At 51.8% G+C, this 574,901-nt stretch overlaps 5 protein-coding genes across 9 annotated transcripts in view; 1 reads left to right on the plus strand and 4 right to left on the minus strand.

Annotated features, from left to right (window-relative positions):
• Positions 1–53,336: 53,336 nt before the first annotated feature.
• EVC2 (EvC ciliary complex subunit 2) lies at positions 53,337–181,802 on the minus strand. The gene is made up of 22 exons (XM_069495558.1): positions 181,584–181,802; positions 170,726–170,780; positions 169,475–169,641; positions 166,907–166,975; positions 164,868–165,054; positions 161,592–161,701; positions 157,086–157,139; positions 142,259–142,393; positions 139,769–139,908; positions 116,985–117,309; positions 110,014–110,253; positions 107,122–107,297; positions 97,462–97,621; positions 94,967–95,421; positions 90,272–90,476; positions 89,987–90,103; positions 79,552–79,779; positions 71,595–71,809; positions 63,140–63,227; positions 58,654–58,850; positions 55,687–55,788; positions 53,337–53,857 (listed from the first exon to the last, which is right to left on the minus strand). Exons 1-22 carry the CDS (start codon positions 181,800–181,802, stop codon positions 53,590–53,592), a joined length of 3,912 nt encoding a protein of 1,303 aa, XP_069351659.1. The 3' UTR covers positions 53,337–53,589.
• A 3,677-nt stretch (positions 181,803–185,479) lies between these two features.
• EVC (EvC ciliary complex subunit 1) lies at positions 185,480–269,562 on the plus strand. 4 transcript variants are annotated; one of them, XM_069496570.1, is made up of 21 exons: positions 185,480–185,843; positions 191,584–191,709; positions 204,857–204,940; positions 206,262–206,494; positions 207,805–207,889; positions 212,379–212,477; positions 215,451–215,588; positions 217,944–218,102; positions 222,034–222,247; positions 222,925–223,073; positions 224,995–225,093; positions 241,761–241,973; positions 248,688–248,797; positions 250,630–250,840; positions 251,885–252,091; positions 254,765–254,909; positions 256,753–256,864; positions 265,071–265,197; positions 266,612–266,705; positions 267,413–267,524; positions 268,089–269,562. In XM_069496570.1, the coding sequence occupies exons 1-21, from the start codon at positions 185,670–185,672 to the stop codon at positions 268,171–268,173; spliced, it is 2,976 nt and encodes a 991-aa protein (XP_069352671.1). In that variant the 5' UTR covers positions 185,480–185,669; the 3' UTR covers positions 268,174–269,562. The 4 variants fall into 4 exon arrangements, with proteins under 4 accessions (XP_069352671.1, XP_069352673.1, XP_069352674.1 ...); XM_069496572.1 differs by lacking the exons at positions 266,612–266,705; positions 267,413–267,524; positions 268,089–269,562 and having other exon boundaries at positions 185,634–185,843; positions 264,339–265,136; XM_069496573.1 differs by lacking the exons at positions 256,753–256,864; positions 265,071–265,197; positions 266,612–266,705; positions 267,413–267,524; positions 268,089–269,562 and adding an exon at positions 255,058–256,096 and having other exon boundaries at positions 185,634–185,843.
• Positions 269,563–277,030: 7,468 nt separating this feature from the next.
• Positions 277,031–346,507, minus strand: CRMP1 (collapsin response mediator protein 1). Its single transcript, XM_069495937.1, has 14 exons — positions 346,127–346,507; positions 321,831–321,919; positions 317,208–317,392; positions 313,568–313,732; positions 304,336–304,397; positions 302,368–302,448; positions 296,932–297,000; positions 295,838–295,958; positions 293,002–293,158; positions 289,632–289,773; positions 289,127–289,297; positions 282,546–282,725; positions 279,835–280,000; positions 277,031–277,122 (listed from the first exon to the last, which is right to left on the minus strand). The coding sequence occupies exons 1-14, from the start codon at positions 346,505–346,507 to the stop codon at positions 277,031–277,033; spliced, it is 2,061 nt and encodes a 686-aa protein (XP_069352038.1).
• Positions 346,508–394,970: 48,463 nt separating this feature from the next.
• Positions 394,971–445,887, minus strand: C20H4orf50 (chromosome 20 C4orf50 homolog). The gene is made up of 12 exons (XM_069496330.1): positions 445,601–445,887; positions 440,515–440,653; positions 436,779–437,288; positions 426,370–426,499; positions 425,467–425,594; positions 421,240–423,648; positions 414,844–415,011; positions 411,097–411,153; positions 409,566–409,748; positions 402,969–403,017; positions 401,375–401,496; positions 394,971–395,216 (listed from the first exon to the last, which is right to left on the minus strand). The coding sequence occupies exons 1-12, from the start codon at positions 445,885–445,887 to the stop codon at positions 394,971–394,973; spliced, it is 4,428 nt and encodes a 1,475-aa protein (XP_069352431.1).
• A 7,372-nt stretch (positions 445,888–453,259) lies between these two features.
• Positions 453,260–574,901, minus strand: part of JAKMIP1 (janus kinase and microtubule interacting protein 1) — a 147,277-nt gene continuing 25,635 nt past the window's right edge. Inside the window, exons 2-21 of one of the 2 annotated variants that reach the window (XM_069495869.1) lie at positions 532,041–532,316; positions 525,081–525,575; positions 508,870–509,079; positions 504,562–504,681; positions 501,293–501,439; positions 500,299–500,439; positions 498,597–498,659; positions 486,276–486,404; positions 484,216–484,344; positions 482,410–482,493; positions 479,262–479,324; positions 477,450–477,548; positions 474,736–474,837; positions 473,924–473,977; positions 473,348–473,413; positions 467,248–467,316; positions 465,702–465,779; positions 462,691–462,894; positions 456,512–456,577; positions 453,260–453,339 (exon numbers count right to left, since the gene is read on the minus strand). In XM_069495869.1, coding sequence (XP_069351970.1) covers positions 453,289–453,339; positions 456,512–456,577; positions 462,691–462,894; positions 465,702–465,779; positions 467,248–467,316; positions 473,348–473,413; positions 473,924–473,977; positions 474,736–474,837; positions 477,450–477,548; positions 479,262–479,324; positions 482,410–482,493; positions 484,216–484,344; positions 486,276–486,404; positions 498,597–498,659; positions 500,299–500,439; positions 501,293–501,439; positions 504,562–504,681; positions 508,870–509,079; positions 525,081–525,575; positions 532,041–532,169 — 2,499 coding nt within the window. In that variant the 5' untranslated portion in view covers positions 532,170–532,316 and the 3' untranslated portion in view covers positions 453,260–453,288. Of the gene's footprint in view, positions 453,340–456,511; positions 456,578–462,690; positions 462,895–465,701; positions 465,780–467,247; positions 467,317–473,347; positions 473,414–473,923; positions 473,978–474,735; positions 474,838–477,147; positions 477,549–479,261; positions 479,325–482,409; positions 482,494–484,215; positions 484,345–486,275; positions 486,405–498,596; positions 498,660–500,298; positions 500,440–501,292; positions 501,440–504,561; positions 504,682–508,869; positions 509,080–525,080; positions 525,576–532,040; positions 532,317–574,901 lie in introns of those variants that run through there. The other variant, XM_069495870.1, reaches the window with a different exon arrangement.

Genomic DNA, 574,901 nt, shown 5'->3' on the forward strand with positions numbered 1-574,901 from the left:
CTGGTTACTAATCAGAGGCCTCAGCAAGGCGCACGATCGCCCTGAGCGTCACTTTCCCCAGTTTTGTTTCCAGACAGGAATAATGAAACCAGCCTTGCAGGGCTGTCACAGGGTTAGATGACACCCTGTACTCGGCGCACCCAGTGCACGGGACGACGCCGTAAACGGCAGCCTTTCTGTCTGAGGCATCGTCGTCACCGGCGCTTGGAGACACTTCGTTATTTCAGTCACTTGGCAGGTCACTTTTCTGTGGAAACAAAACTCACGTTTAGGATTCTTTCACTTTTTCTTCCTGAAGTCTTTGATGTCTGTATACCCTGTTGAAGTTCAGTTGTGTTTGTATTTTTTCATCCAACTACCATTTTTCACTTTTTACTTGATAAATCATCAATCCCTGGGGCTGCCAATGTCATCTGTTATTTCTTAAGGGACATTTTAATGTATAATGAGGTGTTATATTTTTATTTAAAAAAGGAAATAGTCATTGTTTCCCTCCTTTAAACTGAGGCCATTTCTAGATCGTGTTGCCCACCTACGTCCACTTGTACTGCACACTCTTTAGTCTCCAGTTCCCCAGCAGCACCGTCCTGTCCCCACCTCCTGGAAATAACGGGGGCCAGCTCGAGGGCCAGCTCCTCACTGTGACCCTGGCAGCGCCTAAGATGTCTTGGGCTGAGTTCACGAATTAGGGACAGGAGCTGGAAGCAGCCCTAGAAACACTGGATTTGCTGGCTCTGTTCAAGTCAGCGTTCCTTGTTCAGAATAAACCGTTTCTTGGACATTAATTCTTACAACTTTTTCTTAATTCAGGGCCGGGTGGGATGGCCCACGTTCCTCCTAGAGTGAAGAGACTCAAGTGCCATTAGAAACACGGGGCTTGCCGTGGTGGTGTGGATACCATGACGTGTTCACCTTGCCCGCAGATAGACTCAAACTTAGCCAGCCCGATCACACTTTACATTGTTATCAGTATCAGAAACTTACAAGGGAACAATCCATTCCCTAGGGAAAAATACAGAAAAGTCTCTACGTAGAGAAAAACATTCTTTAAAATATACTCAAATTACTGCTTAAACACACACACCACACGCACATGAACCAGTGTTTTCTTTTTTATACAGACTTCTTGATTTTCCACTGCCCCGCCTTCATCCATCCTATTGGAAATGCTTTTCAATTCCCACCTAAACAGGTTAAAATACCCATTTCTCCAAGGCCAATTCCTCCTCTTCCATGATGTCTCCCGGGACTCATGGCAGCTCCATCCCGAGCCAAGTGTAATCTCCTCCACGGACTCTCACACACACTCGCTGTGACTCTGATTGCTGTCAAAGGCACCACAGTGTTTCTTTGGCCCGTGTGCCACCATCCTTGCCCCTGGGCTCCCACAGAGGCTGGGTCCTGCTCATATCTGTCCCCTCACCCCATCCTCCCGGGCCCAGCTCACAGGGGCAGTAAACAATATTCGATCGAATGAAACAAAGGTGAGCCAGACACAGAAAACTCTCTGCATAGGGACAGCTTCCTTCTGGAGCCCTCCTGTCTCCTTTCTGACTCTATCATCACCTCCCAGTGCAGGGAGTTAGCTATGCTCCCACCGAAAAATCGGGTCCCTTAGGCAGGGGTCATCACAAAGGACAAGGAAACAGCAGAATATAGAAATAAAAGAATACACAGAGACAAAAGTACAGTTTTATAGATAATAGATTTATGAAAGGGGGTGGGGGCTCGGGAAGCCCCCCAGCATTCCCGTGAGCTGTGAGGCTACGAGTGAAGTTTCACATCAGTATTTATGGGCACAGTGATCGGTTGCCAGGGGTAACAGATTTACATAATAACAGGAAGTTCGTTTTAGTTTAAAAGTCTCTCAAAAGGCTTCTATAAATCCCTTAATTAACTATCTACGTGAGCAAACGGTTACAAAATCTTTCTAGGACAAACTTCTAAGTTCTAAGATAAAGCTATCATTTTAGCAGAAAAGTTAAACAGAAATACAGTGGCTCCATATTTCTTTATCTAGTTATTGTGGATGGACACAGGCAGTCAGGAATGAAGCAGGAACTGTCCCTTAGGATAATTGCTTTTAGCCGCAGGTGTCTGTCTGTCGGGCACTCTTTGATCCGCTCTCATCCCGTGGCTCCATGCAAACCTGCTTTGTCATCGTTCAAAACAGGCAAAAACCACAGGTTTGAGATGCAGCGTCACCTCAGAAAGCAGCTGCCACTTACCTGTGAGACGCCCTGCTGAGGCCAGGCAGCTTTTGATACCTGAACTAACACGTACACATATTCCTTTAGGGCAAAGCCCTGCAAACTCCTGAGATCATTTCTGTCTCTGTATACCAATATTAATCTACGGAGCAATACCCCAGGGCTTTTTTCTCTCTGGGTCCCAGTGCTTTCCCAGGGGCTGTCCCCAGTGGGGTGCTCCATCCCCACCACCTGCTTCAGAGCGATGTCTCCGTGAATGTCAAGTTCCAAAGGAGTTCTCCCTTCCCACTCTCCCAAGCCCTCACTCCCAGTCCAGCCCTGGTGAAAAGATAATCTGATTAAAGCAATAGATGCCCAAGCAAGAATCGTGTTAGGATTTACCATAGGGCTTGAAATTCAGGCACCGCAGGACATGCTGACAATACGGGCCAGGGGCCACACTGTGAGTAGCAAGGATCTAGAACTTCAGCCTGTGGCCAAACCGGCCATATCTATTGGTTGCTGTATCGTCTACAATTGTTTTCTCACTACAAGTGCAGTGTTGAGACCCTGTGGCCCACAAAGCTGAAAATATTTCCCATCCGTCCCTTTAGAGAAAAGTTGCAGACCCCTGACCTAGAAGGCACACCTGGGACACTAGGGGGGCAGATTGCAAGTGCACGTTTGCCGTGCTAACCTGCAAAAGCCGGTGACTTTCAGAGGCTGGCGGTTCAACCTTGCGGGTTTTCATGGGAAGAATTTACAGAGGAACCTCGGGTCCATTGGCCCTCACCAGGTTCCTAAACTGTGGCGCCTTGTCAGTAACCTCTCCTGGGCATGTCACTGACACTCACTCTCTTCTCACCTTTCTCCACCCCGTGCCGGCAGGTCCCCCCAGCAGCCCTGCGCACGGTGTCTCTGCATCCTGCACGTTGATTTCCACAGTGTTGAGCCTAAGAATACTGAGTTACAGAAATGCCCCCTGTATTTGTGGAGACAAGATTTGATTTCAGAAGTCAAATAAGGCTTTGCCTTAAAGAAAAAATAAATGTGTTAGTTCAAAAGCTGCCTCCTCTCAGGAGGGCGTCTTGCTGGTCAGTAGAAGCTGCACTTCAAAGAGATAGTTGTAAACTGGGCCTTTGGTTCTCACCTGTTTTGAAAGACAAGGCAGGCCTTTGTCTTAGAACCAAAAGGTTTCCGGAGCTGACAGGTGGACCCCCAGAGATGAGAGCTAATCAGATAGATATGCTAATGCCCAAGCCGGGCCCAGATAGAACTGCGGGGAGTTAGCTACGCTCTGGCAAAGAGGTCCTTTTCTCTTTGTTCTGATCAGATCTCTAAGTTGACTACGCCAGTTTGCAGGGAGTTAGCTACGCTCCCAGCAAAGAGGTTTTTTCTTCGGATCAGGTCTCTCAGGCAGGGGTCATTGCAAAGGATGAAAAATATAGTAGGAAACAGAAATAAAAGATAAAGTAATGGCAATAATAATACACAGAGCCAAAGATATAGTTTGTAAAGTAAAAGTTTATGAAAATAGATAAAGGAGGGTATCCAGATGGAAATATTTTACCCGCATAAAATATCTCCCCGACTGAAACTCCACACAGGTATTATATAGGGTACATACAGGCTTCCCCGTTGCCAAGGGCAATGGGATTTGCATACTAACAGGCAGATTGCTTTAGGGTCAAAGTCTCCTAAAAGGCTACTACAGATCCTTTAACTAACTCTAACTAGGGGAACAATGGGTTATAAAATCGTCTTGGGGCAGACTTCTAAGTTTTATGATAAGGCTATTACTTTAGTAACAAACAGAGACATCTTGGCTCTGGTGATTGTGTTCTTGGAGACAGAGATGATCCCAGAAGTCAACATGGGCTGGGCTTTGTGTTAATTACTTTAACCTCATGATTCCATCTGGGCCCGGCTTGGGCATTAGCATATCTATCTGATTAGCTCTCATCTCCGGGGGTCCACCTGTCAGCAGCACCGGCAACCTTTGGTCCTAAGGGAGGCCTGCCTTGTCTTTCAAAACAGGTGAGAACCAAAGGCCCAGTTTACAGCTGTCTCCTTGAGATGCAGCTTCTACTGACCAGCAAGACGCCCTCCTGAGACGAGGCAGCTTTTGAACTAACACATTTATTTTTTCCTTAAGACAAAGCCTTATTTGACTTCTGAAATCAAATCTTGTCTCCAGAAATACAGGGGGCATTTCTATAATTCAGTATTCTTAGGCTCAACATAGAACCATGCAGTTAAAGTAATTAACACAAAGCACAGCCCATGTTGACTTCTGGGATCATCTCTGTCTCCAAGAACACAATCACCAGAGCCAAGATGTCTCTGTTTGTTGCTAAAGTAATAGCCTTATCATAAAACTTAGAAGTCTGCCCCAAGACGATTTTATAACTCATTGTTCCCCTAGTTAGAGTTAGTTAAAGGATCTGTAGTAGCCTTTTAGGAGACTTTGACCCTAAAGCAAGCTGCCTGTTAGTATGCAAATCCCATTGCCCTTGGCAACGGGGAGCCTGTATGTACCCTATAAAATACCTGTGTGGAGTTTCAGTCGGGGATATATTTTATGCAGGTAAAATATATCCATCCGGATACCCTCCTTTAACTATTTTCATAAACTTTTATTTTATAAACTATATCTTTGGCTCTGTGTATTATTATTGCCATTACTTTATCTTTTATTTCTGTTTCCTACTATATTTTTCATCTTTTGTGATGACCCCTGCCTGAGAGACCTGATCCGAAGAAAAAACCTCTTTGCAGGGAGTGTAGCTAACTCCCTGAAAACTGGCGTAGTCAACTTAGAGACCTGATCAGAACAAAGAGATAAAGACCTCTTCGCGGGAGGGTAGCTAACTCCCCACACCACAACACTTGCCACGTTGCGTGGTCCACAGCGCTGCCTGCAGGCAGGTTCTCAGTGGATGTAGAAGCTGCAGACACTCCCACCTCGGCCCCCAACAAGGGCCACATTTAGCGAACACCTACCACTTTGAGGATTCGTTCCATACACTGTACCTCTTCTGTGGCTCCATTTGCTACCTATCCCATTTCCTCTTCCAACCCCGAGCACAAAATCAGGATGCGGCCTCTCGCGTGTTTGATTACTAACTGTCACAAAGGACAAGTAGCTGCTTCTTCCTGGGTGCTCACAGACACAATTAATGGAATTTCCTCTAAATGTCTCTCCACTTCATGGTTACCCCCTCAGTACACGCACACTCTGATTCTTTCCACTCTGCAGGGGCAGTGACAAGTTGATATGTGAGCCTTTCCCAGGCACAGAAACCGCCATCCTTGCATCATCCTAATTCTAAAGATCTATTTGTACAACCACCTTCTGTGCTGACTTCAGTGGCATTTTTAAACAGGAATTCATTTCACACACTGCTATGGTCTGAATATTTGTGTCCCCCTAAAATTCATATATTGAAATTCTAACTCCCAGGATGGTACTGCTGGGAAACAGAGCCTCTGGGAGGTGACCGGGTCATAACGAATTTAATACTCTTATCAGAGACCCCAGAGAGCTCCCTTGTGCCTTTCACCACATGAGGATACGGCGAGAGGCACCATCTGTGAACCAGGACCAGGAAGCAAACTCAAGGGTGCAAACCCACTGATCGTAGCAGCCTGACCCACCGGTAAGAGTGAGCCCATCAGTGGCTCCAGTTCTGGCCAATCAGAAGAGAAATTCCTCTTTCACTGTGGGAGAAATGGGTAAGGGTTGATGCAGACATGCCTGGCAGAGGAAAATGTGCAGAAATTCTCTTTTCTGTCAATTACTAAGCTGTCAGGGAACCCTACTCTCTCAGAGAGACCAAAATCAAATAAGCCAGGATGTATTTACTCACCTTCTAGACATCTTTTCCATAGAATTTCCCACCCTCACCAAGTTATCACTCTTCGAGGTCATGACAGAAATGTAATGGTAGTGTACAGAGGTGTCTGAACCTCTGGAAGAATGAACCCCACCTGTATCTTGAAGGGCTCGGGGTGCTGCTCTGCTAAGGTCTTTGCACTGGCCCATCGGCCTACACAATAGCAGGGACACTTGGAGGGCGCCACCTCCGTCAAGACCAGCAGGTTGGGAAGGGCATCCTAGGCAAAGAAGACCAAATGGGCAGAGGCCCTGAGTTAGGAATCTCCCTGGGTCCTTCTGAGAACTGTCCCCATGGTGGCTGGAGCTTGATGGTGGAGTGACAAGTACAGATGAGGCTGCAGAGCCCAGCAGGACCATTTCACAGAAGTCCCAGGACATCGCAGGGAAGAGTTTAGATCTGTGCAATGAGATGCCCTTGAACTGCTGGGGCACATGGGTGGCTACTGTGCCAGTAATAGACAATGGGTGGACACGAGGACAGGGAGGAAGCTGGGAGAATACCAGCAGGACGGATCGGGGTTTGTCTCAGGGTGGTAACCCTGGTGGTGTAGAAAAGTAGATGAATTAGGATATTTCTGGAGGACTTGTAGGAGGATTGGACTGGAGGCAGGACGTTAGAGTCAGAGTGACCTGGCTGTGTTACCTTGGGCAAGTCACTTGAAATCTCCGAGCTCCAGTCATAATACCTTACAGAACCATCATGCAGATTAAATAAACCTTGTATTTCGAGCCCCTATCACCCGGCTGGCGATATACACCCAGTGAAAATATCTTCTCTCCTCCTCCCTCCCTCTTGTAAAAGCAGTAACATCTCCAGATGCTTTGGGTTGAGATTTTTCTCCCATCTGCTTCTCTTCCTAGTGACAGGATGTTCCCCCGCCCCACCCATATCCTGCCCCTACACACACACATACACACACACACACACATACACACACACGCACATACTTTAGCTCCCAGATAAAAGCATTAGCCATGTGGAGAAGAGATCTATCTTAGTAAGAGTCTGGTGGAGTATTCTGAAAATGTTGCTTGTTCGCAAGGAGATTTTTCTAAAGGCCCAGCGTACTTGTTAGCTTTCTGCTATAAGCAATGGGGAACCCAGCTCCAGCTGCCTTCCAGGAGAACACTGTTGTCCCTCTTAACAACGAGTCCAGGGGAGGGAAATTCCTGGCACAGAATGGTCTGCAGGGTGACATCCACGGGGTCCCACGTTTGTCCACCCTGCCGCAGTGGCATCCGTGGTGTGCTGGCATTGTCTGCAGGCTGACAGCCCATGTGGTTACTAGGTGGCTGCCACAGTCGTGCACAGGCACAAGAGCATTCTGGGCAGGCAGGAGGGCGCGGCCTTCCCACGGCTCTCTCAAAGAAGACGAGCTTTTGCCAGAAGGCCCCAGGTTCTCCCTCATGACGTGTTGGTCAGAGCTGGGTCACGCGCCTGTCCAGCACCAGCTGCTGGCCTGGGACTGGGACTGCTGTGGTTGGTTTAGGCCACCAGCAATCCACTCTCTGAAGCAGGCGGCGAGCTTGCCGTGTCTGTGGGATGTGGGAGTCAGAGATGCACTTGGCCAAAATTGAACTTCTGTTGGGAAGGGGGAGGGGAAACTGATTTTGGCCAAGCACGCAGCTGTTAACAAAGGGACACTGGGACTTCACTGGATTTGGGAGAAAACGTTAAGGTTCCGTAAACAATGGTCCCCACACAGACTCTCCTGGCTCTTACTGACCAAAGAAGAAACAGAAGACAGCAGAGACGGGAACTCCGTGTTTTCTCACTACGCGCCTTAAAATCCCACTCCGAGAAAACAATTAGCCCATAGTCATTTGTGCTGTGTGGTGACTGTCATTTGTAGGGTGACGTGAGCAGAGCTTAGGTAAAGGGGAACTGGCATTTACTAAGAGCCAACCCCGTGCCAGGCCCTGGGCCAAGTCCTCCTCTTGGTTTGTCTCATTTGGGCCTCAGATTTCTGCAAGGTCAGGATCATTAATCCATTTTCACACAGGAAGGAGCTGGAGCCCACAGAGGGGAACATTCTCTCCTCCCACAGGGTGGCTTTCTAGACGTGATGAGTTGCAAAAGTGCCCTCACTGGGTCTCTAATTCTGAAAACTAATCACCTGGAGAGGGAGACTGCCTGCTCCGCGTGCCCGGCGTCTCGCACCGGGACGCACTCACCAGCCCACCTGGGCCGAGGGCACAGCCCGTCCACCAGCGGGGAGCAGCCAGGGGGACGGACCGCGGCAAAGCGCGGCAGTTATCCCGGAACCGGAACCGTGCGGGCTGGCCTGGAGACTCACGTCCAGCAAACGGAGTACGGAAAAGGAAAGCAAGGAGCGTTGCGGGGGAGACCCAGCAGACACTGCCCACACCGAGTGATCAAAGGTAACACCGCCAGTGTACCCGCCCACACGATGTGACGGGAAGGCCACTTGGGCATGCTCATGTGCTTCCAAAACATCCGTAACCTCGGTCGAACCACGAGAAAACATCGGAGAAACCTCACCTGAGGAACATTCTGCAAAACACCTGGCCATCACTCGGCAAAAGTATCAAGATCATGAAAGATAAGGGAAAAAACAAGAAATTGCACAGATTACAAGAGACCAAGGAGATCTGACAAGTAAACGAGAGCCAAGCAACAGAGAAAGGGTATTAGTGGGAAAATGAGTGAAATCCAAGACTGACGTTGGAAAGTTACACCTGACAAAGACAAGCCTCCTAACTGTAGGTGTTGGTGGGGCTTACATGAGGGACAAGGGCTGCCACCGTGTCTGTCTGTCCCAGTCGGTGCAGACTGACATCAAGCCTAGTGGGGGACAGAACCCCTCCCCGGATGCAAATCCCACTGTCCCCTTTATGAGGGAGGCTGAGAGACCAAACGCAGTCCCACACGTGGCAGAAACCCACACAGCCACCTGCGTTCGTGAGTTGGTCCCTTAGTCCCTTGCTGATCCCCTGGAAGGACAAGCCAGCATCAGCAAGGCTTGTTTGTGCAGAATTCCTTTGGCCTCAACCTTCTCATCTTTGATGATAAGAATCTTGCTTTTTCTCCAGTGTGGGATGGCATCTTTCACACGGGAATTTCAACTTCTTTTTAAGAAACAGCACGAAGTTCAGAGTGATACTCTCGTACCTTCTGTTTTTCAAGTGCTTTGAACTTAAGTAGTCAATATGCCAGAATAGCATATTTTAGCCACTTCACAGGACTGTTGATTTTTTTTCACTTCATGCTTTGCTGTTATCATCATAAAAGCTCTCGCTCCTGGGCTCCAGCAGTCCTCCTGCCTCAGCCTCCAGAGTAGCTGGGACCACAGGTGTGTGCCACCACACCCAGCTAATTTAATTTTTTTTTTCTGTAGAGATGAGGTCTCGCTCTGTTGTTCAGACTGGTCTCAAACTCTTGGCCTCAAGCAATCCTCCCATCTCAGCCTCCCAAAAGCATGGGGATTACAGGCATGAGCCACCATGCCCGGCCTATAATTATAAAAGCTAATTGTGCCAGAGATCAGGGGACACTAGCCTGCTACCCTCCGCGCCACCTCCACACACAGGGACTGCACACCCTGGAAGTGAGGCAGAGCTGGACGGCTTCGTGGCCAGCTGGGGCTTTGAGCCCAAATCCCAGTGTGAGTCTCTGATGCTCACTCACCTAGAATGCACAATGAAGGTCACTTTCTACCCAGATCACAGAACTTACACGAACAGAATCAGCGCAAGCCTATACTTCTCACTGCTCTCTCACTCAAATGTTGGATTAATGAAAAACATAGCAGACCCCGTTGGTGCCAGCCCAGACCTGCTCTGGACCCTTCTACCAGCTCTGAGCAGCCCAGCCCCTGAGTGCCTGGCTGCTAAGGGCTCGCCCCTGCACTGGGGCCTTCCCTGGAGCACTGGAAGAGCCTAAGAACTCACCCCCGCCCCTCCCACCCTCCAGCTCACAGCCAGTACCTGACCAGTGCGGGAACACAAAAGCCCAGCACCTCTGCCTCGGGCAGCACAAACTCTGAGATGCCATCTCTGCTTCAGCACACCCCTCAGGACCAGGACGCAGCTGGGATGTCACCTGAGATCGCACACCCACCGGGCCTCTTCCCTTGCCTGGGCTTTGCCCCACCCCCTCACCGGTGCCTCTCGGAGCACTTCCTCGGTAACTCACGGGCACTGATGCTCAGCGCAGGCCAGTCTGCCCTGCAGAGGGAAGTAGTAACTGTGAATACAGCGTTGAAACAAACAATGCAGTCCTTGCCTTGGTGAAGCTAATGAGGAGGAAGAGCTATCGATCCACTGATTGAATTCCTGCCATGTGCCAGGCACTGAAGGAGGGGTGAGTACCTGCATTCATGGACAAATTCTGTCGGCCAAAGTAGGGGCGTTTCTGCAACAATCCTCTATAGATGCTCATGCCCTGTGGCCCATTCCCAGTGCCCCGTTTCTCAAAGGCACCGTATTGCCTTCAGACCCAGAGCCTAAAGAAAGAGTGTCCTTACTTAGTGGCAGGTGGACAGCCAGCCCCAGGCTGTGCCTTTGTGCCAGTTCTCTTGGGAATAAATGTGTGCTCCTAGGTGGCAAAGGTCCAGTTCTGTCTGTCTTCCCCTTAGAAGGTAGTCTCTTGAGACTCTGCCTTGAAGATATTTGTGAAGGGTGTGTGTGTGTGTGTGTATTTTCTTTTTGATCTTCCCTGGGAAAAAGAACTGAGCATCTGTGAAAAGCTGTGGATGACGAGCTTGGGAGACAAAAGGGTGTCTTTTCCCACCCTTCCGAGCTTTTCTGATGGTGAAAGATGAAGAGCACCAGAGAGGAGGGAGGGTGGGCGGAACAGGCGCTCATCCTCCAGCAGTTCCTGAGTTGGCTTGACAGGACGCCGTCCTGCCCAGGTGACCCCACGGGAACGTGCCAGTGCCCCGTGGCACTGCCTCGCTTTGTTCTCACAGCAAATCTAGGAGTCGCGTTATTTTTCCCATTTAGAGATTAAAGATTGAAATGCAGGAGGCTGAAGAACTTGCCTGAGGCTGCTCAGGTAATAAGGAACCAGGATTGGGACCCAGACCTGTCCACCTTGACAGCTGAGTTCTTCTTGCTGAGTCACAGACACCTCATGGATAATTTCTGAAAGGACGGCATTGTTAGTAAGCCAGCTAGCATTTCTAAAAAGGGAAAAAATCACTGCACACAATGCCCCTGTTTGCTTAACCACCTGTGGCTCAACCTACTGTCTTTAAGAGTTTGTTTTACTGCACTTGAAAAGTACTGAGCAGAGAGAAAGGGAGGGTAAGCCTCCGCCACATTCGCAGACCACATTCCGAGAAGTCTGATAAAGCCAGCCTGGCAGGAAAAAAGAAAAAATCCCGCTTCCCGTTACCATTCTGCAGCAATACAAGCCCAAGCCCCTCATCCTCGGGGCCAGCACGTCTTCCTTCTTTCGTGCCAAGCCCTTTCCTCTCTTGGAGAGCAAAATAAACTTCACGCTTCAAACCTATCCTAATCTTCAAGTCGAGAATCCTTTCTGGTATGAGCTCCCTCCCTAACAATTTCATCCACCGTCTCCGCATGCCACTATTTTAGACAGATCCTGTGAGGGTTAAATGAGATAACAGATGGTCACTGCTACACCTGAGTGTGAAGCACTGTGCAAATGCCACCGTATGTTGTCATTGCTGTCATGGTGTTGCACCTGCTTTTGTTACTGCTGCATTGCTGCCGCCGCTCTGGCTGTTGCTGTTGACGACAGTGTTGCTGCTGGTGGTGCTGGGATAGTGCTGCTCATACTGTTATTGTTGATGCTGTTCCTGCTGCTGTTGTTGATGTTGCTGTTGTTGCCATTTGTGTGGACACTGCTGAGATGTTGTCATTGCCATCATTGTCGTTGCTACTGTGAATGCTGTCGTGCTGCTGCTGTTGATGTGGCTGCTGTGGAGGGAGATGCCAGAGCCATCTGCAGCTGCCCTCTGCCTCCTCCCTGGGGGGTCCGCTCCCCTCGCCCCTCCCCCTAGAGACCTGCGCCTGTGACCGGCAGAGTCTGCCTGGATCAGCGCTAAGCTAGTGAAGCCCACGTGGCCATGCACCCCAGGCACAGGGACCAGCTCGGCCCTCACGGCTGGTGTTCTCGTCTCCATCTGTCTCACTGCTATGTCTGATCCAGCTCAAAACTGGAAGATGAAGAAAGAAGTACTGATTTTTCCTTCCAAGACACCAAGAAATTCTTCATGATATAATGCAATTCACGTTTCACCTTCCTAGAGAAGCCTTCCCTTATTTCTATAGCCCACAGTGATCTCAGCCACCTGTGAATTGCTGTAGCTCACTATTGATTCACATGCCAATATGCTGTGAAAGATGGAACCTGGCTAGCCTGTGAGCTCCTTCAGGCTGAAAAATATCTTAGACACCATCTTCACTTAACCCTGTGCTAGAAACGTAGTGTGTGCTCAATAAATGCTTGTAAAATGAAATAAGTTGGGAACTTAAAACTTAGTGATGTCCTCAGCTGGCTGAGTTTTTATGCAACCCTACCTCTTTGAATAAAAAAATACTGTTTTAATGATATAGAATTTTTAAAAAATATGCCCCAGAACTTATATATGATGCATGGATGCTCTTGATGGTATAAAAATGGGAAGAACTTATTAACCCTTCACAAAAATGGCCCTAAACCATTTTATTTAAAGTTATGTCACTTTTAAGGCCCATCGTTGGTAGCAACTTCTTACCATTTCATGCAATTGAATAAAAGTGTAAGTCCTGACCACGTGGAGGCACTGGCCAGACAGCAGGCTTCCAACACCAAACAGGAGGGGTTTAAACCCTGAGCGGTTTCCAGGTGGGCATTCACTGACGCTGCATTTCACAAAGGACATTGTGCCAGTGCCTCGAGGGGCCCCCAGAGCCAGGGAGGATTCCCGCATCTCCCCGGAGTCAGTGGCGAGGCCGTGCAGGGTGCTCGCCCCTCAGCTCTCCGGGGTGTTCATTTTTGCTTATTTATTCATTTAATTATTGTCTATATTTAAGATGTACAGCACGAGGTTTTGATACACATAGTGAAATGATTACTACAGCCAAGCAAAGTAACATATCCGTCTCGTCACAGTTATCTTTCGTGTGTGAGAAGAACACCTAAAACCGACGGTCTTAGCAAATTTGCAGCATACAATACAGTACGTTTAACTGCAGTCCTGCTGCACGTTGGATCTCCAGACTTACTCACCCCACATCACTGCAAGTCTGCACCCTTTGGCCTACGATTTTGGGGTTTGTCAATGCCTGGATGGCCCACAAATTCCAGATGATTGGGGTTCCTAGAGCATCTGACCACCTCATAAGTAAAATTCTTGTTTAAAAAAAGTATTTTAGGCTCCTCGTGGGTCTGGAAAAGGACACTCATCTAAGAAAGTTGCTGCGCGAGGCTGTGAGAGTGTGCGATGGGAATGTCAGCCCCGTGAAGGGCGGGAACTCGCAGCGGGTGTTCCCTGCGGGGTCCCTGATTCTAGAACGGCGCCTGGCCCTCAGTAGATGCTCCATTAACTACTGGTTGGGTGCGTGAGTGAATGAGTGAATGAATGAACATACTTTGAACACTGGGAAGCACCATGGAAAGGTGGAGTTTTTGCATCACCTTCAAAGTTTAAGCATTGTCCAGCACAACCTGCCTCATAGCAATGGGACAATTGCTAAAGGGTTAATATCACTTCTGGGGATTTTCTCCCAGAGTATTGTCACTCAGTGCTAACAAATTTCCTGTGATCTACGTGTGATCTTGTTGGGAGGGGGGTGGTGGATATTAACCTCCTGCTAATTTCATCAAATTAACATGTTTGGGCTTCTTGTTCAGTAACTTCGAACACCTCGGCGGTGTCTGCACAGGGTTATTTCAGATGCAGTTGCACCAAGTGGAGTCTGCCTGGCTTTGACATCCTCACGGGCTGAAGAGCTTGATACCCTGGTTTTCCTCCTGCATCTCGCAGTTATCTGTTGCTTAGCACAGCATCTGGCACAAGGACACCGCCGGCTTCCCATCCGAATGAGCAACGGAAATGGTTGGCGGCGGGAACACACCCGTTTTATTTTCTCTCATGTCTGTGCCCTAGGAAAACAAGCAGGATTGTTTCTTATTTATCATCTCCCTCTTCTTTTTGTCAGCTGCGCAGCTCCTTGTTCCAAATGTGTCTCCTTGCTGACAAGCCGTAAGTAACAGGCAGCAGTCAGAGGCGCCGTCAGCACCAGTTTAAAGATCCTCGGGTTAGATGCCCACAGAAGGCCCGGGGATCGCTTTGGTGGCCACAGCGTCCATGTCCCCCTGCTGGCCCCTCCCATGCAGACCCCGTTTCCCTCGAGCACAGACGTCTTGGCTCCCCGTGCGGCCCCGCACGCTGGACCAGAACCTTGGCCCGCAGCCCCCGCTGGAAGCAGCCTCCGCTGTAATTCTGACCAGAAACTGCGCTTCCCAGTGTGCTTGCCCCACCCCGTCCTCTCCTCCAAAGCAGAGCATCTCTAGAGTGTGTCTGATCAGGAAGCCCGAGTCACCAGCCTGTCCTGCATCCCAAGGGAGGCTGAGGAAGTGAGTCACTGGCTTCTCCTTTAGGGAGGCAGGTATGAGCTCGGTCAGCCTGGGCTGTGACAAATGACCGCAGGCTGGGTGGCTGAGACAACAGTTATTTCTCACAGTTCTGGAGGCCGGAAGGCTGAGATCAGGGTGCTGGCCTGGCTGGGTGAGGGTCTCTTTCCCGGCTAGGTTCTCAGACGGCCTTTCCTTGTTGTGCGCTCGCTGAGAGAGAGAGAGAGAGAGAGAGCACACGAGAGAGTGGGGAGAGATCACGTGTCTCCTGTAAGGGGTCTCATCCCACCATGGGGGCCCCACTCTTGGGACCTCATCTAAACCTAATTACCTCCCAAAGGCCCCACCTCCAAATGCCATTCCATTAGGGGCTAGGGCTTTAACCCAGGTATTTGGGGACGCACACATTCAGTCCACAGCAGGTATCACAAGGAGAGAAAGTTTTCAAATACAGGAAGGGTGTTCCAAAGACAAGGCAGCCACAGACATGCCAATATCCACTATAGCCTTTCCCTTACACACCTTTCTTCGGCAGTGTCACCACATAGTAAGTAGTTGCTCAATAAATGGTGGCACCTCTTTTCCCTGTCCACGCCTGTTTAGACTCTGCCACATCCACCTGCTGGTCTGTCTGCTTGGGTTCCTTGCTTGGAATGTCTTTCCTTGGACCCTTTCCCTACAACCAGAGCTTTGAAAGGATGAACAATTGAATTCAACATGCCAAGGTTCACCATATTCAACGTTAGCAATCAATTTCAAACACAGATATATGCATATATTCAATGCAAATATATTTCTAAGATATTATTCTCTTAAAAAATCGGTATTGACAGTGTACCCATCATATTAATATCAGAACCTTAGTGCCCCTTGCCCAGGGGATGCTTACAGAGTTTATCTGTATTGCTTGGTTTCTACCTAATGTACTTACTGATGTTGTTAGTTTTTTGAGAAGCACATTTAATAATTTAGAAGCAATAAGGAAAAATATTTTTGCATAAAAATTTAAAAACACTTTTGTGACCAAAAAACATAAAAATTAAAGTGACAAACAATACACTGGGGAAATATGTGGAATTTGAATCACAATACATAATACAAAATTATCCCTAATATATAAATGTGCATAGAGTTTCCCAAAAGCAAAGGAGTAAGAAAAACCCTGGAGAAAAATGAGCTAAGAAAGGAATAGACAATTCACAGAAAAGAAAAAGATTCTTAATTGAATGAAAAGATGCACAACCTTGTCATCTGAGAAAGGTAAATTAAAACTATTCTAAAACTTTCGACTAAGATGTATTAACAAGAACCAGATTTATCCTCCCCTTTGGAAGTTTTATTTAAGTGGACAAAAGATGCAAAACAATTAGTTTTCCAAAGACATTGGACATTAGGCAACAAAGGACAGTGAGCCTGGAAGATGGGGTGAGCCTACAATTGCCCCACTTTCTGCCTTGAGAGACCTTCCGGGCACTGCGGCAAGAAAGGGAACCCAGGAAGAGCCCAGGGGACTTGGGGGTGGCCAGAGATCACGGAGCACAGACATCTGCCCCCCTCGACTTTTCCACAGACTACCGTCAGCACGTGCACGTGAGACATTACTTAAGGCCAGGGAAAGAATCACCAAAAAGGATTCCGGGGGACAATATTCGGTGCTCCTATCAAGCTGGGAATAGTGCTGTTTTCCACCAGCTGAACTTGAAAACCTTGCAATTCAGAAGTCATTTGGTAGAAGATTCATAAAGATCTTGTCTCAATAAAAGACACCTGCACGAGAATGTTCATTGCAGCACAATTCACAACTGCAAAGATGTGGACTCACCCCAAGTGCCCATCAGTTCAATGAGTGGATTAACAAAATGCGGTATACCATGGAGGACTACTCAGCCATAAAAAAGATGAGTTAACACCTTTAGCAACAATCCGGATGGACCTGGAGACCATTCTCCTAAGTGAAGTATCACAAGAATGCAAAACCAAACAAGTACTTGCTATTAAACTGGAATTAGCCAATGAGCACATACGTGCATAGAGGGAGGTAAAACGCAGTGGAAATGAACCGGGTTGCGGGGGGAGGGGCAAAAACCTACCTACTGGGTACAATGAACACTGTTTGGGTGACAGGCTCATGTATAGCCAGGACTTAAGCATTACAAAAGCCATCCGTGTAACCAAAAACATTTCTACCCCCTCAATATTTTGAAATAAAAGAAATAGTGGAGGATAATTAGCTATAGACTAAACACTGCTCTGGTCCCATCTAATAAATTTTAAGAAACAGACTCAAATGGATCAAAGTATTTCCAAGTTCTTAACTTCATACTAGAACAAAGCTGAAGAATAGTTGGTTATAGGAATACAAAAATACCCAGCACCTGATGAGCTAAAATGACCTTCAGTCAAGGAACATCAGGTAAGCAAAGAAGTAGGAAATATGATGCAAAATGAAGAAGAAAAGAAATCAGCTGAACTCAACCCAGAACTGAAACTATCAAAATTGCTCCTGCTACTTGGTAGGCTGAGGCAGGAGGACTGTTTGAGGCCAGGAGTTCTAGGTTGCATAGTACTGTGATCATGCCTGTGAATAGCCACTTCACTCTAGCCTGGGCAACACAGCAAGACCCTGTCTCTAGAAATAAAAATGAAAATAAATTGGTGTCACTAACACATTCACTAGAAGGGAATTTATGGCACTAAATGCCAATATTAGAAAAAAAGAGAGGTCTCAGGTCTAAAACCTCAGATTCCACCTTAAAAAAACCAGAGAAAGGGGAACAAATTCAACCTGAAATAAGCTGAATAAAGGAAATAACAAATAGTAGAAATCAATGAAATTAAAAAAACAGGAAAACAGTAAAGAAAGTCAATGAAGCTATAAGCTAATTCTTTGAAAAGATCAATACAGTTGATGAACCTCTAGCCAGGCTGATCAAGAAAGAAAAAGAGAGAAGGAAAGAAGGGCAGAAAGAAGAAAGGAAGGAAGGGACACAGATTACCAATATCGGAAAGTAGAGCAGTGACGTCACCACAGGCGATGGTGATCCTAGGCGATTTGATCCTAAATCAAAAGGATAATAAGAAAATATCATCAGATAATGTCTTATTTATGCTGATAAATTAAACAACTTAGATCAAATGGACAAATTTCTTGAAGTACATAAACTACCAAAGATTATTCAAGAAGAAACAGATAAGATCCATACACTCAAAGAAACTGAACTTTCAGTTCAAGCCTTCCAAAAAAGAAAATGCCAGGTGCCAAAATTCACTGGTGAGTTTGAACAAATATTTAAGAAAGAAATAATACAATTCTTCTCACACTCTTCCAGAAAAGTGAAATGAGAATATTCTTTCCAACTCATTTATGAGGCCAGCAATATCCTGATTCCAAAACCAGACAAAGATATTACAAGAAGAGAAAACCGTGGATCAATATTCCTCATGAACTTAGATCCAAAAGTTCTTAACAAAATTTAAGGGAATAGAAACTTATAATGTATTGCAAAAAAGTGTAATATATCATGATCAAGTTGAGTTTATCTCAAGAATGCAAAGTTGATTTAATATCTTAAAATCAATCAATGAACTTCACCCTATAAAAGAATGAAAAAGAAAAACCATATGACCATCTCAATAGATGAGGGGTGGAGAGAAAAAGCATTTCCAGCAACCGTTTCTTTTTTTCTGGCAACATCCATTTCTGATTAAAACTATTAACAAAATAGGCATTGAAGGGAATTTCCTCCATATTATAAAGGGCATCCATGAAAAACCTAGAGCTAATCTCATACTTAATGATACTTAATGATCAACAACTGAATCAGGAATTAGGCAATTACATCTGCTCTCACCACTTCTACTGAACATTGTCTTGGAGGTTTTAGCCAGTGCAGTAAGGCAAGAAAAAGAAATAAAATGCATGCAGGTTGGAAAGGAAAATGTAAAATTGTCTTTATTCAAAGGCATCATGATTATCTAAATAGAAAACCTGGTGGAATCTACAAAAAAGCCACTAAAACTAATGAGTGAGTTTAGCAAGTTTGCAGGATCCATGCAAACATACAAAAGTCAATTGTATTTCTGTATATTAGCAATAAAAAAAAATTGAAATTTTTAAAAGCAGCATAGTTAATAATATTGAAAATATTTATGGATACATCTGAAAAAAGTACCCTGAAAACTAAAACACTTATGAGAGAAATTTTAAAAGACTTAAAAAAAAGGAGAGCTATCCTCTATTTGTGGGTTGGAAGACTCAATAGTGTTAAGATGTACATTCTTCCTAAACTGATCTATAGATTCAACATTATCTGAATCAAAATCACAGCAGGTCTTTTGTCAAAATTGACAAGTAATTCTAAAATGTGTATAGAGATGAAAAGGACCTATACTAACCAAAACAACTTACTTTGTAAGAGAAGAACAAATGTGTATATCTAACCTGAGTTAAGACATCATAAAGCTACAATAATCAAGAAACTGTGCTGTTGGTGTCAAAATTTTAACAACTAGATCAACTGAACAGAATAGAGAATACAGAAATAGACTCATTCATATGCATATAACTGATTTTCAACAAAACGATTCAATGGAAAAAGAAGTCTTTTTAAAAAACGCTGCAATAATTGCATATGCAAAGAAAGAACTTTGATGCATAGCTTGCACCATATACTACAAAAAAAACCAAACCTCAGAATGGATCATAGATGTAAATGTAAAGCCTAAAACTATAAATCTTCTAGAGGGAAACACAGGAAAAGCCCTTTGTGACCTTGAGTTGAATAAATATTTCTCAGGTACACAGAAAAGCAAACTCTATAAAGGACACAGTTAACAAATTGGACTTCATCAAAATTAAGAGTTTCTGTTCTTCAAAAGATACCATTGAAAGAATGAAAAGACTAGCTGCAGAATGGGAGAAAATATTCCCAAACTACATATTTGATAAAGAATTTGTATCCAGAATATATAATGAACTCTCAAAACTCAAAACTAATAAAACAGCCCCCAAAAATCTAACCAGATGCTTCACCAAAGAAGATGTATGGTTGACAAACAAACACATGAAATCCAAATTAAAACTGTAATGAGAAATCACTAATTGCCTGTCATAATGATTAAAATTTAAAGGGCTGAGCATGCTCATTGTTGGTGAGGATGCGGAGGAACCTAACGCTCATACGCCCCAAGCGGACTGTAAAATGGTGCAACTGCTTATAATGGTTACTACACACCTGTCACGTGATCTAGCAATCCTACTCACAGATATACATGCAGAGAGACGGACGCACATTTTCACACAAAGACAAACACAAGTGTCTGCCGCAGCTTGATTCGCCATGTCCACACCTGGAACAATCCAAGTTTCCATCAATAGGTGGGTGCATGAACAATTTACGGTACGTCTACACTGCTCTGCAATAAAAAGAATGAACTGCTGACACTTGCAACAACATAAATGAAACTCAAAATAATTAAACTCAGTGAAACAAGTCAAACAAAAAAGATTATATCCTGTTTGGTTCCATTTACATAAAATGCTTTAAAGTGCACACTGACCCGCAGTGACGGTGACGGAGCAGGCCCGCGGCTGCCGGGCACGAGGGAGGGGCCCCCAGGAGCCACAGAGAGACCTTCGTGGAGGACGGAGCTGTTCACTGTCTCAGCTGTGGAGATGGTCTCACAGCTGTGTCCACCTTTCTACGCACGCCAACGTGTACGTCTTAAATATGTGCAATTTATGATACATCAACTCTACCTCAATGCAGTTTTTTTTAAAAAAAGACTGTGTTAATATACTATTTCTCACCTCTCAGATCACCAAAATTCTAAAACGTGGACAACATTTGCTGCTGGCAGGCTTGTGGGGAGGCAGAGCTTTCTCTCAGAGAAGCCCTTTAAATTTTAGTCCCCCCAACCAGGGTCTGAGAGTTCCCCAGCACTGCACACTCATCCATGCTAATGAATCTTAAAATTTTAATTTTAGCTTTTCCAGCTGCTTCTGACCTTTCCAGACAGCAGAGTGTTAGTCTGACTGCAGTAATAAAACTGCTCTGTAAGAATGCAGATTGCTAAGGGACAAATCAGGATATGTAAAAAAGAAGGAAATTCATTTATTCACCCATTTTCTTTCATTCCACAACTATTTATTGAGCGCCTACTAGGTATCAGGGACTGTTCTAGGCACTTGGGATACAGCTGTGAACAAGCCCATCACCCCAGCGCCGGCTGCAGACAGTAAACCACCCACCCAGTCGATAGGTTGGACGGCGATGGACGTTTGGTGAAAAAGCAGAAGGGATGGGAAAGAGAGAAGCTGGAGGGAGTAGTTATTTCAAAGAAGGAGGTCAGGCTGGGCGCGGTGGCTCACGCCTGTAATCCTAGCACTCTGGGAGGCCGAGGGGGGCGGATCGTTTGAGGTCAGGAGTTCGAGACCAGCCTGAGCAAGAGCGACACCCTGTCTCTACTAAAAATAGCAAGAAATTATCAGGACAACTAAAAAATATATCTATAGAAAAAATTAGCCAGGCATGGTGACACATGCCTGTAGTCCCAGCTACTCGGGAGGCTGAGGCAGGAGGATCGCTAGAGCCCAGGGGTTTGAGGTTGCTGTGAGCGAGGCTGACGCCACGGCACTCTAGCCTGGGCAACAGAGTGAGACTCTGTCTCAAAAAAAAAAAAGAAGAGGGTCAGGCAGGTCTCTGTGGAGTGCTGGAGGAAGGTGATTTGGAAGGGTTGACAACAAGCTTCTGTAGAGTATGTGGCTTCCTTTCTCGCGGTACCTGTCTGGAATGCAGGAGTGACTTCCCGTCTTTCTTCTCAGGCTCTCAATCTCCCCATGGTGTTTTGAAACAAGTCTTTCTGTGGCGTGTGGCTGTCTTTGCCACTGTAAGCTCAGAGTCCCAGGTGGTGACTCTCTGAGCCTTGTTTTCCTTTTGTGTAAAAATAGATGGTTAGTAATTCACACATTTTTTCAATAAACATGCATCAAGCAGGTATCATAGTATGTGCCTTGCCCTGCGCCAGGTGCTGGGATGGAGTGAGAAGACAAAGCCCCTGCCCCACTGAGTTTACGCGCGGTGCAATGCACTCGATGTCTGTGTTCCCCCAAGTCTTACGGTGAAACCCTAATCCCAGTGTGATGGCATTAGGAGGTGGGGTTTTTGGTAGATGATTAGATCGTGAGGGTGAGACCCGCATGGTGGGATCGGTGCCCTGGTAAGAGGAGGTCAGAGTGTTAGCTAGCTCCTTCTGCCAGGCGAGGGTACAGGGAGAGGTCAGCGGTCTGCGACCTGGAAGACAGCCCTAGCCAGAACCCGACCACTCTGATTTCAGACCGTCAGCCTCCAAATGGTGAGAAATAAATACCTGTTGGTTATCAGGCACCCGGTCCGTGGGACTCGATTGCAGTAGTCCGAGTGGACTAGGACAGCCAGTGAGGCGCACTGACGTGTATGATTTACCACGGTGAGGAGTGTTTCAGACGAGACGTGGAGGGCCGTGCAAGCGTAAGCAGAGGGCTGAGCTGGTCTGGAGTCAGAGGATGCCTCCCCAAGGAAGGGACGTTTAAGTTAAGACCTAAACAAGTTAGCTGGGTGGAAGAACAAGGATGGCGTGTGCGCGTGCACACATGTTGCAGGGAGGAGAGGCATTCCGGGAAGCAGGAGCAGATCAGGTGCAAAGGCCTGGAAGCAGAGAGTACCCTGGTACTTTTCAAGCCACTGGGAAAAAGACCAGTACCAGGGGAGCTGACGCCGAATGTTTAGCTCACAAGGTCATGAGAGTTAAATATGATCCCCTGAGAGAGTGAAAGTCGTTCCTCTCTTAGATGCTCAGCACACGTGACTTCCTTTCTTCCCTGCTAGGGCTTTGGCCCACAACCGGTGTGTAGGGACACTCGCTACCCCCAGGAATCTCTCGGGCTTTGTTATTGCCTTTTTTTAATATATATTTTTTATTTCAGCTTATTATGGGGGTACAAAAGTTCGAGTTATATATATTGCCCATGCCCCCTGTATTATTGCCTTTAATTGATACACACATGCGCGTGTGCACACACACGCCCCCACACACAAGAGCAGAGATTCTTGTATTCAGTTTGTAGATGAGAAACTGAAGCCCTGGAAAAAGCAACATCAGTAACTCCTTGTTTTGAAGTCAATTCAACAAGCACTGACTCATTCCTGGAAAATGCCAGCTACTGGTTAGCATCTCAGCTTGCTGTAAAGGACCCTCATTTGCCAATGCCCACAGCTTTTCTTGGGACCTCTTAAAAGAACCAACACACTTAGCCCTCTGGGACCAACCATGCAACCTTGTCGTCTGGCAAGGATGCAGGCTCCTGGGGTAGGCTGCCCAGCCTGCCTCCATCACCTACAAGCAGGTATGCCTGCCTCCATCACCTACAAGCCCATGCGTCTGTCCAGTGTTTAACTATCATGCCTCAGTTTCCCCATCTATAAAATGGGGATGAATTATCCAAAGACTATTAGGAAATAGTCCTTCCTTTGTAGAGTTGTTGTGAGGCATAAATGGGTCATTACACATGATGCGCTGTTGGTCCCTGGCCACACAGTGAGTTGTCGGCTCTGCTTCCTTCTGGGCAAAGGGGCCACAGCATGGTGTAAGGGGCAGGGTATCCATAGCCTGGCTCCTGGGAACAAGCCACCCTCCCAGGGTCTTCCTTGGTGTTCCTGGGCCCACCGCCGGCCTCAGCACTACCAGCAACCAGTGATTTTCTCTGCCCCCAATGTAGACAATTCGTCCCACCCCTCTCCCCTTCCTCACGTTGCTTAAGTGAGGCAGGCAGGGCAGAATTCCTTATTTTACTGACTCAGAAAGGGGGAAACAGAGGCTCGGAGGATTGCAGTGCTCAATCTAAGCTAACTCAGCTATTTCTGGGACAAACTTGCAGGTAAGTTCTCATTTTTCAGACGTCCACTCACTTAACCAACACCTCTGGAGCCCCTACCAGGTACTGCGAGAAACACTCTTGGTGACCTGGACTGGAACAGGGTAAGAGCCTGAGCTAAGCAAGAGCTCTCCCAGCCACTCCTGTGTCCTGCAGCATCACCGCCCACCCCAGACAGGCAGCAGCACCCCACGTACCTGGCTTCCCACCTGAATGCCACAGCAGAGATCGGAGTTAGATTCTCAGCTGCTGACTTTCAAGACAATCCCTTGAAATCCACAGAGGATACGATTTTGAAGCCCAGGGCTTTAAATTGCAAGAGGTTAGCTTAGAGCATCCAAAGTGTTTCCCACATGTTGGATCTGGGGGGGGGTCTCAGTATAAAGATTATACCACAAACAGTGGAGTTGACAAAAACACATTATGAATAAAAACTCGCTTTCTAACTCAAGAGGAGGGGAAGATGCTGATGACAGCATGTTCTGGAGGGAGTTCCACACCAAACCCCTCTCCAGGCAAAACCACGGGGGTGGGTGTGGGTAACGGGGGACATATTAGAAGCCCAGGTGAGATTGATGGGGACCTGAGAGGGAACTTGCACCTGCTTCCTGTCTGGGGCTGCAGCTCTGTGGGGATGGTGCAGGGGCCGTGAGAGGGGGCTGGGCAGGTGGGCTGGGCAGGTGGGCCTGGGCAGGTGGGGCTGGGCAGGTGGGCTGGGCAGGTGGGGCTGGGCAGGTGGGCCTGGGCAGGTGGGCCTGGGCAGGTGGGGCTGGGCAGGTAGGGCTGGGCAGGTGGGCCTGGGCAGGTGGGCCTGGGCAGGTGGGGCTGGGCAGGTGGGGCTGGGCAGGTGGGGCTGGGCAGGTGGGCCTGGGCAGGTGGGCCACAAGTAGTGCCGCAGAGTCCACCCCCACCTGAAACCGAACTGCTGACTGTGGGAGAAAGGAAAAGGAGAAACCGTGAAATCACCTTATTTAAACCTAAATTGACTAAGAAATCACGGAATTTGATGGGGCTTACCTGGCCATGACTTGATGACGTTTTTGTAGAGGAAATGTTGGCTAGGAATGGAAATTAAGTTGTTATAGAAAAAGAGAGTATTATGGTTTTGCAACCTGGATCTGTAAGTTGCCAAGTGTTGGACCCACTACAAAAGGAATTAGATAAACCAGGGGTGGGGAAACTTTCATGCTGAAAGGCCACGTTAATTTATTTGTAATCAAATAAGGCTGCATTCAAGAAACTTCAAATAGATGTGCTTAAAATGTACATTATTTTGTAAAACTCTAACTGCTACATACTTAATAATTTTCAAAAATGAAAACTATTTGTTAATTTTAAAGTTAACTAACTTTTAATGACTTTGTTGTGTCGTCCGCTTTTTGTTGGAAAGCATTTGAATATTTGGTTGCAGCATGGAGGTCCGCAGTTTCAGATGGTCCTCTAGATGGGTATAGGTCATTTGGGCATCTTGATTTGGGTCAGGTAGGAGAATGTAGATTTGCAGCAATAAGTGGTTGAAAAGCAAGAAAGCATTTTTCGGGCATATTGCCAAAGGTGTGAGTATTCTACTGCATTTTTCTGTATTTTAATTGGATCTTTCTTGGCATCAAACAATGACTTTAAAATGTCATCTACTGAGAGCTCAATCAATTCCACCTGTAGGTGCCTTGGTGATATCAACTAGGTGAGGCTGAAATGCTAATTTGAGTGTGATGTCATGATTCTCAAAGTCAGCGAACCTTTCATTGTATTCTCCAATTAATAGGTCTGTAACAGCTGAGTATTCTTCACATCATTCACATATATCATTCTGATTATCAGTGACCTTTGCTAACTGGGGAAAATGCTCATCTAATATTTCCTTTTGGAGAAGTGTTTTGAAAAAGACAGTTTTTTTCAAAATTCATGGATTTTTCCCACATGTCACATGTAGACTTAGTTTTACTTTGCAAAGAAATATTCAAGTCATTTTGGTCTGACATATCACACAGAAATGCTGCATTCCTATAAAAATCTTTTTCGATAATTCACATTATTGATTCTGTTCTTCATAAAATTTAACTATCTGTTCTCACAGAGATAAAATGTTAGTTAACACCTGTCCCAGCGATAGCCAACACACTTTAGAATGATGCAGCAAATCCACACTGAGTACCTCATGGTTCAACTTTAGCACGTTATGAAACTGACAATGCCCTGTTGCATTTGCACCAATATAGTTAACAATACTTACAACTTGTTGTAAATTGTCATTTAAAATAGTAACTTTAGCACAGAGATTTTGCTGATATAAGATACAATGAAAAGAAACGAGAGCATCTGGATCAGTTAATACTTTTTTTATCTGTGCAAAAAACCCTTCATGTTTTCCTGTCATGGAAAGTGCACCATCTATACATACACTCACTAAATTTACCAAATTCAGTCCAACTTCACGACATTTATCTTGAAAGTTGTTGAGGATATCTGTTCTCCATGTTGTTTGCAAAAGTGCCCAAAGTGAGTAACTCTTTGTAGCAAAGAAAATCCCTGTTATGACCTGAATGAAGTATAAAACCTGCACCAAGTCAGTAGTATCAGTAGATTCATCCAAAGTGATTGAATGATATGTATTTTCCTTTTGAATTATTGTATGAAGTTGTTAAATTGAAGGCTAATTCATGCTGCTGCCAATCAGTTACGGTTCCCCTTGAAAGAGGCAATTTGTACTTTGAAATGTTATCAGGGTCTAAGCATCCTACAACTTCGACAATGCATGCTTTCACAATTTCTACATCACTGAATTGCTTCTTCCCCCTTTTTCCCGAGTATATAAGCTACTTTATAAGTCGCTTCAGTGGCATTATTTTCTGGTCTTATTGCTGCTTGAAATAATTGTCTTCGCTTTTGCTTTTCATCTTTTAATGTCTGCAATACAAGCTTCTGTGCCTCTCCTAATTTAAAATATTTGTGGTCCTTATGAGTGTTATAATGCTGATGAGCATTGAATTTCTTTAATGTTGATATTGCAGTATCACAAAGCAAGCAAATCATCTTCTCTTTAGCAGAAACAAGATAATATTGCAATTCCCAATCCTCATTAAAAAAAAATCTGTTTTCTTCCTTCAGCCTTCTCTTGGTCTTTTTTGACATCATGGGCTGTTAAGCAGACAGAATTAAGAAATACTGTCAAGCTGTGCAAATATTCACAATTTCCCTGCAAACAGAAACACAGTGCACCATTGTCAAGCCGACAACAGACTGGTGTACTTGACCCCCATAAACTCTCACCAACCAGCCTCATGTGGTAGTGGCGCTGGTCAGGCTGGGGAAGTTAGAACTAAATCCTGAGTGTAGCAGCCGTCAGTTTAGCCCCTATGGCTACTGATGTTCTAAGTGTGCCGGACAACCTGGGAGGATTATTTTGTTGAAACTTATTTTATTCTTCGGTATTTTAAATACATTCATTTTAAAAATAAAATGAAAATATAAAATATGAACCAAAATATATTAAGAAAAATAAAAGGATTTGTTCTATAAAATTTAGATTCAGTCAAAGGGCTGCTCTTGAGGACCTAGAAAGCCACACGTGGCCTTAAGGTCACAGGTTCCCACCCCTGACATAAACCCGTGATTTCATGGAGCCATTGGAGGTTTACATTTCTGTTTCTGGGAATAACTCAAGTTCATTATCAACTTCCAACTCTCCTTCACACGCACCCGCACACCCACAAGAGATGCAATTCTAAGGAACGCTTGGGGACCCCCTATTAATCAACCTTCAAAACAAGGGCAGCCCAGTCAGTCAGGCGAGCCGGGAGCCAAGGGTGACTCCGTGGGAAGCCCTTGGTAAGTCAGTTCTCCCAGATCCGCAACAGGGAAGAGGAAACTGGCGTAATTCAGGATGTCAGGATAAATCAGCAGAATTCTCTGCAATATCATGTTGGATGTTCACTTTGTAAAATCCAAAAACAGAGTCACAGAGAACTAAACAAGTGAGGGGGATGAGGGGTTGTAAATACTGTGGGGAATATGCGGAGTGGTCATCATCAGATGCCCAGGACCGGCTCCACGGACCAGAACTCACCCCCTCACCTTGCTCACCACAGGACAAGAGTCTCTGGGAGGGCCCAGCGCCCAGACTAGTCCTGCCCACACTGGCTCCTTCAGCTGTGGAGCCCCCTCGCCCCATCTCCCCAACCACACCAAAATCCCTACAGCCCTCCCACACGCCCCTGCCTGAGGCCACGCTGTTCCTTCTGCCTGCACGCCCTTCCTGGCCCAGGCTCAGACCTCCGGGCTTGGTGCAACGTCAGGTCCTTTGAGATGCCTTCCTGGGGCACTCCCTGAAAGAGAGGGGCTTTGTCTTTGGTGCTTCACCACACCTGTAGATGGCTCTGTGGGCCCTGATCAAGGTCCCCACATAGACAGTGAGCACCTCTCTAAGCGACATTCACTCATTCATTCATTAGACAAATATTTACTAAATATGCGCTAGATGCCCAGAAGCAAATGTTACATAGAAATGGTTGAGAGAATAAATGAACTAACAACTCAACTTTCAGACCAGCGATGTCAGGAGGATGTCTAAGAAAGAACATGGCTTCAGAGCCAGACACACCTGAGTAGACACCTGGCTCTGGGACTAGCTGAGCTGGGCAGCTCCAAGGGAGTGACTTATCTGAGCCTTCCTCAGATAAATCTTCCTCACATATAAAGGTTGGAATAGCATCGTCCGGTTCCGATATTACTCTGTGTTACTCACAAGACAGAGCCACGAGGAGGAAGTGAGGCTCTGTGCAGAAGTCGAGGTGCACAGAAGCTTCTCTCCCTGCAAGAAGAGCCGGCCCATTCCTCCCCACCCCACCGGCCACACGAGATTCCACAGAGATGTCAAGCTGCCCACCCAAACCCTTTCTCCCCTTCTGTCTTACTAGAGAACCCCAATTTGGGGGATGCCTGTTAAGAATGACTTTCCCATCCTCCCTTGCAGCTAGGGTGGTCGAGGGCTCAGTTCTGGTCACTGATCTGCAAGCAGACATCACCAAACTGGGCTTCCAGAAAAGCTCTTTAAAGGGAACAGCCATAGCTGGTATAGATTGCTCTTTTCCTTTCTCCTTCTCTTGCCCTAGAATGAGGATGTGATGATTTGAGTTGCAGCAGCCATCTGGGGACCACAAGTTAAGCTTGAGGTGGAAGCCAGGCACCTAGGACGGCCGAGCAGAAAGATGGCATTGATGACAATGTGGAACTCTTCTCCCAGCCCAGACTGCCCATGTCTGGGTTGTGTGTCATGTGAAAGAAAATTAAACACCTGTTTTATTTAAGTCACTACTATATTTTTCTTTTACATACAGTGGAACTCAATAGTTACCTGGTAAGGAGAGTGTCTGCGGATCATTCCAATGTTCTCAATCGCAGAAGAATGTAGTGAGTGGTAAGAAGAGTTGCTTTATGGTTTCTTATTGCTATGTGAAATGGGTTTTAGATGTCCCTAAACTAGGAAAATCATTACAAGATAAAATATGAAAAGTCATTCTCTCTATTCCAAACCTCTGATTTTAGATATAAGTTATTGTGCTCTTATCTGATTGCAAAGGCAATAGAGGTCCTGTTTAACAAATCTGAAACCTACTGAAAAGCCCAAAGGAGGAAGCAAAGAAAATCACTTGCAACAACCCCCCAGGGGCAATGTCAACATTTTGCTCTACTTTCCTCAGGTTCTTTGTTTTATTTATATGTACTCACTTAAAAAAAAAACAAACAAGGCTGCTTCCTTTTTTCCTTCCTTCCTTAATTCATTTATTGAATAGATATTGATTGAAGGCTAAGCACTGTTGTTTAATCCTGCTTTTTTTTAACCAATAATTACTAAAGTTTCTCACATCACTAAATTTTCATTAACATAATTTAAAAACTGAATAGCAACAATAAAACCAATATGTAATTTTTATATTATGTAATATTATTAAAATGTCAATATAATTCCTTCAATAATATGATACAACCAGCCATCATTGATTATGCACTTAGTATGTGCCAGACACGGGAGTGTGAACTAAAATAAAATTTTAAGGCTCACCTTCCCCCCCCCCCCACCCCAACAACTGACTAAATGGACCCGCTCATGGCCAAAGGAATATCCTGAAACTAAATTACCCGTCTGGAAGAAGGAGGTCAGACACGCCTTATCATGCCCCCCTCCCTCCTTGGGGACATCCTTTGTAACCCATTACCAGGCCTAAGGGTATGCAAGACAAACCCGCAGGCCCTCAGTTTACACAACAAATATAAGTCAGGTGGCTCATCTCTGATAAACAGCTCCTATGTTAAAACATTCCAAGCCTTTAGACAAAGCTTCATGTCTAACCAATTACAAGTCAACGAATCCTTAAACCCACCTATAACCTGTAAGCCACCCCCTACTTCGAGATGCCCACCTTTTCGGGCCAAACCAATGTATGCCTCCCGCGTATTGATTTGTGACTTTACCTGTAACCCCTGTCTCCCTGAAATGTATGAAACCAAACTGGAACCCAGCCACAGAGAGTCCACTTGCTCAAGGGCTCTTGGGCGTGGCTCCGGGTCGTGATCCTCAAATTTGGCTCAGAATAAATCTCTTTAAAATTGTTTTACAGAGTTTGGCTTTTTTTTTCCGTTGACAGGAGTTTGCTTTCTATTTTAATCCTCACAATAATCAGAGATGAGTGCTCTCTCATATCCTCATTCTGCAGGTAAATACAATCAGTAGTAGTAAAGAGGTCGAGGAACTCCTCCGGGACCCCACAGCTAGACCGAGGGGCCATGCAGAGCCTGACATCGGGGCTGCCCCTTGACAATGCCACGTGTGCACCTCCCATTCTGCTACACGGCTTCTCTTCATCCAGCCTTCCAGCACTTATAATTTTCCAGATGTGCTTAACGTTGGACATTTCATCTTTCTGATCTTCACAGCCAGCATGCACGGTCAATAACACAGTCTCCACTTTACAAATGGGGAACATGAAGCTGTGAGGGGTTACATTACATGCAAGGGGTCAAACACACAGGAAGTGACAGAACCCACAATGAACCCAGAACTACCTGATCCCAAATACAAAGGCCTTTGAGGTTTTTAATAAAAACGCATGAACAAAGCTTAAAGGTAAATTATTGAATGAATTTTATGACAACTTGCTGTTCCTTACCTCTAATTTCTTTTTCCCAGAAGCAACTACTTTCAATTGTTTAGCAGTTTCTCATGATATTGACATTTATGTTTCTAAAGGAACATATTGCAACTTCTCGGTATTTTATTATCCATTTTATATATTGACCTTCTACTATGGGAGATGACAGTTTAACTCTGTTACATACATACACAGACACACACACATGCTTCTTCTCTTTTCAGTTATCTGATGCAATTAAGGCATGATTTTAAGTAAATATTTGACATTTACAACATTATAACTAATAACTAATAAATTTTATTTAAAGTTGAGCCATATAGCGCATTTGAACCAAATTTTCCTTCTTTTGGTAACTTTTTGTTTTTCTTAGAGTTAATAATCGGCTTGGTTTGTGCTAAAAGAAAAAAAAGGATTCCTTATCTTTTGGAGATACATACTGAAATGTTTATGGATGAAATTATATGATGTTTGAGATTTGCTTCAAAATACTATGGAAGGGTTTCTGGTGATGATAGAGTACCAGAGGCTGAGTTTAATTCCCAATGGAAATAGCTAGAGAGCCGGCCAAATTATAGGAAACAACCCACGCAGAGGCCAGCAGTCTCCATGAGTCAAGGAGACAGAGAATGGAATTCCAGGAGACCGAGGCAGCTGGGATGTAGGAGACGGAATGCCGGGGAAGGAGAGAGAGAGAGAAAGGACGCCAGGTATCTGCAGAAGGTTCCCTTCAGTCTTTGTCTCACGGATGATATTTGCAAACATGAGAGGAAACTGTCAGGGAGGAAAAAGAACCACCAAGAAAGTAATTCCAAATAATTCCTGAAACTCACAATGGCCTGGGAATATTTCATGTTCCCTCCAGAGTGTGATACACCAGCTAGAGCCCTTTGATGTGGATGGGTGAACTCTAAGGTATAAAAATTATACCTCAAGCTGCAAAAAAGCCTGACCCCAACTGACTACCGACTTCACAGCATACCAGAACAAAGTCCAAAACTGTTTAAAAGAATCCAGCAGGGGAGAGAAGAAAGATGGCGGAGTGGTGGTGACGGCCTGGATCTGCGCTCCCGGGGAGGAAGGCATCGATCTGGACCTGCCACAACGCTAGAAGACCGCTCCCACACAGGAACAGTGGTGTGAATCCACGGAGAATCAGCGTGGGACAAACAGAGCGAGTGAGATCTGAGGTGAACGAAAATTGGGAACGCGGGACAGACACTAGCCAGCGGAGCGCGGGTCGGATACACCCGCCCCCAGCCGGGGTGGGTGCAGCCTCTCGGGAAAGCGGCTAGCCCTCCGCTCCCAATTGAATGGAGCCCTGACCCAGGCCAGCGCAGAATCACTGAGGGATACGTGGCGCATTGCAGACAGGAGGTTTTTTTGCGAAATTACCTTAGAACCTGGGGGATCTCAGCTGAGACAGCGCTTGGCGAGGAGGGACGGATCTGCATCAGGGCGGAAAAACACAAAAGATTCCCGGACAGCAAATAACGTCGTACCCCGTGCTGCCTTTTTCGGCGGTTCTCCAGCCGGTAACTCCCTGGTGCGCGTCCTTGCTCGCCAGCCCCTGGGCAGTGGCGGTCTCTGCCTGCCGGGGAGCCAGTCCCCTCCAGCCCCGGAGTTCGGCAGGCGCCATCTTGAAAGCGAGGGCGAAACCACTCGGGAGCCAAAAAGTGCCCAGTGGCTCTTTCTGCCCGCGCTGCCTTTTTCGGCGGTTCTCCAGCCGGTGACCCCCAGTGCGCGTCCTTGCTCGCCAGCCCCCGGGCAGTGGCGGTCTCTGCCTGCCGGGGAGCCGGTCTCCTCCAGCCCCGGAGCTCTGCAGGCGCCATCTTGAAAGCGAGGGCGAAACCGCTCGGGAGCCATAAAGTGCCGAGCGGCTCTCTCTGCCCGGCGCCCTCCGCTGGTCTCTGAACCAACGCCAGGAGTGCGGGATATGCCGGGGCCGCGCTCGGGGTGAAGGGGCAGAGCTGCGCTAAGGCAAAAAAAAAAAAAAAAAACAAGAAGGATAGGCTCACCGAACTGTATATTTTATTCTTGGTAAATTTCTTCTGGGTTTTGTTTGTTTGTATTTGTATTTGTTTTTGTTTTTTTTGGTCTTTTTTTTTTTTTTTCCTTTTCTTTTCTTTTTCTTTTTTTTTCCGGTGGCTCACGAGCCGGACAGCCTCGGCGGGCACCTTTGTCCTCTGGGCCTCTGGCTGCCGCGCCTTTTTGAGCGCGGAGGTTGGATCCCCACCACCCTCGGAGCTGTGCGGGCGCGCAGACGCCATCTTGAAATCCACTGCGAAACCGCCCGGGACCCAGCCGGGCGGGCGTGAAGGGGCGGAGCTGCGCTAAGGCATAAAAACAAAAACATCTAATGGCCGCTCCGGACCCAGCCGAGCGGAAGTGAAGGGGCGGAGCTGTGCTAAGGCGTAAAAGAAACAAACAAACAAAAAACATTGAGTCGCTGAACTATATACTTCAGATTTGTGTACCTTTCTGCTTTGCGGTGTGGTGAGATGCTATGTAGTTTGTTTTTGTTCATTTTTTTTGGCGTTTTTGGTGTTTTTTGGTTTGGCTTTTTGCGTTTCTTTTCTTTTTTTCTTTTTTTTTTCTTTTTCTTCTTTTTTTTTTTCTCTTTCGTTTTCTCCTCTTTCTTTTCTTTCTTTCCTTTTCTTTTTTCTTTTTTTTTTTTCTTTCTTCTCTCTTTTCGCCTTCTAACAGGGGACCCACAGTGAGCTTCGGAACGGGCCAGGTCCCTGGCTCTGGTACATACCGGATCCTGAGCAGTCATCCCCAGTGCCGGCAATCTGCGGGCGCGCAATCGCCATTCTAGGGCCCACAGCCAAGTCACTGTGGAGCAATAGGGTACCAAGAGGCTCCCTGGACGGCCCTCTCCCCTGGTCCACGGACCGTATATAGGGGCCCCGCCCATGTGTAAACACTGAATACTTCTCCAGAAGCGAGAGTGTGGAACCTGATCCCTGGGGACATTGGGCCAAGGCAAACTTTTGCCCGTGGGAGCTACAGCAACTGGGGCGCTGAGCAAGCGAGGTCACCGTCCTCTCCCCATAGCTAGTATCTTGCCTGCAGATAGAGACAGAAACCTCCCCTATAGAGGAAGAACCAAAGGGAAACAAACAAACAAACAAAGAGAATTTCGGTCTATTAGTGTGGACCCCGCCTGCCTTCTGAAAGACCACAACACAGTGTCCTAACTTGCCAAAGCGGTCTTGGATCACTCCAATCCTCTAGGATTGGACCCATCAGAAGCAGTCCCCCAACAGAAACAGAAAAATCTCTAAACAATACACAACAGTCTCCCCCTCTTGCCAAAAGAAGCAACATACCTAGACTGCCTCACAGCCTAAGAATAGAGCACAAAGAGTGCTGTTAACCAGACTAAATCTATAAGTAAAGATCCAACGATAAATCCAGATGGGAAGGGCCCAGCGAAAAAACACGGAGAGCACAAAGAATCAAATGGAAAGCTCATCCCCAAAGAGAAATACCAGCTCCCAACCATTTGACACAAACCAGACTCAAAACACCAACATGTCACAGGAAGAATTCCAATTATGGATCATAAACAAGCTGAATAATATACAAGAATCAATGGATAAACAACACAAGGAAAACACAAAAAAAAATACAGGATTTGGAGATTTGGAGGAAAAATTCACTAAAGAAATTGAAATATTGAAGAAAAACCAAACTGAACTCCTAGAAGTGAAGAATTCACTCAGAGAGCTACAAAACACTGTGGAAAGTCTCAAGAGCAGGGTAGATCAAACAGAGGAAAGAATCTCAGAAATTGAAGATAACTCCTTCCAACTAAATAAGTCAGTCACAGAGGTAGATCGAAAAAGTAAGAGAAATGATCTGAATCTTCAAGAAATGTGGGATTATGTGAAGAAACCTAACTTGAGAGTTATTGGCATTCCTGAGGGTGAAGAAGATAATAAGCAAGGGTTGGATAAGCTATTTGAAGACATAATCGAGGAAAATTTTCCAGGCCTTGCCAATACTCTAGACATACAGATTCAAGAAGCTCAAAGGACCCCTGGGAGATTCATAGCAAATAGGAAAACACCACGCCACGTAGTCATCAGGCTGACCAAAATATCCACTAAAGAGTCCCTTCTCCGAGCTGTAAGGAGAAAGAAACAAGTAACTTACAAAGGAAAACCCATCAGAATTACGCCAGATTTCTCAGCTGAAACCTTACAAGCAAGAAGAGGTTGGGGCCCCATTTTCACACTTCTGAAACAGAATAATGCCCAGTCTAGAATCTTGTACCCAGCTAAGCTAAGTTTTCTATACAAAGGAGAAATCAAGACATTCTCAGATAAACAAAGGTTGAGGGAATTCACCAAGACAAGACCAGCCCTCCAAGAAGTACTCAAAAGAGAACTACACACGGATCAGCACAAGAAAGATCCATGAATGTAAAACTACTCAAGAGCTAAAGATCAAATTCCAGATACCACAATGGCCCAGGAGAGAAAACATCACAATGAAGTTCTACCCAACAAGCTGAACAAAAAACTGTCTCACTTATCAGTTTTCTCAATAAATGTGAATGGCTTGAACTCCCTGCTCAAGAGACATAGACTGGCCCAATGGATAAAAAAACACAACCCAAGTATCTGCTGTCTTCAAGAAACTCACCTAACCTGCAAAGATGCATTTAGACTGAAAATAAAAGGATGGAAATCGATATTTCAAGCAAATGGTAACCAAAAGAAAGCTGGTGTGGCAATCTTAATTTCCAATAACTTAGCTTTCAAACCAACAAAAATAATAAAAGACAAAGATGGCTACTACATACTGATTAAAGGCACAATTCATCAAGAAGCCATGACTATGCTCAATATATATGCACCCAACCTAGGTGCACCTAGATTCATAAAGCAAACCCTACTAGATCTGAACCAAATGATAGATAACAATACTGTAATAGCTGGAGACTTTAACACCCCACTGACAGTACAGGACAGATCCTCTAAACAGAAAATAAACAAAGACATAAATAGAATGCTAGAACAAATGGGCATGGCTGACATCTATAGGACATTCTACCCAAAGTCCACAGAATATACATTCTTCTCATCAGCTCACGGGACATTTTCTAAGATTGACCATGTCCTAGGACATAAATCATGTCTTCAAAAATTCAAAAAATAGAAATTATACCATGCATCTTCTCAGATCACAGCGGAATAAAAGTAACAATGATCACAAACAGAAACCCTCACTCTTACTCAAAGTCATGGAAGCTAAATAACTTTCTCCTGAATAATTATTCTATAAAAGAAGAAATCAAGATGGAAATCAAAAATTTCTTTGAATTAAATGACAATGGAGATACAACTTATCAAAATCTATGGGATGCAGCTAAAGCAGTCCTAAGAGGAAAATTCATATCCATAAATGCCTATATCAAAAAGACAGAAAACATGCAAATAGACAACCTAACGAATAGACTCAAAGAGCTGGAGAAAGAAGAACAGAACGATCCCAAACTCAGCAGAAGGCGAGAAATTACTAAGATCAAATCAGAATTAAATGAAAAGGACAACAAAGAAACTATAAGGGAAATTAATAAAACAAAAAGTTGGTTCTTTGAAAAGATAAACAAAATAGACACACCTCTGGCTAGACTAACCAAGAGCACAAAACTAAAATCTCTAATAACCTCCATTAGGAACATGAAAGGAGAAATCACAACCGACGCTACAGAGATACAAGATATCATCTATGAATTCTACAAAAATCTTTATGCACACAAACTGGAGAATGTGGAGGAAATGGACAAATTTTTAGAAACACATAGTCTTCCCAGGCTCAACCAGGAAGAAATAGAGTACCTGAACAGACCAATATCAAGAACTGAAATCGAAACAGCAATAAAAAACCTTCCCAAAAAGAAAAGCCCTGGTCCAGATGGGTTCACACCTGAATTTTACCATACATACAAAGAAGAACTGGTGCCCATCCTACATAAACTATTCTCCAATATTGAGAAGGATGGAATTCTCCCCAACATGTTCTACCAAGCCAATATAACATTGATGCCAAAACCTGGAAAGGACGCAACAGAAATAGAGAACTACAGACCAATTTCCCTCATGAATATAGATGCAAAAATTTTCAATAAAATACTAGCAAATCGAAGCCAAGTACTTATCAAAAAAGTAATCCACCACGACCAAGTGGGCTTCATCCCAGAGATGCAGGGGTGGTTCAACACACGTAAATCTATAAATGTAATTCACCACATAAATAGAAGCAAAAACAAAAACCATATGATACTCTCATTAGATGCAGAAAAAGCATTTGACAAAATTCAACACCCTTTTATGATAAAAACACTTAACAAAATAGGCATTGATGGAACCTACCTAAAAATGATACGAGCCATATATGACAAACCCACAGCCAACATCATACTGAATGGGGAAAAACTGAAAGCACTCCCACTTAGAACTGGAACCAGACAGGGCTGCCCATTGTCTCCATTACTTTTCAACATAGTATTGGAAGTCCTTGCGAGAGCTATCAGGCAAGAGAGCAGAATCAAGGGAGTCCAAATAGGGAAGGAAGAGATCAAACTCTCACTTTTTGCTGATGATATGATGTTATATCTGGAAAACCCCCAGGATTCAACCATGAGACTCCTGGAATTGATTAACGAATATAGCAAAGTCTCAGGCTACAAAATTAACATACACAAATCAGAGGCATTTATATATGCCAATAACAGTCAATCGGAAAACCAAATTAAAGACTCAATACCCTTCAAAATAGCAACAAAGAAAATAAAATATCTAGGTATATATCTAACTAAAGAGGTAAAGGACCTCTATAAGGAAAACTATGAAACACTGAGAAAAGAAATAGCAGAACTTGCAAATAGATGGAAAAATATACCATGCTCGTGGATCGGAAGAATCAACATTGTTAAAATGTCTATACTACCCAAAGTGATCTACAGATTCAATGCAATCCCTATGAAATTACCAACATCATTCTTTACAGACGTAGAGAAAATAATTATACACTTTGTATGGAATCAAAGAAGACCCCGTATAGCAAAAGCAATTATAAGCAACAAAAACAAAGGAGGTATTAATTTGCCAGACCTCAAACTATACTACAAGGCCGTGGTTCTTAAAACAGCCTGGTATTGGCACAAGTGCAGGGACACAGACCAGTGGAACACAACAGAAAATCCAAATATAGAACCATTCTCATATAGTCACCTAATTTTTGACAAAGCGGAAAAGAATATACTCTGGGGACAAGAATCCCTATTCAATAAATGGTGCTGGGAGAATTGGTTAGCCACTTGTAGAAGACTGAAACAGGACCCACAGCTTTCACCTCACAAAAATCAAATCACGGTGGATAACAGACCTAAACCTTAGGCATGATACAATCAGAATTCTAGAAGAAAATGTAGGAAAGACTCTTACAGACATTGGCCTAGGCAAAGAATTTATGAAGAAGACCCCCAAGGCAATCACAGCAGCAACAAAAATAAATGAATGGGACATGATTAAATTAAAAAGCTTCTGCACAGCCAAAGAAACAGTCCAGAGAATAAACAGACCACCTACAGAATGGGAAAAAATTTTTGCATACTACACATCAGATAAAGGACTGATAACAAGAATCTATTTAGAACTCAGGAAAATCAGCAAGAAAAAATCAAGCAACCCTATCAAAAAGTGGGCAAAGGACATGAATAGAAACTTCTCGAAAGAAGATATAAGAATGGCTAACAAACATATGAAAAAATGCTCAACATCCCTAATCATCAGAGAAATGCAAATCAAAACTACAATGAGATATCACTTAACTCCAATGAGAATGGCCTTTATCAAAAAAACCCAAAACAACACATGTTGGCGTGGGTGTGGAGAGACAGGAACACTAATACACTGCTGGTGGGACTGCAAACTAGTGCAACCCCTGTGGAAAGCATTATGGAGGTATCTTAAACAGATTCAAGTAGACCTGCCATTTGACCCAGCAATCCCATTACTGGGCATATACCCAAAGGAAAAAAAGGTCATTCTGTAACAAAGACACATGTACCCGAATGTTTATAGCAGCACAATTCACAATAGCAAAGGTGTGGAAACAACCCAAGTTCCCATCAATACATGATTGGATTAGTAAGCTGTGGTATATGTATACCATGGAATATTACTCAGCTATAAGGAATAATGAAGATACGACATCTCTATAGTTCTCCTGGAGAGAGTTGGAACCCATTATATTAAGTTAAGTATCCCAAGAATGGAAAAATAAGCATCACATGTACTCACCAGAAAATTGGTTTCCCTGATCATCACCTAAATACAAATCTGGGAACGACACCAATCGATATCAGACTGAGGTGGGGGGTGGGGGAGGGGATGGGTGTATGCCTACACAATGAGTGCATTGCGCACCGTTTGGGGAGTGGTAACACTTGAAGGTGCTGACTCGGGAAGGGGGGGTGGGGAAGGGAGGGATAGATACCTACACGATGGGTGCAACGCGCACGACCTGGGGAACAGACATGCCTGGAGCTCTGACTTGGGGGGAAAGGCGGTACAGGAGCAACGTATGTAACCTGCAATTCTGTATCCCCCATAACAAGATGAATAAAAAAAAAAAAAAAGAATCCAGCAAAGCCCTAATGTATGGCCTCCAGTCAAAAATCATCTGGCATGAAAAGAAGTAGGAAAATACGGCCCGTACTCATGACAAAAGTTAATCAACAGCAACTGACCCAGAAGTGACATAAATGAAAGAATTCACAGATGAGGACATTACAACTATTCTGTACCACTATATGTCAAATTGAAGGAGAAAATAGAAACATGATGACAAGAGAAACGAATGAAAAAGGAGTCGGAGCAGTCCCAGCCTCAGCTCTGATGTGTAAAGGAGCTGGGAAGTTGTTGCTCCCGTTTGCATAATGAGGAAAAACTGAACAAAGCGAAAATCAATGGTTTTTCTTGGACCCGTCAGAGAACCGAGGTTGCGAGGCAAACTATGGCTCCAAATCTGGACAGCCAGGCCCTGCAGAGTCACGGCTGAGACGGGCTTACCTGGAAGGGGAGCTGCGGAGCCATAAGCTCTAACCCTAAATCAGCATTCTGATGAATCGCTGAGGGCTGACAGCGGACTCGTGTCACCTGTCCTGTGAGAAATGTTAAAGGAAGTCAGGGAGAAACTCCAGGGGGCTGCAGTCTCAGGGGGTCTCTCACACGTCCGTAGGCTTTTCCTGCAGGAAGTCCCCCGCCCCAGAGTCTCACAGTGACGAGCCACAGAGGTCCCCTTGTGGCTCTGGCAGGAAGAGTGGGAAGCAACCCCCGTGAAATAAGGCCAGCACATTCTGCACGTTCACAGACCTTGCCCACCTGGAGGGAAGGCATGTCCCTGGCGCCAGCCCCTGTGTCCTTCCTGTCTCACTTAAGGGAGGGGGAAGCTGAGAAACGCTCGTGAAGGTCACAGCCCGGAGACACAGGCCCACTGAAAGGCGGGATTAATGTTAACCTTGCAGAGCGCTGCTCTCCTACACCTTACCACACCGGCAGAGCTGCAGCAGGTCACCGTGGGCTCCAGCTGGCACGGAGTCCACCCAAGGAAGAGCTCTCAGGGAAGGCCAGGGACGGAAGGTGAGGCAGAAAACAAAGATACCTGAGCCATTTCAGTCCTCTGGCACCTACAGCTGCAGGAAACACTAAACACAGCCCAATCCCTAATCCGATTAATATAAAACTTCACACTAAAGGCCTGTTTACCTCAGTTCTTATTACCTGATACATCATATCTGGATTTCTACAAAAACAATCAAGGCACGATACTGCAAAGCAAGAAAAAACACACAATCTGAAGAGAAAGCGTCAGAACCTGACTCAGGTGTGGCGCAGATTTGGGAACTTTATTAAACAGAGGCTCTAAAATAATTATGATTAATGTGCTAAGGCCTATAATGGAAAAAGTGGGCAACATGCAAGCACAGATGGGTAATATAAGCAGAGAGATGGGAATTCTAAGTCAGGATCCAAGGGAGATGTCAGAAATCAAAAACAGCGTAAAAGAAATGAAGAGTGCCTTTCATGGGCTCATCAGTAGCCTGGTCACAGACGAGGGAAGTATCAGTGAGCTTGAAGATATGTAAATAGCAACTTCCCAGACTGAAATGTGAAGAGAAAAGAGAACGAAAAATAAAACAGAACATCCCAGAAATGTGGGCAATTACAAAAGGTATGATAGACACATAACTGGAATACCACACATGGAAGAATGGAGCAGCAGAAATGTTTGGAGTAATAATGGCTAAGAATTTCCAATATTAATGACAGATACCAAAGCACAGACTCGTGGTGCTCACAGAACACCAAGCAAGATAAATTTGCATAAAGGCATATCATATTCAAACTGAAGAAAATCAAAGTCAAAGAGAGACGCTTGAAAGAAGCCCAGGGAAAGGGGGGAGGATACCAACCTATAGATGAACAAGGACAAGAATTATGGTGGACTTCTCATCAGAAACCACGCCAGCATAAAATGAATGAAGTGAAATATTTGAAGTGTGAAAAGAAAGAACAAAACAAAACCCACTAACCTAGAATTCTATATCTAGTGAAATTCTCTTTCGACAGTGAAGGAGAAGTAAAGACTTTCTCAGATAAACAAACACCGGAGAAATTAATTTCCAAGCAGCTATGTCCAGCAAGAAATGTAGAAAGAAAGAAAGAAAGGAAAGGAAAGGAAGGCAGGCAGGAAAGGGAAGGGAAGGGAAGGGAGAAAGAAAGGAAGAAAGAAAAGAAAGAAAAGAAAAGAAAAGAAAAGAAGGAAGGGAGGGAGGAAGGAAGGAAGGAAGAAAGGAAGGAAGGAAGAGGGAGAGAGAAAAGTTCTTCAGGGAAAAGGAGAACAATATACCTCAGAAACTCAGATCTACGTAACGAAATGAAGAGCACTGGAGAAGGAAAAAATGAATGTAAAATAAAATGTTTTAATTTTATTTCTCTTAGTGATCTAAAAGAACAGTTCAAAGCACCAGTAGTGATCCACTGGGCCATTACAGCTTATGAACGAGTACAATGAATGACACCCATCTCACTCAAGATGGGCGGAAAGTGGGAATACTCCAAGTTACTTGGACGACATGTGAAGCAGTATAATGTCATCTGAAGGTGGATTTAGATTAGCTTAAAATGTATGCCTGAAACTCTAGTAGAGCCAACAAAATAATTTTAAGTGTAAGTGTATGTAAAGAGAGAAGATTAAATGAAATAAGAGAAACTGATGAAAACAAGAAGAGGCATAAAGAGGGAGGGGAAGGAGAGAAAGGAAAGATCCATGAAAGGAAAATAGTTGCAAACGTGGCAGATGTTAATACAGCTTTAGCAATAAGCACTTAAAAGGTGAATGAACGAAAAACATCAACGAGGACAGAGATTGTCAGAGAGGACTCAAAAAAAAAAAAAAAAGATCCAAATATATGTTGTCCACGAGAAACCTGCTTTCATTATAAAGACTGAGATGGGTTAAAAGTAAAGGGATGGAGAATGATATGCCACGCTAACACTAATGAACAGAGAACTGGGATAAGCTATATCACCTTCAGACAAAACAGACCTCAGAACAAGGAAATTTAACCAGGATAAAGCGGAGAGTACACATGGTAAAGGGATCAATTCATCACCACATACGAGGCAAAATATGATAGAATTGCAAGGAAAAATAGACAAAGTCACTACAATAGTTGGAGATCTCAACACCCCTCTTTCAGTAATTGATAGATCAAGCAGGCAGGAAATCAACAAGGCTATCGTTGACCTAACCAGCACTATCCACCAACTGGATCTAATAGACAGTTACAGAGACTCTATTCAACTGCAGAACACACATTCTTCTCAAGTTTGCTCGGAACATTCACCAAGATAGACCCCATTCTGGCTTATAGAATGTAACAACAAATTTAAAAGAATACAACTCATATAAAGTATGTTCTCAGGTCACCAGAGAATTAAACTAGAAATCAGTAACAGAAAAATAAGTAGACTATCCCGTAATATATGAAGATTAAACAACACACTTCTAAATAACACATGGAGCAAAGAAGAGGTCTCAAGAGGTGTGTAAAAATATTTTGAATCAAATGAAAATAAAAATAAAACATTACAATTTGTGGAATACAGTAAAAGTAATGCTTAAAGGAAAACTTATACTATTAAATGCATATAGCAGAAAAGAAGAAGGATCTAAAATCAATAATCTAAACTTCCACCTTAGGATATTAAAGAAAGAAATGCCATTTAAGGCTAAAGTAATCAGGAAAAAAATGATTAAAAAATTACAGCAAAAATCAATGATGATGAAAAAACAATAGAGAAAATTTTATGAAACTAAAACCTGGTTCTCTGAAAAGATTGATATAATTGACAAACATCTAGCCAGACTAACAAAGAAAAAAGAGAATATGCAAACTACCAATACCAGAAATGAAAGAGCAGGCATCACTACTGACCCCATGGATGTGTAAAGGGTCACAAAGGAATACTACGAACAACTCTAGGCCCAAAATTTTGATAACTTAGGTGAAATGGACAAATCCCGTAGAAGACACAAAATACAAAAATTCACAAAAAATGAAGGAGATAAACTAAATAGGCCTACATATATTAAAGAAATTTAATCAATAATTAGTAATCTTTCAAGAAAAGAAAGCACCAGACTGAGATCATTTTACTGGTGAATTTTACCAAACTTTTATGGAAGAAATGATACCAATTTTCCTTAATCTCTTCTAGAAAATAGAAGCAGAAAGAACATTTTCTAACTCATCTTATCAGGACCGTATTACTCTAATACCAAAAACAAGAGAGGAAAACTACAGACCTAGAACTCTCGTGAACATAAATGAAAAAATCCTGAACAATAGGTTAGCCGATCAAATCCAACAATCTATGAAAATAATTATACAGCACGGCCAAGTGGGATTTATTCCAGGTATGCAAGTCTCATTCCACATTCTGAAATCACTTAATACAGCAAATCAACAGGGTAAAGAAAAATCATACAATCATATCGATTGATACAAAAAAAGTATTTGATGAAATTCAATATACATTCATGATAAAATCTTTCAGCATATTATAAATAGAAAAGAACTCCCTCAACTTGATAAAGAATACTTACGCAAAAAACTTATAGTTCATCTCATACTTAAATAGAGAGAAATTCGATGCTTTCCCTTTCAGATCATGAATAAGGCAAAAATGTCCTCTCTTCCCACTTCTATTCAACATCATCATACAGGAAGTCCTAGTTAGTGTAATTAGATAAGAAGAGGAAGTAAAACATATACAGATTGGAAAGGACCAATAAAACTGTGTTTATTCCCAGATGACATAATTGTCTGTGTAGAACATTTCAAAGAATTGACTAAAAATGAACAAACAAACAAAAAACCCTAAAACTAATTAGTGAGTACATCCAGGTTGTAGGATATAAGGTTAATACAAAAGCCTATTGCTTTCCTATATACCAGCAATGAAATAACTGGAATTTGAAAATTTTTAAAAAACACAATTTACAATACTACCAAAATATTGAAATAATTAGGTATAAATCTAACAAAATATGTACAGATATAAATGCAGGAAACTATAAAACTGATGAATGGACTCCAAGTATATTGTCAACTGAAGAAAATGATGGGGTCCATAAGTTTGGAGAGGACTGCAACCTGTAGGGCAGCCATCTGACAGGCTGGGAAGCAGTAGCCTCCGGTAGAAGCCGAGAGAATGCACTGCAAGGGAGGCACAACAGGAGCAGGAGTTTATGCTGAGCAGGGCAGCGCAATATGCATACTGAACAAGCTATAGGAGGAGTCATGCATATTTGTGAAAGGAGAAACACGCACATGTGCAACTGAGAATCATGCAGTTTCATGGGGTCCATGTTCAGAAAATGGCAGCCTTAGCATGACCCGTGGGTGGAGTTCTTGGCCCCCTGATGTCAAAAGGTGAGGCAGAGGACATGCAAGCCCTCACTGCACATCCCAAGTAGACTGGTCAGAACCCCTCTGTGGCCGGTGTGGCCTCTTGTCAGGGAGAAATGCTGCTCAGTTATTGCGCCGAAACCACAAAAGGGAAGAGCAGCAAGAGGCGGGCGACTGAAATCAGTGGTGGGGCGAATCTCTCCAAAGGCTGGTTCTCTTTAACCCTTAGGGAAAAAAGCCTAATGGTGGTTGATGAGGGAGGGGGTGTAATGAGGCGTGTCTGACCTCCCATCCCATCATGGCCAGGAACTCAGTTTTAAGGTTTCTATGGGGTCCCCCTGGCCAAGAAGGGGGTCTGTTCAACTGGATGGGGGGCTTAGGATTTTATTTTTGGTCACAAGATCTAAACAAATGGAGTGTATTCATATATGTAAGGTTTCTTTGAAGTAGCCGGCGCCAGAGAAAGAAAGACGAGCAGAGTTGAAAGGGATAAGTAAAGAGGCTTTATTGGGGCGCTCCTGGGTGGGGGTAACGAGTCCCTGAGAGAGGGACCTGGGCGAGCCTCACGGGACCCACGGGACCCAGAGAAGCCGCCCCACCCAGAAGTCTGAGTGGGTTTATATAGGTTCTTAGGACTGGGGGATGGGAGCTTCTTCGGCCAGGAGGAGTGAGGAATTTCTTTGTTTCAGCTTTGGGGCGGGTATTGAGGGATAGGAGGGACTTCTTTTTTCATTAGGGAAGGGAGGGGTGCCTGCCACCAGCCTTACAATATACATGGATTGGAAAACTCCATATTGTGAAGATGTCGATTCTTCCCAATTTGATCTATAGAATCTATGTAGATTATCAGTCAAAATCCCTACAAGCTATTTTGTAGATATTGACAAATTGATACCAAAGTTTGTATTCATGGAATGGCAAAAGGCCTAGAATAGCCAACAAAACACCAAAGAACAAAACTGGAGAAGTCACACTACCTAATTTCAAGACTTACTATAAAGCTACACTACTCAAGACAGTGTGGTACAGGTGAAGGGACAGGCACCTAGACCACTGGAACAGCATGGCCAGCCCAGAAGTAGACCCACAACATACAGTCGACTGATCTTTGACAAAGGAGCAAAGGCAATTCAATGAAAAAGAGTAGTTCTTTCAACAAATGGTCCTGGGAACAATGGACAACCATATGCCAAAAAAGAAAAACAAAAACAAAAACAAATCCCCCAAACCTAGATACAGACTTTATGCCTTTCACAAAAATGAAATCACAACAGATTCGCAGACCTAAATGTAAAATGCAAAACTATAAAACTAGAAGCTAACAGAGGAGAAAATGCAGGTAACATGGGCTGTGCTGGTGAGTTTTAGATACAAAAACAAAATCAGAAACCATGAAAGAAAAAAATGATAAGTTGGATTTTACTCAAATTTAATAAGTCTGCTCTACAAAAGACACTGTAAAAAGAATGGAAGGAAAAGCCATGGACTGGGAAAAAATATTTTAAAAATACATATCTGATAAAGAGCTTGTATTCAAAATATGCCAAAACTTAAAAATCCATAAGAAATTGAACAATCCAGTGAAAATATGGGTAAAAGATCTGAACAAAAAAGATACGCAGATAGGAAATAACTACATGAAAAATACTCAACATCATTTGTCATCGCAGATCGCAAATCAAAAGGTGACTCCATCGCACACCTATCAGAGTGGCACAAATTCACACACAAGCAATGGAAAACTCATACAGTGTTGGCAGGAACACAAAACTGGCCACTTCACAGGACTGTCTGGCAGTTTCTTACAAAGTTAAACATAATCTTACCCTGCAATGTAGCCATTGTTTTGGGACCATACAAAAACCTGTTCATGCATGTTTATAGCAGATTTATTTATCATCGTCAAAAACTGGAAGTAACCAGGATGTTCTTCAATAGGTGACCAGATAAACTGTGAATATTGTACCACAATTGAAAAAAATGAATTTCCAGCCACAAAAAAGACATGGGTGAATGTTAAATGCATATTGCTGAGTGAAAAACGCCAGTCTAAAAAGGCTACATATTGTATGATTCCAATCATAAGACATTCTAGAAAAGGCAAAATTATAGAAAAAGTAGAATGCTCAGTGATTGCCAGGGGTCCAGAGAGCGGAGGCAAAGAGTGAATGGGTGGAACACAGGAAGTTTTTTAGCGTAGTGAAACTATGGTGTATGATACTGTAATTGTGGACACGTGGCACTATGTATTCATTAACACTATAGTATTTATAGCACAAAAATGGACCTTATCATATGCAAATTTTAAAAAATTTAAGAAATCCAGGAGATTCCAGGAAGAAATGCAGAATGTGACAAAACAATCTAACTGTATTTCAAATGTAAGAATCAACTTCATGCAAGGGGTTGGAGGAAAAAGATGCTGACCTAAGTCACTTTGGAAATGAGTGAAGTCTTCAGAACGAAATGCAAAGGAAACTGTGCCTAAGCTCCGTACGTTACTTGACAGAGCTGTTTCCCTCAGGGGTACGGGCTGTCCGTTCTGACCCCGCTGCCTGGGCACAATGGAATCGAACAATTGAGAAAATGAACAGCAGAAGTGGAGCCAGGTTTCTCCCTACTGGAGGGGAGGTTTTAGAGGAGCAAGGAGAGGAGGCCAGAATGATCTGGCTAGAGTTGGGAACACCAGGGTAAATTCATATTTAGCTCAATATAGACACAGATGGTTACCTATGGAACATCTATGGATATGTGCATGTGTACGGGTTAGTATGCACACAGATATTTTCTCGCTCTGTCAGCCAGGGGGGCCTAGAAGCCACGACACCCCAGTAGCCACAAGCACATCCAGTGCTCAGACCTTGGTTTCCGATACCACTCTCCAGGAAAACGAATCGCATTCCTTGGAGAAATGTCTGCTTTTGTTGCCGCAGTTGCTGTTGCTGTTGGCAAAGGAGACCAGAGTAGCAATGACACAGGGCAATAGCAGAATTGATCTCCTCACTCCCTTTCCTTGTTAATGGAAAGAAACCCAAACTCTGTATATAATTGAAAGAGTCAATGTGTGTGACCGGCCCGGAGCACGTGGCCTTGAGAGGTCCTGAGAAAATGTGCCTGTGTTGGCTGGGTCACAGTCCGGCTAGACATGGCTAGGGTGGCTGACTGGTTTCTGGCTTGGAGCTGCCCACTCAGGGAGGGCACAGCCATACTGGAATGGGCTTTATAGGAGAAGCTGATGCCATCAGCATGGGCCATGCTGAGGCTGAGGCAGCTATGAGGCATCCAGAGGTGTCTGGCAAGCTGCAGACGTAAGTGATAAGGGCCTCCGAAGAAGTCCAGGGTGAAGACTTAGGGGCCACAAACATAAAGCTGTCCCAAATATCCCCTGCCAAGTTTGATCTCATACCTGAATTGCCACAGCAGAATTTTCACACGTCTGTTTTATCGCTTGAACTTAACAATCATTTATTTTTGTGGCTGTCAACGCAACTACACCAAACTCTTGGAAGACAGAATGCATAGCTTCAGAGAGGCTTAGCAATTTTAACCTCCCCATCCTGTAAGTAATAGAGCCTAAACTTGAACTCAAATGCTTTCTATTCACGCTTCCCGGAGCTTCTCTCTCATGAGCAGGCCTCCATGTACTGCAGCAGATGCCGCCCTTCGAGAAAACCGCCTTCACCCAGAGTGGCAACAGGAATGGAAGGAACAGCATAGTTTGATTTTGTGAATACATTAAAATACAATAGAAACAGAAGCTACCTTTATTGCACACCAACATTTTGTCGCACCATAGACAAAATATCCAGTATCTTCACTCTTTGCTACATCCCTACTCTATAGAAGGTATTAGGACCCTTGTTTTACAGATGAAGAGGCTGAAGTTAAGAGTGGTAAAATGACTTGCTCAAAAGTTGTAGAGCCAGTATTTAGACCCAATCTATCTGATTCTAGAAAGACAGGCTTCCTGCAGCACATCTTGGTGTTTTGAGTTTATAAAAGGTAAATCAGTAGTTAGTCTTTCCCTGTCTATTAACACCGGGAGTTACCATTAGGTTAAAATGCTGGATTTTGAGCAGTGTGGGCACCTCCTGTTGTTGCAGATAGCCTCTTCAATCAGCCTTCAGCCTATAATTCTGAGCTTTTTTTGAAATCCTTATGTGCAATCTACTTTCACCCATGCATAATTCTAGCAGAGCCCTGTAGAAGCAGCAAATGATCAGAAGGGCAGACGGTCACCTTTGAGGGGCAGAGGGCACAGATATGGTGAGCCTACCCCACCAAGCATTTTACAGATCTGGTTGCATCTACTCCTTACAACAAAGGATTCTCATCATCATTTTATTGATGAAGAAAATGAGGCTCAGAACAAAAGCAAAACAAACTAAAAATCAGTAGAAAAAAATAATAAAGATCAGCGAAGAAATAGATGTCATTTAAATAAAAAAAATTACAAAAGATCAACGAAATGAAAAATTGGTTTTTTGAAAAGATAAACAAAATTTACATACCTTCAGCCAGACTAATTAAGGAAAAAAAGACAGAAGACCCAAATAAATAAAATCAGAGATGAACAAGGAGACATTACAACTGATACTGCTCATTAGAGACTACTATGGGCAACTATACACCAATAACTTGGAAAACCTTGAAGAAATGGATAAACTCCCAGACACATACAGCTACCAAGACTGAACCAGGGAGAAATCCAAAACCTGAAGAAATCAATAACAAATAACTAGAGAGAAGAAATGATAAAAAGTCTCCCATCAAAGAAAAGCCCAGGACCCGATGGCTTCACTGCTGAATTCTACTGAGCATTCAAAGAAGAATTAATACCAATCCTACTTACCCTATTCAGTCAGCCTTCCAATGAAGATGTACCTCAAAAGAAAACTATATGCCAATATCTCTAATGAATATAGATGCAAAACTCCTCAACAAAATACTAGCAAACCAAATTCACCAATACATTAAAAAGATTATTCATCATGATCAAGTGGGATTCATTGCAGGGATGCAAGGATGGTTCAACATTCACAAATCAAAGTGATACATCATATCAACAAAACGAAGGACAAAAACCATGTGATCATTTCAATTGATGCTGAAAATGTATTCAATAAAACTCAACATCCCTTCATGATAAAAACTCAAAAAACTGGGCATAGAAGGAACTTACCTCAACACGATGAAAGCCATGTATGACAGACCCACAGCTACTGAATGGAGAAGAGCTGAAAGCCTTTCCTCTAAGATCTGGAACAAGACAAGGATGCCCACTCTCAACACTGTTATTCAACATAGTATCAGAAGTAATAGCTAGCACAATCAGATAGGAGATGGAAATAAAGGGCATCCAAACTGGAAAGGAAGAAGTTCAATTATCCTTGTTTGCACACTAATATGGTCTTGTATCTAGAGAAAGCTAAAGACTACACAAAAAACAATTAGAACTAATCAACAAATTCAGTAAAGCTGCAGGATACAACATCAATATACAAAAATCAATAGCATTTCTACATGCCAACTGTAAACAATCTGAAAAAGAAACCAAGAAAGTGATCCCATTTACAATAGCTACAAATAAAATAAAATACCTAGGAATAAACTGAACCAAAGAAGTAAGAGACCTCTATAATGCAAACTATAAAACACTGATGAAAGAAAATGAAGAGGACACACAAAAATGGAAAGATATTCCATGCTGTGGATTGGAAGAATCAATATTGTTAAAATGCCCGTACTACTCAAAGTGATCTACAGATTCAGTGCCATCTCCATCAAAATACCAATGACATTCTTCACAGAAATAGAAAAAAGAGTCCTGAAATTTACATGGAACCACAAAAGACCCAGAATAGACAAAGCTATCCTGAGCAAACGAACAAAACTGGAGGAATCACATTATCTGACTTCAAATTATATCGCAGAGCTGTAGTAAACAAAACAGCATGGTACTGGCATAAAAACAGACACATAGACCCATGGGACAGGAGAGAGAACCCAGAAATAAATCCATACATCTACAGTGAACTTATCTTCTTGACAAAGGTGCCAAGAACATGCAGTGGGGAAAGGACAGTCTCTTCAACAAACCATGCTGGGAAAGCTGGATGTCCATATGAAGAAAAATGAAACTAGATCCTTATCACTTGCCATATATAAAAATCAAATAAAAATGTATTAAAGACTTGAATCTGAGACCTGAGACTACGAAACTGTAAAAGAAAACATTGGGGAAATGCCTCAGGACATTGATTTGGGCAAGGACTTCCTGGGTAATACCCCAAAGCACAGGCAACCAAGCAAAATTGGACAAAGGGGCCACATCAAGCTAAAAACCTTCTGCACAGCAAAGGAAACAATTAACAAAGGGAAGAGACAACCCACAGAATGGGAGAAAACACCTGCAAACTAGGGATTAATAATTAGAATATATAAGAAGCTCCAACAACTAATAGGAAAAAATCAAATAACCTGATTAAAAATGGGCAAAGGATGTGAATAGACATTTCTTAAAAGAAGACATACAAATGGCCAACATGATAACATGAAAAAATGTTCAATATCATTATTCATCAGAGAAATGCAAATCAAAACTACAATGAGATATCACCTCTCCCCAGTTAAAATGGCTTTTATCCAAAAGACAGGCGATAATGATTGCTGGTTAGGACGTGGAGAAAGAGGAAGCTTTCGTAAATTGTTGGTGGGAATGTAAATTAGTGTAACCACTACGGAGAACGCATGGAGTTTCCTCAGAAAACTGAAAATAGAGCTACCCTATGATCCAGTGATCTCACTGCTGGGTATAACATCCAAAGGAGGAGAAATCAGTGTATTGTAAAGATATCTGGACTCCCACGGTTATTGCAGCACTATTCACTATAGCCACGATTTGGAATCAACCTAAGTGTCCACCAACAGATGAATGGATAAAGAAATTGTGGTTCATATACACAACAGAATATTATATAGCCACAAAAAGAATGAAATCCTGCCATTTACATCAACACAGATGGAACTGGAGAACATTATGTGAAGTGAAATAAGCCAAGCACAGAAAGACAAATCTTGCACGTTCTCACTCATATGTGTGAGTTAAATATTAAAACAGTTAATCTCATGGAGACAGACAGTCTGACAGTTGACAGAATGACAGTTACCAGAGGCTGGGAAGGGTAGCGGGGAGCAGGGATAGAGTGGGGGTGGGTAATGTGTACAAAAATATATTTAGATATGTAGATAGAATGAACAATATTTGATAGCACAACAAAGTGACTGTATTCAACACCAAGTCAGGGTATACTTTAAAGTAACTAAAAGAGTGGAACTGGAATGTTCCTAACACAGAGAAATGATAAATGCCTGAGGTCATGGATACCCCCATCACTCTGATTTGATTAATTCACATTGTGTGCCTGTATCAAAACATCACTTGTGCCCTATAAAGGCAGTTGTACTGTTATGTACCCATAATACTAACAATAATTAAATTAACAACCAGAAGGGCCCACTGGGCTTTCTGATGGGAAAACTGGCCACATCGACTCTCCTCTGTGCTCCAGCTGCTGACTCCTGAGCACCCGCTAGTGCGCAGTGTGGCCGAGGGCCAGCTCATTGTGACGGTGCACAGCTGCCCCGAGGAAGCCATCGGCTCGCCGAGGTCCCAGCGTGATACTCGGTGCCTGCTGACGGGAACTGCAAAGGAGACGTGGTCTTCGGGTTGCCAGTGGAAATGGGCGTCCACGGCAGGTAAGCGTGTTAGAGTTAGAGACCAGGGTTCCCCGTGCAGGTGGTGTGATTGGTGTGACTGCAGGCAAATCCCTTAAGCTCTCCGAGTGTCAGCTTCACCGGCTGCAAGATGGGAGTAGGGACACCCACCTGGGTGGGGCGTGAGGGATCACTGAGAAGCGGGTTTAGCAGCAGCCCTCAGTCCCTTTTCTCCCCGTCCCTGGTGACAGGACTCCCTAACGATTTCCTCCCCTCCGGAAAGACCCATCGCAGCTGAACTCTGCCTGGCTCAGAAACGCCCACAGGGTGATGTGGCCCAGCCCAGTGAGACATCACTGGCCCGCCCGCTGCTGCAGGGGCGGAAAGGGCGGGGACATCCCGCAGTTGGCGAACCTGGGACTCGGTGCAGTGTGTCTGCCGGCCAAGGCGTGAGGGCGGCCACGTGTGCACTGGCCAGGGCCAGAAGGAGGGACAGGGCTGTGGTGCTGTCAGGTGTGAATCCTGATTTCACTGCTCATTATAACAGCTTCATGATCTTGCAAACATCACTTCGGCTTTTTAAACCACTGAACATCCTCATTGGCACAACGGGAAAAATCACCCCAGGGGCGGGAGCATTTCTTGGCAACTGGAGTGACAGAGGGCAAATCTCGCTGCTGAACGCCACATGTGTGTTGTGCCAAAACACAAGAAGTAACTAAAAACAAATGGTTCTTACTAAGTAAAACAAAAGTGGGTTCCAGCATGAAGAGCTTTGTGTAACATATATTTATTTTTAAGAGTCCCCTTAATAAAAATGGAATATGCAATAAATACAAAAAGTAAGAACGGAGAACCTGCCTTCGACACGTACAGCCCATGTACCATGCAGCCCGACCGCAAGATGGGAATCGAGGGCGGAGGGTCCCCTCCAGGGCCTCAGTAAGGTGGGAGTGGAAGGAATGAGTGTCCACGTCCCCGTGATGTGGAACAGAGTGGGCCACCCGGAAATTCACGAGACCAGATTCGGTGAGTCCCTGAAAGTCAGCTGTGTCGGGGTGGCTGCGCCTTCTGCATGTGCAGTTCGTATCTGCAACCTGTACACCACAAACACACAGACACTATGGGCCAGCGAAAATAAATCTTTCTGTCTTCAGATGCTCCCGCGGAACTTTCCCTGGGGCTAGTCCATGCCCGAGGCCCTAGTGGCCTTTTTGGCATTTAGAAAGTTCTTCTTTTTCCTGGGAGGAATGTGCAGTGAGATCTCCGGCTCCTTCCGATTTCTGAAGATAAAGAGCTTTTCGCCTGTGTTTAATACATGAGTCGTTTCTGCCCCTACAAGAGGTACAGGGGCCAGTTCGCCAAGGGGCTCCAGTGACAGCTGTGGCCAGCGTCCTTTTCCAGAGAATATCATCCTCTCTCTGAGGGGGAGACATGTCTTCTTTAATATGCTAAAGAAAGAACACAAGATCAAATTCAACATTTTTGGCAACTGACTCTCTTGAGTGTTCTGATGGTTTTCCAGGAAAATCCCTCTCTGGGCCTGAAGTCCCCAACCAAGCACCGTTTTAAAGAGAAGTTATTTCCCCTTTGGTCACCAGATTGCCGTGCAGTTGGCTAAGCCCGTGGCAGCAGCGTGCTGCAGTCTACTCCTGCCGGCTCGCGGCTGCTAAGTTTTCAGGAGCTTTGCAAGCCCGTTGTCATCAGGTTGTTAGAAATTAGCCACAGCAGGAGTATTTACACTGTAGAAATCGGCAAATGCTATAGATCAGAACTCCCGCCCCTCTCCCCACCAGCCAACTGGTAAACATTTATGAGTCTGCCCCGTGGGTCTTACACTAAAAGCAGGTTGGTGAAACCTGGTTAGAAATCAAGTTAGGTTGGGCGAAATGTGTTTGACATACGTAGCGAGCTTGGGAACGTCCCAGGAAAGGACTCCTGGGATGCTGGCCAGGGGTGGCTCCTCCCTGGAATCCCTGGCTGCTCTTGGTAATGGCTGTGACTACCACGGAGAGCCCCATCCAGCCGCGGGGCTCTCTCCCTGCCCAAGTAGCACAGGACAAGGCCACGTCACTGGGACTACCCGTTGGACGTCACTGGCAGGCTTGCTGGCCCTCCCTGAAGGGACGTGGCAGATTCAGCTCCACAGCTGTCACCACTAACTGCTGCCCTTGCAGCTGGTGGCTCTGAGCGAGGATTTGAGCCCAGCTCTCTCTGATCTAGTGTCTCCTCCTGCCACAGTAGGTGCCCGGTGCTTCCAGGCAGAGTGACAGCTAGCACAATGAGCCAGGACAACGGGACCACCGCGGCCCTAGATCCAGACCCATCCACTTCTACAGGCACAGCCTAGCAGTGCCCCTTGCAGGACACTCTGCAGTTACACAGCTGCGTTCGGTTTTCTTCACCTAAGCTTGAAGGTGCTTCCCTTAGTCAATACCCGATCTAACTTCCCCGGGACCACACTGCGACATCAGCCAAGTAAAAGGCTCCACGCCTTTCGTCGTGGGCAATCCATGAAGCTTGGTCTCAGCGCCTTCGGCTTGGCTCTGAGAAATGGTGGGAGGAGCAGGGCTCAGGCAGACACCTCCCGTGTCCCGTGGACAGCCACTATTTCCAGAGCACACCGTGGACATCACCTTTTAACTGCTTATGAATCTACCTCATGATGCTTCTTTTTCTAAATCTTCTCTCGTGGGAATCATAGGAGACACTTGGCCACGGTTTGTAGCCCTCAAAACCACTATGCCCCTTCCTTCCCTCTGTTCTCAGGTGTGCAATGACCACGGTCAAAAGACAGCAGAGTTGGGGAGTGCAAAGAGCACAAGCCCGGGAGTTTGGGGAAATACAGAGGGAATCAGAGGGACCTGAGCCCCACGGCCACTGTTTACGGCAGCAGGCCTGGGGCCTTGAGTCTGACCTCCCTCCGCTTCCGTTTGATCCTGTCTGCTTTCTGGAAGGCGCAGTGCAACAAGACATGGAAGGGTTTTGCGAACAGGAAAGTCTGAGCAGCCATAAGGAATTCTTCTTCTAATTATAACCATTCAAAATAGCCATTAGCCAAAATAAATACAGTAATTAAGATGCTAATCAATGTTTAGAGAACATCCTTCCACTGCTAGCTACAGGCTTATCTCAGCTTCTAAACCAAGCCCACTGGAGAAAGAGCGCAGCGCGCAGGGAAGAACTGCTGTCTGCGGGAAGCAACCCTCCCCTTCCCCGTGGCGGGCAGGCAGCGTGGCTCCCCCCCCCCCCCGCCGCCTGGGCAGGTGCCTGGCATTACCTCTCCTTCCTCTTGCGCGCCCAGAGCATCCTTTCTAATCCTCTGCTCACCAGATCTCCGCGCAGCTTGCTGTCCAAGGCTTGCCACCAGTCCTGGTGTTTCCTGAAGGCAAGAGGGAGAGCTCATGATTTCAGAAGGAACAGCATCGTCCAGGGATTAGCAATCCCTCCACGTGACCGAGAGTGCGAGAGGTGTTCACCGTTTGTTCTTTTACCCATTCTCTGCACAGACCACGCATCTTCTTGGGCCTGGGCAAGATGCAGCCTCTGCCCTCAAGGGGTCCACAGTCCAGGGCATCAGGGACGGGTGGCAAATGACATCAGTTGGACGGAGGAAGGCTGTCTACAGTGTAGTATTTTACGAATATACGAATAGAGAAGCTGAGAAAGCACAGAGGAAATCTGGAAGGTGGGCTAAGCCTTAGGCAGGGAGCGCTGAGGCCACATGAAGGGGCTTGGTCCTAAACTGAAGGAGAGGGTCCTTGGGAGTGCTGCAGGGAGATTAGAAGGGTGCAAGTCACAACAGTAAGGGACAGCCCAGAACTGAGAGTCCTGCCTTGGCAAGCTCCCTGCTCTGCCTGGGCAGTGCACACCCGCACAGCCGGTGGTGGAGACGGAACCGCCTTCACCCTGGGCGAGGCAGGCTGTCTCCCAGGAGTTACCTCCTGAGCAGAGAAGGATGGTCCTCTGATGGCAGCGCCCAGAGAGGACGGCCCTGCCGCCCTGGCCCCACCTTGCTGGGGCTCTTCCCCGGACTCGATGTGCCCCTTGGTACCCCCTGCCCGTGCAGAGGTTACTCAGTTTGCATTGCTTGAAACCCAGATGCTTAACTGACCTGATGACCAGGCACCAGGAGCTTGGCACACAGCCGTAGTGACTGCCCTGCCCTCAGAGACCAGGGCACGTGGCCTGGGACTCCAGAAGTCATCAGTCTGCTTGGCCATGAGGCTGGCAAAGGATGAGCATGGTCACGCCCATGGGGACAGCTACCCTGAGTCCTCTGGCCTTGTCCCAGCTCAGCCTGCCCACCCCTCAGACTCAACTGGCTGAAGTGGTAGCCCCCAAACAAGGTCCTCATGGGTGACCCTCAGGCAGAGGTGACCTCCCTGTGAGGCCACCCACTCCAGGGTCACCTTGAATACTTGCCATTGCATGTCCTCCCAGGCAGTAGGTGGACTGGAAAAAATCAGTCTGTGAAATGCAGGTCTCTGAGCTCACCCACGCCAGCACACCCAGCCTTCTGACCACGCCTATGCTCAACCCCCTGGCCACGCCCACACCCAGCCCTCCGACCACGCCCACCTTCTGACAGCTCACATCCCACTATCTGACTGGGCAGTTGAAGGCCCTTCCACCCCCCCACCCCCCACCTTCTGTCCCCCTACAGCTATTTCCTTTTTCCCTCCCCACCCCCAGCCCAGCCCTCCTCTGTTCACCCGTGACAATGCTGCTTGCTTTTTGAGTCAAGAGACCCCTCTACAGCTCCGACGAAGAGACACTGCCCCTTCCTGGGGAATGACAATGTCCACAGAATCGGGCTGTTCCAAGGCTCACTGCTCCCCGACGCCCATCTGGCCTCCTCCGGTCCCGGCTGGGGCCTGGCTGTGGCACCACGGCTTGGTGCTCAGCACTCAATCTGGCCATGGCTCCTCGCTGCCTTGTCCCCAGGCTGCCCCATTCTCGGTGGCACTGCCACCGTTCTCAAACCCGCCTCACTCCACACCCAGCTTCCTGCCTTTCCTGATGAAGAGCCTTTACCAACCCAACGCACACCTGAACATAATGAAAGCACCTATGCAGAGTTATCCATAATTGAGGGAAAAATGGCCCCCAACTGAATGTCCAGTACCTGCGTAACGGTTCTGGCCACTGTAGAATACATACACTAGAGTGTACCCCTCTGTGCAGTACTGGGAGCTGTTGCAAATAATATCTATTAAGGGTTCCCAGTAACAGTGGGAAGTATGAATTTTAAGTTAATAAAAAGAACAGGAAATACAGTCTAAGTAATGGGATAAGAATTATACAGGAAGATGTCTGCACATGGATGAGAGCTGAAACGTACTAGATAAGCAAACCTGCTTCTGCTATAAGGTTCCACAAAGTCGAGTGTCAGGCTACATACACTGCATGCTCACTACACACTCACACACAGAAATATGCCCGGCTACATACACAACACCCACACATTTGCACACCAACACACAAATACACGCATGCCCCCTGCACACACACCAACACCACACACACAATACACTCACAAAACTCAGCATAAAAACACACTCTGGGCCGGGCATGGAGGCTCACGCCTGTAATCCTAGCACTCTGGGAGGCCGAGGCGGGCAAATCGTTTGAGCTCAGGAGTTCAAGACCAGCCTGAGCAAGAGCAAGACCCCGTCTCGACTAAAAATAGAAAGAAATTAGCTGGACAACTAAAAATATATAGAAAAAATTAGCTGGGCATGTTGGCGCATGCCTGTATTCCCAGCTACTCGGGAGGCTGAGGCAGGAGGATCCCTTGAGCCCAGGAGTTTGAGGTTGCTGTGAGCTAGGCTGACGCCACGGCACTCTAGCCTGGGCAACAGAGCGAGACTGTCTCCACAAACAAACAAACAAAAAAACATTCTGGTGGAAGAAATGTAACAAAATGCTAACATTTTTCCCCAGGTGTAGAACCATGGATATTTTTTTCGTTTTATGCATTTTTACATTTTCTTTAATGGGTGCGTATGACCTATTTATGGCCCTGGGGAAACTTACTTTGTTAAGATTGTACTTGAAAAATAAATTGTGACAAAGTTAGAAAGTATGGACAAAAAACCTGGTCCTCTCATGACTTCAGGGATTCACAGCGACCCCCTGGACAGGGAGGCGGTGCTGGGGAGGCACGTGAGCCTGCTTCTTCCCCGGCGGGTTCCCTGCGGGTCAGGCCCCTTGTCCCCCACGGGCGGCCCCTCCACGCTCTCACCTCCTCCTGCCCGCGTCGGCCTGCTCCACGCTGCCCTCGTTCTCGGCAGCGTGGTCCGGAGGCTTCTCGCTGACCGACTCCAGCAGGGCCAGCAGCTGGGACTGCGAGGCCGTGGGCAGCACCACACTCAGGAGCCGGCGCAGCGTGGCCGCGGGCACCATCGTCATCCTCGAGAGGTAAGACGCCAGCCTCAGCTCCTACAGGAAACAGAGGAGGGAGCTCAGACCCTCGCTGCTCCTGAACTTGATGAACAACAATTTTTTAATTTATTACAGTCTTAGGACATTTTGTCCTGGGGTGATTAATATTTTAGTAGCTCCATCTGGAAAACATGTTCCTGAACTTGCAGAGCTGTCAGAAGCGTCCGTGTGGTCAGCAACCTCGGCTCCCCACGACATTTCCAAAGGCTCCATCCACCCCTTGCGCCGCCTCTGCAGTCCCTGGGCAGCGCCCAGATCACAGCAGCAAAGGCCGGCCCTGCAGCAGGGCCACTCGCGGTGCAACCTTTCTCCTTCTGCCCCCATTCCCGGAGGCCATGCGGCTTTGGGGGACAGTCAGGCTCTGGAAACAACTGAGGTGTCCCTAGACCAGGGGGCCATTAAAGACATTGCTGCAATCCTCGCGTGGAAAACCACTCGGCCACCAAAAGCAAACACAGGACGGACCTCGAGGGCCCTAGGCTAGGCGGAGGCAGCCACTCTCCAAAGGTCACGTGCCGGAGGATCCCATGCACGTAACAACCCAGACGTGACAAGAGTTAGAGCTGGAGAGGGGACGGCAGAGGCGAGTGTGACCAGAAGGGGCAGCACAGGGAGGGTTTGTGTGGTGGCCTAGCTCTGTGTCTTGGCAGTGGTGATGGTGCTGCTCACACCAATCCACGTGGGACAAAGTGACGTAGAACCACACACACGCTTCAGATTGACGCCAGCTGCCCGGTTTAGGGCTGCACGGCAGCAACCGCCGGGAACCCGGCTGACGCACGCGGGCGCTGCCACTCTGCACGCCAGCTTTGCAGCTCCCTGTGAGTCGAAAATGGTTTCAGAATAACAAGTTAAAGAAAGTATAGACTCTCCCCACGGCACAGACCGAGGCCCTGGGCCACGTCCTCACTTCTCTCCACGCTTCAGTTTCCTCATCTGCAAAGCGAGGGTCACAGTGACACCTGCGGCAAAGGGGGTTGTGAGGACAGAACGAGCCGGGCATGGAAATGTTCTGCGCTGAGAAGACACGAGTCACGACCACTGCTCCAGGGACAGGGTGGGCATGCCTGGCCGCCCGCCGAGCCCTCCCTGGGACTTCACGTAGCAAAGCTGGGAGAGGCAGAGACAGAAGCACTGGGCACAGCCACGCCTGGACTTGGATGCTGGAAGGCCGTAAACTCAGGCTGCAGCGGCATGTCGCCCTCTGCGAGCAGAAGGCGTGTTAGTGCGCAAAGACACAGGGGAGATGGTGAGGCAGAAAGGCCCAGAGCGTCCCTTGGCCATTTGAGTCCCTAAAGCTCAGCCTTGCTCTTCCAGGGCATGGTCAGGGGACCCATCCATACATCTGACTGTCTGTGTCCCTCCAAAATTCACGCTGAAACTTGACCCCACATGCAACAGCCCAGGGGCCTCCTGGGGATGATCAGGCCATGGGGCTCTGCCCTCAAGGATGGGATTAGTGTCTCACAAAAGGGCCTGGGGGAGCTAGCTAAGCCCTTTGCCCTTCCATCCCTCCTGCCACACGGGGACACAGTGTCCTCCCTCCCTAGGATGCAGCAACAAGGCACCACCTTGGAAGCAGAGCGCAGCCCTCACCAGACACTGGATCTGCAGGTGCTCGGTCTTGGACTGCCCAACCCCAGCACTGTGAGAAGAGGAATTTCTACTCTTCATAAATTACCCAGCCTTAGGTATTTTGCAGGGCAGCACAAACAGATGGAGACGCAGAGTTCATAGTTTAAATGAGCCCACGATCTAGAAACGAACTTGGGTGAAGTTACACACGTGACACTGGGTTTCTGGAAAGCCTCAAAGTAACAAAGAAGAAAGGGGGAAAAGTCAAAGTTGAGCCTGGGAGATGGCTCTGTGGCCCAGAGACACAGGTAGGGGCTGTCACCGGCTCTACACTCCGCCGGGACACCGAGCAGGACGAGCTGGGCCTGTGTAGCCGTCAAGCCCTGGCTGAATCCCGAGCCCCCCACGAGCAGCTGCGAGACCCCGTGCCCGCACCACCTCTCTGGGTGCCTTGGTCCCTTTATCCGAGAAACGGGGATAACATTCCCCATTTCCCAGCTTTCTGCAAGGACTAAATGGATAACAGCTATACGTGCCTAGGATACTCAGGGCACCGCAGGTGTTCAGAAAATACCAGCCCCCTCAGCCTGTTCGGAGCCCGTGTATTTCTGTGACAGGTGCAGAATAGGGAGAACTTGGGCCCCCATCCTAGCTCTGTCAAGCTCCTCAGTGTGAACCTGGGCAAGAATGTCGCCTCCCTGGGACCTGTCTCTAAAGGGGCGATGGCAGAACCCGCCCAGCAGCAAGAGTGTGAGCGGCAGGTGCTCTGCCCGCCCCCTCACGGGCCGGTGCTCACACCCTCACGGGCAGGTGCACCCTGCCTGCCCCTCCATGGACAGGTGCTCCCTGCCCCCCCCCACGGGCAGGTGCTCCCTGCCCCCTGCCACGGGCAGGTGCTCACACCCTCACGGGCAGGTGCACCCTGCCTGCCCCCCCATGGACAGGTGCTCCCTGCCCCCCTCCCCCCACGGGCAGGTGCTCCCTGCCCGCCCCCTCACGGGCCGGTGCTCACACCCTCACGGGCAGGTGCACCCTGCCTGCCCCCCCATGGACAGGTGCTCCCTGCCCCCCTCCCCCCACGGGCAGGTGCTCCCTGCCCGCCCCCTGACAGGCCGGTGCTCACACCCTCACGGGCAGGTGCACCCTGCCTGCCCCCCCATGGACAGGTGCTCCCTGCCCCCCGCCACGGGCAGGTGCTCTCTGCTGTAAATATCTATGAAGCTGCTTTAGAGATATTTCCTCACTGCCACTGACGCCTCCTGGGCTAACCTTTGCCCCCTACGAAGTGTCCATGCCCAGTCCCAGGCCCGGTGAATATGTCACCTTAAAGGGACTTTGCAGATGGGAGTCAGATTAGGGAACTTGAGATCGGGGGGTTATCCTAGCTTTTCCAGGTGGGTCCAACGTAACCATCATTTGGGTCCTGAAAATCAGAGACCCCTCCTGCTGTGGGAGGGCAGAGAGATAGAACCCGGGAGAACTTGGGCCACAGAGACGCAGAGTCGCAGCTGTTGCAGGTGAAGAAAACGAGCCACGAGCAGGGAATGCCGGCACCTCTGGAAGCCGGGAACGTCCCTTGGTTGACAGCCAGCAAGAAAATGGGGACCTCAGTCCTGCAACCGCAGTGAGGCAAATCCTGCCAATCACCTGAGTGAGCAGGAAATAGATTCTCCCCCTACAGCTCCCCGAAGGATGCAAACTGCCAACACCTTGATTTTAGCCTGTTGGATTTCTGACCTACGGAACTAGAAGACAGTGGTCTTCGGTTACAGCAGCAACAGGAAACCAACCCACTCGGGAAGCTGCGTGTGCCTGTGGCCAGCCATGGCCGACTCAGCCGCTGGACACCTTCAGTGTGTTCCTACCCCTCCCCCCGCCGACTCCCTTCCCAGGCTGGGGGCGAGTGCAGCTTCCCTCGCAGCCGGTGGGCTCCACGGGCCAGTTCTCCTGGGATGGAGTAGAGTCTGCTGCAGGGCTTGGGGGCATTTGCTTCCTTGACAAATGGACAGGCAAGTGGCTGTTGTTCTACCTGTCCCCTTCCCACTCTGACACAGTCCTGGCAGCTAGAACTGCGAGAAGGAACTGTGGAAAAACCCACAGAATGTGACGCTGATGTCACCGAGCCGGTGAGCACCTACTTCCAGAGGCTTGCAATTTGCATAATCCACCATGCTAAGTCACGTGTCAGGTACTTAGACACCCAGACGCACAGGAGGCCCACGGAGGATGCATAGGAAACACGACTAGCAGCCGCCAGGTCCACGCCTCTGCCCAGGGCTCTCGGCACACGGCCCAGGGCTGTCTCGGGAGTGGGGTGAGTGCTGCACCCGGGCTGGGGACTGGACAGGCCAGCCAGTGTCAGCTCAGGGGGTTGGCACATGGGGCGCAAACTTGTTGCTCTGGCAAACTCGTTGTTCTCGTACCAACTTTGCTCCTGGTGGAAGCTGCTCTTTGCATATGAAACTTGGAGACTGAGAAGAGGGAGAAGGGTGCCTGTCAAACCGCAGCAGGGACACCAGCTGCTGCAGTCGTGATGCTGCCGTGGCTGCCGCCGTCAGCCCCGACCGGGTGTCCTCTGCGTGCTGGGCCCTGTCTCGGGCTTTACATGAATCTGCCCCGCAGTGCCCGAGGTGGCTTCATCAGCCCACACTGTAGGCGAGGAAATGTGGGCTCTGAGGAGGAGGTGAAGTGACGTGCCGGTGTCTCCTCACCTGGCTGCACAGGGTCACGAAGGTGTCCGTCTCCGAGTTCTCCAGCACGTCCTCCAGCACGGCACTGCTCTGCCGCTCCGCTCTCACGCTGCAGCGAAAACAACATCTGCGTGAGCCCAGCTACTAGGAGATCACCTAGTTCTTTAAATAACAAAGAACCTCACATCTAAGCCGCATAATGTGAAACACAGACATCTGCACAGAGAGGTGGCAGAGAGCTTTGCTTTCCCCTCCCGGCCTAGACTCCACAGACAACGCCCCACAGAAGGCTCCCTGGGAAGGAGCGCTGCGGAGTGCGGACTCCGTGGGCGCTGGAGAAGACGTCCTGTGCCTTTGCAGGGTGGTCTCTGATCTTCCTGTGAAGACCCTGTGTCAGTCTTCACGGCCATGACCCAGAAGGCCAAGTGCTAAGGGCCACATCCGCCATACGCCCTGGGGGCAAAGCAGCCCCACACCCTTTTGCCAGAGTGGTCCTGGCTCCGACCACAAGACTGGGTGTCACCTTTTTGAAAACATGAGGCTTCCTGACTTCCACACAAGGGGGTCTTCTTGACCCACCCCTTAGCCAGTGAAAGTTGGCGTCATGGATCTGCCTCATGTTCTTGTGGGCTAACATAACCCAGCCTTCTGCAGGCATGACTCAAATCAAAAGCTTGACCGGGAGCGATCTCCTGCGGGGAGAGCGTGAACGCTGCGTGTCCTAAAGTCTCAGGATCTCCTGCGGGGAGAGCGTGAACGCTGTGTGTCCTACAGTCTCAGGATCTCCTGCGGGGAGAGCGTGAACGCTGCGTGTCCTACAGTCTCAGGATCTCCTTTGGGGAGAGCGTGAACGCTGCGTGTCCTAAAGTCTCAGGATCTCCTGCGGGGAGAGCGTGAACGCTGCGTGTCCTACAGTCTCAGGATCTCCTGCGGGGAGAGCGTGAACGCTGCGTGTCCTACAGTCTCAGGATCTCCTGCGGGGAGAGCGTGAACGCTGCGTGTCCTACAGTCTCAGGATCTCCTGCGGGGAGAGCGTGAACGCTGCGTGTCCTACAGTCTCAGGATCTCCTGCGGGGAGTGCGTGAACGCTGCGTGTCCTAAAGTCTCAGGATCTCCTGCGGGGAGAGCGTGAACGCTGCGTGTCCTAAAGTCTCAGGATCTCCTGCGGGGAGAGCGTGAACGCTGCGCGTCCTACAGTCTCAGGATCTCCTGCGGGGAGAGCGTGAACGCTGCGTGTCCTACAGTCTCAGGATCTCCTGCGGGGAGTGCGTGAACGCTGCGTGTCCTAAAGTCTCAGGATCTCCTGCGGGGAGAGCGTGAACGCTGCGTGTCCTACAGTCTCAGGATCTCCTGCGGGGAGTGCGTGAACGCTGCGTGTCCTAAAGTCTCAGGATCTCCTGCGGGGAGAGCGTGAACGCTGCGTGTCCTAAAGTCTCAGGATCTCCTGCGGGGAGTGCGTGAACGCTGCGCGTCCTACAGTCTCAGGATCTCCTGCGGGGAGTGCGTGAACGCTGCGTGTCCTAAAGTCTCAGGATCTCCTGCGGGGAGAGCGTGAACGCTGCGTGTCCTAAAGTCTCAGGATCTCCTGCGGGGAGAGCGTGAACGCTGCGCGTCCTACAGTCTCAGGATCTCCTGCGGGGAGAGCGTGAACGCTGCGTGTCCTACAGTCTCAGGATCTCCTGCGGGGAGTGCGTGAACGCTGCGTGTCCTAAAGTCTCAGGATCTCCTGCGGGGAGAGCGTGAACGCTGCGTGTCCTACAGTCTCAGGATCTCCTGCGGGGAGTGCGTGAACGCTGCGTGTCCTAAAGTCTCAGGATCTCCTGCGGGGAGAGCGTGAACGCTGCGTGTCCTAAAGTCTCAGGATCTCCTGCGGGGAGTGCGTGAACGCTGCGCGTCCTACAGTCTCAGGATCTCCTGCGGGGAGTGCGTGAACGCTGCGTGTCCTAAAGTCTCAGGATCTCCTGCGGGGAGAGCGTGAACGCTGCGTGTCCTAAAGTCTCAGGATCTCCTGCGGGGAGAGCGTGAACGCTGCGCGTCCTACAGTCTCAGGATCTCCTGCGGGGAGTGCGTGAACGCTGCGTGTCCTAAAGTCTCAGGATCTCCTGCGGGGAGTGCGTGAACGCTGCGTGTCCTAAAGTCTCAGGATCTCCTGCGGGGAGAGCGTGAACGCTGCGCGTCCTACAGTCTCAGGATCTCCTGCGGGGAGTGCGTGAACGCTGCGTGTCCTAAAGTCTCAGGATCTCCTGCGGGGAGAGCGTGAACGCTGCGTGTCCTACAGTCTCAGGATCTCCTGCGGGGAGTGCGTGAACGCTGCGTGTCCTAAAGTCTCAGGATCTCCTGCGGGGAGAGCGTGAACGCTGCGTGTCCTAAAGTCTCAGGATCTCCAGCGGGGAGAGCGTGAACGCTGCGTGTCCTACAGTCTCAGGATCTCCTGCGGGGAGAGCGTGAACGCTGCGTGTCCTACAGTCTCAGGATCTCCTGCGGGGAGTGCGTGAACGCTGCGCGTCCTACAGTCTCAGGATCTCCAGCAGGGAGAGCGTGAACGCTGCGTGTCCTACAGTCTCAGGATCTCCTGCGGGGAGTGCGTGAACGCTGCGTGTCCTAAAGTCTCAGGATCTCCTGCGGGGAGAGCGTGAACGCTGCGTGTCCTACAGTCTCAGGATCTCCTGCGGGGAGTGCGTGAACGCTGCGTGTCCTAAAGTCTCAGGATCTCCTGCGGGGAGAGCGTGAACGCTGCGTGTCCTAAAGTCTCAGGATCTCCTGCGGGGAGAGCGTGAACGCTGCGTGTCCTACAGTCTCAGGATCTCCTGCGGGGAGTGCGTGAACGCTGCGTGTCCTAAAGTCTCAGGATCTCCTGCGGGGAGAGCGTGAACGCTGCGTGTCCTAAAGTCTCAGGATCTCCTGCGGGGAGAGCGTGAACGCTGCGTGTCCTACAGTCTCAGGATCTCCTGCGGGGAGAGCGTGAACGCTGCGTGTCCTAAAGTCTCAGGATCTCCTGCGGGGAGAGAGTGAACGCTGCGTGTCCTAAAGTCTCAGGATCTCCTGCGGGGAGAGCGTGAACGCTGCGTGTCCTAAAGTCTCAGGATCTCCTGCGGGGAGAGCGTGAACGCTGCGTGTCCTACAGTCTCAGGATCTCCTGCGGGGAGAGCGTGAACGCTGCGTGTCCTACAGTCTCAGGATCTCCTGCGGGGAGAGCGTGAACGCTGCGTGTCCTAAAGTCTCAGGATCTCCTGCGGGGAGAGCGTGAACGCTGCGTGTCCTAAAGTCTCAGGATCTCCTGCGGGGAGGGTGTGAACGCTGCGCGTCCTAAAGTCTCAGGATCTCCTGCGGGGAGAGCGTGAACGCTGCGTGTCCTATAGTCTCAGGATCTCCTGCGGGGAGAGCGTGAACGCTGCGTGTCCTACAGTCTCAGGATCTCCTGCGGGGAGAGCGTGAACGCTGCGTGTCCTACAGTCTCAGGATCTCCTGCGGGGAGTGCGTGAACGCTGCGTGTCCTACAGTCTCAGGATCTCCTGCGGGGAGAGCGTGAACGCTGCGTGTCCTACAGTCTCAGGATCTCCTGCGGGGAGGGCGTGAACGCTGCGTGTCCTACAGTCTCAGGATCTCCTGCGGGGAGAGCGTGAACGCTGCGTGTCCTACAGTCTCAGGATCTCCTGCGGGGAGAGCGTGAACGCTGCGTGTCCTAAAGTCTCAGGATCTCCTGCGGGGAGAGCGTGAACGCTGCGTGTCCTAAAGTCTCAGGATCTCCTGCGGGGAGAGCGTGAACGCTGCGTGTCCTACAGTCTCAGGATCTCCTGCGGGGAGAGCGTGAACGCTGCGTGTCCTACAGTCTCAGGATCTCCTGCGGGGAGAGCGTGAACGCTGCGTGTCCTACAGTCTCAGGATCTCCTGCGGGGAGAGCGTGAACGCTGCGTGTCCTAAAGTCTCAGGATCTCCTGCGGGGAGGGTGTGAACGCTGCGCGTCCTAAAGTCTCAGGATCTCCTGCGGGGAGGGCGTGAACGCTGCGTGTCCTATAGTCTCAGGATCTCCTGCGGGGAGGGCGTGAACGCTGCGTGTCCTATAGTCTCAGGATCTCCAGCGGGGAGTGCGTGAACGCTGCGTGTCCTACAGTCTCAGGATCTCCTGCGGGGAGAGCGTGAACGCTGCGTGTCCTAAAGTCTCAGGATCTCCTGCGGGGAGGGCGTGAACGCTGCGTGTCCTACAGTCTCAGGATCTCCAGCGGGGAGTGCGTGAACGCTGCGTGTCCTACAGTCTCAGGATCTCCTGCGGGGAGAGCATGAACGCTGCGCGTCCTAAAGTCTCAGGATCTCCAGCGGGGAGAGCGTGAACGCTGCGTGTCCTACAGTCTCAGGATCTCCTGCGGGGAGTGCGTGAACGCTGCGTGTCCTACAGTCTCAGGATCTCCTGCGGGGAGAGCGTGAACGCTGTGTGTCCTACAGTCTCAGGATCTCCTGCGGGGAGGGCGTGAACGCTGCGTGTCCTACAGTCTCAGGATCTCCTGCGGGGAGAGCGTGAACGCTGCGTGTCCTACACTCTCAGGATCTCCTGCGGGGAGAGCGTGAACGCTGCGTGTCCTACAGTCTCAGGATCTCCAGCGGGGAGGGCGTGAACGCTGCGTGTCCTACAGTCTCAGGATCTCCTGCGGGGAGAGCGTGAACGCTGCGTGTCCTACAGTCTCAGGATCTCCAGCGGGGAGGGCGTGAACGCTGCGTGTCCTACAGTCTCAGGATCTCCTGCGGGGAGGGCGTGAACGCTGCGTGTCCTACAGTCTCAGGATCTCCTGCGGGGAGAGCGTGAACGCTGCGCGTCCTAAAGTCTCAGGATCTCCTGCGGGGAGGGCGTGAACGCTGCGTGTCCTACAGTCTCAGGATCTCCTGCGGGGAGGGCGTGAACGCTGCGTGTCCTACAGTCTCAGGATCTCCTGCGGGGAGGGCGTGAACGCTGCGTGTCCTACAGTCTCAGGATCTCCTGCGGGGAGAGCGTGAACGCTGCGTGTCCTACAGTCTCAGGATCTCCTGCGGGGAGAGCGTGAACGCTGCGTGTCCTACAGTCTCAGGATCTCCTGCGGGGAGAGCGTGAACGCTGCGTGTCCTACAGTCTCAGGATCTCCTGCGGGGAGAGTGTGAACGCTGCGTGTCCTACAGTCTCAGGATCTCCTGCGGGGAGAGCGTGAACGCTGCGCGTCCTACAGTCTCAGGATCTCCAGCAGGGAGAGCGTGAACGCTGCGTGTCCTACAGTCTCAGGATCTCCTGCGGGGAGTGCGTGAACGCTGCGTGTCCTAAAGTCTCAGGATCTCCTGCGGGGAGAGCGTGAACGCTGCGTGTCCTACAGTCTCAGGATCTCCTGCGGGGAGTGCGTGAACGCTGCGTGTCCTAAAGTCTCAGGATCTCCTGCGGGGAGAGCGTGAACGCTGCGTGTCCTAAAGTCTCAGGATCTCCTGCGGGGAGAGCGTGAACGCTGCGTGTCCTACAGTCTCAGGATCTCCTGCGGGGAGTGCGTGAACGCTGCGTGTCCTAAAGTCTCAGGATCTCCTGCGGGGAGAGCGTGAACGCTGCGTGTCCTACAGTCTCAGGATCTCCTGCGGGGAGAGCGTGAACGCTGCGTGTCCTAAAGTCTCAGGATCTCCTGCGGGGAGAGCGTGAACGCTGCGTGTCCTAAAGTCTCAGGATCTCCTGCGGGGAGAGCGTGAACGCTGCGTGTCCTAAAGTCTCAGGATCTCCTGCGGGGAGAGCGTGAACGCTGCACGTCTTAAAGTCTCAGGATCTCCTGCGGGGAGTGCGTGAACGCTGCGTGTCCTAAAGTCTCAGGATCTCCTGCGGGGAGGGTGTGAACGCTGCGCGTCCTACAGTCTCAGGATCTCCTGCGGGGAGTGCGTGAACGCTGCGTGTCCTAAAGTCTCAGGATCTCCTGCGGGGAGGGTGTGAACGCTGCGTGTCCTACAGTCTCAGGATCTCCTGCGGGGAGAGCGTGAACGCTGCGTGTCCTACAGTCTCAGGATCTCCTGCGGGGAGTGCGTGAACGCTGCGCGTCCTAAAGTCTCAGGATCTCCTGCGGGGAGGGCGTGAACGCTGCGTGTCCTATAGTCTCAGGATCTCCTGCGGGGAGGGCGTGAACGCTGCGTGTCCTATAGTCTCAGGATCTCCAGCGGGGAGTGCGTGAACGCTGCGCGTCCTACAGTCTCAGGATCTCCTTTGGGGAGTGCGTGAACGCTGCGCGTCCTACAGTCTCAGGATCTCCTTTGGGGAGAGCGTGAACGCTGCGCGTCCTACAGTCTCAGGATCTCCTGCGGGGAGAGCGTGAACGCTGCGTGTCCTACAGTCTCAGGATCTCCTGCGGGGAGAGCGTGAACGCTGCGTGTCCTACAGTCTCAGGATCTCCTGCGGGGAGGGCGTGAACGCTGCGTGTCCTAAAGTCTCAGGATCTCCTGCGGGGAGAGCGTGAACGCTGCGTGTCCTACAGTCTCAGGATCTCCTGCGGGGAGAGCGTGAACGCTGCGTGTCCTACAGTCTCAGGATCTCCTGCGGGGAGAGCGTGAACGCTGCGTGTCCTAAAGTCTCAGGATCTCCTGCGGGGAGAGCGTGAACGCTGCGTGTCCTACAGTCTCAGGATCTCCTGCGGGGAGAGCGTGAACGCTGCGTGTCCTAAAGTCTCAGGATCTCCTGCGGGGAGAGCGTGAACGCTGCGTGTCCTACAGTCTCAGGATCTCCTGCGGGGAGAGCGTGAACGCTGCGTGTCCTAAATTCTCAGGATCTCCAGCGGGGAGAGCGTGAACGCTGCGTGTCCTAAAGTCTCAGGATCTCCTGCGGGGAGAGCGTGAACGCTGCGTGTCCTAAAGTCTCAGGATCTCCTGCGGGGAGAGCGTGAACGCTGCGTGTCCTACAGTCTCAGGATCTCCTGCGGGGAGGGCGTGAACGCTGCACGTCTTAAAGTCTCAGGATCTCCTGCGGGGAGAGCGTGAACGCTGCGCGTCCTACAGTCTCAGGATCTCCTGCGGGGAGAGCGTGAACGCTGCGCGTCCTACAGTCTCAGGATCTCCTGCGGGGAGAGCGTGAACGCTGCGTGTCCTACAGTCTCAGGATCTCCTGCGGGGAGAGCGTGAACGCTGCGTGTCCTAAAGTCTCAGGATCTCCTGCGGGGAGAGCGTGAACTCTGCACGTCCTAAATTCTCAGGATCTCCTGCGGGGAGAGCGTGAACGCTGCACGTCTTAAAGTCTCAGGATCTCCTGTGGGGAGAGCGTGAACGCTGCGTGTCCTACAGTCTCAGGATCTCCTGCGGGGAGGGCGTGAACGCTGCGTGTCCTACAGTCTCAGGATCTCCTGTGGGGAGAGCGTGAACGCTGCACGTCTTAAAGTCTCAGGATCTCCAGCGGGGAGAGCGTGAACGCTGCGCGTCCTACAGTCTCAGGATCTCCTGCGGGGAGAGCGTGAACGCTGCGCGTCCTACAGTCTCAGGATCTCCAGCGGGGAGAGCGTGAACGCTGCGTGTCCTAAAGTCTCAGGATCTCCAGCGGGGAGAGCGTGAACGCTGCGTGTCCTAAAGTCTCAGGATCTCCAGCGGGGAGAGCGTGAACGCTGCGTGTCCTAAAGTCTCAGGATCTCCTGCGGGGAGCGCGTGAACGCTGCGCGTCCTAAAGTCTCAGGCTGACCTGAGCCAACGCCTCTGAGCAGCTCCCTCGACCACACAGATTCGGTGGAGCTGAATGGCGCTTTGATGTCGTGCTCACACAGAAAAGCATAATCAAATAAATTAAAATCTCCTATAATCCCCCCACCCAGAAATCACATCCATTACAATTTGCTCTATTTCCTTCTAATTAATTTGGGTGTGTTTTAAAAAATTAATCACACTGTGTATAGCATCTACATGCTCTCCCTTCCATATCAATATTATATTCATGGTGGAAAATTATGAAGTTACTAAAAATTATGTTTCTCTAAGAGTTCTTAATGCCACAGCCATGGCTAACTGCCTAAAGTTCAGTGGAAAAGAATGCAAAGAACAAACAGGAAGACTGGGGTTCTGTCCGTTTTACAATTTTATAAGGCAGGGTGCCAACACCCGTGTTCACGGTAGAGCTGGGAAAAGGCCTGCGGTCGAGCCCATTGTTTTGCACCAGTGTCGGCCCCTGGTTTGGATACGGGACCATGATTACGTACGATGGCACCAACTGGGGGACGCTGGTGCAGGGGACATGTGACCTTTCCTACTATCTTTGCAACTTCTTCTGAATCTATAATTATTCAGAAATGAAAAGTTTAAAAATATTGCTTAGTGAACTTCCATGATATTAAACTGAAAGAGACAATGCAGAAGGGTGGCAGGGCAGCAGCGGGACCCACAAAGCTAGCAGCTTGCGGCCGAGCACTTCAGTGACTGGCAGGCAGGAGGGTGGGGCGGGCGGGCGAGGTCGGGCTGACCTGGAGAGGCCCGCAGGGGACCGACGACGCGCAACGCCACAGGGCGCTCGGCCTACCTCTGCTGGTGCTGCTCCAGGAACTTCTGGGCCCTGCTCAGGGCCTGCCGCAGGACGCTGGCAACCTGCCCTTCGGAATCCACCTCCCCAGGCTCGTTCAGAAGCCCGGGCCCGTCGGCCACCCACTGCTGCCAGCTCGCCAGGGCCTGCTGCTGCTGGGCCGCCTCCTGCTGCGCCAGCTGGGCCTCCAGCTTCCTCTCCAGCTCCTGCAGCTCCTGCACAAGGAGGGGCAGGCGGTGAGTCCTGCTGCCAGGCCAGTGGGCTGCAGGACGGGCTCTGCAAGCCTGTCACGACCGGGTCTTACCAGGCTCCTCCATCCAGCTGTGCCACGTGGTGCCATGTGACTGCACCAGTCTCTCACACCTGCGTGTCTTTGCACATGCTGTTCCCTGCACCTGCAGAGTCTCTCCCTGTTTGCCTGACCAGTCCCGAGTCTTCTTTCACGCCCTGGCTTAAGGAGAATCTCCTTAGTGAAGGGCTCCCTAAGACCCTGGAAGATGCAGACACCCTGCCCTCACGTGCCCACCCACCACCCCCCGTACGTGCCCACTCCCCCAGTGGCCTGAAGTCGCGGCCCGCACCCTCCTGCTAGAGTGTGGGCTCCCTGAGGGCGGGGCTGCGCCTCCTCCTTCCTGTGTGCACCTGTGTGCGGTGTGCTTGGCAGCTGACAGCTGCCACCGCACACCGTGGAGGACCTGCACGCACCTGCCATGGTGAAGGCCACGCTAGTGCCATGGCGCCGTCCTGTGTGCTTACGTGTGTTAATCCGGCTCAATCCCTGTAACACCCTTCAGAACACATGCTCTCAGTTCCTTGTGTTGTAGATGAGGAAATCAGAGCAGAGAGAGTTAAAGTAATTTGCCAGGTGATACAACTTTTAAGTGGCAGAGTCAAAACATGAGGCCAGGCCAGCTGGCTCCAGGATCGTGTTCTTAACCACTAGGCTACACTGCCTCTTGCTGGCCAAAAAGAAGAAATTTGCATTCTTAGGCCATCAGAAGTAGATAATCTCAGCACAAGGGACTGTCCGCAGCCTGCTTAGGTGGGTGAGGGAGGTAGGCAGGAGGGCTCCAGGCCTTGGAGAATGCAGGCACATTTAACCCATTATTCACCAGACTGGCCAGTGCTGTAAGTAGGGGTGAAGGGTGGGGGTGGGGTTTAGTCCTAAGAGGCCTGGGAAGGATTTCATCAGGGGATAGTGGTCCTTGATCCTCCTAAAATATGTGGCAAATGGTCTGTCTTTCTGCAGAGGGGCCAAAGCTTACATCAAACTCCCAAAAGGGTCCCAAAGCCAAAGACTCAGAAACGCAACTTGAGAACAAGACAGAAATAACAGCTGCAGAGATAAACTGAGGCTGTGGCATGGAGAGCCTTATAGATAAGCTGAGCACTTGGTGTTGTCCCCAGGGCCGTGTGAAGTCTTTGAAAGCTCCTGAGCAGGGCTCCTGGCATGCTGAGCTTGGTAACTGTGACCATCCCTCTAGTCACGGCATCCCACACGGAAACATAACCCGACACAGTTTCCAACAGCATGTTCTGTCAAGATGCCAGCATGGCCAGGAGCCTGGGTTGGAGACCAGACTTCTGCCGACATGCCACCCCAGCCCACCATATGGAAAGGAAGGCTCTAACCCAGACCTGTCACTGTCACCAGAGAAGCAATGGGGCACAAAGAGTGGCTTTTCAAGTACCAGGTGAGCCCTACTTAGGAACAGAAAATAAAGTGGAGGGCCAGGCATGGTGGCTCACGCCTGTAATCCTAGCATTTTGGGAGCCCAAGGCAGGAGTTTCACTTGAGGCCAGGAGTTCAAATCTGGACAATATGGCAAGACCCCATCTCTACAAAAAATAATAAAAATTAGCTGGGCATGATGGTGCACACCTGTAGTCCCAGCTACTCGGGAGGCTGAGGTGGGAGGATCGCTTGAGCCCAGGAGTTCAAGGCTGCAGTGAGCTGTGATCGCACCACTGCACTCCAGCCTGGGTGACAGAGTGAGACCCTGTAGGGAAAGAAAAACAAAGAGAGAAAGAGAAGAAGAGAGGAACAAGGAAGGAAGGAAGGAAAGAGGGAAGGAAGGAAGGAAGGAAATAAGAAAGATACAAGATAAAGATATAAGATAAAATAAAGAAAGAGAGAGAGAGAGGAGGAAGGAACGAAGGAAGGAAAGATATAAGAAAGATATAAGATGAAATAAATAAATAAATAAATAAAAGAGAGAGAGGAAGGAGGGAAGGAAGGGAGGGAAAGGAATGAAGGCAAAGAAAAGAAAAGAAAAAAAACGAACATGGAAGTATGTTCCAGTTTATAATCTGCCGATGGCAAATTTGCCCAGAGCTTCGGTCCTGTCCCCGAAGCCCTGCAACACCCCGACATCTGCCTGCCATTTAGCACATCTGGAATTCAAAACTCAGTTCTGGAATTGTCTTCTTTAATGCTTGCTTTCCTCACTAGATTTTCAATGCTGAGGGCAGGGACTCATGCGGTAGCTGACTTGTTTCCTTTCTCCCCAGCAGTGAGCACAGGGCTTGGCTGACGGAGGAAGTGATGATGGTGGTGGTGGTGGCGGCAGCTAGCATTTACCAAATGCCTCTACTGTGCCAAATTTCATTCAGAGTATTTGTACATGAATTAGTTTATTTAATCTTCACAAAATAATGCAAGGTAGAATATATTATTTTCCCATTTTGTACATAAGGAAACAGGCACAGAGTCTGAAGTGCATCTGAAATCACAGAGCTGTGCGAGACGGTCAGGAGGGACCTCGGCTCTCCTGCGTCTAGGGAGCGCGGCACAGTGTGTGTGGGATGAACGAGCCGACAGATGATGACAGGTGAATGGATGGAAGGATGGATGCCAGAAAGACAGACAGATGGATGGATGGATGGATAGACAGACAGACAGAGTTCCAAGCCTTTTGGGGGGCACAAGGGATTCAGGGATGAATGAGACGTGGCCCCTGGACTCTGAGAACTCACAGTCTAGTGACGCAGACAGTTGTGTAAACACAGTCACAGTGACGGGAAAGGCCATCACCTGCTTCAGGATGGAGGGTAATGGGAACAGAGAGCTGGGAGAGAGCAACTCTGCTGGAGGGAATCATGGATGGCTTCAAAGAGGAGGCAACATTCAAGCCTGTCTTAGAATATGCACTGACATTTGCAAAGAGGTGTGGCAGAAGCGCTTTAGGCAGAGAACCTTCAAAGGAACAGATGCCTAAATGTGTCTCAAGCACTCGGGGGACAGCAAGCAGTCCAGGGACCAAAATGCAGGGTCCTAGGAAGGGAGTGGTGAATGGTGGGATTCTACAGTGCAGAGCTGGGGACGGGGCTTCGTAGCATCACTTTTACTTTTCAGAGACATCCCTTGGTGGCAGGGTGGAGAGGGGCTGGAGCAGGGAGAAGGGAGGTGGGCAGAGGGGATGTGAGGGCAGGAGAATGGGCTGTGGAGGGAAGGTTTAAAGTCTGCTTTCCAGCTGCGGGACCTTGGTGAAATGACTGAACCCGCCTAAGCCTCAGCTCCTTCATCTGTAGAATGGGTATACAAATGTCATGGGGTGGACATAAAGTTTAAACACTTAACCCTGTGCCTTGGACTTAATGAGAGCTCAATGGATGTTGCCAAATATTAATGTTATTTTTGTATTTCAGGCCTAGAAAGTCAGAGCAGTGAGGTTGGGCAGCAGAAGTTGGAAGTAGGAAAACTCCAGCAGAATCAACAGGTGATGCTGAGGGAAGAGCAGAGGGAGACGCCCAGGGCAGGTTCGGAAAGTGGGTACACAGCAATTTAAACTGACATGCAAACCCAGTGGGCACGCTGGTCTGGGGCCACGCTGCCTGCCGAGAGTAAGTCCACCCTGCTCCAGTTTCCCATCACTGCCACCGGCCCTCTGAGCCAGTTAAGGCTTGCATGTGTTCTAGTTTTACAAAATGAGTCTAAATCTTTCATCGAACGAGCTACACTTGATATAGTTTTCTTAGGAGTCATTTCTTCCAAAACATTTTATTTCATGCTTTTTTGATTTTCCTGAAGGTTTACCAGCTTACAAGCCCATTCACAATGGGAAATCGGTTTACACAGAATGAGCAAATTACAAAATGAAAGTCTAATATCTGGAGCAAAACAACAGGCTTGTCTTCCCTCCCAGTGCAAGCTGAAGGAAAAAAATGCACTATATCCATTGCCTTACCACCAATTTAGTAATACAATGTCATCTGATCTATTATCAGTCATTTCCAATTCAGAACACATTAACTCTTTTGTTCTAAACAAACTAGAGATAGGAAGAATTGATGGCACCCAAAAGAGCTTTAAGAGAAAATGGAAATGTAAGTGCTGTACCCCCCGATTACTAACAAAAATCAGGGTGGTCTCAAGGCAACAGCACCACACAGTGCTTTAGGGCTGAACTGACGGTGTTTCTCAAGCACTTGGGCTGAGCAGATGAATCGTGAACTGAAAGCCAGAGGCCCCTAGCACCTGTCTCCACCCCTGACTCAATAAATCTCTTCCCTTCCCTCCCACTGGAATGCGGGCCGCAGCCCACCTCCGTGCCGGCCACCTTCGTGCCGGCCACCTCCGAGCCGGCCACCTCCAAGTGTGATACTTGCTGTGCGTTGTGGGAAAGTGCTCTGTTGACGTTTCCTCCTATCATTAATTTGCTAGGGAGTTTTATCTTAAATGGGTGTCCAATAAAAGACTTATACTGTATATACTGAAAGTATCACATAAATCCCCCTCCCAACTTGATCTGTGAATCAGGTAAATTTTGTAAATGGGTGTTCTAATGTTAAACCAACCTATATTCCTGGGATAAACTCAACCTGGCCATAATGTCTTAAAAATTTTTATAGATGACTGGATTATATTAACAATATTTTGTTTACAAATTGTACATTTATGTTCACAAGTAAGACTGAACCATACTTGTTCTTTTTTGCACTATTCGTGTCTGGTTTTGGTGTCAAAGTTATCAGAGCATCATAAAATGAGGAATATTTCCTATTTTTCTGATACCATGAATAATTTACATATGAGATTGGCAAACTACCTTAAAGTTTGGTGAAGCTCACCTGTAAAACTATTGGGACTCAGTTTTCTTTGTATATATCTTTTTTATTGTATATATGTTGGAAGATTCTTAACTACTAAATCAAATTTTTTCATGGTAATAGAATGATACAGACTTTTTTTCTTACTTGAGTCAATTGTGGTGATTTATATTTTTCTTAAAAATTTCCATTTCATATCAGTTTTCAAATTCATCTATATAAAGTTGTTAATAGCATTCTCTCATTTTTAAAAAGTCTACTTCACCTATAGTTATGCTGCTCTTTATACTCTTGATATTATTTACTTGTCCTTTATTTTTTTTAATGGTTGGTCTTGCCAGGGATTTGTATATTTTGCTGTATCGATTCTCTCTATGGTAGTTTTGTTTCTTTATGCTGTGTTCTTTCCTTTACTTTCTACAGGTGCATTTATTGTTGTTTCCATCCTTTTAATATGATCTTAATAGTGAGCTTTTCTTCTTTTCTAGTATGTTTGAGGCATCAATTTCCCTCTAAAAACAGCTTCAGCTGAATTTCACACATTTTGATATGTTACAGTTACATTATTTTTCTGTTCTATGTGTCTTTAAATTTTCATTATGATTTCTTTCATGAATTATTCGGAAGTATGTTTTAAAATTTCCAAAGTCCAAAGTATGGACGTTTTGTAATTACCTTTTTTTAACTGAATTAAATTGATTTGCCCGTTGTCAAAAGGTGGTCACAATGACATGGCATAGTTATTTTTAACTGTTTCAACGAGTGCTGAAGAACAATATATGTTCATTAACAATCAGCAGGGACGTTCTGCATATGTACATTAAAACCAGTTTGTTAAATGGGTTACTCAGTTCATCTATATCCTTTCTTGGGTTTCATCTGATCAACCAATCAACCACTGAAAGAACTGTGCTGAAATTTCCCATTATTGTGATATATTTATCAATTTCTCCCTGTGCTATCAATTTTTCTTTTTGTTATTTTGAGTCTTTTATTAAGTATATGCAAGTTTAGAATCACTATATACTTTAGGTAAATGAAATTTTAAAATCACTTTTGTATTATCAATAATTTCAAAAATCATTATTTTATATTCTATGCTTATAATTCAGAAACCTAAATTCTTCAGGGATCTTAATGTGTGTTTTTTTGCTTGTTTGTTTCTCCTGTATATAGGTCATCTTGGCTTGCTTTTTTATGTGTTCAGTGACTTTTTTCTTCAATTGGGAGCTCAGATTTGGCTGACCTTAACCTGTGGAAATCCCGAGGGGCCCCCTGAGAATATTTTTCTCAGGAGAGGATGTGTCTTTGCTCCCGGACAGGTGGCCAACCTGGAACCATTTGAATTTAATTTATCACCGTGTAGGTTTCCTGACCGAACTGCCAAAATACATTGGACACATTCTCCATGTTAGTGGAAGGCTTTGATTAAAAACTCATAAGGATTCTTCCTCATCAGACTGCAAAAAGGATTTTAAAAAAACCCACCCAGGGAGACTTTCCTGCGCACCTGGAGCAGGTGTGGAGACAGGTTTTGCCAGCAGGGGGATTCTCGCCCGCCCCTCACTGGGAGTTCCACCTCAGGGCTCGTCTCCTGTTCGCCCAGAGCGAATCCCCACCTCCCTGCGTTGCAGCGTTTAGGCTCTGCTCCGTGAGGAAACTAGCTCCTCAGTTTGCTTTCCTCTACTTCTGAGTTCAGCTTATTCTGGGATATGTCTTAGAGATTTTCCACATTCTCTTGTGAATTCACAAAGCATTTAAAAGAAGGCTCATTTTTCTTTGTCCAATGTCTGCATGTTCTGTGTTGGAATATCTATAACGCCTCTACTTCCTTTCTATCCCCCAAATCGTTGTCACAATGCAGGATACATAGTGTTTGTCCAAAACACAGTTTTGGACTCTTCAGCATCTACTATTACTTGTTGCTTTTCAAAGAAAGTATGGGAACCCCCTTGGCACACCCCGCTGGTGCAGCCCACGAACATGACACAGCGGGTGGAAGTCAGAAATAGATTCAATGTCCTTGCACTGATCAGCTACGTGGTCTTCACAAAGAACTTGGCCTGCCACCTGCCCAAATCTGTTTCTTTACCCGAGAATTGAGCATAATAACAGCACCTACTTCACAGCAGGGCTCAGTAATTAATCAACATAATGAATGACAAAGAGCATAATTGTAAAGCAACATAAAATTGCAACTTATTATTAATCATGCTTAAATGATAATCTTGAGAAGTCTAATTAAAGAATTATTAATGCTCAAACGAGAGCATGTCCGTTCACCATACTAGGGACTCAGTGAAAGTGAGGTCCTTTTTCCTCACTGTAAGTAATTATGATAATAGCTGATGATAAATTAAATTCTAAAATCTACACATAAAGGACTAAACTAGGTACTCAAAATACTTGTTACCACATCTTTTGTTTTATGGATATACCTCTCACACCTTAAAAGAATGTAGCATGTAGGAATAATGGGAATAATTAGAATTATAAAAATAGTAACATATATGAAAGCAATAAATAATCCAACGTATGGTTGCATTCAGGATGCAGTGATTGAGAGAGACGCTGTTGGCGTGCACAGCACCAGGAAGGAAACGACGCTGCCCACGAAGCCAGGACACACGCCCTTGACTGGAAGCCGCGTCCCCGCTCCCGAGATGTTAAAATGCAAAGGGGATGCTTCTCAGAGGCAATGCAACAGAGCTGTCTAGGTTGAGAGTGCAAAAGTGCTCTCAGATAAGTCACCTCGCTTAATCCCCACCCAACCCCTGAAGCACAGGCAGGTCTGGGGACCGCAGCCCATTCCACGGTGGGAGACACAGAGGCCGTACCAGAAAGGACCAAGGGATGGCAGTGGCCAGCTCCGCCCCCCACGCCCCCCGCCCCCCACGCCAGCACTCACGGGGCTATGCGACTCCAGGATCTGGGCGCAGGCCGACTTGGTCAGCGTCTCCGACACACTCAGCTCCTCCAGGAGCAGGTCCTGGATGCTGAGCAGGGCGGTGTAGGCCGACAGTGTCTCAGTCACCCGGGCCGCCTTCTGGAACTGCAGAGCCACAAGCGCCTCGGCGAAGCGGCCTTCCTGGGCCTCCAGCCGCTGCACTCTCTCCCGCAGCAACTCGCCGCGAACCTGGGAGGAGACAAGCCCCAAACCAGAGAGCAGGGAGTGGGTGGAGCGGGACAGCGAGCAGCTTTTTTAGGGTTCACAGATTCAGGGTTCTGAGGAGCATCCCCGAGGTTCCGGTGAGGCAGCACTGGGAACCCGCAGGCAGCAACTGACGATAGGGCGTCCCTGCTTATGAAGCCTCCAAGGGGCTCTCAGAGTCGAGCTGTCCTCCAACCCACATCCATCAGCTCAAAGGTCAATCCAAGCCCGTCACCATCCTGCTTAAAACCCTTCAGAGGCTCCTCATGTCCCAGAGGATGGAAGCTCCAGCTTCTTAGCACGGGCTCCGAGGCCCTTCCCACCCCGAGCCCAGCGAGGTCCCTCTGGACAGGTCTGTCCTGCTCTCCTGCTCCCCCACCACACCACCCCTGGCACCCCGTCATTCCTGGTCTCACCTGTGCCCTGCACGCCATGCTCTGGGTCGTGGCTCACACCATTTGCAATGATGGAAACGCCCTCCCATCCTCGTCTTCCTGGAATCTGTCCACGGGGTCTCTAGTTCCCAACCAGGCCCCTCGGAAGCACCCTCTCCGCTCTGCGATTCTCTCACCCCCAGGCCAGCACTCACTAGGCCACTAGTGCCCTAGGGCAGGGCAGGGCCCAGCACCCAAGGGGCTTGGTAGGTTCTAGATGGGTGACCCATTCGCTCTGTTCATTCACTCAACGAAGCAGCTCGTTTCATTCCCTGTAAGCTTCTTCTCCGCTACCACTGCCTCTAACGCCTTCCACAGGAACACTGCCGCGGGCACCCTGCCGCCTACGCCCTCTCGACCTCACGACCTGACCCTGAGGGCAGGTCACTCCCCTGCCCCTGCAGCTAAAGCACAAGTCAAAAAGTAGCTGGCACAAACATGATATCTCTTTGAAGTCTTTTGTTGTATCTGCATCTTTAAAAGTTTCTAGAATTTTACTCAAAAGAGCCCACAGACGAAAGCTACCCAAGCGTCCATTAGGGATGCACGGCTGAACAAAATGTGGCATGTCCATCCCACCGAGTATTATCTGCCTTAAAAACAAGGGCAATTCTGGCACATGCTACGCGGATGAAGCTGGAGGACATTATACTATGGGAAATAAGCCAGTCACCAAAGGACAAATTCTGCAGGACTCCACTTCTGTGAGGGACTTGGAGCGATCAAAATCTTAGAGACAGAAAGTAGAATGGCGGGTGCCGGGGACTGGGCAGAAAGGGGACAGGAAGCTATAGTTAAAGGGCGACCGAGTCTCAGCTTCGCAAGACAGGGAAGTTCTGGAGATGGATGGTGGTGACAGTTTCGCAACAGTATGAATGTCCTTAACGCCACCGGACTGTACACTTAAAAATGGTTACAATGGAAAATTTTATGTGATGTATATTTTAATTTTACCGCAATAAAAAAAACTGAAAAAAAGTTTGTGGAATTTTATATTATGTTATATAACCTATTTTTAATATCCTTATGTTTGTATTTAGATGTTTCAAAGTAGTCGGCGTCAGGAAAGACGTTCACATGCAGCAGAAGCTGGCGGGGGGTGATGGGGCATGTCCTGTGTTACAGTGTGAGTTTCTCACCGAAAAATCATTAATCTGCCATTCTGCTTCTGTAAACCTGCTTGCTCCCGCTTACTCAAGATAGTACCCCCAACACAGAAATTCCTAAGTGACGACAACACCCATGTTCTACATAAAATGATTACAGCCCCCACGTTTTGCATGAACAAGATATGGCCCAGAGCCCAAACTGCCCAGATCCTGTTACACCAAAGATAAGACAATGATATCATGCTTACTCAAGGCTTTTTATACACGTGCTTGCTCTGTCTTAGTAATTGTCCACCCACAAACTTACAGTATAAAAACTTTCTGTTTCAAAGGCTCCCTGCTGCTCTCCGTGCCGCCTTTGGGCGGTGCAGAGGGGAGTCGCTGGCCAGCTAATACAGACTCCTGATTTGGCTCAATTCGGTCTTTAGGTGGTCATTTCTCACGTCTCAGACCATAACACCTGCCGTGGCTGTACAGCCTCTTGCACTTGTCCTGTGTCCCTCAGAAGAATCCAAGTCTTGGCTGGAAAAGCTCAGATTTCACCTCTGTGATTTGTGCTTCAGGAAACACTGAGGCAGTCAAGAGGCAGTCGGGGCTCTGAGGAGGGGGAGGCTGGGGGCTAGGGGATGGCCACACAAAGGCCACACAAAGGCTTCTTGGAGACGCGGTGCCTACAACAGGCCCTGGGGCACAGCGCAGGACGGCACAGGGAACACAGTTCGGCAGAGATGCAGGCTGTGGGCTCCTGCATATCTGCTTTGCAGAGAAGCCCGCACACGCCGGGGGCCAGAGGCAGCGCCCGGAGTCATGGCAGGGAGACGCAGCTCCCCTGGAAGACAGACAGGCTCGTTTTCACAGTCCAGGCTCAAAAGGGAACACATTTTGTTCTCACAAACTAGACCTCAACCTTTCCCTAATTTGGAGAACCAGGTGACAAGCCACCGGTCTATTGGTTGGTTTCCATGGTAACTGCAGATTACGGGCCGGGCCTTCTGCAAGGAGCACAGTCAAGTCAGCCCAGGAGTGTGCTCAGCTCCTGCAGCTGGCGCAGCGTCCTTCCCTGCTGGGCAATGCCCTGTCGCAGGGGGACCCCGAGATTGCTTCCACACAGGGACTCGCAGAGGCTGAGGCTCTAAAGTGCTTTATAGACCTGAACTGTCTCCCAGCAAACCCCCTTCTTCCCATAGTTACTTTTCCACTGTAAATTTACAAAGAGAAAATACATTTACACCTTTGTCCATTAATGCAAAAAATATTTAATGAGCACCAACTGCATATAAAATGAAGGAATGTGTGGCCTACCTAGGGGGTGAGGAAGGATAAAGAAGAGGCAGAGAGGGACTGGACATGGCCGTGACCTTGAAAGAACTCCTAAATTGGGGGTGGGGGCAGGTACAGTGACGCAGGGCATAGGTGCCACACCAGATGTCCAGGATGTGAATTCCAACTCTGACATTTGCAAACTGGCAGCCTCGGGCAAGTCAGTAAGCCCTCCATGCCTACAGTTCTTCACCTGTAAAGTGGCATCACAGTGCCGCCTCAACACGACAGCTTACTGGGGTGTAATCGCCGTACAAAACCTGTGCGCAGTGCAAGCGCACAGTGTGATGCTCTCTGGCGCGGCTCCACCCGGTCCCACCAGCACAGTCAGAACAGCAAACACCCGGCACCGCGAGATTCCTCACCCCTCCGCAACCACCGGTCTGCTCTCCGTCACCATCGGTTAGTCTGAATTTCCTAGAGATTTTTTAAAAACGGAACCACACAGTATGCACCGCTTTTACCTGGCTGTTTTCATGCAGCATAATTATTTTGAGATTCATCTTTTATCATCTTCTTCTGAGGTGAATATTTCTTATGCTTCCATTCTTCTTTGTGGGTTTATTAAACTGTTTTGTTATTTTAGTGGTGGCATTAGGTTTACAGTATAGATCTCTGACACAGGCTACCTTCAAGTTACACTGTGTCACTCCACGTGGAGTACAAGAACCTTGCCATGGTTCATTCCATTTCTCCCTTCCCGGTCTTTGTGTTATTTCTGTCACACGTTTTAATTTGATACACATTACAAACTTCATACTACTTTATTATTTTTGTTGAAACAAGTCAATCTTTAAAACTTTTTGTATTGACATGAAATACACATAAAATTAACTTTCAAGTCAACAATTAAGTGACATTTAGTGCTGAGGAGCCACCACCTCTCTTTAGTTCCAGAATATTCTCATCACCCCAAAAGAAAACCCCCCACCCATTAAGCAATTATTCCCCACTTCATGGCAACAGTCAATCTTCTTTCTGTCTCTGTGGTTTTACTTATTCCAAATATTTCATATAAATAGAATCACAGAATGTGTGAACACCTGTGTCTGGCCTAGTCGCATGTTTTCAAAATGTCATCCACTTGTTACATATGTCAGAACTTCATTCCTTTTTATGGATGAAAAATATTTCATTGGATGTATGATCAATCAATTTAAAAAAGACTTTTAAAAATAAAAATAGAATCTTACATATTTACTCACGTAGCTACCATTCCCAGTGCTCATTTCTTTGTGCAGTTCTAAACTTCCATCTGGTACGGAAACCCTTCCTCCTTTAACATTTCTTGCCATGTAAGTCTACTCACACTGCTGAAAGATTTCATCACCACATGTCTGAAAAAGTATATTTTGCCTTCATTCTTGAAAAACATTTTTTCTGGATATGCAACTCCAGGTAACAGTTTTCCACCCCAGAACTTCGAAGACATTGCTCCATCGTCCTCTTACATGCACTGTTTAAAATGAGCGGTCTGCTGTCAGCCTGGTCCTTGTTTTGTAATGTATATAACATACCTTTTTCCTTTGGTTGTTTTTAAAATTTTCTCTTATCACTGGTTTGGAGCAATTTGATTATGATGTACCTTGTAATAGTTTTCTCCAAGTTTCTTATGTTTGGGATTCCCTGAGCTTCTTCAATTTGCAAGTTTATAGTTGTCATCAAATTTGGCAAAATTTCAGCAATTAATTCTTCTAATGTTCTGTCCTCCTTCTGGAAATCAATCACCCATCTATTAGGCCACTTGAAGTTGTCCCATAGCTCACTGGTGCTCTGTTCATTTTTTTTTTTTTCTCATTTTAGATCATTTTTATTGCTATGTCTTCAAGTTAACTAATCTTTGTTTCTACAATATCTAATCTGCTATTAATTTCCACATATAGACACACACGCATATATACCCAAATCAAACTTCTAGAGAAGAAATTATGGCTGATACATATGTATGTGTATATATACACACATATATGTGTGTCTTTTTATATCTTCCATATCTCTATTTAAACTTTTTTGAATATATAGGGCACAGTTATAATGACTGTTTTAATGCCATTCTCTGCTAATTCTAACATCTTTGTCGTTTCTGGTTTGGTTTCAATTGATTGATATTTTCTCCTCAACAGGAACTATATTTTCCTGTTTGTTTCATGCCTGGTAATTTTTAACTGGACTACAGATATTGTAAATTTTACCTTGTTGGGTCCTGGATATTGCTGTATTTCTATAATGATTCTTGAGCTTCACTCTGGGATGCAGTGAAGTTTTAGAAACAGGTTGATCTTTTCTGGTCCAGTTTTTAAGTTCTTTTAGGTGAAACCAGAGCAGAGTTTAGCTTAGGGCTCATCATTCCTGCTACTGAGACAAAAACCTTTTTGAGAACTATATCTGACACCCTCTGAATTAGGAAGCTTTCCAGTCTGGCTGGAGGAACTGTCACTCTCCCCAGCCCTGTATGAGTACTAAGTACTCTTCCCTCTAAACCTTCTGGTCCTTCCGCGGGCTGTGGGTGACTTCATCACATGCGTGTGCTAAGCAGGTCTCACCTGAATACTTGGGGGGACCCAACAGGCATCTCTAGAGTTGTCTCTCTGCAGCCCTTTCTTTTCTGGTAATCTCTCCCATGGAATGTAGCTGACTTAGCTTCTCCAAACTCTTAGCTTTGTGTCCTCCACTCAGGGTGTCCAGCAGGCTCTGCCTGGTCCTTCTTGCTGCCCCTCAGCTTGGAAACTCTCTCAGGGCAGCAAGCTGGGGGGATCATGAGGCTCAACTCGTTTGTTTCCCATTTTGGGGGATCACTTCTTTTTCATTTTTCATTTTTTTTGTTTCAGCATATTATGGGGGAACAAAGGTTTAGGTTATGTATATTGCCCTTGCTCCACCCAAGTCAGAGCTTCAAGCATGTCCATCCCCCGACGGTGCGCACCGCACCCATTAGGTGTGTATATACCCATCCCCTCCTCCGCCGTCCCGTCTGCCTGACACCCAATGAATGTTATTACTATATGTGCACTTAGGGGATCACTTTTGACTGCTGTTCAGCGTCCAGAAAACCATTGTTCATGTATTTTGTTCTTTTGTCTTGTTTTGTTTTAGGTAATTCCAATCCTTTTTATTCTGTCCTGGTCAGAAGCAGAAGTCCCGCATAGGGTTACTCTCATTATTACATAATCTAATACTTCTAACTGCTTAGAACAGTACCTGACAAGCTGAAGTGTTTAATACATGTTGGCAGTTGTCGTTTCTGATGACCAGTCGTGACCCTGGAGTTACTTGACCTCCCTGTGCCTTAAATTCCTTCTAACATAGTGATGACAGTGGGTCTTCTCTGATAGGCTGTGCAAGGGACAGAGAAAGCACTCAGCATTCAATAAACAGCACTAGCACATATGTGGACGTATGTACAGGTACTCACACAGCTCACATATGGATGGCTCATATATATGCACACACACATATATATACCCACAGGATATGCACATACATATACACGCACACATAGATAATGTTTAGCAAGGTGTCTGAAATGCCACAGGCACTCAAAAGCAAACAAAGGAGGTAGGTACTATTTTTATTAAAATGCCACTACCTCTCATGAAGGGAAATCAGTTCTCAAATCAGTGCACAGGACAAAAGTGAAATCTAAATCACCCTTGAAAATGCCTTGGGGAGCAGCAACGCCGAGTTCTTCTGCCAGTGTTGGAGCAGGTGGCCACGTCTTCTGCCCAGGGCCAGGGGGAAGCTCCGGCTTGTGCATGGGGCCATGTTGCAGGATAAAGGTCTGCCCCAGTGCTGGGACTGGCCCGGGGAACCACAGACCCCCAGCTCCCTCGCACCGCCCTTACTTGGGGCCTCCGCTCACCACGTGGAGTGGCCGCTGGGCTCCCCTGCCAAGTTTAGCTGGTCTTTATTCTTGTACCTTGCTCATCTCGGTCACTGTGTTACGTCTCTCTCCTTCTCACTTTCTTTTCTTTTTTTTACCTTGTGCTTTTGCGGAAATTCCCTAGGTGTCTACGAATGTGTGGCAAGTAGACAGGATGGGTGGCCTGGGAGGATCCAGGATTTCCATCTAGATGGACATGGCTTTGAGGGTCACGACCTGTTGGCTGGATGGCCCTGGACACATTGCACAGCCCTCTGGTGACATTGCCCCTCATGTGTCAACCAGATGAGGTGACCCAGCACACAAGGATACCCAGGGAAGGCTGTCTTCACCTATTTCATCTGCCTCTTCTCCTTGTCTGCCTTGTCTGCCTACCGACAACCCATCGGTACCTCCAGCCAATTCCACGGGACAGGACACCAGTGTGAAGTGGGAGACATTGCTCAGGGGCCGAGGCAGCCTGGGCTGCATCCACGCTGGTGGTGACCCTGGGCTGGGAACTAACCTCCGGGAGCCTGCAGGGGACCTCGCCATGCCACGCTTGCAGCCCTGTGGCAGCCTGGAGACTAATGCTCAGGGAAAGCATCTTCAAGATGCCTGGTATCTGATTGGAATTAGATAAACGGTTTTGCTTTTAATGTTGCTATGTCATATTAATACTGATTATCTCATAAGCCTGGTTAATTATGAACAGAACCCTATTTTACACATCGTGACAAAGGCAGAGGCCTTGGGGTATAATCAGTTTCTAAAGGACCAGGGATAACAAACAAAGAGACAAGGTTGAGATATTTTTAGTAATAATACTCAGAGGATTGGAATTGGAAACTAAGCAATATTGAAAGAAACTAAGAAAAGATGAGTGGTCTGGGTGCGATGGCTCATGCCTGTAACCCCACCACTTAAGAGGCTGAGGCAGGAGGATCACTTGAGGCCAGGAGTTCAAGACCAGCCTGGGAAACATAGTGAGACCCTGTCTCTACAAAAAATTTAGAAAGGAATTAGCCACGTGTGGTGGTGCGCCTGTGGTCCTAGGTACTTGGGAGGCTGAGTTGGCAGGACCACTCAAGCTCAGGAGACAGGGGCTGCAGTGAGCTATGATTAGGCCACCACACTCCAGCCTACGTGACAGAGCAAGACCCTGTCTCAAAAAATAAAAGAGGTAATGAGAGATACAAAGCTTGATAATTTCTAAATAAAACAAAAATCCCAAATATTAATAGAACAAAAGGAAAGGAAAAAAAAGGGAAAAAATTGATATTTTATATTTGCCACTGAGAGAAACAACTGCCCATGCTTAAAAAAAAAAGAAAGAAAGAAAAGAAAGGGAAAAAAATTATAGGCAGTGATGTGCTTGGTTCCTTCTATTAAAATGTTTGGGCAAAGAAGGAGACGGGTCCCCGGCCAGGTGTCCGTAACAGGCTGGGTCTCGGCTGCGGGAAGAGGCCGCTCCCGGCCACACCGAGGACCGACTGGGTCGGAGCCAGGAGTCTGCTGAGTGTGCGTGCAAGACACGGGGCCAGGCACGGCCGGAGACATGAGGAGGAGACGGGTGGCCGGTCAGGAGACACAGCAGGGAGCCGCGGCGGGGGCCAGGGAGGGGTCCAGGAGGATGCCCGGGCCCAGCTGCGGCAGCTGGGTGGGAGCCGCGCCACCTGTGCCGCATTTCTCCTCGGTCGGCCACTTCTGCGTGACCGTCTCACGCACACACTCATCCCGTGACTCTCCTCCTGCGATGGTGCCGGTGAGACCACCCTCGTCTTCCTCAAACTGGCCCTTGAGAACCTCCCTCCACGGGCTGCCCGCCATCCCCTGGCTGTGGCCGGCACTCCAGGAAAGCAGCCTCTTCCCGGGCCTCCTGCATGGCACGGCCGGGACAGCCACCCTCTGGGCCAGAGCAGACCCGCTCTGGCGGGTTTTGCCTCATAGAGGATCACAGGCAACGTCCGCCCCACACGCCGCCCTCTCCCACAGGGCCAGGGCCAGGCCCCAGCCTCCCCGCCTCCCCGACTGGCCCGCCCTGCAGCTCGGCTTCTGCTCTGCCTCCAGGGCACACTCGCCCCCATGGCCCCCTGGAGATGCCTGGGACTGGGTGACAAGTCTGCTTAACCCCTAGGTGGTTTAGCAAGCCCACCGCACTCATGCTAATTTATGTCTTCTAGATTAGCCAAAAGGTGACATTTTGCCTCTATCTGCCTTGTCTTTGTTTTATCTTTCCATTCCATCGGAGCCCGGGGGAAACGGGGTGCGGCTTCCTGGGTTCCTGAAACAGCAGCAACAGGGATGAACCTGACAGGAGCCACCGACCTTGCCCGGAGCAGTCTCTGTGGCTCTTTGCCAGAGCACACGTCTGTGTTCTGAGACATACACTTGCACTAACATAAAAATAAAACGCACAGAAAAACTAGACAAAGGAGCTAGAAGGTAGGAACAAGAACAGCAGCTGTGCAGCATGGTTTGATAGACCCATCACGTGAGCGTGCTCCTCCTGGGAGCCTACCCTTTGCGGGGTGCTGGGGACACAGGTGGGCACCAGGCAGCGGTCACACGGTGTCCACTCTTAAATGTCACCTCCGCAGAGAGACCCCTCCTCCTCTCTTGCCACAGTCGACCCCACGGCCGCCTACCCCGCCTGGCGCCACACCGCCGCCTTGCTTTCCCCAACAGCGCAGAGCGCAGTCTAGCATTTAAGTTTACCGTCCACCTCCCCCAGCTAGAATGTGCGCTCCTGGGGACCAGGACAGTCTCAGTCACTGCTGCAACCCCAGAGCTCGTTAACATGGTGCCTGGGACATTGTTGCCTCCCCCAAATATTCATACTTAGGAAACGAATGAACCACGTGATAACTGTGCCATAAGCAAGGGAGCTGGGCATGGGTGGGACAAGTGGGAAGACCTAGGTGCTCAGGGACGGCTTCTTGGAAGAGGGGACACCCAAGGACGGAGGCAACACCTTAGGACAGCAAGGACAAAAGTTATGTACCCAGGCAAAGAAAGAGGAAAGGAAATTCCAGGAAGAGGGAAGAACACAGAGTAGAGCAGCCCAGGGGACTGCAGGGAGTGTGCCGGAGCACAGCAGATGACACGGGGCTGGAGGAGGGGCCCGTGCGCCCGTGGGAGCACAGGGGAGGGTGCGCAAGACAAGCAGGAGATGGGAGTGGAACAAAAGGTGCAGGAGCCCAGGAGAGCCAGGTGCAAACGTGGCGGCCGCCACAACCAGCAAAGGCAGCGCCTAACATGAGGCCCAAAGGATGCCGGGAGAGCCCAGGCGGGGAGGAGGATGGTGCCAGGGGGAAGGCCAGGTGGAAAGGCCCGGGGGAGGGCGGGGACCTCTTCCAGGACCACACGTTTGTGCCCGAGTGCCCGGGTGGAGACGGGGGACTCCGTGGGCCTGCAAATGTCAGCTCCCGCCCCGCGCAGGGACAAACGGATGAGGCTGACGTACTGACCTTCTCAACCAGGTCTTCAGGGGCCTGTTCCTCGCAGAGGTGGATTTTATCTTCAGTGGACTTCTTCCAAAGGTCTACCTTGCTTTTACTCTTGGACCGTGGCTTTCTCACCTTGGACTGTCGGAGAGAGGGGTCGGAGAAAACATGGGCAAGAGGGTGGTCACCGGCGAGTCCACGCAGCCTCCAGGGCTCCGCAGGCCGACAGAAGTTTCTGCAGCTCACAGAACTGCAAAATCTGCCTCAGGCCCGACGGGGCGGTGGGGGGCACCGAGACGTCCATCCTACCTGCAGCTCGGGGGCAGCCAGGGCCTGGTCCAGTTTCCGGCACTCCGCCTCTCGCCAAGCCGTCTGGAATCGCTGCAGCAGGACCCGGGCCCGGATTCTGGGGAGGGCCAGGCTCCTGTCCATCTGAGCGAAGCAGCCATGGACTTCCTGCTGCAACCTGAGCAGCTCCTCTTCGGACACGGACAGGGCCACGGAGCAGAGCTTCCTGGGAGGGAAGGACAGCAATGTGCTCTTACCCAGAGACAGTGCAGTGCGGGGCTGGGGTGGCGTGGCCGGGGGTTCAAAGGTCATCAGTCAAATCTACGTCCAGAGAACGCAGCGCCAGCGCCTCAGCCACGCATTCATCCCACAAGCATTTCTTGAGCACTGATGTGTGTTGTGTTGGACATGATGTCATACTGGAGCTGAAAGTTACAGTCGAATGAGGCGAACCTGGGAGGGTATCTCTTCCAACAATCGTGACCTTGAGGATAACCTGGTCTTGCTTTAGAGACAGACGTGAAAACAAAGCATTGTCCACTGGCCAGTGGCACACCATACATAGGGACCTGTGGCACAGAGGACAGATGCTCAGCTCAGATCAGGGGCTCAGGACGAAGGGGGTCTCCTGCACTTGGTTCTAAAAGATGATAATTGACACGATCACTTAGTGGAAACCTATTCCGTGCTGGAAACCACACTGAGTGGTTTACTGTGACTGGTTGAATTGTGTTCCCGAAAAGATATGTTCAAGTCCTAACCCATGGTACCTGCGAATGTCACTTTACTTGGACACAGGGTTTTTGCAAACGTAGTTAAGAAGTTAAGACGAGGTTACTTGGGAGTAGAGTGGGCCCTTAATCTAATCTGACTGGTGTCCTTATAAGAACAGGAGAAGAGAGACAAATACGCAGGCAGAAGGCCATCTGAGGACGGAGACAGAGATGGAGCGACACGTCTGTAGGCCAGTGAACACCAAGGACTGCCAGCAACACCAGAAACTAACAGAAGGCACGGGACAGATCCTGCCCTGGGACCTTCGGAGGGAGCGTGGCACTACCCACATCCCGATCTTGGAATTCCGGCCTCCAAAGCCGTGAGAGAACAAATGCCTTCTGTTTTAAGCCAGCCAGTCTGTGGTCCTCTGTTACGGAAACACTAAGCAGCAAATACGCTTCCCTGCCTCCCTGCCCATCCTTAGCCCAACCTGGCCCTCACATCACGGACGCAGGGAGGAGCTCTCCCTCTCGCTTTCTTGCAGGGCCCCTGCCCCCTCTAAAGGGAGAACGGCCACATGCTCACTCTCACGGCCGTGCAGGGCCAGTCCTGGCCATGAGAGGCCACACGGGGGTCCGCAGGGAGCTTCTGGACAGAATCCCCCTCTGGCCCGGGAAGGGACAGTTCAGGGACTGGTCTTTTCTCTTTCTTCCTGTTCTGGGCAGTGTGCGTCTGCTCACTCACTCATTCAACAAAGTCTCTGTGACAAACATGGGTGCATCTGGTTATTCTGGCCACGTTCTGCCAACAGTGGTGGCATAAAATGTGCTTTATGGCTGCTTTAAGTTTGGAAATATCTGCAGAACACCTATCAGGTTGGCCAGGGTCAGGCTTGGTGCACCCAAGTCTCAATGCGGGACAGGGGCTGCAGGCCAGCTGGAAAGTTCTCTCATGGAGGCACAATGGGACCTTCAGGGATGACATGGACCCTCCATCGAAAACAGTCTGAAATCATGTGACACCCCCGTCCTGGGTTCCTGGTTCTGTGGGTCCAGAAACCGCAGCCACTCGCTGGCACCTTCCCCGTTTGCGCGCAACCCAAGGCAAAGCCGCTCTGAAGTGCATCTAAGTGTTATCCGTGCCCTACCTTCTAACCAGATCAGTCCTCAGTAGTCTCAGCTCAATCCCCTGTTACACAAGCACCAAGAGAATACAGAAGTGCAGGAGGCAGAATCTTTGCCCTGAAGGAGTCTGAAATCAAGGCAGGATCTTAGGAAAGAAGTCTCCAAGACACACATTCCCTGGCAAAATATCCCTCATTAATTCCTACTTTAGCTGACCGGTTTTACAGCAACCCCATCTTGCTGGAAATTGGGAAGCTTATAAAAATGTTCCAAAATGTGCAATGCCATTTTACATAATGCCTCAGAAATAAAGGCTGCAACCTTTTAAATAGAATCTTAAATAAGCAAAGTATGTAAGCAGACTCACATCGTGTACAGAGCTGACCCTTTTAACCCTTAGAAAAATCATAGAGGCTTCTGATAGCCAAGTGAGAGGTCTTTTTCCTGTTAAATGGCTTAATCAGTGGCGACTTTATTAATACTCCCTGCAAAATGGATCCAAATGAAGTTGGAGAAAATGACCCATCTGGCAAAAGCAAAGCCAAATCTAATTCACACACTAAGAAGAATCCAAAGCCAGTTTGAACATATAAAGAGAATTTGAGCAGAATAAATACTGTTGAGAATAATTCATGGGAATAAAAAATAGCATTTAAAGATTTGATTTTTACAGGCTTAGAGAAGACAGCATCTTGTTTTCTCTGTCAAGAAAAGAAAAACTAACGAAGACTAAACAAATGAGGCCAGAATCACAATGGAGACAGAGGGGAAGGAGGCCGAGGTCACTCATGCAAACCAAGATAAGATCTCTCTCTCTGCAGACACCTGGGGACCCACTCTCCTGGCAACAAGTCCGTCCCCAGGGACAAAAAACCATGTGGGAAGGGGCATGAAGTCACTGAGGCCAGTAAGACCTGGGAGACAACTTCTCCCAAGGGAGGAGGGGACTGCAGACCAATGCTCCACCACCTGCTGTCCATCAAAGGGTCCGAGAAGGCCCAGACTCTTATACAAATATTGTCTTCACATTTAACCCACTTGCTAGTATCATACGCTGAAAAGATTTCATTATTGTGGTCCTCATTTTACAGGCAAGAGAGATGAGACCCAGGGAGGTTAAGTGACTTACCCACACTCAGCAGTAGGTGGTGGTCCTGGGATTTAAACCCAGGTCCCTTTGGTCTACACTGCCTGTGTCTCAACCCACGCTGCCTGTGTTTGAGGCTCCTCCAGTCTCCAATCTTATGTGCCAGCCCCAAACAGCTACGGACAGCTCTGTTGGTCTCTATGGCACCACTAAAGCTGGATGCTCGGGCCAAGCCAAATCTCAGCTGCACAAAAGAAAGGGCACATGGTGCAGGGAGGGAAAGGACTGCAGGACGCTGGCCTCTCTGGAATCCGACTCCAGCTTGTCCTCGTTGCCACAGCTCCCCATGTCCTGAAAATCTATTTGTGCAGTTTATCCATCATTTTCCAGTTACTGCAGGGGGAATGTTAGTTAGCTGCGGTCCACTTTCTCCTACTCAGAAGTAGAAGTCAGGCCCAGGGGCTGTCGCAGAAAAGGGGGCGTGTGAGATTGTACGGGCCGATCCAAGGGATGGAATTAGTTTAGATCCTCCAGATCAAGGAGGAGCACACAGAAGCCTAATGGAATACTAACTGAGATACTTTGCTTTTTCAGGCCTCATGCTGTAGATAGCCATCCCAATCATAAATTGTTTTTTCCTGCTTCCTATAGACTTAGAACTTCCTGAGTATAATTGTTCTCAGTTATGGGTTTGTATAAAAGGAGATGTAATGAGTAATTTATCAGCCACTTTAGTATAGATTACTAAAGAGACTAAAATATTACGACACAATAAAGGTCTCTAAATTCCCCTAGCTTACATGTTGGCAATGTTTATGTTTGCTACGAGTCTACCACTAGACCCAAGCACACAGTAGCTCAACACTTACAGATAAGTTAGTTTTGTAGCCTTGTCTTTGGCATTTTGGATTTTACTCTTACGTCACCTAGAAGGTTTTAAAGTGTTGATGAGCGCCTGTCCACCTCCAGTCCTGTTTGGCCTGAAATATTTAACTGGCTGTGAGCCCCCTTTCGGCTCTTCTGTCCTCTTGGCCACTAGAGTCCCACCGAGGGACTGCATAGACCCAGGGCAGGTGACCACACCACCCTGGCAACAGATGGGGCAAAATAAGGGTTTGGCCATAGATGCTGCCTCTGGCAGATCTTGGCCCAAAGGGGGAAATTGCAAACTAAAATAAAATCTTAAAGCTTCCTCCCACCAAAAAAAAAAAAAAAAAAAAAAAAAAAGAAGAAGTAGAAGTCATTACATGGTTTTTGAGTTAATAATAAAAACAAATAGCCCAATTAATGAACCAATGGATGAAAGGGCCAGGTGGAAAGACTGTGCCACGCGGTGGAAGAACCAAAACGAAGGTCCAATATCAGCAGTGGCCTTGGCATTTGGCGAAGCCAGGAGGGCCCGCCCGGCCTAACCGCAAGTTCCCTCCCCACACCGCTCCCGGGGAAGGTCCCCTCCCGGAACTGCACTGCTCATCAGGGAGACCCGCACAGCTCCGGCTCAGCCCCGAGGAGCAGGTCTGAGCTCCCTGGTGGCCTCCTGTTAGTACCAAGCCCGTCTCCCACAGCCCTGGTTCTGTGCTCTGCTCAACCCTCGTGTGGCCCTGCCTGGCACACAGGGTCCTCCTGCTGGAGTTTATGTGATCAAGAAATGCCATTGATCTCCTCGTCCAGGGCCGGGTGACCTGTGCTAGGCCGTCCCCGTCCCCCCCACCCCGCCCCCCCGGAAGCACAGGGCGGGAATCCCTCCCTCACGGGCGGGGGAGGGGATCGGACCGCAGCCTCACGCACGTAAAGACCGAGCGCTCCCAGCGTCGCACTTCCGCCTGCTCCTCCACCGAGGCCTCCAGAGCGTCGTCCTTCAGCCTCTGCCTCACGCTCTGGACGCCCTCCCGGTCCCTGTCCCGCTCCTCGCCCTCCAGCTGCTCGGCCCGGGCGGCCATCTCCCGGTTGTGCTCCTCCAGGATCTGCTGCAGGAAGAGCCAGGGCACGCTGCGCTTGAGCAGCTCCTGGGTCATCGCCGAGCTCTGCAGGCGCCGCAGCTCCTCGGTGGCCTTCTCGGACAGCGAGAGGGTCAGGGCCCTGAGGTCGTCCAGGGCAGCCTGGTCCAGACGCTCCTGCAGCTCCTCCAGGGCGGCGCTGTGCTCTGCCATCACGCTCCGCCACCGCTGCAGGTACCCGCCAACGTCCTCCGCCGCCCGGAAGGCGTCGCCGATGGACAGCTGCTCCTTGCGCTGCTCCTTGTGCTGGCGGGAATGTCAAAGGGGAAAATTCAGGGGGCTAGGGCGCGGTGGGTACAGCCCTTTGGGAAAACGCTTTGGAAATCCGTTGCAGAGGCACACAATGTTTGTGGCCTTTCCCCCAACCACCTCACATTTAGAAAATTAGTTTTAAGAAAATAAAAGACAGTGAAAACTTCATGTCTTCAGCATTCATTGAACACATATTTATTGAGCAGGCAAAGCCCAGGAGGCACACTACCCAGGTTCTAATCCTGGCTCCTCCATTCACAAGCTGAGTGACCCAAAGCAGTGCCTTACCTCTCTGTGCCTCCACTTCCTAATCTGTAAAATGGGGATAATAATTGTGAGTGTCGGGTGAGTTGCTTCATACATGTGTAGCTCTTAGAAAAGTACCTGGTGTAGAGTTCACACCAATACATATCTGCTATTAGTATTACTATGTGCCAGGCACACAGTATCTGCAAATTGTGATATTTTAAGGGGAAAAATACCCTGAGATCATTGAGAGACAACTTAAATGAGGAGGTCACCAAAGGACCTTTAAGGAAGAAATCGGGAAAGAACACTCCTGGGAGAAAGGACAGTGGGCATAAAGGCCCTACGGTGGGGAAGAACTGCCGTGCACAAAGATGTCCGTTACAGCGGTGTTTACAAGAGCAGGTCACAGAGTCTCAGTCCTACCTGAGAGAAGGTGACATGCTCTTCCTTTTGTTCACGGGTCCTGGTCACCAGAGTGTCAATTCATTCACTCTATAAATATACTTATTTAGCACCTACTGTGTGTCAGGTAGTGTCCTCAACACTGGGGATACATAAATTTTTCCCTTCATGGAGCTATATTCTAATCGTGGGCAACTCATGGTATTTAACAAAAGTAGCTACAAGAAATAATATTCACAGAAGCCTTCCACAATCTCTTGTAAGATCTGGAGTGCATCCATCCTTCTAGATACGAACGTTGGACTAGGCCAGACATCGGAGACATGTGGTTTTTGACTCCTTACCCAGTGGCTCAGAGGTGAATGGGGTGTTGCTCTGGATGTGATATATTTCAGTGGCCAAGGTCAGGGGCGTGGTTATCTGTTGGGCCCACACTTGGTAATATAATAGAAGGCAGAGTTTCCATTGATCACATTTAAAAGTTATTCTACATCCCCTCTGCTCCCCCCAAACAGTGCCAGCCCACCAGCCCACCACCCAGGTGTCACCTGGCACGTGCCATATACCCTCTCAGTCTGTCCTGACTACCTGTGCTCTGTGCTGCCGGTTTAGGCCCTCATCAGCTCTCACCTGGCCAAAGGCCACAGCCTCCCAGGGGCTTTGTGTTCCCAGGTTCCTCCAACTCCAACCAATGCGAGCTTCCAGAATCATGAATCTTGTCTCTCTCTCTCTCTCTGTCTCTCTCTGCCTGAAAACCCTTCAGTGTTCCCCACCATCTTTGGGTGAAGGGTAACCCCCTCAGCCTTGCACACCACACCCTCACTGGCTTGGCACCGACGCCTAGACAGGTCCACTGTGGCCCCCGCCCTCCCCTCTCGGCATGCCTCATTGTGCTCTGAGCGCTCCCACACACAGGCCATGTGTGCCCCTCACTCAGTATTTGGCCTTGACCACATTAATTAAACACTCTAAGTCTCAGTGTCTTCATTTAAAAGAAAATAGAAAAAACAGTATCTCCCTCATAGGGTTAATGTAGGGATTGAACAAGATCTCTTATATAACACACTTAGCGCAGTGCTAAGAAAACACTCAGTAAATGTTAGTATCTGTCATCAGCAGTCACTCAAACCAGCACTCTTGTTGCTTTGTCTGTGCAGACATGAGTAATCTACCACGACCTTCTGCTGTGCGCAGGCGGGATAGGACTTGGAAAATCCTACTTGACACAGCAGTCACTACCAATCAACTACAGATGGCACATCACGATGTCTGCACAGTAGCCCTTTTGAGCATGCTGCTGGCAACACCTGGCACAGTACCTGGCACTCAGTGGGTGCTCAGAAATGGTCATGCAAAGGACAAATGGCACAATGCCTCATGTACCTTTTGCAGCAACTCTCGTCTTCGCTTAATTATTAACTTTTGGTGGAGCTTTTTCTTTTCCTGCTTTAAGTCATTGTCCAACTTCTGTTTTATAGAAAAGACTTCTGTCTGAGCCCGCTCCAGTAGCATTTCCATTTGATCTTCATCCAGGTACCCCGCTCTAGATGGAAAAGATGGCAAGCTAGTTAATGAACCCTCCAAACTAGCTGTAGCTTGACTGCTGTTGTGGCTGAACATTTATCTCCACATTAGTTTGGTGTGAATCAGAAAAATCTTTACCCTCCAGAAGGATTAGGAGAATGGGCAGCTGAGATATTCATAAAATACCAGCAGAGTAAGGTCAGTGTCATTAGAGATGGGCAGAGAAAGCTCAACACGGGAGAGAGATCATCTGTTATGGCGGAAATTGGCAAGAGTTCTGGGAGAAACTAACATTCGCAGGAACACTGTGGTACAGATAGAATCTCCCAAGGGGAGATGGTGGATTAAAACTCCTGCTGTCAGGAGCAGCACAAACAAAGCCTAGGAGGTGACTGCAGGGAACACTCTGTGTCATGGCTAACTGTGTGCGTCAACCTGACTGGCCCAGGTGAAACGTTATTTCCAGGTACGTCTGTGATGGTGTTTCCAGGTGAGATCAGCAGAGCAGATGGTCCCCCCAGTGTGGGGGCGTCACCCAACACGCTGAGGTCTCGAAGAGACCAAACAGCCAGAGGAAGGAGGAGTCTGTCCCTTTTGTTCTGGCTCACAGCTTAAGGTGGGATATCTCATTTCATCTTCTCCTGGCCGGGACTGAGATGTACACTATCTGCTCTCCCGGTCCTCAGGCCTTCAGACTTGGACTGAGTTACAACTCCTGATTCCCTGGGGCTCTGTCTTGCAAACAGCAGACAGTGGGACTTCTCAGCCTCCATGATTGTGTGACCCAATTCCTATAATCAATCTCTCTCTCTCTATATATATATATATATGTATGTAAAATATATGTGTATATTTGAGGGCTATCCAGGAAGCATCCAGCCATTGTTAATGTAACATTCTATTAATAATGGTTGGATACCTTCCAGATAGTTCCGTTTCTTGGGAGAACCCTGACAAGTACACTCTGCTACCATCCTACTGTTCCTAGTCTGTGCGCATCCCTGGGCTGGGTCCCCAGCTTGGCACAGGGTCAGCTCTCAAGGGAGGCTTCTTGAAGGAATGAATAGTAGATACACGTTTTAGAAATATACATCTGTGCCAGTCTTTTCAAAGAGAATTAAAAAATAAGAGGTAAAATATTCTTCCCTGTATCTGCTTACAACCAGCTCTTAGGTACTTCAATTGAAGGCAGGAAACTATTTCTCTCACCTAAGCGGAAATTAATCAGGAAGCTCAAGTAAACAGCAGTGCTACATTTATTAGCATCTTTAGGTGGGAAGTGTTTGCATAATTTGCACCTTAGGGAATCCTTATTAAACAGGGCAGGAGAGGAACACAGCCCTGAAAAAATTACCTAAGTAGTAAAACCAATTCATAAAACCACGAATTGTTGCTGTAAGAGAGCCAAAAAGCCAACTTTATAGTCATGTCCCCATTCTTTTTAGAGCTTCTCATAATCCAACGAGAATACATTTCATCGTTTGCGATTAAGCCGCCTGAAAGCAGAGTTGCAGGGAATGCTATGGACCGCCGAGGGACTGCACGGATGAGAACTCTGCAATGCCACCATTTATCTGACCACATGGCACCCAGATGCTGCCGAGATAAACCATCCAGAACCCATGACAAGCATCTCTGGATTTATACCTAATGCCAAAGCTGAGTGCTAGAGCCAGCAGTATGCTCAAACTCAGAGAAGTGGGCTCTTCCATCACACGGTCCACGCACGCCCCATCATGGATTTCTCCAGAAAGTGTTGATGGGGATTTGCTTCACAGTTGTCCAGGATGGGCACTATAACATCAAGGTTGGCTGTGAGTTAACACCTGCTGACGCCGAAAGATGGGCACACAGCAGGGTTTATTATATGATTATCTTGACTGTTGTGTATGTGCCTAAAATTCTATAATGCAAAGGATTTTTACAACTAGAGAATTCTTCTTAAGAGATAAGTAAGGGAAAAGGGGGCAGAACAAGATGGCAGAATAGAAGCTTCCAGCAATCGTCCCTCCGCACGAACACCAAATTCAACAACTATCCATGCAACGAAGCACCTTCAGAAGAACCAAAAATCAGGTGAGGGATCACAGTACTGGTTTTGACACTATATGAAGGAAAGAGCACTGAGGAGGGCAGCAAAGACAGCCTTGCGCTGCCTATGCCGCCCTTCCCCATCCCCGCAGTGTCGCCAGACAGGGGGACACAGCACAGGCCACAGTTCTGCTGGCAACCACAGAGGGCATTTAGACCAGCCGGCCAGAGGGAAACCCAAGTTCCGGCTAGCCCCGCCACCGGCAGATGAAAAATGGCCCGGGGCCTGGACCAAATTCCAAGGCAGTCAGGCCACAAAGGCTGCAGTCCCTGGGCAATCCCTGTGGTTTGGAGCCAGTGGACTTGGGGTGCACGTGACCCAGGGAGACACCAGCAGCAGTGGCCAATCCAGTGCCTGTGTCACCCCTCCCCCAACTCTAGGCAGTGCAGCTCAGGGAGTCTTCTTCCATTTGGGGAAAGGAAAGGGAAGAGTTCAGAGAACTTTGCTTTGCATCTCGGTACCAGCTCAGCTACAGTAAAATAAAGTACCAAGCCGACTTCTGAGGCCTGAGTCCCAGCCTTAGTTCCTGGATGGCAGTTTTAGACCCACCCTGGGCCAGAAGGCAACACGCTGCCCTGAATGGAAGGAGCCAGTCCTGGCAGGATTCACCACCTGCTGACCATGGAGTCCTTGGGCTCTGAATAAACATCACAGGTAGCCAGGCAACAGTCACCACAGGCTTTGGGTGAGACTCGCTGGCTTCAGGTGTGACCTGGCACTGGTGGCCACGAGGGAGTGCCCACGTCACAGCAGCCCACCACAGACAGTGAGGGAAGACAGTGAGGGACTTTGCATGGTAAGCCAGGGAATTCTCCCTTATCTTACCCAAGTACACGAAGGTGTTACCACCAGGAGTCTGCAAGAATCACAGCATTACTGGGCTTGGGGCACCCCCAGTGCTGATATGGCCGCAGTGACCAAAGACCTAGACCACAATACTCAATTCTCTTTGATAGCTGGAAAGCCTTCTCAAGAAGGATAGATTCAAACAAGCCCAGACTGCAAAGACAGAAATAAATACCCACTCTTCAACACCCAGATATTGACGAACATCCATAAACATCAAGGATATCCAGGAATACAGACCTCACCAAATGAACTACATAAGGTACCAGTGACCAATCCCAGAGTGATGGAGACATGTGACCTTTCAGAAAAAGAATTCAAAATAGCTGTCCTGAAGAAGCTCACTGAACTTCAAGACAACACAGAGAAGGAATTCAGAAGCCTATCAGAGAAATTTAACAAAGACATTGAAAGAATAAGAACAAATGAAGCAGAAATTCTGGAGCTGAAAAAATGAACTGGCAAACTGAAGCATCAGTCTTTCAACAGCAGGACTGACCGAGCAGAAGAAAGAATTAGTGAGCTTGACGACAGGCTATTTCATAGCACACAGTCAGAAGAGAAAAAGAAAAAAAGAAGGAAGTATACCTACCAGACCTCAAAAATAGCCTCAAAAGGGCAAGTCTAAGAGGATAAAGAGACTGAGGTAGAAAGGTTATTCAAAGAAATAAGGGAGAAGTTTCCAAACCTAGAGAAAGATATCAATATTCTGGTACAAGTAGGTCATAAAACACCAAGCAGATATAACCCAAACAAGATTACCTCAAGGTATTTAATAATCAGGCTCATGGATAAAGAAAAGGTCCCAAGGGACCCAAGAAAAAAGAAAAAAAAAAAAACACATAAAGGAGCTCCAATACATCTGGCAGCAGACTTCTCAGTGACAACTTATAGGCCAGGATAGTGGCATGACATATTCAAAGTGCTAAAGGAAAAAAGCCTTAACCCTAGAATATTATTACACCCTGCAAAAATATTCTTCAGACATGGAGGAGAAATAAAGACTTTTCCAGACAAAGATATCTCATCAAAACCAGACCTGTCCTGTAAGAAATGCTAACAAGTTCTTCAATTTGAAAGAGATGGAAGTTCATGAACAATAAGAAATCATCTGAAGGTATAAAACTCACTGATAACAGCACACGAATACAGAATACTCTATTGTATTAATATAATTGCGCTGTATAAATCGCTTGTATCTTGAGTAGGAAGACTAAAAGGCAAACTTATCACAAACAACTACAACAACTTTCTGAGAGACAGCATAAAAAGATATGGATGGAAACAACGAAAAGTTAAAAAGCAATGGGGGGAAGGAGTTAAAGTGTAGAATTTCTTTTAGATTTCTTTTTGCTTATTTGTTTGTTTGTAAGAAGAGCTGTAATATGTTTAAAATAATTGGTTATAAAATGTTTATTACAAGCTTCGTGGTAGCCTCAAGTCAAAAAACCTACAATAGATACACAAAAAATAAAAATCAAGAAATTAAAACACACTACCAGAGAAAATCATTTTTAACAAAGAAAGACAAGAAGAAAGAAAGAAAGAGAGGACCATAAAACAACCAGAAATTAAATAACAACATGGCAGCAGCAAGTCTTACATATCAATAACAACATTTAATGTGAATGGACTAAACTCTCTAATCAAAAGACACAAAGTGGATGCATAGATTAAAAAAATACCAAACTATATGTTGTCTATAAGAAATCAACTTCACCTATAAATATACACATAGACTGAAAATAAAGGGAAAGAAAAAGATATTCCATGCAAATGGAAACCAAAAAAGAGCAGGAGTAGCGATACGTCTATCAGATAAAATAGATTTCAAGACAAAACTTGTAAAAAGAGACAAAGAAGGTCATAATATAATGATAAAAGGGCCAATTCAGCAAGAGGATATAACAATTCTAAATATATAAGCACCCAACACTGGAGCACCCAGATTATCTAAAGCAAGTATTATCAGAGCTAAAGATAGAGATAGACCCCATACAATAATCGTTGGAGACCTCAACACCCCACTTTCAGTACTGGACAGGTCATCTAGACAGAAAATCAACAAAGAAATATTAGATTTAATGTGCACTATAGGCCGGGCGCGGTGGCTCACGCCTGTAATCCTAGCACTCTGGGAGGCCGAGGTGGGTGGATCGTTTGAGCTCAGGAGTTCGAGACCAGCCTGAGCAAAAGCGAGACCCCATCTCTACTAAAAATAGAAAGAAATTATATAGACAGCTAAAAAAATATAGAAAAAATTAGCCGGGCATGGTGGCACATGCCTATAGTCCCAGCTACTCGGGAGGCTGAGACAGGAGGATCCCTTGAGCTCAGGAGTTTGAGGTTGCTGTGAGCTAGGCTGATGCCATGGCACTCACTCTAGCCTGGGCAACAGAGTGAGACTCTGTCTCAAAAAAAAAAAAAAAAAAAAAAATCTGCACTACAGACCAAGTGGACCTAATAGATATTAATAGAACGCTTCATTCAACAGCTGCAGAATGCACGTTCTTCTCCTCAGCCCATGGATAATTCTCAAGGATAGACCATATGTGAGGTCAAAAACCAAGTATCAAAAATTTTTTAAAAAATTGAAATCATATCAAGTATTTTCTCTGACCAAAATGGAATAAAACTAGAAATCAATAACAGGAAGAACATTAGGAACTACAGAAACACAGAAATTAAACAATATGGTCCTGAATGACCAGTGGGTCAATGAAGAGATTAAGAAGCAAACTGAAAAATTTCATGAAACAAATGAAAATGAAAACATAACATATCAAAACCTATGGAATATAGCAAAAGCCATAAGAAAAGAAAAGTTTATAGTAATAAAATGCCTACCTCAGGAAAGTAGAAAAGCTTCAAATAAACAACCTAATGATGCATCTCAAAGAACTAGAAAAACAAGAACAAATCAAACCCAAAATCAGAAGAAAAGAAATAATAAAGATTAGAGCAGAAATAAATGAAACTGAAACAACAATAACAAAAATCCAAAAGATCAATGAAACAAAAACTTGGTTTTTTGAAAAGATAAACAAACTTGACACATCTTTAGCCAGACTAAGAAAAAAAGAGAGAAGATCCAAATAAATAAAATCAGAGATGAAAAAGGAGACATTACAAACAGTACTACAGAAATTCAAAGGAACATTAGGGACTAGTATGAGCAACTATATGCCAACAAATTGGAAAACCTAGAAGAAAGGGATAAATATCTAGAAATCTATAACTTATCGAGATTGAACCAGGAAGAAAGCCAAAACCTGAATAAACCAATAACAATAAGATAGAAGCAAAAATAAAAGGTCTCCCTTCAAAGAAAATCCCAGAATCTGATGCCTTCACTGCAGAATTGTACCAAGCATTCAAAGAAGAATTAATATCAATCCTACTTAAACTATTCCAAAAAATTGAGGAGGAGGGAATATTCCCAAACTCATTCTGCAAGGCCTGTATTACCCTAATACCAAAACAAGACAAAGACACGACAACAAAAAAATAAAAAAAATAAAAAATAAAACTATAGACCAATATTTCTGATGAACACAGATGCAAAAATCCTCAAGAAAATACAAGCAAACCTAATCGAACAACTCATTAAAAAGGTTACTCATCATGATCAAGTGGGATTCATCCCAGAGATGCAAGTATGGTTTAACATACACAAATCAATCAATGTGATACATCGTATCAACAGAACAAAGAACAAAAACCATGTGATCATTTCAATTGATGCCGAAAAAGAATTTGATAAAATTCAACGTCTCTTCATGATAAAAACTCTCAAAAACCTGGGCATAGAAGGAAGTTACCTCAACATGATAAAAGTTATATGGACTCACACAGCAAGTATCATACTGAATGGGGAAAAACTGAAAGCCTTTCCTCTAAGATCTGGAACAAGACAAAGATACCCACTCTCACCACTGGTATTCAACATAGTACAGGAAGTTCTAGGTAGAGCAATCAGGAAAGAGACAGAAATAAAGGCATCCAAATTAGAAAGAAAGAAGTCAAATTATCCTTCTTTGCAGATGATACAATCTTCTATCTAGAGAAACCTAAAGATTTCACCACAAAACTATTAGAACTGATAAACAAATTCAATAAAGTAGGACACAAAATCAATATACAAAAATCAGTAGCATTTCTGTATGCCAACTATAAACAATCCAAAACAGAAAACAAGAAAGCAATCCCATTTACAATAGCTACAAATAAAATAAAATACCTAGGAATAAACTTCACCAAAGAAGTGAAAGACCTCTATAACGAAAACTATAAAACATTGATGAAATAAAATGAAGAGGACACACAAAAATGGAAAGATATTCCATGCTTATTGAATCAGTATTGTTAAAATGTCCATATCACCCAAAGCGATCTACAGATTCAGTGCAATCCCCATCAAAAGACCAATGACATTCTTCACAGAAATAGAAAAAAGAATCCTAAAATTTATATGGAACCACAAAAGACCCCAAATAGCCTAAAGCAAAAGGAACAAAACTGGAGGAATCACATCATCTGACTTCAAATTATACTTCAGAGCTATAGTATGCAAAACAGCATGGTACTGGCATAAAAACAGACACATAGACCAATGGAACAGAATAAAGAACTCAGAAATAAATCCACACAAAAAAGTGAACTTATTTTCAACAAAGTTGCCAAGAACATATAGGGGGGAAAGAACAATCTCTTCAATAAATGGTGCTGGGAAAACTGGATGTCCATATGCAGAAGAATGAAACTAGAACCTTATCTCTTTCCATATACAAAAATCAAATCAAAATGGGTTAAAGACTTAAAACTAAGACCTGAAACTATGAAACTACTAAAAGAAAACACTCAGGAAATGCTTTAGGACACTGGTCTAGGCAATGATTTCTTGGGTAGTAGCCCCAAAGCACAGGCAACCAAAGCAAAATTGGACAAATGGGATCATATTAAGCTAAAATGCTCCTGTACAGCAAAGGAAACAATCAACAAAGCGAAGAGATAACCCACAGAATGGGAGAAAATATTTTCACACTACCCATCTGACAAGGGATCAATGACTAGAATATATAAGGAGCTTCAACAACTCTACAGGAAAAAGTCAAATAATGTGATTAAAAATGGGCAAAGGATCTCAATAGACATTTCTCAAAAGAAGAAGACATACAAATGGTCAACACATACATCAAAAAATGCTCAACATCATTAGTCATCAGAGAAATGCAAATCAAAACTACAATAAGACATCATTTCACCCCGGTAAAATGGTTTTTATCCATGAGACAGGCAATAATGAATGCTGGTGAAGATGTGGAGAAAGGGAAACCCTTGTACATTGTTGGAGGGAATATAAATTAGTGCAACCACCATGGAGAACGGTATGGAGGTTCCTCGAAAAACTGAAAATAGAACCACCCTATGACCCAGCAATCCCACTGCCACGTATGATATCCAAATGATGGGAATTCGTTCTATAGAAGTGATCCCTGCACTCCCACGTTTACTGCAGCACTGTTCACAATAGCCAAGATTTGGAATCAACCCAAGTGTCCATCAGTCGATGAACGGATAAAGACATTGTGGTACATATGCACAATGGAATATTACAGAGCCACAAAGAGGAATGAAATCTTGCCATTTGCAACAACATGGATGGAACTGGAGAACATTATGTTAAGTGAAATAAGCCAAGCACAGAAAGACAAATCTTGCACATTCTCACTCACAGGTGGGAGCTAAATACTAAAAACAACTGAGCTCATGGAGACAGAGAAGGAGGGTTGCCAGAGACTGGGAAGGGTAGCGGGGAGGGAGGAGTAAAGTGGGGATGGTTAATGGGTACAGAAATATAGTAGATAGATTGAGCAATATTTGATAGCACAACAAAGTGACTATTATCAACAATAAGTTAGGGTACACTTTAAAATAACTAAAAGAGTGGACTTGGAATGTTCCTAACACAAAGAAACGATAAATGCCTGAGGTGATGGACACCCTAATTACCCTGATTTGATTAATCCGCATTGTCTGTCTATATCAAAACATCACATATATCCTATAAATACATACAAGTCTTATGTACCCATAATAATTAAAAATAAAGAATTTAAAAAAAACAAAAAGAAAGAAGTAAGAAATAACACATAGGATGAATGAGCAGAGTTACTTGGTCTTCAGTGAAGAACATTTGGGCAGTTTGTTTGTGTGATGCTTTGAACGTTCCCCCAAAACTCGCGTTGAAATTTAAGTGCCACTGGGAGGGCGTGAAGAGGTGGGACCTATAGCAGGTGATGGGGTCGTGAGGGCTGCACTCTCAAGCACGTTCTCATGGGAGTGGGTTTGTCGTTACAGGAGTCGGCCCCTTTCTGTCTCACACACTCGCTTCCTCCCACGCAGCACCCTCGGCCACGTCCTGACGCAGCAAGGAGGCCCTCACCCAACCTTGGACTTCCAGCCTGCAGAACTGTGAGCCAAATAAACCTCTTCTACTGATGAAGTGCCCAGCCTGTGGTATCCTGCTATAGCAGCAGAAGACAGAGACAGCGCGTCCGTGGAGCAGCCCCGGGTTTTACCTCTCGTGTTTCTGGATGAGGTGGGTCAGCTGAGCCGCAGCAGTGCTCAGGAGGCCTTGCACACGGGTCTCTGAGGACTGCAGGTTCTGCACCAGGTACTCTCTGTGGCCAAACCTTTTACTTAGATGATACCTCTTACTGGCCTGGAAAAAGTCCATTAACTCTTCTATATTATCCTGTTTGAAAAAAAATTGAGACAATATGCCTAGTTAAAGTTTAGAGAAAAATCTTTCTAGATACTTAAAATATTACTTTTCCTTTCAGAAGAATATACACAGGAAAAGAAACACTGGGCTTAACACCTTTAACCTCCCTGCCCATAACAAAGGTTTATGAGAAAGTTATATACAAATAAGAAATGAGGGCTTTGAGAAGTGTAGCCTACACCTAGACACTAAAAGGCTGTCAGAGCATCTTTACTGCCCTGGGAAATGGAACATAAATTTCACCCCGTCATCCTCCGGCCATGCACACACTCCCGCTGTGGAGCTCCTGCAAGTGCTGGGCACCAGGACAGGGTGAGCCGAAGCTCCGACGCAAGCCAGCCATCAGCCCCAAGCCCCAGGAGTTCTACACTCAGAGGAGACCACACAGGTGTATGCACAAATCCACAAAATGAACAAAACCCAACCAAACACAGGAGAGTAATAACAACTAGCTTACATCGGGAGTTTTCTCTGCACCTAGCACTGGGCCAGAAGTGTTTCATGCCTCATCTAACTGAACCTAAGGAGAGAATATTATTACTCCCATTTCACAGATGAAGAAACTGGGTCCACATCACACAACTGACAAATGGCTGAGCAGGGATTTGAACCCAGCAACCTAACTTAAGCACAGGGCCTGTGCTCTGACATCTTCATAGGCTGCCTTCAAAAATCCAGCTCTAACCAGTGGACAGCAGTGAGCCCAGCAGCAGCCGTAGCGTCATCCCAGGGATTGGCTTTGTTGCCTTTTTACCCGTTGGTGGAAATACCGTCCATATGATGGGTTACCAAGGGGACCAACGCTTTGTTCAACAAGAAACATATGGCACCAGGGACACCGTCCTTTCCACGTAAAAGCTGTAACACCTCCAGCTCTCAGCACTGAGAACTAGCGCCATCCAGACAGTGAAAGCTGGACGGTCAGTCAGACGCGGCCTAGCATTGCCCTGAGAATTACTGGTGACAGAATCCCTACAACACGGACGTGGCAGCTGTGTCCCTGTTCTCCACAGCACTGGGGCCGTGTGTGCCAGGTGATGTGAGTCTGTTAACACTAAGTCATGCCATGGAGTCTGAACGCCTAGGAACACAACAGAATTCCTACGTTATGTCCTTTCCTTACAGTCTTAGTGGAAAAAACCTAGATCGCAATGGAGAGGCTAGCTCGCTCTCTATGTCCCGGGGCCTTCTGAGAGTGGCTCTCTCTTCCCGAGAGGCTGGCGACAATTACTTGGTTTCCTTCTGGGTTGGCCCTGATAGTCTCAGCCCTCATGTACTGGGCCGGTGCTGGCCGCACGTCCCCAAAGGAGAGGCAGGGGCAGGCTTTGTCTCTGTCAGTGGTTAGGTGAATGCTGAGTCGCGTGGCCTCGACTCGGAGGGCCTGCTCACAGGCGCAGGGGGGCACCCAGGCTCACACCTCCTCCTCATCCCATGTCGTCTTGCACCCCTGCTTTGGCAGTGATGGTAACAGAGGCTGGCTGCAAGCCTCGATTCACCCTGGGTGGATGCAGCTCGTTCTGCTGTGTGTGGAACCTACACTAGTGCAAGTAGGGAATTTCAAAGAGGAAAATTTAACCATCAAGCCAACTTTCTGGAATGATTTTCACTTCTAAAGATAAAACTGAAATAGCAGAGTGACTGCTACATCAGAAAAACACACTGCTCAAGAACCACAGGTTTACATTCGTAAAATGAACACGACACTGCACCGAGGAGCAAACCAACCCCTACAGACTCGAGTGTGCCAGACGATGCCCCAAATCCTCCAGCACCATCCAAAGGTGCCTTGCTGCTGATAAACAGAGACTGGCTCATAGACCAGGAGAGACAGCCTGTCTAATGAATGACATCTGCACTTCTCAAATATTTTATTCACAGTCAAAACAGAAATTCCACAAAGTAAAGTAAGAGTTTGTTGAAATTACCCTTACCCTCAGCTGGGGCAAGCTGTCAGCACCCGTGATAACGCCGGAGACAAACAAAGAAGTGCATTCTTGCAAACCAGTGATGTCACTCTGCACATGTGTGCGTGTGTGCATGTCCCTGTGCTTGTAAAATACTAACACTTCGCGCAGGCCTCCTAAGAAATTCCACAGAAAAGCTGACAGTCTCAGATAAACTATTTTCACTATCACCTAAGAGATTATTCAATCTGGATTAATAACATTCACACTCAAGCTTACACGCAAAAACACACGAATTCATCCAGACATATCTAGACACAGATACTAAACCCTACATGCACATCAATACACACACATATGCATACATTTTTTTTACTGCTATATACATTAAACACGTTATATGTTATGCCAAGCACTAACTTTACATAAATCAGCTCATTAAATCTGCATCACGCCCCTGTGAGTGTGGGTACTCTTTTGTGCCCATCTTACAGGTGAGGAAACTAAGGCTCAGAGAAGTGAGGTAACTTGCTCAAGCTCGCACAGCAGGTGACTGGTAGAATGGGCCAGCCTGAGTTCACAGCCTGTTTGACAAGCCACCATCTGCTCTGCTTACTGGAAACTCACTCACACACCAGGAGGTACAAGGAAGAGAAAGTTAGCTAACAGGTACATGGCACAAAAGGAGAGACAGGACTTAACCCTGAGAGAGAGGAGAAATTTACTGAAACAATTTAGGAAAACTACTCTCCCATCACAGTAAGCCTAACTTGAGGTATTACCTGTATTTTAGAATAATTCTGCAGCAACATTTTAGCTGCCTCTGGCTTCAATTCCCCTTTGAAAATAGCACTTTTTATCTGGGTAAAAAAGATGCTATGCAGTTCGTTTCTCTGGAAAACAGCCAGCTGTCTATGAGCCTTGGCGAAGTCTTCCTCTTGTTGCAAAGCGAGAGACTTCCTCAGGTGCTCCTGCTCCAGGCCGTGGAGGGTCCGCAGAAGGTTGTTGCACTCTGTAGCGGACTGTGGAGAGAAGAGGCAGCATATGAGAGACTAACATGCTGAACACGTATGCACACATGCACGAAATGCAATGTATATGTGCACATGTGCACACACATAATGTGGACATGCACACATACATGTGCATGCACACACATGCACAATAATATGTACATGCACACGGTGTGCACACATATGCAATGTACACATGCAAATGCACACACGTGCAACATGTATGTGCGTGTTGGACACTGCACACACATGCAGTGTGTACACTCATGCATATACATGTGTGCACGCACAGGCAATGTGTGCATGCACACATGTACATTCATGCACAAACACCACATGCACATACACAAGGCACAAGTACATGTGCACCCACACAGTATATGCACATGCACGCAGCAACATACAGTGCACACGTGTGCACACAGATGCACACACCCACGTTCACATAGAACACATACACATATGCACGTGTGCATGCACACACACGCACACACACACAGTCCTAACCTGAGTATGAGAAGCTCCTGAGCCACAGCATATGCTGTTACAACCTGGCCTCCCTGTTATCTTAATGTTTCCCAGAACAATCCCAGAGCAGAAAATTCAGAGGGGTGGAAATATGCAAATCCAACTGCCTGAGAATGGCCTGAATGGAAATCTTAAACATCAGAGGCTCCTGCTGTTAGGCCCACAAGATAATTGCCATTATCTTTCATTCTCTCTTCATTGAAGAGAAAAATGCCAGCAATCAGGCCGAGTGGATATCCTCTGGGTAAAAGACAGGCAGAAGGAGAGTTAAGAAACGGCCACGTGGACGCCTGCGTATCACGTGGCCCTGTTTGAGGAAAGGACGGAAACTCGCCTCTACTGAGCTCCTGACTCAGCCACGCCCCATCCCACCCCGCTGCTCTAAACTCCGTGCGGGCAGCAGAATTCTAGAAGTGACCCCAAGATTCCCAGCCCCTGGTATACATGTCCTGTAAACTCCTGTCCTTTGAGTGTGAATGTAAATTTAATTGTGATGGGATAATCACTCCTGTGATGAGGTTTACGGCCAAGGTGAGGGTGTCTTGGTGTAACTAAGGTCCCTAATCAGTTGCCTTTGAGGTAAACAAACGGAGCCCATCCCGGTGGGCCTGACTTCATCAGTGAGTCCTTCAAAGAGGGACTGGGCTCTTCCTGAAGAGGCAGACCCACTCCTGCTGGCCTCAAAGAAACAAACGGCCATGTTTTTAACTGTCCGTGGAGAGAGGAAGCTTCTAGGAGCTGAGAGACTCAGACCTACACCCACAAGGACGTGAAAGCTGCAGACAGCCCGTGCAGCTTGGTCAGGACCCCCAGCGCCAGAGGAGGACAGGGCCCAGCTGAGACCTTCATTGCAAGCTGGTGACACCCAGAGCAGAGGTCCCAGTGACGCTGTGCCCCGACGCCTGACCACAGGAACTGAGATAAGAGGTCACTAAATGTTGGTGACCTGTTACCACCAACAGAAAACCAACACCCTCCACTTTCCAGGGCAAGAAACACAAGCTCAGAGAAGTTAAGGGCCTTTCCCAAATTCCCCCCGGGGCTCAGGAGGGAAGGAAAGGTGCTGAAAGCAAATCTTCAGGCCCCAAGCTCTGAAACCACACAGGGGGTGGACAGCGCAGCACGCTGGTGGAGCAGGGCCGGGCAAGGTGCTCACAGACAGGAGGCGGGGCACAGCCATCCCAGATGGCCGGCAGCCCTGGCCATGAGAGGCGGGAGGGCGTGGGACCGCGCCTGGCCGCGCCTGGCAGGCAGTCGGGCTGTGAAGCAGACAGGAAGGGCCGCAGCTCCTCCAGGCTAAGGAAGATGGGACGTTCTATAACCGCCCTGAGTTCCCTGGGCTCAGTAAACGGTGTCCGCAGCTCCCCCGTTTCCCAAGTCACAGCCCTGCTCACCTCCCTTCCCATTGCCACCAAAAGCCCATGGAGGTGACAGGCTCATCTTTGTCTTTTTCTGTCTTTCCAGCGCCTTTCACGTACTTTTCAATTCTTTTAGAATCTGGGCCAGAAAAAGGAAGGATTATTTATTTAGAGCCCCCCCAAGAAATCTAATGGCCAACACATGACAGCCCCTGTCCACAGGTGCTCACAGCAAAGCCCGTGGATAAGAAGAGCAGCGGCCACAGGGCTAGACGTGAGGGACGTCCCTGTGCCTCCCCCGGCCCAGCCAGGACCCATCCCAATGTCCATGGTTTGCCTGTGCCACCAAATAACAACTCAGCATTTTTGAAAAGCTGATTAATAAAAAAAGGATTGGATTAGACCTTCTGAGTCACTCTAGTGCAGAGAAATGGTATTCACAGCTGACTTGATCTAAATCAAAGAATGCAATTCACCAGCAACCATGAGGGTGACAGGACCCTGACTGTGGGCACTGCAGAGGCATTCTGCCATGAGTGACTAGCTGGTGCCCAGTGAGGTCGGTTCCTCCATCAAAGTGACCTTCCTTTTTGACAGTATAGAATCTGACAAGTCCCAAACCTCAATTTATTTTAACTAATAGAAATGAAAAATGGGGTAAAATCTATTTAGCTTCTCACAGCTAAGACAAAAAGCACATACACACACACACACATCCTAAAATAAAATTTTCTGTCCTTGTTTAGAATTATGTCTCTGCTGAAGAATAAGGTATGAGGAAATGATATATTTGTGCCATTGTGAAACACCCTCTCAAATAAATTTAGATGGGACCCCTCTGCCCACTTTTTTCCTAAGGGGAGTTCAGACACTTGCAGAAATATGTTCAACCCCTAAACCAGTTCAACCTCCTGTGGCACAGATGGGAAAACTCAGCCGCAAGGCAGGGGATGCCCACCCCCAGGCCTGCCAAGCAGGGACGGTCATGCATGGAAACAAGTGAGGTGGCCTGGTGTGGGAGGCACTAGGGAGTACTGGGGACTGTGGCAAAGCATAGGGTAATCCCTGCCTGCGGGCAGCCACTATTCAGTCCACCAAAGGATATGCAGGAATATGGGTCTAACATGGCCAAAGCTTCCCATTTTTTAAGTGAAGCTGGAAATTTGGCTTTTTTTATACAGTAAGTTTTATATTTTAAATATTGTCAACAAATGTACATTCACTCACCTCCAACTCCCTAGTGAACTTTCCAATTAAAAGGGACTTTTCAGGGGAAATAACGCATGTGTACACTCTGGCTCCAAACACCTAGAAAAGCAACTTGTCCCATGGAGGGAGTTGGGGACCCAGAACTTAGGGGAGGGTACCTGAATTCCAGTTTGAGAAGCATAAGGCTTGGCAGGCTGTCGGGAGTAACTGCTATGCACAGTGTTGACTCTGCACCATCAAAAACGTGAGATCATGCTCAGGAAATTATGATTGTACTAAATTATACTCCCTCTACTCAATTTAGCAAGACAGGCAAATTGTAAAACTGCTTTATAAAAATAAATTCCAGAAATGGTTAAAATGTAAGACTTCTTGCACTTAAGGAATCTTTTCCTTTAAGACAAAGATTCACAAAGGGGTTATGAAGCCTCAGGCAGTACAGAGCAGGATTCGGCCTGGCCTCCTCTTCTTCAAGTAGCTGGGAAATGGCTGGGCACAGAGGGAGGACACAGCCTTGAAGTGCCAGCGATTGGTTGCAGGGAGCTGGGTCGCAAGGCACTTGCCCTCTGGACCTCAGTTTTCCCACCTCCAGGTAGAAGAATTGCACATATTCTACACCACGGGCTCCGTTAAAGATAACATTGGATTACCGCGGTTAGTGCTCCCACAGGGCTGACACTGTGCCAGGCAGTGACTGCAGTACTACACAAGCATCCACTTATTCTTGCAACAGCCCTCTAAGCAGGCACCATTATCCTCCCTATTTTAAGGTTGTGGAACTAGACCAGGGTGACTGAGCAATGTGACTTCCAGAAGAACACAGTGAGGCTCCAACCCCAAGCAACCCGCTCTTTGTGTCTATACCCTCACTGCTCTCCCTGGGGCCTCACGACGGAGAAACGCTGGGAAATGGCAGGGAATTACACAGGTGTCTGAATACGGACAAATCCCATCTCTACGCTGATGCCAGTCAGCTCTCCGTATCCGTGGGCTCCACATCTGTGGATTCGACATCCAAGGATCACAAATATTTGGGAAACAAATGGATGGTTGCGTCTGTACTAAACATGTACATACTTTTTTTCTTGTCATTATTCCTTAAACAAAACAGTACAACAATTATTTACATAGCATTTACATTGTGTTAGGTATTTTAAGCAATCTAGAGATGATTTAACGTACACAGAAGGATGTGTGTAGGTTATATGCAAATACTACAAATTTTATTTCAGGAACTTGAGCACCTGCATATTTTTGGTATCCAAGGAGCGGGGGAGGAGTCCTAGAGCCAATCCCCTGCGGGTTCTGAGGGATGACTGCACTGGAATTCCTGACTTCACTCAAAAAAGCTGATACTGCTCATCTTGCTTTTCTTTTTAAAAACTAATTCTTGATGGAATAATACATGCAAAATATTTTCATGTATTTTATCTCAAGATGACTACGATATATTACAGATGATTATGATGCAGTCTAGAGTCCTATAAAATGGAGTGGCTTGCACAGACTGGAGGGGAGCTAGTTCTATTAGCTTTTATAGCTCAGATACTATTTTTGGAAGCAGATTGGCTCAAACAAGGCAACCTGTCTCTGGACAGAGTGACCTAGGAGATTCACAGCGATGATGCCTGCTCACTGACGCCAGCCAGCAGCTGTGGGGGGGAGGCGGGGGAGCGGCTGCAGAAAAGCCCTGGGGAGGGCGAGTTGGGAGGCCCGGGGAGGGCTGCAGAGCCATGCGTCCTTCACGCCTCTGCATAGAAAAGCATTGCCCCGGGCAGTCTTTTGGCAGCAAAAGCATTGGAAACATTTGAGATGCCCCAAAGGATAGGATGGGTTCACGTGGTACCCACAAGGGCTGCAACCTGCGACTGCTAGAGGGGCAGAGGGGGCAGTGTGGCCCCGCAGTCACGGCACGCCCCCTGGGAGCGTCTGGGCCCCACCTGCCGTCCTCGGGCAGGTGAACTTCTCTGCATCTCAGTTCCCTCACCTGTACAATGGGAACCTCTCAGTCCTACCTCACTGAGTTGGTGTGAACATTTATCGGCTCCACATAATGTGCTTAGCACAATGCCTGACCCACAGTGGATGCTAAGAAGGAGCTGTTATTACACACCATATTTGTCAGGAGTATTTAATAAAACCAGAAAATGCTTATGCTGTGATGTAAATAAAAATAAGCAAGATATGCAATTACACGAACTGCATACGCCTTATTCATAAAAAGACATATACAGCAAAAGGCCGAGGTGTACCCCGGAATCTGAGGGCCAGGGGGAAGCTGCGCACACCTGCGCGCAGGGCCAGCACACAGCAGGAACTCGGGAACCGGCCGAATGACGCCCCTCTGCCACCGAGTGGTGAAATGGGCTTCACTAGTTGTTTTTCAGGGCTTTTCCTTTTAGGCTTTGGCACTGGAATCAGCACACTTTTCTGTAAAGGGCCAGATAAATATTTTAGACTTTGTAGGCCACCTTAGGTCTTTGTCACATATTCTTTGGTTTTTGTTTGTTTGTTTTTTACAACCTTTAAAAATGTAAAACCAATTCTCAACTAGGGGGCTATCCCAAGGTAGGAACAGGCTCAGGGGTGCTCATTGGCTGACCACCACCTCTGAATATGTTCTAAGCCTCCCTTATTGAACACGTATTATTTTTACAGGACAAAAATGATAAATTTAGGAAAGAAGAGAAAAAGAGAGACAATAGGGTCCTTTAGGGGCTGAATCACTGAAGAGTCTATTCAATGCACTCTTCCCGAGGGGACACATGCACTCTGATATCACAGCCCTCTGTAAGGCCCTCCGCGGACAGCTCAGCCATGAATGAAGCCTTTCTACTCTCGCTCTGACCTCTCCTGACACTGTAAACATATCTCTATTATAACATAGCTGAATGATGTCTCATTTTTTATATCTTTCATAGACTTTAAATTCTTGAATGCAAGAACCATGTCTCATTGTTCTCTGTACCTTCCCTGCCTAGCCCAGTGCCTGAGAGACAATAAGTACCCAATAAATGCTTTTTAAATCAATCTGGATGGAGGGGTGGGTGGGTGGATGGATGGGGAGATGGATAGTTGAATGGGGAGATGGATGGTGTCACGGATGGATGGATGGGCAGGCGGCTGGACAGATGGGCAGGCGGGTGGATGGATGGACAAGTGGGTGGATGGATGGATGGGAAGACAGATGGTCAGATGGGTGACGGGTGGATGGATGGGCAGGCGGGTGGATGGATGGACAGGTGGATGGATGGGCAGGTGGGTGGATAGATGGACAGGCGGGTGGATGGATGGATGGGGAGACGGATGGTTGGATGCATGACAGATGGATGGATGGGCAGGCGGGCGGATGGATGGACAGGTGGATGGATGGGCAGGCGGGTGGATGGATGGACAGGCGGGTGGATGGATAGACAGGCGGGTGGATGGATGGATGGGGAGATGGATGGTCGGATGGGTGATGGGTGGATGGATGGGCAGGTGGGTGGATGGATGGACAGGCAGGTGGAGGGATGGACAGGCGGGTGGATGGATGGGCAGGCGGGTGGATGGATGATGGACAGGCGGGTGGATGGATAAATGACAAAGCCCTGAGAGGAAGGGGAGAGGCGAGGAAGGCGCACTTGCCTTTCAGAGCTGCCTTACCCTTTCACTAGCACGCTTCAGCAACTCTTCTGCTTCCTCTATGGCCACCATCTCCCTCTGGTACTGGTTTTCTGTCTTCTTTCTTGTTTCGAGGTCACATTCAGCCATCAATGCCACCATCTTCCGATCATACTCCTCTTGTATTTCATTTTCCAGCAACAGAAACTGCTTTTTGAAAACAGCACCCATCCTCCTCTCCACCTGGGGTGAGAGGTGGCCACTGCTGGTGAGATTTTTCAGTAGAAGAGCAATGATATCCTTGCTGATTTGGGCTCGACAGGCCTCCAGGTCTGCATCTGCTCGATTCAGGGTTGCAATCTCCAACCTGGGAAACACAGAAGTCAAAAGAATTTCATTACACGGAATTGCAACAGAAAACAAAGTTTCCTCAAAGCTCAGGGGTTTAAAATTATTTGTAGGTATGGCCTTGCTTTCTTCCTTTTTTCCTCCTTCCCTTTTTGTCCTCCCTCTCTTTTTTTCCTCCCTGCCTTCTGCTCCATGCAGTGATTGAAGGCCAGTCACTAAATTAGCATATCCTTATTTAATAAATCTGTAAGGTTTGAACAATGAGGACTATAACTAATATAAGACATGGTCTCTGTCAACAAGTGACAAGTCAACAGTAACAAGGAGACCAACGTAAAAAAAAATGGATAGCTAATATATTTGAACAATTTAAAAATAAAGTTTGTTTTACTTTTTTTCCAATTAAAAATCAATTTATGGACATGACAACTCAATCTAATGATAACTAAATCCCATCCTATCCTAGATGGGATCCCAGAGCAGAAAAAGGACGTTAGATTATGAACTACAGAAATCTGAATAAAGCCTGGACTTTAGTTAATAACGATGTATCCATATTGGTTTGTTAATTGTAAGAAATGTAAGATACTAACAGAAGTTAATGACAGGGGAAACTGGGTGTACGATATATGAGAACTCTGCCTTGTCTTCTCAAGTCTTCTGTACATTTAAATCTGCTCTAAAAATAAAGTCTTCTTGAAAAATATTTATGAGATACTTCACAGGGTCACAGTGTTCTGAAACTTGATTGCGGTGGTGGCTGCACAACTGTATACACTTAGTGACACATCACACTGCACTCTTAAAATGGGTGACATTTTATGGTATATTACTTATCCCTCTATAAAGCTGGAAAAAGATACACAGGGAAAAATTATGTTCATGATAGAAAATATGGAAAATAAAGACAAATAGAAAAAGACTTCATTCACTGTGAGCTGGTCATTCAATGAGGCCCAGTGGCTCAAGCTATAATCCCAGCACTCTGAGAGGCCCAGGTGGGAGGATGGCTTGGGGCCAGAAGTTCGAGACCAGCCTGAGCAACATAGTAAGGCCCCATCTCTACAAAAATATTTAAAAATTAGCTGGGAGTGGTGGCACGTGCCTGTAGTCCCAGCTACTCAGGAGGCTGACACCAAAAGTTTGAGGTGAGTTATGAGCTACTGCACTCCAGCCTGGGTGATAGAGCAAGACCCTGTCTCAAAAAAAAAACCAAAGAAAAGAAAAAACCAATGCAGGCATTATTTTGTTATATTTTCTTCCAAGTTTTTCTATGTATATTTTTTCCATAAATACAAACTACTTTCATAGATACAAGTACAATTTTATCCCCTTTTTTTCAATTGACATTGCTACCAGCATCTTCCAGTGGTATTTAAAAACTAAACACATCCTTTATAATGTTTTCAAAATATTTCACCATGTCATGCACCATCATTGAATTAACTATTCTGTTGTTGCACATTAGGGTTACTTGCAAATTTCAAAATCCAAAATAACCCTGAAACTGCTGAAAGCTCAGCTTTCTGCAGAGCTCTTGATGCTCACAGTCATTTTCTCAGTACAGTTTCCCACAAAGGAATCACTGGGTCAAATGTCAGCAACATTTTTAAACCTCTTGGGACATCCTGCCAAATTGCTTTCCAGAAGAGTTCCCCAGCGATACATTCAGATCCTTACTTGATACCCCACCCTCTACAATGTCAAAAAATCCTTGACAATTCGACAGGAAAAAAAAATGGCAGGTGATTATAAAAATATGTGTTTTAAGAAAACTATTGTAAAATTTTCAAGCACGACTCCCACATGACCCAGCTTCAAAAATTGTCAATATTTATCACTCTTGCTTTTATCTACTGCCTTTAATGTGCATTTGAGCGTTTTCAAGAAAATCTCAGATTTGGCATTTCACCTGTCAACACGTCAGCATGCATCTTTAACTGCCAAGGAGCTAGATAGGTAAGCAGAGAGACAGATAGACGTGTACGTGTCTAGCTACCTACCAATCTATTTACATGTATACATGTGTCTATTTTACCTAATCTTGCCGCTGAAGAGTGGCAAAATATACTACCCCCCAAATGTGCTATTCTGGCATACTGACTCTTTTAAGTTAAAGGCAAAAACCAATCAACCAGCCAGCAGGTATAAGAAGATCACTCTGACCTTCACGCTGTTTCTTAAAAGCAGACGGACAAAATTCCCACGCAAAAGATGCCTTTGCTATACTAGGAGGAAACCAACATTCTCATCACCGAGGAAGGGAAACTGAGACCAAGAGAATTCTGTACAAACAGACCTTGTTAAGATAATTACCTTGCAGGAGCCTTACCACATAATTTAGCTGCTTTCTCACAACTTGCTATTGTTTGTCCGGTTCGGTATATAACTGTTCAACTCTAACTGCTTTTCTGGGTCTTCATTTCCTCGCAAGAACTCTGGTGTCACATAAATCGTATGTTAAACTCACCTGCTTTTCTCCTTGAATCTATCTTATGTCAATTTAATTCTCATGCCCAGCCTGGGACCCTAAGAGGCTGGTGGTACAGTCTGACTCCCTATACTGCCATTAGTGTATTTAAAATATTTAAAATAAAACCAATACTCAAACTACCTCAAGTGTCTCAAAAATGTCTTTTTACACCTAAAAGTTTAATTCAAGAACCAAACAAAATACCATGATGTCAGCTAAGTTCACTTTAACCTATAACGTCCTGGCCTTCCATTTTTTCTTCCGTGGCATGGATTTGTTGGAGAAACCAGGCCATGCATCCTGCAGAACGTCCCACGTTCTGGACTTGGCTGATGGCTTCCGCAAAATGTCACTGTCCCTCTCTCTACCTCCTTCCTGTATTTCCTGTACACTAGTAATTAGATCTAAGGTCTTGATTAGTCAATTTGTTTTCCAATTTTTTTGAGTTTTTTTAATTGAAATAAAATATACAATTTACCATCTTCACTGCTTTTAAATGTACAGTTCAGTGGTAATAAATACATTTATATGCCTTTTTTCCCCTTCATTCTCCCTTCCTCCTCCCCTTCCTGGCCTCTGGTTACCACCAATCTACTCCACCTTCATGAGATCCACGTTTTTAGCACCCACGTATGAGTGAGAACATGCAGTATTTGTCTTTCTGTGCTTGGCTTATTTCACCGAACGTAGCCTCCAGTTCCATCCATGTTGCTGCAAATGACAGGGTTTCACTCTTTTTTATGGCTAATGATACGTCATTATGTATATATATATATAGCACTTTATCTACTCATCTGTGCATGGGTACTTAGATTGATTCCATGTTTTGGCCATTGTGAAGATTGCTACAATAACCATGGGAGTGTAGATATCTTTTTGATTTCCTTTCTTTTGGACATAAACCCAGTAGTGGAATTGCTGGATCACAGGGTAGTTCTGTTTTTAGTTTTCTGAAGGGCATCTACACAGTTCTCCACAGTAGCTGCATAAATGGTCCTCTGTGCTTCCTGCGGGTTCGTACTATGGGGAAATGCTAAGATGGACTCATAAGCTCAAGTGGCACCAACATGATCCCTGTATCACAATGTTTCCTACCAACCTTTCACCTAACCCTTACAGCACCCATTTCTAATTGTTACCCGAATACATGATTTCATTGGTGTTTAAAAAATGTACATTTTTTATCATATCTTCTGCATTTTTTAAGCTGAGATTCTTCAAAAATAAAAACTGTCATCAAAAAATCAGATATTCTGACATAAAGTGCATAAATAGGAGAGATGTTTGATTCTTTCCTTTGTATTTTATCAGTTTTCTAATTAAAGAGTTGGTATCATAGCAACCTCTAATGGTAACAAATGAGTTTGGATTGGTTCGTTTATTGGCTTGTTTTGTTTTGTTTTAGTATGAGGGCAGAAGGTTAACAAAACTTTTCTCAACTCCCTGAGAATCTGAGCTTTGGTTAATTCTTACCCAGAAACCTCATGAGAGGAAGATCATCAAATATGTTACCAGGCAATATGGCTTATGGTAAAAATGATGCCTGATTGGCAAACTATATGTGGACAGCAGAGACTTATAAATAAACCATAAATGCCTACTAGGGATGCCATACTTTGCACTTCCCTAAGGGAGGTAACTCTCGGAACTGGGCATGTCCCTTGCAAGCAATGCCTGTGAGTTGTTACAAGAGATATTGGCACCTGTGGGCTTGGAAGCTGTAAGCCAGGAAGATTCCTACATCTGTCTGGTGTAGACTACATCTCCTTGCACCAGAGCTCTGTCACCTGGGAAGAAAAAACACTGCATTGTGACCTGTGATGAAGACACCCACAGGAGAAGAGTACCTAACACTGTCCTCACAGCAAGCTGTGTCGCAGCCCTCAAACCTTCAGAGCAGATGGGGCCAGGTGTGGCCTGTAGGAGTCTCTTCAGTCTAAACGTTTAGCTGAACCTGGAGCGCCCCCTGCCTCTGCATGGTACCCCTATGAAATTGCAGATTTTTATATATTTGGTGGGTTTGGATCCACTGTAGTCATTCTTTTTCATGGAAAAATTTTGCCATCTTAGATCAAAATGGCACTTGTGTCCTTTGGACACAACCCAATTAGTCTAGTTTTAAACAGCTCATTCCACGCACTTCTTTCATTTTCTCAACAAAGACTTATCAAACTTATGCCTGTGCAAGCTTTGCAGGTTACAAAGCAAAAAAGAAACACAAGAGGTGCTTCAAGGCAGTGTGTGCATGGTTAAATGTCAAATGAACTAAACAATGTTGTGCAAGTTCAAAAAACAAAAGTACTTCTTCTCTACTCTGAGACAGACAAAGTACAGGGTGTCCCCAAAGTCGCCATACATAGGGAAAACGGGAAATTGTAGCTAATATTTACAAAATATTCATTACAAAATTTTTCCTTTGTATGGAGACTTTTGGGACACCCTGTAGATTTCACAACTTTAATGAAGCCTTATTTTGTAGGCAGAATAATGCCCCCCAAGACGTCCACATTCTAATCCCCCCAGAATCTGTGAACACATTGGGTTTCACGGCCAGGGGGAATTAAGGTAGCTCGTCAGCTGACTTGAGCTGGAGAGCTCCAGAGCAAGGGTCTGTCAGACTGCAAGAGGAGTCAGAGAAGGCGCGTGACGAAGGAAGTGGAGCCAGGTGTGATGACAGCAGCTTTGAGGACGGAGGAAGGGTCCTGAGCTGGTGAATGTCGGCAGCCTCAAGAAGCTGGGAAAGGCAAGAACTGGGTTTCCCCTACAGCTGACGCTGTTTTAATTGATGCCTAATAGATACACATATTTTCAGAGTACACGTGACAATTTAATACATTCATATAATGCATAAAGATCAAATCTGGGTAATTGGGATATCCATCACCTTAAATATTTGTCTTTACGTTTGAAAAATTAGAATGAATTTTCTAGCTATCACCCTACTGATCTATCTAGAGCTGATGTCTTGATTATTGCCAAATGAGACCCATTTTGGATTTTGACCTCCAGACCTATAAGATATTTGTGTTGCTTTAAGCCATCCAGTCTGTGGTCATTTGTTTCAGCTGAATAGGAACCAATACACCTTCACCTGACTACTCCATCCATCATTCATTGGCTAATTTATTAAGTTATACAAGAAAACGTGTCGCTCGTGAGGGGAACTGCAGGTGCTTTACAGGTGCTTTATCAGCGCTTTGCTGTCAAACCACTTACCAGCTGAGGGACACGAGTACAGGACTTAGTTTCCTCACACAAGCATAATGAGGGCCGCCCTCCTAGACTGCGGTTCAGGCTTAAAGGAGATAAGAAATATGAAACGCAGAGCATAGTCCGGCATTTAGAAATAACTGCAGTTTCCTCACTCTCCCAGAGGACAGGCTACTAAAACAGGGTCAGTGCCCCCGGCTCACCCTCTCCAGTTGCCTGGGACGACAGGAAAGACAATCCCATAGGCACTTTCTGTTGTAACAGTTTTAACATTACTCACTATGAATAAACTGTCAAAAGTGGCAATGATGAAAACTGTCGGGGTGTTCCAACACCACAAAACAAAAACCAAAAATGTCCTTTTAAATTGATTAAAATAACACACTGCTAATAAAACTAACTTGCATCTGTTAATTTCCCAAATACCTGCAGGAGAGGAAAATAAATATTAAGAATTCATCATTTACATACAAGATTGGGTCGACTGGAGAAGAGGTAAATTTCCATTGCCCCCATGGCATTTTAAATTATTCAGACAACAATGAAATACACATATTTTTCCATTCCCCAAAGTTCCCTAATGACTCCACAAAATAGAGACATTCTGAGTTACATATGCAGAGCTCTGATTCTTAAACAGAACTACTTCCAGCAACTTCGATAGCTTGGCAAAGTTTGCAGGATTCACCCACTGCTTTCCCAGCGAACATTCATTTTTTTTCAGGTCACGAAAGTGTCAATATATGCTTGGACCCATTTTGCTATGTATACAAACTGTACAAGTGATAGTCCTCTTGTAAGTGACCAACTTCACACAGGAGTTTAGAACCATGTTCAGCACCTAGGAAGCACTTAATAAATGCAAGCCATTCCAACTTATGCAGAGCCCGGCCCATGCGCACATCTTTCTAAGAGAAACAGTACTGCTTAAACTATCTAAGCACTGATTAATACTTTGATTAGCTACTGATGATGAAAAAAGAGAGAGAATAACATTAGTAACCTTTTTCTTATTTATTTCATATAAAATTAATCAAGTGCTCACCAAATGGCAAGCAAGGGGTCAGAACCAAATAGGATAGAATTTGATATACAAGGCAGTAAGTGTTCTGAATGTAAAAGAGGACTCATTAATCAACATGAAAGATAATTAAGTCAGAAGGAAAACTAAATAGCCATGGCCAGTTTTTACAATATTAAGCTGGCATCTTTAAGGTAGCTGGTGTACACATAACAGACCCCCAAACCAATGCACTCTTATCGAAACTGGAATTTTCCTCCTCAGAAGCTAATTTCGATGGGCTCATAATACTGCAAGATTCTGTCCTGGGACCTGAAATCATGTTTATATGCTGTCGATTTGAGGGCATGGACTACAAAAGTTTGGGTGGAAAATACATCCTGAGTATCTTCACTGTCCAACTTGTCATCATAAGTTAAATCAGTAAAAACTGTCACCATGTATGAGTGAAATATCAGTAAGACTCGTGATAAAGCATCACGTTTTAGTTTGGTATAAACTTCGACTGTAGGGTACAAGAGGCCAGCAATTTGCACCTTTCCTCACTGACGTTTTTCCTCTTAAAGATTTCTAGGTTTAGAAGTCAGATTGGGCCTCCCCTCTCCAGGCCTTGCGCTCCCCCTAAAGGGAGTACAGATGTGGACAGATGCCCCAGCTCCTCCCTTCCTGCGGTTTCCACATCAGGGCCCCCTCCACTTACGGGCCAGCCCCCGGCAGGACAGTCAGCTCTGAACAGGCAAGAAGAAGCCAGACTTCCTCTCTCGGCTTCAAATCCTCCCTGCGCTTCCACAGGTCCCTTCTACGCACACACCAACCACGTTTCCCGGAGCTGGTGTTTCACGGCATCCGGAAACATGGACCTGGGAGTCCTATCAACACGACTTCTAATTTCAGCTTCACTGCCTAAGAACCGAGTGAGCTCAGGCGAGTCAGTAACATCTCTGAGCCTAGTTTCCCTGTTGGTTAAGTGAGAATATTATCACCCACACCAAATTAGGGTCACCGAGATGATTAATAATAGTGATCATATGATCAGGCTTTGTTGTAATAGCTTTACATACAGTAAGCTATTTAATACAACAATCTTATCAGGTAGGTCAGTGGTCCCCAACCTTTTTGGCACCAGGAAGGGCTACATGCAAAACAAGCCTTCCACAGACGGGGGTGGGGGGAGGGGGGTGATGGCCCCAGATGACACCATTCACAGTGCAAACCTCTCTGCCAACGACAATCTGCACTTGCGGCCGCTCCCCAGCACCTGCAACCCAGCTCCAGCCCAGATCATCAGGCACCAGACTCTCGCAAGGAGCGCAGCCTAGATCCCCCACTTGTGCAGTCCACAGTAGGGTTCACGCTCCTGTGAGAATCCTGTGCAAGAGGTGGAGCCTACGTGGTGATGCCAGTGATGGGGAGCGGCCACAAGGGAAGCCTCGCTCACCAGCTGGCCCGCCTGCCCGCCGCCCACCTCCCGCCACACAGGCCCTGCCCCCAACAGGCCGGTCTACGGCACTGGTCCGAGGCCCCAAGCGTTGGGGACTGCTGAGGTAGATGATTAACTTCTTTTTTAGAGGTGAAGAAACTGAGGCACAGAAAAATTAAAATGCCTTGTTGAAAGTCACATAACTACTAAATGGCAGAGTTGGGATTTGAACCCATGACATGGGACTACAGAGTCCTTGCTCTACCCTCTGCCCTACTGCCTCAAAACAGCATGCACAAAGCACTGAGTCCAGTGCCTGGCACAAAACAGATGCTGGAAAGTGTTCTTCTCATTGCTGCTGTTGTCATGTCTGTCATAGTCTTCCTTGATATCATTCTTTATAGAAAAGAAACGAAGACTCAGGGAAAACAAAACAAACACATGGATGGATGGGTGGAGGAAGGAAGAAAGGACGCAGGGAAGGAGGTAAGGGTAAAAAGATAGCTGGGTGGGTAGATGGATGGATAGATGGATGGATAAATGGATGAACTGATGAGTGGGTGTACAGATGGGCAGACAGATGGGTAGGTGGATGAATGAGTGGGTGGGTGCATAAGAAGGATGGAGGGTGAATGGGTGTGTGGATGGATGGGCGGAAGGATGAATGATGGATGGATGGGTGGGTGGATGGATAGGTGGGTGTGAATGGATAGGGAGATGAATGGATGGATGGAGGGATGGATACTGGATAGATGGATAGATGGATGTATGGATGGGTGGGTGTATAGATGAGTGGATAGGTAGATGGGTAGATGAATGGATGGGTGGACAGATGAATAAATGGATATATAGATGGGTGGGTGGATAGATGGGTGAATGTGTGGATGGTGGATGGATGGGTGTATGAATTAATGGATAGATGGGCAAAATGGGTGAGCGGCTAGATGGATTCCCTGCTAGGTAGTCTCCCAGCCTTTGCTGTGCACATCCACAGTAATGAGAAGCTAACTGCCTCTCCAGGTATGCTTTTCCAGTATAGGAGAGCTCAGATAGTTAGAAAGGTCTTCTTCATAATTAACTAACATTCACCTCCCTAAAATTTCCATCACAGTCCCATGTTCCACTATCTTCTCCACAACAACCTTACAGGTATCTGGTGATTGTGATCAAGTGAACACAAAATATCTAAAATCCAGGCTAAGCAGCCTTGGGCAGATGACACAGAGCTTCACAGTCCATGGTGGGGATTAGGGTTTTACCAAAGAATTCTCAGGTTCTTCTTCAGAGGTATGGCTTAGGGCGCTGTATTAGTTTTCTAAGGCTGGTGTAGCAAAGTATTACCAAACGGATGGCTTAAAACAATAGAAATTTATTCTCTCACAAATCTGGAAGCCAGAAATCCAAAATCAAGGTGTCAGAAGGGCTGGTCCCTTCTGAGGGCTCTGAGGAATAATCCGTTCCCGGCTTTTCTCCCAGCCTCTAGTGGATTCCAGCAATCCTTGGTGTTCCTTAGCTGTGGCTGCCTCATTTCAATTGCTGCCCCATCTTCACATGGAATTCTTCCTGTGTGTCTGTGTCCGAAGTCCCCTCTTCTTCTGAAGACACCAGTTACATTGGAGTAAGGCCAACCCTAACCAACTCCCCTTAGCTGGATCACACCTGCAAAGACTCTACTGCCAAACAATGTCCCATTCACTGCTACCAGGGCTTAGGATTTCACCAGATCTTCTTGGTGATACATAATTCAACCCGCATCAGCACCCTTGAAGGACTACAGTCCTCCTCATCAAAGGCTGTACAAGCAGAGACGGGGTGGCCTTCTATTAGGCATGCCAGGAAGAATATTTCTGCACTGGCTGAGAATTAGGCCAGATGACCTTTAAGATCCTTTGCAGCATCAAGATTCTATTTTCCCAGGAAGGTGAAACTCACTTTATACTCAAAGTTAGCTATTAGCTGAGGACCTGGGAAAACGCTATTTCCCATAAAAGGGGTGAAGGCCCGGTAAAGTCTTTTCCCTTGGAGAGAACAAAGGCACTAGGTAAAAAGTAAGGAAATCTGAACAAAGTAGGAACTGTAGCTCACATAATAATGTCCCGGTACTGGCTCGCCGGCCGTAACAAAGGTCGAATGCTAGTGGGGGCTGGGAATAGCAGTGGACACCGGGTGGGGCATGTGGGAACTCTCTGAATTACCTTCTCAAGTTTTCTGTAAATCTAGAACTGCACTAAAAAATCCAGTGGGGCAAAGGCAATATATGTAACCTAAACATTTGTACCCCCATAATACGCTGAAATAAAAATAAATAAATAGTCTTTTAAATAAGCAAAACGCAGACCTGGCCTCCACAACCGTGCCAGGGAGAAACAGGCCCCCCCTCCCTGCCCCACTCTCCAGCACAGAGACGCCAAGAACTCGGAGCTCAGGCAGGGACCGGAAACAAGAGGCTGGCACAGCAGAGAAGGGGCGAGGGGCTGGCCTCAGACCAGAGCCCAGGGACGCCCTGCCACAGAGATGCCATTTGCAAGGAGACAGGGGACTCTGGGAAGCCCCTCTTTGGCAGAAGAAGTAGGGCACACACGTGAACGCCCCCAGGTTCCGAGCCCACACTGCCAGAGCGGGCCTCTCACGGGCGATGTCTCTCTGCTGCACTCACAGCCTTGGGTTTCAAACTTGGTAGGGAGTTCCCGAGACTCTGCCCGCCTGCCCTCTTCCGTGTGCCCAAGCGTCCCCTCCAGTCCTTGGTGGGCAGAGCAGGACAAGCTGGGGCTGAGGGCGTGACGGCTGGTGTGGCTGGGGATCTGCTTGTTCCCAGATCCCGCACTGTGCCCGGAGCTGGACCCCGCCCCCCGGGGAGGCAAGCTTGACTGGCGGGCTTGGAGTCACGTCCAGAGGCTCAGAGGCCCCCACCCCGCCCCGTGCCACGTCGGCCCCTCTGGCTACAGCAGAGCAGAGTAGCGAGTGGGGGACATGGGGAGAGAAGCCCTGAGCACCACAGGCCTTCAACGGGAGCACATCCACCCTGGATGCTGATTTTCGCTGTTAATTCAGCCATGATGGGGCGCATCCCTCCACTCTGGGGCATTCTTTACATACTATTGTTTGGGGGGTTCTGTGGACACTCTGGTGAGCCTTGTCATTTGGCTCAATGTGAAATGAGAAATTAGGGAAGAGAGTGAAGTTTCAGCTTAGTGTACATCTTGACCTCAAAGTTAAATTAACTAACGCCCCATTTTGCCTCTTTCAGAACCTCCGAGGGTCAAAAGCTGACCTGCTCACAGCCCCTAGAGGATGATCTGTGTTTGCTGCCTCCTGCCACACCCTGCAGAGGACAGACTCCACCATCAGGCCCAGCAGCTTGAAGAAGAAAACTTGGGGGACTATTAGGGACAGTCTTCATTCCCCATCTGCAGGCTTCTAAAAAGGGGAAGGGCCTCCACTCACGCCCCAAAGGGAGCCCCCGTGGAGCCAAGGCTTTGGGTTTGTCCCTCTCCACCCTTCCCCTCCCGCAGGTAGCAGGCGGCCCCGTCTCAGCTCCCTCCTGCACTCTGCCTGCTCCAGTGCCACCCAGTCACCCTCTTAACACAGCAGCTCCCAGCCCCTGCTTGACTGTTCTACATCCACCTGTCACCTCCTGATGTCTTCTCTGCATTTCTGCCCTTCAACGACAGACAGCTTGATGAGCTCAGGGCTTCGTTTTGGCCCCTGCTGTATCCCTGAATTTTGGAACAGTGCTTGGCAGCTGGCGGTGCTTGGTTAAGTGTCTAGGATATGGATAAAGCCTGAAGCCTAAATCCACATGGCCTCATGGATCAGGGAGTCTGACACCTTCCCTCCTCCTCCCCGTGGCCTGGCAGAGCCCTCATCTTCCTGGTGAAGCCCCCCCTGGTCTCCTCAGGCAGAGCTGGAGCCCTCCCTGCAGCATTCTGTCTGCTCCCCCTGTACCCCACACCCAGCTTGCTGAAGCTGCCCAGGAGCCTATCTTCTCCCAAGAGCTGTGTTTCTGCAAGAGGTGGACCACTCCGGACCCATCTCCGCATCATGCGCCCGGCAAATGGCCCCGGACGCAGGCGATGCTCAGGGACACTGGCTTCACAAGGGCTGGGAAGGGGCAGCGGCAGCCCTGACTGTCTCTTCTCAGCTCACGCCTGCATCATCACCCATCTCACCACCCTGCCTGACAGCACACGGACTAGAGCTGGCTCCCCTGCACCAAAATCCAGCGGCAACTCTGGGATCTCGGGATGCAATCCGCCCCGAGTCAGACCACCGTGATCAGGAAGGAATATCTCTCCAGAGAGGTCTGTGCACCTCAGCATCAACTCAATGTCTTGGACAGTCTTGTGTTTACAAAAAAAAAAACCACAACAAAAAACAGCAAAGCAAAGACTTAAGAAGTAAATCTCATCTCCCCTCTTCCAAGGCTGACAGACCAGAATCAGAGTCCAATGCCCACCCCAGTGGTCCAGGCCCCACAGTCTGGCCAACCCCCCTCCACCCTCCTGCCACAGCTTCTCACCAGCCACAGACCAACAACCCCGGATAGGTAACACAATGTCCCTGGCTGTCCCCCGCTCCCCCGTGACTGACCACACACCTAACCTCCAGCCTTCGAATCTCTCTGCAAAAGGGAGCCCTAGAAGAGGTTCCCAGGGCACCAAGCTCACTTCCTCCACGGAGCTCATCAGCGTGTGTCGCTACAGGCCTTGCCATGTCATTCCCTGATTGACAGCCAACTCCTCCCCCAGACTGTAAGCTCCGGGGCCAGGGCCCTGCCCGTTTGGGCTTCCGAGTGTATTTCCAGCCCCCACCTGCTGGACGCTGAGTAGCCCCATGACGGGCTCAGGCAGAGCTGTGAACAAGACACCAGGAGTCACTGGGCAGCTGCTGCCCACTTCTGCAAAATCCTTACAGATGAGCCCAAGAACAAAACTGTGGGGCTCAGTGGGCAGAGCAGAGCCCAGAGCTAAATGAAGGGAAAGAGGCACACCCTTGCCATGAGCCAGGCACCCTTCTCAGCTACGAGCGATGTACAATCATTGAGGCCTCACCCCATGGGGCGGCACCATCACTGGCCCCTGTTCAGATGGGGACACCGAGGCACAGGGACATCCCGGAATGTGCTCAAGGTTATCCGGTGATTAAGTGGCAGAGCCGAGAGTTGGCGACGTGGAATTACACTCAAGCTGTCCAGCACCAAGCCAAGGCCGACTCCTCTGCTTACCAGACAAGGAAACATTAAGAGCCTCTAACACAGGAAAGACGAGCAACCTCGTGCCCCTCAAGCAAAGTGCAGATTAGAGTTCCAGGCAGGTGCCACTGAGTCCTAGCAGCCTGACGCAGGTAACAAAGTCAACAGCCCCTCTGACTACGAGGGGCTCTCACGCTCTGCGGACTCTAACTTGGTTCAGCCTATATGACAACATCTGTCCCCAAAATACACATTAATGCGGCAATGCCACTTGGAAGAACTCGTGCTGCAGATAACCTAGCACACGTGCGTGAAGATGTGCGGGGACGCGCACCACGGCGTTGTCCCAGACAGCAAGCCGCTGGGGACAAACACGTCCCCATCAACAGGGCTGGAGCTTGAGGGGTGGGCGCTGGTGGTTAAACGACGCTCTGAGCCTTGCGGCAGGAGGCTGTGGAGCACAGTGGTTACGGGTGTGAGCTCCGGACTCAGACTGCCTGGGCGCACACCTGTTCTCTTGTGACCTTGGGCAAGTGACTTCCACTCTCCACACTTTAGCTTCCTCATCTGTAAACAGCACTTAGCTCAGAGGTTGCTTTTAGAATTAAACAGTCTTATGCACATTAAATTCTCAAAACATTCAGTAATCATTCATACTATCGGAATATCAGGCAGCCACTTAAAAAAGCAAAGTAGCTCTGTAAATATTGATAAGAATTAGAACACCACAAAACGCCACCCACAAAATCAAGTTTTGTCACATAGGCTGAATCCAATTTCAACTGCCAACTCTGGCTCTGCCACGTATTCACCAGATAAACAGTCACTAAGGTAGTTGTAAAGTGGGAAAAAGGGAGCAAAACACTGTGTAAGGTAGGCTATCATTCTGTGTTTAAGAAAAGTGTGTGTATATAAAGCCACAGACAATCTCCAAAGGGTAACGGGCCTCGGTAATAGATCGTCTTTGGGGGTGACAAGCCAAGGGGGATGAGAGGAAAACGTGATTTCATGGGATGGCCTTTGTGGTGTTCTAATTCTTTGCAATGTTCATTACTTACTGCTCAAAAATTAATTGCGTATTTAAAGAGACAGAAAGAAAAAAGAAAACACTGGTGTTATCAGAGTCAGAGACTACGCATGTCCCTTCACCAGGACAGAATGAGTCTCTGGGGTGCTTTTGGCAACCTGTCTTTTGGCTGCTGTCTGTGGGCTGGTGCCAGACCAACAGTGGGGACCAAGGCAGCGTGGCACCCCAGGGAAGGATCCCAAAAGTCTGCTAGAAAAGACCCCCAGCACAGTTAGCCCTACCCCCACCAGCACGCATGACGTCCTGTTTGTGACTGGTGTCGACCCGGTTGGCGTGGACTAACAGCAACGGCCCAGGGCTGCGGAGGGGCCGTGCGCTCGTCCCCTCTCCTTGCGCTCCCCACGTGCAGCAGCTCTGCAAGCAGAACTGACCCCCGACTGGGGGAAGGTGCCCTGCACGAGCGGACCAGCAACCAGCGGCTGCGAGCAGGAGTTCCCGCAGTCGGCCTAACTGCGGTGCGCGCCACAGCTCGCCATGCCCGCAGAGGAAGGCGGCCCCCTGCAGTGAGTGATCCTAGCGATGGGGGACGGTCCGGTGGGAGGGGTCGCGTGGGAAGGCATGCCTGAGCTGTGTCTTATTAAATATTTCCCAGCTGTCTCAGAGCTCAGGTGGGGGGAGATGGGACCCCTTTATTAGCCCCCTGGACACTCCCAACAGTGGGGGTCATTCCTTTTGTTTCCAAGGACACCCAGAGGACAAATGAACTTCATGGTCTTAAAGGAGTGTGCGGCAGGTGAGATACTACGCCAGAGAGGACACCGTGTCATCCCACAAAGGCTAAGTGGACCAGACGTTAATCAGGGCACTGGCAGGGGCGCGACGGCGGGGCGGGTGCTGCCACAGCAATGCCCACTGCCCTGCTGTGTTACCGCACCGGACTTCTCTGGCCTGCGCCGTCTCCCCGCAGACGGTGGGCGGCGTGGGCTCCTTGCTTTTCCTGGCTTCCTCCCCAGGACCCGGCCCGAGGGGAGCTCAGTAGACTCTCACCGAAACGATGGAAGGTGTCTGTCACGCACAGATCTCTGCAAGAAAGCCTCACCTTGCTGGGAAGACGACAGCGAGAGTTGCCGTGGTAACCAGGGAGCTGTGCCCTCTGCTCCACTCTTCAGAGACCCCTTCTCATACCCCACAAAACCCCGCTGCAGCTTGTCAGTTCCGCCCGGGCACCCACCGCCTCGCGGGGAGCTCAGAAGCAGGAACAGGCTAAAGACAGGGCTGCTGTCCGCGCCACCAGCTTCTGCAGCAAGGGACGTGTGCTGGCTATTTGGTGCTCCAGGGGACTCTGAAATGGATGCTTCCAGAAAGGCAGGAGTGACCCAGCCACGGGCTATCTGCCTCAGAGGAGGGACCTGAGGGTCTATGAGGACAGGACGCTCATTCCGAGACTAAGGCCTCTTCCCTGATGCCACCTGTGTGTCCAGCCTCCTGAAGTTGCTCCTCTCACGTCAGTCCCCCTGCTGAGAATGCCCCCACGCACTTCCTGACAATGTTTTAACGGCCCTTCAAGACCTACCACAAAGATGCTTTCTGGCCAGGCACAGGGGCTCACGCCTATAATCCCAGCACTATGGGAGGCTGAGGCAGGAGCCTCAGTGAGCTATAATTGTGCCACTGCTCTCCAGCCTGGGCCACCAGACCTGTGCTACGGCAGGACACAGGGAAACAGACATGCAACCTGAGCGTCACAAACCACCTGCACAGCTCTTGTTGAAGTCCCTACTGCACTTCACGGCACCTGTGTGTGCTACATGCTTAATCCACACTGGAAGAAAAGTTAAAGGAAGAAAAAGGAGGGGAGGGAGGAAGTGGGGGAGGAAGGGAGGGAGGCAGGGAAGGAAGAGGAAAGCAGGGAAATGGGGAAAGAAGGAAAGACAGAGTTTCAAAATAGGTTGGGACCTGGGAGGGAGAGAGAGGGGCCTTGCACAACCCCCCACCACCCCACAAGAATCTCCACTGGAATATCTTAGTACAGGGCACAAAGTGAAACCATTCCATTTCGTGAGTATCTCCGGACACCAGCCAAGGGTAAGGAATCACTTTGGTCCCATTCAGACCCAGGACAGTGGAGGGCAGTGGGCGAGCTGCTGTCCCATCACGGAGCAGCGCTGCCCCCTTGCACCTGGACCCCCCACTCTCTTCTCCAGTCTCCCGTAACCCGAGGCGAACCTCCGCCATGGCCCGCCGGCAGCCAGGACGCACCGGAGGGCGCCCCAGCCTCAGAGCCAGAAGACTCGGTGTGAGCCATGGACCCATGGCTGTTAATGGAGAGGTGGCCACTTCCAGCTCGCCCCTGTCTGAAGAGAATCCCCAGGAACATTCCAGAAACCATCTGTGACACACTCATTGAGCCTGTCAACCCACTGGTGCCTCCTTTCACTTCTTCTTGAGGCCCCTCAAGTCCCCACTTCCTTCCTCATCCTCTTGGAGTTTGTGACCACTCCACTCACAGGCTCCCAGGCCCCAGCTCCTGGTGCCCGCACACGTGGCCCCATACGGAAAAGGCCTTTGCAGATGGGTTAAGTGGGGAGGTCACGCTGGATTATCCGGTGGGCCCTAAGTCCAGTCGCGAGTCTTTCTAACGGGGAGGCAGAAGGAGATTCGGCATCTGCAGTAAGAGAGGCGTGGAGGCGGGGACTGGCGCGGCCAGTGGAGCAGCGACGCCCGCGAGCACCCAGAGGGAGCGCGGCCCCGCCCACGCCTTGACCGCAGCCTGATGAACCTGATCTTGGACATCTAGACCACAGAACTGTGAGAAAACAAGTTTCTGTTGTTTTAAGCCACCAAGGTTGTGGGAATTTGTTAAAGTAGCCACAGAAAACTATTAAAAATACTATTAACTCCCTGCCCTCTCCCACTCACTTGGAAACGCCCTCTGGGCCAGCTCTGGTCCTGCACCTGGATGAGGCCAGCGCTGTATCCCTGTTTTACAGAAAAGGCAACAGGAGTCACCAGTGTGGCCAGTGGCAGAGCTGGGACTCCAACCCAGCGCCTGGCTGCTCAGCCCAAACTCTAACCACTGGGCTCTACGCCCGGCATCAGCAGCCTCTGCACCTCCACCTGGACCAGCAGGGGAGGAAGCCCCTCATCCAGGCACGAGGCCACCAGCCTCACGCGGGCACTCCACGCTGCCCGGAAATGCTTCTGGGTTTCTCTGGAAAGCTAGTTCCCCACTCTGTCAAGACTGCTCCATACCTCTCTGCACGCCTACCCTTGCTCCCCTGACGTCCTCACCTCGCAGTTCGTTGAGAAGCCTCAGACAGGTGGGTCCTATGTCCCCACTGCCCATCCACACACCTGCCTGCACCTGTGCAGACCCCCTGCCTTCCGTCTGCGATGGATGAAGCCCCAGCTCCTGTCCCACATTTCCTCCCAGCAGATCTTGCTCTGCGAGACACCCTTGGAGGAACCCAGGCAGCCTGTGAGACCACGTCACATCTGGGAACATGCTGTGTTGTCATCGGGTTTGAGGGAAGCTGCACCTTCTCCTAATCTTTGCTACCAAAGTAACTTATTGCCTCCAAGTTTATCTGCTGGTGACTTTCCATTAAGCCTAGCACTGTGTGGTGGCACCTACTATGTGCCAGGCACAGTTTGAGGCACTGGGGACAAATTGGTGAGCAGGACAGAACTTGCTGCCTAGGTCAGTGACACAGAATACAACAGCGTCCGTCACCAGCTCTCAGCTTCACGACCATCCCTAGAGGGGCCTCCCCGAGGACCCTCAGCACAGCACCGTGCTCCTCGGTGGCTCCTGCCACAGCGCAGAGCTGCAGCCGAAGTGCACCTGCTCACACTGTGCCGCCTGCACTCCGCGAGGACAGGAACCAAGACTCTTGCTCGCCAGCGTCCAGCCCGGGCTGCCACGGTGCTCGGCACAGAATGGCCCTCAGAAAGAACCTGCTGGAATAATCACTCAATTTATTACTTTTCTAAAAGTACCTCGCGCATGAATGAGCAACCCAATGAAAGAACGAATGAACAGAAGAGCCTTGGGCGAGCTGTTTAATTTCTCTGGGCTTCAGGTTCTTAGAGACGCGGAACAAAATCACGTCTCTGCAGCATGTTCGTAAAGAATGAAAAGGATGAAGTTATAAAAATATACCATGTGGTTGGCACAGAGAAACTACTCAGTACACATTGACACGCTCAACTCAATAAATACTACTGAACATTTACTTTGTACAAAACACAATTTGGTGACTGTTTAGAGGCAATGTCGGTAGCAGCTAGAGAGAGTGAAAAGCTTCTTCTAACAGAAGAAACACACAGGCCTGGGCTTTTTTTTTTTTTTTTTCCCTTATTTTCTTTGCCTCTCTGGGAAATCTAAGCTCAGTCTTTTAAAAAAGCTATTCTGTCAATAGAATAGTGGATTTAAACACACTCAAGCCTGGGCCAAATCCATTACTACCTGTGTGACCCTAGGCAAAAACCAATAAACCTTTCTGAGCCTCACCTTCCTGGTCTACCGTGTGGAGTTGCTGTGAGAATTAAGTGAGATCCCAGCCGGGAGGTGCCCCAGGAGCTCCGGGACCAGCCCTCCCCGCCCGCCCCTCCTTCTCCAGTCCCAGCCGTGCGGGGCTGAGCTGCCTCCACCATCGCCACGGTCCGGGGCCTGAAAAAATTGAAGAAAACATTCCTTCCTCAAATCCGCCCCGAAAGAGGCAGCCTGTAAATTAGCGAGCAAGCCAAGGAAATGCTCTTCATCAAAAACAAATCCAAGAGACCGCAAAGTGATGGCTCTGAGGGGTCTTAAAAGGAGGTGACAGTCAAGTCACCTAATGGCATATTTAGAACCCCAGCTAAACCTCACGTAAGAAATACAAACAGGATAAACGATTTGCTCGAGAAAAATGTTATTTTTAGTGGAGAGAATCACAGATTTCCATGCATACTAAGCCCCTGGCATTCTGAGTGACATTTTCTTTCTGGGAGCTCCTAAGCTTGACTATACATCAAGATGGAAAAGTAATTGACAATGATAGGATTAAAAAAAAAAAAAAAGACCGGGTTCCTAAAACTATTGTCCAACCACAATGCCGAAAACAGAAGCAGCGTTCAATAAATGTGGAACGCTGGGATGAGGAGGGAGGGTGGGCAGCTGGCAGAGAGGAAGAGAGGCATGAACTTGGCCCCCAGGCTGAGCACTCCCAGGCCACGCTTGATAATCAAATTAAATGCTCTTCAGGCAAAATAAGACAGGCTCCAAGAAGAAAGAAACATAAAATGCCAGAGCTACTGAGTGATGTACGAGAATGAAATCTTTGTAAACATCAATATCCCTGTTTCATTCAAGTACTAGGACCAGCAAATTTTAGCAGCTGTTTATAATTTCATACAATGTAAGAATGAAGGAAGCCTGGGCCTCTTAGACTCCACCACTTTTTGAATCAAAAACAAAGACCAATTACTCTGGTTGGAAGGTTATAGACTACCACGTGCTTGCAAATTAAATATCCAGGTGTTGGTTACACAAACAGAATCATTTCACTCTGCTTTTCATCTTCATGCTCTGCAAGAAAACTTTCAGCTAGAAAACGCTTTGATAACTACCGGCTCATACCACTTAATATAACAGGTGACATTTATGGGTCTCTCCCCACTGCCTGTCCACCACCTCCCACCCTCAGACGGGGGCGCAAATTTTAATTTGTCATCCTTGGCATTCTGATCAGGGAAGTAAGCTAAATGAAGCATTGCATCTGAATGGCCGCACAAAGCCTAATTAACCAAGCACCCAGAAATGGGTGAACGAGGCCTGATTCTCACTCAGCCCTGCCCTTGCAAGGCTCCAGGCCTGGCTCTTCATAAGCTGCTCGGAGGAAGGAGCACCCTTTCAAGCAGGAAGACAGTCCCTCTCCACCGAGCACACTCACTGAGCTCACAAAGAGCATGACTCAGGCACAACCGAGCTTTCTCTCGGGCCAGTAAGCAGTCACTCCCGAAAAGGACAAGGCCGAGCCGTTCCAGGTTCCCTCTGGGATCCCCCTCTATGCACCACAGGACACTGTACCCTGGATCCAGGGAGACGGGATCAGGCAGCTGCTCAATTTTGCTTCCAGCATTCCCACGTTCAGCACTGTCTCCAGCGCCTGAGAGAGACCCAAGGAAGTGCTAATCGTCCCGAACAGATGAAGTCTCTTCAGTGTCTGCTAATCTGCGCAGGCTCAGGGGCCACTGTCGCCGTGAGGATGTTTTGCTGCTGGGTTATGGTCTCCCCATTTGAGAGATGAGGAAGCTGAGGCTCAGGGAGTTTTTGTAAGACACAATGTGCCCGAGACTAAATGGTGAGCAAGCTGAAGTCCTGTTCCTCACTCACCAGAGGTGTGACTATGAATAATCCTCTTAACACCTGGCTGAGCCTCAGATTCCTCAACCATCAAACACTGGGAATAAGATGCATTACCAAAGAGCACTGCTGTGAGGACCAAATTGAATAGGGTGTGTGGAAGAGACTGCACATTTTTAAATGACACAAATATAAACATAGGGTATTATACACAAAAATAAGGCACTGTAGTTTATCAGCATCATGATGACTCCAAATCCATAGAAATTCTTCCCTGGTGGGCGGTGAGCTATGCATCTCGAGTCCAGAACCAGAAAGTTTTCCTATAAATGGAATCCAACGTGAGGGCTTTCCGTGTGGCCTCCTTACTAATAATCAGCAGTCTAACAAGAAAGCAAAGAAGCTAAAAATAAAAATAATCAGATATAACCAAGTAAGAATCTGATCTGGAAGAAATGAAGATCAGCTTTGAATGATATCAACCTCTGATTGTATTAAAGTAATCCATAATTACAATCCTAGCTGCTTGAAAGAAGATAACATCACCCTAGTCCTCAAACTATCTTTCGGTTTTCAAATACAATGTCTGGTACATAATCAAAAATATCCAGGTACACGAGGAGACAAGAAAATAAGATAAAAAACTACAAGGAACAACAGATAAAAGACACAGGATGGGGGTACAGATGAAGTTTTCATACAGAGACTGTAAAATAATTACGCTTAATGTGTTTGAGACTAAATAAAGATAAGATTGAGACTTTGGCAGACAACTGGAAACTGAAAAAAATATATATATAAAGACGTCATCTGTAAATATCTGTTGAAAGGGAAGAAGAAAAGGCCACACTGACGATGGTCAATCATCAGACTGTGCCCCCCGCCCCGTGCCTGACCTGCAGAAATCTCGGGCAATGGAGCACCCCGATTAAGAGCTTGGACGCTGGAGCAGACGGCCTGCTTTGAAACCTCACTCTGCCACTTACCAGCGTGTGCCACTAGGCGCGTTACTTAACCTCTCTCAAGGCCTCATCCACAAAGTGGTAGGAACAATACCTGCTAATACTTCACAGGGTTGTTAAGGGGATCACATGCGCTAGTTTTGTAAAGTTTTAAATGGCCTCTGGCACCATGTTCTATTGCACGTAGGCAGCACAACATCAGTGTTCGTTAAATAAATGAAATCAACTCAGCAAACAGCCACATCACACGGTCTGGCCTCTCTCCAGCTGCTGCTTCTCCATTTCCCACGTTCGACACCCAATTCATACCTCGCCACACTCAGCTACTCACCCTTCACCAAACGTGTCACGCTCCTTTCTCACCTTTGCACCTGCCCTTTCTTCCCTCCCGTCTGAAAGCCTTTCCTTGATCAATCCCCTGGGAAAGCTCCTCCACAAGCTTCACAAATGAGTTAAATGTCACCTCCTCTAGGAAGCATTTCTGATTACCTCTCAGCAGTAATTACTTCCTCTTCTGTGCTCAGCCAGCCCCGGTCTTCCCCCTTAGCATGGCGCTCACCAAACTTCACAGTCACTTCTGTTTACCTGTCTCTCTTCCCGGCTAGATCAGACTGCCTTCAAGCAGGAAGGATGTCTTACCACACATCTCTTTTCCTAGATGCCAAGCCTTGTGTGCGATGCACAGTGGCTGTTCTGCTATGACCACTCGGGGACAGATGAACACGTGACTGAACGCATGCGTGAGATGCACTCAGTGCTTGTTCTCACGCCATGGTAGTTGAAACACGGTCACATCCATGGAAAGGGAATGGGATTGAGAATTCTTACTCTTCCAAGGCTTGCAGCATGCTCCCCAAGTCCTCGGAAGATAGGATGTCCACCATCTGGTCGTTAAGGGAAAGGTCCTCGTTCACGCCATCCGCCGAGGTGAACAGCAAGGGTTCGGCCTTGCTCTCGTGATGCCTGACCTGCAGGAAAATCGCAGAAACAACAACTCAGCGTGCGTTCTTGTGAAGGCCACGTGCCAGGAGGGCAGGAGGCGAGGCAGGGGAGCCACAGTCAGGGAACCTGACCGGCCCCACCACAGGGGAGCAGATGAACTCAGAAGAACCAGTGCACTTCCCTGAGCCTCCATTTTCTCGCCAAAGAAATGGGTTCACAATTCCAGTAGCTCTGCACAGGGGTATTGTGTGGATAAAATGAAGCAATGGATGAATACAGGCCTTTTCAACCTGTAAAGACCTATCAAAATATTTCACTATCTTAATCGCCACGATCATCATCATCAGGTAGGGGAACACTCCCAGGCGTGGTGGACCTCAGCATCGTGGATCTGGCTGGTTGCTAATCAGATAGTGAGCTGGACCATGAGCTGGAAGTGACATTTGAGATAATCATGCCCAATATCTATCCAATATCTCTGATTGGATAGAGGATATATCTGTTTTGTTCCGCAATATCATTAACTCTGCAGAAGCGGGTGATAGCTGCAGCTAACATTTAAGAATTGCTGTCCCATTGCCAGGTTATTGTTCTGGGTGCTTTTTACATACTGTACTGTGAAACTGTCATAACGACAAAATAAGTGCCAGTGTCCCCACTCCACGAAGGAGGAGACGGGGGCTCGGAGAGGTGCGCAGTAGCGTTGCCGCCGGGCACGCAGCTCCCAAAGAGCAGGCTGGGGTCTGACCCCGATCCGGCTCTGAAGCTGCCTTCCGGTTCGCAGCACGTTGTCTTACTGGGCACCACGCCGGCAAAAAATGAAAAAAAACGTGAAACGTTCATTCTGGGAAGCCAGGAAAAAAATACTGCCCGGCTCTTCAGAACTTAAATCAAATTCACACTCTGCTTCCCTCTGCGCAGTTGTAACGATCTGCCTTAATCTCTGGGAAATGAATCCTGCTCTCCCATCAGAGCAGCAGGGTCGTTTTGTTCTTCTGATTGATAACAGCTTTCAGGGAATAAGTACAAGGTCTGATTAGATGGGCCGTTTTTCTTCTCCCACTTTTGCCTGTTAAGGAGCTTGTGGGCCGACCTCATTTCCAACGACACTCCTCGCCTGCAGGAGACCGGAACAAAATGAACGATGGCCCCTCACCCAGGCTGCGGCAGGACTTCAGGCTCCAGAGAGAGGGAGTCCCAGGAAGCCGGACCCCAGCCTATGCCTGGCCACTCTAAGCAAGTTGTTTAACTTCACGGACCTCAGTTTTTCTCTATATAAATAAGGTGAGGGAGGAAGATGACAGATGTTCCTTTCGAGGTGTTGGGCCTCTGGGCGACACTGAGTCACAGCAGCGCCTATTGCGCCCTTGTGCTCTGCCATGTCCCCTTGCCCTCACCACCGCAGTGCCCACCAGCTAACACCCATGCGCCCTCCCTGAAGGAGGCTGCTGGCCTCCAGATGCCACGCCAGGGACATAATGTCACCCTCCTCCTTGTCCTCAGCCAGTAACCAAAGGGATCCCAGCCCCTTCACGCCACGGGTGTGATGACTCCACGGCTAGTTCAGGGCTGTCTCCAGAGCTCCGGGCCCATGTGGTCCTGGTGAGACCTCCCCCTCTGCCCACTGCTGTCCCTTCCTGCCTCACCCCCCCACCACTCCCGGGCCTCCCTGGGGTCACTTCCCATATAAACTACTTGCAGCTGAATCCTGGTCTTAGGAGGTGCTTCTGTGGCAGCCCAGACTAAGACAGGGATGCTGGGATCGGGGAGTTCACAGTCAGGCCTGACGGATCGTGACAAGTGCTGGGTGGAGTCACGTGTGGGCCCAGAGAAGGTGGCCTGCAATGACTTCCAGGGAGAGGCGATGCCAGGTTGCAGCTTAAAGGGTGGGTAGGAAGTGTCCTAAGTGAGGAGTGAAGAGAGGGCTGGGAAGGCACATGGGTGTGAGTGAGCACGGAGAGTTCACACTCATAGGGAAAACGAGTCACCTGGCGTGGCAGGAGGCTGGGGTGTGAAGTGGGAGGTGTCAGGAAGGGGGTGGAAGCCAGTGCTGGGGCCTTCATAAGCCAGGCACAGGGGTCTGGGCTTCCCCCAGAGCCGCTCTGCAGAAATACAAAGCTGTCCACACAGGCGGGGGCTAGACTGCGGGGTTCTCACGCCTGGTGGCTGGTTAGAATCCCCAGGGAGCTTTCACAAATGGCCAAGGGTGGGGACACATCCCAGGACGTGCAAATCCAAGCTGGGCCTGGGCACGAGTATCTGCCCACAGCTCCTGGGGTGCCGGCAGAGCCCCAGAGGCGAGACCCCCTGTGCCGGGGGTGCACATCTACCTCGCATGTCCCCCCGGCCCAGCTGCCCTGGGGGACGGAGACTCACCCGCTGCCTGGGGAGCGCGCCTCCCCTCAGACAGCGACACCGCGCCGCGAGGAAGAGCCCGAGCCAGGTCAGCACGAGGGAGGAGAGGAGGGCGGCCACGAACCCTGCTGCGTGGACGCCGTGGTGCGGCAGAACCTGCGGGCACAGACAAGGCAGTGGGTGCCTGGGTGGTCACGCTTCCCGTCCCCGAGTCACGCAGACGACTGAGAGCCAGAGAGAACAAGCCGGGAGTCAGGGGACCAACCTGCCTGCCCCCGCCCGAGCCGGCGCCGGGCCACAGGCTGGCTGCCTCGAGGCCCTCGTGGTCCCTCTGACCTGGGTTTCAAGGAGCTCACACACGGCAGGGCCACCCAGCCCCAGGCGCGGCTCATCACAGGCAATTAGGCAGGTTCAGTTTCCACATCTGGCATGTGACTGTCCCAAGGCAGCACTAGCAATCTGTGACAGGTTCTCAGAGTCGGGGGCAGAACTTTGCAGAGGCCAGAGGGAGAAGCCATCGCACACTCCCCTTCCCTCAACACTCTCGTAACTTTAAATGAAGTAATTAAACCTCGATGTTCATTGCATCGAGTTTAGAGGCCATTTCTTGTCTTCTGAGAAAAATGGTGAGATCAGTGCGCCACGCTGGCCTCCACCCCTCCTTCCCCACTCCTGCCTCCCAGCATTTATTCGCTGTGTAACATATGTATCTTGTTCTGAAATCGCCATTCAGTTTTTGTGATGTTTATAGGTTAATTCAAAAGCAAAAAATTAAAAAAGACAACATCATTATTACGATTAGGCAAACACTAGTCACTGCGGAATACAGCAATAGCATGTGATCCTGTGTCACTGAATTTCCGGTCCTCAAGGGAGTACGCTCCTCACGCAAGCCTCTTCCTCGGACTCCAGCAATGATCTACAATCCTGCTGAATTTTTAGTTCGCTTCAGTTTGGACAAACATTTCCTCTTGTAACTTGTTGCTCTTCCTGAGGTTTCTCACTGCCTTTCTTTTTCCTTCCTGGTATATGCCCATAGCCTTAACGCTACTCTCTGTTACAGAAGGTCAAATTCGTTTTTCCTTGCAGTCACAATTCCCAGTGTTCTCTGACTTCCCGATTCGACGGGGACCGGCGACGTCCTCGGTCTGCGCACGGCTTCCCTCCCTGCCTCTAGCGTACGTCCTCAGAGATCACTGACCGAGGAAAAGCTGTACTTCTTGGATCACATTTCTTCTTTTTAATGGAGGACCCTCAGTATTTATTTATTCTGAAGTAAATTTGTTCAGAAAAGATGTTCTTTTCTTACATGTCTGAAAATGTGACTTTGCCCCCACTTTGATCGACAGCTTGGCTGAGTACAGAACTCAAGGTCCAAAATCTCTTTACCTCAGAATGCTGATGGTCCCACTCTGCCTCGTGACATAAGTGTACCTGAGGACGTTCTAGAAGGATCTGTTTTTGCCTTCTGGGTGCTTTTAAGTTCTCCCCCTCTCCCCTGTAGTACTAAACACCTAACTATTTAAAAGATTTTGAATTTTTAATTCAAATTGAATTTTTAATGATATAAAAAAGGTTCAGGCCGGGCGCGGTGGCTCACGCCTGTAATCCTAGCACTCTGGGAGGCCGAGGCGGGTGGATTGCTCAAGGTCAGGAGTTCGAGACCAGCCTGAGCGAGACCCCGTCTCTACTAAAAATAGAAAGACATTATATGGACAACTAAAAATCTATATAGAAAAAAAATTAGCCGGGCATAGTGGCGCATGCCTGTAGTCCCAGCTACTCGGGAGGCTGAGGCAGTAGGATCGCTTAAGCCGAGGAGTCTGAGGTTGCTGTGAGCTAAACTGACGCCATGGCACTCACTCTAGCCTGGGCAACAAAGTGAGACTCTGTCTCAACAAAAAAAAAAAAAAAAAAAAAAAAGGTTCATACCCTAATGTAACTTTGTAGAAAAGATACAGAACTATATACACAGTATAATTTCAATTTCACTAAAATAAAAATAATAGGGATGCATTCACATACATGTGTAAACTAAGAAGAAAATTCTCCAGAATTTTGTTTGAATGTGATTACTTGATGAGATTTCTCATCTTTTTAATATTTCTTTGTTTTCTAAGATCTCTACAATGGGCATGTATTACTTGTAGGGTAGGAGACAAAATATCATAAAAATTTTAAGTCAAGTTTGGTAGATGAGGACCACACAGATCCTCCTTGAAAAAAGGACTTGGACATGAATAGAAATTTTTCAAAAGAAGAGAGAAGAATGGCTAACAAACATATGAAAAAATGCTCAACATCTCTAATCATCAGGGAAATGCAAATCAAAACCACAATGAGATATCACTTAACTCCAGTGAGAATGGCCTTTATCAAAAAGTCCCAAAACAATACATATTGGCGTGGATGCGGAGAGACAGGAACACTCATGCACTGCTGGTGGGACTGCAAACTAGTGCAACCCCTGTGGAAAGCAATATGGAGATACCTTTAACAGATACAAGTAGACCTACCATTTGATCCAGCAATCCCATTATTGGGCATCTACCCAAAAGAACAAAAGTCATTCTATGACAAAGATACCTACACCCGAATGTTTACAGCAGCACAATTCACAATTGCAAAGATGTGGAAACAACCCAAATGCCCATCAATTCATGAGTGGATTAGTAAAATGTGGTATATGTATACCATGGAGTATTACTCAGCTATAAGAAATAATGGTGATACAGAATCTCTTTTGTTCTCCTGGAGAGAGTTGGAACCCATTCTATTAAGTGAAGTATCCCAAGAATGGAAAAATAAGCACCACATGTACTCACCAGCAAATTGGTTTCCCTGATCATCACCTAAATGCACATTTGGGAATAACATCAATTGGGTATCGGACAGAGGTGGGGGGGTGGGAGGAGGGGATGGGTGTATACCTACATGATGAGTGCGTTGCGCACCTCCTGGGGAATGGACATGCTTGAAGCTTTGACTTGGGGGGATGGGGGGGCATGGGCAATATATATATATAATCTGAACTTTTGTACCCCCATAATAAGCTGAAATAAAAAAATATATTTTTTTCCTAAAATATTATGTATTGAAAACAAAAGTTTACATAAAATTTTTATTTATGTGCAACCAGGAATATAAACATTAACTGGATTAAAAAAAAAAAAGAAAAGAAAGAAGGACTTGGGGCCTGACCAAGGGCCGTGTGGTCAGGCGACAGACTCTGACCTCAAGGTCTGAACCAGCTGCAGAAAGCCAGCTCGCCTGAGGTCACGCCCTCCCAAAACAGCCTCCATGGGGTGGCAGAGTTTGCAGGGGCATGATGCCAGCTTTTGCCAGCAAGGCAGCACTTGCCCCAGAGCTACCCCCCAGGCTGGCTGAGGCTCCGTCAGCCCGGATCACACCTCGACTCCCTCCTCCGTGCAATCCTGCTTCCCCCTTCTTCCTTTCCTAGAGGGCCACTGACTGTGCCAAGGGTCCCCAAGGCCACCTGCAGGCTCGGGGATTCACTAGGAGGACTCACAAGACTCCGCACATAGTCCTACTCACAGCTAGGACTCACCACAGCAAAACGATACAAAGCAAAATCAGCAACGGGAAGAGATGAATGGGATAAAGCCCAAGGAAGACCAGGCACAAGCTTCCCAGGGGAGCCACCTAAGACGTGCTTAATTCCCCCAGCAAGGAACCGGGACAACTCACGTGAAATGCAGTCGACCAGGGAAGCTCATTAGGAACTCAGTGTCCAGGGTTTTTACTTAGGGCTAAACACTTAGGCACCCTCCGCATGTACCAAAATCCCAAACCCCGAGAAGGACAGCAAGTAATCAACACGAACTATGTTGTTTGTAAAGCAGTTCCGGCACAGTGAGCTGCTCTGCTCAGATTTGGGAAGCTGGGACTCCTCCTGAAATCCAAGTTCTCAGATGCCAGCCAAGGTCCAATCTCACAGGCAGGACTTCCTGAGGACAGCAGTCTTGGGTTGGACGTGTTAACTCTTTCCTGCACGCTGGGAAGAAACATACTATACCCCAAGCTCTGCCTCAGCATCTGTGTCCAGAAAAGCCAACCTGTGACAACAAATTTAATCCAAAATGGCTAAAGACCGTGGGACTATCAAATGTACTGTTTAGGAGCTAGAAGACAACTAGCCTGTTCTTCGTTCCCATGGCCACAGTGCAGCCGTCATCAAGGTTAAATTATTTTTGGCAGATCAACCAGACCAACCTGACCTCCCAGACTGTCAAAGGTAAGTCAGGTCGGAAACAGGAGTTTTGGTCCCGATGATTACTGGAACCTGAATCAAAGTGTGATTCCGCGTATAACACCCCACGGTAAATCAGCCTGTCCACAGAGGCTGTTATCAGAGCCTGCCAGGGAGCTGACTGTTTTCATACTGTAGCATCTTCCTGATCCTAAATCTTGAATTTTGATTAGCACCAAAACGAAATCCGAGTTCTCCATGTGTGCGGCTCCCTGAGCCCTGACTATGCACCTGCCGGACAAGAAAAAATCAGTAAACTGGGTAAATATGGGTAGCGCTGTGGCGAGGTTACGATGGAAAAGAGACAAAACAATCTTGTCTCTGAAGAGAACACAGGAGCTAACGACAAGCAGTCTGCTCGCAAGTTGTCTCTCTCAAAGAAGGCAGCCACTTGTTTTTACCGCTTCAGGAAGAGGGACCGAGAGGTAAAGGGAATTCACAATTTTGCTCACCCACAATGTGCCAATCTCTGGACTAGGCACCTGCAGCAACCTAAATCGTGCTCCCCCAAAAGATATGTTGAACTCCTAACCCCCAGCACCTACGAATATGACCTTATTTGGAAATCGGGTCTTTGTAGATGCAATCAAGTTAAGATGAGGTCACACTGGATTAGGGTGAGTCCTAAAACCAACCATGGTGCCTCTGTAAGGAGAGGGAGGTCGGCAGACACACAGAAGGCGGCCAGGTGCAGGTGGGGGCAGATATTGGAGTGGTGCAGCTGTAGGCCCAGGAAGGCCTGAGGACACTAGTACAGTGCCTTATAGACTTCATCTCATTCAACCTTCTGTAGTCCCGTGGGGCGGGTACTGTCCCCATTCTACTCATAGATACACGGAATTGCAAAGAGATTAAATAATTGATCCCAGCCCACAGATAAAAAACAACAGAGGTAGCTCTGCTGGACTCCAACACCGGTGTTCTCCCCACTGGAGCACACTCCTTACCGTCCTGGGGGATGTGTGGTTCTTTTGGTCCCAATCTCCACACCACGGTAAAAGTTGTTTGTCTGATTGATGAGAACCAGAAACAAAGACTGGGACAGAATCCCATGAGGCCCGGGCCACTCTACTGCAAAAGGCAGGGACAGAACGCTTGAGCACTCTCTCTTCCTTTCTCCCCCTGCCTCCTTCCCTCCTACTTCACAAAGTAGAATTGGACAACTGAGTCGGGCTGCCTCAGTTCTCTTCTTCCCACCTCCCCCTTCTCTAAATCCACATCTCAACACTTCACTCTCCTCGAGTGAGGGAGCCCGAGCAGGAGAGGCGTCATGGGCCGTCCAGTGTGGCAGGGCTGAGCTCGATGCCTGGCACAGCGGCCCAGCTGCAGGAACGGACGCCTAGGTCTAGGAGGAGGGTGGAGCCAGCACCAGCTCTGCAGATCCTGTTGTCCTCACCCTTCCTACAACTCCTATTGTCTGACACCAGGTGATCAGCAAATCTAGGCAGAGCCTGCCTCCTTGGGGCAAGCCCACTCATGACTCTCACTTTCTTCATTTATCTGTGCTGCTAAATTATGCTAGGCCTTCCCTGCCCACAACGGGCTGCCTCTACTCCTCCTCTTCAACATTCTTCCTTCATGACGATGGCTAAAGAAGAGTAAGATTGCGATATATAGTTTTATGGGAAGGAGGAGGCACAACACAATCACTACCATCCCATCATCTTTACGGTCACCATCATTGGCACCATCACTATCACCACCCTCATTATCACACCATCAACATCCCCATCACCATTGTCACCATCACCACTATCATTATCATCATTATCAACCATCAACATCACCATCACCATCCTCCTGACCATCACCATCACCACCATCATTATCAACCATCACCATCACCACCCTCGTTAGCAACATCATCAGTATCATCATCACTCTCATCCTCACCATCACCACTATCATTATCAACACCATCACCATCACCATCACCATTGTTACTATCACCACCATCATTATCAACCATCACCATCACCACCCTCGTTAGCAACATCATCAGTATCACCATCACTCTCATCCTCACCATCACCACCATCTTTATCAACACCATCACCATCACCATCACCACCATCATTATCAACCATCACCATCACCATCACCATCCTCCTGACCATCACCATCACCACCATCATTATCAACCATCACCATCACCACCCTTGTTAGCAACATCATCAGTATCACCATCACTCTCATCCTCACCATCACCACTATCATTATCAACACCACCACCATCACCACCATCATTATCAGCCATCACCATCACCATCACCACCATCATTATCACACCATCACCATCACCACCCTCGTTAGCAACATCATCAGTATCACCATCACCACCATCATTATCACACCATCAACATCACCATCACCATTGTTACAATCACCACCATCATTATCAACCATCACCATCACCATCACCACCATCATTATCAACCATCACCATCACCACCCTCGTTAGCAACATCATCAGTATCACCATCACCATCACTGTCACCATCAGGAGCAGCAGTACCACCACCATGGTAGCGAGCATGTACTGAGCAGACACCAAGTGCCAGGGATGGTTCCAAGTGCTTTACACGTATTAATCCATTTAGTTCCCACAACAATACTGTGAGGTGGACACTGTTTTAATCTGCATTTTACAAATTATAATGCCAAAATAGAAATAAGCTAAAGAAATGGCCCAAGGTCACAAGGGGGTAAGTCGTGAACCCGAGATTCTCACCCACAGTCTGGGCTAGTGGCCTTCCTGTCCTGGCTGCCTCCTTGGTGTTTGGGCACCAGCCTGGCCTTTTAGCAGGAGCCCTGCACTGAGCTGTGCCGCTGCTGACACTTTGATTCCCACTCTGGGTTGCTGCTCACCTCTTGTGAGTGAGTAGCAGGGCAGAACTTTGGAATTCCTGAGTCTCTGGCCAAAAGCCTTCATAATCCCTTCAAACCGTGCTCAACCATCAATGTCTTTATTGAACTTTTCCCACAGCCAGGCCTTATTCTCTTTCTAATCTTTCAAATAACACTTAAACTCAGAATCCCTACATCCATATCACACGTGTAGAAATCAAGGTTTGCTATAATTCTGTTTGCCTGAAACTCAATTTGAGTGGCTACATCACAACAGGCTGCCAGGTTTGACGCAGAGTCTAGATGTGGTGCTAATCTTTGCTGACATCTCATTAACACACTGGAGCAGCAGAGCCCTGTGCTGGGTGCTGGAGGGTAAGGAGGAACCAGACCCAGTCTCTGCTGCAAGGAGCTCACGGTCCGCAGAACGAGCCAGGCAAGGGGCAGGAGGAGCAGGGCCTGCAGCAGGCGCAAGAGAAGCAGCCCAGAGCCCAGAGGGCCTTCGAGAGCAGGTGAGGGATTTGCCACGTCACCCTAAGGGCATGAGGGAAATCGCCACAGAGTTTTCGGCCAGGAAGAAGTATGGTCAGATCAGTGTTTTAAAACAGCGGTCCCCAACCTTTTTGGCACCAGGGACCAGTTTCATGAAAGACAATTTTTCCACAGACCGGGGACAGGGATGGTTTCAGGACAATTCAAGCACACTACATTTATTGTGCACTTTATTTCTATTATTATATTGCAATATGCAATGAAATAATTACACAGCTCACCACGATGCAGAGTCTAATGCTGCCACTGATCTGACAGGAGTGGAGCCCAGGCGGTGATGCGAGCGATGGGGAGCGGCTGTGAGTACAGACAAAGCTTCGCTCACTCGCTGCTCACCTGCTGTGCAGCCTGGTTCCCCAGGCCACGGACTGGTCCACGGCCCAGGGCTGGCGGACCAGAGTTTTAGGAGACAACTCGGGCTACGGTGTGACCTCTGCCTGAAGGAGGGCAAACCTGGACACCATGGCCAAGGGGGAAAAGGTAAGTGTGACACGGGGCTGCGGGACGCGGCAGGACACACTGGGGAGGACCATGAACTCTGCCCCTAGTGGGGGTGCGACTCCCAGATCTGCCCTCCCACACTGGGGACCCTGGGTCTCCCTACCTCTGAGCCACAGTTTCCTCATCTGAGAAATGAGGCTGAACATAGTGCCTAGGTTCCTCACGTAAATTAAAAATAGTACTATTATACAACCCAGCAATTTCACCTCTAAGCACATACCCAAAAGAATTAAACACGGGTGTTCAAACAAAACTCTGTACCCAAACACTCACGGCCGTTCTATTCACAACGGCCAAAAAGTGGTGGGAAAAAAAAACCCAAATGTCCCGATGAAGACAGAAACAAAATGTTGTACCCATACAATGGAATACTATTCAGCCATTAAAAAGAATGAAGTTCTGCTGCGTGCTACAACACGGAGGGACATTGAAAACATCACGCTAAGCGATAGATGCCACAATGAAAGGACACATATTGTGCGATTCCCACTATCTGAAAAACCCACAGATACAGAGGGCAACAGTGGCTGCCAGGGGCTGCAGGGAGAAGGGAACGGGCAATAACTGCTCATGGGCACCGAGTGTCCTTTCGCAGTGCTGAAAACGTCCTGGGATGAGACAGTGGTGATGGCTGCACAACACTGCGAATGTACTGACTGTCAGCAACAGTAAATTTTGTGTTATGTGTACTTTACCCCCGCAACACACACACGCGCACATACACACACACACACATACACACACACACGGTGCCTAATTTGTAGGGCTGCAGCACACCGCAGTCGGTAAATCTGAGCTACTATTACTGTGACTGTTGCTAGGCCGGAGGGAAGGACACAGACTAGAGGGTATTTAGGAGACACAGTCAGTGGGACAGAGGGATTGAGTGGAAGGACAGATGCCTAGGATGTCCGAGACAGCAGGAGCCAAAAACGCCCCTCAGTGTCTGCTTGGGAGGCTGGGTGCTGCGGGACCCGCCACTGCAGTGACGGGTACAGAACCTGCAGCAGCTGAGGCCACCAGAGTCAGCCCAAGGTAATCACTCCTTTCAGATCCCCCTAAAAATGTTGCGGCCACTGATCATCCACTCATCATAACAAGTATAGACGCCAAGGAGCAAATTTACCTTAAACCTCATCGTCTAAGAACAAAGAAAAAGAGGTGTTGTCCCAGCTTCCCGACCACCTGAGTCCTCACTGACTTCCCCACTGGCATCTGGAACACAATCATCAGTCATTCCCACCCCTTTAATCACACGTTAGCTGGAGCATTGCCTTTGATGAAGCCTATCACTGCACTCGGGAAGCGCGATGCTAGACAAAAAGGCTTTCCAGAAGGAATGCTTTAAATGCTTGGAATCCAACACCAAGTTACAAAACCATGATGAACTGTTTACAGCGTTTGACTTCAGTTATGTAATAAATATATTCATAGCCTTGTGCAAGCCAAGAGCTAACGTGTTAACAATGGTTCTCTGTGGTGGTGGGATTATGAGGTCATGGTTTTTATCTTCCAACTTTTCTGCATGTAGGGGGAGCTTGTGCGGAGGGGGTGTTGCCTCACAATGGCCATAAGTTAAATCCCACCCATTAACCTCCTCAAGAACCCCTCCCCCCAGAAAAAGCTTGACAAGATGGGAGATCATACAGAATGTTTTCCCTGGAACAAATCTGAGGAATAATTCCATTGAAATTCTTTACCTTGAGCTACAGATCCAAGAAACAGAGGGGTCAGTGGCTGCAGACACTTGCCCCACAGTCCCTGAGGGGAGCCCCTGACTGTACAGAGACTCTTGGCCTCCGAGCTGACAATACTGGCCAGAGCGAGAGCTCGGAAGTAACCACAGGAAGGGACAATCACACTTTCTAATGCATCTTTGCTAATTTAACAATCTAGTGCACGAAGCTTACCAGACACATGGCACAGCATGACTCTGGACTGCAATGACCTTGGCCAGTTCCCAGAGACTCTCAGGACCTGAGTTTTATTGTTATTGTTTTTCAAAATATTAAGGGCATGCTAATGTTTTCTTACGTGGGCACCTTGTATAATGCTTAAGTCAGGGTTTTAACGTGCCTGTCACCAGAATAGTGTTCATCGTACCCAACGGGTAAGTTTTGATCCCTCATCCCCCTTCCACCCTCCCCTCACCTTTGTTTCCTGCGTTTTTTACTCTAAAATGAGAAAATGGAACTAGACAACCTTTAAGGTCTCTTCCAGGCAAAAATTCTATTCTGAGGTAACAAAAATGTATTCAGTGCCATCCGGAGGGGTAATCTCAACATCAGAGTGCCAGGGGTTAACAGATGTCCCAACACCATGGGTGCCCAGCAAAGTGTGCAGCCAGCTCGCCCGGGCAGGCTGGGGAGTCCCGGAGTGTAGACGTTGGGCAGGGCTTGCAAGACGGCCACGAGTGGCCCAAAGCACAGGTGAGGGGAGAAGAGGATGTGCAAACCGGGGCAACGTGGAGAACAAAGGGCCCAGCGGCAGGGGGAGGTGGTTGGCAGGCGTCAACTCTGATGGACGCTACCGTGGGAGTATAAGGCAGGCGGCTGGTGTTGCAAGGAAGATCGCTGCAGAGTAGGCAACGGGCTAGCAGTGGGCAGGGGGCAGAACTGGAGGCTGAGGAGTCACCAGAACAGACTCGAACCAGATCAGGACAGCGGTTGGTGGGCTGCAAAAGCCGTGGCACAGAGAAGGCAGAAGTGACAATACGCGATTGTCCGCACACCCCGGCCCTGAATTCAACTCAAAGCCACGTGACCTTGCCACCAAGGGCACCTCGTAAAGCCCCGTGCTGGGAAATTCTCACGGGGTAGACAGCTCTCTGTTGAGGTATTCCTCTTACAAATTAATAGATGCTCTTTATATGGTAAAGACGTTACTTTTTCGTCTTGTATGTTTATTAGAAATATTTCCCCAAGTTTCTTATTTATTTTTCTAAATGCTGTATTTAAGTGTAAAGCTTCCAAATATTTATGTACTCAAAACCATGGTTTTCTTCAGCTCATATGATATTGGCCCATATTTACTTTTACAAATTGTTTTTATCTACTTAGATTTTAATCTGATTAAGAAATTCACCTTTATTTTTGTTCCAAAAGATCCAGTCAGTTGCCCTTAAATTCATGTATAATATATTCTTCTCCGACTGATTTAAAACACCATTGCATTATATATATATGTATATATGTGTGTGTAGTTAATTCTCTTTTGTTACATCGGTCTCACTTTTCTTACAGCAGTTGCAGACTGCATTAATGTCACTTGATAATGTGTTTAATATCTGCTAGGGCAAATCCTCCCACATTGCTCTTCATTTACAAAACCTTCCCATCTAGCTTTATAATTTATATTTCAGGTGGGACTATGATTCGATCACATTCGCCTCAGAGTCCTACTAGGATTATTACTGGAATTGAATGAATTGGGGTGCCGTAACAATTGGTTTAAATGTCTCTCTCTGATTAGACCGGAGATTCCAGCAGGAGAACGCCACGACCTGTTCTCCCGGCACCTGGCACAGCGCCCAGCCCTTTCACGGGCACACGTGATAACCACAGGAAACTGGAGGTCACATCCAGCACAATCTGAGGCCTGCATGCAATATTCAGCACAGCGGGGTTCTTTCTTCCTCTTAAAAAGACTCTACTGTCCGGGCGCGGTGGCTCATGCCTGGAATCCCAGCACTCTGGGAAACTGAGGCAGGAGGATCACTTGAAGCCAGGAGTTCCAGACCAGCCTGAGCAACATAGTGAGACCTTCTCTCTACCAGAAAAAAAAAATCACGCAGGCGAGGTGGCACGCTCCTGTAGTCCCAGCTACTCAGGAGGCTGAGCAGGAGGATCACTTGCACCCGGGAGTTGCAGGCTGCAGTGAGCTGTGATCACACCACTGCACTCCAGCCTGGGTGACAGAGCCAGATCCAAAAAAAACCTCTCTTCATCCAGGAGCCAGAAAACGAAGGAGCACTTCTTGAGACAAAATGGGAAGCAATTTCTTGGGGCCTCATTTTCCTTGGCTGACACGTGTCAGTTTCACCCTCAGGAAAGTGCCGGAAATTAAGGAGAAGGCGGGCAACTTGCGAGCACTGCGGAATCCCAGCTTGCGCCGTGGAAACGCCACGTCTATCCTGTACTTTTGACTGCGTGACGGACACGTCAGCGGAGCTGCTACCCTTGCTGGCCGGATGCCTGTCTGTCACGGCCACACCTTCCTGGTACGACTCCGTGACCTCTGCGGGTGCCCAGGGCAGCTTTGCCACTGCCGAGGGCTGTGCCTGTCCTGGTGCACATCTCACCCCGCAGACCCGGGTTTGTGTCCGAGCAACAGTCAACGCGGCTCAGCCTTGAAGTCGCATCTTCAGCTGCGTATTTCAAAATACCCCTCCCCCACCTTTAACTGAATCTTACTTTTAAGGCCCAACTGGATTCCTCCTCCTCCTGGCGGCCTGCCAGCGCCCGCAGGCCCACTTCGCACTTTCTCTCCTGTCGCTATCCACAGTACAAACAATCTGTATGTCGGGTCACAAGCTCGCAAATCCACTCGTAACTGTGCAATCACCAGGTGCACTGTTTGGTCTTTTCTTCATTTAATGTCTTGGCGAGAGGGTGGGGATGGGGGTGATGGGTGGTGGGTCCCCAGGCTGTCCCCCAACTCCATTTGCTCCCCAAAATCTCACACTGAGCCTGACACACACCCACAGCACGATGTGGCCCCCAGGGGCCTTTGCATGTGAGACCCTGATACAAAACATTCCTTCTCAGTGATCACAGAACGCTTGGCATAGCTGTGTTGTTTCATGCGTACGTAATGATAACACCAATGACAACAGGTGACGTTTACCGAGAACTTACGAAACTCGAGGCACTGTGCTGAGTGCTCCATTTTCCTCGACAACTCCTGTGACGCGAATACTGCTGTTATCCCCATTTTACAGCTGGAGAAAGCGAGGTAAGCACCAGGCCCGAGGTCACAGTCAGCGAAGGGGCAGGGATTCAGGCCAGGCCTTCCAGGCCAAGAGTCTGCCGTGCCCACATCTTCCCTGTGGGGCTGCCACGTACCTAACCCTGGTCTCCGCCCTGGAGAGTGAGCTCCCTGCCGTGGCCCAGGGGCAGGTGGGGCTGCATCCCAGGGGCACCTGGTCCCTGCCCCTGAAGGCTGTGTGGGCGTGGCTCGTCTCCACCCACAGCGGGGAGCCGGGGGCCTGGAGGAGGTGCTCGTAAGTGCCCGCTAAGTGAACACCCCACCTTTTGTTATTATACAGTCATGGGGGACAATCGGCTCAATCAGGGGTATTCACCTGCCGAGTGCCACCTAATGTAACACTCGGTGGGGACGCGGGTGAACCAAACACGGCGTCACCGCCAGAAGCCCACAGACCAACGGGACTGTGCCCTGGGTGCAGGTACTGCCCCCCTCGAAACCGTCCACTTGCCAAAGGCCACGCTCAGCTTCATCTTCTCGGCAGGACTCTGGCTCCCTGTTTGACAGGAAGGCTCTGGAGCAAAACCGCCTGGGTTCAAATCCTGGTTCTACCACTAGCAAGCCATGCAGACAAGAGGTAACATGTCCAGCCCAGGACTGCCACCCTCTGAAAGCCCTGCTGCAAGGCTGAACATGGATCTGGGGAGGGATCCATCACTCTCTGATAAAGCGGCTCTCTGTTTTCAAACCGCCTGTGCAAACACTGTGGTTTGTGCTGAACGCCTCCTTCTGGGAGCCTGGAATCTTGGCACACGCCAAGCAGAGGTGCCCATGTGGCCAGCCCCCAAGAAAACCCTGGCACTGAGTCTCGGAGGAGCTTCCCTGGCAGACAGGGAAGCTTATGTGATTCCACTGGGAGAGGACTCTGGAAAGCTTGCGGCTGATTTTCTCCAAACTTCTCCCCGTGCACCCTTCCCCTTCACTGATTCGGCTTTGCGTCCTTTCTCTGTGATACATCATGGCCACGAGGACAACTACCGGATATGTAAGTCTATGGGTCGTGCTGGGATCATCAAACCTGGGGCTGGTTTGGGGACCCTGACATTCTAGCCACGGGATCTCGGGCAAATTACTTGACCTTAATGTGCTTCAGTGTCTCCATCTATGAAACGCAGGTGATTTGAAAAGAGAATCTGTCCCCAAGACTGTGGTGAAGACTACACGACCTGGCATGTGTAAGTCGCTTAGAATGCCTGGCTCCCAGCAGGTGCTTAAGACACGTGAAGTGCTGTTACCTAGTGAATTAACGCTCACGAACACGTGAACTAGCCAACGCACGAGCTGCGAACGGTGAAACTGCTGAACGAACACGGAAAAGTATGAACGGTGAACAGCAGAAGCCGGGACACCGCCCACAGACTGTCGCGTTCTGGGAAGATCCGGGAAGACGAAACATCACCGGCAGCCGGCGGGGCCGTGGCTGAGCACAGCACGGACTGGCATGGAGCCTCAGGCTGTTCTGCCAGTGGCCAGCCCGTCCTGTCCAGGGGAAGGGTCACCTGGGAAACCAGCCAGCCAGACTCCGGCCACGGGTGGGGGACCCCCTCAACACATTTCTGGGGGGCCAAGGCAAGCAGCAGCCCCTCCCCTTGGCTCTGAAGACAGGCAGGAGACCAGCACAGCACAGGCACACGAGGACACACGGCGAAGGTGGGGTGGGGTGTTTGGATTATACATTATGGTTTCTCTTACCGTTATCTTTTCTTCCACGGTTATGGTAAAAAAGGCTTTTAGCTGTGTTCTGTTCTAGAAAAGGGAAAAAGAAAACCTTAGTCGACAGTCTTCAGGGTCTGACCTATGGGGTAAACTCTGGTGCGATCTCCAGTCTCCCACGCCTGGAGCCACAGTCGGCCCTGGCTGTTGGGTGGCTTGGGGCTTGCAGAGACCTCACTTTCCCTGGGAGGGTCTGTGAGACCCTGACCCCTCCTGGCACAGCCTGTGTGAGTCCAAACGCCAGGTCCTCTACAGCCCAGAGAGTCGTGGCACCAGCCCTCGTGTGAGACACTTGGGGCTGTGGGGGGCGGGCCTGGGGCCAGCAGAGGCCACTCCTGCTCTCCCAGAGTCTGCCTCCTTGGCAAGGCGGACAGAACCCCGGGCTCTGGCAGGACGGCTCGTGCTCCCCTCCCATTCAAATGCGCTCAAGCCCCCAAGCCCCAGCTCCTCTTGGGCCCAGTCCCAATGCCCTAGTATTCCCCTCTGAGAAGATACAGAAGACGGAAAAATGAAGGGTGAGTGTTACGCCTCTGTCTCTAACCACGTGGTGTCTGGGAAGACCCATGATGAGAACACACATCTTCCTGGGGGCAGAGGCAGAAGAGGTTGCAACTGAAAGGCAGTGTAGGCTGGTAGTTAGAGCCAGGCTGCCTGAATCCATCCATCACTCACCAGCAGCCAGACCTTGGGCAAGGTAGTGACCTCCCTGTGCCTCAGTTTTCTCATCTGTAAAATGGGAATCAAATTCAACTCACAGTGTTGCTATGAGGATTAAATGAGTTAATATAGAACCTAGCAGGGTAACTGGTACTTAGTGCTGTAAAAAAGTGTCACTGCTGTTAGTGGCACTGGCTAGCAGTGGTAGCAATAGCAACAGCGGTAGTATCATCCTGGCCTTGGGCCTTGGAGCTTGGAGTCCAGTGAGCTACGCAACCTCTGTATAATTCTCAGCACAGACTCTACTGAGTCAGTCTTCCCTAACTTGACCTCGGGTCCTGCCAAGGGAGGAAATGGCCTGACCCATTCTCTGCAGACGCTAACGCAGCCCTGGGAAGATCGGGGAATCCACCCCCAGCACAGCTAGCAGGCACCCTGACGCAGGCTTCAGGGAAACGGAAATACTAAAAATCCTCTTTTTTAGGAGGGCAATAGAGTATTTTTAGAATATGATTCTTTAAAGAAGAGACAACCGTGAGGCAATCACTAGTACTTTTCTATTCTTGAGTTGCCTCTGCTTTGGAATACTTATGCTGTCCGAAGTTTCAGGTTCCCCCGGGCTGGACGCCTGAGGCTAAAAATCCAGAGGCCACATTCAAACACCTTTTGCTGTGCTCTTCCCTCCTCGGGGACCTCCCTCCTGTGTTTTCTGACATCCAAGGTCTACGGAGACAGGAGCGTAAAGTGTGCCATAGAGCTTGTCTTCAACTCTGCGAAACGTCAATCCTCACCTCTGTACTTACTACATCAGCTTCGAGACTTGGGAAGCAAGTTTTAGATCCTAGCATGAAATCAAAAACATAGACCAAGTGGGATATAGTGACAGTTTTATAAGGTGGACATAAAGTTTATATAGTATGGTGTAAAGAACTTGAGATGAACATGCTAGCTTTGGTCCTTTTGATCTAACTAACCCACATGGATTTGGTGGCTCTGTGTGCGTATCTGTGTGTGTGTGTTGTGTGTGTGTGTGCATTTCTGTGTGTGTAAGCAGTTTCCAGACACAAAAGCAACGCATCTCTGACAGTACCTACCTCTTGCTCTGACCATTACATGTGCTTGGCTCAGAGTAGGCTCTTAATAAGTGATTAACTATTTTTACTGCCCCTCCAATACTCTCGTACAGTTCTCAAATGGCAGAACAACGAGAGATTTGGGGGGAGGCTTCCTACTTCTCTCATCTTTTAGGTGGGGAAACAGAAGTCCAGAGAAGTTGCATTGCTTCTGAAACACAGCTGGGGCAGTGGTTCCCAGCCTTGGAAACATCTGCACTAATGTGATGGACTTCATCCTGTACACATACTGCATTTTAAAATAATTCCTTTATTTTCCCAGTTGTAGTGTAAGACTCTTTATGACTGGCTGACAAGCAGAGCAATCGAGTGTTCTCACATGGAATTGATAAAAGTCTCACTCAGACTTTGGGTCTGATCATTTTCAGCCCCAAACACACATCGACCTTCTTTATATAATTTATGAAAGCCCAGGAGCTGGCCAGCCGCAGTGGCTCACACCTGTGATCCCAGCACTTTGGGAGGCCAAGGCAAGAGGATCTCTTGAGGCCAGGAGTCTGAGACCAGCCGAGGCAACATAGCAAGACCCATTTCTACAAAAAATTTTTAAAAATCAGCCAGGTGCCATGGGGTGCACCTGCAGTCCCAGCTACTTGGAAGGCTGAGGCAGGAGGATCACTTGAGCCCAGGAGTTCAAGGTTATAGTGAGCTATGATGACGCCACTGCACAAAAAAAAAAAAAAAGCCAAAAGCCCGGGAGTCACCCAAAGGGACTTACACGTGCAACCAGGTGCAACTATTTGAGAACGAGGCACAGGAGCCTCTTGCAAACTTCCAACACTCATTCACTCAGCAAACACTGGCCGAGTGCCTTCTGCAACTCATTTCTACGGCATGGTCTGGGTGGGGTGAAGCTAGTGGTCTAACAGCAGGCCCTAGAACTCCAGCTAGTGAAGCCTGGAACTCTGGAGTCCTCAGGTGGGCAGGTGAGCCTTGCTCTCTGCCCTTCACTCTCTGACCATGGAACTGCCCGGAGAGTCCTAAAGGCTCAGAGAAAGAAGGAAACTTCAGGCCATTTGTACATATACATCATTTTCTTTAACCCTATAGAAGACTGGAGATATTAACAGAACAATCTCCTTTTTACAGATGAGAAACCTGAGGCTCAAAGAAGTTTAAAAGAAAAGTTGCCCGGGATTCGTTAGTTCACTGATGTGCTCATTCGTTTATTCAATAAATAGTTACTGAGCACCTGGTAAGTGCAGGACTCTCGTTTTGCCACTGGGGACACAGCTGCGACAGGACAGGTAAGGGCCCTGGTCTCCTGGAGCTGGCGTTCTCGGGGTGGGGGATTACGGGGTAGAGTCGGTATCACAGAGGAGGAGCCAAGCCAAGTAGCAGACAGGACTTCCTCGGGCGGGCAGAGCGAGGAAGATCACCCTGGCTACTGAGGGAGCCGCCTCGCGCCCAGACCTCCCGCTGGAACCTCAGTGCTTCCCAGCCGGCGGGACAGAAGCTTTGGCTTCATTTTGCTCTGAGTTTCTGACTCTTGCCTTATCTGAAATTTTAACTGACTTGGCTTCGCGTCCTCTGAGGTTGTTGATGGTATTATATTTCTTCTGGGACATTTTATCCCTATCTTTTTAAATCTTTCTTTGGCCTCTGTTTTTTGACTTTATACTTAATTTTTATTTCCCGGGAGATCTGTCATTTCCAACAGCTTTATGTAGTTTCTTGTGTCTGGTCTTTACCTTTTTAGCATCTTTCACTCTATGTAAATGTATCCAAGGTTTTCTCCCTTATCGCAGCAGGACCCCCACATGGCCCTGGAGCTGCAGGGTCGCAAGGAGCCCCCAGGAGGGGCCAGTGGCCTGGTGGCTGCAGGGCCAGATTTTGATTGTCACGTGACCTGGGGCGGTCACAGGCATGCTCTGAGCTGCATTTTCCACATCGGGGAAAGACCTTTTCTCCAGGGGCTGAAGCCAGAATAAACGGACAGAAGGAAGCCGAGGCCGGTCTCCTCCAGCCTGCGCCGGGGTGCGCGAGCGGCCAGCTCTCCTGCACACGCGGAGGCACAGAGAGGTGAGGGAGCAGTGGAGAGACTAACAGCCGTGGTGGTGGGGACTAGGTCGTGTCCCCAAATTCACATGCTGAAGCTCCAAACCTCAGTCTCTCAGAACGTGACTGGATTTGGAGCCGGGGCCTTGAAAGAGGTCATGAAGGTAAAATGAGGTCAGTGGGGTGGGCCCTGATGGAATCTGCCTGGTGTCCTTCTAAGAAGAGGAGCTCAGGACCCAGACACCCAGAGGGGTGTGAGGACTCAGGGAAAAAACACGGTCCGCAAGATAAAAGAGAGAGGCCTCAGCGGGGACCAGCTCTGATGACACCTTAATTTCAGGATTCCAGCCTCCCGGAGTGTGAGACAATAAATTTCAAGGTTTCTAAGACCCTTGGCCTGGGGCGCTTTGTCACGGCGGCCTGGAGAACTAACATGAATGGGAACTACTGGCCGGTGCCACACTGTGCAAGGCAGTGATGAGGGATTAACACGTAGCCATTACTTGTTCTCGTCCGAACCCTGTGTGAAGCCCAGAGGCACTAAGTAACTTACTGAGGATCACGTGGGTGTTACTAAGGTTCATGGCAACCCGAGTCACACTCCAGGGCCCAGAGCCTGGTGCCCTAAGTGTCAGTGTCTCTAAAACAATCTCACATGGCAGTGACAAGACAGAAACGCAAGGAAAAAAGGGAATACCAGTGATGAGCTCTGAAAGGTGAGCTGGGCAGGAAGCATCAGGCTCTCCCCGGTCCCGAGGCCTCCGGGCTGCAGGGAGGCTGCGTAGCTGACCTCGTAGGCGTCTCCCACTGCTCAGAGAGAAGCAGGCGTCAGGGAAGGGGTTTGGCCCCACCTCAACCAGCCTCCAGCCCCACCCCTCGCCCCTCCCCCAGCCTCTGCCCCACCGCCCCCCAGACACAGCCTGGCATCTTGCTTTGGAGGTTCCAAGGGAGGCCACCATCATGGCGACACCTGCAGCAAGGGGGCCCTTTGTCTCGTACACACCTGTGAGCAGGGGAAGGGGAGAATTCTCTGAGTCGGAAACTGGGGAGAAGCTGGGTGCATTTGCTCCCGGACACCCTGCCCCGTCACCAGGCAGCAAACCTCGTCTGATCGGTAAGTTTGGGTGGGCAGTGCACTGGGCCCAACCTGCTTATGAGGGGGGCTCCTCCAGAACTGGGGCCGTGGTCCGACATGGCCAGTGGGAGAGGAATCCTGTCCAACTGTGCCAGTCCTTGTTCTCGTCTAAGGTTGTCCTCCAACTTTGCCTTCCTCTGTGACAGGGGTTACATTTTAGCCCCACTGTGCTACAGTATGCTTCATTTCTCAACGTATGGAGACCTCAAAATATATATAAAGAACAGAAGAGAAATGAGCACTGAGCCTAAGGAATCACTGGAATTTTTGTTTTAAAAATCCTTAGCATTTTAATTTTTTTTTCAGAGATGGGGTCTTGCTATGCTGCCCAGGCTAGCCTCCAACTCCTGAGCTCAAGCGATCCCACCACCTCGGCCTCCCGAGTAGCTGAGATTATGGACAAATGCCACTGTGCCCAGCTGATTTTACATAACGATAAAGGCTAAAATAATGAAGGTGAGGTGATAAAGATAAGATACAGTAATGAAAACAGTAACGGGGGGAAGGTAATCGTAGCCAGACCTCCCCGGGCACAGTGCCCTGATCGCTGTCCATGTGGCTGCACGTACAGTAACACAGCTGACCACACACGGTGCCCTGAGGATGGAGAACACGTCACTTCCGACAGCACCCGGAAGAAGAAACGGAGACTGAGAGAGGGAGCCGGGCTTGGGACCCCCAGATGCCCAGCCCTCCTGGCGCCATCAGCTTTCCCTAAGCAACACTGCTTCTCTCCAAAGAAATGCACCAAATAATAGTAACAACGTTAACGAGATCAGAATGTCAGTGCACCCAGGTCTCGCTGGTAATTTGATTTCATAGTTATTTGCTTTCTAGTTACCTACTTATTCTTTGAGGAAAAATGTCACCTGTGCCCCAAGGTGAAAGTCAATGACACATCCCTTGGCAGAGTGGTGCGTTCACAGATAAGCGAGACTTGGGCGCTGCCCGCAGGGAACGTGGAGCCTCACAGGCAGAGCCAGCTAAGGCAGGGCCATAAATAGCAACAAGAATAAAAATAACACGATACCGGCTAACACCTGGTGCACTTCCCACAGGCCAGGCCACGTTGCACCTGATGTTTCAGCTCCCTCATCCTCACCACACCTTTGCAGGTAGGTGTTAATGTCATGCTCAGGGCAGCGTGGGGAGCGGAGGTTCAGAGACTGAGCGCGGGGAGCGGAGGTTCGGAGACTGAGCACGGGGAGCGGAGGTTCAGAGAGGCGCGGCCGGCACATGCTGGGGCAGAGTTCCACGAGTTCATGCGTGGACAGTGCTTAGAATGGCATGCGACCCTGAGCAGGGAAGCTCCAGAGGGGGCAGGGACGCAGGAGGCTGACGGTGGGGCAGGGGGCTGGATAGGGTTCCCAGAAAGGGGATACCAGGCCAGGCCCTGGAGAGCAGAGATCTGTACGCACAGAGTCAGCGGGAAGCAACCACCACGAGGGCACGGGCAGACGCTGAGGGGAGCGCCGGCGGGCTGGGCATGGCAGGAGCCTGGACTACGAGCCGGTGCTGCGGGACCATGGGCTGGGGTGGGGCGTGGGCACCTTCCCTTCACCAGCACTGTGCCAGGAGACACTATCCCACCGATTCCATCTCTATGACTCTACGAGGCACTGCTGTGCACACAGGACACACGACGTTCAGAGCAATGAGGAGCTTTCCAGAAGCCGTGCAGGTGCTGTGTAGCCAGGCCGGGAGTCACACGCAGGTCCGCTTGGGACTGAGTTTGTGGTCTGCTCAGGGCCCCATGCTCCATTCCCCAAACACAAGCTGAAGAACTGGGGATTTATTTATTTTTATATCACCAGAGGAAGGAAAGCACTGAAGGTCTCTTAGCTGGGACATGGAACAATTATTATGACATGTTTAAAATGGAGAGGTCACTATTTGTGTGCCAGCTCCACTGGTAGCTTCTGTCGAGAGCAGCAGGACGCTGAGGCCTTATCTGGGCACAGAGGAAAGAGCAGCAGGACCGAAGAGCAACGTGGGCCGTGAGCACCAAGTGCAGGGGCAGTGAGAGCTCTCGCGTGCGGAACAGCGTGACGGCTACGGGTGAGGGCGGCCGGGCTGCCTGAGTGTGCACCCCAGCCTCGCCTGCAGCGCCCTGGCCTCGGCCGAGCTTCCCAGCCACTCTGGTCTCCTCATCTGTGAACGAGGGACCTACTAAGACTAAAGGAAGTCTCTGCCCTCCCGGGGAAATAGCCAGTTCTGAAGCCATGGTAACCACTGAACCCCTGAACTGGTCTCAAACCTGCTTAATTAACCAATGACAGCTCACCTCAGGAACCGAACCTCTGAAAGCCAACCAGTGACGGTGGCATGTTCTACAAGCAGTGGGGTGGCCCCAGTGAAGACGCCTGACCATGCTTGGACACGTGTGAACACGCCTGAACATCTCATGAATGCACTTCTGAGGCCGATGTCACCCACCCACCTCCCGGCCCAGCACAGCCCAAAACAAACTCTTCACCCTACTGATGACGCCAGCTCCGGTCGCCAGCGTGCCGGCTGCGCGGCAGGTCACTGTGGGCACCGCCCTCGTGTGGGCTTCAAATGTTTCATAATAAAAAACTGAGTGTATGTTTTTAAAAACCCACAAGTCTTTCCCCAAATCCAACCTCTCTCTACCGTCAATGAGAAATTCAGCTTTGGGGTGACAGATACGGAGAGGTGGTCTCCTCTCTGAGACCCTGACAGTCAGATCTGCTGTGAGGATTGAGTGGACACACATGCGGCATTTAAGCAGGTGCCCGACGCAAAGCACGTCACCTGCAGTATCTGTAAGTGCTCTCGTCACCCGCCGCCCCTGACCCGAGAACACTCTGCCGTTACCTTGCAGAAACTTCCTCCTGAACGCCTGGAGCCCGCCCGAGGTCTTGTTTCCGATGGACTCCCTCACGGTGAGGCCCGTGACGTTGTCCAGCAAGAGCAGGTCTGAGAGGTTGGCTGCCAGGGCCGTCCTGGTGTTGTTAACAGACAGCAGCACGTGGGCCGTCCGCGACCCGCTCTGCCCTGACACCTAGGACCGGGGGAGACAGAGTGAGGGTAGATTTGCTGACAAGTCCAGCTTCTTAAAATGACGCACATCAGGTCTCCGGGAAGAGGGAGAGTAACGGTCTCACAGAGGTTCTGAGAATTTCTCTGGCTCCGTCTGATTTCAAAGGCCCCTGGAGGGTTTTGACCCACGCTTGCCAAGCTGTTGCTTCGAGACAATTTGAAAGAAACTGAGACCCTGAAACGTAGTGACATCATTCCTGCGGAGCATCTTAGATGAGAAGACACTCCCGTGCAGAACCACAGTCAGAATGGGATAATCACTGTCACGCAGAAAAGCAAACAGTGGCGCTTTGGGACCCAGGAACTTTGGAGAGTCAGCCCCAGCCCCAGAGCCCTGCCGAGGGGCCCTGACGGCCACACGATCTCCAGGAACTAGCCGGGCTGCGCGCTGGCCTCCGGCACTGTCTAGCGCGTGAGTGGCTCCGTGGCTGGAAGCCGCCCAGCAGCCCACGTGGCAGCATCGCCACCTGGGTCTGCTCCCTTGCCCTGCTCCCCTCTCCAGCTTGTCTCCCACCAGCCCTGCACCCCTTCCCCCTAGCTCTGCTGAAACAGACGCAGGAGCTGGAGAGAACGGAAGGAAGCAACGTGTGTTCCAAGACAAGTGAGCTCCGGAATATCAGAAGTGAAAAACGTAAGTTTCAGAACTGTATGTGTAGTATGCTGCCAACCATGTATAAAGGGAGAGGAGGAAGGTACATGTATGTACACACCCATGTACACACACACTCATGATTGCATGCACATGGCAGAAAACATCTCTAGAAGGACATACAAGAAACCGCCAACACTGCTTGCATCCAGGAGGGAAACCAGGGTAGCGGAGGACCTGCGGTGACACGAGGGTGGCACGGTGAGGCATTAACTCAGCAGACTTGGGCTGTCCAAACCCGCCGCACCCCGAGAAGGGATGGCCCTCGACCAGGTCCTGGGAGACAGCCTCTGAAGCCAGTAGAACATCCTGCCTCGTTAGTGTTTTTGCGTATCTGGGGACTTGTACCTCACCAGATGGCTGATGCCAACAGTGTGAGCTGTGGGGCGTGCCCTGGGCCACGCTAGAGCGACACGACCTCTGGAGGAGCTGGACGCTGAGTAGCTGAGGCCAGTCTCACAGGGGCTTGTCGCCCAGGAAACAGAACCCCAAGGAAAACCTTGGACACCAAGGCTTGGGAGGACTTCCCTGGCTGACAGTGTCCTCGTGTGCCGTCACACGTCACCGCTGGAGAGCCGAGCACGGTCGGCGCTGCCTGCTGGGAAAGCACAGCGGGAGCTTGGGCCTGGTCCCTCCTGGGCTCTGCCCCGCTCACCTTGGCCCTTTGCCGACGTTAGTCTGTGTCCTTCCGCCGTAGTGAACTCTAACTGTGAGCGTCACGCCTCTTCTGAGCTCTGTGAATCCCAGAAGCAAGTCACCGAGCCCGAGGGTGGTGTCAGGGACCCCTGACAGGAGGGTGATGTGAACGACCACCTCACAGGATTAATAAGATTAAAGACCTACAAGACCTTCAGCAAATTTTTTAAACTGCCAGGGACCATATTAATGTTCATAATCTGAAAGAAAATATATCACACTTTCTTTCTCGTTCTAAATGATCCCTGTAGATTTTCACTGACAATTACTTGTTACAAAAACAAAAAATCTCAGTCCTGGCTTTGCCATGTAAGATACCAGATCCCTTGTTTATTTCACCACTCACGCGTCTAGACATGGGTCGGTGAGCCCATGACTTGCCAGTTCTTAAATACGTGACTCTACTAACATGATTTGGGCAAAATCCAATTATTTTCCCTTCAAGTACAAGCCACCTACAGAAACTTACCAGTGCACATTTCTGAAAAATTACTCCATTCTCAGAAGTCCCTTGAACGTCTCTTGAAAGGTCCCTATCCTACAATAAAATACAGAAATTATTAGAAAATGAAAATAGTTCATGCTATCCATACTTTTTAAAAAATACAATACGATGAACTTTTAATAGGAGGGTATAGTACTTCCGCTAATCTATAAGCAATCTTGATTTATTTTAAAAAGAGCATTAAAAGATTGGAAATTAAAACCATGAGAAAAGAATGTGGACATGAGACGACCCCGCGGGGTGTTCCTGGCACAGGTGAGGACACCGGTTGTCACAGGGACTCGGCCAACCAGAGCTGACACACGAGCCAGAGGAACGTGAGCAGAGGGTGAAGACATGGCTTGGTGGGGGACTGGAGCGCGTGCCCTGTCCTCCCGGATGTGGGCTGCCTTAGTGCACCAGCCACAGCACAGTGGGGACCGAGGGAAGGAAGGGCAGGGCGCCGGGGTGGCCCCTCCGTGGGCTGCCTCCACCATCCACTGCCGACACAGAGAAGCCCCCGCTCCGGCCCCCTGGAGCCCTGCAACGGCCCCTGAGGAAAGGCCACGGAGGGAGGCCAGGGCTCGCCCGTCAGGGACAAGCCTTCTGCAGCCCTGGGCACCCCAGGCTTCCGCTCCCCCCGTAATCACAACCAGGATGTGTTCATTTCTGCCCCCGCCATCACCCCCAAGCCCAGGGCCCCGGCCCCCGCGGTATCAATGCGCATCCTGTAAACCAAACTGGACCCTCACCCTGCGGAGGAAGCTTCCCTAGGCTCTGCTGGCTGGGCTGACGCGCTGCCCGCTCTCTGCCTTGCCCGCCTGCAGTGTGACCAGCTGGACCCGAGTCAGACCCTGGCAGCCCTCAGTGACACTCGCAATCGTAACAACGGCTGTCACTTACCCAGTGCTGGCGTTGGACCCACCGCTTTACATACACGAATTCTATCGCTCCCATTTTAGAGATGAGGAAACTAAGGCTCAGAAAGGTTAACTCACTTGCCCAAGGTCACACAGGCAGGACGCTTGAGACTCTACCCAGGCCTGCGTCTCCAAATGCCCTGATCCTTCTACAACACATCCCCTCTGCAGCGTGACTCTCTCCTCACGCAGAATATCAGCAAAGACAGAGGGAAGCGGTGTTCCAGAGGACGCTGACTCAGGCCTCCGAACTGGTCGGCTTTCCGTCCACCGCACCTACCCTAACGCCTGTCTCGCACGCCAGGGCCCTCAAGCAGAGACCTGGCCTCCATCCTGACCCTCAGAGAGCAGCTTGTAAACAATAATTGATAAATACAATTAGTTGAGCAATAAATGCAGAGGAGGTAACCGATTATGGAGGGTGCTGCCATGTGAGGTGACAAGTGACCTGCTATTTGAGAGGACAGGAAAGAACAATGATCCCTGTAGTGGGTTCCATGTGGCCCCCAAAAGGATCTGTCCACATCCGCATCCCCAGAATCTATGAATGTGACCTTACTTGGAAAAGGGATCTCTGAAGATGTGACGAAGCTAAGGGCCTCACAAAAAGATCTTCCTGGATTACCCAGGGGGCCCTGCCTGCAAGGACAAGCATCCTTTAAGTGACACACAGAGCAGAAGACACAGACACAGAGGAAAAGGCCAAGCGCAGATGGAGGCAGAGCGTGGAGCGACGCAGCCAGAGCCTAGGAAGACTGGAGCGTCTGGGAGCTGGAAGAGGCAGGGAGGACCCTCCCCTAGAGCCTGTGAGGGGTCTGACCTGCCAACACCTTGATTTCAGACTCCTGGCCTCTGGCACAGCGAGGGAATGCACGTCTGTGGTTTCAAGCCACCCAGGTTGTGTTAATTTGTTCCAGCAGTCCCAGAAAACTGACATAACCACTTAGGAAGGGGCCAAGAAGGGGTTCATGGCCATCATAGCCCACTGGCAGAGCTCAGTGGTTCTCATATCATTTTAAGCCTTTAAACCTTACGTTGAAAGACAGTCATGAGGAACCAACATATAAAACAGAACACAAAACAACTGCAACAGCACGCAGGAGCAGGTAAGAGCAGGGGCTTCAAATCTAGGCTCATGCCAATTCTACCTGTGGGACCTGGAACAAGCTTCTTAATTTCCCTAACCCTCAGTTTCCTGTCTGTAAAATGGGAATAATAATACTACCTATTTACAAAACTCAGCATGAGGCTCAAGTGAGATTATGCCTTCAAAGTGCGAAGCCCAGCTCTGGGCACGTGGTGAGTGTCCGTGCGATGCTCACTGCCGTGATGGGCAGCAGCATCTTTCGACAGCCGCAATGAACCGGTCTGGTTAAAGCAGACCCCGCCCTGCTTTAGAAACACCGACCAGGCAGCCTAAGGCTCTGACTCAAACCTCCCGGCCAACCAAACACTGTATGTCGTACAGCAGGAATGACACTTCAGGAAAATAAATGGATTTACTTCCCGATGATAACTATATTTCGTGAAAGAGGAGGAATGGGCTTTTTTGAAGAACACAAGCCTGTGACATTTTATACACTGTTGGCTCAAAATTGGTTTCTTCCCAACCTGAGGTATCTTTGTTACCTACCAGGTGGCGTATTACAGGAGACTCTCTTTTAAATAAGGTCTTCGTAGGCCATGGCGGTATAAAAGCAAACAGGGAATGAGTCCATGGCCCACTGGAGGCTGCAGAAGTCGGGAGTGGGATAAAGACTTCAATTTTCTTGTTGAATTTCGTTCCAAGTGGTGCTCCTGCTGCAAAACAGCAACACACATGTCATACGATGCAGAGGACAGCCAAGACCCAGAGCAGACAGCGTGGATGCGCAAGGCACCTGGAAATGCTTGCTGAACAAGTGAAATGAGTTAACGAATTAATGAATGGCTGTTCTATAATCTCTTTGCCAGGAAAATGACACATGCTCTTCAGGAAGCTGCAGAGCCTAAGAAGAGTGTTTCTCAAAGTGTGGCCTCCCCGTCTGGAGTGTGGGGCCCCGCCCAGGAGTCAGAGGCACTGGGCAAGGGTGGTCCCTGGGCGACTCCCACCCACATGGCAGCAGACAGCCCTGTGTGTGCGTCCTGGTGCTGCCCCTCCAGCCACGAGTCCTGGGCGTATCCCCTCACCTCTCTGTGCCTCCCTTTCCTTAACTCTAACGCGAGCAGAGTCAGCTTCACCTCATCAGGTCCTTCGGAGCACCTGCCTACTGCAGAGAGAGCTCTTGGCGGGCGCTGCCGACCACCCCTCTAAGGAGGATCCGTGCATGGCCAGGCACAAATGCCTGCTGAGCCATCCAGCGTGAAATGGCTCTCTCTAGAATATATTGATCTGCATCAGTATATTTGGAAAATTCATAAGCACTATGTGTAAAGCACAGAAATGCCACTTAAACGGTCCCGGCTGGGCCATCAGTTCTCCTGAGCGAACGCTGCTTGGTCGCTGACCAGCTGTGGGACCCTGGACAGGTCAGCTAAGTTCTCGGGGCCTCCGTCCCCCTGGCCTGGGAATGTGGTCAGGATGCCAATCAGACAGGGCTGTCTGACGGGCCAGTTAAATGCCACGCGGCAGCCACAGGGAGTAATACACCCATCCAAGCCACACATCCTGCGTTTTACTCACCGGATTCCTTCAGAGGGGAATCCAGGCAGGCCCACCTAGCCTGGGCACTACACTCCAGCCAGCTTTGGGGAGGGGACAGGCCACCCAAGCTTTGAAAGGTCAGGGAGCAACCTGTTTGCCCACGGTAGGGAGACGTTGAAAGGGCAGCACAGTGGGAGGGAGCGGGAGGGAGAAGGCTTTCATGGTCAAAACAAGGAAAAATCAACCAGAAGAAAAATTTACCTGCAGTCTTAAAGTGAGAGCTTTCCACATTGGACCAAATCATGCAGGGCAAGTCCTGAAAAATTCAAACGGCACAAAATCATTAACTGAAAAACATACTCGTAGGAAGCGGTTGAAAGTAACTTTTGTAAATGGCTCACGCAGAGAGGAATGCACTTTCATCCAGAAGGTCACAGTGTCCCATTCTACCTCACCCGTCCCGCCGCTCCTGAGCACGGGGGTTGCCTCCTCTTTCCCACGGGAAGTGTCGGCTCAGGCACAGCCGCGCTTCTGGGAGTTGTCTAGGAGGCAGCACCACGTGGCTGGAATGTCTCATGGTCAGACAGGCCTGGGTTCGAATCTCATGTCTGCTTTTCATGAACCCTGTGACCTTGGATAAACCCAAGCCCCGGAATTCCCAAGATCCTGCAAGTTTCCAGAGTGGCAGGAAGTGGAGAGGACTGGGCTCTAGCTGGAACCATTCACTCGCTGTGCGTCCTTGGCTAAGGCTCTCAGCCTCTCTGAGACAGATCCCTCTTCTGAAAAGTGACCTCAAAGCCTCCTCCCAGCCTGCTGGGCCTCATTTAGTGATGAAAATGTGTCCAAACGGAGCCCAACCAAACCCTTCCACTCTATCCATGTGAGATGCTGGGCCCTAGAAAGTCCCAGATCTCTCTGCTGAATAATAACAATAACAGTAACACCAGCTGCCCTGGATGGAGCCCCCTCCGCGTGCCAGGCCCTGTGCTGTGTGGTCCACGGAACCCAGTGAAGCGTTATCCTTATTGTACAGTAGTGCCCCCAGACCCAGGTAACCAGGTAACTCACTCCAGGTCCCTCAGGGATGCAGGGCACAGCCGAGCTCTGCACGCAGGCAGCCCGGCGCTGGTCTGCTCACCCCGTATGTGCTCCCTGGTTTCCAGGCCGTGGAAGAAGACAGGATCGCGTGAGAGCTGAGCGGGACACTCAGGCCTGGCTGTGGGGCCCAGTTCCGACAGCTAGTTCACACCGCCACAGTTCACGCAGCCCTCATGTGGGAATGCATGGGGTTAGACGGCACAGATAGGACAAGCTGTGGCGACTGTCTTCGTTCACCTGGAGAGCCTCCCTGTGTCCGTTTTGCGGACTTACTTGGAGAATAAGCCCAGCTCCATGGCCACAGGAGTACTGTGTGTTTCAGGCCCACTCCTTCCAGGCCTCCAGGCCCCTGGACACAGCTCTGGCCAGGGCAGCTCTGCTGGGGTGATGTAAGCCCACCCACACTGGCACGGAGGAGGCCGACCCCCAGGGAGAGAACACAGCATCCACTCATGCAGACACGCAGATGGCGTGGTGGCAAATGCAGACACAGATGAGGAGACAGGCAGAAGGCGAGAGGATGAGGGAAAACTGACACAGCTAGACCCAACCAGCCTCACCACCCCCGCCCCCCAAATTCCTAGTTTATGAAGCCAACTTTTTGGCCTCAGCTTGTTCATGTGGGGTTTATGTCACGGGCAGCTTAAAGAATCCTATTAGAAACAAAAAATTGTGGTACAAACATTCTACGGAGTACTATGCAGCCATTGAAAAGAATGAAGCGCCATGATTCAGCAATTCCACTTCTGGGTGCACATTCAAAATAACGGAAAGCCGGGCCTTGAAGACATGTTTGCACATCCCCATTCACAGCGGCGTGATTCCCAACAGCCACAGTGCAAGCAACCCAAGTGTGCCTCAGCGGATGAATGGATAAGCAAAATGTGGTCTATCCATACAACGGAATTCACCCTGGAAAAGAAAGGAAATTCTGACACGTGCTACCACGGGGATGACCTTGAGGGCATTATGCCAAGTGAAATAAACCAGTCACAAAAGGACAAATCCTGTGTGATTCCACTCATATGAGGTCCCTAAAGTAGTCACATTCATAGAGACAAAAAGTAGAACGGTGGTTACCAGGGGCTGGGGGAGGGGAGTCGGGAATTGTTTAATTTAATGGGGACAGAGTTTGACTTTTGCAAGAGGAAAGGCGTTCTGGAGATTGGATGCTCAGCTATGTAAATCTGCTTAACACTGTAAACCACACACTTAAAAATGGCTACGATGCTAAATTCTGTTATGTGCATCTTACTACAATTAAAAACAAAACTAAATAAATAATAAACGAAGCAAATCTATATTTACCTAGAATGAACTCTAAGATATATCAAGTGAAATCTCCAAGTCACAAAATTATAAATAATATGATCTCATTTAATAAAAATAGGATGTTTACATATTTGGTCATATTTAATAACTATATTTATCTTACACATATATTTATATCTTCAATATATTTGTATATTCTGCAATTTAATACTAATCTTTATAAATTTAATCTACAATTATATATTTAGTAATATAATGGAAATATAACACTATACTATTTTTTAAAGCCTAGAAATGGACATAGTGAAGTGTTCACACTGGCCACTTGGGGGCAGTGTGGTGTGGGTGGAGGAGGGACAGGAAGACTATTTTGCATGCCGCCTATATTGCTTCATTTCTTGTCATGAGGAGCACATGCCCACGGGTCACTGCAACAACAGTAACAGGCACCCAGCAATGGGAGCCCGGCCACAGGGCTGCTTTGCGGGATTCTTCCTTTGGAGTTTTGGCTTCCAGGCCCCTTACACCTGAGGTGAACACCGTCCCCGGAAGCATCCTTGGACAGATGGGTGTGCCTGGGACAACTGCTGGCCCATGAAGTGTCTTCTACAAGGCAGAGAAAAGCATCTTCCCCAAGAGAACACATCCATCTGCCAGAAACTGCTGTAACGTGCTTACATGGACCGAGCAAGTCCCTACTGCCACTTGGCAGGAAAAAATGTCATGATAAAAACACACAGCCAGGCTGTGCACAGAACTTCCCTCCAGCAAGCATAGCACAATCCTGTATCGCCTAACACCGGGACACCTCTGAGAAATGCACTGTTACACAATACTGTCATCATGTGAACATCACAGAGTGCACTTAACACAAACTTGGATGGTACAGCCTGCTGCACACCCAGGCTACACGTCACAGTCTGTTGCTCCTGCCCTGCAAACCTGCACTATGGGAATATGCACCATACTGAATACTGGAGGCAGCTGTCACACAGTGGTGAGTATTTGCATATCTAAACAAATCTAAACATACAAAACGTACAGTATAGGCAGGGCACAGTGGCTCACGCCTGTAATCCTAGCACTCTGGGAGGCCAAGGCGGGAGGATTGCTTGAGGTCAGGAGTTTGAGACCAGCTTGAGCAAGAGTGAGACCCAGTTTCTACTAAAAAATAGAAAAAGTTAGCTGGGTGACTAAAAATAGAAAAAATTAGCCGGGCGTGGTAGTGTGTGCCCGTAGTCCCAGCCACTCGGGAGACTGGGGCAGGAGGATCGCTTGAGCCCAGGAGTTGGAGGTTGCTGTGAGCTATGATGACACCATGGCACTCTAGCCAGGCGACAAAGTGAGACTATCTCAAAAAAATAAAGAAAATGCACAGTAAAAATATGGTATTATTAATATAATCTTACGGAACCACCTTTGTCTACACAATCCATTATCGACTGAAACGTCATTATGCAGCACAGGACTGTATAGAAGGGGCAGAAATGGTAACTTCACGACGGCGAAGCCCGACAAACACCGCTGTGGCCAGGTGACCCTGGTCAGCACCAACAGCGGTGAGTCATGTTGACAGCATGCACCCGGACAGACTCCAAGAATGGGGCAGCCTACAGGGTACCTGAGAGGCTTCCTCAGGTCAAGGTCAAGGGCACCAAACACAAGGGAAGCCTGAGAAACCACCACAGCCAAGAGGAGTCCAAGGAGACGTGACAACTAAACGCAAGGTGGGACCCTGGATGGGACCCCAGGACAGAGAAAGGACATTAGGTAAACACTAAGGAAATCTGAATGAACTACGGACTTTAATAATAATTTACCAATATTGGTCCATTAACTGCAACAAACATACTATACTCATACATGTTTAATGACAGGGGAAACCGTGGGCGGGGAGGAGATACCTGTGAACTTTCTGAACTATGTGCTCAATTTTTCTATAAATCTAAACCTGTTCTAAAAAACAAAGTCTATGAATTAAGAACAAATACATCAGTGGGGTTCTCTGATGTGGACAGTGGTGTTCAGATACGGCGCTACGGTGCATCAACACCACACAAAGGTACGTCCGGACTGCCCCCTGGAACTTTCCATCCATGCTTCCAGCCAGCACCTGCTGCAGGCCAAGCACTGTGCTAGGCGTCACACGTCCGGCAAAGCAGACCTGGCCCCCGACATCACCCAGGGATGAAGTTCTCCTTACAGCGACACTGTCACTCAGGAGGAAGGGGCAGGGTCCCAGGGAGCAAGGGACCCAGGCTGACCGTCACGGGGAAGCCTCGGTCCCACACCTGGACGTCTCCCATTCGTGTCCTTTTTGCAGTCCCCAGACTGGGGAGGGGCCTCTCTGGAGGCTCTGAGCGGCCTGCTTCCGCAGGGACCATGCCAGGTGCCAGCCGACATCACCTTCCGACGCTACCCTGTCCCTCCCTGCTATCCCTCTCTCCAAGGTGACACAGCTCCCGGCAAGGTCACCACAGCCACCCTAAGGCCCCGCTAAATGGCCAGCTCCCCTTCCCACTGGACACACTTACCCGCAGCATTGGCTATGTGCCTGTGCTCGCTTCCCGCGGGCACTGTAACAAATTGCCACCAATCTAGTGGCTTAAAACGATACAAATTTATTCTCTGACAGCTCTAGAGGTCAGATGTCCGGCACAGGCCTCATCAGACTGAAGTCAGGCTGCCGGCGGAACTGTGCTCCTGTCCGAGGCTCCAGGGGGGAGTCTGTCTCCGGCCCTTTTAAGCTTCTGCAGGCGCCACAGCCCCTGCTCACGGCTCCTGCACCATCTCCGAGGCCAGCAGCAGCGGGTGGAGTCCTCACTGCCTCTCGCTGACCTTCTTCCAACATCTCCCCCGGCTCTCTCTTCTGCCTCCCTCCTCCACACTTGAAGCCCCTTGTGACTACACCGAGACTATTCGGATAATCCCAGATACGCTCCTGTGTTAAGGTCAGCTGATTAAGCACTTGAATCCCACCTACAATGACAAGTCCCCATCGCCTGCAACCTTACATATCCACGGGTCCCGGGGTCAGGACGTGGACATCTGTGGAGGCCGTTATTCTGCTGTCCATGGTGAGCCCTTTCTCCTTTCCTGAAACACTCTCCTCCCTTGACCTTTCGGTCATAGTCCCGGTTCCCTTCACGCCGGCCACACATTCCCCACCTCCTTCCCCGGACCCCTTTGTCTTCCACGAGTCCTGGGACTGCTCCAGGGCCGGGCCCTCGGATCTCACTCCTTCCAATCAAGACCCACTCCCAGGGTGAGCTCCTCTGAGCCATTCACACTGACCACCGCCCAGTGAAACTCTCCAGTTCAGATGTCTACCCCCAGATCCAGACTTACCCACCCAACACTCTACTGTGCATCCGGACTGGGACGCCCAAGACAGTGGTCTCCAACCTTTTTGGCACCAAGGACCAGTCTCATGGAAGACAATTTTTCCAATGACTGGTGGGGGTAGAGGGGTGTCCTTGGGTGGGGGGAGGGGTGCAGGGCTCAGGTGGGGATGCTCAGCCCATTTCCTAACAGGCCACAGCCCAGTCCTCGGCCACGGCCTTGGGGTTGGGGACTGCAGACGGAAGAGACACGTCCAACTCAACAAGACAGAAACACCCCTGATTTCCTCCGAGGCTTGTGCACATCAGGCCGTGGCATCTCTGTTCCTTCATGTGCTCAGGCCAAACTCCTTGGCTTTGTCCCTGATTCCTCTCTTCTCTCTCTCAGCCCACAGTCAACCCCAGCAAATTCCATGGGCTCCACCTTCAAAATACATCCCCCATCCAGGTCCCTCCACAGTCTGCCCGGCCTTGCCTCTACCTCTCGCTGGGTCTCCCACTTACACCTCTGCTGTTCTCACACCTGCCTGGGGTGCCTGGCAAGGCCGAGAGCGGGTCACTTTCCTGGTCAACGCCCACCCACAGCGTCCCACCTTACTCGGAACAAAAGCCAGGGTCCTGACCAGAAAGCTCTCTTCCCAGAAGTGGCCGTATCCATCCCTTGTTCCACGCAGGGCTCCACTCAGCTGTCACCTCCTTAGGCACCTTCCCCATGTACCTGCCCAGGTAGCAAGTGCCCCCACCACCCCCCCAGTCCACTGCACACTGTGCCCATCTCCACAGCCCCAGCTACCAACTGCCACGCCACACAGCAACACGATCACACACTGTCGCCTGCTCCGAGAATGCAGGCTCCTCAAGAGCAGGGACTGGTCTTGGTCTGTCTTGTCCTGTTGTATGCCAAGTACCTAGACCAGAGCCTGGCACCTCGAAGGCCCTCCAGAGCCACTGTGAATGACTGCCTCCGGCCTCGTCCCTGCTCACCACTTCACTGCCTCCTCCTCGTCCAGGGAACTTCCAGTAGAACTGTCTGCAGTAATGGGAATGTTCTAGACTCTGGAATGTCCAATATGGTAGCCACTAGCCACTTGGGGCCATTGAGGACATGAAAGGTTTACATTTAAGTGGCCACATATGGCCAGTGGCTAGTGTAGTGGTCAGCGCCCTTTTAGACCATCTGGGAAAATACTGTAATTGCCTATTATTTCACCGTAACATCTATGCTCAAGTTTACAGAGAATTTTCTTGTAGAACCTGGCCACTGAGTGCTTTGGGGTAAAGAATCTGGGTGGGCAACCTCACCCCACTGGAACCACTGTGGCCTCAGTTTCCTGATATATAATGGGGATATTATACCTTCCTCATAAGGATTTTTAAAGGATTAAACTAGATAATATATATAAAGCATTCAGCATAGTGCCCAGCACATAGTATTACAAAGACTTAGTAAACATAATACTACTGTTATTATACGTTGCTACTGTTACTATATATCATTGTAACTGTCATCACTGCTATTGTTACTATATCCTTACTATTATTACTACCATCTCTGCCATAATGCTGAGAAGTAACACTCTGAAGATGAACAAAGTGGGGCTCAGAGCTGGCCTGAGCCCCAGCTTTGTGAGGGCAGGGACTGCGTCGTGTTCACTGCTCTGCTCCAGGGCCGGCACAGAAGCATCAAACGTACACAATAAATATTTATAAATTGATGCATGAAATGGCCAAGTGTCCACAGCTAGTAACGGTGGGGCAGAGACTAGAATTCACGTTTTCCAGACGCCCAGCCCAGTGTTCCGCCCCCAGCCACTGCCTTGCCACTTTGTGCCAGCCTGCTACTTCACTTTCACTCATCATTCAACAGGTGTTTCTGATCACCTACTATGTGCTATTTTGAAAATGGGGATACATCACCAAATGACACAAAATGTCCTTACTCTCAAGACACCAATTAGAAAAATTATAAACAAAATAGTGCCTACTGTACATAGTATACCAGAAGGTGACAGGGGCAGTAGAGAGACACAGAGAACAAAAGGAGGGCAGAGAGTCCTGGGCTGCCATTTTAAACAGAGCGGTGTGGAAAGAAGGGGCCACGGGGACTCCCGGGGCGAGGGCATTCCATCATGCAGAGGGAACACCGCATGCAAAGGCCCCGAGGTAGGGGTGTGCTGAGAGTGTCGAAGGAGTAGCAAGCAGGCCAGGGTATCTGTGTGAAGGGGCCAGACACAAGAGATGCAGTCAGAGTGGTAACAGGGTGACGTAGGGACTTTTAGGTCACCTCGGGAACTTCGGTTTCTGCTCTGAGTACAACAGGAAATCACGGTGGGCTACCCCATGAGGAGCGGCATGAGGTGGCTGTGTTAGATGGGACACGCTGGCGGCTCTGTTGAGAAGTGGACAAGGGCGGAAGCAGGGAGGGCAGTCAGGAGGCTCCACGGGGCCCCCGGGGAGGAGACAGGAACTTGGACCCAGATGGTGGCGGCAGAGAGAGGGAGAACTGCGTTGGTTCTGGATATGTTTGGAAAAAAGACTCCACGCAACTGGCAGACTGACAGAATGTGAGGTGTAGAGAAAGGAGGTGAGGACGGTGCCAAGGCTTTTGGGCCCAGCAAAAGGGAAGGCAGAGGTGCCACTGGCAGGAAGGGAGGAGAGAGCTGGGATCAGGCTCTGCACCGGGGCATGACCTCTGAGGTCCTGTGAGCCTCCAGGGGCCTTGTGGGGTAGGCAGGTAGACCTGTGCAGGAGCCTGAGAAGGCCTCTGCGGGGACTGGAATTTGGGAGCTGTCAGTGGGTAGATCACCAAGGCTGTGAGTGTTGACAGAGGAGAGAAGAGAGCCCAGCACTGAGCCCTGGGGGCTCCAGCCATTAAAAGACAAGGGGAAGCAGAGCAGCCCCCGAAGACCCCCATCTTTCCTGACCAAGTCTCATAAAGTGTTTCAGTATTGGCTTCCCCAACTCGGAACTCCAAGGCTACAGTTTTGAATCTATATGCAATATATCACATAATGTCACATGGTATCTGGCTGGTTTTGTTATTATTATTATTATTATTTTAGTTATTTTCTATAAATTCACCAAACTTGAGACACATCCAATACACTGAACTTGCCGTCACAACCAACCTGAATTACTGTTGTTCGGTATTTTGAGTAAAAGAACAACAAAATGATGCTATGAGCATTATAAAGTGATGCAAATTATGAAAGGAACTTATTCTGAAACATGTATTTATCTTTCAAAGGTGCAGATGGTTTCTTTCATCTCTAAATCCCAGGGGCGTCAGACAGCCCTTGCTATAGAGCAGTGATTCTTCAACTCGCTGGTCTTAGGACTCATTTACGTGCTTAACAGTTATTGAAGACTCCAAAGAGCTTTTGTGTGTGCAGATTATATTTACCAATATTTACTGTATTTAAATGAGAGAGATTATTTTTAAATGTCTATTAATTCATTTTAAATAAGAATGATAATCCCATCGTATATTAACATAAATAGCACACTTCATGAAAAATAACATTTTCCAAAATAAAAAAGAATAGAAGATTGACATTGTTTTGCAAATCTCATCTACGTCTGAACTAATGGAAGAAGCTGGATTCTCACGTCTGCTTCTGCATTAAATCTGCTGCAATATCACACTTCATGTCCCCTCTGGAAACCCCACTGCACACTTGCAAGAAAATGAAAGTGGAAAAGGTAAATAACGTCTCAGCATTACTGTGAAAATGGCGCTGACTCCGCGGCCCCCCGAAGAGGTCCAGTGACTCCGGGAGTCCCCAGACCCCACTCTAAGAACCCTTGTGGGATAGGAGGCATTCTCAGTAAGCATCAAATGAAGCAATGAAAGAAGATAAAAACCCTGCCCACAGGAACTCACAGTCCAGCAAAGGAGACAGACAGCCGGAACAATGCGGTGATGTTCTCACCGTGAAGAGACGTCTCAGCAGCACCAGGCCAGAGACCCGGAATGCGCCAAGCCCAGCCCACCTGGGACGTCCTCTCCCCACTCTTTCCCTGCCTAAACCCACTCACCCTTCAAGTCTCAACTGAATTTTCCTCCTCCTGGTCTCCCAAATTAAGTGACACCCCCCCCCAACCTTATGGCTCCCATCCTCCTCCTCACAGCACCTGGTCACCGTGTGCAATGAGGCATTTTACTCAGCATGGGACTCAGCAAAAGGTGCAATAAACAGGTGTAATAAATTGAGTGAAGAAGTGAATGAAGGAGGGAGACATGAGTGAAGGCTTCAAATAATCTCATGGGAACACCTAACAAGTGCGCTGGAGAGGCCTCTTACACCATTGTTCAGAAAGGCAAGTGAGGCCCTGTGGGCTGTGACTTGCCCCCTGTGGCAGGGAGAGCAAGCGGCCACCGCAGGGACCCGCAAGGCCCAGGGCCTATCCTGCACACAGAACGACCACCTGAGACAGCCCCAAAGTGAGGAAGGAGGCTTGGCCCCCGGACAAGAACAGGCAAGGGCAGGAACTGGGCCTGGGTGAGGTGCTCATTCTTGGGTTCCTGCAAGAGCAAGCGTGGCCCTTGAAAGAGAGGTGCCCTGGGCTCACCTGGGTCCTAGATGGCTTCAGGCCCTTCCCAGCCGGCACTGTCCCTATTAAATGTCCCTGTTAAATGTCAGCCGGGATGTGCAGCATGGCTTCCCAGAGGGAAGAGCATGTTCAAAGCAGATAAGGCCAGGAGTGCGTGCTCTCAACGTGGGCACAGGACAGGCCTGGGGACACGGCTCCCTGAGCCTTGCTTTTGCCACCTGCAAAACAGGCCAGAGACTTCCCACCTCACAGGGCAGATGCAAGTAAAAAGACCCTGTGGAAATGGTCTGTCATTGGCCTTTTTAAAGCTCAGTGCACTGACACAGTATTTCTCTAGACAATACGGGACAGAAAGGGAGCAGAGTCTCCCTTAAGAGGATCCCAAGTTTGGGACCACAGAGAGAGGGCCAGGAGAGTGTAGTCACCTAAAAGCCCAGCCAATAACCCCACCTCTTCTTTTCACAGCCCCTACCCTCTGGCCCAGGCCTTGCCTAGCAAGACGGTCTGCGCACAGCAACGCATCTAGAGCACTAGGACCCTCGGGGGCCGACGCTGCAATGGCCCGGTTTTACAGATCGGAAATGGAGGCACGCGAACTGGTTTGCCGTAGGTCACAGAGCTCACAGGATAGGATGCAGAGTGGATTCGAACCTGGGCAGCAGGTAAAGTCCAAGCCCGCAGCCGCCACAGGCGAAGAAAGTCTCCGCCTTTCCTGGAAGTTTTCTGGCCACAAGCGGGATACACACAGGGACCTCCCTTCCTGATTCTTTGCCTTCAAGGGGCCTCCTCGCCGCCAGAGTAGACAAAGCCAAGCCACCGAGTCAGACCCGTGATTGGGGGCGGGCCCTCCTTACCTGCGCGGTCTCCTGGGACCCCGCGCCGCTCGGCCCAGGAGGGGTCCCCAGGCTTGCCCAAGGCGCGGGAGAATCCGGGGGCGGCTGTGCGCCGAGGGGGCCCCGGAGGGGACGCGGGCCCGCGGGGAGACAGCCTCTGCCCCCCAGCGCCAGGGCCATGGCCAGGAGGCCCCCAGCCAGCATCCACGCGGCGCGCCCCCGAGAGCCAGCGGGGCTCATCGCCTGCCGGGACGGCGACCTCCAAAGTGGCTGGCACGGCGGAGTCTCCGGAGCTTCCGGACCCCAGGCCCGCCCCGCCGCCGAGCATGCTCAGTGAGAGCCGCCGGGGAAAGTTTTCTGGAACAAACACCCGCATCTGGGGCCTGGCGGGCTGGGAGTCGCCCAGGACGGGCGTGGGAGGAGGGACCCGACGGAGTGCGCTGCGCCAGGCGCCGCGCGGGGGATTGCGCCCTACCGTGGGCTGGGCACTTCCCGAGTCAGATCGGGTCACTCCCCAGCTCCCAAAGAGTACCAGGGCCCCGGCGCCCCTCCAGTATGGCCTGCCCGGCTCTCTGCCTCCTCTGGGAAGTCTTTCCCCGACACACCGGACTCAATCGAGCTTCCCTCCAATCCTTGGCAGCCCCCTGTTAGAAAATGGAGAAGCATTTGGAGAGGCAGGGCCATGCATTCTGGAGAGCCCAGAGGGGACAGGACAGCACAAAGGGGCAGGGAGGGGGCTGGCAGGGAGCGGGCAGAGAAGGAAAAGCATCCCTCGCTTCCCGTGGGGTTCAGTCTAGCCTGGTGGAGCGCCACTGCCTGAGCCCTTGCTGTGGATGAGCTCCCGGACCTGCCCAGGTGCCCTTCACATTCCCAGTGGGAGACAGGTACTCAGGCCACTGTGCCACTCTCTGGGGAACCAGAAAGAGGAGAGTTGGTGTCTGAAGCCAGGGAGCAGCCAGCAAGCTCTCCTTGAACTCTCCATGAGGTGGGGGCGGGGTGGGTTGTTTGCTTTGCCAAGGGAGGTGGGAGGAGGGGGAGAAAGAGACAGAGAGGAGGGACAGGAGCTTGGAAAGGCATTTGCTTCCTCAACCCCTCCTGGGCCCTGGGTGACAGCTTACACCTATTCACTGGGGAGAGGGCTCCTCTCCTGCCAGCCTTCCTGCTGGGCAGCCTGTCAGGCTGTCTGCAGCCTCAGACCAGGGAACCTGGCACTTGGAAGACCCTCCCACCCCCTCCACCCCTTTCTTGAGCTGACATGGTCAAGACAATGGGGTTTGAAAACCTGAGGATTTATTAGCCAAGCTTCCCCCACCAGAGGGTATCCAGCAGTGTGCCAGGGGGAAGACAAGGCCAAAGGCTAAATGCCAGGCATCTTGCTGGATCATCAATGTTATTTGACAGTGCATAATTTAAAGGATGATTTTTACCATTCAAACATTTTTATGGTAAAGTAAACTGCAAAGGACACAACATTGTTAAAACTGAAGCCAAAGCACCCAAAGAAATACCCAGTGTAAAGCCAAGAACTCCAGGTTATTGCCCCCGTAGGCGCTCCTAGGAACCTTGGACATGCTTCTAAGGAAACATTTAAGAAGCTCCGCAAGGCAGAGTTTGAGCCCTGAAGCCAGACAGACACAGGTGTGACTATATTCTGCCCCACTCCTTAATTGCAAAACATTGAAGGTGTCAGTTTCTTTATCTACAAAAAGGATAAAGAATTTAGATAATAGTTCCCATCTTGCCCTGAGGAAATGATGAAACTAGAACCGTGGGCTGGGCATCAGGCTGAAAGGACAAAAGTTCTTCTCTGAAGGAAATCCCCTTGGTATCCCACCCCTGCCCTCAGGGGATCACACTCCAAGGGCAGGAGAGTGTGTGTGTACCCCCAGCACCCAGGACAATGTGTGTGTTTGTGTGTGTGTGCCCCCAGCACCTAGGACAATGTGTGTGTGTGTGTGTGTATCCCCAGCACCCAGGACAATGTGTGTGTTTGTGTATGTGTACCCCCCAGCACCCAGGACAATACTGTGTGTGTGTACCCCCAGCACCCAGGACAATGTGTGTGTGTGTGTGTGTGTACCCCCAGCACCCAGGACAATGTGTGTGTGTGTGTGTGTGTGTACCCCCGGCACCCAGGACAATACTGTGTGTGTGTACCCCCAGCACCCAGGACAATGTGTGTGTGTGTGTGTGTGTGTACCCCCAGCACCCAGGACAATACTGTGTGTGTGTACCCCCAGCACCCAGGACAATGTGTGTGTGTGTGTGTACCTCCAGCACCCAGGACAATGTGTGTGTGTGTGTACCCCCAGCACCCAGGACAATACTGTGTGTGTGTACCCCCAGCACCCAGGACAATGTGTGTGTGTGTACCCCCAGCACCCAGGACAATGTGTGTGTGTGTGTGTGTGTGTGTATCCCCAGCACCCAGGACAATGTGTGTGTTTGTGTATGTGTACCCCCCAGCACCCAGGACAATACTGTGTGTGTGTGTGTGTGTGTGTGTACCCCCAGCACCCAGGACAATGTGTGTGTGTGTGTGTGTGTATCCCCAGCACCCAGGACAATGTGTGTGTGTGTGTGTGTGTGTGTACCCCCAGCACCCAGGACAATACTGTGTGTGTGTACCCCCAGCACCCAGGACAATATTGTGTGTGTATGTGTATATCCCCAGCACCTGGATAATACTGCGTGTGTGTGTGTGTGTGTGTACCCCCCAGCACCCAGGACAATACTGTGTGTGTGTACCCCCAGCACCCAGGACAATGTGTGTGTGTGTGTGTGTGTACCCCCAGCACCCAGGACAATGTGTGTGTGTGTGTGTGTGTGTGTGTATCCCCAGCACCCAGGATAATACTGTGTGTGTGTGTGTGTGTGTACCCCCAGCACCCAGGACAATGTGTGTGTGTGTGTGTGTGTGTGTATCCCCAGCACCCAGGACAATGTGTGTGTGTGTGTGTGTACCCCCAGCACCCAGGACAATATTGTGTGTGTATGTGTATATCCCCAGCACCCGGATAATACTGCGTGTGTGTGTGTGTGTGTGTACCCCCAGCACCCAGGACAATACTGTGTGTGTGTAACCCCAGCACCCAGGACAATGTGTGTGTGTGTGTGTACCCCCAGCACCCAGGATAATACCGCATGTGTGTGTGCGTGCGAGCGTTCTTGTAGGTGTGCTCGCACGCCCCCAGCATGCAGGAAAACACCAAGCATCTAGCAGCTGCTCAGTAAATGTTTGCTCAAACATTTACTCAAAGAAAAACCAGGTGATGGATCATCTAACTGTTTTATCTCCCACAGCTGTGAGAGCCTCCACGACTGGGACCCCCGCCTGGTTCATCGCTGGCCTGTCCCCCACCTTCCCAGGCACACAAAAGATTCTGTCCAAGTGCTGAGTGAATGAATGACCACGCGGAGTCTGGGTCCCAGTGGGGACTGGGTGTGACAATCTCATTGTCTTGGAGAAAAGCATGAACCATCCGTGGCAGAAAATAGAATTAAAGAAGGAGCCTTCAGGCGAGCAAGGTCAGAGGCAGTGGTAGGCTGTGTGGGCCCAGGAAGGTTGATGGTGCAAGGTTAGGAATGAGGACCGGAGTCAGACCTGCATTTGGTCACCTCGCGGCTCTGTTATCTTCCTCTGGAGGCGGGGGAAGGGAGGGGCGGTGCCCAGGGTAGAGGTTGTTGAGACAGTTTATGAGATCATCGGCTAAATGCCTCAGCATGTTGTAAGCACTCAATACAACTAAAGGCAAGCGCCTTCCTGGGTGGTCGGGGGCGCCCTTCCCGCCCAGGAGCCAAGGGGCCGGTGAAAACGGAGCCTGCTGGCGCGGGGTCCTGGCCGGGCATGCTCAGTGCGAGGGCAGGGCCCGGCGCGGTGGCCCCAAGTTCTGGGCGGCGATCTGGCTCCTCCCTCGGGCGCAGCGGGGCAGCGAAGGGGAGCGGCGCGGGAGCCAGGAGGCCGAGCAGGCCGGAAAGTCTCCGGAGCGCGCCGCGCACCCGGCCCGCCTGGGCTCGGAGCCCCGCGTCGCGCCGGTGCAGCCGGCGGGGGCCCAGGCCCTGCGTGGCGGCGGGCGGACCCGGCGCGCGGTCGCCTGAGCGCCCCCGATGGCCCGCGGCGCGGCGGCCTGCACCGGCGACGCACGGCTGCTGCTCGGCCGGGACGCGCTGAGGCCGGCGCCCGCGCTGCTGGCCCCCGCCGTGCTGCTGGGCGCCGCGATCGGCGTGGGCCTCGGCCTCTGGCTCGGCTGCCGCGCTGGCCGCCAGCGCCTGCGGCACCAGGTGGGTGGCCGAGCGGGCAGCCTCCGGGCGGGGAGCGGACGCGGTGCTCCTGGGTCCTGGGCTCCGGGACCGGCTGACCCTGAGCTCTGCGACCATGTGGGCGGGATCACGGGCTTCGCGCCCATTTGCTCTAGGATGGAAGTGGCGGAGTGACGAAAGAGCACTGACCTCGGGACCCCCAGAAGTGCCTGCTCCCTCCTACTGCGCTGTGCGATCCTGGACAGCCGCCAAACCCCTACTGGCCTCGTGCTCCTCCTCTGTAGCACCAAGGGTTTGGGCACCATGCCGGCAGAGGGGCCCAGCTCAGAGTGGTGGACAGCAGGGCAGGGGACGCCCAGCCCTGGACGTGCGTTCCTGCCCTGCCTCTTGCCTCCTTGCTGTGGGGGTTGCCACTCCGTGCTTGAGTCCCAGCTGCCTGCCGCATTGGCAGGCACTGGTTGATTGTCTCATAGTAAAAGTTTGCAGGGTACCTACCTTCTACTTCCCTGCACGTTCGTGAGCAGGACAGATCCTGGCCTGGCCCGGCCCGCTTGAGGTCCACAACCTCAAGGAGGCCACACTACAAGTAAACCTCAGAGGATTAGGGGCCGCTTCACATGGCAGTTGTCCAGATGGGTTAGATGGCCACGGAAATGCCTGGCCCATGGCGGACATGCCATCAGTAGTGGTATGACCACTATTTTAGGTCCTTGCAGCCTCCACCTCTTTAGGGGATGAAGTCTAGTAAGATCAGCACTAAGGTGGGTGGTCTTGCTCCCCCATTCCTGGCCCACCTGAAAAGGAGACAAGTCCAGCAGGGCTCCAGGGAAGCAGCGCTCTTTGACAATGCAGAGTGTCTGCTGCAAAAGGCTCAAGCTAAAATAATGCACGATGCTTGCAGGCACGGTGGGGGCTGTCAGATCCTGCTGGTGATTAAGGACACTAGGAGAGGCTGGCTTGTGTGAAGGCGGAAGGGCAGTAACGTGCAGAGACTTGCTGGGCGCCCCGTGCAGGGTGTTTACGGACATTGGGTTCTTCCTCCTCACTTGAGGCTTATGAGGCAGGGGAACTATCATTGTCCCCACTTCACAGTGAGGCAGCTGAGGCTTTGCAAGGTGGTTGTTTGTCCGAGGTCACATGATGAGTGAACAGTGCAGGTGGATTTCAGCCCAAGTCTAAACGCCAAAGCCAGAGCTTTAATCATCTGCTACCTGGCAAGGTGGTGGTTGGTATCCCATTTGGTAGCTGAGTCAGCTGTGGTTTACAGGGGTGAATCAAGCTGTCTGGGTCGGCACTTCTGGTCAGCTGAGAGTGATGGTGGCTCAGACCAGGGTGGCAGTCATGGAGAGGGCTGTGGCTCAAAGATAGAACTGACAAGATTTTCTTACGGTTTCATGTCATCTTTGCAACAACCTTCTTTATTTCTTTCTTTCTTTTTTTTTTTTTTTTTTCTTTTGAGACAGTCTCACTCTGTCACCCTTGGTAGAGTGCAGAGGCATCATCATAGCTCACCGCAACCTCCAGCTCCTGGGCCCAAGCAATCCTCCTGCCTCGACCTCCCCAGTAGCTGGGACGACAGGTGCACACCACTACACCCAGCTAATTTTTTCTGGGTTTTTTTTTTTGAGATGGGATCTCACTCCTGCTGAGGCTGGTCACGAACTCCTGAGCTCAAGCTGCTCTCCCGCCTCAGCCTCTCAGAGTGTCAGGATTACAGGCGCGAGCCACCTCGCCCAGTCACAACAACCTTCTTTCTAATGAGACTCCTTTCCTCCTGTCTCCTCCCTCTCATTTCTGTTTCTAAAATGTACTTCTGACAGTTTCACTCTCCTGATGAAAAAGTTCCAGGGACTCCTGGTTGCCTACAAAAGATAATGCCCGATTGCCTAGCATGGTGCACAAGGCAGCTTACGTTCCTGGAGCACCAGCCTAAAACACAGGTGCCCAGGCACCCGCCCCATCCTGGTCCAGCCACAAGACATCTCACTGTTCCCTAGACGCCTGTGCTTCTGCACATCCATTCTCTCTCCATGCTCTGGCCTTTCTCCTCCTCTGTCCTCAGCCTTCAAGATCCAGAGAGAAGACCACCTGGGGACACCTTCTTGACCCTCCCAGCCAGGTCAGGCACTTCCTCCTTCGGTGCCTCCTGGATACTCTTTGTTGTCCTCCTCTGGTCCAAGTCATAATTTTATCTTGCACCACCTTCCTTTTGTTGTTTTTGTTTTATTTTATTATTTTTACTTATTCATAATTAAAACTTTATTTGTATCGAAGTTATCTGTGCACATAATTTAAACTATGAGTTCAAAAGCAGCAACACCACTGCCCATTTTCCACTTCTCAGAAGCCACCTTGTTTAACTCTTTCAGCTGGGTATTTGGGGAATTTACTTCCCATTTTAAAATAACTTGCCTCCATTGCTGCTGCTTGCTGTTGTGGGACCGGTAACTCCCCCTGTGGAAGGGAGGAGGATCTAGTTCTCTTTCCTCCCCTTTCCGGCAGTGTGCCCACCCCTGCCGGTACTACCAACTCTACCTCTGTGGTTACAGGGTAATTTGGGTTAAATCAGTATTCAGTGTTTCCATTACTATGAATTTGTAAACATTGGTCTCTGTAAATCAAGGATCTGTTATGATTATGAATACCTACCTTTCTTGCACAACATTTTGTTTTCCCTGAAATTAAGCTACTCAGTTTTTTTCATTTGCTTAAATTCTACATACTTATTCATTTAACACTAACCTCTCCACGATTTATGTAGCTTTCCTTTCGAAACATTTGAATATGTTAGATATTTGATCCATTTTTTTCTTCTTGAGAAAACCGTCTCTCCCAGGAACATTGTGACATGCTCTGATTTGAGGTTGTTGTTCTCTAGACCACAGCACTCTAAAGTGTGGACCAGACCAGGGGCATCAACATCACTTGATAAAAATACAAATTCCTGGGTCCCCAGACTCACTGAATGACAAGCTTTGGGCTTGAGGCCAGCAAACTGTGCTTAACAAGCCCTCCCAGTGATTTACAAGTTTTTAAAGTTTGAGAAGCAGCTGCTCTGGGCTTTCACTGTGGCCATTGAGACCTCTCAGAACCATCCTACCAGGACCTCCTTACCTCTCTCCTGAGCTGGATTCTGTTTCAGGGACTCCCTGCATGCATCTTTCTTTGACTCATTTCTTTGTGTGGCTGGAGTACATCCTTCAGTAGTTTTCTGAGAAAGGGATGGCTGTAACTCTTGAGAATTTGTATGTCTAAAAATATTTATATTCTTCTATCTTTGTACTTAATTTGGTTAGGTTAGTTAGGTATATAATTATGGATTGGAAATAATTTCACCACAGCATTTTGAAGGCATTTTTCTATTGTCTTCTAACTTATATTGTTGATGTTGAGAAAATTGATTCTGTTCGGATCCTTGATATTTTGCAGGAAGTATCTTTTGTTCCTCTATAGAATCTTAAAGAATCTTTTCTTTGCCTCCAGTATATGAAATTGCACCAAAATATGTCTTGATGGGAATCTATTGTCATCCTTTGTACTAGACATTTGGAATGCCCTCTCAATCTAGAAACTCATTTTCTTGATTATTTCTTTGATGATTCTTTACCTTTTATATGTTCTCTTTTTCAAGAACTCCTATGATTTTTAGGTTGAATTGGGCCTCTTATTCTTTCTCTCCAATTTCTCATCTCTTTGTCTTTTTATACTACTTTCTGGGAAACTTTTCTCAACTTTATACATATATTGAGTATTTCATATTTTTAATTTTTAAGAGTTCTTTTTTGTTCCTAGAATATTCTATGTTTATACCATCCTATTCTTATTTTGTGAATGAAATATCTTCTTCGATTTCTCTAAGGACAATACAGGTGTGTGTTTGAAGTTTTCCCTGTGTTGCATCCATTTCCTGCTTGCTTTTTCTTTTTGTCTTGAGTTTTGTCTTTTATATTAGAGTCTGTCTTCAAATGTCTAGTAACTCTTGTGGTCATTTTTAAATAGGTAACTAAAAAACTGTTGCTCCTTCTGTGGGATGGATGGGGTTTTTCTCCTGGGGTCTTTACCGTAAGATGATCTCACTGGGTACTTCCTTGCAGAACCCTTGCACTGGCAAGCTATGGCTGCTAAAGAAACAACCAAAAAAATCTCTGGCTTCGTCATCTACCCCTCTCTACCCTGAAACTCACCTCAGACTGCTTCACCTACACAGGCTTCCCTGGACGTGCCTAGCATGAACCTGCCTCAGGGCCTTTGCACTTACTATTCCCACTCCTGGAATGCTCTATCCTGAGATATCTCAGTGGCTTGCTCCTTCACTTCCCTCAAATTTCTTCTCAAATACCACCTTGTCCAAGAGACCTTCCCCTCCCATCATTCTCCATTTCCCCTCCCTCCATTATTTTTTTCTGTAACATACCACCCCTGACATACTATGTATTTATTTGATGGTTTGTTTATATCTTTTCTCACTAGAGTGTAAGTTCTAAGACAGAAGAAGCTTTGTATCTTTTGTTCATTACTCTATTCCCAGTGCTTAGAGCAAGGTCTGGCACATAGTAGGTGCTCAATATAGTTGCTGACTAACAACTCAGTGACAAACTGGTGACATTTCCTCAGAGATGATATTTGTGAGCAGCTGGTGGTCACGGAGGCAGTTGATAAGTGTCTCTGGCATAACAGAATTTTAAACACAGTCTTTTCTCCTTGTCCACTATGCAGTCACTGAGAACACCACCCTAGTGAGCAGTGAGCCATGCTCCCAGCGGGGATACAGGGTTAGGTTCCTACAAACCTCCGGTCACAAAATTCCCGTTAACTGATCAGTACTAACCTTGTTTTATGTGTGTTTCTGTTTAAAGACATCTCATTTAACATACATTTTCGATTCATTGACATTGGGCTCACAGACAACGGCACCGTAACCAGGCCTGAACAAAATTTCCCTAACACACGTGTTTTCTCCCTGAGCCACGTCACAGTCTGCCTGTGCTTAGGCACACTCAACAGCTCTTCAGCACTGGGTTTGGGGGCCATTTTAAATGGAATCACCAGGATAAAGCACAAAAATGCAAAAAGCATGGCACTAACTAGACTGAGAAAAGGACACTAGTTTGCACCATGACAGCTGACACAAGAAGGCAGAGCATCACCTTGTTCTAAGGTCACCTGGGAACATGTGTGTCGGATGACTCAGAATTTTCCCACTCTGTACATGTCCAGGAATGACTGAAATTGCCATGAGAACTGGTTGGGGTAACAAATAAATTTTAGCAAGTAAGGGAATTTGCAAATAAAAAATCCATAAATGATGAGCATCAAGTGTAATTCACAACCACTGTGTAATTTAAGGTTGCCTAAGGTATTTTGTTAGAAACCATCCAATGACATTATTGAAAACAACAGGAAAATTAATATTTATGTGCCATTTCCCATGCTTAGCTGTTACCCCCCAAAATCTCACAGTCTAATGGGGGCCACCAACCCAGGAGGAAAATGGAATGAGCTTTTCTCCACATCCTGAGGGTGCACTGAAACAGGGCTTGTCAGAGCCCTGGGGGCTTGTCAGGAAGGTGTCCTGGACAGTCTTGGAGGATGTGTAGCAGACCCCAGCTGGGGTGGGGGTGGGACATTGCACACACGCGTGTCCACGTGCAGAAGCACAGAGCTGAGCGGAAGTGGCACGGGGCGTGGGGGAATTGACTGGCAAAGTCATGGGGGACCAGGCTGATTGACTCAGTGTTTCTACCTGGCCTTGGCGTTTTAGAAAGACGACGCTCAAAGTCTGCTCAGGAATTTGGAGTCTAACGTACAGACCCCCTCGGAAACTGGCTCCCCGTCAAGGAGGCGGAAGAGAGACGCGCAGACGTCAAGGGACGAGGACGCTCTGGACGTAAGCTTGTGCTGGTGTCGGCTCACCCAGCTGCACGTGGGGGGTGGGGGTGTCCCACCTGGCAGCCCAGGTGCCATGCAGAGGAGCCTCTGACAGTGGCGTTTTCCCAATAAGCTGCTTTTGTTGAGGTATAATTTGCATACAAGAAAGTGCAGCTTTCAGGTATACAGTTTGATGAGTTTTGTCAAATGCACACACACTTGGAAACCGACACCCCCATCAAGGACGTTTTCATCACCCCAGAAAGTTCCCTGTGCCCTTTCTGGTCCATCCCCACCTCCCACACGGCTTTAGAGGCAGCCCCGGAGGTGTCACCACGGCCGGCTTGCTGCTCCAGAGCTTCATGTCAGCGGAGTCGTGTGCTTGTTTGTGCCTGTGTTCCGACAACAGGACGCTTTCGAGAATGTCCATTTTGCTGCGTGTATCAATAATTCGCCCCTGTCTCATGCTCCGTGGCCGCCCACCGTGCGGGTTTGCTGGGCGTGGGGCTGGCGCGCCGGGTGGTCGCGGGGTTTGGCTGCGGCGAGCAAAGCTGCCGTGAGCGCCCGTGTCTAAGTCTGTTTTCATTTCATTTCCTTTGAGGAAGTTCCTGGGGGCAGGTGGGCCCCTGGCGGGGCGGACAAGGATGGATTCTCCCTGTTCCTTCCCGGAGCCGCACTCTGGCCATGGAGCACTGCTGGGGGAGCCCCGCGGGGGGAGAGCGAATGACATTTCTAGTCACCTCCTGGCCCCCTAGAAAGTGCCAGGCAGTTTTACATTTATCATTATCTCATCTAACTAAGCAGCCCTGAGACAGATTTCAATACCCAGTGTCCAGATGCAGAAGCCGAGGACAGGGACGGGGACGGAGGCTGCTGTCCTGAGTCACACAGCCAGGAGTGGCCAAGCCCAGACACCCCGGATCTGGCCAGCCCCTGCTCAGGGAGGGCTGCACTCCACTCCCTCTGCCGCTTTCTGTCCTGTTCCGTCGCGTTCCGCAGCCTCAGCTTACCACAGAAGAAAGTGGGCTGGCTGCTTTAAAACAAATGTCACCAAAGGTTTCAAATTGACAGGGCTTGGCTTCTAGTTATGCTTTGGAGAGTTAGCTCTGCCCCTCTGCTGCCCAGGTGGCAGGGCCTGTGGGAGGAGGAGCTGCCCACCCTGCGCTGAGGCGAGGGGAGGCGAGCAGGGGAGGGCGGGGCTTGCGGGACAGGGCTCTCCCCTCCTGCCCCTGTCCCCGTGTCTCTGTGCGAGTCTTCCCACATGTCTGTGTGCACCAGTGCACCTCTGCATCCTCCGTCCATCTCTCTCCAGGGCCGCTCTGTGACACTGTGCGTGAGCCTGCAGGTGTGTGGCATCTCCCTGTGTCTCTGCCTCTCTCTTCCCTAATCTATCTCGCTCTACCCCTCTGCCCCTCCATACTATGAGACCCCGATCACAGAAATGAAAACAGACGGCCACACAAAAACGTGTACACATGTTCGAATTAACACTCTTCACAATGGCCAAAACATGGAAACGACCCAATGACCATCAACTGACAAATGAAAAAATAAAAAGTGATATATCCATACAATGGAATATTATTTGGCCATAAATTAAGGCCGGTCGCGGTGGGTCACGCCTGTCATCCTAGCACTCTGGGAGGCCGAGGCGGGAGGATCACTTGAGCTCAGGAATCTGAGATCAGCCTGAGCAAGAGCGAGACCCCATCTCTACTAAAAATAGAAAAATTAGCTAGGTGTGGTGGTGGCGCCTGTAGTCCCAGCTACTCAGGAGGCTGAGACAGGAGGATCGCTCGAGCCCAGGAGTTGGAGGCTGCAGTGAGCTGTGATGATGCCACTGCACTCCAGCCTGGGGGACAGAGCGAGACTCAGTCTCTAAAGAAAGGATTGAAGCACTGATACATGCGACAACGTGGATGAACCTTGAAAACATGATGCTGAATGAAAGAAGCCAGTGTCACAAAGGACCACGTGTCACAGGACTCCATTCGTGCGAAGTATCCAGAACAGGGATATTTATAGACAGAAGGGAGACTAGTGGTTGCCAGGGCTGGGGCAGAGGGCCGAGAGGGTTGGGGGTGATAGCTAAAGGGGTTTCTCTTTGGTGCCATGAAAACGGTGTAAAATCACCCTTGGTGATGGCCGCATTTATCTGTGAAGATGAAAACCATCACGTCGTGTACTTTACGTGGGAGAATTGTACTCTGTGTGAATTAAATCTCGGTAAAGCTATTTAAAAAAACAACCAAGCCTGCTCACACATAGGGTAGCTTTGGACGTGATGAAAACAGCACTGGCTTTCGGACCTAGGGTCCTGGAACCAGTCCCAACTCTGCCAGGTGTTTGCTGTGTGATGTTGGGGAAGAAATGGAACCTGTCTGAGCCTCAGGTTCCCACTTTACAGTGACAGTAATGATGTTGCCCTCCCACCCCTGAGGTCACCCCGGGCTGAGTTAACTCATGTCAGCACTCCTGCCACAGAATATGCGCCCCGTTAGTGTTTGCAGAGGGGCCAAGTCTTTCTACCTCCTTGGATGGTGAATTCATGTTTTCTCTGCTTAGTAATGTCTTACCTGTTTGCTATTTAGCTACCTCTAGCAGGGGTCCATTATCAAGCTAATAATTGCCAAGAGTTAAGTTAAAGATCTGCCTGTTCCACTGACTGGCTTTTCAGAATGCCCTTGCCTTCTTCAGGCTGAGCTTGGCACAGGTCTGTGGCCAGGCCTGTTCTGGCCGTGCGAATTGAGCTGTGACTCCCTCGTCCTCCAGTGCACAGCACACCAAGGCTCTGTGGTCCATGCCACTCCTTGGATGAACTCTGTTTAATGAATAGCTCATCTCAGCCAAAAACAAACAAAATTCCAGAATGCTCTGAGGCACGCTACAGCACAGGCTAGTCTCTCCTCCCGTTCCTTTGCCTTGGAGGGGGGAACAAGGTTAGACCCTTACGATGCATTTCTGTGTTCACTGAAACGAACGCGTTTACGCCGGTGAGTGAAATGCTTTTCTTTTCCTGCAGTTACGCTTTAACCAATTTTCTGAATAATTGCATTGCTTCAGCTGAAGGAGTTTTACATTGTACATTTGTGCTACATCCAATTTTCTAAATAATTGTATTCCGTCGGCTGGGGAGAACAGCAGAACTTGGAGGACATTCGAGCCTAACAAGGAGAGCTTTAAAAAGCAGGTGACAGTGGCTCCTGTTCAGGTAGCAGGAAGAAGCCCGATCACCCCTTGATCTGGGTACCGAGGCTGCCGGTCCTTCGTCTCCTGGCAGAGGCCCCCCGGGGCCGTGCTCAGAAGGGCCCTGCCCTTGGCTGCTGGACTCTGCTGTCGCTACCCCAAAATCCCGAATCATTTTTTTTTTTTTTATTCATGATAAATTAGTAAGTGAACAGTGCAAGTTAAAAACAATAGTTTCATATTTTTCCCCACCCCCCCTTTCCCGAGTCAGCACCTTCAAGTGTTACCACTCCCCAAACGGTGCGCAATGCACTCATTGTGTAGGCATACCCCCATCCCCTCCCCCACCCCCCACCTCAGTCTGATGTCCAATTGGTGTCGTTCCCAGATTTGTATTTAGGTGATGATCAGGGAAACCAATTTTCTGGTGAGTACATGTGATGCTTGTTTTTCCATTCTTGGGATACTTCACTTAATATAATGGGTTCCAACTCTCTCCAGGAGAACCATAGAGATGTCGTATCTTCATCATTCCTTATAGCTGAGTAATATTCCATGGTATACATATACCACAGTTTACTAATCCAATCATGTATTGATGGGCATTTGGGTTGTTTCCACATCTTTGCTATTGTGAATTGTGCTGCTATAAACATTTGGGTACATGTGCCTTTGTTACAGAATGACCTTTTTTCCTTTGGGTATATGCCCAGTAATGGGATTGCTGGGTCAAATGGCAGGTCTACTTGAGTCTGTTTAAGATACCTCCATAATGCTTTCCACAGGGGTTGCACTAGTTTGCAGTCCCACCAGCAGTGTATGAGTGTTCCTGTCTCTCCACACCCACGCCAACATGTGTTGTTTTGGGTTTTTTTGATAAAGGCCATTCTCACTGGAGTTAAGTGATATCTCATTGTGGTTTTGATTTGCATTTCCCTGATGATTAGAGATGTTGAACACTTTTTCATATGTTTGTTAGCCATTTTTATATCTTCTTTTGAAAAATTTCTATTCATGTCCTTTGCCCACTTTTTGATAGGGTTGCTTGATTTTTTCTTGCTGATTTTCCTGAGTTCTAAATAGATTCTTGTTATCAGTCCTTTATCTGATGTGTAGTATGCGAAAATTTTTTCCCATTCTGTAGGTGGTCTGTTTATTCTCTGGACTGTTTCTTTGGCTGTGCAGAAGCTTTTTAATTTAATCATGTCCCATTCATTTATTTTTGTTGCTGCTGTGATTGCCTTGGGGGTCTTCTTCATAAATTCTTTGCCTAGGCCAATATCTGTAAGAGTCTTTCCTACATTTTCTTCTAGAATTCTGATTGTATCACGCCTAAGGTTTAAGTCTGTTATCCACCGTGATTTGATTTTTGTGAGAGGTGAAAGCTGTGGGTCCTGTTTCAGTCTTCTACAAGTGGCTAACCAATTCTCCCAGCACCATTTGTTGAATAGGGATTCTTGTCCCCAGGGTATATTCTTTCCCGCTTTGTCAAAAATTAGGTGACTATATGAGGATGGTTCTATATTTGGATTTTCTGTTGTGTTCCACTGGTCTGTGTCCCTGCACTTGTGCCAATACCAGGCTGTTTTAAGAACCACGGCCTTGTAGTATTGTTTGAGGTCTGGCAAATTAATACCTCCCATTTTGTTTTTGTTGCTTAAAATTGCTTTTGCTATACGGGGTCTTCTTTGATTCCATACAAAGTGTATAATTATTTTCTCTATGTCTGTAAAGAATGATGTTGGTAATTTAATAGGGATTGCATTGAATCTGTAGATCACTTTGGGTAGTATAGACATTTTAACAATGTTGATTCTTCCGATCCACGAGCATGGTATATTTTTCCATCTATTTGCAAGTTCTGCTATTTCTTTTCTCAGTGTTTCATAGTTTTCCTTATAGAGGTCCTTTACCTCTTTAGTTAGATATATACCTAGATATTTTATTTTCTTTGTTGCTATTTTGAAGGGTATTGAGTCTTTAATTTGGTTTTCCGATTGACTGTTATTGGCATATATAAATGCCTCTGATTTGTGTATATTAATTTTGTAGCCTGAGACTTTGCTGTATTCGTTAATCAATTCCAGGAGTCTCTTGGTTGAATCCTGGGGGTTTTCCAGATATAACATCATATCATCAGCAAAAAGTGAGAGTTTGATCTCTTCCTTCCCTATTTGGACTCCCTTGATTCTGCTCTCTTGCCTGATAGCTCTCGCAAGGACTTCCAATACTATGTTGAAAAGTAATGGAGACAATGGGCAGCCCTGTCTGGTTCCAGTTCTAAGTGGGAGTGCTTTCAGTTTTTCCCCATTCAGTATGATGTTGGCTGTGGGTTTGTCATATATGGCTTGTATCATTTTTAGGTAGGTTCCATCAATGCCTATTTTGTTAAGCGTTTTTATCATAAAAGGGTGTTGAATTTTGTCAAATGCTTTTTCTGCATCTAATGAGAGTATCATATGGTTTTTGTTTTTGCTTCTATTTATGTGGTGAATTACATTTATAGATTTACGTATGTTGAACCACCCCTGCATCTCGGGGATGAAGCCCACTTGGTCGTGGTGGATTACTTTTTTGATAAGTACTTGGATTCGATTTGCTAGTATTTTATTGAAAATTTTTGCATCTATATTCATGAGGGAAATTGGTCTGTAGTTCTCTATTTTTGTTGTGTCCTTTCCAGGTTTTGGTATTAATGTTATATTGGCTTGGTAGAACGTGTTGGGGAGAACTCCATCCTTCTCAATATTGGAGAATAGTTTATGTAGGATGGGCACCAGTTCTTCTTTGTATGTATGGTAAAATTCAGGTGTGAACCCTCTGGACCAGGGCTTTTCTTTTTGGGAAGGTTTTTTATTGCTGTTTCGATTTCAGTTCTTGATATTGGTCTGTTCAGGTACTCTATTTCTTCCTGGTTGAGCCTGGGAAGACTATGTGTTTCTAAAAATTTGTCCATTTCCTCCACGTTCTCCAGTTTGTGTGCATAAAGATTTTTGTAGAATTCATAGATGATATCTTGTATCTCTGTAGCATCGGTTGTGATTTCTCCTTTCATGTTCCTAATGGAGGTTATTAGAGATTTTACTTTTGTGCTCTTGGTTAGTCTAGCCAGAGGTGTGTCTATTTTGTTTATCTTTTCAAAGAACCAACTTTTTGTTTTATTAATTTCCCTTATAGTTTCTTTGTTGTCCTTTTCATTTAGTTCTGATTTGATCTTAGTAATTTCTCGCCTTCTGCTGGGTTTGGGATCGTTCTGTTCTTCTTTCTCCAGTTCTTTGAGTCTATTCGTTAGGTTGTCTATTTGCATGTTTTCTGTCTTTTTGATATAGGCATTTATGGATATGAATTTTCCTCTCAGGACTGCTTTAGCTGCATCCCATAGATTTTGATAAGTTGTATCTCCATTGTCATTTAATTCAAAGAAATTTTTGATTTCCATCTTGATTTCTTCTTTTATAGAATAATTATTCAGGAGAAGGTTATTTAGCTTCCATGACTTTGAGTAAGAGTGAGGGTTTCTGTTTGTGATCATTGTTAGTTTTATTCCGCTGTGATCTGAGAAGATGCATGGTATAATTTCTATTTTTTTGAATTTTTGAAGACATGATTTATGTCCTAGGACATGGTCAATCTTAGAGAATGTCCCATGAGCTGATGAGAAGAATGTATATTCTGTGGACTTTGGGTAGAATGTCCTATAGATGTCAGCCATGCCCATTTGTTCTAGCATTCTATTTAGGTCCATTATGTCTTTGTTTATTTTCTGTTTAGAGGATCTGTCCTGTACTGTCAGTGGGGTGTTAAAGTCTCCAGCTATTACAGTATTGTTATCTATCATTTGGTTGAGATCTAGTAGGGTTTGCTTTATGAATCTAGGTGCACCTAGGTTGGGTGCATATATATTGAGTATAGTCATGGCTTCTTGATGAATTGTGCCTTTAATCAGTATGTAGTAGCCATCTTTGTCTTTTATTATTTTTGTTGGTTTGAAAGCTAAGTTATTGGAAATTAAGATTGCCACACCAGCTTTCTTTTGGTTACCATTTGCTTGAAATATCGATTTCCATCCTTTTATTTTCAGTCTAAATGCATCTTTGCAGGTTAGGTGAGTTTCTTGAAGACAGCAGATACTTGGGTTGTATTTTTTTATCCATTGGGCCAGTCTATGTCTCTTGAGCGGGGAGTTCAAGCCATTCACATTTATTGAGAAAACTGATAAGTGAGACAGTTTTTTGTTCAGCTTGTTGGGTAGAACTTCATTGTGATGTTTTCTCTCCTGGTATCTGGAGATTTGGTATTGTGGCCATTGTGGTATCTGGAATTTGATCTTTAGCTCTTGAGTAGTTTTACATTCATGGATCTTTCTTGTGCTGATCCGTGTGTAATTCTCTTTGGAGTACTTCTTGGAGGGCTGGTCTTGTCTTGGTGAATTCCATCAATCTTTGTTTATCTGAGAATGTCTTGATTTCTCCTTCGTATAGAAAACTTAGCTTAGCTGGGTACAAGATTCTAGGCTGGGTATTATTCTGTTTCAGAAGCGTGAAAATGGGGCCCCAACCTCTTCTTGCTTGTAAGGTTTCAGCTGAGAAATCTGGCGTAATTCTGATGGGTTTTCCTTTGTAAGTTACTTGTTTCTTTCTCCTTACAGCTCGGAGAAGTGACTCTTTAGTGGATATTTTGGTCAGCCTGATGACTACGTGGCGTGGTGTTTTCCTATTTGCTATGAATCTCCCAGGGGTCCTTTGAGCTTCTTGAATCTGTATGTCTAGAGTATTGGCAAGGCCTGGAAAATTTTCCTTGATTATGTCTTCAAATAGCTTGTCCAACCCTTGCTTATTATCTTCTTCACCCTCAGGAATGCCAATAACTCTCAAGTTAGGTTTCTTCACATAATCCCACATTTCTTGAAGACTCAGATCATTTCTCTTACTTTTTCGATCTATCTCTGTGACTGACTTATTTAGTTGGAAGGAGTTATCTTCAATTTCTGAGATTCTTTCCTCTGTTTGATCTACCCTCCTCTTGAGACTTTCCACAGTGTTTTGTAGCTCTCTGAGTGAATTCTTCACTTCTAGGAGTTCAGTTTGGTTTTTCTTCAATATTTCAATTTCTTTAGTGAATTTTTCCTCCAAATCCTGTATTTTTTTGTGTGTTTTCCTTGTGTTGTTTATCCATTGATTCTTGTATATTATTCAGCTTGTTTATAATCCATAATTGGAATTCTTCCTGTGACATGTTGGTGTTTTGAGTCTGGTTTGTGTCAGATGGTTGGGAGCTGGTATTTCTCTTTGGGGATGAGCTTTCCATTTGATTCTTTGTGCTCTCTGTGTTTTTTCGCTGGGCCCTTCCCATCTAGATTTATCATTGGATCTTTACTTATAGATTTAGTCTGGTTAACAGGACTCTTTGTGCTCTATTCTTAGGCTGTGAAACAGTCTAGGTATGTTGCTTCTTTTGGCAAGAGGGGGAGACTGTTGTGTATTGTTTAGAGATTTTTCTGTTTCCGTTGGGGGACTGCTTCCGATGGGTCCAATCCTAGAGGATTGGAGTGATCCAAGACCGCTTTGGTGAGTTAGAACACTGTGTTGTGGTCTTTCAGAAGGCAGGCAGGGTCCACACTATTAGTAGACCGAAATTCTCTTTGCTTGTTTGTTTCCCTTTGGTTCTTCCTCTATAAGGGAGGTTTCTGTCTCTATCTGCAGGCAAGATACTAGCTATGGGGAGAGGACGGTGACCTCGCTTGCTCAGCGCCCCAGTTGCTGTAGCTCCCACGGGCAAAAGTCTATCTTGGTCCAATGTCCCCAGGGATCAGGTTCCACACTCTCGCTTCTGGAGAAGTATTCGGTGTTTACACTTCCGCGGGGATCCTATATAAGGTCCGTGGACCGGGGAGAGGGCCGTCCAGGGAGCCTCTTGGTACCCTATTGCTCCGCAGTGACTTGGCTGTGGGCCCTAGAATGGCGATTGCGTGCCCGCAGATCTCCGGCCCTGGGGGTGACTGCTCAGGATCCGGTATGTACCAGAGCCAGGGACCTGGCCCGTTCCGAAGCTCACCGTGGGTCCCCAGTTAGAAGGCGAAAAGAGAGGAGAAAGAGAAGGAAAAAAAATAAAAAAGAAAAGAAAAAAGAAAAGGAAAGAAAGAAAAGAAAGAGGAGAAAACGAAAGAGAAAAGAAAAAAAAGAAGAAAAAGAGAGAAAAAAAAAAAGAAAAAAAAAGAAAAACGCAAAAAGCCAAACCAAAAAACACCAAAAACGCCAACAAAAATGAACAAAAACAAACTACATAGCACCTCACCACACCGCAAGGCAGAAAGATACACAAATCTGAAGTATATAATTCAGCGACTCAATGTTTTTTTGTTTGTTTGTTTGTTTTACGCCTTAGCACAGCTCCGCCCCTTCACTTCCGCTCGGCTGGGTCCGGAGCGGCCATCTAGCGGCCATTAGATGTTTTTGTTTTTACGCCTTAGCACAGCTCCGCCCCTTCACTTCCGCTCGGCTGGGCCCGGAGCGGCCATTAGATGTTTTTGTTTTTACGCCTTAGCGCAGCTCCGCGCCTTCAGGCCCGCCCGGCTGGGTCCCGGGCGGTTTCGCAGTGGATTTCAAGATGGCGTCTGCGCGCCCGCACAGCTCCGAGGGTGGTGGGGATCCAATCTCCGCGCTCAAAAAGGCGTGGCAGCCAGAGGCCCAGAGGGCAAAGGTGCCCGCCGGGGCTGTCCGGCTCGTGAGCCGCCGGAAAAAAAAAGAAAAAGAAAAGAAAAGGAAAAAAAAAAAAAACTAAAACCAAAAAAAACAAAAACAAACACAAACACAAACAAACAAAACCCAGAAGAAATTTACCAAGAATAAAATACACAGTTCGGCGAGCCTATTCTTCTTGTTCGTGGGCTTTTTTTTTTTTTTTTTTTTGCCTTAGCGCAGCTCTGCCCCTTCACCCCGAGCGCGGCCCCGGCATATCCCGCACTCCTGGCGTTGGTTCAGAGACCAGCGGAGGGCGCCGGGCAGAGAGAGCCGCTCGGCACTTTATGGCTCCCGAGCGGTTTCGCCCTCGCTTTCAAGATGGCGCCTGCAGAGCTCCGGGGCTGGAGGAGACCGGCTCCCCGGCAGGCAGAGACCGCCACTGCCCGGGGGCTGGCGAGCAAGGACGCGCACCAGGGGGTCACCGGCTGGAGAACCGCCGAAAAAGGCAGCACGGGCAGAAAGAGCCGCTGGGCACTTTTTGGCTCCCGAGCGGTTTTGCCTTCGCTTTCAAGATGGCGCCTGCCGAGCTCCGGGGCTGGAGGAGACCGGCTCCCCGGCAGGCAGAGACCGCCACTGCCCAGGGGCTGGCCAGCAAGGACACGCACCGGGGGTGACTGGCTGGAGAACTGCCGAAAAAGGCAGCACGGGGTACGACGCTATTTGCTGTCCGGGAGTCTTTTGTGTTTTTCCGCCCTGGGGCAGATCCGTCCCTCCTCGCCAAGCGCTGTCTCAGCTGAGATCCCCCAGGTTCTAAGGTAATTTCGCAAAAAAGCCTCCTGTCTGCAATGCGCCACGTATCCCTCAGTGATTCTGCGCTGGCCCGGGTCAGGGCTCTGTTCAATTGGGAGCGGAGGGCTAGCCGCTTTCCCGAGAGGCTGCACCCGCCCCGGCTGGGGGTGGGTGTATCCGACCCACGCTCCGCTGGCTAGTGTCTGTCCCGCGTTCCTAATATTCGTTCACCTCAGACCTCACTCGCTCTGTTTGTCCCACGCTGATTCTCCGTGGATTCACACCGCTGTTCCTGTGTGGGAGCGGTCTTCTAGCGTTGTGGCAGGTCCGGATCGATGCCTTCCTTCCCGGGAGCGCAGATTCAGGCCGTCACCACCACTCCGCCATCTTTGATCTCTCCCCCCGAATCATTTTTAATAAGACCCCCCCCATTTTCACTGTGCACTGGGCCTCACAGATTTTGTAACTGGTCCTGAGTTCAGCCTTTTTGATCTCACCGCCATTCTTGGCTTTTGTACCAATTTACCAGCAAGTCTTCAAGCAGAGAGTGGGCGGGATGCTGGGGGTGGAGAGCAGGCCAGGCCTTGTACCCTTAGGTCAGGGGGAAGCTGGGAAGGTTCTGGGATGAGCAGTGATGGGAATTGCATATTTAAAAGATCACTCACTTCCCACATAGAGAATGAATTGGAAGGCCTTAATCTCTGAGCCTCAGTTTGTCCCTCCATAAGGTGGGCATGGTAATTATTATACAAGCCTCCCCAAGCTGACTGTTGTGTGATAATCAAATGAGCAAATATGCACAAAGTGGCCAGCACATAGTAGGTGCTTAATACACGAATGAGCCAGTGAGGAAGCTGTTGTAGCCCTTCAGGGTAGACATGATGGAGGCTGAGTCCGGGGCCCTGGATCTGGGAGCTATTTAGGAGCTTAGGTTGGTGGGATTTGTGGTTAATTGGACGTGGGGAGTTGGAGTTGAGAGGTACCTCGGTATCTGACTTGGGTTCCTGGGCAGGTGAGCCGAGCCCGGGGGCCTTCTCTACTGAACCCCACTTTAAACTTCACGGCTCTTCCTCTTCTTGTTGGTATCTTGTTGAAGGAGCCAGGGTGGTGTCAGCTGAAGAGGATGGGCCTGGAGCCCGCAAAACTGAGTTCAAATCCAGGTTCTGGCGTTTCTTAGCTGTGTGTAACCCCTCAGTTTCCCCATCTGGGAAGTGGAAACAGTGACCTCGCTGGCAGCGCTTGGAGGGCCGTGTGTGGCAGGCCTTCCCCGTTCCTGCCAATGAGCCTGTTTTTGTGAGCCGTGAGATGCAGAGAGAAATTATGAGAGCTGGGCCCTCAACAAATAGCTTCCATCCTGCGCTCCTCACAGGGTGTCACGGTGACACTCGCTCTGGACACGTACGTAGGCCCCAGTGCTGGCTCAGTCAGGGGCCGTCCCAACACCCCAGGTTATGAGCAAACGATCAATCCTTCTGATTCCCACGACAGGGTGTCTCATTCCAGGGTGGACTTAGCAACTGGAAATCAATCATTCATTGTGGAGCTCTTTCTTCAGGATGTAGCTGGAAGGCATTGAAATAGACGTGGGTGCGGTTTCCATCGGCCAGCCTGTTCCGGGTTGTGCAGCAGGGATGTCTCGAGGTCCAGCGCTGGCTCCGGGTCGCCTGCCTGCCTGCCCTCGTGCACTTGCCGTCGGCGCCAAACCCTTGATCCAGCGCCGACTCTGCAAAGCACGGGTGGGGCGTGGGCAGCCCAACAGGAGAGAGACGGAGGGATGTCGGGATACAGGGCAGGCTATTTGTTATCAAAAGTAAATCAGGGGAGGCGATTCCGGAGCAGGGCTGTGCAGCGGTTCATCACGCCACTGCACGTAGCAGCCCATGGCTTAGCTCCTCTGCGCCTGCCACTTAGCTGGGGGCTTTGCGTGGACTTGGAGGCAGATACTCTATGTTTACTACCTGGGAAGACCAAGGCTCAGAGAAGTTAAAAGATTTACCCAACCACTTCTATTTGTTTCAGGGCCTAATTTAAAATCTTGTGTGAATATTGATTGCCACATGTGTTTATATCCCTGGCAATGCTAAAATTATTTTTTGTGTTTGCTTTTTCCACTTAAAGATGACTCACAATTCTTTGGGAGGCTCCTGTTGATTCTTTTCAAGTTACTCAAATCCTTACTTATTCCAAAGCTGAAGACTTAGAATTAGATGAAGAATGTGCCATTCTCTGTTGATAGCCTCTGTTTTTCTGTTCCTCTGTCCATATCCCCGTCTATCTGCCCATCAGTACGTCTGTCTGTCTGTCCACCTGTTCATCCACCCATCCGTCTCCCCACATGTCATCCATGCATCCGTCCATCCTTCTAGCAAGTGAGCATTTACTTGGACATAAATGTGCCTGTTGTGGTCCCTGTCCAAGGCTGTTGTTACAAACGGGATGTGCCACTGTGGAAACTCCTGGCAGTGTGTCCTTCATTTTATAGAAGTCCTCACAGGCTTCTTTCCGTTCCAGGAGTGTGATTCTCCTTCCAACAGCAACGTCGCTGCATTTGCGCTGAAGGCAAAGGTCGTCTACCCCATCAACCAGAAGTTCCGGGTGAGCATTCTGAGCTTTGTCGTAGAAATGCAGTTAACTCAGTCACGCACTAGAGATGGGGGTGGGTGGGGGATTAAATGGCAATCTTTGATCCTATTCAAGGGTTTTATGGGGTTGATTTTGGTGCTTTGAAATGGAGCAAAACTTAGGGTTAATTCATTCTATGGCAGCACTGTCAGGAACAGAGTGTATCCAAGATAGATCAAGGTAAGGAATTGCCCGGGGGCACCAGGTCACAGCACAGTAGGACAGCATCTGCCCTGCCCTTTTAGCATTAATAACGATGCTGATACTGACCCAGTTTCCAAAATTAATCCTCATTCACAGACCCCTGGGCTAATGCCGGCAGCTGGCACTTACTGAGCTCCTGCTGTGGGGCTGGCGTGCTCAGTATCTGTCCGGAGTTAGGCGATGCAGCTTGGCAATATGCCTGTCAGGTGGACAATGTTGTCTTCATGCTACACATATGGAAACTGAGGCCCGGAGAGGCTAATGGCCTGCCCAAGGCCACGTGGCAAGAAGCGGCTGAGCCAGAATCAAACCCCGGTACCTGGCCACAGACCTCACCCCTGTAGCCAGGAGCTCCCACCTGCGCTGGGACTGCTGCAGAGAGCAGTGCCGGGGTGCTTCAGGGAGCCCTTGGCCTAGAAGGTGCTTTGTGCAAAGAGTTTCCTGGTGGGGTAAGTTCGGGAAAATGCTGCCTGCTCTTTTGGCGGTTGGGAGAATGAGCTCTGGAGTCACACCAGCCCCGTCCTAACTCCCGTCTCAGCCATCTACTGCGTGACCATTTCTTGACTTCCCCGTGCCTCAGTTTCTTCCTCGAAGAAAGGGAGATAACAGGTCTGCCTCATTAGCCCCATTGAGGATAACAGAGAACATACACAAGGGCTTAGAACAGTGTGTGACATCTGAGCATTTGGTACATATTAGGTTTTTGGAATTATTATTTAGTTTGGAAGACGGCCAGGGCATATTGAAGGCTCTGAGAATTCCCGCACTAAAGAAATTATTCCGTCTTGTTTAACGAGCCTTTCCCAAACTAATTTTTCTGTGAAACCCTTGTGGTGAGCAGTAATTGGTTACAGTTCAGGGAACTGTCCCCAAAGCACATTGGGAACCACGTCCTGCACGTAGCTGTCTGGCGGGTGGATGGGCCTTTCTGCATGAGCAGCACTGGTTGGTTGGCGCCACCGTGCACACCCTGACCAGTGCATCCAGCCAGGCCTTCCTGCGAGCCACCATCGAACGTCACCCGGAAGCCCTACGGTGAATCCGTGAGACGTCACGTGCAGTAACAGTGATCTCCCTTCTGCCACCGCAGCCTCTGGCCGACGGGTCCTCCAACCCGTCTCTGCATGAGAACTTAAAGCAAGCCGTCCTGCCGCACCAGCCGGTGGAGGCCTCCCCTTCCAGCAGCCTGGGGAGCCTGAGCCAGGCCGAGAAGGACGACTGCAGCTCCTCGTCCAGCATCCACTCGGCCACTAGTGACGACAGGTTTCTCCGCCGCACCTTCCTCCGGGTGAACACCTTCCCAGAGGTGCTGGCCTCTGAGAGGTAAGGAGGGGTGCAATGGAGGATGGGGCCTCTGGTTCTCTCAGAGTGGGCCAACGGGTCGTACCTTGTCAGGGGAGGAAACAGAGGCCCAGAGAGGTCAAGTGACTCAACCAGGGACACACAGCAACACAGTCAGAGCTGGGGCCCCAGATGCGTTTGTCACTTACCACAGTGTTGGACAACATTGGGGTTACAGAGTCAGGCCTGAGCCTGCACAGAGAGGACGAGGGGACCTCATTTAATCACTGCCGTGTGTTGCAGCACAGCACAGCAGCTGTCCAGGCTGAGTGCCTTCTGAGTGCCGGGCAGAGTGCTAAGCACTTTCCCGGGACTAATTATCTCCCAAGCACATTGCCCAGTAGGAGGGAGCCTGGGTTTGGTGATCAATAAATGTTAATCAATGAATGAATTAATTCCTCCTAACTGCCCTGTAGGTAGATGCTATTATTCCCCTATTTCTCAAAGAACAGAGTGAGACACAGAGAGGCTGGATGACTTGCCCGAGGTCACACAGTGGTGAGTGAAGGAGTGATTGGACCCAGCCTAGAGCAGGGCCCAGCATGTGGCAGGTTTGCGCCCTGGTCCTCAGGCCTCCCTCTGCTCTGAAATTCTGTGACTCGAAGGGCTGGCAGGAGCTGGGACACGGTCAGCTCAGAGCTGGGAGAGAATGGGCTCGGACCCTTGAACTTGCCATTGACCCTGAAGGTGGCCCAGGGAAGGAGGAGCTTTATTGCATAGGGGCCTCCTAGGATCGCTGGCGCGGGCTTAGAACGACTGTAATTCAGCAGACTGGAGCATTTCGAACAGTCTGTGTGGAAGTGTTGTCGTTTATCAATAAAATGCATTTGCCTATGAGGGAAAAAAATGGTCAGATACATTCATGCTCTGCCACGTGTCTGCCCCCGTGACCCTGTGACAGCCGCTGGCTTTCTCTGATCCTCTATTTCCTGAGTCGGCGTCCTCATCTGTAGAATGTGCACGTGGCACTGAGGAAAGATGGCATGTGATGACAGACGTGGAAACGCACAAAGGAGACATCATTTTTGTTTCTCCTTCCCTCTCTCCGTGGGTTTATCTCTGATATCCCAGGCAGCTGTGTCTCTGGCACCTTTACTGTCCCCTCCTGGTCATTGGGGGTTTCCAACAGCTCGTTTGATTCAACCCCCGGGCGGGTGTCAGGGACGTCAGCACACTGCTAAAGGGACCTGGGGGTGGGGGGAGGACACACCGTGCCTCGTGCTGAGTCGGGATGTGCCAACTTCGTTTCGGATACTCGGAACTTCTTTTCTGTCTCTCTTTTTCTGTTTCAGTGCAGACATCGACCTCTGTGTCTACCACCTTCACCTGAAAGATCTGCTGCGTTTGGACACAGCGCTGAGACAGGAAAAGCACATGGTGGGTGGAGAGATTCCCTTTCTCTCCCTCGTACAGGGACAGAAACTGGGACACAAGGCCCTCCGTGTCCACTGGGTCCCAGAGACTCTGGAGAAGGGGACGTCAGTGAAAACAGAGCAGCCGCAAGGGAGGGGACCGGCCGAGTCAGGGCCCGGCCACCCAGTGGGAAAGCAGCTTGGGCTGCCGGGGACACAGCGCGGCTTGAGCCAGGCTGCAGGGCTGCGCGGAAGGGTGAGCGCCCGCTCCCGGGTACACCCCCGCTGGAGAGGGATCAGAGACAGTTAAAAGGGAACGATATTTTCAAAGGAATGATAATGGTGACGACAGCATTTACGAGTGTGGATGTTATCGAGTGCTTACGGTGTGCTAGGTCCAGGGAGTATTAAACAGGTGATCGCATTTAAACCTGACCGCAGCCGGAGGGGTGGGTGCCGTCACCATCTCCACTCGGAGGCGCAGAGCGGAGGACTTGCCCAGAGCCACCGAGCTGCAGGCGCGGAGCCGAGACGGGCGGTTCAGCACCTTTGTATGGGGGCGTGTTCTCCGCGCGGGAGACGGGCACGCGCGGCTGCAGGCATGTGCTAGGGGAACACCGTGCGGTGTGCGTTGCCGGATGCTCCCGGCCTCGGATTGAACATACGGTGGGTCTGAGCCGCGGGGAGCAGAGCGGTGAGCCCCCCTGTGGCCACAGAACCCCCAGCGGGTTCAGCCAGGCAGGGACAAGGGGAATGGCTGCTCCCTGAGGCACGTTCTCTGAATCGTTGAGTGCGGAATGGGAGCTACGGAGAGGGTGGAGGAGAGAGAGATAGATAGCGATGGAGAGAGGCAAACAGAGTCACTCAGACAGACGCGCCCACGGGCGCCCTGTTATAAACTGGGAAAGTGCAAGAGTGTGAAACCGGGTGCACCCGAGAGAAAACTGGCCTCTGTGTGAGCAGGACCGGCCCTATGCACAGGTGGCCATACTGAAAACCACAGATCATGCTGAGATCCAGGACACAGAGCATGGCCCTGCACTCCCGCCACCCCACCCCCGAGCAAGAGTGAGACCCCCGTCTCTGCTAAAAATAGAAAAAATTAGCCAAGCGTTGTGGTGGCTCCTGTAGTCCCAGCTACTTGGGAGGCTGGGGCAGGAGGACCACTTGAGCCCAGGAGTTGGAGGTTGCTGTGAGCTGTGATGATGCCATGGCACTGTAGCCCCAGTGACAGAGCAAGACCCTGTCTCAAAAAAAAAAAAGAAAGAAAGAAAGAAAGAAAAGGCCAGGCACAGTGGCTCACTCCTGTAATCCTAGCACTCTGGGAGGCTGAGACGGGTGGATGGCTCGAGGTCAGGAGTTCGAGACCAGCCTGAGCAAGAGCGAGACTCCATCTCTACTAAAAATAGAAAGAAATTATCTGGCCAACTAAAAATATATATATATATAAAAAAATTAGCTAGGCATGGTGGCACATGCCTGTAGTCCCAGCTACTCGGGAGGCTGAGGCAGTAGGATCGCTTAAGCCCAGGAGTTTGAGGTTGCTGTGAGCTAGGCTGATGCCACGGCACTCACTCTAGCCCAGGCAACAAAGCGAGACTCTGTCTCAAAAAAAAAGAAAAGAAAAGAAAGGAAAGAAAGAAAGACATTTCCTAAGGCTATAGCTGCCAGTGATTCCTCTGATGGATCTGGGCAAAGTAAGTTGAAAACCTTCTGGAAAGGACTCACCATGCTAGATGCCATTGAGAACATTCACGAGGAGGTCAAAATACCAACATCAGCAGGAGTTTAGAAGTTGATTCCAACCCTCATGGGTGACTTTGAGGAGTTCTGGACTTCAATGCAGGAGGTCACTGCAGATGTGGTGGAAACAGCAGGAGAGCTAGAGTTAGAAGCGGAGCCTGAAGATGTGACTGAATTGCTGCAATCTCATGGTAAAACTTGAACAGATGAAGAATTGTTTCTAATGGATGAGCCAAGAAAGTGGTTTCTAGAGATGGAATCTATTCCTTGGGAAGATGCTGTGGACATTGTCGAAATGACAACAAAGGACTTAGAATATGACATCTAGTTGATAAAGCAGTGGCAGGATTTGAAAGGATTAACTCCAGTTTTTAAAGAAGTTCTACTGTGGGTAAAATGCTATCAAATGGCATCTCATGCTACAGAGAAATCTTTCATGAAAGGAAGAGTCAGTTGATGTGGCAAACTTCACTGCTGTCTTCTTCTAAGAAATTGCTGACCTTTAGTCACCCCAACCTTCAGCACCCAGCACCCTGATCAGCCAGCACCGTCAACGTGGAGGTGAGACCCTCCACCTCCACCTGCAAAAAGATTACGACTTGCTGATGGCTCAGATGATCATTAGCCTTTTTCAACAATAAGATATTTTTAAATTAAGGGATGCACATTTTTTTAGACATAGTACCCACAGTATGTATTTTTGCACCTTCATTTGAGTCTATAATTATTTCAAAATCACTGAAAGGGGTCGGATGGGGACTGTAAATGTTACTGATCCAGTTTGGGTCACAAAGAAGGTGGATTTGAGATGAGCATCTTGAGCAAAGAATGTTATCCGCCACCAGCTCAGGCTTCAGTGGGTAGGAGGGCGGGACACCACATTCTTCTTAGAGGCCGTTAGCATTGCAGATATAATGAAGGGTGGTGCAGAGAGTTCTGGGTTCGAATCTCAGCTCCATCCCTCGTGGCTGTGTGACATGAGGCAAGTTGCACAGCTTTCTCAGCCAGGGGGCTCATTATCGGCAAGATGGGGAAGGTTGTACCAGCCGCCCCACGTGCAGTGGAGATCCAGTGATGGTACATATGATACACATGTCGGCCTGGCACGGAAGAATGCTTAACAAACAAACCTGAACCCATTAAAACAGGATAGAAAACTGTGGCCCTTGAACCAAATCTGGCCACACCCGTCTGTTTCCATAGTGCCTGTAGCAGCCTTCCTACGACAACAGCAGAACTGACCGTTGTGCAAGAGGTCGTCATCTGCCTGCAATGCCAGAAAATGCTTGCTGTGTGGCCCTTACTGAAAAAGTTTGCTAACCGCTGCGTGAAAAAGTGTCTTACCATGCAGTTATGTCTAAATGACCGTTGGCAAAGGAGCACTTCATTGGAGGAATGAGGTTTTCCATAAATGGTACTGGAGCAACTGGACATCCATAAGCAAAACAATAAATAAAGTGAACTTCAACCTAGACCTCACACTTTATATAAAAATTGCCTCAAAATGGATCGTGTACTTAAATGTAAACAATAAAACTATAAATCTTTTAGAAAAAAAATGTGAGGGAAAATCTTCAGATCTAGACCTAGGCAAAGAGGTTTTAGACTTGACATCAAAAGCATGACCCATAAAAGGAAAAATTAATTAATTGGACTTCATCAAAATTAAAAAGCTTTTGCTTTGCAAAGAACCTTATTAAGAGGATGAAAAGACAAGTTACAGAGTGAGAGAAAATGTTTGCAAACCACGTATCTACCACAGAAAGTACTTGTGTCTGGAATACATAAAGAACTCTCAGAACTCATCTGAAAAAAGAAAACAGTCTAGTTAGAAAATGGGCAAAAGACATGAACAGATATTTTACCGAAAAAGATACACAGATGGTGACGTAATATAAAAGCTGTTCAACATCATTAAGCCATTAGGGAAATGCAAGTTAAAAGCAAAATGAGGTATCACTACACACCTGTCAGAATGACTAAAATAAAAAATAGTGACAACACCACATGCTGGTGAACATGTGAAGAAATGATCACTCAGACATTGCTGGGGGAAGGAAAATAGTACAGCCACCCTGGAAAACATTTTGGCAATTTCTTGTAACACCTAACATGTACTTACTGGAAGACCCAGCAGTTGCACTCAAGGGCATCTATCCCAGAGAAACTTATGTTTGCACAAAAACCTGCACATGAGTGTTCTTAACAGCATTATTTGTAATAATCAAAGCTGGAAACAATCCAGATAGCCTACAATGGGTGAATGGACAGGCAAATTGTGGAGACAGCATTGTCTGGACTCTCCTGGGTGTCCCCACGTATGGGAGGGTCCTTGGTTTAAGGGATGTCTCCACCTGTTGAGGCAGAGCTGGAGGACTTTGCGTATCCGCTTCACACAGTTGTCCCCCTGACCCTTTCCACAGGGAAGCAGCCCCCTTTGGCTCCTGTATTTCCTTGATCCGTATGGAAATGGGGTGTGGAGGCCTTGCCGGAGGAGGCACCTAGTGTTGATTGAATAAATAAGTGAAGAAAAGAACCGAAGCATTCTTCAGAAGCTTCAAGAAAATGTAGTCCATTATAGGCCATCTCATGATTTATAGTATGAGGTCCTTTCCTACGGCAAGAAGGAAGTGAGAGAGAGAGAGAGGGAGAGAGAGAAGACAGCAAGCAGAGAAGGAGCAGGAGAGAGAGGGAGGAGAGACAGAAGAGACAGGGAGAGCAACACCGTTGTTTAAACCTTTTTCTTATTACCGTTCCTGTTTTGGCAATAGATGTTTATTCAGATTTTTAAAATGTGCCTCCTCGACCTTCTTCCTAAAAAGAAGTCTGATGATGAATTATACCAGAAGATTCTTTCAAAACAAGAAAACGTAAGTAAGTCTTCAACCTGTATTTTAAGGTAATTTTAAAAGCAGTTTATTATAATATATAAAACTTAGGCTATGAAAGTATTTTTGCTTTCATGTATAAAAATAGTTTATTATTAATATACACTTTTAACACAATGTAATGACATATAAAAGCATTTGTACAAATATAAAAATAACAGTGTGTATTATTGAACTTTGGAAAAATGTTCAAAGCAACAAAGAGAAAAATGTTGGTCATAGCCACCACTCAAAGACAATCTTAGTTAATGTTATTCTCTGCACAAGTTTGGGGTATTTTTAAAGATGTATCTTGTTTATTGGTTCAAGCTGTTTATCCTCCTTTGTATTCTACTCTTCTCAGACTTTTATAGAAATTTATCTTGTTTCATGTGCAGCAAAGAGTCAGGGCTTGGAATCACACTGGTCCCGGTTGGTGTCCTGCTTCTTGTACAAGCTCTCAGAACCCTAATTTCTTTCCTTGTGCTATGGGATAACCCTGATGCTGTGGGGGTGCAGAAAGGACGAGAGAAATAAATGTGTGTGATGCACCTGGCAAAGGAGTAGCTAGACTGTGGGTGTGATAGCTGTCATCGTTGTTACTGCGGCCACCACCGCAGTCATCATTGCCTTCATCATCACCATCATCACCATCATTTTTATTGTATTACCACTACCATCACCTTCCTCATCATAACACGTTGTCATTGTCATCACCATCACCACTGTCATCTTTGTCGTCGCCACCCTGGCCGTCACCATTCTTGTCACTGTCATCACCACCACATCGTCATACTCATCAACGGCTTTGTTGTCATCCTTATGACCCCCACCATCCCCAACACCGTCCTCCTGCTCCTCCCCATTCCCACCAGCACAACCCACCACCTTCATTGTCACCACTGTTGTGGTCAGCAGCAGTCTCATCACTGCCGTCATCATCGTCATCGTCAGTGTCGTCTTCATCCTCACTACACAACGTAATCACCACCACCATCCTCATCACCACCACTCCATCCTCCTCCTCCTCATCACCACCACCACTCCATCCTCCTCCTCCTCATCGTCATCACTACAGTCACCACCCTCTGTATCCTCCTCCTCCTCCACGACCACCACTACCATCATCCTCATCCTCATCGTCATCACCCTCTTCATCCTCCTTCTCCTCTCCCGTCACCACTACCATCATCTTCATCATCATCATCACTGTTATTGACATCGCTTTCCTCACTGCCGTCACCACCACCATCATCTTTTGCATCTTTGTCATGATCATCTTCATCACCACAACCATCTTCCTCGCCCTCTTTACTGCTACCCTGGCCTTCATTATCATCGTCATTGTCATCCTCATCCTTGTTGCCACCACCATGACCCGGTGTTTGGGAGGGAATGTCTCTCCCATACTCTTCCGGAGTCCATGAGGAAGGATTACTCACTTCTTCTAGGCGGTGGGGGGCGGCCACCACCTCTGTTCCTGTCCTCAGCGCCACTCCTGCAGGGACCCTCCCAGCGGGCACTGCACACAGCGTGTGACACGCGTTGTTCTATTCAACCCTCACCACAGCCCTGGGAGTGGCCATTGTTATTTCTGTTTTATAGCTGAGGAAACTGAGGCTCAATGAGTTTAAATGACTATCCAATAGTAACAATAATAATAATGGTGATGATATTCATAAGTGTACTATTATAGTAATAATGACACAGTACTGTTTGTTACAATGGAAAAGAGTAAGCTTTGGAGTCCACAGACCTCATCAAATCCCACCTCTACCACTTACAGGGCTGTTTGGCTTTGGACAAGCGTGTCATTAATAACAGTGGCTACCACTTATTGAGACAGTGTAGCCAAGTGCTTTAAATGCATAATTTCATTTAATGCTTGCAACAACCTTCAAACTGCTAGAAGAGGACAAGAGGTGCTCAGAAGTTGGAAGAGTAGGGACAAGCCTGGCATTGCCATTTCCTGCCTGGGAGACTTTGGACAAAATATCTTAACTTCCCATATGCCAGTTTTCTTATCTGGAAAACAGCCTTAGTTTCTCTCTTGTGGAGATGCTGTGAGAATTAGAAATCACATATGGCCTTAGCTTGGGTCCTCAATAGTAGTTTGTACCTATGTTATTTTTCCTAATGAACCTGAACCCACACCAGTATTGGTTACTTGGCAGTGAACACAGCTCTAGAGGAGATAGAATTGCCTCCCACACCCTGTGTTGGGGTTTGAAGGACTCCCCTTTGCCCCCCGAGTCCAGAATCAATTGAGAGAGAGTCGGGGAGACAGATACCGAAATGTAGCTTTGTTACCGATGCAAGGCCAGCTTGGAGAATGTGGCCCAGGTTGCAGCAATTGTGGGTTCCTAACACCGAGTCCCAGAATTAGCTCAATTTCCTGCCTAGCCACCGGCAAGGCTGGGCCACCTCAGGCTTCCCCACGTGGAAGCAGGGCCTTGGGCCCAGGATATTCTGGGCTGAGACCACACCAGAGCAGTGGGCTCCCTGAATGGTCCGTCCAAAGAGGAAGGGACTGGGCAAGCTAAGCCACTGTGCTCACTTCCTGCTCTTGAACCCACCAGTCAAATACATATCCCTTTCTCCTCTGGATTGTGTAGTGAGTAATCCTCCCCCAGGGAAACCAGAAGGGGAAGGAAGAAAGGTTCCCTCCTGACACCCCAGATGTCATGCATTTTCCAGGAATTCATAGTGATTGAAGGACACTATTTCATTGTTTCTAAAGTATGGTCAATTTTTTTTGTTGTTGTTGCGGGGGGAAGGCAGGGGAGTATAGAAGAAAATAATTTAATTAGTAAAATAGATTTTTATGATCAAGCCTTAAGTAGGACAATGCTCAGAGCATTTAATTATTGTTAAGAACTATTTCATGACCATGTGGTGAAAAAAGCATTTATTTCTCTAGAATTTAAGACACGTTACATTTTTTGTTAGTTTATTTGCTTTCTCTTTTTTCTCCAGGATTTGGAGGAGTTAGAAAAGGGACTTCAGGTCAAGCTGTCAAACACGGAGATGTTGGGTGCTGGTGACTCGGAATACCTCGCCCTGGCAGACGAGGAAAGGAAGGAGAGAGAGTGTTCGGAGCAGCTGATGGATAATGTGCGTGACACACTTTCTTCCTGTACAGAAACCGTGGTTCCAGGACAGGTAGATGGCCCAGATTAAACAGGTGACACTTAGCGGCGTGCGTGATACTTGAATTCCCGGTTGGGTCTGCCTCACAGGCAGGAGGCAGCTTGTGACTAAGTGTTAGAGAAGGTGTCATTATGGAGCAAAGCTTTACAAAGAGAGGATTACTTTTTGTATAATGAATCCCCTTGTTTAAACTTTAGATTGATCTTTTTATCATTCAAAGCAAAGATTGCTGTGACCCTCCATGTCACTCTGCCCTCTGGGGTGCAGTAGATGCTAGCAGCTGGGCATGGCTCATAAAAGTGTGTTTTAAATTCCAAAGAGAATGGCTTTCCCAAAACCTCTCTTTTTTTTTTTCTTTTGGGTTCCACCACCCCCTTTTCATTTATGTATTAAACATTTCCTTGGTGCTCGATCTTTGCCAGGCATTGTGCGGGGCACTGGGAATTCAAAATTCATTTAGACGTGGCTCTGCTTGAGAGATGCCGGGAGAGACCCGTGGGGGAGCAGACGATTGCTTCGTGGGTAGCACGTGTCGTGATGGAAGGACACAGAGGGGAAGGCGAGGCAGGCACAGTGGGGGGAGAAGTCTGTTTTACCGCAGGCTTGGGAAGGTCTCCAAAGAGGAAGGGACCCCCGAGAGGCTCGCTGGGGGAAGCGTGGGCAGAGGCAGGAGCCAGGGAGGACCGGGTGGCAGGTAGCGGCAAGATAAGGCCACAGAGATCTGGCCAGAGGGTTCGCATCTTATGCCAGGGAGGTGGGAGTCAGTGAAGGTTCAAAGCAGGGGGTGGCCTAGAAGCACCACTCAGGCTGCTGAGTGGAGGGTAGTGGAGAGCTATTGGGCTAGTTTGGCAGGAACTTCGTTAAGGCAACTGCAGTGGGGATGGAGAGGTGAGAAAAAGTCTGAGAGCTGATGCTGGGTAGGTATGTCACAGGCTGGCACGTGGGGAGGAGGAGGGTGCAGAGGGCCAGCCCTGCTGAAATAAGGACCCCAGAAAGAGAAGCGAGTTGGTAAGTCCAGCTTGGACATCTCGAGTGGAGAAGCCTGCGGTGCAGGTGTCCATGGGAGCCCAGGTGGCAGAACCGCGAGGGGAGGAACGTTCTTACCTGCGGGCCAGGGTGAGATGGCTGCAGGAGAGCCTGGATTCCCGCCGTCCACAGACTCCCGGCGCTGTGTGCGACGCCTCGTCTGTGTCTGCATTGTTCAAGGAGAAGGTCTGTCCTTTCTGTACAATTCTGCAAAGTACTGGTGACCTCCAAACACGGAGAGGCCTCTGGCCTGGGAACGTGCGTGTAAAACGGGAAGAGAAAGGGGCCTGGTGCCCACTCTCGGATCCGGCCGGCATTTAAGGAGGGGCCGCCGGGGAGAATCAGGACAAGAGAGCAGGAGAGACTGGAGGGAACTTTGAGGAAGCAGGAGGAAAGCACGTCACGGGCTGCAGTGACGTGAATTAAACCCCCGATGTTCTCAGCCACTTGGTGGTTCCCAGCTCTGCTCCTGATAAGATGGGAGAGGAAGGAAAAAGATTTTAAAGCAAAATGTTTTCATGGTCAGCATCATCTCTGCCATGTTGTTTTTTTTTTTTGCACTTTTAGGACAATAATTATCATTTATTTATTTGGAGACAGAGCCTCACTGTGTTGCCCAGGCTAGAGTGCTGTGGCGTCAGCCTCGCTCACAGCAACCTCAAACTGCTGGGCTCAAGCAATCCTCCTGCCTCAGCCTCCCAAGCAGGTGGGACTACAGGCATGTGCCGCCATGCCCGGCTAATTTTTTTCTATGTATTTTTAGTTGTCCAGCTAATTTCTTTCTATTTTTAGTAGAGACAGGGTCTCACTCTTGCTCAGGCTGGTCTCGAACTCCTGACCTTGAGCGAGCCTCCTGCCTCGGCCTCCCAGAGTGCTAGGATTAACTCATATTTAAATGGCAGTGGGTGCTTTTATTTCCAGGACACATTTAATCACTTTTAAAGATCCCGAAGCTTCCAGGAGCACACTGTCACGTTTCGTGTGCCTCCCGGGTGCCAGTCACGACCTGCGTGAGGGTCTGTAAGCTGGGCGAGCTCGTGCCTGTCCTAGCTTGTCAGCAGCACGTCAGTGTTTGCAGAAAAGCCATCTCAAAACTGACTGGCACCTGCAAGGGAACCGGAGGGACCTCTCTGTAGAATGTGACTGTTGCCAAGATAAACTCTCTGGAATTGCGGAATTGTTTACAGTCCCTGTCTGCGATAAGGAGTGAATTATAATTCCCAAGCATGAACCGTTTTGCTTTCTTAAATAAGTTTTCTCCTCTACTTTTTACTTCTCCTGCTCCTTCCGCAGATGGAAGCTTTCTGGAAACAGATGGAAAACATCCAGCACTTTCTTGTGGACCAATTTAAGTGTTCCAGCTCCAAAGCCCGACAGCTCACGATGACGCTCATGGAAAGAATGACCACAGCCGAAGGGCTGCTGCGCGGCTCCCAGGATCTGCAGGCGCTGGTAATGCCGGAGGGGGCGGGGAGGGAGCACGCAGATACTCACGCCAGAGCCTGGACTCACAAGCCCTGAAGCTCCTTAGAGATCATTAAGGGGAGCACCTTCATGCTGGGGCCGGGCATGCAGAGCCCCGGACAACTAGCAGTGGATTCCCCCATCCATCCACCCAGCAAGTGGGGCTTCCGGACAGCTCGGCGGTTCTGCAGCCCAGCGCCCTTGGTCTCAGACCTGAAGTTACACACTGAAATTATCTGAGGATTTTTAAAAAGTATGATCCTCGGGTCCCAGATGAGTCCCTACCCCAGAGATTCTGGCTTAATCAGGCTGGGGTGCAACCCAGGCATTGGGGTTTCTGGAGCTCCCAGGTGACGACGGTGAGCGCCCGGTTGACAGTGTAGATGGAGCCTCGGTTTGCTCTCCTGACTGCCCCGTGTGTCACCTGGGGAATTTTAAAAAATGCTGGTGCCTGGGTCTCACCCCTGAAATTCCAATCAGAGTGGTCTGGAGCCGAGGTCCTGGCATCGTGGGTTTTAAAACTCCCCATCGATTGTGATGGAAGGCCAGGGGTACAAGCCACTGGCCCGGAGGAATCTGGGACTCCGGCTTTGAATCTGGGCTCTGCTGCTTGGAGCTGTGTGATCTTGAGCACATTACTTAATCTCTCTGAGCTTCTATTATTCTAGCCATAAAATAGTGGTCCTAAGAGTTGCCATAGGCAGGGCCCAGGTAGATGCTGAGTTACGGCTCACACCCTCGTCACTGTGGGTTTCTCTGTTCAGACTTTGGGCTTATCCTGTGTGTGCAAGGCCAGTGTGTGTGAGGCCCATGAGGGTGTTCCACACCCGGTTCCCTGTCCTGTGCACCAGCCCAGGGACAGCCCAGCTCAGAACCCTCCAGTGGCCACCCTGCCCTCAGCGCAGAGACCCAGCTCCTGAGACCCGTGGAGCAGCCAAGCCCCGCGGGCCCCCGCTGCTCCTCCACACTGCAGGCCTCTCCAGTGCAGTGCGCAGACCGCAGCGTTGGCAGTTCTGGGAGCTGCTCAGAGACGCAGAGTCTCACCCCACCCCTGCCAGTGACAATCTGCATTTTAACAAGACCCCACACACACATACACACAGTTCTTTGAAAACGTTGTGTGCTTTTTCTCATCATATACACATATGGTCTCCTTTTTCATAGCACACAGATAAAAAGCCCACTAAGTGACTCCCCTAAGATCCTATCCTGCCTAATGACATTGCTGAGCCTGGGCCCCAAGCTTCCTGGCTTGCCACCCAAGCCCCTTTGAATTGGATTTTAATTTGATAAGGGTTTCTGACCCACAGTAAGGCTCATCAAAAGTGAAAGACTTTTTTCTTTTCTTCTTTTTCCTTTTGCTGTCAACAGGGTATTGATGCAGAAAAAAAAAAGAAAATCCATCCTTGGCTGACTCTGGCCAGAGTATCAGCCAGTAACTTCCAAACAGGAAGAAGGAAAGGGGTTGTCCCATTTAAGAGCACAGCTGTCCTGCAGCCGACATTTAATGAGCGCCTCCTATGTGCCACACACTGTTAACGCAAACAGGCTTGCAGAGGTTAAGATTGGAGACTCCAGGAAGAAACCTGAGCTCCTGCTGTGGTCCTGCCACTTACTAGCTGTGTGATCTCGGGCAGGTTACTTAACCTCTCTGTGACTCAGCTTCATCATCTGTGAAATGGGGACCATAATGCACCTGCTGTCTCACAGGGTAGTGGAGAGTGTTAAAGAGTTGAGGATATGACAAGTCCTTAGAACAGAGCCTGGCACATAGGGAGTGCTCAGTATGTGTTAGTCAGCAGAGTCCTGCAGGCCACGTGTCAGCAGGCAAAACAGACACGAGAGCAAATGGTCGCAAGGACGGGTGCGGGGCCTACAGTCTGCGCAGGGAGGGAGGGTCCGCTCTGCCGGCATCCTGCGTACCAAAGCGAGAGAATGTAGCTTCCACGTCTCAGAACGTGGTGTCTCAGAACAGATTAACTCTGTGTTCTGAGATACCGTGTTCTGATAAATTCTCGGGACAGCATGGGATCTTTCTGGCCTGGGCAGTTGGACATGAAATGTGTCACATAGCATCCCTGAATATCAAAACTGGAAGCACCCTTGAAAGGGACCTGGAGGTCACCAGATTAGTCTCTGGAGATCTGCTAGGAAAGAGAGATGTGGCGCCTGCTGTTGGTAGTGGTGGGAACAGCTGAATTCACGGAGCAGTCCCTGTGCCCTGGCCCCTATTCTAAACGTTTTATGTATTTTAACTTATTCGTCTTCACATCAAACCTGTGCATCCGATCAGGTGAGGAGCCCGTGCCCAGGTGGCTGGAACCAAGCCCGAGCCTGGCTTGTCGGGGACTCCGCTGCCCTCCAGCAAGCGGGCCCACCCTGCCCCCTTCCCATGTCCCTCATTTGCGGGTACCTGCTCCACTGCCACCCGCCTTGAACATAGGCCCTAGATTGCACCCTCACTGCTGAGCCCAGCAGGCCTGCGTTGGGTGCAAACATCCTCTGCTTCCCTGGAAGTGGCTGCAACCCTGCCCTCCGCAGCCGCCCTGCCCGCCCCCCCCTGCACCTCCACTTATCCTCTGGCGCCCTCTGGGGTCACGGGCGCTGCGATGGTCGGGCTTGTTGACTCGGAGGAGAGGTGGGCTCAGAGCAAGGGTGGGCCTTCTGCAGGAAATTCAGCATCCCCGCCCATAATTGGGGATTGCTCTTGCCCAGGTCTCACGCTGCTAGAACGCAGACCAGGGAGGCCCCGGGCTGGGCAGGGCACGCGGGTGACTCAGGCACCCCCCTTGTCCTTAGGGCTCTCAGTCCAGCCTGAGACTGTCCCTTGCAATCAGCTCCCAAAGACAGAAGCACTGGCACCGTGCAGCTTGGAGGAGGGTCCTGTGAGCACGGGGACACGCAGGGAAGGGGACCCGCAGGGAAGGGCACTAGAGCCTACGTGGCTGAGCGGGACTTGGCCAGGCAGAGGAGTGAGAGGAGGCAGAGAGGTGTCCTGGGAGGCGGCCTGCGTGTGCAGAAGCTGGGAGGCAAGGAGCAGGCAGGTGTGTGGGACAAGGCTCCGAAGGCCCTGGTGCGCTGTGCCCAGGGGCCTGGGCTTCACCTGAGGGCTCGGGGCTGATGGACAGAGTGTCAGCGTCTCTGCAGGGCCCTGTCTGCCGTGTGCAAGCCGAGCGTACGGGGAGGGCGGAGGCTGCGAGCAGGATCGGCCGTGGCTGCGGTGCAGGACGGAGGTGACCAGGCCGGAGCTGGGCGTTCTGTGCCAAGGGAGGCGCCAAGGCCCCGCCACTCCATCCACTCAGGCCCCCGGTGCCTCCGCTAGACGTCTCCTCCCACCCTATGCAGGAGTCGTGTCCGCGAGATGACCGCTGAGCCTGGGCCCCACGCTTCCTGGTTTGCCACCAGGACCCAGCGGGCGGGAGGGCCTGCTCCGAACCTGCCTGCCGGGAGGTTGCTCTCACAGCCAGCCACTCCCTTGGAAATCTCGTGCGTCCCCAGGAGCCAGCTCCGAGGCTTGACAGCCAAGCACTGCAGTCACTTTGCTGGCGGCTCCTGTGTGTCCTCCCCCGGGCTGGGAGGCCGAGGGGCCAGACTGGCAGGGGAGGGACGACAAGAAAGCGGATCTCCTTCCCTCTTGCTTACGCGTATGTTGGATTCCTGCCCACAGGGGCGGCCCTCTGTGTGGTGCTCACAAGGGACTAAGCGCCTTGCGTGTGTGATGCAGTGTCAGCCTGCGGCACCCTGGGAGAGGCGCTATTATCCCACCTGAGGGGCGGACAGGGAGCTCTCAGAGGGAGAGTTCACTGCTCTGTGCTCCGGGCCGGGTCCCGCGGCCTCGTCTGCGCCGTCAGTTAACAGTCCCTGGTGGCAGACTGGCCTTGGGTGCCCCAGCCACGGCCCCGTGTGTTCCTCCCGGCAGGATACCCTGGAGAGGACGATGGGGCGGGCACACATGGCGAAAGCGATCGAGTCCCTGCGGCTGCAGATCCAGGAGGAGACCAGGTGCCGCCTGGCCGCCATTTCCCGCGGCCTGGAGCAGCTGACGGAGGGGAGGCTGTCGGGGCGGCAGAAGGAGGAGCTGCTGACCCAGCAGCACAAGGCCTTCTGGCAGGAGGCAGAGCGCTTCGGCAGGGGTGAGCCGGCAGCGTGGGCCGGGACGCCTGGGCTGGGGCGGCGCTGGCAGGGTCAGGGGACTGGAGCAGCACGCCTGTGACGCCTGGCACGGCTGCCCTCCCGCTGCTACCCTGCGGACTGGGCCACTCGCTTCTCTGGGCCTCACTTCCCTGCTCCGTACCGCAGGGTCAGTGACGGCCACTGCCAAGGGCGGGAGCCACCTGCTCCGTGGACTCGCCAGGGATTCAGGCCCTCGGAGCCCCTATGTCCTGCAGCAAAGCCACCTGGAACATGCAGAGAGGCAGAGGAGGGTGGAGGGTCTCCCACTAGAAATTAACATAGAAAAGGCCAGAAGGGACCTGTGTCACCCAGCGGCAGCCTTGGCACTGCCAGAGTCCCGTAGCTCTGCTCAGCTGCAGGGTGGGTGAGGTGGGTCACGGGCAGGCAGGGAGCCCAGTGTGGCTGAGCTGTGTGCGTGTCCCACACACACTCCTGCCCTGGGGCCGACCCTGGCACCGCTCAACTTAGTGGGCATCCAGGATTTAGTCAAGGTCACACTGTCACAGAAAACCCAGGTATGTCACCTGCAGGGCAGGCAGCAGCCTCCTCATCCCCCTGGCCGGAGACCACACACGGGTCCCACTGAAAGTCTTGCTAGGAGAGTCACCTCCTGTCCTGTGGCTTCTTTCAATTCCAGAGTTTGTCCAGCAAGGCAAAGACCTGGTCCAGGCGTCTCTGGCTCACCAGGCAGAGGGGACGGCAAAGCTCATGCTGGCCCAAAAGGAGGAACAGAGAAGCCTTCTGGCCGAGGCCCGGCTGACCACTGACCCGGAGAAGTTCCTCAAGGTGATCCCCACCCCCAGTCTTAGAGCACACGTGGGGTGAGCCGGTGGTGGCTCAGTCCCCATGCACGGGAAGCCAGAGGCATCCGTCAGACACGAGGTCAGCTCCCTGCCTCCTGGTGTCAGCCCAGTGACCTTAGTCCAGTCCCCAACCCCCTGAGCCCCTAGCTTCCTGGGCTGCAAACTAGTGATGAGAGTCACGCCGCCCTCACAGGGCTGCTGGGAAGAGGAGGGGGAGACAGGTTGGCAGAGCGCAGGGACTCCATGGAGGGCAACACATGCCAGGTGCAAAGGGAGTGTTGTGTGGGCCAGAGGGGACAAGCATGTCCCCAAGAGCAAGGCAGACTCATGCACCCAGGGACAGCCCACTTGTGGGTCGGCTGCAAGGCCACCTCAGCCCTGTGTGTGGGATTGAGTGGGCAGGACCAGGAGGTGGCCGGGCTGGAAGATGCCGGTGGTCTTGCCTGGGAATGGGCCAAGGAGACCTGCAGGAGGACAGGAAGCAAGATATCACCCTCCTGGAGGGAAGGGGACTCAGTGATGCCAGCACAGGCTGGAAAGGCCCAGGCTTGCCAGTTCTTAGAGGGAGAAAACAGAACTCTGTTTCTGCTCTTCATATTTCTCCCCTGTAACGGGCAGGGGACTGGGGAGGGACTGCTTGTCCGCGACCCTCTTGCATGGGGGTTAAGCCCTGGGTGCTAGGGCCAGCACACCTGGGTCTGGGTGCTGACTCTGCTTCTGAATAGCTGAGTGACCTTGGGCACGTGGCTTAACCTTCTGGCCCTCAGCTTTCTCGTCTGCGAAATGGGCATGATAGCACCTACGTCATAGGATTCAGTGAGACTATGTAGCCACGGTCCTTCTGTCCTGTGCTAGCACCTGGTGCATCTCAGCTCTGCCGGGGGGACAATGGGACCGTGCCTGGTTCCAGCCTCAGCCCAGAGTGTTGGCCCCAGGGCCTTCCTGGTGGTGGCAGCAGCACTCCATTCAGAAGCCAACAGAGGGGAAGCCTCTAGATCCCTGGTCCAGCTGTCCGTCACCCAGGGAGCACCTTCCGGGGCCCTCACCCGGGGCTGCTGCGCTTGCCACAGAGGGGTGGGGCGCTGTCCATTTGCAATGAGGAAGACAGATTATTCAGCTTGTTGTCACTCTGAGATTTCTGGGCCCCTGTCCTTGTCATCAGGTTGCTCAGTGTGAGTCTGGGGTGACCTCTGTGTCCCAGGGCCTCAGCGTCAGCCAGGCACATGCCGGTGCTGAGGACACGTGGGTGTGTGGAGCGATGCACCCTGGACGGAGTGAGCCAGCCAAGAAGGAAGGACCGGCTGCGTGCGCGGGCAGATGGCGGGTGGACCCCGAGCTCTCCGGCACACGCAGGCCCTCCCTGTTCTGCTCCCTGCCCACCTCTCATCTCACCTCTGGGCCATGGGACCCCAGAGGCCAGGCAGGTCCTTCCCCTGTCTTTGCAGCTGCTGCTCCTTGAGCCTGGCTCCCGCCCCGCTCCAGGGAATGCGTGCTTGTCCTTAAAGACCTGGCTGAAACATGTCCCCACGGGGCTTTCCCCAGGCTCCTTCCCGAGAGGGGTCTGCCCCTCTGACTGTGGGGGCCTCTGATGCCGCCCTGCGGGGCTCCTCCACTTAAGTCAGAAAGTGATGACTGGGCAGGACAGAGGGGTGACAGGGTGACCCAGTGGCCCTACCCACACTGGGTTGAACAAAAGCACAGTCTATGGTTTTTCTGGAAACGAGGTTTGCAGGTGCTGGCCGCACTGTGAGAGCCACGTGACAGCCCCGTGGCTCAGTTTCCTTACGTGCAGCACAGGGGAGAACGTCCCTCTTTCTGATCTGAGAGGCAGGGGTCGGTTGGGGAGAATTTTCTGGGAAAAAACCCTGAATTTTTCCACTAGACTCAGCTTGTTTTACTCACAGGCTTTCCACGAGGTCCTGGAGAGGCAGAGACTGACTCTGTGGGACCTGGAGTTGGAGGAGGACATCAGAACCACGGAAGCCCTGGCTGCGCTCTGTCAGGTACGTGGCCTGCCCAGCAGTGGCGGAGACACCCCCACGTCTGCGTGTACCGGAGACCCTCACCCCCTCCGACCCCCTCCTGGCCACGGACCCCAGAGCCAGGCTAGTTCCCACCCCAGCACTCATTGTCTGGGTGACCCAGACAGGCCACATCCCCTCCATGGGGTCCTCCCTGTCCCCATCAGAGACCAATGAAGTTAGCCAGGGCCCTATCTGAGGCAGCTTCCATTTCTGGGGTACCCGGACTCTCACCTCCAAATGGCCCTGTAGGCAAAGGTCTCTGGAAGTCAGTTCTCCCAGAAAGAGAAATAGGCCCAGCATTTGGAGGTGCCGTCTGTGCAGAGTGGTGATTAGGAAGGAGCACTGGGCTTGGAGTCAGAGGCCTGGGTTCACGTGCCAGCACCACCTCTTTCTCCTGTGCAACCTTGTGCAAGTCTGGACCGGGGAGGTGAAGCCTGCCGCGCTTGCCCTGCAGTCTGGCTTTAGAGAGAACAGGAGAGCACACCTGAGCCCTCCGAAGGGGCGGGGGCCGCTGGGACAGGATGCTGAGCAAGACAGAGTCCCTGTCTCAGGCAGCACTTACAGCTGGCAGAAAGGCGGAAGCCTGGTCTTCTGGCTGCCCAGGAGTTGACAGGCACCAGGGTGGTGGGTAGTGCCTTGGAGGGGGGTGGACCCTGGACCCCAAGTGCCTGGGTCTGTGTCCTGGCTCTTCCCCTTCCTCGCTGTGTGGCCACAAGAACACCACCTGGCCTCTAGCTCTCAGTTTCCCCACCTGTGAAATGGGCACAGTGACAGTCCTTCTTCATGGTGGTGTCTTGAGGACTGAATGCGTGTGAGGCCCCGAGACAGCAGCTGGCACTCGGGACGTGCCCCGTCCACGCTGGCTCCCGTTATAACATCCCTGCTCATGAGTCCAAAGAAGCGGGGCAGGGCCCCCAGGGGCACGGTGCGGTGACGGGCGGCAGTCTGCAGGAAGCCGTGCCCGGGCCAAGCTTTGGAGGAGGCGGGCCCAAGTAGACAAGGGGTCAAACGCCTCCCAGGCAGGGAGAAACACGTGCCAAGGCAGGAAGTGCAAACCGTCGTCATGCTGGCGGTTGTACCGAGTTGAACAGTGTCCGTATTTGTTAGGGCTGCTGGAACAAAATGCCACCGACGGTGGATTAAACAACAGGAATGTATTTTCTCGCCACTCTGGAGGCTGGGTGTGTAGACCATGGTGCCAGCAGAGTTGATTCCTGCTGTGGCCTGTCCTCCTGGCTCGCAGGCGGCTGCCTTCTCCGTGGCCTCGCTTGGCCTCCGCACTGCGCTTGGGAGAGTGCGGGGGAGGGGCACACGGCCGTCTACTCCTCTTCCTACAAGGACGCCAGTTCTCCCACAGCAGGGCCCCACCCTGATGACCTCATTTAACTGTATCTCCTCAGGGGCCCTGTAGACAAACGCAGTCACGTTGGGGGCTGGGGTGTCGGTGTGAGCAGTTAGGGGGAACACAAAACAGAGCAAACACTGACCCCCGGGATTTCATGTCCACCTGGAAACTCAGAGTGTGACTAAACGGTTAAGAAGAGGTCACACTGGATAAGGGTGGGCCCCAAGCCCGGCGACTGGTGTCCTGCCATGAAGGCCACGAGAAGACAGATGCAGGGAGGAAGTCACGTGACGGTGGCGGCAGAGACTCGAGTGATGTGGCCAGAGCCAAGGACCCAGAAGAGGAAAGGAGAGACCCTCCCTAGAGCCCGCAGAGGACGCCTGGCCCTGCCGACACCTCGCTTTCACACTTCCCGCCTCCAGAACCGGGACTGAGTCAGCTTCTGTGGCTCTCAGCCACTCAGTCTGTGGTGCTTTGTCATGGCAGCCGGGGGCAAACAACAGGAGCCAGTCGTTGTTCAGGGCCAGCCGCGGTTTTACAAGCTTTCTGAGTATCTGATCATTTAATCTTCAGTAGAGGCCCCTGAGGTAGGCACTCCATTTTCCTTTCCTCAGAGATGAATAATTAGGAGGGGTTTCCTTGAGAAATGCGCCGAGTGGGACTCAATTTATCAAAGGCCCAGGCCCCCCAGGCAGGAAAGGAACAACTTTGCCCCCTGAGGAGTCAAGACTCAAATCCCTGGCTGGGAGTGAGGAAACTGAGTTCCAGACCCCCTCTGAGTGCTGTGTGACCTTAGGCTGGTTACATAACCTCTCTGTGCTGGCCCAAGTTTCTTACTCAAGTTTGACACAGCCAGCAAGCATTGAAGATGGGATTTAAAACGAAGTCTTTCTCACGTCAGTGCAGTGCGGGTGTGTAGCACAGCGGTGGGAAGACCAGCTCCGCAGCTGGACACCCGGGCTCAGATGTCAGCCAGGCCATTTACTGGGTGTGTGACCTGGAGCGAGTTATCTAACCGATGCCTCAGTGTGCTCAATCTTGGTGACATTCTGACACACAGCAAAGATGGAGAACCACCGTCTTGGAGAAGATGGAACTACCATCTGGGTGGGGAGTTGTTGTTGGTGCCCACCCAGACCCCCAGGGCCCACCTGGGCTCACCTCTGGGAGGGGACGGTTTCCAGCAGGCTGACACTTCCCACCTGAGCTGGGCTGTGGGTCTCAGCTCTTGACCAGCCGAATCCCTCTCTCCTCCTCTGCAAAGCAGTGATGAGCCCCTGGCAGTTACTGCTGCAGGGGCTACACAGAGCCACGCGTGGGCAAGTGCCAACCTCAGTGGGTGCCGGCAAATATGTCAGTTTCAGTAAAGGTTTGTCGAAGATGCGGAAGTGACCCGGCCTCATGTGTCCCAGCCATGGCCTTAGGATGTCATGATTTGGTTGTTCTGTGCGTGGGGCTAGGTGCTGGGCCCATGAGAGCTTGGGCCAAGGAAGTGAAGATGGCCCTTTTGTCTGCTGTCGAGAGAGGCTGTCAGGTGCGAGCGAGGGTGATGGTTCGGGAGGAGGTACATGACATGCGCTGCGTAAGAGGGCGTCAAGGGGCAAGTGGAGGTGAGTATAGTTCTCTGCATCTGTCGGGGTGTCTTTAAGGGGAGTGGCCAGAGGCCCACGTTGCTTGTTTCTCTGAATTAGTCCAGGGGTATTTCCTTAGATTTGCTCTGTCATTTCATCTCAAACCCTTAGGTTCCAGGTGGCTTGGTTTATGTTACATTCCTTAATTTGGAAATCATTGCCTTTGGTTAATGGAAACTGCTTTACTTGATATTCCGAAAGGAGGAGGCTGAAGTCCCCTGCTGCAGATCGGGATGCTGGCTGTGCCTTCCAGGCTGGACGTCCCTGGGCAGCCCTGCCCTGCGCTGAGCTCCGGCTTCTCTCTCCATGGAACGGAGACGGGAGCCTCTCGCCTTCGCGGCAGCACCCAGCATGGGAGGGCAGGTCTGAGGCCCGGGGCTGGCACAGGGTGGGTGCTCAGGAAATCCCCCATCCCCCACGGGAGCGTGGCTGGCAGGAGGCACTGAGACCCGTGGGGGTAAGTCCAGCTCTGGGTCTGAGGTCCTGAGCGTGAATCTACTGATTCACTGGCTAACCCAGTGACCTCAGGAGAGTTTCTTCATTCATATATTCATTCAACACGTGCTATGGAGCACTGCTTTGTGCAGCAAAGGGTTCGCAGCACAGGACTCGGCTGCAAACCATACAATTAAAGTGCTATGTTTATAAAGCTCAAGAGACAGGAGCATGCTCGGGGTTGCAGCAGCAGCAGCAAGGAGGCCAGTGTGCAGGCAGCAGGGGAGCCAGGAGGAAGGGGCAGGTAGGTGGGGACTGAGGCCAGAGAGCCTCCCCTGGGAGGGTTTGCAGACCATCCCAGGATGTTTGCATTTGCTTCTGAGCAAGACGGGAAATCGCCAGCATGTTTTGAGTAGAGAAGTGGCTTGCTTTATGCTTTACAAAGATCCCTCTGGTTGGCACGCAGAAACCAGACCGTGGGGGCAGAGGTGGAGGCAGAGAGCCCTGGCAGGGGGCATCACAGTGGACCATGCGGGAGACCTGGGGGGCTTGCATGAGGGTGGTGTGACAAGGCGGTGAGAAAGCCTAGGGACTTGGGACTGCTTGGATGGTCAGCATGCCTGCCTCCTCCTCCGCTGAGGCGGGGCAAGAGGCTGCGTTCCTATGGTACTAAGAGGTTTAAATAAGATCACCCTGTAAAGCACAGAGAAGAGTGTCAGGCACACAGTTGGCACTGAGAATGTGTCATTGTTGTCATCATTGTTCTCTGTCACCATCTAGGAAGGCATCTGTGCACAGAACGTGTTCACAAGGCACTTGGCCTTGCTGTCTGGCATCCTGTTACTGGGCCCAGTCACAGAGAGGCATAATTTTACCCTTTCTTTAGGCCTGACACCAATCACAACCTTGAGGGATGGTGGCCGTGAGACCAATTTGATTGCCACCTAATGGTTCTCAGCGCTGCAGAGAAAAGTGCATTTTTCTAAATTCCCACTGTCTCTTGGCCTCTAAAGAGACAGTGCGTTCTCAGTGCGACCCAGATGGGTGCAGGCACCTGGCGTGAGCTCTGCGGCTCGGCCCCTCAGGAAGAGGCGCTGCAGCGAGCCCAGAGCCATCCTCAGACGACAGGGCTCCAAGCGGAGTTCGCTGCTGTCGCTTCCCAGGGGCCGCGCAGACCTGCCTGTGTGTTTGGATTTCCTGTCGGACTGTTTCCCTTGAAAGGCGCCGGGAGAAGGTGGTGAGATCGCAGCCCTGTCGTGCTGGGGCCTCGCGGCTGCAGGCTCTCACGCGAAGGTGGGGCTGGGAAAAAGGAGGCAAAAAAATTGAACTCTGTGCTTGAAGAACACAGTGGTAGTAGCAGCAGGCATTTAGGAAGTGCCCGAGAGCAGTGCCCAAGACCACCCTCCGGTCCCTTAATTCACTAGAAGGACTCACAGGACGCGCTGACAGCTGCTGTGGTCGTGGGCTGATCACAGTCAAGGGTGAAGATTAAAACCAGCCAAGAGCGGGGGCAGAGGGGCAGAGCCCCTGCGCGGGGCTTTCCGCTGTCCTCTCCAGTGGAGTCAGGGACAGCGCTCGCTCCTGGCAGTGACGTACGAGAGGGCACACAGGGAAGCTCCCCCGGGCCCTGGCGTCCAGGGTTTTGTTGGGGTTCAGCCATTATCGGCGTGGCTGACCACCCACGCCGCTACCTGAGCCTCCAGCCCTGCGGCCGCTACCTGAGCCTCCAGCCCTGCGGAGGTCAAGCTGCGGTGCCGTTTCCCAAGGCCCGGCTGTGAGTCCCACTGTTACTGCGGGGACTGCCTGCAGGGCTCCGGGCCTCCAGGTGAGTGAAGACACTCCAGCCAGGCTGAAAACTCCAGGGACTTAGAGGTCGCCTCCCAGAAGCCAAGGGCAAAAGACAGACCTCTCTTTGGTCAAAGTGAACTATTTACTGCACAGCAGGGGAAGTGTAAAGTGTTGTTCAAGGTCACTGGCTTGCTGGCTGCTGGCTCAGAGTTCACAGCGCTCAGCTGGGAGCAGGGACTTGCTGGACGAGGAGAAGGAAGAACGCGCGGTCCTCGGTGGAGGGCAGAGGCTTGTCCGTTTCTCTGCTAGACCCCAGGGGATGGCACCCTCTGGGCAATCAATATTGATTGATAAGTGAGCCAATCAGTTAATATAATATATCAATCAACTAAATTATTGGCATTCTGAAGATAATGTATTCGTTTCCTATTGCTGCGCTACCTAATTACCACTTACTTAGTTGCTTAAAGCAACGCAGAGCTACTACGTTTCTGTTCTGGAGGTGAAAAATTTGTTGCGGGTCACACTGGCCTAAAGTCAAGGTGTCGGCAGGACTGGCTCCTCCTGGAGGCTCTAGGGCAAAATCGGCTCCATCTCCGTGGCCAGCAAGGGCGTCACTCCTGCCTTTGTTTCCATCCTCACGTCCCCTCCTCTGACTCTGACCCTCCTGCCTCTCCCACATATAAGGACGCTGTGGGGACATTGGGCCCACCAGGGTGACCTCCCTTCTCAGGATCCTCAACTCAGTCCCGTCTGCGAAGCCTCTCTGCCCATGTCAGCTCACGTTCTCAAAGGTTCCAGGGAGTGGCATGTGGACATCTCCTGGGGGCTGTTACCCTGCCTGTTACAGAGAGAACCGGTCAATTTCCGAATAGCAAAAGAAATCAGTTCTTGAAAAAACGTGAAAACACTGATTTCTGGGCAGTACTCTGTATGAAGCCAATCTTGAGAAAGAAACAGCAGATATTCTTTTTTTCCGTGTGCCCACATGTCTGGAAAGCAGGTGTCCACGGGTGCTACAGAGGGCGAGTGAGTTTCCACGGTCCTTTATTAGGGCTAAAGGGAGACAAGCATCACCAAGGATGCAGAGACTGAAAAAGTAGTCTGGGATATTCTGGAATGCACCTTTATAGTAGCAGGCTAAGGGAAAAGGGCTTTTATTTATTTTTTATTTCAATAGATGTAGGGGGTACAAGTGCAGTTTGTTATATGGATATATTGTATAGTGGGGCAGTCTGGGCTTTTAGTACACCCATCACCTGAATAGTGTACTTTGTTCCCATTAGGTGACTTTTCCTCCCTCTCCTGCCACCCAGCCTCCCACCTTTGGCATCTCCAGTGAATATTATTCCACTCTGTGTGACAACACATACCCATAGCTTAGCTCCCACTTACAAGTTAGAACGTGAGGTATCTGATTTTCTATCCCTAAGATACTTCACTTAGGATAATGGCCTTCAATTCCATCCAAGTTGCTGAAAAAGACGTTATTTCATTTTTTCTTATGGCAGAGTAGCATTCCATGGCATATATACACCGAGCTTTGCTTATCCACTCAACAGCTGATGGACACTTAGGTTGATTCTGTATCTTTGCTGTTGTGAATTGTGCTGCAATAAACGTACGGGGTGCAGGTAACTTTTTGATACAATGACTTCTTTTCCTTTGGGGAGATACCCAGTAGTGGGATTGCTGGGTCTACTTTTAATTCTTGTAGAAAATCTCCATAGTGTTTTCCATAGAGGTTGTACTAATTTACATTCCCACCAACAGTGTATAAATGTTCTCTTTTTACCACATCCTTACCCACACTTACTCTTTTTTGACTTTATAATAATGGCGATTCTGACTGGAGTAAGGTGGTATCTCACTGTGGTTTTAATGTGCATTTCTCTAATAATTCAGGATGTTGAGCATTTTTTCATATGTTTGCTGGCCATTTGTATATCTTCTTTTGAAAAATGTCTGTTCATGTCATTTGCCCACTTTTTAATGAGGTTATCTGATTTTTTTTCTTGCTGAGTTGTTTGAGTTCCTTGCAGATTCTTCATATTAGTCCTTTATCGGGTACATACTTTGCAATTATTTTCTCCCATTCTCTAAGTTATCTGTTTACTTTGTTGATTATTTCTTTTGTTTGTGCAGAAGCTTTTTAATTTAATTAAGTCCCATTTATTTTTGTTTTTGTTGCATTTGATTTTGGAGCCATAGTCATAAATTCTTTGCCAAGCCCATGTCCAGAAGAGTTTTTCCTAGGTTTTCTTCTATCATTTTTATGGTTTCAAGTCTTACATTTATGTCTTTAATCCATCTTGAATTAATTTTTGAATATGGTGAGAGATAGGAATCCAATTTCATTCTTCTGCACATGGCTATCCAATTTTCCTAGCACCATTTATTAAATAGGGTGGCCTTTCCCCAGTGTATGTTTTTGTCTACTTTTTATTTTAATTTAATAAAACTAGTGGGATAATTAATTTATGTTTTCTTTATTTGCAGAAGTAAAACTCACCAGTGCTCTTGCGATATCACATGCTACCCTTCTTTCCTTTTAGTAGTTTTCACAACTGCCTCACTTCCCTGCAAAGAGGTGGAAGGGAAAGAAGAGTAATTCAAGAATCAGACAGACCAGGTTGTGGGCCAATTTCAGCTGCATACCAGCTGTGTGGCCTAGTCCGTATCACTTAATCTCTCTGATCCAGGAATTCTTGGCTACTTCCCTTGTAAGTTCTTGACCATATGAAGGAACCTACTTAACACCCAAAAATTCTACCCATAGCTCTCAGAATAAAGTCTAACATATCCTTAATCTGGCCCACAATGACCACCTACCTAGCTTAGTCTAGCCTGTCCATCTAGCCTGTCCACAAACTATCCTCTGTCTGGCCACAAGGCCTTCCTGACCTGGCCCATGAAGCTCCCACCCAAGCTGGCCCACAAGACCCACCTAACATGGCCCAAGAGGCTACCCAGCCTTGTCTAGGAGACCTACCCAACCTGACCCAGAAGTCCCACCTGACCTAACCCATAAGGCCCACACAGCCTGGCCCACTCGTCACCCCTTCTGGAGTCTTGTTGCTTGCTCTCTGCCTTCCAGTTAACCTCCGATATCTCTCAGTTCCCTAAAGGTACCCTGGTCCCTCCTAACCCAGTGCCTTTGCACATGTTCTTCCACTGTCTGAAACTCTCTTCCTATGATTCCCTTGGCTTTGCCCAGCCAGCTTATTCTCATTCTTTGGATCTCAGCTGAAATGTTACTTCTTCAGGGAGCCCTTCTCTGACCTTTCCCAGACCAGTCTACCTAGGGCTTCCATTCTTCCTGTCATGAGACTTGTCACAGCCTATGGCGAGCACCTGTGCAATGCCTAACCCCTGCTAGGCTGGGAACTCCCTCAGGTCTGGGTCCCTGCCTGCCTCATTCACCGCACTGTCCACCACACTGTCCTTGGTGCAGAGCCTGGCCCATAGGGGGTGCTCAAGAGACGTTTGCCGAATGAACCTATGAATGCTGTGAGGACAAAACACATACTTATGCTAGAGTTTTCACTTTTAAGACCCCTTCCCTCTAGTGTTGTACCATGTAACTGTGACCACAATCATGCAGTGTAACAAAACACCTCCAAACCCGGTCGCCGAAAATAACAGATTTATTCTCAACTTCTGTGCCATGGCCAGTGGTTGGCTGATCCAGGCTGGACTTGATTAACATGAGCTGGCCTTGTCCCTTGTGTGTCTCCTCTTCCTCTAAGGCCAGTGGGCTAGCAGTGGCAGAGGCAGGAGTGTGCCTCCCGAGCAGCACACTTCGCACACCGCATCCTGTCAGCCAGAACAAGTCGCACGCCTGAACCCCGAGTTAAGGGCCAGGGAGTACTCTGCACTCAGCGGGAGAAGCCCTGCCGAAGGCCTGCAAGGTCACGCTGCACAGGGCGTGCGTACGGGGAGAGAGGAGGCGCTGCAGGCAGTGTGGCAAGCTGCCCAGGGGTACTGTGCGATTTCCCAGCGTCTCTGCAAGTTCATGGCACAGGCATCCTTTTCCTCCTTGGCTGAGGTGAGAGGCCCAGAGAGGAAGGGAGTTGGTCCATGGCCATGCTGCTGCCCCGTGGCCCAGAGCCAGCAGGTGCTGGGGCTGCTGACCCTTGGTCCTGCCCCTCCCCGTGTTTAAGAGACCCAGGCTCAACCTGTGCTCTCCAGGACTGCCCTCTCCTGGGAACCCGAGCACACCTTACTCTGAAGTCATTAAATACGCATCTTCCAAACAACCAGGCTGTGGTCCCTATGAGGGGCCTTTGGGGTTCCTGTGATGAGGAACAAAAGACTTCCCAGGGCTGGGCATGTCCACGGCATCCTGGCAGGATCCATTCCATTCACTCAGTCACAGCCCTTCCCTCTAGATGCCTTCGCGAGTGCATCTTCACACCTGGCCACACCCATGCCTCGCCTGCACCTCAGTCCTCCGGGCCTCCACTCCCCAGTGAGGCATCTGGGCCGCCGTATGGTGCTGGCCCCCTGCTAGTCCTGTGTCTGCCTTGACACCCTGGACTCCAGCCCCACTGGGCCACCTGCCCGTGTTTACCCCTGTTGCCGTGCCAGGAACGCCCTCCCTCTCTCCTCCGCCAACAGACCAGAGCCAAGCTGCCTCTGCCCAGGGGGAGTCCTTCCCAACTCTCTTCCCCCAGATGCTTTGTTCCTAGAATAAAAATAACAGTAGACAGCACTGAGAGCCACACTCCAACTTTTCCCACTTTTATCTGATGATAACAGCTAGCGTTTATTAAGCTCTTGCTGCGTGCTGTGTGCCAGCCATTCATAAATCCTTTCAGATCCTCACAATCAGCCTTTAAAGCAGGTATTCTCAGCCCCCTTTTACAGATAAGAAAACTGAGACTTGGGTGTATTAAGTAAGCTTTTAAAGGCTCTGGACTATGTGCACATTCCCTGTCCTAGGTCACTTCTCTGCAGGAAACCTGTGGAGGGCAGCTGGTCTGGGCCAGGCTGCAGAGACAGAGGCCGAGTGAAGGGGCAAGCTGTGAGGGAGGGGTGTGCCCCTGCCTGGGCTCTGTGTGCCTCTGCGTGCGGGGAAGGGGACATCCTCCTGAGCTTAGGGTTGAGGCCCGGGGCCAGCCCCTCTGCCCAGAGTCGCCTGCTGTCCTGATCCTTTTACACCTACTAAGAGAGCAATAATGCACATTAATCCTGGTTCTGTTTCAGGCATAGAATAAATCAGTATCTCCCAGGCGACACGTGCCAGCGTGAGTGGGAGCGATGTGTTTTGTGGCCTGTCGGAGTACGCAGCAGTAACGCAGAGAGGGAGCCGACAGGATCTGGCACATTTTTTATTAGAAAGAGCCTGGACTAAGGGACCATGTAGCTTTTACAGAGTTAACCTTTCTTTAATTTGCAAAACCCATATTTTTGTGGTTTGACAATCATGGACAATAAAGAAAAAGATTTGTCTCAGTGTCCCGACTACAGCTGTAGAATGATGGAGTTCAAGGTTTTCAACTAAAAAAAAAAAACAACAACAACAACAAAAGAAAAACACCTGTCTTCTGGCAGGAAATTGGGTTTTTTTTTTTTTCAGAGGCTCAGAGGCTGGGAAAAAATGTCCATCACTCCTGTATTATTAAACTGTTTTTTATTGTGAAATGTATAAGAATAAATGGATAAAGCATAAACTTTAACAAATGATTATTAAAACCCATCCCTAAAACCACCACCTAGAGCAAGAAAGAGAATGTGGCTGGGACCCCAGAAACGCCCCATGACTTCCCAGTCCTGTCCCCCCACTCCCGGGTGGGGCACAGAAATCAGATCCTTGGCTTTATTGACAGTGGTGCAGAGCACATCCCCGAACACTGGTGTGTAGCTTTGGCAGTTCCTGAACTTCACACAAATGGAATCATACAGCGCGTATGTCGGCCTTCTGTTGCTCAACTTTACTTCCGTGAGCTCCGTCCACGTGGTTGCGTGAGGCCGTGGTTCACTGCTCCTCATGGCCTCAGTGTTCCATCGTATAAAACATCACTATGCACGTGTCCACCTGCTGTTGATGGCCTTGGCGTCTGTTGCATGTGCGGCTGACATGAACTTTCCTGTCTGTGCTGTGTGCACACATTCCTCTTGGACGTATATCAAGGAGTGGAATTGTTGGGGTAAAGAGTATGTAGCTTCAATTGATGCCATATATAGTTATTGATTAGGATTTTGAATTTATAGGTCAATTTGGGAAGGATTAACATGTTTACAATATAAAGTCATCCAAGCCAGAAACATGGTATAATATATCTCTACATATATTTAGGTTTTAATTTAATTTTTCTTAATATTGTTTTGTAGTTTCCACCATTAGGTATATGTAATGTATGCTATAGATGGGTTTGTCGTTGTTTTTTTTTTTTTTTGGTTTGTTTGTTTCCTTTAATCAAGTTAAAGAACTTTCTTTCCCTTCCTAATTTGCTAAGTGTGTTTCTCACGCATAGAAATTAAATTTTGTAAAACGTCTGTTTTCCTTCATCTACTGAGGTAATCAGCATCTTTTTCTCCTCTATTCTGTTAACTTGGCAAATTGCATTGATTCAGGTAATAATATTAAGTGCACACAAATTTAGAACTTTTTCATCTTTCTGGTGAATTAAACCTTTTAGCATTAGGAAGTGACCCCCTTTGTGTGTAGTAATGCTTTTTTTTCTTAAAGACTATTTTATCTGCTATTCATGTAGCAAAAAGTGACCCTGTATTTACTAGATGCTGGCTATTCATTCGTTCATTTATTCTTTTAGAAATATTTACCTGAGTAGCATCAAGGTTCTAGGCACTGGAGCCTGAATGCCAGGGCCCTCCATGTAAATCTTTAACCTGACTTCTCTTTTACATTTACAGGATAAGCCTCAGTTTCCTCATCTGTAAATTTCTTTCATCAGTGTGAGAAATTTCATTAACTCTTCAGATATTGTTCCATCCATACTGTCCCTTCTCTCCTTAGGGATGCCAGTCAACCTTGTTAGACCTTCTCATTGTATCTTCTAGGCCACTATCTTCTCCTTCGTATCTTCCATCCTTTAGTCTCTCCTTGCTTTTTTCTGGTAATTTCTTCTATCTGTCTTCCAGTACACTAATTCTCTCTTTGGCTAAACTACAATTAAACCTGTACATTGAGTTCTTAATATTGGGCAATATTTTTCAATTCTAGAACTGCTAGTCGGTTCTTTTTAAACTAAGGAGTATTACTTTTTATAATTTCCAGCTCCTTCCTTAAAGGTTGAAGAGTAGCTTTTAACTTCATGAGTGTAGTAAGCATCAATACTTTAAAGTCTACGTCTTCTAATTATACTCTGTCTTGTAATTACTCTCTTGAGTACCTGTGGGTTTGTTTTTGATGTCTATTGTTTGTGTAGGTCTTCAGTCATGTTGTCTTGTCTCTGGATGTGTCTGTTTATGTTTTGTGTACTATATTTCAAATTTGCACATTTGTTTGTAGAAATATTTTCACATAAGCAATGATGTTCTCTTCTTCCAAAGATGATTTTGTTCCTTTGCTTTTGCCAGATGACAGAACCTCTAGCAATCCAAGGTATCATCTTACTTCAAGGTCAGGGCTTGAAATATCCTGGGCAATCTAAATATTATAACCTGACTGCAGGCCACAGTCTGGATAACCAGTCTGGGCTGGTTCCATTTCCTTTCAGTCCTGTTTCTCCACTGCAGCCTTTTGGGTCCCAGCGCTAAGCGTGGAGGGTTCACCACATTGAACCATGAACTCTGACTTCGTCCCTCTGATAGCTTCAGGCCATCGAAAGTCCTGCCCAGCTGTTCAGCCTCCTCCTCTGGGTTGACCCATCCGCCCCGGTGAAAGCAGCCCCCCAGACGGGGTGCCCCTCGGGATGAGTCTTCTCCCAGACCTTGGCCCTGTGTTCGTCACCATCTTGCAATCTCTGCAACTTTTATGATGATTTAGTAATCATTTTGTTCAGCTCTTGTTTGCATTCATCCTCAGCGGGAGAACTTGTCCAGATTATCTGGTCAGCCCCATCACAAGTAGAATCTCTAAATCTTTTAAAAGAATGCAGGTCCCTTCGGCCCTTGTCATGATTACTTTATTCTGACCAGCGTCAGGCTTGGCTTCGTAGAATGTGACATTGGGTTTACTTAACACTGATTGGAATTCAATTTAACTTACATTCTTTGAGCACACCACGCATGACCTAGGTACATACATCATACCAGAATATGTTTATTTTTCTTTCAAAAAACCAATTATCCACGTAGCATACTGGTTAAGAGCCCAAGAGTCCAACAGCCAGGACCTACCGTCTACAAACTGTCTTAGTTACTTTTCTGTGTCTCAGTTTCCTCACCTGTAAAATTATGGCAATTATAATACAACATCTTGATTGGACTGTTGTAAGGATGGAGTGCTATTATCTCAGAACAGTGTTTATGCCGCTCTGGCAGAGGCAAGAATTAATAATCATTACCTGTCACAGTCACTGTCCCTGCCGTTTGCCAGGCCTCTGCTGGGCCCTGCAGAGTCTAGTGTATGAGAAGGACAGTCACACAACCAGTGACTGCATCGGTGGTGAGCGCTGCCGGGGTAGCAGCAAAGGAGGGACACCTCTGCTGGGGTCCCCAAGACGCCAGGGTCGTGATTGACTAGGACGCTCAGCGTGCTCCGGGTACAGGTGTAGCCGTGACTGAGCTTTATTACAGTGAAAGGATTCAGAGCAAAATCGGCAAAGGGAAAAGGCATGTTGGTAAAATCTGGAGGAAACCAGGCACAAACTTCAGAGTCCTCGCCCCATGGGGCCACACAGAATGCGCTTAATGCCCCAGCCATGAGCTGTGACAGCACGTGTGAAATGTCGCCTACCGGGAAAGCTGGCCTGAGCCTAGGAGTGCAGGGCTTCTGTCGCCCACCGGGAAAGCTGGCCTGAGCCTAGGAGTGCAGGGCTTCTGTCGCCCACCGGGAAAGCTGGCCTGAGCCTAGGGGTGCAGGGCTTCTGTCGCCCACCGGGAAAGCTGGCCTGAGCCTAGGGGTGCAGGGCTTCTGTCGCCCACCGGGAAAGCTGGCCTGAGCCTAGGAGTGCAGGGCTTCTGTCGCCCACCGGGAAAGCTGGCCTGAGCCTAGGAGTGCAGGGCTTCTGTCGCCCACCGGGAAAGCTGGCCTGAGCCTAGGGGTGCAGGGCTTCTGTCGCCCACCGGGAAAGCTGGCCTGAGCCTAGGGGTGCAGGGCTTCTGTCGCCCACCGGGAAAGCTGGCCTGAGCCTAGGGGTGCAGGGCTTCTGTCGCCCACCGGGAAAGCTGGCCTGAGCCTAGGGGTGCAGGGCTTCTGTCGCCCACCGGGAAAGCTGGCCTGAACCTAGGGGTGCAGGGCTTCTGTCGCCCTCCGGGAAAGCTGGCCTGAGCCTAGGGGTGCAGGGCTTCTGTCGCCCACCGGGAAAGCTGGCCTGAGCCTAGGGGTGCAGGGCTTCTGTCGCCCACCGGGAAAGCTGGCCTGAGCCTAGGGGTGCAGGGCTTCTGTCGCCCACCGGGAAAGCTGGCCTGAGCCTAGGGGTGCAGGGCTTCTGTCGCCCACCGGGAAAGCTGGCCTGAGCCTAGGAGTGCAGGGCTTCTGTCGCCCACCGGGAAAGCTGGCCTGAGCCTAGGGGTGCAGGGCTTCTGTCGCCCACCGGGAAAGCTGGCCTGAGCCTAGGGGTGCAGGGCTTCTGTCGCCCACCGGGAAAGCTGGCCTGAGCCTAGGGGTGCAGGGCTTCTGTCGCCCACCGGGAAAGCTGGCCTGAGCCTAGGGGTGCAGGGCTTCTGTCGCCTACCGGGAAAGCTGGCCTGAGCCTAGGGGTGCAGGGCTTCTGTCGCCTACCGGGAAAGCTGGCCTGAGCCTACGGGTGCAGGGCTTCTGTTGCCCTCCGGGAAAGCTGGCCTGAGCCTAGGAGTGCAGGGCTTCTGTTGGGCTCAGTCGCGTGACCAGCACGTGCTGAGATCCCAGAACTCAGGAAGGAAGCAGGGGTTCTGCTGCACCACCCTGCACCCAGCCAGGCCCCGGGGTCAGGGGCCTTGCCAAAGAGGGGGCCTCGCCTGAGTTAGAGAGCGTGTGTGGAGAGTTCCCAGGCGGAGTGGGGGAGGCCGCGTCCTGGTCACGCTGGTGCCCGATGCAGCGAGGAACAGCAGTCAGGTGCTGTGCTGGGGGGATGTGAGATGCGGGTGCGATCCCAAGTTCAACACGGCCTCCACTCTCAGGGTGCTGTGGTCCAGGGGGTGACAGATAATTGTGGTTAAATGCTCTGGTGGGCTAACCGAAGAGCTGTGGGAGCCAGGATCAGAAACGCCCAGGTTAGTGGGAGTGGCCCAGGGAAAGCTTCTGAGAAGGGATTGTTTTTTGTGCCGGGGGCGGGGGAGGGGGCTGGGGTGCAGGATGAGGAGGAATCCATTCCTCCCTACCCTGCAAAGTGACTAGAAATGGGGCAAAGGCTTGAAAGAGCATCTTCATAATAAAACATGCGATGAGATGCCATGTATGTGTTAATGAACACACACGCCGAAAGCCACATTTATGAGCATCAAGTACAGTGAAAGTGTAGGAAGGTAAACCGGGGCGAGACACCAAGCTCACGGGGATGGGCAGAGGGGACGAACTGCCGGGGCACATGATGGAGTCCAGCTTAACCCGCAAGGTTTGGTGTTTTAAATGCAAAATAAAAAAGATCCAAGTCATGGATCCACAGGTATTTAATATTATCATCTATCTATGGTGCAGGATTTTTTTCATCGTCTAAAGAAATAACTTTTAGAAAGAGACTAGGGTTGGGGAGTTGGGACGAAGGTGACAGGACGGTGAGACGGGAGGCAGGACAGCAGGGGCCAGACTTGGAGCTGCCTGGAACCCTGCCAGCTGCCCTTCCCTGGGAGGGTTCCGGGGTGACAGGCGGGGAAGGGCTCACAGGGAGATCTGAGGTTTATGCCAATAACTTGTCCAAGTGTGGAGGGTGGACAGGGAGATGGAGAGACCCATGGGGGGTTGTGAAATGGCCCAGATGGTGACATAGAGGGATGGCGGCGATTAGAGCTCACTGGGGCCAGTGGGACCACTGGGGCAGGGGCATGTCTGGAGCTTGCCTGGGTGAGGCCAGACGGCTTGAAGGCAGCAGGTGTGTCCCAAGACTGTGTGTAGGGGCGTGTGTGTATGTGTGCAAGTGTGTGTGAGTTTATGTGTTCATGCATGTATATGTGTCTGTGTCCATGTATTCATGAGTTTATGTATATGCATATCTGTGTGTATGTACAAGTCTATGTGTGTGTACACGTGTGTGTGTGCATGCACACACGTGATCTGAGATTTTGCATCTCTGGATCTCCTCTGTGTCTTGCAGGAGGTGTGGGGGAGGGGCAGAGGGCGGCCCAGGCCCTCCATGGGGTCCTGCCATCACCCATAACCCCAGTGTGGTTCTCGGCTTCAGGAACTGTACTGCAGCACCGTAGACACTTTCCAGAAGTTCACGGACGTCCTGTTCCTTGAGAGCCTCCCGGGCGTGACTGGCCTCCCCCAGGCGGAGTGTGACTGCTTGAGACAGGAGGTGCGGGAGGACGCCGCCCGGCAGCTGGGGAAGTCGGACCGTTTCCGGAGGCAGCAGTGGCAACTCTTCCAGGAGCTCCTGCAGCGAGAGCAGCAGGTGCGTGCACGTCGGAAGCAGGGCGTTTGGGAAACGGGAAGAGCGGGGAGACCTTGCGTTTGCTGAGCCCCCCTAGTGCCTGCTGCAGACGCTGCGGAGAGATTCCGCCGCCAGTGTTTCACAGCAGCCCGCCGGGGTGGGATCAGAGAGCAGGACTGTCATCTCCCACGGTAGGACGTCAGGAGATGATGCCTTATGCTGATCAATCAAGACAGCAGCAAAGGACGGTTTTAGAACAAGAGAAATCAATAGCAAACAAACGGCGGCAGAAAGGAAGGTGGTTGGGGGGAGGGGGCGCCTGTTTTTCAGTGAAAGTCATTTGCTTATTAAGACCATGGATCTATGCTGTGGACAGAATCGTGGTCCCTCACAGATGTCCACGTCCTAATCCCCAGCCCCTGGGCACACGTCCCCGCATGTGGCAAAAGACCCTTTGCAGATGGGATTAAGTTAAGGGTCTTGAGACTGGGAGAAGACGCCGGGTTACCCAGGTGAGCCGGTGTAATCGCAGGGTTCTCCGAGGCCCGGAGCTGGGGAGGGATGCTATCGGCAGAGTGGTGTGGCCAGGAGCCTGGGCATGCGGCTGTGCCCAGAAGCTGGAAAAGGCAAGGATGGGTTTCACCTAGAGCACCACCCAGCTGACACCTTGACTTTAACCCATTAAGACCCATTGCAGACTTCTGACCTCCAGAACTCTACGATGATAAATTTGTGGTGTGCTAAGCCATAGGCTGTGGCACTGTGTTAGAGTAGGAATGGGAAACTACTACAATACTCATTGATTTTATTTTTAAAAAATTAAAAGCCATGAAATAAAAGAAGGGACTTCCAAATTCCTCATCCACCAACACTGCCCACGTTTCGTTTCTCCCTTGCCTCTGCCCTCGAGAGGCTGTAGAACTAACATGCTCAGCGGCCCGGCATCCTTTGCAAACAGCTGGGGCTGGCTAACACTGCTCTGGCCTATGAGACAGGGTGCAGCGTCTGCGAGGGGCTTCTCTTTCCTAATGCAAACGCCAGGTCTTGCTTGGAGCAACCCCGTCCTTCCTGCCTCTCTCCGCCCGACAGACAGCCCGCGTGAGGACAGAGGCTGGTGTGCTCAGACAGTGTGACAAAGTCCTGGAGGGCCTGAGTTCCTGGTGGTGGCGCTGGGCCACTGTTCCAGCCCCAGACTGTCCCCCCGCCCCAGTGCTTATTGTCAGAAACAACCCCTGTTTCTTTATGTGGGGTTTTCAGTTAGTTACAGAAGACCCGTCCGACTGATGCATCTAAAAGAGGTTTTCTAGAGCAATTCATTGGAGCTATAGAAAGTATGAAGTAAATAGAGGAAAGTGTCATGCAAACACATGGCCACTGCCCTGTCACAGGTAATTGGACTGTCTCCTGCATTTGGCTATGAGTTCCTTGAGGGCAGCACCCTGATTTCGTATTTACACCCCTTATTCAGAGCCCAGTGGCTGCAATGCAGTAAGGGTTCGGGAAAATTTTGTTGCATTTCCGGCAACAATAATGCAGCATTGGAAATTATTGCAGGGTCACCTTGACCCTGTATTCTGCCAAAGGATCTAAATGAAACTGAATTCATCCAATTTGCACCAAATTGTGGGCCCCAGACCAATTAATTTATAGTCTCTTGGGAGGCAGGAGGACCGTCAATGGCTTAGAAAGCTCACCAGGTGGGTCTAACGTGCCTCCGATGTGGACTCACCAAGCGAGGGGGAGGGTCTTCTGGAGACCACCGTGGTTTTGCAGCCGGGTCCCCAACCTCGGGAGCTCCAGGTGTGGGTTTGAGCCAGAGCAGACACATCAGTGGGCTGTGCGGCTTTAGCCAATTAACTGAGATCCTGCAACTCTGTGATTTTGTACAATGTGCTAAGTGTCCAACAGCCCCAGCTTCTTTGTGAAAACAAGAAGTCAAAATACCCAACAAGTTGCTGTGAGGTGATGCCTGTTAAGACCTTTTGCACAGTGTCCATTGAATCATTTAACAGTGTAGACAGTGAAAAATCCAGAATTTCATTTCCAGTAAAACACCTGTGGTTCATCTAAAACTTTCTGATTACAAATCTTAAGTTATTAATATTTTAGGTAAATATGAGACTATGCATAGCTCTGTTTTTTTGTTTGTTTATTTATTTATTTACTTTGTGAGCATATGATTGTGAATTTTCCTTGGCATGTGGAGAATGTTTTCAAGATGAGTTTTGCATTCAAGAAACAAGCAGAAGACCCAATCATCAACTGATTAAATCAGTATGACCCAAGACTGTTTCTCAAAGTGTATATGTCATAGTTAATTTACTGATCGTTTAATTGCCTTAAATTACCACGAGATATTTAGAGATCCACGTTCTCTTCCCTTGCCGTCTTTCCTTGTCCGTGACAAAAATGAGAAATGAACTTTCTAGCTTTGGATGGAGGTTAGTCCTGACAAGCACCAGCACACCCAGACCGAGAATCACCTTTCCCACATTGTTTTCTGTCAAAAAGGCCTTGGTGGTTTCATAACGTGTTGCTCAGGAAAGTTGTTAGGAATTGTGGAGTTTGTGAATTACACAATGAGGACAGATTTTCATTTCTCAAAATTTAATCCCACTTTAATGCAGGTGTCTGGGCCTCTCCCGGTCCACCTTTGGTAGGTGGCGTAACGGCCCCAAAGAGGTCCGCGCCGTGATCCCTAAATCCTGTGGATGTGTTGGGTTACAAGGCCAAACGGACTTTGCAGAGTCATTAAGGATCTTGGGATGGGGACGTGCGTATCTGGCTGGGCCCAATGTCATCACAAGGGTCCTTTTAGGTGGAAAAGGACTCATGAGGGAGCCAGTGTCAGAGCGATGCCGTGGCAGAAAGATGCAGCCAGCCACTGCTGGGCGGGAAGACGGAGGGAGGGGCTGTGAGCAGGGGAAGAAAAAAAAAAAAAAACCAGCGTCCTCCCCTGCCCTGCAAGGCCCATCACGGCAGGACCCGGCAGCCCGGACTCAGCCCGTCGTTCCCACCCTGGCTCGCCCCCCAGCCTCGCCAGCCCCCTGTGTCCCCCGGCTCCCTGGGCACGCTGCGGCCTCACTGCTCTGCTCCAGGTCCTTTCATGACAAGGCCCGCCTTGACCTCGATTTTGGTAACTGCAGTGCCTGCCCTGTCCTCAGCGCCCTGGTGTTGCTCAGTGTTGACTGCGGAGCCCACCTGTCCCTGGAGGGCACTGCCAAACCTCAGCACGTACCAGGCCAGCGACCGTCCGTGCCCCTCCCTTCGTGCTTGTACAATATGCGAGTTTGAAACAAAGTGCGTACCTTACCCAAGGCCACCAAATGACCTGCAAGCAACGACCAGCATGAGCACTGTGACCCTGGAAGCCACTTGCTGCTACTGGATTTCAGCGTCCCTGGGCCTGCACGGGACCGTGTTGAAGAGGCTCGTGTGGCAATGGCAGGGGCCATCTGCCCGATGACCTTGGTCTTCCTGATCCGCATTGAATCCTGTTGCCAGTTTTATCTGCACTCCCAAAACACACAGCGAAGACCCCCGAACCGTTTAGTGACATTAATTCACCTTTTAAAGAATCAAGACTGTGTAGAATTTTCTAGAATATTCTGGTTTCCCAAGCACTTTGATAGATTATGGAGTGAGAGGCTGACTTTACCAAAATGTGCCAGGTGACAGTGTGGCTTTGTGAGATTTCGTGTATGTGTGATGCATCACAATGCCCTGGAGGGCTCAGTCCAGGCCGCGGTTCTCTCATATTCTGAGTGCAGCTGCGCCCCCTCCAGGCGGATGGAGGCATAGCCTTTCCACGCAGGCTGGGGGGAGGGAGGGCTCCCACCCTGGTGATGGGAGCGTCAGGAACGCAGTGCAGTTGGGAGAGAGTTGAGCTTTGCAGACAGACAGACGTAGATTTCAGTCCCTGCTTCACTAGTTATTGGTTGTGCAGCCCTGGACCTAATAGGATTTTCACAGATAAAGCCTCGTTGAAGATGAGCTAACATCCAAAATCACAGAACACACAGGGCACCGTCCACCTAAGAGTTTGCACACACGCCAGCGCGTGTTTAGACCACAGCAAGCTCCCAGGAATTCAGATGAAGGCATTATTAGCAAGTGCGTATAAAGTAAGCTTTTTAAAACAATAGAAAAAGAACAAATAGCCCCCAAAACAAGACGCTAGGAAAAAAGATAAGGCAGATGAAAAAACATACACTTTTATGAATGAAAATTCTAGGCATGAAAACAGCAATTTAATGGATGAGTTATACAGCAGATTAAATGTGGCTAAAAGAAACTGTGTGAACTAGAATACAAATGTGAGACACTGGTCCCAGAATGCAGCTCAGAGATTTAAAGACATGGAAAATAGGAAAGAAGGTTAGAGACACGTAGAATGAGAAGTCCTGCAGAAATCGAATGTGTCTCTAATTCTACGGAGATAGAATATGTCATTTTTCAAGACAGTAAGGAGAACAGAGGGAGTAAGAATAACGGAAATGAGAAGCACTGTGAGAGGAGCACTGAGCACTCAGACAGCACGGACTTCACACACGGGGCGGAGCCGGAGCCGAGCAGCGTCCGTGGGGACAACACTGGGATTCCACCCCCTGCTGTGCCGGGGGGCAGAAGTGTCGGCGTTATTCTTGCAAAGCAAGTGGGCAACTTAAAAAATGAGCAGTAACCGTGGGGGAGAGAAAGGAGCAACCGCCCACCCAGGAGCTGCCTGGTGCTCCCAGCTGGGCCTGGTGTCCTCCTGTTGAACAGTGCCACAGAATGTCAACGTCGGACAAGGCCACGCTGTGACCCACCGTGGCAGAGAGAGACAAAGCGAGACCACTGCGCAACCATGTCTGAACCAGACATGAACACTGCCCAAGCCCCCAAGTGACCAGACTCCCCGTCCTGGCTGAGACGAGCAAGGTGGCTTTAGCCCCCTCCCCCCCAGACGCCCCTCCCTCTGGATAAGACTGACCGAGGTGCCGGGCAGGACCCGCCTCCCGTCAGCACCGCCCAGAGCCCAGGGCTTCCTCCAGCCTCCCCTCCTGCAGCCTCCCCTCCCACGGCCACACCAACCGTCGGCCATCGGGCCTCTAACCCCCCTCCCCCAGACGCTGGGTTCCCCAGGGTGCGCGTCCCCCTCGCTGCAGAGGGAGGGCCACCTGCTCGACACAGGGGCTCCTGGTGATCTGTGGAGTGCACCGACAGAGTAAAGTAAGGAGAAGATACAACTCCCCAGGTAGAGAATAAAATACGCAACGAAGACCCCTCAATCCAGTGAGCACAGGCAGCAGGGGCGGTGCGGAGGGGAAGCGCGGTAGCTGGAGCACGCGGGATCGGCGTGTGGCTGAGTCCAAGCACACTCTCAGTCACAGCGAGCACAGCAAATCCACTTAGATTGCGGAAAAGGCGTCTAAATCTCAATATGTAGTATTACAAGAGACTCGGCTAAGTCACCGTGACACCAAAAGTGAGAAAGCCAAGGAAAGGAAAGGGACACACCAGGCAAATACCAACCGAAAGAAAGGCGTTGAGCGATGCAAACAGCCACCAGGCAGAAAGCGTCCTTTCGGGTGGAGAGGGCCATGCCGTAGTGCAAAGAGACGCCGCCTGAGGAAGGTACGACAATTCAGCCTCGAAATGCGTAGAGCAAAATTTGATGGACTCGAAAAGAAAGATGAGCAAATTGACATCATAATCCCATCTCACAGAAAATCCGATAACCCGTGAGACCGTGAGTCAGGCCGTGAACGTAAGCTCTGCACCGCGCGGCAAGGGCGAGCTGACGGCGCTCCGCAGAGGTTTTGTGCGTCAGGTGTGTGGAGAGTATGAGTGTCTCTGTTGAAAAGCCAAAGGACAAATCAGCAGATAAACTGTCACATTAAGATTGCTCTACAAGGTTGCCACGTGCAAAATCAATATTCACAACCAGTAGATTTTAAAAACCAGCAACGCCCTTGATAACATAAAGAACGTCTGCAGAATAAAAGCTATAGGGTGCCTAAAAATAAGTCTGACCAACATGTAAAAGAGCTTAATGGAAAAGTTTAGAAAATGTTTTTTGTTGTTTTTTTTTTATTTCATCTTATTATGGGGGATACAGAATTTCAGGTTACATACGTTGCCCATGTACCGCCTGTCCCCCCAAGTCAGAGCTCCAGGCGTGTCCGTTCCCCAGACAGTGCGCGTTGCACCCATAATGTAGGTATATATCACTCCCCTCCCCACCCCCCTCCCCAAGTCAGCACCTTCAAGCGTGACCATTTCCCAAACGGTGCGCAATGCGCTCATTATGTAGGCAAACACCCATCCCCTCCCCCCACCCCCCTAGAAAATGTTTTTGAAGACAAAGACGAGAGAAATGCCACGTTCTTGATTAGGAAACTCAGTTTTGCAAAGATGGCAGTCCTCTCTAAATTAATCTATAAAAATCAACCCAATGGCAAGAAATTTTTTTTAAAAAAATTTATTTCCTGAACTTAACCAACTTATCCTAAAAGTCACATGGAAAGAAACATACCCAAGAACAGCTAAGACAGTTTTGAACAAGAGAATAAGGAAGGCCTTGCCCTAGCAGCTATGATGTTTAATTGCCATAACCTCAGCAAAGAGTGTGCAGAAATCAACAGACCAACAGAACAAAGTAGCCTGGAACAAGCTGTGTGAGTATACATTAATTGGTGAAATGGGCCCAGATGAGTGACCGCATGCCTGCCCTGTCCTCTGTCCGGGGTCTAGGTGTGGATGGAGGAGTGTGCTCTGTCCGCTGTGCTGCAGACACACCTGCGTGAAGACCACGAGAGCACTGTGCGCGGAGTCTTGGGCCGACTTGGCGGCCTCACTGAAGAGTGAGTACAGCTTCCTGAGGGCTTGGGGCTCGGGGTCCCCGCGATGCTCTGTGCTCCTCAGAGCCCCGTCTGTAAGGTGGAGCACTGCCCGCCCTGCCACCCGCCGGCCTGCGAATGTAGGTGGCTTCACACTTCTCAGCCTCACTTTCCCCACCTGTAAAGTGGGGCTAAGCATACCTACTTCACAGGAGCTGTTTTGAACAGCTTTTTTGAGGTATAATTTACATATATTTATTTTGAGTATAATTCAGTGATTTTTAGTGAATTTACAGAGTTCTGCACCCATCACCGCCATCCAAATTTAGAACATCCCTATCGCCCCAGAAAGGCGATAGGCCTTTTTGCACTCACCCCCCCATGTATTGATCAACTTTTATATTCATTTTTATATTTTTGCTCTAACTATTAGTGCAATATGATCTTCTCCATTTACTGAAAAATACTTGTTTTTCCTTATTTCATATGAGAAGAATTACTTTGATAGAACTGTAGCTGTCGAGCCTTTTCGAGGAGCCTGCTTTGGCTACGCCGCCCGCAGCAGGTGCTCAGCTGTGCGCTGACTCCAGGGGGCGCTCGAGAGAGGAGCCTAAGTAGGGCCGGACCAGGGGGCCTGATGGGCCGTGCTGGGGGCGGCAGAGGGATTTGTCTAGCCTGAAAACCTGTGTCTTTAAATTGTGTTAGAGTTTAGTCCATTTGTGTTTAATGTACGCCCTAATGCTGATGTATCTGGGTTTTCATGCCCGCTTATGAGAATTCTCAGCCGCTTTCTCTGCAGACTCCCTCTGCCCTTTCTCTCCCCTCTTCCCGCAGTTCCCCACCTGCTCGGCCTTCCCTGTGCCGCGCTCTCCAGCCTGCTGGCCGCTTTCTTCATTCTGGTCTCTGCGGTTCCGGCTGGCCCTTTTCTTCCGAGCCGTCTTCCATTCACTCTGCAGCTACATTTTACGGGCTGCCGAATCCACCTACTGAGTTGTTAACGCCAGTTCCTGGGTTTTCAGTTCTAGAATTTTCATTTGATTCTTATAGTTTCCAGTTATCTGCTTTATCTTATTTAATTTCTTGTGCGTATTAATCATAATTATTGTAAAGTTTGTGTCTGATTATTCTATTATCTGGTATTTTGTAGGTATGTTTCTATTGTCTCTTTTTCTCTTTATTTTTGGTTAAGTCTTATCTGTTTACATGTCTGGTCGTTTTTAGTTAATGACCCTGTGCATGAAAAATTGTGGAGATGATTGATTTATACCTTCCGATGGTGTGATCTTCCTCGGGGAGGATCCGTCTTCCCTCTAACAGCAGTCGCAGGCGGTGGTAGATTAGCTGCACCTGTTTGGGGGTTTAGCTGACGCAGAACCAGGTCTTTGTGGGAAGTGAGCCCCATTCCGAGGGTAAAGGCCCCGGGGGAGGCCGGGCGTGTTGGCCAGGCCTCTCCTGCTTGGTGGACGGGCACCAGCCCTCTGGTCTGCCTGTCGCCTCTCGGCGAGTCCCTCGAGCTGCACGGCGCTGGGCCTCAGATCTCACTGAGGTGGGAGCTCAAAACCAGCTCAAGACTTCAGTGGGAAATGCGCTGATTTGACAGTTAACGTAAGAGCTGCGTGGCTGCGTGCCACAGGCAGCCGGGCCGACGGGGCAGTTTAAAGTGAATGCACCAGCAGGCACCTAGCAGCGCCCAGGTGAGCGCCTGCGTCAGAGGCGCAACAGGTGGCAGAGGCGAGACGACTGCAACCCATTTCCTTCTGGAGCGGCTCCCTGGGGGGCGGGGGGCTATCTGGGGAGATTGTCAGGAGCTCGGTGAAGCCGAGCGCGCTGACCCTGCTCCTCCGCCTTCCTCCCAGGTCCACGCGGTGCATCCTGCAGGGCCACGGCCTGCTGCTGCGCGCGGCCCTCCGGAGGCTGGACCTCCGCGGCGGCTCCCTGGCCACCCTGGCGCAGATGAGGCTGTCGGGGAAGAAGCGGCTCCTCCAGGAGCTGCGCGAGCAACGTGCGCTGGAGCAGGCGTCCTCCCAGTGCCTGGACGAACACCAGTGGCAGCTGCTCAAAGCCCTGGTGAGGCCGGTGCGGCGGCCCCCCGCCCTAGACGGCAGTGCCCAGCTGCCAGCCAGGGGACCTGCCACCTTAGCCGCCTCCTGAAAGGTCCCGTCTCCACATACGGTCACCTCCTGAGGTCATGGGGTCAGGGCTTCTGGACACGGATTTTGAGGGAGGACAGCGTAACAGGTGGGGACACCGGCTGCCCACTGTAGGGGGCACCCATGTGCCAGAAGGTTCTAGTGTAGGTGCCACTCAGCAATGAGGATCACAGTAGAAAATCCGTGTGAAATCAGAGATGGGTGTGGCTGGCATCCCAGACGTGGGAGAAGCGGCCTCTGTAGTCCTTCGAAGGCTTTGACGGATTGAAAGGAAGAATTTGACCGTTGAGCTGGGATGTAAACCCACGCAGGCCGACTCAGGGTCTCCTGCACGCGGCCACTACCCTGTGGGAGCAGCTCATGTCCTTCAGCCCGCGAGTCAGGCCCAAGCCCACAGTCTCTTTAGCTCTGCCCAGGAGAGCTCTGGGCGAGCAGGAGGGCTCACCGGCCTGGCGCCGACTCCCCTCAGTTCTTTCTTTCCTGTTCCTACGAGGACAGCCAGTCCTCAGGAAGGACAGCCAGTCCCCTGTGTGCCCTGCCTCAGCTTCTGGGATGTCCTGAGAGACTCAGATCTGCCTTCAAAACCTGGCACTGCTGTGTGACTTTTAGAAAGTTACTTAACTTCTCTGAGTCTTTGTGTTCTCATCTGTCCTAGTGTTCAGGTCTCATCATGTTCTAGAAGGAGAGCAAGGCTCCCCATCTTGTGAGGGACCACACATGGTACTGGCACACAGTTGGTGCTCGATAATTGCCCTTCTAGAAAAGGGAGAATCTTCGACAGATGCCAGCACATCCATTGTGCGCTGGTTTTCCCAAGCCCAGAGGCCACCTCTTTCCTCCCTTTCTCCATCCCTTTCCCAACCCTGGGGCCCTGGGCAGGACCAACCCCGCCCCCTGGTCCTGGCCGGAGCATCTCTGTGCAGGGCAGCATCGTGGCCCCTCCCTGTCCCTTTCTCTGCAGGAGGCCCGTGTCCTGGAGGAGACTGGCAGGCTGGAGGAGGAGGCCCAGCAGACACGGCTGCAGCTCCAGCAGCAGCTCCTGGCTGAGGCCCAGGAGGTCGGGCAGCGGCTGCAGCAGCACACAGAGCGCGCCATTGGCCAGGCGCTGCTGGGGCACGCACGCAACGCGGCCACCAGGAGCCGGGCCAAGGACAGGGATGACTTCAAGGTACGTGCCCACCTCCCACGCCCTGGGACACCAGGCAGGAAGCATTAGGGTGGGATCTGAAAGCTGGGTCTGGGCCTGCAGTACCTGTCATGGACCTTCTGGCCTTGCAGAGAGTACGCGACTTCCCCGAGCCTTGTTTTTCTCACCTGTAAGATGGGATCTTCTCCCCGTAGCCTTCTACGGGGAGGAACCACAGCAACAGGGCGGACTCCCCTCTGCCCGCCCTGCGTTGCGTCGTTCTGATTGCTGGCTCAGCCCTCACAGCAGCCGAGGAGGGACGTGAGGCCCCCCAGGCCACGCAGCGGGCAGTGGTAGAACCAGGCCCTCTCCCAGGGACAGACGTGGGCTTTCCTGACATGTGGAGGCTTTTCAGAGTTCGTCCTGACAGCTGCGAAGCGCTGCTAGAATCAGCTTGGCTTGGGCGGCAGTGGCTCACTCCTCACGCTGACAGCCGTGACCACAGCAGGGGCAGCGCTGGTAGCAGCGGGAGGTGCTGTTGGCGCTGCACTCGAGCCCCAGCGTCTGCCTCTCCTCACGGCGCTGCCCGCAGACTCACACCCGGCTGCCGCGGCCGCCCCTCGCGAGTCGCGCTGCGGACGGCTGGGGTAGGGGTGTCGCAGGCCTAAGACCAGCAGGCAGCCCTCGTGTGGTGAGGTGCCGGGGCCTCTCTCGGCACCCTCAAGGGATTCTTTCATTCCGGTAGGGAGCCACCCTGCTTACCTGGGAGCAAAGAGGTTGGACCCACATTTCTGTGACATCTCGTTCTGAATATATCACGGCTGCCTCAGGCCGTCCAGACAGGAGGGTTGTGTCTGCCTGGTGAAACGAGCCTGTCACCTGTTCCCCTAAAATTTTCCAAATCTTACCTAATAATCACTGCTCATTGCATGAGAAGGTAGTAAGATGCAAGGGTGTCCAGTTTTGTCCTCAGCTTCCCAGAGGGACTTTGAGCTGGCATTAGAAAATGAGGACCCCCCCATTTCACACCTGCAAGAGAGAACACTGTGCTCAGTTTCCAGAAGAATGGACATGTGTTCCACGTTTATTCCCAGAGCACCAGGCCCGCAGTCGGTGCTGTGACAGAGTGGGCCGGCTGGGCAGTGTTGCCGCCTTCCTGGGCTCACGGCCTGCTGGGGGGAAGACTGGGGGGGACAGGGCCACGGTGTCCTGGAGAGGTTCTGCTGCGGGGAGCAGGGAAGCAGGCAGCGCCTGCGTGGATGAGGCCGGCTGGGAAAAGCAGAATACTAGAGCGGGTATGTTTGCTGATGTGCAGAGATTCCAGCCAGAAAAACCATGGAGGAGGAGGAGGGGAGGGTGGCCAAGGACGGAGGGCCTGGAGGCAGAGGAGGGGCACGGCGACGCTCTGCTGGACAGGCAGGTGGACGCAGGGTGGGACGACGATGTAGGTGGGTCTGCCCACCCGAGGGGAAGAGAACGGGAGATCCTGCCGGGAAGTGCAAGGCCAGAGCCCAGGGTCCCTCGAGGGGTGGAGTCTGGAGTCAGAGCCCCCTTTGTGGATAGGGAGGCCGGGCAGAGGGGGAGGAGAGAACCAGCCGCAGTCAGGGGTGAGCTTGGGAGTCAGACCAGCCCAGACCTGCACTGCCACCTGGGCTGTGCAGTCTCCTCACCTCCGCAGCCCGGGTCCCACACCTGCGTGTCCAGGTGCATTTCTCGGACGGTGCTATGAGAACAAGCAGACAGCACAGCCCTTGGAACTAGCCACTCAATAGTGATCGCTCAGTAAGTGGAGGCCGGGAGCCATGGCTTGTGCCTGTAGTCCCCGCTGCTCGGGAAGCTGAGACAGGAGGATCGCTTGAGCCCAGGAGTTTGAGACCAGACTAGGCAACATGCAAGACCCCACTTCTACAAAAATAACAACAATAATAAGTGGGTATTTACTATTTCTTGCCCAAAGCCTGGTACCATCCAATAAATGTTGAAATGGGCACTCTTGTGTCTTAACTTTTCTGAGTTTTGTCCATAATCTTACGAAGAAAAGGATGGTAATTTTGTCAGTGCACAACCAACACAGCCCCAATACTGAAGTGTCTCAGCATTTCCTCTTTTCTGCTTTGTTCTGAAGGTGCATCACTTAGGAATGCCTATAGCTACAGGTAACAGAAAGCCCTACTAAAACTAAAATGGCTCAAATAAATGGAAGTTACTTATCCCATGCAACAGGAAATGTGAGGTGGCTGGTCCCAGCTGGCACAGTGGCTCCCTGTGATGTGACCAAGGACCAATCTCTTTCCTTACAATCCACCATTCTTGCCTTTTTTATTTTTGCCTCATAGTGTCAAAATGGCCACTGCCTCTCCATACATCAGGTCTGCATTCCAGGCGGGAAGAGGGAAGTGGCAAAATCTTTTACCCACTGAGGCTTCACATTAATGTTCAGAGAGGGAAGACCTCCCCAGCAGACTTTCCCTAACATTGTATTTCATTGGCCAGAACTGGGCGACACAGCCAGCCTTAGACCAGCCCTAACCTGGGAAAATATAAGATTATCATGACTGGTTGAAACCAACCACACACTCTCTGCTCCCTGACACGTACTGGTTGGTGAGTAGGTGGAAGATATGAACCCAGGCAAGGGGAGGAAGGACATGGAATGGGCCACAGTGGCTGCCATGTGTGATTTCCTTGCTGTCACCGCCCTTCCCCCCCCTGCAGAGGACGCTGGTGGAGGCGGCCGTGGAGAGCGTCTACGTGACCAGTGCTGGCATCAGCCACCTCGTGCAGGCGTACGACCAGCAAATCGGGAAGATCGTGCGGGACCACGGGGAGAGAAAACTGCAGCACCTGAAGGCCCTGCAGGGTACGGCTCCTCCTCGGGGGCCCGGGAGGGACAGTCCAGACTTGCAGTTTGGGGCAGGATAGGACGTCAAGTGCTTCAGAGTTTATTTGGGGGAATTTAATTTTTTTAATGCTTATGTATTTATTCATCCCCTGCTTTGTCCCAAAAGGCTTTTTAAAGGGCCTTAAAGAAACACATGCACAGGGCAACACGGTGCAATAGGATGTTTTGTAAGTAGGTAAGTCAGGGCAGGGACAGGGTAGGAGACAGAATCGGGGAAGGTCGTTATCTAGGACACGTGCCCGCAGATCCCCTTAGATGGGACGTGAGTTCGTCTCCAACCTTCCTGGTAGCCAAGGAGATGGACATGTACTTAATTAAAGCCACTGCAGTGACCATGAGCAAGAGCAGGCCCGTGGCCCTGAGATTTCCTGAGAGCCCAAGAATTTTCTCCCATAGGCTCTTGGAAAAGGCAACCAGGGGTGATGGAAAGGACAATATCCCCAACTGCAGTAATAACATACAAATTATTATATTCGAACGCTATTTCTCAAGGCTACTTCTGGTAGCCTCCTCCCCTGCATCCAGAGCTTCCGAGCGGGGGCATCCGCATTCTCCCACGAGCGCTGCCTGGGGGCCCCAGGACTGAGGCTGGAATCATCCCTGCAGGAGCCGGGGTCCGGGCTGGGGCGCAGGGCCGGGCGGCCTTCCCTGAGTGCTGTTCCCCAGCGGAGCTCAGCTGCCAGCTTTGTCTTCCCCGTGTCCTGCGGAGTGAGAGGCCCAGATTCCGATCAAATCTGGGCACGTGCCCAGAAATGTGTCAGATGACTACAGATGCTTCATGGTTTTCCAAAGGAAAGCTGGGCTTGTTTAGCAGGAGACAGACATGATTGCTTGCCACCACAGAACATTCCGGATCCAGGGGTGCCACTTCGCCTCACTAGGCCTCCGCTTCCCCATCTGTGAGACCAGAGTTGGACTCACCCGCACACTCAGCTCTTATTTCCTGCTTCCCTGACACCCCAACTGTAATGTGGGGATTTCGGGGTAAATGCATTGCAACAATGTGGCTGAACTTAACCACATGAACTCCTTTTTCTTCATTCAGTGAGCTGTTCTGTTTAAGAGTCATAGAGTGTTCTACCCTGGAGGTCGCCCGGGTCTGGTCTCTCTGTAGGTGCTAGCAAGCTCAGGGCCAGCCAGGCAGTGGCCGCTGTGCATCTCACAGCTAGCTGGGAGTCACGGGCCTCCTGGCAGGTGGCTGGTGAGTGGGTTACCGGCTGGGCGGTGCCTGAGGAGCACAGTCCTGCGGAGTCCTGTCCAGCCAGGACCTCGGGAGAGCAAAGGGTAGTGTTAATAACTCTCCTGGGCTGATGGCATGAACCGAGCCTGTCCTGGGTAACCCAGGCCAGCTTGTCACTTCACATTTAACCTTCTGAAGACCACAAGCACCTAAATCTGCAAACAGGAAAGAGCTCCAAGAAGTGGGGTGTGTGTGACTCCAGAGGCCGGCCTGCCCGGACATTCCCTGGGCGCCGGCGTTCAGAAGGCTCGCCGCCCTGGCGAGCTGCTTCTCCTGTTTGCGGTGGCTCTTCAAGCTCTGTGTGGTGCCTCAGTGTGGGGTCTTTCCTACTGCCTCCCCTAAAGCAGGGGAGGGAGCAGAGGGCAGAAGGCACTGGGACAGTTTCCTCCTGCCACGCATGGTCTGTTCCCGTACATGCCACGCCCTTCCACGTGCTGGTGTCATGGCACATCCTTCTAGAGCAGGTGTGTCCTGCTCTCCCCAAAGCCCAGCCCTTGCCCCAGACCCACCCCAGTCCACCCTCCAGACGACCCCTTGATTGTCTTGTGTTCTGTGGCCCAGGTGAGAGGGTGGAAAATTACAAGCTACGGAAGAAGCAAGAGCACGGCGGCCCTTCGTCGGGGAGCAGGCTGGCAGGCGGAACTCTCGGGGCCTCCCAGGCTGTCCACCAGAGGTGAGGTCTGCACTTCGGTCTGGGGGTCCCCACGTAGGGGTCATTCTCTACCGCTTCATACAGCACATCTCCCTGTGACACATCGGCATGTGACACTGCACACATTTGCTTGTTAACTTGGCCATCATCCGCCTCCCAGGCACGGCGTGGAAGCCCAGGAGCCTTGGTCCTGCCTGTGGTCCACACGCAGCCCTGCAGTAGCACCTGGTGCGAGTCAGCGGGCAGGTGCGGGTGTGACGGTGGCTTCCTTACAGCCCGGACACGCACCTGCCCTCTCCCCCACACCTCGGTGTCCCGGAAGCGAACCTCGAGACAGGGATTTGGGTGCAGGCTGTTCCCCTGGGCGGCGACCCCAGGAAGCCTGCTGGGAACAGGGAGGTGCAGAGAGGATGGGTGTTTTCTGCAACAGCCACCGTCACAGTGAGCACACACTTGGCAGCCCACGCCACACACAAACTGATTGCCTGGCAGGGTTGGAGGCCAGAGTTGGATTTGGCTCTTCCGGCTTCTCGGGGTCTCACCAGGCCCAAATCAAGGTGTAGAGCAGCGGGCTGTCCTGCAGCCAGCTGGGAAGAATCTGCTTCCGAGCACGTGCAGGTTGCTGGGGACTGAGGTCCTCGTTTCCTCCGAGGCATTCCCCAGCCACGGGCCACCCTCACCTCCCTCTCTGTCTTTGCACGTGGCCCCTCAGCAAGAAACAGCGACAGGGTGGAGTCCTGCTCACGCGTGCACTCTCTCCTGCTGCTCCCTCCCCTCCTGCTGGGGCACCTGCTCTGCCCTCGGGCCCTCCTGGTCACAGGTTGCTCCCCAAACCTCAAGGGCTGTATCCTTAGTCACGTCTGCCTTGTCTTGTTTGCCACGTAACGTAGAGTCTTCATAGGTTCCAGGGACCAGGGCGTGGACATCTTTGGGGGTCGTGGTGTGGCCTGTCACAGTGGGAGAAAAGCCAGTAGTGCTGCGGTGAGGAGGGTTTCTGTGGGGCCCTGCGGGGACCGTGCGGAGCACAGCTCCCAGCTATGTCCGCAGGGGCCGGGAAGACAGGACGTTCGCGGCTCCCCTCCCACCCTGGCAGAGTCTGTCCTGGAGGTGTCCTGGCCCCCAGCAAGCCGGGCACACTCCTCCTGTGGCCAGAGAAGCCCCGAAACGTCAGCAAGGTGCTCCGTGTCCGAAGCCGTGGGCACGTGCAGCAGCTGGCCATGGACGTGCAGGTGACCTCCAGAGGGGCCGAGGGTCTGTGGGCACAGCACCGACATGCCCTCGTAAGCACCTGTTCTTTGCTGGGCCTTGAACTGGCCGCTCAGGAGCTCAAGCCCGGATGGGGAGACACACAGGTGGAGAGAAAGCAGTGGACCGGTGCAGGTGCCGGGGTGGGGGGGGCCTCGCCTTGGCAGGGACCCCGACCAGCCTCACGAAGGAGGAGCCCTGCCTCACGCGGCAAAGTCCCTTCCAGCCCCGCGTCTGGTGCTTGTGTAGGAAGCGAGAGCTGCAGTGTCCCCTGGGTCACACCGACTCCAGCATCCCCCGGCCCCGCCCTGAGTCCTCTGACTGGTCACGACAGCAGCTGGCAAATGCCCTGCTCTCGGGTTGCGAGGACTGAACTCGCTGTGACTCTCTGTGCCTCTGGTAGACGATTCAGATCAGGCACACGGGGCACACGGGAGCACACCGGGCACACGGGGCACACGGGGCACAGGGAGCACACGGGAGCACACTGGGCACATGGGAACACACGGGAGCACACTGGGCACAGGGAGCACATGGGAGCACACTGGGCACAGGGAGCACACAGGGCACACGGGACACACGGGACACATGGGGCACACGGGGCACAGGGAGCACACGGGAGCACACTGGGCACACGGGAGCACACGGGAGCACACTGGGCACACGGGGCACACGGGACACATGGGAGCACACTGGGCACACGGGAGCACACGGGAGCACACGGGGCACACAGGGCACACGGGACACATGGGGCACACGGGGCACATGGGAGCACACGGGGCACACGGGGCACAGGGAGCACACGGGGCACACGGGACACATGGGGCACACGGGGCACATGGGAGCACACGGGGCACACTGGGCACAGGGAGCACACGGGGCACATGGGAGCACACTGGGCACACGGGAGCACACGGGAGCACACGGGGCACATGGGAGCACACTGGGCACACGGGGCACACGGGACACATGGGGCACACGGGGCACATGGGAGCACACGGGGCACAGGGAGCACACGGGGCACACGGGGCACATGGGAGCACACTGGGCACAGGGAGCACACGGGGCACATGGGAGCACACGGGGCACAGGGAGCACACGGGGCACATGGGAGCACACTGGGCACAGGGAGCACACGGGAGCACACTGGGCACACGGGAGCACACGGGAGCACACTGGGCACAGGGAGCACACGGGAGCACACTGGGCACACGGGAGCACACGGGAGCACACTGGGCACACGGGAGCACACGGGAGCACACTGGGCACACGGGAGCACACTGGGCACAGGGAGCACACGGGGCACACGGGAGCACACGGGGCACACGGGAGCACACGGGGGCACACAGGGGCACACGGGAGCACACTGGGCACAGGGAGCACACGGGGCACACGGGAGCACACGGGAGCACACTGGGCACAGGGAGCACACGGGAGCACACTGGGCACACGGGAGCACACTGGGCACAGGGAGCACACGGGAGCACACTGGGCACACGGGAGCACACGGGGCACAGGGAGCACACGGGGCACACGGGAGCACACGGGGCACACGGGAGCACACTGGGCACACGGGGGCACACGGGAGCACACTGGGCACAGGGAGCACACGGGGCACAGGGAGCACACGGGAGCACACTGGGCACACGGGAGCACACTGGGCACACGGGAGCACACTGGGCACAGGGAGCACACGGGAGCACACTGGGCACACGGGAGCACACGGGGCACAGGGAGCACACGGGGCACACGGGGGCACACGGGAGCACACTGGGCACACGGGAGCACACTGGGCACAGGGAGCACACGGGGCACAGGGAGCACACTGGGCACACAGGAGCACACAGGGCACACGGGACACAGGGAGCACACGGAGCACAGGGAGCACACGGGAGCACACGGGGCACAGGGAGCACACGGAGCACAGGGAGCACACGGGAGCACACGGGGCACACGGGGCACAGGGAGCACACGGAGCACAGGGAGCACACGGGAGCACACGGGGCACAGGGAGCACACGGGGCACAGGGAGCACACGGGGCACAGGGAGCACACTGGGCACACAGGAGCACACAGGGCACACGGGACACACGGGACACACGGGGCACACGGGGCACAGGGAGCACACGGGAGCACACTGGGCACACGGGAGCACACGGGGCACACGGGACACATGGGAGCACACTGGGCACACTGGGCACACGGGAGCACACTGGGCACACGGGGCACACGGGACACATGGGAGCACACGGGGCACATGGGAGCACACGGGGCACACGGGAGCACACGGGAGCACACTGGGCACACGGGGCACATGGGACACATGGGGCACACGGGGCACATGGGAGCACACGGGGCACACGGGGCACAGGGAGCACACGGGACACATGGGAGCACACTGGGCACAGGGAGCACACGGGGCACACGGGAGCACACGGGGCACACGGGAGCACACGGGAGCACACGGGGCACATGGGAGCACACTGGGCACAGGGAGCACACGGGAGCACACTGGGCACACGGGAGCACACGGGAGCACACTGGGCACAGGGAGCACACGGGAGCACACTGGGCACACGGGAGCACACGGGAGCACACTGGGCACAGGGAGCACACGGGGCACACGGGAGCACACGGGAGCACACTGGGCACACGGGGGCACACGGGAGCACACGGGGCACAGGGAGCACACGGGGCACACGGGAGCACACGGGAGCACACTGGGCACAGGGAGCACACGGGAGCACACTGGGCACACGGGAGCACACTGGGCACAGGGAGCACACGGGAGCACACTGGGCACACGGGAGCACACGGGGCACAGGGAGCACACGGGGCACACGGGAGCACACTGGGCACACGGGAGCACACTGGGCACAGGGAGCACACGGGAGCACACGGGGCACACGGGAGCACACGGGGCACAGGGAGCACACGGGGCACACGGGAGCACACTGGGCACACGGGGGCACACGGGAGCACACTGGGCACAGGGAGCACACGGGGCACAGGGAGCACACGGGAGCACACTGGGCACACGGGAGCACACTGGGCACACGGGAGCACACGGGAGCACACTGGGCACACGGGAGCACACGGGGCACAGGGAGCACACGGGGCACACGGGGGCACACGGGAGCACACTGGGCACAGGGAGCACACTGGGCACAGGGAGCACACTGGGCACACGGGAGCACACTGGGCACAGGGAGCACACGGGGGCACACGGGAGCACACCGGGGCACACGGGAGCACACCGGGGCACAGGGAGCACACCGGGGCACACGGGAGCACACGGGGCACACGGGAGCACGCGGGGCACAGGGAGCACACAGGGGCACACGGGGCACACAGGGGCACACGGGGCACATGGGAGCACACGGGGCACAGGGAGCACACCGGGCACATGGGAGCACACGGGAGCACACTGGGCACAGGGAGCACACGGGGGCACACGGGAGCACACGGGGGCACACGGGGCACATGGGAGCACACGGGGCACATGGGAGCACACGGGGGCACACTGGGCACAGGGAGCACACGGGAGCACACGGGCGCACACTGGGCACAGGGAGCACACGGGGGCACACGGGAGCACACTGGGCACACGGGAGCACACTGGGCACAGGGAGCACACTGGGCACAGGGAGCACACTGGGCACACGGGAGCACACTGGGCACACGGGGCACAGGGAGCACACGGAGCACAGGGAGCACACGGGAGCACACGGGGCACAGGGAGCACACGGGGCACAGGGAGCACACTGGGCACACAGGAGCACACTGGGCACACGGGACACACGGGGCACAGGGAGCACACGGGACACATGGGAGCACACTGGGCACAGGGAGCACACGGGGCACACGGGAGCACACGGGGCACACGGGAGCACACGGGAGCACACGGGGCACATGGGAGCACACTGGGCACACGGGGCACACGGGACACATGGGGCACACGGGGCACATGGGAGCACACGGGGCACATGGGAGCACACGGGGCACAGGGAGCACACGGGGCACACGGGGCACATGGGAGCACACGGGGCACAGGGAGCACACGGGGCACATGGGAGCACACGGGGCACAGGGAGCACACGGGGCACATGGGAGCACACTGGGCACAGGGAGCACACGGGAGCACACTGGGCACACGGGAGCACACGGGAGCACACTGGGCACAGGGAGCACACGGGGCACACGGGAGCACACTGGGCACACGGGGGCACACGGGAGCACACTGGGCACAGGGAGCACACGGGGCACACGGGAGCACACGGGAGCACACTGGGCACAGGGAGTACACGGGAGCACACTGGGCACACGGGAGCACACTGGGCACAGGGAGCACACGGGAGCACACTGGGCACACGGGAGCACACGGGGCACAGGGAGCACACGGGGCACACGGGAGCACACGGGGCACACGGGAGCACACTGGGCACACGGGAGCACACTGGGCACAGGGAGCACACGGGAGCACACGGGGCACACGGGAGCACACGGGGCACAGGGAGCACACGGGGCACACGGGAGCACACTGGGCACACGGGGGCACACGGGAGCACACTGGGCACAGGGAGCACACGGGGCACAGGGAGCACACGGGAGCACACTGGGCACACGGGAGCACACTGGGCACACGGGAGCACACGGGAGCACACTGGGCACACGGGAGCACACGGGGCACAGGGAGCACACGGGGCACACGGGGGCACACGGGAGCACACTGGGCACAGGGAGCACACTGGGCACAGGGAGCACACTGGGCACACGGGAGCACACTGGGCACAGGGAGCACACGGGGGCACACGGGAGCACACCGGGGCACACGGGAGCACACCGGGGCACAGGGAGCACACAGGGGCACACGGGAGCACACGGGGCACACGGGAGCACACGGGGCACAGGGAGCACACAGGGGCACACGGGGCACACAGGGGCACACGGGGCACATGGGAGCACACGGGGCACAGGGAGCACACCGGGCACATGGGAGCACACGGGAGCACACTGGGCACAGGGAGCACACGGGGGCACACGGGAGCACACGGGGGCACACGGGGCACATGGGAGCACACGGGGCACATGGGAGCACACGGGGGCACACTGGGCACAGGGAGCACACGGGAGCACACGGGCGCACACTGGGCACAGGGAGCACACGGGGGCACACGGGAGCACACTGGGCACACGGGAGCACACTGGGCACAGGGAGCACACTGGGCACAGGGAGCACACTGGGCACACGGGAGCACACTGGGCACACGGGGCACAGGGAGCACACGGAGCACAGGGAGCACACGGGAGCACATGGGGCACAGGGAGCACACGGGGCACAGGGAGCACACGGGGCACAGGGAGCACACAGGGCACAGGGAGCACACTGGGCACACAGGAGCACACTGGGCACACGGGACACAGGGAGCACACGGAGCACAGGGAGCACACGGGAGCACATGGGGCACAGGGAGCACACGGGGCACAGGGAGCACACAGGAGCACACTGGGCACACGGGAGCACACTGGGCACACAGGAGCACTCGGGGCACACGGGAGCACACTGGGTTTTCCCGCTGAGCTTCCAGACTCCTCCCACAGCTTCAGACTCCTCAAAGGCGGAGCCCGGGCATCTGAATTTTTAACCCTCGCCTTCCCTACCCAGGGATGGCTATGGACGTGGTCCGAGGGCTTCCCTCCGAGCCAGGTGCTCCCAGAGCAGGGCCTCAGCAGCCACCTCGCCCGCCCTGGTTCATGGAAGAAGAAAGCGAAGCCCCCGTCCCATGTGACTCAGGGGCTGGTGCCCGGCTGCGCATGCCCTGCCCCCCCCCATCGCCGTGAACTCACCGGCGGTTTCCGGTGAGACTCGGCCTCCTTGAGGGTGTGGGAGGCTATCGCAGAGCGCTGACCTCAGCTGTGTCGGTCGCGTGAGTTCCTTGTTCAGCATCTATCCGCTCGCCGGCTCAAAGCAGAGCTCCGTGAGGGCAGGGACTGCGAGTCTCTTACTCACACCTGTGTCTCAAACCCAGCACAGTCCCTGGCAGGCCAGAGACACTTTAATGAATGAATGAGTGGATGGAGGGATGATGGGGTCTTGTAGGATGAATAGGAGTTCGCTTGGCAAAGACAAAGAAGAGGGGAAAGGCAGTACTGCAGACAGCATGAAGCAAAGCAAGGTGACATTGTTGTGCCTCTGGGTATACCACTTGCATGGCTGCCTATGGATGCTAAAGGTGACTTTTGCCTTCAGGTCTACAAATTCAGCCGCTTTCAGAGAATCTGCCCTAAAAGATTGAAAGAAGCGGGGGCAATGGTGGGAACATGGTGGCTGGATTTGAATGTTCCTGACTGCCGAGGGCCAGAGGAGAGTCACCTGAATGTGAAGTATCCAAAGAGGGAGGTGGGAGCTCCCGGGGTCAGCGACCCGCCTCTGCCCCAGCTCCAGTCGCTGCATCCGAGGAAGCTTCTGATTTGACAAGGGAGGGGCCGGAGCGCCCCTGAAATTTAAAATCGGGGATGGGTGGCTGGCAGGCCTTGGTCCTTTTAGGGGACTATTCTTCCCTTGGGGGTAAGATTGCTTTCTCAGGAGAAGACGCCACTTTCTGCTCAGCCTCTTTGCAGCTTCATGTCCTCAGGGCGGCCCCGCCTGCGGGCTTCTCCCCTTCGCTTTTCTACTCTGTCCTGCCAGTGTCACTCTGAAGCCACTCTGGAGATCACGTGAACAATGTAGTGCAGGATTCCGCACACGGCCAAGTATCAGACAAGGGGTGTGCGCTTCTGTGATGAGCCAGCCTGCTGGTGGGGCCTCGCGCTGTGGCTGCAGCGTGTGTGGCCCTGGTGAGCTGTGCCACTGGCCAGGCCGTCTCGGGCTGCGAGGGCTCGAGGACGCCTCACGACCGCCAGTTGCCTCGACTCAGCAGGCAGGTCTGTGCTGGGCCTGCCGGCCCCGCCGTCGAGCCGTGTTGCCTTTGTCCTTCCGCAGGATGCTGTCGCAGCAGAAGCACTTCCTGGCCCGGTTCCCTGTGCACCAGCAGATGCGCCTGGACGCCCAGAAGCAGCAGGCGAGAGCTATGGACCTTCTGGAAGCCCAGCTCGAGACCCAGCTGCAGGTACCAGTTACAGAAACGGGGCTCTGAGAGGCAGTGGCTTAAAGAGGAGTGGAGATGGCAAAAGGCCGACCCTGTGCCAGGGGTCAGCCACGGGGCCATGTGAGAGGACAGCCCGCGCCTTACCCTGTAATAGTGCACTGGCCTCGCCGTGGGGCCGTGGGCTCCTGGAAGGCAGGCGGGGCTGTGTCACGCCCCTGAGCGGCTGCAGCGCCCCTCACAAGCCGATCAGCCCACCCTCCCCTGGGTGCACATCGCCACCAGGGAGCTCCTGGGGTCAGGCTAACGTCTGCGTCACACAGGCAGTGCTGGGGTCACTGAGGTTTGCACTGTATCTGAAACATACAGGATGCTCAGCTCTCTTTGGTATCAAGTGGACATTTCGTCACAGAAAAATCTCCTTAGTGTGAGATTATAGAGTCCAGCAATAAGGCAAAGTGGCCGCCTTTATATAAAGCACTAAAATATTCCAGAATGGAAGCACTTAACGGCATGTCCCCACCAGGCAGTAGTAACGGTGACAGTAAGAATGACAGCAATGGGCCATGCGGTGGCTCACGCCTGTAATCCTGGCGCTCTGGGAGGCCAGGTGGGAGGATCGCTTGAGCTCAGGAGTTCGAGACCAGCCTGAGCAAGAGCAAGACCCTGTCTCTACTAAAATAGGAAAAGTAGCCCGGCATGGTGGCGCATGCCTGTAGTCCCAACTCCTCGGGAGGCTGAGGCAGGAGGATCGCTTGAGCCCAGGAGTTTGAGGTTGCTGTGAGCTAGGCTGACGCCACGGCACTCTAGCCTGGGCAACAAAGCGAGACTCTGTCTCAAAAAAAAAAAAAAAAAAAAGACAGCAATGTTTGTTGATGCTTATTTATTGAGGGTCTGTTATAGACGGTCGCTGAGCTGAGAACTTTACACACCATCTAATGTCATCCGCCAGCACCTGAGGAGGTGGTCACTGTTATAGTCCCAGTTACAGATGGGAAAACTGAGGCTTGCAGAGGTTAGGTTGCCATCCAGGGCCACACAGTTAAGTCACGGGACACAGGTCTGCCTGGTTGAACTCCGGCAGGTGAGAGCCCAGACTCTGGAGGCGGCAGAAGTGGGCTGGATCCTGTTCTGCTGCGGCTGCTGCCGCCATGGCGGGCCACCGGGGCCATCTCTCCCCAGTGCCCTCACCTGTACAGCGGGGTCGGAGGCATGAGGTCGACAGTTGTCTGGCAGGAGCTGGCAAGCGGCAACTCCCTTCCCCCAGCTGCCTCCGCCCTGCTCCTCAGTCTCTGGGAGGCGTCTTAGAAAATTCTCCTCCACGTCGGCGGCAGGGTCCTGCCAGCCTCAAGGGTGTCAACCGCATTCTGCGGAGAGGGACTTGGAGAGGCGGAGGGAGGCAGGGGAGGCCCCACCGATCTCTCTGTTTGCATTCCAGGAAGCCGAGCAGAACTTCATCTCTGAGCTGGCGGCCCTGGCCCGAGTGCCCCTTGCTGAGAGCAAACTGTTCCCCAGTAAGCGCGGGCTGCCGGGTGAGTCGCAGACGGCGCTGCGGCAGAGCAGGAGGCGCTGGGGCTGCGAAATACGGGTCTAGTCCCACCTCCACCATTAACTAGCTGTGTGGCCCCAGGCTTGGCACCCAACCTCCCTGAGCCTCCAGCGCTTGGCTGTAAATGATCAGGCTCGGGTAGGACACACCACCGGCCGCTTGCTCTCTGGCTGTTGGTGATTCTGGTTCCTGGGTCTGCCGCTCCCCAGCCGCGTCTCTTCTCTGACTCTGTTTCCCCATCTGTGAAGTGGGGATGGTAAGCTCTCCTCCCCCGCCTGCCAGCAGCAACTCCAGTGATGTCCCAGGATGCTGTGACCTGGCGAGGGGAGAGTGACTGCGACGGTGGTGCAGAGACACAAGGCCGTTGCAGTAGAGGCCACCGTCCTGGGGCTGTTTCCAGCTTCTTACTGCTTTGCTAAGTCGTAGAGTCGGTGGGGTGGAGCGGGAGGAAGCACAGCGCGAGCCCGGCAGACCTGACTTCAGATCCCAGCTCTAGCTCCGATCAGCGCCGCTGGCTTTCGGGGCCTCAGTTTCCCTATCAGTGAAACGGGAGTAATAGCCTAGGGTGCTGAGCACCCATGTGGCGGTGCTCAGCGGGTGCTCAGAAACGGCAGGCCGGTTGCATTGAGGCGAGAGAAGTTGTCATTTGTCTAAAGTCACAGAATGCCTGGGATCATGTGTCTTCTACAGAGAAGCCCCTGAGGACCAAAAGGAGGAAGCCCCTGCTCAGGGAGAGGGCCGACCCCGGGGTGCCCAATGATGAGGACCCTGCCTCCGGGGACCACACCTCGGGATCGCTCAGGTACGACGGGGTCCCCAGCTTTTTGCCTGTGGGTGAGGACGGTGCGGGCACCGTGTGCCTGACCCCTGGGCAGGGAACCCGCCCTCCTCTCGGAGGCGTTGCTGCGAAAGCCGGAGACACGAGCCATGCGGCGCCGTGATTTGAGAACAGCAGACCCTGCTGTCACGGGAAGTGCTGGTCTGACCGTCCCTGCCACTCTTGGGGTCCCATTTGGCCGGGCAGGCTGTGACCTACCTCCATGCCCCATCAGGGTCCGGCCTGAACAGCTGGACAGTGCCCTCTGTCACCAGGGCTGGCCACTGGGTACACAGCTTCAGGATTTGCAGTAGGGTGGATCTGTCCCGGGGCACCTCAGTCATGGCACTGAATCGTCCCCCACCCGACAACGGAAACTGGGGTTTTTTTGTTTTGTTTTGTTTTGTTTTGTTTTCTTAACAATGCATGTCATAGTGAAAACTGCTTTGATCACCAGTGATGCCTTTTCATTTAGTCCAGCCGGGTGAGTTGTGCATGGGGCAGGCAGGAACCAGAGTCCTAACCGCCGCATTTCCTCCCTGTTTTAAGCTGCAAAAGGCTGAGTCAGCAGGAAAGTGACGCTGGTGACAGGGAGAGCTCAAAGAAGATGCTCCAGAGAGGGATCAATGTGTAGTTTCAGACCAGTGCGGGGGACGGAACCTGAAGCCCCGGCCCTGGGTGCGCTGTGGACGCCGCCTCCCGTCCCGCAGCCTGAGAGACGCGAGGAGGGAGGGCGCGTGGGTTCCCCCTCGGCCTCACAGCCCCGACGTGACGGGGATGAGCCCGGATGCTGAAAGGCACGGATGAGGACGGCAGGCCCCGTGGCCTGAGAACAGCGGGAGCCCGGCATCAGACACGCGTGTCTGCGAGTTTGCGTGTCGTTTGGCTTTGAGCACCGGCTCGAGTCCTCACGGATCTCACTCTTCTGCAGAGGTTCCCCCTTCCCTGGCTCTCCTGGTTCCCTGTACCCCAGCCCCCGCCCTGGGTCCTGATGCCACCGAGCCTGCCTTCCCTGAGCGTAGGTGGTCTCACTAGAGCCCCGGGCCCTCTGTCCCCAGCCTGTCCGCGAATAGCAGGGAGGGGCTCCCGCGGTGCTGGTGTTTTCTCATCTGAGGCCTTTGTCGCTGCCACCTCCCGCGCCCCTCCCCTCCCTCCCATGTGCCCTGGCCGTTGGCGGCGCAGCGTCTCCTCGGGACCAATTCCCGGCTTTGTATTTTCCTGCTCGTTGGTGTAGCTGGCAGCTGAGGCCTGATCACCGTGGGGGTGTCTGGTTCTCAGGCCCAGTGGCCCTGCGAGGGACTCCCTGGCCCGGAGGCCTGTCCTGACCCACCTGGGGGCTGAGGACGCACGGATACATAATGGTTCTGCAGCAGTGTCGTCTCTGGGAGGCACTCAGAGTACGTGGAAGGGAGCCCTTGCCCAGCCCACGGTGACACCGGTGGGGGTGAGTCCTTCGACTGGGCAGCAGCCCCTCCCTGGGGAGTGATGTCCCTGGGGGCACCTGCTTCTCCTGATGGATGATGAGAACATCCAGAAGCTTCCAGACAGCCACACATAAACCACAGCCAGGAGGGGCCTTCCCCACCTGGAGAGAAAATTGCTCTTTTCATTGAAATCAGGGATTCTCAACTCCAGCACTGTGGACGTTTGGGGCGCGGTAATTCTCTGTCCTGTGCACTACAGGACGTTTAGCAGCATCCTGGCCTCCACCCACGAGATGCCAGTAGCATCCGCCACCGGCCATGACAACCAAAAATGTCTCCAGCCGTTGCCCAGTGTCCCTCGGGGTCGTCACCTGCTGATCAGAGTCAAAGTCTGCCCTGCTCAAGTCCAGGATGTGACAGCTGATATGTCCACTACTTCCCAGAACATAATGGGCCCCGTGGCTTTTCTGGGCCATTTGTGATTTTTCATCTCTTAAGACCTAAATCAGACCCTGTCAGTGGAGAAAGAGAGGCTCCTTCCTGGAAAACTAACCGAAAGCCACCACCAGGGCGTCCTTCCTGACGGGCGGAGGTGCCATTTCCAAAGTCAACCAACAGCTCCCTCTTGTGGCTCAATAAAATATTTCCTTTGTGGAGTCTTGTAAATAGCTGTGTCTTCCTTGGTGCCATAGTCTCAGAACCTGCTCTGCATAGAAATCACCTGTATTTTGTCACATGGGTGCTCCGTGCAGAGGCCCTCTGAGGCAGGTGGCTCCTGTGACGGGGATGCCCGATTTGATAAATGCAGACCCGCTGGCAGCACGGGGATTCGCCCGTCACCCTGACACTAGATCTCTGGAAGCATCCATTTAAAGATGCCAAGGCCCGACCCAAACCCCGCCCCTCGGAGAGGTCCCCTGGCGGCTCCCCACTCCACAGTCCCGCAGCGGGACTCCCTGGCTGCTGCAGGGATCATCATTTTGCTTGTAGGTGTGGCTTCCTTGGCCCAGGGGAATATGTCACCTGCTATGGGACCCTGCCCCAACCTCGCCGCCCGGCACAGAGCTCCGTGATGAGGCCTGTGGACTGCGTGTGTTCATCACATGCCAACCCACGCCTGCCACTCCCCGCGGAGCGCAGTGGAGACTCCATGTGGAGCCGCCTCCCTGACGGAAGTGAGCCGTGGTGATGGGGAGGACACTGGATGCTGGACCGTGCACCCAGGCACAGGCTCGGGGACACCCTGACGCGGATGAGGGCTTGAAGGACGGAGGGGCTGAGCCATGAAGATCAGTGACGGGGACCCAGGACACATCTCACACAGCTTCCCCCGCTTCAGTCACCATCCCCGGTTCTTATTATGGGCTGTTACGGTGATGGCAGAGGTGGAATTGGAAGGGGCCGCGAGAGCTGATACAGCGAGATGAATTAGGGAATAAATTCCTTTATGGAAATGGCACCCTCCGACCTGAGCTCGAGACCCCGCACTCCCCCAGGACTCTCCCGTCTTATCCAACATTCCTCCGACGCCCCGGGCAGGGCGCGCTGATCTCTGCTCCCGCCCCGCTAACCTGCTCACCACGTTGTCTCCAGCACAGATGTGACCGATGGCCGTGGGTGGCGTTCCCTGGCTTTGTGGTGAGAAAGCAAACTCTTCCATGGACCGGGAGGCCCAGTGGGGCCTGGCCTGAGCTCACCCCCAGCCCGGCCGGTGTCCCTTCCCTTTACTCTGCACCCGGCCTGTGTCCTTCACGTCCTGCCCGCCTCGGGTCCTTGCCCGTGATGTGCACCCCTGCACCCCCAGCCCTCTGCCCTGTTGGCTCCGAGCCGCCCTCCACACTGACTCAGGACTCACATCTTCAGAAAGCCCCCCTGCCCTGGCCCCTTAGACTCAGTGCCGCGTGCTTTGCTGCAGGGACGGGCGGGCTGGGCTGCGGGGATACGTAACATTCCTTTATTTCTTGTCCAAGCCAGGACCATACACAGACATGTACAGTGGGACCCAGAGAAACATGGCCCACAAAGCCCGACTAACCCTCACCCAGCTCCCCCAAACGCCCCAGGCCTCCCCAGTGTCACCTGCTCTGCAGGGACATCAGAGGAAAAGGGAACAGTGGTCATAACCGATTGCAGCTAGAACCCCTGACACAGTGTCGCGCACGGTGCAGAACCATCCCGGTGAACAGCCGTGGCCAAGCACACCCTGGGGCTTTGCGGGGTCTGCACGGGAGCCCCAGCTCTGCTGAGCTCAGAGTGAGGCAGCTGCGGGCGCAGGGCAGGCGCCCCTCTGAAGGATCCCTGGAAATGAACTCACAAAAGGCAGATCCAGAGCAGAAAAAGGCATAAAATTCACTTAATTTGCATAGCACGGGGGAGCCGGGTGTGACGACCCATAAACGAGGTCCCGATGCTGCTGTGCCTTCTTCCTGGGGAGGGTGGGGGTGAGCCGGCCAGGAGGGGAACGGCTCTCGGGAAACTGAACCTTCCCAGCGGTTTGGGATGAAGTTCACCCGGACCCCACGTGGTGTCTCAGGTTCAGCCTCCCCCCCGTGATGTGAGTTTCAGTCTCTGCTTAGTGGAATTGCGGGGAAGGAATGGGAGGCAACTGCGTTCCTCTCAGGGGGTCCGGTTTCCAGATGGACACAGGAGCTTCGGGGAACAGCCCCTCCTGTGCCTCGGGAGGGACGGGGCAAGAGACAGGAGGGCCTCGGTGGGGCCGGCGCGGCCGCGCACGTACTTTGGGTCTTGTTCTCTAGTCGCCAGCACAGCCTCGGACGCGAAGTGTTTCCTGAGGCCAGCCTTCTCCTCGTGAAAGGAGGGGGCTCCTTCTTCCCAGACTGACCCCTCCCTGGAGAAAAATGAGAGAGAGGGGTGCTGGGGGTCCCCCACACTTCTCCCCCAGAGAGCGGAAACCCCGCCTCTGCGGAGACAGGCGTGGTGGGACGCAGCATTCTCTATTCTGCCCCGAGGGCACTTGGCAGTGTGCAGTGGGGTGACAATCTGATTAGTGTCGGACTTTTCCCCGGGACGCACGCCCATCGCACTGTCCCCGGCCAGCCAAGTGACGTCCAGTGTGTGACAGGCGGTCACCGTCACGCGGGGGGAGGAATGGGGGAGGCGGGAGGCTGTGTAATACTCTTCCTCCTGGGGTCTATAGAGTGGGCTGCGTTCAGAATTCCCCAGGCGCACGTTAAAAACATTCTCAGGCCTCTCTCGGAAATCCTGAGTTAGCAGCTTGGGCAGGAGACCCGGGAATCCATCTCTCCCCCACTGGGCCCCCACTGTCCCATCCCGATGCAGCTCCCGCCCTCCCCAGTGGCCTGTGATCCGGTGGCTGTACTTTGTCTGTGGTTGGCTGCTTGTCCACCTTCTTCTGAGTGTGGTGGCCGCAATAAGCACCTCTCAGGTCCCCGGCGGCAAGGAGTGAAGATGACCGGCCTCCCCAGCTGCTGCGCTCCGGGCCCTTCCCTGCATGGGCGTGGAGGTGGCCCCTGCCCTGCCCAGCCGGCCGCCAGGGACAGGATCCCGAGGCAGGCCTGCGCCTGTGGGACGGGGCTCTGCTGAGGGACACGGGGCACTGTGCTTACTCTGCTGAAACCGTCCTGGGGCATCGGAGGCCGGCCGCCGCCCTCCTTCCTGGCGCTCAGATCTGCATCCCAACCTGCCCGCTGTCTCAGCCCCCCGGCGCCCTCCCCGCCTCCCCTCACAGGCATTTCCCCCAGTACATGTCCTGCTCACGTCTAGCCCTGCCTAGTGACCGAGCCTCGGAGGACCTGAGCTAAGGCACCGCCCCCCAGGCTTGCAGCCCTTCAGCCTCCTACGAACTCTGGGCCCTGGCAGTTCTAGAGCCCTGACCCTGCCCGTGTCCTCATTCTCTGGCGGCCACGCGGCTGCCTCCCTCCCAGAGGTGAGCAGAGGCAGGCGAATTTCGGGGAGAGTGGGGGCCTCGGGAGGGATCCCCTGCACTGGGCTCTCGCCCACATGGCTACACTCCCACGTTAAGCTGGGAGAATGACGGCTCTTCGAGAGGGCGGGTGAATGCTGGGAAGCGGAGCGCCCCTGTTTGCTGTGAAAGGGGAACCACGAGGTTGCGGGCATCGCGCTGACCTCCAAATACGGTAGGCTGGACAAAGGCAGGTGGAGGTTACAGTGGCCTTCTTGCTCCAGGGTTGGGGGCTCTGCTCACTGCAAACTGCCTGCCCCTCCACAACCCAGGCATCAACGGGATCCCCAGCTACACATGGGAATTTCACTGCTCCCTGGTAGGGAAAGACTTTGCGCTCCACAACCAGGAACAATGAATAGGCTGCCTGAGGGTTTTGATGGAATTTCCAGAACATCCCCAGTGGGCCCTGGAGACCTGGCACAGCCATGCCGTGATTTTCCTCCTGGGAACAGGGCCACCAGCAAGTGAGTAAGAGCTTTGCTCCGGAGCCAGGTGGGCCCAGGCCCCAGTACCTTCCTGCAGGCCTCCGCAGGTCTGCACCAAGTGGAAAACAGAAACTTCAGTTTGCTAAGAGTCCCTTTTGTTTAGGAATCCCTTTTTTGTACCTTTCACTCCATAATTGGAAAGAAACTTTAGGCAGATGACACCGTAAATGCGCATCACCAAGCCCACGCTTTCTGCGCTGGAAGGAGAACAGAGAGGGTCCTTGTGCACTTCTGCAGCAGAGGGCTCAGCTGTGTCTTAGAGAGTTGGCAGCAGGCTAAGGGCAGAGACCCTCTCGTGCACTATGTCCAAGGTGGCCAAACCAACCCTGTGGTCCAGAACATGTCATGGAAGTGCAGGTGGCATCTGAAAATGGTTTGGGCTTTACAGGGATGGAAGAAAAGTGAATGCAAAGGTCTTGCCCATCATGTCTCACTTGGTAAGAGTCAGTATGCAGCCCGGTGCAGAGAGGAACGAGGTGATGCAGGGGGGCCAGAACCAGCCCCTCCTGGGACATCAGAGCCAACCGTTACGTTGCGTGGACTCCACGCTCACTGACTTCATGTTGAAAGCTTGAAGCTGGCTGAGATCAGCTTGTTGTCCAGTGTGGGAGTATTGAAAGGTGGGGCCTTTAAGAAGTGATTGGGCCCGCTGCCTTCATGAATAATCTTTTCATGGATGAACGGGTTAATGGATGAATGGGTCATCATGGGAGAGGGACTGGTGGCTTTTTAAGAAGATGAAGAGAGACCTAAGCTAGCACACTCAGCCCCCACACAGCGTGATGGCCTGTGCCACCTCGGGACTCTGCGGAGTCCCCACCAGCAGGAAAGCTCTTGCCAGGTGCACGTCCTCAATCTTGGACTGAGCCTCCATACTGTAAGAAATACATTCTTTTCCTTATGAGTTGCCCGTCTCAGGATTCAGTTGTAGCCCTGCAAAATGGACTAAGACAGAAAATTGGTACCAGAAGTGGGGTCCATAGAAATCAGCAAACACTACAAACCAGGGCTTTATAACCTACCTACCCTCAAGCCAGTATTCAACCTTTATTTAGCAGCACACCCTTGGACCACTGCACGGGGAGGCCCGCATGTTTACGATCACCTGGTTTACAACACCGGCCCCCCGTTGCAATTTACTGGGGGAAAGGGTGGTCTTTCCATAAATGGTGCTGGGTCAACTGGATGTCACATGGGAAAAGAGCCTTCAGCCCTGCCTTGCCTTGCACATAAAGATCACTGTGAGGTGGCTCACAGAGCTAAGCGCGAAAGACAAAACTTCTAGGAGAAAACTTAGAGACTACTGTGGTAGGGAGAATAATGCCCCCACCACCGTGTCCGCATCCTGATCCCTGGAGCCGTATGTCATGTTCCGTGGCTAGGGGTAACCAAGGATGCTGGTGAATGGATGAGAGAATGAATAGCCTCCCCCTAAAGCTTTCTGGGAAAAGCTCCCTCCTCCCAAGATCTCAAGAGATGGAAGAAAAACATGTGCCTTAAAAGGAAGGTTGCAGCCTGGCCTCCAGGAGCTAAGATGTGTCTGTCTGACCAGGACCCCGTCCCCTCTGACTATGCCTCTCGGAGGTCCTGGGGCACCTGCAGGTGGACGCGGGCTCCAGATGATGCTGGCTGTGGCCTGGGAGTCAGGCAAAGGTCCCATCGGACTGAGAGAGCACGCCGGAGCTGCCCGGCCTCCACTTCACCCCCACGGGACTCGGGTAGGGAGGCAGAGAGTGGGGGGAGGGGGGCAGGGGAGGAGGCGTACCTTACTCTTCTGGAAGTTTCCTGTGCTGCCCTTTAGAAGTCCAAATGGGCCAAGGCTGAACATCAAAAATCCTTTCCATCCGTTCTAGATCTTTCTCAGTGTTTAGCTGTGTTTCGAGGACGTCTGTAACTGTCTCTCAGCCAGCACATCTCTGGACCTTAACCAAGGTGTCCTCGCCAGGCTGAAGGGCAGAGGAGGGGAACACACTAAAACCTTCAAGGAGATGTAGGACCAGACCACCCAAAGCCATCTGCCTCAAATGACAACAGCTCATTGCCAGGAGCGAGGGTCTCTGGACTTTGAGGAAAACTGCCTGGATCTGGGCTTCAAAGCCTGGTTCTGCCACTTCCTGTGTGATCTTAGACAAGATTGACCTCTCTGTGACTCAGTTTCTTCATCTGTAAAGTGGGGTTAATAGCAGTCCCTAGCTCATAGAGCACCTGGCATATACCAAGTGGTGTGCAGATACCAGCCTGTGTCACCAACACCACCATCATCATCACTGCCACTACCAGCGGCTGACGGAAGCAAGCAACTTGGCCTGACTTTCCAATCCTCCTTTAATGTCTCTCTGGCTCCTGGGACTGGAGAGAAGGAATGTGGAGCGTGGGCGACTGGACAACACGGAGACAGCCAAGGCAAGGCTGAACCGCGGGCACGGACGCCGCGTTCCAACCCGTGTCTCAGGAGCCTGTCCGCCAGCCATCTTCCTTCTTCCCCTCATGGCTCTCAGGGTCCGGGCCTCACCCTGCAGACGTCCCAGGCTCACGGGCTGGCTCTCTCCTCCTCCCCTCTCCACGCCCTCCAGGGTCTGCCAAGAGCAGGTCCTCAGGGAGCAGCCACCGCCATTTGTCATCACGCTGGGGGACAGCCAAGCACCTGGCCCAACCCAGACACCACCGCTGAAATGAAAACACCCAGTCAGGCCGGCGCGCAGTTTATTCTCTTTATTTTTTCACAAGCTTTGAATTCAGAAATCAGAGCCACAACAGGTGGGTTGTTAAGTAAAAATGGGGGTGATTACAAAGGAAAACTTTGTACAAAACCTTAAAAATATGACTGCCCCGTCAACCGCCTCGGAGGGACCAGGACTCAGGCAACCCGGGAGCAGCTGTCGCCGTGGTCAGCCCTGGATGGGGACGGGGAGCCCCTTCCTTAGTGTGAACCCGGCTCGCCTGACGCCCAGAGCTGGCTGGAAGAGCACACACAGACCAGAAAGACAGCATGGCGAGTCACAAGTGCCACAGAGACCAGGGTGTCTGACGCAGGACGTGGCGTCCCCTGCCATCCCGAGAACTCACGGGGGGCCTCAGTGGGGGCGGGGCGGGGCTGGCTTCTTTCTAGCGCAGACTTGGGGGGGAGCGATGAGTAAACATCTTCGTCGTAGGAGTTTTGGAATTGCCCCTGAAGGCTTAAGGTCTTGGCATCGTGTCTCCGTCAGTCCTTGGCAACGTCCCCTCAGACGCACTCACAGACTCGCATACGTAATTTAGGAACATGCATCGACTATCCTAGAACAGCTACAAGGGTGCAAAGGAACCGCCACGCAGAGAGTCGCGGAGCCAGTGGAGTTAGCAGTGGAAGGGACAGAACAAGACGATGCTAAAACTGTGGTTCACTAGAAAGGCCAATGAAAACACCATGCTCCGAGGCGAACTCAGCGTGAACACGCGACTGTGGGCAAGGAATTTCCAAGCAAACACACCACACTAGTACCACTTCTTCCTAAACCAAAAACGGCAAGAACATCATTCAATTTCCCCCTCCCTCCACCAGTACCAACTAAAACTGTGGGTTTCAAAAACACTGACAGGAAAAGGAACGGACGTTATTCCCAGAATCCTTCGCTCTAGCTCATCACGCATCTGCCTTCATCCCAGGCTGGTGATGTTGGAGCGGCCACCGGGGGGCGCCACGATGCGGTGGCCGGTACGCCTGGGGTTGTTGTCATCTATCTGGGCACCTGAAAGACACAGAGGGCCGGTCATTTCTGGGCGAGATCTGTTCGCGTCCGTGCCTGCGGCTGCTCCTGAAGGCCGTGTACGCTGTCGGGGCTGCCTGGGAGGATGCGCCCGTCTCTGAATGCCCCCCGTGTGCCCACTGGGCCGGGACTCAGCGAGGACCACCTCTGGGAGCCCCCGGACCTCCGCAGAGTCCACCGCTCTCCTCTGTGCCCGACAGGCCCGGGGGCCACCCTCCCACACCCTTGACCACCTTATGCTTTTCCTTGTGAAATTCCCCAACAGAATCTGACGTTCCCGAGACAGCGGAGCAAACACTGAGTGCCTACTGTGTGCAGACACAGATTTGGTGCTTTAACATCTGTTACTGCATTTAAAGCACACAACACTACCACAAAAGGGGTGTTTTTATCCCTAATTTATAGACGAGGAATTTGAGGCTCAGGTCAGGTGCCTTGGGGGACATAGCTGTTGGGGGCGAAGCCAGAATTCAAGCCCAAACTGGCTTGTCACAAAGCCCGTGTTCTCACACGCAGCGTCCCACGCTCCACAGGAATTCCGTGCATGGGGTGTGTGCATGAGTGTGCGCATGTGCGTGTCAGCAACTCAAGGCCGGGTCGCCCCCCTGGAAGTGGGCAGAAGAGTGTGGAGTGGGGAGGGGGCAACAACTTTTGTTTTAAATCTTCAAAGCCGACCATCCGTTCTAATCTTATGTATTCTCTTGCAATTTTGAAAGGTTTAAAAGTCCAGCAGCAAGGCCAGTGCCTGGCACTCAACAAAGATTTGTTAAATGAGTGAACAGCGAAGGGTGGATAATGCTGAAAGGTAGAGACTCAGGTTCTAGCACAAACCGTGCCTTGCACTTCGGCAATTTGGGATAAGACACCCCTACCCCTTTGGTCTCATTTCCTTTTCTGAGAAATAAGAGCAGCAGACTAGACGAGCCCCTGCTGACCCTGACACCGCACAATCTGCCTGCGCCACTGACGGTGTGGTTCGGGGCACTGACTGCTTTTCTCCCCTGGTCTCACTTGTAGACAATCTGTCTTCCCAGTAATTCAGGAACCTCCTAAAGGCCGAGGAATCAGGAATCAGGCCTGGCACTTAATACCTTTCTCCCTCGTGAGCATTTGTACCTTGCTGGTTACATGTCTGCACTCTGAAAATACCTGTAGAACAAAGGGACGCTAGACCATGCTTTGTCTTCGCAGTGCACCATCATGCAGGTATTTAAAGGGGCATCTGAGAAGAGGTTGCTGACACTGAAGCACCTGTGCTGCTGGCAGCAAATGAAAACACCTGTCAAGCGGCCTCGAGGCTGGCCAGGGCCGTGCCGTGGGCTGCGGAGACGACCGAGAGGGAAACCAGGAGAACGCGGGGTGGGGGCTGCGTCGGAGAGGGGGCGCTAACAGGCTTTTCATTTCCCCGTTGTTCTTGTTCTAGGATAACAAGGAGGGACCCGCTGTCCATGTTTAACTGCAAGTGTGCAGTGTTTCATTGCGTGACTAGAGAACAGAGGGCCCGTGTGCAACCTCCTCGAGAGCTTGTGTTGCCCCACACGGCTTTTCCCAGCATTGACGCCAATCCCTGTTTTGCTGACTGAGCAGCAGATGAGATTCTTGAGTTGCAGTTAGGGTCCATTTTGTGCAAACCTATTAGTTTCCTTTAAACACTGGAACCTGCTCCAGGAAAGGCAGGTGGGCGGGTTCATGGCCTTTTGCATAAGCACCGAGTCACCACGCCCGCACGGGTGATGGGCTCCCCACCCCCACAATTTAAGTTGATATTTGACCCTCTGGCTCTCCCTGCCCCTCCCACTCTCTTGTTAAGTGTACCACCTTTTCCGACCAGGAGTTGGCAAACTATGGATCTTTGACCAAAGTCGGTCCGTCATCTGTTTTCGAACAGTCCATAACCTGAGAATAGTTTTTATATTTTTAAACCGTTGCATACTAAATGGCTATTGCACATAATATCCTGGATTTTGCCTCTCGGCTCACAAAGCCTAAAGAATTTGCTATCTGGCCCTTTTTTAAAAGCTGGCTGATTCCAGGCTGGACGGAGAGCTGCCCACCCATGTCTTAGTCCTCACCGCACTCCTAACACCCAGCCCGGTGTAGCCGGCACCTCCAATGTCCTGCCCCACAAAGGCCGGGCCACGCTCTCGTGCCTGCCCCCAACTCGGCCACCAGGTGAAGCCGCAGGCGTCTGCCTGGGGGCCTGGGGTGAGTCTACTGGGTCGCATCAACAGGTGATTTTGCTGACACACATTTGTTGAGCAGCAAGTCCTGGTATTCGGATTTTCTGGGGGCCTCAGTTTCCTCTTTTAAAAAATAGGGATAATACCACTCTGCACACAGAGCTGGGAGGATGAATGCTTTCGTGGGCTGTGAATTTGCCTGGTGACCTGCCGTGGATGCACAGCCTGAGCACACACCCAACAAGTGGCAGCTGCTGCCATCTCGGGGTCCTCCCCACCACCGTCACCAGTCACCATAAGAGAGTGAAACTGTCCCCAGGGTGCAGAGGAGCACAGCGCCAGTGTGGGGCCAACTCTTTGTAAACCGAGGTCAGTATCACCTGTTGCTCCCCGACATGGACCCTGCCCTGCTGACGTGGTGACAGCCCCAGACCACTCCGCCCGCCCAGGACAGGAGGAGAGTGGCCCACACCCACTTCCACACCCACTGGCACAGGGCCCGCGCAGCTCCTACCTGATAAGCTGAAGTTGGACTGGTGGAGGTTCCTGATGGGCGGAGGCTGGTGTTTGGAAGGCGAAGATTTGGCTGAAGGAGCGGGAGTTGCATATTTGGGTGTAGCTGGCACCTCGTACACGGGACCATCATACATGCCCCTGGAAACCCCTTGCCATCCGGAAACCTAAACAGAGGGAAGGAGAGGGTGCCTGATGGACAACGTGCATGTGTGTCTTTCCGTCCAGGTGGGGCACAGCCCAGAGGGTGAGAGAGAAACCTGAGGTCACCTCGGATATGCATGTATGTATGTATGCACACGGACACACACCCCTCACACACACGCATGCATGCACCCACACACCACGCACATATCATGTGCACATACACTTAGACATGCACCCCCACATACACACATGCACCCTCATCACACACATGCATCCACACGCATGCATGCACACACCACACATGCATTCACATGCAAACACATTAATACATGCATGCATGTAAACCAGCATACACACATAAGCATACATGCATTATATATACATATTCACACTTATGGGTATACATACATATAGACACAAATATACACACCCAAACATATACACACATGCATACATAAAGATATGCACACATGTATACACACTTGCACACATATGCACACACATACACGCACGCACATACATACAGAAGAGGTCCCCAAATTCATCTCCAAGAAGAAATCACTTTCCTTGACACTACTGCATACCCCCCAAAAGGACCTCTGAATCCCAGACTGGCAGCCCGTTTTCACCTACGTTCTTGCAGAAGGCCACAGGGAGACATGGATTTGGGGGCAGGTACCTTGTTTGGAAAATGATTCCAGAAAGGAGGGAGGACTGGGGAGGTGAGACAGGGAGGGAGAAAACCCAGTACAGAGAGGGGTAACAAGTGGGCCAGGTCTGTGGGCAGCAAGGCTCAGGGACAGTAAGGGAGCACACCTTAGCTGATTAGCGGGAGGACGGGAAGGAGGGCGTGGGTCCAGGGACTCAACCCCATGGGGAGGGGGTTGCCTGGGCAAAAGAGAAACCTGGAGGCAGAGGTTCCAGGTGGGAGGCGGTCAGCCTGCTGGAAACTGCCAACAGCAGCCCAAGTGATCACAGGACGGCCACAGGCAGGAGGACATCTGCTCCAGGCTTGGAGAACAGCATGTGTCCAGGAACTGCACAGGGTCCCACCATGGAACAATGACAGCACCCTGACCCCAGGCCCAGCTCCTCCCTCCTCTACAGCAGGTGACAAAGCCCCAACCCCACCCTGGGCTCCTCCCTCTCTATAGCAGGTAGGCTTATTTTAGCACATGCTGTTGACAGTCCTCCCTCTGGCCCTGAAGCCCTGCTCCATGACTACCTGGGCCCTTGCTATACTCCAAGCCCCTCCTCTCTGCACCTCCTGCTCTGTTTCCCGGGCGATGCCCTTTCATTGCCACCCCCACCCCCACTCCCTGTGCAGGTCCTTCCCTCGCCTGGCCTGGGGCTTGGCCTCTGCCCACAGGCATGAGGAAGGGGTCCTGGGGCCCAAGACCCCTGGCCCTCTGTCTTCTGCAAACTGATGTCTTGGCATTTGCAATCAGGCACCTGCTGTCATGAGCTGACTTTTAGCCACAGGCCTCAGGTTCAGACCACTGTAGAGGGAATGAAGCCAGCCAAGGAGTGTCTCTGCCTCTTGAGTGGGTGTCCCCCTAGGGATGTACGTGAGTTCCCTGTCCTCACGCAGCCCTCGGCTGCACCTGGCCACTTATCGGACCTGACTTGCTTCTGCTGCACGTCCACCACTTCCCGTCTGACGCACAGCTTCTGTGCACTTTGGTGTCTCTGACCTGGGACTGTACCTTCTGGGAGCTGCGGAGGGACCGCAGCACACAGACGCAGGGCATCCCAGGGGGCACTGGAAGTCTGGGAATGCCCGGTCTCTGGACTTTGCCATCTAAATTGGTGGTGGTGCCATTCATGAAGCACAAGAAGAGCGGGACCACACACAACACACGCTCGTGCACACACATGCACATGTGCACACATACACACACACATGCACACACACACAGCTGGTCTTTCTGGCCAACAGCATCAGCTGTCCCACGTGGGAAGCAGGCTGCTGTGGTGCTGGGAAGTTCCCGGCCATAGGTGGGCGTTTATCTCAGCTGTGAGGAAGTTCCCTCCTCTGAGCTGCACTAGAGACGGGGCGGACCCTACCCTGCCGGACAGATCTCCTGGGGCCAGTGCTAAGACCCTTCCAGGACAGGAGGGAAAGACAGGTGCAGAGATGGTGGGGGAGGGGTGGCTCTGAAGGGAGCCGTCCCTCGAGGACACCAGGGGTTGTCTGTCCCCATCACAAGGCCAGGCCTGGGGGTCTCCGAGCTCTATGACTCTGATTAAGCCCTTCACGGCTCTGAGCATTAGGGTTCTGACACCTCTGATGGGGGTGGGGGACTCCCTAGGGTGCTGCAGGACGGCTCCCTCCCACGACCCTCCGGTGCACAACCCCTTACAGTTTGCAAAGCCCTAGACCCTGCCTGGCCGCGTCTGATGCTCACTGTCATCCTGAGACAGGGGCACAGGACAGTGTCACTGCCCGCTTAGCAGGTAAGGAAAGGGAGGCTCCCAGGTGTGACATGTACGAGCTCTGTACACGTCAGGCCCTGACTCCCCGAGAAAGGGCGTCAGCTGGGCCGCCGTCCTGCGCCCGCTCACCTTATTCCTGATTTTGACGCGCTGGTAGAGGTGTTCAGGGAAGGGCTTCCGCGGGATGAAGCGGCCCACGCCCTTGCTGACGTTCGCGTTTCCGTCTTCGAAGACGATCTTGCCCTGGCTGATGACCACCAGCGGGGCGCCGTGGCACTCCATGCCCTCGAAGATGTTGTACTCGACCGCCTGCTCGGCCAGAACACCAGCGTCACTTTCGCCACGCCCCAAGATCATTCACAACAGTGATTTTGCCTAACATCATTTCACAGCATGTGGGGGAAATACCTTTCCCAGGAGTGTGTAACAGTCCACCATATGCTCCACAGTGTGCGTGAGCGACACCTCACTGTTGGGCACTTACGCTGCTGGTGGCTTCATATCATCAAATTAATGCTGTTCTGGGCCATCATGAATGTGAAGAGGGGTCCCCTGGGGTGATGCAATGTGGCTACTCTGACTATACTGGACATTTTTGTGTCTTTTTCAATAAAATATCCTGTCTTTAGGATAGTTTGCTAAAATCAAGTTACTGGCTCAAGGGATATGAGCTTTCTTAAGGCACTTGTTGCATATTGCCAAGTTAGGTAATGTCATTTGTTTCTTTTTTTGTTAATTTGAAAGACAAAAGGACATTTCCTTTAAAACACACATTCCTTTCATTATACCTAAAGTAAATACTTGGCCCTGTTTTTAACTACGACTAGCCAATTGCTTTTTATTTATTATTTAAAAAATGGGTCATATACCCGATTGAAAGAAATAAAATGGTACACAAGCTGTTTGATAAAAAGGTAAGTGTCTCTGCTGTCTCTGTCTGAGGCGAATGATTTCAAGAGTTTCTTCTGCATCTCTAGGTGTTTCCATGCGTGAATAATTGTCTCACACACGCGTAACTCCCTGGAGACGGTTTTCACCTTCATTCTTCTCCCTACCTCGGAGACTGTTCCATGTCAGCACACGTACGTGGCTAAACTGCTCTACTGCACTTCATCAGAGAATGCACTGTCCTTTATTCACACAGTTTCAGGATGAACAGGTGGGTCATTTCTGTGCTTTTGCTAAAAACAATGCTGAAACGCCATTTGCCCACATGAACATGTTTGTAGGTGTAGAGTTTGGGAACGAAGAGTAAATGGATTTTCAATTCTGACAGATTTGCCCTCCAAAAAGGCAACACTAGTTTCCAACCCCAGCAACACTCTAGGAGCGCGCCCCTCCCGCAGTCTGACGGCGTCTGCTAAACAGTAGCCACTTGCAGGAAACGTGTATGAAACTCCTGCGTCTCAGTCGCCAGCACAGGCGAAAAACAGCACCTCATGGTTGTTATTTGCATTTGTTAATTAGTGAGATTGGGTCTCTTTTAAAATCAACACACACCATTTTATATTTTTTACTGTGTTAGTTATGTTTTTACACATTATTCCATTTCTTAGAGTCTTGGCAATTTTCTAATTGATGTCTAAGTACACAGGCAATGTTAAAGAATGCATCCTTTGTTACGTGCGTTGCAAACACTCCCCTACCCCTTGTCCTCTGCTTCTGGAACTCACATAAAGTGGTTTTGTTTTGTTTTGTTTGTTTGTTCTTTGCCACACAGAGGATGATTTTGTTTAATTTTTACGTAGTCAGTAGTCAAATAGACCAATCTTTTCCTTTGCAATTTCTAAATTTTGTGTCATGTTTAGCAAGGTCTTCTCTCCTTCAAAGTGATTATTTTTTTTAATGTACGCTTTATTCTAGCCTGTTCATAGTTTCATTTTATCTCAATCTTTGATCCATTTTGAGTTTGTTTGGTGGTAACAGTAGCCAGGTATCCTACAACAACTGCTTGAGTAGCCGCTCTTTCCTAGCTAACTTTAACTGTCCCTTTAATATAAACCAATCAGTCTAGTTCTCGGCCCTCTCCCCATGCCAAACAGTTTGGTTTACCGTAGCTTTATAATATGTTCTAATAACTAGGATCACTCATGCTCGCCCCTTAGTTGTCTCTTTGTTCAGAAGTATTTTGGCTATTCTCACATTTACCATCCAGGAGCTCTGCTTTCTTAGGTAAAAAAATAAACCTATTGAATTTTCTGATGGGATCATACTGAATTTATGGATTAAATTAGAACTGAGATGCTCACTATATCGAATCTTCTTAGCATAAAAGTCCCTGAATTTATGTAAGTCTTTGGTTTTTACTGTTATTAGAAACAGGATTTGGATTTCCATTCTATTTTCCAAAGTAGCTTTTAATTATTTCATTGAAAAGCTATCAATTCTTTATACTGATTTATAATCACCCAATAGATTCACTTATACGTTTGATGATTTTTAGGTGTACACTGGGGTTCTCAGACAAACCGTCTTCTGCAGACAGCTCTGTCAACACTGTGCCAGCCTCTCTGCTGGCAGCTGCCTCTCAGGATGCAGGCAGACCACCTGTTTTCTGAGTTAGCGCTTGCTAATCTAATTCTTCCTGAGACCCCCTGGAGTGAGCCCACTGGGGAGTGATTGTCACTTTGCTGAAGTTCAGGTGGGACTGGCCAACCCTCCGCCCCCGCAGCCCAGGGCGGGCCTGCTGCCCTGCTCCTGACTGAAGGAAATTCCTACCTTGGGGAATTCTTACAAGAATTGGATTATGTTACAAATGTCACGTACTGTATTTCACAAGGATGTAGAACTTTAAAAGTCAATCACTTCATTTCTCAAAAGCAATACACAAACAATGTAAAAAATTTGAACAGTACCAACAATTATGATTAAAAAACACCTCTTTTCTCTTCCATCCATGAGCCCCAGCTCCCTCATCCCCTCCCAGGGATGACTGCTGTCACCAGTTCCTTTTACCTAACCCTTTGCAAGCTGGCCGGTCACCTGACGAACGCGCAAAGTGTGGTCTACCCAGCCACAGGAGGACAGTGGCATGGCCGCGCTGCGCCATGGGGCATCTTGCTGTCCGTAAGTAAAACAGCCAGACATAAAAGGCCACACATTGCATGACTCCATCTACGTGAATGTCCAGAACAAGCAAGTCCATAGAGAAAGAAGGTAGGCAGATGGGTGTGGACAGGATCTGGGGGCTGGGGCGATGGGGACTGGCTGTTAGTGGGGACAGGATTTCTCTGGAGGGTTAATGAAAATGGTCCGGAATCAGTGACGATTGTACAACCTTCTCAATACACTAAAAGCCACTACACTGTATACTTCAAAATGGTGACATTTATGGAATGTGAATTATCTATCAATAAAAAAAGTTTTAAAAACCTAACTGCCAGTGGATGTACAAACATATACCTATGATGTGGCACTTGGAAGCAAATGTTTTCCACTAAGGTAAAAGAAAATAAAAATTTAATCACTGATCAATATATAAGGAATGATTTCTCCCTATATAAGGAATGTTAAAAGAAAGGTAATATTTTTTAAAACCTATAAAAATAAGCATTAATACAGCATTTCTCAATCCCTGTTCTGAAAACATTACTTCCCTGCAGGATGCGAATGGCATTGCTTTGGACAGAGAACATCAAACTTTGCCAAAGTGCCCCATGGTGCCCTAAATTGCCCTCTTCCTGCTGGGAGAAGGGCTCCAATCCGGCCCCACACGGAGAGGGGTGAAGGCTCCCGAGTTCAGGCTGAAGACGGTGACTGCTCAGCTCAGCCAGCTCAGGCGCACGCCCCATCGCTGCAGTCGGAGTGTGCGCCCCAGAAAGGTACGTCGAAGGCCTCAGAATGGGACCCTATTTCAAAATGAGGTTTTTGTAGGTGTCACTAGTTAAGATGAGGTCACACAGGGGTATGGCGGCCTAGCTGACTGGCATCCTTGCAAGACTGTAAGACACAGAGAGCACCCATGATGACAGAGGCGAGGCCGGGGCGAGGCGCCTGCACACCAAGGATCGCTGGGCCCCAGAGGGGCCTGGGACACATCCCCCCTCAGAGCCCTCACAAGGAGCACGGCCCTGCCGACGCCCCGGCTGCCAGCGTCCCACCTCCAGGACTTAAGGAAGACACTCCCGTTGTCTAGACAACCCAGCTAGCGGACCTGGCTAGGGCGGCCACAGGAACTTGCTCAGCAGGTCCCTATTTATGAACGACGACAGACTGACTCAGCTGAGTGCCCTGAGTATTAAACGAGACGATGGACAGAAAATGCCAAGCACAGAGTAAGTACCGAGCAGCATCTGGCCGGACCACGAGGGCGGCCGCAGAAGCAGGCACGCCTCCGACCGCACCCGAAGCGTTGGGGGAGCGAGAGCACCCACGTGCTCCGTCTGCGCCTTCCGGTCCTCAGCAGGTGGCCTCCGAGTAGCGGACTGGACCACTTTGGGAGAAGAGGCAGCCCCCGAGGCCGGGTGGCGGGGGTGGCACACCCCCTCTGCGATGGCTCGAACGCGCCCCAACTCCTGCTGACATTTAACTGCCATCGTGATGGTGTTAAGAGGTGATTAAAGGGCCGGGCGCGGTGGCTCACGCCTGTAATCCTAGCACTCTGGGAGGCCGAGGCGGGTGGATTGCTCAAGGTCAGGAGTTCGAGACCAGCCTGAGCGAGACCCCGTCTCTACTAAAAATAGAAAGACATTATATGGACACCTAAAAATCTATATAGAAAAAATTAGCCGGGCATAGTGGCGCATGCCTGTAGTCCCAGCTACTCGGGAGGCTGAGGCAGTAGAATCGCTTAAGCCCAGGAGTTTGAGGTTGCTGTGAGCTAAGCTGACGCCACGGCACTCACTCTAGCCTGGGCAACAAAGTGAGACTCTGTCTCAACAACAAAAAAAAAAAAAAAAAAAAAAGAGGTGATTAAAGGCCGGGCGCGGTGGCTCACGCCTGTAATCCTAGCACTCTGGGAGGCCGAGGTGGGCGGATCGTTTGAGCTCAGGAGTTCGAGACCAGCCTGAGCAAGAGCGAGACCCCACCTCTACTAAAAATAGAAAGAAATTATATGGACAGCTAAAAATATATATATAGAAAAAATTAGCCGGGCATGGTGGTGCATGCCTGTAGTCCCAGCTACTCGGGAGGCTGAGACAGGAGGATCGCTTAAGCCCAGGAGTTTGAGGTTGCTGTGAGCTAGGCTGACGTCACGGCACTCACTCTAGCCTGGGCAACAGAGTGAGACTCTGTCTCAAAAAAAAAAAAAAAAAAAAAAAAAAAAAAGAAGTGATTAAACTTCCCAGCCTCCAGAACCGTGAGCCAAACAAATTTCTTTTCTTTATAAATTACCCAGTCTGTGGGATTCTGTTACAGCACCACAAAGCGGACTCAGACACCCACTCGTTCGCAAGACCTTCTCCAACATTCTCCCATCGCCCGCCTGTGTTCACAGGGCCCGCGTAGCGTGTGCACACGTCCCAGCACGCACAGCGCTGGGCACCGCGATCGCGTGCCCTGCTCAGCTGTGCGCGCCGAGAACAGCATCAGCCTTTCTGCACAGGAGGGCAGCCTTGGGCTTGTCCCCTCCTGACCCTGCTCCCTGGAGACGGGGGAGCTAGGAAGCCACCGGTGGCGTTAGGAACATTGTTTGTCACCCGGATGAGCCCAAACTGGCGAGCTAGACAAGGACAGTGAACAGCTGCCGAGACCCCTGCTCTCCAGGCCTCGTCTCTCATGGCCGAGCGGGGACCTGGAGCCATGCTCATGGCTGCTACAAGCAGTTCCTGCGGCTTTCTTATGGGACTTCCTTGTGCCTGCTGTCCCCTCCCCATGCATGCCGTCTCCTCCCTCACGAGTGAGCGACCCCGGGGGCTGAGAGGACTCCCGCCGCAGGTCGACACCGTGTGCACGGGCTCTGCTCCTGGCCTGTGTCCCTTCACAGGCCCAGAGACCGGTGGCCCCTTGTATCTGCGAGAGTGAGTGTTCGTCGGGACCCGAGGCCACCGCAGTGGGAGTCGAAGCCAGCCCTTCAGGGAGGCGAAGGTGTCTTGTGCCATTTCCGTGTCTTTGGTGGGTTTGCAGGCTCAAGGGCCCAGAAGATACAGGGCAGACATACCCAGCGTCGCGGGGGGCGTGGAACGTGGAAGAACGTGTACCCTCGGGTGCTCAGGGCCACTCCTGTCTTACTACTAGCAGCCGGCCACAGTCAAGCGGGAGGTTTCTGGGATCCCAGATGGAATCCTCTCCAGCTCCATAATTAAACAGAAGAAAGAACCTTGGGCCTAACACTTCCCCTCTCTGAGCCCCGTGGCTTACAGCACGGGCTTGCGAGCAGGGGCAGGTGGCTGAGAATGCACGTGTCTGTGGGCAGGAGCCACCGAGAGAGACAGGGAGAGGGAGAGAGAAAGAGAGGAGAGGAAAGGAGAGGCAGGAGAGAGAGAGGAGAGGAGAGGAGAGGGGGGAGAAAGAGAGGAGAGGAGAGGAGAGGGGGGAGATGAGAAGAGAGGAGGGAGAGCGAGTGAGCACGGGAGAGCACAGCAGCGGCTCGGCTAGGCCTGCTTAAAGCCCTTTCCCAATCTCTCCAGCCAGAGGAGAAACTTGAATTAGGCTAGATATCAGATCATATCTGGTTGTAAAATTCATAAATCATTTTTAACCTGAGGCTCCTAAAATGATCACAGCGCAAGCATCATCTCCCTAAGCACCACGGACAGGCCAGGACTCACCGACTTGTGGCTTTTGGCTGTTATGGTCTTCACCTTGTCTGGGTCCCAGATGACCACGTCGGCGTCCGAGCCCACAGCAATCCGCCCTTTTCTTGGGTACAGGTTAAAGATCTTGGCTGCATTGGTGCTGGTGACAGCGACAAACTGGTTCTCGTCCATCTTGCCAGTGGCCTGAAGGCAAAACCCACTGATGAGACAGCATCTCTAGCGGGGCCAGGCGGAGGGGAACGGGCACGGGGCCAGCCTGCCCGCTGGGCCCCCGCAGGGCGTGGTGTCTCTCCCCTCCCCAGCTGAAAATGCGCCAGCCTCAGAGCGCACAGGGCCTGGCGACGTCCGAGATGGAGTCAGCCGCGGAGGCACGGCCCTTGTGTGCCTGGCTGGTGCCACTTCTGCCTCTAGTGCAAAAGGAAGATCTGAGAACCTAGAGTGCCTAACGCTTTGGCTTTGATGGGCCAGGCCGGGTGTTTCTAGGACATTCCTGAGAGGAGAGATGGCGACACCTTACCACTGCCTTGTCCCAGACGACGGTCATCCGCTCCTCGATCCCGTTGACGCCCTCGGGGATCAGAGTGAAGTTGTCCTTGCCCACTGCCTTCTGGGCTGTGCTGTAGGGACAGTGGCCGCTGCCTGTGACCTGCAGGTCCCCACTGCAAGGAAAGGTGGAGGTCAGATCTGAGTTCACTTTGAAGGGCAAACCCTGACTGCAGACACGTGGCACAGGCCACGGAGCCAAGACCCCAGCAGGCTTTGGGAAGAGGACTCTGGGCACGTCGCTGGCATCAGCGAATGACACTGGAAGTCCCTTTGGCCTTTGGTATCTTGTTGAAACCTGGAGAGAGCCCTGGACTGGGTGTCAGCAGAAGGGCTGCTGTGCTCGTGTGGGCTCTAGGCTGGGGAAGGTCCCCAAGGCGGCCTCCGCTTCCCTACCTGGAAGAGACAGGACCCACCAAACACGTGGACAGCAGCTCCTGCCCTGAAGTGCCCGGCCGGCGAGAGCATCTGCGCGTGCTCCGGCCGGCGAGCCGCGCTGGCTGTGCAGAGCTCAGGGTGCCCTGGGACGCCGCAGGCACGCGCTCTGTGTTGAGAAAGCAGCTGGGGACACACGGTGCTGGAGGAAGGGGTGACTCAGCTCCACGCACCTCACGGAGTCCCGGGCAGCCCTGCTTTGACACGATTTGGCTTTGCAAACCCAACAGACCTGCTGTTAAGCCCGGGCTCTCCCGCCCCCGGCCAGGCAGGGATGGAGGCCTCCCACCAGGACTGTGGCCATCCACGGAGCTGACTCAGGGACGCACCTAGCGCACAGCAGGCACCAAAACGCAAACCCCCTTCCCCAGGCCCTCTGCCGCCTCTCTTCCCCACCCCGACCTTTTCTCTTTAAAATTGATCATGTGTGTGTGTGTGTGTGTGTGTGTGGTGAACTTCATGTTGTGAATTTTATCTCAATTTTTTAAAAATGAAGGAAAAATGTATGACTGCCAATGAATGAATGAATGTATAAGTAAGCCAGTGAGTAAGAGAGAAACCCTCCAGGACATGCCCGTGTGTGTCACAAGCCAGGGATATCCCGTTTATGACACTGGCCTCACGTCTTTGCACGTCACAAAGCAAGTTACACTGACATTTGTCATCTTAATGGAAGGTGGCCAGTGTAAGGGCTTGCTGGTGTTCTGGTGCTGTGTTTGCAGAACGAAGCACTACACGTTGGCCGGCCACGGTGGTTCAGGCTCATGCCTGTGATCCAAGCACTCATGGAGGCCGAGGTGGGAGGATCACTTGAGCCCAGGAGTTCAAGACCAGTCTGAGCAAGAACAAGACCCCGTCTCTACTGAAAATGGAAAAACTGTCTGGGTGTGGTGGTGCCTGTAGTCCCAGCTACTGGGGAGGTTGAGGCATGAGAGGATCCCTTGAGTCCATGAGTTTCAGGTTGCCGTGAGCTACAATGACACTACTGTACTCTAGCCAGGGCGACAGAGCAAGACTCTAAGGAAAAAAAAAAAAAAACACTATGCATTGGTTACAACAAAGTGGCTCAAGGTCACTGGGGTTTGCCTTTTAATCATTCAGTGTTTTGAAAGCAAATACCCTTTTGATGTAGGAGGAGCCCCGGAGCTGGACGTCTGAGTCAGCGGAATGAGCGGACCACTATGCTGTGATAGCAACTGCAGGCTGAGGCTGTCCTCCAACTCAGAGGCCCAGGAACATTAGGAATCGCCTAGACACATGGAATATCTAGAACTCATATTCATTCATTTATTCAACAAAATGTGTTGCATGCTTCCTATGTGCCTGGAGCGATTTAAGGTGACGGGGATGTGTCTAAGAACAGAAAAGACAAAACCCTGGCCTTCGTCAGCTGGCTGGCGCGGGAGGGGATTGGGCAGTGAGCGGCATGGACAGGACCTGCGGTGCTGTGTGAGCAAGTCAGGGCTGAACTAAAGCAGGTGGGGCGGGCAGGGCTGGGAGGGCTGGGCTGCCAGTGTTAAACAGAATGATCAGAAAACGCCTCCCTGAGAAGGAATCTTCCAGGGAAGACCTGAAGGAAGTACACGAGGAAACCACGTGGTATCTAAGAAAAGACAGAACTAGGCAGGGCCACAGGGAGTGCAAAGGCCCTGAGGCACGATCCTGCTGGTGTTCAGAGGCCGCGCGAGGCCTGGGCCGGAGGAGCTAGTCGGGGAGTACGACGAGCTCGAGTCCTGCCTGGCGGGTCACTGTGAGGACTTGGGTTTCACCTTGAGAGGAGAAATCACCGGAGGTTTTTGAGCAGATGGGTGGCTTGGTCCGATTGAGGTTTTAAAATGTCTGGGCACCTGCTGAGAGCAGATTGTGAAGTGGCTGGGGGAGGGGCACGTGGAAATAGAAAGGCCTGCCGGCAGCCCAGAGATGACAGTGGCTGGAGCCAGGACGGCTGCAGCAAAGAGGGAGGGAAGTGGTCAGATTCCAGGGCCTTCAGCCCGTGTCCCTGCCTTCCCGTGGGAGGAGCAAGACGTGGCAGCAGCCCTGCGGGGCAGATCGGGAGCTCTTTCTGGACTTAGGAAACGTGGACTGCTGCCCACGGACCTCGGCTGCGGATGTTCAGCAAGTCAAGGGTTCTGCATCACCCGGGGGACAGATTTCCACGTGGGCACACCTGCCCCTTCTTGCCTGGCACACACAGCTCCCTCGGCCAAGAAGCTCCGTCTTACTCCCGCCCATCCGGCAAACTCCTCCCTGTGCCCGAGCCCCAGCCCGGCCGTCACCTCGTCACGCAGCCTCTCGGCCGGCTCTGCGTGTGCGTCTGTGTCCAGAGCAGCCTGCACACCTCGCCACTTGGCCTCCTCGTGCCGCCTGCTGCCACTAAGTGTCCTCCCGCACGATGGCCAATACACAACAGAAGGCGCTACGGTGGCTGTGCTCCTACTATGTGCAGGGAGCACGGCAGGTGCTCTGCAGGTAGCAGGGGCCACTTCTGGAGCCCTAACTTCCAGCTCCTTTACCTACGTGCTCAGAACCAGCCTGGAGGCAGGCGCTGTGTTCTCCCTACTTTGAGCACACGAAGTGACAGAGATATCAGAGGCAGCGTGCCGTGCCCAGGGTGGTACAGCGTGGGCTCACACCCCTAATCCTGGGCGCTTCCCAGGCCAGCACAGGGCTTGGCACAGAGTAGCTGCTAAGCAGCTATTGAACGAACAGGATGTGGCCAAAAAATATGAACGGAACAGCTATTGGATGCAACAGATCTTCAGTCCCTAGAGGCCTGCTCTTACCCCTGCGGAGCACGGTCCTCCCGCGCAGGGGCCGAGGCCTCCCCCATGACAGCGCGTCTAAACCAGCCTGCGCTTCCCACCGTCAACTCTCTGCCGCCCCCAGCCCCACACCCCCAGGGCTCTCACCAGGCCAGCAGGGAGGTCAGGTAGTCCGGCGTCGTGGGGTCTGGGCTCAGGGGAGGGGAGGTCACAAATGCTGCCGCCTTGGCCCAGTTCTTGCTCCAGTAATGGGTGCCGTCGGTCCCCAGGCTGGCGGCGATGGGCTCACCGAAAACTAAGGGGCCTGGGAGGGGCAAACACAAATGAGCCTGGTTAAAATGGTCTCGAGGCAGGTGTCAGTGGCACAAACTGGAAGATCGTGCAGGTGGGAGAGTGAGACTGGCAGAGCCAGGACGTGGCCCGGCTTTCTGCAGGGTCACCACCCACACTGCGGTGCCCTGCAGCGCTCAGGCCAGACCCACCCCGTCCTCAGCACCCTGCCAAGTGCTTCATGAGGGTGACAACGGCCGACCCACCCAGCAACCCTTGCCATGCTGTTACTGCTTTAGTATCTGGACATCACTATTATCACCTCCTTTTACAGATTTGTAAACTGAGGCACAGAGACGTGATGTGCTTAGTTGGGGTTCCGCCAGCAGCAGATTTTTAAATAAGGAATCTAGGTCAAGTGTCTTATTTGAGAAGTGATTGCGGAAACACTGGCTGGGGACTGAGGAAGTGACATAAGGCTGGGAAAGAGGCCAATGAAGGGCATGGCCCTGGGTCCCCGGCGCGCAGTCCCACGGGGGGACGCTGGGAGGCTGCAGAACACACCTTGGCATCGTCCCACTCTGGGGCAGGGGAGCTGGGGTGTGCATCCACCAGCTTGCGGGCTGCTCCCCATGTACTAACTTCCTGGAAGTGGCAACTTGATTTCCAAGGAGTGGGCCCGATGGGCTTCTCCCAGGAAGAAGCCCGCAGGCAGAGTCCCAGGGCTCCGAGTAGGAATCTTTGCGTTGGAGACCAGTGCCAAGAGACACGGCGGAGAGCCCCTGCTGCCCCGCGGGACAGGACCCCCGGCTGTGCGCTCCACGTCCTGCCCTAGGGCTGTGCTGTACGGCGGCTGTCTCTGCGGTGACCGGTGCTCTGTATCTGAGCTGCCCAACCAGCAGCTGGTGGCCACGTGCACCTCCTGAGCACTTGCAATGTGGCTGGTGCCACTGAGAACTAACTTGTCATTTTTATTTAACATCATTGAATCTAAATTTAAACAGCAACCCATGGTGAGTGGCCGCCTTAAGGCTTAGTGCGGCTCCAGAACCTGCACGCGGAACCCCGGCTGCCCCCACGTCCAGATTTCTGCACCCTCTCTGGGCTCCGGCTTTCTCCTCTCTACAATGGAGCTAACACTAGCCAAGCTGTGCCCTTCCAGCCTCTGGGTGTCAGCGTGCCCTTAAAACACCGCAGTTAGCTGGGGTCCAAAGCAGCTCTGTCCAATACGGCAGCCCTGAGCCCTGTGCGGCTCCCACGCACTTGACGTTGTGGTTGGTCTGAACTGAGTCGTGCTGTGAGTGTAAAATACACACCGGATTTCGAAGAGAATACAGACAAAATCATGCATGTTATCTCGTTGAAGTAATACTTTGGATATATTAGATTAAATATCGTATACTACTGAAATTCCTTGCAAACAGACGTGGTTCTACTTCCACCCGGGCTCCTGTGAGCACCGTGCACCGAGCGCGGTGATGCCCCTGAAGGGTTCTGTGCTGTTTCTGTTACTTGTTCCCACTTGGGCCCCTCCTGTGACCACAGCGCCCCAGTCAGCCTCACATGACCCAAGAGGGAACGGGGCTGACGTTATCCAGGGGAATGTCCTAGGGTCATTAGGCCCAGAGGATTTTAGCCACCAAGCTTGCATAACGGGGCATCCCTTCTCCAACCCTCCCTCCTTCCTCTCTCTGTCTGTCTCTCTCCGGGTTCGGGAGGGAAGACGGCTCTGGGCCTCCTTCTTCATTCCTGGTCTGCTGATTGTGGGGACTGCAGACCCCACTATCAACAAGGCCTGAGGACTTGCACTCAGGCCCCTCTGGGTCTCCTGCTGCGAAGCCTGAGCCCAGTTAGGGCCCGTCCAGCCGGCCCCGCCACGGTCCTCAGGTTGGCAGGCAGGACGGTGCCACAAGCCCCTCTTGAGATGAGGACACTGAGGCAGGAAGTGGACGGCTGATATGGAGCTGAGAAGGACATCAACTACCACCTGCCCGGCACCTGGGACTCGGGAAGGACCCTGCTGAGCACTGTCACATGCATGGGCTCTCTGGGTGCATTTCAGAAAGAAACAGAAGCTCAAATAGAATAAGGAACATGTCCAAATCTTAGAGCTGAGCAGCTGACTTCCCAGACCGGCTCTGCCCCCGTGTCCAGCACAAGGCTGTCCCCAGACCTTCTGGCTCTGGGAAAACACCTTCCTCCTTCCAACCCACAACTGACACTTCCTGCAGGCCCCGCAACTGTGCAGCCCTGGAGGGCCCAGGGGAGCCCAACCCAAGCTGGTGCCCGGAAGGTGGGCCGGGGAGAGGTAGGCATGATTCAGTCTTGCCCCACCTCCATCTGAAACCCTGGAGAGAGCTTTAAAGTTGGCAACATGATAAAATACATGGTCTCCTTTGGCCCCACAAGGCAGGGATCGTTACCCCCGCTACAAATGAGGAAACTGAGGCTCAGAACCGGCCCCTGACTTGCCCAGGGTCACAGGGCTAGCACACGAAACACCACAAATCTAACCTGTAAAACCAACTCCATCTCCCGAGTTCCGCCCACCTCCCACCCTCCCTCAGAATGTGCCTCAAGGCCCAGAGCTCAGGCTGCCACTCCTGGCAGGTCTCTGCCCTGGGCAGTGGCCCCAAGAGTGAACTTGGACCTGCTGGACACCCCTTTCCTGGGATCCCGCCACCCCCCAGGAGGCCCAGGGCCGGCTGCAGACCTTTCTTCCGGGCCAGGGTGATGACGTCCGCCGCACTCTTGCTCATGACCTTGGTGATGTACACAGGGCAGTTGACCCGGCCGGCGATGGTGATGGCCCGGAACACTGCCTCGGCCTCCAGCTGAGCACAGCAAATGCAAAGGTCATGGGGGGAGGGGCAGGGCACAGCCACCACCCACTGGGCACCCAGGGCCCTCCTGCAATCAGTGTCCTTCAGTTTTCCTTAATTAAACACAGTCAGAAGGGAAATCTACTGTATCCAAGGAGGAAGTACATGTGGGTCCAACAGCACCTGAAAGGTCCCCCACCCTGCTCCCCGGGGTGAAGCCACTGGATACAGTAACATCCAAGCGCTACAGAAGTTTGTGAACACTGTCTCCCGTTCCGTCTGCTGTCAGCACGGGCCAGGGACAAATGGCTGGTGAGGAGCACTGGGCTGATCTACAGCCCCTCTGGGCCAGCAGCCTGAACACTCATGTCTTGTGTCCCCAGCATCCAGCTCAGGGCCAGGCCCGGAGCAGAGGTCCAGGGGACCAGCCAATAATTTGACAAGGACATCAGAAAACATCCTCAACTCAAAGGATGGCTTCTAGGGCACCCGTTCCATTCCTTCAGTGCCCTCCCTGCACATACACACACGCACACACACACGCACACACACACATATGTACACATGTAGACCACACATGCGCACAGATGCACACAAACGCGCGCACACACACATACACACACTGCCACCCCCAGGGGGCTCATCCATTCCCAAGTCTTGGGAACACAGTGGGCCGGGGGCAGTTGTCTCCAGGGTGCTAGGCTTGGTGCGTGTGGCTCCACTGTCCTGTCGTCCAACACACAAAGTTCTTATGGAGTTTGGACACTGAAGCATCTGTGGGGCTTTGGAATGAACTTCTAGGGCCCTGGGGGAGCCTCTTCCTGGCTCCTGTGAGTGACCTGCAGCCCCAGGGCTCCCGGGGAAGGCCAGATGGGCTGGGAAGCTCCTGCACAGGGAATGGGAAGGAGCCAGGGCAGCAGCTGGAACAGCACAGGGGTGAGCACCCAGCGACGTCAGAGTCACACCCCAGTGGAGGAGTCTTTACCTCTTCAGGCCTGCTCAGGGCATGGCCCTCGGGACCCGTGATGCCCATCTCTAAGATCCGCTTTTGTTCCTACAAGACAAGAGCCAGAGAGTCAGTGATTACAGAACGCCAGAGCTGGGAGAGGTCGCTCCTCCGATGCCCTGCCTAGACAGAGGGGACAGCTGAGGCCTGGAGGTGGGGGGCTTGCACGGGGTCTAACCTTGGGCCAGAGGGGCAGCGAGCTGGTGCTCCCTCCGCCACACTCGTCCACTGTCCCCTGGCAGCCCCGCGCCCACACAAGCACCTGTGTTATGCTCCACCTCCTGGGGGCAACGGGAGGAAGCCGGCTTGTAAGGAGTGAGCTTTGCAGCCCGCCCACCACCCGCCCCTTCTCCAGGTCTCCCTCCCCTTCTCTCCTCCAGGAAGAAACGTGGCGTTTGGCTGTGACGAGGTATTGAAATCAAAGCGCCCTAAACTGGGGTCCAGCTCCGCAATGGGCCGTCTCTGTGACTGGGCAAGCTGCGCTCTCTGAGCCCCGGGGGACAACAGCGCTTGTACTACGGAGTGACACGGCGGATAGCTGAGACAGTGCGAGCAGAACGCTCAGCGCAAGACCTGAGCACAGCAGGGTGCGTTAATTGGCAGCAGCTCTCCTATCCCCGCCACACGTTCCTCTTCCCGGCACCTGCCTCTCTGGCAGGAACACCACCTCAGCCCATCATGTCACCTTGAAACCGTGCCCTGTGTGACGGCCCGGACCCGAGCCCAGCTGTTCCAAAGTCTCCGCCGCCCCAGGAACACTAAGCCCTCGCTGCGCGGGGCCCAGCTGTGCTGCTGCTGCTTCTAACTTCTGCAGTTTCTGTGCCATCATTCCTGGACACAACCTTACCATCAACCCCACGCCCTATCGACCACGAAAAAAATCACAATTTCAATTGCACATCTATGGTTATTAAGCTGGAGTTTATTACAAGGACGCAAACTGGAAACAATTTTGAGGTCTAACAGCTGGAGTGAATTTAAGTAAACAGTGGAATAATTTCAGCTACTGAAAATGGTGTTTACGGACCATTTTTAGAAACTGTTTACAAAAAGATTTTTTGACATAGAGAAATCCCTATGCAAAATTGTTTAAATGTCAGTTACTATTTCTGCAGGAACGAAGGAGGGGAGGGAAGGGAGGAAGGGAGGACAGGAGACAGACTTTGGGGGAAACAAAGACTCGGGATTTCTAGCTGGAGATAACAGGCTAAGCACACGCAGTATTTTTGCTCCTTTTTGAAACCCCACCAAAGTGACAAAAAGGTGCACAAGAGCCAAGCAAGTGCAGAGAACACAGCAGGAGCAAAATTTTGAAGGGTGCAGAGCAGATGTCCAGAGGTAACAGACGTCCTGGAGCTGCGACAGCCAGGTCCTCAGTCGGCAGCAAGGAAAGCCGAGCCCTGCCGCAGGATTTGGGGACGGAGGGCTGCAGGCTGGAGTCCCCGCGCTGGCGCACGCTGGAACACTGCGCAGCAGCGACCACTAAGGCAGAGGTCTGCATGGCCCAGGGCCGGGCCGCCCCACCCCCCGGTGCATGTGGACAGAAACGTGAGTGTACGTCTGACGACAGAAGGCGCAGGCACGGGCACAGAAGCGTCAAACACGCAAGGCCCAAATTTGAATCTATCCAATAATCCAACAACTGGGGAATAAAGCGTGACATATTCACACAGTGGAATTCCACAGGGAGAAAGCTATTGCTACACCTGCCAACAGGGGTGAATTTCACACACCTAGGACTGAGCAGACGAAGCCAGGCGTCAAAGAGGACACACCGTGTGGCTCCAGTTTTATGAAGTTTAAAACCAGCTGGGACTTAGGCATGTGTGGTGTGGCAGGCACTTCTACACGACTGCGAGGGTCCCGCCTCCTGGCTGCCTGGCCGCGCAAGCCAGCCCTGGAGCGCGGGCTCCATCCAGCACCTTGCTGCTAATGAGCAGAGCACAAGAGAGACGGGACATCTCTTGCGAGGTGAGGTTACGGAGACTCTGGCTTCCACCTGGCTCACCCTCTCCTGCCTTTGGCTTGTCACTCTGAAGGAGGCCAGCGCCACGCTGCAGCTGCCCACGTGGCAAGGAACCAACTGAGGCCTCTGGCCACTGGCCAGCAAAGAGCACAGGCCATCAGTCTGGTGGCCTGCAAGGAACTGAATCCCAAAAACAACCACCTGAGTGATGCTGGAAGTGAATCCTGCCTGTCCCGAGCCTTGAGATGACCCAGCTCCACCTGATACCCTCCCTGTAGCCTGGGAGATCCTGAGCCGAGGGTCCAGCCAAGCCACACCCGACTTCCATGGGTCACAGGACCATGCAAAAGTAACCCCTTGTTGTGTTAAGATGCTAAGTTTTGGGGTAGTATGCCGCGCAGCCATAGATAACTAACACAGATTTTGGTGGCAGAAGTAGGGCGCTGCCATCGAAGTCACCTAAACCTGTGGAAGTGGCTCTGGAGCCAGGCGGTGAATGAAGGAAGAATTCTGAGGGAGCACATTCAATCACCTCGGACAGACGGTTGTTAGAACAGCCTGTGGGGACATTGCCGGCCATGCGCAGGGGACGGGGAACGCGCCTCTGGAAGTGGGAGGGGCATCCCTGCCAGGGGCAGCAGGAAGCCCAGCGACGCTCTCGCCGCAGCTGGAAAGCAGAGGTTAGACCTAGTGAAGTGGCAGATCCGGCCAAGATTTCCCAGCAAGGCACCGAAGGTACCACCTGGTTCCTTCTTGCTGCTTTTAGTAGAACGTGTGTGGGGGACAGAAACTCAGGGAAGGACTGCTAAGAAAAGCCAGAGCATGATGGTTTTGAAAACCTTCAGTCTCTCAAAGAACAAAGTATAAAATTAAGAAATGGCTTCTGAACAAATCTCACACTCAGAACACTGCCAGACAAAACGAGCGGCGCAGCTTGACCAACTTGTGCTAAGAACTCAGAAAAGGAGTGTTGCCTCCCAGTATTATTTGTCACCAAAAGTCCCTTTAAAGAGATTAAAGACATGCCTGTGGACGCTCCCAACCAAACAGCAGAGCCTCCGGGAGGCTCACGGATGCCCCTCGGCTCTCAGCAGCGCAGTGGAGGCTCCGCCACGAGAAGGCCACGAGAAGCCGCGCCTGTCTATTGTGTGGTGGCCTCAAGCCCAGCGGGACACACAGGAGGCCTGCAAAGCCTTCGGGAGAATTGCTTTAGCGAGGCGCGGGCAGAGCAGACGGAATGGGACACAGGCTCGCGACATGAAGGAGGCAGCTGGATTCCTAGAACTCCACGGGCAGGAAGCAGGCCGAGGAAACCACTCCGTTGCAAACACGCGCCGCCTTTCACGAAAGAGGACGAACAACTCAGAGGACGGAACCAAGAGCCCAGAGGCGGGAGCCAAGAATGAACCAGGGGTTGTTGGCAGACCTCACACGTGCCCAGCTGCGTTTCAGAGTCCCCACGAGCCAGTGGCTCCTTGATGCCTTCCATTTGCCCCGAGTTGGACAGGAACATCTGCCCCGTCCCACTGTCGTACGGTGTGTCGGGAGGGTGGGCGCAGGATCCGCCCGCTTCCGTGTCACACACCTGCGACTGCAGGACGCACAGCCAGGGAGCCGCCCCACGCCTAGCCCCCACTCGGACGATGGGTCCCAGGCTCTGAGCTACTGCTGCCACGAGACGAGATTCTGGAGACCCGTGGGAGGGCGGCTGTATCCCGCGTGGGAGCGGGCCTCGGTCACAGGGAAGGGAAGACAGTCTGGTGGGCAGTTTGGATACGGCCCCGGTGACCTCACCTCCCGGTATTCCTGCGTGATCCCTTCTTCTCCAGGGAGGGCTGGACTCAGCGGCCTGTTATCAAGAACGGAATCCTACTACATGATGAAACGGAACCACTGTTTATTTTTTACTTTGAATTCTAGAGTTTCAATTATACAGAGTAACTGTAAGGACACAGATAAGAAGAAGTAAAGCTGAACCTTACGAATGAAAGCTTCAGACCTCAAGCACTTAACCATCACGCTGCTCTTTCCCTGGGCGTCGGAACCAGCGGGAACTGGCAAACATCCCAGCTCTCCTGCCCCACGTGACAGGGAGCAAGTTACTCATATCCGAGCCTCAGTTTCCCTACCTACAAAGTGGGGATAACTACATCTAACTCACGGAGTAGTTGTGAGTATCGATCTATGCAGCCCTTCGCATCGTGCCTGCCGTTAACTGCGGTTATGGCTGTATCCACAGCTTCCCCCGTATGCCCGGTCTGGACGCTGTGGCCTGGCCATTAGTCCCTGCCTCTGCGTCAGACACCCAGAGGCCACCCGACCTCCGCCTCCTCTTCCCCCGACAATCCACCCACGAGTGTAAATGGGGCTGCCTTCCCATCTCTCTCACTGCTCTCTGTCTCCTCTCTTCATGTCCTATGAGAATTGCTGGAGTAGAACCTGGCTGGTCACCCTGACTTCACTCTTTCTCCCAAATTCTCCACCCCACGGCCAGAAGGTTCAAACTGTGCTCACGTCTCATCCTGTCCAAAACGTCTGCACGGCTGCCGCTGTTGGTGCCAGACACTGACCCTCACGTACACGATGCCCTAGTGTGCTTTCTGATGCTATCACAGAATACCACAGACAGGGTAATTTATACAGAGAAGAAATTTATTTCTCATGGTTCTGGGGACTGGGAAGTCTAACACCCAGGGGCCGCGATCTGGCGAGGGCCTCCCTGCTGCGCCCCAGCACGGAAGAGGCATCACACGGCGAGAGAGCAGGAGCGCCAGCTCAGGCTCCCTTCCTCTCCTCGTAAAGCCACCAATCCCGTCCTGAGGGCCCCGCCCTCGTGACCTCATCGAACCCCAACTACCTCCCAAGGGTCCCACCTCCAAATACCATTAACCTATGAATCTAGGGATAGAATTTCCAACACAGGAACTTCTCGGGCACACAGCACATGTGATCCTTCAATCCTCATAGCAACGCTGCCAGGTAGGTGTTGTGGGATGGAAAATGAGAGTCTCTGCGGGGCAATGTTCCTTGCCCCAGGTCACGTGGCTGGGAGATGGAGGGGGCTGGGCTGGAACACCTGCTCCAAGCCCGGCTCCGTCCGCCACGCCAGCCCCGACTCCGGAAGACAAGGCGCCACACCCGCTTCCGTGCGCGCGGCCTCTCGCACCCCCAGGTGCACAAAGCGTTTTCATTCAGATTCCCATTTGTCCGTCATGCAAGCCCTTCAAGGTGCGGAGGGTGGTTACGTTACCCCATCGTACAGGTGAGGAGACTGAGACTCCGGAGGCCAAAGGTGCGTGAGTGACTCTCGCCTGGTGTGTCTGGAGTGACCCCAGTTCCTGTCTCAGCCCTTCACTGCCTGGTCACCTCGCTAACCAGCGCCCTTCGCCCATTCCCTCCGCAACAAGCCGCAGACCCAGGTGGAAGGGGAGGAAATTCGCACCACTCACCTGAGCTATCAAATCTCCATTTTCGGCGTGGACCAAAATCACAGCTCCCAGCCCCTTGAGGAAGGTGAAGGCTTCATAGAGCTGAGGAGAGATGGACAGGGATCGGTGTGAGGCAGGAACGGCGCAGCCCGCGCGCTCACAGAGACTGCTCTCCTGCTCACACCGGCCGACCCCGCCAGCCGTTCTCGCTCTGCTCATGCTGATGGAACGTGCTGATCCACAGACCAGAGCAGGAAAGGACCGTCCCTTGGCCACGACGCATTCCAGACCCCAAAGCAGGAGCCGGGTGCGGGAGGGCAGGACTGATCCAAGCCATGCCAGGGCGTGACCACAGCGTAGTCGCAGCACCTGCCTGTGCCTTTTGCGTTCTTTTTCGCTTGGCTCCTTTGAAACACCTGAGTTGTGAATGGCGACAAGCGGTGCTGAGAAGTCACTTTTAGTTCTACTGAAATTTTGTAGCCAAATCTGCTAAACCTGTACTATAGCCACTCATGTGCCACAGGCGAGGTGTACACCTTTACAAAAAATTGAGCCCATGTCATTTTACAGACAACAGTGGGGTGGGGAGCCAGCTTTCTGATAACTCTGACCCGCAGGCAACACATCACGCCCAGAACCATCCCAGCTGGCCGGGACAGCTGCTGCCCACTGCCCGAGGTCTTCTTCCTACCTGGGAAGGAATCTGCAATCAGGCATTCCCCCTAGTGAGGACCAAAGCCACCAAGCTCCCTCCTCAGGGACACTGGAATCCTAACTTGGTTCTCCATACACACAAGACGACACCCCCGGGATGTGAGCTTTCAGATGCAGACAGCAAACGGGGGCACGCGGAGGCACGTTTGGGAACCCACACCCAAAGACTGCTCGAGTCCACCCATGCCCCGGCTTTGGTGGCTAGAACAAGACAGGTAAAATCACAGTTATGCCTACACGCCACATGCTACTTTTTTCCATGAAACTGAACCAATTTTCAGTTTTTCAAATGCCTTTTGCTGATTGCTGATGCCCTCCAGGGCACCTTGGGGCCAACTCTTTTCTGTAACCCCAAGTGTTTATTTGAGAGGCAGGACATGGAGCGATTCTCCCACTGCCCACCGATTCCCTGGTAATACCAGCAACAGCTCACTAACACCCGCATGGCACCGCTCTGTGCCGGGCCCTGCCCTAGAACTTTACTCGTATTGAATCATTCAATCCTCTAACAACCTCTATGAGGCAAGTGCTCTATAAGCCTAAGGCACAGAGAGGTTGGGAAAGCCACCCCTGACTGCACAGCAAGCTGCTGGTATGCCAGGGCTTGCGGCCACGCAGCCTGGCTCTAGCCTCCTGGCCTCTCCACCACACTAACAAGGAGGGGCAGGGGAGGGACAACAAAACCACACAGGAGACCCAATGGTGCAAGAAGGCCAGGTGCAACTCTACACCTGGAGAACAGCTTACACCGTCACCTTCCTTAGCTCCTTGCACCTACCAGCAATTGTTTGAGGGTGACAGGGCCAGAGATTTTACATCTTGTAGATGAGAAAACTGAGAAAGGAGGTGACTTGCCTACCATCTTGCAATTGGCACAAGGGAAGGCCAGGGCTCTCCCCTGGGTCAGAGCTGATAAAATGGTCCCCAGCACTGCCTGCGCCCCAGAACCCGCAGCAGAGCTTTCTGGCTGCTGACGTCTGCGATGGCTCTAAGAAGCTGCACTTTGGACGAGCTCCCCAGCTGATGCTGAAGACAAGCTGGGTTGGGGAGCCACCATGCCAGGGACCCCACTGCACCCCACTTCAATAGTCAGAGAGGAACAAAAGCCCAGGAGGGGCAATGACTGACACAACGTCACACATCAGTTCAGTGCCAGAACCGGGACTTGAGCCCAGAGCTCTCCCTGCCAGTTCTCACCATCTCCCCTGCCCTGTGCTGCCTCGACTGACAACACTGGCCCAGTCCTGCAGGACGGGGGAGGAGACGGGGACCTACCTGGCTGTCGGACATTTGGTAGAGATCCTTATAGGCCATGTAGACTTGGAAGGAATTGACGCCTGTTTCAAGATAAAAAGAAGAACAGAAAAATACGCTTAAGAAAAAAGAAGCACGTCCTTCCAGTAAATCAAGGATGGCAGTGCAGAGTGGCAGCCCCAGGAGAGAAGGTGCCATCAGAATTCACAGCGGGGACACCTAACCCAGTCTGGGCTGTGGGCGGAAGTCACAGGAAGCTTCTGGGGAAGGTCACAACTAAGCTGGATCTGAAGGTGAAGGAGGAGGAGGAGGAGGAGGAGGGGAGTCCCCAGGCTGAGAGGGAGGGGTGTCCGTGGGCATGTACGACAAGGAAGAGGAATGGACACGAGTTGTGCAGTTCCTAGAAAGCATCCTGATGCATGAGCCATTCTTATCCCATTTGTTAGAAATTGTGCCATAATATATATAACATAAAATTCACCATCACAACCAGTTGAAACTGCCCAAGTCCGTGGCATTTAGTACGTTCGCAATGTTGTGCACCCAACACCTCTCTCTAGGAAAGCATGTGCTTTTAAAGCAAGGGAGTGGCATGATCAGTCTGCTGTGGCAGGAGGACTACCCCGGACGCTGTGTGGAGGATGCTGTGCGGAAAGGCAAGGAGAAATGGACCAGGTGGGGGTGCTGAGCTCCGCTCCGAGCCAAGAAAGGAGCTGCAGGGATGGAGCGAGCGAGTGGGGACTCAAAAAGGTCACATGTCGGACTTAACCACACAGCACACTGGCAGGCCGGGGCAGTAGGGGATGGGAGGGGACAGACTTTTCCCTAATTCACCTTCAAGTTGTTGGAGGACAGACACCACATCTTGCCTATCATTTTGTCTTGCACATCTGTGACATGCGCTGTGCAAGTAAGGGTACCTAATGCAATCAGGAAACGTTTGGATAAGAAAAAAAAGAATTTAAAGCAAAAGTATTAAATGGGATTCAGTTTTTTCCCACTAAGCAATAGTGAAGACAAGCCAAAAATCTTTTTTTTTTTTTTTTTTTGTGGAAAACTATGGCAATAAGATTTTTTTCCCAAAAGATCAGGAAAATTTTTAAAAATTGTATTCAGAGATTAACATAAAAATATCAGTCTCTAATTTATCAAGTAGACTTAAACAAAAATAATATGACAATTAATAGATATTGTATTCCTTGTAAAGATAAACTTCTTTAAAAAATACAAAAATCAAAACTCAGTTTATAGACACAGAACAAATATCAATGGGAAAACAGGTAACACCATACTGAGAGGTAAATTCATAGCCTTAAACACTTAATTGTTTATTAAAGGGATGGGGAAGAGTATATAAACCAAGTAAGCTCCCACAATAAGCAACTTCAAAAGAACAAAATGAAAATTCACCAGGAATTAGAAGTAAACGATACAGACAGGAGTAGAAATAATGAATTAGAAAAAAAGTGGTAGAATTATAGAATTGGTTGCCAGGGAGGGACAGAGCAGGGAAAAGCTATCTCAAATTAAAAGCTACCATGAAAAGTTATGATAGATTTGACTTGTTATCAATGGAAACCTTCTGTGAGTTCATTCTTAAAAACTCAAAAGTTTTTAAAAAGCAAACAACCAACATCGTTAACATATCTGCAACAAATCTAACAAAGGATTTTTAAAAATCCTATTTAAAGAACATCCATCAGTGTTTACTTTGAGGAGGAGGAGGGGCCTGTGACTGCAACAGGTCCCAAGGAAGAGTCTGCAGGGCCGGGTGGCAAAATTCCATTTCTTGCCGGAGTGGGGTAATCTCATAATAATTCATAAAGCCACACATTTGGTTTGTGTGGTTTTCTGTATCTGTGTTCTATTTTACATTTAAAAGGATTAAAATAAAAACCAAGAAGCAAAAAACAACAAAGGCAAGCAGTATTGTTAGACAATTTAAGAAAAAGCAAATGGCTAACTAATAAAGATAAGATTTGGTCTTACTTGTAATCAAGGTAATTACAATTAAAACCTCAATATTATGCTATATTTTAAAATCTACTGTCCAATGCTAGTGAATATGCCTCAAAATGAGACTCAAATTGGCACAATTTGCAAGTGCTTAGAAAACCAGTTTAGCAGTACATATCGAGAGTTGTCAATGTTTTCGTACTTCTGGGCAGATAATTCTACTAGAGCCTCGGGAAATACAGTAGGCCCTGATAGTCATAAAGACCCCCGGATTCCCAAAGGCCATCATCACAAGTTCTTTCCAAGGAGGGTCCACGGAACACAAGTCCCAGATGATTGTATGGAATACCAATTGGGTTGTCAGCCTATTTATTCTGTAATATCCTTCAGTTCTCAGAACTTGCATAACTTTTCTAGCAACTTCCCTTTTCCCCTTTCCACCCAGTAACCTTGGAAACAGCCATGCTCATACAATATGATCCTAGACCACAGTCCAGGGCTGGGCACCAGACAGATGCTAAACTGAACCAGCATGAGGAACTGAGCCCAGTAGATACCAAAGGACCCCTGGTGACCTCTGAAGCAGAGATGCACACCCAGAAAGAGGGTGGGCTGCTGCATTCCACCATGAGGACCAAGGCAGTGGAGAACACAGGCCTCAGCTAAGAGGATAGAGCTGATGCAGGGAGAAAAGCAGAGACGAGGCGGGGAAGAGACTCTCGTGGGAGCTTGGACACACACAGCTACCACTAAAGCAAATGTGCTTCCTTTGGCTTCGCCAGGTTCTGGAGGGCTTGTGTGGTTTGCAGTCAAGCACAGGGATGTTGAGATCTACACTGGATGAAGAAAAACTGGATTCATCAATAATAAACAGGTTTCATTACTGCAGGACTTCTCCCGAATTTCAACACGATGATGTGCATTAAGAATACTCAAGAAGAGATTAAACAAGGAGCATTTCCCAAACTTACTGGACCCAGAAGCCCTTTTTCATAGAATATTTATCTTCTCACTGATCAAATATTTACTGAGTATTTACTATGCACAAACACTATTCCAGAAGTGGGGATACAGCTGTGAACAAGGCATAAAGGATCCTCATCGACATTCTAGTGGGAATGGCAAGCAATAAACAAATAAATTAGATGACTTCACGTAGAGATGGGTACGAGGAAGAGATTTAACAGGCTGGTAAATTTTTTTTAACTTCACGGAATTCTTGCAGCAATCTCCGTCAAGAGACAGAGCCCGTTTCCCCACTCCTCGAATCTGGCTGGTCTTGTGACTAAAGAAGCAGATGTCACACTACACAAGGTCCAAGCCTGAACCTCAAGAGGACTTGTAGCTTCTGCTCTCACCCCTGGGAACCAAACCGTGAAGATGCCCCCGCGGACCGGTGAGCAGGTCATGGGCGGAGCCCTCCTGGCCGCTGCAGCCACCCCGGGCAGGCCGAGGCACGAATGAGCAGGGCGTAAACAGCACAAGTGCCCAGCTGAGCCCGGGCCAACCTGCCTGCTCACAGGGTCAGGAGGAAATCAACAATTGCTGTTTTTTACTATTTGTGGTAAAATACACATAGCACAAAATTTACCATCTTAACCATTTTTAACTGTGCAGTTCAGCATTAAGTATCCTCACGTCCTTGTGCGGCCACCTCCAGGGCTCGCTCGTGTTGTGAAACTGAAGCTCTGTTCCCATCAAACAGTAACTCCCCGGCACCCCGGAAACCCCTGACAACCACCAAGCGACTGTATGTCTCTAGAAATGCGACTGCTCTAGGTATCTCATATCAGTGGGATCGTTTAGAATTTGTCCTTTGTGATTGGCTTATTTCTCTTAGTATGATGTCCTCCATGTGTAAGAAATTCCTTCTTTTTAAGGCTGAGTGATATTCCATTGTATGGATATACCTCGTTTTGTTCATCTGTTCATCGGTCAGCAGATGCCTGGGCTGCTTCCCCCTTTAGCTACTGCAGACAGTGCTGCTGTGGGCCCGGGTGTGCAGGTCTCTCTCTGAGTCCCTGCTTTCAGTTCTTCCAGGTATACAGCCAGCGGTGGAACTGCTGGATCCTATGGTAGCCCTAGTTTCCACCTGGTGAGGAGCCTCCACACTGTTTCCCACAGCAGCTGCACCATTTCACATTCCCACCAACAGTGCACAAAGGCTCCAAGTTCTCCACAGCCTCGCTAACACTTGTTATTTTCTGGTTTTGTTTTTGTTGGTAGAGTAATCATCCCAATGGATATAAGATGGCATTCGCTGTGGTCCTAACAGTCGCTGTTTTAAGCCACTAGATTTTCTTTTAGTGGTTTTTATTTTATACAGCAAAGGCTAATGAATGCAGAAATTGGTACCTAGAGGTTGGGTGCTGCAATGGCCAAAACCTACAACATGCAGCCCTGACTTTGGGATTGACTGGTGAGGAGAGGTTGGAAGAGTAGTGAGGGAACTATTAGCAAAAGTTGGAAAATAGTCAATTAACTCTTAGCAGAGAGTCTAAAAGGGAAGACCCATATTAGTGGGTCAAATAATTAGAAAAAGTCACTTGCGGGAACTTGGGAAAAAATGTACCCCGAGAACTTGTGAATCTAGCCGAGAGGATTTCCATGAATGCTGAAAGTGTCAATTGCCTTCTTAAAGCTCTATATGATGAGGTACAAGAAGAAAGAGACAAAAAGGAACCGAGAGATGAGAAAAGACCTGAGAAAGAGACAGAGAAGGAAGTGTTCACTCTGCAAGCAGAATTTAGCAGACACGCAGGAGGCCCACGATTCGCTGGACTGGAAGATGAATTGTATCTCATCTCTGCTCGTGACTGCCTACAAAATTCTCAAAGTAAAAAATGGCCTCAGGGAAAAGATCACAGCAGGGATATGTCTGTAACTCTTGGCTATGATCTCAGAAAAATCTGAGCTGGTGCCCCGTAAACTTCCTCAGCTAGACAAAAGGGCTTCTAAGAATCTTAAAGGCATTGTCACACAGCACATGGACAGTCACCTAAAATACACTTGTCTCAAAAAACAAATCTGCTCAGTAGACTAGAATCTGATACACTGGAAACCCACAATGTTTTTAAGAAAGTTGTACCACCTTTGACTTAAATAGATTGAGATGGTTCAAAATGAAAAGGGGGCTCTGACAGCTTCCTATGTGTGGGGAGAAGTTGAGAAAGTTACTCAGTGCCAAATGTGGGCCATTTTTTTTTTTTTTTTTTTGAAAAGAAACTGTATCTCAAAGTGTCAAACCAAGAGAGAGGAACCTGCGCTATGCAAAACAATGGCCTAGTGCAGGGGATTTTTTTGGTAAAGGACTGGATTAGTAAATGTTTTAGGTTTTGTGGGCCACATACAGTCTCTGTCACTTGTTGCTCTTTGCTGTTGTTCGTTTTGTTTTTAAAAGCCTTTAAGAATGTAAAAAACATTCTTAGCTCAAGGGCAACACCCCAGACTTGGCCAACAAGCTAAGTGTAGTTTGCTGTGCTGCCCCCCCCCCCCAACCTTGCACAGGACGCCCAGGGAGAAAGCCGACTGGGCACCGCCCACTTTTTCTCCTTTTCGACGAGTGCGTTTTTACTGTGGTTGTCCTGTCACTGTCCCACAGGGTAAGTTGGCTGCGCGTGGGTAGCGCACATCACTTAAAGCCTTTTTAGTTCACAGGTGTTTGGATTAGGAGAAGCCACACCCAAACAGCCTCATCTGTGTCCTGTGTTAAGGCTGATAATGAGATACTGAACTTTGAGCCTTATGCTGTAATTGGATGAAACTTTCACGGCTGCAGGGAGAGGGTGAGTATTTTGCACATGGGAGGAATATAAATATTTGTGGCCAGAATGAGGCATTACAGTACATTAAAATGATCGCAAATTCTCTGAGGTTCCTCCTTTCAACAGATGGAGTCTTTTTCCCCATCCCTTGAACCTGGGCTGGTCTTTTGACTTGCTTTGGCCAACAGGATGCAAATGAAATGATGTGCACGAGTTCCAAGCTTAAGCCTCAAGAGGCCTTTCAGCGTCTCTGCTCGCCCTGTTGGAACACTGCCACTATGGGAAGAAGTCCCACAGAGCTGTTGGAGGATGAACGATCACTCGTGAGCTCCCCAGCCATCCCAGTTGAGGCCCAAATGTCACAGTGCGCACAGGCAAGATCTGCAGAAGGCTGCTCAGCTGAGCCTAACCCAAGCTGCCAGCCAACAGAATGCTGACTATTGACCACGTTATAAACCCGAGGTCTGGGTAGTTTGTTACACAGCTAACGCTAGCTGATACACAGGGCAATGTGATAAAGAGACAGTGAGATTTCTGGAAGAAAGATCCCGAAAGTTCATGCAAAAAGGGGAATAATACCCTTGATACCCTTTATATAATGCCCTTGCATTGCTGTTGTGTGAAAAATAACCAACAGCCTGACCCACAGAAGCACTCAGCCAGTGTGAGTTCCTTCCCTCTTCACTACACCGTGTTTTTTCTCCTCCTTTCAACAGTTTCTAAACCAAGGTTTCTATTTTGAGACTGAAGCGCTGCCGACATCTAACAGAACCAATAATCATTATTAATAGTGTTTGGGCTCTGTGGCTTAGACACCATAGGCAGAACTCCCTTATCAGTGATTTATTATAATAAATTCCATCCCGAGGGATAGTTATTCTCTGCTGCCAAGTCCACACAGAGCCTCAGAATTAGCCTGTGCTAGAATAATTTCCTCTTGTGCCTTGGGATTTCTAAAATAAGCCAGTAATTGACTGGTCTAAGGATATATTTGAGCTGCGGATGAGGGGCCATGAGCGAGCCTCAGAGAGGCCAGCAGGGTGACCTGTCCTGGGGTCACACGGCCAGGAGGTGGGAGAGGCGGGACCTGAACCCAGGCCCTCTGGCTGCTGGGGTCTTCCCACATCTTGCTGCTTCCTGCAAGCATGTGACACTCAGGAAATTGCCTGACTGCACACGTGTGTGTACGAGCGGGAAAGGGAGTGCCAGTTTTAGAAGATGGAAGCAAGTGAGAGACAGAGCCGGCGACTTGTGCTGCTGGTGTGAGTCAGCGGGGCAGGCTGGTGCTCGGCCCGGACTGTGCCCCCACACGGAGGGCAGGAGCACCGCGTCCACCCAGAGCTGTCTGCTCGGGGAAGCACTGGCACAGCAAGCCTGGATGTCCCCACACAGACGTCCTCCCACACACCGTTTGAAATGGCAAAGCACCGAACGGCCCGCAGTGGGTGCCGGGATGAGCTCCCGAGACCTCCACTTCGGGAATGAAGGGTCTGTCCCCCAGAGTCTGGAGCAGCTGCAGGCAGATGACCCTCAGCTGTGAGCCCTCGAACTGCCTTCCAGGAAGGGAGCCGCCGGGCTCACGCACACAACTAACCCTTCCCCAGGCCTTTCCCTTGCGAGTCGCCAGCCGAGGGAGGAAAACCGCGCTCTGCCCTCCTCCAGGGCAGTGCAATAGACATCAAGACCCCAGCAATGCCACCCGCCCCCACAGCTGCGTCACCCTCACTGACAGTTCCAAAATCCCAGTGCCCGCCCTGACCTCCTGTCCGCATGCACCGCCAGGCTGTTAGCCTGTGTGAAGCCCATGGACTGACGCGGAAACTGCTCAGGACTTAACCTCAGGTGAGAAAAGCAAGACACGGAATTGACAATGGCCTTGGACTACGGCTCTGTGTGTGGCTGTGGTGTGAGTCACAGCGACTGCGACGAAAGGATGATGCCTTCCTGATGTTAGACAGACATACGAAGATCCAGATTGATTGGTGGGCAAAGAATACAATCGGACATTCACGTAAGGAAAAATACACACCAAGTGTTTAACGTAATTAGTAATCAAAGAACCGCGATGAAAGCAACAAGGGTAGAATGTCTTTAACCCGTGGAATTAGCAAGGATTTCACAGACGCAGCGACACCCAGTGGAGGAAACACACAGGGCTGGGGATTCCGACGTGGGATTTGTGGGCACACAAGCGGATGCACCTTTCAGGAAGCCAATTTGGCAATAAGTGGCATGGTCGTGAAAAATGCTAAAGCTTTTGACCTCCTAATTCCATTTCTGGACATCTAAGAAAGAAAAGTAGACATGCAAACAAACATTTATATACAGAGATGTTCATTATAACACGATTTATAATGAAACAAACAGAAAACCTAAATGCCCCTCGAAGAGAATACCATTGAGCAAATTAACAATTACATGGTATATTATGAGCCATTAAAAAGTTACTAAGGTCCAGTGGAAAAAGAAGGGTTGCCAACAACAGCCACTGCGCAGACGCAGCGGGGGAAGCACCTCCGGAGACGGGGATGAGGCCTTAATCCTTTCCACGAAGGGGAAATCGTCGTTCGGACAGAACCAGGGGAAAGAAGGTTTTTTCCTTCTATTTTCTAGCTTTTCAAATATTGGGGATGATGATACTTTTATTACAAGAAACGCAGCAACACAGCGTAGGTATTTTGAAAATCTCGAACACACCCTCGCTCCCCGTGGAGCCCCTCCGTCTAGGCTGCCCGCGCAGGGAGCCCCCGCCGCCCCCTTCCGGACTGAGCACCCACGTCCTGCTCACTCCGCTCTGCTGCCCTTTGCCCCGTCTGTGTCCTCTGTTCAGCTGAGCTCATTCAACACAAGGCACATCACACGGTGTCCACACTGCGCAGGGACGCGTGGTGTGAACCCAGACACACGGGAGCCAAGGTGGGAGGCAGAGACGTATAGACATGGTCCCCCCATCCCAACAGAGCTTGGGGCTTGACGGAAGAGCCAGACAGACAGCCAACGTCCCACGATGCAAGCACAATGGAAACAGTACCCCCAAAGAGTCCCAAGTAACTGGCTTTGGATATTCAAGGAATGCAGCAATTCCGATTGGGGAATGGAAGAAGGTCCCGGCTGAGCTGGGTCTTGAAGGAGAGTGGCATCTGGTGGGCAGAGCACAAAGGGCATTCCTGGCCAGGGAACTGCATGAGCAAATGCCCTGCAGCGTCGCAGGTTTCAGGGACAGCAGCCAGGACAGCAAGTTCCCAGGACGGGTCGCAGCAGAGAGGAAGAAGAGTGAGGCTAGATCTGCGAGGGCCTTGCACGCCAAGCGGTGGAAACTGGGCCCACTTCTGTGAGCAAGGGACACCTCCAGGGGGCTTCAAGGAGAGGACAGACTCTAGAAGGAGTGGCCCTTTCGTCATTGTCTATGTGGCAGTGCACAGCTCGTAACCGTTCAGAGCAGGTGCAGGTAAAGGGACTTTTTGCTCCACATAATCTTTGGATCTACCCAGGAACCAGGGACTCCCAAGCCTCCTCCTGGGGCTGTAACTGACCTTTGTCCTGGACCAGCACCTCCAGCTCCTCCCGAACGCCATCGTACCAGCTCGTGATGTCCACGTGCAGGGAGTAGTCACAGCAGGATTTGGTGTCAGCTGCTTCGTGCCACTTCTCGAAGGAGGTCAGCAGGCTGGACCCAGGCTCGGGAACGACATGGTCAACTGGGGCAGAGAAATGCGTGTCACGATGCTTAGCAGCCAAGTGTTCCAGCGGCAGCCACCTCACCACCACCGTCCCATCAGCGTCCTTTCCATCACCACTCCCACCATCATCATCGTCACACTGCCATCACTGTCACCATCACTAACCATAGCATCAGCAGTGACATCATCACCACTGTCTTCAGTCATCACCACCATTGTCACCACCACTGTCATCCTCAGCAGCAGCACAACTATTTATCCAATGCTGTGTGTCAGACACTGCCACCGAGGCTTTACGTAAATCACCTCATGTAATCCTCACAACCATCCTGTGATGTGAATATTAATATCCCCACTTTGCAGATGAAAGAAACTGAGGCTCAGACAGGGTAAGGCACGTGTCCAAGGTCACACATCTGGTAAGCAGGGGGGAGAAGATTCCCTGAGACCTGCCGAAACCTTACCCGCTGCTCCACGCTGCCTCCCAAAGCACAGAAAACCACGATGAAAAGACCCTTAGAGATTAAACAAGTTACCTTCAACATCCATTTTTCTTAAATGTGGTGTAGATCAGGAAGGGGAGTCTGCTGTCCTTGCAGCCTCACTTGACCCTGCAAATCCTCGCAGCAGTTTCTCTGCACAGCCGCCCTTCACAGCCACGTGCCATGAGTAGCAGTCTCCACTCCCTCCTCCTCTCACTGCTCCATCCACCCACAGTGCCAGCCTGTGCTAATGTGACCCTCGAGTCCCCAGGTCTAATGCAAGCGTGCCGCCCTCACTCTCTCGGCCTCTCACGGCACAAGGAGTCACTCTCTCCTTCCTTGAACTCACTCCTTGGTACATGGCCACACAACCAGCTGGCTTTTTCTAGCTTCCTGTCCTACTTCTCTGGCTGCTGCTTCTCCATGTCCCTGAGCACTCTGCATCCTCTACTTGTCCACAAAGTGACCGAACCCCTTCAGCCTCGGTCCTGGAACTCTTCTTTCCCTGCACCTGCTCGTTAAAACGGCCACTTCCTCTGAGCTACAGAACTCTCAACCTGGTCATGCTCTTGACCTCTCCACTGGGATCACTGAAAGCTCCTCAAAATCAAAACGTTCAGAACTTCATGTAACAGTGTCCCCTCCCCCACCTCACTTGCAAACCTGCCCCCAATATCACCACCTGACAGCTCCACAAGCCAGAAGCCACGGGGTCGCCCCTGGCATTTCCTTTCCCTCGCATACCCGCCACCCAATCCATCGCCAGGTACTGTGGACCCGTCCCCTCCATGTCCCTGGAGCTGTCCACTCTGTCCACTCCATGGCCCAGCCACCCTCACCTCTCAGCTGAACTGTGCAATCACCTCCCCACTGGTCCAGCCACATCCCATCTGGGCCACTCTACCCTGGTCTCTTCAAAACCCAAACAGATCACATCACTCCTTGCTTAAACCCTCTCAGTGGCTGCCCGTCACCCATATGAGAAGAGCAAAGTCCTCACCTTGACCGGCAAGACCCAGCCCCGCCCCCGACCTTCCAGTCTCACCTCACGAGAGTCCACCCCCTCAGTCTCTGCACCCCACCTGTGGACCTTCCTGCAGCCTCTGGAGTGTGAGGTGCACTCTCCCACCACAGGGCCTTTGCACATGCTGTTCCTTCCTGCTGGTGCCCTCCGCCCTCTTCACCCAGTTAATTCCGGTTCATCCAGACCCCTGTACAAATGCTGCTTCTTCAGAGGAGGCTTCCCTGAGCCCCTGCCGTGCTGTTCAAAGCACTGTGCCCCCTCTCCTTCGTAGCACTAGTCACACTTTGTTGTCCCTCCGGGCAGTGATCAGGGACCCCCTGCGAGACAGCAAGCGCCTTGAGAACATCGTCATTCCTGCTTTTGTCCACCTGGCACGGTGCCCAGTGCAGCGTGACCCTCAGTCAGCACCTGCTGAATGAAGAAGTGCGATGGGGCCCACGTCAGGCCCCTGACTGTGGTCCTCGTGGTTCTTTCACAGGTTCTCGGTGTTGCTGAAACATACATTGAAAATTGCCCTTCACAGGAGGGGAGCAGAGGCCACAGGGCAGGGCTCCCCAGGGCCTTGGAGAGGAGCAAGCGGAGATCCCAGGGACCCTGGCCCCTTGCTCAGGGTGCTGTCCCCTACCCTGCGTGGGTCTCCTGAGCCTGGAACTTCCATCTCCACTGCTCAGCACTCTCAGGTGCCACGCACTACACTAAGGATTCTCACGGATGTGTCCAAACAAGCTTAGGGCCTCCTATCCCAAAGCCCACGTTACAGACGAGGACGCTGGGGCTCAGAGAGGCTGAGTGCTGGCCCGAGCAGCCGAGCTCAGGGTGTCACCATGGTGGGCGGATCCACGTCCTGGTATGCCCAGGGCCGAAGCCTGGGCTCCTCCCCCTTCCCAGCCAGCAGACCCAAGGGCAGACCTTGGGAAGAGGGGTCAGAAACCAAGCCACACCCTCCTGGCTCAGGGGGCCTGGGACAGTGCGGACCCTCCAGCTCTGCCCATATGGGCCTGGCTCTTGCCCCCAGAGGGCACTTCCACAGGGACTCGCAGGAGGGGCAGAGATGGGCAGGGCTGGGGCCAGCTCTCAAGCCGCCCACAATTGGAGAGCCTAATAGTTAAAAGAACATTTGCAATCAACTGTTACCTATTTAATTAAAATCACTTATTAAAATGGAATCCAAGCGAAAGCAGCTATTCACACAAAACACAAAACCACCAGCAGGCTGCATGGGGCAGCTTCCCAGACAGGCCACTGTGGTAGAATGGTATGACGTGTCCACGGGTTCTCCTTCCTGCCCCAACCTCACCAGGGTCAGTGGGGCAGAGCATACTCCTGGTGACTTTGCGCTTGGCTGTGTGACTGGCCAGCAGTGGTGGGTAAAAGTCACAGCACGAAAGTGAGGTGAAGAGGGGAGGAGTGGCAAATTTCGGCCAGTCCCAGCACTCTGCCACTCACAGGGAGAACAGAACAGCTGGGGAGTCACAGGTACCAGAATGGGAGATCCATGGCACCCCAAATCCAACCTACAGCCGGGCAGAGCCACTCCAGCCCCCAGCCCCACTCCTGCAGACCCAGGAGTGGGAAAAACAAGCATTGCTTGAAATCTGAGGGCTGTTTGTTACGCAGCATTACCATGATGCTACGGCAGCAACACTGACGAATACAACCACTTCTAAGCTGTGGCACCTTGGGCAAGTTACTTTACCTCTCTGAGCCTCTGTTTCCCCATCTGTCATAGTAATACCTATGTCACTGGTTCCAAAACTTTAGCCATCTTCATAGTATGTTGTAGCATTTTTTTTTCTTCATCTACCTATAATCCACATCTTCTTTACTTAATACTTTTCTTTAAATCAATTCCATTCTAAAACTCTAAATGCAACTTTAGTCTCATCCTAGCCAAGTGCCTGGGTGTGCCAAGCACTTGTGGTGATGCCAGGGATGAAGAAGAGAACTCACAGCCTAGGTCCCTAGGGCCAGGGACAGCGGCACTCACTGATCATCGTGGTCCCGCCCGCCAGCGCTGCCTTCGTCCCTTGGAAGAAGTCATCGGCTGTGGTCATCCCCTGGCAGGGTTTCTGCAGGTACGTGTTGACATCAATGCCTCCGGGAATCACCATCCGCCCGTTGGCCTCGACAATCTTCACTCCGCCGGGAACAATCAGGTTCTCTCCCATTTGCCTGCAGGCAAACAACAGAGATGGCTTTGGGTTCTTAAGAGGCAGATGGAAGGGACTCTCACCTGTACAACTTCAGTTCCACTCGGTAAGCATTTCTGAGCCAGGCCCTCACAGACCCTGGGTAGAGGGAGAGCTCAGGCTGGGCCCTGCCCTGGGGGAGGGGGCTGGGGGACAAGCCACAGTGTAATGAGGAAAGCCATGTGGACAGAATGCACAGGGGGTCAGGGAGCACGCAGCAGGCCACTTTGCCCAGCCTGGTCATCTGGGAAGGCTTCCCGGGGGAGGCAGTGGCAGAGCTCAATCCAACAGAGGTGAGACCAGCACCCATCAAGTGGCAAAATGTTCTCTGAGTAACCTGTCACTCTAGAGTACTTTACATACTTTTGGCAGCGTGGAATCACAGCCTGGTCTAATTAGAGCCTGTGACTCGGTCACCATGCGGGGGGGGGGGGGGGGGGGGGCGGGCCACAAGTACTCTAACTAGGGGCCCATTCATCCCAGGCGTGGTCACGGCCCTCTACAAACCTCCCCTAATCTCCGGCCTTGAACCCTGTGAGGTGGGAGGTATTCCCACTGTGCAAAGGAGGACGATGGAACTCAGAGAGGTGTGGTGACTTGTCCAAGATCACACAGTGAGCCAGTGATGGGCCTGGATTCGAGCCCAGGTTTTCCCAAGTGAAACCTCAGGGCTCTGCCTCCCGCCTCCCTTACGCAGGAGCCCAGACTCTCTCCACTGGGGGGAGTAAGCCAATGGGAACCCCGCTGGGGGGAGTGAGCCAATGGGAACCCCGCTGGGGGGAGTGAGCCAATGGGAACCCCGCTGGGGGGAGTGAGCCAATGGGAACCCCGCTGGGGGGAGTGAGCCAACCGGACCCGCACTGGGAGGAGTGAGCCAATGGGACCTGCGGTGGAGCCCAGCCCAGTGACGGGGAGGCTCAACAGCACCGGTGGCAGGGGAGGGGAGGGGAGACGGGGAGCGCAGCCCAGTGAGTTAGCAGACGCCCCCCTGTATAGCCCCTGGCTCCCAGAAACCTTGACTAGCTTTTCATACACGGATGCTGACTGAATTGGCTGGAAGACATAATGATTCATAACTCAATGAATCACAGCAGCAGAATAGCTTTTAGGAAAACTTGGCAAATGGCCACAAAATTAAAGGATTCTTGGCGCTTAAAGTGAAGGAAAATGGTGCCTCCGCATGCCAGTGGTCCCTGGGGCCAGCACGGGGGTCCCCCAGCCCTGTGCTTCCAAACCTACTCTCTCGGCCAACGGGACTCCTGCTCAGAACGCCCCGAGCCTCCTGCCGGCCCTCAGGCACCGCCAGGCTCTGCTTCACAGGGCAGGAAGACGACCCCAGCAGGGGGGTTCACGTAAAACGGGGTTTCTGACGCAGCAGAGCTGGCAGATACCGCACTGAGGGAAACTGCCCGCTTCAGTCTGGGACTCCAGGTGCTCCGACACACAGCAGGCGCTTCAGAAACGCAGGCAACCGACCGCCCTAGTTCCATCTGTACACCTCCTGGATCGCAAAGCTGCAGAAGGGGAGGGACGCGGCGGAAGTGGCCAGCGGAACTTCAGGCAGCGCATGGCTGTCGGAGCGAACGGTGGCCCTGGAAATAGTTCTTAGCCGTGTTCTACCCTTCGCGGCTCAGAACCCCAGAGGCCCCCGCACAAAGAGGTGTCCCCCGCCAGGGCTGTTTGCTCCGTATCTAAGCAGTGGCTGAGTCAGAAAACCTCACTTTTGGACACCTCTCTCCACACTCCCCCCGCCCAACCTGCTCTGATCCCCTTTCTGGTTCCAGGCTGTCCGTCCGTGGCTGACACCAATGTCCTCACTTTGTGGCTGACACCAGTGTCCTCACTTTGTGACAGTCAGGACCCATTTGTTTACACCTTCCCTTAATCGCTACTCCTGGGCACTGTCCCTGTCCCAGGCACGGGGCGGGGCCCAGGCAGGGAGGCAGAAAGTCAAAGTCCAAGTGGAGGGCAGGTCAGCCGGAGGAAGGCTGCGGCAGACGGCAGCCCACGGGCTGCAGGAACAGAGGGAGGCATCCCGCACCCTTCGGGTCAGGGAAGGCTTCCTGGAGGAGGAATTGCATGAGCTGGGCCCAGAGGGACAAGCAAGAGTTGAGGGGGAGGGGGACGGGGAGGGCAGGGGTGGGGATGCACTCCAGGCAGGGCCTCATGGGCACAGGTCCCCAGGGAGAGCAGCCTGGGAGCCCCGCGAGCCCCACGCCTGCATCCTGGCCAGAAGAGCCAGCCACGAAAGGGGAGGATATGGAGCTGGAGGAGACCTGAGAGGCCTGAGCTGGGAATCGAAGTGGTCAAGGCCTTTGATATTGCTGGGATGTCTGGCCCCTCCCAATCTCACGCTGAAATTTGATCTCCACTGTTCGAGGTGTGGCCTGGTGGGAGGTGTTTGGGTCCCGGGGCAGATGCCTCAGGCCGGGCCTGGTGGCGATGAGTGGTTTCTGGTCTATTAGCAGCTACCAGGAGAGCTGCTCGGTAGAGCCCAGCACCCTCTCCTCCTGCTCGCGCCCCTCTTTCTCCACGTGACACCCGCTCCTCTTCTTCCTCCATGAGTGGAAGCTGCCTAAAGCCGTGACCAGCAGCAGATGCCGGCGCTGTGCTTCTTGTACAGCCTGCAGAACCTCGAGCCAAATACAGCCCTATTCATTATAGGTTACCCAGCCTCGGGTATTTCCTTTATAGCAACGCAAGTGGACTAAGACAGCCTGGGACTAGAGTTGGGGGTGGGCAGATGGGAGCAGGGAGGGCTCCACCGTCCTGGGCAGCACCCTTCACTGGGTGCTCTGCATATGTGGCCTCTTTCAAGGCTCCCAGGAATTCACAGCCTCCTCTCACCACGCTCCTCCTCCTCCTCCGCCTCCTCCTCCTCCAAGCCTATGTGGGCCCCAGGAAGGTGCTGCTAACAGAACCCATCCCTGCCTGACCTTTGCCTTGCTCCAGGTCCCCTATGCCTTTCCTTTCTGTGCCAACCACCCACGCTGGAGCCTGAGACAGTGTCCTCCTCTCCTCGTCCAGATTCCCAGGGAAGAGGCCGAGCAGCAAGTGAATCCCGGGCATTCCGGAGAAGACAACTGCACTGCCCCATCACCAGCTAGCCAGACGTGGGAGGACACGCAGGAACCACTGCCTGGTGTTAGGGACCAAACTGTGGCCCCAAATTCATGTTGAAGTCCTAGCCCCCCACCACGTGACTGTCTTTGCAGATGGGACTTCTAAGGAGGTAATTAAGGTTAAAAGGGGTCATAAGAGTGGGGCTCTGGCCGGGCGCGGTGGCTCACGCCTGTAATCCTAGCACTCTGGGAGGCCGAGGTGGGCGGATCGTTGGAGCTCAGGAGTTCGAGACCAGCCTGAGCAAGAGCGAGACCCCATCTCTACTAAAAATAGAAAGAAATTATATGGACAGCTAAAAATATATATATATAGAAAAAATTAGCCGGGCATGGTGGTGCATGCCTGTAGTCCCAGCTACTCGGGAGGCTGAGACAGGAGGATCGCTTGAGCTCAGGAGTTTGAGGTTGCTGTGAGCTAGGCTGACGCCACGGCACTCACTCTAGCCTGGGCAACAGAGTGAGACTCTGTCTCAAAAAAAAAAAAAAAAAAGAGTGGGGCTCTAATCCACTAGGCAGGTGGCCATCATAAGAAGAGAGAGACCTCAGGGTCGTGTATGCAGAGATGCTGTGCCAACACACAGGGAGAAGCTAGCATCTGCAAACCAAGGAGAGAGACCCCAAGATAAACCAGCCCCAATGGCACCTTGATCCAGGACTTGCAGCCTCCAGGAACATGAGAAACAAATTTCTGTTGTTTAAACCACGCAGCCCATGCATTGTTTTGGCAGCCTGAGCAGACTAAGACACCTGGGTTGTCTCAAGTGGAGCTGAAGAGGAAGCCAACAGGAAGAAAGGAAAGGAAACAGATTTTTTCTTTAGGTGCCAAGGCTGTGCCTGGAAGCCATACATTCCTCCTTTCTCCCCTCATCTCCTCAACCCAATTCCAGAAATTGCAGGCGGGTAGAAGAAGAAAGAGCCATGAATTGAGTTAGCTGTTCTAGGGTGGAACCCGGGCCTTGCCCTAACCCACCCTGCAATGTGGGGCCAGCCCTTAGCAGCACCGGCCTGCCGCTTCCAGAACAATGAAACAGGGGCCACGTCTGCACTTCACAGCCTCGGCATGAGTGTTAAATGAGATGCCACCGTGCCGCGTGGTGGAGAGCCTGGCCAGAGGGCACCCAATAAACGCCAGTCCCTCGCCACCCGCAGTTTGAGCCTCCCCATATCTCCGCGAGGTCTCTGTCTCTGACACACGGGACCATGCACAGGTGCCTTGGGGCAGGACACCGGCCTCCCCTTCCATCTAAGCCAGGCAGCTGGGGAGACAGGTGTCTTAACAGGCCTGTTGGGTCAACCCACTTTATAAGTCCATCTTCCAAGTAGACGTCGGCGTAAAAGGACTGGTCATCGTTGATGATTCGTCCCCCTTTGATGAGGAGTCGGTCGCTCTGAAAAGCAAAGCAAAGTAGTCAGGATCATTGGCAAAAAGCCAAGAGAAACTTTCTTCCTTTTAACTTTCAATATAAAAATTCTCAAATATTTTCAAAAGAAACGGCATTAAAAAACCCCTTCAGACCCACCCTTCAATACACCACCATTCTCATTTCACCCGTTACTCCCTTCCCCAAAAAACTTTGTTTTGTTTTTGCTAATATATTTGAAAACAAGTCCCAAGCATTGTATCGTTCCACCCATGCATGCTTCAGTATGTGTCCCTGGCTATAAAGGGCTTTTGAAATAAACAACCATAATTCATTACCCAACTAACCAGTTATCAGTCAACAATCAGACCCTGCTGCATTTTACTTCATTGTCTCACAAATGCCTTTTCGTTTGTTTGTTTGAGACAGGGTCTCGCTTTGTCTGCCAGGCTGGAGTGCCGTGGTGTGATCCCAACTCACAGCAGCCTCCAACTCCTGGGCTCAAGTGACCCTCCTGCCTCAGCCTCCTCAGTAGCTGGGACCACAGGCATGCGCCACCACACCTGGCTAATTTTTCTATTTTTGTAGAGACGGGGTCTTGCTCTTACTTGGGCTGGACAAATGTCTCTTGATGGCTGGTTGGTCTGGCTCAGGATCCACCCCAAGCCCCACAGTGCACCTGCCTCAGCCTTCTCTGCCGTCTCTGTTGGCATCTGCACTGGCCCCTCCCCCCTTTTGAATGTCATTCATTTGTTAAAGAAACTGGGGCATTTGTAGAACAGGAATTTCTCAAGGCGTTATTAAATATGATAATGATCAATTTAGAGACATTTTAAAAGACAGTGAAAACCTCCCCTCCTCCAGTAGAGCTTGCAGCCGACATTCAGATGTCTTCCCCACTTCCTTCTGCTTCCCTCGGCTGTGACCCTAATGCACACATCCCTCCCTCGTCCACGTGCCATCGGCTACTAGCAGTCATCTCCGCTTCAAGCCCAGGGCCAGGCCCCGAGGAGCCAGAGGGATCCAGAAACAGAGCTGGAGTCAGCTCTCAGGGGCCAACAGATGGAGAGACAGATGTTTGACAAGTCACGGGGTGTGGGGGGCTCAGGAGGAGAGGAGGGGCCTGCACTGAGCCACATAAAGCAAGCACAGATCCAGGAAATAAGCCCCGATAAGCGGGACCGAGCAGAGTCACGCAGGGAGAAGGCCAGGGGGGCAAACACAGCGTGTGCTGGCAGAGAGGATGACGCGCAAACCCAGAGAACAGCGAGTTACAGGAACCTAAAGGAGCACGACCCGTCCTTCCTTCACCGTGAGTGTGTCCCAGCTGCTGACACGCTCTTCACAGCTGTCATTTCCAAATGGCTACAAAATATCCCATCTTATGGACACATAATAAATTATTCAATTATTCCCCCACTGTTAGATACTTATTTTCAATTCTTCACAGGGATATATATTGCTGCAATGAACACCTTTGTGCACAAAACTTTTCCCTTAATTTGGGTGACTTGTTAAGCAAAATCCTCAGAACCTCAACAACAGGGTCACACAGCATAAACCTTCTGTGTGGCCCTCGATGAACATGACCAAACCACTTTCCAGAAGGATCGCCCCATTCCATGCACAAGGACGCTGAGCACGCTTGTGTGTCATCAATGTTTGATTTGAATTTCTCGAGGGCTGAGAATTCCTTCCCATGTTATGTACCGTCTGTGTCCTCTCCACGCTGGAGCAGAGGTGAAGAGCAAAGCACAGCATCTGCCCTTAAGCCCACCCTGGGGCTGGAGAGAGAAGCGGACAGGAACAGGCCAGCACGGCTACTGCTGAAGGAGTGTGCCCTCGAGGACGTGGAGGCTGGGTGGGTGACGGACAGATGGATGGATGGACAGATGGATAGTGAATGGATGGAGCGTGAGAGGCCATTCCAGGGACTGGAGGGAGGAGCGTCTATCTGACAAGTAAATCCAGTAATGGGTGCAGACTGTTCCGGCTAACACTGTAGGCGTGAGCCTGCCAGCGCCCTCTGAGGCAGTGTATACAGAAGGCATCTCAGAATGGCTCCTTGGACCAGGTACCAGTGGTCCTGTGGCATCTACCGTCAGAGGTGGGCACAGGGTGCTCTGCAAGCCCAGAGAAGAGTTTAGTGCAAACTAAGGAACGAGGGGACTTTCTGAGCAGAAACGGGTCACGCAGGGGGCTGCTCAAAGCCCTCTGGCCCGCTCCTGTATCAGCAGTGTATCTTCCTCAGAGTGAAAGCCAAGGTCAGCAGGGACCCCAGTTAATCTGGAATCCCGCTATTTTGGCAAGTTTCGTGCTCTTACTTCCTTCAGGACCCTGCTCAATGTCACTTACCTGAGAGCCTTCGCTTTGACTGTCATGTCTGGAACACCACACACCGCCACCTCGACAGCAAACCCTACACCTCCACCCACTTTATGTTTCCATAGTACTTGTCATAGTACATTTGACACATTGTATATTTGCATGTCTGTCTAAAATGTGACTTGCTGCACCGGAGTCAGAGCTTTGGTGTGTTACCTGACTTGTGCAGGGCACAAGTTCACAGGGGACCAATGGCATGTGCACCAATGGGTCTGATGCCACCTGGAGTTTGCCCAGCTGTTGTCTTCACTAAGCTGTTAGCTCCATGTTGGCAGGGACTTTATCTGACCCTGCACCGCTGCATCTCCAGTACCTTGGCCACAGCCTGCATGCTGGGGGGATGGACGGATGGATGCGTGGGTGGATGCATGCATGGGTGGATGGATGGGTGATGGATGGATGGATGGATGGGTGATGGGCGGATGGATGGATGGGTGATGGATGGATGGGTGATGGGTGGATGGATGGGTGTAGGATGGATGGATGGATGGATGGATGTGTGGGTGGATGCATGCATGGGTGATAGATGGATGGGTGATGGGTGGATGGATGGGTGTAGGATGGATGGATGGATGGATGTGTGGGTGGATGCATGCATGGGTGATGGATGGATGGGTGATGGGTGGATGGATGGGTGATGGATGGATGGATGGATGGGTGATGGGCGGATGGATGGATGGGTGATGGATGGATGGGTGATGGGTGGATGGATGGGTGTAGGATGGATGGATGGATGGATGTGTGGGTGGATGCATGCATGGGTGATGGATGGATGGGTGATGGGTGGATGGATGGGTGTAGGATGGATGGATGGATGGATGTGTGGGTGGATGCATGCATGGGTGATGGATGGATGGGTGATGGGTGGATGGATGGTGTAGGATGGATGGATGGATGGATGTGTGGGTGGATGCATGCATGGGTGATGGATGGATGGGTGATGGGTGGATGGATGGGTGTAGGATGGATGGATGGATGGATGTGTGGGTGGATGCATGCATGGGTGGATGGATGGATGGGTGATGGGTGGATGGATGGGTGATGGATGGGTGGATGGATGGATGATGGATGGATGGGTGATGGATGGGTGGATGGATGGGTGATGGGGGGATGGATGGGTGATGGTTGGATGAATGGATGATGGATAGGTGGATGGATGGAGGGAGGGAGGGATGGATGGATGGACAGATGAGTGGGTGGATGGATGGGTGGTAGAGGGATAAGTAGATGGGTAGATGGGTGGATGGAAAAGTGGGTGGGTAGATGGATGGAGGGATAAATGGGTGGGTAGATGGATGGACAGATGCGTGGGTGGATAGATGGGTGGTGGAGGAATAAGTAGATGGGTAGATGGGTGGATGGATAAGTGGGTGGGTAGATGGATAGATGGATCAGTGGGGATGGATGACTGAACTGATTCTTGAAAGACGAATGGGTGAGGAGGGAGAGAAAGGCATCACAGCCATGAGTCAAGTAAAAGCAGTGTGAAGCAACCCATCCTATCCTCCAGAAGGACGGTCTCTGGAAGAAGGAGCTTCAAGTTAAGTTGCTCCCAGGCCCAACAACCTGTTTTTATCCCTAAAATAGAAGCCAGACATGATTTGTGCATCCCCAGAGAGGAGACTCAGCAAGCCCTCTGGCTGATATCCAAGCCCAGGGGAGAGAAGAGGCCTGGGCCCTGCACATCCAGGAGGCACAGACAGCTGCAGTGCAGGTTTCCCGTGACACGAGAAAGCAGGACAGCGTGCGTCATCAGCAGCTGGCACATGGCTTCCGGAACACAGCACCCTGCAGGCAGCTGGCTGCCTTGTCACATTTAACAGTGGCCTTTCTGGGCTCAGCCTGAAAGGTGATATTTTAATGCACTGTGTGCCCGAAGATCGGCCCCAGCCTGCTCTGCTCTTCTAGAATCAGACGGTGGAGCTTGTGCTCAAACTCATCCCCTCCCCAACTACCACCAGACACGGTGTGCAGGGACCTCAGGGCTCCAAGCTCTTGGCGTTTCTTAAGCGCCAGTCTATTTCTGAAAAAATAAGCTCACAATAAGGTAAGAGCGGATGTGATATTTTCATGTTCTTTCTTAAAACTGGTAGTTCCTTTGGCTTTTTTTTTTTTTTTGACTAGTATAAAAATAAGTTTATTCTGTCTTGTCATTGTTATTGGTTTTCTCCCTGATCCTATTAACGTGGAATACTTGGACATTTTACACATGGCATTTCCAAAGCCATGTTCTTCAGAACTCTAGGTCAGAAGGATTTGGGTAGATCAGAAAGGGGTTCCCTGGTGCAGTAAGTTTAGAAAATTCTGGTTATACAGAAAAAATGATAGTCGTTAAGACAGAACTTCTCACATCCTTTCCTCTGCTGGTGTGGGATGTGAATAGTCCAAGGGGAATTGAGTTTACGTCTTTTCCAAACGTAGACCCCTTCGTGGTGTGGAAGATCTGGGAGGAGCTTGTCCACGGAAGACCCCGCAGGAAACGTGCTCTGCGAGCGCCACGTCCTCCGTTGCGCTGATCAGTTCTTTCGGGACGTTGGGTCTGACCGACCGTGATGGAAGCAGAGACAGGCGTGGCCTCCAACTCTGCACTACTAACAAGGGCGCAGGTTAGACCCGAGGTTTCCTAACTTCCTGTCCAGCGTTCGGGCCACCAAACCACACTTTTGTCATAGTCTAGAATCCGTGACGTCCCACTGAAGGTGGAACCTGGAAACGCCCCAAGTTCTGTGATCTGAGGACCTTGCGCTCAGGCTCCCTTTTCATGCATGAAATGTGGGTGTAAAAACTCACAGAACTGTACACCAAAAAAGTACATTTTACTGTATGTACAATGTTATTTAATATATATTCCTAAAATTAATAACCAAACTCCCACACTTGAAAAATAACACCGGCACTGTCTGCTGACTCACATAGGATTACCGTGAGGGGTAAACAGTTAGCAGATGGGAACAATGGCATGCTCTGCATAAAAATGACTACTTATATACTTTGAAGAAAATCAAATGCCTAATAAAAAAGTCAACGAAAACCTAACAGCTGAGTCGACTAGCTAGGGCATGCCCGAGACTGCCAGTTCATTCCACAGCGGCCACAGGGTCCTAAAGCAAATTATGCTCAGCGTGGCTCATGTCCTCGAATCAGGATTGCATAAGAGCAAAGCATCCCGAGGTCCCAACCTTTACCCCACTTATTATCCGTGTGACTGACTTCTCTGAGTCTCAGTTTCCTCATCTATAAAATGGGGCCATTGGCTCTTCCTCCTAGGTGTGCATGTGAAGTGCTCGGCACAGGCCCGGCAGCAGGCTGTGCATACCAAAGTGCACACTGTTTGCTCTCTGCCCTGTTCTGTGGCAGGAGCTACACTTGATAAAGAACTGTTTAGGGAAGGGTGGAGACAGCTAAAGGAAATGGCTCTTGCCCTTAAGGGCGTTGAGGCCAGCGAGGGAGACTGAGTCATCCGCAGGGCCCTGCACCCAGCGGGGGAGGCTGAGACAGAGCGAGTGCGGAGGAGCGCAGAGGAGGCCTCCACTCCAGCCTTTCCAAGGGGAAAAGTCTGTTCTGAGCGTGAAAAGCAAAGGAATTAGCCACACAGCAAAGGGGAAAAGAGATTCCCAGAGGGGGAAACAGAGGGAAAGAAGAGGCCGGAAGGAGCCCAGTGTGCCTGGGGAACCCTAAGTGGCTTCCTTTGGCTGAAGTGTCATCTCGGAGTGGGGAACCTAGAGAGGTCCACAGGTGCCAGGCCCCAGGGACTGCAGTGCCATGAACAGAAGGGAGTCTGGGCTCCGTCTGCATCAGGGAAGAACCCAAACCTAGGAATGCCTCAAGCTAAGACATCACACGACGCTGCGCAGACGTGGAAGAAAGTGACTGATCACCTTTATCTTCTCCCCAAAGCTGGGATTCCTCGGGAAGAATAAATGGCGGCCCAGTCTGCAGCATGTATCAAAGGCTTTGAATTGCTCACGTCCTCTGACCCAGCGATTTAGTGCTGGGAATGTATCCTCAGGAAAATATCCAAACAGGCTCAAAGAATTAAACACACAGATGTGATCCAGAATTAATCACAATGGTATAATCACACCACTAATGGGGTAATATTCAGCTACTAAAATATTTTCCAGTAAGTTTTAAGAACAAACAAAAGTGCGAGGTAATAAAATGTTAGAAGGAAAAGCAAAACACAGAACTCTCTACGTGGGAGTAATTCAAGGGGAAGTGGATCTTCTGGCACCTCCACGGAGACTTTGGGCTGCCCCACGTCCCCACCGCCAGCACACACTCCTCCCCCCTGCCGCACCTCGCGGCCGCTGTTCACGTGCCTTCCCTTGCGGAGCTGGGTGTCCCTCCACGGCCAGGACAGCCCTGGGTATTTCATCTACTCCTGCAGGAACCGGTCCTACACAGGATTTAGCAAACATCTGCTGAGCAGGAGTGGGGTGAGCCAGGGGGCAAGGGGCGAGGGAGTGAGAAGAAAAGAAGGATGAGATAAAAGAACAATAAAGAGGGAGGGAAAGATGGAAAGAAAGGGAAGAAAGGAAAGAGGAGAGAAACAAACAGAAAGGGGAGAAGAGTAGCCTGACACATAATAAAGTCTCTTTTCTGCTTTTAAAAATTCCCTAAAAACCTACCCCCACCGGCTGGAACAGAAGCTTGCCAAGTGCAAAGCCTGCGCGACACAGACTGTCTGAGGCCTCCTTGCGAGGGCTCCACCAAAACCCCGTGCCGGCAGCGAGTGTGTTTCTGCGGCCAGGTGCCTGGTGCGTCCGGGGAGCAGCCAGGCAAGAGGAAGAGCTTCTTCTCCAAACCCACTATTACCCAGTCCCAACCGGAGGAGAGAGCTGATGTGGGCGTGACACTGTTGTTCTTTTCACAAACGAGAGGTGTTATGTTGAGCTCTGCTTACAAAAATTAGCCTTTAAAGCTTCGTGCATTCTTACTCATACAACAGCAAAATAAATGACAACAATGATCAGCCCCAGCAAGGAGGGAGGTTCTTGAGCACAGTGCATTGTGTGCGCCACTGTCTGCCCCAGAACAAAGCACTAAACCCCCTGGGCTCTGTGTTCCCTCCCTCATGGTGGGAATAAAATCTGTCCTCTCCACCTCGAAGGCGGCTGTCAGAAGGGATATAAAATCAGTTAAGGTCTGGAAATCCTTAGAAGAAAATAAGAGATGCTATTCTTATCAAATCAACACTTAACCAAAAATCACTGGTTTAGCAACCTTGCCTATCGGGAAAACAGCAGAGAACCAAAGCTGTTATTACAGAGACAGAAAAAGACAGTGGCTATGTCATCAAGTAGGGAACATTTGAACTGAGTTCTGAAATGAAAGCAGAAGTTCACAAAGCTGGAAAAATGGGGAGAAGGAGAACACCCCAGAAAAATAAATAGAAATAAATAGTACACACACAGACACGGTGTTCTGAAAGTTCCAGGTTCCGTGCCTAGGTGAGGAATGTTGGGGGGGGGGGGGGGGGTGCTGTCCACGGTGCTGAAATATCACCAGGTACTGGGACAGCGAGGTTTCTCCAAACCCCAAACCCTGGGATGCTGAAGATCCCTCGACCTCCTGCGCATCCAACCTTGCAGTTTCTCACTACTTTTCCTTCTCAGCTTCTTGGCAACTTTTTAGTCTGTCATCCTCACAGAACCAAAATAGTGGTGACATTTCACAATGGATGCACCTGGTTTCAAGTACCTTTAGGTCTTAGTGCCTCCCTTTCAGTACCTTAATTCTCCCGCCCCAGGAAGTTGGGGGGAAGCCAAGCAACTCCCATGCCCCCTACATGCTCCACTAATGCAATCATTGGAATCTGGGGTCAACGAGCAGGTAAGTGTCAACACGGGGTCCCAGCGGTCATGCAAATTTGCAGGAGGCTGCCCGATTCCTCAGTGGGAAGGGCAGGAAAGCTCGGGGTGACTAAATGATCAGTCTCTTCTGAGAGATGAGAAAACCCTTCCTTTCCAAAGGGCAAGCAGGAAAATGAGCCTCAAAGAGATCAGAAAAGCTGTTTTGGTAGAAATGTTCTTGTCCAAGCAGAGAATGGAGGTAGAACTGCTTCCTCTTAAGACAACGGAACCTTCAAACCCCACAGGCAGTGAGGCCAGGGCTCACATTTGCAGCTGAGAAGTGCACAGGCTGGGCAGGCACTCCCTCACACGGCTCACAGCACGGCACCCCCGCCCGGCGGGTCCTCACGAGGCCCGGCAGTTGCCTGCTGAAAATTCCAGTCTACATGTTGTCATGAAGATTTTCACTTACACACCTGGATGATGCAAGTTACACTCTTAACAAACACCCCAGTAATTTCAGCATAGACCCTCTGGGGGGTTGTGTTACTCATTTGCAACTCCTGCTGTCCCGCCCTCCATGCCCCAACGTGGCGGCAGTGCAGCCCCTGCCCCACCGACTCCCTCCCACCCAGAGAGTGAGAGAGGCTGTGAGTGCACCAGTCCGAGCAAGACGACCTTTAAGAGGCAGGTGGGGTTCAGCTCTCCTTCCTGAGAGCCTACCCCATGGAAACCGCATGGGCCAAGGAACAGCAGCCCCAGAGTGAGGTGATACGAGGAGGTGACATGAGGAGCAAACAGAAGCCTGGAGACAAATCCAGCGGGGCCCAGCTAAGTGTCTACCACCTACAAACCCCAATGCAACAGATAAATATGTGCTGCCATAAGCCACCACGTTTAGGGAGTGTTTGTTACGCAGCATCATTGCAGCAAAGCGCACTGATACACCATCAGGGCTGTGTGCCGGGAGCCACAAGAATTGCTGCCTGGGAGGTTTTACAGCTCAAATGCTTCAAACTTCAACAACCTGGTTCCTGCCTTTAATAAATGGAGCCGCCCCTTCCCCCACTCCCCCCACCAACTCCCCCACACGGCCTCGTCACCCCAGCAAGTGCCGCCACCACTCCCGCTGCTCACTCATATTTACTCACAGAAACCTTCCCATTCGCCTTTTATTTGGCCTCGGGGCCAGCCTGCCAGCCTGCGGCCCTTTGCCACAACCCAGGAAGTGGCCACCGGTATGAGACTGAATCTAATTAACACACATTTGTCCTCCCCTCGCATGAGGAGGGGGCGGGGTGGCTTCTCCTCCTTCATCAGTCAGAAATGCAGGTGGTCCCCATGGACGCCAGGCCCGTTTCCATGGCAACTGCAGTTATAACAGTGGGATCTGAGGCCCTGTCATACCTGTAGACATTCAGGAAATACTCTCAGGTGGACTGAATATCTGACTTTAAAATAACACACCCCCATCAAGACCCCAGGAGTGGCAGGGCCTCCACACCCCTGTGGGAGGGTGATGCAAGCTACACATGCCATCTATGCCTTGGCCCGTTTCTGAACAGAAATTCATTGCCTTAAGAAATTCACATTCCTGGAGCTCATACTAAGTGTCAGTTCTACATTACATGGGTTTTCATTTTCAGTTCTCAGATCACCTAAAGAAGTGGGTATGATTGCTAGAAATGAGGAAATCAGAGAGGTGAAGTAATCTACTCAAGGTCACACAGCCGAGAGATGGCATTTGAACCTAGTTCCACCTGGAGCCTCTACCGTGACCACCCCCTGCCTCCTGGTGGTTAGCCCAGTGCATTGTTCTCTTCATTGCACCTGGTTAATGTGTCTGAGCCTCAGTTTCCTCCTCTGTAAACTGGGGACAAGCAGCAGCAGACCACAGTGACCCATTCAGCCATGTATCAGGCACATAGCTCATGCCTTGCACCTCACCTGCCCTCCAACAGGACTGCTGGGAATGGGGTCAAAAGAGGATAAGGCAGGTTAAAGGCTCTGGAAGTTGCAAGGGGTTCCCTGGGGGAAAGACATTAAATGCAGAGACCTTATTCACCTACTAAACACTGACGACGTCTCCGGCTGGCCAGCTGCCTTCATCCCTACTATCTCGTTTCAAGCTCATTTAACAAAGAGGCAATGCAGACGGCTGGCCAAGGACGTGGGTGCAGAGGCCATGCTGCCTGGGTTCTTATCTGGCCCCACACCTCCAAACCCTGTAATGTAGACGAGTTTCCCATCTGTAATGCAGAGGGGGGTTTTGAAAATTAAATAAATTAACACATGCATAGCACTTAGAACAGCGCCTTTTTTAAGTCCTTGCAACATGGGGAAATAAATAGATCTCATTAAAATGCTCAGTTCCACCTGCAGCTTCTCTCTAACCTCTCTCACCCCAAACCTAACTCTTTTCTAGATCTCGTTGCTTCTACTCCGGAAATGTTCTCCTACCTGCCTGCAGATTCCGCCTCCCACTGCACCTGCCCCAGGTCAGCCCTCGACCCGTCTCCCTGCTGCCTACCTTGTCCCTTCACACGGCAGCCAGCGTGACCTTCTGAAACACAAACCCAACCCTGTCTCGCCTCTCCTCAAAAGCCTCCACCAGCTTCTCCTCACGTGGAGGATGAAGCACACCCTCCCAGGCTCTTCCCGGCCTGAGCCCTGCCCTCTCGGCCTTGCCGCCGATGGTTCATCTGCTCACCCCGCGCTCTGGCTCCCTAAACTGCACCCGCAAGCCCTGCGCTTTCACCTGCACCCTTCCTGGAGCGCGGATCTCCTGCCGGATGTGCTCTGCCCACTGGTTTCCTGCTCCCCCACCCTGCATCGTCCTGGCTCCAGGACCAGGTGGTCACTCCTCGGAGTTCCCACAGCGTGCGGCCCTCACCCCGATCAGCCTTTGTTCATGATGCTTCATCTTCCAGCCCATTTTTATATGTTTTATTTCCTCCGTAGGCTGTGAGATCCTTGACGCCAGAGATGGCAGCTTAATCCCACACCGCGCCTTAGCTGGTGATTTTTGGCAAGACGCTGCCTCTCTGCTGGCTTCAGTTTCCCTGCCTATAAATGGAACCCAAGTACCTGCCTCACAGGATTCCTTAAGATAACACGTGAAAGCACCCAATACACTGAACACTGGCCTATAAAATCTAATGTTCTCTGCCCAATGTTCTGTGTTCATGCATTTAAGGAAGCAGGAAAAAGTTTCCATGCCTTTTACCAGCTTCTCAAAGGAGTCTATGGCCTTAGGAAGTCTTTAAACTAGTTTAAAAGATGCCCAATAATTTTTAATAAAGTTTTATTTTCAATTCTTTTAGTTCTGCATGCTCAGAAATAAACTATAGCAAAAAGAAAAATAGGAGAAAAGGAAAAGAAAGGGGAAAAAAGTAAAGAAAAATCCAAACATTGCACCTGGAAATTGTGCTAGATGACGAATAAAGAGCTGGGTGGTTTGGAAGAGAAGGTCTTGGGTAACAGAGAACGACCTTCCAAGGCCTCTGGGCATGGCAGTGTGCATGGGGAAGCAACTGGGGAAGATTCTGAGGGCAAACGCAGAGCAGGAGGCAGACTCTCACTCCACATAAAGCAGAGCTTTCCAGCAAGAGAGCTGTGTAAGAGTGAGGCAGGCTGCCATGTGAACTGGTGCTCTGTGCGCCAGAGTGGGCAAGGGGGGCATCTGGACCGCCCGCACTAGAGGGGAGGAGGCTGGGGGCAGAGGAGAAGCAATGAACATTCTTTCCTGTCTCCTCAAATGCACAAACAGGAAAGTTTTACATGATTTAGAAGGTTCCTTTCAACTTTTATGTTATAGACTCAAATGTTTGCTGAGAATTTATTAGGGTGTAAGCCCTAAGGGTCTAGGGATATGGTATGATACAAAGTATGTGGCAATGTATTTAATAATTGGGGGACAGATACAAAGTTTCCTCAAACAGCCACCTGTTTGCTCTGTGCAGCCCTGTGTCAGATCCAGTGAGACTTGCTGTAGGACCCCAAGACCTGACACCAGGTCACTGTTCAGGGAGGCCCCGGGGAGAAGGGAAGATGTGCACCATGACGATCCAGCTCTTGTCGTAAAAGCTTTCTCTTCAGTGTGAAATGCAGTGAAGCCCCATTATTAAACCAGATCCCTCTCCCCACTGTCAAACTACCACCATAGAAGCTCCTTTGCACTCCAAAATTCCTTCATTCCATCTTAATCTCCCTCTGGGTGGAAACTGCCTTAGTGCTAAATCCACAGATAGGGTATTCATTAAGGAACGCTAAATGCAGTTGTGACTAAAACCTCTTCTTTTGTTGTTGTTGTTGTTGTTGTTTTTGAGACAGAGTGTCAATCTGTCACCCTGGCTAGAGTGCGATGGTGTCATCATAGCTCACTGCAGCCTCAAACTCCTGGGCTCAAGCAATCCTCCTGCTTCAGCCTCCCAAGCAGCTGGGACTACAGGCACAAGCCAAGACGCCCAGCTAATTTTTCTGTTTTTAGTAGAGATGGGAGTCTTGCTCTTCCTCAGGCTGGACTCGAACTCCTGACCTCAAGCAATGCTGCTGCCTGGACCTCCCAGAGGGCTAGGATTACGGGTACAAGCCACCTCCCCCAGCCCTAAAACCTCATTCAGCAAAGAATCACAGTTTACAATCTGGGCTTTGTTTGCTCACCCACACAGTGTGGAGTCCCTGCCATGAATCACCAGTGTGTAAGAGTGCTCCTGAGATGCTTAGGAGAACCAGACATTGTCCCAGTTCTCCAGGTACTCACGGCCAAGTGGAGCAGATGGACATGAGTGACAAAGCTACGTTACTGAGGAAGGAGCACTCACAGTGCCCAGCCCCAGAAGGATGGAACCTCCATAGAGAATGGGCACAGCTGGCTGCAAGGGCAGAGGGCCAGAGAGATGGCCTGGTCAAGGAGAATGTTCCAGATGCCTGGGACACACACCCAGGGAAGGAGTAAGGAGCTGCAACCTCCTATGTTCACAGACATTTCCTCCTTTGAGCTTCTTGCTTCATTTTCTAGAAGCTTCTCTAGGAAGCATCCCAGACCCCACTGCAGTTCCCAAGCCACCAGCACCAATTCAGAGCTGTCTTTTCTCAGAGCAAAGTCAGGATTTGGTCATTACACCTCTCTAAGGCAATAGTTCTCAACTTTATTTTGTTCAGGACATACATACAAACAGTATAAAAATTTTCAGCATTCTGGAAGGAATTAAAGACCTAAAATAAGTCTGCAACCATTACCATGCCATCCTACTACAGTGTGACTGTGTCTGTTTCACGGGACCTGATAGCTGCTAACAGCTCGCTCACTCTTCAGCACCACGGCGCTGTCCACTGCCCTGACCGAGTTCTCTTACATGCTCACAGGGCAAAGTCCTCTGACATTCCCTTTCCAGGGTACAAGGTGCCCTTTTTTCACAACAAATCAGAGTCTGTTCAACACCTCTCTGCTTCTAAGTGCTCATGGATCCACCTCAGAGATGCTGCTAGACTAATTTGTAGACTTGGTTGTAGCAAACACAAACTTCAGATGCTGATCAAAATTTAGCAGCACGTCTGCAGAGGGTTTTTCAGCGCATTACTATGCCACGGCATATGGGCTGAGACTCACTGGTTGCTGGAATATCCTGCATTTTCGTATCTTCTACCAATGCTTCTTGTACACGGGTCCCTAATGTCTGCCTCTGGCTCTCGCCTCTCACTCGCATTCAATCTACTCCTAATTGCCCATTGAGATACCTCTTTGGAGCCTGTTCCAAACTCCAATTCAACCGAAGAACCAATGCTGGGCCTTTTCTTCCCAACTCAACCCCTATGCTTCCTGCCCACTTATCATCAGCTGCAACAGGTGTTTACTAGCATCTCCTATATGTCGGAACTTTCACATGTAATCCTCATATCCACTCCAGAAAGACTGGCTTTGAGCTTCTCTCCATTGATTTAGGGTTTGATCATGACTTGCTTTGGCCAGGTCACTATGGCAGATGTGAAATATGCCAAATTTGAGCAGAAGTTCTTAAGGACACTTCAGATTGCTGCCACTTTCTTGTGCATTTCTGCTCCTTCAGTCTGGGTCTCAAAATAAGGACAAACACTGAGCACACTCACCATCCACCAGCAGCCAGGGGCAAAGTTACAGCCACCCCACAGCTCTCATGTGTTATGAGCAAAAAGTAAGCATGTGTTGCTGAGACCTTGAGGCTGTGTGCTATGGAGCAAAGCTGACTACAGCACCCTCCCACAGCAACAATGGCAACAGCTACCCCACACTGCATTTCCTATAGGCAGGTGCTATTCTAAGCATCTGAGATATATTTAGTCATTTAATTCTCAGGGGGAAAAACCCAATGAAATATTATTATTCCCATTTTACAAAGGTGAATTTGTATAGAGAAAATTGATACACAGAAAGAATAAGTGACCTGCCCAAATTACACAGCTAGTAAGTAAAACAGCCAGGATTCAAACCCACATGGTCTGACTTCAGAATCTACATTCCCACGTGGGCTTTCATCATACCGTCCTCCCAGCTCAGGAACTTCCAGTGGTGTCCTACCACCCACAGAAGAAAGCCAAGAGTATCCAGTAGCTTGGAACTGAGTTATCTAATCCAACACTTTCACTGTAAAGAAAAGCAATCTAAGGCCCAGGGAGAAAAAGTGAGTTGCTCAAGATCAAACAACTCATTGGTATCTGAGCCCCACTTGAACTCATGTGTCATTCCCATCACTTTGAGTGCATGCTGCCTAACTTGCAAAGCCTTATAGAGTCCTCCCCCCATAGCCTGACCCCTTCAAATTTATTTCCCAGTCCTTACCCTCTGATTTAGCTGAGTGTGGCACTCCTTACTCTCTGTTGACCACCTTCATTCCCCAGCCCGGGTCTCCTCCATGCTATTCCACCTGGCGTGCATGTTCTCCCCTTCGCTCCTAGCTTGTGCCATCCTCCAGACTGCAAGAAGCCACCTCTCGTTGCTTCTGCTGATGCTGAGTCCTCTCTTCTCTGAACTCCTCTGACACCTGTGCTCCGTTCCACAGCTCAGTCTTAGCCTTTCTTCATGTGTTTCATGTGCATGCACTTTGTCATTCATGAAGATGGCAAGATCATTAAGGTCGGGGATCATCCTGTGTGTGTGTGTGCATGTTTTAAAGTGTATACACTTTACCTGCCCATCACACCTGCTGGTTAGCTTCCATTCTGAATTTTCATTTCCCCAAAGATAGAGCATGATTTTAGAGAAAGGAACTATGATCTGTTGGACACTATGTGCCAAGCTCACTCATGTATGTCATATCATGAGTGTGTGTGTTCTGCATATTCAGTCTTACCCGAGTTCATTGCATGAAACGGGCCTTCATGCTTCAGGTGACATAGTTATGGCAGTATCACTCTGAGGCATTTTCTAAGAATTTGATTTGAGCAAAATAATTTTTTCCCTAAGAATATGGTCCCCTTCTCCTTCTCTGATCATGGCCTCGACATCACTGGGGCTGTTTGCTTCTCTGCCCCAGGCGACAGCAGCTCAGAGTTAGTATCAGATGTCCAGCTTCGGCCACTCCAGTGTCCTAATCACCCACATGCTCGTTCTCTGTCCTTCCCAGATCCTCAGTCCTGGCATTTGACTTCCACCTGCTTTCACTACATGTATGACAAATCACTGTAGGCATCTCAAATCCTTTGTGCAGAGGGTAGAGAACAAACTGAGTATCTATAGATAGACTGAATGTCACTCTTGGGAAGAAATATAACAGGCCTCACACATTTTTCGCATATTTGCACATTAGAGTAACTCATTCAGTCTGATGTGATCCTTATTTAATCTTTCTTCCCTGATTACCTTCACTATTTGATTGAACACACACACTCACACACAAACACATTTATACACCAAAGACACACTCACATATACATACACACACACAATCACACACACGCACAGTGATTTTCCTAACAGGCAGACCCGCCCATCTACCCTCCCCAGCTCTCCTTCCTCCCCACACCAGTGCAAGAACCTTTACAAGCCACTAAATCTCTCAGTTCAACCTTTGGGAAGCACGGTGATGTATGTCGGCTGCCTTCCTTGCTGTTCTGAGAACCGAGAGGTAATGGCAATCACGTTGGATGCCTGGACTAAAGCAAACACACATGATCAGCATTCGTGAAGTCTTATTTTTAATAATCATAATTTGTAACCATCGTGGCGGACACCCTTGACATTCCCCCACGATTAGGCAGACCCCCCCACCTTCGGTGGCTCTGTTTGGAGCCAGGAGCTTCTGCAGGGCCATGAAGCCATGTGCCTTTGTCTGCTGACAGCCACACCCAGGATGCTCTACTCACTTAGCCGCTGCAGTGGGCACAAGCAGCAGCTTCAGCTGAGTTAATTCCCGGCTGTGCCATTCATTAAGGAAAAAAAAAAAAAAAGCCACGCATGAAAGAGAGCTTTATAAATATTTTAAACAATCCTTGGGGGCAGAAGCTAAGTGTTTCCGCATTTTCCCTCTTCCTTCCCTAGCAGGCTACTCTATTATCTCAGGAACCGGCTGAGATGGAGAAAAGAGGGAAAGATACCACCACACAATCAACATGAGTAGAACATCTTTCTAATTCAGTCTCCCTGCCTTTGTGCACCCTGCTCCCCAGCCTGCCAAGCTCTTCTCCTTCCCCTCCCCTCCCCCTCCCCCACTCTAATTTCCCTCTCCTGTCTCTGAATTCACCGGCAAAGCAGGGTCCTTTATCCCCATTGTGCAGATGAAACACCCGGGGCACAGAGTGACCCAGAATCCAGCAGGTGGGAGGCAGGGGATGCAGCCGAGAACTGTACCTGCTACCCCTACTTCTTCCCATGGACCACATCTTTTTCTTTCTGTCTTTTTGACACAGAGTCTCACTCTTTCACCCAGGCTGGAGTGCAGTGGCATCGTCACAGCTCACTGCAGCCTCGAACTCCTGGACTCAAGTAATCCTCCTGCCTCAGCCTTCAAAGTAGCTGGGATTACAGGTGTGCACCACCACCCCTGGCTAATTTTTAAATTTTTTGTAGAGATGGGGTCTCACTACGTTGCCCAGACCGGTCTCAAACTCTTCAGCTCAAGCAATCCTACCACCTTGGCCTCCCAAAGTGTTGGGATTACAGGCAGGAGCAACCGTGTCCAGCCCTTGATTTTTTTTTCAAGCCCCCAGATCTTTCCACAGGCTACACACACCATGGCTGCGAAAAACACCTTGGCCATTTCCAGGAACTGCTCTATCTGCTCAGTGACGCTGCCCTTGGAGGCAGAGCGTGAGCGCTCCCGATACACACTTTCCTTCGGTTTCTCCAACATGCCAAATCCTTTGCCTCTGGGCCTCCATAGGCCACAGGAAGAACCCCACCTTCCTCTCTGTCCCCTCTGCTCCCCCCACCCAGGTCTAGTCTTAGTGTCCCTGATGGCGTGTCCTCCAACCCCTGGGCTTCCCTTAGGATACTCCTTACACTCTGTTGCCATTCCAGGCTGATGTCAGCTTGGCTGAGCTCTGGGAGAGCAGGGAAGCCCACCACCTCCTTCCCACGTCGCCCAGCGCCCGCCGGCCCAGGCCGACTGTTACTAACAACTTATCACGTGACTGCTATGGACCAGGTTAAGGCGCAGCATTTGGAAAGCCACAGTGCCCACTCATTTTTCATGACATTTGAGGGAAGGGTTTGTTTCCGTCACAACATGTGCATTACTAGCAAAAGGTCCTCAGGAAGCCAAAGGGTCCTGCAAAGAGGCCCCACAGGCCTAGCCCCTGTGGTTCGTTGTTTTCTCCTTCAAGCCACAAATGTTCCTGGGCTACATGAACCACATGCCTCCTCAAGGGCCTCCCCCCCAGCAGCTGAGCATCACTTTCAGCATCTGTCCCCCCTATGCTCACTGCAACCACCCTTCGAGGCTGTAGGAACAACCCTCTGATTTTCCTGTACCCACAAGGTGACTAATTGCTTCACATGAAGGACTAAAGCAGCCAGACCGGCCAGTGATTCTGCAGCCCTTACGCTGTGCCTGGCACACAGTGGACGCCTGGCCAGGGTCTTCTGGGATGCTCAGGAGTCCTGTGTAGGAAGCGGCCCACCAGGGACATCAGAGGACTGAGATTCAGACTGGACAGTTCGCCCCCACCCCAGAGGGCCACAGCCAAAGGCAGGGTAACCACTCAGGCCCGGCAGACTGACAGTCCAGCTCCCAGGGCAGCATCCCACAGACCTGCCTCAAAGACCATCCTGTTAAGCTTCTGCCCTGGAGACTCGGGTGCTGAGAGAGGCAGAGACCTACCATGGGCACACAGCCACAAAGGCACCCAGGGCTCCTAGCTTATTGTATCACCCCACGCCCATCATCTGCCTCAGTTCTCCTGGGGGGCAGGGCCAGAGGGTCTCAAAGCAGGGACCTGCTCAGACTGACATGGCCCAATTTTTTCCCCACATTGCCTAACCTGGGGCAACCATATGCCTTCCATTGACTCTTTGCCAACTACAGTGTTTAACGAATTGGCCACCTACACCTGTGTCCCAGAGGACAGAGATTAGGGATGGTAAAGAGGTGGTCCCCACCCTCAGAGGTCACACCTCTCGGTGGGAACTCAGTAGAGCCTGCTGGCAAGAGCTGAAGCTGGGTCAGGAGGGATTTTCTAACTCAAGACTCAACCCAGAGTTTGGGGTGGACGCAGGGTGGTCTCACACCTGTCATTCCAGCCCATGTGCCAGCCCCGGGGGCTTTACAGGGACAAGGCCTCCCTCCAGGGACTGTTGCCAGGATTCAATAAGACAAGGTCTACAATCCACTGGGCAGCCTAGTGGAAAACGCCAGCTCCTGCCCCTACCTACGGCTGCCATTTGGCAGGTGCCCCAGCGCTGTCCCTGAGCCTGAATTCTGCAAACATGATAAGCACCCTGGGTCTCCTGTCCTCCAACCCCAGGAGTCCCCCTGGAGAACTCCGCTTGCCCAGAAGCCTGCCTACACCCCGACTGCTCCTGCACGACCACCCGAGGCCCACGGGCCTGGCCCACATCCCTCAGGAATGCTCTGGCTCCACTCTGATGCCAGGCAGGGAGCAGGTGGAGGAGCTAGCTCCTGGCCGCTGCCCCTCAGCTCCCCACCTCCTAGACAAAGCGTAAAGCCCGGGGTTCCTTTGTTTCCGGCCACACCCAGGGACACAGCCTGACTGCTCAGCCCCAACCACCGTCCCCACCCTCCAGCCGCCCAGCCCCAGCAGCGTTAACCCTTCCAGGGGCGCAGCCGCCAGTGTTGCCCCAAAAGGTTATTTTTAGCTGTGGGGAGGGTGGGAGCCGCGCTTCCATCATGGCGCAGTCTCCGGACTTCCACTCCCCCAGCACGGGCGGCCGTGGGGAGCGGCGCTTGGTCTTTTTTCCTTCCTCCGGCGGGTGGGACCCGGCTGTGAGGGGCAAGCGCGGGACGGAGCCAGGACAGCGCGCGGGAGGCTCAGCCCACCCTCCCCGTGCGGGCGCGAGGGTTGGGAGGGGGTTCGGACCCCCGCGCCCCTCCCTCTTTTGTTCAGCTCCGCATCCTCCGCGTCCACGCCATCCTCCGGCACATCCCGTGGGGGGAGGGGGCTGCAAGCCCGCGGGGAGAGGGACACGAGGCTGCAGCCCCGCCCCGCCATGAGGGGCTCCCCACCACTGTCCCCAGAGGCTGGGGGGAGGGGGCTGAAATGCCGAGACCGGCCCCGCCCCACCCGTGGCGACGCAGGAAGCCTCGGGGGCCGCCCCCGCCGTCCCCCAGCGGATCTGGACCCTGACGGCGACCACCCCCAGCCCACAAAGAAGGGCGGCGGGGCGGGGGCGGCTTACCGTGATGTGCGGAATGCTCTTCTTGCCCTGGTAAGACATGGCCCTCTCGGGTGCCCTGGGCCCGGCCGCGGGACCTGCGGGCTGTCTGACTCGCTCGGGCTCTCGCGGCCCGCTCCCCGCGGGCGTAGCGACAAAGGCCCGGGAGGGCTGGAGAGAGGGACGGAGGCTCGGCGCCCGCGGCTGCCCGCGCGCTGCCCGGCTGCTCGGCCCGCCGCCGCTCGCTGCCAGCACCGCCCGGCTCGGCGCGGAGGGCGGGAGGAGGAGGGAGCGGCGAGGGCGGGGGAGGGGGCTGCAGGCCCACAGCTCCTCCCGGCGGCGCGGAGCGGAGCCCGATTCGCCCCTCTCGGCTCGAACCAGGAAGCGCTTCTCTCCCGATCCCCACCCCGCCCCCGCCGCACCGCCCAGCCCTGCCGCCCCCCGCCCGCGCGCACGCCCTCGGCGGGCGGACCGCGCTCTCGAGATGGGGCGAGCGGTGGGCAGGTTCTCCCGAAAGACCCCGACGGCCTACGGGCGGGCAGGGCCACAGGCGTGCGGCACGGCATCTGGGCGCCTCCCGGAGCATCTGCGCGGGGGGGGGGGGTGCGGGAGGGGGGCCGGGTGCCGAGGACCGGCCCAAGCTGCCAGGAGCGTTCTTGCCCCCCAGGATCGCGCCCAACGGCCACCCCCTCCTGGCTCTCGTTCCGCGGCCTCCGTTTGTCCATCCCCCGGCCTCCCCGTAATGGACCAAGCACCTTTCCATGCCGACTCCAAGCGTTTATGCGCGCTGTACGCGCTCCCTGAATAGCCTGCCCCAGACAAAAGGTTACCCATCCTCCCAGCCCCATCTCCAATGCTTTCTCCTCCGTGCGGCCTCTCCTTGCCACCCTTCCATCCCATCACGAACCAGCCTTCCCAGAGGGTGTCTAAGGAGGAGCCTCCCTGCGGGGGGAGGGAACAGCAGGGACAGGAGAGAGGGGCCCTAATCAACGCTGACCTGCTCTACCCCCTGCAGCTGCTCCCTCACCACATGGCAGCTGGCATTGGGGCCACCAGGTCCCCCCATAGACTTGCCTACTGGACAGGGAGTGCCTGGAGGAGTAGACCATTGGTACCAAAGTCTCCACAGCCTCTGGGGACAGGTGGGGGGTCAGGAGGAGAAAGAAGACACTCCTGCCTCCCAGCAGAGTGGACACCAGCCCCAGGACACATGGCCCAGATGTTGCCCCAGAGAGAGGTGGGCAGGAAGCCAGGTCACAGCTTGACAGACTTCATAACAGGGAAAGATTGAAAAGGGAGGAAGGTGGGGAGCCCCGGCAGGATCCCTCAGCACTGGACAGGTGTGCCAAGTCACCAGGCAGAATAAAACGCCAGCATCCTCTACCCCTTCTCTGCTCAGTTTCTGCCTGTGAAATCCAAACCCACAGGCCCTACAAAATGACCCATCTTTTCTACTTTGAGGTTACCAACCAGAGGGAGGGTGGGCTGGGCTTGGTATAGCCCCTCCCAGAATCTCAGCTGTGGCCTGGAGCCACAGAGACCAGCCCCCTAGTCCCCAACAGGAGGCCAGAGATACCTAGGCCTTAAAATGAGGTGGGGTTGTAGGCTCACAGAGAATCAGCAGCTCATAGTATTCCAGGAACCTGGGCCATAATTTCCCCATTTTACAGATGGGAAATTGAGGCTTACAGTGGTAACGTGACGTTACCCCAGGTACAAGACTCATCGGCTGCAGCAGAGCAGCATCGGGAAGGCAGGCTCAGCACACCCTGCCAGCGTCCATTCCCTACACTCATTCATTAAGCCCCGACTCTGAGCTGTGTCCTAAATCCTGTCAATGGCCGGGAATTGCGGGTGAAGACACTCCTCCCTCCCCCGACTCAGATTCCACGTTCCCTTCCGCAGCGTTGTTACGTCCTAGGTTACACGCCTCAGGGCGTTCCCGGGGTCGGTTGGGAGATCTGGGCAGAGGAGCTCCAGCGATGGGGCCGAGACCACGTGCGTATCGGGGAGGAGCACCCGCCTACGACCGGCCAAACAGATCGCTGCTCCCAAGCAGACTTCGCCAGTACAAAGCGCTGCGGCCGCTCAGCCACTGGCAGCAGCAAGCGTTGCGCCTGCGCCGCGGAAAACCCTGCAGCCTCCCAGGAAGGAGCCTCGCGGGCGGGGGAAGGGCCGGGGCACCCGGCGCAAAGCTCTGGAGCGCTGAGGCCCGCCCCAGAGCCCGATCCCGCTGTAACCCAAGCCCCACGGCCGCTGGGTCCGCAGAAAGTAAAACGCTCCCTCCAGGGAGACCACGAGCCCCTCCGCTCCACAGTCCCGAACCGCGAGTGCTTTCCGAGCCCTCGGTGCTCTGCCTTTTGTCCGGTCCCTGAGAAGCTATGGAGAAAGGGCAAAGGGGCCACAGAAGGGAGAGGAAGGAGAAGGGGACAGGAGAGCGAGAGGTGAGGCGACCAGCGTCCCCAAGCGCCAAGGCGCGGCTTCCAGGACGGCCTAGGCTGACCCCGGCGCCGGTGCTGACGTTGGTGACACGGACTGCAGCTGCAGTAGGGACTCGCCTCGGGACAGCTCTGGGCCCAGCACAAAGCGCTAGTTCCTCCCCGACTCTCCACTACGCCTTGCGGGAGGCTAGGGGATGACGGCCACCCCCATGTCACAGACGGAGAAGCTGAGGCTCCAGGAGGCCAAGCGCCTTGGCTGGAACCCGATTCCCTTGTTCTGGCCCCCGATTCTCTGCCCGAGGCCCTGAAGCCTCCCAGTCGGGCTCGGGAGTTTAGCTCCCAAGTGAAGTCGGGCCACCAAGAAAGGGGATGGGCAGGAGGAGCTAAAGAAGGGGTGGGGAACAGGCGACTGCCCTCTCACCATCTTCCTCCCTCGCTACCACCCCCACCGCACACACCCGTGCTGTAGACCTCCCCACTGCAAGGCGCAGGGTTCAGGACCACGGAGAGCTCCAAAGCCACAGAAAGAGCCACCTGCGATGGGACAGGGGAGGGAGGAGATCCACTACTGCGTCTACCAGTCCCCAGCTCCTATTCCTCCAGGAAGCCCTCCCAGATTTCTGTCTGGGTCAAGTTCTGCCTCTCTCCGGGCTCACTGCCTGTCTCTCATAGCATTTAAGGGGGGAATGGTGAATTAAAATGATAATGATAATAAAAGTCAATAACAAACATTTATTGAATGCTCACTGCCTACCGGCATTAACTGATTTAATTCCCACAATGAATCTGTCGCTCACCCTAGCCTGGGAATTTCTGGAGGGTGGAGCCAGGTTGCTGAGCCGGAGGCTGGCTCCCTGGGGCCTGGCACCTGGCAGCGCTCAGGCACGGGGTCCTGGACCACGACAGCTCCCGCCATCGGGTGCTCCGTCTTCCAAGCACCTGGCTCTGCCTCTCGCCCATCCATCCAGAGGCTATGCTGTCTATCCACCATCTTCCCCTCTTCCCTGGCGACCCGCAGCTGGAGGGAGAAGACCCACAGGGCCTAAGTCCTGGCGTTCCCTCCCCTAACGACCTCCCCTTTCAGGCGGAAAATAACCCCAAGTCTAGAGACCCCAGTTCAAATCCCAGCTCTACCTCCCACTTGCTCTGTGGGCACAGTGGTGTCGTGCTGTGGGACTCAGGAGTAGCCCTTGGCGACAGCAGCGCTTGGGCGGGGATACTGGTTCTAACTGCCAGACGACCTCAATCTGTAACCACATCCTTCCCCCAGAAAGCATGAGAGACCCTCAGGAAAAATGCTCCTTCCAGCTTGAAGCCGCAGATGGTTCGCTGAGCCTCTCCCATCCCAGCGCCGGGTACACAGTAGGTGCTCTATAATTACTGTAGAGTAAGTGAATAGATGAATGGACGAATACGGAGCGGAGCTCTCGTTCTTTTCACAAAACAGAATGGGGGGCCCTGGGCTGGATTCATCCCAGAGGTCCCTTAGCGTTTTAAGGGTCCATGCGGCAGCCTTAGCCAACTTACTTCCCCTCTCACAGCCTCGCTCTCCCTTTCTGCAGAAGAGGAGCCGGGACGGGACCTCAGAGGTCCCTTCGGAGTCACACGGACTGTGACGGCCAACCCTGACCGAGTCGCACAACCTCCTGTATGATAAGGTGGGGGAGGGGCCTTTCTGTGGCTCTCTCAAGCCTGGTGGCAGCGACCCCAGCACTACTGCCCCGGCACTGCCCTCGGGAGGTCCCCGCCCAGGGTCCTCGAGGGCCCCGCCCCCCCACGTCCGGCCCCGCGCGCGCCCCGAGGGTACCTGGCCATTGTCCCGGCCGAGCGGCAGGTCGCGGGGTGCAGGGCAGCGGATGTGCAGCGCCGGCGGCCGCTCGTCGCGCTCGCCTGGGGAGCTGACCGCAGAGCCCGAGGGCTCGCTCACGTCGCTGGCCGTGTCCTCGCTGCCGCCGGGTCCCGGCAGGCCGACCGCGTCGGGCCGGCCAGCACTGCGCGGCGTGCGCGCCGAGCCGCGGCGGCCCACGCTGTATGCGTCGAAGTCAATGGTCTTGTTCTCGTAGGCGCCCTCCACCGCGGCGAACATGCCGCCGTACTTCTGGCGCGGGGTCTGCGCCGCGCTGCCCGGCCGCGCCAGGTACACGGGCAGGTCGTCCTCCGTGTTCCACGCGCGCCGCCGGTCCGCCATCCCGGTCCCAGGCCGGCCACCCGCCCGCGGCCCTCGCCACCGCCGTGCGCCGCGCTCCGCGCCTCGGTGCGGGCCCGCGGCGGCCCTGGCGCGACTGCGGCCAGGGGAGGGGAGCGGCGGGGCGGGGCGCGCGCCGGGGCGGGGCGCGGGCGGGGCTGGGGCGGGGCCTCCAGGCGGCTGCGGGCTAGCGCAATGGCCGGCTACAAAGGACCGGGGGGCGGGGACCGCGGCTGGGGCGGAGAGCGATGGTGACGTGCCGGAGCCGCAGCGCGGAGGGCGGGCGGCAGAACCGCAGTGCCCTCTCTGCACCCCTACTCCCCGCCCCCCGGCGGAGCGCAGGGCGCGAGAAGAGCGAGCGGCACACACGTGCACACACACTCTGGAGGCACACACAGGTTCATGCCCTCGCACCAATTACACCAAACACGTGCAAGATGCACAACCGTGCTGATTCACACACGAGAGTCAATTACACACACGTTCCCGAGACCCAGGCTCGTTTACAAACACCATAGACAATTTTGCACACACATACGCATAGATGCTTGTGCACATTCTGAGTTCAGTACACACACACACAGGAAATTCTCACTGTCACACAACAGCATGCATACACAGCATCGCACCAAGACTAATTGCACAACCAAGAGACACACACATTGGGCACACCATTCATTCACTCCACACTAGTTTATAGAGTGCTCACTAGTGCCTGGCACTGTTGTAGGTACTGGGGACAGGGTCATGAACAAAAATGGACCAAGTCCCTGCCCTCCTGGAACTGACCTTCTGAGGAGGAAGGAGACAAAAAGCGCTCATACGATATACCCAGGGATGCTAAGGGCCAGGAAGGCTGGTGCCGCCCACAAGAGGGACGTGCTAGTAGCACACTCCCACAGGCGCGCAAGAGAAATACACTCTTGCACGTGAACCAGTGACTCACACACGTACACGATGCTCACTCCAGTAACACTGCATGACAAAGAAATTTTCACATGCCAGTTCCAAAGGCGGACTCATAAGGCAACTTCACACGCATGCACTCATAAACTCTCGAGAGAACGCCCACACACAAATCCACGCCAGAAATAAGGGAAGTTGGAAGCTTAAATAGAAAGGCTCCAGAAAAAGACACACAAAGAGATAGATTACTGCACACACGACACACACATGCGCCTGGCAGTCACCCAAATAGTCTCCATTCTAGGGGAACCTCCCAGATCCCGGGTAGAGCTTACTCTTGCTGCGCCTGGAGCTTGCAGCCTGGGAGTCCCAGGGTTCCTCTGACTAGGGCATGGGGGAGAGCGCAGAGACCTGGGGTGGTTCTACAGAGGCTTTGCTCTGCCCTTTCTGAGACCAGGCTCCATGCGCCTCCTCCGGACACTTTCCCTCGTTTCTCCATGATTAGCAGGCAGAGGGGCCTAAGAGCCCCCGGGGGACCTAGTGGTTCCAGCTGCACTTTCTGGACAGGCGGAATCGCCAGCTGTCAACACCCTTGGCGGGCGAGTCCAGACGGGCTGAGTCAGGATGGGGTGGGGACCTGGGAAAGTCCCTTCCCGTCTCCCAGCTCTGGGAGCTGTCCTTCAGCACCTGGCCGCGCATGAGCTCAGCCTGGCCAAGCCCTGACACACCCAGACAGACAGCTTGATTCACACTCTTTTTGTGACTCTTGGGACCCATGGACTGAGGACTCTGGGAACCTCGGATCCATGGCCTCAGCTGACACCTCCTTGCATTTACTGTCTTTCAGCCCTAGAACAAGCGAGTCTGTGCAGTAGGGAGATACTGTCATTCCCCACTGTGCAGATGAGGAAATAGGCAAGGAGGAGGAAAGCAGCTGCCTCTGCCCGGATCTCACAGCCACTCAGCCAGCCTTGGATCTCGGGCTCATCTGCTCAGTGGGCATGTAGCAAGTCCATTTGCTGTGCCTGAGAGAGACTAGTATGGGGGACACATGAATATTTATAAAGTCTCTGCCTTCAACAAATGTGTATTTTTATGGGGAGAGAATGCTGAACACAAGAACAGAAAGTATCTCACCCATACCCTGCATCCACTGTCTTCTACCCAACCCACCCACATCCTGGCTCCTCCCTCCTCTTGTCCCTCCCTCCTGTACCCTGCACACATTTCTGTCACAGACGGTCCTCTTGAGGCCCAAAGGACTCCAGGCTGCATGTGTTTTCCATTATGAAAATGTCTGCCTGTCCTGTGAAATACTATTCTCAGGCAAGGAAATTTCGTGTTGAAGACCACATAGAAACTTCTAAAGCTCCACAAATATTTATAGTGACTTAACCCATAGAAATATCAGAAAATCCAGGAATCTGAGTTAGAACTTTTGAGGTCAATCCTCCTACTTCACACTTGAATCTGCTCTCAATGTCTTGAGAAGACAGTCTCCCGGGCTTTGCCGATGGTGATGGAGATCTTACTACTTTTTTTAAAAAAAAAAAAAACCTTTTCCATTGTGAGAAAGAGCTGGGCAATTCTCAAGACTAGAGGGAGTGATCTAGGGAAGGAATTGAGAAACAGCTGTCTTCATGAAGAAGCAGGAAGGGATACTAACAGCAGCCACTCACGAAAGTTTGCTACACAGTAGGGACCCTTGTGGGCACTGAACATACAGGGACTCTTTTATGCCTCAGAGCAACCTCTGAGGTACCATTTTAGCTTCATTTTACAGACAAGGAGGCTGAGGTTCAGAGGCATAAATAACTTTCCCGGGGTCACAGCTGGCAAGTGAGATTGCTAGGATTCAACATGGTAGTCTGATGCCTTAACTGCGATGCTTTTCTCTCCCTGAGAAGCCTGACTGAGGCAGTCCCAGTGGGAGAGGAGAGATGAATGGACCTGGTGTATTCAGAAGAGTCTAGATGTTTGAGTTAGAATCCTGTTCTCTGTGCAATCTTGGGCAACTGATCACTCAATGTTCATCCAACACGCATTTGGGGCACCCACTGCTGTCACAGAATTGCTATCCCTCCTCATCACTCCTCTCTCCCCCTGCAAAGGAGATCCGATGCTCGTGAGACGTCGGCCATGCATAAGTGGCTTTGTGGGCATCGTTCATCTCTGCATTACACACTGTAGGCATTTTCAGCAGCCCCATGTGGCAGACCATGCCACCTCCCTCTTCAGGCTGGAATGCTGAGGATGACAAGCCTTAAACCCATTGCTCAAGTTAACAACCAGAAAGTGACTGAGCTGGGATTTCAACTCAGGTTTGTCTGAGCCGTTTCCACAACATTGCATTTCACCTTAAGGCCAGTAACCCAAGCCTAGCAGAGAGAGGGAGGCAGGAAACAACCTCCAGGGTATAAGTTAGGAAATGCACCCACCAGCTTGCAGGGAGGCCGAGCAGAGCAAAGCCTGGCAGAGAGCAGAAGAGGAAGCCCAGGAAGCCTGAGGAACCCCCCACCCTGCCCTCCAAGTGCCCCAGTCCTGCAGGGAAAAGGTTCTCATAAGTGAATTACGCCACAACATTTGGTGAAGGACAAACCTTGAGCTCATCCTGTGAGACCATGAAGCCTTCCAGGCTGACTGCAGAGAACAGAAAGGGACGTGTCAGATGGCGGCAGAGAGAGGATAAGAGAGGCCAGATCAGGTCCAATGCAAATTTTGTTCAGACAGACCAAAAAAAAATTTTTTAATGGCATTAGTTGTAAAAAAAATGTTTTCAAAAAATGAAGGAAAGGGAATTGTAGTTTATTGCCATGATGTATAATACGTTTAGCAAATCTGCAAGGCGAGTAATGGACCATTGTGCTTACCTTAGATGTGAGAAGAGAGGTTTATAGAAGTTGAGCAAGCTGCCTAAAGTTATGTGGCCAGCAACTGACAGAGATGCAGTTCCAATCCAGGCCCGTTTGACTCTGAATGTCTGATTTTCAGGACATAGGGGATTGTGGTAGGTAGAATGATGGCCTCAAAGATGTCCACATTCTAATCCCTAGAACCGATGCATGTGTTACTCCACGGCAAGCAGGTCTTTGTGGGTGTGCTTAAACCAAAGATCCTGAGATAGGGAGATGATCCTAGATTATCTGGTGGATCCAATGTAATCACAAGTCCTTTTTTTTTGTTTCCATTTTGAGACAGAGTCTCACTCTCTCACCCATGCTGGAGTGCATGGTACAATCATAGCTCACTGTAGCCTTGAATTCCTGGGCTCAAGTAATCCTCCTGCCTCAGCCTCCCAAGTAGCTCACACCACCAGGCCCAGGTAAGTTTTTTATTTTTGTAGAGATGGTGTCTTGCTATGTTGCCCAGACTGATCTCAAACTCCTGGTCTCAATCAATCCTCCCACGTTGGCCTTCCTAAGTGCTGGGATTACAGGCATGAGGCACCACACCTAGCCTCACAAGCGTCCTTTTAAGTGAAAGAGGCAGAACAGTCAGAATCAGAGAAGGAGATCTCAGAGAATAGAAGCAGAGGTCAGAGGTAGAGAGAGATCTGAAATGCCACGATGCTGGCTTTGAAGCTGGAGGGAGGGGCCATGAGCCAGAGAGTGCGGTCACCTGCAGAGGAACTCAGCCCAGCAAGACCCATTTGGAATTCTGGCCTTCAGACTATAAGATAATAAATGTGTGCTGCTTTTAACCACTGGGTTCATGGTAATCTGTCAAAGCAGCAATAGGAATATAGGCATATAATGGACCATAAAGGGAAACAATTGTTTGTGCACAGATTTAACTACTGAGAAAATAACTTATTCCCCACCAAAAATTGAGAAGAGTCCTGGATTCATTGTCTTTTTGTGTTATGTCAGGGTATACAACATTTTGTAACAAACCATTAATAAATTAAACATTCAAAAGGGAGAAAAACTTTTAATTGTGAAAAAGCATACATTTTAATGTACAAAATTACACAAATTATACATTTAACTAACATAGAAAAATACATTTCGATAACAAGAGAAAATGCCAGCCTATTTTAGACAGGATTAAGCAATCATTACAAATTCTGAAAAATCCCAAAGGAAGGGTTGAGCCCGACTCACAACTGGCCAGGAATCTGATGAGCCTCTCCGAGGACTGACCGCTCTTTTCGTTGCACCGCAGGCAGCAGCAGGGGACAGCTCACTGCCCAGGACCCCAGGAGCGTCCTGCGGAGGAGCATTCATAGGGAAGAGGTCTCACTGGTGGGAGGAACAGGACTTGGACTAGCAAAAATCTGGCCTTTAGACTTATTAATTTAGACGTGTAGGCATCCTCCTAGATTCATGCAACTGCATGGTATAGAATTATTGTGCATTGGGGATCCAACGAGGAAGTTCACAATTTCCAAACTGATGTCTGTGCTTTACAGCTTTCAGGTGATTTCTGTCCAGGATTCAACCTGGAGGAAGTGAGGAGACCACAGAGGTTCTATCAAAATGAACTCGCAAGCCTTGCTCATTGCTTTGCCAGTGACACACCCATGCCCCTTTTCTGCCTGACCATCAAAAGCTGGTTGTGAAAACCTGAACTGTGGAAGAGTTCATCTTAGTCCTCAGGTTGGTGGAGTGTGCACCAGTCTCCACTGAAATGTGTCTGTGCAGAGCCCATTTTCAAAGGGGTGAGGGAAGGTTCCCGACATTCACTAACACGTGCTGGGTGCTTTAAGAAATATGTGCTATATCATGTGCTATCTCATTGATCCCCACATCTTGCCCTTTGTTTTTTGGAAGACTTTGAGGCTAAAAGGGGTAAATGCACCGTCCAAGTTTGCAAAGCTAGTTGGCAGCAGAGGCCATGGTTCAAACCCAGGGTATCTAGCCCTAGAACTTACTCTCCTACTCTGGTTGTTTTTGTTTTTTTTTTTTTTTTTTTTTCTTTTTCTTTCTTTCTTTATTTTTTTGAGACAAGGTCTTGCTTTGTTACCCAGGTTACAGTGTAGCGTGGTCATAGCTCACTGCAACCTTAAACTCCTGGGCTCAAGCAATCCTCTTGCCTCAGACTCCAGAATAGCTGGGACTACAGGTGCATGCCACCACACCTCGTTAATTTTTCTATTTTTTTGTAGAGACAGGGTCTCGCTCGTGCTCAGGTTGGTCTCAAACTCCTGGCTTCAAGTGATCCTCCCGCCTTGGCCTCCCAAAGTGCTAGGATTACAGGCGTGAGCCACAGCGCCCGGACTTACTCTCCTACTTCTGTTAGGTGTAGACCTTGTCCGTGTCCCAGTAGAAAGTCTAATAAAAAGTTAATGGTTATAACATCACTGTGTAGGCATTAATTTCCCCATCACCTTCAATGTCATATTTACAAATATTGTATTACTTTAAAAAGAAAATATTGATACAAAGTTGATATCAAGTGTTCCGCCATTTTTAACAATCACATTCTTTTGTCTTTCTCTTTCCTTGTTCCACCTTCATATAAGGGTATCATCAGCCCACCTGTTGGCACAGCCTGATGATGTTTTCAGAGATAAACATGATGTTGAAGAAAACCTTATTTTTGTGCTATCAGTTCTTCCATTAGTCGTTCCATAACTCTGTCTACTGCATTTACACCAAAGACACAGAAGTCAGAATTAGATGGGAGCTGTGCTTGCTGCAACCAGAATAGGATTTAGGGATGTTCCAACGGGATAAACAAAGCCCAAGCCTTCAATCCCACGTCTACTGACTTCTTGAAAGCAGTTTTAGGTCCAACCTACAAATTATCGTTTTTGTTTTTGTTTTTGTTTTTTTCAGAAAGTCTTATAACAGAAAAGAAGACTAAATACATTATCAAACTCCATGTTTTTTTTCTTTTTCCACCTCTTTAAGGCACCAAAGAATTTCAAAGAATTTATTTCAAAACAAGGTAGGAATGAAGTTGGCCATTGATGCAAAGGCCAAATGGAATTCTACTTCTGTCTGCTTACACAACTGGTAACTCTGTATCTATCATAGAATATCTATTTCTGGATACTCTGGGTGCAAACAGCTGTTTAGGATGCAAACAGCTGTTCCCAAGACACAAATTTACTGTGTCTATTGTGTCACCCAATTGCATTATCTGAACTTTCATGTGACTGTGCAGTGACCAGCCACCAAAAGCCCGGCGCTCAGGCTGTGCCACAGCAGACTCAATGCTATAGCAAATCACATATTTCATTTCCGCAAGGACCACTGGCTGCTTAAAAGGCCCTCTGAAGGTAAAGTTACAAACCCAACTTATGGTCAAAAATACTCCAAAGATGAGAAGTTCCCTCCTGTCGACTCTGAGTGCACATTTCTTTCCTAGATAGGAGAAAAAATAAATATGAGTCTAACACGGAAGAGACCCAGAGTGCCATTTGGAATTTAATTAGCCAGGGAATGGGAGAATTGAAAGGGACTGTGAGTCTATTGATGATTCTCCCTCACCTGCCCATTGGGATCACTGGAGAGCTTTGCAAAAGGGTTAGGGTGCCATGGGTGATGGTTAGCTCCCCTAAAGGACCCCTGCCCGGGACTCCACCCAAGACAACCTGATTTAAGTTGCCTGGGGAGAGGCCTGGGCACCAGTCTTTTAAAAAGCTCTGCAGATGAGTTCAACATGCAACCAGGAAGAAGAATCATCACTACAGAGTGCAATCTTTATATCCTATAAATGGCCCAGAAGGGGAGAATTGGGGAGAGTGGCAGAGCTAATGTGACACCCCCCACCTTGACTCTCAGCCTGGATTCCTCCCCACTGCACAGCATTGTCTCAACACAGAAAAAAAGATTGAGGATCTAAAATATGTCAGAAATGTCTAGCACCCTATTCTCAGAAGTTGACTGAGTTCTTAAAAAGTTTCACATTCTGAACGTGGAATTTCACCCTGGAGTCAAACAGGAGCTGTGAATCTCTTAAAACCAACTCCCCAGCCTGAAGATGCAAAGCCCCTTTGAGTTTACAAAATATACTCGATAAATTGCTGAGTAAAACAAAGAGAAAGGAACTCATCTTTGGAAGGACTTGGGTTCCCCGTCCTCTGCAATGATGGGTAACAAAACTCACAAAATAATCTCATTGCAAAGCGATTCATAAACCTTTGAATAGCTTTGCTACTTGATTTGACACTGAGAAACTGGGCTGTAAAAGGGCCGGTATAAACCTCAATCCCCTATGTCTAGCCAAGAAGGAGATGAGTTTCCAAGATATCTTGGGATTCAGGCCTTCCCCCGGGAGAAATGCAAGCATGGATTCTATACAAAAGGGAAGAATTCCTTAAACTAATACCTGCTGCTAGGTGATGCCATATAGATTGTAACCCACTAGAAAATGAATTGCATTGAACCCAGGTCTAGAATTCTGAATCAGAGGAGCCTGCCTTGTGGCAGGGTTGGACAACCGTCCATAACAGACATCAGAACCAGGTTCAGTTCCCTCTGCAACCAAGTGCCTTGCCCTGACCATGGGTGTCAGTCAACCTCTCTGGACTTCAGTTTCCTCACCTGTAAAACGGGGACAGGAAGGGCACGTGCCCTAGATGAAGTCTAAGGCCCTCCCTGCTCTAACGGTGGCTGTTTCCAGACCTGTGATCTCGATTCCTGCTCTGCTGGCCACCTGGGAAGGGCGATGGCATGACACTGAGCACAGCCCATGCCGGTCTGCAGAGCAGTCAGGCCACGCCGCCTCCGCGTGTCTCCGCCGCCACCACACCTCCGACATACCTATTTTAGGAACACTGCCTCGCGGTTCATGGGGAAACGTTGCCATGCCAACTTGCTGGCTGTTGCTAATCATAATCTATGAATGTGCAGTACAACCATCTGACAAGCAATTCTTTTCTTCCTTAGCTTGGGGACTTTTTTTCAAATTGTCATATGACAGATCACCTTGTTCGTAATGGCATGCAGTAGGTGTATAATAAACATGCAGTAAATTAATGACATGAATGAAGAGTATACACAACACTTCAGTCTGCAAGGTGAGTTCCCATCTAGGTTTCCATCCACGTGCACAGCAGGGCCTGAGGCAGGTATTCGGTTACCTCCGTTTCCCAGGCCAGTAAACTGAGGAGGGGCAGTCACTTTCCCTGGTCTCTGAGCCAGGCAGTGGCACAACCCAGACTGCAGCCTAGCTATTCTGGTTTTAAACCCTAACCTCTTTCTCCTGAACCAGGTGGTCTCTGCCACTTCTCTAGAAGAAAGTCAAATAGCACCATCTTGCACAGTTGTGCAGAACTTAAGAGTTTACAAAGTGCTTTTCCATTCATTTCCCATTTCATTCAAAGCCTAAAGGTAAAATAAGAGGCGGGGCTCTGCTGGGGGTCCACACCTGGCCGCTAAGGGTGTCTTGTGTGCAGTGGGATGGACTGTACACCCCATGGGTGCTTCTTGGGCCCGGAGGTGGCTCAGAGGCCTCCCTTGGGGACTCTGGAAAGGACAGAGATAGTCACAGAAGCACCGCAAGTGGGTAGAAAGACCAGTGGTGGCAGTGGTCTGCGGCCCAGGGCAGGCATGCCATCTGGGACTGGCAGAGAAGCAGGTGGGGTCCAGATAAGGAGGAAATTCACATCCAGCAACAGATGAACCTTGAAGCTAAAGCCAGGGCCCCTGGAAAGCCAGCTCAGAAATGGCACTTAATGAGCACTTATCTACTGACCCACCAATTGACTAACCTGAGCCTGCCCACAAGGACAGGGATTTGATCTGCTTTGTTCTCTCCTAAAACTCCAGGACCTGTAGTGGTGCCTGGCACTTAGTGGTGGCCAATGAATAGTTATTGATTGAATGAATAAATGAAACCCAGTGAGTGACAAACCTCTGTGGGAAGCTGAAAACCACATTTTTCCTTGTCCCCCCCTTTTTGGAAAGATTTGGAAAACATGCCATCCTTTTGGCCTAGGAGGCAGATTTCTGCTTGGGAAGGCAAGGAAGGGAACTAAATTTTATTGAGCATCTACTATGTGCCAAGCACCTTCCATTTCTCATCTCACCTTGTGCTGTCAGGGACAGTGATGTTTCCTCCACTTAACAATGGAAGAGTTTACAGATCAGAGAGGTGGGCTGACCTGCCTGTGCCCTCAGCAGGTAAAATGCAGGTAGGTTTTGAAATCAGCCTGATGGTCTCTGAAGCCAGTGGTTCCCACAATATCATGGCTCTTGCTGGGTTGTGCTCTGCGGGAAAGCGCATTTGCAGCCCTAGGACATGGCTTCACCTGTTAGAAAGTAGCATTTGTGAAGCACCTGCTGGGTGCCAAGCCCTCTGCTGGAGCCTCACTTTCCCTGCCTCAGTTGACTGTCAGAATAGCCCTGTCGGCGAGAAGGGGTCCGTCTTCGCATTTTGCAGATGAGGAAACAGATCTCCAACTCGGAGCTGCCCAGCATGGCACGTGCCCTTAATGGTGCCCCACACGTTGCAGCCCACACACGTGCTCTCCTGTCTTCTCTGCACTTCATGAGGCTGCCGAAGAAGGCGCCATTCCTCCCATTTTCCTCCAAAGGAGGAAACTCAGGCACAGAAAGTTTAAGGGCTTTGCCTCAGGCCACTGGGACAGGCAGGTGGCAGAACTGCAAGTGGAACCAGGGTTCTGTGACACCCAGTCCAGGCCCCTCCTGCATGAACGCAGTTGCATCACTCTCCAGCCCGTCCGACCTTGGGCCCAGGTCACTGTCCTCTCTGGGCCTCTGCATTTCTGCCATAACATTAGGGTGCTGAGCATGTGTCTCCAAGCACAGCCTATGGAAACCAGGCAGGCGACGTAGTGTGTGGAGGAAAAGACACTGGGGGAGCCTGTGGCCCCCTGGGCTGGAGTGCCGCTCCGTGGGGAGGGGCCAGACTGGTCTCATTCTCCCCTGACTGTGGCCACGGAGATAGAGACCCAATGTTGCTAGATCCACTGAATTTCCAAGAGAAGCCAGAAATCCAGACTTTTATAATAAATCTCTTGATTTTCAAATGTCACCTGCTGATTCCAACACTAAAATATACAACCTAGGTATTTGCACACCCATGTTCCCAGCAGCGTCGTTCACAATAGCTGAACAGCGAGAGCGACTCAAAGGCCCGTTGACAGGTGAGTGGTCTGCACACACGATGGAGTATCACTCAGCCTTAAAAAAGGAAGGAAATTCTGACACGTGCTACCACATGGATGAACCTTGAAGACATTGCGGTAAGTGAAATAAATCAGTCACAAAAGGACAAATACTGTATGATTCCACTTATATGAGGTCCCTAGAGGGGTCAAATTCATAGAGACAGAGAGCGGGGGGTGCTGGAGGCTGGGGGAGGGGCAATGGGGAGTCAGTGTTTAATGAACATAGAGTTTCAATTTTGCAAGATGGAAAAGTTCTGGACATGGATGGTGGTGATGGTTGCAAAACAATGAGAATGCACTTAATGCCACCGAACTGGATACTTAAAATGGTTATGATGGTGAGTTTTATGTTATGCATATTTTACCACAATTAAGGGAAAAAGATAGGAGCCAAACAAGACACGTTTGTGGGCCACATCTGGCCCAGGGGCCAGCCGGTGCTCACTGTGGGCTAAAATCTCTCTCAGGTCTATGCCGTGGGCTGGGGGCTGCCTGTTGCTCACCCCTCGCTGACCACCACCCCAGGTTCTGCTGAGTCCGAGACACCGTGGCTGACTCCATCCATCAGGCCTGCCTTCCTGCCGGCACCCTCGGTCCCACAGCAGCCGGGGCCAGAAAACACTGAGGTTTCCCCATGCAGATGCTCGATGTTTACTGCATCCTCCTGGGGCATGCTGAGATCTCGAATGTCCCCGTCAGCCCCCTCCTGGCTGCCTGAGTCAGCTGGCCTCACAGTCCTGCAGCTCACAGGGACATGGCCCAGGGAGCAGATCCCTTGGTCCGATCACAGTAACTGGACCTCGATGCTCTTTGACAGCAACTGGAGCTGAATGAGGCTGTGTGCTGGGGGTGCTTGGGGTGCTGTGGTTGGCTGGGGGCAATCCGTGGACACAAGTTGCCTGAAGTGATGGGTTTTAGGAATGAAGAGCTCTCGCTTACACCAGAAGCAAGTAGACTGGGTTTGGAACCTTCCCCCTGCCACTCAGTGGGAACTCAACAAAAGGCAGGCCCCATGTAGGGCATGATGCAGGGAGGGGCGGCAGACTCATCAGCTGTCACAGCTGGGAGAGATACTGGAAGGCATGTGGTTGCACCCATTTTACAGATGAGGAGCTGAGGCCCATAGAGGCCAAAGGACAGCCTCAAAGTCACTAGCAAGTTAGAGGCAGAGCTGGGTCTCTAGTCTCCCTAGGAGTCCTTTCCACCTGGACTAGGGGTGTTTGGACCCTTAGGGGTTCCAGTCTAATTTGAGAATCTGATGAACTCCATGGCCCCTCCATAGGAAAGTGCCACATGTGTACAACTTTTTGCACTGGTTGGGAACTCCATCTTAGCCCAGGCTTCTGCAAGAGCTCTAGAACATCACAGTGACTACGATTATTTTTTAAAATCGTTATCCTGCCACCCCCTGGTGCCCCGTCTTGGGTGGAAACTATGGAACTGTAAACACAACAAGTCCGCACAGCAGCGCCTGCTCCTGGGCAGCCACCAGGGAAGTGGGCGGGAAGAGAAGGAATTGCGTCTCCAGACGCAACGGCACCCCGACAGGGGGAGGAATCTTGCAGCGTCCAGGGCACCTTTCCAGCCATTAGCTCATTTGGTCTTCAGAGCAAAACTGTCAAGCAGGCATCAGGACCCTCGAGCAGATGAAGAAGAGGATGTTGGAAGAAGGTAAGTGATTTGTTCAAGGTGACACCGCTTAGAAGTGGCAGAGCCAGCAGATCCTTGGGACCCCAGACCCAGGCTCTTGCCACCCACCCTGTACCAATACGTACAGGCTTCTCACAGTCAATAGCCATCTCTTTGGTCCCCTGGTTGGCATCGCAAAGTAGAAACGTCCCCCATGGGTGGCTTGAGATAGGAAGGTGGCTGTTTGGCTTGTAATTTGGCCCTCTGGAAGGACTGCAAATCACGGGGCCACCTCTGCTGTGTTTGCTCCATGCTGTCTTCTTTCCTGAAACCAAAAAAGCAAGGACACAGGTTCTTAAAGGGAACACCCCAGCCAGCGTGGCTTCTACATGAAGCCATCTGTTTTGGGAGGGAATGAGCAAGACAAAAACAAGCCCAATTCAAATCCTCAAAGCTTCTAGCACCATTGGTCCCCAAACTTCACTATACACCAGAATCACTTGGAGAACTTTATAAGAACTCGAGTTCCTGGGTTCAATCCAGATTTATGGACTCAGTGTGCATGATGCAAACCTCAGAAATCCGTGTTTCCGAGTCCCCTTGTCACGTATTTAGCTGGGGATTCTTAAGCATTCAGCTCGTGCATTAAGCGCCCGGCATCTGGGTACCCCCACACTGAGTGATGCTCCAGTCTAAGGACAAAGCAGAAAAGTAAACTTCTAGCAACTGTCACTAGAAGCAAGTTAGTGACATCAAACACAAGAAATCATCATTCCTTGCCTACATCATACATGACGTTGATACCCAAATTCTTGAATAGATCATACATTCACCAAGGAATGAATGTCTTAACTGTTCAAGAATTAATAAATTCCATAGGGTCACCTCCAAAAGCCATGTGGGTCACCAACAGATGATAATTCCTGGTAAAATTACATTTAAAAAGTTATAGCAATTACAAAGATACCCAACTTTTGAGAGATGAACAGCAGGAGCAAAAAAACAGGAAAACTCTTCGTGGAGATTCCATGCAATGGGGACCCTAGAAAGGACTTCAAAGTAAGAATATTCCATATGGTCCATTCATGAAAACAGAGCGCCTGACAGAGGGCCTCTACAGACAGGCTAAACCACAGACTAGACACAGATGAAGACGGATTTAGCAAACTAAAAGGCAGATCTGAGGAAATCACCCAGAATTCAGCCCAGAGAGATAAGGGTGGGGAGGCGGTTCCCTACACTGAGTGGTCAGTAAAGGCCTTTCTGAGGTGACATTGGAGTTGAGACTCAAATGACAAGGAAGACGCACTGTGGAAAGAAACGAGGCCAAGGACCCCAGGCGCCAGGGGGAGAAGTGTGACGGCCCGACAGCGGGAAGGAGCTTGGCAGGGGCAGGCTGCGCCTCTGAAGAACAGAAAGCAGCCGGCTGCAGCCCCACTGTGTGCGCAGGCGCCACTGGGAAAGGAGGAACGGCCCCACTGTGTGCACAGGCGCCAGTGGGAAGGGAGGAGCGGCCCCACTGTGTGCACAGGCGCCACTGGGAAGGGAGGAGCAGCCCCACTGTGTGCACAGGTGCCACTGGGAAGGGCAGAGGGGGCCCCACTGTGTGCACAGGCGCCACTGGGAAGGGAGGAGCGGCCCCACTGTGTGCACAGGCGCCACTGGGAAGGGCAGAGGGGGCCCCACTGTGTGCACAGGCGCCACTGGGAAGGGAGGAGCGGCCCCACTGTGTGCACAGGCGCCACTGGGAAGGGAGGAGCAGCCCCACTGTGTGCACAGGTGCCACTGGGAAGGGCAGAGGGGGCCCCACTGTGTGCACAGGCGCCACTGGGAAGGGAGGAGCAGCCCCACTGTGTGCACAGGCGCCACTGGGAAGGGCAGAGGGGGCCCCACTGTGTGCACAGGCGCCACTGGGAAGGGAGGAGCAGCCCCACTGTGTGCACAGGCGCCACTGGGAAGGGCAGAGGGGGCCCCACTGTGTGCACAGGCGCCACTGGGAAGGGAGGAGCGGCCCCACTGTGTGCACAGGCGCCACTGGGAAGGGCAGAGGGGCCCCACTGTGTGCACAGGCGCCACTGGGAAGGGAGGAGCGGCCCCACTGTGTGCGCAGGCGCCAGTGGGAAGGGTGGGGCAGACGCAGTCCCAGAGCTGCAGGTTCCCGCTGAGGGGGGAGGGGCTTTGCCACAAGGAAAGCGACCGCTCACGCGCTCCGTCCTTCCCTCGCTCGCTCACGCCGCCACCTGCTCGGTGCCAGGCATGCGTCGGAGGCTAAGGGAATGTCGAGTTGAATAAAACCCACAGCCACTTGTCGTCAAGGGCCTCACAGCTGAGCGAGTAAAACAGACGCGTGACCACACTGTGACGTCGGACAGAACGAAATGCCGGATTAACAGCAACGGTGGGCTGGGGCGAGTCAGAGAAGGGACCCCTAGGGAGATCCGACGGAGACATGGGGGGGGGGGGGCGACCGGGAGGAAGGGGCGGCTCACCACGCTGCCCACGTGGCGGGCACATCAGGGAGGACCCTTCATCTGGAGGAACGTTGGCCAGCAAACTCCGCGACGTGCCAACTCCATGAAACCTCGGCAGGTGTGCGCAGGCCCTGGCGGTTGGAAACGACCAGGCTGCAGCCCCACTTCAGGTCCGGGGGGAAGCGAGTGTGTCAGGCAGACGGCGGTGGAGATCCCAGGCAGGGAGACGACCACATGACGGGGAGGGAGAATGCCCTGGGGTGCCACAAAATGAGGGCAAAAATGGGGACAGTAGTCCATGCCCTACTTAGTTCCAGACCTTTACGAAGACAGAAGCTCTTGGGCGAGAGAACAGTGTGCCAGCAGAGACCAACATGGATAAGACTCCTCCTGACACAACTCACTTCACCCCAAGGTCATGCAGCCTTCTCTGGGGACACAGAGATGGCAAGTTCGTACTTGGGGACTGCTTTGTCACTGCCCTTTCTCTCACTCTGTTCTGTAAATGAACGCAGAACTGGCCTGACACACTTCACAGATAAAACACACCTGAAAAGTACAGAACAGGGGGTGTCTGTTCCTCTTCCCTCCTACCCGGCCCTTACCCCAGCCCAACCCAGCACCATCTCTTACCCAGACCACCGGCACAGCTCCCTAAGCGGGCTGCCTGCCTCAGGGCCCCTGCCCCAACCCACTCTCTGCACAACAGCCAGAATTCCTGGGAAGCAATTACATCATTCCCTTGCCTCAAACCACTGCACATCTTCCTCTGCTTAGGATGCAGCCAAGCTTCCTGGCAAGACTTACAGAACATCCTGCAACGTGCAGCCTGCCTTCCTCTCCTTGTTCATCTCTTGAAATTCAAATCCTCCACATCATGCAACGGCCACATGAACTTGAAGACTGAGCACACTGGCCTTGGCCACCATAAGCAGTGTTAAGTGCCCAGAGGGAAATGAAGAAGCCATTGCCCAGTTGATAGCAATAAAACCCTTTGCTCATTTTTTAATCAAATTATTTGGGTTTTTGTTGTTGTTCATTTGTTTGAGTTCCTTGTATATTCTGCATACTAATCCCTTGTTGGATGAATAGTTTGCATATTTTCTCCCATCCTCCAGGTTGTCTCTTCACTCTGTTGATTGCTTCCTTTGCTGTACAGGAGCTTTTTAGTTTGATATAATCCTGTTTGTCTATTTTTGCTTTGTTGCCTGTGCTTTTGAAGGCTTACCCATAAACTCATTGCCCAGACCAACATCCTGAATAATTTTCCCTAGGTTTTCTACCAGTAGTTTCATAGTTTTGGTCTTACAGTTAATAATCCACTTTGAGTTGCTTTTTGTAAGTGACAACGTAGGGGGTTAGTTTCATTCTTCTGCAAGTGAATATCCAGTTTTTCTAGCACCATTTATTGAAGAGACTGTCCTCTCCCCAGTGTATGTTCTTGATGCCTTTGTTGAAAATGAGTTGGCTGTAAATATGTGGATTTGTTTCTGGGTTTTCTATTCTGTTCCATTGGTCTGTGTGTCTGTTTGTATGCCAGTGCCATGCTGTTCTGGTTACTACAGCTCTGTAGTCAGGGAGTATGACGCCTCCAGCTTTGTTCCTTTTTTTCACAATTGCTTTAGCTATTGGGGGTCTTTTGTGGTTCCATGTGAATTTTAGAATTGTTTTTTCCATTTCTATGAAGAACGTCATGGGTATTTTGATAGCGACTGCATTAAATCTGTAAATTGTTTTGGGTATTATGGTCATTTTTAATAATATTAAAATGGAGCAGGGGTTTTAAACAAGATCGGTCAGGCTCCAGGACCCACACTCTTAAGCAAGGCAAAGCAATACATGTCAAACGACCCCAAGAGAAATTGTGTTCATGAGAAATTGTGAATGGGGTGGGTGCTGACCACAGGCAGATTAAGCCCAGATCAACTTAATGTGATTTTTATTGAATGCAACCTGGTTCCAACATATTCCCTCAGGGAATAGTCAGCATTTTCCCTCAGGTAAAGGGAATCAAATGTAAAATTCATGACTTTTTTTATTCAAACAAAAGCCTTCAGAATTGAAGAGTCTACTCAATCTGCTCCATCTGGTCACTAATTTTTATATTTTAAATAATGTTTGTGTTTATGATCTGATTATGCTATAAACAGATTTGGTGCGAATTGTGGTGTTTTAATTAGCATACTAACTTTTCCTAAGAAATCATCTAGAATATATCCTTGCATAATTAGCTGAAGAAACGGACCCCAGGAAAGAAAGTGAACCCACAGCAATCGCCCAGCTTGGTCATGGCTGAGCTTAGAACGGCTTTCCAATTCTCCAGCCAATGCCCCTCTACCTCACCTCCTGCCCGTCATTCGTTGGGAAACTTCCACGTGCCCAGCCCTGGGCAAGAAGCCCTTTGGGTGTTCCAGGGGAAATCGACGCGGTCCCCACTCTCGAGGTGTTCTGTCTCTTTTCCAGGGGAAGCTGCCTCCCTACTGAACTTGAAAGCAGTACCACGTCCCTGTTTCTCTAACAGATGTTTCTTTGCGCTCTGTGCCTTCTGAACCTGTGGGATTTTCTGGCCCTTCTCAAAGTTAGAACACACCCCACCACAGAGCACCTGTGACGGATGGTCGCACAGATTTTTCCTTGGATGCGTCCTCTGTTGGAGAGCCTGCCACCTGTGCCAGGGAAGCTTGTTCCACTGGACAGCCCTAACCCCTGCGAAATTCACTCATGAACAGAGTTGAAATAAGACTGGCTAGAATATGTGGGAAGCCATGGAAGGAATATTTCATACGCCATTTAAAAACCACAGCATGGAATCCATTTACAGACAGGGGCCTCTCTTCAGAAACAGTGAGCCTGGTTCCAGGTGACTCGCTGGCTGCCTTGTGGCTGCCTCGGGATGGTGAGAGAATGAGCAGAAAGCCCAGCTTTGCCTGCTTCCCCTGCCCAAAGTGGCATGGTCCATTTTGTCTGCCACAGGTAAAAAGACGAAGATGCAACTTGCTGCTCTCAATTCCCGGTGGGGCACAGAGAAGAACTACAGTGGTGAGCTGGTAAGGTTTCACAGCTGGCTCTCAGAAAAAACCAGACCAGGTTGTTAGCATTTCCCAATTTCTATGGTGTGAATACTTGCACCGTGGCTGATTTTTAGCCACCAATATGACGTCAAGGAGGAGTTGATAAGAGATGCGCACACTTGGCTCTCGCCAGCCGGGGGAGCCAGCTCCGGCACTGTGCGGGGGCCGGGGGAGGAGCGTACATGTAAGGAAACAAATGAATGAATGAACAAATGCACGAACAAACAAGACAGGGATATTCATTCTCTCTCATTAATAAAAATATTAATTTTGCCAAAGTACTAGGAGAGAACCAGGATGAGCACGATGTTTTATAACTTCAGTAGATATGACTTTATGAAGAAAACTAGCTGGGATCAGTGCAAAAACCATTTTTGGCAATGTCTCCAAATTACTTTCAAGGAAATACGTCTGTCTTCATATAAGAGACGTGATGGTAAAGTGCGCCAGTATCCTAAAATGTATGATAACGTGGCAGACACACAGGCAACTATGTGTGAAAGAAGAGTTTGTTACTCACAGTTCTCGAGAGCAGGGGCGTGCCACGCCACGCGGGGCCACGTGGGGAAGCGCTGAGCTCAGTCAGGAGGCAGAAGGAGGGAGAAAGCGTGGCCCAGAGCCTGCCTTGTGGTTTCTGCAGGAAGCGATGAGTAAGGCAGGGTGGGCAAGCCCAGGATTGCATAGTTCGAAAACTGTTACAGGCTCTGGAATATGTATCCTTACGTGATCCCTACGTGATCTGACCCCTGTCCCTGGGTGGCTGGGGGCGGCGGAAATGTTGGCTTGGGGTGTGAGTGTTAGATAAAGGAGGGTGGAAATGTGGGTGCTGGGTCATTTGGTTGCATGTGACAGGTGTGCTCGCTGGGGGGTCATTTCCTGTCTCTAGGAATGAGCTATCCCTGGCAGCGGCCATCTCTCCCCGGCCAACAAAGCCCCAAGACAGCAAAGCATGAAACACAGAAAATAAAAACACGGAAGTAATACAACCAGCTTCACAACTTACTACCTGCGTGGCCTTGGGCAAATCACAATACTTCTTTCTTCCTCAGCTTCCCCAGCTGTAAAAGGAAGGTGGCAATACCCACCTCACAGGGATAGTGTAAAGATGACACTCGGAGGCCTTCGCAAGTGGCAGAGCTGGCGTTTGCCAGGGAGCTCCACAATTCCTGGAGCATGGTCGACAGGCAACGGCTATTCTTGGAATAAATTTCGAGTAAGAGTTGGGGGGGTCGGCGTGCTCGTGTGTGGTATGGAAAGAATATATACTATGAAACAGGCAAACTTCTGTTCAATTTCCATGAGCTTCCTAATCGCATGGGGTCCCGAAAATATGGATAGAAATAAAATGCCTTTTTCTCAAAATACCCTAATGTGTGTTTCAATACAAAGATCATTAGGACCAATTTCACTTGCACTGTTCTCCACATTCTGGTCTAACTGATGGATGCGCTCGGAGTCAGGGTCCCTTTGAATCTCATTACACTGGGGCTCCTGGTATATTGATCCCACTTAGAAACAAGGCAATAAATTGTCCGCAGACATTACAACCAGACCTGCAGGTTGCCAAGGGAAAGAATACAGAAAGCAGGGTTTTCTCACTGCATTGACTGTTTTTAATTTAATTTTTATCACACGTTTGAATTTCTGAACCAGCAATAGCTGGCCAATGGCTTTAAAAATGTTTATTCTCTTTGAGATAGTAATTCCATTTCTGAGAATCAATCTCCAAGAAATAGTCTTCTGCGAAGACAAAGATTTATGCAGCATGGTAAAGATCACGTTATTTAGCAAAAGGAAAGAAAAGAAGCCACCCAAATATTCAATAGCAGGGGCAAAAAGGTTTTGCGTTATGTAACCATGAAAAGTAGCAAAGTTTATGAAGACTACGTTAGCATAAGGAAAACGCCTGCAAGATGGGATTAGAATAAAACGCAGTGCATCAAATTGTATACTGATTACGATCATGAATATTGTCGGGAAATTTACCCCCAGGCATAGAAAAGGACATGAGCCTAAAGGTTCAAAGCTTTGGTTTCTATGGGTTTTAATGTTTTCTTCTTAACTGCTTTTCTCTGTTTCCTAGTTTTTCTGTAATAAGCATATATCACTTAAAATTAATTTTCATAATTTGAATTTTTAATACCTATATAAGTAAACCATGACTTCTCTGACAAAGCCAGCAGATTTATTTGAAGAAATGTGTACAGTGGTACTTCTTATTTTTTACCTGTTAGAAATCCTTCAGAGTCTAATGTCCTATTCCATAGTGTTAAAGTAATTTTTACTTGATCTCACTTGGACATAACCTTGAGCTTGCTTTACATGGCTGAGTCAGTAATTCAGTGCAGCCTGGAATTTGCTTATGCACACAGAAATGCAAATAAAAGCCACTTCCATCAAATCAAAAATCAGATGTAGGTGCCATCTTATAGTCTGTTTCCCACTAGGATAAATTCTCCTGCGTTTCTCATGAGTTTCAGTTTAGTCCCAATTGTTTGTCAGGTCACGTCTTTGATCCAGTAAGCAGCGCAGAAAGGAGTCAGCATAAGCACTGCACCTGACAATACTATCTTCAGTTTATAGGACGGGCATGCAGGCGCCTCTCACCTGCTTCCAGCTCAACTCCCTCCTCGCCACCCTCCTGACAGTAGCCAGAGTGATCTTTCTCGATGTAAATCCAGTCCTGAAACACGCCCTTCCCAGGCCTCAGAGGCCCCCATGGCCATGTCAGGGCCCCCTTCTTCTTTCCTGTTGACATCACTTTTTCCCACCCTGCTCTAAGTTTCAATCTTATCCAGCTCCTGCCATTCCCAGACATGGCTCGTTCTTTATACCCATTGTATGTACTCGTGCTACTCGGGAAAGACACAACCCACAGCTATAACCAATGCTTTTCTCCCTTGTCACCTCCTAGACTGCAGGATGGAAGGATGGATATTGGCTCTCAGGTAGGAGTGACCATGGGACACATTCATGGACATATCTAGCCAAGGAGCTTCAAGGCAACATATGCTGCAGCTGTCTAGGAAAGCTTTGCCTTCCCCTTTCCTCTTGAGACGCAGATGTGAAGCCTGAAGCTGCAGCAGCCATCTTGTGTCCATGAGGCAACAATCAACAGGAAAGCACGCCAGCAGCTGAAGACAGTGGGTCTGGGGGTGGCAAGCGGCTGAGTGGCTGATGCATCACTGAGCTGCCCAACCAGCCTGACGCCACCCACCACCATCCCCGTGGTGAGCGGGTAATAAGCACGTGCTTGCAGCTAAGTGTCTCCTGCTAGACTTGCTGTTCCTTCTCATGAGGAAATATATGGGAAGTGGTGAACTCAGTGCCTGGAACATTCTGGAAGCTCGATCTATATTACTTCCCTCTCCTCTTCTTCCTGAGTTTTCCTTTTGGGCCACACTTACCTGTTGGGTAAGTATACTGTACCTAGAACCATCCATTTTACTGAAACATACCAGGGTTTGATTCTGTACGCACAAGTTGGCTGCCTATGAAAGAAACCAAATTGACGTCACCTAGGTGAAAGCAGGACTTTCTGGCAAGGCTGCCTCCCATAACTGAAGGGAAGAATGAACGGCCGTCCCAGGCCAGAGCTAGGCTCCACACACAGCTGTGACCGGGACCCCGAGCACTGCCAAGAGGCTCTTACCATCTTCCCGCATCCTGTTGGCTGTGACTTTTTCCTTTCTTACTCTGCACTGGCTTCCTTCACTGTGACAGGGAGCAGACACACTGACAGCTCCTAAAGTTATTCTGGGGTTCTATGCAGACAGAATCACAGTTTCCGAGTGAAAGATCCTGGAAGAATCCCAGATGGCCTGGCTTGGGTCAGGTGCCTGGCTACTGACCATGTGGCACAGAGGCTCGGGGTCCCTGCCCCCCGCAGAGCGGAGGGCTCTGACCCAGGACCTGCCCCTGGAGCTCAGACCGCAGGTGCCGTGTGTTCTCCCTCACATCTCAGCTGCCCCTCCCTCCCCAGTGCTCAGAGGCAATCGGGTTGCCTTCAGCGCAGAGCGACTCACCCAAGGGCAAAGCCAGTACTCTGGAAGTTCATACAAGCTGACGGCCTTGGTTTGGGTTCCCCCAAATGCAGAGCCTGAGAGCAGGACATGGGTGCAGGTGGTTTATTTGGGGGAGATCCCAGGGAGTGGGAATGAGGGAGTAGAGACATGAGACAAAGCAGGCAGAGAAGCCAATGTCTGGGAGGGTATTGAGGTCGCTGCTGGAGGCAACAGGGTCATGGCCCCGAGGGCGCTTCTGAACAGGCCTCGTAGATTTTCTGCTTAGAGGACAGGAGTCCGCACTTGGTGTGGGCACAAGGAGAGTGTGAGTTTGCCTGGAACAAGTCTCTGAAGCTGAGAGCAGAGGCGGGTTCAGGAATGAGGCATCGGATCCCAAAGGCACCTGCTACATGACAAGAAGGGTGTCATTCCAGGGCCACCTTTTCTTAGAAGTTGGAAGCTCCTCTGGCGTGATGTGAAAGTAACCGAACCACAGTAAAGCCTCAGCCAAAGCAAAGTGGACCCAGGTGTCCGGACCACCTATTAAACACATCGTGCCTGCTCTACCAGACGCCACACACATTTTTCATCTAATTCTCTAATCCTGTAATTACCGATCCTTATCCCTATGATATAGATGAGGACACTGAGTGACTTGCCCAAAGTCACCCAGCTGGGAAGCGGCACAACCCGCTGAAAAGGAAAACTGAGTGAGACCCAGTCCCTGAGAGCTCTGAGAAGGCAGCCTCGTTCACGCAGCCTGCTCAGCCAGCGTGGGGTTGCAAACGATGGGCATTTTTAATATTTAAAACAAAATGTGTTTGTGAACCACAACATACAGGTATAATGGGAAAATATAAGTGATCCTTCAAAAAAGAATAACAACCGGGAGCCAATAACGCAGGAGAGTTTGAAGGCTTCAGTTCTGTGTTCCTACTGCAGCGACAGCGTGTTTCCCTCTGAGGCCTGAGACGCACGCCCAGCCCAGGAGGCCTTTAATGACGAGCTCGGCAGCGCTTCAGCTGCGCCCGCCCCAGGCCTGGGTCTGGCAGGTCCTGGGGAGTCATCCTGCCTCCGAGTTCAATAAATCATCCCCGGCCGGGCAGAGGCCAGGCGCGACGGTGTGCAGTCAGCCCGGAGTGCAATGAGACGCAGCCGGCCATTCATCAGGGAGCCCGGGACCAGCGCAACGCAAATGATGACGAAGAAGAATGATTCCAGGCCCCTAGGGTGAGGCGTGCAATGAAAGAGCAACGTTCGAAACCCAGAACACACTGCCACTTCTGCTGTCATGAAGCTCAGGAAGAAGCCCCAGAAACAGGAAACCCCAAGAACTCAACCTCGAGAAACAAAAGGGAGGAGGGTCCCCCCACACAGCGACCGCCACCGCAGCAGGGCTCCAGCATGAGTTATCACACAGATCGGGAACAAGACCTCACCTCCCACCTGGCAGAGGAGGAAGTGGGGTCACAAGGTGTGAGTGCCCCGCCCAGGGCTACGCAGTGACAAAGCAATGGTGTGGAAGTCAAGTCTGAGTCACTTCTCTCCTGAGCCACACTCCTAACCCGCTCACAAGGTCACCTGCGGAAATCAAATGAAAACAATGCAATCTCTTCCCGCAGCTACGTATTTGCAGGTCGTTTAAATGATTCGCATGACTGGTCGTGAAGCGGCTGTGGCTCTGGGTCCAGTCTGGTGGGCGCCACAGAGAGGCATGGGCCTGAGCTGGCCTGGGCTGGCCTGGCCTTGTGATTTTCGGAAGGAAGCTGTGAGCGGAAGGAGAGAGCAAATCACGTCTTAGCCGGTTTCTGCAAATCGACTTTTCACTGCGCCCACATCCCACAGGCGGCTAAGGAAGCCGACAGGCAGTCCCGGCCCTTCTGCCGCTGACTTCTGTTCGCCTCTTCCAGCGGCTCCTAGAGCTTCCGATTGGCTGGGTGGCCCCCATCAGAGGCCACCTGGCCTACGCATCTCAGCCTGGCATGTCAAAGCCACCTGGGAAACTCTCAAAAGTGTCAATCCCTGGACCACTCCAGACCAAATGAACAGAGTCTCCGGGCAGGGCCCCAGCCTCGCCGTCTGTGAAAGCTCACCTGACAATTGTCACGTGCACCAGGGCTGAGAAGCTCCGGCACAGACTACATTCCTCTCTGCACAGCCGGGAAACTGAGAGCCAGAGATGCCAGGCCCTTGCTCAAGGCTGGGTGCTTCTCAGAGAGCATCTGCCATGGCTCCTGGTTGGGACAGACGTGTCCCTCTTTGACAGCGAGTGGCCGGTGGGGCCGACGTCAGATCTTGGGACCCCTTTCTCATCAGGGCCCCTCCGCTGTGCCACTTCCGGAGTCGGATGTGCTGCTGCTGATTCGGGGGTCTGTTTCCAGTTTGGAGGAAGCCCAGGCTTGCGAGCTGGCAGATCTGATGCCTGGTTCACAGCTCAGGGAGGTCCCAGAAGTCTGGATGGACTAACTTGGGGAGTGTGTCAGTTTCCAGGTGGCACATCGGATCTGCCACTCACTGCCTGTGAACGGTGGGCTGAGCAGGTACACGGGTGGAGGGCACACGCTGTCCTAAGGGACTCGTGTGCCTTGTGCCTCAAGCAGCCCAGCGGAGCCCCCAGGGAGGCCGATGGAGGCGTCTCCCGGGAAGGCCTCCCCGAGCAAGGGGCAGCGAGAGCAGCCGCTCTGTCTCCGGAGCCTCTTTCTAATGCAGCCAGCGCCCTGACCCGACGGGGTCACAGCACTGACCCCGGCTCAGGGAACTCCACGCCGAGTACTCGTGCCTTTGAGGGTTCATCGCTGAGAACACGAGCGGACACAGGCTGGCGCCCGACGGGGTCCGGCAGGACCTGCCCAGGTGAAACTGCTGCGCGGTGGAGGTGCGTAGAGAAGGAGATGGCCTCCCGCTGAGCGCTGGCACAGCCCGCAAAGCAAGGCGCTCCGGCTCAGTGGCTCTGGGGAGGGACAGCGTACGGCACGTCGGCCCTCCGGAGCCGCGGGGCCCATCCGTGGATTCAATCCGTGGATTCAACCAACGTCGGGTGGAAAGGACTTGAGGAAAAAATCTTCCTGTATTGTACATGTACAGAATTTTTTCCTCATCATTATTTCCTAAATCAGTGTAAGGACTGTTCATCGCGTCGGGCATTGTAAGCACTCTGGAGATGATTGACAGCGTGGATGTGCACGTTCTGTGCAAGTGCTCTGCCATTTTATACCAGGGACTTGAGCGCCCCTGGATTTTGGTATCCAGTCCTGGAAACAATCTCCCATGGATACCAAGGGGTGACTGTATTTCCATTATTATTTGTTGCATAGCAAATAGGAGATCAGGCTCTGCAGCCAGACTGCCAGGTGCAGATCCCAGCTCTGTCCCCCATTTGCTGTGTGGTCTTGGGCAAGTTAATCAACTTCTCTGTTTTTACAGCTGTGAAGAGGATATGACATTAACGTCTGCTCCACAGAGTCGGTTGTGATGATTAAATGGGTTGATGCCTGCACAGTGCTGATGGCAGGGGCTGGACCAGCACAAGCACTTACTGCATGTCAGTTGTCACTATGATTTCAGCTTGGATGATGGGGGAGGAGAATAAATATTGCAATTGGTTTTTCACAAGTTCTACAATAGCAGAGCAAAAGAAAACAACGTTGTGCTCATCGACAACTACCAACGGCAAAGACATGCGTTAGCTCCTCAAGTGACGAAGTGTTGGTCCCGCTGGGCAGGGCAGAGCAGCTGGGCCCATAGGGGGCCTCAGCTTGTAAGGTGCTTTCCAGGCAGGGCATGGGCAGCAGACAGTCACCCTCTGCCTGCAGAGCTCTGGCCACAAGTTGGGACTTCTGTGGGATGTGTCCCACTTGCCTGGGTGACCTGAAACCTTGAGACCTGAGTAAGCAGCTGTGGCAGGGGCTGGGGAAGAGCCAGGCCATGTCACAGGAGCAGTTCCAGCTCCCCATCCAGGGCTGGACCCTGGTGCCCTGAGCAGGGATCCCAGGAGACCAGAATGTCCCGGGCGTGGGGTGTCCCTGTCAGGGGACACGCAGGTGGCGTGTTCTCCCTCCCAGGCTCCCAGCAGACTCTGCAGCGAGTTCTGCGTTGCTCAGTACTGCTGTGTGAACAGCTCTTTTCAGGAACTCCAAGTGAAGCCAAGACCTGCGTCCCAGTCGCTGGTGGGTTGGAGGAGGAGCCTGAGGCCCTGGGACATGTGGGGACATGTGGCATGCACACACACGTCTGCGTGTGGGGATGGTGGCACGTGCCTGTATGTGGGCGTACAGGGAGAGGGTTGAGTGCCGTGAGACGGTGCAGACAGAGCGACGGGATGCCGAGTTAGAGTTGGCTTCCAGCTGACGAGCCGCCAGCACCGAAAGGCAGGAGCGTGTAGATGTGGAGAAGCCGTAAGAAGGGCACGGGGTGGGGGACGTGGACCGTGTTCCGGGAAGAGCCGCTGGGCAGGGCAGCCCGGCCTGCAGAGCTGGGGGTGGGGTGGAAGGCTTTGATGCCAAGGCAAGGAGTCTGGAGTTTGCCCTGCAGACGACAGTGGGATGGGTATAGGAAGTATTTTTGCACGCAGGAGGGATAGAAAAAGTGCTGCCCTTCTAAAGAAAGACTAGTCTGATAGCTGGCGCGGAGGTGAGGAAACGGGGCCAGGAAGAGCTGCTGCCAGGGTGCAGCCCGGGCCGCCCATGCAAGGCGGGGGAGGCTCAGCTCTGCCAGCAGACACAAAAGGCAACCAAGCCTCTCTCTGAGCCACTTGAAAAGTCCCCGAGGGAACCACATAACTCGAAGGGCCAACGGCCCAGTGCTCTGCCCTCTGCAAGCTGGTTCCTGGCCCACCGGGGAAGTGCTGGGAACCCGGAGAAAACACAAGCTCGAAAGACGTCAGGGCGGCTGCAAGGCAAGCCTGCAGGGCGGAGGCGCCAGCGCCACTCCCAGGGCAGCCGGAGCCGACTGCTGTGCAGACAGTGGCAACGGACGGGTGACTGTCCTTCCCCCTCTCAGGCCTCCAGGAGCTGTCTTTCAGGAAAACTGCCTGAAAAGATGTAAACCTCAACTCCCTGTTTTCTACGAAACCAAAAACCAATCACCTGCAGGCCAGGTAACACACACCTGGTCCACCCTTCCCCTAGGTTAATTCAACTCGACTCTCATTTACCCAACACCTTCCAAGTGCCAGGCCCTGTGCCAGGTGTTGGGAAAGGAGACAGGGCCTTGGGGAGAACGAACCCCCGAGAGGGGCTGGTGCTGCGTGCGGTGGGCGACTCCATGGAGGAGGTCTGCCGGGGAACGTGTCTCACTGCAAACTGCCCGTCCCATCGTCTCACCCACAGGCGGCGAGCACCTGGGGGCAGGGGCGGGGCTGTCCTCCTGCCCCTCCTGCCCCTCCTGCCCGGCGTCCACGCGGTGCCCGTGCAGAGCGGCCCTCGTCGCGCCGGCTGAGTGGGAGACGCATGCACCACGAGTCTCAGGTGGGAAGACCTGGGGCCTTTGCAGAGCTCCAGCCTCCTCTCGCCAAGTAGCACGCAGCTCACGGTCTCTTTGTGGGTGTGTCCCGCTAGGCCCGCCCCTGTGTCTCTGAAGGCCAGCACTTCGCCTCACCCCACGCTTCTCTCCCGGCTGCCCTAAACTGCGATTAGTAATAACCGTTACAAACATTTGTATAGCACTTTAGCACGTACAAACCACTTTTCACACGTCACCTCCCGGGAGCCCACAGACACTGAGCACGAGGGACGCGTGGTCTGCTTTCCTGAGGACTGTCACCGGAGGGCAGGGACCTGGCATCCGACCTGTGCCCCTGGGCGCTGGTCGTCTTCCACACGCTGTTGTTGTCAGTGTTGCACGTGTAATTTACGTAATTATCTCAGCAGGAACGCGAGGCGACCATTACAATCCTGTTTCACGGATGAGAGACTGATATTCAGGGAGGCTGAGCGCGGCGCCTCAGTCCCGCAGCTCGTGAGGGGCAGAGCCGGGATTGGAACTCGCTCTGTCCGGCTCCAAGTCCAGCAATAATAACAATATCGATGACGATAACAGTGACGACAGTGAGCCCGGACTGAGTGCTAACTCTGGCCAAGCACGGAGCCTGGCACCCCACGCATCTCATTGATTTTATCACTTGCTGACGAGGTTGGGGAGCAGGCAGTCAGGCTCGGTGGGATCATTCTGCGAAGGTGGAGGAGGGGAGGCTGCGGGAGGGGTGAGTTGGTGCCTGGACCCCCCCTCCCACCAGTGGAGGCAGAGCAGACGGGGAGAGAGAAAGGGGGTAGGATCCTCGGGGCTTGGCAGAGGCTGAGATGGGTGGGGAGGGGAGGATGGAGGATGGTGGCCAGGATCCTGTGTGATTGATGAGCAGAGAAGGTGAGAGTCTGTGGGGGTCGCTCCTGAGACCCCGTTTCCCTTCCCACGGTTCTTACCCATAGACTTGGGCCACACACATTGAGGCCAACAGTCAAATGGAAACCAAAATTACTGGCTTCTGATCAACTGCACCAGCCCATGGGCCAGGTCTGAGGCCGAAAGTGGGGGCTTCAGGACCCTCCCTACCTCCAGACCGGGCGGCCTGCCCTGGGGAGAACCGGGCAGGCAAAGAACCGTCCCCAGCCGGAGGTCCGAGAGAGCGAGCAGGGCCTGGGTGCCCCGGGCTCGGGACGGCAGGGGCAGGCCGGGTAGAGAAAGGGAGCAAGAGCACGGCGGCGGCAAAGCCCCAGCAGGGCGGCAGGGTGACAGCCAGTGCCCAGGAGCCAGGCTGGGCCAGAGCAGCAGCCCAGGGCTCCTCCCCCAGGGATCGAAGTGCTGCGTAACGAGGAGGGGCGTCCAGTTGCTCACCAAGAAGCAGTTTCATAGACGAAGACACCAAGTCTAGCTGTTGATCTGGGTGAGTTTCAGTTGCCCATGGGGCTTCTGAGTAGGAACAGGACGGAGGCTTGTTGGGGCCCAGGAAGGTCTGGGTGGGAGCAGGTGCCAGGCCAGGGACGAAACCCAGGAAGGAGCACCTGGCGGCAGGTGAGCAGCGTGGAGAAGCCTGAGCATTCTCCAGGCAGGCGAGAGAGCGGGAGAGGGTGGTGTTGCGGGGGCAGTGGCCACGTACCAAGAACACGAGGACCAGGAAGCTGCCTTTGGATTTGCCGAGATGTTGATCAGGGCCCTCGAGTGGGGGTGGGCCTTGGGGAGGGGTGAGGAGGGCAGAAGCCGGCCGACGAGTGGGGACAGATTCTGCAGACGGGACACGGAGGAGAAGCCTGGAGGCCACGGGTCAGGACAGGCCTGCTTTAAAGAGAGCTGGGACCAAGGGAAGGAGGGCGCCCCAAGAGGGGGTAAGAGGGGCGGGCAGGCGGTTGGGGGGCTGTCGATGGGCCTGTCTGCCCCAGGCTCCCCACTTTCTTCGTGAAGGACTATTCCCAGCAGAGGGACACGGGAGCTTGGGAGCCTATGTCGGAAATGGTGACCATTCATTCTGCAGCCTGAGAACCATAACACACGCTTGAGCAGGGACACAGGCCGGCGGTGGGGGTCGCCCGTCTGGGCCGGCACCAACGGAGGCAGTCTGGCGGGGCAGCCGCTGGCACCGGGCGATGCCGACGGAAGGATGGCTGCAGCAAATGCACAGGTCCCTGTCCTTTCACGACAGCATGCAACTGGGTTTCTATGGCAACCTGCCTATCCCACAAACGTTAGCTTCAGCAAAGCACCTCTGTGCACAGGCCCTGCGGTCACAGGGATGCCCAGGTGTGGTCCCGGCCCTGGGGGCCCACGGTCCGTAGGGGAGACAGACACCTGCACCGAGGTTAGGGGTGAGGACAGGGGTTGGAGCATGAGATGGGCCCAGGCCACCCCGCTGGGAGCCAGGGCTGAGCTGGAGTTGGCCAGGTCTTGGGCACTGGGCAGGGGCGTGAAGAGATGCGGCCCCAGGGCAAGTTCTCAGCAATGTGGAGAGAAACCTGCAGGCCAGCGGGGAGGGCTTGCAACTGCGTGTGAGGCCCTGGGGGCAGCCGCGGCAGGGCCACCCTCAGACTGACGGGGATCGCTGGGAGGTGAGGCTCCAGGGAGTTTTCCCTTCACTGTATGTGTCTTTCTGCAAAGTTTAGAGTTTTATTATGAGCATATGTTAATATTCATAACAGCCAGAAAAAGGGAAGCGACCCAGTGTTCATCAGCTGTTGAATGGACAATGGACGCGTGGTCTGTCCGCACGTGGACTGTCACACTGTCACTCGGCCGTGAGGAGTGAGGCACCGACACCTGCTACAACGCGGGTCAACCCTGAACACATGACGCTCAGTAAAGCAGCCGGACGCAGAGGCCACGTGCCGTACTCGTCCCTTCACACGAAAGGTCCAGACAGGCACATCTGGAGAGGCCGAGGGGGGCGAGCGCGGGCCCGGCAGGGAGGGAGCAGGGGGACTGCTTCATGGGGACAGAGTTTCTGTCTGGGATGATGACAGTGTTCGAAGTTAGCGGTGACGGTTGCACAACATAGGGAATGCACTAAAAGCCACTGAACTGTACACTTTCCAATGATTAAAATAGTGAATCTTATGTGACTTTGACCTCAACTTTTTTAAAAGTGGATGACGCAGCAGAGCCCCTGCGCCCTTGGCCTGGGGACCACGTTTTGAGCCAGACGCAAAGCTAAACAGACCAGTTGAAATGAATCAGATTATAAATTCAGAAGCACCCCCCCCCCCGCACTCCCCCCAGGGCCACACACTCTTCCAGCTGCCTCCCTCACGACCAGCAGACCTGAGCTCCGGCCTTGGAGCCAAAGTGCCTGGACGGCTCCTCGTTCATTCGGGAAATATTTCGTGCGTGCTTTCCACATGCTGGTGCTTCTGCTGAGCTGCAGGGAAGTCGCTGCTCTCGGGGATCCCGCCGTGGAAGGAGGGGCGGACGGCGAGCAGGTGCAGGCTCGTCAGACAGCAGTGAGCACCACGAAAAATGACAGAGTAGGAGAGGCGGGTGGCAGAGAACCAGTGGCTGGTGCAGTCTGCACTGCAGCCAGCTGTGCCCAGGAGCCAAAGGACTGGTCATTGGAGGGTGACGGTGTAATCAGGGATCAAATACAGGTCTATGGCAACAGATCTGATGGCCACATGTGTCCAAGGCCACCACCAGTGGGACCCACCGTGCCTCAAGGGCTGGGGCCGACGACCTTGCCCCTTCTCCACCCTTCACTCACCACGCCCTGCCCTGAGCACACTCAACTCCTCCCAGTCTCCCCCGCCTCCCACCGGTCCATTTTGTTCCCTGCACCTGAAGCTTTCTCGCCCTGGCCTTTGCATCGTAACTTCTACCCAGCCTTCACACCTCAGCTCAGACAGGGCTTTCTCCGGGAAACCATCCTCAACCACACTGCAGATCCCTCCCCCGTGCCCACCAGGGCGCCCCTACATCGATCGCACCGTGTGGCCACTGTGGGATTTCAGGTGTGTGTTCCTGCGTAGACTGTGAGCTGCGTCCCACAGAAGACCTGCCTCGCTCCTCTCTGAGCCCCGAGTACGGCTCCTCCGAGGGGTCTGCAGATACGGAGCTGAAATTAACGTGTGGAACTTGCACTATTAAGGAACATAATGTTTATAGTCTTCCATAAACGGTAAGTGTTCATAATGCACCTGATAATTTAACTCAGGTAGAGCTCATTAAGTAAAAAATAAAAATCTTTTACAGAGTTACCCTGAAACAATGTTCATTTTGCACTCCCTATTGTCTACCAAAGCAGGGTCCTGGAATACAAACTGCAAAATACTTAGTCTCCTAAAGTCAAAGGTGAAAGAGTAAACAAAGCCCTTTGGTGGGCTGGCTCTCTCTCTCTCCCCCTCTCTCTCTCCCACACATACACACACACACACACACACACACCCCCCAACAGCTATCTTGGGCAGCAGCAGCTGACTCCCTGTCACCAGGGCAGTGCGCAGAGCAGATGACGAAGGGCCTTTGTTTGCTCACCGAGTGCTTGTGGAAGCCAGCCCGCAGGCCCTCGCATGGACGGGGGTGGGAATGGAGAAGTCGTGGTCCCCCACGAGGGTCTGGAGGAAGAAGGGGGGCACCAGGGTGAGCAGAAGGCACCAACACCCTGCACACTTCCCAGCGATAAAGTGTCTCCCTGGGGTCAGAAGCCATTCTTACCGTGGAGGACACCTTCTCATGTCACTTGCAAAGGTGCAGCGACTTCCAACATACAGACCCGATTCCTAACGGAGGCACTTCCAAATTAGTATGTCAAATGTTTTTCCCCACTATAGATGTTTTATTTGCACCTTAAAGATATTTGGAGAAATGGATAAAACAAAAAATAATTCAACCTTCCCAGTGTGTTGTGTGTGTGCTTTCAACAGGATTGAGACCATAAAATTTCATGGGGTTTTTTACTTGCTTAGCATGATAAGATTTCTCCAAAGCATCATCTTCACAGCAACCTTGCTAATGGCTGCAAAATCTACCCAGTTATCATTGTAACCCTGCCACTGAACACTGCCCTTGGTACACAGTAGGCACTCAATAAATACGCACTGAATGGATGTTAAATGGCCAATATTTCACTGAGTGGATATATCATCGTTTACTTAACCATTTCCTTGCAGTTGGGCATTTAGATTGTTTCTGAAAACTTGTTATTATAAATCATACTGTGATGAATTGTGCAATTAGTTATATCTGTGTCTCAATGACCAAAACAGGACCCCTAGACAGGTTATTACCTAGTTAATGTTCAACAATGTGAGCATCTTCCAGGTTTCTGACTCGTCTATGAGCAGACATTTTTTTCAAGCCAATACCTGCATCATTTTAAAAGCTGGAAGTTATGTAAATATTCCTTTATCCCAAACCCAACAACCAAGGTAGCCAGAATTTACATTTTGCTTACAAAAGCGAGCACATTCTCCTTTAGGAATAACATTAAATTTTCTTGACGTTTATGCTCAATATGAAATATAAGCTTTTGTGAAGCCCAAGGGAACTGACTCTGAAGTGAATTGTGTTCTAATCATGGGGACGTGTATTGGAAGCGACAGGACAGAAGGAAGGGGAAAAGGAAATTTACAATTTACTTGTCATAAGCAGAAAAATAAAAGTGGAAAACCCGGGGGAACGAAGCCTCTGTGCAGAAGCATGCCTTGAGCGCACGCAGAGGCACTGGCTCCAGGCTGCCCAGACCTCTCGCCAGCCTCGCCCAAAAGGCACGTGTGAAAGTCTCCATCTGTACACACTGCCACACGAGTGCGAGAGGTAAAAGTTCCAGCGCTTGATCCAATCGCCTAATTCTGCAGTGTAATACAGTGTAATTAAGTTGAAATGCCAGATCATTAAGGTCTGTCGTGACAATAACCGGCTTTAAATATTGGCTGCCCCACAGTGAGCAGACTTTACTGGGCTCTGCAGAGACGGGGAAGTCTTGGACAGCTTCCACTCGGTAGGATTACATGCTCGTGAATGCTGAAGGCCTTTCAATTTTGCTTCTGTGTCAACAGGACTCAGAGGAGACTCCCAGGCATGATAACAACCAGGTGTTGACAGAGAAGATGTTGGGTCCTCAACAGAGGCTGCCCTGTATGGTGGTGGGGGATGGTTTTGCAGAACTGAGAATCGGGCTCACGTCCTGTGGCCGCTGTCCCATTGACACCCCGAGGGACCTCAGTCAAGGCCTCGCCACACTCTGGGCCGTAGATTCGTCCTCCAATTCAAGGAGGAAGTCAGACTGGATGGTCTCCGTGTACCTTCCATTTCTTTGGAAAATAGCCACCCACAGTAAGAGCTGACAGTACTGGAGTTTTCAGGTGTCAGGAGCTATTTCCAAAGCTCTACGAGGATTAACCCTTGACGCCCTGGCTCCTGTTCCTGTGCTCATCTTTCTGTCACCCCACGCTGACGCTGGCCTCCAGCATGGGCTCAATCCATCACTGGACTTTTCCGAGCTCATGTTTTTCTCAGTTGATCCCACCTCATAAATTTGTTAGAATGAAAATGTTCAGGTTTTGTGAACCTTGAAACACTAGACAATTTAACAACTTTAATTGACACATGTCTGGGCAGAGTCCCACTGTGCGGACAGGTGCAGCAGCACTGCGTGTAGGGTGCCCAGAGCAAGTGCCACCGGGGCCTGCCCCACGTGGGTCTGATAGACACCCTGGGCTCCCCCCAGAGCCGGGCCCCCACTCTGTGACAGATTACAGTCCCAAGACTGGCCCCAGCACCTGTCTCCCCCCGGGGTGGAGGGGTTAGGAACCACGGCTAGACTTATCTCCACTATCCATGATGCCTGGCATGGGCCTGGCAGTGCAGCCCCAAAATGTTGAAAGATATAAATAGAAGGAGAGGGGTGGGGAGGGGAGAAGAAAAGAAGGAGGGACAACCCTGTCCCGGAATGTTCAACGCCTCATGCACAAGTGAGCAAACAGTTCAGGTCCGACTGGCAAAGCACGTGGGCTGAAAGTGCCTGGCTGTGTCCCAGTGAGACTAGGATGGCAGAGCTGTGCTCCAGCTTCTGCAGGTCACTGGAACCCATCTCTGTCAGGCCCAGCTGAAAAGACTGAGCTGGGAACACCCCCTGGAATGAGACCCCGCGGACAGACTCGGAGTCCGGCCTACGTGGCTGGCACGTTCCCAGGACCTCGGCAGTCTGTGTCCAGGGCAAAGGAGGAAGAGCCAAGAGGTGGTCTCCAACAGCAACGCACACGTGCAGAGGCCGCCAAGCAGGTGTCTCTTGGGGAATCCAAGGGGCGCTAGCTGTGGTGTTCGGTTTCCTGCATGGAAGAACACATCTTCACATCTGTGCAGAGCTTATGGTTCGCAAAAACTTTTCACTGTCAGTCTCTCATGTGGGCAGATGGAGTGATGTATCATTATTCTCATTTCACAGAGGAGAAAAAGGAGGCTTAAGAACAAAGCTATTTCAGCTCGGGGTGGCTGAGCTGAACCAGAACCTGGCCCTTCGGACTTTGAGTCCACCAGGTTTCCACGCTCCACACATGGGCTCTGGCTCTGCCACCCTCCCGTCCTTCTAACACACCCGCCTCAGCAGCTCCTGGGCTGGCTGACAGGGAGGCCGCTGCACCCTCTCGTCCAGCTCCGCCTCCTCCAGGAAGCCTTCTCAGATGCCCCAGGCTCGCACGTTACCCCCTACACACACACACACACACACACACACACACACGCTCATCCCCTCATCCCCTCCATGGATGCGGGCTCATCCTTCGGGCTTTCACATGGAAATCGCCACCCTGCGGTGTCACTGTCCCCTTCAGTCATTTCCTCCCTCTGTGCATTCATTCAAGAACATTGGCAGAGCCCTGGAGACGGGGAGACTGAGGCTGGACAGGGGCTTGGAACTGCGCAAGCCCACACAGCAGGAGACGAGAAGCCGGGAGCGACACACTCACTCGATGAACATTTACGGAGTCACCACAAGACCCCAAAATGCTAAGCTCTTTCCAGCACCCCATGTCTTCACGGGGGGCTAATTTCTGCACAGTTGGGACTTCTGCCCCCCCCCCCCCGAGGTAAAGACGGCAGGTGTAACTCAGTAACCTGCCAGGTGTTGACCCAGCGGCCACCTGTATTCACAGGCAGTTCTTGGCGGAGCACCCCAGGGAGCAGGAGAGCATGGAATTCACATTCTGGCACGTTCTTTCCTCGGTCTATTTGTGGAGCCCACACAGAAGCAGCTAGACTGGGCTCCTTTGGGGAGGAGGCGGGGGGGGGGGGGTGGCAGGGCTCGCCTGGAGCTGTCCAGGGTACGCAGGCCCTGAACACCTGGTCACCTACCTGGAGAAGGGAGGCTCCAGACTGCGGCGGGCAAGGGAAGGACTGAGAGAACTGGGTTTCAATCCCAGATCTGCATCAAATAGGCTTTTTTGAACCTGTTTCCTTCTCCACAAGAGAATATCACTAGCTCCATAGATTGCTATAGCGTTTAGGTGAGATGATGCGTTTACGACTGTAGCAAACACTGCACATACTCTCTAATGATTGGGACTAAACGATGGGCACACGTGGGCACCACGAGGTGTGAAGGACACCGGGGCGAGAAGGGAGTGGGAGGCGGGGAGGGTGAGAGCCCAACTGCCAGGTACTGTTCGCGGGATGGGCACGCTAAAAGCCCCGACGTCAGAATTATAAAAGGTATCCAAGTAACGAAAACTTGTGTGCTCCCTTAATATTTTGAAACTAAAAAAAGAACAAAAATAAGCATAAAATAAGCAAAATCCACACATAAAGAATTTGAAACTACACTTCTAAATAGCTCATGGATCAAAAAGACCATACTAGGAGTGAGAGTCAGACAGTCTTTGCCCCCAGGGTTCTCTCTCCAGTGGCCCACTCCGGCAAGTGAGTGATTACAATGTGCCAAGTGCCCGTGGCAACAAAAGGAAGGGACACCTGAGCCGGGGAGGTGCCCAGGGAGGAGGAAAGACAAGCCTTCCCAGCATGGAACAAGAGAAGATATCAGGGTCCTTTCCCTGTCAGTCAGGTTACTGGGTCCCCTGAGTAAACCACTGTCTCTCCCTGGGCCTCAGTTTCCTCAAATGAGAAGTTGGGCTGATCCACTCCCGAGTCTCAGGTAACTGGGCTTTTTTTTTCCAACTTAATTTGAATCCTTCCCCAGTTTCAATTCTACTTAATATCACACTGATCAAGACAAATTCTTCTCTCTCATTGCAAAAACCTATCAAACTCCTTTCATAACATAATATCAGTTCTCTTTTCTATCATTCAAGACAAATGACGCCTCTTTTCTGCCTTTGCTTCCCCCTAATCGTCCCAAGTTTGAGGCTGTGACAGATGGCCCTCTGTCAAGCCCTGTGCCTTCCTCTGCCGGCTCACGTCTCTCTGCTGTTTTGACTTACGAGAGAAAAGGAACAAAGCCATCCCCACCTGGCCCACCAGCCACTGTCCACACCCACGTGACCTCCTCTCCCTCCGTCCCCTCCAGTCCTTTCTCCACATGGGTCCAAAACAGTCTCTCCAAGACGTGTGATGTCATTCCCCATGTGCAGGTCCTTTGGCTGCAACGGGGCCTTGGGCTCCAACACGAGCAGCGGCGAGGGGGGCCAGTGTGCTCCCCAGGCCTTTCCCTGCAGGGCCTGCGTGACGAGTGTGTCTTCTCAGCCTGCAGACTGTGGGAGGCTCTGCCGCTCTGGCCTCTCTCACTCGGCTTCCTACTCCCCACCCTGCACAGCTTTAGAACGTGGCAAACGTCTGCAGGAGAAACCCAGCCCGGTGATGGAAGCCCCTCCAGGCTCTGATTTGTCTCTCCAGCCCAGCAGTGGTCATCTCACCGGCCCGGGCTGGACACTCAGCCCCGTACCTGTCCCCAGATTGTGGAAAACCCTGGCGGAAAGCAGTGGCCAAGTCTCCTCAGGTCTTCTCTCTCCAGAATTTGTCCCTTTTAGTCCTCACTGCTTCGGCCACTCTCTGAGGATTTAAATGGATACTTTTTACAATTTATATAAAACAGCTTTTCTTAGTGTTCTTAGCAAGAGTGGTTTTCTGCTGCTAACGACTCCATCCAACACAGAACCAAAAATCTATGGCTTCAAAAGTTCAGAGGCAGGAGCAGCAAATGTGCAGAGGGAGAACTGTGTGACCAGGACATGAACAGTGACTTCACCAAGATCACCTACAAGACAGTGTGTGGCTAGAACATTTTCTTTGTCCCTGTCACTGAAGACCCCTCAGAAATCATACAACTCTCTCTTCCTCTGTTGATATGCTCAGGTTTCTCACCAGCAAAAAGCAACATGTCTTTGCAATCCTACCACTCAAAAGAAATCTTACTTATTAGCCATAATTCAGTATACTGTTGTGGGTTCCCAGAATCCCAAAATTCTCCCTGACAGAAAGAACCTGGGTGCCCTTCTCCCAGGCCTTGGTCTGCAACCTGAGTCCTACCATCTCAGACACTTCAGGGGCTCTGCAGACTTGGCCTCAATACAACATTCCTAGTGACGGTGAAACCCTCACCTCAGCAGGTTGCTAATTTTGTTGTAATGTCTGTGGAAGTCAAGGCACCTGGCAAGAAATCAGGGCCTCAAAAATTTTGGTTCCCTCCCTGGAAGGACAGTCCGCAATGCTGGCCACGAGAATGCCTCCTGCCTCTGTGCACATCCATTCGCAATGTGGCTCCCCTGCTCCTACCAGCCAGAGGTGAAGTCTGATTCCCCACACCTTGTGCTGGCCTTGTCACATGCTTGGACCAATAGAGAGATGCTGAAGTGACATTGTGGGAGTTTTGAGCCTAGGCCTCAAGAGGCCTTGAAGCTCCTATTCCCTGTCTTTTGGAATGATGTCTTTAGACCACCATGTGCAGAAACCCGAGCTAGCCTCCTGGAGGCTGAGAGACCACATGGAGTAGAGATGAGCATTCCAGCTGAAAAGACCAGGCAACTGGTGGCTAGCACCAACTGCCAGACCTGACGCCCTCCTGGACTACCAGCCTCAGTCAACCCGGGAGAGACCAGCAGAAAACCACCCTGCAGAGCCAGTCCAAATGGCTAACCTATATAAATGAACAAATAAAATGGTAGCGGCTTTAAGCCAGCAAGCTTTGGCCTTAACTCCACAATGTCTAAATAGTATACCTTCCTTCTTCCTATTAATAAAAATTTCTGATAATGGTGATGATGGTGTTAGTGACTTACATTAATCGGTACTTCCTTTGTGCCAGCCTCTGTGCTGAATGTTTTATGAACTTAAAGCTCTTGTCATGCTTACAACAACCCCGTGAGTTAAGTACTGCTAGTGTCCCTGTTTGCTAATGAAGAAACTGAAACCCCAAGAGATGAGACAATTTCCCTAAGGTTGCAGAGCTCTCAGGTGGCAGAGTGGAGACCGGTGTGCTGGCTCTGACTCTGGCACCCATTGCCTGTGTTCACACTGCTTCTCTCTTATTCTGACGTCCCTCCCCCAGCTCCCCACACCCTCCCCTCCCGTCCCCATAACTCCCCTCCTGAGCCTGCATAGAATGGCAGGGAGGGAAGGGCTACCATTTATTCGTTGAGTATCCAGTTATTCAGTAATGTCCTCACACCTGCTGGGTGCCCAATACTCCTCTAGTAATTAAGGATGCCAATTTCTGGAACACAGCAGACAAAGCCTCTGCTCTTGGGGGTCTAAGCTCACGCCCAGCACATGCTAAACACTCTTGAAGCACCTTCTTGGTGGGCAGCGTCGTCCCCATTTTACAGACAAGGCTGAGAGAAACAAACTCACCAACATCTCATAGGAATTAGAACTAACGCCGGCCTGACCCCTGACCTAGGCTTTTCTGAGCTTACAGTGCCCCCCACCATATATACTCCTTGGGTAGGTGGGCTCCAAGTCTTCTCCAAACTAAAGACCCCACTTCCTGTCTTTGTCTTCCTTGGGTCTCGGTTTCAGTCCTCCCCACCTTCCTGATTGTCAGTGTTTCATTTTAAAAAGTGGCCTCCTGCTCGATTGTGCACACATTTGGGGACTGCCAGGCACCTGCCGGGCACTTGGGAAAGGACGGCTCGCAGAGGAGGCTCAGTCCCAGCTGCCTCGGGGAGCTTCAGGGGCAGGTGGCAATGGGTTTGAAATCCTCAGAATGGGGGTTACAAATGGACAAAAAGGCCTCCTTTTCTGCACACATGGCCTCAGGAGGCAGCAACAATCAATGCCAGACAAATCCATAGCAGCATCGGCGGCGCTCATCTGTTTGCTCAGAGCCAAGACCAGGAGCAGGGGGTCCGGGTGCAGCCCAGGGGCAGGGGTCAGACTGGACCCGAAGGCCTTGGAGTCCTGGCTTTGCCCACCCATATATGACTCTGCAAGGGGCTCGTCTTCTCCAAGTCTTGGTTTCAACATCTGTGAAATGGGAGCCAATACTGATTTCTTGGCATCATTTAGAAATTAAATGTGGCAAAATGTGTGAAAAGGCCTTGGATAATGCCCAGGGTGAAGTAAGCAGCTGGGAGGGCTTAAATAACTTTATTCAAATAATAACATCAACTATTTGGTGAAAACTTGCTATGTACTAGGCCCTGTTTTCAGCACCTTACAAATTTAATTCATTTACTGCTACAAGCGTAGAAGAGAGGTGCCATCTTAAGCCCACTTTATTTAGGAGGAAACAGAGGCACAAAGGGATCGCGTGGACTTGCCCACAGCTAGCAAGTGGCTTGAGAGACTGCTCCGGAGTCACTGTCCCCAGCGGCACGCCGTCCCGCCCTGCAAACCAGCGGGAAATGCTGTCAGATAGCACCATGCACAGTAGGATCTCAGTGTTTAAAAGCCTCACTGCATAAGCATAAATGTCAAAATGTTGAAAGTAAACATCTGTTAGTGGTGGAATGCCACATGTGTGTGTTGCTTTATTGTTTGTATCTTCCAATGTACTCAAATAAATATACATTAATTTTTATAAGCAGAAAAAACGTTATTTAAAACATGTTTCTTACTCTCTGCTATGCCAGGCTTGCTTAGGCACTGGGCACAAATCGAAGGGTATTAGAGCATCCCAGTGTTCCGGCAGTGTCTAGAAAGCTCTAGCCTGCGCCAGAATAGATGCTCAGTAAAAGTGTAGCCTCTTTCCTCAAATAGCAGCAGGTGTGTCTACGGTATCGAGTGTCCCGTGAGGCGCCAGGTCCCCATTTTCAAGATGAGGACACGGAGCCATGTGGCCTCTGGGAACGACCTCCCTTGCACTATTGAGCCCGACTGTGGCGGCGGGAGAGCTCTGTCCTCAAGCCCCCGGGGGGACGCAGACTTGCTGGGAAGGACCCGCTGCCTCACCCCAGGCAGGAGGAGAAAGACCCAAGTAACTGTGATGCGTGGGGCGTGTTGGGGCGAAGCGGTGCCGCGTCCAGAAGTACCCAGGGAAATCCAGAAGTACGCGAGCGCCCTGGCGCCACCGGACGGAGCAGCCCTGGGCAGGACGCAAGCTCCGTGACAGATGGGAACACGGGTCCCTGCGGGGTCCCCCTGGCTGGGGAGCTCCCCTCATAGCACTGCCTGTGAGGGAGTGACAGCTCTCACACCGCAGCCGCAGCGCTCCTGCGAAGACCGCCCTCCCTGGTGCTTCTCTGAGGTCCTTGTCACCCCCACAGAATCCCCGAATGTGGCCTCTTCCAGGTTCTAGACTAACACTTCTCTGAGTCCCAGAGATGGAAAGGAACCCAGGCACGCCAGCGCGCTCATCCCTAAAACCGCTGCGTTGTCTGCCTCCAGCTTTGAACCAGTAAGCATGGACAGGCCAAAAGCAGGAGCCGTCAGCCCACGCAGGGGCCCGGGCCAGCCAGCTGCGTCACCGCGGGACTCGGGCGGTTTCCGTGAGCGGCTCTCCCTCTGCGCCCACGGCTGCTGTCAACACATCTGGGCCACTGTCGACTCGCGACAAATTCACGAATTCTTTCTCTCCCACAGGCCTGCGACCCCCCGAGGAGGGGGGGCGGGGAGGGACACTTCATCTCTGTGACCCCAGAAGGGGCACACAGCAGGCGAGAGCGTAAGCACGGAGGCTTTGGAGGTAGACAAAGGTCAGACTCACGGCGGAGCTGCAGAGCGGGGCAAGTGCCTCTGGAAGAAGTCCTCCAGCGATCGGTGAAGAAAGACGGCAGGATCGGGCTGTCCTTGACTGTGACCATTAACGAGTTTGTGGGTCCGGGTAGTGAGCGGCGGACACCACATCACACACAGAGACAGCCAGGTGCGCATCCTGAGGGAAGAACACGCCGCCACCTTTAAAGGAGGCGCAAACCATTGAGTCCGGATCGTACCAAAGCTCCAACGGCCAGTTCAAGGAGAGACGGGGCGGGACATGGAGAACAGCGCCGCGGGGACACCACAGCAAGACCCCCCAGCCCTCGGTCTGGAGCAGAACCTCCCAGCGGAGCCCAGCCTGGCCAGCAGAACCGGGGTGGACCTGCAGACCTGAGTGGGTGAGAATAAAGGGGTGGGAGTCGCCGGGTCTGGGCTGGTTTGTTAGGTGGTAATATTGCAGCTATAGTTGACTTGCACAGAGGGTTAAGTGACTCACCTAGAGACACACAGCTATTGAGCCCGGGCCCTGTGACTGATCCCTTGTCTAGCACTAACCTCTTACCTCGAGCTGGGCTGGGGTGGAGTAGCAGTAAATCCCTGAGAGGACCCAGGAGGCAGGCACTCGGACTATTTGGGGATAAAAGAAAGGACTCAGTGGCCTTGGTGGGTGGAAGTACCCTAATCATGCCAGTGAATACCCTAGCCATCCATGACCCCACTGCAGGACGGCTCCAGGCCAGGCTCTGGGAGAACTCCAGGCTCGTGAGCCGGGCAGGAGGGTGCGCGGGGCCGGATACACACCCCGGCCCCGGCACTTTGCAAGCTGATGGCTACACTGGAGGGGCCTCCGGGACTCCTCCATGACCTGTTGACCTCACACTGCCGATGCGGCTCCTCTGGCTCCCAGTCAGCAGAACCACGGGGGCCACGCTGAGCTTCTGTACAGCGTCACAAAAAGATGCCCCTCCAGGTGGACACAGCTGGTGGAGCTTGGCCAGGACAGCCGAGGCAGCCTCTGTGGGAACACGTAAAAGGCACCACTTTCTCCAGACAGGCATAGTCCTTGGCAAGGAGAGAACAGGGCTGGATTTCATCACTTTTGCTCTTGGACCCCATGCCTTGCTTAGTGCACAACCTGAGCAACCAGACAAGTGGCCCTGGAAGAGTGGAGTTGGTGCCTGTTTGGCTCCCGCTGCCTGACAATAGCCCTGCCCAGCAGGGATGCTACAATCCTGCTCTGCCTACTTGGCTCCCAGGAGAGCACCAGCAGTGGTGTATTCAGTGAATGACCTGTCCATAGCAACAGGGAGTTGGCTGCTCTGGCCTTCTGTCTACTCCAGGGCTTCCCCTTGTGTGTGTCAGCTGGGGAGGAACTGGTCTGGGGTCTGGCCCAGTGTAAGCAAACACAAGGGACCCAAGTGGGGACAGCAGCAGTTGGAGGCAAGAGAGCCCAGCCCCCACCGCACTCCCCGCTCAGCCTCACACCTGCTTCCTGAGGCTAAATTACTCTCCGCCGCCAGCCGGGGAGCTGCCGTCCTTGGAGCTTGACCCTGGAGGGCTTGAGGGCCCCGGGGAGAACTTGGCTGAGACTGAGTAGTAGCAGAAGGAAGGATTGATGTGCGTGGAGAGGGTGTGGGGGGGGAGAGGGAAGACAGGAGGGGGAGGGGCTGGGAGGAGGGGTGGGGGATGGGCTCTGGGCAGCAAACCAAGGGCCCTGGACCCCCGAGCACACGCAGGCATTGCCCGGAGGGGAGAGGGCTGTGGAGCACGCAGGCCTGCCTGTATCAGATAGGTTAGTTTTAAAAAGGGTCAAATGAAGTAGAAAGTCCTGGTGCAAGCAGCAGGAATGTTGCATTCTTCCAGAGAAACAAATGCGGACACCCAGCCCCACTCACCTCCAGAAGGGCCCGGACAAAGTAGCCCTCGACTCCAAGGGAAAGGCTTTTCCAGAAGTGGGCCAGTGGAAAGGACCCGAGATCCTGGTGGGGAGAGTCCTGGCCACGGCCCGACAGCCGCAGGGATCGAGCCCCTGTTACTTTCGGTGTCCGGGGGAAAGCTGGGCAGGCCGGTCCGGCTCCTGGAGAGTCCGCGCTGAGGGGCCGCGCACAGAGCCCCTAAGCATCACTTCACTCCCGTGTCTGCCGTGAGCCTCGAGCGCGTCTCAGCCGCAAGCATCACCCCGTCGGAGCCGCTGTTGCCCTCTCCTTACCGCCCACCTCTAAGTCACGGAGACGGAGCCGCAGCAGCACCACAGCTGGGACCATGGCCCCGGGCCTCTCCCTGGTGCCCACAGACACCCACTCACGCCTCGCAGCCACCCTGGAGGCGGCATCCCCCATTTCAGAGCAGGGCACTGAGGCACAGAGCGGCAAGGTGAGGGGACAGCCGGAACCCACAGCCAGGCAGCAGGCATGTGCTTGGCTCCCAGGCCACCTGCCTCCCAGTACTGCAGGGGAGGGGACGAGGGGAGAGGCCACACGCCTGGGCTGTGAATGCCATGGCCGGGCACTGGCCGCGGGACACCTGCAAGTCTCTGTGTGGCGAAATGATATCACGGCGATGTGATTACACTTTCCCGGGAGGAAGCCAGCCTCACAGGCCCTGGCTCAAGGCCGCAGCTGGGCCACGGTGGGCCGGGCTGGGAAGGCAGGGCCGACTCGCCTTCCCGGCTCAGCCCGAAGGCCTCCTTCTCCGCTCCCCTCCGCCGCCGAACCGCCCAGCGCCCTGTCAGCCCAGTGTGTCAGCGTCCCCGGTGGCCAGATCACAGCTTCCCAGCTGAGGTCACTCCTGCCCACGAGCACTTGCAGACGGAAGCAGGGACGGCCCCTGGGTGGGGTCGGGGAGCAAATGCCCGCTTGCTACCCCCGTCCCCCAGCTCAGAGCACCCCGTGAGCATAGGGCCCTCCGTGACGCTGCACGGAGTCAGTACTCATGGGGCTGCTGTCTGCGGCTGCAGGCGCCCCCAGGCCTTGCAGGGGGGAGCAAGAGCGGCTGCAACCCAAAGGGGCACGGGCAGTGGGGTCTGGCCAGGGCCACGACGATGCCAAGCGTGCATCTCCTCTGACCCAGCATTTCCTTTCTTAGGAATTTGCCCTCAGATAAACGGTCACACCTCACCTAACGCCGGGGGTATTTCTGAGAAGTGCGTTGGCGGCGACTTCGCCGTTGTGCGAACACCCCAGCGTCACATACGCACACCTGGACGGCACAGCCTCCTACACACCCAGGCCGTGTGGCACAGGCTGCGCTCCCATCACCCTCACATGTTCGGTCTGTCACTGGCCGAAACACGGTCATGCCTCGCTGCATTCGAGCATGTGAAGCGACGTAGGTACAAGAATTTTCACGACACTGCTGGCTTAACAGCGAAAGATCCAAAACAACTCCCATGCACGTTGAAAGGTGACTGGTCAAATCCACACAGTGGAGAACAACGAAACTGTTTAGAAAAATGAATGAGAAATTTATGTCCTGCTATGGAATGATCCCAGGATGTGCTAAAGGGAAAAAGCAAAGCACAGAGCAGAGAGAGTCGCACTGCGCCATGCTGGGCGCCAGGCGTGTGTCTCTAGGGAAGGGAGCTGGGAGCAGGGGTAGGAAGGGACTCTGTGTGGACTTCTGTGGCTTTTGAACGTTGAAGAATACAAAGGTATCATCTATATAAAAAACATTTTTTAAATGGACAAGAAAGTCACAGTAGGATTGCAAAAAAGGCAACACCTCCCTTCTGGTTCCTTCCACCCCAGGGTCACAGAAAAGCGGAATCTCTACCCCCACTCCCACCCCAACCCTACCCTGGGCTGGGAGCTTTCGCTCACGCCTGCCCCTCCCTCCTAGGTCTCCCCTCCCTGGCTGATCTCTGCTCATCTCCCGGCTTGGCTCAGTCTCATTTCCTCCAGGAAGCCCTTCCTGACTACTTGTTGGCCAGCTGCCCACTCTGAGGCCCCTGGACCCTGTTCTCTCCCTGCTCGTGCTACTCAATCATAGTGGAGCCTGGAGGACAAGGACCTGGAGTGAGACCTCCGTGACCAGCCCCCAGCCCCTCACCTGTCCCGGCAGGTGCTCAGGGAAGCCTGTGCTAGACAGAATGACTCTGCCGCTGCAGCAAAATGCCTCCCAGGAGAAGGAAAATGAATCAGCTGCAGGGACACTGCACTTAACACTTCTGCTGCTTGGCCAGGGCCCAAGTCAGCCCTCTCAACTGATTTGCCTAAAAGCCCGGGTGGGGCCCTTTTGTGCCGTGGGGGAGGGGTGTATTTACCTCGCTAGGTTTAGGGCTCCGGCTGCAGGGAAGGGCACCACTGTTGCTTGCAGACAGTCCGTTTGACAAATTGTTTTCTGCCACAGCTCCAGGCTGGCCCATATGGCCAGTCTCCAGAGGCTTTGGGCTCACTCACAGTGTCGTTCCCTGCATGGGGGGCGGCAGAGACCAGCTCCTGCATGCCAAGTTCCTGCCAGACCCCACTGGGTCGTCCAAGCAGGTCCAGCCCCGGCCCGGCCAAGCCACATCCGGTCCACTGAGGGGTGGGAGAGAGCCACCATGTGCTGTTCCAAGGGCTGGGGTCTAACACTCCAGGCAAAGAGAGTGCAGAAGTCTGCCATCCGCCATTGCAAAAGTGCCCCCCGGAGTCACAGCACAAAGCCTGAGCCAACCCACAGCGCCAGCCCAGGGACTCCATGGCCTGGGGCAGTGAGTGGCTTCTGGCTCCGGAACATGATTTATTATGGAATCATCCGGTTAAGCTGCAAGGACTGCCTTGGCTTCCTTTAATGGATTTCGTCTCTACCCAGGCCCAGAATGTGATTGTGGCAGGACGACTCCAATGTCCGGGCCTCTCGGGAGAGTCCTGGAGACCAGAACCTGCGCCGTGCTGCGTCCTGCGGGCTGTGCAAAGGCCCTGCTGGCGTCCTGACCGCACCGGGTCTGTCTTCTCTCCATCACGTCCCTGACACTGAAGTTTACGATGTTGTCCCAAAATAAAGCCGGAGGGGCGAGGCAGAAGCGGGTATCACCTCCCAGTTGGAGATGACGTGGGCACTATGGAGGCTGAACCGGCAAAAGCGATCACAGCAGTGGTTTCCCACCGGGGCCCTCGGCGGGTGGTGACAGGGAGATCCTCGAAGACCGAGACAGACAGCACCGTCCGCGTCCGCCTTCCCCAGCACCTGACCAGACACTGGTGCAGCCGCCGCCGCTACATGCGTGTGGATTAGATGAGCAGGGGTCGGCTGGCAAACCAGGCCAAGAGCACGGGGAAGAACACGCTTACCCATCATAGAGCCCCACAAGCTAATTTACACAGTAGCGCTCGGCGTGTTGACGCTGCCTGTCTGGCATTCCACTGGCTGCCCAGTTTTCCTCAAAATAAGTCACGTGAGACCTTAGCATCAGGGGGAGCCCAGTGAAGGGGACACGGGAAGTCTCTGCAATTTTCATTTCAAACAAAAAATTAAGATACTTTAACATAAAATCTGCAGACTTTGTCTCCTTCCCGAGAGCCCTGGGTTCCCTGTCCTTGTCCTCCCCTGTCCTTCCATGAAGGGACGATCACCTCTGGGCAGGGAGGACAGAGTGGGGCAGGTGGTGCTGACCTTTCCCTCAAGCCCCTCACCGGCCCCTTCCCCAAAGAGAGAGGGGTCTCTGGTCAGTGCGCCGGGGCAGGTCTGGCAGGTGCGGTCCAAGTCCCCCTGGACTCTCTTTTTGGGTGGGCTGCCCTCAGCATGGAGGTATTCTTCTTCTGCTCTTGGGTCGCACACCTGAGTCAGGGCCCCAACTTCTGTGCTCGGGGAAAGACGGGGTGCTGGATGGGGACAGGACAGTGGCGGCCGGCAGCTGGTTTGGCAAGGGGCTGCTGTGCCCGCTCCTCCTCCAGCGGCCCAGCCACCGTTCAGTTCTATGCCCCAGAGCCTTTGCACAGGCTGTTCCCTGTGTCTGCAGCACCCCCCCCATGGGACTGTGCTCCCCCATTCTTCTGTGGCTGACTTCTAATTTCCCTACGCCACGTAGAACTGACCCCACCCTACCCCCCCTCTCTCATGGCACACGTAACAACTGGCTGCAGGACAGTTTCCTTGCACGTGTGTCTCTCCCGATGCCCGAGGTCCCCGGGGCAGGGACCAGCACTGACTCATCTCTTTCTGTCACACACCACACTGCCTGGCATATGGTGGATTGGGAGTGAATGGACTGATTAGAAAGTTCTGGTTGGTTTTAATGTTTCCAAATGTAAAATATATAATTTCTCAAACTAGGCATTTCATTTAAAATCTTTTAAAATATGGTAGGGGCCTCAGGGGAAGGAAAATAACTAAAATTCTCCGCGGCTGACCATGTTAGGAGCTCCTAGATCCGTCCTGGGCGCTCAGCCTGGGCACTGCCGACATCATCGCAGGAGGCCTCCTGTGCCACGTGGGACGTTCCGCAGCACCCCTGGCCTCTGCCCGCTGGGGGCCGGGAGCGGCATCTCAGTTGTGACAGCCAAAAATGTCTCCAGACCTGGCCACATTTTGCCGTGGGGGCTAAAACCGTGCCCAGTCTACTCGTTTAAAAGGTGTTGGTGCATTAAATATTTCCTTTGCTACCGTGACACTTGCCAAAGCCAAACTGCTCAGAATTTGCAAGCGCAGCGTCTCTCCCGAGCTCCGACGTCGGACACAAATCCCTAAGCCAAGGCAAAACCACTTGCCACTAAATGAGCGTTTTGATTGCTACCAATTTCTTAAAGCACTCTCCGAAGCTTCTGCTTCAAATATTTATGGGGTCTATGAAATGGCCCCGGAGAATGAGTGATCCTGTTAAATTTATAACTCCAGCGGTGATTTATTGACCTGGGAATGGCTGCGAATGCTTTGTCTAAGCTCTTGGTGAAACGCCAGGATCCTCCCCGGGCTCAGGAGCTCGGCGGGTGCTGCGGGGCCATCGGCTTGGAGGCCAGGGCAGGGCATTCCGCCTTTGTCTTGCAGCTGCTGTGCAGAGGGTCCTGGTTCCACAGTGACCGCCGCCAGGCGCAGTCCAGGATCAAGCGTGGGCCCTGACGGCAGGGGAAGCTGCAGGCAAGAGGACAAGGAAATTGTTTCTGCTCGTACATGCTTATAAAAGCTCTCTGATCACACGTTACCAGAGGAAGAGATGACAACGATCCTCACCATTTACTGAGCTCTTCCTGCGCCTGGCACCAAATGCTACTGGGACTCGCTTCCCTGCTACAGTTCACTGAGGCACACGCTGGCATCGCCGCGTTAGGGATGAGGAAACCGAGGCTGGGGCAGAGTAAGGCTCTCTCGCCATGCCGCCCGGCAGGCACCTGAGAGTGCCATCCCTGGTGGGTGTCCCTGTAGAGCGGGTGTCCTCCACACCCAGTGACAAGAGAAAATGACCTTCCCTTTAAAGGAGAACTACTGGTTGCCGGCCTCGCGCCCAGCGCTTCCCAGGGCTGTCCCTCAGTGCTGTTTCACTGGTATCACTCGGTTCTCCCGGAGCTGTCATCTGGCCACTTTACAGATAAGGAAACAGTTAAAATCGCAGACTCTAAATACTGTGACTAACTTTACGTAGCTCTGAAGTGGCTGGCTCGGCGTTCGAACCCAAGCCCCTCTGATTTCCAATCCACTCTCTCTCTGTCTACTTCGCCAGCCACTGTCACACACTGTTGTCCCTTCATCCTCAGCTCACGCCCACTAAGCACCCTTCCTGAAAACAGCACTCTGCTCCTCGCTCAGTGACGACTGAGTCCCTCCTGTGCCTTTTCTCCCTCCCCTCCGGGGTGTGGCTGGGGTGACCGTGCTTCGCCAGGATGGAATGGAACAAACCTCTCCGCCACCCCCAGCAGTTCCACGCACAGCGCCATCTGCCCCATCAGTGGCAGCCGGCGGGGAAGGAGGCGGGACAGCAGAGGAGGGGACGCAGTGACCCCTGGGCACCTCCCCGTGTGCCAAGCCCGCCCCGTCCCTGCCCGCAAGGAGCTGGCGGTGTGGTGGGAGCTGCGGGCACGAGCACACAGCACTGCAGAGCGAGCGGGACGAGGGGCCCGCACAGGTGCTGGCGGCCGGGAGGGAAGTGCGGGCCGCACACTGGGGGGCCAGGACCGCCAGGAGGAGGGGTCTGCCGTGTGTTAAAAACTGAAGGTCATTCCGGGCAGATTACAGAATGCAAATACCAACTTCAGAAGTCTGGGCTTTATTTGGTAATAGTAATAATAGTTTAAACCATATGAAACTACTGGTTTTCAAGGAAAAGGCAGTAGAAATTGGTGATTTCATGTGGCTGGCCTGTGACAGTGGGCACTTACTGAGCTCTCGTGAGGTGACGCATTGTTCTGAGCACTGTGCCTGTACTGATTCATTTAACCTTTACAAAATGTCAACGAGGTAAGAACTATTCTTATTCTTCATTATCCCCTTGTGCACATGAAGAAACAGAAGCCCAGGGAGGTCAAGGGACTTGCCCAAGGCACAAAGCAAACAGGAGGCTGAGCCGACATGTGAAGCCAGGCCACGTGGCTCCCGTGCCTGCGCGGTTGTCCCCTTAGTCGGCTGCTGAGGGTGGGACGCGGCGCTGGGCTCACGCAGGGAGTGCTCGGATCAGGCATAGGCTACGCGGGCTAAGCATTCTTCAGGCACTAGAGGGGTCCCAGCCTTGCAGGATACTTTGGTGTATTCTTAGGCTCCCCTCCCCCTTTTCCTGTAAGCTCATCCATACAGTAATGTAGCTGTGACACGTGACAAATTTAGTTACTGCCCTTCAGATCTCCATGACCTCATTCTGCCTGCAGGTCGCTAATCCCCTAGTGTGGTTATTTAACAAGTTCACCTTCATCACGGGAAGCTCTTCCTCAGCCCAGCCCAGATACGTGGCTTGCAGCCTGCGTGTGCCCAGCCCAGATACGTGGCTTGCAGCCTGCGTGTGCCCAGCCCAGATACGCGGCTTTGCAGCCTGCGTGTGCCCAGCCCAGATACGCGGCTTTGCAGCCTGTGTGTGCCCAGCCCAGATACACGGCTTTGCAGCCTGTGTGTGCCCAGCCCAGATACGCGGCTTTGCAGCCTGCGTGTGCCCAGCCCAGATACGCGGCTTTGCAGCCTGTGTGTGCCCAGCCCAGATACGCGGCTTTGCAACCTGCGTGTGCCCAGCCCAGATACGCGGCTTTGCAGCCTGTGTGTGCCCAGCCCAGATACGCGGCTTTGCAGCCTGCGTGTGCCCAGCCCAGATACGCGGCTTTGCAGCCTGTGTGTGCCCAGCCCAGATACACGGCTTTGCAACCTGCGTGTGCCCAGCCCAGATACGCGGCTTTGCAGCCTGCGTGTGCCCAGCCCAGATACGCGGCTTTGCAGCCTGCGTGTGCCCAGCCCAGATACACGGCTTTGCAACCTGCGTGTGCCCAGCCCAGATACACGGCTTTGCAGCCTGCGTGTGCCCAGCCCAGATACGCGGCTTTGCAGCCTGCGTGTGCCCAGCCCAGATACGCGGCTTTGCAACCTGCGTGTGCCCAGCCCAGATACACGGCTTTGCAACCTGCGTGTGCCCAGCCCAGATACACGGCTTTGCAGCCTGCGTGTGCCCAGCCCAGATACGCGGCTTTGCAGCCTGCGTGTGCCCAGCCCAGATACGCGGCTTTGCAACCTGCGTGTGCCCAGCCCAGATACACGGCTTTGCAACCTGCGTGTGCCCAGCCCAGATACACGGCTTTGCAGCCTGCGTGTGCCCAGCCCAGATACGCGGCTTTGCAGCCTGCGTGTGCCCAGCCCAGATACGCGGCTTTGCAACCTGCGTGTGCCCAGCCCAGATACACGGCTTTGCAACCTGCGTGTGCCCAGCCCAGATACACGGCTTTGCAGCCTGTGTGTGCCCAGCCCAGATACACGGCTTTGCAGCCTGCGTGTGCTCAGCCCAGATACGTGGCTTTGCAGCCTGCGTGTGCCCAGCCCAGATACGCGGCTTTGCAGCCTGCATATGCCCAGCCCAGATACGTGGTTTGCAACCTGCGTGTGCCCAGCCCAGATACGTGGCTTTGCAGCCTGCATATGCCCAGCCCAGATACGTGGCTTTGCAGCCTGCGTGTGCCCAGCCCAGATACACGGCTTTGCAGCCTGCGTGTGCCCAGCCCAGATACGTGGCTTGCAGCCTGTGTGTGCCCAGCCCAGATACGCGGCTTTGCAACCTGCGTGTGCCCAGCCCAGATACGCGGCTTTGCAGCCTGTGTGTGCCCAGCCCAGATACACGGCTTTGCAACCTGCGTGTGCCCAGCCCAGATACGCGGCTTTGCAGCCTGCGTGTGCCCAGCCCAGATACGTGGCTTTGCAGCCTGCATATGCCCAGCCCAGATACGTGGCTTTGCAGCCTGCGTGTGCCCAGCCCAGATACGCGGCTTTGCAGCCTGCATATGCCCAGCCCAGATACGTGGTTTGCAACCTGCGTGTGCCCAGCCCAGATACGTGGCTTTGCAGCCTGCATATGCCCAGCCCAGATACGTGGCTTTGCAGCCTGCATATGCCCAGCCCAGATACGTGGTTTGCAACCTGCGTGTGCCCAGCCCAGATACGCGGCTTTGCAGCCTGCATATGCCCAGCCCAGATACGTGGTTTGCAACCTGCGTGTGCCCAGCCCAGATACGCGGCTTTGCAGCCTGCATATGCCCAGCCCAGATACGTGGTTTGCAACCTGCGTGTGCCCAGCCCAGATACGTGGCTTGCAGCCTGCGTGTGCCCAGCCCAGATACGTGGCTTGCAGCCTGCGTGTGCCCAGCCCAGATACGTGGCTTTGCAACCTGCGTGTGCCCAGCCCAGATACGTGGCTTGCAGCCTGCGTGTGCCCAGCCCAGATACGTGGCTTGCAGCCTGCGTGTGCCCAGCCCAGATACGCGGCTTGCAGCCTGCGTGTGCCCAGCCCAGATACGCGGCTTGCAGCCTGCGTGTGCCCAGCCCAGATATGTGGCTTTCCAGCCTGCGTGTGCCCAGCCCAGATACGCGGCTTGCAGCCTGCGTGTGCCCAGCCCAGATACGCGGCTTGCAGCCTGCGTGTGCCCAGCCCAGATACGCGGCTTGCAGCCTGCGTGTGCCCAGCCCAGATACGCGGCTTGCAGCCTGCGTGTGCCCAGCCCAGATACACAGCTTGCAGCCTGCGTGTGCCCAGCCCAGATACGCGGCTTGCAGCCTGCGTGTGCCCAGGGCAGGGAGCTCTGCCCCCAGGTGCCCACAACAACTGAACAGAGCCAAGACCGTGGGTGAAAAGGCAGCAGCACTGGGGACCGGGACGAGAAGCCGCGTGACCTTCTAGATTTCAGTGAGCTCGAGCACCCTCGTCCCACTAACTATTCACCCAGCAGGTGTTTGGGGACAGTCTTACTAAGGGGCTAACAAGAAAAATAAATTTTCTACTGGCAGGCATTTAGAGTGGCACAAACTCTGTTCCTAAGTTTCATAACAAGAATATCTCTCCTACAGAGATGTTTACCTAGCAATTAAAAGAAGCTGAGCAAATAAAAGAAGGTAAAGTAACGTTAAAATTTACTGTCTGTAAAAGGTTTTTTGGGGGTATTGCTTAAACAGCCTTGAAAAAGTTCTTGAGCGGACGGTAGGAGTGTGAACTTTCCTCGCTTCCTCAAGAAGAGACAGCACCGGATGTCTCCCGTTATGAGGAAGAAAGAAGAAATTAATTTCTGTTATCAACCTGCCCCATGAGGAACAGGAAAAGCCAACACAGCAGTGTCTCACCGTCTTTTACTAACTGGGCTGCAGCCATATGTGCCCCCAGCCTGCCCTAATGAATAGTCACAGTCGTCTGGCGTCAGGGCGACACCTCTCTCTGCTGCTGGCACTGCGCCCTCTCTCTCCTCGGGCAGAGAGGAAGTCGACTTTGCGTTTCTATCTATCCTCGACTTTGTCCGAGAAATCTTTCTCACCTGCGTATGGACTTCACACCCTAAGACAAGGTCCCCTATGGGCCACGTGCTGTGTAAAGCAGTGGTCCCCAACCTTTTTGGCACCAGGGACTGGTTTCACGGAAGACAATGTTTCCACGGACAGGGCCAGGGATGGTTTCGGGGTGATTCAGGCTCATTACGTGCATTGTGCAGTCAGACCTCCCTGCTAGTGACAATCCGTAACTGCAGCCGCTCCCCAGCGCTGGCATCACCGCCTCAGCTCCACCTGAGACCCCCCGGCATCAGACTCTCATAAGGAGCACACCCTGGATCCCTCGCAGGCGCAGTTTACAGCAGGGTTTGCGCACCTATGAGAATCTAATGCCGCTGCCGATCTGACAGCAGGCGGAGCCCAGGCGGTGATGCAAGCGACGGGGAGCGGCTATAAGTACAGATGAAGCTTCGCTCGCTCGCTGCTCACCTGCTGCTGTGCAGCCAGTTCCCAACAGGCCACAGTCTGGTACCAGTCGCAGCCTGGGGGTAGGGGACCGTGGGTGTAAAGCATGCAAACAAAAATGGTAAAACTGACATTCTGTCATCTGTCTGTGGGACTCCAAAGCGCACGAGTAAAATCATTCTCTCTGGGAAGGGACAGGTGTGCTGCTCTGGCAGCGACCGATGAGAGCATTTTGGACCAAACCTGGGGTAAGTACAACTAGGAAAGCTGGGAAGATGTAATAAAACGTGTTTGAAACCATGTGACAGCGACCAAGCTGTGAGGACCTGTGGGACCAAAACTGAAAGCAAGAGAGAAGCCAAGAGAAGCCCAGGGTATGTGGCCCGCGCCCCACCTCGAGTCCGCGAAAGACGCAGCTGAGAGCTTGGGGCGCCGGGCGGGGGCCCGGAAACAGCACAGGCTCCCGTGCCGGGGAGTGGAGGGGTGAGACCGCCAGCCTCCTCCTCGGCCGGGACTCGCCTCCGAGCCCCCTGCTGTGAGGACTGCCCTGCTCGGAGCCAGGGGACATCCTCTCGGTGCGGACACTGCCCGGCAGGACCTCAGGCTGTCCCCAAGTTTCCACATGTGACGTCCAGCACTCACTACAACAGACCTATAACACGCGATTAGGCCACAAACAAAAATTAAAAATAGGTAATAGACAGAGGCTGAGAGGTGGCACCAGGTGTTGCGGGGTTGGTTACACTCTCTCTCTGGACCTGTGGTGGCTTTATGGGTGGGCGTCACTCGGATGGTTCGCTAACCTACACACTCGTGAGTCGTTCCCTTGTCGGTGTGTGGCACTTTCACTAAAAAAGTTTATTTAGGGAATTAGGTGACTGGTGTCCCCTCACCTGCAGAGAATCCAGTTGGGCTGTCTGTGCTGGCCACTCGGCCTGGGAAATAGGCCAGGACTCCGGACACAGTGGGCTTTGGAGGTCGCCGTCCACTCCAGGATTCAAGAGACGTTTCTGAGCTAGAAGAGAGAACTCTGGTCACGCCTCAACCCAGGAATCTATTCTAAAAGCCAACAAGTCTCTGAGCCTTGTGATGACCTGCCTCATTCCAGGCTGTTCCCCTGGTCGTGCCTAGGCCCCCGGGCTGCATGGTAGGGGCCCTCTCAGAGGCCTTTGACCTCTCCTGGCACCTCATCCACACCCCTCTCGTGGTGCCGTCGTGGTCGTGGGTGTCCTAGGAGCCCGCCTGCCCACCTTGCCTACCTGGCTGCGAGCGCTCAGCTCGCTCAGCACTCGCAGCCGAGTTCTGCTGTCAGCCCTGCGACCCCCCGGGATCCTACGCGTGGCCGCCTCCAGAAACGGGGAGCGCATGCATTAGCCCCGCCAGTCTGAAAGGGGGGGCTGAGCCCACAGAAGGGAGGGGCTTGCCTGAGGGCACAGAGAAAATGAGCGCAGCAGCAGCCCAGCTAGACTGCCCGCCTGCCCCGCTGTGAAAGCGGTGCGGGGTCAGGCTGCGGGGGTGGAAGGGCAGGCCCACCCTGGCCAGGTGAAGATGGGGAGCAGGCCTCGCTTCTGGTGGCAACACCCGGCTGTGGGCCAGGTGCTGGACACTCCCCAGGAAAGTCATATTATCCTCCTTTTAAAATTAAGGGTCTGTGACGTTGATTAACTCATCTAAGATCACACAGCTGGCAAGAATGGAATCTAGTAATAAGAACCACCAGATGAACAGATCTCAAGAGCAGCTCCATCTTAAAGGTAACACCATCCGTAGTTTCCCCACATTTTTGTGAGCACCTGACATGAATACAACACGAAACAAATCCTTAGAAGCCTTGTCCCACCCCCACACTGACAATATAACTAACAAGGCCCAGGAAAATTCCATCTAGTTAGGTAGCAACTTAATTTTCTTAATAAAAAAGTAACAGAACACAAAATAACTCACTCACGTTCCCACCTTTCTGAGTAGCTGCAGTTAATATTTTTATGAATAGTTTATCTCCTAGCCTAGGTTGCTGCTCACCCACAGATGTGCATGTCTAGTTACATAATTGTAACCAGACGAAACAATCCCCATCTTGCCATTTTTTCACTTAGTAGAATATCATAATTTCCACGCTGTTGCATGGTGCTTATTAGCAATATTTCAGTGACCATATTATATTTCTTTGCTTATATGAGTTAATTACAATATGTACTGAGGCTTTTCCACACCCACTGGCATGAATACACCTGTCCACAGAGCTTTTCCACACACAGGATTATTTACTTAGGATGAGCTTCCGGGAGGGAGACCTCAGGGATGAGGAATTTGAACATTGTTGGATTTTTCCAAGGTGCTCTCCTTAGGCTGTGGAAAGAGCAGGCAGGGCCACAGAAGGAAGGGGGCGGGAAAGCGGGTCCTTTTGCCTTGAACAGCGAGCGCGTGGCCGCGCCGGCCTGGGCCCCCCTGCGCACACGGACCCTCCTAATTGAAAGTCACACTGACCTCTCAGCACCACGGGCGTCTCAGACTCGATGTCCAGGCGGTGGCTTGTCTGGAAGAGAAGACATCTCAGCAGTTATTCTGCGTGGCCCGGGAGAGGAGCCTCGTGCAGAGACTGAAACTGGGCCGGCAGGGCCACCGCCCCCTCCCAGAACTGCCCTGTGCTCGGGTGGGCTCTGCCCGCGCGTGAGGCTGTGGACGGGCCCCCGTCTCTGTCCGCTACTCTCGAAGGGGACCAGGATTTGCGTTTGCTCTTGGGGAGCACAGGCCCGGGAACTTGATCCCACTTCCTTTACTCACATTAAATCTCCAAGCAGAGATGGTAATAAACGTGTTTTAGAAACCTCTGTTAAAGGAAATATTTTTTAAAAAATGAGGGCATCTGGTGGTCTTATGTCTCCCCTGCAGCCCTTGATCCAGTCACCCAGGAATTCCGGTCAGGCTGGACCCCACATCGGCCATCTGCGTCTCCACCCGAATCAGGTCCTCCTCGCCCACCAGAGCCCAGGGGCCGAGAGGGGTGAGGTGGCAGTGGCCACTTGACTGGCCAGCCCAGCGGCCCCCACATGGCTGAATGAAGTGACTGGTGGGTCCTTGAGGCCATTAGAGTCAACTCCAGACCAGCAGCCTGGGTCTCCCTCCTCTCGGGTGTTTCCAGTGGGGCAGGAGCCTGTGTGCGGTGCCACTGTGACATCTCTGCCCTCCCCAGTGCTGACACCCTGGCCAGGTGCGTCCTCCAGGCATTTGCATAGGCCACTCTGCCTCTCTCTCTGTCTCTGGTCAACTTCTAGGTGCATGTCAGGACCCAACTCGCATGCCCCCTCCTCTGTGAAGCCTTCCCTGATGCTCCCGGGCAGAGTTCAGCCACCTGCCTCTCACACAGCCCCTACTGTGCTGCTCTGTGACAGCTGGCTTGGTGACGGTCCCCTCCAGTAAGGATTGGCTGTACCCAGGAGCATGGGTGAGAGATCAACGGCCTTCTGGTAATAACCGGCCACAGCAGCACTTTGCGGAGCCCTCCGTCCCAGGCCCAGCGCCTCCTCCCACACCGCGCACACAGCGCTGCCCTCCATCAGCCACCGGCTCTGCATCCGCAGGCGCCGTGAACTTGCGCACCCCACGCCTTTGCACGCGCAGGCCTGACAGCTTATCCTTACGCTGCTACACCCGCGGCGGCGTGGACGGCCTGCACTGGATCCCCGCCGGGAAATGTTTTCCCAGCCTCTCCCCTCCCTGCTCTCGCCCGAGCACTGCCCCTGGGCTTCCTCGGCGGGCGGAGCCCCTTCGGCACGAGCACGAGGTTTCGTTCACCTTCGTGTCCACGGAGTAGCCGCACACACGGAACTGACCTATGGGTGGCACTGTGCTCAGCATGTGTGACGGTGCGTGGGTCCCCGCCTGCCCCCAGCCCCTCATCTGTCTGCCTGGAGCGGCTCCGGAGCCAGGAATTCTCGGGTTGAATCCTGGCTCTGCCGCCCGCTGAAGTCAGGTGAGCTCTCGGAGCCTCAGCCTGTCCATCTGCAGAACACACATGCAGTTCCAACATGTTCCTCTGAGGAAGGAAATGACAAGGGATGCCTCCTAGACACAGAGCGGGGGACAGGCAAGGGCTGGCCCTGCCCTTCCCGGAGCCCTGCCTCTCTCCCCAGGTAAACATTTGGGGAAATGGTCTAAGTTTCAAAAAAGGCAAGAGCTAAAGAGAAAATTGCCTGGATCTTCGGTGGCGCAGGCTTGGGGGTTGCTGATTTAATGAATTAGGGGAGTTCACGGCTTTGAGGGACAGTTCTTCAATCACCTGAGGCTCACTGCTCCTCCTTCAGACCGGATTCCATTTCTGAAGCCCATTTGCAGAGCTCTAATGCCCAGAGGAAAGCAGGAGGTGGGGGAGGAGACGGCAGAGCGAGAGGAGGTAAAATTAGCAGCTTCCTTACTGGGTCACCGGCACTGTGCGGTCCAGACTCCACGGCTGGTGCGGCCGAGGCCCTGACTCCACCCAGGGGGCGGAACTGGAGTTTTGCTTGAAGGTGCCCCGAACCTTGTGGATGCCTGTGTGTGACAGGTGCCACGCCACGCATTTGACACGGGCTCTATTCAAACCTCACAGAGCCCCACGGGACAGGTGGCCTAGAGCAGGGAAGGGCAAGGACCAAGCTCACGAGGCAGGTAATTATGTACATCAGGGTGTCCTTGTCTGCAAGTGACTCTCCATTCATGGAGAGAGGACAGTAAACCTCACATCCCAGGAGGTCAGAAGGCTCAGGAGGTCTCGGACCTCCCGTTTGTGGAGTGGACCCTAGGCCAGGCCAGGAGAGCGAGCTGCCACACTGCCCAGTGCCACGTCTCAGGTGAGCCCCGGCACCCCTTCCCTCCTCCTCTGGCACCTGAGCACCTGCCCCCAGGTCTCGGGGGCAGAGGCTGACGGGACTGAAAGCCCCTTGTTCCTGGCTTGGGGACGCCAGCAGCCCAGGTCCAGGCAAAAGCCAGAGAAGACAGGTCTTCTGGGACTGGAGGGGAGAGGACTGGAGAGGAAGTTAAAGGGAACCTGGGAATGTGTCCTGAGCCCTCCACTCAAGGCAGGTTTGGGGGACAAGGGGAATCAAGAACCCCCAGAGAGGTTCCAGGAATCCAAGAGCAGAGAGAGCCTGTCCTCCCCTTGTGCCCATCTCCAGCTAACGCCAGGGAGGCGGCAGGACCCCTGTGTCCCCAGCCGAAGGCAGGGTAGGGAGCTGGCCAAGCTGACCTCGTGGACTCCTCCCGCCTCACCCCTAGAACAGACACCTGAGCTGGAAAGAAACAGCAGCGCTCAGGAAGGAAGCCAGGTGGATGCAAGTGTGACCTGTGGACACTGGTGACCCTCATGGTGCACCAGCAGATGCCAGCACAGATGGCGGCCTGAGGACCACGTGTTGGGGGCCCAAGTGACTGAAGCTCAATTTCCACCACCCACCCAAACCAGGGTGAGAAAAGAAAATTGAAAGATAAAGACTGAGCGGAGTGCAGTGATGAGAGGCGGTCACCGAGCCGACCACCTGGCCACGGTGTGAGCACCAGGCCACACCTCCTCCTCCCAAAAGGGCGGAGTCGAGAAGGACCGGCTCCCCGGCCCAGCCCCCCGGCCCAGCCACCACCCCTCGGCCAGCCCGGGACTGCTCCGAGGCTCAGCCTCCCCCTCGAAGTGGGGTGCTGGGAGAATGAACGAATCCTTGGACAGTGCGAGGGGGAAGGGCAGTCTTGGCTGTCGTAGCTTGGAGTGGATGAATGGAGCAGCCTGTCCGGGCGGGACCCCAGCCCAGCCTATAGCCACCCACTCCCAGATGTCTGTGGTTACTGTGAGCCCCACCCCAGGGCAGGGGCCAGAGAATGGGAGTGACTCAGGGCACTGCAGGTACCCTGGGGTCCAGACCCTTCAAGGATGTTTCCGGAAGGTACCCCAGCCCTCCACCACCTGGATTCAGGGGTCCCAGAACCCACCGCTCTCTGATCTGGCACATCCCAGCCCAAGCCCATCAGAGTCTCCCCAGCCGGCCGGGCAGCCCTCCCGGGCTCCGAGCCAGAGCCCGCAGGCCGCCATCGGGGTTCCATCTGTGTTCTCTGAAACCAGAGCTGTTGCCCATAAAACAGGAGCTCTGGACCCGCTTCCTGCTCAGCTGCCAGCGGGAGGAGCTGCCGCCACCCGCAGGGGGAATCGGTGCTCCTGCCGGGCTCTGCCCAGCTGCCTGGGCCCGGCCTCGCCTGCTGTTGAAACAGAGGCTCTGCGCCCCCGGCCCCTCCTCGGCTGCGGCTCAGGGGAGCCCACGCCTGCTGGATCCGTCATCCTGAAGCCCCTCCAATCCTGCTCCTCAGTAACTACAGAAGAGTGCAACCCCCCTGTGGGTGGACAAGTGCCCGTGACCTCCCATCCAGCCTGGCCTCCCGCTGTGCCTGCCCCAGGGACCCCGCACCAGCCTTAGGGCCACCTGTGGCCTTCTAGGTCCTTAAGTGCGGCCTTTTGACTGAATCCAAATTTTACAGAACAAATTCTTTTATTATTAATAAAAGGGGTGCAGCAGAGAAAGATGAAGCTTTTCTCGCCTCCTTTGGTGCTTAAAAAGAAACAATCTTGAAATTGAAAGGCCGCAGGTTCCCCACCCATGAAGGACCTGCTTTCCTGCCAACTGCCCACACACGACCAGGTTCTTACCCCGTCCCAGGTGCTTGACAAGGTATCTCATTCAGGCTTCATAATTCTGCCAAGCAGGTTGTCCTATTCCCATTTTACAGATGAGAAAACTGAGAAACTGAGGCTCAAAGAAATTCAAGGTGTTGTCTGAGCCTCTGTTTCCCACATGACGCTTACTAAGACGTGCAGCGATTTCCTTTCCTGGGCTGCTGCAGGTTTTGGCCTGTCCGGCTCGCCACTCCCCACAGTGCCCCGCGCCACGCCTGACCCGTGGCAGTGGGTGCCCAATAAGTATTTGTGGCATGACGTGGCAGAGCCGGGTTTTTGTGGTTTGCGCAGGGAACCAGGCACTGCCACCCAGATGGTGAAAATAGGGGTGTCCTCTGAGAGCTGAGATGTTCTCTGACAGGAGAGTTACAAATAATGCAAAATGGGTCAGGCAGATTCAAAGTCAGCTGTAAAGCAGGGAGCGGATGCCAAGCCCAGTCAAGACTAAAGCCTGAAGCGGCCACATTCTGAATGGAGACGGTCCCTCAGCGGGCTGGTCAGCCTGGGCGTTCAGAATGGCTGTGGCCTTTCCAAGGTCTGGCAGGGACACCCTGGTCTGAGGGGAGCCATGTCCACACCAGAGGCACTTTCTTACAGGACACTATTAACTCTCCCTGTTCCCATTCTAGGCTCCCAAGTGACCTTCTGATTATAAATGTTCATTGACTAACAAATGAAGACAGGAATGAATGAATTTGACTTTCCAAATAACTTGACTGTGGGGAGAGAATATGCTGACAATTTTTCACCCCTCCATCTGATACTTCAGCCTGCACAGGAATTCTATTTCTCATAGGAAATTAATAAATTAGTTTTCTGGTTTATACATCAGTCTCTGTGAGTTTGGTTATTGTAAGGCAGCCTGTTCAACCCCAGTAACATTTCAGTTCTAGTTTTGGAGGCTTCAAGACCATGGAGCAGCTTTTGGAAAGTGAGCCCCTCACTGCTAGGATCCCCCCTGAACAGCCAGCCAGTTGGCCCTCCAGGGTAACACTGGCTGCATCTGACACTTCCCTGGAACTTTGCTTTCACTCCTGCCTCACTTAACACATAGTTCCTGGGCCCTGAGTGCATCCCAGGGACGTTCCAGGCATTTCAATAAGACTGTACTAGCTTTTCTTGTCCCTCCTCCAGCTCTGAAGGAGGCTTGACCCCCTCAGGCCAAGAGAAGAGCACTGGCTTGGGAGCGTGGGGCTCTGGCTCTGGACCTAGCCGAGACGTGGCCCTCAGCAGGCCACTTGGCCTCCAGGCCTCCGTCTCCTTGGCTGTGCGGCGATTTGGACCAGAGGCCACCTGAGGCTCTCTGGAGGCTGTGGGGGGAGGAAGGGACAGAGGAGGCTGGCCTTGCAGAGACCAGGCTGGGGAGGGCTGAAGGGAGCCCGGCCCTGGCGCGCAGTGGCTGACAGCACGCCCTGCACGCACAGCCCCGCGGGGAGCGTGGAAAACAGCTCAGTCTGGGATTACCGCGGGGGCTCAGCTCGCCCTCGCACCGTAAGGAGCCGGGAGAGCCTGGCGGGGGCATTGCTGGCTTGTCCCCGGGAGTGGGCCGCGTGCACAGGTGTGGGCAGCCGCAGCCGAGCGCCCGCGGGTGCCTGAGCACTGCCGTCCCAGCACGCCTTTGCCTGACCCCGGTCTGGAGCGCTCATCACCCGGCACTGCCCGTGTGACCTTGAGCACATCTCCTCACCGCTCTGGCCTCAGTTTCCTCTTATGCTAAACATTAGGAGAGGGGTCTCATTCATTCAACAAACATTCTCTGAGCAGCTTCTCCCAGAGCCAGGCACTGGGAGACAGACGTGACCGGGGGCGGTCTGGACCACTGGGAGACAGATGTGACCGGGGGCGGTCTGGACCACTGGGAGAGATGCCACCAAGCTCCCACAACAGCGCAGGGAAATCCCTGGCATGTGCCTCGCACTCATGTCCACGTGCAGTGGAGCACGGAGGAGGGCGTGGCTAACTCTGCGGTCTGTGGGATTCGGAGCAGGCTGCCTGGCCGGGCCACGCCTGAACTGGGCCACGAAGGGTGGATGGGAGGCCCCGGGCGCCGGGCAGGCCAAGCAGCCCGCCAGAGGAAGCGGCAAGTGCAAAGGCCCAGGAGCACGTGGGGAGGAACTGAGTAGTGACACACCTGAGGATGCATGTGTGGCACTGGATTAAGATCACTGTTTGCGTCTGTCCCCTCCACCACCCTGTGAGCACTTTAAGGCTAAGGATTGCCAGAATCACCTTCCACGCCAGCCCCCAGCACAGGCGCTGGCACAGAGCGGCCGGGGAGTGCGGCGGGCAGCGTCCTCGGGCAGGGGGTGGGGCAGTTAGGTCGGGGGGCGGATGCAGCGATATGCCCACGGCCCCCACGGGAAGCAGGGACGGGGCTGCCTGTGGGACTGTACCTCTGGGACTCCCGAAGCCAGGAAGGTGGCCGCGTACTGGGCCAGCGCCGCGTCGTTCACGGTGTTCTGGGCCAGCTCGGAGAGCGGGAGATTCGCCGGCGCGTGCCTGTGCAGCTCCCGCAGCAGGTGCGTGATCAGCGCATTCCTCTGCTGGCACTTCCGGACCAGGGAGGCAATCTTGGCCTGAAAAGGTGGGGGTCGTGGGTGCAGGGCTCCTGGGGGCTGCACGGCCGAGCTGGGGCCCGGGGCTGGACGCGGGAGGGGCGACCAAGGCTCCCTGCTCACCATCCCCAGCTCAGCCTCAGCGGAGCGAAGCTGGCTCCCTGCAACGCCTCCCTCCACCCAGAAGCCAGAGCTGCTTTGAAAACAGGCGGCGCACACCCCTGGGGGCTCCCCACTGCCCTCCGCGGGGTCCCGGCTCAGGGGAGCAGGGGTCCCGAGCGTGGACTTGGGCCCCACCACTGGCCAGTCTGTGGCAGGCTGCTCTCCACACCTTGCCTGGCCCATCTGCACAATGGGCTTGTCGCGGCACCAGGGTAAAAGGCGATGGTGCGGGCACAGCCTGCAGCAGGTCGTGCTGCGTTCTCAGCTCACATTTATGCAGCGCTTTATCGTGCGTGAGGGATTACGGTCCTCGTTTAAACACACGGTGTGTACCGAGTGCTGAGAATCAGATGGAGGGGATGAAGGGGGTGGCAGCTCACGCTACAGCGTACTCGCCACTTGCCCGTCCACGACACCCACAGAGTCCGGCAGGAATTATGGTGATCTCTGTCTCACACACGCAAACTCGAGGCTCAGACAGACGTGGACTTCTGGGATGGGAAGTGACTTGGATTGAGTGGCTGATTTATCTGCTGAGGAAACTGAGGCCCCCGAGGGAGGCTGGTGGCTGGGGCCTGGGTAGAACTGTGTTCTGTGATGCTCAGCCCAGGGACTCTCCTCCCCTGTCCAGAGGCCAGGAAGAAAGCGCAGACCGTCTGGGCACGCCCAGGACCCCCTGTGAGAGCGTTCCATGGCTCGCTGGCACAGACAGCAAACCCTGGGGGTCAGCAGTGCCATTTCTGGGAATTCATCCTCAACATAAACTGTCTAGATACACGAGAAAACCTTTCTTAGGAAAAATGTGCATCATCATGTTTACATACAGCAATGCAAAAGGAGGGCGGGAGAGAGATGAACTTCAGCCCTGAGCAAAGGGATGGTGACGTTACGAACTGAGACATCTCATGCTTCACTCCAGCACGAGCCACAACAGTGTCACAGGCTGGCAACAGCGTGACGCGCCCTTCCAGGTTACACCACTGGGCAGGAAAAGCAGCACACGCAGGGGTGGTGGCTCATGGGAAAATACGCCGGAAGAAAATATCCGGCAATGACACATTCGTTTGGGCATTTGGGTGACTTTTGCCTCCTTCACTCTTCTTTCCTGTATTTTTATGCAAGAGCGACGGACCACATGCACAACGGGGAAAATACTGAACTGTTCTTTTGAAAGTGACATTTCACATTGATTTTATGAACATATTACCTTCAGAGGAGTCACGGCCAAGTGTGCCTCATGTTGCTTTCTCTGCAGTTCTTCCAGCTGAAATAGAAGCAGCTTTTTGATAATACTGCACCACCATTTCCCCCACCGGGGGCTGCCCGGGCGAGGCGGGCTCAGAGCGGCGGGCCCCTTGGCCTCCCTCTCTGCCTTCACAGACGCTCGGTGCTGGACAGGGTCACGGAGGAGGGACATTCTGAATACCTGGGAGCAAGCTCTGCCTGAGCGCACTCTCCAGGGCCGCTCCCAAACCTGCTCCCACGGGAAGGAGTCCTCCCCTGAGTCCTCATGCCCAGGGCCAGTTCTCTGGTCTGGTGTTCACCATGTGGGTTCTTGAGCCAGACACTGTGTGTCCTAATCCCAGCTCAGCCACACACAAGAGCTATGACCTTGTGCAAGGCACTTATTCTCTCTCTGCCTCAGTTTTCTCATCTACATAGTGGGGTAATATTAGTGTCTACCCAATGGTAAGAGTCATAGTGAGGGTTGGGTGAATCAATTCACGCACAGAGCTTAGAACAAGGCCTGCCATCTGTCAGTGCTCAATAAACTACTGTTACTATTTGGGGCAGGTTAAAGACAGGCACAGACTCTTTGGTGCTGGTCCAGGTGAGAGGTGGGTCGTGTGCCCTTCCCTTTAGCCTGGGCAGGCCTGAGGTGCTTTGACTAATAGGACACAACAGGAGAGACACTGGTGCCTTTCTGAGCCTGGTCTTGAAGAAGATTGGCAACTTCCACTTCTGGACTCTTCTCTCCTTGAGTTACCATTTAAGAAGTCCAAGCACCTGCTGGGGAGACACGTGGGGAGGCCCTGAGACAGCACAGAGAGGAAGGAAGGCACAGGTAAGTGCCACCTTTCTGCCACCCTGCAGAGGTGCCAGGCACATGGGTGAGGGTGCCTTGGACCTTCCAGCGTAGCCCAGCATCCAGGTGAATGTCACTGAGTGACCACCACTGATGCCTTGGGTATCAGAACTGCCCAGCCGAGTCCTGTCTGAATTCCTGACCCATAGATATAAAAAATGGCAGTTGTATGAGTTCTTCTCCTTCAATCTCTTGTTCCCTCTGTAGTAAGCTAAAAAAAAAAAAAAGCCACATAAATAAATGTTCTTCTTTCTAGAACCCTAACCTCTTCTGAGCTCCAATATTTTTTCAACCCCACATACACATATGAATCAGAATGTGTGTGTACACATGTGAAATTATACTACACAAAATGTTTTGCATTTTGTTTCATCATTTAATTGAAAATCTTGGTGTTATTTCCATATCAACACATACAAACTGACCTCACTCTTTTAAAATCTTGCCTATTATTTTATCATGAGGCTGAAACATAATTTATTTAACCAATTCTTTGTTTATGGAAACGTATATTGCTTCCATTTCTTTGTCTTATTATACAAATAAGGCTTTGATGAACATTTCTATGAATCTGTTTTGGCATACTTGCTGAATGTATTCAAAGAGTAAAATTCCAGCTTCAGGTAGATTATCTTATATTCAAAAGGCACTCAGTAGTATTTGCAGGCTTATATTAAACACTCTCTCTGCTTCAGTTAAAAAAATAGCTCGAATATGTCACTGCAAAATGCATAGTGGGGCATTTGCAATTAAAAATGAATGGGGCCAGGCCTGTAATCCTAGCACTCTGGGAGGCCGAGGCAGGAGGATTGCTTCTTGAGCTCAGGAGTTTGAGACCAGCCTGAGCAAGAGCGAGACCCCATCTCTACAAAAAATAGAAAAATTAGCTGGGTGCAGTGGCCCACGCCTGTAGTCCCAGCTACTCTGGAGACCGAGGCAGGAGGATCGCTTGAGCCCAGGAGTTAGAGGTTGCAGTGAGCTGTGATAAGTCCACTGCACTGTAGCCCACATGACAGCGTGAGACCTTGTCTCTACAAAACACAAAAACAAACAAACAAAACAGAATGGGAAGAAAGTAAAAAGATGAGCCACAGAAGTGGAGAAAATATTTGCAAATCATATATCCACTAAGGGACTACTATCTAGAATATATAAGGAACTCCTACAACTCAATAATAAAAAGGCAAATAACCCAATTACAAAATGGGCAAAGAATCTAAACAGACATTTATTCAAAGACAGCATACAAATGACCAATAATCACATGAAAGATGCTCAACAGCATTGGCCATTAGGAAAGTACACATTAAAACCACAGTGAGACACCACTTCCTAGCTACTAGGATGCCGGTAATCAGAAAGACAGATCTGGGTGGTGAGGAGGGGCAGGGGTTAGGGCCCTCACGCACTGTTGGTGGGAAAGTAAAATGAAGTTAGCAGAGATACACTTTAAAGTAACTGCAATTAAAATGTCCAAGATTATACGAATTTCGTCAGAGAACTGGAAACTACAAAAAAAGAGAATCAAATGGAAATTGTAGATGTGCAAAATACACTAATTGAAATTAAGAACTAAAATAAGGAGATTAGAGCAGATTAGATTCATCCAAAGAATATTATTTAACTGAGAGAAAGATTAGAAGAAAATACCAAACTGAAAGGCAGAAAGAAAAAAGAATCAAGGTAATTAAAATAGACCTAAAAAGATACGGGCTACGGTAGAAAGGTCTGGCCTGTGTGTGACCGGAACTGCACTTCCGCAGGTCAGTGACAGACAAAGACCGTCTGCTCCTGCCTGAGTTGGCTGAGGACACAGTGAAGGGGACACCTTCATTTATTGCTGGTGGCTTGGACGTGGGTACCACGATTTTAGGAAGCAATTTTGCCATATGGGCTAAGAATCAACAATATTCCCACCCTTTGAACCAGTAATGCCAGTTCTCTGAATGGTTGTATATAAACAATTATACATAAGTTAACGGAAAAACTATAGACCCAACAACAGGAGAACAGTTAAGGAAACCACACCCACCCAGTAGGTTCCTACACAATAATAATGTCAAACAATCATGGACACGAAGGCTAAGCAGCCACAAGGACAAAAAAAGACCTAAAACTCTACGTAAAATGTGCTTTGATGATACAAAGAACGCATGGGCAAAGAATCGGAAATTACACCAAAATGCTGACGGTGTATTTTTCATCTATCAGCTTGTCAAAAATTATAACGTTTGGTGAAATTGATGGAAACAAGCTGTGGGCAACCAGGTACACTCACTTCTTCCTGGTGGGATTGTTGTTTGTGAGGGTTACTTGCCACTATCTTTCAAAGTTAATGAGGTACCTACCCCGGGACCCTGACTTCTCTTACCAAAATTTTACCCTTAGGTACGTAGCAGAAACATATGCCAAGACAGAGAGTTCACTGAAGCCTTGTTTTTAATGCAAAGAAACAAAACAATTTGAGCTTCCACAAAGAATTGGTTAAATAAGTTAAGGTTTGGCCTCATGGTGAAATAACATGCACAATTTTAAAGGAATGAGGTCCGTCTGTGTTGATATGGAAATATCACCAAGATGTTTAATTAAATGATGAAATCCAGATGCAGACTAGTGTGTGACACAGTTTCATATACTATGTGTTTCATATATGTGGATTTTTTTTAACAGAGTTTAGCTAGATGCAAGGATCACAAGCCCCTTTTTTTCTTTATTATACCATTCTATGCTTTAAAAATCTGGTAAACCCTGACAAGTTGCTGGTAATGGCCACTGAGACCTCTGCTGATGCTCATTTCTACTCTCGGCACTCCCCGAGATGTGGGGACACAGGGTCACCTGGGGGAAGGGACGGCTGGCCCGGCTGACCTTGCCCTTGAGCTCCTCCTGGACGAAGAGCGCCCGGTCCCGAGACGCCTGCAGCTCCCGGTGAGTGGCTGCCTGGTCCCTGAGCTGGCACTGCAGGGTCAGCACCTGGTGGTGGAGCCGCCGGGCGCGCAGCCTGGGGTCTTCCTCGGGAGCCTCTGCCTGGGAGCCCTGGAGCCGTGGAAAGCACAGGGCTCAGTGGAACGCTTAGGTCGCCTTCCACGCAATCTGCCTTAGCAAACACAAAGCTTACATTCCTGCCACAGTGAAACAATTTTAGAAAATAAGGTAACGGAAGTCGCCCCCAGTGCTACGATGCAGCAGAATCATTGTTACTGTCCACGCATTTCCCACACGGCCTTCCTCCCGGGCCCCACACGGCACCCATGTGGGGGGCTCTGGCTCGTCTCCTGACGGCTGCTGGGAGGCGGTGTCTAGGGATTCCAGAATAACAGCCCAGAGTATTGTTTTCAAAAATACGTGGCATGGGCTGACGTGCCAGGACCTGTTGTAATCGATGGCAGTCACTACTGTGCTGAAACACAGCATGGTGGATGAAACCGAATGTTCCAATCAAGTTATGGGACGTTTATTCCATAAATGCGTCATATGATAATATTTACATAAGACAGAGAGTACTGTGTTTCCCACAGGACTGAATCGGCACAAAACTGCCCACACTCTCCTTGGCTCTCACACGAGAGTAGCGGGTTTCATTTGGATTCCACAGGGAGCTCCTGGGGCAGGGGCGTGAGGGGGACAGGGGTGTGAGGGGGACAGGCTGGCAGCACTGTGGGAAGTGTGGAGGACACACAGATGCTACTGTCCCCAAATGGTGCTGGGGTCTAAGTTCTATTTTTTAATAACTTACATTGGTGCTCGCAAACATACACAGACACACACACAGACACATATTTTTCTATCTAGAAGTCAACACAATATATATTAATATCTTTTGTTTCCTGCTTTTCTCCCTTAACACCATCATAAACATTTTTCCCCATCACCAAATAACGCTGAAAACGCTGTCGCCCGTTCATGTGTGGCACTGCGTGGCCCAGCTGAACGCTCAGGTCATGCCAACATTTTGCTGCTGTGATTGGGACTCTGACAAAGACCCTTCACACAAATACGTGAACATAGCTCGTTTCTTTCTCCAAAACTGTCAGAGGGGGATTTTCTGGGTCAAAGGGCACGAGCATCTTTAAGCTCCTGATTGCACCGCTAAGGCCGCCATAGGAGGGACCAGCCCTGGTGACAGTCCCACCAGGGACGGTCAGCAGCCCAGAAGTTCTGGCAGGTCTCGAAGGCCTCCCCCGTGCTCGCGGTGGTCTACGTTTCGTTACAAGCAGCCACCTGGGGAGTTTCAAGGCCCATAAAGCTCTTCCGACCGGGTGGGAGCAGCTGGGAGGGTCCTGCGCTGTTCCGTCCGGGAAAAGCGGCGGGAGGAGGAACCAAAGTGACTCCGTCACTGCCTGGGCATCTCCCTTGTTAACAAAAAATGCGATTGCAGAATGGGATATATATTGCTTTAATTAACAGAAATTCACCCCGCGTGGCCTGGCATTCACAGGCCCCCCTATCAAGAACAGACGGGTGCTCCGAATGCTTCCAGAAAACCCGGCCCCAAGACTTCAAAACAACTTGGCTTTTCTGAGAAGTGTGACGCCTCCCCTGCCTCCCTCCTCTGGCAGTGACTGGAACAAGTGCTTTGTCCCATGGGTCCTACGACAGCATCCACAACACGTTCTAAGAAGAATGACAGTGCGGGTGGGGCCAGCCCGCCTGTCACATGGGACTGCCCCACGCAGCAGCCCTGTGGCTGCCCAGCGAGTCACTTGCTCCCTAGCGGACACTGAGCACATGCCCCAGCTGCATGCTACCCCCCCACTGGCAACAGTGATGAACACCGCCCTCCAGGAGCTCAGTCTGGTGGGGACAATGACACCGACACAGGCGATTCAGCACAGCCTGGGGAAGGGAAGCCAGGAGGCTGCGGAGCCTAAATGGGACACTGAGCCAGGGGCCCCACCCCGTGCAGTGGCAGCAAATGTACAACTGCTCTCCGGGTTGGGGGGTGCCCTACCAGTCTGCAGCATTTGCTGATTTCCGTGGTGTAAATTCTCCCACCACGACCAATCGCAAGCCAGTGACCACGATGGTGTCACTGAAGGCAGAGCTGGGAAGAAATGTACACGAGTCAACTCTGACACTCCTCTGCCCGGAACCCCAGTAGGGGTCTGGGGGCAGCATCCTGGAGGAGATGCCCCCAACAGGAGAACTAGAGGAGAAAGCTGGGGTGCAGGCACGGGCAGATGCAGGGTGTAGAGAATGGGGAGAGGCTGCAGCACGGGGTACGGGGGCTGGGTGCAAACAGCAACACTGAAGCTGCCGGGGGTCTCAGGGGCCAGAACCCTGCTCACTGCAGGGAGCCTGGGTTCCATCCCCTGTGCAGGAAGCAGCAGAAGGGCCTCAGGTCGGAGAGGAACACGAACAGGTTGTGACTTAGGATGACAGGAAGGGGCTGCTCCCTTTACCCTCTGCCACCTGTTTATCAAAAACCCATGGATTCCAACTCCCGTGTTTAACCCCAAATTTCCCTATCTAGAACCATCTCTTGGCTCTACAACCACAAATGCTTGACTGTTCTCCCTGAATCCATCTGGCCCGTTTTCCTCACAGCAGACAGTGATCTTTTTACAGTATAGGTTGGACCATGTTGTTCTGCTCAAAACCCTCTGGCGGCTTCCCACGGCATTTAGAAAAGATCAATAATGAGTCCATGGGGCCTTCTGTAACCTGCCTCATGACGATGTCTCCAACTTCATCTCACACCACCCCCTTCCTGCCTCTGTGGTCCAGCCACACCAGCCACACCAGCCACACCAGCCACTTTCGGCTTTTCAATGAGCCAGGCTCCTGCCTGCTGCAGGGCCTGGCCACGTGCTTTTCTCTCTGCCTGGAATGCAGTTCCTTGCTGCTCCTTTCTAACCTTGAAAGTCTCAGCTCAATATTCCTCTCCTCAGATTTCCCAGTTCCTGGTACTGGACAAACTATACAATCTGGGGAGAGTATATAAAAATAATTCTTTGCAGGCATTGGAAGATGACCGATGCAGGACTACAATCCTTGGGAAAATGAAAGCACAACAAGGCAAGCTCCACATCATCCCTGGATTTTTCTCTGAAACATTTTGGAAACCATAGTTTAGGAACCAGAGCCCAGGCTGAGAGTGGCAGTCCTGCTGGGTGGGGAAATAGAGGTTGGAGTTGAGGGATGCTGAGACAGCTGGGGTTTGTAGGACAAAGGAACAGGGAGGAGAGAGCTGTGGAGAAGGAATCCAAACACTGCTCTAGAAATGCCCACTGGGTCCCTGGCTGAATCATATGCTATGGGACAGAGTACAAGACCCTAAGCCTTGCAGAGACAGCGGCTGGGAGAGTAATTGCTGAAGAGATTTCAGAGGCCACATGCTGCTGAGAAGATGGCAGAGTTCTGGCCAGGCCAAAGTGGAGAGGCCTTGGTGAATGCTCTGGAACTGTGCAGGTAACACTGGAAGGCCATACCCTAGCCTAGGAGCAAGGAACACACTTTAGAAGTAATATCAAGCTCCAGGACTGGACAAAAATGACATAGACCTGCACAAGAAGATGATCTGCCGATCATTCAACTTCCTGCCAGAACAAAACCCACTCAACATTCTTTAGAGGAAGATAATGACCAGAAGTCTCCACAACAGAGCACATGTAATTTCCAACATAAAAAGTTTCAAAAATTACTAGACATATGAAGAAGCAGGAAAACATGACTATTCACCAACAAATAAAATAGTCAATAGAAGCAGGCAAAGAGATGATCCAAATACTGGCATTAGCAGAGAAGTCCTTCAAAATAACTGTGATACATATTTTATAAAACAAATGAAAAGATAAGCAAAATGGATAAAAAGATGGATATTTCAACAGAGAATCAGAATCTCTTTTAAAAAGAATAAAAAGGATATTCTATAACTGCAAAATACAATAAATGAAATTAGGAACACACTGGATGGATTTAAGAGAAGATGTGACATAGCAGAACACAGGATTCGTGAACTAAAAGATAGGTCAATAGAAAATCCAAACTGAAGCACTAAGAGGAAAAAATTAAAATAAATAGAATGGAGTTTTTGAAAGATGTGGGATATAGTAAAAGATCTGGATTTCTAGAAGGACAGGAGAGAAAAATAGGACAGAATAAAATATTCGAAGAAATAATAACCAAGAATTTTCCAAGTCTGATAAAAGACAAGAATACGTAATTTCAAGAAGCTCAAAAAACCCAAGCAGGATAAATACAAAGAAAACCACACCTAGGCACATCATAGTGAAACTGCCAAAACCCAAAGATAAAAGGGAAATCTTACAAGCAGTCAGAGATAAAAAGACCGATTTCTTTTGGGGGTGGGAAGGGGAGAAAGAAACAATGACAATCATAACTGATTTCTGGATAGAAACTATGGGAAGCAGAAGACGGTGGAATGAGATCTTTAAAGTGCCAAAAGAGGAGGGAAACTTGCCTACCTAAAATTCTGAATCCAATGAAAAAAAATCTTTAAAAAGTGGAAGTGAAAAATTTGTTTTCATGAAAATAAATATGAGAGAATTAATCACCAGCAAACCCTCACTACAAAAAATATCAAAGTTCTTAAGGCTGAAGGAAAACAGACCCACAGAAGAGGAAGAAAGATTGAACAGTACGAGAACACATAAAGATATTGGCAAATAAAAAACATTAATGATTGTTTAAAATAACAATAACTTGTAAGGTTTATTATACATAGGAGTAATATATATGAAAAAATAAAAAAGTTGAAAGGAAATAAAACTATTAAAAGATTTTTGCATTATTTGAGATATGGTAAAAATGCTAATTTAAAGTAAATTTAAATAGTTAATAGATATATTTTAATATTTCTTGGGTAACCACTAAAAGAATACTACTAAAATATACAATGCAATAAGCTAATGGAAAACAAAAATGGATAATAAAAATATGATTAATATCAAAAACAAAGGCAGAAAAGAAAAAATAAAAAGAAATAACAGATGAAATAGAAACAATAGAAAATAAAATGTCATAATATATAAATCAAAAATAACATAACTAAAGGAAGAAATACACAAATGCACACTCAGAGTTGGACAGTTTAAAACACATCTTTGCAAACGACAAAACAAACAGAGGACACATCAGTAATGATATAAAAGATTTCATAAGGACAATTAATCAGCTTGGCCTAATTAATATTTAACAATTACAGAATATTTATTATTTACAAGGGCTTGTGGGATATGCCATCGCCTGGTCAATAAAACAAGTCTCAACAAATTTCAAAAGATTAAAATAATATAGTACACACTTTCTGACAACAGTGAAATAAAACTAGAAACCAATAACAAAAATATAACTGGAATTTTCCAGAGATGCTTGGAAATTGAGCAACATGCTTTTAAATAACCCATGGGTCAAAGAAGCAATCATCATAGAAAGGATGCTAGAAAGAAAGGTGTCGCTTTCACTGCATAGATTACAGAACAGCTGAAAACCAATGGTGCATGCTTTCAACACAGGAGCAGAAAAAGAACAGCAAATTGAATCAAAAGAAAGTGGAAGAGAGGAAATAATGAAGATACAAGAAGAAACCAATGAAATCAAATACAAAACAATAAAGAAAATCGATAAAACCAAAAGCTTATTCTTTGAAACGATTGATAAAATCTCTGGGGATAGGGGAGAGAGACAAGAAAGATGAAAGAGACGGAGATGGAGAGAGAGAGGTGGGAGAGGACAAGGGCGGGAGACAGAGACAGAGACGGAGAACAAATACGAGTAATTGCGAAGGGCTCAACATGAGCATTTTATCCTAGGAGTCCGGGGCGAGCACTGTCCGCAGAGGAGGAGAGGGACTCGGAGAAGCCTGCATCTGGCTCACGGGCACAGGTCTGCAAGCGCAGGGCGGGGTCGGAACCCGCTTTATCACGTCCTGCCACCCACTGCTCTTTCCACTGCAAATTTCCAGACCCAGCGAATAGAAATACGACCTGGGCTGCTTGGAAACCCCCAGACTGGAAAATCCAAGGTCTGATCAGTGAACAGCCCCTTGATCACCGCGGAGCCTGAGCAGAGGGCAGGTACAAACGGAGACTCTGGGGCCAGAGCGTCCAGGTGAGTCCCAGCCCCACCCGCACTAGCCTGGGACTTTAGGCTGTGACTTCACTCCTCTGTGCCTTCGTTTTCTCACCTGGTAAATGGGGATGATGACTGTCCCTCCCTCACAGGGCTCTGGAGGGGGCCCTGGCACAGTCCACCTGCAGAAGGTCAGGATGTGTGACTAGCTGCGGTGCAGCCTCCACCTACCTGGGGGCCGTCGCGTGGGGACCTCCGAGCTTGTCCTCCAGCCGCAGACGACCGCGACCTTTTCTCCTCTTTTTCCAAATGTGCCTCTTTCACTCCCGCTCTGCTGACACTTCCTTGCAGGGCATCGGCTACTCCCGCGTTTCCGCAGACCGGGGATGCACAACGAGCGCCGCGTCTGGAATTCTCCACACCTAAGCGAGGCCCTGTCTGCCTTCCAGGGGGACCCGTTTCCTCCTCCAGGGGGGGCCCTGACAGAGGAGTCACCTGAACCTCTTTGTCCACAGTGAGCAGCTGGGTTTTCCCCGGGAGGCAGCCCCCTCCTCTCACATCCGTGCTGCTCTGCGAGGTGGCCTCCGTCTCCAGGACTCGGGCCCTGCACGGGAGGTGCTCCTTCTGCCACCGTAGGTCGCGGACCACGCCTTCCATGCCCAGCGCTATCTCCTCCCTCAGGGCTTTATAACCCACCCCAAGCTCCGAAATCAGCGCCTTGAGCTCCCAGTTTTCCCGGGTGACGCGCTCCATCAGGCCTTCGGCTGTCCTCGTGCTCTCGGACAGGGCCTTCTGGAGTCGGCACAGGTTCCCTTTCAGGTTTTCATTTTCCTCCTCGAGTTCAGAAATTTTGCGGTAACTCTTGCCATTGCAGTCCTCCAGGAGACCAATGACCTGCACGTGTTGGTCCAGTTCCTTCTTTAGGCGAGAGATGTTTCCTGCCAGCGTCTCGTTATCCCGCTCCAGCCTGGATATTGTCGTCGCCTCTCTCTCTCTCTCTTTTTCAAGGGCGCACACTCTTCTGTGGCATCTGTCTTGGTCTCCCTGGAGTTTGGCGTTGTCACGTAAAGCCTGGCTTCTCTCTTCTTTCAGTCCAGACACGAGCTGCTGGCACCTGCTCCTCACCGTCCCGATGTCTCCCAGCAGCTCCGCAGGGCCGTCTGCAGGGCCCGGGCTGGCCTCACCCCAGCCAGGCAGCACCCCTGGAAGGACTTGCCTGGTGCCCAGCGCCGTGGCCTTTGCCAGTTTGACACCGTCGCCACCACTCTCTCTGGCCTTTGCTTCCCCGACAGAACAAATGCCCAGACCCTGGTGTCCCCAAACCTGCTGAGAGCCATCGCTCTCCCCAGAGCTGGGCCGCCTCCGAGCAAATCTCCAGTTCTCTCCTGCCAGCGCGGGGGCGGTCCCCCGGCGCCCTCCGCCAAGCCTCAGGCCGGAGAGCTGCTGGAAGCAGGCCTCCATCTCCTCTGCAAATTTGTCTATTTTGAGAGTGTACCTGTCATGTCCTTTGCTGGGAGCCCAGGGACTGCTGATGGGGTCACCCCCGCCACCTGGTAGGGCCCGTCCGTGCAGCAAACCGCTCTCTCCCACGGAGAAAAGCGTCTTGTTGCCCTCACGTTCCCCAGAGTCAGGCTTCTCAGGGATGTCCCTGTGACCCAGACTGGATGCTTCTGGATGTAGCACCTCCTTCTCCTCCTCTTCCTGGCCTCCCTCCCCAGGGCTTTCTGCTCGCAGGAGCAGAGCCTCCCCAAACCACAGCTGGGTGTCCTCCCTGCCTGTGACTCTGCCCCTCGCTGCCAGGAGCTGACCACCTGCTGGCCAGAACTCTTTGGTCCCATGAACCCTGGAGAAGGTGGCTGGGGGGACCCCTTCCTCCTCCTCTGACGGCAGCCCCCCAAGGAGGCCCCAGACACATCCCTCCACCCTTCCTCTCCCGCTCAGGGCTTCGGGCCCCTCCTTTGACACAGGGCCTCCCCACTGCAGAAGCAGCACTGGAAACTCCTGTGGAGGCCCACGGCCGCTGGCAGCAGCCTGGCTCTGTGCAGCCTCCTCTGCGTCCTGCGTGCCTCCTGAGGCCCGAACCCCGTCCTCCAAGCTCAGGTGCTCACGGCTTTCCTGACTCGGCTGGCACTCGTCCCCAAGGTTTTCCTCCTCCTTGCCCAAAGTCCTCCTCGCCTCCCCTTCCTTGGTTCTCTCCCCTGAGGCCCCCCCACCCTCATTCCGAGTGTCTTTTAGATCCCTGGGCCCTTTCCTGGAAAGTCGGTGATTTAAAAGGCATGGGGCCTCCTGGCAGAGGGAGGGCTTGCTCCTTGCTCGGTGACAGTCCCCGCTGGGGTGCCCTGCGGCTCTGGCAGCAGGTGGGGGTCTGGTGTCCGCCACCTCTGGGGTTTGGAGTTCTTCCCAGGGAGCCTCTGGGAGCAGCAGCGGCCGCCGGAGAGCTGAGTCCCCAGCCAGCCCCCAGGGACGGAGTGTGCACGTCTGCACCAGGAGAGAGGACTCCGGGGCAGGGGTGGCCGCGAGACTCTCTGAAATTCTGGCCAGGTCCACTGAGAGGAGTGACCCGTCCAAGCACTGCCCTGGTGAGCGGCCACAGTTGAGGACAAGAATCTGTTCATCCAAGCTGGGCGCAGCTAGAGTAAGCTGTGGACGGGAAGCGAAGACGAGGAGTGAAACAGCCCCTTCCCTCATTTAGGCCCCGACCTCACCTCCTGGCGTGCTCTGTGCTTCCTACCAGCTGCGCGGGAGCCCGGCTCATGCCCACAAAGGCCGAGCCTGTGACCACCCCAGGTCCTTTGCACGCGCTCTACCCTCTGCCCAGAATGTCCTTTGCCCAGAGGCCCTCGTGGCTCCCTCCCCCATTCCACTCACACTGCGACTAGAACGCATCCCTGCATGTCACTCTCTGGACATTCCCCCTTTGCCTTCTGCCACGGCACCCTCTGCTCCCTCTCACCACGTTGTCCCCTCCCCCAGAGCCTTGCACAGCCCAAACTGGCAGCCTCAAGCCACAGGGGGCAGGGAAGGCGGGGGGGGGGGGGGGGGGTGCTATTGAAATGTAAAGTAATTAAGCAAAAGTTAACATTCAGTCCTGCAGTGGCAGGAGCCACATCTCAAGTACTCGGTGGCCCCAAGCGGCTCGTGGCTACCGTCTCGGGCAGTGCAGATGTAGGATATTCCCAGTGCCACAGAATATTCTAGTGGACAGTGCCGGTGTAGGCTGCCCACTTCCTGAGGACAGGGACTGCATCATTGTTCAACCCCTGGGTCTAGAACAGTGCCGGGCACACAGAAGCTGTTTCCTGGATATTATTAAATATGCGTTTATATTCACTTATTCAGTGTGTTTATCCAGGGAGGAGGATGGGCCCAGCTCACAGAGGAGACCCGGGCTGGCTACGGAGAGGACAGGGAGATGAGATTCGGCTTCTGCCAGGCCCACTGTGAGCCCTGGGGTCTGCTCCCAGTACTGGGGGGGCTGTAAGCCAGTTCCCCGTGGAGCCCCCAGAACCGGCAGGTCTAGAGCCAGGGGAGAAGGACAGAGGGACCTCTCAAAGAACAACACCTTACAGGTGGGCACGGCAGCATCAGAGAGGCTTGGAGACCAGAAGGGCCTCCCCCGCCTGGGTGCCACCACGTCCCTGTCCCTGGAGCCGCCTGCAGGCAGCACCCCACCCTCTGTCCTCTCAGCATTCTCCACGAAGACACTGTGCCGGCTGCCACGGTGAAATGAGTGCTTGCACCAAAGACAGAGCCAGCCTCAATCCCGGTGTGACCTTGGGCAGGTTACTCAACCTCCTGGGGCCCGGCCTCCCCATCTGGAAAGTGGCGCCTGGGCGTTTGCAGACAGCGCCCTGGGCTTCAAAGGACGGAGGCAGGGAGGAGCTGGGTGGGCAGGCGTGTGACGCCCGAGTCGTGAGCAGGACAGGACTGGATGGAGAAACAGCAGGGGCCCCTCTGCTCAGAACACAGAGCCCATCAGGGTGGCAGCTTTCGCCCACGTCTGAGCAGGTGTGTCTGTCCTTAGTGACACACAAGGAAACGGAAGCCGAGAAAGGCGATGACTCACTGTGACCCCAGAGTGAGGCCCGGCCCCCCACCCGCGGGGCCTGGCGTGGGGCAGAGTGTGGGCCACCGAGGCGGCTGGGTGGCCTTGGGAATCACCACTCTTCGGGCCCCTCCCTCCCCTCTAGCCCGGGGTGGCAGCACCCGCCTTGTACATATCAGGAGGCTTCAGTGAGGTGACGACTGGCCCTGGAGCACAGGTGGGGCTCTCCCTCCTCCCACTCCCCACCCAGGTCTCAGGATATCCCTCTCAGCCATTTCCAGAATGTTCTTCCACACCTGGAGCTTCCTCACACCCCGCCCCACCTCCCGCCGGATGGCCACACTGTGCTTGCACACAGCAGGGCTGAGGAGGCACGGTGGACACCCGCGCAGGCAGGACGCCTCTGGCCTCACCGGTTCACGGGCAGATCCTGTCAGGTCTCCCGGGAGCTTGCCGGTGGCCTCCGGGCCTGGCACGGAAACAGAAGAGCCTCGTCCAGCGTCGACACAGCCCCAGCCGCAGGGCCCCTCCGAGGGCTGGCCTGGACAGCAGCGTGACCCGAGGGTTGACAAGACTTCCCAGCAGCCGTGCCACCCACTGTCAGGCCAAGGCTGGCCCCCACCCGCAGCCCTGCACAGCTGGCGTGAGGACGGAACTCACGCAGCCAGCATGAACTTGACCTGGGTCGGCCTGGCAGCTCTGCTCCCCAGAATGGGCTCAAGGGGCAACGTCGGCTGCACCGGTCAGCAGCGCTGCCGGGCCGTGAACACTGGGACAATGTGGTCCCCAAAGCGCACCCGGGCCGCAGGCTGGACAGCGCACTGTGGGGTGCCCTGCGTGCAGGCTCCGGAAACCGGGCCTGAGACTGTTCTCAGACTGCTCTGGAGGTGCTGGTTCACATCAGGGACAAGAGGCTTCTAAGCCCCAGCAGATCCCAGACCTACCAGGTGCAAGTCCACTCCCTCACACCTGAGCTGTCACCTGTGGTGGGGCTGGGGGCAGGACAGCTCCGAGACCTTGTCTGGACTTCCGTGGAGACAGGCCCCCGCTGCCGGCCTGCTGGCATGCTGGGCCCCCGGCTGGAACCCTCCCGGGGGCCAGGGGTGTGAGCCCAAGTCAAAGATCCCCTCGTGGGTGTTGCTCACTCTGGTCCCACCTTTACCAGCTGTGTGACACTGAGCAAGTGACACTGCCTCTCTGAGCTTCGGCTTCCTGTCTGTGGAGGGGGACCACCCTGCCCCTGCATCCTCAGGACATCATGAGGATTAAGCGTGGCCCAGGCACCCAACCCTGCATGCACAGTGGTGCCCACGTACCTGCGGAGGCCTTTGGTCCGGGGCCATCGCCGGACGGCAGGCGGGTTCCCCAGCCTTGGCCTCTGCAGGCCTCTGGCGCCTCCTCCCTGGGAAGGTGCAGTGAGGCGCCCTGAACACAGCGCAGCGCGTCCTGGAGCAAGACAAATGACGGCAGGAGCCATCAGTGCCCGGGCTGAAGTGTCCACTCCAAGCCCGTGCCCACGGGTCCCTCCCTGGCAGGGGGTTGAGTCCCCCCATAGGTGAGGAAGCCGAGGCTCAGAGCGCAGAGGGCACGCCTGGCCTGGCAGCACAGCCCTGGTCCTGTGCTCTGGGTTCACCAGGCCACACTGCCTCCCCTCAGCACCTGGGCACCTTCCAGTAGACAATGATGGTGGCCTTAGGTCCTTGGAGGGGCTTGTCAGTCCAGCCAGGATGCACCTGTGTCCCCCAAAGGGCACGCCAGGCTCCAGCCCCTCTCCGTCCTGTGCAGAAATGCTCTCAGTGTCCTGCCACGGGAAGTGGGCGTCTGCCGAGGGGGCTTAGACAATCCTGTCCCTCAATTGTCAACAAGTCCCAAGTGCTACCACCGGGTGCCTTGGGCAGGCCTCTCCCTGGCCCCTCTCCAAAAGGCGGGCAGCGAGGAGCTTGGCGCTGGCCGCCCCCTGGCAGATCATGATTCCTCAGAGGCGACGCCTTCCTGCTGCTGCGGGTGGAGGCACGGGGCGGGCAGGAGAAAATCAGCTCCCACCGCACATCCACAGGGGGCTCCGGCCAGGTCTCGCCGGGCTCCCGCTGCCCCGGGCTGCTTTGCCACCGTGTCCTGACCTGGTGCTGTTGGCCAACTCGCCCTTCCCCCACTAGACTGTGAGCTCCTGAAGGAGGGAAACAGCGTCTCTTTGTCTGCACCTGCACCCTAGCCTGGCACACAGTAGGTGCTCAATAAATGATAATTAGATGGATAGATAGAAGCAGATGTTTTGCACTTATCGGTGCCTTTATTCAGCAAGCACTTACTAGGCTCCTACTAGGTGCCGGGTGAGGTGCCAGGTGAGACAGAAACAGAAATGAACAGTAAATGCCCTGTCCGCTCCCCACCTGTTCCCCAGGCCCTCACCTGCCCTCAGCAGACGCCCCTCGCATCCTCCCTGTAGCTCCCAGGGAGACCCTCGGACTGCAAGGCCTCCCCCAGCCCCACTCAGGCCAGGGGCCGTGCACGGGCCGCAGCGGGCCCCTGAGGCCACCCACGGGGGTCACTCCCCCGCCGCTCAGCACCCCGGCTCCCCTCACAGTGGCCACCGGCCTGCCCCGGCTCTCCCTGCCTCCGCGGCCTCTGCACGTGCCATTCCTTCACCAGGCAGGCAGGTCCTCCCAGGAGGGCTCGACCACCTGCCGCAGGCAAAGCCTTTCCGCACCTGGCTGTCCGCCCTCCCTTCCACGCTCCACTCAGCATCTGAGCGATCAAAGCGGTGGTACTAAAACGGAAAGTGGATCAGGTGGCTCTCCTGTTCTCAGCTGTCAGCGCTTCCCACTGCGCTGAAAGCTAAAACCCCCGCTGGCCTCCCCACCCCACCCCACCACACCTCCACGCTCCTGGAAGGCTCCTAGCCTCGGAGCGTTGGCCTGGACCTCTCTCCTCGCCCGCCGCCTGGCTGCCCTCCTGCCCCCTGGGACCAGCGTGGAGGCCAGATGCTGAAGGAGCCTTCTCTGGTCTTCCTTGGCCCTCCCGCAACTTAAGTCCTCATCACCCTCCCTCTCAGCATCATGTCCTCACCCTCCAGCATGTGACCTCCCACGTACGTGTGTGATGGTTTCTGGCATGTCCACGTTTGCTCATAAACCAGGGACCTCAGTGCTGGCCACGTGGCAGAATCCCCAGAAGCTCTCAGCAAGCACTGATGCAGGAGCCTCGGCCCAAACCAGTGAAAACCAGAGGGCTGGGCAGGGGCATCTGTCCCGAGGAAGTCCAGTCTGGCTGCCACCCACGGGGCTCACAGCCTGCTCCCACTTGGCTCCCACTTGATCAGAATTAAACACTTTTGTCACACCTCAAAGTCAGCACAGGAGTGAGATGGAGAAGAGGAAGTGAAAAGAGAGCGAAGACAGAAAGGAGACAAAGAGAGTGAATGAGAAAGAAGAGAGGGGGTGGGAGGGAGAAGGAAAGAGACAGAAATTCAAAGACGAGCAGGAGACAGGGAAGTGGAAGGACGGAGGAAGGAGCAGAGAGAAAGGGAAGAGGCCGGGGAGGCAGCGTGGAAAGCCACTTTCACACCTTGGGAAGGGAGCAATGGTCGTCAGTTTTTAATCACAAATCCCACTGGGACTTTGTCTCAATACCAAGGTTGACCTCAATGCAAATCAACAAACGCTCGCTGAGCACCTGCGCTGGAGCCGGGTACAACCAGGGCTAAACACCCACAGCTCCTGGCCTCAAGGGGGTGACGTCCACTGGGGGCACCCTAGAAGATGATGCTGTGCTAAAATGTTACCCACTGTCCATTTCACCCCTTTCGTTTCACATGTGATGAAGTCATCGCTCAGAGAGGGTGAGTGAGTGTCCATGGTCAAACAGCAGGTCGCTGGGAGAAGAGGCGCAGCCCTCAGATCCCCAGACATCATGTGGGGCTTTCTCTGCCCCTTCCCGCTCTGCACGCGGCTCAGCCTTGCCAGGCCCTCTGACTTTTCAACACTCCAGAAAACACTGGCCTGCCACTTCGTCTGGTTTCAGCAATAATGTGCAATTATTTTGAAAGCTAAGCAAAAAGAAGAAAATGAGGAATATGATGATGTCCAGACAAACACTAACGTGTTAGAATGTATCCTTCTGGGGTTTTTGTCTATGCACAGACATCTTCCTATGTATAGACACTGTACAATTTCTCCTTACACAAAATGTAAATTTGTACTTCGTGCATTTTCCATTTAATGATATAGAAGGATCATCTCTCCACAAGTTTCTGCAATGTGGTTTTTATAGCTGTCTAACATCCTCTGCCATAAGGCATGCCTTAAATTACCAAACCAATGCCTTCTTATTGGACATTTCGGTTGTTTCCAGTTTTTACCAACTATAAACCGATAAAAATCACTGTGCATAACTCTTCCACACCCTCTGGCCGCTTTTTGGATACGTTCATGGAAGTCAAGTGGCTGAGACACAGGCATAGCTATTTTTAAGGCATGCAATACTGGCTGACAGCCTTCCCAAAAGCATGATCCCGCTTGCACCATCAATAGCTCAAACCCTCCACAGCAGCGAGATCTTGTAATATTTGACAAATATAAGAAAATGGAATCCCGAGGTTTTGATCATTTGCATTTATCTTATTAATGGAGCTGACCATTTTTGGTAAGACCACTGGCCATTTGTATTTTCTTTTATATTATTTGTATGCTCATGCCTTTTGCCTGTGTTTTATTTTTTGACATTATCAACACTGCTCTTTAAAGCCCTCTCCTGCTGCCAAGGTAACAAACGTGTAACATGCAGTTCTGCGCAGACGCAAGCCGTGACCAAGCGGCTGCCTACAGTTCAGCGAACAACAAAAAGATTTTTGTAGCTGCCACCAGGGGTTGCTCTGTGCACCCGTAATTCCTAAAGGCCCTGACGCGGGAGCGTGATCTCCGCTCTGGGACGACACTGGACAAGGACATTTGAAGAGCCTGACTATTCATCTCTCTGCACGAGCAGCTCTGTCGCCGTCCAGGCCAGGCCACAGTCCTGCACTGCCCTCTGCCATGACAGCACTGTAGCACCGCCGGTTGCATCTGTGTCTGTCTCCCCTGCAAGCTGTGGAGAGCAGGGTCCGTGCCTGGACCCCCGTCCCTGGGAGGCGGCAGGCGCCCGGTGCGCGCTCACGGAAAAGCATTCAGATGCATCTGTGTCTGTCTCCCCTGCAAGCTGTGGAGAGCAGGGTCCGTGCCTGGACCCCCGTCCCTGGGAGGCGGCAGGCGCCCGGTGCGCGCTCACGGAAAAGCATTCAGACGCATCTGTGTCTGTCTCCCCTGCAAGCTGTGGAGAGCAGGGTCCGTGCCTGGACCCCCGTCCCTGGGAGGCGGCAGGCGCCCGGTGCGCGCTCACGGAAAAGCATTCAGACGCATCTGTGTCTGTCTCCCCTGCAAGCTGTGGAGAGCAGGGTCCGTGCCTGGACCCCCGTCCCTGGGAGGCGGCAGGCGCCCGGTGCGCGCTCACGGAAAAGCATTCAGACGCATCTGTGTCTGTCTCCCCTGCAAGCTGTGGAGAGCAGGGTCCGTGCCTGGACCCCCGTCCCTGGGACGCGGCAGGCGCCCGGTGCGCGCTCACGGAAAAGCATTCAGCCGTATCTGCGGTAAACCGCGTTTGCCTCGCCATTCTCATGAGAACCGCCCTCACCGTAAGTCAGCACAGCTCCAGGGCACACAGGACATCACAGCGGTGGGGGCGTAACGTTTCAGGTGGTGGCGAAGCCTATGCCTCCTTTCAGGCACTGCTGCTTTCACCGCCTTGGGCAAGTGACCTTACCTCCTGCCTCAGTTTCCTCCTCTGCAAAATGAGAATCAATAAATCTACCACCTCATAAGCTTGTTGGGGGAATGCAGCTCACTACTGTGCCAGGCGGGCGAGCAGCACGCGATAAACGTCAGCCTTTGCAATGACTTTCTTTCTGTTGCACAAATCCCAATGTCTATACCTCACTTCCCAGCACCACCACTGCGCGGCAGTCCCTTCGGCCAGAAGTTTCCATCGCCCACGGGCAGTGGAGCAAATACCTTCCCGTGTTCATTTATCCACTGAGTCACTCGCTCACGAAACATTTCACATCCCAGGGCTGGGATGTGGAGCTGAGTCGGAACCCGCTGGTGAGGAGGAGGGTCGCACGGCTGTGGGGCTGGCAGCCGGCACGGGGAACGAGAGGGCACCAGGAGGGTCATGTCACATGCGGCACTGAGGAGGGAACGAGCTCATGTGAGCTCAGGAAAGTCTTCCTGGAGGAAGCAACATTCCCGCTGAATGGGTTTACCAAATAGTCTAAACAGGGGCAGGCAGTAGAAGCTTCTAGACACGGGTAAGGTTTATAGGCCAGAAGAGCCTGGCATGTTCAGGGACCTGCAGGAGCTCAGTGTGGCTGGAGCAGGGTAGATGGGACAGAGCATGAAGGAGTCCCAGGCCAGAGCCTCAGGGGCCTCGAATGCCATGGTTAGGAGGCGGAGCTTGATCCTGAGGCAGTGGGGGCCACGGCAGAGGGGATGGAGGGAGGGAGAGAGATCTTTTGGTGGTTGCCACAGTTATCCAGAGAAAGGCCTGCTCTCAGTCCTCACGGTCACCCACCACCCCTGTGAAAACACACATTGGCAGCTTTGGAAAGTCACAATATAAGCTGCTCTCGGGACTCTACATGTGACTTCATGGATGTGCAGAGGCCCGGAAGCCACATACGCCAGCCACTGGGGATTGTGCCACTCTGACCAGGACCCCAAAGGGCAGCCTCTGGCTCTGCAGGTTCCTTACCGAGAGGTTCTAGATTCTGATGTGCACAGTCTCAGGGGGCACCCAGCCTAAGAGCCTGCAGCTGGCTGGCACCTTACATTCCCTGGGAGCCCTCTGAGGGCGGCTTCTGTCTCTCCAGGTGGCCCTGTTTGACCTCAGATACTCTAAGTCTAGGCCATCAGCTGCTCTGAGACAAGGACAGGGCCTGGCAGCCTTGTCACACCCCGTGGCCCAGGTCCAGCCTGCATTCCAGCGCCAGGGTCCTCACGGTGACCCACGGACTCCACAGGGTGCCTTCTCCTGCTCCTTCCTTGTCCCTACCCCCTCCTCCCAGGCTGTTGTCTGTCATCCTGTGCAGGCAGGTCTTGTCTCACTCGCGCCCCAGCCCTTGGGCTGAGCTCAGACCTGCGCCAAGCACAGGCACCAAGAGCACGCGCTGGGCTGGCACCGACCCACTGACCGGGTCTACTGGAGGAGGAGGACACGGCAGTTATAGCACAGCTATGGGGTCAGCCTACCAAGGTGCCCGTCCCGGTCCTACCATGTTATGGTCTGATGTCTGTGTGCCCCAAAATCCGTCTGTGGAAACCCAGATCCCCAAAGGGACAATACCAGGAGGTGAGGCCTTTGGGACGTGACCAGGCCGTGAGGCGGAGCCTCGTGCCCTCATCGGAAGAGACCGGAGAGAGCCGCTTCCTCTCTGCTCTGGCTGCGCCAGGAGGCGGGTCGTCACCAGACACCACATCCGCAGGTGCCTCCATCTCGGAGACTTCCCAGCCTCCAGAACTGTGGGAAATAAATGTTTCTGTTGTTTCAGCCACTCAGTCCACAGCCATTTGTCACAGCAGCCCAAACAGACTAAGACAGGCCACTTATCACCTGTGTGACCCTGCGCAGGTTACGGAGCAGTAGGTGCCTCCACTTGCTGCTCTGTAAAATGGGGATGAGCACAACACGGTGCTTCAGTACACGTTAGGGACCGTCTGCGCCTGCCCGTGCAAAGCTCCAGAAGTAGCACACGTTCCCTGCCATCAAGGATCTGGAACCCGCAGAGTCTTGTCATCTCGTGGGTCCCCAGAACAGCTCATCCAGGGGGGCACTTGTCATGAGTTGAATTGCACCCCCGAAAGTCACATGTTGGAGTCCTAACCCCCACGTCCACAGAATGTGACCTTATTTGGAAATAGGGTCCTTACAGAGGTAGTCAGTCAAGATGGGGTCACACTGGGGTGGGGCGGGGCACGGACCCAACATGCTGGTGTGCTTACAACAGGGGGATTTGGACACAGACAGCTGCAGAGGGAAGGTCGGAGCGGAGGAGGCGGGCCTGGGACAGAGTCCCCCTCCCAGTGCTCAGAAGGCACCAGCCCCGCCCACGCCTTGCGCTAGGATCCCCCGGCCTCCAGAGCCGGGACAGGAGCCATTTCAGTCGTCTCGGCACCCAGCTTGCGGCGCTGGGTGACAGCAGCGTTAGCAACGTAGCACTCACGTGCTGGTCCGCCTGTCAGGAAACTACAGTTAAAAGAAGTGAAATGACCTGCCCTGGGCGGCCCCTCCCAGAAGGCCACTGCGGTTCTCTCAGCCCCTCCCCAGCCCATGCACAGGCCACGGGGACATGGGAGCTGGTGACCGCAGGCCCTGCCCACCCCAGGTCCCTGCCAGCTGTGCTTCCTGCAGCCACTCCAGAGGACCGTGGAGACAAGTCACACTCCCACTTCACCTACTCCAATCCAGGACAAGCCCTTGGGAAAAACACATAAAAAGCCAGGAGAGAGAAACCTACACTGTCCCGTAGTGCGGGTGACCTTCCCCGACATCCTGTCACGCGAGCACAGGCCCTGAAAGGGATGGTGGGGAGGATGACGGTGGTGATGCTGCTGCGGACGGTGGCCGTGGTGACAGTGACAGTGAGTGAAGCTAGATTTGACTGATCACTCACTGTGTACCAGGCACCGTGCTCAGACCCTTCCCTGGGCCTTCTTATTTCATCCTCGTAGCCACGCCGGGAAGAAATACTCCCAGTATGGTCCCATTTCACACTTCGGAACACTGAGGCACAGAGAGTTGAGGAAGCTGCCGAAGGTATGGCAGCCGGTAGGAGGCAGAGCTGGAATCCTCCGCTGCGTCTCTGGGCGTGAGCAGCTGGCCCGCGGCGCGGCTGCAGTGTTGCAGGCTCAGCGTTCCGGACCCTCGTGCTCCGACACGGCAGCTCTGCTTTCCTGCTACTCAGCTGACGAGAGTCGACACTCCCCACAAAGGGCAGAGCTGGCTGGGACCACACTCGATGGGCCATCGGGGGAATTTTCAGGAGAATGCGATGGGGCACAGTGGCCTCCAACACAGCCCAAGAGCAGGTGCCCCCTGTGAGATGCAGTTTCCCTGGGCCACGGGGACTTTTACAAGAGAAAGCATGAAACCTGCAGAAGGTCATAGATGTGTGGACAGGGCTTGTGCCTGATGGCACAGAATCTACTAAATTCACCCTCCGGTGCTGCCCCAAATCCTCATGAACGAACTCTGGCCCCAGGATCTTGAGGTAAGGGCAGGAGGGTGGCGTCTGGCTCAGCTCCGGCCCGATGCTCAGTAGCTGGCGCCTGCGATGATGTCGCTCAACCTCCCTGGGCCTCAGTTTCTCCATCTCTTCAGTGGGAGAAGAGTGCCGGGCCCACAAGGGTGTTCTTAGCATTAAATGAGAAAACACAAAAGGGACCAAATATGAGCCTGTTCCTCCTAAATACTGGGGTACTTCACGCTTACTCCCAGATAACCATTTTGAAGAAATAGCAAGCAGCAGTGTATGGGACGGACGGAGAGACCAACAGCCTAAATTAAAGTCTTATGTCAAGGAAAGTTACAGAAGAGGAAGAGAATTTTAAATGACAATTTCCATCTATGCACAATTTATTTTCCAAAATTACAAGGTGCCAGTATGAAATGTACACTTTGTTTTCCTTTTACCTGATGAACATAAGGGAGGAAAACGAACAGGAAATGCACGGGAGTGACAATAGGAGGACAGAGTGGCAGATGGGTAAACTGTGACCACAGATAAAGCCATTATTAAAATCACCTGGGCAAGACGGGGTATTAGCCTGAGATAATGTAGAGCATTTAAGGACCCAGGTAACTTGAAATAGATTGTTCAAGTTTGAAGATAAATTTGATTTTTTTAAAAATGAGCACTCCTCTTTGGGCTGAGGTCGCTCACTCATTTCTCCCGAAACTCAGCGTGAGCCCAGGGGAGGAGCGGGGCTCTTTTCGGGGAGGCAGTCGGGCGCAGCAGAAACAATGAGCTTTCGACTCACATCACGTTTGGGTCAAATTCCAGTTTCGTCCCTTACCAGCTGTGTGACAACAGGTGTGTGACAGCAGAGCTTGCCCCCTGAGCCTCAGCATCCTCATCCGTGGAATGAGACCAGCAGTACCTGCCTCACAGTCTTCACGAGCATTAAAGGACATAACGTCTTTGCAACACCCCGGAGGGCGCCACACACATGGCAGGAATGTAGTAAATGTTGTGAAAAGACGTCCAGCCTGCCTTCCAGAGTTCAAGAAACTTGCCCAGCGTCACATAGCTAGTAAATACGCGAACCACAAAGGGACCCTACCCCCTACCCCGTGTGCTCTCTACTCCGAAGTCCTGGGGCCTCCTGTGTGCTGCTGTGGGGACGAAAGCTGAAAAGACCAGTCAGGCCTGGATGCTGCCCCCAGGGGCTCACAGTCTAAAGAAAGAGAAATGAAGACGCACATAAGGAACTTTCACAAGGGAACCGCCGTCACCTTCGGGGCTGTGAGGGAAGGGGAAGAAGGGGAGATTGCTTTGGGCAGGGAGGGGCTGGGCCAGAAAAGATTTCCCGAGCACGTGAGAGTCCCCTGACACCGCACAGGGCCTGGCGCACAGCAGGGACTCACTGGATGTTGGATAGACGGATGGACAGGAGGGGACAGATGCTGAGGGATATGGGGTGGCTGGTTGGCTGCCTGGCAAGCGGTTGATGGGGAGACAGATGGACAAACAGACAGTGGGACGAATGAGAAGATGATGGAACATGGGTAGACAAGTGGGTGGGTGGGTGCGAGAGTCCGAATGTCTGTGTCCCCCCTCCTAATCCCCAGTGTGAGGGTGTTAGGAGATGGGGCCTTCGGGAGATGATGAGGTCATGAGGGTGAATCCCTCATGGACAGGATTAGTGCCCTTATAAAAGAGGCCCAGAGAGCTCCCTCACCCTTCCACCACGTGAGACAGAGTGAGAAAGCACCAGGGAGTGGGCCCTGCCCAGACCCCGAATCTGCCAGTGCCTTCATCTGGGACTTCCAGCCTCCAAAACTGTGAGAAATAACTTTCTGTTGTTTATAAGCCACCCAGTCTATGGCATTCTGTTGTAACAGCCGGAATGGACTTCAAAAATAGGTAAACAAGTGGTCTGGTAAGGGGGCTACTAGGTGCTGGATGGACAGCAGGTGTCAGGATGAACCGGAGGACGACAGCGGAGGCGGGGGGGCGGGGAGTGGACAGGTGGTTGGACAGCTGGGTGGGGGGTGGACAGGTGGTTGGACAGCTGGGTGGGGGAGTGGACAGGTGGGTGGACAGCTGGGTGGGGGAGTGGACAGGTGGGTGGACAGCTGAGTGGGGGGTGGACAGGTGGTTGGACAGCTGCGTGGGGGAGTGGACAGCTGGGTGGGGGGTGGACAAGTGAGTGCATTGGTGGGTGGATGGTGAGTGGACACGTGGGTGGTGGAAGACGAGGGGGTGGGCAGACGGCCGGTGAGATCCTGTGTGCAGAAGGGGTGGTGAGGTTGGATGGGTTGGAGGGGTGGGCAGGAGAATGGATGGAAGGAAGGATGGGTGGATCAGGCTGGCTGGATGGGTGTATGAGGAGAAGACTGGGGAACAGATGGATCAACGACTTGACCAAGTGGCGAAAGAAAGGAAAGGTTACTCCTGCCCTGGGCTCCGGCCACTTACCAGGCTGCAGTGACCAGCAGGCGCCTGCGCTCCCAGCTCCTGTCGCAGGCTGCGGTTCTGCTGGGCGAGGTCCTCCACCTGCCCGAGCAGGCCGATCTCCGACAGCGTCAGCCCGTACACGCAGCAGCGCAGCTCCTCCAGCTGCCCGCGGAGCCAGCGCTCCGTGGCCCTCTGCTCCCGCAGCCGGCGCGCGGCCTCCTCCCGCTCGCGCTCGGCCCTCGCCTGCAGGGCGCACAGCTCTGCGGCGGCCTCGGCGCCCTGGGGACCCGGGCCCGCGGCGTCCAGCCGGGCCAGCAGGAGGCCGGCGGCGCGGCACAGGCGCTGCACGTCGCGCTCCAGCCGCTGCACCTGCGCCCGCAGGACGCGCTCCTGCTCGCGCACGAGGCGCAGCTGGCGCCGCTGGACCCGCCGGCAGCCCTCCAGGGCCACCGCCTGCCGCACCAGCGCCTCGTCCTTGCGCCGCAGCCGCTCCCGCAGCCGCCGCCGGGCCACGCTCTCCTTCTGCCGCACCTACAAGTTCACGGTGGATGAGGGCGTCAGGAAGCCCAAAGGACACACTGTCGCTCACATTGATCCTGTCTTTCCTTAACATTTCCATATTTTGTGCTTGGTGTATTTTTTGTATTAATTGTTTTTGCTTAAAATATTGCATCAAAATATTATTTATCTCCACGACTGAGATTTTGGTGCCCCTCAAACTTTGCACAGGAGGTGAGGGCCTCCTTCACCTCAGCCTAGTCAGGGCCCTGCACACCCAGGTGCTCCCCTGGATGGGTGCCGAGCAGCCGGCAGGACGCCCAGCAGCGTAACACACCCCCGGCGGCCACTGGAGTTGTCCCAGTGCTGAGTACGGCCACACCAGTGCGTAAGCAGCCGCTGCGGAGCCTCTGAGTGTCCCCACCTCCATCCCAGCACTACCCAGAGCTCCCCATTTCCCAGCACCTAAAAGGTCAGTGACTGGCCCAAGGAAAGTCCACGGCTCTGGCCGGCGCATCAGGACACCAGTGCCACAGCGGCTGTCATCATGGTGGCTACTCCCCCTTGGAGAGAGGCACTGCTACAGCCCCTGGGGGCACTCAGGAGCAACGGCACAGCACGCAGCTGAAGTTCCTGGCAGCCAGGACTCCCGGCCCCTGTATGTGACTCAGGCCTTTGCTTTCCTCCCCTGGCAACCTGCCTGACCAGAGAACACGTCTCCCTGCTCTTAAGCTTTCCTCCTCCCCACTCATGTGCTACAATACAAGCTGGACTGGGATGCACCACCCACTTCAAAAATTAGAGTCTTTGCCTAATTTTTGGAATTAATTCACGCAAACAGGTGGAACTGCCTCCACGTGAAGCTTTCTTTCGACTGCTAGCGCCTGCTGCTGCCACTCTGCCAGAGCACTTGCAAAAAGAAAAGCCAACAAGCAAAGAGCAAACGTGGAAGAGGAAACTTGGGAACAGCTCAGACAAGCTTTGTCTGAATAGTTTGTCCTGGGGTGTGTTGGGGTAGACAAAAGCTGGAGTCAGAGCCCCTGGGAGGAAAAGTCTCCTGGCTTTCCTGACGGTGCAAATTTTGTAATCTGTGCTTCACGGTGCTCAGTGGGCGGGGCTCCATCGCCTGGATGGGTCTGCCTTCGACAGCTTTCAAAATGACCACAGGTCACTACAGAAATGAGCACCTTCGTACGTAAATGCTTACTGGAAATATGACAACGGCTCAGCTACCAAGGGCACAGAAAACTCATTCAGGTACTACTTCAAAATACAGATGCTTCTGGCAAGAGATTTTGTGTTAGGGGCTGGGGGCTGGCTGGTAGCTGGACAGAGTGATAGCCAAGAGACCTGGGACGAGCCCGCTCGTCACTCTGAACTCTGTCCCTCCTCTGGGAGTGAAGTTTCATGACAGGCGTTTTCCTGGAGCACACATATCACACGAGCCAGTAATGAACAAGAGGACGCAGGTGGGAAAGGGCTTAGTGTCCTGCAAAAACTGTTGGTCCCTGCAGCGCTTGTCACCTCCCTAACCACACTTCACTTGCTGTCCCCTCGTCCTCTGCCCCCCACCACACTGTGAGCGTGTCCATTGCAGGGCTGTGTCTGATTCACGTGCACACAGGGCATGGCTCCAAGAATATTTACAACAGCATTTTCTAGAGAGACGTCCCATCTCCAGGCTGGAGTCCCGCACAGCCCGGCGACACCGGTATAAGCATTCCCCTCGGCACAGCCATGATGCCGTGCTCTGAACCAAGGAGGGGAATTGAGTCCACTTTCTGCACCTGAAGTCCAGTATAAGGGGAGAAACCCCCACTTGGGTGTCTCCCCGGCATCTCAAAGACTAATTTCAATTTAATTGGACAACTTATCTTTCCACCCTGCACTGCTCTTACAGTTAACAGCTGTGCCAGGGCGCGTCCCCCTGTGGGAAACACAGGGGAACATCACCCCGTCCCCCACACACCCCTATGTACAGTGGAGACAAGTGTCATGAAACAGCACTCCCCTTAGCACATGTGATGCCTTTTCATATTTCCTAGACTATTTCATTTTTTTTAAATGCTGGTTGTGACCCACTGAATCGATGTCACTTCCCATCGATGGGTTGCAACCTGCAGTTTGAAAACGCCTGGGCTCCAGTCTAAACAGCAACCGACTGCAACAGGATTCCTCAGGGGGATCTTTGGGCACCACATGCAGCTGCCCTGAAGTCTTGTCGTTTCTGCCTCCGCTGTCTTTCCTAAGAACGGCCTCCCCTGTGGCCCTCCTCGTCTCTCACCTGGAAAATTTCAATCATGGCTAATAATCATAAAAGCAGATAGCATTATTTAAATACCTACTGTTGGAGGTGTTCTACATGTATTAACTCACACTTAACCCACGCAACAATCTGAGAGGGTTGCTACTACATTATTCCCATTTCACAGATGAAGAAACTGAGGCCCAGAGAGGTTATGTCACCTGCCCAAGGTCACACAGCTAGTGAGTGGCATAACCAGGGTTTAGTTCCAGGCGTCTGCCTCCAGAGCCCGCGGCTTCCCCAAGAAGGGCTCCAATGTTCCCCTTCAGCAGGACCTCTCTCCCACACAGCGAGGGTGGCATCCCAGCCTGGGCCTTCCCTGCTGAAGTCCCCTGCTCCTCACTGCCTTCACAATTTGGTCATCACAGAGGACCTGGCAGCCTGACCCCTCTGGAACTCTTCCGCCTCCCTGCCCCCCGCCCTGCACACATCCTCTACCCGGTCCTGGTGGGTTCTCCCTCACTTCCGTGCCTCTGCCCACGCTGTCACCATGCCTCGTGTGCCCTTCCCAGCAAGGCCCAAGTCACATGGCCCCAGTTCTGCCTCGCACTGCCCGCCACACACACGCAGTGTGCCTGCGCCACCCGCACCGCACCCACTCCGGTTCTACAGTCATTGCCTCCCCATCGGTGTCTCCCACCTGCCGGACGGGGACCCTGCATCGGCCATCTCCTGCCCTCAGGAGACCGTCTGGTCCTGGGGACATGGAAACGAACCTCTGACCAGAGCTCCTGGGGAGCGTGCAACCCCCACAGGGCGGCAGATGCAGCCATCCCCTCCCCCTCCCACCGCCCCGCACACCCCGGGCCCGCAGCCGCCACGTGCACCAGAGTCAGGACCCCTCCGACTCCTTCTCTCCCAGGACCCCCAACTGCCTGCTCAACTGCAGCTGCCGCCCTGCTCCCGCGGCGTTGCTGGGACAGGAAACAGGGACCGGAAAGGAGGGAACGGTACCCGGCCGGCCAGGTCCCCCTGCAGCGCCGCCAGCTTCTCCTGGGCCCGGAGCCAGGCGCTTCTCTCCTGGGCCACGCGGGCGCTCAGCTGGGCCACCTTCCCGAGGAGCTGCTTCTCCGACAGCTCCAGCTCCTGGATCCTGCGGCACAGAAGCAGGGAGAGGCTCGCTCAGGGTGCAGCAAACACAGCCTGAGGCTTTCACGGACACCGGGGCCAACGTTTTTTTTTGTGTGTGTCATTTGGCCAATTTGACATGCTGACAAAATTACGTTTTGTATGACATTCATACATAACGTTTTAGAGATTATCTGTAATACTTCAAATGTAGCATGTGAATAATAAGATACCGTGCATCAGCAATCTTAAGGGTGTTCTCACCTCTAAACCGGTAATCCCACATTTGGGTAATACCAACTAAGAGTGACCAAACCTGAGCCATTTAGGCTGAGAGCTTCAACTGCGGGTTTTAATTAATTGTCACAACATTGCCAGGCTTCAGATGGATTCTGTTACCCCTACATCACACACAACAGAAACTGAGGATCAGAGAGGGCAGACAGTTTGCCCACAGTCACACAGCTGTATAGAGTCCGGCCTATCTGACTCCTAAAATCACAGTTAACCCTATGCTCTGTTGTCTCCCATTTTAGCTACTTTCTTATGAATCTCTTCTAAAGAAATGATTGAAATTTTAAAAAAAGCTTTCTGCAATTAAAAAAAATCAATCTCTTTACTAGTTACTCTTCCAAGTGAGAAGTTGGAAGTGGCTTAACTATCTAATAGTTAGCAATGGCCAAGCCACACGAAGGTTTTGTGAGGCCCTGGGGAAACACGGAGGTTGCGTCACAAGCAAAAGCGCTACCCAGACTGAAGGTGGACTCTGCTCGCAGCCCTGTAGCAAGAATACGTGCAGGATGGCGGGAGAAAGTCCACAGGGAAAGGCTGGGCTGCTGGTCCCACTGGGAGAGGGGGCACCGCAAGGACGTGCCTGTCTGCTGCTTGTGCCTGGGCTGCAAGTCCCCTACGTGCCAACCTGGCCTCTCTAGTAGAAAACCATGATGCACGTGAATAGCGCATTCACAGCCTCCATGGACGAGCTCTCTGCACAATTCCTGCTCCTTTCCCCAAGTCCCTGCCGGGGGACCTGCTCACGCACGACAGACTCTGCTCCCCTGGATGAAGACCTAGCTTTGCCTCCGGGCTCTGCCATCCACCAGCCATGGGGCCTTAACTGGGCTGGTTCACCACGGTAATCTTCAGTGTCTGTCCAGAAAGCCAGGCCACCGTGAAGGTTAAGTTAAATGATGCATTATTGTTAATAGTAAGGCCCAGAGTCCCCTCTCCTGTTCCAGTTCTCAAGCCTTGAGGGAAGGTCTCAAGAGTGACAGAAGGGAGCGTGAACTCGTGTGTGGATTACAATCAAGGTCCTTCCAAACTGGACCGAGGGGCAGCCCCGGGGGAAGGGGTCAGACTCAGGCTGAGCACTTTCTGATGGGTGGTGAAAGGTGGCGAGATCTGAAAGGAAAAAGGAAAGCCTTTCTGTTTAGTTTTTCAGATTGCGCTGCAGCATTAAACATGACACAGCATTTAATTCTGATGCTATTTCTAATCTTAAACTAAGCAGAAAATGACTAAGCTCACCTTGGCAGGCTGAATTGTGGCCCCCAAATATACCCACGTCCTGGACATATCCCTGGAGCCTATGGGTGTTACTTTAAAATGCCAAAGAGACTGCTCAGGTGACTACGTTGAGGATCTTGAGACGGGAGGTGACCCTGGGTTGTCCAGGGGGTCCTAACTGCAACCACATCATCCTGGGGCGGGGGGGGGACTGGACCCTAGAGAGGCCATGTGACCACTGAAGCAGGATGCTGCACGGCTGGCTCCAAGGCTAGAGGAAGGTCCCAGGAGCCAAGGAACGCAGCTCTGCAGACACAAAAGGCAAGGAAAGGGACTCCCCTGTGGTCGCTGGAGAGCTCGGCCCTACTGACACCTTGACTTCAGCCTAGCGAGACTGATTTCTGACCTCTGGCCTCCAGAACTGTAAGACAATCAATTTGTGTTGTTTTAGGCCACCAAGTTTGTGGCAACTTGTCGCAGCAGCCATAGGAAACTAATACAGTCCCAAACATGAAACAAGACAACGAAGTGCCGTTTTTCACTGATTAAGCTAATGACAAGTTTGTAGAAATATTCACATCCGGTGCTGCAAAGAGTGCTACGGAACCAGGAGACCACGGCGGCAGCGGCACACCGGGGCGTCACGGCTGCAGGAGCCGCCTGGGCCTTGGTAAACGCCGTGTGGGGTCTCGGGTCAGTGACTGACCACCCAGTGTCTTGATTTCCGCGTCTATACAACGAGGAGAATATCATGGCCCCAAGTCCAGTGTTGTTTTAAGGATTAACTATGTCAATACTTGTTAAGCATGTAAACGGTGGCTGGGACCGACCTCGCACTCAGTAAGTGCTCAGCGGTTATTAGTTTTGTTGCATAGAGTGGAAATGAACGTGCAACATCACGGTGTTGTGATGAAGAAGAGAGTGGGGTTTTCTTCCTGAAATTTTTAACAAAGATGTTACATTATTTTTACAATAAATACTTTTATATTTTAACTCTTTAATTGAAGCAAATCTAATGCATATTCTGCCTTAGCTTTTACCACACCCTAGCCAGCCCAAAATCTGCACTCAGAATTACGCACCCAGATGCTGGCTTCAGCTCTTAGTGACCCTGGATAATGTATTTCATCCTCTCAGCCTCAGTTTCCTCATCTGTAAAAGGAGACAACATCGCTCTATGCATCTGGGGCTCAGGGGGCCAGGATGGGACTGGCGTGGGGGCCTTTTCTGCTTCACCCCACCCCTCTCCTGCAAGATGGTGCACCCCGTCATCAAAGAGAACAGAGGGCACCAGCCACATTCCCCAGGCCCTGGCCACGCGGCCACGCGGCCATGCGGCCCCTCAGCTCCAGCAGGCGTGCTGCCCCAGGGCTCTCTGTATCTCCCGCACACTAGGGGCCTCCTTTGGGCAGGGGGTGGGGGGGTGGGGGGAGTGGGTTCCCACGTGGGTTCCCACCCAACCACCCCAGGCCCGCTGACCTTCTGGTTTTCACTGCCAGTCTCTCTGGAGGGAGATTTGAAGGTACAGCCCTGTGTGCCTACCCTGCTAGTGTCTCAGGGCCGGGCCTGCCTTCCCCAGCTCTCAGCCCCCGCGACTTACACTACGGGCTGAACTGTGTCCTCCCCCAAATTCATGTATTGAAGCACTAACCCCCAATACCCCAGAACATGACTATATTTGGAGATAAGACTGTTAATGGGGTAATTAAGTTGAAAGAAAATCATTAGGGTGGCCCTAATCCACTAAGACCGGTGTCCTTATAAGAAGAGATCAGCACACAGACACCACAGGGGGACGGCTGTGTAGGACCCGGGAGAAGGCAGCTGTCTGCAAGCCAAGGAGAGAGGCCTCAGGAGAAATTAACCCTGCCAACACTTTGCTCTCGGAATTTTGGGCTCCCGAAATGTAAGGAAATGAATTTCCGTTGAGTCACCCAGTGTGCAGGGCAGCAGGTCTCGAATAACATCACTCTGCTCGACATCGCTTTGTTATAACGTTGATGAGAAAAAAAATGGATTCCCAGCCGGGCCGCTGTCTGTGAGAAGTTGGCACGCCCTCGCCATGTCTGCAGGGCTTTCCTCCCACAACCAAGGCTCTGAGGGTCCAGTGGACGTGTGTCTGTGCGGTCCAGTCCGAGGGAGCGTGCGGCTGGGTGTGAGTGCGCCCTGCGCTGGGCTGGCTCCGGCCCTGAGCGCCGAGCTGCGGGCAAGGCCCCGGCTGCCCCCTCCGAACCGGAACGGTTGGGTAAGTTACTAGCTTGCTCATTTTTATTAGTCTTTCTTAAATGGATGCATAGCTCACATTTGTTTCAATGTTTACTATTAGAAGTGTTTGGGGTCTTTATTTAGAAGTTTGATGATGTTTTGTGATCAGAAATACTCTGTGGGAACTCGGTTCTCATTTATATCAATCAGCCAATGGCAAACTGGTTTCCTTACACGTCTCACTTACAGCCGCCGACATTCAGCGAGGACTGCTGCCTTCGGTACGGCCGCCCAAACAAACGAGCGCGGCTTAGTGCCTGACTCCCGGGAGTAAGTGCAGGTTGCAGGATGAATGAACAGGTGTATGAATGAGTAATCACACAGGATAACAATAGAATTTTTCTGATTTGTGAATCTCTTCATGTGAAAAGTTTTACCAAAAGGGAAAATGGTAAATCACATGTACATGCACCTTTAACGACTTGTCTTTATTGAAATGAAGGCAAACGGAGGAAAATGGGGAAGTCCCACAAAAATCCAAGGCATTTGGTTGCTGGGATATTAGCAAGCCCCGCAGAATCCATCCCAGCCATAACCATGCTGGTTTCTGCTCTGGTGTCTATGAAAGGCCCCACCTCACTCTGCCAGCCTAGGTGTCAACAAATCAGCAGGAAAGACCACGGGCTTTGGAGAAAGACCTGGACTCAGATGTCCCACCTAGGGACCATGTCACCTCCATCAGGAAAACAGAGCCCAGGCCAGGGAATTCAGCAGAGAGAAACTAATGCAGAGAAACTATTGCAAAGAGGATGGCAGAGCCACAAGGCCAGGCAGAGGTGACAGGCAGCCCTGACTAGCAACTGCCAGGAGGCACTTCTGGGCCTGGGGGTGGAGATCGTGTCACCGGGGCCGGGGAGCCGGGCCATCCCGCAGGAGCTGGGACCACAGAGGAAGCAGAGAGCGAGTCTGAGTTACAGCCACAGTGGGGGATGACAACAGCCAGAGCAGAAGTGAGGGTAAAGGCCCTGGCCTCTCCCTTCCTCCTGCCTTCCGGGGTCCCCCTGGCTGTGTCCAGAGGGGAGCCAGGGAGAGAGGACGGGAAAGACAGGAGACTGAGCACAAACGACTGCCCTCGGTGGTGACGCACCTTGGTGAGCCCGTTTCCTCGGCTGTAGAGACAATTCAACACACCATGATAACACAGTTATGATGCCCCAGGATTTGCTAAATACACACAAAGAGATCAAAATGGCACAACTACCTGTTCCTCAGCACAGATTCTGACGTCACGTGCTTGTCCACCGCTGCCAGCAGCTTCTGCTCAGAAGATTCCAGCTGCTTCCTGAGTGTACCCGTGTCCACATCGGGGCTACTGGCTGCTGCTTCTGGAAGACATCCCGGCTCCTCACTGCTGTCTTCCACGTCCCGGAACACCCAGGACGTGTCAACCTTCACATCAACGTTCATTGTGTCGAACCCGTCGCTGCTGGGCGCTCTGATGACATAGCTGAAGATTTTTTCTGTCCTTCCCTTAGCTGTTGGCTCCATCTCGTAAATATTTCATGGAGCAAGACTTAATAAAGTTAAGTGAATTTGCAACACTGACTTCCTGGAGATTCCGAGGTGGTGGCTGTGCCTTCAGATTGTTCAGGAAAATATCCTTTGGGGAGGGCAAGAACAGGTGCATTATTCATGAGTGGGTGACATGGGTTTCGTTCGCACAAACGTCATGCAATATGAATGAAAGCCTCTCATTTTACAAGACAGCATGCCAGAACTCACCCAAGGCAAGCAAAAGTCCCAGAAAAATCACTTGGAATTAAATGCTTAATAATGTGTACAATGAGGAAAACTAAGATCTCCAGGCAGGACCATCAGAGTGTTATAGATTCTCAGTAGTAAATGAAGCTCGGGTTTTTCCGCAGTAATGAGTGAGGTTCCACGCCTCCTCTCCAGGCACAGCCCGTAGCTATTGAGTTCTCACAGCTTGCTAGAGGAAGGGGTGGGAAATTAACACGCCCCAGTGCCAGCCACGCTGGGGCCTCTCATGCCTTACCTGGTCCACCTCTCCCAGTGACCCTGTGAGGTGGGCATTCACATGACCACTTTACAGATGGGCAAATGGAGGCTCTGGAAGGTGGAGGAGCTTGTCCAGTCCCACAGATGGAATGGAAAGTGGCAGTTAGACACCCGTGGTGCAGCCTACACCCGTGGGCTTCCGCCTCTCGCCTCAATTCTCCGTGGGCCAAAGGCAGCCGGGGACTATTGGGGCAGTGGAGTCAAAGCCTCGCAGCTGTCCTCCATCACTGCCATCGTGGCAGTCTCGTGGAGGCCGGGAGCGAGGCCGGGCCAGGAGACCAGCTGCAGGTGGACAAGCCGTAGATTGAAATCGAGATCTGACTCCGGAACTGGAGAGTGTGTTCTAGCAACAGGAGATACAATAGGTGTGGCTGCAACAAGACCCCAGGGCAGGAGAAAACACATCCTCTCGGCGCCCAGCGGTGGGAGAGGAAGCCTAGGGCCGACGAGATCTTAGGAGGGATGAGACTTGCAGCAGGAAGAGGTGGGTAGGAGACCCCCGGTGGAGGGCTCCTCGGGCCACTGCCTTACGCAGCGCGGCAGGACAGGCGGAGGGAATCGGGCAGTCTGGGCTTGGCTGGCCCAGTGGGCACCCAGAAGGGGGAAGTGAGAAAGGACAGAGGGGCCTGGGGCCACATCCACGCAGACGCTCAAGAACTCTGCATCTCTCCGCGGGCACGGGGCAGTCGGGCGGTGCCTGGGCCACTGTGATTTGGGGATCGAGCACTCCGGGGTTTGCAGGGGTGGGGGGCAGGTGGCTGGCGTGCAGGAGGAGGGGTGGCAACAGGCCAGGCCTGCTGCAGGGAGGTGTCAGGGCAAAGAAAAATACAAAATAAGAGGCTTAATTCCCCTGTTAAAAATAAGGGAAGAGACTTCCCCCTTTTCTTTTCTTATAGAACTTACTTTAGAAAACTTGTAAGTTCCTTCTTTGAATCTTTGAAATATATGTAAATCCTCTTTCAAGCAAAATAAGCCTTTGGCCAGCTTTATGACCCAAGAATGTCTTTCTAAACGACCTTCGAACTGTCTCTTTGGAACCTAATATCCAAGGCAAATAGCAGCCCTGGCGTCCTGTGGGAGGGACGGTGCCTAACTCGGTGGGCACCTGGCTCCAAGTTGCAAAAGTGCCTCCTGTCATGAAGACAAGGGGTTCATTTGTTCCTTTGGGTAAAAGGAATGAACCCAGGTCACCCCGATCACCAGGCGAACTCAGGAGGAGCCAGTGTACCAGTGGTGACTGTTGGTCCGAGATCGTGTGTGGGCTGTGCCCGGCCACAGGAACGGGGGAGCTGTCTGTCTTCACTAGTTCTCAGGGGTCGCCCACGTCACATCCTGGGTTAATGCTTATTCACTAATACAAGGTTTTGCTTCTCTTCTACCTTTGTGGAAAGGTTTTCTGAGCTGGGACAAGCTTTTGTCTTTGATCATATTTCCCTGACAGTGGCCAGTGTCTGGGTGGCCACGAGGGGTGGCAGTGGACGAGGGCAGTCGGAGGCGGGGGCGGGGTGCATGCTGGCCGGGAGAGGTGCCGCGGAGCAACTCAGACCCCGGGAGCTGGGGCCGCCTGCCTGGGTCCGTCCTGTCTCCATCACGTCCCAGGTGTGATCCTGGAAGAGTAACACCTAAGCTCGCATAAAAGGGGGTAAAAATAGTGCGTAAGCCAAGAGCTGCCGAGGAAGGAACGAGTCGATCTGTGCAGATCGCTCATGGGGGCGGCACACCGCAGCGAGCTGCTCTGGGCAGGGGCGAAGCCGTGCCGCCCCCGGACCCTGCGGTCAGCTGCCTGGGCTGGTCCAGCCCCGCCACTTACTTGCTGTGTGATCTTAGGCAAGTGACGCAGCTCCGTGCACAAGGAGACTGGCGGCAGCTCCCCTCCCAGCTGTGGAGGCTCCTGAGAGCCCCCAGGGCCTAGGCCTGGGCCGCCAGGATCCATCCACAGGGAAGGCAGCAAAGTGACAGACTGAAAATCGCCCTGTGGCCTCCGAAGGAAGAAGCAGGAGCTCCAGCCCTTTCTGGGGGAGCAGCCCTGTGGGAGGGTGCATCCTCCCCCTCCCCTAAGGGCAGGGGAATGGCAGGGCCTCCCCTGGGGAAGTGCCTTCAGGCTCTTTCTGGATAAGTGATGGAAACTCCTGGGGGGAGAACAAGGTGGAATGGGGGAGACAGAGGGAAGGTGGCCTGCCTGTGGCTTATCGACCCCTGTGGGTGGCTGTCAGGATGGGGCCCTGGCCCGTTGGGAGGCTTGGGAAGGTTCCCCAGTCTGAGGGTGGCCACAGGAAGGACACCGGAGTCCCCATCTCAGACGGAACGGCAATGCCAGAGAGGTTGGGGGAGGGACAGGGGAGGCCCAGCCATCTGAAGACCTGGGCTCCATCCTAGTGCAGAGCCAGACCCGGGGAGCATAGTTTTGGGTCTATAGAAGCCCCCAAGCGTTCGGATAACCCAATAGAGGACAAGGACCCCACAATGGCTGGCCCCTAGCAGGTTCTGGTTAAATGTCAGAAGATAAACAAAAATCAAACAGGCCATGGTTTGCACTGAGAGTGTCAGGCAGGGTTCCTATGGTTACAGATTGGGTATGGGATTGGCTACTGCAGGGAGGCAGTAGAGGCGGGGTGGAGGAGGTGGGGGAGGAGGATGGGGAATTCACTGGGAAAGGACAGTGATGCCAGAGCTGGAGCAGTCTGGCAACCCGTGGGTTGAGCCACGGCCCCTGAACACACTTTTGTCTCCCCCCAGGCCCAGCACTGTGTGCAAACTCCAGGGCACCTCGGACCTTTAGCTTGAGCTAACTCTAATCACATCAGCCCATAGCACTTGTTCCCTTCACCCAGTTTAGTTCAGCATGTCACTGGAGCAAAATCATATCCGTGACCAGCCAGAGACCCAGAGTGAAGTGGGACCCAGTGACAAAGGTCTTGCCGCCACAGGGGCCTGACTTCCCGGGGCAACCAGCATGGCTTGTCCACGTGCAGCTGGTGTCCTGGCCCGGCCTCGCTCCCGGCCTCCACGAGACTGCCATGATGGCAGTGACGGAGCACAGCTGCGAGGCTTCGACCCCACTGTCCCAACTCATCCCCGGCTGCCTTTGGCCCACGGAGGATTGAGGCGGGAGGCGGAAGCCCACGGTGTAGGCTGCACCACGGGTGTCTCTGTGCCAGGAGCCTTCCACGGCCCTCTGCTTAGTCCTCCCAGCGGGTCTGGGAGCCACCCTTCTCCTTCCTACGTGAGGAAGTCACCTTGGGTTCCCGGGATGTGCAGCTCTGCCCCCCTGGGAACCACACACGCATCACCAGCCAACAGCAGCCGCAACAGCGTGACCGACGCGCCTCCCCGGGCACGCGGCTGTGGGTGACGTGCAGCTGTGTGTCTGGTGGCTGCCAGAGTGCGGAGGCTCCCTGAGCACAAAGGCCCTTGTAAGCGAGCCTGTCCCTAGGAGGGACCCAGGAAGCTACACCTGGGGATGTTATGAGAAACCCTAACCAGGGACTTGGAGCTCGGAAGCAGCCACTCCCATACCTGCCTAGGTGAACCTCGTTCCCTCCACCTAAGCTGCCTCCTGGGGGGCCGGAGAGAAGGGGTCCTGGCCCCCGGCTGGCTGTGCGGGCTCCTTTGAGGACGCCTCCCACAGAGAGAGTGGGACGCTGTGTCTCCTGCGGCAGCCCAGCGTGGCCCCTGGGAGTCTGCGGGTCTCACAGTTCGGCATTGCCTGGAACCATCACCCCCATTCCTCAGAGCAGCAAGGAGTGGTCGGGCTCAGTGTGACCAGCTGGGTCCGACTTCAAAGCCAAGGCCATTTCTGTCACACATGGTCTGAGTGGACAGCCGGGCAGCCTGGCAGGACAGGAACTGCACTCCTGCACGCGCCTGCGGGGCTGCCGGACGGGTGCTCTACTGCAGCAGCGGAGACCCACGGGCACCTGTGGGACCTCACGGCAGTCAGCTGCGTCCTGTGTGTCCCCAGCCCGGGACACGGGCGTGCCGTGCGTCCCCAGCCCGGGACACGGGCGTGCCGTGCGTCCCCAGCCCGGGACACGGGCGTGCTTTTGCTCCCACTCACCGCGCGTTCCCACACTCTCGCCGCTGCCTCCGTTGCTCAGACGCAGTTTTTCAAGCAAAGACATCAGTTGGTTCACATTTGGTCACCAAGGTTGGTAAGTCATGGGGCTGGGCCAGCAGGTGCTTTGGGATTTGGATTTCAAAAGAGAATGGCGCTCCTTGGCTGTCCTGGGGCACGGTTGCTTGGAGCCCCCAAATCCTTTGGTGTGGTGCGGGCAGCCCTCCCGGCTGGCAGGGTCCCCTGTGCAGGGCACCGTGTCCCCCACCCACGCATCTGGCCTCCTGAGAACTGTCAGCTCCTCTGTCGGGTACCGTCCCCCTGGGGTCCCCTCAGCTGCCCGAATTTCAGTCACGTCCTTTTTGTCCAAAGCTTCTTCTCACCGGAGATCACAGGGCTGCTCCTGGGCCCAAGAGCAGAGCACTGGGCCTTTCCGCTCGCAGCCAGCCGTCGGGCGGCCCGTCCTCGCCAGCACAGACGCGGCCGGCCTCCCCTTCCCAGCCACGCTCTTCTCCTCAGCCCATGCACTCTGGCTCCAAAGCTGCCCTCCCCACAGTCTGGGAGGGGACAGTCCTGTCCTTTGCAGACACCCTGCCCTACCCAGGAAGAACAACAACAGGAACAACAGAGAGCCACTTCTCCAGCAATGTCCTCCCAGAGGACTGTCCCCCGCTGGTGTCCGGCCCTCCGTGGCTGCCCTTCCCTTCTCTGGGGAGGCCTCCAACACCCTGCAGCCCCTCCTGGCTCCATGCAGGGGCAGCCTCCCTCAGCAGGAAGGGAGCACTTCCTCCCCGTGGTGTGACAGCGGGCCCAGGTGTCAGACCCCCACGGAAGCAGCCGCGTCCCGCAGGAGCCCTGGGCGCTGCCCCAGCACCTCTTCTCTGGAGCCCCTGCAGATTATAAGCAAGACGCAAGGCGGGCGAAGCAGGCCCTGGTCAAGGACTGCATCCACTTTCTCAGTCCTCACTCCACCTGGCCCCAGGGACAGTCATGCTCTGGGACTTTTGTCACGTCACACCCACAAGAGTGATGGAGCCCTGGGCTTCCACCGGGAAATCTGAGGTCCCCGAAGTCTGCTCCTCCAGGGCGGGCAAGGCTCCAGCCCTCACTGGAATCCCGCGCTGCCTCTCTGGCTCCCGCAGCTGAGTCCCGGTGTGCACAGATCTAGAGGTTCTGCGACTGGAGCTTGAACTCGGGTTCAGATCACAGGGCCATGTGCAAGTCGCTCCGGGACAGACTCGGGGTGGACACAGCACGGCTGTGGAGGTTTATGTACACAGGGCAGAGACGCTCGCTGCGGCCGGGGCAGGCACGAGGCGTGGGGGCGAGGGCGGCACCGTGGCTCTGGTCCTTGGTTTCTGGTAATTGCACTTAGTTTCCTGGAATTCACGTCTCTGCCCCCTTGGACTCTTGAAGGTGCCACAGCTGGGACACGAATGTGGCTCCGAGTTTGATAAAATCCCCCTCGTCCCTGCAGAGTTCTTACCCCTTGGGCTAGCCAGGACCCAGCCATATGTCCAAAGGCCTCCCCTTAAAGTTGTTGTCAAATATATGTGAATTCTGTTTGCAGTCTCTGGGCTTTTGAATAAGTTATTTCGCTGTAGAATTTTGGTTTTAGTGGGGTTGGGGTTGCCATAGGGACTCAGTTTGCTCCATAAACTCTTTTTTTATCCTGTAAGGTTAAAAAATAATTGGAAATGACACAAGAACCAAGGGTTAAAGTGCCTAGAGGAGCCCTTGGCTTATCTGCCCCTCCCCCACTGCTGCCCTGAAGCTGTCCCTGAGGGACCTTCCCCCACTGTCCAGGGAAGCAGCAGCAGCAGGGTTGGGATCCCCTGTCCTCCAAAACCCACCCAAACCCCTGTGGCCACCCCGACCTCTCATCAGGTGGGACGGAGTGTAAGTTGTCTTCTAAGACCTGAGATCATTCCTTTATCCATTTCACAAACATTGAATGAATATCTCCCACGTGCCCATTTCTGGCCCAGGCACTGGGGCAGAAGGTACCAGACCAAAGCCCTTGTGGGCATGAGGCAGGGGCCCGGCATCAGAGCTCAGCCCGAGGGGTCTAGGCAGCTGCTGGGCACAGCGGGCATCCCCCAAGCTCAGGGATGGGCTGATGCCCTCGCCCTGGGCTGATTCAGAGGCGGAATTCTAGAGTCTAGGCTCCCAGCTGACCCCAGGCCTGCGATGGGCACTCACAGCAGGGAGCACGTGGGGGTCTACATGCCAAAGTGGGAACTCAGGGTGGGTGCTGGGTCCTGGGAACACACAAAGCCCAGTGGTCAGAGCAGGGTCAGCTGCGGCCGGCTCCACTCTGCAGTCCCACAGCGCGGCATCAGACCGGGCACAGAGCTGGGGTAAGGGGCAGGGAGCTGGGTGGCTTCCTGCACAGGCCCCCTGCGCAGTTTGCTCGTCAGTTGCTCTGGTGTCATGAGCCCTGCACCCATCAGCCACCTGCTCTGCAGCCCCTGGCCCTGGAAGCCACTGGCTCTGGACCCTACAGAGCATTTACTGGTCGCAAGGCACCAGGGAGCACCAGGGACTGAAGCCAGGCTGGAAAGAACCTTTGGAATGAAACAGAAGCCTGCGCTGCAGGACGAAAGTGCACGGGGGGATTTCTTATTCACAGAGCTTTCCTGATCTCGCTCCGAAGGGCGCAACTCCTCAGGCACCGGGACACCCGGACCCAGGGCCATGTTCCACAAGGAACGTCACAGTCAGAGACTGGGAGGAAGCCGCCTTTTTCAGAAAATCGTCGTTTTATCAGTGAAAAGGAAAGGATACCAACCCGCGTTCTCGGCTCACGGAAGTCATCAAGGCCACAGAATGAATGCTAGTGAGAAAAACAAAAAAAGGAACAAAAACTATAAAATAAGACCAAAAGAAAATGAGGGGAAAAAAAAAAAAAGGAAAAAGGAAAAAAGATGTAAGATATGTAGCATGGAATTCAATGACAGCATTTTACAAGAACTGTGACACTGGGCTTGGGTCCGGGGAGAGAAGCGGAAGCAAACAGGCTCCGGGGCTGCCCACGCCCGGGAAACCCACCCCGGACGGCGCCGAGCGCCCGGGCCGGTGATCCCGCCGCACTTCACACGCTCTGGCTACCGCAGACGGGGAGACCCACTGTGGACTAGGACGCTTTGGTGCTGCAGAGCCTGGGCAGGCCAGTGTAAAGAGACAGTCCCGGCTAGTGGGGGGCCAGTCCCGACAGTCCCTGGCCCACCGAAGACCAGGCTGTGACGTGCACACCAGGAAGCAGGACAGTCCCCTCGGGGTCACCCCGTCTAACTTGGAGACACACAGCCCTTCCTCCGACACCATCCCTGCCAGGGTTCTTTCCTCCAAGAGATCCACTGTTTAAAATCTTTTGTGCCATTTCATTAGTCTACTCTTAAAAAGAAAAAAAAAATAGCAGGGGAAAAAATCTCCTTAAAGGAAGGAAAAACTACATGTCAACTTAAAAGTAGAATTTTTTTTCTTAACTTATCCAGGACTTGCTTTGTCCGAAGAGAATTGGTAGTCATTAGGTGAAACATATTTAAACATCATATTTTGAAAATAATCCTTGGTTGTTTTTTTTCCCTAAAACAAGGTAATATCTACACTATATTATTTATTTTAAAAAGTAAAGTCCAAAAGAACAGCCATCAGCTTCTAAACAAGAATTAGGGTCACTGGAAGTTAGAATTAGAAGGGGCCTGGGGTGTCACACAGCCCTTCATCTGCTACATGGGGAAACTGAGGCCTGGAAGGGGATGACTTGCCAAGACCACCCGGGGGGTGTGCCAGGAAAGAGTCTCTGGCTGCAACAAAGGGACCGATGAGCCCCTGACAGTGGTGGCTGGAGTCACTTCCCACCGTCTCAGGCCAGCAGTGCCCACGAGAAGAGGAAGGTGCGTGCAGGCATCTCGGAATGTCTCTGGCCTACAGACCAACCCGGTGTTCATCCTGGCCAATCCCTCCTGCTCCGCACACTGGCCTTTGCAACTCCCTGCTGTGACAAAAGGGGACAGAGCAGTCTACAAACATTTGCTCTGAGAAAAGAGTAAATAGGAGCCAGAAAGGTGATTCAAGCATTTCCCAGCTATTGTCCGCTGCCGGGGGCACAGCCGGCGTTATGTCCTGCGTGTGCCTCTCTAACCTGGCTTCCAACATTTCAGTCAGCAAGAACAACCGTGGTCGTGCTGGAAACCTGTCTTCTGGCACACCTGGCTCTGTGACCCACGTTGCCAGTGGAAGTCGTCAGGCTCCCTGGGAGACGGGAAGGTAGGAAGAACCGGCCCTGGAGGCCCACCCTCCCCGCCTGGACCTTTCATGAGCTCGACCGATTCAGTCCTCACACGCACCCGAGGAGACCGAGCCTCCCTCCCGGCAGCAGGTGGAAACAAACACCGAGGCCTGGCGCAGAGGGCCCGGCTAGGCAGGGCCAGAGGGAAGCCTGGACTCATCTGTCTGCAAAGCCAGCTTATGTCCCAAGAAATTCTTAAACTGAATGATACTTGAGATCCCCCTGGGTCCTCAAAATAGCCCTGGGAGTTTGGTGGGGGAGTGGGCACCTGGCAGAGGGGGACTCGAGGCATCAGCCTAGACCAGGGTCCCGTGAGAGCCGTGGGAACTGCAGGAGAGCCCAGCCCGTGCGTGCGTGCAGACCCCCAGCTGCCGCGCAAGCCAGCCAGGCCCAGGGGCCCCGGGCGGGCAGATGACATGGCCTGCCTGGCACCCGACTCTCGTGAGAGAATGTGGAATCCTAACCCTGTCGCTCTCAGCACGGGGCATGTGGCTCCTCCAGGACGGGGCAGGCTGTCCTCCCGTTTGTGGACAGCCCTGAAATCTGCCTCTGGTGACTTCTGGTGACTCCGGTGACTCCGGCCCTGGTTGGTCCCTGGAGTGAGTCAGCTTCTTCTCTCACAAGGCCTCAGCCACGTGAAGCCCAGAAATGCCCTCTCTCTCTTCTTCTCGGGGCTGACACCACTTGCCGTTAGGGTTCACACTGGGGTCCCCCCGTCAGGCACGTGGGACAGGGCCGGCGGCCCTCCACCTCGTCCCCACACTGGACTTAGCTCGGTAACACAAAACATGCAACTATGCTTCTTCTCTGTACCCATCTACGATCATTTGTTTGCTCATTCCACAAACATTTGCCGATGCCCTATCCCTGTGGCAGGAACTGCCCGCGTGACGCCACGGACGCCTGCGCCCGGCCACCTAGGACTCGCAGCCGCCAGGCATGGGCAGAGGAAGGGGAGGCCCCATGGTGGTGCTGCGGCACACGCACCTGAACGAGACGCGTGTCTGCCGGCGTCAGCGGCGCGTGGCGGAGGGGACAGGTGGGGTGGCTGCAGCAATCGTGAAGACCCCAGCCATCCCTCCCACCCCATGAAACCATGCACAGGTGTCCCAGTCTATCTCTGCCTCAGTTTCCTCACCCACAAAATGGTTGCCATGGTAGAGAGATAAATGGGCCTGGGCAGGACACGCCCAAAAGGCAGGTGAGAGGCCAGTCCCATGTCCCCCGGGACAGAAGAAACTGCGTCTTCCAAGAACACACAACTGGTCTGGGGCGTACAGAAGGCATCGAGAATGAATGTGTCCAAGGGAAATAACCAATCCCCACACCCAGGGGGGTGCCACCAGCCTCGTCACAGTCTAACCTGATGCGTCCCTCAACAAAGAAGGGCACCGTATCCTCCTAGTGAGGTGGCAGTGGCGGGATTCAGGAGGGCTTTTGTGGAAGACACACACGCACACACACACACACACACACGAGTACACACACACACACACACACACACGAGTTGGCCCCACACAGCAGGACTTTTGACAGCCGTTGAGAAGGCAGTGTCTTTACGAGAAAGGAAATGGAAGGAGATCCTGATTTCTTAGAGGTGCTGGTTTTGGAGAAGGGCAGAGAAGGAGGGCTGGAGGCGGAGCCTATTCTTTGGACATTATGGCACTGGCCGCAGGGAAAACAAGATTCCACACTAACGTCCCCTGGAAAGAAAGCGCACGGACGGCAGGGCTCCAACCACCCACCTTTTCCTCCAGCTCCTTCAGGTGCCGCTTCTGGAGTTCCAGTTTGTCCTCCAGCTCTCGGACTCTCTGAAACACATCAGGGTATAGTCAGAAAAAGTAAGTTTCCCAGATTCAAAACCTCATTCTTCATTTCTTATTGTGGTCTAGCTTAGAAGCAGTAAAGGATACAGGCACTAAGAGGGGAGCTCCGTGAGCATTTATACGTGCATTTATCCGTGAGCATTTATACGTGCACACCCCTGGTCACCACCACCAAACGAGACACGGGGCAGCCCCAGCACCCAGGAGGTCCGTCCTTGCTTCCGTCAACCCCCCCCCCGCCCCCCGAAGGAACTCTGTTCTGACTTCTACCACGAATGACGGATCATGCCTGTTCTTGCAATTCATGGAAATAGAATTATGCGGTGTACGCTCTTAAGATGGGATCTTTTAAAAACATAAAAGACTGGACCAAAACATGCAGGCACTCTGGGCAGGCTAATAAAGAGCATGGACTTAATAAGACGCCAAGTCACATATTTGTCCAAGATTTATTTAGTTGCAGCCTGGGAGCTGGGGGGAGTGTGGGGCGCAGGGGAAGTACATGATGGTGCCACCCTCTTAGATCCCCACTTGGCACTAGGTGCCAGGATGACCAACTGTCTCCATTTGCCCGGCACTTTCCTGGTGTTAGCACCGAAAGTCCCAAGTCCTGGGAAACCCCTCCGTCCCGGGCAAACCGGGACAGCTGGCCACCCTACTCGGCACTGCACCTGCTGAACTCCCCTTGAGACACCCACGTGCCTGGGTGGGTTAGGGACCCTGGCAAATTCCACCTTTTCCAGTTTGTCATGTGCACAGGGCTTCCCTGTCCCTCCAGTGCGGGTGCCCGCAGGCAACCGCCGGGCTGGCGCAGCCCTGGGCAGCCCGACTGTGGATGCAGATCCCCTTCACAGAGAGGATGCCGCGAGGCAGGAGGGCTGGGATCTGCGCCGGCGAGGACTACACACGCGGCCTCCGCAGACCCCCAGAAGCCTCCCGTGCGCTGTAGAGCAGCCATTCTCACGCTTGCTAGCCAGCACCGCCCAGAGGGCCGGCTAACTGCAGATGGCCGGGTCCCGCGCCAGAGTTTCTGACGCAGCAGGTCTGGGGTGGGACCTGAGAAGGGGCACCTCCAGCAGGTCCCCAGGTGATGTGGGTGCTGCTGGTCCGGGGACCCCACTTGGGGAGCCCCTGCTGTAGGCACTTTCACGCACTTGGTGAATATGCCCAATATAATATGCCCGGGCCTGTGTTAGTCCCAGGGAGAAAGACAGCGTCCCACCCTTGCAGAACTTAAAGCCCGACTAGGGCTCAGACCATGGCAGCACGCACAGCAGGAAATCAGGTGAATGAGAGTGTCGCAGAGAAATCAAGAAGGGGCGGGGCTGGGGACGGGCGCTCAGGGAAGGTCTCGCCGGGAAGCCCCCACTGAGAGACGCGAGTGGGCTGCAGGCCGGAGGCGGCACTGGACCCTGCTGGGGACCTGCAGCGTTAATAGCTGGCCAGGTGCAAGGCACAGCGGGGCATTTGGGCAGCGAGAACGGCGAGCGCAGGATGCCAGGGGCCTGGGGGTGGGGTGAAGGGCAGAGCTTGGAGGGTCTGGAACATCCCTGTGCGCTGCTCACAGGTTTGGGGCCGCCGTGGGGCAGCGAAGGGTTTTAAGCAGGGAAATGACGAGCTGTTGACTTCAGGAAGATCACAATGGCAGCAAAAGAGAGGTCTGGCCCGAGGGAAGCAGAGAAAAGACTCTCGGGTCTGTGACCCTGGGCAAGGCTCACAGCCCGGCCCTGGTTCAGCAGAGCCTGGCACCGAGCAGGTGCTCCGAGAGTTAGTTCTACACACCAGCTCGTTTCCAGCCTCTCTCGCCCGTGGGAAGCCGTGCGCCACTCGGTCGGCAACGGCAGCAGCTGCCCCACACCCCTCTCCGGGCAGGGTGGCAGCCTGGGTTCTGGAGCCCAAAGGCCCCAGCCGTGGGACTTTGGGAGACTGACATGATCTCTCTGTGCCTGAACCACTCTTCTGTGGTAGCCGTGTGACCCTCGGACCTAGAGCGAAGGGGCACCTGTGGGAAAGTGCTCTGGAACCGAGTGTCAGGCTCCACCGCTTTCGCAGAACTTGTACACCAAGAGCCAGACGGAAGTGGTTAACAATTTCCCATGACCTGGATTCACATCTCAGCTCTGCTTCCTGGCTGTGTGACCTTGGGTGAGCTGCTTACCCTCTCTGAGCCTCACTCTCCTCACCTGTGAAATTGCATCAGCAATCTATACTCACAGGGCTGGCTGAGTTTCATTCAACCAACACATATTAGGCCCCGTCTGTCTCCCTGCACTGGAATATAAGCTTCCTGAGAGCAAAGAGTTTGCTTACTGCTGCACTCCAGCACCTGGAACAGTGCTTGGTACACAGACGTTAAAAAATTCAAAACAAAACAAAAGGCAGTGGGGTGATGTTGAGTGGGGGAATCTCTTGAGAGAGGTGGACAGTGCCGTTGTGGGATCAGAATGGGCACCGGGAAGGCTCTGACGTCAGGCTAAGCAACCGGGACTTTATCCTCTAGGCACCAGGGAGCCAGTGAGGGCCTGGGGCAGGGGGTGAGGGGTGGGGCTGTGTGTCAGGAAGGCTTCTGCAGGGACAGAGAAAGTGGGGAGGGTATTGCAATCGTGCACCATACCAGCAGATATCCCTGCCGGCCACCTGGGGCCAGGACGTAAGAGCAGTGTCCCTGAGACCCTCAGAGGGTCAGACACAGCGGGGTGACACCAGTGGTTTAACTCCAGCTTTCGCTCAGGCAGGATGTTCTGCAAAAGGGCAGAATCATTCTGCTGGGAAAGGTGCCATCGGCTGATGAATTTCTTCACCTCCTCTTTCCCCTTCATTAACAGGGCTGGAAACCCCAAATGCCAGCTGGGGCCAGGCGATGGGCGTCGCTGCGTTCTGTGGGCCGGATGTGAGGCAAAAGGCAACAGTGACGTCCTCGCACACTGGAAAGGTCTATCCGGCCCAAAGCAGGCAGCCGGCGCTCAGGCCAGAGCAGAAACGGGCAGCATGTGGCCAGGACGCCCGGCCATGCTGTGCTGTGCTGTGCGTAAGGAAGACCTCCCTTCTGCCTGGGAACCACACCTAGCTGCCCCACCTCCAGGAAATTCTGCTAAAGGAAACATCCAGTGAAGTCTGCGCATCCTTTACGAAGGCAGCGAGAGGCTGGCCAGGGACCCTGCCTCCTGCCGCTGTTGCTTGTGGCGCTCAGTAGGGAGGGGCAGCGACAGTCAGCCCATGTCCCGGCCTGGTCAGTTACTCTGGGAGAGCCTGGCCAAGCCTTTCCACCCGGTGCAGGGTGACAAGGGACCCTCAAGGTAATGCCTGGAGCTAGAGCTGCTCAGACAAAGAAACCAAGGCCAGGGGAGGCAGAGCCCTGGGACAGTTCCAGAGCCGAGCTCAAAGCAGGGAGCGGCTGGAACACCTTCCCCTGGATTCCGCGGCCTGGGGTGATGGAGCAGGGGCCTACCCGGCTGTAGTCACGGAGACGGGGGGGGGGGGGGGGGGGGAGGTGGAAGGGGAGGAGGAGAGAGAATTCATTTTCCTACAAAACCAAAAGGGTAATGAAACTCACACCTCTCCGTAACCCACAGCCGTGTAGCCATAGGACTAACTAAAATTTAACAACTTTAATTGCACAGAAATCATCTGGGGATCTTCATAAGTGTGGCATCTGACTCCACAGGCCTGGGGCGGGGCCTGAGACCCTGTGTTTCCAACATGCCACGGCAAGGCATGATGGGCGCACTTGGAGTGGCCGGGGGACAGCACTCTACCTTGCGAGTTGAAGTCCATGTGTCATTTCGTAAAGAGTCTTCCTTTTCCAAACACCTACCATGCACCAGGCTAACTGTGTTGCATGTCATATCTCATTAGGGCCTCAAAGCAATGCATTCTTGAATGAATGTATTGACTTTGGCTTATCTGCACATATCAGTGTATCTTAATAAAAGCGAGATCAGGGCAGTTTTAACATTCAGTGGGAGGAAGGCTGTCTATGAATTGCCTTCAGGAGAATTCTCAACTAATTTGAAAATGACCCGAAGATTAAGGAAAAGCAAATCTCAGCCCTGATTAACCTACAGGCCAATCTTCCCCCTGCGATTTACTACACAGATTCCAGGAGAACTATAAAAGGAAGGGATTTGTCCTATAGTATTTTACACAAATGCTCCAAAACACTTGCACGAAGTGTTTAAATGACGTTTTTCTTTAAGGGATGCTGGTCCTCAGGCTGCCGAGCAGGGAGATGACCACCATGACTTGCTTTTTGCTTTTTGCATCCTTTTTAATCACCCAGATCCCGGGTTCATTTCTCAGCATGTGCCATGAAGGGCTTTTCCAGGAGTCACCGCTGAGCGTGGCACTGCCCGTGTCTTACGGGTGCTCGCTGGCCCATCTGCATTCTGTGCAGGCCACCGTGTGCCGCACATTCCACGAGATGTGACTCCTCAGGTGAAGTAATGACTTTTTTGGCTCCAATACACAAGTGTTGCTCTGCTTTGAACCGGATTTCCTGAACACAAAATCAGTCCCTTATTCACTACACGTGCAGGCAGCAAGTCCTGAAAAGGAGGCCCTGTGCTGGGCACTGGGTACAAGCCAGCGCCTGTCGCCAAGGCCGCGCCTGCTCCAGCCACCCGCGGTCTGCACCCGGCGAAGGTCCCAGCACCTGCTCTAGCAAGAGCATTCGACACGCAGTAATCACCTAGACCTTGCCATGTCCCAGTGAGGCAGGCATCATCCTCATCCCCATGAGGGAGCTGAGGCCTAGAGAGGTTGAGTAATTTGTCCAAGGCCACATGGCTAGTAAGTGGGACAGCCAGAGTTCAAAGCCAGGCCGCCCGGTGCCGGCATCTGTGCTTTCAGCCACTTGGCCCCACTAAGCTGACCACACCGTGCTGTTCTGCTGCCTGGATGCTCTTCCCCTTTCATGGTGGCGACAGTTAGCTTTATGTGTCAACTTGGCTAAGCCACAGTACCCAGATATTTGGTCAAACATTATTCTAGGTGTTTCCATAAAGATATTTTTCAGATAAGATAAACACCTGAATCAGTAGACTCTTAGTAAACCAGGTGACCCTCCCTAACGTGGGTGGTCCTCATCCGACCAGCTGAGGCCTTAAGAGAAAGAATGACCCCCCCACACAGCCCCCGAGGAGGAGGTCTGGACTCGACCTGTAGCCCTTCCCTGGGTTTCCAGCCTGCCAGCCTGCCCTGCAGACTTCGGACTTGCTAAGCCTCTACAGTTGCGTGAACCAATTCCTGAAAATAAATTAACCTCTCTCTGTGTCTCTGCCCGCCCTGCCACCTTGTTTTATCCCTCTGTGACATCCCTCCCCACCAGTAATCTAGATCCTTCCCCACCTTGTTTTATCCCTCTGTGACATCCCTCCCCACCAGTAATCTAGATTCTTCCCCACTGGATTCCTCACTAGCTGGGTGATCTTCAGGCACACGGGTTAACCTCCCCAAGCCTCAGTCGTCTCATCAGGAAAATGGACATCACAGTGTGCCCCCCCACCCCCAGGGACACCATGAGATAAAGTATCGGTGCAGGGACCCATGGCCGACGGCGGTGAGCGCGGCCGCTGCTCCTCTCTCCTGGGCTGACTCAGGAGTCCGGACGCCTCGCTCCATGTGCGCGGAAGCACATGAAACTCGCTTAGGACAGCAAGCCTTGGAGATCAAGGTTTTTGGAATTACAACTGGCATAGCTTCTACGCTCAATCCTCAAATTAGCCATCCTCTGAAAATACAGCTAAAAAGCGAAAGGTCCAGCCAATGCCTCCTGGCTGCAGGCGTCCGGCTGGGAAGCAGAGTGGGGTGCCGTAGGGTGCCGGAGGAGGGGCCGAGGGGAGAGCCGCCCTGGTTTGTTTCCCTCTCTCCCTGCGTCTATCACGTCCCAGGCTCCCCCCACCCCCGCCCGTCCTCCCCAGCCGGGGGAGGGAGACACCCGAGGGTGACGGGAACCCATGAGGGAACAGATCTTGCTTCACAGAAACTTGCTTTGCTGCCCCTCTCTGCTGAGCACGCCTGGGACCCCAGGGCCCCTCAGAGGTGCTGGCGCCCACGGGGGCGGTGGGGTGCTTGGGCGGGGGCGGGGCTGGCGCCCCTACCTGCTGGGCCTGCTGCAGCAGCTCCATGCGCTCCCGCAGGATCTGGCTGTCGAACTCGCGGCTCTGCCTCAGGATCTGCCTGCGCACCTTCTCCACGGCAGCCTGCAGGTCCTCCCGCTGGCCCTCGCTCAGCGCCTCGCCCGCCTTCCGGCCCGGCTCCTGCTGCAGCGCCGTGTACAGCGTGGCCTCCAGGTCCTGGATTTTCTGAGCGGCCCAAATCACACAGACAGGGGAAGGTGACAAAGAGTGGGCCAGTGACACCAGGAGGGAGGGGGGCACACAGGGGCCACGCGCAGTGGCGAACAGCCCCAGGGCAGGCGGTACGGGTGTCCCTGGGCCTGGGCACAGGCTATCAGGAGCATTTTTGCTCTGTTAAACCCAGACACCCTTACTCTGTACAAGGGGGGCGAGGGCAAGAAGAAGAAATACTTGTAGCCTCCCCTTAAAATGTGCGCCTCAAACAGGGGTTTGATCCACCTGGTTTTTATTTTACCTTTGGTTTCCGCTTGACTCTCCTCACCTTGGGAACAAACCTCCCCTGTTGTCATGGGAACCAAAGGGGAAATATGGCTCGATTTGCGCACCTTTGGTTTTCAGCTGCGCTAGCAATGCAACTTCAGGCCAAAGCAAAGAGCTTGTCACCGCCCCCAGCAAGACACCCTCTGTTAGCAAAGCCGAATGGGACAGTAGCGGTCAGTCCTCGTGAAAGTTCCACGTTTTACTCATTAGAGGACGTAACTTCTCAACTTCACGGCAAAACACTTAAATTTAGTTACCTTATAAAGATATCTAAGGACAAAAGAGAGAATGATTCCCTAAATCCCCACCCACACCACTTACTGAAGAGCAGCTACTTCTCTTTGGAGGAACCATGGATGATACACCAGTGTGGACAAAACTGCCACCGAGGCGGGGTTAACCCGCAACCCCGTCGTGGCTGCCGGCTCCTCCAGTCTCCTCTGGTTTCCGCAGGCTGCTCTAACTGCCCGCTGGCTTCCCAGCCGTCTCGGACCAGACTGATTTTAACCAACAGGCGCCATCCCCTATGCCTCTGCTGCCCCAGCGGCTGCTCCTGGGAGATCAGGAGGCTGCAGCCTGTCTACAGGCAGCACTGTGGGTCCCCGTGTGGGCTCCACAGGGGGCAGGAGCGCGCTGGTGCCTGCTGGCTCATCCCTCCCCATCCAGCAGCCGAGCTCCTAGGAGACCCCATGTGGCCAGCTTCCAGATGGAAACCCACTGCCCAGTTCTGGAAGCTCCAGCCCCACCTCACTCAGTCCTCGCTCTGCTGCATGGCAGAGGAACACAGGCTTGCATCTGGCACCTGCTGTCCAGCCACGCTCTCCAAGTGTCTCTCCCCCTGACTGTTCCTGATCGGCTAGTGCCACGTCAGAACTCCTATCTAGTCGTGTGAAACCCAATGGGAGGCTTAGGGACATTCTTTGGGTGTGAATGCAGCTTCTACATGGAGGCAGCTCCAGTACCCAGAGGGGTCTCGTCTCAGAACCAGCACCCTGACAATCCCTCAGGCCTTCCGGCAGATGTCACCTACACAAAGGGAGGGTGTACCCCAAGGCATCCCAAAATGTGTTTGGGAACACCAGTTCTGCAAGATGTTCCTTGAAGACAGGGTCCCAAGACCCAGTGAACTTGGCAAACTGCTTGCTCATGTTCCTCTTGAAGTCTCAACCCATCCTTTAGCATATTAAGGACCCAAGAAGTCCGCAAGAGTTTTCCAAACTTATTCTATTACAACACCCTTTTGGGGGGCCCCAGGTTCCTGTAACATCTCCTGAAATTGCATTCTTCAGAGTTTCTTGGGAAATGGTAGGGGAAGGCAGGGTTGTGTGACAGGGACAGCCTGTCCTTTGGGGTGTTTGCAAAAGGACCAACCCTAGCTGAAATCAAAGAAAATCAAAAAGATTAAAGAGGGCAAAAGATGGGCCAGAGTATAGATAAAAATGTTTTCATTTATTAAGTGCCCTCAACACTGTCAAAACGTCATGTGCCCATGAGTAAGAACGGAAAGGGAAATGTCGTGTCTCGATACGGCTTCATCCATGCTGACCCTCCTCGTCTCCTGCTCCTGGCCCCGTGGGATTCGAGCCTCAGAGCCCAGGGTCGGTGTCGTGGACCAGCCTCAGGAACCTCCTGTCCACGTGCACTAAGCCCAGGCTACTGCTCTCTGTCTTCCCAGAGGCCCTCATGGAAACTAGGGCTTGAAAGTTGTTTTTTAGTTATTGACTCTGCATTTCTTAGGTGCAAACCCATTTTGTAAAATGATTTTAACTACAAATGGTCTGGGAAAAGATCTGCTCAGACTTTGTATACTACCCTAGCCTGTCCACATACGGAGCAGAGTTGAAGTCTAAATTCTCTGCTGTGGGGACACCTGGAACTGTGTATTATCTCCGTCCACACCGGCCACCCCCTGGGAGAGCAACTCTCAGTGCCAGAAGCGCGTGGCTTTGAGCATGAGGACATATGAACCCGAACAGCATCCCACTGTGCTTTGATCACCAGGGAGCCCAGAACAAATTTTGTGACCCAAACACAACATCGCCTAGGATAGGGCTTCATAACTGTCACTTTTGTTCTGACAATCATGGGTGCCATCTCATTGCTTTACCTCTCTGTTCCTTTGTGACCAGCTCTTTTTCCTATTTATAGGAAAACTCGATTCGGGACAACTTTCAGTACAAATAAATGAATATTTAAGTATAAACAGACATATTAGAAAGACCGTTTCTTCCCGTTCATCTCAAACGATTACTAGAATTTAATAAGCATGTCTAAGAAAATCATCAAAGGAATTTTGAATATTTTTTAAATAGTGATTGATTTGGAAAAAGTGACAGTGGGTATGGTCATTCTAGCTGCAGCATGGAGATGGCATTTTTGTCACCCCTGGGTGGCCTGGGCAGGGCCCTAAAGGCAGTTTCAGCCCCGAAGGAGAAAGCAGCCTCTGCTGCGGAGTCCAAGAGCCAACGCGCCAAACCCACTTCTGGTCCTACCAGGGAAGCCTGGTCGAGGGCCTGCTTCCTGTAGTCCAGCTCCTCCTCCAGGTAGCCCTTCTGCCTGCTGAACAGGTCCTGGGAGAGAGGGAGGCGCCTGTCAGGGACAACGGTCAGCACGAGAACCCGCGACAGCGAGGCTCTCCAAAGCCAACTACTCACCTTTGCTAGAGAGTAGCAGTGTCACCGCACTGGGGACACCAGGGTGAGAAGGGACGGGATGCCCTTCCCTGCTCGCTCCCCTCTGGACACCCCAGCGGGAGCCTCACTGCCTGGGGCTTCCCTCACAGCCACACCTGGGAGCCACGGTCCACACTGCCCCAGCCCTTCCTGCCCCTCTTCCTCTTAGAGGCCTGACTACAATGAAGGAACCAGGTCGAACCGAAGCCCACATCGCAGGATTCCTTCTAGGGTCCCTTGTCACACCCCGGTGGCCCCTGAACACTGTCTCAATAGTTCCGCACCCCCCCCAAACTGCATCACCCACCTCCGGACTGGTTTCATTGCCACACGCTTCTCCTCCTCCCCCGCCCCCTGGGCTACTCCCTAACTCCTGCAAGCATGCTCTCTCCCAATGCAAACCTCTCTCTAACACTGATTAGAGGGTTTCAGGGTTACAGCTCACCTACTGCAGCCACTTCATTTTATAGATGAGGAAACAGAAGGCCAGAGAGGCCCAAAGCCTTGTCCTAGATGCCACAGTTCAATGGTGGCAGAGGTGGGACTAGAAGCCCAGGCCTTCCGGTGCCAGTCCAGGGCTCTTTCCATACCACGTACTGCTTCTGGGCCTACACTATTCCTTCCGCCTTCTTCCTTCACCTCCCATTTCTACTTGAAGAATTCAAATTGGTCTTTGACAACTCAAGAACCGCATCTTCTGGGAAGCCTCTCTGACCTCCCCATGCCAGGTAAAATGGCTCCCCCTATATACCCACAGCCCCAGTGAATATCTTCCACCACCGCCAGCGCCTGAAGCCCTGCTGAACCACCACCACCACTTACCAGGTGCCCAAGGTGCCAAGCCCTGTGCAAAGCTGGTCATGCATCTCTCCTCCCGCAGCCCAGCGAGGCGCACTGGGACCCCCAGTTATCAACGAGGAGACTCGGGTCCAGTTGCCCAGGCTCTCGAGGACAGCAAAGATTTGAGCCCTCCCTGTCTGTGTGTCCCTAGAGCCACCGGTCAAGCTCCCCTGTATCACGGCTGTGTCTCTCCTAACGTCCTGGGGCCGCACTCTCTCGAGCTCACGAGCACTTGACCCCGCGTGCCTGTGAGCACCCCTCGCAGCAGGGAGCCTGCTGTTCATTGCTGGCCCTCTAACCCTGGCATGGCGCCTGGACACAGCAGAGGCTCCCAAAATATGAATTAAATGAGTAAGTGAGTGAATCAAAGAGTAAGTAAATGGATGAGAACTACTCAGAACAACCACTGGGGCAAAAGCGAAATTTAGAAATGTGTGCAGATAACTAACTGTGGAAACACATGCCAAGCCTTTCTGAGATGTGACTTGTCTGAACTCTGCCCCAGCCCGGCGGTCAAGTCTTTTACCTTCTCCTTCTCCAGGTCTAGCATCTTCTGGGTCAGGGCTGCCTCGGTTCCTTCTATCTGCTTCAGCCACTAGAAGACAGCAGGGACAGGAAGGGGTGCAGCGGGTGAGGACCACACCCGTCGGGATGCGCAGTCTCATAGTCTGAACAGATCAGCGCCACCAACAGACGTCAGTGCCAGGGTGGCCTGGGGCATCGCCACGCACACCTGTTCACGTGCACAGCATGGTGGTGTGTGCATGCGCAGGCCTACACGTGCAGGTCGTCCTAGGTGTGAGGGGGACATGTCCGTGACATGTCCGTGGTGTGGACGTGTGGATTCAGGGCCTGGTTGGACGTGAGCGTGGACAGCCTCGAGCGTGTGTACTGGGAGCTGGCGGCAGAGTGAGCGAGCGTGTGAGCCGCTGACGTCACTGAGCGCCTACTCCGCGCTGACGCTTCAAGCAGGACACCTCGTCTGACCCTCCCATGGCTGCCCTGGGAGCAGACGGCGTCTCCCCCACTTTGCGGGTAAAGACATGGAGGCTGAGGGAATAACTTGTCCAAGGTCACACGGTGGGGAACGGGGGACGCCAAAGCCGCTGCCCTCATCCCTCCAGCACGGGCCAGTCTGAACTGCCCAGGTGCCCGGTGCGTGGTGCCAGGAGGTGGGAGTGCGTGCCAGGGCGCAGGGGCACAGTGCTGAGGGCGCCGGTGGCCCGGGGGGCGGGCCCCGAGCAGCAGGTGAGGGGTTGGGGTCTGCCCGCATTGCTTCCGGGTCCGGGCCAGGGGTGAGCACGGGGCAGGTGCAGCCTGCGGTGTCCTTGTGAGGAGCCCACCTTCGAGAGGGGACTGACCGTGGGGCGGGGTGGGGGCGTCACAGGCAGCAGGGGTGGCCAGGTTTGCCCGCAGGTATGAATAGCGTCCCCAACCTCCTCGCTGCTGAAGCAGCAGCCCAGGCTCCCTTGGCCCCTCTCGTTCCTCGTTTTCCTCTTTGTTTTCCTCCTTCTCTGGCGGCAGCTCCTCCCTCCAAGGCCACCTGCCCTCAGCCTTCCCCCACGCTCTGCCCTCCCCGGGGTCTCACCCTCCCCTGCCCTCTGAAAAGTCGCCCTCCTGCCGGGGCTGCCCAGGCCTGTCCTGCACATCTCACTCCAGGGCCTCAGGCTCCTCAGCAAGGGCCGCTGGCCTCCCACATCCCCAGGTGGGGACAAGCCCCGGGCCCCTCCCTTCCCTCCACTGCCTGCACTGGCTCCACCTCCCCCTTTCCCAAATCTGCCACCGCCCGCCCTCCCCATTGCCACCCCTGGGCCCCTTCTCAGCCCCGGGCTCATGTCTGACACTCCCCCCACCCCAAATCCTGCTCTACCCCAGCCAGCTCCTTCTATCGAAAACATGCGTCTGCTCATGGAACTTCCTGCTCCTGCAACTTCCTGCTCCTGCCTGGAGCCTGCCAAGGACATCCCTTGCTCCTGGCAACAGGGACAAGGCCCCAGACTCATCACTCTCCCCTCCCTGCCCCAAACCGGGCTCTGGTCATCCTGAACTTCGTGTGGCTCCTCCCACAAGCCAAGCCTTCCTTCACCCCAGGGCCCCTGCGCCTGCTATCCACTCCGCCTGGAGCACCCCTGCCTCTCCCAGCCCCAGGCCTCTACTGGGCTATCGTCACTCAGCCTTCAGGCCCTGAGTTAGCTGTCACCTCCTCCAGGAAGCCTGCCCTGCTTCCTGGGTCCATGGAGTCACCTGCTGTCCAGGGATACCCACGCCAGCCATCTTGAGAATGCCTGTCATGGCACTCACCTGGCAGGTGCCACTGTGCTGCCCTCCCCTACCAGTCCCTGGGGGTGGGGACCACCCACCATCTGACTCATTCTGTTGAACTTCCCTGCTTGGCCCAGGGGCCGGCACACAGCGGGTGCCTCACAGACACGGAGTGGGGGGGAGGGGGGGGGCGAGGGGCTGTGAGGGCGCGGAAGTCCGGCGCGGGTATGTGCTGGCTCTGCGGAGGGACCCAAGTTGACCCGCCAGAGGCTCCGCCCTCGTGTCCGAGTGAACTTGGCCCCGCGAGGGCTCCCGGGCCAGCGGCAGGCCCCCACGCAGCCTTTCCTCAAACATCGCTGAGAGGACTGCGGGTGCTTAGAAATAGATAAGCATATTTTTGATGGGGAATTAAAAATATTTCATTTTTAATATCCTAATGCAAGTAGTCATAAAATGGATAAAATTAAAATGGGGAAAAATTTCAATTTTGAATCATAACAAGCTGCTCTCGGGGCTGTTTCTGTAGAACATGGTGTTGAGTTTTATTTGCTGCTGTTTGGAAATATATGTATATTGGGCATATGAAACATAAACTTGGCAGGTCCCTTTCGGCTATCAGGAGCAGAGGGAGCTGGCCGTGAGCCTCTGGGCCATGGGAGGTCGAGAATTTAACATCAAAGCGTCCGGCCAGGTATTTACAGAGCCCCGAGCACTCTGGGAGTCACGCGCTGCCCGCGGCTCTGCGCCAGCCCAGGACAGGGGGTCTGGGGCAGGGGCAGCGAGGGGGAACTGGCGTCCTCTTTGGGGCTGCAGGCTGGAGGCAGCTCCCTGCACCCCACGCCAGGGCTGCTCAGGGCCAGGACCCAGATCCCCCTCGGCTAGTGGGGTCTCCCTCCTCTCCCTGCAGGGAGGGTCCCAAGGCCCGACGGGGTGCCAACAAGTACAAAGTCTGGCTGCGGCCGCAGGCCTGTGCTGCTTTCTCCAGTCCGCTGTTGCCCGCGGGAACCCGGACGTTAACACATTTCCACCTCTCTGAGTCCGTGTCTCTTTCTCAGTTGGTTTTGAACTTGAGAGAAGAGGTGTGAAGAATGATGAGGCACAACCCTACGGTGTCTTATGGTTCGGCTTCTCTGTGGGCACATGCCACGGGCCCAGGGGAGCAAGGCCTGGTCCCTGACCCTGCACTCGGCTAACCAGAGCGGGTCTGGGGGGCTGCCAAGGTAGGCACGGCTTGTTTGCCTGCACCCTCAAGACGCACAGGGCTTCACCGAGGGTGAGGAGGAAGGCACGCACCCGGGGGAGAGGCTCTTGCAGCAATATCATCACAGGAACATCTTAGGACATCCCTCACCAGTTTGGGTAGCACTTCACTTATTCGCTAAGAAATCGGCTTTGTGCTTCTAAGAGAACATTGAAGTTGACTTCAGTTCGTTCAGATACCAGTATTGAAGGACCACTTTCTTGTATGGCAATTTTTACAAACGAGGTGTATTTGGTGGGGCAGGGGTTGACTGAGTCCTTAACCAAGCCTCCTCTGGTAGTGACGTTGCAGGGGCCCGGTCCCCTCTGCAAGCTTTCATGCAGTGCGTGTCAGTTCGAGGGTGACTAGCTTGTCCCTGTCTGCCCACGAATGTCCCTGCTTTAGCACTGAAATTGCCACGTCCCAGGAAAGCCTTCAGTCCCAGGCAGAGTGGACCGCTGGTCCCCCGAGCTGTCCTGCCACACGCTCGGGGCGTCCTGCTGGCCAGTCTCCGGCCTGCACGGTGGCCGCTTCTCTTCCTGAGGCGTGCGCACAGGGCCAACATGCCCTCCACGCGGGGAGATTGCAGCGACTCCCACGCCTCTCTGACCTTTATTCCCAGACACACACAGCAGTGTCTACCAGATCCCGATCTGAGGAGCCACCGGTGTCCATCCGGTCCCTAAAGACTGTCCCAGATAGGGAGCGGGCTCTTCCGCACCGCGTGCAGAGTCAGGGCCCCGCACGCCCTCCTGGGGTCTGTGAGGAGCCGGCAGGTGGCCCGCGCCACTCTCTGGCCTGCGGGGCACAAAGCCTGGCGAGGTTCTGGTGGTCTGCACAGAGAGGCAGCACGGAGGCGGGAGGTGGGAGGCTGACAGGCAGCCAGGGGTCAAAGCAGACAGAGCCGGACACCAGGCATGCCCCGTTTTCTCAGCCATGAAAGGGAGATGCTCGTCTTGCTCGGAGGCCAGATGGCGGCACTGAGGACTTAAGGTGTGGGGCCTAGACACCTGCCGTCTGTTGGGCACGGGGACAGTGTGCCAGGAAGGGCTCGGCTGGGAAGACACAGCCCCCTGCAAGGGCAGCTCTCACTGAGGCCAGCAACCTCCTGCCGTCTGCCGCCCTGGCCCCTAAGGAGACTCTGGGGACGGGGAGACGGCATCCCACCAACGCCCCCGCCCCCCTGCAACCACCCACCCTGAGTCACGGGCATTGCCTGCTCTTGGCTCACCTGGTCCACAAGCATCGACTGAGCACCTGCAGGAACCAAGTGTGAACCCAAGTGTTTAAAGTGTTTAATTTAACCAGGTGGCCATGTTTGGTTTGGTTCCATTTAAATACCTGGTGTCCTGACACTAACCCTGCAAGGCACCAGGACGGCCAGTCGAGTGGCCTGGGGAGATAGAGTGACGACCCTGCCAGGGCCCCTGCAGCTGGCAAGTGGCGGGCCGAGACCCATGCCAGGAGGGGCCTCCCCGGCACCGAGGCGGGAGCGGGCGGACACGGCACCTCCGCAGCCTCCAAGGCTGTGCTCCGCGCCCGACGCCCGGGGCCCTCTCTCCCAGGAAGCGTCCAAGTGCACATTGGATAAACTGAGTCCTGTGTGTTTACTCAGCACTTCAGGGAGCACTATAGAAAGCACTGCTGCAGGAGGGGACAGCCACATTGGGTTTTGCTGACGAAAAGGGATGTTCTGAATAGGTCCCCTGTGCCCCGCCGTGTACCAGTCACCTGCACCTGACCGGCCCACCGGCCAGCAGGTGTGAATCCTCACGCCCCACGCGCACCTGGGGAAGCAGGCTCAGCCAGGTGACCTGACGGGAGCAGGAGAAAGCCAGCCCCGGTCAAGCCTGTGTCACCACTTCCTAACCGTGTGACCTTGGGCAAGGTTTGGCCTTCAGCCTGCTAAGTGCCCTCTACTCGATTGTGGGGAATGGGCAGATGCTCAAGGAAGGAAACGATTTACATTTTAAATGCCCTCCCAAAGATTCTGGAACAAATCCCGACTAAGACTGTTAAGACCTCATCATTACAAAAATAGCATTTTAAAGTTTAACTCGTGCTTTGAAAGGAAAAGGTCTTCAACAGGGATAGATAACAAATTGGGTTGTTTCTAAAACATCCAAAAACAATGTAAAAGGCAAATAAATCAGGAATGTATTTTTAAAAAATAGGTCAAAGAGTTAGTATCTTCAATATGTAAAGCACACAGAGAAATTAGTAAGAAAAACAATTACAACAAATACGTATTTGTTGAGTGAATGGATGGATGGATGGATGGACAGACTTAATGGAAAATTCTCAAAAGAAATGCAGTTACGATTCACAAGGCAGAAGGAAATAGATGATGCACATCAGAAAGCTCAGCTTCACCAGCACCCAAATAAATAAAAATTAAAGCAATGACATCACGTGGTTTTCACCTATGCAGCGGGCAAAGTGCTCTCCAGTGGGAACACGCCCTGCCCAGCATGGAACCATCGGCGTGTGAGGCCCGGGTAGAAGGGCCATTGCTGCCACTTCCCTGGAAACTGTTCTGACAACGCCAAAGCCCTTACAAATGTGCTTATCACTTGGCCCAACGATTCCACTCTGGATCTAGCCTGTGGATGTATTTTAAAATGCAGATAGAAAGTTATGTGTAAAAGTGTTCACCACTGCATGACGGTGGAAAGAGCAAAAGTGGAAACAGCCCGGCTCTCTGACAGCTGGGGGACGACTCCCTCACTCAGGGTGGGACTGCACGGCGGAGTGAGGCGGGGACATTAGACAGATGTTTATGAGCCATTTCAAAGGACATGGCGGGGATTATGAAGTGGGATGGAAACCCAACGTCAAGTATGATTTTAACTAAGTTAACAGCAAAAATGGGCAAGAGGGAATATTTCCAGGAGGAAATACACCAAACGTGGCAGGCTGTTTCCTCGGTGGGGTTTGTATTCCCTCCTGCGTCCCTGGGTTTTCTGCAATGAGCACGTAAACGAGAAGGCATGCACATGTGCACATGCAGACACAGGCCGACCACACGCATGCTCCCCACACAAAGCGAGGCGCCAATGTAGAGTTTCTTGTATGGTGCTGGGAGCCGGGACAGTGTGAGCACAGAGATGCCGCTGGGTTCTACCTTTTCACACAGGGCAAGCACAGTTCCAGCTTGGATAATTGCAACCTGTTCTTCATTTCTCAAATTCTAAAACACAAAAATGGGCAAGGGCGTTTTACACTGGACCCCAAATCCACGTGCAGACAGTCAGCACCAAGCAATCTGAATAGGTCCTCTCTGGGCTGCACCCCAAGAATCAGCTCCCTCTCCTGTCCCTCTGGCTGAGGACATTACGTGGAGTGGCACTATGCCCTGAGAAACAGGGCCTCCGTTAAGCCAATCTTTTAGGAAGGCAAAAGTATCACTTTCTGATTTCAGCGATCTTGAGCGATTCCACCCTTTTTTCTGGGCAATAGGTAGCAGGCTTTTTACCCCTTGTACTCACGGGCCATAAGGACGCCCGCACTTTGGAACCCCACCTGTGACAAATGCAGACCCACCCCCCACACAGGAACACGGCCATACAAAAGCCTTACATTGTTCTTACTAGATCTCTTACATCAGAGAAAAATAAAAAACAAAACAAAAGAAAAGTCACACAGAATACACTCGGATCAAACAAGAACACGAAACCAGAAACCGATCGCGCATAGTTACCCCGTTATCGCCAAGGATATCTAATTTCTTCATAAGTTCAGAAATATTCACATCCTGGAAAAGATTTCCAACGTTCATTTTTGTGTGAGCTGCAAAGACCATCCACACCAATTTCTAGCGCCATGACCTTTGGTCTTGGTAAGACCGCACGCTCGCTCCTCCCTTGTCATACCTGCAGCAGGGCCGAGCTGGCACCCAGCTCTTCCTCTGGGGAGTGACGGGGAAAGATGTGACTGTTGCTTGTTTGCCGAGTTTTACAGCAGCACAAACACTGCGTTCTAGAAAGGCCCATGGAACTGTGTGGGTCAGAAAGACACTGCCCACGGGGCCCAGCAGGGCTCCAGGCACAGGGCAAGCACCGGGCCGTCACAGCCACCACAGCCACCAACTGCACAGCACTTACTGCATGCCAGGCCCTGTGCTCGGCACTTTACGTGGTTCATTCATTATCGAATCTCATCGTCGCCCTGCGCCACGGTGTGGGTATTGCCATTTGGGTTTCACAGCAAAGAGGCCGAGGCCCAGAAGTTTACAGGCCAGGCCGGGGCAGTGGCAAAGCTGGGGTCTGCACTCAAGGCTACTTCCCAAGTCTCTGCTCATTTAAAGACATGGGTCAAAATAAAGTAACATGTGGTGACCCTTTAAAAAATAAACAAACTATGACTTTCAACATCGAGTGAAGGGACGGGAGGTATCTCATGGAAACCGATTCTATCCCTGGCGCAAGGACACAACCCCCTTTACAACTGAGCCTGGCATTCGAGCAAGCCCTTGGCTGTCGGTCTGGCGGAGGCACCCCCCAAGCACGCTACCTTAACTCCTTCCTGGTGACAGAACAGCTGGAGAGCGCTGCTGTTGTTCTCGGGGAAGGTGGTGATTTGGAGGTTAAATGCTGGCGACCTCCGCTCTCTCTCCTGGGGAAAAGATTCGGTTTAAAAACAGAACTTGGTTGGATTATTTACCACTTGCCATTTTCCCATGTTTCTCAGCAAAAAGCAACGAATTCCAGCTGGCAAAGGTGTTACTAAAGGGCACATTCGGACTACAGTGGCCTTGTCCGTGAAATACGATGTTTTCACGTCTTTCCACGCATCAGGTCTCCTTTGGAAATGTGTTCGCTTCTTACCTATTTGGCTGGGAAGAAATGGTTACATGAGTTTATCTGTTGCAAGATCAAAACCCATGAAGTCGTAGAATCACAAGATTTAATAAAAACGATGGCACTAAATTTGAATGGATGACAAAAGCCACTAACTATGGTGTGTTATTCTGCGCCAGGCACATCATTGTTCTGTTTAATCCTCACACAGCCCCACGAGGCAGGGGTGTCACTGCCGTCCCTCTGTAGACTGAGTCTGAGGCCCCACACCAGGGCAGGGCCCGGACCCAAACCCTGGCTTCCTGGGCTTTTCAGTAGGATCTGCCGACTCCATTTCCACATTTTTTTGAACCACACTAACACAGCCAATGGTCATTCTACTCCTGCCTCAGGTTTACAGTCAAATCTCAACTACTAAGGAAGGAAAAGAGAGCATTTTCCCAGAAGAGGTACTTGTTAATCATACAAGTGACAAGTTTTGAAAAAGGACAGGAGAAACCTACTCACTCACAGGGCTACAGCGCCGCGGCAGAACAGTGCTCCGGTCTCAAATGCGGCTCCTGTGCAGAGCCGGCTTGAAACCTTCAGCCACAGACACGGCGGTCGCGCTGGGGCAGCAGAGACCTTTCCAAATTACACCTTTAAATCAAACTGCTTGCATTTGATAGAAGGTAGAGTAAGATAAAAATAACATGTTGTGGACCACTCCAGCAGAATTTAGCTACGGAACCAATGAGCTTCTATAATAATTCAACTAAGAAATGTAGCTGAGATGAACACAAATTTAGACAGCAGGCCTTAAGAAGACAACCTTGGGTGAAGTTGAAGGAGAGGAAGGGGGGTGCTAATTCAACCAATTTCCATGAAGCCTCGACCTGGCTGACCTAAGTTTGAACCAGTCCAGAGAGAAAACCTCATTTCCCTTGTTAGCCAAGAAGAACAAAACTCATGGTGGTTCCGTTCCACAGATGCCTTTCTACCAGCAAACTTACTTAAATGGAGTCTCCATAGAAAAGGTGTCCCCCAAAGCTCATATTTTATATGAACTAATATCAGAAGACTGGTTTCTGATGGCCTGAAGGATGGTGGAGACAATTAAAGAACATTCCAGTAAACTGGGCAGTGCTTATGGAAATCTCATGAGAAAGACTCAAAACAAAGGCTTGGGAAGGGTTCGCTAACAGCAGCAGCAGGGTTGGCCATGACCTCACGTTACTGGACTTGTGCTGCACAAGTAAAATACTCGTGTCGTGTTCAAGCAAGAGCCGAGTGACACAGTGGCACTTGGACTGAGAGATACTCGGGCCACCGTCCCTGGAACACAAGATGCAGATGGGAAGTTCTAATGCAGACAGAATTTTAACTCAAGCCAGGAGGGGAAAACAAAATCAGAGAAGCCACAAACACTGCGAAGGTGCTCACTTCGACCGAGGGTGTCACACATGCAGAGGTTTCAGCTGACAGACAGCAGTGCCGCGTCACAAGTGCTTATAGAAACTCATCACAAACTTAAGTGATGTTCAAAATGTCAATGATTTTAAACAGAAACAAAAAAAGATTATGAAATACCATGGGAGCAAGGCAATACAGTAACACACCCGAGGCAAGATTTCAGCTGGAAGCAATAATAATATTCTTTCACTGAATCCCACTGGGTGCACCGGGGAAGTTGCTGAAGGAACATATTTCCACATGTGAACAGCAATCAATCTCCCTCCAGTAGTTTTGAGTTGCAGTTTGAGTTACAAATAGTAATTTCTTTAGTCCAATATTGCTGTGATGCCTGGGTTTGCGTTTACTGGATACAAGAGTTTGAGCAACATGACTAGTTTTCTTAAACGCCTATGCAAATACATCCTTCTACCCTGTCTTACTTACCTTGTGTTTACCTTGGCAAATAGAAAATAGGCCCAAACTGGCATTAAACACATTATAGAGTCAACTGCTGGCCAGGTCAGACTCTGCTATTGCAAAAGGTGAGGTTTGCTGCATGCAAGATCACTTAAAAAGGTGTGTTATTAATTGCAACAGTGCTTCTGTCTGGGTTTGCAGAATGCGTACCCGGTGACTATGCATGCAGGAAAGAAGTAGTTATGGAAATGAAACACAAATAAAAAAGGCAAACTATTGCAAAAACAAATTATTTTATTAAGTGCAAAACAAGCCGTAGGCAATAAATATATTAGCTCTGGTACATGTCCATAGACTTCGGTGAGCATTCTCTCCAGAACATATTAAGGCAGTGAAATTATTCTGAACATACAGATTTAAAAAAAAAAAAAAGAAAGAAAGAAAGAAAGAAAGAAACTATCACATGTCCCCTTTACACATGCTTGAAAACATCTGGGAGCTTTACATGAATTTCAGTTTGGGTTCAAAGAGAATGTCTGCTCCGTTTGAGAGTTTACAACAGATAGAGTCTCTTACTTCGAGTTCTAGCACTCTGAATTCTAACAGCTCGTTCTGATCCTTTGCGTCTTGCATTTCATTCTTCAGCTGGTTTTCTTCCATTTCCAGTCTGTAAATCTAGAGCAAAGAGATCCGTGGATTAACAGGCAGGCGGCAGACCCCTGCCTTTCACCAGGGTCCGCTGATCACAGGCCACCTCAGTGGGTGGCCTGAGGGAAACTGAGGACTAGCCACCAGGGGAAGGGGCGGAGAGGGCAGGATTTGCAGCAAGCGTGTGAGGCTGCAGGCCCTTTCTGCTCATGAGGCTGAGAATGCGGAAGACAGAGCCTGGGCCAATAAAGTAGGGGCTCCTTATATATGTGCTGAATACATGAATGAAGGGGAAACCGAGGCATGGAGGTATTAGGTCCCTCCTGAGGTCAAACACGAGGGAAACGAGAGTGCAACACTGGTGCTTCTGCACCCAAAGCCTGTCCGGGTCATTCAACTCGACCACCCCCACCAGAATCAGCCTCCCCAACACGCCCAGCAAACTGCAGCAGGGAGGCTAGGATCTCTCTTGCGTCCCCATGGACCCTGCGTAAAACGCCTTGAAGGCAGCAGTTCCCTGAGAGCCCAGATCAGTCTGGGAAGCAAGACGCCCCGATCCCAGAGCCAGCTGGGAGACCCTGGACAGGCTGCCTCACTGTTCTGTGCCTCGGTTTCTGCCCAAGGAGTGGAAGAGCACACGAGTCTCCGGGTGGCAGGGAGGGGTCACTAAGATAACATCTGTAAATGAGGCCTTCAAGTAAGTCCTCAGAACTGTTCCTGACCACAGGTACCGGAGGACCAGGAGGGGCTCTCTGCCAGGTGGTCCTGCCCCACAGGGACATCTGGAAAGGGGGTGAGCATGTGAGAGTTTTCTGTGGCTCCTAGAATTTGGTGAGCAAGACCAAGGATGCTAAAAGCCTCCCATGGTATGGGGCCAGCGTGCACGATGGCGACTGGCCCTGTCCCAGATACCACCGAGAAGCGCAGGGAAGTGAGCAGGCCACACGCCGTTCAGTGGCAGAGCTAGGGCTGGGCCGAGACCCTCCCAAGGGCGAGGCCAGGCCAGGCTGGTCCAGTGCCGGCATTCCAGGACACTTAACGAGAGGCCTAGGCTTTGATCTGGTTCTACTTACGTGGAACATCCAGAAAAGGCAAATCTAAGAGACACAAAGTAGACTGGCAGCTGCCAGAGGCTGGGCGTGGGGGATGGGGGATGGGCAGGAGGCTCTTTGCGGGGGCTGAAATGGTCTAAAACTGCATTGCAGTGATGGTTGCACAACTCAGTAAGTTTACTAAGGGAACAATTGAATTGTACACAAATAAAGAGAAAAAAAAGCTATGGTATTAATCCCAAAGCGTTAGATCTACTCCCCAAGGAGACTCCCTGAGAGAGCTCTGGAAAGTTCCATGACCAGAGGGGCCCAGCTCCCAGTATGGGTCAGCTGAACTGGGCTACGATGGCCTGAGGGCCTGCCCCCTGACCAGTGCCCCAGGTGCCCTCCGCGCTGGAGGGTGATGGGCTCTGGAACCCCAAAGCAGGGGCAGAGGCCAGGCCAGCCCTCCCACTTCCGCAGCGTGCCGGGAGGGTGGTCTACACCGGCCGGCAGGCCTGGCCCCAGAGGACACAAGCAGGAAGCAGGCTTTGACTCAAGGTGAGGAAGACACCGCTCCCAGTGAGAGCCGCCCAGGCCCGGGGCCCTTGTCCCTGGAGTGCAAATGGCGCTGAGCAAGACTCATGCGGCCTGAGGGGCCGAGGTCCTGGCTGACCGGGCTCTGGGTCTCTGGAGCAGGGTCGCGTACCTTTTCCAGCAAGTCTTGGTTCGTTCTGATCAGCAGCTGCTTCTCTTCCACCCACTTGGAATCCTAAGGAAAAGCACTAAATATGGTCACGCTAATTGAAGCAAACCGACAGTAACACGTTTTGTGGGAAAGGTCCCTGCCTATGAAACCTACTACGGAAGGGTCAGAGGAAAGGACAGTCGCTAGACACCCTCATCTCCCTGCTCAAACTTCGACCCAGAAGAGAGACGTGCAGGTCTGTGGGGCCCCCCTCCCCACGTGTTCACATCCCCCAAAGCAGCGACCTCATCTGCGTGCCGCACTCACGGAGACACAGCGCCGGGGCGACCGAGCCCCACACCCCACAGCCTGGTAGAGCCACAGTGACACACCCGCCTGTGCTGCCCCCCCAGGTGTCTTCGCCCGGTCAAGTCCCTCCCATGTACGATCTGTGAGCGCAGGGCACGAAGTCCATCGTGTCACGGTGGGTCCCCGAGCCCAGCCCAGCACCTGGCACACAGCCAGTGCCCAGTGAGCGTCAGAATGGATGGATGAACGAAGACGGGAGGCAGGGGAAGCTTCTCCAGCTCTCTTCCTCCCTCCTCCACTGCTGGGCGCAGAGCCGGGGCTGGGCCAGGCCAGGCGTTCTGGGACGCTTAAAAGCCAGGGCCCAACCTCGGGTCTGGTTCCACGCACGGATGTGCGGGAGAGGCACTGGCTGCCCCCTGGGCTTCCTTCTACCTAACATTTGTCACCCTGCGTCATCACTGTGCCCCAGGTGTTGGCCTCACCACCCGCAGGGCCCGGTGAGGACAGGGCAGCACTCCACTCCCTTTTATCCGTGGCGGACTGGTAGCAAAGACGGCGCCACACTCCCTCCCACCTCCTGTGCACACCCCTTCGTGGCCCCACCCAACAAGTGCTGGGGTCTGTTTCTCCCGCAGTGACATGGGCTGGGCTGGGACATGCTCTGGCTACTGAGATGTTAGCGACCGTGATGTGAGGCTTGGGAAGTGCTTGTGCCTCAGGGCTTGCCCTTTTTTCCTGCTCCCAGGCCACCAGGTGAAGAAGCCAGTGAGCATCCCTGAGGATGAGAGACCTGGCCAGCAGCTGCCACCAGCACCCAGACAGCAGCGTGAGGCCATTTCGGGCCATCAAGCCCCAGTGGACCTGCCTGCCGACTGCAGCCTCAGGAACGACCCCAGGCGGGGCCGGCAGAGCCACTGAGCCCGGGCTGAGCCCAGCCCAAACTGTGCATCCTCAGAACTATGAGTAAATAAAATGTTTGTTGTTTTAAACACCTGAGTTCTGGGGTGGTTTGTTACACAGCAATAGCGCACTGACCCGCCATCCGTGCACTGGCTCGGGGCTGGCGGCGGCCGAGGGCTCTGGCAGGTGAATGGGTTCTGGCTGAACGAATGGCCACGTGCTTTGCCCCAGACCTGCCCCTCCCGCGGCAGCCAGTGGGGCAGAGCAGGCCCACGAACAGAGGACCCAGCACGCTAAGGTGGGAGGAGAGTTAGTCGCAGACTGTGATTAGGCAAGTTCAAATGTGTGAGCTCAGCCTGGAAGAGGGAGACTGAGGCCAATGCCAAGCCGGGGCAGGAGTCTGAAAACACCTCATCTTCCCCCACCTGGTTCTCTGCCCTGGCTCCTCCCAGTCTCCTGCTTCCCCTTCCCTAACGTGCTACGTATATGAATAGCCCCATTTCAAATATGATGAAACCGACGCCCAAAGCGATGATGTAACTTGTCCCAGGTCGCACAACGAGCAAGAAGCAGAGCCACCTTTGGCCCCAGGCAGGCTGGCCCCAGCGTGTGTACTCCACATGCTGGGCCGCAATGCACAGATGCCATTCCTAAGGGCACGGTGCTCACAGCCCCAACTCAGCCCTTAAGAAAGCCCGCTGCTCACAGCCCCAACTCAGCCCTTAAGAAAGCCCGCTGCTCACAGCCCCAACTCAGCCCTTAAGAAAGCCCGCTGCGGTGACCTGTCTGGGCCGGCGTGAGCTCTGGTGACCCCATCTGCCTTAACGTGAACCTCTGCCTTAACGTGAACCTCAGCCAAACCCTGAGCCCTTATCCGCTAACTGGGGATCAGTCAGAACTGGCTCTCAGCCATCTGCTTCGTGGTGCTCTACCTGCTGCCTCCCTGCTGACCAGCCTGGAGCCTCTTACAGCCCCTCTCTTCACACCCCCTCCTATCCATAGGGTCCCCCCAGGCCCCATAGGGTCCCCCAGGCCTCACAGGGTCCCCCCAGGCCCCACAGGGTCCCCCAGGCCCTAGGCCCTGTGGCAGACCTCGCCAGGCCTCCCTGGCCCCACCACCAACCAGGCTGTGGGCCAGGGTGTCCCCACAGATGACCCCAGAGGCGGGGGCAGGGTGACCCAGACACTCCATCTGCCACACACACCCCTTGGCACTCCCGCCGTTAGGTGGGGCCATGGGACCGGTTTGGGCCAATGAATTTTGCCAAGGCGACAAACAGCCCAGCAGATGACAAGTTCTAGATACACCAGTTACAAGATGGTGATGCCTCCACCCCTGGATCCTGGAGAAACCACGTGGAGCAGACGGCCCTCCGACACAGAGCAGGCGGGCCCCTGCTAACCTCTGCACGCCACCCTCCGAGAGGCTGGGCTCCCACCAGGCCCGCTCTGCTGCCTTCCCCACCCCAGGGTTTTGCCGCCAAGTCGGCCTTGCCCAGTCAAATGCAGAGGATGAGTACGTGGAGGTGACTCATCTGAGAAGCACAAGTGCCTGGAGTTTTCTATGACACAATCACAGCATGGAACGCTGTGGCCATGAGGCCTAAGGACTGGCACATGCAAAATCTGCATAGGCAATAGCAACTCTTCTTCAGGTTCAAGTCAAATAAGGTTTTGGTTTCAACTTTGCTTTTGGAATCATCTCCTATTTTTGTGCATTTGGCAAACAAACAAGAAAGAGCCAAGTTAGAATTCCATAATGCATTTTGATTTTTTTTAACTCAGCCAATGGGCACATTAGGAAGCATATTCTCTCCTGGGTCTGCTGGGTGTTTAATGTCTCTGGAGCTCCAGATACACCTCCACAGAACACCCTCCTCGGCACGTAGGCAAGCTCCAGGGACACCACCAACGGGACAGAAAAGCAAAGGTTCACAAACGCATCATCGTTCCTGCTCACCTGTCCCTTCTCAACCAATAACTTCTCCAAATCTTCAATTTTGGCCTGACACCTCAGCAGATCAGCCTGTAGTTGTTCCCGAGTCTGGAAGGGAAAGACCAGGAAGTGAGCAGGTCCCCTCCGGGGCAAGAGAGAAGAGAAAGGATCTCGCACAACCTAAGCGATGCCCAGGCCACTGACAGGCACCCTTAGGCACAGGCTCACGTTCAGGGGCACAGACTCAAACGTGGCCTGGTACCTACCTAGTGGTGTGGAGGCTCACCTGTCCGCTACAGACATAAAATCATCAGGAACTGAAAGGTCTTGAGAGTTTGCCAGTTCCAGCTCCCCTGATTTTACAAATAAGGAAAATGAACCCTAAAGAGGGAACCAGTTTCTTTGGGGTGGTGAGTGAGCCAGAAGCGAGACGCTTCAGGGCCCCAGCGAGGCTTCCGGCGAGTGCAGCGCTTGCTGGCCCAGCACGGACACAGCCCCTGCCCGGGCCCTGCATCACCGACAGCAAGGGCTGAAAACCACCAGACTGCGAGCGCCAGGTGAGTCACATGAACAAGGGAAGCCAGATGTGGGGGGCGACAGGGAGCAGCGGAGATGCAGGCTGCAGGCACGTGGCCCAGCGCGGGAGGCACCCCCTGACGTGCAGCCCCAGGCTGCCACGGGACGGGAGGCTGGTGTGGCCACACGCTCTGATCTTCCAGGCAAAGTCAGGAATCTGGGCTTCTCCGTGAAACCTCTTAACTTTTAAATGTTGGCAAGTAGGGGCAATTGAGAAACCACAAAAACAACTCAGGCCAAACAAAGCCTAGTGGCTCCCTCCTCTGACCTAGAGGATAAAGACCGAACCTTTCTTTACAGCACGGAAGCTTCTCTCCCTGCCAGCCCCAAGTCCCGTTTCTCCTGCCCCTGCCACACACGCAGGCTGCCGCAGCTCAACAAGCCACACGTTGCAGTGGCCTCTCCTCTCTGCACCTGCCATCTAGAGGTTTGCCAGACAACGCCCAATGCCAGTACATCCCCCTAAGGCCATCAGAATCTATACCCTGTGCAGTTTCCAAACAGGGTTCTGAAAAAAAGCACTGACTCAGAGTCAGAGAAACCTGGCTTCATTGTCTAGGTGTTTTGGGGCAAGTTTCTCGGCATTTTCTGAGCCTCAGTTTCCTCATTCAGAAGAAGGGTTAATTCCTCCTGCCTCCAGGGCCGTTGTGGGAATGAGACGGGGATGGGACACGGGAAGGTACAGGCACCGCGGCATGCTCGCTGGGAGGCCCCGTGCTCCCAAGAGGAAGGGCAAGCAGGCCCTAGTCCATGTGGCTCCTGAAGTTGGGAGAAGGGCCAGTGGGTGGAAGTTTCCAGAAAGCAGAGCTCAGCCTACCACGAGGGATGACAAGGCCTGGATTTAGGTGGCTGATGGGGCCCAGAGTGCCTCGCAGGCTGGGAGCTCCCTGAGAGTCCCGCAGGTGTTCCAGGGAGGTGCCTGGGGTCTCGGCCCTGGAGGGAGGTGAGTGTAAAGGCCACAAGGCCGGCCAAGTGTGTGGCTTCACGCTCAGCCCCAGGTCCTGGAAGCGTGCTCTCTTGCAAACAGACGGCACACGCTAGACAGCAGCACCGTTTCTTCTGGCAGCTGGATGCCCCAGAGCTCCTGTGGTCACACCAAGGATGGAGAGAGAGCTCTGGAACATCGCCACAGTGGGGACTTTGCTGAGTCCAGTGTCAAAGGCAGGGGCCGAGACAGAGTCTCACCTCTGGAAAGGGCCACACCACCTGGCCTGCTGCCAGCCCTCGCCAGCCCTGAGGGCCGGCCTCACTTACCCGGGCCTCCCTCTCGGCGTCCAGCGTGCCCCCCACCTGCTCCTGGAGCAGGGCGTAGGCTCGCTGCAGGGCCTGGTACTCCCTGGTCAGCTGGCAGAACCGCAGGTCGGCCTCTTCTCGGGCAGTGGCCTTCACGTAATGGAGAAGAAAACAAACAATCAAGCTCGGGACTTGCTGGGGCTTGGAGTGCCAGAGTGGACCCGGACAAGACCAACGTCGAGTGTCACCTGTGCTGCCGACAGAGGCTTAAGGAGCCCGTCGCTGCCAGGAAGCAGTGAGGGGTCCGGAGGGAGGGCCGTGAGGGCTCTTCCCGGAACCACGTGGCTGGCGCGGGAGCTGGCGGGACAGCAGCCCCGCGGCAGAGCGGGGGCTCTGCGGTAAAGGCGCCCCTCCCGGGAGTGTGTCCCGAGGGCAGCCGCACAGGCGCGCAAGGATGCGCGTTGGAAAGACCACCGTGTTCTGCACAGGCGTGAGCAGCTGGAAACACCACACACGCCCCCGCCAGGGACCTGTGAAGCGCCGGATGTGCATCCGTGTGAAAAACCCCACATGGCTGTGGTCATGGGAGAGGAGACGTACAGCCACATATTTTGGTGCTGAAAGATGCCTTTTACATATCAATGGCTGGAAAAATGCAAATTAAAAATGCATGTCTGGCTGATTCTGTTTAAGCTCATTGTAACAGGATACGAAAATGCGACTTGGTACTGTGGCTGAGAACAGAGGCCCAAATGCCGAGTAGCCCAGTGTAGACCGCACGGGACACGCCTTGCGCCGTGGGGGGTCTCCAGCGTGGGTGAGGCCCCTTCAGCTGGCGCCCGGCTGAGGCTGGTGGGCCGATGTGGAGGACGGTGTGTCTTGCTCCCACAGCATGAGAAGGAGTGTCAAGGGTGCTACTTGGAGAGGTTATACGTGTCCCCACAGTCTTAGCACAAGGTGGAAGAACAAAGAGAAGGGCTTCCTTGGGGTCAGGTGTGCCTGTGCCCACAGAATGTACCACATTCTCCATGACCAAAGGGACCCGTGGGAGGAAACCAACCTGGAAGTCATTCTAGAAGGGGTTCCACAGAGAAGGCCACCCGGAGAGGGGAAAAGGACCCCAGCCAGGTGTCTGTGGGAGGCTGACCACCCAGAGTCCTGGGACATGGGGAGTCCCGGGGAGGCAATGACCACAGCCTACCAGGAAGCTGCAGAGAGTGGGCCCCCCAGGGGGGCTTGTGAAAGCCCAGAGAAGTGCCCCCATGAGAAGCAGCGCTGTCCACCTGGCCCAGCCAGAGGGCTTCGCCCCAAGGTCCAGACACCCCTGGCAAGGCCCCCAACACCCTTTCCACCCAGCTCCTCCCTGGGCTCAGGAAAAAAGCCACCAGGGGCCTGCAGGGCGGAGGGCCAGAAACACAAGGAAGGGAAACAGCAGCCGGCCTGATGCAGACCGCAGCAGGGAGGAAGCGGAAGGTCTGCACTGCGTGAAGTCTGGAGTTCAGGAAATTAATCAAGTGTGGCTATTCCTGTCACTGGAAGGTCCAGAGACCCCCAGGTTCTGCCTGCGGTTTTAGCTGGGACTCCTGAGAGAATGCAACTGGCCCGCTCTGTAAGGTGGTCATTACCTGGGGGGGCACAGATGCTCAGAAAAGGGGAAGGCAGCGACCCTGGGGTGGCCAGACTTCAAGTGTGTTTCTCCTTCCTCTTTACACTTTGCAGGACTGCTTGGATTTTCTCCTACAATGATGCTTTACTTCTATAGTCAACGAAAGCAATGGCACTGTTTCACCTGGTAGTGTGTGCGTGTGCACACACGCGTGGGGACAAGGGAGAGACGGCCACACAGGAACTTTAACTGCAAATGGTAACACCAGGCGTCACACGTGAATGGCTCAGCTTGACCGGTAAATCGGTGCTGGGGAAGGAAAGGGCCCCACATGCTGTCCCCGTTGCCGTTCCTGAGCCCACAACAGGGGTCCCCTTCCTGATGCCATAGCCTGGATAACGCACTGGCGGGAATGGGTCCCTGGGGTTTGAAACCGCAGGCAGGTGAGCCCCTGCACCCCCCCTGGTTTGCTTACATCGTCCAAGTCTTCTTCGGGCGTGGCTGGGGTCCTGTCCGTCCTGTCTGTGTTGTAGGATGTTTCCGACAGTGTTTCTGAGTCCACAGACTCCTCGTCAAATCCAAAAAATGTCTCCACAACATGCTTCTGTAAAAGGCAATTTGCATGACATTAGCAACAGACTGGGGAACCCCAGAGTCCCCTAGCCCTGTCATCATCACGCCAGTATAGGCAGCTACGATTGGCATCCCGAGACGTGGTTGGGGGGGGTTGTAACTGGGTGGGACAGGAGGTGGCAGGAGGTGGGGGCTGAGTTCTGGGCTTACAGGTAGAGTGAGCAGGTCAGACCCTGGCTCCAGGCTCTCGAGCTGCCGGCCCGTGCAAATCGCTCAGCCCCTGTAAGTGCCGGCCTCCTGCTTCAGCAAATGGACACAGTGACACCCCCACCTCACCTGCGAGCACAAAAGGGGTCTCCCGTGCACTGCCCAACAGCGTGACTGCTGCAAAGGGAGAAGGGGACAGGGCCAAGGCAGGTGCCTAGTTCCAAGAGAAAAATCTGGATGAATCTATCTGGACGCCAGAAACGGCACAAGCATGAGAAGTAGAGTCCACGCACTGACCCCAGGCCTCTGACTAGCCGGGCACGTGTGTGGCCCAAGCCCTCACCAGACCTGTGCTCAAAGGCAATTTTCACTTAACTATTCATTATAGAAAACTGGGAACATTTCCGAACTCAGTAGGCGTAGCGCAAGGGATCCTCACGGATCCATCACTCAGATTCGAGGCAATTCCAATGCTCTGCGTTCCAGCCTTCAGGTTACCCTGGCCACCACTTGTCCCACTCCAAATACCACAGAATACGGGCCTTCATTCATCCATCCATCCATTCATTCAGCAAACGCTGGCCCAGCACCTTCTACGGGCCAGACCCTGGGAAAGCCTGGGGGATACAAGAGGATCAAAATCAGGCATGGTCCTTGCTCCAAGGAGCTTGTGTCAACAGTGTCCCTTGTTTTAGGAACATTGCTTTTTTTCCCCTCAAATAGCCCCTGAGAAAAATTTGTATTTGTTTTTACAATCAATGAATGCTTTCCAGACCGTGAAGGAGGAATCATAGCGAAATTCCAGAGGCCAGCCCCAGGCCCTTGCTGGCTCTTCCAGGATGTGGCTGGTCCTGCTCCCCGGCCACGAGGGAGCAGGATGCACCCAGGTGCTAAGGCCGCCCCTCACCCTGGGTGTTTAAGCCCACACGTGTCTGCAATCTCATCTCTGCAAATGTGACAAAAACGTGGCTGGTACCACAATTAATAACATGATCAGGAAATAATTCAGACATAAGGCAGGAAAGGAGATAGGATCGACGTCTTTGACACCTTACACAGTTAGAGTTTCTAAAGAGGCTTCAGGGGAGGCGCCCACCACTGTGTGCCCCCCAGAACGTTCTTGCATTGGGCATCTTTCTGTGTACTGCTTCCCCTTACTCCCTGCCTGGTGGCCAAGACGTGCAGGGCACACCTCGCCCTGAAAGCCACACTCCTGATGGGCCATGTCCTCAATGGCTCTGCAGGGTCCTACGGCAGCCAACGCAACACCCCCTAAACCTGCGCCTCCCACAGTCTGCCCTGTGCTCAGCAGCAGCTCCAATCTGTCAGGCACTCGGGCCCCAAACCCAGGCGTCCCCCATGCCCTCGCTCTCCCACGCCCATCCCCTCCGGCACAAAGCCTGCCAGCTCCACCTTTAACCTAGAATCCAGCCCTCTCATGGGCTTGGTCCAAGCCACCCTCACCTCTCACCGGAATTATGAAAACCCCCCTCACTGTTCTGCCTGCTCCTGCCTTGTCCCTCAACCTGGAGGCCACAGAGATTAAGACTAAAGTTACATCATGTTGCTCCTGCGCTCAAGCCCCTGATGGCTCTCCATGCCCAGGTGAAAGCCAACACCTGTGTAGGCCTCATGCGGTCTAAGTGCACTTGTGGTATCTGCTCCCACCACTCTGGCCTCCCCAGCCCCTCTCCCTCTGCACGGGCTACACCTCATGCACAACTGCCACAGGGCCTTTGCACTGCCTAGATGCTCTTACTCAGAATCCACACAGCCCTCTCCCTCCCGCCCCCCATCTTTGCACAAATGCGACCCTATGAAAAAAGGCTTCCCTGACCACCGTGCCCATGCCCCCTCCCACCCCGCCCCCCCGAGTCTCCCCCTGTGTTCTCCTCCACAGCACTTGTCTCTGCCTGACAGAGGTACACGTTGCTATTGTGTTACTGCTGTCCTTCCCCCCTTCCCCCTCTAGAATGGAAGCTCCACAAAGGCAGGGGTTCGGGCCCTTTTGTGCCCCACTGTGGCCCAGGGCCTGGCACACAATATTGGCTGTTACGTGAGTGCTCACAAACAGGACTCTGTTAATGAACAGAAAGCCAAACTGGCTCATATATCCATAAATCATTTCAGGTTTGCATGGCGTCCTTTCCATTCATTCCTGCAGCCAGCATCAGTCGGGCACCACCTGGTCACACTCCCCAGGTAAGTCTAACAGGCAGGAATGTGAAGAATCGATTTCAAACGGCATTTCTCTCCTGGCAGAGGTTGGGGATAATGATATATGCAAATATCCCCTCCAGAAACCTGACTTCAGGTATCATAAACTCTCCCAGTAATCTCTAGAGAGCAGAGATAGTGACATCCCCCATAGTTGTGACACATTTGTAGCACTTGAAGCTCTTCTGCACACACACGGTTCACCCTCGAGTTCCAGATCCCACATATTTCTGGGAAGCCACCCAGCAGACCTTATTTCTTGTAAACACCGCTAATTGCAAGGCCTCTGGGGACAGGTCCGCATTTGCTGCTGTGCCTACTGGCAGCCATGATGCAGGGAGGGCCTTGCCCCACACACCAAGGGGGCCCAGGCGGCCTCGGGTCACACACATTCCAGGGCTTGACCATCCACCATCAGTGTCAGGGCTATCCTGGGGGCTAAAGACTCCATGTCCAATTACCCAGGATGACCCACTTTCTGAAATCTTGTGGGACTGCTGGCCACGTACTTACAGAGCCCCAACACAGGACTGTACCTGCTGCGCTGCAGACCTCTGTTCAAAGCAGAGCTGCCTTTGTAAACAGCCCAACTCCAGACCCAAGTGGAGCCCCCTAAAGTAAAACATGCCCCCCGGGACCAAGACCCCAAAGAACCCTGCTGTATTGAGGAAAACAGGAAGCAGCTCTCAGGGTGGAAATCAAACGCACAAGGGCAGCCACATTATAACCCTAGAGTGATGGAGAAGAACCCACAGCTCTACAAAATGTCCACAGCAGCAAGGAGCTGCCTGGGACCCGACCCCCCGGGATTTTATAACGTACGGGTCAGGTTCGTTTGTTTCCTTTAAGGGTGAGTTTACTTAAGTGATTATACTATACGGGAAGTCTAAACAGACTGCATCTATTTATGCCTCTATCAATAAAAAAGTAGAAAAGGATACTTTCAAATGAAAACATGGTGGCTGTCTTCTTTGAAGACAATGCAACTTGTTTCATACCACATTTTCCAAATATACTGGAAATGATTCCACCCTGGTTAGCAAGGGATGAGAGGAGAACCACCTAGAAAACATTATTTCCTCTCATGCTTGGCACATATAGGGGCTTTAAAAAAAAAGGTCAAGCATGAAAGAAACTGTCCAGTTTTCTATGCCTCAATAATTCTAAGATTCTGTGGCCACGTCCTAACAAAAGACGTTTCAGGAGCGCGACTTTCCGCCCTTTGCTCACTCCAAACACATCTACTGTATAAAGAGGGCTCGTTCCTCCAGACACTAATTCTCCTTACAACCAAAGTCTCGCCTCACTGATTCCTTTTTACAAACAAATCCAGATTTTACAACTCAGTTTTGGCAAAAATGAATGACGAGCGGACACATCTTCTCATTGCAACTTGCGTACGTGGAGGAGCCCTTTCCCAGCAGGTCGGACGGACAAAAGGAAGAGGAGATGCCCCCAAAACGTCCCCTCAGCTGGATCCAGCCCTTCTTAGCCTCTTCTCTTCTCGTCTCTGAATCATTCCCAACAGAACCACCTGTCGCAGGCAGGGGCATCTGGGCACAGCCGGGGACTGTCACGGAGCCTCAGAAAAGGCCCCCCGAGCCAGCTGCTTACCTTCGTGCTTATACGTCATCTCCTGGCAGCCAGAGAAGTAGAGGCACACCAGGGCGCAGAGGCAGAGGAAGAAGGAGAAGTACAGCACAAACAGCACGTACTCCATTGCGAGGTAGCCGCAGGTGCTAGGCGGCATGTGGGGGCTTAGCCCAGAGCCACATCGTCCGTGTCAACTTCCAGGCCTTCCGCCAATCCTAGGAAAAGGCACCAATTCTCCCCCCACGTGGTCTCCTTTCCTCTACCACACTGCCCCACTGTCCCCAAGGCCTCCTGCGGACAGGAATACTCCGGGGCACCTTCAGCGTGCGGGGGGCCAGCTCAGGCAGAGCAGCGATGCTGGCCACGCTGCCTGTGGGCTGGGAGGAGCCGGGTTCCTGGGCTCAGCTGGGCTGGGTTGCCTTCGTCACAGAGGACAGCTTCTGAGCCAGTCTATTCTCTGGGGACCTTCCTCCCGGCCCCCAACCTCCCTGAGCTGTTGTCAACACAGCTGCACAGGCCCTGGGTCCCTGGACACTGGCAGCGGCCCCCAGGAGCAGCGCTAGCAACAGTATCGTGGCGAGAGCCTTCTCCTTCAGGGACAGAGCCAGAACCGAGGAGGCGCCTCCGCACTCACGTGTTCGGGAAGTTTCCCTGCTGCTCCCGCTGGGCCATGTGTACCCTGGACTTGCTAAACTGGCTGCTTTCTTCGCAATCATTTTGCCAGCATTTGTTTTACCATTTTTACAGACAGAAACAAACCATTATTCAAGGGAAAATCTGTGACTTTTGCGCTAGATCACAGTCTTCAGGCTGCCCTGCCCAGACGCTATGAGAGTCTTGTGTTTCTCAGAGAAGCATCACTAGGCATAACATCAAAAGCAAAAACCCTCATATTAGAAAAAATGGACAGATTTTACCATAAAAAAGTAAAATTTCTATACTTTGATGGATACCAAAGCAACATCAAAAGGCAATGGACAATTCATAAAAGAAATATACCCAGCTAAGTTCATACCTACATTTCAACTTCAACCACCATGATGCTCTGTTCCTTTTAAAGGCACCCATCAGATGAGCTGGGCCACTGCATCATGCTGTCCCATTCAGTGTTGACCAACCCTCCAGGTCACGTTGCAAAAGAGGCACCATGTAGCAGGGCTGGGAACAGTCCAGGGATGGGCCTGTGCCCAAGGTGAGCCAAGGAACAGCAGCCCGGGGACTTCTGCTCAAGCTACGAGAAGGAGAGTCTCGCTCTTCCACAGAGGTTGCTGGGCAAGTGTAACGCAAGCTTGACACTGCCAGAGCCATCTGGGTCACCACATGGGGAGTGCCTGCTTCAGGAAGGCCACCCCCTGGAGGGGCTGAGAGATAGAGAAGATGGGGTCCTGAAAATATGCATGTGAACATCTGGGTCTAGCCGTGCCTGAAGCCAACACCCCTAGACATTTCAGCTCTATAAATTCCTTTCCTTGCTTATGTGACTTTGAGTTTTTGACACTAGGAACAGAAAAAATCTCACTGGCCATCTACAAACTGTTGAGTTCTGGGACAAGTCTAAAGGTTGATTTCTACACCTGGATCCTCAAAAGGAACCTGGCAAGCGCTGGCAGGTGCAACAGCGGCCTGCACCTCAGGGGTTCCTGGCCCTGCAGAAACCACAGGGACGTCCAGTCCAGCTGGCTCCTGGACCTACTCGGGCTCCCACCTCCAGCCCAAGGCTCTGTGCCCTGTCCCGACACCCTGCTGTGACTGAGGCAGGCAGTCCACAGACAATGCCTGAGGGCTGGGGCGGCACCTCCTCGGCCTTCACCACTGAGCCGCCGTGAACACAGGGCAGACTCGGGCCCGGGGCCAGCTCAGACGGGGCAAGATGTCTGATGACAAGGACCCTGGGTTTTTCCCAGCACTGGACCCAGAAAGCCAGACTGGAGCGGGCTCCAGCCCTGCTCCCGTGGCTGCCAAGACCTGTGCGGCCCCGACCCCACTCCCTGCAGGCCGCTCCACGCCCTCATTCGGCCACGGCGTCCTCTGAGGTCTTCCCAGAGCTGAGCCCCGCGGAGGCAGACGTAGAAAGGGACAGGGACAAGGGGCCGCACCAGGACAGAGGAGCACGAGGGGTGAGGAAGCCCAGAGCAGGAGTGACTAACCCAGCCAAGAGGTGCCACAAGCCTGGATGAAACGGTGACAACTACGCCAAGCCCCGAAGGAGCCGGAGGCAGCGAGCCGAGGAGGTGAGGAGGTGGCAAGGCTGCGCCTTGCAGCCAAGGCGCGCAGGAGGCCATCGGGCAGCAGGTGCACAGCGCCGCTCCCGGGCCTTGAGGGCCGGGCCAAGGAGCCCCACGGAGTATTTTTAGGAAGAAGGAAGCAGGGTCAGACTGTGCCTCAAAAAAGCCATTCTCACAGCTTTGGAGAGGAGGGAAGGTGCTGGAAGCAGAGGAGCAGCCAGGGAGCTATTTCCTTCCAGGATCCCAGGAACAGGGATGTGGACCTGACCGTCGGCAGTGGAGACCCCTGAGAAAGCCGGTGGGTGGAGGGGCAGGGCTGCAATCCAGAGCCTCTGCCACGCACCCCTCCCCACAGGGCCTGGAGTCCCCTCCTGAGACCAGGCAGGAGGCCAGGAGCCTGCAGACCCGGCAGCTCATCCTGGAGGACCGAGGCTCACTGCTCTGCTCACTCCTGACACCAGGAATAAATCACCCAGAACCGCCACAACTTCCTGTCTATTCCAAAGTCTTCACATGTGGTCTGCAGAAACCACAGGGACGTCCAGTCCAGCTGGCTCCTGGACCTACTCGGGATCCCACCTCCAGCCCAAGGCTCTGTGCCCTGTCCCGACACCCTGCTGTGACTGAGGCAGACAGTCCACAGACAATGCCTGAGGGCTGGGGCGGCACCTCCTCGGCCTTCACCACTGAGCCGCCGTGAACACAGGGCAGACTCGGGCCCGGGGCCAGCTCAGACGGGGCAAGATGTCGGGGACGGCCCTGTGGTCTTCGCTACTCTGGACAAGGTGCCCACGGTGGCCCCTGCAGCCAGGTCAGGCTCCTGAGCTCTGCTCCCACCTGCACCGGCTACAGCCTCCTCGTGCTGCCCGGCAGCCGGCAGCACTTCCCCGGGTACAGGAACCGTACAGACTCCGTGACTCGCTAAAGCTGCTGAGCTGCTTGGGTGTGGCCTGGGACACAGCCCCAGCGTCTCCATAACTGTCCCAGTGTCCTAGCTCCAGGACCGGAATCTTCTCCAGAGCCCTTTACCACAGGCCCCCCACTTAGCTGGACCCACTACAAGTTCTCAGCCTCAGCCAAGAGTCCCAATCCCACCTTCAACCAAGGCACGTGAGCAAACTGTACTAATTTTTAGCAATTGTTCATGGACTCAGAACTCTACTGCGATACAATTCTGTGCAAGTTTCCATATCCTACAACACAACTTACCACCATGGCGGGGGCTCCCGCTGGGTTAGCCCTGACACCAGACTTCCTGCAGAGCAGGCCACGCACCCCAGCCCTCCGGGACAGGGCCCAAGGAACCGCTCAGGGTCCTTCCCCTACACCCACTCCCTGGGGACTAATGCCAGCCCACGCTGACCTAGCGGATGCCTGGAGAAGGAGACTGTCAACACAGTCTTATCCCTGGAGGGCACCCCACAGGGGGCTCCTGGGCAGGCCCAGTGAGACCGGGTCTCACCGCCAGGGAGCCAAGGGCCGACACCCCTGCCCCGCCCCAGCTCCACCTGCCCGACCCCGGTGTGGGTGTGGACTGCAGGCGCTCTCCTTCAGGGAGTCCGGAGAGGTTTGCTAGGGTCCTTCCGAAAGACAGTCAGGAGCCAGAGAACAGGGACTGGCCTGTCAGGCTTCTGGAAAATTCTGGAACCTTCAATGCATTCACCACAATATTCTGTCAAGCAAAGCCCTGGGCAAAGTGGCAAAGCACTTGGATGTATAAGGGACAGAGAGTGACGGAAGCGTTTAAGGGGAAAAAGAAATGACAGTTGTCTCCTGGTATCCCTGAGGGGTTGCTCCCAGGACCCCCGCACCAGAATGCTGGAGTCCCTTACATAAAAGGGTGCAGTCCTTGCATATAACCTGCACACATCCTCCTGTGTGCTTTAATCTCTAGAGCCTTACAATATTGTACCTAATACAATATGAATATCACGTAAATACAGTCCTATGCCAAATAATGACGTTTTAGTCAACAACAGACCCCATATACAACAGTGGTCCTGTAAGATACAAATACTTCCCACTGTGTCAGTCCCCTACGGTACTCAGAACGGTAACGTGCTGTCCAGGTTTATAGCCCACGAGCAACAGGCCAGACCACACGGCCTGGGCATGCAGCCCGCTGGCCCATCTAGGTTTGTGTTAGTGCCTCTGCGAAGTTCGCACGGGGACGCAATCGCCTCACGACACACTCTCAGGACTCACTCCTGTCGTGGAGCTATGTGCGACTATGGTTGTTATACTGTATTCTTTAGGGAATATTGAAAAGGAAAAAAGTCTGTATGTGTGCAGGGCCGACCCAGCCATCCATTTTTTCCAAATATTTCTGATGCGCAGTTGAGTGAGTCCACAGATGTGGGGCCGCCGGGTACGGGGGGCCGAGAGTACGGAGTGCCCGCGGCCCGTGGACAGAAAGGGAAGCCACTCAGGCACGACAGACAGGGGGCCCCGGGGGATTACAGACCATGCTCAGGGCCCCGATGGAGCCAAACACCCGTTCCATTGGCCCCGCGGTGCACGATGCTGGGATTAAGCACGTGCACAGGTGGGAAACTGGTCTACACTGAACACTGAGAAAAGAAAAGCTGCTGGTGGGTCCGGGAAACAATGAGTGGGAAAGACCCTCACCCAGCTCAGGAAGATTCCCCTGCAGATCCCCGGCCTGGGCCCTCCTGCTGCGTTGAACTGTTCTCATTAAAGGGGCCGCACATTCCCATTCTTCTGCGACAGTCCAGTGTCAGGCAAATGCGTTTTCCCAGTAGAGACAATTCACCTTTTCAGCCAACAACCAATTAGGGACACACACTCTGCGTGTGCCAGGCAGTGAACAGGACACGGGGCAGGACAGACGGCCCCGCCCACCCCTGCCACAGAGGCGAGTACAGCAAATCACAACTCAGTGCCAGCCCTTGTAAGGTTCTCCTCCCGTAGGCACATTCAGAAATCATAAAAAAGGGGAAAAGAAACCTTTTTTTAATTATAGGCATTCTGACATAGGTTTGAAAAATAAAGTCATGGCTCCCCAACGGGTTTCCGGAAAACCCCACGTGGAGACTTCATGGGGTGTATAAGGCCACACACCCAGTGAAGGGGACAGACCGCATGTCCTTGGGTTCGTGCTCTCTAAACACCAGCCCCACGGTGGAAACCGCACGCGGTGCAGCTCTCCGTGCAGCCGCGGGGCTGGGGGCGGGCCTGGGGGCGGGCCTGGGGGCGGGGCTGGGGGCGGGGCTGGGGGCGGGGCGTGATCCCCGGCCACGGCCTTCCCACCCCCGCCCCACGTCTCACCCTGCGGGAATCGACCTGAGGGGACCATCCAGACGATGGACACAGCTTTCCAGACAAGAGGAGTTTGCTGTGGTGACATTTGTAGGAGCAAAAAGTCCAACAGGGAAAGGTAACGAAATAATGGTACAGTCACTAACGAAACCTTCAGCAGTCAGGGCAGGACGCGGCCCGGCGGGGAGAGCCGCCTGCGCGAGCCGGGGCGTTCACCGCGGCGTCGCTCACGGCCACGGGGGCGGGAAGCAACGTGCCGACAGCTGCAGAACGGCACACAGACCGATGGCCCATCCGCCCGACAGGTCACGTGGCCATAACAATTTATATTTAGGACGACAGCACTGACCATGGATAAGTGCTCGTAGCATAACGTTAAATAAACACACAGGGTGCAAACGTGTGTTCTGCAGTTACAGCCGGGGAGGGCGCGGCACCAGGGAGGAACTCCGGGTGACGTATCACTTTCTATTTCCCGGCTGTTCTATAATGTGGTTATATTTCTTCCACAGAAATATATATTTAAACAGAAACAAGTTCTACCCAAACCACGTCCCATTTCTGAGTTTCTAACGTCAGTGTGCAGAGACACGCACCTTGCTCACCTTGGCTCGGTGGGAAAAGCTCGGGCCTTGGAGTCCCAGACCTGAGTTTGAACCTCAGCCTTGTCAAGTTACTTTTTCTCTGAGTTATTTCTATATTTTATATCTATATGTTTCCTGTAAATGGAAAATGGAAAAAGTAATACCAGCCTCATAGGGTGGCTGGGAGAATTCAGCAAGATCGTGTGAACAACCGCTCGTCCAAGGCTCCGGGACATGGCAAATAAAATGAGCCCTGAGTGTGACAGTGGCGTCAACCTAAATGCTGCACCAAAGAGCACCAGGAGGCAGCCTGTGGGCCAAATGTCGCTCACAGATAAATACTTTACAGGTTGACTATCCCTTATCTGAAATGCTTAGGGACCAGAAGTGTTTCAGATTTTGGATATTTTCGGATTTTGGAATATTGGCATACACATACTGAGATGTCTTAGGGATGGGACCCAAGTCTAAACACAAAACTCATTTATGTTTCACATACGCCTTACGCACATAGCATGAAGGTTATTTTATATAATATCTTTAATAATTTCGTGCTTGAAACAAAGTTTTGACTGCATTTTTATTGCAATGTGTCACATGACGTCAGGTGTGGAATTTCCCACTCGTGGTGTCATGTCAGCGCTCAAAAAGTTTTGGATTTGGAAGCATTTTGAATTTCAATTTTTGGATTAAGAAAACTTAACCTGTATTTGGACCACAATACCATAGACATTTGCTCCAACATTTAAAATCCTTAGATTTTACATAAAGTCTGGTGTTTGTTAGGGATTGAATTGTGTCTCCAAAAAAAGATATGTTGAAATCCTAACTGTGGCACCTCAGAATGTGACCTTATTTGGAAACAGGGTCATTGTAGATATAGTTAGTTAAATTATCATGAGGTCATACTGGAGTAGGGTGGACTCCTAATCCCACATGGGTGGTGTCCTTATAAGAAGACAGCCATGTGAAGGCATAAAGACACACAGGTAGAATGTCACGCGATGGTGAAGCCAGAGACGGGAGTGATACGCTTGCAGGCCAAGGACACCAGAGGTTGCTGAGAAACCACTAGAAGCTAGGAGGAGGCAAGGAAGGATTCCCCACCAGTTTTTGAGGGAGGGAGCACGGCCCTGCTGACACCTTGACTTCAGACTTCTGGCATCCAGAACTGTAAGACAATACATTTCCATTGTTCCAAGCCATCTATTTTTTTGTGGTACTCTGTTAAGGCAGCCCTAAGAAACTAACACCTAGGATCAACACTTTGCTTTAGAGACTGGAATATCTGACAGCACCTGACCTATCTCTTCATAGCAACCAGGATTCAGGGCCCAGTTTGCCACAGTCCCCACCACTCCCTACTGTCACCCTGACACCAAGGCCGTATGTCCTTCCTGGTTCACCATCAATTTGCACAGCTGTTTTCCATACAGACAGGAAATATTTCTCTAACCACATCTCTAGCAAAAAATAAATCAAATGGGACACTTGGTTCAATAAAAAGGTGAGGAGGCCCATGTTTTCGTGGAAGTGAAAAATAGGTTTACAGGTTTAAATGCAAACGATGTCTGTTTTTGTACCTGCTCTGATTTGCTCTTTTACATTCCAGCTTGGTCCCTGTGGGCATTTGTGTTTTACAAGCCCCGCTCTACGTCCTCCCTATCAGGGTTTTCAGACACTATTACTAAGAAATGGGCAAAACTATATTTTCCAAAAAGAACACAGTTCTGCATGATTAAAAAAAGAAACCACAATGCTCCTGGATTTTTTCAGAACAGGATGTTAGATGATATAAATCAAGTCTGAGTGTCCTTTAAATCCTTCAAAAATTCTAAGTATTTATGTTTTTAATTTGGGGTGACTATACCCTGAGGTCTAAATGCAGAATTCATCAGTAAGTTTTGCACGAATAAATTACAATACACAGATCACATCAATGCCATAATTTATGTTGCTTTGAGAGACGGGGGTGGCAGGTTTCTCATCACCAAACACGAGGAGCTGTGTGTGTCTCTGCGTGCGGGGCCCCTCTGCGAGGCCCCTCCCGAGACTGCCCTGCCCCGCAGACCTGGGACACGGCTGCAAGGCGGGGCAGCTGCACCATCGCAGGCTCACCTTGGGCGGCTTCAGGCTTTTCCCTCGATACCTTTTGGAGCAGCGCAACAGCCGTTCTTTCTCCTAGAAGGAAACACAACTGTTGGCATTTCCAGCCAGCCACACGTCTCACCACCCAGCGCAACTGGCTCTCGAAGGGAGCAGCTTACAATGCTGCTGTGCCTCCTCGTCTGCCCCAGGCAAGGGCCGGCCCAGGCTCCAAGAACCCAAGTGGCTGCTTCTCGGTAGTGACAGCTACAGAGCCACAGGCCCAAGGGCCCACATCTACTCAGGCCCAAGGGCCTTCCAGAAGAAGTGCCAAGAACTGCCAGTCCTGTAAAACTCAAGCCCATCTTCTTTTGGGGCTGGAAGCTGTAACAGGCACCAAGCAGGGCCGACTGAACACGTGCTCTGCCGGCCTTGGCAGGCTCTTCCCGCGACAGCCTCAGAGCACGAGGACACCTGCAGCTTTGGATGCAGACGGAGCTGGGGCCAAAGCCCCTGGGCCTCCTGCTGGCCAGGTCACGCCGCTATTTTTCTCATGATCAGTTTGTTCCTTTGCTACATGGGGCTAGAACCCGCCCAGCAGTGTGGCCCCAAGAAAGAAACAAGAGACTGTGGGTGCCTGGTAGCCACTGTCAGCAGAAAGAGCACCTACAGCATTTTGCTCCATAAACCTGGGGAATTTTCCTCTTTCTAATCATGCTTCCTTTTCACTTTGGCAGAGAGGAACATGGTGCTCAGCTACAGCCTACGGTCTGCCCTTCCTGATCTTGGCTGACACCGTTACCTTTATTTTCCCTATCCTTGACTTGGTTTATGATTCCTCTTTTGACTTTATTGTCATTTTATTGAATATGCTTTTTCATCCTAAGCTGCACTGCATCTTTTGTGTAATAGAGCAAAGGTGGACGGACACGTGCGTGGATGGCTGGACGGAGGGTGGAAGAATGAATGGACAGGAAGGTGGAAGGAAGGAGGGAGGGAGGGGGATTTACAGAGGGAGAGAGAGGCAGAGGCAGGCAGAGTGAACACGGCAATTACCATCAAAGCCTTTTCTAGAATTTTGATCTCTGGCTTTTCTCCTCTTCAAAGACCATGCATGGAACCACCGCACACCCCGCTGGGCAAGTAGAACACCCGACTAAAGCTCTGTGCAAGTCTTCCCAGACTGGCGCTAGAGAGCTGTAGAATTCTCCAGATATGACTACCCACCCACTTAAAGCATGCTCACCCCCACCTTAACAGGTGTGCACCCCACGCACACGTCCAGGAAACACACACAGCCTTAGCAAGCCCTTCAAGTTCTAGTCCGGTTACAAGGTTCAGGGTTGCAGGCTCCAGCTCCCAGTCTGTAACTGCTGGGCGGAAGAAGGATCAGAGCCTTCTCAGAGACAGATCATGCCCGCTCTGTAAGGGCCAGGAGACTCACTCTTAAAACTGAGGCTGCTGCTTAACCACTGCAAACCACAGAGAAGATTTGAGAAAAAGAGTAGCTATGGAAACCGTCCCAGGTACCAGTGACCTCATTTAAGGGAAGTCGAGGCTGCCTTATGGCAGAAGGAGGCAGGAATGTGTACGTCAGGGTGACCCAGCGAGTCCCAAAGGCAGCACTGCCTGACTCTGGCCTAGTTCAGCAGTACTGCCCCGAGCCCTGACATCTGTTCCTGACACCCGTGTGACACGCGGCTGAGATGAGTCACGCCAGCCGAGCCACACGTACCAGCGAGAGGTCGTCAATGACGTGCTGCTGCTCCAGCACCTGCAGCCTCAGGAACTCGATCTCCTGCTCGTCCCTCGTCAGGCTGAGGTCGTTCAAGGAGGTGTGCCGCTTCAGAGACGCCTGCGCCGAAAGCTTCTCCTTCTGCAGCCAGAGGGAGAGAGAGCACTGCAGGGTGACCTTCCACAGTGCTTATCAGGGACGGCAGTGGGCTGGGGGCTCGGGTGTGGGATGGAAGGACGATGGGGGGAGGGAGGGGATGACAGCCACCAGCCCCAGCTGGAGGAGTGGTCGGGGCTGACTGTGCACATTGCTGAGAGGAAGGGATGGGCAGGGTAGGGGGCAGAAGATGACTCTGAAAGCTGGGAGGGGAAGGCAGGGAGGGGAGGGCTCCACGGAACAGTGATTACGCATGTGCACACCTGCACCTGCTACGGCACAGAGCAGGGCGTGGCTCTCAGCCCCTCGGTCTTCTCAGCTGTGAAGCGGGGGTTATTAATACTACTCTGAACAATTACCCTGGAACATTCTAGAAACCATCAACTACAAGACACCTGCCCCGACCACAAAGACCGATCATCCTCATTGGAGATTAAAAGTCCCTTATGCAAAGCATCCACGCAATAAATGCCATTGGTTTCACACACTGGGCGCCCACTGTGAGCTCTGCTTTCTCTGAGGACTTTGTGTGCCATCATTTCACCCCGTAGATAATCCTGCAATGTTGATGTTTTCATTCCCACTTTACAGATGAAGAAACAGAGAGAACGAGAGATGTGTTTAGGGACACAGCTGCCTCCCTCCAGGCACAGATGCCCACAGCGCAGAACGTTCTAGAGCAGTGGAGAGGAGGGAGAGGGGTCTGTGGACCAGCACTGCCTGAGGCTTCCTGGGGGGCGGTGGGGGTGGGCCTTGGAGCGTGTGGACCAGGAGGGTCAGGGCCGGCGACCACAGACAGAGACAGAGTGCCAGGGCCGGCCCAGGGCCGACGGCTCACCATTTCCACGTTTTCCCTCGTCAGGTTCTTGATCTTCTCCTCCATCCTCTGGATGCTCTGCAGCAAATCCTCGTTCTTCTTGTTCATTCGCTTGTTCTTCTCCACCAGGGGCTTCAGCTGGACCTCGGTCTCACGAGAGCGTTTCAGCTGGGATTGGAAAAGGACACAGAGAGTCAGACAATATGGAGACCCAAAGGCAGGCCAGGGCCAAACCATGGAGTCGCGCACAGAGTCAACCCCAGCCTCCTCGGGACCAGAGGTCCCCTGTGAGGACCACAAACACCGAAAGAGCACACACGCCAGCTGCCAAGCACAGCGTCTCACCCGAGCCCCGCGGGGCCTGGGTGAGGTTCGAGGAGAAGGGTGCAGCCGAAGGGGGAGGCACAGATCAGGCTCAGGTGGCCCTGTTGGCAGGCGGCCTGCGCTGTCTACTGTCCCATTCTCCTTTCCCTCAGGGCATCACCCCGGAGGTCACAGATCACACGCAGAAAGACCAGTCCAGCTACCTAATTCCTCCTGCCTCCCACTCCCCCACCTACCAACTCAGCAGGCAGCTCCACGCCCTGACAGCACATCAGCCCTGGGCCCCGACACGGTGCCAGGCTCAGTGCTGGGAGCACGGAGGGCACCATGGCGCCCGCCAGCCCTGAAAGGACTTGCCCAGTCTTCTGTGATCAGCCACGTGTCCTTTCCATACAATCAGTGTCTGGGAACCCCTCTGCACCAGGCCCTGTGTTGGGCACTGGGTCACGGGACAACAGGACAGGGCTGTCCATCCAAGCAGATGGGGACGAGGGCCAGGATAGGCCACGGAGGTAACACCAGGGGAGAAGGGAACCACGTGCCCACACGTTCACAGACTCCACGCCGTCCAGCGGGACCACCGACTGGGGGTGACAGGGAGAGAAGGGAGGGCGTGGGCCAGCCTGAGCTGGTGGGGTAGGTGGCAGAGCTGCGTCATTTGGTCCCCATCCCCAGCCCTGGGGGCTTTGAAGCAGAAGAATTCTGTGGGCAGGTCTGCCTTCTAGAACAATTTATTGCCTGTACTGATGTGTGGAGGCCAGATCAGCAAGACAGAGACTGATGAGAAACCACAGTGGTGGGGGACGAGGAGGAGGAACCCGGGGACCTGCACAATTAGAGGCACTCGTGCCTTTTCCTTCTGAGGACAGTGTCCTTGGAGACACATTCATTTTCTAGCTGCACGACCATGGGCAAGTTCCTGGCCTCAGTTTCCTCATCTATAAATGAGGATAATGACAGCTGCCGCCTCCTAGGCTTGCGGTGAGAATCGAGTGCAAGTGGGAGTCCTCGCAGGGCTGTTTTAATGGACAGGAACTAGGAACAACTTAAGTGCCCATCAGTGTCACAACCGCCGCCCAGCAGCACAGGCTGCCACCAGCCCGAAACAGCACTGACCCCTCCCCACACTCTCTCTCATTTCACTCTCACCACGACCCCAGGAGGGGAACCGTCCCCAAACCCATTTCATAGACAAAGAACCAAGCCCAAAGAGATGAGGCAATGTGCTCAAAGTCACAAAGAAAGTGCTAGAACCAAGAATCAAACACAAAGGACTGACTCTGGAGTCTCCAGGCTATAAAAGTCAAGGTAAGATATTCTGATGGTATCCGCTGAAACATAAAATGTACCATGTGACTCCAGCATTCTACTAGAAATTACCCCACAGAAATAAAAGTTCAAGTTAGTAAAGACAGGTAGTGTCTTCCATGTCTCACTGTTGTAACAGCAAAGAAATCTGAAGGAACCTAAATATCCCCAGGAGCGGAATGGCTGAACGGGGGACAGCCACACTGCAGGACGCCGCAGCCTTTGAGAAGACAAAGGCGGGTCTCCAAGCATCACTTCGCAGGGAGGGCTGCATCGGCGGGGAGTGCTGTGACTGAATCGGGTGCAAAAAGCACGTAGAACAATGCAAAGGGGAAAAACCATTTTATAACCATGAGATAAAACAAAAAGTCTCCTGGTGGATGTCGATATGTTTACAGAAGCATTGAAAACATGTAAGAACCACCCAAACTAACAGGATTATCTCATGATTTTATGACTGCGCCCAGGTGCAATGGCTCAAGTCTTGGAATCCCAGCACTTTGGGAGGCTACGGCAGGAGGAGTTCAAGACTGGCCCGGGCAACATAATAAGACCCTGTCTCTACAAAAAAAAAAATTTTTTAAACTTAGCTGGGCACAGTGGCACAATATAGTCCTTGCTACTTGGGAGGCTGAGGCAGGAGGATCACTTTAGCCCAGGAGTTCGAGGCTGCAGTGAGCTATGATAGCACCACTGTACTCCAGCCTGGGTGACAGAGCGAGACCCTGTCTCTGCAAAAAAACAAGACTGAAGTGCTGGCAAACTTACCAATTCCTACTTTTAACTACTTCAGTGTAGTCTGAACTGTTGCTAGCAGCCTGTGTTTTCCCTAATCCTCTCAGCAAGCTATTTTGCAGTTCATGAGTATTTAAATAAAAAGTGGAGACATAATATTACACGTACAGGCTGATAAAGCCATATAAAATATGCCTTTAAAAATACTGGAAGGAAATGAACTTATTTTGATCCTATCAAAACTATGAAGAGGTGATACTTATTTACACTTTTCAGTACCCATTTTTTCAAATATTCATGAAATTGCTATTTTTATTGGCGATCTTTTTTAACCAGAAATCCGTGTTCATTATTTTTAAAATTAGATGTGTATCAAGTTTTATGCAAAAGAAAGTAAACAGATAAGCAAAAATGAAAATTATCCATAATCATGCCACCTAGAAGAACAACTTCCAACATCCAGGATGATGACAGTGTATTTTTGTTCTATAACTGCTTTTATCATTTAATTTACTGTGAACGAATTTCCATGTCAATTAAATATGGTCTACGTCATCAATCTTAAAGACTGCATAAAATTCACTGTATAAATATTCCACAGTTACTCTGACCGATACTTTAGTATTCAACAATTGGGTTTTTTGTCTTTGGTTTTTGGCTGCTATTGTAAACAACATTGCAATGAACATCCTTTCCACACTCCTCACTGAAATTCTACAGTTGTTTGATAACCATAAAGTCCTGCAGAAACAAAGGGCAGTAACAGATTTCTTCAATAAGCTTGTGCGAGATTTTCAATCAAAAAGAAATAAGAAGGCAAGCACAGAAAACCAGAGGCCTCTGCATTAACGTTCTGTTGAAGGCATGCTTTGTGGGCCCTGCCTTGCGTCTACAAGGCACCATCTGTCTGGGGCGCTGATTACCAGTTCATTCCTCTCATCTGCCAAGAGGGTATTTCTGTCTTCCAGCTTCCGTATCACCGAATTCAGTTCAGCAATTTTTAGTTGAAATCGCCTTACATCTCGCTCATCCATATGTTGATCCTAAAAAAAGGCAAGATAAAAATGTACTTTGAAGAAGCTGAAATGATTCAAAGCACTCCATAGAGCCTTCCAGAAAAGTCACATGATGGCAAAACAGGTGAGATCTTTATTAAGGGGACCGTATGCCACACAGCAAGGAGGGGAACACTCCAAGCCCCGCTGCACAGTGGCGGGAAGACTTCATCTCAGAGGCACTGACACTTCAGACCCTTCGGTGGCTCCCTGGGGACCTTGCGTTGAGCTCTGCCCACCCTGCGTCTCTTACAAAGGCCCATCACACACCACTCACGGTTCCCAGGACGTGCTAACACATTCCTGCAGGACAGGGACCCTGGGTTGGTCTTGCTCAACACTGAAATGCTGGCACCTAATACAGTGTCCAGCACATACAATTCGTAACAGACACTCAAATACCAAATGAATGAATGAATACATTCTGCTTCAGCCTCCTCTGTGTCTTTATCAAGTACTACGAACTGAAACTAAAGTCCTAAGCCCTCTGTAACTTAATGGACCCCTCTCAGCCAAGAAGACCCTAGAAATACCTTAAAACTGAGTTCCCAGCCATGACGGGAAGAGAGAGATAAAGCACAATTACAAGCATATGATTTCCCTTCATGAATATTCATGACTCCTATAGCTTGTTAAATGTGTACATTTGACTACCCCACTCAGTATAAAATCCTACTCCCTTTTGTCTCTTCTTTGAAGCGCATGTGCCTGGCTTCTGGCTGGGGCTCAGCCTTCCAACCTGTTGGAATGGCCACCCAGTGGGTTGCTACCCTTAATGAGAAATAAAGCTCTCCTTTTTCCAGAGTAGAAACCTCGCTAATATTTTTTTTTTAGTTAACAAACGGCAACCACGAAGGGACCCAGGGAGACCCCAGTTTCCCCCAGCACGACTGGAGGTCAACGCACTGTCTGTGTGAGCCCACTGATAGCTCACTGTCTCCCTGACCTCGGTGGGAGAAACTCAGGTAAGCTCTCCTGGATCCAAGATCTCCCACTTTTAAGACAAAGATCTCAGAGACTTTATTTCTCTCTACCCCTTCCCTTCATTCCTCCCCAGCTCCAAGTCCCTCCATTCCAGAGCCAGGAGGGCAATGTCCTTTGAGCCCTCTGCTTAGGAGGGGCTACTCCATGTTCCCTGGTTCCCTCCATTTCCAACCCTGAGGGAATGTTCTGCAGGTCCTGGTTTGGGGAGGAACTAGTTAGATGCAGCTGGTCCGTAGGGTTTATGAAGACCCTCATGTTCCAGCACTTGGGGAGGACATACTCATAGAGGTAAGTACAATTACAAAAACTCACATTCTAAGAAAATGGTCTCTGATCCACTGTCATCAGAGACATTAGTCACTAACATGCTTAAAAAAAAAAAAAATTTTTATACATGTTTGAAATTTAACCTAAAATGACTTAAAGCTTTGCCAGCCACAATAAAATCTTAAGAGATCCCTAAATTACCTGCGTGTTCAATTAAAACAAAGAGGCTATCAAACCTCCCAGAATAATGAAGAAAATGCTATAACTGGTATTTCAAGTTTTCCAGATGGGATTGAGCCTCCCTTAAAGAGGGTGATTTAAAATTAAAAGAGACAAAAAAAAAATGGAACATGCAAAATATTTAGAGTCGACTCTTTCCTTTTTCCTTACCTCTCCTTCCACCTCTGCTCCTAAACAATTGTTCTTTCTTCTCAACTAGTTTAAAAAAAATTGCTCCAAATGTTGGCCTTTGTTTTTTTCCCTTCTGTCTAAAAATTCCTCTATGATATTTGCTCCTGGAATGGAACACAGTTGCCTCGTTATCACAATTTGTTTCTTTTTCTCTCACTCTATCTATCTCTAACAAACTCTAACCCAAATTTCTCCCAAACTATCAGTTTGGCTTTTAATATGTGAAACTTTTAGCTTCAAAATAGACTAAAGGGATTAAACATGTTTGGCCCCAATGTATATTTCTTTAACATATTTTAAAAATGACTGCCGCAAAACGGCCTTTTATGAAAAAAAAAAAGAATTTAAGAATTTCTACCTCTAAAAATCTGAAAAGTAACATCTGCCATCTAGTCTCTCTGAGAACTATTGCCTGCAGAGCTTCGTTTATGTAAGGAGACCACCTTTGCTAACTAGTCAAGAATTTCTCTCTCTCTCTCTCCTCTCTCTCTCCCCCCCAAAACCTGTTTTTCTGCTTTCAAGCCTTAAAGGACCTTTAATTTCCTATCTCCTTCCACCTATGAGTGGCACATGAGACTTTTTGTATTACAAAGGGCTCAGACATATTAAACAATATGTATTGTTTTACTTGTTCCATTCTTTTTTTTTTTTTTTTTTTTTTGAGACAGAGTCTCACTCTGTTGCCCAGGCTAGAGTGAGTGCCGTGGCGTCAGCCTAGCTCACAGCAACCTCAAACTCCTGAGCTCAAGGGATCCTCCTGTCTCAGCCTCCCGAGTAGCTGGGACTACAGGCATGCACCACCATGCCCGGCTAATTTTTTCTATATATATTTTTAGCTGTCCATATAATTTCTTTCTATTTTTAGTAGAGATGGGGTCTCGCTCTTGCTCAGGCTGGTCTCGAACTCCTGAGCTCAAACGATCCGCCCACCTCGGCCTCCCAGAGTGCTAGGATTACAAACTTGTTCCATTCTTAATGACAAACTTGTATTTTTAGTTTTGAGCCTCTAGATTCTGGTGTCCTTTTGTTTTTAAGTTTTTTATTATTTGTCCGAAGTTTGGACTAAATTCTGGTTAATTCTTGACCACTAAAGAAAAATAACCAGTTATAATTTTCCTTATGACATTTTTATTTGACTCCCTAATGGAATAGGTTCCTTTTTCCAATTTGATACCCAAATTCTTCTGCTTCTTCAATTGTCAAATTATCAGTGCTACTTAGCTCTCATTTCACTTCCAAGAAAACGAGAGTCACGGCATCCTGGAGACCAGACACGATTCAGTGAAGACTACAGATCTTTCCCGCCTGAAACCCATCGGGCCTGATTCGTTTCCAGCCCAGCGCCCTGTCACTCCACAGACAGACCGTCCCCCCAGGCCCAGGGACTCTCGAGGAACAGGGAGGTACGTGAGACTGTGAGGGGCCAATTTAAGGAAAAGAATGGTCTTAACAAAATACTTATGCTTATATAACTAGTAAGTCTGTACCTAAAACCTAGACTAAAATAACTCGATACTTACAGATAAGTTCCTTTTATAACCATGTTTCTGGCTTTTGATTTTCAATTATATTGCTTAAAATGCTTTAAGGCATTAATGAGTGCCTGTCTACTCCTAGTCCTGTCTGGCCCAAAACGTTTAATTGGCTGTAAGCTTATAAACCTCTCCTGGGCCTAGACAGATCCAGGGCAAACAGCCTCCCAACCATCTACGATGGGACAAAATACACTTTGGCCACCGCTACTGCTCCTGGCACATCTTGGCCAAAGCGGGGGATTGTGAACCAAAAATAAAATCCTAAGCCCTCTGCTAACTGAATGGACCCCTCTCAGCCAAGGAGACCCCAGAGATATCTTAAAACTGAGTTCCCAGCCATGATGGGAAGGGAGAGAGAAACACAGTTACATGTACGTGATTTCCCTTCATGAATATTCATGACTCCTCCTATAGCTTATTGACTATGTACATTTGACTGCCACTCTCAGTATAAAATCCTTTTCCCTTTTGTCTCTTCTCTGAAGTACTTGTGTCTGGTTTCTGGCCTGGCTCCGCTTCCCAACCTGTTGGACCAGCTGCCCAGCAGGTTGCTACCCTTGATGAGAAATAAAGTGTAAACTTCATTAATATCTTTTTAGTTAACAGTACCAAGCTATTGCCCTTGCCCTTGCACTCGCCTTGGCCCTACTCATCTTGCAGGACTCTGACTTCCAACCACTTCCTGTCATGAGAGGGGCCCTGTCTGCGCTCCCCTGGGTACCCTGCTCTGACGTCTCCGTTTCTGTCTTCTCAGAAGCTCGAGGGCACAGCAGGCAGAGGCAGCGAGTTCTGCGCCCCTGTGTTCTCAGCGCCAAGCGCTGAGCCTGGCACATAGTGACAGTCAGGAAACGGGGAAAGGACAAGAGACAGGAGAGAGGAGGGCATGGACAGCAGACAGACGGGCGGAAGAGGGGACGCCGGGCAGGCGAGGAGCCAGAGGAGGGAGGAAGGACGGCTGGCTGTGTGCCCCTGCCCTCACCTGTGCGCCCATGAGCTCCGCCATGTCCCCGATCCCAGGTGGCAGCTCCCTCTTGGGGCTGCTGTGGTGCCGCTCAGCCTCCTTGACCTGAACCAGCTGCTCGTCCAAAGCCTCTTTCTGCAGAAGCAGCTTCTGGGTCTGCCCGGCCTGCACGCCAAGTTCCTTCTCCAAGGCCAGAATCACCCGGTCTTTCCCTTTGATCTCATCCATCTGAAAAAGAGAAGAAGCCGCCACCAATCACAGGGGCTCGTGACCAGGGAAATTCCTCCCCTGCTCCAGGCCTTGGGCCCAGGAAGAGGTCAAAGCAGCTCCCTCGCCCTGGCCAGCTGATAAGAGCAAAGCTGGGACGCAGAGTAACTCAGCCCGAGGCCCAGGCACCACTCCCCTCCAGGGACAGAGTTTGGACATCTGGCCCTGACTCTGGTGTTGAAATCCGATCCTGGTGTTGGAGGTGAGAGGTGCTTGGGTCACCGTGGGTCCTTCATGAATGGCTGGGCACCCTCCCCAAGGAGTGAGTTCTCTGTTAGTTACTGGGAGATCTCATTGTTACAAAGAGCCTGGCACCTCCTGCCCTCGCTCTTGCTCCTTCTCTCAGCACGCGGTGCCAGCCCTCCTTCGCCTTCCGCTTTGATTAGAAGTTCCCTGAGGCCTCACCAGGAGCAGATGCCAGCACCATGCTGTTTCTATATGTGAGTCAAATAAACCTCTTTTCCTTACAAACTACCCAGCCTCAGGCATTCCTTTATGGTAACACCGAATGGACTAAGACATCCCCTCAGGGCAGAGGAGCCGGCCACAGGTTCAAGCATCTATATATTCACCCAACACTTACACTGACATTTATCTGTGCTCATGCCTCTCTCACCTTAATGAAATAAAATAAAATAAATGAAATAAATGAAATAAAATAAATAAAACCTCCATCTGCCCTGGCCTCCCCGCCTGTTCCCTCCCAGCTCAGTGTCCTTGCAGAGTCAGCTGTTCTCCCCCAAGCCCTGTCTCCCCCAGGTCACCCACCCTTTCCTGTCTGGTCACAGCCCCACTCTACCGCCCAGACAGCTCCTGCAAGGCTGCCCGTGTTCCTGGCCACACTCCCACGGGGCAGCTTTCTGTCCCCACCCTCAACTCCTCTCCGGCACCTGATCCTGCCCTTCCCCTCTGTGACCTTCCCTGCTACCTCTCCCTGTCCACGGTGACTTCTCAGTTTCTATCTTCTTTACAGACCGCCATTAAACCCGGAGTTTCCAACGTTTGGGTCTCTTCTCACCCTGCGTCCTTTCCCTGGGCAGCCGCGTCTCCCCCGTGGCATTTCCCTCACCATATGCAACTGAATACAAATGTGCACCCCCAGGCCTGGCTTCTCTCTGGGCTCCGAGTCACAGAACCAACGGGTTGCTTGGCACCTCCTGCTGATCTCGAAGGGAACTCAGACTCTCCCCATACAAACTTGAACTTAATCCCCAGCTCACCCCCAGCGCAGTCTTTTCTAGCCTTCCCTGGGAATGTCAGAGAGGGGACACAGCCTGAACACAAGGTGACACCAAGGAAGCAACACCAAGAGAAGTGTACAGAGGAGGCTTCGGCCCCAGGTCATCCACTTGGACTTTTTCTGGATGCCCCGGTAAGGGCACTGCACAGGGTTGAATGGTATCCCCCAAGTCCATGACCTTCCTGGAACTTCAGAATGTGACTTTATCTGGAGCTAGGGTCAGTGCAGATGCAATTAGTTAAGATAAAGTCGCACTGGAATAGGCTGGGCCCTTATGACTGGTGTCCTTCTAAGAGGAGAAGCCACACACAGACAGGAAAGGCTACGTGAAGATGGAGGCAGAGATTGGAATGCTGCAGCCACAAGCCAGGAACATCAAGGTTTGCCAGCAACCCCAGAAGCTGGAAGGGGCAAGGAAAGATCCTCCTCGAGAGCCTTAGGAGGAAGCATGGCCATACGTACTCCTTGATATAAATCTTCTGGCTTTCAGAACTGTAAGAGAATAAATTTCTGTCATTTTAAGCCACAAAATTTGTGGTCACTTGTTAAGGCAGCCATAGGAAACTAAGACAAATGCTCTTGTCAGTCAGTACTACTAGAGTGTGTTACATTTAAGTTGATTAAAATCTCAAACTCTTGGTCCTAAATCCTGCTGCTCGAATTCAGACACAGATGGCCACGGCCGAGAACGCTGGTTAAGAGCCTGTTCTGGCGGAAGACAGGAGTGAGGGAAGCGTCCCCCCCTCGCTTGCTGTGTGACCTTGGGCAGGCTGGGCCACCTCCCCGACACTTACAAGACTTCAGAACCAGCCCTGTCCGACTGCAAGGGGGCTGTGACCGACGACGGGGAGCGCAGCACGGTGCCCGGCACGCTGGGCGCATCCCGCGTGTCAGCTGCCCCCATCAGTGCCTTCAGCCCCTCGGTAACACGAGCCTGTCTTACTTCAAAAGCAGACCACTAAAAACTGATTTTAAAAAATCAGTGAGATTAGAAAAGGAGGGAATTGTTACCCCCAAATTCCAGACTGGGAAGTCTTCCTGCCAAGTGCTTCAGTGTCACAGTTCTGATGTGGAATTTCTGTCACTTGCAATCAAAGAATTCTAGTTGACACAGTTCAGAAAGAACAACAAACCTGACATGGCTCCCACTTCCCTCTTACGTGCTAGCCGTGAACCAGGTACTAATTTGTATCAGTACTTAGGAGCTCTCTGAGGCACCTTCTGTGGAAGACAAAAGGATGCTCTCCACCCGCCACCCAGCACACTCGGGCCCAGCAGGTGCCAGTGCACTTTCTCTGCAAGCAGCCACGGGATGTGCCCACTGTGCCCCCGGGGGGTGACCCACCGCCCACCTGCTCTGGCCAAACCCCAAGTGCCCAGAGTAGCGCAAACTCCGGAAGGTAGGAGCACCACCTCGCTGTCAGGAAGAATCCTTAAAGACGCTGAAAACACTGTTGCCAATGTCATGCCACCCCAGAAGCAGTAAGAACGTTTGACGAAGGAGTTCATTAATTTAAACCCCTCAGGCATGCTTCCGTTCATTCAGCAGGTACTGAGCCGAGCCACCAACAGGTGCTGGGAAACAGATCGGGTTCCCTGCCCTGGGGGCTTCCATACTGGAGGGAGAGGCAGACAATAAATGCAATAAATAAGCAAATACTGGAGGAGCTTCCAGCATGATTACCGCTAGGAGGGAAGAAAGGCGAATTAAAGCGAAGGCAGCCAGCAGCAGCAGCCGGGGGTGTTGCAAGTTAACAGCCTGCTCAGCCAGGGCGGGGGGGTTCGAGGCTGTCCCCCTCAGCACCCAGCTCTGCCTCCCACCAGTCCCCCGGAGAAAGCAGCACCACGGCAAGCACGGCATCTCCGGGACCCCACATTCCCAACCTAGGAGAGCACCGTTATCCTGGTAAAGGAGAGCAGAGGGCTCACACCCCAACCGCCATGGAAAAGGTGCCTAGAGAGTATTCTCGACGAGCAGACGTGGCATCCACAATGCAGAATACATTCTGGAGCCAACGCCATCTAGACGGTTCTATTTTCCCAGCGAGAGTCCAAAGGTTCCCGAGGTTAAGAGACTGGCCAAGCTCACACAGCTAATGCCGGGCACTCTCAAGATGTGCTGACTTCACGTCCGGCTCCCAAGTTGAGCTCTTAGTGATCCTCGCCCCCAAGCCCCCAGCACCCCGACAAAGTGGTGAATCACTGACACGGAGCTTCCCGAGCTTCCGGAACTGCTCACCAGGTGTGCAGGACATTCCTCAGTTCCCTCCCAGCACACACTTCCCCTTCTCCCACATTCTCAGTGTCAGCATGTGGCTTAGGAGAGGGACAGCACTGAAACTGGTCCACATTCCAGGGCAGTCACTGACTGCCTCATGCCACCTGCATCCCCTGTCCCTAAAAGTCACCGACCCGGGGATGGACATGCGACCCAATCAGAGCCAATGGCCTGAAGAGGGCCTCTAGGACCCTCCTGCTTTTCCTTAGGAGCTGGGAAACTCTGGGCTGTGCGGTGTAAGGATGTGGGGTCTGGTCTACGGCCATACCACCCCGATCGCATCTGATCTCAGACGCTAAGCTAAGCAGGGCCGGGCCTGGTTAGTACTTGGACGGGAGGATGTGGGGTCTGGCACTGTGGTGGCACCTCACCAGCACAGCGTGAGCACCCGCAGCCTGAGAACAACGCAGCACAAGGCAGGGCAGAGCCTGACACACCCGGATCCTGGGTGACATCACTAGTGGCCCTGGAGCAGTCCCTGCAGCTAACCCTACAGCTTCACAGTTACAAGAGCCGACACTCTCCTGGTTTAAGCTGGTTTGAGGTGCAATTTTTGTCACTTGCAACCAAAAAAATCCTAATTGACAGAGAGTTTGGGAAAAAACAACAAACTTAATGATGGCTATCACTTCTCTCTTACATGCTAGTGCGAGCTAGGTATGATTTGTACTTAAGAGACACTCTCTCACTCAGTCTCCAAAAGACCGTCAAGGCAGACCCCATGGATCCCGTGTTACACACAAGCCTGAGGTGCGGTGAGGGCAGAGTGCCCATGCTCTAGCCAGCAGAACACAGACCCAAACTGAGGTCGGCCTCTCCAAGCCCTCACTGGCCCCTCTACCCCATGGAAACAGAGTCTGGTCCCTCCTTGGCAGTCGGGTCCCCCAAGACGTGCATCTCAGTGGAAACCACCGCTCAGCCAGCTGCCAACAAGCCCCCCGATGTGTGAACAATTTGGTGAGCTCCACTTCACCACAAAGTGTGGGGGATCAAAGACTGAAGCAGAGGCCACGACCCCAACATCCATTCTCACTCTCCTCCTTGGTACCCGTAGTGGGGTGAACAATGCCCCCCAAAATTCATGTTGACCCAGAAAGTCACAATGTGACCTTGGAAATAAGGCCTTTGCAGACATAATGAAGATGTCAATTAGGACGATTAGGGTGGGCCCTAAATCCACTGACCCGTGTCCTTAAAAGAAGAGGGCAAGATACAGACGTCCTGGGAAGAAAGCCACGTGCAGAACGGAGACTGGAGTGATGCCGCCGAGAGCCACGGAAGGCCAAGGACTGCCGGCCACCACCAGAACTGGAAGACGCCAGGAAGGACCCGGCCCTGGAGCCTTCAGAGGGAGCACGGCGCCGCTGACACTGGACTGCGGGCGTCCAGCCTCCAGAACCGTGACAGAGTGCGTTTCCCTTGCTGTAAGCCACCCAGTCCATGGTAATCTGTCCCACGGCTGCCCTGGGACAGTAACAGAGCAGCGCCCGGGGATCCGTTAGGCGCTGCAGGGCACGCAGCGCGAGAGCTACGTTTCCCAGCCCCTCTATAGCCGCGTTCTGGCCAAAGAGCAGGGCTGTGTGCAACCTCCTAAAAGAAAAGCATTCTCAGATGAAGACCCTACGCTCTTCTTCCCCTGTCCGCCCACTGCCAACCTGGGACAAAGGTGTGGTGTCTGGAGCTCCATGGGGATGAGGGGCCACATCCCAGAGCCCCCGAGGGGACAGCTGGGAGAGGCCTGTGTCCCTCACAACTCTGTGCAGCCCCCAGAACTTGACTGCAACCTCCAGACTCCAGGAGAGACAGAACTAAGACTTCCAAGCCCAGCCCCTGTGTATTTGGGAGTCTCCATGGCACACAGCCAGACCTGGTCCTAACTGATCTAAGGAACGAGCCCAGAAACCAGAGTGTCTGTCGCCACTCCACGTTGACCACAACCACCTTTTCTTCTTGCCTTCCTTAGGAGGCATCCTAATGTGTAAGCACACGTCTGAAAGCCTTCTTGCATTTCTAATCCAACTGGCTGGCAAGGAAATGAAACAGGCAGTCCACCCTCCACGTGTCTCCACAGGCAACAGATGCGCCTGTGGAGTGACAGGTATCAGATGGAGAAGAGCAGAAGCAGAGAGACGTTTATCAGACGGTGAATAAGGAGAAATGCACATTTGCTGTTTTCACACCTGCTGCAGTAAGTCAAGAGCATGTGCTGTTGTTTCCAAGGCAGGTGATGAGGACTGCGTAGAATGGCAAAGCAAGAGCTCCAAACACCATCAAATTCCATTCAAGACAGTCGCCACATAAAGGGTGGCTGTCTCTTAAAGTGTGGGGTCATGAATCACAGACAACTCCCAATTACAGTGAATGACGTCCACCTGTAAGGGGAGGCATAGCTGCCATGCCCCAAAAGTATAGACAAATCGTCTCTCACTTGAAACAGGGCACTTTCCTCAAAGGAGAAGGAGACGGGGCTTCCTGGGGTCGGGAGCACACATCCTGACCCTGGGCCCCCTTCCGCCACCACTCGACAGGTCTGGTCAACCTGTGCAGAGTCCCACCCCCAGGGAGGCTCCGCCTTCCCTCCTCTCTGCTACCTCGGCTGAGCCCTTCACCACCTGAGCCGGGACTGACCACGTGGGAGGGGTGTCACCTATTCTAGACGCTAGACTGGCAGCTCCCTGAGGATGACAAGGCCAGGGGACACTGGCCCAGCAGGCATCCAGGGAACATGTGCTGAACGAATGATGCTCTCCATTCATGAGTTTTAAAAACAACCATTATGGTTTTATAAAAGCATAAAATAAAATCCCCAAAAATCTGTGCTAGCCCAGGGTCTAGCTCATAGCAGGTGCTCACCAAATGGAGTGCACCAGAAAAAATATGGCCTCTCTTCTATAATTTTCTGGCAAAAAAAAAGGAAAACACTCTCCTCTGTCTCCCAGCTGCCACAAGTTAGATGTGAAAGGGCCACAGACCAGAAACCAGCCACTCTTCCTGCTACCCAGCTGACAGGAGGAACCATGCTGAGCACACAGCCCAAGCCCAGAGGCTCAGCACGCAGCCTTGGCAGGGAACCACCGAACACACAAACTGAAAACAAGCCTCTGCGCCCAGGACGTCTCAGGAGCCGCCGGCACACAGCGTGGGCTGCCCGTCAGCTGCCTTCGCCCACTTGGGATCTCAAGGCCCAGTATTGCCTGTGGCTCGACTTCTCCTGCCTTCTCAAACTGTTTCCCAACAGCAGCACTCTTCTAAAATTTTCCCTTCATTATAAAAAGAATCACACTCATCATTAGCAAATGAAAAATACAAGCACGAATAGAGAAGGAAACACACTACTCGTGACCTCAGCATCCAGAGACAGCCTCTGCGGCCCGTCGCCTGCCTCCCCCCATTCGACTTCTCTGCAAGATGGAGCTCTGTGTGCACAGCTGTGCGTCCTCTTTTCTCACTTGTCACCTTATAACATGTCCGCTTTCCCAAGTCCCTATGGCTTGTCGTAAATGCCATCCATTGTCCTGACAGCAAATGTGAACGCAGACAGACCAGCGGCACAACACACACAGTATGATCCGACTACACGTGGGATTCGGGGTGTGCTTCTGCATGTTCCCTTCGGTGGCATTAGCACATTAAAGGCAGGAGGGCACATAAAGCTGTACTTCCACAGAGGCATGGGTCCCCTCCCATGCACCACAGTGCACAGGCTCTGAGGCTGCACAACACAAAACAGACCCAGTCCCGGGCCTCGGGGAACTTGCATCCCAGAAGGGGGAGACACACAAGCAACAAATTAAGAGACAGACATGAAAATATCAGATGAGGAAGATTGCTGTGGCAAGGATGGGAAAGGGTGGCGTGTGACAGTGACTCGGGCTGGTCTGGACGGTGCTCAGGCCAAGCCTCCCTGCAGAGGGGTCACAGGAGTCAGGCCAGCCGTGCAAAGATGGGGGTGGGGTCAGAGAGCTCCTGGCCAATGACATGGAAGTACCTGTGCAAAGACCTGGAGGCAGAGAGCCACCTGCAGAAGGACCTCATTGTCTTCCCCTTTGACACCTGAATTATCTCCGACCTTTTTGTGTTAATCTTGGCTAATTTGATAGGAAATGGTAGTATCTTGCTGTTTTAATTTCATGACTGGTGAGGCTGCACTTATTTTTATGTTTAATAGGCATTGCTTTTCTTCTTTGTGAATGGTGCCTTACCATTGTTTAATTATGAATTGAGGTGTTTTCTTATAAATTTGGTAAACTCTTTGTACATTGAGGATATTTACCCTCTGCCACATTGTTTTAGGAATGTTTCCCCTCTATATCTGCACTCCTTATTGTTCTAGTTCCCTGCATGGCATCTGTGCATCAAATACTCGGTTGGGGAAACTGGGAGTAGGGTAATATTTGCCTTTATCATTACAACAGAAGTTCATTTTCAGATCCCACTGGATGTTGCTTTTAATTCATCATTTGTAATTGAGTTTTTAAAGAGGATCAATGGCCTGAGACAAAGTATATAATTCCCACTCAAATTTTACCCTGTAAAATAGGAGTATGAGTTGAGTATCCCTTATCCAAAAGGCTTGATATCAGCAGTGTTTCAGGTTTTGGAATTTTTTGGATTTCGGAATATTTGCATATACATACTGAGATATCTTGGGGAGAGGATCCAAGTCTAAACATGAAATTCATTTGTTTCATATACACTTTGTACATATAGCCTGAAGGTAACTTTACACAATATTTTTATAATTTTGTGCATGAAACAAAGTTTGCATACACTGAACCATAAGAAAATAAAGGTGTCACTATCTCAGCCACCCATGTGGCCCATCTGTGGTCGGGTGGCATCACCATAATTCCTGACTCTGAATGTATATGCTACCCATAGCAATCATTTCTTACACTAGTCACACATACCAATAACACAGTGAGAAAATAACGTACGGGCATGCAGTGTGAGGGAATCTGGTGTGCACAGATCTTTTTCCCTTGGAGACGCTAAATAACCTGTGTGTTGTACGCCTGCATTTTGACTGCAACCTGTCACAAGAGGTCAGGTGCGGAATTTTCCACTTGTGCCATCATGTCGACATGCAGAAAGTTATAGATTTTGAAGCATTCAGACTTTGGATCTTTCGATTAAGAAGGCTCTACATATACTTCCACCCTCAGAAAACTCTGTAAGGACGGGGCAAGCTTTACACATCAATGCCCCATTTTGCAACAATAAATGCAATGGGAAATGTTAATTTTCATCATTATTTGACAAATGGTGGTGAGTCAATCAAGTTGCCACAGGAAAAGCCAGACCGACACTTGCGAGGCGACAGGGGGGAAGCAATCCGGTTGCCTTTGATCAAGATCACTCAGTATCAGGGTGTCAGCTTCTTGTTTTGCTTTGAATATTTTAGGGATTGTGAAAGCAGGTTCTTGTTTGAATATTTTAGGGATTATGAAAGCTCTCTCTGTGGAATCAGAAAGAATAATTAAAATGAAATTGTGCTTTGTGGCTCATTTACATTGGTAGGACAGAAAAGCAAGTCTGTGACTGAATCAGAGAGAGCTTGAGCGTGTAGCGGGGAGTTTGGAGTTTGAGAACATGGTTCTAACATGCATGAGTCTCACTTAACACAGTAACATGCAAATCAGGGCCTGCCTGTGTCTGTACACACTTCATGCATCCACCGCCCAGGTCAAAATATGAAACATTCTTAACACTTGAGAAGACGGGCCCCTCCCCTCCTAATCAACCCCATCCCCAGAGGGGATGGCGCCATGGATTAGCGTTACCCCCTCAAACGTCATATAAATGGAATCACACAGCATGCAGGTTTTGTGCTGATCTTCTTTGCTTTTGTTCTGACATTAGGGCTGTGAAATTGATCCACGTTCATGTGTGTGTCAGAAATGTATTCTTTCATATTATTATGTAATATTCCATTGACTGAACACAACTGTATCCATTCTGTTGTTTACTGTTTGCACTGCATATTTCCTATTCTTTTACTTTAGGGAAAGTGGGGCTTTAAAGTGTGACTTTTGTATCCAGTCAATTTCTGCTTTTTAATTGGTTTAGTCCACTTACATTTAATGTAACTACTGCTATGATTTCTTCAATTCTGCCATTTGCCATCTCTTTTCTATTTGTCCCATCTGGTTTTTCTTTCTCTGATCCTTCTTCCCTACCTTCTCTTAGTATAAATAAACGCTTATTTTCAGTATCTCATTTTAGTTCCTCTATTAATTAGCTTTTTAGCTGTGCCTCTCTGTGCTACTTTTTAGTCCTTAATTTGCCACAGTCTTCTTGAATTAACAGTGCCGTGCATCATGTCAGGTACGATTTAAGGACTCTGCAGAGTGCCAAGTCCATTTCCCACCAACCACACACTCCTATCCTTTGTAATACTGTTTTACACACTTACTTCTGCGTGTTGTAAACCCCACAATATAATTAGTGTTTTGCTTCAAAGTCATTTGTGTTTTAAAGAAATTAAGAAAAAGACAGTCTCATACCTTTACTCCCATTTGTCCATTTCTGATGTTCTTCATTTCCTTCCTATAGAATTAAATTTCTATTTGGCATCATTTCCCTTCATCTTAGGAACTTCCTTTAGCATTTCTGGTGATATAGGCTCTAGTGAGAAATCATCTTACCTCCATTTATCTGAAAATGTCTTTATTTCACCTGTATTTTTCAAAGAATGTTTTTGCTAGATATGGAATTCTGAGTTGACAGGTTTTGTTTTATTTTGTAGCACTTTCATGTATGAGATAATATATGAGAGTTCCAGTTGCTCCACATCCTTGTCATTTCTTGGCACTGTTAGCTTTTTAAATTTAGCCATCCTGGTGGTCATGTAGAGTTGTCTGTGAGCTTTTCTCCCTCTTAGAAATACAGGTTATTTTTAAATGCAAATACAAGATCCACCATTAAATTTTTATCAGTGCTATTTAAATATCCTGGATTTCCAATTTTTGTTATGTTAAACACTTCAGGGCATAATTTATATATGATAAAATCTTCAATTGTTAGTAAATTTGCCAAGTTGTGCAACCGTCATTGTAATCTGTTTTAGAACATGTTCACCACCCCGCTAAGATCCCTCCTGCGCATGTACAGCTAATCCCTGCTCCCATCCCTGGCCCCAGTCGGCCACTAACCCACTTTCTGTCTCTACTCGACTATTCAGGACATTTCATATAAATGGAGTCAGAGAATAGGAGGGTCTTTTGTGTCTAGCTTCTACCATTCAGAATGTTTTTGAGGTTCATCCATGCTGTAGCGTGTATCAACATTTCATTCCTTCTTATTAATCAATAGCATTCTATTATATGGATACGCCACATTTTATCCATTCACCAATTGGTGGATATCTGGGGTGTTTCCACTCGTTGATTATGAACAACACTGCTAAGAACAGTCACGTACAAGTCTTTATATAGACATGTGTTTTCATTTCTCTCCGGTGGGTACTCAGGAGTGGAACTGCTGAGCCAGTAGGTAAATTTGTGTTTAACTCTTTAAGAAACTGCCAAACCATTTATCAAAGTGGCTACACCATTTTATGATCCCCCCAGCCATGTCATCCTGTCCAGCGCTTGCTATGGTTTTTTTATTACAGTCGTTCTAGTGGATGTGAAGTATCTACCTGTAATTTAAATTTGTGGTTTCCTGATGACCAATGAGGTTGAGCACCTTTTCATGTATTTTTCAGTCATTTACTTATCCTGTTTTTGAAATACCCTTTTCAAGGTTTTGCCAATTCTTTGAATTATTTTTATTGTTTTGTAATTTTTATAATCTGCACAACAGGTCTTTGTGGCATATGTACTGAATATCTTCTCCCAGTCTGTAGTTTTCCTTATCTCCTTTATTGGTGTCCTTTGATAAACAAAAATCCTTTCATGTCCAATGTACAACCCTTTCTGAATAGTGTATTCATGCAAATAGCTTAAGAAATATTTAGCTGCTTCAAGATCATGAAAATAGTTTTGTTTTCTACTACTAGCTCTATTGTTTTACTTTTTACATTTAGAACTAAGGCCCACTGTGAATCAATCTTTATGGGTGGCATAAGGGTCAGTATTCCTGTTCTAATTTTTCTTGCAGACATCCCGCTGTTCCAGCCCCGGTTACTGAAAAGTCATCCTCTCCCCGGTAAACTGCGGTGCTCTCATTTTCCTAAATCAAGTGGCCACACACGCATAGGTCTGTGTCTGGACTCCCTGTCCCGCTGACCTGCCATCCTCAGCCTCACTGTGTCCATTGCTGCCGCTGTGCAGTAAGCTTTCTTACAGGTTGTACAAGACCTCCAGTTTTTTTCTTCTTCAAGATTGTGATTCCATGTCCTTTAAATTGTTTTTATCAAATTTAGAATCTGCTTCCCAACGTCTACCAAAGAGTCTGCTGGGATTTTAGTCATAGAGTACACTGAATCTATAGACCAATTATGGAAGAACTTACATATAGATTAAGTCTTCTCATCTACGAAAATGGTATCTCTCTCCATTTATTTAGGTCTCTGATATAGTGTGGGCATTTGTTCCCTTCCCTCCAAAGCTCATGTCAAAATTTGATTCCCAGTGTTGGTGGTGGGGCCTGGTGGGAGGTGTCTGGGTCATGGCGGGTGGATCCCTCGTGGCCAGTTTGCTGCTGCCCTCGAGGTAGTAAGTTCTTGCTCTACTGGCGCCTACTGAGATCTGATTGTTCAAAAGAGGCGGGCACCTCCTCCCCGCTCCCTTGCTCCCTTCCTCTCCCCCTGTGACACCTGCTAACCCTTCCCCTTCCACCATGAGTAAAAGCTCCCTGAAGCCCTCACCAGAAGCGGACACCAGCTCCATGCTTCCTATACAGTCTGGAGAACCATAAGCCAAATAAACCTCTTTTCTTTATAAATTACCCAGCCTCAAGTATTTCCTTTATAGCAATGCAAAACGGACTAAGATAGTCTCCTTTATTTTATCAGCAATGTCTTATGGTTTTTAGGGTAGACATCCTACACAACTTTAGTTAGGTTTATTCCTAGGTATCTGAATTTTTTGTGCTCTTTTGTAATTGATATTTTTTAAAAGTTTCTTTCCAATTGTTCACTGTGAGTATATAGAAACCATTTCTGTGTACTTACCTTGTATCTAGAGACTTTGATAAATTCACTATTAATTCTAATAGTTTGTAAGGTCTTGCTATGATCTGAATGTGTTCCCTCAAAATCCATTATGTTGAAACTTAATCACCAATGTGACAGTCTTAAGAAGTAGGGCCATTAGGAGGTGATTGAGTCATGAGGAAAGAGCCCTTACAAATGGGATTAATGACCTCATAAAAGAGGTGCAAGGGAGCTGGCTGGGTCTCTGCTGTCCTCCTGCCCTTTCCACAACATGGGGACACAACATTCAAGGCACCATCTTTAGAAGCAGAGACGAGGCCCTCAACAGACACTGAACTTGCCAGCACCTTGATCTTGGACTTCCCAGCCTTCAGAATTGTGAGAAATAAATTTCTATTATTTAAAAATTACCCAATCTGTGGTACTTTGTTATAGCAGCAGGAATAAGCTAAGTCTCTTGGGTTTTCTACATCACAATCATAGCATCTACAGATAATGAGTTTTCCTTTTTCTCTAATCTTTAAAACTTTTCTTTTATTGTCTTTTGTATTTGATATCCTAGCCTGTGCAATGCTGAATAGAAGTGGTGATAGTGCACATCTCGTTTTGGCCTTGAACTCAGGTGGGAAATGTTCAATATTTCACCATTGTGTACGTTGTTAGTCATAGGGATTTTTGTTGTTGTTGTTGTTGTTGTTGTTGTTGTTTTTAGAGGCAGGGTCTTGCTCTGTCACCCAGGCAGAGTGCAATGGTGTGATTATAGCTCATTACAGCCTCCAACTCCTGGGCTCAAGCGATCTTTCTGCCTCAGTCTCCTGAGTAGCTGGGACCACAAGCACATCCCACCATGCCTTGCTTTTTAAGTTTTTTATAGAGACAGGGTCTCAACATGTTGCCCAGGCTGGTCTTGAATTCCCAGGCTCAAGGAATCCTCCCACCTTGACCTCCCAAAGTCTAGGATTACAGGCATGAGCCACTGAACCCAGCCAGTAATAGGTTTTTGATAGACCATTTATCAGATTAGGGAAAATTTCATTCTACTCCTGGTTTGCTGAGAATTTATATCATGAAGTTGAATTTTATCAAGTGATCTTTCTGCATCTATTAAGATGATCATATGAATTTTTCCTCCTTTATTGTACTACTATGTTGAATTATAGTGACTGATTTTAGAATATTATGCTAAACTATATTCCTAGAATAAATCCAACTTGGGCATGACTTACTAGTCTTTCCATATATTGCTAGATTTGATTTGTTAATATCTTATTAGTATTCTTATATCTGTTCATAAGAGGTAATACAAAAATTTTCTTTTCTTGTAATATTGGTTCTGGAATCAGAGTTATACTGGTTTCATAAGTGAGTAATGTTTCTGTTTCTCTGTTTTATGGAAGAGTTTAGTTTTATTTATTCCTTAAGTACTTGAATAAATTTACCTGTGAAGACATCTAGGTCTGGGCTTTTCTTTATGGGAAAATTATTAATTACATGTTTAATTTCTCTAACAGCTATAGATGACTCACATTCCTATTTCTTGCAGTGCCAGTTTTGATAAGTTGTGCTTATTCAAGGGACCTGCTCATGTCACCCCGGTTTCAAGTGTATAGACGAATGCTGCTCGCGATGCTGTTAATGCCAGCAGGGCCCACGGCCTCTCCCTCTGACACTTCATCGGTGACTTACAGTCCCTTGTTTGCTTTACCAGTATTGTCAGGGCTTATCAATTTATCAATTTTAATTTTCTATTGAATGTGTTGATTTTCCTTAATTGACTTCTTTCCAATCTTTCTTGCTCTTTGTATTTCCTTCATTCTGCTTTCCTGGAGTTTAATGTGCTGGTCTCTTTCTTTCTTCTTGAGATGGAAACTCAGGTGTTTCATTTCTAGCATTTCTTCTTTTTGTCTAAAATGTTTTCCTCTAAGGGCTACTTACAACCCACAAATTTTGAAATGTGTCTATTTTGATAAAGTGTCACATCCCCTTGAAAAGAGTAGTATTCTGCAGCTGCTGGAATAGGGTGTCCTGTCGGTTTAGTTCAAGCTGGTTAATTGTGTTGTTCAAATCTTGCATATCTTTATTCATTTTTTGTCTGCACATTCTATTGCTTTCTGACAGAAGTATGTCCAATCCCCAACTGTGGGTTTGTCTATTTTTCTTTTTAGTTTTGATAATAACTAAATTTCAAAATGAATAAAAGAAAAAATTAAGTACATTGCTACTGAACTGACCCCCTGATTAGGAATTGTCCCTATGCATCTGTAATATTACTTCTTTCCTTAAAGTGTCTGACGCTGACACAGCCAGACCAGCTTTGCTTCTGGTTAGTGTTCGTATGGTGCAGCTTTCCCCATTCTCTCCGCTCAATCTAAACTTGCCCTCATAATTAAGATGTATGCCTTGTAATGTCACTGTTGTTGTCTGACCCGGTCTGAGGATCTTAGCTTACTTCACTTTTTAGCCTCCTGCACCACACAGGTTCGAGGTGTGACAAACGCCTTGAGGAGCAGACTGGTTGTGTGCTCGTGGCGGCCTGTCCCTCTAGAGAGCTTTGTCTGCCACGTCGGCTGAGGCTGTGGGAGCTGCTATCCCCCTTTCCATCCCTGCTCACTGACCTCGCCTACCACCCCAGCATTCCGTGGACATTCTATGGAGTAAGCTAGCCTGGTTTGGGGTGCCCCTGTTTTCCATTCTTCCACGCCAACCCTGAGATGGCAAGAAGCCATCCTCATCTCTCTAATCCCCAATGGAGTATTTTTACTTGGGGACCCCAATCCTCAGCCCACACTAGGAAGCAGCAGATGCCCCCAGGGAAGAAAGCAGCCAGCAACTCTCAGCCCACCCAAGCCCTTCCCTCGGGAATTTCGCCCCCACCTTCCACAGCTCTCCAATATCTTTAAAACTACGATCGCTTCCAACTTACGTTCTCCCCTAGCTGTTGAGGCAGGAAGGCTGTGTAGTCCTGCCCCTACGCACCACATCTTACCTGCAGGTGAAGTCTGCTCACCGCTCTTTAAATAAAATGAATCATAAATGCCCAGCGCTTTGGTAGCCACCACCGTGCTTTCCCACAACATGCCTAGCTGTCGTGTACTAACCTCACTTTACAAGCGAGGAAACCGTGCTCTGAGCAGTTTGTGATCTGCCAAGGTTCACATACCAAGAGAGGAGACCTGCAGCCCCAGAGCCTTGCCACACCTACGACGGCAGGGACCTCCAGAAACCCCAGCGTCTCGAACAATGCCCAGAGCACCGTCGGTCCTCAAGACTCCGCTTTTGCTTTTCCCGCTTGCTTGCGAAAGGAAGGTGCGTGCGAGCGAGCTGGGGAGGGACGCGGCACGTACCAGCCTGCGGATGTCGCGCTCGCACTCGCGCTTGATGCGGTGCACCTCGTCCTGGTGCGCCTGGTAGGCGGCGCGGAGGTCGGCCGCCTTGGTCTTGTCGGCCTGCATGCAGTTGCTGAGCGCCTCCTCGGCCTGCTTGCGCGCTGCCTTGAGCTCCAGGATCTCCTGCTGCAGCCGCAGGCGCTCGCCGTCGAAGGCCCTGCGCGCCTCCTCGCGCGCGTCGGCCAGCAGCGCGGTCTTGACCTTGTCGGCCGCGCCGTCGCGCAGCACGTTGAGTGTGGCCTGCAGCCGCTGCAGCTCGCCCTCCTTGATCTTGGCGGTGCGCGCCGCCTCCTGCTCGTGCTGCCGGATGAGCGCCTCGCGCAGCGCCTGCAGTTCCTTGGTCTTCTCCTCGTGCAGCTTGGCCTTGAGCTCTGAGATGTAGGCCGTGTGCCGCCGCTGCTCCTGCTCGCGCTCCAGCTTGGCCTCCTGCAGCCGCTCGCGCAGCTTGCCCACCTGCAGCCAAGCGGCGAGAGAGCCAGTCAGGGTCAGGGTCGGGCCTGGAGAGCCGGCCATGCCCCGGCGGCAGCCTCCCCGCACCCGGGACCTTCCCCTCGGGGGTCCCACCCTCCCATCGCTCCCCACTCCGGGCACCCCACCTAGAATCTTTCCTACTGGTCTCCTGGAAGTTGGAAACACCTGAAGATGTTGGAGAGGAGCGTCAAGCCGTTGACACCCCTTCCAACTGGCAGATGTATGAGGAAGGCCAGTGGACCAGTCACTAAACACCCCAGCAGAAATCATCTCTCACCAAGGGCGAAAAGATTTTAAAGCAGAAATACATTTCCAGTGCCCCCCTACCACGAACTCTGGGTTAGAGCAGATGGACTAGGCTTCTGTCTGGGGTGTGGGGGCGACATCACTGTGGACCTGAGACCCAGCATGGGCTGCGGCCCGGGGCCATCCCCACATTAACTTCCCACAGTCCCAGGGAGGAGACAGGCTCCCGCCTCCGTTTTGTCACAAGGCAGCCAAGGCTCAAAGACAATCCCAGTGACCCATCGGAATGAGGGGCTGCCAAGCGACAGTGCCAGCTTCACCCCCGACCTGGCGCCAGAGCCTGTGCCCTGCGGATGCCAGGCCAATCCCACCGGAGTCTAATCAGCAAACAATCAAAACATTATTTGTAAAATGTACCAAGGGAATGTGTTCTTAAAGCACTTTAAAATGCTTTCTTCATCCTTTTCATTTCAAAAAGCACGCAGTACCCACACTCCACAGGAACCCTTGACGATCCGTCTGTTTTCTAGATACTACCAGTCTCCGAAGAACCGAATTGTCTCCAATGCACAAGCTGCTTCCATGGAAAACAGCAACATTTCCCCCAGACCACATTGTTTACAGCATACCAACATGTTAAAATTAATTTTAGGTGAGGAGTTTTACAATGTCACTTGGGTATTGATAAATCCTTCCTTATAACAGCAGGGAAAGTGGCAAATAAAACCAACCTAGGCAAATGCACAAGCTCAACATCTCCTTCCTTCAAACACAGTCATAGAAACAAAACCAGACAACCAGTCGACGTCTGTCCACCTCGCTGTGGGGCAGGAGTCAGAGTCTTTTCCTAATGCATTTAGGACCAGAAATCCAGAACCCTAAGAATTCAACAGGATCTTCCCAGTGACGGACAAAGTGCCTCTGCCAAGTCTCCCTCCCGGGGGCAACGCTGCCCTAACTCCCTGGTTAATGCTGACAGCGACCTGGGGTCGCAAGGGTCAGGGACGGGTCCCAAATCAGCTGTGATGAGCTGTGTTTCCCTGGGCTCATTTCTCAACCTCTGTGGTGGTTGATTTTGTGGGTCAACTTGGCCGGGCCACGGTAGCCAGTCATTTGGTCAAACACCAGTCTGGATGGTGCTGTGAAGGTATTTTTTAAATGAGATTAACATTTACATCAGCAGACTCTGAGGAAAGCAGATGTGTCCATGATCTGTGGAAGGCCTTGAGAGAAAGACTGCGGTCCCCTGAGGAAGAAGGAGCTCTGCCATCAGGCTGCCTTGGGACTCAAGACGCAAGGTCAACCCTACCTGCCGGCCTGCCCTCTATATTTCGGGTTTCCCGTCTACAAGCACATAAGCCAATTCCTTAAAAACAACAACACCAAAAACCCACAATGATGGGGCAGGTCAAAGAGACACAGGAGCCACCTGAAAGGGACCCCAACAGCCGAAGCTGGAACAGTCAGAGCAACAAAATAAACAAAGTAGTACTGGATTATAATCTCAAGTATAAAATAAGTATCCATGAGTCTACACTGATATAAATGATTCACTAAATAAATACCAAAGAAAAATATACAAGAAAACCAAAATAAAACTTCCAAGAGCTCTGTAGTATCCAAAACACAAGCCCAATCCTCCCCTGGCCCACAGGGCTAACCCATAGCAACCTCTGACGGGTCATCCTCCCTCGGCCCTGACAAACAGGCACCGTCACCCACGCTGAGCCCTATGCCTGGAACGCTCTGCCAGGGCTCCAGGGTCTGCTTCCTCATCCTCATTCCGTGGCACCTACGCCAAGCCCTTTGCTGCCAACCACCTTCCTAAGGGGTCACCCCGACTCCCACTACTCCCACCTCTCCTGTTTTAGGTTATTCCGGACACTTCTTGCTACTGAATACATACATATGTTAATCTCATGGTGTTCGTTGCCTATACGAGCTCCAGGAGAGAGCCCTGGATCTCCAGAGCATCGAGGCTTCTAGGACAGAATGAGGCACACAGTAGTTGCTCAGTAACTAGCTGTGGACTGAGCAAAGCATGGAAGGATGAAGAACGTGGTGGAGGTTGCAAGGCTGGCTGCGGACTGGGGGCACCCACCAGGCTGGCCCTCGGTCAGGGCCAGCTGGTGCACATGCTGGACCCACTGCCGGGACCCCTCTGCCTCTACCTCCCTCCATATTCCCGCAGGGGAAGGAAGCCTCCCATGGCCCTGCCTGGGTCACCACCTCCCTGGACTCCCAGAGCCCTGCAGAATTCTCTCCAGCACCACTCAGATCCTACCCAAATGCCAACCCTCCCGCCCCACCCACTGAGGCCGGCAGCCCCTGAGGGCAGGATGAAGGAACCTCCAGCTGGTGAGTGGGGACAGCGACTGGACCCTGCACAGTCCAGCTCTGGCCTGTGTCCTGACCACCGCCCCCTGCCCACACCCCTCAGACTGTGGGCCTTGCCAAGCTGGGGACTCTGCCCCACTCAGGATGCTCATGAGTGTGGCTGGACACATGGGACTACGTGAGCACCATTCACTGCCTCTCCAGACAGCAGGATCCCTGAGTGCCAGCTCCAAAGCTGCCTCCATGAAGCCTTCGCAGGCCCCTCTTGTCCCCACACTGTTTTGTAAACTCTCTGATGCAGCGTGCCAAGTGCTGTTTACGGCCAGCTCCCTGTGCATCTCTGCGTCCATCCTTGAGGGTGGGGGCTGTTTCTGAGTCACTCCCAAACACCTGTTGCCCAGCCCAGGCTCGAGCATGCACGGGCCTTGCCGAATGAGCGAATGACGCGCTCACCGCGGTCCCTCGTCCTACAGTGCTCCACGGGGATGCTGCGCCGAAATAACAGCACTTTAAATGTGGCATTGACGGTTACGAGATCACATAAAAGTAACACTTAAATGCCGTTATAAAGTTTACATTTATGCTTTTCAGACCAGCCAATAAACACATTCCTGAATCCCTGGAGAAGAGAAATTTTCTCAGCAGGCAGATGAACAAAGGCCTCCTGAAGAGGCCACGAGGGTGGCTGGACTGAGAAAGTGAGCAGCCCAGATTCGTCCCTGTGCAAATCCCCACCCATCACGAGGCAGGGAGGCATGTGGACATGGAGGCACCGCTGGGGGCTCCCCGGGCCTGGCTTCCAACCCAGCACCACCACCCACTGTGCAGTGGGTGTTTTGGGCTGACCTGTGTCCCCTGAAATTCATATGTTGAAGTCTTAGCTCGAGGACCTCAGATTGTGACTGTATTTGGAGATAGAGGCTTTAAAGAGGTAGTTAAGGTAAAATGGGGACATTAGGGTGGGCCCTGATCCAATCTGACTGGTGTCCTTGTAAGAAAAGCAGTATGGACACAGACACACACAGGACAGGGCCATGAAGACAGAGGGAGAAGAGGGCCATCCGCAAGCCAAAGACAGAAGCCTCAGAAGGAACCAGCTCTGCAGACCCCTGGTCTCAGGCTTCCAGCCTCTAGGACTGTGAGACAAGTGTCTGTTGTTCAAGCCACCCGGTCTGTGGGACTTTGCCACAGCGGCCCCGGAAGCTACCACACCTGGGCACATCCCCGTATTCACCGAGCCTGTACTGTATGAACTAAATAAAATCCTAAACCCTGAGCCAACTGAATGAACCTCCTCTTAGCCAAGGAGACCCCAGAAAAACGTTAAAGCCCAGCTGCCGGCCACGAGAAGGGAGGTCAGATAGGCATTGTGGTGCCCCCGCCTGGGGGACATTCTTTATAATGATAAGACACTAAATCACTGACAGGCCTAAGGCCATGCAGGACACAGCCTAACCCATACCTACAGGCCACCAAATCACTTACCAGGTAACTTCAGTCTTGGTAAATGCCCAGTGGATTGTCTCTCATTAACAGACATCCTTAAACATTCCAAACCTTTAGACAAAGCTTCATTTCTCTAACCAATTGCAAATTAAAGAATCTTTAGCCCACCTATAACCTCCAAGCATCCCCCAACCCCTTCAAGATGTCCTGGCTTTTCAGGCCAAACCAGTGTACACCTTCCACATAAGGACCTACGATCTTACATGTAATTCCTGTCTCCGTGAACGCATAAAACCAAACTGTAACCTGGCTACTGCAGGCCCATTTTCTCAGAACCTGCTGAAAACATGTGCTCTGGGCCACCAGTCACACACACTCAGCTCAGAATAAGCCTCCGTAAATTACAGAGTTTGGGGGTTTTTCCCTGTTAACAGCTTGCTCACGTGTACCATGGGGGAGGCCACCCCTGACATCGCAGGTCCCTGCAAGGGTCATGACACCCTCTAAAGCACCTGGTGCTGTCTGCACAGAAGACACATAAATGTCACCCTGACCACTGAGCGAGCGTGACAGGCAGCATCCAGGCCCTGTATGTCACCATCTCATTCTATTCTCAAACAAACCAGGAGGCAGCTGCCTTATGCCTTAGAGGTCCTCCCTAACAGATGAGAAGGCTGAGGCAGGGGGTGGGTACGTGGCTTACCCCGAGACCTCAAGCAGGTAGGTGGCAGACGTGGGACAGAGCCGTGGCGGCCAGACTCGGTGTGCAGTTTCCCTCGCCACTGCAGCTGCTGATGCTACTTCCAGATCCGACCTGCCAGCCCCTGCAGCCCCAGCCACACAAGACCAGCCCTGAAGGATCGCGGGGAAGTGACCTGGCCTCCTGACCTGCACGTGCTGCCGTTGCCAGCAGCCGTGGGTGGAAGAGGCTGGCTGCCCTAGGACTGGAGTCCTGAATGCCTGGGGAGGGAGGAAGGTGCATGTGTCCCCAAACTCCAGAAGCCCAGTCCCCAGGCTGGGAACTCAGCCTCTGTCCTTGTAGTCATCCTGAGTTGTGTTGGAGCCAGGGCCAGGCCCTAGCCCCCTCCCCACCCCAGAGCTGGACCCCACCCAGCACTCCAGCTGCTGCCTGAATCCCAGCTCAACTAGACAAGGACACGTGCTGCAGTTCCCCAGGCAGCCTCCTCCCCTCAGTCCAGGTGCTACAGCAGGAGCTGGAGGGCACCTTCAGGGCTTCAGGCTGAACCTCCCCAACCAGGCTAGACCTTCAACTGCTCAAGCCACCCAGGAGCAAGCCTGAATCTCCGTCCCCTTTCTGTCCTCAGCATGGACAGCTCCTCTCTGGGCCCAGGGCCCCTGGCTCACTTCACCCTCAAACCCACCCAAGTTGAGCCATGACAATGAAAAGGGCTGTGGCAGTGTCTGGGCACCAGGTGCCAAGTGGGCTTTCTATTGTATCCACTACATCAGTTCTTCATGACCATCTTATACAAGACAGTTATTACGCCATGTGTCAGATGAATACAGAGGCTTCAAGTCACTAGCCCAAGATCATGAAGCTATAGGTCGGGGCCAATCTGAGGTCCGAAGCCAGGTCTGCCAAAACAGCCTGGGCTCCTCCCACCGTGACAGGCTGTGCCCTGTGGCTGTGCTTTAGCTGGACTCCCAGAGGATGCCGGCACCCACCCAGGCTCGTCCTGACCGGCTCCAAAGCTCAAATCTGCCCTACAAGCATGACAGCCCCGTTCCCAGCTCTTTACCTAGTAGTGTGCGAAGTCCAGACCACACCCCGGGCAGGTGGTACTCACAGTGCATGCGTCCTCATGTGGGGAACTGCAGCTTAACTCCCTGGGGAAACTAACTGAGAGCGAACGTGAGTGCACTTCTGTAACAAACAGCTGAGGCTCGGACACTCACGCAGCTGCCTCAGTGACTCTTAGGCGACCCACTATTCAGACCTGTTCAAATGAGGCCAAGGTTGAGCTGTAACCAGTCGAGCTGTCTGTGCCTCACCTCCCGTTTCTGTCCACAGTGCTGCCGGCCACGCGGCCCCCTGCAGCTTCTCTGAACCCATCTTGGTCCTGAGGGCCGCCCGGTTCAAGAATCATTCGTGGCTCTATTAAATGCTGCTCAATTGAATTTTTCAAAAGTTTTTCTTTTAACAACCCCCAATCACAGGTAAGAGAGATTAAAGCATGGGCCATCAGTAGCTTGTCCAAGGTCACAGCAGGTGCTGGCGGGGCCACGACTCGCACCCAGCACTCTCTGTCCAGGGAAGGGCAGGCTGAGGCCCACAGAGGGGAAGTGCCCGCCCTCTGCCCCGGCCTGGGACCCACCCTCCACGCATACCCGGGGCAGCGCTGTCCTCACACTCTCCACAGCCCAGCCCTCTGCCGAGCTAGAGGCCCGAGCTCCCACCTTGCCCTTCTCCTGCTGGAACTCGATCTGAATGCTCGTCAGCTTGGCCCGCAGCTCCTCGTTGGCCATTTGTACCAGGTCCGTCTCCATCTCGGGCTTCTCGCCCTTGCTCCGGCCTTTCTTAGACATGCTTCCTCTTGGGTCAAGACGCTGAGATCCTGCAGTTCACGCCCGTTCACGCCCGCCAGCCAGCAGGTGCGGCCGCCAGCTCCGCCGAGCTAACCAGGTGTGCAGGGCTCCGCTCGTCCTCCGAGTAAACCACCATCACTTGGGATCCTGGGGGGAGGAGGGAAACCGAGTTAGCAGAGAGGGAAGGTGGTGGGCTGCATCCTCCTTGCCTAGGGCACCCCTGGGCCTGGTCCAGGCCTGAAGGGAGGATGTGCTGCCACTGGCAGAACCGCCAAGCACGTCTCCAACAGGGCTGCAGCAGAAGCGCTCAGAGGCTAAGGGCAGAGTCCTGGGCCCGCCCCGAGGATCTGACTTGCATTTCTAACATGCTCCCAGGTGACCACACCTTGAGCAGCCTTGGGCCAGTCCTGCCCGCATCAAGATGTGACCGCACCACCTAAGCAGCCTGTATACCACAGTCTGCAAACGTTCAGAGAGCCTGAGACTCCTCGGGTGCTTGTTTCAAAGGCAGATCCCTGGGCCTCCCCCCAGGGCTTGAAGCAAGAGGAGTGTGTTAGGCCAGGGAGTCTGCGTTTTCCATCCACACTCGCAGTTCCAGAGCAGGGCCTGAGGACTTTGAGAAGTGAGCTTTTAGACTTCATAAAGGTTAGCAGTTCCCTCTGCTACTAGGTAGGTGATGTCACCCAGTGTTACAGATGAGGAAACTGAGGCACACAGCAGTTGAGTGCTAGTGATGCCACACAGCTAATGAGAGCGGAGACAGTATGAACCTGATCGAGGCCCACAGCTGACGTGGGTGAGCCGGGGCTGCACCCAGACCTCCCAGCTCCCAGCCGTGCAGGAGCCCAGCGCCACTCAGCACTGCCCCTGGAAGCCGCCTCTGCTCTCCCTCTCCCTCACCACATCCTACTGCTGCTTCATGTGACAAACTACATATTTACTTAGCTCTTATCTAGTTTCCCCACATTAGGGCCTGGGTCCGTTTCCTTCCGCCCTGTATCCTCTGTGCCCAGGAGAGACGCCAGCATGTAAGTTACATGACGCCAGCTACATGAGTGAATGGATGAATGAGTGACCACAGGGGAGTCATGGGGCACCTAGGATGTGTCCAGTCCTATGACAGGAGCTGGGAATTCTACCTGCAATCTGTGGAACACCTGAAAAGGGGTATAGTTAGTAGGCCCATTTAGAGACGAGGGAATCAGAGCGGGGGAGGCTGTGTAAGCTCGTAAGTGGTGGAGCTGCAGTGAGATCCCCTAGGGGCAGAACGCGACATGAGAACAAGAGAACATTCTGGCATGGCGGAAAGGAATGCCAGAAGGGCAGGCAGAAGAGACGAAGGTGGCAAGGAAGACCATAAACAGGAAGCCTGTAGACAAAAGGAGAAAAGGGAGAGCCAGGGCAGCTGGGAGAAGACAGCAGGAAGGAGTCACCAGTGGGCTGCTCCGCAGAGGGCTGGCTGAGGACCGGACACGGAGTCAGCCACGTGGAGCCAGCATGACCTCAGCTGGTGGGCGGGAGTGGGAGCACTGGGCAGAGGCGGGAAGGACCAGGCAGGGCACTGAAGAAGGATCTGGGCTGAGGTCTCATCGACGCCAGTGCATCTGGTGAGCTGTAGACACTTGGTGGCCGTGAACTGAAGTCACAGGGGACCTGCTAGCTCTGGGGCACTGGGGTGTCCATCCAAACTAGAAATCTGCAAGGCAACGATGGAGGCCAGTTACCTTCCTCTCGAGCAGGAGAGGGCAGCGTTTCCCACTGCACCATGCAGATTATTCAGGTCGATCGACATTCTCCCTGATCGATTCCAGAAAGGTACATTCTGTCTTCCGTTGCTTTGATTTCACCTATTAGAGCCAATACATAATTCATTCCTCACCTCCTCTGACTGCTTCGATAACCACAGCAGCTCTCAGAAACCAGCCTCCACTCTGACGGGCATCCTTCCCGACGGGCAGGAAGCCCTCCTCACATACCACACGCAAAAAAGGAAGTCAGTTCCTTCTGGGTCCATCCTGCGGCCACTCTAGGAAGGCTCGTGACGGAACTAACCAGAGGTACGGTCCTGACACAAACACTCAGATGTTCGCCCAGCAACACAAGCTCGGCATAAGGGACCACTAAGTAAATTCGTCAAAACCCTGGCACAAACTGCACAAGGGGAAACGTTGGTGTCACAGAGTGGAAAAGGCAGAAGAAATAGCCAGATACGATGTATGATCTCAATTTCCACTCAGTCACAGACACCTACTGTGCGCCTGCAGGTCGGGGCATGGTGGACAGGCTTCCACAGCCGCACTCCACGATGCTGACCGCGACGGGGGTTGCAGGAACTGGTGATTTCTCTTTCTTCTTTATGCTCTTCTAGAAAAATACAATTTTCTATTTGGATTTGTCCAAATAGAAATTATCTAGAAATTACTGCCTTTGAGAGAAAGGATGCAGTTTCTGTTTTAAAGAAAGGCAAGCAAGTTTCAGAAAACATTGGGAAGATTTTGGCTGGGCAGAACACCAGAAAAAAGCTGGAGAGAAAGCACACAGGCCACAGCCCAGGAGTGGTCCTGCTGACAGCCGGGCACAGGCCTGGCCCGCCAGGCACAACCAGCGCGGCTGCGGCTGCCCCTGGCTCTAGGACCACCTGGGAAGAAAAGGCGTCCCCTGACCTCATGTCACAGCTGTTCTGTGTGTCTGCTCCCCTGTCAGCTCTTTGGGGGCAGGACCTCGACTTCCACCTCTGCCTGCCCCGCCCTGTGCCCAGCCTAAAGTGCAGGCTTGACAGGTTTCCAAGGTGAGTAAATCTCCGTTAGCTGACACCAAATCCAGTGCTCTCAGCACCCCACTCCCAGCGTTTGCCAGGACAGGGCCTCAGTGAGTGTTGGGATGAACAGGATGCAAAAGGGGAGAGTGCCCAAAGTTCTGGGCCAACTCAAACCCGGGGCTCATGGTGGGGCCCTGGCAGCCGGCCTCCGCTGCAGACACTGGTTCCCAGGCCAGCCTGAGGCTCATGGAGTCACTTGGCATCTCTGTAATCAGCTCCCACGGCCTCTGGCTCCACAAAGGCCTCATCTGAGGGAGCAACAGCAGGTCACTCTCCTACCTGAGATGAGCTTGGTGCCACTGTGCCCAGAGCTTTTCATGTAGGGCCCACCGCCCCCTGAGCAGGAGACGGCACAGCCCGTTGTCCACAAAGGAGCACAGCACAGGCTTAGCAGGGCAAGGCAAAGATGTGCGTGCTTGGCCCACACAGGAGGAAAGGTCAGAGCTGAGAACGCTCATTCCAGAAGTAGCGCTGAGCACCTGGCCACTGCTAGCCCTGGGGTGCAACGGAGAACAGATGAGGTCCCAGCCGCCATGGAATCTCCCAGTCGGGGGGACAACTATGGACACGAATACACAAAATACACAAAGTAATTACGGATTGTGATGGGTACTGGAAAGAAGGAGCAAACACGGCATTGCGACACCCCTCTATGAAATGTCACAAAAGTCACTGCCAGACCCCCTAGGGGTTCTAGGCTATGCAGAGTCAACACCAACTAGGCAATCTGCAGCCCAGTGCAAAATGAAAACATGAGGTTCCTTGTTCCAAGTTATTAAGACTTTCCTGACGCAGCCACAAACCAAGCCAGCCCAGGATACCCGACAGCCACCAGATACGGGAGAGGCAAAGACAGACCCTCCCCTAGTGCCCTTTGGAGGAATGCAACACGGCCAACACGTTGATCTTGGACTTCTGGCCTCCAGAACTGTAAGAAGAAATTTCTATTTACCACCTAGTTTGTGGTCACTCTTTACGGCAGTCACAGGAGTTTAATGCACAGGCCATGAAGGAAAAACACTCCCGGGACACACTCAGGACTTTGTTTAATGCCTTAAGATAATCAGCTTCTCAGAACACGAGTCTGAATAAGCCTGGCCCCTTTCACGGCGTGTGTAGCATCAGTAACAAAAGATGATGCCTCCCCTCCCAGCAGCCAGCTTCACATCCCCCTGTAGTCACAATTCACAGCTTAGGAGGTGAGACTGGAAGACACCTTTGCCTCCAATATGCAGATGAAGTAAGTGAGGCTCAGAAAGCTGAAGGGAGTTGCCTGAGATTATTCAATGATTGGGTGGTTGCAGTGGGATTTCCAACTCGGGTGTTCCACCTCCATCCCTCTGCGGCCTGACAGTCGTATAACAGTGTTGGTGTAACACAGGGACAGAAAGAAAATCAGCTCCTGCAAGACAACTCAAATCCAAATAATAACATCTGAAAAGCAGAAATTCCTGCCCATCGCCAAGAAGCCTTCTTTGCAAAGCCACCTGCTCACTTCACCAAAAATTATGTGGAAACGCCAGGATACGAAGGGGGCAGATTGACAGAGTCGAGTCCTTTCTGTGACCAATAAACAGTTTATCCTAAAGAATTTAGCCCCACTTTTTTTTTTTTTTTTTTTTTTACAAACATTCATCATTTAACTTGCCCTTTAAAAAAATCTCTGAGTAAGTGTAAGCCTTTGGTTTAAATATCTGCAAATACATTGTGTCAACTTAAAAAGCTACGAAAGTATTCCTACCCTGGGCTCAGTAATATGCTTCTTGAGAATTTATTCTAAGCCAATAATTCCCAAAAGGAAAAAGTCATACACCTAAAGATGCTGAGTGTGGTATAATTTGAATTGTTGACAGCAGTGGGAAACCTGAACAACCTAAGGGCCCAAAGCCGGGGGACGGCTGGGGGAGGGCAAGGGCCCAACTGGAGCCAGGCAGCAGCCCAGGCAAAGGTGGGGAGGAAGCCGAGCGGCGGCGGGAGCACGGGAGCCTGCCGTGCAGAGTCCGAAGAGTCGGGGACGGTGCTTTTCATCAGCTCACATCTGGCAAGTTTTAAGTTTCATTTTGAATCCACGATTGTTGTAACGCAGTTTGTGCAATCAATAAAAACAATGAAAGAAATGGTCCTGGGTTCCTTCTGAGCAGAACTGAACTAGCAGAGTGAAGCTCACGCCCCAGCCCAGCACTGACTCCCCGCGCGCCCCCCCCCCCCCCCCCGGGTTCTCGGTGGCCCCTTCCCGCATCTCTGAGATGGGGACTGTCAGAGTCTCCACTCCGGAGAGTTGCTGGAGGATTACATGGGTTCATGTTTGTGAAGTTCCTGGCACATTGCAATGCTCAAAATATGTCAGCTTCTTCATCGTCATCGTCGCCACCCCAGTTGGCACGTTCTGCCTGACTGGCCAGTAAGGGCCATAGTTTGACCCGGGATTTTGCCTGTGACTCTACTGAAAGTTGGCTGCATGAGGAGCAGAGTTGGGGAAACGGTCCCCAGCACTCAGGCCCAGAATGACATGACCATCTGGAGGCCAATACTCTCGCCCCTCCAACTTCCCACACCTTCCAAAGCACGGTGCCGGGCATCCAGAGAGCAAGCACTGGAAGCAACCTAAAGGCCCAGCCAGAGGACGTTCCCTGCAGTATAAAACTGTGCGAATCACTCCCCCGTGGCACGCAGTGGAGTCGCGTACAGCCACCACAGACTAGCAGCGCACCCCGCCCGAAAGGACCACGTCAGCGAGTGAGTGACTGGGACTGAGGTGAGTGCTCGGCACACGCCGCCCACACAGGGGACCATGACACAGCCCCGGCCAGATTCAAGAACACGATGCAGGTGGGACACATCTGATTTTTCCAGAGAAAGTAAAAATTGGTTTTTATGTGAAATCTCCCAATTTGTATGTTAGGCACTAATTCAAAAAAACTTTTTTTTTCTTTTAAGTATTGTGCAGCCCAAACAAAATCCATCTGTGGACCAGATTTGGCCTGTGGCCATTAACTTGCAAACTCTGTTTGTCATATATTAAGTGGGAAAAGCAACTTATACAATAGTATATACAATATACTCAAGTATATATATGCATATATATAATATGTATATATCTTGCATATAATATGTAATATATACTGCCTGTATGCACACGTGTGGGCAGACTTGTGTGTAAGCGTGGGCATTTAGACTAGACAAATATTTCTAATCTATTAGGAGTAGATATCCTTGAAGGGTGTAGGGGTACGTGGGTTTTTTCATTGTGTTTTGATTTGATTTTTACCTAGATGTGTCTCCCAAAGTATCTACAAAGACTCAGTTTTGCATATTTAGCATGAAAAAAATAAAAGATTCTTGTTTTTTTTTTTTTTTTTTGAGACAGAGTCTCACTCTGTTGCCCAGGCTAGAGTGAGTGCCGTGGCGTCAGCCTAGCTCACAGCAACCTCAAACTCCTGAGCTCAAGCGATCCTCCTGTCTCAGCCTCCCGAGTAGTTGGGACTACAGGCATGCGCCACCATGCCCGGCTAATTTTTTCTATATATATTTTTAGCTGTCCATATAATTTCTTTCTATTTTTAGTAGAGGTGGGGTCTCGCTCTTGCTCAGGCTGGTCTCGAACTCCTGAGCTCAAACGATCCGCCCACCTCGGCCTCCCAGAGTGCTAGGATTACAGGCGTGAGCCACCTCGCCCGGCCTAAAAGATTCTTGTTTTTAAAAGACTGTGCCAAAACTCTAGGAATGGCAGAGGCCTTATAAGAAAAACAACACCGTGTGATATAAATAGAAGTTAGATTGGAGCAGCTGCTAACCTGAATTCAAGTCCCACACAAGCAAGTGCTTGCTCTGGGACGTGGGAGATTTCATTTCTTATCTCTGAGCTTTAGTTTCCTCAACTGCAAGGCTGGGACAGCAGGGCCCAGCCCTAGGGTGTGGAGGTCAGCGGGAGGGTGCAGGGGAAGGGCCAGGCTCAGGAGCCAGAGTTGGCGAGGGGTCGGGGAGGGTCTCAGCTCTGCCACCGATCAGCTGTGTGACCTCAGACAAGAGACGTTACCTCTCTGTGCTTCAGGTTCTTCATGTGAAAATGATAATAATTCCTTCCCCATGAGGTTGTTGTGGGCATGAAATGATTTCATACTTTTATTTTTTTATAATTTTGACTTCATATTTTTAAAGTGCTCAGAACAAGGCCCAGACCATAACAAGCACTCAGTAAGAGTTGACAATTTATAACTATAATGATGTGCAAACTATAAAATCCTTTAAACAAAGGATGTTGCTTGTTAATACTGTAAGAATTTAGCAAATGCAAAAGGCTCCACTAATTTTCCCATTTTCTGCCCCTTCATATGCTTGAAGTTTGCTCCATTCTGAATCCTGCTTCCCCTTCAATCCTCACTTTAGTGCTGCTAATTTTCAACCTCTTCCCCCAAAAGGCTCACTTATCTGGAGGATGTACAGCCCCATGGAATGGAGCTCTGGCCACTGGGTGAGGAGGAATGGGTTCTGGAGGGACCAAACACCCCGCCCAAAGCCAGTGCACGCTGGGCCGTGGGGGAGTCCCAGTCCCGGCCTCAGAGCCTACTCGCTCACGGTTTGCACACAAGCCTAGGAGCTGAGCTGTCTGTTCTCCCAGCCCAGGGCAGAAGGGACACAGGAAATCGGAAGTGCTGTATAAGAGGCAAATGCACAGGCAGGAAAACATAAAGAGAGCAAAGCTTTTCTAGAAAGCAGAGATTTTCCATCACACCACCACTCTGAAAACAGAGATTAAAATACTAAGTCCTTTAGTGCTTAAAAAGAAAAAGTCTAAGAGGTCTAGAATATTATTGATAACTTTCTTAGCAGACCTCATTCTCCAGGTATAGGAAATTAACAAAGTGCTTGCTGTCTCTTCTAATACGCATCCAAAAAAGTAAGGGGGGGGGTAAATAAAATTTGCATGAAGCATCATAAATAAAGTCAACTAAGCTAGGTTTGCCTAACACATACTCTGGGCTTGAGGGCAAAGCGCTATAGAAAGGACCGGGATGAGGAGAGTAGGCTCGGTCACTTGCCCCAGCTCTGCCACGAGTCTCCGCATGGCCGCGACTGTGCTCTCTTCACCCGGGATTTTCCATCCATAACGGTGTGGGCCGTGCAGACGGCACTGCGCGGGAGCAGGGCTGATCCGAGAGAAGGCCGGGCAGGCCACCCACAGCCGGGCAGGCCACCCACAGCCGGGCAGGCCACCCACAGCCGGGCAGCCCACCCCTGCGTCCCCTCACAGACTCCAGAGGGTCAGGGATGATGGGTTTTCTTATTATTACTATTATTATTTTTTATTTTTTAGAGACAGGGTCTCGCTTTGTCACCAGGCCGGAGTACAGTGGCATCATCATAGCTCCCTGCAGCCTCGAACTCCTGGGCTAAAGTGATCCTCCTACCTCAGCCTCGCGAGTAGCTGGGGCTACAGGCACGCACCACCGCGCCTGGCTAATTTTTCTTAATTTTTTGTAAAGACCGGGTCTCACTGTGTTGGCCAGGCTGGTCTTGAACTCTTGGCCTCAAATGATCCTCCCACCTCGGCCTCCCAAAGTGCTGTGATTACAGGCGTGAGCCACGTTGCCTGGCATCTGGCGGGTCTAATGATGACAGAGCAGCACCTTCACCAGCACGTTTGGGGCGCTTGGTGCCCTGCACCCTGTTCCACGCTCTGTGTGTGGCAGCTCAATCCCCAAATGGGCCCCAGGTTTCCCCAACCCTCAACGTCCAGCCACCAGGTCTCGTCCCCTTCTCACCAGTTCTCAAAGGCATCCCCTACTGCCACTGCCCAGCTGCCCTCACCCCTTCCTGCCAGGGCACAGTGCCCGCCCCCTGCCAGGCCTGCACACCGCCCCATCAAGGCTCCAGGGGCCCTGGTAGTGACCCTCCCCGCTGTTCCCCGCTGACAGCCTTTGTCCCCTGCAAGTTGTCAGGCCTCTGCACTGTGCCCTGCTCCGTGGCCCAGCCTGAGCCTGGAGGGGGCCGCCTGGCACACCTGCTATCCCCCACAGGGCTCTGCACGCACCTGTCCCTGACTCACAGGGCCCCTAGGACACCCTCCTAACTGTCCCCAGCACTCAGCCCAGGCCACACCTCCTATGAGCAGCCCTCTCCGCCCTGCAGGCAAGGTCAGGATACCCGTGGGGCCAGGCCTCACAGGGATGACTCTGGGCCACCATCGCCGACCATCTGTCTCCAGGACTTGAGGCCAGCAGGGCTGGGACAGCCGCAGGGGACAGACCCACTTTACAAATAGGAAAACTGAGGCCCAGGCAGGTCAGGGGCCTGCCTGGTCACATAGGGAGTGGCAGCCAGCAGGGAAAGGAGAACCTGCCTCTCCCCACCCCACTGTGGTCAGCAGAGCTCACCTGGCGCCTCAGAGGCCATGGGGCAGCCACCACCCCATGAGGGCACCACAGGCCACAGCCCAGCTCCCTGAGGTGCCCTCAGCCCCACTTTCCCAGTCAGTGACATCAGTCATCACCACAGCAGCTGGGGCTTGGGCCAGCTGCCCTCTCGCCCAGGACCCCCGAGCACCCCCCGCAGACAGAGCCTCAGTCAGTCCCAAGCGGGGACTCAAGCCACTTGTGGCCACTGCTCCCAGTTCCACCTACAGCCTCGGTGGCCTGCGTTAAACTCCCCACACACCACACATGCCACACACTGATATCATACACACCACCCACACACAAATCTCACACGCACCACACACACATCACCCAGAAAACACCATATATTCCACACACACCACACACTGATATCCCACACACCACACACGGATGTCACACACACCACACACACCCCACCCAGAAACACACACCGTATATTCCACACACCCCCCACACTGATAGCACACACACCACACAGACCCACACACCACACACAGATCTCACACGCACCATACAGACCCACACAGACATCCCACACACACATGCCACACACTGATATCACACACACCCCACACAGAAACACACGCCATATATACCACACACCCCCCACACTGATATCACACACACCACACAGACCCACAAACCACACACCCCCCACACTGATATCACACACACCACACAGAAACACACACCACACCCCCCCCACACACAGATCTCACACACACCACACAGACCCACAGACATCCCACACACCACACAGACACACCCCATGCACCACACACAAGCCCACTAGCCCAGCAGTTCTGATGTGGGCGGGAAGCCCCAAGTGTCCAGGGGAGAGTCTGGGACGCAGACCTGCCCCCAGGCTGCATGCAGAAGCCCTGGGGGTGCCGGGCATCCCGGCACGGCCCCTGGGGAGCGTCAGCGATCCCGGAAGGTCCAGGCCGAGGCCGTCCCTCTCGTTCTTGAGGGTTGGGCGCCCGCCACAGCACCCGAGGGTGAGCCCCTGCACCCTGCCACTGGCAGCCTGCCTCGCCCAGCCCACCCCACCCGCTCAGCGGGGAGACAGGGCAAAGGCTCTTCTCCCAGTTTAGAGATGAGGCAACTGAGGCTCAGAGACACAAACGCCACACATCCCACACACATGAAAGTCACACACTTGGCCTTGCTGAAAGGCGGGTTATTCTGGAAGGAAAGAGGGTAGGCAGAGGAGACAGGGCAGAGACTGTGCCCTGGGGGTGGCCAGTGCCAGTGGGAGGGGAAGAGGCCAGGGTGGCCGGGCACAGACTATGAGCCCTGGCCAAGTGGCTTAGTGAGGACAGTAGCAGCCATGACCTTGCTGGCATGCTGGTGAGACCCACACAGGACCTGGGACAGGACCTGGGAGGTTTGGAGGTGGTCCAGACCGAGGCCCCCCACTGTGAAGAGAAGCACCGCGAAGAGGATGAGGTCAGCGGGCAGGGGAGGGCAGGGCACAGGCTCCACACACCTGGGAACTTGGGACTCAGGGGCCCCACAGGCCACTCCCCTTCAGTCCTGCAAGACCCCTCCTCAACCCCCTAGCCCCACACGTGGTTGTTCTGCCTCTCCCCAAAGTCCTTCCTAGGACAAGAAGCCCCCTGGCCTCCCCTTGGGCAGGCCCCACTTCAGAAAGCACTTGTTTCAAGCCAAAAAGGAATCTTCAGGCACTCGGAAGCCACCAAAATGAGCGCGTCCCCTTCCACACAAAGGAGCCACGAAGGACGGAAAGTCCCACCTCCCCAGCCCCCTTCTCTGGGTGACGCACAGCACTGGTCAGGCACCATGACGAATCCGCCACAGGGCAAGCTCATTAATCCTTGCGACAACCTCACTAAAGGCTGTGATGCAAGTACTAGTGTCACCTCCACCTGTGGACGAGGACACTGAGGCCCAAGACAGTAACTCGACCACAGTCCCGCGGTTAGAAAAGGGCCAAGCGTTAGAGTCAGACAGATGTGCAGTCAAATCCCAGGTGTGTCACTGTGACCTGGGCTAAGTTCTCTGAGTACTCTGGGCCTCAGTTTCCTCATCTGTGAAACGGGGATCTTTGGTGGCATAGTTCCTAGACTATGAGTGCCCCACGAGCAGCAGCTGTCCACGGGGACAGGGTGGTGAGTGCTACTGCAGGTGTGCTTTCCAGATGGGGGGACATGGGGCCCACAGGCTGTCTGCAGTGGATGAGCTCGGCAGGGACGAGGAGGGAGGAGGGGAGCGAAGGGGATCGAAGGGGGCTCCACTGGCACAGGGTCCAAGCCCGTGGCCTGGGGATTTGTCTCCACAACAGGAGACCCGGCTGGTCTTCAGTGTGCTTCTTCAGGTGGAGAGAAAACTGATCGGACACATTGTCTGCCTGACAAAGTCCCAGCCCAGGGGCACACAGGGGCAGCCACAGGCCTCCTCCTCACATGCACGACCCAGCCCCACCTCTACCTGCCAGATCCTCTCTGGGGTCCTTCCCATCCCCCGGCCTTGCCACCTGCCACCTGGCCAACCTCAGAAGCCTCCAAAGTCTCCCTGCCCCTCCTCCTCCCAGACACCCACCCGCGGCCACCAGAGGGCGCCTCCCACAGAGACAGCCAGCCACCTGCAGCCCTGCAGAGCCAGAGCAGCAGCTGCGGCCACAGCCTGCAGGGAAAGCCTTGGCGGTCTCCCCGAGCCTCGGGTCCACCTGGTGGCCTGCCCTGCAGGATCCTCAACTCCTTCTGTCTACACCATCCTGTTTACTTGGGTCTTTAGTGCCAAGCAAAGTACCTGGCAAGCGCTCAATAACATCGAAGCCAAAGTCAACTAGATAAAAGTTGGCACGTGGGTGGTCAAATCTATCTAATCTATAAGGGCACAGGCCTTAGGGGATCAGAGAGGAGTCGAATGGTTGAACACATCACCCCACCATTTGTTCAGCACATTTGTGGCACACCCCCTGTGTGCCAGGTGCCATGCTGGGCACCGGGACCAGGATACGGAGCAAGACCTGCCAGGCCCTGCCCTCAGGGTGCCACAGTTGCTTTTGCCAAAAGCACCTCCATCTCAGTCTCCTGGTCTTTTCAATATTTTCCTACACAGATCAGGAGGAAATCGTCCCTTTGCCTTGTAAACACGGCCACAGGGGTTATAACGAGATTTCTCTGTGGGCCACCACCTGTGTCCCTAGAAAAGTATTTTGAGGCAAAACACCCCTTCCTGTTGCTGGCAGCCTCAGCTGGCATCATCTCCTGTCATTATCCCCCAGTCACAGAACCAGCATGTTCACCTTGGAAGCTCAGGACCACATGGAACAGATGACAGATGACACAGCAACCACTGGGCACTGTGGGGACACTGCCTTGGACAGTCTCCACCTCCTGGTCCTAACACATCCGTCCTGACATGTCCCCAAGAAGTGAAGTGCAGCCAAAGTCAGGAAGAGGAGGCCACTCTAAACTCGGCAAGCTCTGAAACACAGGCCTCATGGCCAGGGACCCACAGAGCCCAGGTCCAAACTCATCATGCCAGCCCCAAAGCAAACGGAAACCTGCAACGAGGGCAATACTGTGCAGTTACCTGCCCCGTGCCACTTTGGCAAAGTCCTGCCCAATGAAGTGGGGGGCGGGGAGGACACAGAAAGAATTAAATCAAACTTTTAGTTTCTACCCCAGCGTGTGAGGAGCTCAGAAGCCATGATTCCCATACACACAGAGTAAGTTAAACAAAACATGAATCAAGGACTTTTCCTAGATCCATCCGAGAAGCAAGGTCATAGCGCAAAATGCTGCCCCAAAATTTGGAGAGGCAGACAGGCAGATACAGAGAATCACAGCTTCCCAGAGCAGAAACCTCCACAGGAACCAGTTTACCAAGCACATCATGTCCAGCTTCCAACAAAAAAATTACAAAGCATACTAAAAGGCAAAAAACACAGTTTGAAGAGACAGAGCAAACGTCAAACCACACTCAGATACAGCAGAGATGCTAGAATGATCAGACTGGAACTTTAAAATAACTATGATTAATATGATAAGGGTTCTAACCGAAAAAGCAGACAACATGCAAAACCAGAAGGGTAATGTGAGCAGAGATGGAGATTCTAAGGAAGAATTAAAAATAAATGCTAGAAATCAAAAACAATGTGACAGAAATGAAGAATGCCTTCGATGGACTCATTGGTTGACTGAACACAGCAAGCTGAAAGCTGTGCCGACGGAGTACATCCATCTGAAACCAAAGGAAGAGAAAGACTAAAGAGGAAACGGAATGTCCCAGGAGTGCAGGACAGCCACAAAAGGTATAAACACGTATAATGGGAATAACAGAAGGAGAGGAAAGAGCGGAAAGGAACTGAAGAAATATTTGAAGCTACAGTACCTGAGAATTTCCCAAAATTAATGTCAGACACCAAACCACAGGTCCAGGAAGCTCACAGAACACCAAGCAAGATAAAAGGCAAAAAAATCTACGCTTTGCATATCATGTTCAAACTGCAAGAAAGTAAAGATTAAAAGAATCCTGAAAGTAGCCAGAGGGAAAAAGCACCCATAGAGAAGCAAGAATGAGAAATACATCAGACTCTGCGGAAGCCGCACAAGCAAGAAAAGAGGTGAAATGTTTACAAGTGTTGAGAGGGGAAAAACCCCACCAACCTAGACTCTGTATCCTGTGAAATTATCCTTCAGAACTGATGGAGAAATAAAGTGCTTCTCAGACAAACAAAAATCGAAAGAATTCATCACAGACACCTGCCTTGGAATAAAGGTTGAAACAAGTTCTTCAGAGAGAAGGAAAATGGCAAAAGTCAGAATCTCAGACCCACAGGAAGAGTTTTAGAGAAGGAAAAAGTGAAGATAAAATAAATTCTTTTATTTTTCTTATTCTTAACTGATTTAGCAGAACAGCTTGTTCAAAATAACAGCAACAATGTATTTGATGGTGATAGCATCAAATACACTGGACGGGTAAGTGCAGTGCACGGAGGGCAGGAGGCGAGGGCTCGGTCAGGAGGCACTGCCAGCACACACGGAGCCACACGCTGTCATCTGAAAGTGGACCTGGATCAGTTGTCAATGTGGGGCGACCACTAAAAAAAGTGTCAAAGGAAATACAATTCGTGTGTTCAGAAAGGAGAGAAAATGGAACGTATTAAAACCACAGAAGGCAGAAAAAGAGTGGAAGACAAAACAGAAACACAGAATACGGTGCACAAATAGAACATGGCCATGAACATGGTAGATAATCAAACGCTATCAATAATCACTTTAAGTGTCAATGGTCTAAATACACCAATAAAAAGAGACTGTCAGAGTGGATCAAAAAACAAGACCCACCGTGTGTTATGTGCTCTGTGCTACAAGCAAGCACTGACTCTCAGGACTAGCATGCACACAGCCAGCCAACTTCTGCACACTCATAGTCGATCAAGGAAAATGAAAGCGCAGATTAATACCCAGCCACTGTTAACCTCTCACTGTTGACACAATCTCTAGCTACAACTAAAAAAGCAAATCCTACCCCTTCTGAATTAAAAAAAGATCTTTGCACTGAATGTAATAAGATAGAATTTTCATCATAAAAATGATACTCAAGGAGCACATTATAAAATAATGTGGCCCAACAGAACACAAAAAGTCATGATAATGAACCTGAACGAAAACCACAGAGAGAAGGCCTGTGCTGGTGAGAATGCAGAAGTTGGCTGAGTTCCTGAACGTTTTGCAAGCAGCCTCCGCTCCTGCTCACCGCCACTGCCTGCATCTCCCGGATAAAAGGGGGCGGCGACTCCACTCACAGCCTCTTGGTAAGGCTTAGAAGACACAAAAACATAAACATTTCACTTCCGTATGAAAAAGGCTATAACATGCTATTTATAAATAACATTATAGAGGGAGCGAGGGAGGGAAGCAACAGAGAGACGAGGCCAATGTTAAACCCAATTCTTTAAAAAACAAATAAAAAGTTCTCAAAGAAATTAATCCTGCCCTGCCTGACACAAGCAGATTCATTTACCCTCTGAAACTCTGTTCCTTCTGTGGAGCTGTTCTCCAGCCATGACGTCAATGCCCAATGGCAGGTAGTGGGCAGGTGGCGGGGAGCACTGTTTTATCAAGTTTCTGGCGGAGGTAAAAGCTCTGGGACAATGTTTCCCATCAGCACTGTGTCCTGCACTGCAGCACTGCACCTCTGCGAGTGTGTGCCCGTGGTGTGCGCATTCTCTGCATCTCCCAGGCTCCCTGCTGCAGCCTGGGGTCACACAGCTACACCTGGCCAGGGATGGGCAAGCAGCAGCGGCCTGTGTACTTCTGGGCTGAGGCATTAAAAGCCCACATGACTCTTCTCCTCTCCCCGGCTGCACAGACCTTAGAAGCTGCACATGGAGATGGTGGGATGACCAGGGAGGGGGCTGGATCCCTGAGTCACCGTTGGAGGGGAGCTCCCGAGCATGTGTGAGCTAGAACTGACCTGTAGGGGTTGCTTTGTTACTGCAGCTCAGCCTCACCAAACCTGACTGAAACTCTTTTCCTGAAATGCTTCTCCCGTCTCTTCCACCTATCCATCCTCTTCAAAATTCAGTTTGGGCATCACCTCCTCTGGGACACTTTCCCTGACACCACTTCCCACCCGTGAGCTGGGTAGGGGGCTTCCTCTGCACATCCATCGTTCCCTGAGTTTCCCTTTCCCACAGTGCTGAGCACGCTGTGTTGGCATTGCCCACCTCCCCCACCAGACCAAGCACCTCATGATGGCCTGGCCTGTGTTTGCTGCAACCTCTCAAGAGTTGTGTCCCCCATAAATTCCCATGTTGAGGCCCTTACCCTAGCACCTCAGAATATGAATGCATTTGGAGACAGGGTCTTTACAGAGGTAATTTAGGTAAAATGGGGCCATTAGGGTGGGTCCTGATCCAATCTGACTGGTGTCCTTATAAGAAAAGGAGATTAGGACAGAAACACACACAGAGGGGAGGCTAAGTGAGGACACAGGGAGAAGGCAACTGTCTGCAAGCCAAAGAGAGAGACTGCAGAAGGAATTGACCCTGCCAACACCTTGATCTCAGATTTCTAGCCTCCAGAATCGTAGCCCCCAGAATCGTAAGCAAATTTCCATTTAAGCCGCCCAATCTGTGAAACCTTGCTATGGCAGCCCTCACAGACTGACACAAATGAGATGCTCCTTGAGCCCGCCCCACTCTAGGATGGGCACTCCCAGACCCAGCCTGGCTCGTCCTTAATAAAAAGCCGTTGTGAGGCCCAGCATGGCGGCTCACGCCTGTAATCCTAGCACTCTGGGAGGCCGAGGAGGATGAATCACTCGAGCTCAGGAGTTTGAGACCAGCCCGAGCAAGAGCGAGACCCCGTCTCTACCAAAAATAGAAAGAAATTATCTGGACAACTGAAAAATATATCTATTGAAAAAATTAGCCAGGCATGGTGGCGCATGCCTGTAGTCCCAGCTACTCGGGAGGCTGAGGCAGAAGGATTGCTTGAGCCCAGGAGTTGGAGGTTGCTGTGAGCTAGGCTGATGCCATGGCACTCTAGCCCGGGCAACAGAGCCAGACTTTGTCAAAAAAAAAAAAAAAAAAAAAAAAAAAAACCACCATCACGTACGCAGCATTCGGCAGATTAACGTAATCTAGTCCCCTGCATATCATTGCATCAACCATGACAACCCCCCAGGAAGTTGTTTAGTGCCCCATTTGACATATGACAAAATAGAGGCTCTGACAGCCACACCCAACCTAGACTTGAACCCAAACCTTCCGAAGCTCATCCCACCGGCTCCTCTGCAAACCCCACCACCCAAGAATGGCTGGCTCACGCAGAACTTACTACCGTTTTCTAACAGCCACCTAACACCGCGGCAGAGGCTGATGTCAGGGGGGCTTAGGAAATGGTGGGAGGAGTCAAAATAAGTAGAGAATGAACCGTCCCTTGACACGTACCCGAGTGTCCGGCACCCAAATGCAGGCGTCTGTGACTCTGTACTTCAGTCTGCTTAAACCCAAATAACCATGAAAATATTCAAGCACTTCTGAAAAGCCCAGTGGTACCCTCTCCCTCTGGGAGCAGGGCTGACAGAAGCAGAGCAGGCCGATCAGGGACCTGTGGGAGCGCAGCAGGTGTCAGCCAGGGGCAACCTGCTTAGCCTCTCATGGACCCTGGACAGAGAGGGAGGCCTCACCGCCGCATCTGGTGTCCGAGACGACGACGGCAGCAAGCGGCCAAGTGCCTGCCTGCAGCCACAGCCAAGACGGCTGCCACTCGCCCCTCACTCGGCCATCTTTGCTTTCCTGCTTTTCTTATTTTTGACGATGTTGGCACTAGGCAAGAGCCAAACTAAGGCAAAGATTCCAGAGTTCCAAGAAATGGCCTACCCAGAGAAAATAAATAAATCCGTAAGACCCTCCCGGCCTCCACTCCAGCTGACTGGCCATGACCCCTGGCAGTGGGCCCTGGCTGTACACAAAAGCCCTCAAGGACAGTGCACAGAAAGCAAACAGCAGCTCCTGGTGACAGAGCTAACCATCGCATACCAGCATTTCAACAGTGACAAGTTCATGGAATTTGACCAACTACCCCACATTACAGATGAGGAAACTGAGGCTCAGGGAGGTGATGCTGGAGCCAAGATTCCACCCCGGCCTGCGTGACTCTGCAGCCTGCCCCCTCAGGCCTCCTCTGCTCCACAACTCAAACTCCACTGGATGTCCCCCATTTGCACAGTAGGGAGCTGCCTGTCACCTCGCCTTACGGAGTTGGTGCCCTGACAGGACGTGCGCTGGGCCAGGCCCCGTCTCCTTAGTGCCTGGGCTCTCCCAGGCCTGCTGAGCACAGCGGCGGGAAGACGCGTGTGCTGCCGTGGCCCTATCAGGACAGCGCTGCTCCTGTCTCTGCTGGGATTCAGGAAACTCACAGGGCTCTGATCTGTGCAGCCCTAATGGCATCACACCTGATACAGTTCCTGAAAAGTCGTCTCACACCCTGGGAGACACCGTGCTAAGCAGGAACCCCCTCCAGGTCTCTGGGAAATTAGGAGGTGTGAGTTGCTCAAACATTCCAGATGGTAGTGCTCCAGAGGGACTTTCCCGTCAGCCCCCAGGAAAGGACCCCAGTGGAGGACCAAATGTGCCACGCGGGACTGCAGAGACTAGAGAGCTAGAAAAGACACTTCCCGGCACCATTGGAGCTGGGTTCTGTGTGTCACTTGGGTTCCATCCTTCATTTAATTCATGAATCACTCAGTCACACAGGCTTGACGGGGACATAAACGGAGCCAGGCGGTGGGGCAAGGCGCCGTTGGCTGGTGCGGGCCTGGTGGACAGGGCACTCGGGCCTTAAATTATGTTGCCCCAGATTCGTATTTGAGACCCTAACCCTAGTCCTCAGAATGAGATCCTATTGGAGACAGGGTCTTTATAGAGGTAATCAAACTAAAATGAAGTCATCAGGGTGGGCTTTAATCCAATACGGCTGTTACCCCTACAAAAAGGGGAGATTTGGACACAGACGTGCACACAGAGGGAACACCCCATGGAGACGAAGGCAGAGATCGGGGTGATGCTTCTCCAAGCCGAGAAACACCAGGGACGGCCAGCAAACCACCAGCAGCCAGACAGGGCTGGCACAGGTGCCCCTCACAGCCCTGCTGACACCTTCGTCTTGGACTTCCAGCCTCCAGAACCCAGAGACAATAATTTCGGCTGTTTAAACCACCCAGTCTGTGGCACAGCTGCCCTAGAAAACTAATACCTTTATTAGGTAATGAGAACAACTAGAAAGCATTGTCCCCATTTTGTGGAGACGAATTTCACGCACACAGAGAGAGAAAGGGCTGGGTGGCAGCAGAACAAATGCTAATGATGCTTCTCCAGCTGGACATCTCGGTTGTTCCCTACTTTTTTTCTTTTATTTGGGGGGAGGACTTTTATCAACAGTTGTGTGAGAAACACCCTTCCACATAAATGGCAGTGCACACCTGAGGGTGGCCCTCCCGTAACCCCTCCTGCGGAGCGGTGGCTGAGCAGGGAGCACCGCCACACTGTCCCCGAAAGGCCCACCAAGGACCTTCCTAGGACACAGATTCTGTGTCCCTTGGCCAGTTCAAGGCTACTTCCAGTGTGGAGTGGGTCTTTCTGCAGGGATGTCCACCCGCTGGGATGACACTGGAACCCACCGTGAGAGCCCCTTTGTGTGCTTTGGCACCCCCCCCACCCCTGGAGAAGTGGAGAAATAAGTGACGTTTACTCTCCTCTTTCTCTGTCTTTGCTAAGGCGTTTTCCACAATGAAAATGTAATACTTTTACATAGAAAGGGGATTAAATAGTGTTCCAGACAACTTGGCAGAATAGTATTTCTCTCATCTGGTAGTATCCTTTGGACATCAAGAAAGATGTAATAATCAATTGCAACAAAGATAATTAATGTCCCAAAGTCAACCACGGGCATCTGCTGGAGCTCACCTGCCCTCAGCACGGTGCCAGGCATATGGTAGGCACTCAAAAACGGTGGGCAGGACCCTCTACAGAATAAGAAACTGAGGCTCAAAGGGGGAAAAGCACTTGCCCAAGACCCCAGAGCTGGGCGACAGCAGAGCCAGGCCTGCGGGGCAGCCACCTGGGACCTCTAACCTCAGCACCCACTCGCAGAGAGGGGGGAATACGGAGGGAGGGGCCACACCCCTCTGTCAGTCACGACCATCTGACTTGTATCACGTAGAATGAGAAGCGGCATCAAAAGTGGAAGACTAAACCCTTCCTGAGCTGCTGCTTTGCAAAAAAAAACGTTGACCCTTCCATAAAATCAGGACAACCGCACCTACCCTCCCAGTGCCTGCCTGTGACTGCCCCTTCTCCTCCACTCCGGAATCCATGGGATTCCCCTCCTTCTTAAGTCGCTGGAAGTTTCCATAGCCCTTGTGCACAGAAGCACGGTAGAGAAATGCAAGAGCTATTTCTGCACCGAATGGAAAGTCCCCCCAGGATGCCAAAGCTGAGGATGGCCCTAGTGACCGTGGGCACTTTGGGGACCTTCCTGGCCACTAGGCAGCCTGGGGAGCCAGCGTTCCTCATTTCAGGCTGCAGGCTCTGGGAACACTCAGCACTCTCGAGGAGAGGGGCCGGTGCTTCCTGGGGGTGTTAACTTTTTTCCCCTCACTTTAAAGACCAAGTATACTCCATGAAAGAAACCTGGGAGAACACAGAAAAGGCCAAGGAAGAGGAAAAAGAAATCCTCTCCCATCTCCTTCCCCCACCCCGTTAGGCTTTTAATGACTTCCTTCTCAGCTGTTTTTCTACGTGTCCTTTTACTTATTCTGCAAACTCATGTGTCTATTGATCATTTTCTAGCTTGTCTTTTCCACTTCACATCATAAAATAAGCAGTTTCCAAGATAATCTGAAGAGTGGTGGCTGCCACACTACCTCATTCAGCCCTGGATTTGGGGACATTTTGGTTATTTCTTATAATTGTGTCCATATTTAGAATGTTTCCCCAATTCCCTTCCCAGGAGTGGATTGCTGGGAGCTCATACCCATTTATGTCTGCACAGGCAAGGGGAGAGGGAGTTCTGCCCGACAAGGGCAGTGTTCCATGCTCTGTCTTTCCTGAGTCTAGCACTTTTTAAGTGACTTTTTTTGCAGCTTCAGCCAGAGTATTGCATGGATTTATCACACAATAAAATTTCTAAGTATATTCAGCAATATGAAAAAGCTGTGGATTTTGCTTTTGTTTCATATTATTGGTACTTTTTTAAGCTACTACATCACAACATTACTATCTGAACTCCAATCCTGAATCTTTAAAACATATCCTGCCCTCAGATGTGGAGGCAGCTGGCATCGGGGCCCAGTGAGTGGCAGTGGGCCTCCCACAGGAGCTGTGATCCGCCCTGCTGCCGTCCGCGTCCGGAGGTTCCTGGGAGACAGGGACGGGCGGGACGCCCTGAGCACAGGCCCTGGCCACACACAGAGCTCAGTCTGCCACGGCAGAGATGGTTATTAAGACTGATCCGCTGAGGGGTGCAAGTGGTATCACAGGATTTTCGGGGACCCCCGAAATCAAAAATCAAACTCATTGTTCACAGATGAGAAAATGGAGGGCAGGAGAATTTAAGTGACACAGCAGCAAATGACAGAGCTTGGCCTGGAGTTCTGGTCCCCCCCCAGTCCAGCACTCTGTGTGTATGTGTGTGTGTAAAACTGTGAGTGTGTGTAGCCTCTCATCTCTGACTACATTAGCAATATAAAAAGAAAAACTCCCTCGATGCCTTCTGGGGGCAGCCTCGTGGACTCTGGAAAGCTAAGGTTCAACACACACTCTGGCTCTGTATAGCTGTGTGACTTTACGCAAGTCTCTCAACCTCTCTGAGCCTCAGCTGCCCATCTGTACAGCGGAAACAGTCACAGAAAAAACTCACCTGTGAGTACTGGATAAGTTAACCCATGCAAAGCACTCTGCACAGCACCTGAAGCATGGTAGAATTTACAGAAAATGCTATCTTAATTTTTCTCTTTTATTTCCTTTGGATACATCCTGAAAGCTTTATGAGCAGACTTAGGGGCTTCATGACCTCCTCAACCAAATCTGAGATCTGGAAGTGGAAACCTCCTCCACCATCACCAGGGCCTTGAGACGCGGCTGTCATCAACTCTTCTTTGGGGCCACCTCTGAACCCAGGATGTAAGTCACCGTGGTGTCCCCTCCAGCATGTAAGTCAAAAGTGGGACAACAGGCAGGCCTGCCAGATCTGGCCCAGGGCCCACCTGGCCTCTTTTAGTTTTGCCTATGGCCCCTGGATAATTTTTCTTTAATTTTCAGTTAATTTGGGTGCCTCCTCTAGAACTACTGTTCTCAGAGTGTGGTCCTTACACCGGCAGCAGCAGCTGAGACTCTCTGGCCACAGCAGGACCTACTGACTTAGAGTCTGGAGGTGGGCTCAGCCCTGTGGGCTTTAACAAGTCCTACAGGTGGTTCTAGCACTCTTCTCCGGAACAAACCATTTTCCATCTAAATGCAGAAGAAAGAGCAGCCTCACAGCCTCTCCCTCTGGCCAGCAGAGGATGGGGAAGGCCTGTGGGACCCAGCCGGGCAAGGCTGCGGCTCTGGGGGGCACCCTCCCTCCCCCTCAGCCTCCTTGTCTGAGCATGGGGCCACCTCTCAGCACGCCATGAGATTAATGGGAGGAGCCTCAGGAAGGAGGAGCTGCATCCCATCTCCGGCACAGGTCTGCTTTGAACAAAAAACAGGCCCTTCTGGCCTCCGCATCCTGCCTATTAAAAGAGTTGCAAATCCCATTTAAATTGGTCTTTTAAGAGCCTGGTCAATCACTCTTTCCAACTCAGGTAAAACTGTAATGACACAACAAAAAGTTGAACATTGTAATATATTAAACATACTTAACACCGAGATATGCAGAAAAGCCCAGGCCTAGATGGCTTCATGGGTAAATTCTACCAAACGTTTAAAGAAGAATCAACACCAAACTCATCCAAAAAGTAGAAGAGGAAGGAACACTTCCCAACTCATTCTGTTTGCACAAAAACCAGGCAAACACATCACAAGAAAGGAAAACTATAAACTGACATCACTTATGAATACAGATATAAAAATCCTCAACAAGATACTAGAAAACCAAATCCTACAACATATAAAAAGAACTATACATCATGGCCCAGTGGGATTTATCCCAGGAATGCAAAGTTGGTTTAAGATCCAAAAATCAACACATGTTCTATACCACATTAATAGAATAAAGGGCAAAAGCTCATGATCATGTCAATAGGTGCAGAAAAGGCATGTGACAAAATCCAATAGCCTTTCATGATGGAAACTCAACCAACTAGGAATGAATAGAAGGGACTTCCTCCCCCCAGTAAAGGGCATCTGCCAAAAATCCACAGCTCACATCACACTCAGTGGTGAAAACTGGAAGCTTCCCCCTAAGATCAGGAACAAGACAAGGATGTCCATTCTCACCACTCTGTTTAACACTGGACTCAAGGTTTAAGCCAGGAAAACTAGGCAAGAAAAAGAAACAAAAGGCATCCAGATTGGAAAGGAAGAAGCAAAACTATCTCTATTTCCAGATGACATGACCTTGTGTACAGAAAACCCTAAGGAATCTACTAAAATAAAATAAACTATTAGAACCAATTAACAAGTTCAGCAATGTGGCAGGAAACAAGCTTAGTATGTGAAATTAATTGTATTTATACACGGTAGCAATGAACAACGTGAAAACGAAATTAAGAAAGTACCCAGATACAATTAAAAGCACGCAGGTACTTTTCTGCAACCCCACTGGACCAGCAAGATCATTAACAATTAATCATAAAAACAGCCACAACAGCATAAGGGCCTGCCCAATGCAGGGCACCAAGCCCGGCCCTTTCCAAGCAGCAACTCCTTTAACATCTACAACCACCCTGCAAATGGTGTTTTCCTATTTGACAGATGAAGAACCTAAAGGTTGTAGAGGTGAAGTAACCTGCTCAAAGTCACAGAGCTGGCAAGGGGAGGCGCCAGGAGTTGAACCCAGGCAGTCCGACTCCCACAGCCACGCCTTGTGCCTGCACTGAGCCCACACAGCCCTCAAGTCTCCAGTGGTTCTCCGCCTGCCGGCACATCAGGATCTCCTGGGTGCTCTTGAAAATACCCACGCCTACAGAGAACCACCACGTGGCCCAGCGATGCCACTTCTGGGTGCATACCTGAAAGAACTGAAAGCAGGGTCTTGAAGAGATATTTGTACACACACGTCCATAGAAGCATTATTCACAACAGCCAACAGGTGGAAACAACCTGTATTAGCTAGGGCTGCCATAACAAGGTACCACAGACTGGGTGGCTTCAACAACAGAATTTGTTTTCTCACAATTCTGGAGGCTGGAAGTCCGAGATCATGGTATTGGCAGGGCTGGTTCCTTCAGAGGCCTCTCTCCTCCGCTTATAGATGCCATTTTCTCCCTGTGTCCTCACATGGCCGTCCCTCTGGGCGTGTCTGTGTCCTAATCTCCTCTTCTTATAAGGACACCAGTCGTATTGGATTAGGTCCCACCCTAATGACCTCATTAGAGCTTAGTCACCTCTTTAAAGGCCCTGTCTCCAACACAGTCACATTCTGGAGCACCGAATGCTACAGCTTCAATATGCAGATTTTGGAGGGACACGATTCAGTCCATACCACAATGCCAGTGTCCACCAATAGACGAATAGACAAATAAAATATGGCAAATACATACAATGAAACAATATTCAGCTTTAAAAAGGTAGGAAATTCTGACACATACAACACAGATGAAACTTGAGGACATTATGCTAAGTGAAAAAAGCCAGTCACAAAAAGACAAATACTAGGTTAGTCAAACTCACAGAGGCAGAAAGTAGAATGGTCATTGCCAGGGGGAATGAGGAGCTGCTGTTTAATAGATTCAGAGCTTCAGTTCTGCAAGATGAAGAAGTTCTGACGACGGATGGGTGAGGTTGCACAACGTGAACGTACTGGCTGAGATGGCCAGCTTTGCGTTCCGTGTATCCTGCCACAGTTGAAAGACACCCGAGAGGATCTGATGTCACTGGGCTGGAGTGGGCACAGATACTGGTATTCCTCGAAAGCAGCCAAGGTGATTCCAGTGTGGAACAGGATTCGAACCCAGATCTGAGGACTCCAAAGTCCTCATTCTCCCCACCATATACTTGAAGTGACATGAGGAAATTACATGAGAAACTTCTCCAACTCATTAAGTACTTGCATGGGAATTTTAAAAAGATCAACTCTTGAAACTCACTCACTTAAGGACCTAACTCAGTTTTTTTAAGGCACACATCAGTAACAAAGAAACAATGAGTGCCTGTCCACGTAGAATATATATGGGCCAATGGCAGAAACATGGAAGAATATCTGGGCAATGCCCTTGGGAATCAGTAGGTGAGGCAAGACTGGGCTCTGAATGACAGCTTGTCTGTTTCCTGGGCTGTGCTGGCCCCAAGTGTCTTCCAAATGGTCCTCAAGTGCATACCACTGTGTCGCTCCTGTGACTGATGGCTTCAAATGGTCCCATAGGCTCAGAGGCCAGCTCAAGCCTCCTGGCCAGGCAAACAAAGCTCTAACCATCTGCATCCATTGCTTCTAAAGCCTGTCTCAGTTCTCACTGCCCCCACCCCCCACCATGGGGCCTACACCAACCCTCAGGCCCACCCAGGTGTGGGTTCTGCCTCCCCACCTCCCTCTGTCCAGAGGGCCTGGCCTCGGCCTGGGCAGTGTCTTCTCCTCAGCTCACAAGTCTCCTCCCCCAGAAGCACCCATCACTTGCTTCAGAGCACCCACAGCACCTGTGCTTCCCTCTGACATGGCCGCCCTGGCTGTACTGGGCTGGCATCACCTATGGACTTGTTTCCAGCCAATCGTTCATCCATTCAACAAATATTTATTGAGCCTCTCCTCTGTGCTGGATGCTGTTCTCAGTGCTGGGAACACAAAGCAGACAGAAATCCTTGTGCACCTCAAGCTTTCATTCTCTGAATTCATTCCTTAGGAGCAAGGACCTTGTCTTAATCATCTTTGTGCTTCTGGGACCTCCCATGGTGTCTGGTACTAAGTAGGTTCTCAGAGAACAGTAAGTGAAGGAATGAAAATTAGGCATGACCTCCGTTGCCAGACAGCTTTCTGAAGATGCAGTGGGCTGGGTGATACGTATCTGCTAAGTGAACTCCAGCATGCACCACGCTGAGTGCCAGCTAGAGAGGGTGTAAGGACTCAATGGCCACAGAGCATCTGTTTCAGACCAAGAGCGAGGTGACCACGTTTCCCAGTGAGTTGTCCTGAGAGTCCAACTTACTTACAGTCCTGAATGCTGGCTCATGCCCAGAGGATTTTCCCAGCACAGAAGAGAGGCCATTTTGCATTTTTCCTCCTAAGCAAATGAGGAATTCAAGCCTCAGCTGCAGGACTCCAGGAAATGCATACAAACATTACTTTTCCACACAGCCCTTTGCAGCACACAGGACGGCACTCGGAATCCAAACGCTTCCTGTGGGCACAGACTCCATGCAGGGCGAGTCCACCTTTCCAAGAAAGCAAAAGCTGATTTCTTTCATTTTTTCTACCCAGTTCAATTCACCAGCATTTCCTGGGAGCCATGCACCACGAAACAGGAGTGGAGGGAGGGAGGGAGGGAGGCTGCCACCTGAGCCTTCAGGAGCTCCAGCAAACGGCAGACTTGAGTCTCTTGCTGAGTTTTCACTTGTTTATCACTGTCCATCCCACTTCCACCCACACACACCCAACAGCACCCCAGGACACGAGGCCCAGTCGGCCAAGACCTCATCTGCTGACATGACCACAGTGTCCTCAGGCCCGGCCTAGAGGAAGCACTCATTTTCATCTACGATGGACGCCCATGCACAGATGTGGAGGAAGAAGATGGGGCTTTTCTACGGGGCTGGGACTGAGTGAGCTAAGGAGAGGGGAGTCAGGATGATGCCCAGGTTGCTGGCACAGGTGACAGGTGGTGCCCCAAGGTGTTTAGGTTTGCAGCAGGTTGGTAGGAATGGATGAGCTCCCAGAGGCCATGTACACAGCCCAAGAACACACACGCAGGAAACAATGGGCCTAGGTTTGCCCTCTGGCCTGACTTTAGCCATGGCCTTAGAGAGGGACCACTGAGGCTGGACAGTGGGTCAGGACTGAGCCCACTGCTTTGTTGGGTCTTTTTATAATAAGTGATATTTTTAATTACTTAAAATTAAGTAAAATTAAATTAAACTAAGTAATTTTAATAAAAGTAAAATCATGCTCATCAAAGAAAAAATCTGAGAGGTTCAGAAGAGAAGACAAAATTAATTTCCAACCCCCTCCCACGCCAGCTATGGTCAAAGAGCTGTGTGTGTCCTTGCAGCCTGTCTCCCCAGAAAGAAAGGACCAGCTCTGCCCAGACCAGCCAGCCTGACCCCCGAGGTCCATGGCAGGAGGAAACACACGATGTGCAGATGGGAAAGCAGGGTTCCAATGACACGAAGTGACCTGGCCCAAGGCCACCAGGTAAGAAATACTGAATTTAAGATCTGAAACCAGACCCGACTCCAAAATCATACAGTTTGCTACACTGTGCTCAAGAGAGAAGGGATGTCCACCTCTGGATGTCCTCTGAAGATTAAAAAATAGGGCAAAAAATGACCTGATTTAAAATTTAGTATTTATATCTGCTCAAAATCCAAATTACTAACATATCAAGTTTCCTTTCCACCTGCAGGGCCTTTTACCCCGACATGACCAGGGGGCTGCGCACCTCTTGCCCCTCACCGGTACAGATCAGGCTCTCATTTGCCACCGGGCTGGGGAAGACGAGGCTAAACACGTCCCTGAAGCCACCCCAGCAGCTCAGCAACTGCGTCAGTCCGGTGGTCCAGATCCTGGAGCACATCCGCCCCCTCTTGCATCCCACCCCCAGCGCTCTCCAGCACCCACTCTCCGGCCGCCTTCTCCTTAGCACTCCCTCCTCTGCCCCTTCCTCTTCCTGAGTCTCCCCTCGCCTGAACCCCAAATCCTCCAAGGCCAATTTCACACTCATTCTTTCAACAAACATGCCACAAAGTTCGTGGAGCGCCCGCCATATGCACAGCTCTGGGGAGGGAAGGTGGATGAGACACGTGGTGCCCCCATGGCTGCTTCCCTTCAGCACAGAACATTCTACTGCATCAGACAGAGAGCAGCAGGGGCCAAGTGCCCAAGTGCAGGCCCCAGGCTACAAGCTGTATGTGTATCAGCTCGGCAGTTATCGGAATTCTCTAAAGGAGATGTCATTATTCTCCCCACCCCACCCGCCAGTATAGCAAAGGAGAAACTGTGCCTCAGACATTAAGTGGCCTGCCCGCGACCAGGGCTGGGAAATGGCCCCACCGTGAGTGCTGCCTAAAACCCTTCCTGTGCAGTGACCTTCTCAAGGGCAGTGCCCACGGCTCACCTGCCTGCATCCCCAGGGCCCTGCGCAGGGCCTGACACAGCAGGTGCACAGCTCTGTTTGCTGCACGGAGTCCAGGAATAGACAGGTGCACCTGCTCCCTCCTCCGCGGCGGCCTCCACGGCGCTCAGCCGGCTCCTGCCCTTGGTGGACAGACCACAGAGCCGGCAGTGCCTGCGCCACTGTCTGCCCGCCTTCCTCCCTGAAACCCAACACACTCCATCTCGGCCCCAGAAAATTGCCCAGATGCTACAGGTAGGAAGCAAAATCTTTAAAAAGCATGTTTGAAAAGGCAGGCCTCTGACATCAGCTTCCTAACCCATCACAGAAAGGAGAGAGCACGTGTGATGTAATAATGTCTCCAAAAGGACGACACCCAGTGCTGCACCTGAGGGGGCCAGCCGTTAGTGCACTCAGGTGACACATGTTTACAGCCCTGCGGGGGGTCTCTGTCACCTGCCAAAAGCAAAAAGGCAGGTGAAGGTTGCTGGGAAGAGCAGGTCTTTCTCCTGCTTTGGCTTCTGCGTGGCCTTGTCCAGCCCCATCAGACACCCTTCTCGGTCCCCCGTGTCTCCAGGCTAAGTCCAAGGACATGGCCTGGCATCCAAGGCCCTGCCTCATCTGGCCCCTGAGCTTGTCACCTGCCCCCTCACAACTGTGACATGGCCCATGAGCCAAAAATGAAACCAGTGGCCACCACATATATATTCTTTACGTCACCTCATTTAACCCTCACAACAGCCCTGTGAAATGGACTCTATCATTATCCCCATCTTAACGATGGGGAACCAGAGCTTAAAAGAGTTTTTGTAACTTTCTCGAGATTTTAAGCCTAGAACAACAGAGCCAAGATTAAAAACCAGACCAGACTCCCAGCCCACGCGCTTACCGCACCACAAAATACTGCCTGCAAGCCCCAAGTGCCCAGCGCCCTCCCACGGGCCTCCGTGCCTCTGTCCAAGCTGTTCTCCCTGCCCAGAAGGCCCCCTGCTCACCCGCCCGCCATGCTTACCACCTCCCGACCCCAGCCTCAACATCACCTCCCCCTCGAGCCTCCCGCCCGGCCTAGTGCTCCCGTGTGCTGTGGCCTCCACGCCTCATTCAAGCCCCCAGCCCTCCGTCCTCCCAGCCGAAGCACCTGTTCTCCCGTCTGCTGTTCCCTCACGTTGAAAGTTCCCTGGGGCCGGGCGCGGTGGCTCACGCCTGTAATCCTAGCACTCTGGGAGGCCGAGGCGGGTGGATCACTCGAGGTCAGGAGTTCGAGACCAGCCTGAGCAAGAGCGAGACCCCGTCTCTACTAAAAAAATAGAAAGAAATTAACTGGACAACTAAAAATATATATAGAAAAAAAAAATTAGCCGGGCATGGTGGTACATGCCTGTAGTCCCAGCTACTGGGGAGGCTGAGGCAGAAGGATCGCTTGAGTCCAGGAGTTTGAGGTTGCTGTGAGCTAGGCTGACGCCACGGCACTCACTCTAGCCTGGGCAACAAAGTGAGACTCTGTCTCAAAAAAAAAAAAAAAAAAAAAACAACAAACATGATAAAGACTGACACTCTGAGAACAGCTTCATATCCATTTTTTAATATATATATATTTTTTTTTTAAAGTTCCCTGAAGGCCAGATCTCAACAGCAAGGGAGGCCGCAAAGTGGCTGAGCATATGGAGTGTGACCTCAGGCAAACCCCTTCACCTGTCTAGAGCTCAGTTTCTTCATTTGTAAAATGGGATTATTAAACAACCAGACCTAACACAGCGTTGGCGTGAGAATCAAATCAGATAACATAAGTAAAAGCAACGAACACAATGCCGGGCACACGATATACCCTCACTAAACATTAGCTGCTGGTGTTAGATTATTTTTACTTAGTAAGCACTGTAGTACTCACCACCATGCCTGATACACTGTAACCACTTAATAAAGGTCTCATGGTTGGAAGGGAGGAAGGGCGGGAGGAAGGGAGGAAGGGCGGGAGGGAGGGAGGAAGGGAGGAAGGGCGGGAGGGAGGGAGGAAGAGAGAGGGAAGGAGGAAGAAGTGGAATCAACCTGGAATAAAACTGCCTAACCAGCAGATACTGCTCCAAATGGGAGCAAAAAGGCCCAGTTTCTTCTAATTCTGGCCATGACATCCCACTGTGACTTTGATCAACTATCCTAGCTTATCCAAGTCTTCTTTTCTTCCTCTGTGCAGGAAGCTGCATTATCCACGTCTGGAGCCCCTGCTCCCAGAGCCCCCCGCCCTGCCGCCGACCTGCTGGGGAGCTGCCCTGCGGCTCTGGCTCCCAGCACGCAAAGGTAAGGCCTGGCACCGGCAGAGTCAGCGCACACAAAACGCACGCCGTCTCTGAAAGGGAAAACACGACAGCTGATCCTGACACCCGGGACCGTTTATGTGACCCTTTCACCCTACATTTAAATGCTGGTTCTTTGATCTTGATACTCATCAAATTTCACTCCTGCACTAGGAGGCCTTTGCAACCCGCTCACAGAAGTGGGCATCCCTCAGCAATGCTAATTAACCATACCACCTACCTGCCAGCCTGAGCACAGGCTGGTTTTCTGTGACAGCCACAGCCACACACATCCACCTCTCCCCGCTGCCTGGCCACTACCAGCCAAATCCACACTCTCCAGCCAAGGCGTCCAAATCGAGCTCCGCCTGCTGTCCTGGCACCTGGCTCACCAGAGGCTCAGACACGACACTCGACAGCGTCCTGATCCCTCCTCAGAGGCCCTGCTGGCCCTGCCCCTCCAGCCCAGGCTCCAGAGGTCTTCCTGGGACCCCGCCTCCCTAACCCAGGAAAGTTCTGAGTGGGAAGGGGCGCCCTCTCTAGGCCTCCATCCCATCCTCTAAAAAATGAGTGTCTGGACTGCATGATGTCTCCTGCACCTCAGTCATGCAGCTGCCGCTGTGATTCTGCATAAAATGCTCACAACACGCATTCACTTCTTTAAAATTAACCTTACTGAGGCGCAGTTTACACTCCAAGTGTACAGCTCAGAGAGTCTTGACAGTTGAGACACAGAACATTTTAGGGAACTCCAAAAAGTTCCCACATGTTCCTTTCTTTGCACCTTGCCTTTATGTGCTTACTATTTTTCTTTAAAATTACTGACTTTTCAAAAATTCATATACTACTTCAGCTTATTCTAAGCAAAATTATTCACAAAAATCATAGGCTTAATGTGCTAGTTATATTTTCCCTAAAACACCCTAAAATATTATTCAAATAAGATGTTTGTCTACATGCCACCTAAAATCTTCTCACATTCCAACAGAGGCGTGCGTGCTCACTGGGCAATATGTAATGGAATAACCACCCGAGCCCAATTCCAGCTCTCAAAGTCTGGGTTTGCATCTTACTCAACTCAGAGTCTAGCCTAGCGCCCTGTGTACAGCAGGTGCCTACTAAATACTGGCTGTGGAACCAGAGAGAGAGTTCAAGGCCCATTTCTGTAGCCCCCAAACTATCTCTGACCAGTCCCTGCTGCCCCTGGTGAGCAGCAGCAGCCTGTTCCCGCAGCCCCGACCACTGCTGCACGTAGGGGACCCCGCTGCAGCAGGAAGGGACAGGAGCAAAGCAGGACACAGGCAGGCGCGGAAGAGAGAAGCAACTCCAGGGAGGCGCCGAGAGGCTGCATTGGGAGAGTTGCTCCTAAGTCTCAGGCTTCTGCATGCCCTTTAGTTCACTAAATTATTTTAATAATTTGGTCATTCTCACATCAAAACCATTGCAAGAAAACCCCTTTAGGACCTCGAATCTGATTCCCAGAAGGGATTTACCACAAAGAGTATGAAGTGATTGGTCCCCTTCCAAGGCCCCATTTCACAAGCTAAATACTGAAGGGAAGCCTGCTGTGCCCTGAGCAAGCGGACAAGCAATCTGTCGAATGTCCACAGTCCATTAAAAAGGGAGGCATAAAATGAATAGAGGAAGAGGGTGCATTTCAGCCTAGAAGAAGGTAGTACTGAAAAGGCAGACACAAGAGAGCTGGCAAGGCCTCCAAGGTCTCTACGTGCATGGCCCCACTGCACACAGAGACCGCGCCCAACTCTGCAGCTCTGGGGAATGGAGCCCCTTTGACCCAGCACACTGAACGCCTTTTGCAATTTACTCATGCCCAGCCCCACCCCCAACTCCCCACCCCCGGCCATAACAAACCATCACATCACCTAAACATACTACTCTGCCTTTGCATGGGCAGGTTCATCAGCCCCTTTCTCCTCTCTCCATTTGGGAAACTCCTATTCATTCCTCAAAGGCCTGTTCAAGCATCACCTCCCATAGGAGGTCTCCCCCCAGAGACTCTCTTGCTCCACAAACCAGCACAAAGCACCCAGGGAAGGGGGCCTAGCTGGGTGGAGCCAGGTTCTCAGAGGCCTTCCTTCCTTGTCCAGTGTGTAAAGGAATTCACACTCGTCCCCAGGCAGCAGCAAGTCGGGCAGGAGATGTGAGCAGAGCAGCACAGCCCAGACCAGTGTGGGAGACGGGCTGAAAGTGCATCTGTGACAACAAAGTTAGTTCTCCAGCAGCAAAAGGTGTATGAACACTTGGCTGTCCACGTCCTGGGCTTCCCCGCACAGTGACACTGGCGGGCCCAAGGAGGAGGAAATGCACTCGATTGTGCAGAGCAAACAGTATTCCTTCATCTTCTTGCAATACCTTTTAATACCAGCAGCCACCACCACACCCGCTAATGTTTACCAAGCACATTCCATTTCATCCTTACAATAACCGTAAAAAGTAGGTATTTTAGGGATTAAAAAATTATGGAAAGTTTAAGGAACTTATTCAAAACTGCACAGCTACTCAGTGGGATTTGAACCCAGGCCATCTGGCTCCAGAGCCCCTTATGGTGGCTGGAAGAACTACAGCAAACACCCTAACTCACCCTTAAAAATTCCCCTCCAGCACTGCTGCCTGAGTTACCCCAAAGAAATCATGAAGGACTCACACAACTATTTAGCTGCAGGGACATTCATGGATGTGTTGCTTACAATAGGGAAAATAAGGACCAACTAAATATTTGCTAAATCTCTAAGAACTTAACAGTCCTATGGAATATTTATACAATGGGATATGAAATCATTCAAACTGAAGCTCTATTACCTCAAATTTAGGTCTAAAGTCCTGTGTATCCCAACCCCCTGGTGTGCTTGTTAAAATGCAGCTCCCTGGGTCCCACACTAGACCTGAGGAATGGCAATGTCTGGAGGCGGGGCCTGGCTATCCCAATTTCTGCACATAAATTTTTCTGCACAGCCCCATGTGTGAGGCTCACTGCTGGAGGTGAATATTTACCGCCAAGGAAAGAGTCATCCCTGTGAGTTTTGTCTATGGTGAGGTCCCCAGTGCCTAGAATGGTGCCCAGCACATAGTAGATGAGCAAGAAATACTTGGTGATTGAAAGAACCCATCAATTAACAAATGATCTAAAATGGTCCATCAATATTTCTAAATACCTGATCCATCTGTGTGCTTCTTGGGAGCAGGGACTGCGAACACTTTCTCACCCCACCACGCCTAGCACACAGCCAGCCAGCCAGGCACAAAACCAGCCCCTGGAAGTGGTCCGCCAATCCTGAACATGGGAATGCTACTGTCCTGCATTGATCCTAAGCTGTACTTCTTTTTTCACTTTTTCACATTTCTGAAACCAGGATGCATCTTACATTCAATGACTTGTCGTCATTTAACAAAGGGCATTTTTTTCCCCTTTCTTTAATGGTACAAAAATAATGATGCATCTCCCAATTGATAGCATCTTAGATATAATAAGAAACAATACCTAACAGAGTCCAGAATTCTGATTAAAAAAATTTAAATCAGATGCCAACACAGCTAACAGATTGTTTTGCATTCCCTTTCTTATGATCTGCAAAAATTAATCCAATGCCATCTGTTCTGAGCTTTCAGCTTCGGCCCCCAGTTGTCCTGGTGACCCAGCGCTTAGCTGCTGAGATGCAAATCAAAGACCAGATGCAAATGAAAGGCCTTCATCTGTCTTCACCTGGGAGACTTGAGACAGCATCAGCTGACAGTATCAGCTGGGTTCTATAAGTTCTCCTTCCTTGAAGGCCTTGGGATGCACTCGAGAGGTCAGTTCTGGGCGAGACCCTAGCTAAATCCCAGCTCCACTGTCCCCAGACGTCTGGTCCTGGGGATCTCATGGCTGTGCCTGGCACATGGACGTGGTCTGTCCATGACAGGTGTTGGTCCTGTTGTGATTGCTCGATGGACCCACACCCCCTCAGCTGACACGTCACAGCCCTGCATTTTCTACAACTAGTTCCATGGCTGGTAAGAGTCAAATACTGCTATGGTTTGAATGCATCCCCCAAAGTTCCTGTGCTGAAAACCTAATCCCCACTGTGACAGTGCTGAGAGCCGGATCTTTAAGAATTGATTGGGTCACGAGGGTTCCGCGCTCGTGAAGGGGTCGATGCTGCTATCTTGGGAGCAGGTTCCTGACAAAAGGTTGGGCTCAGCCCCTTCCTCTTGCTTTCTCTGGCGCGCACTCTCATGCCCTTCCGCCTGGCACCGTGGGAGGCAGCAGGAAGGCCCTCACCAGATGTGGGCCCCCGACCTTGGACTTCCCAGCCTCCAGAACTGTAAGAAATAAATTTCTTTTCTTTATAAATTGCCCAGTCTGTGTTATCCTGTTATAACAACACAAAACAGACTAAGACAAATACACGGGGCAAGTTACTCCTATCTGCAAAAAGGGGCTGGGGATGGGGACCTGGCCCACGGCAAAGGGCTGTGCTGACAACCAAATGAGATTAGTTACTTTGAAAATTCTCTGAAAAGCAGCAATTTCTACATAAATACAGGAAATCTGTGATATTTAGGAAGCTACAAATGTGTACATTTAGGAATCCTCAAGTTCTCAAAACTTCAGTGTGTACTTCCTGTAACACTTACCTTTTTTGACTAAAATCCATCATTTTCCTAACCTTTTCATCAGCCAGTGGCATGGACCATCATGGCAATTAGGAACTGAGATCCCACGGCTGGAATCCCGACTCAGCCACCTTCCCCCACGTAGCCGTGCACACGCCACCTGACCTCTCTGAGCCTCCACTTTCTCCTGTGTAAACTGGCGCTAATTAGTCTCTGGTTGGACGTTCCCTGTGCAGGGTAGATCCACCTCTCTGTAAAGTACCAGCCTCGAAGCATCGCACACAGGGGGTCTGAGTGAGGCAGCTCCTCCCAGAGATGCCTGCGTTGCATCAACAGCACTGGCTCTTGATGCAATAGCTTCTTTCTATGGATCATTTTATTCCTCAAAAGCACAAAGCTAACAAAGCTTCCACAACTTCAGAAGACTTATCTGGGCCACACTTCCACGGCTACAGCAAGAAAGAATCGTGCCACGTGGCAGGGCTCTGGCTGCAGGCTGGCGCTGCCCCTTCCCTGTGTGGACCCTGGTCAAGTTACTCCCGCACTCTGGGCCTCCCTTCCCTGACCTGGACAGCAAGGGTGACAAGAAAGGACCGTCTGACAGGGTAGAGGGCAGACCATGCCTGGCACGAAGTACACGCTCTGTACATCCCAGCTTTGCCCTGTGGATGCTCCAGGCTTCTCATCTGTGGTCACGAGCGCAGATATGAAGCACTTGAAGGCCAAGAGCCTTCCGTCACAAGGACGAGGGTAGGGTGGGGCTGGGGTCTGCCTCCCAGCCTGTACCAGGCGGGAATCTTGGGATGGCCAGAGACAAACGTGGGTCCAGGAAGGCTTCCGGAGGAGGGCGTCCTGCTACTGCTACACTCATCTGGCACAGGGCCTTGCTGGAGGAGGTGGTGAGCAAAGGTTTGGAGTTAAACAAAGGGTTTGATTTGGGCCTGAAGCCTCAGTGGAACATAATTAAGTGGAAAGAAAGGATGAGAATATTTCAGAGGAACTGGGGTGGAGGGGAGTGATCACCCCATAGAGCCATTGGGCCCCTGCAGAGAGCAGTCACCATCCTCAGACATGAAGTCTATCTTGTTAGCTTAGATAAGAAAATCTGGTTTGAAATCTTCAAGCTGGAGGTTTGTGCCTCCCTCCTTAGGAATAAAAACAGGGCTGCTCAATCAGTGAGGCAGAAGAGAAAGTCCAAAAGCAGATCCAAGGACAGACGCAGGAATGTGAAACACCTGAAGCTGCCACTGTGCTGGGATATCCCCTACACGCACAGCAAAGCAACTCTGGGTGGCTTGCAAACTTAAATTAAAACAGAGAAACCACAATCTCATAAAAACAAATACTTAAAGACTCTTGGGTAGGAGAGAAAAGATCAAGCATTCACAAAAGGCAAAAATTTTAAATCTCTGTAGAGCAAAAGCATCATAGAGCAAAAATATCAAACCACAAGTTAGAGAAAAAAAATATTTGTAACACATAATAAACCACAGGGTGATATTCTCAATAGACTAAGAAGTTTTACAAGTCAAAATTGTTTTAAACAACACACCAGTAGAAAAATTAGTATACATAATGAAGAAGTAATTATCAAAAGACGAAAAGCAAATGGCCAAGACACAGAAAACAAAATAACCAAAGAAACAAGAACGGGAATCATCATTTTCACTCATCATATTGGAAAAGTTTTCAAACATTCGTTGCCGGCACGGTTCCAGGGCAGTCCTCTTCTCGTTCCCTCTCGTGGTTACGAACTGGCCTGAGTTTCCTGGAGAGCCGACCGGCAGTTTCCGTGAAAACTTCATGGACTGCTTTTGCTCAGTAGCTTCCTGCTAGAATCTATCCTAAGGGAATACTCCACAAAAATGGGCACAGCAAGGGACTGGCAAAATAAACCATGTTGGACCCAACCGTGGGGCACGAGATGTTCATCACACCTGCTGTATGAAAACTGGGTCACGAACAGCATGGTTCCATTTTTCAGGGGGAAAATCCCCACATCAGACATTCCTTGACATCATAACCTTAATGATCAGGATTAAACCAAGAAAGCGATCTCCATTCGGGGATAGAGAGACGAGGCTGTTTGAAAAAAGAGAATTCTTAGAAAGGTAAGGTGGAAAGCTCCTCACGAGGGCAGGGAAATAAAAGAACTGAGGAAACGGGACAGGGGAGGTTGAGGCCAAGGAAACAGAGAAGAAATTAGGTCAGAGACAAAAGCATCAAAGGCACCCAGCAGGTGAGAGTCCAGATGTCAGGTATGCGGCATAACCAATGGGATTTTTAGAGGCCCCCAAATGTGTCGGGTGGGAGGTGTGGGCCAAAAGCAATAACTTTCTTTCCTTGTACCTGCAACACCAATTAGTGGGTAAAACTGGAAGGTGATCCCATTTATAACCAAATCCAAAGGAGCTAGGAATAAACTGCACAGAATGTTCAGGAGAGAGAAAAAGTGGTATTTCTTTATTAAGAAATAAAGAAGTGGCCAGGCACGGTGGCTCACACCTGTAATCCTAGCACTCTGGGAGGCCGAGGTGGACGGATCGTTTGAGCTCAGGAGTTCGAAACTAGCCTGAGCAAGAGCAAGACCCCCATCTCCAATTAAAAAAAAAAAAAATAGAAAGAAATTAGCTGGACAACTAAAATATATATAGAAAGAAAAATTACCCAGGCACAGTGGCGCATGCCTGTAGTCCCAGCTACTTGGGAGGCTGAGGCAGGAGGATGGCTTGAGCCCAGGAGTTTGAGGTTGCTGTGCGCTAGGCTGACGCCACGGCACTCTAGCCCGGGCAGCAGAGTGAGACTCTGTCTCAAAAAAACCCAAACACACACACACGCACAAGAAAAAAAAAAAAAAACCCAAAAGAAATGAAGAAGAAAACTGACCTGGAAACTAGACAGGATCAGCCTCAAGCCACCACCCCAAATCAACACCCCTTCTCCTCCTGACCCTGCCCTGCTCCCTGGCCTGGTCTCTGCTCATTCCCGCCTTTGCCAGACCCCTCCTTCATCCTGGTCCTGAAATGTCCCTCCCTCCAGCACTGGCTTTCAGCATACCTGGGTCATCCCTGTCAAAACAAAACAGGACTTCCTCTGCCCCCATCGCTCCTACCTCTGCCCCTCTCTGCCCCTTCCCGGTCCTTCCAAGCTGTCTCCGGCTGTCCTCTAGAATCCGGGCCACCTCTTCACTCCCTGCCAGGTGGCTTCAGCCAGTGCACCTCGCCCACCTCCACCGACCCACTCACCTTGTCTGAACTCCACGCACCCCTACAGGCCTTGGTACTGCCAGATTGGCCCACGTTCTGTGATCTGGTCTATTCGACTGCTCAGAGGGCTTTGACATCACTGATAGGCGCTCGGAAAGGAAGCAGCCTGGCCCCATAGGATGGCGGGGGAGTGGGGGTTCAAACTGTTCTGGACAGGGAGGTCCCCAAAGACTCTGACCAAGAAGTGATGCCAAGCTAAGTGCTGAAGAATAAGAAATGCACAACCCAGTGGGAAAAAAAAACCCAGAGCACTCCAGATGGAAGATACTGGTATATGAAGGGAAAGCAAGGAGCCAGGGAGGGCCTGGGTCACAGGGCCGCTGGGCCCAGGAAGGAGGTCTATTGTTTCCCCAGGGCGACCGCGGGATTCGAGCACGGCTGTGGCCTCACGGGTGCTGTGGTTTGAAAAGATCGCAGTGGAGGCTGTGTGGAGGGTGTGCTGGAGAGCCAGGTATGATGGGAAAGACCAGACAGCTGTCACTGCATCGGAGAGAGAGGGCAGAAGTCTGGGCCCGGGTCATGGTGCGGTGGTGATGAAGAACGAGGCATGTTTGAAAGCTACTGTGAGGGGACAAGTGGGAGGGCGTGGTGAGCACAGGGGGTTACACCTGCCCCCGGCATGTGGTCCACACAGTGGGGAACGTGGTGCCGCACTGATGGAGCCCAGCATGAGGAAGAGGGCAGTCTGCATGCCGACCGCGAGCTCAGGCTCAGCCATGGTCTGGGCGGCGCAGACTGCCCACCAGACAAGAGGCTCAGAGGTCAGCGGGGCCTGGGGAAGGTCACCAAGGGGCCCGTGAGCTTGAACCTCATCCTGCTGAAGGGCAGTGGGAGCTCCTGCAGACCACTGGTCTGACACGTGATGGGACTTCTCAGCTGCTTGAAGGCCCGCTGAGGTGGTGACAGGGCCAGCAGAGGAGGGGCTCACTGGGACACAGCACCGCAGCCAAGCTTGGAGCTGCACAGCCAAGGCGGCCAGGGCCTGGGAAACCCTCAGCACCAATTCTACCCACCCCTGGTCTTTCCTGGTGAGGGTCCCAGGGAAGTCACCTCCAAGGCCACATGAGCCAAGTAGCAGGGATGGGTGGAGCCAGAGCTCTGGGTTCTTCCACACAATCCAGATGAGGTTTTACATTTGTTTAATTTCCAAAATGAGAATGTCATTGTTTGCATTTTGGTTAGCATATCGACTCACACGAGGCAGTCATGTCAACAGGGCAAAGGTACCATCTAATCCAACTGCCAGGCCCAGTGTGGGCACTGCCAGTCCATTAGCTCTTTAACCATCACAACAGCCTGCTAAGGACATAGCATTACCATCATCGTCATCATCCCCAGTTTACAGGTAAGGAAACTAGCTCAGAGAGGTTAAGTGACTTGCCCAAGATCACCCAGCTAGGAGCTCGGTCTGGGTCCCTAAGCATCAGGCCACACTGCATTCATCAGACCCAACAGGCCAGCAGCGGGCCCGCCAAACCCAGTTCAGGTGTGTTTAATGAGGGCGTACAGGACTGTAGACCAACTGGAGGGCAGCTGGGGAGAATTCCCAGGCAGCTGTGCGAAGGCAACCCCATGCCTTCACGCCCACCTCAAAGCCACCCACCACCACTCCCTCCCCCCACCAGCAAACAGGCATGTCCATCACAACTGCGTGAGGCCACAGCAACACACATGGGAAGACGCTGGGGAACATTCGGCTCTGTCATCTCCCAATCACATCCAGCTTTAGGACTTAGCATGACTTTCAACAGAAGGAAATAGCCAGGCCCCTAAGAGCTGCCAGCCCCGGTTCTGCAGAGTCCAGACACTGGGACTCCCGGGAGGGCGAGTATTAGCTTCCTGCGGCTGCTCTAACAAACTGCAGACATACCTCGTGTTGCTGCACTTCACTTTATTGCACTGCACAGATACTGCGTCTTTTACAAATTAAACATTTGTGGCAACCCTGCGTCCAGCAAGTCTATTGGTGCCATTTTTCCAACACTATGTGCTCACTTCATGTTTCTCTGCCACTATTTGGTAATTTTGCAATATTTCAAACTTTCTCATTATTATTATATATATTACAGTGATCTGTTATCAGTGATCTTTGTAACTATTGTAATTGTTTTGGGGCTCCACAAACCACATTCACGTAAGACGGCAAACTTAATTGATAAATGTCGCACGTGTTCTGACTGCTCCACCGGGCAGCCGCTCCCCGTCTCTCTCCCTCTCCTTGGGCCTCCCTATTCCCTGAGACACAGCAATATTGAAATTAGGCCAAATAATAACCCTACACTGGCCTTTAAGTATTCAAGTGAAAGGAAGAGTTGCACAGTAATCAAAAGCTATAAATGATCAAGCTTAGTGAGAAAGAATGTCAAAAGCTAAGACAGGCCGAAATCTAGGCCTCTTCCACGAGTTAGCCAAGGTGGGAATGCAAAGGAAAAGTTCTTAAAGGAAATTAAAAGTGCTATTCCTGTGAACACGCCAATGATAAGAAAAAGAAATGCCTTATTGCTATATATATACGGAGAAAGTCTGAGTTGTCTGGTTAGAAGATCAAACCAGCCACAACATTCCCTTAAGCCAAAGCCTAATCCAGAAGAGGCCCCAACTCTCTTCAATTCTGTGAAGGCTGAGAGAGGTGAGGAAGCTGCAGAAGAGAAGTGTGAAGCTAGCAGAGGTTTAAGGGAAGGGTTCCTGAGGTTTAAGGGAAGAAGCTGTCTCCATAACATACAAGTGCAAGGCGAAGCAGCAAGTGCTGATGGAGAAGCTGCAGCAAGTTACCCAGAAGATCCAGCTGAGATCACTGGTGAAGGTGGTTACACAATAGATTTTCAGTGTAGATAAAACAGCCTCCTAATGGAAGAAGATGCCATCTAGGACTTGCGTAGCTGGAGAGAAGTCAATGCCTCGATTCAAGGCTAAAGGGCAGGCTGACTCTTGTTAGAGGCCAATGCAGCTGGAGACTTTAAGTTGAAGTCAGTGCTCATTTACTAACGCAAGATCCTAGAGCCCTTAAGAATTATGCTAAACCTACTCTGCCTGTGCTCTATAAATTCAACAATGAAGCCTGGATGACAGCACCTCTGTTTACACCATGGTTTACTGAATAATTTAAGCCCACTGTTGAGGGGAAGCCCAGAAAAAGCAGATTCCTTTAAAATATTACTGCTCACCCAAGAGCTCTGATGGAGATATATAGGGAGATTAATGTTGTTTTCATGCCTGCTATCATAACACCCATTCTGCAGCCCACTGATCAAGGAATAATTTAAACTTTCAAATCTTATTTCAGAAATACATTTCACAAGGCTATAGCTGCCATAGGTGGTAATCCCTTTGAAGGATCTTTGAAGGCAAAGTAAATTAAAAACCTTAGGAAAGGACTCACCAGTCTAGATGCCATTAACAATATTCATCCTTCATGGGAGGAAGTCAACATATCAACGTTAACAGGAGTTTGGAAGAAGTTGATTCCATCCTCATGGGTGACTCTGAGGGGTTCAGGACTTCAGTGGAGGAAGTCACTGCAGATGTGGTGTACAAAACAAGAGATCTAGAAGTGGAACCTGAATACGTGACTGAATTGCTGCAGTCTCATGATAAATCCTGCAGGGATAAAGGAGTTGCTTCTTATGGATGAGCAAAGAAAGTGGTTTCCTGAGATGGAATCTACTCGTGGTGAAGATGTTGTGAACATTGTTGAAATGACAATAAAGGATTAAGAATATTAAGTAAACTAAGTTGATTAAACAGCAGCAGGGGTTGAGAGGCCTACAGTTTTGGAAGAAGTTCCATATGGTCTTATTTTAAGAAACTGCCACAGCCACTCCCATCTTCAGCAACCACCAGCCTACCCTGATCAGTCAGCAGACATCGGCACTGAGGAAAGACCTTCCACCAGCAAAAAGATTATGACTTGCTGAAGGCTCAGATAATCAGTGACATTTTTTAGCAGTAGAGTATTTTTAAATTAAGATATTTTTTTTTTAGATATAGTGTTTACACAATTAATAGTGTAAACATAACTTTTATATGCACTGGGAAATCCAAAGATTCATGTGACTCACTTTACTGAGCTACCTGCTTGACTGCAGTGGTGTGGAGCTGAGCAGCAATATCTGCAACACCCGCGAGGGAAGCCTGTGCCACAGACGTGGTGACTTCAAACAACAGCTGTGTATGCTCTCGCAGTTCTGGAGGCCAGAAGTCAACAGTCAGCGTCACTGTGCCGGCGGGTCCTCGCTCTCTCTGGGGGCTCTGGGGAGAGTCCCCCCTTGCCTCTTCCAGCTCCTGGGGGTTGCTGGTGTTCCTGGGCTTGTGGACGCATCACTCTACTCCGTTTTCACATCACCTTCACCCGTGTGACTTTCTAAGCTCCCTCTGCTTCACTCTCATGAGGACACTTGTCATTGGAC

This window comes from Eulemur rufifrons, chromosome 20 (genome assembly GCF_041146395.1).
Source record: "Eulemur rufifrons isolate Redbay chromosome 20, OSU_ERuf_1, whole genome shotgun sequence".
In the NCBI taxonomy this organism is placed as follows: Eukaryota; Metazoa; Chordata; class Mammalia; order Primates; family Lemuridae; genus Eulemur; species Eulemur rufifrons.

Bases quoted from the DNA above. Each gene is read 5' to 3' on its own strand.
- EVC (XM_069496570.1), top strand. From the start codon at position 185,670: ATGGCCCGCGGCGCGGCGGCCTGCACCGGCGACGCACGGCTGCTGCTC. The intron at 248,798-250,629 runs GTGAGTACAGCT...CCTTCCTCCCAG, and splicing joins CTTGGCGGCCTCACTGAAGA to GTCCACGCGGTGCATCCTGC. The intron at 254,910-256,752 runs GTACGGCTCCTC...TCTGTGGCCCAG, and splicing joins GCACCTGAAGGCCCTGCAGG to GTGAGAGGGTGGAAAATTAC.
- C20H4orf50 (XM_069496330.1), bottom strand. From the start codon at position 445,887: ATGGAGCCAACAGCTAAGGGAAGGACAGAAAAAATCTTCAGCTATGTC. The intron at 440,654-445,600 runs GTAGTTGTGCCA...TCTGTGCCGCAG, and splicing joins GAATCTGTGCTGAGGAACAG to GATCCAGGAGCTGGAGCTGT. The intron at 423,649-425,466 runs GTGAGGCCAGAG...TCCCGTCCACAG, and splicing joins CAGGATCTGCCCGTGAACCG to CTTACTCTAGCTGCGCCCAG.
- EVC2 (XM_069495558.1), bottom strand. From the start codon at position 181,802: ATGAGCCCCGCTGGCTCTCGGGGGCGCGCCGCGTGGATGCTGGCTGGG. The intron at 63,228-71,594 runs GTAGGCCGAGCG...TTTTCGCTGCAG, and splicing joins CTGGAGCAGCACCAGCAGAG to CGTGAGAGCGGAGCGGCAGA. The intron at 53,858-55,686 runs GTAATGCCAGGC...TTCTTTCTTTAG, and splicing joins GCGCGCAAGAGGAAGGAGAG to CATATTAAAGAAGACATGTC.
- CRMP1 (XM_069495937.1), bottom strand. From the start codon at position 346,507: ATGGCGGACCGGCGGCGCGCGTGGAACACGGAGGACGACCTGCCCGTG. The intron at 289,774-293,001 runs GTGAGAGCCCTG...CTTTCCTTGCAG, and splicing joins CTGACCTCCCTGCTGGCCTG to TGGGGACCTGCAGGTCACAG. The intron at 280,001-282,545 runs GTGAGCGGGCGC...CCCTCTGTTTAG, and splicing joins GCGTCAAAATCAGGAATAAG to GTTTCCGGATGGCAAGGGGT.